At 43.3% G+C, this 576,716-nt stretch overlaps 7 protein-coding genes across 9 annotated transcripts; 3 read left to right on the top strand and 4 right to left on the bottom strand.

Moving 5' to 3' along the window:
* Window positions 1–32,391: 32,391 nt before the first annotated feature.
* On the bottom strand, window positions 32,392–67,698 carry CREB3L2 (cAMP responsive element binding protein 3 like 2). The gene is made up of 11 exons (XM_075717464.1): window positions 67,484–67,698; window positions 51,279–51,445; window positions 49,576–49,663; window positions 47,660–47,841; window positions 46,864–47,010; window positions 45,083–45,141; window positions 43,613–43,681; window positions 35,794–35,893; window positions 34,685–34,811; window positions 33,772–33,997; window positions 32,392–32,836 (listed from the first exon to the last, which is right to left on the bottom strand). The coding sequence occupies exons 1-11, from the start codon at window positions 67,611–67,613 to the stop codon at window positions 32,761–32,763; spliced, it is 1,371 nt and encodes a 456-aa protein (XP_075573579.1). The 5' UTR covers window positions 67,614–67,698; the 3' UTR covers window positions 32,392–32,760.
* Window positions 67,699–119,360: 51,662 nt separating this feature from the next.
* LOC104025132 (WEE2 oocyte meiosis inhibiting kinase) lies at window positions 119,361–139,954 on the bottom strand. 2 transcript variants are annotated; one of them, XM_075708889.1, is made up of 16 exons: window positions 139,622–139,954; window positions 136,270–136,469; window positions 135,386–135,434; window positions 132,693–132,865; window positions 131,926–132,047; window positions 130,495–130,641; window positions 129,619–129,720; window positions 129,202–129,287; window positions 128,116–128,286; window positions 127,889–128,031; window positions 125,115–125,151; window positions 123,025–123,085; window positions 121,902–122,042; window positions 121,167–121,254; window positions 120,858–120,946; window positions 119,361–119,528 (listed from the first exon to the last, which is right to left on the bottom strand). In XM_075708889.1, exons 1-16 carry the CDS (start codon window positions 139,952–139,954, stop codon window positions 119,482–119,484), a joined length of 1,989 nt encoding a protein of 662 aa, XP_075565004.1. In that variant the 3' UTR covers window positions 119,361–119,481. The 2 variants fall into 2 exon arrangements, with proteins under 2 accessions (XP_075565004.1, XP_075565012.1); XM_075708897.1 differs by lacking the exons at window positions 127,889–128,031; window positions 128,116–128,286; window positions 129,202–129,287; ... (5 more) ...; window positions 136,270–136,469; window positions 139,622–139,954 and adding exons at window positions 123,173–123,235; window positions 125,260–125,269.
* A 4,154-nt stretch (window positions 139,955–144,108) lies between these two features.
* DENND11 (DENN domain containing 11) lies at window positions 144,109–156,850 on the top strand. The gene is made up of 9 exons (XM_075709232.1): window positions 144,109–144,334; window positions 150,441–150,540; window positions 151,625–151,783; window positions 152,441–152,594; window positions 152,855–152,993; window positions 153,464–153,595; window positions 153,785–153,935; window positions 154,419–154,487; window positions 155,608–156,850. The coding sequence occupies exons 1-9, from the start codon at window positions 144,109–144,111 to the stop codon at window positions 155,801–155,803; spliced, it is 1,326 nt and encodes a 441-aa protein (XP_075565347.1). The 3' UTR covers window positions 155,804–156,850.
* Window positions 156,851–162,487: 5,637 nt separating this feature from the next.
* Window positions 162,488–200,005, bottom strand: AGK (acylglycerol kinase). Its single transcript, XM_075717860.1, has 15 exons — window positions 199,896–200,005; window positions 190,543–190,582; window positions 186,442–186,521; window positions 185,095–185,170; window positions 183,644–183,736; window positions 182,682–182,714; window positions 180,596–180,690; window positions 178,406–178,475; window positions 177,544–177,623; window positions 175,387–175,444; window positions 172,901–173,048; window positions 171,662–171,759; window positions 169,364–169,434; window positions 164,364–164,448; window positions 162,488–162,628 (listed from the first exon to the last, which is right to left on the bottom strand). Exons 1-15 carry the CDS (start codon window positions 200,003–200,005, stop codon window positions 162,491–162,493), a joined length of 1,275 nt encoding a protein of 424 aa, XP_075573975.1. The 3' UTR covers window positions 162,488–162,490.
* A 31,699-nt stretch (window positions 200,006–231,704) lies between these two features.
* TMEM178B (transmembrane protein 178B) lies at window positions 231,705–460,301 on the bottom strand. Its single transcript, XM_075722566.1, has 4 exons — window positions 459,920–460,301; window positions 398,048–398,161; window positions 251,101–251,238; window positions 231,705–231,955 (listed from the first exon to the last, which is right to left on the bottom strand). Exons 1-4 carry the CDS (start codon window positions 460,299–460,301, stop codon window positions 231,705–231,707), a joined length of 885 nt encoding a protein of 294 aa, XP_075578681.1.
* On the top strand, window positions 443,168–483,414 carry MRPS33 (mitochondrial ribosomal protein S33). The gene is made up of 3 exons (XM_075722574.1): window positions 443,168–443,192; window positions 481,086–481,341; window positions 483,082–483,414. The coding sequence occupies exons 2-3, from the start codon at window positions 481,127–481,129 to the stop codon at window positions 483,185–483,187; spliced, it is 321 nt and encodes a 106-aa protein (XP_075578689.1). The 5' UTR covers window positions 443,168–443,192; window positions 481,086–481,126; the 3' UTR covers window positions 483,188–483,414.
* Window positions 483,415–497,523: 14,109 nt separating this feature from the next.
* On the top strand, window positions 497,524–576,177 carry BRAF (B-Raf proto-oncogene, serine/threonine kinase). 2 transcript variants are annotated; one of them, XM_075705860.1, is made up of 20 exons: window positions 497,524–497,575; window positions 513,981–514,082; window positions 524,494–524,757; window positions 540,309–540,412; window positions 541,146–541,248; window positions 542,533–542,681; window positions 543,864–543,983; window positions 552,605–552,764; window positions 554,397–554,433; window positions 555,847–555,966; window positions 558,657–558,793; window positions 559,481–559,598; window positions 560,105–560,189; window positions 562,523–562,699; window positions 564,197–564,243; window positions 564,837–564,955; window positions 565,735–565,866; window positions 568,477–568,611; window positions 569,484–569,637; window positions 576,073–576,177. In XM_075705860.1, exons 2-20 carry the CDS (start codon window positions 513,999–514,001, stop codon window positions 576,093–576,095), a joined length of 2,268 nt encoding a protein of 755 aa, XP_075561975.1. In that variant the 5' UTR covers window positions 497,524–497,575; window positions 513,981–513,998; the 3' UTR covers window positions 576,096–576,177. The 2 variants fall into 2 exon arrangements, with proteins under 2 accessions (XP_075561975.1, XP_075561983.1); XM_075705868.1 differs by lacking the exon at window positions 555,847–555,966.
* The last annotated feature ends 539 nt before the right edge of the window (window positions 576,178–576,716 follow it).

Genomic DNA, 576,716 nt, shown 5'->3' with positions numbered 1-576,716 from the left:
ACAAGTGGTAATAGACTTCAGTCCCAACTGAAGTGAAACAAATATAAACTCACAATCTAGAATTTAAGAAGTTGCTTACTAGGTTTGGGTGAGGTTTTTTAATCATCTTCTGATTAAACAGGATGAAAAGGAGATAAGAGACTGGGGGAGAAGAGGGGAGAGATTTTGACATAGCAACTAGAAATTGATTTTAAGTGACAGAAGGCAAAAGTGGCTTGATTTATGGCCATGTTTTGGCAAGCAGGGTGCAGGGACCTCGAGACACCCATATAAACACGTATAATGAAGCATTCTTGCTCATGATTCTTACCTAGGTATCAGACAGAAAAATTCCCCATGCTTCACGTACTTCCTCTCTGCTCTGGCAGATGTTAGCACCCAGGCCTGCTGCACCCACACGTTTCTGAGTTCAGTCTGTGTTTAACGTCTCGTGAGATCATGAAGACCAGCACTTTCAGTGGACATTTTTGTGGGCCAAGCAGACAGGACTGGTCTCTAGAAAACCCTCTGCGTGGAGACAGAAAGCACTGCCAGTGCCCATCCCTGCAGCGTCCAAGCTCTGCACGGGCAAGGTGACTTTAAGAGAAGTTGTGCTAACCTGCAAACGTATTTCACACCCTGTTGGAAAGGAGCAACAGCCTTATCCTGTTCCTCACCCACAGCAGAGGCACGTCATGAGCTCTCCTGTCATGAGGGGCACCTTCATTGCCAGCCCCAGCAGCACAGCAAGTGCTCAGTGGAGAGCCGGGCTCAGCTTTTCTCCGGTATGAGGTAGCCAAAGGTCCAATTTATCATATGCCTCCAAAGTTTGTCAGCTGCGTGTGACCACTCATGAATAATGTTCTCCTACCCAGCTCAGAGGCACATACCCATGCCCTCTCACTGACCACGTGTCATATGCGGACAGGCACACGTCTCCAAGCCACAGAGATACTCTTGTCCAGTGCTTTACATGGACAGCAGTTACAATTAATGTATACAAAGCAATACCTATCAGACCAGTCAGCCCTCTCTATCTCAGGATACTAACACACTGCCTTCCTAACCCACATCATCAGGAAGTGTCTGTGTAAGACATCTGCCAGGTGACAAAGGAGCAAACCCAGGCAAGAGCCCTGCCACCAGGACAACGTACTGTCCCTCCCCTCCCGCTCTCACTGGGACACTTTTCCTTCCAGTTGCACACCTCGCCTTTTCTGTAACCAAAAAGGGAGGAATGTGGTGCAGCCTGCTGAAAATAAACAAAATCCCCCTGATTTCACAGGGGCAAGGTCTCTGAAACGCATAGGATTTAAGGGGAAAAACTGCATCCGAGAAGAAGCCAGGGCAGAGCTTGCTCCCATGTGCATGCCCTGAGCTCCCAGCAGGTCCCCATGAGCAGACATCACTGCAAAGACAGCACCAGGTCCCTGGCACAAACCTCAGGGAAGCCTGGCACTGAGCTGAGGTGTTCCAGGGCCATCCACAGCCACCCCTCCAGGTAGGGAAGATCTTGCAGGCCTCTGGACAAGCAGAGATTGGGCTGGGGGAAGGTGGTCCCTTGGGCATCGCAGTTTCCAATTAACTGAACTTGCACACTCAACTGTGGGCACAACTCCTCAATCTGGAGGAGCCGATTAAATTGTTAGTGCCCTTCTAGCTATTCCCTAAGGAATTACTATTGTGATCTGGTAAGACTCAACTAGACCATCTATTTCAGAAGAGAACCACCCACGTGTAAGCAGCAGAGGATTTTAGCTCCCTCCTGAAGCCCAGGTTGTGGCAGTCTGTGCTGGCACCAGCCATCTGCCCTGCTCTGGGCTTGTCATGCCACCCTGCCCTCCACTTACTGCTCTGGGACTTGGGAACACAGAGGTCCCCAATCTGCCTGCACAGCTCACAGCAGCAGTGTGCCTTAGCAGGTAGGACTAGCCAGAGCACTGCTCATGGCATTTATAAGCTGCTCTTCCCAAAGCACTGCGCAACAGCACGGTAGGATCCTTGGCAAGCAGATCATTTGCCTGGGGGCACAAGGGCAGACTAAGGTGAAATACTATATATCGGCCTGCTTCAGCCCAGAGGAATGAAGGTCAAGGGCTTTGGGAGAGAAAAGACAGCCGAAAAACTGTACTAGAAAGGCAGCAGTCAGTGAAAGAGCATCCAAACCTACCTGCGCTATGCCCACTGAAATCCTCTATAACACTGGAAAGATCCTCAGCCTGGCTAAAAAAAAAAAAAAAAAAAAATCACAGAGTCTTAGGTGCCCCAAGCTCATGTGTCCCCAAGCAGCTACCCAAAAGAGCTATTTATGCCTCCAGCAAACTTTTGGAAAATTCACAGTTTAGCCTTTATTCCTGAATTTCATCTCCTGCAGTAAGAGGAGAACAGCTTGCCCTCTGCCATCCCAGTGGTGCTGCAGGGATTAATTTATTTCTGTACAGGGTTTTGAAAACCGCTTTAGAAGTCCCCAGAATTTGTCATTCTTCCCAGAAAACGCTTCAGAGAGAGGCTTGCGCTCAGCACGCTGGGGCCAAGAGCAGGGCCAGGGCCACAAAGACACAGTCTCAGCCGCCACCAGTGCTCCGAGGCAGAGGTGACCCTGGCAGAGCATCACAGGGATACCTGGCGTACAGGTCACTGTCTGCAAGCCAGCATGCTCTCGTAACGATTCCCACGCATTGTGACAGTGGCTGCAAGAGTAGCTATGCTCAAACGCTCAGCAGCAATAACCAGACTGTGCTATTCTCACTCCTCTTCGAAAGTCACAGCAAGGACCAACACCATGGCCATGAGCAAGACAGTTGGATCCCTCGGAAAACATCAGGAGCCCTGTGTTTATGCTCCGATGCGGGCAGAAACACACATTCCTCTCCGGCTCATGAAAGAGGCACCAAGAGCAGCGAGCAGGGAGACAAAAAGAGTTAAGCAAATGTCACAAGAGCAAGAGACAAAACAAAAGCACTGACACCCACACACAAGCCCTCAGGCAGTTTCTTGCCAGTGAGTCCATCCCCAGCACTACCCACAGATATTCACACTACTTTCCGTTCCCTGTTATGCATTAATAATTCTTGTCGATGGCCCTTCTGCTAATACATTACCACCAGAGTGGTTGGGGTCAGAGCAGTGAACAGCAGCAAGAACAGTCAAGCGGAGCAGAGCCTGCCTGGCTCCAAGGGAACATGCAAGACCACCTGAGAGGGCAAAGCAGCCAGCACAGATATTAACGCTGCAGAAGCAATTCAGCGTTTTTCAAAACTTTGCTTTATAAACTGCATACAGCCAGCAGCATGGAAAAATTGTATGAACTGACCATTTAATACAGTAGTGCAGATCCCATCAGTTTGGGCACAAGAACCCTGTTTGCCTGCTTTAGTTTGCTTCATTAAGTAGCCCTCCTAGCCTTTCAGCACAGGCGAGAGTTAAAGCATCAGGTGACCTATCCTGAAATATTCTAGCCCTAGGAATCCTGATTTTCCTGACACAACCAATTCCAAACAGACAAGCCACTAAAATTTAAAGCACCCTCACAAAGGAATCAGTTAAGTTACTCCAAAATTCATTTATCTTTTACATACCACTACCATCATGTTTCCTATATTTATTTTTTAAACCAGCTACAGTGGAACATTAACCCCAACTGCATACTTTTCCATGCTTAAAAACACAACAAAAAGATTCATGTAAGGAAAAAAAAAAGTGTGGCTTCACACCTGGAAAAGTCCCTGTGAGACAGGAGATCTGTTGCTCATTCTAGCATCTCTCTACATAAGTGAGATTTCCTTTACACCACAGCATCCTGATAGACCCCAGAAGCTTAGAGCAATATCCTTTTGGATGCACAACTGTTCCTTCAGTACATATTTACTGGCTTTCTCCCAGCCCATCATTCTTTATTTGGAGCTATATTTTTATGCACAAAACAGTAGCTTTCAGAGGAGGCAGGAGTTATTAAAAAGTTCATCTGTTCCAGCTGCTTATTCCTCACTTAAACTCATCATTAATCCTCTTTTTATGACACCATAATTGTCCCTATGGCAACCTATTATGATGTCACAAACAAGATTAGAATTTTAGATAGGGGAACAGAATTAGCTGCTTCATTATTTGTTTAGGTCCCTAGCGGCTGTCATGCCTGATCAAATCAGTGGCCTATGAGTTCAAGAACTCTCTTTTCAATATCCCACCAATATGTGGTATTTTAAGGGAAGGCAGCCAGAAACACAAGCAGCAGCATGCACCCAGCACAGGAGGGAAAGTTGTATTGCACGGAGAGAATCCCTTTCCAGCCCCTGCAGGTCATTCTCTCTCTCTCCCTGAAGCAAGAAAGCATTGGCAACTCTGGTGACATTGTACTCTTCCGTACCTGGGTACATGAGTGCTACTCGGGGTACTCAGTCAGACTTGCTACAGATATGATTATTTGTCATGTAAAAGCCTAATCCTTCTTTGGATCCTACTAAATATTTCCCTCCGATGACTTGCTGCAGCAGTGAACTGTCTATTAAACACACACACAAAACAATCATGTATGGCAACTAAAGGAAAAGCCCTCGAGCTCACTAATTTCATAGTATTTTCTTTTACGCATAAACTAAATAACTGCAGTCTATCATCTCTCTTCCTGCAGAATAATCACAAATACACTTGAATGCCTGAAGTGATTTACATTACCGTTCTCCAGTCTTTTTTCATTTCATCTGTACTTTTTCAAGCTCCAAAATCGAAGGGGGAAAAAAAAAAAAGGAAGAAAAACAAAGAGGTCACATATCAGCCACCCAGGTACCATTCATCACATCATCAACAATTGGAGGTGTCGCATATTCAAGATAAAGATGAGTTGTCCACATTCCTCCCTGCCCCACAGGCTGGGTTTCTGCCATTCTGGCGAGGTGAATGAGTTAGGGTAGCAGCAAGGGTTAAGCTGAGAGCAAAGTTCACCAAAAAAGGGGGATGGCCCATGGAATAACACAAGGACCTGCACAGAGGCATCAGCGCCCCGCCCCCCCCCCCCCCCCCCAATACACACTCCTTTCACCAGCCAGGTCTGGCTGTGAACCACTAAGGAATGATCCTCAGAAAGCAAAGTAGTCACGGGCAACCCATGCATTTTACTTTCCAGGTAATTTATTGTAGTTCATGGAAAACACGACAATGTGTCCAGATTCCGTAGAAAAAGAGATGAAGAGGGCGAGGGATTTACTTTCATGTCCTGTATTGGGACTGAATCACAAAACAACTGCCTCTCAGCTGCCCTTGCAGCTGGCAAAGGAGATCCTTTCAAAGATGCAGTTCACAGCAGGCAAAATGGCAACATCTCTATTTGGCTGTGGAGCTACTGCAGCACTTTTAAAAACTGTCTTACTTGCCAGTATCCACTAAAAGAAGTCACCACCTCCACTTCAAACCAAATTTATCTCTTGGCAAAAAAAAAAAAAAAAAAAAAGAAAAAATCCCCAAAAGCCTCCCCCTGGGGAAAAAAAAAAAAAAACCAAACCATGCTTTTTACAGAAAAAGTTCCCCTGATTTGCTTTTTTTTAATTTGGAAACATTTGTCAAACACTAACAAGCACATACATCTATTCATCCTATTTGTAGGAGGGGTCCACATAAAAACTAATTTTAGCTTTGTAAGACTGCTCTCCACAGACTGTCTGCAGTCGATAGAGATGGGCTCTTCCAGAGGACAATTTGGAGCCAGAGCCTGAATTAGGCTGGCAAAATGGTCCTCTGGAGAAGACTCTCTCGCTTGCTAATGACTGTTGAGGACATCAAGGGAAGGTAGCCTCCCCAGCCCAAAATTATCTTTCAAGAATAATTCCTCCCTTTCTCATATTGACTTCTTCACACATATCAGTACGCACATTTTTTCCAGAGCCAGTAAGAAGTGACACCTACCATCAAGGCGTGCACGTGGGGACTGATTCATCACAGCAGAGCCATTAGAAGGAAATGCATTAGTCTTAATGGCAAGAACTGTGCACTCACATGGTCTCTTCCCAAGAAAGTTCTTAAATCCTGTGGGAGTCAGATGTCGGGAACAGCAAAACCAGTACAAGCAGACACTGTTCTTTGACAGACAAGTCAGCAATCCATTGCCCAGACATAGTTTATTACAATAAACAGTCTTGCTATTTTGCCTATCATTTATACTCCTTTTTGGGCTGTAGTTACCAACACCCTTCAAACTTGAAGAGAAGATGGTCATCAGCCCTCCACAGGTAGCCATTAAAAATATACTGACTCCCTCTTTCTCCACTGCCCAGATTAGTTGGATGGGAGCCCCTCAGTCCTGAGAGCCAAATTTCACAGAAATTTGACTTGTACAAAACTCTCGCCCTGTTGACCCAAGCACAGTGTGGTGCAAACCCAGTGACCAGAACATGGGTGGGAGAGACCACCATCCAGCCGAGATCCACCACCATGGTATGTCTCCCTGAGAGAACATAAATGCTGATCTGACTGCTCCACGGTTGGAGGGAGAGAGGAGCAGGAATAATGGCTAAAGAACAGGTCAACACTTCCTGAGGGCAGGAGCTTTTTCAGCCCTAACATCAGAGATCGCTTTCATTCTCTGTGTAAGACAAGAGTTAGTGTCCAATAAGTGACTACCTGGGGTTTTATTAACCATATGCATTCTGCCAGTAGCTGCAGAGGCAGACTCCCACGCACCAAATATTCTCAGAAAGAGAGGGAAAGGAAAATAAAAACAACAAACAACATTAACCATACACCTGACATACATTCAGCTTTCAGACATCCCTGGAGAATGACCTCCCTGTTTAGATATAAAAATGTGGATGGCCATCCACTACCCAGTTTTATCACCCTGATAATATACTTTAATCATGACAGCAAGCAGCTCCTGCTAGCAGTCAGAAGACAATTCTTCTTCCATGTTCATTCAGTCTCTGGTCCTGCAGAAGAGGCTAAGTATCATAGGGCTGATTAACACTAAATGTGGTTATTACAACACATTTCTATCATAGAAAAATTAATCATGACCAAGATAGTTTCACAGATGTTACCAAATAACAACTTTGGCTTGCCAGAACTCAACATTACCATTCTTTGGGAAATTCTGATATTTCCAATCAAATCAAAATAACTTTTATCTTCTGAATCAGAGTGAAAAAAATAACTCAGCATGAAGAAACTCCAAAGAATTATATCAACTTCTCTATATTTCAGATATTAAAATGAATATATCAATGTGTTGCTCATCATCTTTTTTTTAAAAAAAAAAAAATCAGCATCTTCCCCAGAAGATTTCACTTGGAAAATATTATGTGCCACTGGAAATTTTTCAGCCACCCTTCTCCATTATAGAGGAGTGGAATTACAAGTGAATGCATATGTTGTGGTACCTTCACATGTATTACCTCATGCCCTTAATTTAGAATGAGAGGTCACTTTATTTTAAGGACCAATCATGTGTTTTCCCATTGCTGCTCTGCTTGAGCAGATCCTTTGCCGAACATCTTTGAAATCGTCATGGTTTTGCACGCACCCACAGCTCAGCCTTGTCAGGCACGGGCCCTCCAGGCGTACCTGCTTGTTCCCACCACCGCCTTGTTTGTACACCTCTGTCACTCGAGTCAGACACTGACGCGCACTGTTGTGCCTGCGACCGCCTAACACAAAGACTTCTCACTGTTTTGCATTTATCCTCCTATTATTTGTGTTTTCACACGTAATAGAAGCCGCTTTGTCTGCCTGTGTAGTAAATTTGCTTCATTGTCTTACAACCTTGCTGCGAAAAGCTGTTAGGATTGATTCACAATAGGGCCAACATTTCCATCAAGCAAATATCACTCTCGGCACCTGACAAATTGTGACACCATTTGCAGAGCATGTGAATCAGAAACAAAAAAGCTCCTGCTGGATGCTCAGGTGGAGGCGGCTGGGGAAAGGGCTACCATGCAGGGAACAGGAGCAACTCTGCCCAGGCAGAGTTCAGCTGCAGCAAGACCCAGGAGAGCTCCACATTTTCTGGCTGCAATCCCCACATAGCCAGTGGGAGTGGGTGGGAGAGCTGACTTGCCAGGGAAGAGCCTTTTGAGACAGCAGGCTGCTTCTCCAACTGGAGGGGAACTAACATCTTTCCTTTTTTAGCCTGTAGATCGAATTGAGGGAAAGTTGGGCTACAATTTTCCATCCCAGCTTATTTCCTCCTCCTTTTCTTTCTCTCTCCATTTCACACCCCTAATGGCCTCTTTCAAGCTTGGAAAAATTACTGTTACAAAGCATTACCTAGTGCACCCTAAGCACGACTTCCCGCCCTCCCTTCCTGTCCTCATCTCATCTTATAATTACTTGTGACCCACATAAAATGCCTGGTCAGCTGAAGGGTCCAAAAGTCTGACTGGGGCTGAAATGATCAAAACTTCTTTTTATGACCTACAGCTCCATCAATCACAAGCAGATGGGAGAAGCAGGCACACAGCAGAGCTCCCAGACCCAACTGCAGGCCCACATCCACATCCTCCAGGAGACAGCTGCGGCTTTCATTTAGTAAGGTGCACAGCTGCAAAGGATAGCAAAACAAGGTCACTGGTGGCAGAAAGGCAAGGCCATCTGGTATCTCGGCACTTCACGTGTGAAAGACAATGATCTCTGATTTTCAGGAAGCAAAAGACATGAGTAAGCTCAGGATAAAGGCCCAAGACCGAAAAGAAAGTGAATTACTTTCTTTTTCTGCTAAGTCAGGAGAGAGGCATAATCAGCATGTGATGAAAGCCTTCCCTGCTGCTGCCTGTGCTGCAACTCTCCCTGAATAAACAACGGCCCTTAACCATTAGGAAGCAAGGAGGAATGAGCCCGGCACTTTCACAACCACAGGTCAGCTCCCCTCTTCCTTCTATCTCCCTCCCCAAACTAGTCAATCCTATCTTCTGTTCCTGCAGAGAGACAGCAGGAGTTGTGAAAGAGAGAGGAGCCCCACACCGGGGTTCAGCAGCTGTAGCTTACTCTTCTTCTGTATTCACTTTGTATGCTTGTTTTACTTGAATTCAGTACAAGACCAGGTACTAATATGAACACCAAACTCCAAGTCTTTCTTTGAAAAAAGGGAATTGGAAACGTAAGCAGCTATTGTATGGACAGGTTGAGGATATTTTCACAGTCCTCTCAGAGCTGATGGCAGAATTACATTTGGTTGCTTTCCTTTTGGCACTAAAGAGGCGGGGGTAAGGAGAGAAGAGCGTATTGTGCAATCCAGGGATTAGGGATAAAAAAACATATTGCCCAACCAAGGGATTAGAGGAGGCTTTTCTTTTAAATGCCCTGTTATCTGATCTCTCACATTTTCACCAGATGCGAGGTGAAAAATCTGGAAGAATGCATTACTTGATCTTAAATAGGTGACTACATATGAGGAAATAAAAATATTTGTATGTCATACTAAAGATCTCTTCCAGTTACCAGTTATAGCCATCAGAGATAGCTTAGCTTTGTGTCTTTTGTAACAAAAGAAGAAAAATGAGCAGAATTTACTCCATGAAAAAAAAAAATCATCACATATGAGGGTTTTCTGAAACACATTCATTAACTCACACACAAACTCTCTGGGTCCATCCTGCCCTGGAGAGCATTTCTCAGAGTGCTTCTGGCTTGAGACTGCTCACAGGCTTGAATGAACATACATAATGCTTGACTTATGTAGTTGATGGCCATCACACCCCCCCAAAAGGGGTCTGGACAGAAGCTTGCTGTGGGCTGGGAAAGCCCAGGCTATTCCCGGAGGGAAAGACATGCAGTACCCTCTCTGGAAAGCAGAAAAGCTATGCTCCAGCCAGCCCTCCCTTTGGAGGGCACCAAAGTCTTCCAGGCCAGACTGTCAACAGCCATCCCTGCTAAAGGTTATGTTTTTTCTCCCTCTCAAGCAGATTAAGGTTTGATGGGTAAGGCGATGTTTTGTGAAAGAACTGCCACCCCTAGGTCACTTGTCTGAAGGCCATCAGGTGAGCAGTTTCTAAACACCACATCTAAACTTTGTGAGGGGGCATCTTAACTGCTATATTGGTCTCGGTCCAGCTGGTAACTGCCCCAGCATCAGAGGCAACATTAGTCATCCCTCCCACCATCTGCTGAAAGAAGAGAAACTGGGAGCTGACAAGACGGAGATCAAGTAACCCAGCACTCAGTAGTTTTGCTGTTCACTCTGGATCATAGCACATTTATCAAACGATGATATGGCCCACATCAGACTCAAGGAAATGAAAAACATTGTTTTGCTCTTTGCTGTCCAGGCTGAATCAAGATTCACAAGGCCAAAAGAGGGTCCACACAGGCATCACAACGCTACCCTGTATCCAAGCCACTGTGAGTCTACTCCAGCACTGTTTGCTAGGCATCAGCAGGGTTTGTTGAGCACCTTTCAGCATTCCTTCAACACCTGAAAGAGCTGAAAAGCTGGAGAAGGCAACTAGTGCCTCCTCCTTTTTGCCATAGGTTTGCATTACATTTGACAGGGAGAAGTCCAAAAAACAGTCTCTATCTTTATATCCAATTGCACATAAAACACGTACATAACCACTTTGCAGCCACTGCAATGTAGTCTACCACCGTAGGGCTTGAAAACTTCCAGTATTGCAAATCTAAAGGGGAAAGGAAGCAGCTTATCGTGAGCATCTCAATAGTAAATAACCAGAGATGCAGCACTGGACTATAAAGCTCACACTAGCCTCGGAGGCGGAAAAAACTGTTGGAGAGAGTTCAATAATTTAAATCTAACCTTGTAGAATGTGAAGCCCAGTGTTTACGGAGTTGTGTGTTCTTCACTCATTGTACCATGCACCGTGTAGCCTCGGGTACATAAACCCACGCAGAGCAACGGTGTCTTGGCAGGAATCAGCAAAAAGACAGAAGTACACTGCAAGACTGAAGATAGGGCAATAAAGGCAAATTACAGAATGAAAAGGGAGAGGGAGCAACTGAAAAATAAAGAAATCCACAAATTTTATCACAGTAAAAACTGGCCAGGGACAAAACAAAGAAACTGTCTGCTCCAAAGCCAAATATACTGCCCTGCAAGATAAGTGACAGTTGCAACTGTTGGCTACCTGCAGAGACAAAAATGAAAAATAAAGAATAGCTTAAGCTCTTCTAACTAACAGAAGGCCACCCACAACCAAACATGCCAGCTGCATGGGTACTGCTGCTAATTCCTTCTTCAATGTCATTTTAAATCAAGCTAAAACCTGGAGGTGACTATAGTGCCAGCAGCAAAGGATCCTATGAGCACAAGCAGCTGGCAAGGCACTGGGACTGGATGTCCCTTAAGGCAACAGCATCAAAGGCAGTTTTCTTTTGTTTCCTATCTACACAGGTTTTTAACGTGTGAATTCTCTCAGTGTCTCAACTTACAACTAACCTCAAAACTCATAATGAAACTTTATTCACATCTTTGGCATTTCACTCAGTTTCACAGGAGAGTCCATTGCCCTCTAGGGCATCATCTCGAAACCATAAATGAGGCTAACATCAGCAATTAATAACCAAGGACCTGGCCTAGTGTGCACCTACACATGGCATTTCATTGCCTTCAGAGAACCTACAGGATGCAGTGCTTGAGTTGGAATGAAACTCGATGTGTTTTCACAACAAAAGGATATACTCCTGGGATCATTCACTAATTGGATAAAAGCATAAGAACTACCCCATTACCATCCCTAGAGGAAACTCATTAGCAACCTAATGAAATAAAGTGATGACAGGAAGGTATTTTCTCATCATCTTTTAATGCTAACAGGCTTCAAAGCCATTTTGCTTCCTCACCCTCTCCTGTGGTGCCCAGAAACCCCATGACACCTCTCAGAGCATCACAGGCAGTCCCTTCTCCTGCATATTACACAGCATCAGGGAGCAGTTTCAGAGCACAGAGGGATTCTAAGATGTTCAACTCATCATCTTTGATGAATCTGTGCAATTGAAGCTTAATGCGTGCCCCACGTGGAAAATGTTCCCCAGTGGGTCAAGCTTCCTGATGAGTCATACAATTTAGAAGGCATATAATGCAGCTATTAGGGGCTTTGCTGTTTGTTTTTATGAAAAGCCAAATTCGGGAACATTTGAAAGAAATTAGAAATATTGAAACAAATTTTACAATTTTGAAATATTTTGAAGTTAGTGAAATTACAAATATTGAAGTGAGTACTACATAAGCATAGTGCTTCTTATAATTATGTCTATATTAAATATGAAAACGTCTTTTTCTCCTCTTGTAAAAAGTGTCAGGTCATATCCCCAAACACTCGTGTATCACATAGCCCTAATCAGACATACTTTAGCTTACATATTAAACACACATTCCTTGGTAACAGCAAGGGAGGAATGGATAATTTTAAATCCATCTGAAGAGGATAATACAAAGCAAGACAAGGTGTTCACCCACCACATTCCCACTATCCACACCTACACCTCTCACCACTAAACGCCTTCCTCCACGTCTCTGGACATTCAAAAAAAGTCCCCATCTTTTCACTAAAAACTCTTACATACAGTCAGACAGCCAAAGACATGAGCATTATTTATCTCTGCAATACACCTATAGCCTAGCTGAGGCTATAGGGCAGCCAGCAGCACCATTCTGAAGGTCCTGAAGGGCAAAGGGGTCCAGGAAGGCTGGGCCCTCTTCAAGAAGGAAGTCTTAAGGGCACAGGAGCGGGCTGTCCCCGTGTGTCGTAAGACCAACCGGCGGGGAAATCGACCGGCCTGGCTGAATAGGGAGCTTTTGCGGGGACTCAGGGAAAAAAGGAGAGTCTACCGCCTTTGGAAGAAGGGGCGGGCAACTCAGGAGGAGTACAGGGATCTTGTTAGGTCCTGCAGGGAGGAAATTAGAAAAGCAAAGGCCCAGCTAGAACTCAATCTGGCCAGTGCTGTAAAAGACAATAAAAAATGCTTTTATAAGTAAATCAGCAATAAAAGGAGAGCCAAGGAGGATCTCCATTCTTTGCTGGATGTGGGGGGGAACATTGTCACTGAGGACAAGGAAAAGGCTGAAGTACTTAATGCCTTCTTTGCCTCTGTGTTCAACAGCCAGACCGGTCATCCCCAGGGTACTCAGGCCCCTGAGCTAGAGGATAGGGATGGGGACCAGAATGGAGCCCTCATAGTCCAGGAGGAAGCAGTTAATGACCTGCTACGCCACCTGGACGCTCACAAGTCTATGGGGCCAGATGGGATCCACCCGAGAGTACTGAGGGAGCTGGTGGAGGAGCTCGCCAAGCCACTCTCCATCATCTATCAGCAGTCCTGGTTAACAGGGGAGTCTTTTTACTTTGTGTGACCTAGAGACATTGATGGCCAGACTTGCAGCCACATCTCAAAGTCAGGAGAGAACTTTAAATGCCAAGCTGGTTTTCCCATGGTATTATTCTTCTTTCTGAACTATCCTAGCCTTTTTCTGCATTTTGCTCCAACACAGAACTTCCACCTCAAAGCTTTATAAATGAAGGCGCCCTCACGTACCAAAAACATCCAGTGATGTGCTTTGGGAGAAAATGATAAAATGGTGATGGATGTTTTGGGTGACAAAGTAAATTGAGTCACTGTTATGTGAGTGGGTGGTAACAACTCTGTACAGTACATAACCAAAACTCTTAACGAAGACAGTTGTAAGCGGATCTTATGAGATTAGGCTGGAGAGCGAGAATTGTTTTCTTGACATTTGGTAGAAGACAGAAATTCATCCATCATTTTCATGCAGAACAACCTCATTTATAGAAATAGGATATATTAAGATTCAAGGAAACTTAAGTAAAAGAAATCAACACAATCAAAAGATGAAAGGCTTGTGTTGGGTGTTTTCATTTTTACAAATGTCATTCAGCTTTAATTATTTATAATTCTTCACAGTACACTAGTAAATGCTGTCATACTTCATAAAATAATTAAGTCTTAGTAATAGGAGACACCTCTACCATCCTGTCTCTATTTAATATTTACTGAGAATTGATGTGGGTTTTATGTTCATTATGTCTGTAACTAAATGAAGCAAAAAATTAGGATGCTTCCTATCCTTAAATTTCTATTTTGGTCTAAGGCCCCATCTATAGTCCCAGATACTTAGATGCTCATCAACAGTGACGAGGCTTGTGCACTCAGGGATCTCCCAGGATTTCTCTGCCATAACTTTTCCCCCTTCAAATGCAGTAACAAAACCCACTCTAATTATACTCCAGGTAGTTCTTCCCACAACAGACAAGCAGTTGTTGCTGATGGGGCAGGAGGAAAGGCCTTGATTCTTGGCTTCTGCTTGCAGAGGAAGGGTCAGGAAAGCAGGGTCCTGAACAGATTCATTTGGCAAGTCAGAGAGAAACATCAGCCAAGGAAACTCAAACTGCTGATTTTGGACAGTGACATTTCTGAGTGGAACTGGATGGCCAATGGACACGGTGAGTTAAGAAAACCAGCGCCTCCAGCCACTTCCATTACTAAAAGTGAAACGCATGGTTTCCTGCTCAGGCAAGCCACCTTTGCCAAAGACAAAGCATGATAACCAAGCCGCCAACCCGCTGCCTGTTAGCAGCACGGGACTCTGAGATGAGTCGTTATGGCCCCGCTTTTGGAAATCCCCAAGCCATGTACAAGCCAGAATCCTAAAGCCTGCCACCCGCTGCATTGGGCAGGACATCTCTACATGGTCAAAATGAAATTACGTTTCTGTAGATAAACTATACCCTAGTGACAAGCGTTTGCCAGGCGCCACTTGAGGTCTCACAAGAGGGCCATTAAAACTTACAACTTTATTTCCAATGCCACTAACCAAGATTCCCTGGATTTCTAAATAATAAGAAGAAATTAAAACCCATTTGCATTACTGATGGTTTTGGTTGGTTTGCTTTTTGGCTTGTGTTGGCTGTTTTGGGGGGTTTGGGGTTTTTGTTTGTTTTTGTGGAGGGTGATGCGTTTGGGTTTTTTTACCTTTTACTATTTCTCTAAGCTTAAACAATTAAATGACAAGACCACATTTCAGATAAGTTTAGAGCTGCAAACACCTGCAGGAAACCTGCCAGGTAGAGCTTTATTTCCAAGGTTTTCTCTAGCCATAGCTTTTATTGTGGAAATATTCTTATTTGAGCATCTCTTTGGTATAATCTGAATTTCTCTTTATTTCAAGAATTACTTTGGGAAAACTATCTTAATCTCTACTTTAGCTAAAAGAGATCACAGGTTTCCTCACAGAACTCTGCAATAACAAAATAATTAAATTTAAAAGGGAAGAAAAATTTACCCACTAGCTTTGTGTCACAATGTCTTGTAAATATTCTGCCAGGTCCTGAAATGTAGGGGGTAAATACTACTCCAAGAACCAATCTGTAGAGAGCATTTCTCTCTGGCAGGGGACATACTTAATTCACTTCCCCCCCCCCCCCCCCCCACTTGCCAATGTCTTCACAGTGGGGTAGGAAACTGAACTTTTGGTTCTATCTGTTTATGAAAAAAAAAATTTTCATTTTGTGAGCTCATAGTTCAGGTTTTAAGCAGAAAAACTTAAAAACAATCTTTAAGATACTTAATTCCGTATCTGTAGGGTAAAAAAAATTAGCGCTAGAAATTACTGCTTAGCTGTTGGCATTCTGATGGTAGCATCCAACTATTAAGTCAGTTGGCCTCATTTAAGTGCACGAGGCTGAAAAGGGAGATCATTTCTCCAAGCTTTCATTCAGTCTGCACAGGGACCGGCTCTGCGAGACACCCCTCCTCAAGGGATCGACACTTCTGACTGCAGACCGCCCCTTCCCTCCCTCGCCAGCCCTGCCTGGACCCACCGGCTGAGCTCCGGCAGCAGCACCCCTGATCACACCAGGCAGGGCAGGCGCCTCATCTGCAAATTAAGATCCACTTAAGGGCTGTGTGTTTGCAGCACATATACACACACAGAAACAGACACACTTTAAACCCATTAGCTCACGCACAAGCACAGATAAGTGGCATATCCCCACTGTGTACGTATACATAATTACAGCATATTACTAGAAAGAAAACAGCAAGCAAACATCTACTCTCGACCGAATGATGAGCTTTTGGTGCAGACAACGAGCTTCGTGAATATCGGGTGCAAGGTGGGTATGGCTGGGAACACAGCAAGGTCAAGGCGAGTTTTCCAGCTCCCTATGGAGGCACACCTGTGTTATTTAAAGCAAGTTTTTCCTCCTGATGTTTCCATACAGGGGACAAACATGCCTACATTGGTCTTTACTGCACAAAATCATTATGTATTTAATACAGCAGTTTCTGTATTGTAAGCCACTGGCCACATCAGTACAAAACACTGTTTTCTGAACTATATTACTCATGGTTTTGGTAAAATTCTAGAGAAACTAACAAGTTATTTGTATGCAACAACTATGTCCTTAGCAAAATAAATCGGTGTTATAATGAAAGAAGTTGCTGTTTAGCAACCAAAAAAAAGGGGCGGAAGATAATACTTTAAGCCAGACTAAGGTAAATCATAGTTTCACATAATAGGGAGTGATTAACATAAAACTGGCACAGGAAATATTTTTCTTCTTCTTCCTTTTTTCCCCCTTGTGACAATACCTTAACCTCTATTTCAGCCACCCATTTCATTCCTTCAATTGCCACCAACAGAATTTTTTACATGCATTTTCATGAATCTTTATTATTTGAAACAAGTTCCAACTGTTGGGGTTTTTTCTGCATGACTAAATACAGATGTATGAGTGTATGTCAACGTAATGCACCTGCACAGAGAATCCTAAATGAGCTGTTTGAAAGTCTGTATGAAGCCTCAAATAATTTCTATTGTACCAGTGGATAAGGAAGTCCAAATGCCAACATAAATAGATTTTTCTGTATATAATACAGTAATTTACATTTACAAATGTATTTCAGCACCATAATTTACTGAGAGAAATGGTAGCAATTTAAGGAGCCTGGGGGGTGCAGGGTGCGAAGAGCTCAGTGGAGGTCCTTTGTGGAAGTTTTCTACTCTTCTATCTACTCAGATTGTTCTCTTTACCGATAAATGAGAGAGCGTGCATTATTTGTAGCAGTCAAGCTCTAAAAGAAGAAAAGGTGTGGAAATCCAAGGATACAAAGAAAATGTACTTTCTCACACACATCCTAAGTCAATGTCTGGGGTAGAGGGAGAGAGCAAGCGGCTGCGTGGTGCTTAGTTGCTGGCTGGGGCTAAACCACGACAGTCAAGTAGAATGAGTAATATGCATCAAGAGATACTGAGGAAAAGGCTTTTATATCTGAAGGTTCAGGACTTCTTGTACACTTGCTTAGATGGAGGAGAGGAGAGGCAGGCGGAAGAAGGAAAAAAGCCCTACACTTCCCCCTACAAGTGTTTATTATGAAACCCTTACAAATATCGACCATGCAGAAAACTTCAAGAATACTCATGTCGTTAACACACTTCTAGATAATCTAGAGAACAGGACATTATAAACAGATTTTAATATCTCCCCCCCCCCAAAAAAAAGGGGGGGAGGGAAGACGCCAAAATTAATGAAATTAAAACAAAAAAAAATTAGAGCTTGAATAGAACACCTCCAAGATTTATTGTAAGCCCCATGCCTTCTGTACCAAGAGCAAACATGTCAGCAAACCTGTCTCATTAGCAGCTACTTCAACAGCCCACCTACAGAATCTACCTTTACCTGCAACAGACAACTTGCCCCTAAATGGCACGCGCTAGGAAAACCGTCAGGGTAGAGATGCAAAAGTACTGAGAAACGACTGATGTAATGCTCTTTACGTGCCCACTAAGTTTTCCTCTTCATATTGCTCACCTCCTTGAGTCCAGTATGAATGACCCCAAACTTCACGCTCACCAGTGAGACCATCAGCCCTTATGGAGAAGTCTCTCTGCATACCTGAACTTTTAGATAATACTTCAGCTACAAAGAGTGTTTAATTACATTGTTTTTAGGCCCTACCACATGCAGGGACTCAAACCATTGCTAAGCATGTTAAAAATAGTTATCTCCATGTTCGGGGAGATTCCTCAGCCAGTTTACCTAGAGGCACTCGTTCCTTGCAGGGACAAAATAAGTAGCAGCTCTGTGTTTTCGATCCTCCCAGTTAAGAGGGCTCATCCCTAAGCTCCCCAGAGCACGAGTTACTGAGGGTGTGCTGCCTCCGCTGGGGCTTTGCAGCCGGAAAGCAGCCAGAATTAGGCAAGACCCGAGAACTTTTCATCATGAAGCTTTTCGGACAGCAATCACTTTCAGCAGCTGCCGACCATTAACAGATCCTAGGTGGCATCAGAAAAGCAGACCAACCCCACCAGGAGCCCCTTCACGCAGGTGTATTTACAGAAGGAAGGAACCCATTTATTTGGTATCAGAGACCCGGGATAAACGCACGGCCATAAAAAGACAAGACCGTGGTTATGAAAGTGAGATCCTGCTTTGGCTGTGGCAGGTCATGCGGCAGCCCGGTGGCTGCCCGCTCTCGGCCCGCAGCCACGCGTGGGGTGCTGGCCACGGCAGCCCTCCCGTTTTGTCCGCCGCTGGGGCTTACGCAACGGCTGCCGGCACGGGTGGGGAGGGGAGACCTGCGCTCCGTGAGACTTCCCACGGAGGAACACCTCTCGGGAACAGCGGTGCTACTGGAAAGGGGGTTTGGCTTTGGGGTTTTTTTTCTCCCATCGCTTTTGCGGGCGTTTGGAGGCGCCGGGAACACGGGCGGCCGTGTTTTTACTGAAAAGGGCAAAGCGCAGACACAGCCCTATTCCCCCGGCAGCCGGGCAAGATCCCCGACTCTCCCTGAGTAACTCTGAAGTTCACCCACGTCCACCGCCCCCCTCCCCATCTCCCCCAGCGCTGCCGCGCCGGAGGACACCGCAAACCCGACGGCAGCGGCGGGGCTGGGGGCAGGTCGGTGGCTTAGCGGAACGCCGATCTGGGGGAGGGAGGATGTGGGGGGGGTGCTCTTTTAGGCTTCGGGATGAAGAAAAAGCCCCCTCAGGCTCCAGGGTGCTGCCCCCACGCCGCTGCCCGCCCGCGCCGCCGCCGGACCCCGCCTGCCGCCTCTCCACCCGGGGGTCCCCGTGCCCGAGAGGGGCACGGAGGGTGGCCGGGGTCTGCCCCGCCCGGCCGGCACCCACCTGTAGGACACCTGCTTCCTGAAGGTGAGGCTCCGCAGCTTCTCCTCCAGCGACTCCTCCGCCGCAGACAGCCCCGGCTCCTCGGGGACCCCGGCGGCGCCCGCCGCCTCCCCACCACCCTCGGCCCCCCGGCAGCCGCCGCCACCCGCCGCCGCCGCCGCCCCCGTCTCCTCCCCGCCGGCTGCAGCGGGGGGGTTCATCGCGGCGGGGCAGAGGAGCCGAGAAGGAGGAGAGGGGGGCGGCAGCGGCGGCAGGCGGGGGGCGGCCGGCGGCTGCAGGCGCTGGGGGGGTGCGGCGGTGGCCGGGGGCCCGCTGCTGCCGGGGCCGCGGGGCGCGCTGCCAGCCGCGGCGGCTGCAAATGGCAGCGCGGCCGCGCAGCATCCATCGGCGGCCGCACTGCAGCGGGGCATTGTGGGAAACTCCCGGCCGCCCCCCGCCACGCCCCGCCGCCCGCCCGCCAATCGCCGCTCCGCTCCTGCCGCCACGCCCCCCCCCCCCGCCGCCACGCCCGGCCGCGCCACGCCCCCGCCCACGCATTGGGGGGACCCTCGGGACGGGGGGGGGGCCGGCGGCCGCAGGGCCCCGGGCTGCCGGGGCAGGGCCCGGCCTCAACCCTGCCCGGTCCCCCCCCCAGCGCCGCATTAAAAATACCTCTGAGAGCGCGAGCTCAGGTGCCCCCGAGCGTCCAGCGAGCCCCCCCCCCCACCTACAGCCCGTGCTTGTTTACCTATTAACCTCTTCTCAATTTTCTGCCAGGCAATCTCCCATTTCGTGCACTCCAAATCAAAGCCCCCGACTCGGAAGGGATGCCTTTTGATGCCAACATCACCACGCCTCTTAGTAAAATAAATTGCCTCCCCCCCCCCCAACCCTTGTCCCCCCCCTTCTCCCTTTTGTGCACTGGGGGAGACTAAGGAAAAACTTTCTGGGGAGGCATCACTGTGTGGCTATTTAAGCACCTGAGCTGCCAGCGACAATAAGATTAAAAAGTACAGAAAATGTCGAGGTCTGGGACTATGCAGAAATTATAGCGGGAATTATGCTCAGCCAGTGCTTTATTTTCTGCATCCAAAACTTCTCCAAGGCAGTGCAATCCAAAATAAAAAAGACATAAGAAAAAAGGAGGAGAAACACTAACAATGGCACTCTACAGAGAAGGCAAACCCTGCAGGAACAAATTTCAGAACCACCCCTTCTCCACAGATGTCTTCCCTGCGTGGCCTTGCCCCTTCTTTACGATCCTTGTGCCACAGCACAGCCAGTGGCATGATGGAAAGTCAAACAGGTAACAGCATTTACCTGCTGCCCACATGCACCAGAGTGCAAAAGTTGCAAAATCTTGGGCTTGAATGAGACTTACGACAGTCAACAGGTTCTCTACACCTGATTCTTGCTCCTTCTGCAACCCTGTTTAAAGATTCAGCTTCTCCATACTTAGCATGTATTGTGTATACATGTTTTTTACTTCAGCAATGGCAGGCTCTCCAAGCCAGCCAGTTAAGGTTTTCCTGACCCTTCTTGGCAGTAGAGAAGGGTGATGGAATGTGGAGCTTTTTAACTACAGTTCAAGCTTTTAGAAGTTTAACCAACTTTCAGAATTATATTATATCCATATGCATAAATGATGCACATGTTATCTATACTCACATATGCTTCCCCCAGTACGTATATAAACTTTCTCCCCAAAACCCCGGGGTATTTTTAGTTACTAATGGAGCACATAGAAGAAAGCATAATTAACCTATGTAATACGTGGCTTATTAGAAGCAAAACTAAAGCTTTTATGCAGAACTGTAAAAAGAAGGTCTGGATCCTGCTTAAGAGCCTCTTAAGACCTCTTAAGAGCTGCAAACCAGCACGGAGCTCCACTGAAACCATCGATGCCTTTTCCATGCAGAGCTGGGACCTCAGGAACTTCCAGGAAAATTAGCAGCCAATATTGCTAGTGAGAGTATCCAATTTAAGAGCATGCGACAACTCGTTTTGCAGAAAGAGACTTAAGGCATTTTGAGGTGCAACCGTCAGAGAGGAGTTCAGACCTCGCCCAACAGCCAGCTTCCAGGGTGAGGAGCAGCGCCATAAGCCCCTCTCTCATCAACGGTGTCCTCAAGGTTTCGTTGTTAGCAAAACCCATACGTTCGGTTGCTATGAAAAGATGCCAATGGCATGTGCAAAGCCCACTTTAATGGCAAATTAATTTTGCACTTGGAGAGCAGAACAGTACGCATCATCTCACAGTTTATTCTTATAGCCTTCGATCCACAGGAGGACAGCTCTGTGGCCTGCACCCCAGCAAACCACTCCACATCCCCAAGAGCATCTGGAGCAAAGCCTAACAGCAAATCAGAATTTCCTACCCACCCTCCCCAGCAAACATCCACCCCACTGAGCCACGTCCTCCTTCGCCAGCATAAACCCTACAGTAGCTCCCGCTTGTCAATAACCATTTTGCCCACATGACCACGTTTACACTGTGCTCCGGGATTACCTGTTTTTCCTCTGACTGCTGCAATTTGCATGACTCATTTGCAATGTGAAGTGCTATGCCGTTTTCTGAATATGAGCAATTCTGAGAGCATCTGAGGCTCGTGAAGGAAAGCCCTGCTTACACAATTACACCTGTGGCATAGCTGTCAATTCCTGTGGTTTGAGAAAGGCAGCAACAGCAGAAATTTCATCAGAGCATCACGTTTGCTCCAAGACATGGCTGCAGACATACTACTGGATCAGGAGGGAAAGGATGAGCACAAAAATAGATTTTTAGCAGGTTTTGCCAGTATCTGGGATCATCGTGCTGGCAAAAGCCTGAATTGCCACGGCCGGGGTCTCATTTCTTAAGCTGGCAACTCTGCCAAGGGCTCAGTGGTCGGGTTAAGAGGAGCAGCTCACATCGCTCTGCGGTGACCCCCGTGCTCATCTGGGAGAACTGACGAGCTTCAGCAGGTGGGAAGCTCTTTTTCCTGGGTGGAAAAGTCTGCATGCCTTGAATAGCAGGGTGGATGGTGGGAACGAAAGAGGAAATGCGGAGAAAGTAGGGAATTCAGCCTTTGGAGTAAAGCCAAGGGAAGGAGGTTTATTCCATTACTCAACATGCCTGTTAAATCCCATTCTGAACACTCCAGCGTGCACAGGCTGCGTGCGCTGCGGCAAGTTTTATTCAGAGTGGGAGGGACTGAGAATCCTATTCCTAATGGAAAAGAGGTGGATATATGAAAAAAGCAGAGTGGGGAAGAAAGGGGTGAGGCAACCCTACTTGTTTGGTGTGCCAGGCTAGCCAGTGAGATGTCAGTCTACTTTGAATGGTCCATATTCCTTAAGGTTATACAAAATTCACCCTCAGGATAACCCTCAAAATTCACCCTCCAGGACAGCATACAGAAATACATATATTTATACACACACACGCGCGTGTGTGTGTATGTACATATGCATGTATTTGCATCCCCCCAATTTTTTTTTTTTTTTATTTTTTAAACATGACTGAACCAGCAGCCAGCTTCCTTTCCCAGATCCAATGCCAATAGACATGCCCACAAAAACATTCCCTTTTGGTCAGCATTTGAAGTTCAAGTAGAGCACCGCTTATCCATCGGGTAACTGAGGGATGCTGTGACTTAACATGGAGCCACCTGCCCTCACCTCAGCAGATCACCCTGTTGGGCAGAGCCGCTTCACCCTGCAGCTCTGCCAGCGCTGGCTCCGATGAGCTCTCGGGCAAGTTACTGCTTTCTGCTCCTTTTTTGTTTTTTTTCTTTCCCCACCATTTTCCAGCTATTTTTCAGCACCGCTCCCCTTTCTGCACGTAGGCTGCCATAGCTAGAAATATGCCCTGATTCCTGTTGCCAAGGTGTTCAGTGGAGGTGACAATAAGAGCCTGATCCTGGCTTGGAAGTGCCTGGGTGCTGCCCCTTCACAAATGCCACAGATCAAACCCAGGTTTTTACCAAATAGGTTTATTAAAAAAAGGGCTAACCAGAACCTAAGCATTTCTTTAGACACTGGAAGTGAGACAACCCGACAGACGTGGATGTACTCTACAACACTTATTTTTCCTTGGTTGTATCACAGCAAAGATAAGGGCCAGAACTTGTAATTTCCTCCTTACTGGAGATCTACAAAAAAGTAATTTTATAGCAATGTATAGAACTTGTGTAAATACAACTTAAACTTAATTCAATTATAAAAAGTTAAACAAGTTCCTGGCTTCTGTGAGGACCATTTGAAGCCTACAGGAGAGAGCACCAAGAAAACGAGAAATCAAATCACTTTTTGAAGCACAAACTGGAGGGAGACACAAGCGTTATTCATTCAACACCAAGTGAAACATGCTTTTGTTTCCAATTAATACCTCCTCTGGATCTCCTTGTTTTGGTTAATCTCAGCATGCTTTACAGAGAGGAGGAAGCCACCGCTGGCTCCATTTCACAGACCAGGATTCTGAAGCATGGAGAAGGTCAGCCAAATTCACCAGCATACCATGAGCAGGACTAGACCTGGAACACTATCTAGTGTTCTCCCTCTACAGGACATGGCTCCTGCAGAATAATTTTATTTATGGCAAAGGTACAAGCTTTTGCTCACTGCTTCTAAACTCAAAGCTAATGAGGTCCAATTTTCTAAAAAAAAAAGCTCAAAGCAAATGAAGTGGGAAAGGAAGCACCAGTGATGAATCTGCCATGAAATACCTGCAGGGGTGGCAAAGTCTGTGCTGTCGTAAAATAGGTACAAGCGATAGCTAACAGCAAAGGTGAAGACTTACTACCCACACCACGCCATGAAAGGCACTGCAAACCTCACTGGGACACCCTTCCTTCTGCCCTGCAATGGGAATCAGCCTGAGAAAGAGTATCAAAATTCAACCTTGAATTCAAACAAGAACATGCTTTTCAAAGAACAGCGTGTACTGGAGGGTGTTAGGTAGCAAGGCTGACAGCTCATCACCCAGCATTTCTCCATTGTATGTGGGTTTCCTTTTTAATCACAGACCCCCTGCAGCATCGCCTGCTGCATGATGCTTTAAGGGTAATACCTGCTTTAAGGGTAATACCGAGACCCGAGGAGATTCTTAACCAATTGTTTATCACCAGTTGGTGTTTTGTATGCTTGGAGGAACCGAGCTCAGCTGAAACTAAACTGAGGGTAACTCTTCCAATCAGTCACGGTCTAATGATTTTCCTGCCAAAATGTTACATATGGCTTGATACTGCTAACAAGTGCCCGGGATCCATAGTTCTGGCAAGCGAAATGGCCTGTTCAGAAAGCAAGGGGCACCCAGCAGCAGCAGGAGAAAGACAGCGGCCACAATAACCTCTGGCATGATGAGAGCAAAGGAGCAGGATGCAGAACTTCAAGGACTAAGTAAGGCCCTTCTCCCCCCCACTTTCCAAGAGAAAGCACCACAGACCTTCTTCATTCAAGTACACAAACCAGAGTTTGTGAGAAACAGCTGCTTCATCATCCCGTGACCGAGGCGGGGGATGGTATGTTCTGGTGCTGGAACCGAGCTCCACCGGGGAGAGCTGTTCTGTTACAGCACTGCACGGAGGCTGCACATGCAATGGGACAGACAAAAAAAGATGGGATAGGGAAAAAAAATAAACTTCTCATTCCAATTTATTTTTCTTGTGATAGTGAATGGTGGTGGGCAGCAAACACAATCCTTGGGTTAAAAGCACCAGGGTAGAGCTTAGGAGAGAAGAGGTGTTTTTTTTTTTCCCTTTACTGCCAATTTCTTTTGCTACTTTAACCTCTTCAGCCCAAACCCAAGGCATTTCTTAAAAAATCCGCATCAGCCACAAATTTAGTGCAGACCAAGGTGTTCCAATTTTCATGGTACGCTGCCTTTCCCAACCTCTAAAGCGGCCTTCTCTAAGAGGCCTTGAAAAGGAGGCACCAAAGCCATCTGTCATGCTCCCATTTTCAGTTCAGTAAAACTGGAACTATTACTTCCATTACTAGTATTTCCTGCAGAGGATAAGCTCTTGGTTGCTATTATATGGATGCATGGTACTCATATACGAGGTCCCTTTCCTAGTAGAAAACTGGCATAATACAAACACCTATATGATTTGTGAAGCCAGCTCTGCACAGGGTAATTTTCACATCTGCACTAGGCTATCCATCGCCAAGTTCCCTGGATGGCCAGCAAAGTCAGAGAGTCCCCAAACTGGAAGAAATGAGGTATTTTCTTTCCCACATCTACGCAAAGTAGCAAGGGGTCAACTCTGTCCCCTGGCTGGATGCTGTTTCTGGGCTGCGGGGCAGAATCTCGACTGTTCACACAGGCAAAACGGCAGCTCCTGAATTCCCGGAGAAAGCTCCTGAGCTCGTTCAGGGGTGAGTCAGGGTAAGGGAAGGTGCTGAGGCCAGCAAAGGACCCGACCCCTAAAAGCCAAAGTGGAAAGAGCTCTTTTAAGAGTTCAGTTTAAGCAATTAGTTGCCCAGTATCAAGTCAGTGCAGGGAAAGGCCTTACCTTCCAGAGGGCTATTTGGCCCACACGAATCAAGCTCCAGCATGCTCTAGCAGACTGGTATTACCAGGCTGAAGTTAGTGCCCCTTTCAGCGTGAGCCTTCCTGGATCCCGCTTTTATTTAGAGAGAATTTAATATTAATGGAGCTGTATTGCATAGTTGCACTCAAGTACCACTACCATTATTAAATGCCATCAACCTTTGCCTAATTTCTACCCATTATTGACAGATATCATTCTCTGCTAAACTAAAAAAAAAAAAAAAAAAAAGGTAGCCAGCTTCAGTAAAAATCCACACCGTTGCTTTTAACCTCTTCTGTCTAGCAACATGCTAAATTACTGGGGTTCTGCTGTGTTGAAGGCAGATACATTGCATGCAGTGCCGCGCTTGAGGAAGCCAAGGGACCAGATCTTTTCCAACCATAAGGAAAGCAAACGAGTCGTACTTGCTTTTTCTACAGAAAATATTTATTTGCAAGAAATGAAAAGCTACATACATGTTTAGGCTACAAAAGCAGGTAGTCTGTTCTCTCATAGAATCAAGCAGACGATTTAAAAAGGAAAACCAGCAATTTGTTTCCACCCGATGGACATGTTTGCAGCATGAACAATCAGGTGGGACCGTATCCAGATGACAGCGCTTGTACAAAAATAGAGAGGCCGTTGAACACACATACGCAGAGTTAAACTGACTTATGGCAAAAGAACAGAGACATCCGCAGCCAGAAGAGGCTCCAATGAAGTTTACCGAGGAGTTTAGGGGGGTGTCCTTTTGCACTAGTATCACTGTCCTTGTCATCTTAGATAGTTTTAAGTGTTTGCACAAACCCATGCTGTATCCACATGAACAGAGGAAGGGGAAAGATCAGCTGAAACGCCTTAGGGGTGTCACACGCAGAGTGACTCAGAGTCACAAGGCATTGTTTTGCATGGCCCAAGGCAATGGCTTTGGCCCTGGATACATGTTTCTCTTCAAGAGGATAACACCAGGTAATTTACCCTTGGAAGGCCCAGGAACCTCAGGCAAACTGTGATGTATGTGACCCTCAGAGCAAACTGCTTCCCCTCACTGGCACCTTACTGCGCCCCTGGGGCAGTTAGGGCAGTAGGCTCCCAGGGAAGGGGGGATCTTTAGGTCCTCTCCCAGAAGACCAGCTCAACAAATTGTGTTCCATGAGCTGTCACCTCCCAGGGGCCCATTTTTAAGGCTAACTTACACCATGATTGAAAACAGGCATTCAAAGCTGTAATTCTGCAGAACAAAAATGACACCCAAAGATACAATAAAGCCTAAAGTAATTATTTTTTTTTTTGTACCAAGCCAGAGCTGTCCTACAGAAAGGCCAGACAATTTATGCATACACACAAAATGACACAGTGCAACAACTTTCAGTCAAAAATTACTAATAGGACAGACTTCAGACAGAAATTCAAACTACAGTTTTATGAGTGCTTGGTGATGTGGAATGTGAACAGGTTTCAGAGAGAAACACCTGGACTTTCTGTTGCACCAAGTGGAATGTGCCCTGTGTGTTCAGGTAGATGCCTTTATTTAGTCATGTTTACTACATTAAAAAACCAACTCTGCGTTTTTTTTTTCTTTTAATTGCTCACCATGCACACGTGCACAGATACACACACGCTCGCACTCGTTCTTGCTAACTGTACAAATGAAGAAAGCGAGACACTGTTACATCAGCACCATTGAATTAAAATCTGATATGGCAAAGTCAGATACAAGCAGAGTCCTCTTAAAAGAAATGGATTACTTGCCTCTGCTTCCCCCTCTCTCCCTTTCACTCCCTTAATTATGGGCTGCTAAAGTTCAAAAAGATTTTAACCTGCTGGTTGGAAAGAAAAATGGCATATACGATAAAGGTCAGATATGCATAAACACAACTGCATAGTATTAAAGAGCAAGGTGAAGAGTAAAGCTAAAACAAGGGGGAAGTAATGAAAGAGACTGTCGTTGCTGATTTATGGAATCAAGAACTAGGAAGTTTCCCTGTGATGTCAGGAGTCCCCTCATCAGCAATTTCTTTCATCTTTTCTGTACGACAGGTCTACAAATCCCGCTTTCCCATGTTTTGTTCTCACCTATTCAGTTCCAGCTCTTAGAGGGAGAGTACAGAGATGGGCTTTAGGGCAGAGAAGAGGCTACTGGTGATAAAGAATATCGAAACTCCATTTCAGCATCACAAATGAGAGCTTCCTGCAAGATGCACTCTTTTCTACGTAGGAGATCAATTCAGGTATATACCTTGGTAAAGCAGAACAAGGCCTGACATGAAAACCACAAAAACAAATGGCAATTTCCCTCTCAATCCTCGAGTCTCCAATGGATGCTGATCACCTAAGCAATGCAGTAGTAACGGAGATCACACCCTCAACATACCCCTGAATGCCCACTGTCGTTTTATGGGCCATGAGAAAGCTACAATATCCTGGCCCGTTGATTGAGTCCTTACATCTTATTTGTAAAGACCTCAAAACATAAGCTAGTTCATTCATCTTTGCAACCCCCAAAGTTGTTTATCCTTAACACTGTAGTGCAAAGCAGCAACACATCATAGCACTACACTACTTATATAGGCAAGTATGACTTTTGTAGTTACAAGGTACTGACCTACCATTTCACCTTCAGAATACAAAATGTTCCCTTTCTAATTAGTGACTTGAGAAAGAAATATTTTAGTCACCAAGAGTATAAAAATACTCCATATACTTCTGTTCTTAGCTGCGTGGGTTTTGTACAATGGCCTCTTGGCATTAGCTAGAATCTAGAGCCCAAATACTCAGTGGAAATCCCTCCCAACGTAGCAATTAGTATCTTCCATTTATTTGACCTACATTCTAAATGCGTCTAGACACAATTCATCGCTGAAAGTCTGGGGGGATGGGAGTGGAGAGGTGGCTTGGGTTTTTTAGCAGGAAAAAACCCCAAAGACGAAAAGTTTATATATTCATTTTCAGCTCTACAGTAGAAAAATCAAGAATACATTGAGACACATTGTTACACAGAGAGATATGGAAGAGGTCCCCTGCCAGTATAAATCAGACCTGCAGCCTCCAAAAGCGGTAAGTGAGAAGCGTGCTGCATTGTATCATCTGGGATCTGGCCTGAGAACCTCAGCCTAATCCATTATTAGTCTGTGCTGCTGAAAAATATTGAATAGTACAGATGAAATAAGAGAAATGCAGCAAATAACTATAAATAGCCGGGTAAAAAAACCCAACCCAACATTATCTACACACTGGTAACAAGGTTAGAACCGTCACATGTCCTGTGCTTGGTACTTTTTAAATATATATATTTATAAAAAAACATAATGCCCTACATTCCCTCTTAGCTTATCTCCCTAGAAGCAAAGACCCGACAGATCTAGACATGCTTTAAAGCTATGGGCCAAAAGGTAAGTTTACTAGCGTGTGTAAAATCGTGCTGACAAGCAGCACAATGTTACAGCTGAACACTCTACGGATCACTTAAGTCCTCTAGTGGAAATGGCAATTAAGGAGCACATAAGGCCTTTGCCTGCCCTGTCCATACACACACATTACTCTACAGCACCAAGTCACTGATCACTGGAAAAAGTATACTGGCAGAAGGCTAAGACCTCAAGTAATACAGCTGAGCTAATTAAAAGCACTTATATCGGCATCCTCCCTGAATAGGCCTTACTACTCCTTCCCTACGCCCTTAACACAGAGCACATACAGCTGCCTCTCCACATGGTCTGCGGTGCATCAACATTCACACCTGGGTCAGCTGGCGGTGCAATTGCACGTGTCCTGCCCCCTCCGTCCCCCTGGTAGGTACGTAACACGGGCAGGAGCTACCTCTGGCAACAGTGAGGTCCTTGTCGCATAACAGCCTGTGGGTAGGTGATGACAGGAGATTCTTTGGCCCCTAGTATCTAGCAGAGAAGCCTGTTCTATTAAGGCCCCTGAAGAAAAATGATCACAAACAGACCAAAGTAAAGCAAAGGTTTTCCTTATTAGAAACAAGTAATATTTAACATAATAAATCCCCAAGCAAGGTGTGTACTAGGTCAAGAGATTCCCCAAAAGAGTACCTAACAATAACTTAAAGGATTACACAAATCAGGATCATAGAAATAGACTATCAAACAGTTACAAGAAAATTGGTAGTGCCATACTGGCTTGGATGAATTAGTTCAGAGGCCTGACCCAGACTGTGGCCAGTTTAAAATGCTCCAGATGGAAACATGACTATCTCCCAGTCAGATTTGAAATGACATGCCCAAATTAAGCAAACAAAATGGCAAAGCTTTAATGGTAACTAGTGCAGTAGGTTTCAGAGAGGGGGGATGGTTTGGGTTTTGCAAAATTGTCCGTCCTTTAAGTATTGAGATATAATTCAATTTTGGTTTTAATACAGTGAAGTCAGTTGTATCTGCAATGGCAGGTGATCCATTGAACTGATAATGGACACGAGCTCAGGCAGAGCGGCCTCCTACTTACACACAGCGCAAAGAGAGTAGTAAGAGCAGTGTTGCACTCAACAGCTTGGGGCCTCTTTTGCAGACTTTCATTGAGTTGTCCTCAGAGGTGGCAAACCTCTGAGGGTGCTCTGAAAAAAAGACCATTGAAGGAATTTTCTAAGCTATGACCTTGCCCTTACACTGATCAGCTATATGGTAGTGGAAGGGTCAGTCCCAGCCTTCGCTTGTCACTTTGCTGACCTCATGTGGCTAATAAATGCAGCCATCCATTGCGGCACGCTCCGTGGCACCCACCAGTGTTCATTGTTTATGCGAAGCCTTAAATCATTGCTCAAAAAAAAAAAAAAAAAGCATACAAAAGTCATTGGTGGATACTAGAACAATGCAGGGGACCCAGCAGGATCACTGTAAAGGGAAAGAGGCTTTAGGGAGGAGACTGACCCATGCCAAGAAGAGAGGAACACTTACAAAATAGACTACAATTGGCATTTCTCCTCTCATTGCCACCAAAGGTAAAATAATAAAAAGGCACTTGCATAGAAGAATAGGGCATTACACAGAAAGCCCATCTGTACACCAAAACTCATTACAACTTCATGAAGTTGGTATGTGTTTCACTGTCACTTACGTGAAACACCTTCTTAAAATGGCACAGTGGGGACTGATCCACAGCCTTCTGTAACCCACCAGATTCTTTCCATTAATTTCACAGAGTTTTGAGTCAGGCCTGAGGTGGCAAAATAGGATACTGAAGGAAGCAAGTCTAAGGAGAATGAAGAACAAGAAAGGAGCTGGTGTGGCAGCTGCTGTAATAAAATACAAAACCAGTATTTTACAAAATAGAATACTTGCAGGAAATATCTACTGTACACGGTAAAAAATTACTTGTAAGTCTAAGTTAGTTTTTCCCTTATTTATCATTAGGGAAAAAAAGAAAAAAGCTTCAAAATGTTTTTTGGTTTTTTGGGGTTTTTTTTAATTGACTTCTTCTGGTAAACTGTAAAGTATATGCTAGCCTGCTGAATTAGGATTTTCACATTAAATCCATCCTCACTGGAGTCTCAGCGCCCTTCTGTAGTAACCAGACAAAACCCTGCTCAAATCCTGGGATAGGTTTGACTGTGCCACACCAAGGACAAACTGCAAGAAGCACAGCTCGGACAAAGGCATGACCAGGGTACCGAAAGAGGGAAAACCCTTAAAGGCAACAGCTACACGGGACAAGGAGGAAACAAAGCAGGGAGAAGAGCACTGGACCAGGATCAGACCTGAAGCTCTTGGCTTTTCCACTGAACTTGGGCCAGTTGCTTCACCTTCCTACACACCCATCTCATCCCTCTTTTCCTTTGTCTGCTGCCTACATACTTAATTCCTCAGGTCAGGGGCTGTCTTGCCTTACAGTTAATACTGTATCTACCACCTCCAGGCCTGAACTGTACCTAGCTGGGTCTACCTATACCCCTTATCTTTTCGGCTAAGCAGTTGGTCTAAGATCACATCTCTGGAAAAGGAGGTAAGAGGAAGATAAGACCCATGGCTTTATTTTAGGGCAATTCAAGTTTGGGGGAAAGGAATGGGTGTTCAGTATATTTGTATGTCCGATGTGAGAGTTTGCCCAGAACACTTGCAGGGTTAGGGAAGCTCAATTCTCTTCATTGCAACTGCTTGAACAAAATTTTATGAAGCTAATAAATACTATTTACAACAGTAACAGGAACATGGCAAGGAAAGGAAAACACAGGACAATGTGAGACCGGGTCTACATAAGAAATTCCATCAACGCACCTAGAAGCCAATAAATTAAATCCATACAGTCCTCTCAGGAGGCACTTCTGGTTTAAGCTTTACATTGATTTAGTTTCTTGGGAAGGAACTGATTTAAGCTAAACAGATTAGCCTTAAGCAGACTAAAGGACATCCATCCAAAACATTGCATGAATTTAACAAAACCTGCTTTCTAAACAGATTTAGTTAAACTAGTATAATTCTCCCACACAGATAAAGTGTGACAAGACAGGCACTGATCTTTACTTGAATTCCACAAGGGTGGAAGCAGTAGGGAAGCCTACTAGGCCTGCTTTCAACCCAGAGAGAAATCTACCCCACTAAACGATAAAGGGGCTGGAGAGGAGAAGAGAGAAAGAGCTAGGGGAGGGCAATTCAGCAGCATCATTGCCCACCCCTCTCCTGTCTGTGCTGTTAACTCAACAGTATCAGGGCCCATTCTTGTCCCTTCAGAAGCAGACTACACAACATGCTTCTCAATCCCCCCCAAAAGGCTCAAGTGCTGTAGACCAGCAGGCACGGAGCTGTGGCTAGATTCTGAGCAGCATTATGCTACATCTCCTCTTTCTCTCAATTCCCTCTCCCAAGAAACCTATCACCCACATGCTCCCATCAGTTTTGCATATTCCACTCTTCTACATAACGTCTTTGTGCTCAGATTAGGATGAATGCATGCACGCACACACACCCACCAGTCGCCGGCACATTGCTGGCATCATCTGCCATCATAATTCAATCCTGCCCTTGCAGTATCAGACAGGAAAGGAATAAAAGCAAAGACAGGAACTGTGTGTGAAGTAAGGAAGGGAGTTACAAAGACAAGAGATCCCATCTGCAGTCACAGCCTCGCGAGTCAATGCAGAAGTTGAACTCCCTCTCTTTTGTGCTTTGGTTCACTGAGGATGACAAGTCAGGGGGACTTTGGTTGAAAATATGTGGGAAAGAGGGAAGTCAAGAAAAAAGGCCTTTTTTATTTTTAAGAGGTGGCATTGACTCTTCTATCTATTTCAATTATCTTCAGTGTTTCATTTCCTTCTAGTTCGGAGTTGACTCTGCAGGGAACAAAAAAACCAAAACAAAGGTTAACGCTAATAGTTAGTCATTTTTAAAAGCACATAACCTGCTTGAATTGGCTAATGCTGAAAAGGCACTCAGTATTTACCAGGTACTTGTCAGTTGGAGTATGGTAACACACTGAATTAGTCATCTCTCTGGCTCTAGGTATAACTTTGACACAAGTGCTCAGAAGGCATGCTTGGGGTGATATGGCTCACCCTAGCCCTCAGAATAGCATGCTTCCAAACAAAATCCCTCTCTCTACTGTTTGGTGTGCTCGCTACTGCTTCTTTGCAGAAACCAAGACCTGGGCCAACAGGACAGTGGCAGGACAAGAAAAGATAGAGCGGAAAGAAAACTGCACATACATATTTAAACCAGTGAATCCCGCTCTTTGCAGAGGCCCCAAAAACTTACATTTATGCTAAAAAAATAAATTACAAAGGACCTCTGTATTAAGTAGTTCAGATAACTTTACAGGTCTGTCTCGTAAAACTGAGTCCGGCAAACTTTCCACAGTAATGCTTTAGTAAGATCACTGCTGCGAGAAGCTCCAGCTCTTCACACCCTAACCTCATAGAAAGCCCAGTGAGTCACAGCCTCACACTTCCACCCAACTGGCAAAAGCTTATTCTTTTAGGAGACACAGAAGTGCTTAAAGAAGTGGGCAGGCACAACTAACAGGTTTACAGGGGTTAGGTTTCTGGCAGAAGCACTGAGTTTGGTAGCTGTATTACTACAATATTGCTGCAACCGCTTCTCCAGAGTAACAATAACTTTGCCTATAAGCTCTCCAGATAGACACGAAACTCTTAACTTCATGTTTCACAGTGCCCAGCATAGCTAAGCCCCTAGCCTTACTGCTGGCCTCCAAGCACAAATGACACTGAAGCCGAACACCCCTATGACAAGCAGCCCACCCTGCACTCACCTGTGCTGCTGCAGGCCCAGCAGCACCGATTTCTCTAGCCTCGTCTCGTTGGCTATTGTGAACTGCATGATATCACCCTGCTGTGTCCCTGGCATGGCTTCCAGGGACAGCGCTGTGTACTTGGAGGTGTCTCCTTGCCCGTCATTGCGATCTGCAAAGGAGATTGGGCTTGACGACTCCTCCAGTTGGTGAGGCTCTTCATAAATTAGCAGACTCCTTGACCTCACTGCATACAAAGACAGAAGGCATAAAGAGATGAGAAAGAGACAGCTCAGAGAACAGCCCCGGTCATTTCAGGAAATGGAAACCAAACCATCAGAGCAGAACTAAAGCTGCTAAGGTCTTGTCTTTTCATAGTGATTAACTGGTAATTTCATAGCTGAGGAAAGATACCACAGCAATGGTCCAGGTAGGGATCAAAAAAGCTCTGATTTATTCACAAAACAAGAACAAAATGAAACAATCACTTTGATAATATACATTGGAAGCAACTGGTTCTTTATGGGTATATAATACTAACAGTTTCCCACTCAATCCTTGGACTCTTTGTTGACACTGGCAAAGGACACACCAGCTGATATCAGTTGCGTGTTGTAACAGTATGAACATTTGCTGCCAAGTAGAAATCCTGCTACAGACCACTAGCTTTAGTTCCACAAACAGAAACAAAACTGCTTTAAACAGAAATACGAAGCAGGCTAGTGGGGAAAGGCTTTGCCCTTGTCTATGAAGTCTTCCGCCATCAGAACAGCCTGACAAGCTATCCTTTGAAAGACACAGGTATATCAAGGAATGGCCCGCTAAGAAGCAGAAAAGCAAGAGGTGCCTGAGGTGAGGTTAGGGATGGGGGTGGAAAACAAGTGCCGAAGTGTACAACCAAGCAGGAAGCAAGACTGGGATAGTTGTCACTTACCAATGGAGTCTGTGTAGGACTCTGGCGAGGAATGCTGCCTGGGCAACACCATCTTTGTAGCAGAAGGATATGGCCCGTAGCTCTGAGAGAAGCTGCCAAAAACTACTGCAAAGCACAGCACCACCATCTGGCAAAGGGAGGATGCAGAAGAGGTAAGTGCACTAGCTCTTGGCCCACATACACACATTGAAACTAAGAATCAACACAAAGCGGATCTGATACTTTTTCAAAACAAATCATTTGAGGGTATTTTCATCACTACATGCAGTGTCTCTTAGCAAAGGCACATATATACAGTAACAATTCTGTGTTTTAAAGGGCAGATTTCAACACTGGAGTTTGTTTTCGTTGTCTGCCACCATTTTGGCTTGTAGCCTTATTTACTCCCAAAGTTGAAAAGCAGATACAACCACCCTGTGTGTTTTACAGACGCTGTTGGGAGTTTCCAAGGTTATTTGTGCTGCTGGCCCCAGTCTTGCTTCGATGTGACAGACAGGCTGGCAGACTAAGAGGACAACTTAGGCCTTGAAAATCATTTCCATCAGTTTATAGCACTAGTATATAGGGAACTCACTGGCTGAGTGTAAGGAGGGAAAAGGGAAAAGTTTAATTTTCATCCTTTTCGTATCCTGACTACTATTACTGAAATAGGCCACAGGCAGATTTACAGCCTTAGTCATATTTTTATTTGGATAAGGAAGTTATTTTTACTGGTATCAAAAGAACCCGTCTTCAAAGGTCACCCTTGTTTTCATTTTACAACTCTAGACATCACTTCTCACATACACTAATGTAGGAAATAATAAAACAGGTCACTCAGAGGAGCAGATCCAATTAAACGGATCCAAAGTGGATCCTCCCTCTCCAGAGGAGAGGATCCAATTAAAACCACAGGCCCAGTCTCCTCCAGAATTTAATGCCTTCCCACAACTATTAATCTTCATCAGCCAGGAGTCTCACCTACCTCAAAATTAATTGTCAAATTTTGGAGAGAATTTTCCCAAGCTGAGAATTTGCAAGTGAAGGGCTTCGCAGAACAAGGGATGTGCCTTTGAGCAGTGGAAAGAGATTCTCACTCCCCTACAATTCCCAGCTTTAGGGACACTCACCATAAGACAGGTCCCTGTCTGTGTGCTAGCTGCCTTACATGAACGGGACACTTTCCCAGCAACCATGGCTTGAAGTCTCTGCAACTGCTGCAGAAGTGTTCTGGAAAGCAAAGACAACAGCCAAGCATCAAATGCGCTGATTTACTTGCTGGTTAAACAGCTTTTTGCTTCAAATTCTACACCTGGCAATAATACAGCATTTATGGCAAGGCACAGACCATTAAAGTCCTCCCCTTGAAGTTAGTAGCAAGGAATGTTTTTCGTTTTACAAGATTTTGACATGAATTAGTACTGGACCTTTCAAAAAGATCTTTTGGCTTTCCCTCAACTGAAAAGTCCCTGAACAATTACTTCTTCAAGCACTTGCAAAAGGCTCTTATAAATAAAAACTTTATTTTCAGTGTTTCTACAAGAAACCATTCTAGTAAGCGTACAAACAACTGAAACTGCAAGTGACTAGATGCATATACAATCTGGTTCTGTGTCATGAATTCAGCAGGAGTTTCACCACTACGTGAAAAGGTGCAGAAGAGAGTTTATAACTGCTTTAATTGGTGGTAGAGGTATATGGCTACCTCTGTTTTTCTGAAAACCTGCTGTACAGTGGTTTGGACCACACGCTGGACCATTTTCAAAGAGAAGGTCTTAAAGCTAGACATGGGCACAGACTTCATTTCTCATAAATTCATTTATTAAAGCCCTTCATTGCTATTTGCTAAATCCTCCAGAAGCTGACAAAAATCACAGATGCTTGAAGTGGCTACTCTGACTATATCTTTCAGAGGTCCCAACCACGATGGCAATTCTGTTCTGGTTGAAGTCAACAGTCCCAGACCAGGAAGGTATTCTGTCTTTCTGGCTGTTTTTCTTTTGCTGTATCATCATCAATTACTACAGTTAGGATACTAGTAATTTACATGGGACATTATCTCAAAGAATGATTGATCTGGGGTTTTCACAGCAGTTTTCATTTTGTTTTCATTAAAGCTTTTTAACAGACAAGGAGTAACCCAAATACTTGCCCTCAACACAGTCAGATATAGTACAATTTTTGCATCAGGATGTTAACTTTGCTGTTTGTTTCCGATTTTACTTTTTGTTTCTCCTGTAAGTCTCACAACCTATTGCAGAGGGTAACCCCCACAAAACTCCAGGCAACAGCTTTGGAGGCTGTGACGTCAAATGCTAAAGCAAGAGGCAAGGTTAGGATGTCAGAGAAAATAGAAGGATTATTTTAAAATCAAGCTGGCTAAAAGCTAATTGTAGGACAGACCCAGAGGTGCCTTCACAGCTCTATATACACTTGTCTGCCTATTATTACAGATTTTTTTAATCATCAATGCTCATTGCTAATTAGGGTTTAATGAATTCAAGGACTTCAGGAATGCATTCTGAAATGAGCACAAGGCATGCTCACAGCACAGATTTATCTGGGCCAGCAGACCCTTCTCAACTTATTAAGGAAGGATGTCTTGCATGCTCCTGAGAGCACGGTTTATTCTGCAACTCAATATTTAAAAAAAGAAAGTCATTCATCTAATTCAGTCCTTTATTCACTATTAGAGAGACCACAGGCAATAAGAGATGAAAACACTGTCCACCATGTAAATGAGACCCTCCTAATTTCCTGCTCCCTTCTGCATCTTTCCCCAATTCCTCCTCCCATCCACTACATGGCATAGGGTTCACAAAGACTTGCATATATGGTATATATAATTTTCTGGCACAGAATGTGCTGCATACAGTATTCCCACCATATGCCACCAGCTACGCTATACAGCAATGCCTTTTTAACCCTGCAATTTCTGTGCTATTATAGAAGACTAAATTTTCCGCCCATTTCAGGCCTGAGTCACTGGGCTTGACACAGAACAGCTCTGCGGAGCGAGGAGGAAGGAGCTCTCCTCCTCCCCAGCTTGGGGGCTGGCAGCAGCAGCAGCCTTGAAATGCTGATCACTCTTGCCACTTTTTGTGGAGGCGTCAGTGAGAAAACAGCTAATGGCTGGTGAGGAAATCAGCAGAGAAGAGGCAATTCTACTCATTTTGCTCATCTCTGCCTTTTTGTGTCCAATTTAAAAAACCTGCTGGGCAGAGTGGGCCCAGAGAGCTGATTCCAAAATGCTCTCTTTTTGGAAAGTACAATTAGGCAGGTATTCTGAGGTCTCCTACACACAGAGGAAGATTCATCGCCCACCTTATTTACCAACTACCTCCACATAAAATATCTTTCTCCCCCAAGTCATTTATCTGTTTGAGCACAGCTACTGTCTTCTCAGCAGACAAGGACTCAGTGTTGGGAGCTGACAGGCTACAGGTGCATTTTCAAACTAAGAGCAAGAGCCAAGGCAAGAGCAAGAAACAAGTTTGTTTGTTCAGAGATGATACCAGTTTACTCTGCCAGTGCCAAAATGGTACACTCCTCAGTGCTTTTTGTCTCTGTTTGAATCTGGAATAGTGGAAAACTGGATTCCAAGGTCAAAAGATCTCCTTTCCCATGCAAAAGCTGCCTTCATTGTTACTGGACAGCTGCAGGGACAATCTGGACTAAGAGAGGGAAAAGGAGCAGCTCTCTGCTCTGTAGAACAGGAACCTAGGTTAAATGAAGATGCTCCCTCTAAATAGCAGCAGAAAGACCATGAATGCCTTTAGTGAAACACACTGTCTATGGCTAAGTCCTCACAGGCAAAAATGCAATCCCAAGGCAACGTGCATAAGGGGGTTTGCACCCACAGGGATTATTTTCACTGCGTCTGACACATTTCCCAGTGATATTCAATTAAAGGGTCACCTCCGTGGGAGGTGTGAACGTGCTTTCACGCTTTTCTCTGCCAATGGAAGCACCTCATAGGAAAGCTGTAAAGTGACTGAAGACTCCTGCGCTCCCTTCCATACACTGCCAGCAAATTCACTCTCCCTGTGATGTCTTGTTTTCATGTGCACATTCACGTCTTCATCTTCAGAAGAGCCCCTTTCAGTACCAAAGTAAGGAATAAGTCAAGGCTTCCCCTCTGCTTCCTGTGACACTTTGATTAAGGAGAGAAAATTTGTCACTCCAGGACCTAGCCAGCTGGGAGGTTTCCTCAATTCAGTGTTTATGTTTAAAATCCAACATCGATTTAAACAAAAAAGACAGCTTCTAGGGGATGCCAAACACAGTTTATTTTGACCAAGATTTTTCAGAGAATTTATCTACTTTGTGAGGAACAAAACCTAATTTTGATAAGGAGAGAAAAAAATTATTCTGTCTTCCAACTCTATACACAGATTCCTTCTCTACCTGTCCTGTTTGTAGGAAAGAGAGCAAATCCCAAAGTAAGGTTTTCAGTGAAAGACCAGAATACCTCAAAGCAGAAGAAAATCCCCAATTCTTCCTCATTTGGATTACAAAGAAAAAATCTAGCAATTTTTCAAAGATGTTTCAGCATAAAAAACACTGTCATGCTGCTTTGAAAACAAGGAGTTGCTCCAGGGCTGCCATGCTTTGTCAACTACTATAAGGGTGGTCTGAAATGAAGTGCAAGATACTTCATTGCAACTTAAGTCCAGATCCTTCACTCCTTGAAAATGACTTAGTAAAAATACTTTACCAGCCTCAAATAAAGGAACAGCCAAGAAAATCAGTGAAGTCTGGCAGCTTTGGTGCCGATAAACTCATGGTGGGTCAGACTGATAGGCAACTTGATCTTTAGATGACTGGGAGTTGTAACAACAGCTTGAGCAGGAGCATGAGAAATGGAAGAACATCCCAGTTGTATTTATAAAGCCATTGCCTTTAAGGTGCCTGTCAGAGTGGAGATCTATACAACTTCCTAGTCATTACTCCATGGGAGGAACTCTAACAGCTACTTGCATGCATTGTCCATGTGTGACACTCTCAACCATACACTAATTGGATCCTATGTCTATCATTTCTCCAGGAAAAGTGATCTTCAGTATTTTTATAAATACAGACTCAACAGAAGTGAAAAGCGAAAGTACTTCTCATATGTCATACACAGTACCAGATGTTTCAATACTGACTTTAAGCCCAAACAGCCATGGCTCCCAGCTAGACAACGCTGGTGTCAGAGATCATATTCAACCTCCTAGATCACTGGCAGTTTCTGCCTTCGGTCCCAGTGCCAAAACTTGAGTGGATCAAGCCTTCTTGGTGACTGGGGCAAATCAGTTCAACTCTTACTGCCATCTTCTTCTCACACGCTTTGCTTTCTAAGACAGCAGTGCCCCACACGTTCAGATGCCACTCAAACCAGTGAGAGCCTGGCTCACTTGTGGCTACAAGACATAACAGATAGGCATGTAATAATGTGCTTCCTTAGTTTTGAGAAAACTGCCTAGAAAGGAACTTGGATGGGTTTCTTTTAAGGGACTGAGTCACATAAATTGGGAGAGGAAACATATGCTCGTGTTCTAATACTAAAGATGCCACAAATGCTGCAGTCACCCACTCAGAGTAATGAGAATTAAAAAATCCCCTGCATCTTGATCCCCAGGCTCCTGCCTTGTTTTTTAAGATGCATGGATGTCAAGGGAGATGTTTCTGGTTGCAAATTTTTTGACCACACTTGCACCTTTTACATTACATCCTTTTAGATCCAGAATTTCAGGCTAAGGCAGGCTCTCAAGGAAGATTCTTCTAAATTTTTTCATGTTACTGAGAATAATGTAGGAACATTTTTACCAGAAGAAATTCTAGTGCTTCCATGGTTTGGAGCCAGATTTTGAAATGCAAGCAGGGTTTCCCTGAAGTCTTAGGTATGTATCTGTGCAAATGTGTTCTATATATAGAGTAACATGCTCTAAAAAACTGATTGCACGTACTGAAACTCTGCTGTTCAATAGTTATATGCTTTGGAAATTGCCCTTCAGTTCCTCTCAACTCCAGCCAGACTATAAAAACGTGATACTGACTGACAGCACATACATGTGCATGAAGTTTTAGGTAAGCAGCTATAGCCCAATTTTCCAACAAGGTAAAAAACCAACTTTGTCTTCATCTACACTTGAATGCATGAACAATTTTACATGTAATTACAGCTCTTATTTTCCTGTTATCTTTCTTTTATTCTTACAATTTTTCACAATGAAAGAACAGTTCTAATGTTTGTAGATCTACTTTTAGATAATACCTTCAACGACATCTTCATTTTTTACTGCATTGAACACTGTCCTGGTTTCGGCTGGGATAGAGTTAATTTTCTTCCTAGTAGCCGGCATAGTGCTGTGTTTTGGATTTAGTAGGAGAAGAATGTTGATAACACGCTGATGGTTTTAGTTCTTGCTAAGTACTGCTTATGCTAGTCAAAGACTTTTCGGCTTCCCATGCTCTGCCAGGTGCACAAGAAGCTGGGAGGGGGCACAGCCAGAATAGTTGATCCAAACTGACCAAAGGGCTATTCCATACCATATGACGTCATGCTCAGTATATAAACTGGGGGGGGGGGTGGGTTGGCCGGGGAGCAGCGATCGCTGCTCAGGAACTGTCTGGGTATCGGTCGGCAGGTGGTGAGCAATTGCATTGTGCATCACTTGCTTTGTATATTATTATTGTTATTATCATTATTATATTGTTATTATTATCATTACTATTTTACTTTATTTCAATTATTAAACTGTTCTTATCTCAACCCAGGAGTGTTTCTCACTCTTACTCCTCCGATTCTCTCCCCCATCCCACCGGGGCAGGGGCAGTGAGCGAGCGGCTGCGTGGTGCTTAGTTGCTGGCTGGGGCTAAACCACGACAAACACTCAAAGTTGCAACCAAAGTCAACCGGGGCTCTGCTTTGGGCATATTAAATAAGATACACATGTGTATGACTGTGTGCTAGGTACTTTGAGAAATAAAGTCCTAAACATATAAATTTGGGCATCTAAGAATAAACTGAAAACTGACACAGCATGATTTTGACCATCACCGCTTTGAACTTTGATTCCTGACTGTACATAGGAGATGGAAGTACCAGCTACAGGACGCTGTGAAGACAGGTTCTGAACTTTTGAACGGTTTCAGGATGCCACGTCAAGGCTCTGTGCAAATACCAATGACGAAACCAGACATTTTGAATTCACCATAGGAAGTGGATAATGTCCATTAAACAAGGGCCTGAAACCATTCTCTGAATAAGACAGTTGCACCATTATACACTAAACAAGAAAAGTGGCTCTTTAGGGTTAAGGTGAAAAAAACCATAATGTGGTTTGTTACATAATTCAGGCTTGATGAAAGCAGGCACTTTTACAAATTTCTCAGTACTTCATTTTGAAGCCTTAACAGATTTTAGATACCATTTGTATCTAAATAGCCAAAACAGCATCTCCACGAATTACAAGAATTTCTGTGCAGAGGGTCAGGAACATCTGCTTCTCTGCAGGAGACTACAAACCAATATCAATGCTATTGCAGAGGGAAGAAAACAATGCAACTTATCCCACATGCCCAAAGTATGAAGGATTTGGAGATAACATCACTTAGCTAAATATTTTTAGAGCATTTAGCATGAGAGAATTAAGATCATCAGTAATAGAGAAGGTGCCAAAGGTCCTGTCTAAAAGGATGGACAATATCAACAAAGCTGTTCTCATGACCGCATGCGCAACAACTCAGAGAAGAAAACAGCTGGCCAAATTTAGCTGAACCGGGGAGAACAACTCTAGGCTTGACAACATGTTGTCCCTGAGTGGTTCATCCACAGCTGCTGCTGCCTTCAGCACCTCCTGGGACAGATTCTGGGAGAGAAAACCCTACTCCACACGTACAGAACAATTCCTGGTTCTTTTATGTAAAACCCTGGAGGAAGAGACAAGAGGCACAGAAATGGCTTGGCCCTCTTCAAACAAGCAGCAGATGTCTTTATGCATGAGCAGTGTGTGGGAGACCCTCTCCAGCAAATTACAGTGCTACAGGGTCTGGCTCCATGAAACTAGAGATTGGATCCAGAGATTAGAAATAACACATGTGACTCAATTAGCAATACACTGGCTGCCAGACAAGCTCTAGGGCCATTTTCCATGATCGTGGGTCTTATCTTCAAAACCCAGCCTCCTCCCACACTTCAGTGCTACCATCATGTTCAATGGTAATATTCAACCATCACTACAAATGCTTCTAACTAGAAGTTGTTAACTGTTTGCTTATCTAGTACCTACTCATTGGAATTTGCCATCATTAGAGAACACACCGAGCATAAGCCATGACTGACACTCCACTCTCAGCTAACAACCAATTAAAAGCTCAGCTATTCATCATTTTCTGCCATGTGTCCTTTGAGAAAGCCACCATTGAGTCACCCATTTCTTCAGAAATTAAGAAGAAGTTGATTTGCACCCTCCAAATGAAGGAAATTCTGTGGTTAGAAGGGTGCACAATAATTGCAATGACATCTAGTAGTCCAGAAGGAACTAATAATGACTCTTGAGCTTCAGCACTGTGATTTCTGGAAGTGTCATGTTCCAGGTCAAGGTATCCTGTTGAAACAGTCCTTCACTAAGTAAAGACAATTTGGAGAGTTGGGCTGTAGTTGTTTGTTTGTTATGCATCACTAATTATGTTTCCCTGGGCAGTGGAAGAACTCAAAGAAGAGTGCTAGAAGGTTTCTCAAGCACACCACAGGCGAGGCAGACAGTTTCAGACCTGACGTCAAAGCCTCCATGCTTTACATCACATTGCAGTCATGATGACTGGCCTTCCTCGTCTTTCTTTGATATTAACCACATCAAACACAGCTATTGTTCACATTTCAATTGATCTCTTTACTTCCAGATTTTCACTTTTCACTATAATATCATGCTACAGTTTTGTTTTATTCATTTCACACCTTACCTGTTAGTATTCTCCAGGACTTCAACCTTCTTACGCAGCTCACTATTTTCATTTGAACAGGTCTCAACTCTGGAGACAGCACAAGGAAAGAAAGAGGAACTTAAAAAACCAGTCATTTATTAAAGAGATTGTAAAACAAACCAAATTTGCTTTTACAACGAGCTATGATCTTGCCTACATTTAATGAAAAGTTACACCAAATAATGAAGTCATAATCTTTAATCATACTTCATAGTGTAAAAGACATTGCAAAAGATACTACTAGCTGTGGAGGGAGCACCTGTTTACAGTGCTCGACTACATCCCAGTAGGTGCAGCTCATTCAGGAGGGGCTGTAACTACTTTTTGCCCCTTGAAATAGAAACAGCAAAGACCCTGCTCAGACTTTCTCTGAGTATCGGGCCATGCGACAGATACTTTAAAAGTCACAGAACATGCTACATTTGTTGTCAGCAAGTATTTTGTGCAAAGGTGTTCCTTTGCATTTCATTGCTAGGATGAGGCACCAAGCAATTTGGCAAATGCCATGCTTCTGAAATCAGATCCTCAAATTTCAAGTTTATGGAGGCTAATAAGCCAGGAGATTAATTCCCGAGAGAGTGCTCTTTTCCACACTGCCCCTGGAAACCGCCTAAGCTAAAGGAGATTATCATATAACATGCCACATAGGAGGTCCAAGTAAAAATATGGGACTCCTAAAAAGACAAACATGACCATCCAGAATAGCTTCAAGAACGAAAAAGGTAGAGGGAAATAGCTTTGATATCTGTATGCATAGGGTGGAATTTCAGAAGAGTAACTCTGAGAAAGCAAGACTCAGCTATAAAGAGCTAAGAAGAAAAAAAAGGAAATTATATCAAGGATATCACCAAAGATGGTACAAGGGGTTTAACAGATCCATCTGGTGAAGTGCATAAGAGAAATACTAGAATACTTGTCTCTTGGAAGAAAGATTAATTTGGGATATAAATCACTGACTGGGGGTTTGGCTCCTTCTCGCTAAAGGAAGTTGATGGGTCACATGCTGTTTTCCTGAGTCCTGCTTATTTTCCCAGGCAGTCTTGACTCACCCACTTCCTATTTCTGTCTCCATCTGCACTAGAAGACAGAATATATTCCCTCTGAATCCACCTTTCCCTGGACACTGCCCACCCACTAGGCCAACAGAGCTACATGAAGGGGAGGCCAATAGCAGATGGGTCTTGCCTTATTTAAGGTTTAAAGTCTTTGTCGGCATGTTAGCAACGTGTTGCAGGTAGACACAGCTATGAATGCAACATCCCAGCAGAATGCAACATCCCAGCACACGTACAGGCAGAAGCCAGAAGAAGGGCCTTTTCTCAGTCATAACCACGAGATGGCAGCTGGCACTCTGTGCACAAAACAGTCCCAGCATCAACAGCTGGATCCCTTCCCAGTCCAGCAACTAGTGCTATTGGCCCGCTTGAAACAGGAAGGAGGCTGGCTTACTTTTTTTCCAGACTGTCCATGTATTCTTTCTTTTTTCTTCTACTTTCCTGGGCAGAGATCTAAGGAAAAAGGAAGAAAAACACCAAATATTTGCATAGAAAAAAAAGCAGAGATGAATTAATAAACTGGTAAAAAGCCCTGACGTTATTAGATTCAAGCCTCCGTGCTGTTCTCATTTCTATTCCTGGCAAGCAAAGCACTGACTTGGTCTGTTTCCACATCCTGAAGCAAGACTGCTCCTCTCAGTAGCAGGAAAAAGATCATTCCCCACTCTTACAGAACTAACCTTAAAAAGTAAATCAGATTCATCTGGAGAGAATATGCTAGGACAAATACTGAAAGATGATCCCAGGACAATGCTTCGCATCTGGGAGAGGAAAAGCCCATGCATGCGTTAGAAAGCAGCTTTGCAGAAAAAGACTTGGGGGTCCTGATGAAGAAGTTGAACATTAAGTCAGCAATGTGCCCCTGTAGCAAAGGCAGACAAGCAGATCGGGTCTACATTAACAAGACTGTAGCTAGCAGGTCAAGAGAAGTGGTTCTTCCCCTCTATTCAGCACCTGCAAGACCACAGTTGAGGACAGCGTACAGTTCGCGGCTCTGAAATAAATACTCTGGATGTACAGAACCAAGTCCAGAGGAGGGCCACTGCTATAATAAGCATGCTGGATCACATGACATATCACAAAAGGCAGAGAAAGCCAGGACTGGGTTTGTTCAGGTTTAAGAAGAGAAGGCTAAGGAGGAAATCCTATTGCTGTCTTCAACTATCTCACATAGCGAAGATGATATCAGAGTCTTCTCAGAGGTGTACAGCAAAATGGCAAGAGGCATCAAATACAAGCTGCAGCAAGGGAAATTCCAATTAGATGTTAAGAATTCTATTTATTTGTTTTTACCACAAAAGTGGTCTAATATGGGAATAGATTGCTCAGAGATGCTGGGAACTCTTCACCCTTTGAGACAGTAAAACGTGACTGGACAAGTCCCTGAGCAACTTGATCTAAGCTGACCCTGCTTTCAAAGCAAGGAGTTGGACTGAAGGACCTCCAGAGATCCCTTCCAACATAAATGACTCCGATTGTATGAAAGTGGTACATAAAATGCACAAGGTCACTTTCAAAAATTTTGAAAAAATATATTGCAAGACCAAATTCCAATTCAGTGTAGGCAAATTTACACCTCTAGCTGCAAAACCAATAACAGAATGCATTAACCTTTAAAGATGTGCTAATATCCTCTAGAACAAGTGAGCTGGCCAGGTCTGAAAAAAAATGCTTTCCTCCCTATCGCTAGCTCTTCCCCATGTTGGAAGAAAGAAAAGACTTGTAGGGCATTTCACAGCCTTGGTATCAACCGTTCATTTAAAGGTCATGGAATTCAGTGATAAAAAGACTAGGGCACTGAAATACAGAGTCAGATTTTAAAACATGAAACAGTGGAGAAGAACACCTTCATCACCATGGAAAGAACACAGAGGTCTTTGCCTACCATAAGGGTAGGATTGTACTGTTTTTGAAATGGAGCCAAGCAACAGCAACTTGATACCCTGCTTGCTAAATACTCTATTGTTCATGTGTTCAGGTAAATACCTAGACAGAGGCACACTGTCACAGCGACAGACAATTTGATGGATGTGTTTAAGAATAAAGAAAAACACTTTGTTAAAAGACATCTTACAGCATTCAACAGTACCACAGACCATTACTGCAGAAGTGCTGCAGCATTTTTTTAAATGGAGGATGAGTAGGAATTACCCAGCAAAGCTAACTAACATTTACCTTGTTCTTGATTTTCCTGCGGATTTTCTTCAGCACTTTCTCCTCTGCTTTTGTCAGGGGCAGTTTGGTAGGGATTGGGTACCCCTCTGCTATCAGCGTCCTCTTCTCCTCCTCTGTCAGGATGAGTGGGCCGGTCCCCTGTAATTTCTGCAAGTGTCACAGAAATTAAATAATGTAACAGTAAACGCACACAGCCTTAGAGAAAAGGGTGTTAGGGAAGAGAGGCAGCAACTCTTCCACTTCAGAGAGGACTCTGCCTACAAATGCAGCAGCCTCTTGCAATTGGGAATGCATGGAAGGGGAAGACCTTTTAGATAGCTTCCGTTCAAGAGACTGAACCTTTGGGACAAGATTCCCTCAAAACCGTTGTTCTTGGCCCAGCTCTGCACACACTGAGGCCAACAGTAAAACCTCCCTTGGCACAAACAGGGAAAGAGACAAATGAGAAGCACTACTGAAAACCCCTCCCTAAAGATCACCACTTGCTTTTGACAAGACAAGAGGATGGATGCAGATCTACCAGGGAGAGGTTAACCCAGCAGGGCTGGGCCCTAATGCAAAACACAGTCCATGGTGGGAGAAACCTAGTAACACTGTTGAACCCTGTCTCAGCTTAGAGGAGAGGCACATGATGTTCTCTGTGGGAACAGAATAGACCAGTGAGCAAGAATTACTAGATCTGCGGTTTTGACCAGAGATGGGTTTGTCTAAAGAACAACAGAAAGTTAGCAAACCCATGGCAAAAACAGAGAGAGAGAGAGAGAGAGAGATGCTGGAAAAAGCCAGCCCAACTTACATGTGGTGCAGTCAGGAGAGGGGAATTGGAGAGCGCTGAAGCTGTGCGCGATGTCACTTTAGCCGCGGCTTGTAGTTGGATCGGGCTCGAAGGAGGGAGCGATCTAGCTGGGCTCTGCCCTCCTTCAGAGTCACTGCCATGGCTGCTTGGAGGGGTTGGAGGCAAATGCAGGGGATCTACTGCTAAATGGCAAGAGAGACATGTAACACAAGGTTTTGAGGTGCTAATTTATATTTCCACTAGAGCTGCCACCATCACCACCACCCAGTTTCCAAGACTAGGACTCTCTGCTAAAAAATGGATCAAGCAAAAGTGGCAACTTGGAAGACAGAGCAGGTCTCCAAAGGAGGAATGAAACGCAGCAGCTATCTTTAGGTTCAACAGACAAAACAGGCCTCTGTGCATACGCTCCCGTCATTTCTACTTACACTTCAGCTGCTTCTCCAAATGCTTTGAGGTTTAAGTGTGGTCCTCCAGTACAAGTCCCCTGTCCCTGGGAAACCACATTAACAGAGGGCCCTGAGCCAGCGTGCTTTCTCTCAAAAAACAATAGTCTTCCCTAACAGGGAGGAGAGAAATAGTCTGCCTCCTAAGGACCTGGTTTGGCAGAACTGGGAGGAAGTGACAACCTAGTGACAGCGAAGGCTTTAATGTACTGATGGAGCAGGAGCAGCATAGGCAACCCCCACAGGAACCTCTCTCACACTGTGCTATCCAGGGCCCTAAGCTAACTTCTACTGCACTTGTAGCCAAAAGAACCTGTGCTAGAATTGGCAAGCAAAGTGCTGCTTATGACCAAATAGGTCTGGACCAAGAGAAACAGGGCAATGTCTCACCTACTCATATTACATGGACAATTTAGCAGATGTCTGGAAGAGCCATAACTAAGTCATTTTTTCTCTGAGATAAATTTACAGCAATGAAAATTGGGAGTAGGAAGATACAGGGCTGAATTTGCCACCTTCCGCTTCTGTTATACTTTGCAAGTTTGAGTTGAAAAGATCAAATGGGTGGTGGGGGAGGAAGGAAGAAAAATAGTAACAACAAAAAAAAGATATTATATATGAGCCCTTTTTGTCTGGCATTGTAACTCTAGTAGTTGCCAGGAGAAGATACACGCTTGAAAAACAGCAAGACCCTTAATCCCACAAAATGAGCAATTGAATCTATGCCCTGCATTGAGACATAGCCTCCCTTTTTCTACCTGCTGCATCACTTGCTTCTCTCCCTAGAGCAGTTCTACTTACCTACACAAATGAACTCACTAACAAAATATCAAGTGTTCCTAACTGAGATGCAGTTATCTGCTCAAATTTCAGCCCCAATATTTGGCTCTTTCAAACTTCCCTTGGGTTGAGAGATTATGTGCCACAAAACCATGTTTAACTTTCAGGACAGGGACCATTCCTCATTTATAGATTAGTGGAAAGGGATCCTGGTGGTTCTTAAAAACTCTACTAAAACTAATATGCTACAAACAGATGCACCTAACTTTTAATTTCATGTGAACTCACATACTTGCTTTTGTATCAGAGGTTAAAATGGTAAAGTTTCCACTTATGCTCTTCATGTTTTCTATGCCTTAGTTAAGTCCCCTCAAATGGATTTCTCTTGTAGCCTAAATAATCTTGGACTTTAAGGATTCAAGCTCCCTCCAGCAACTGTGCAATTGTTAATACGCTACAAACAAAAAAGGGATCATTTTCTTTGTGATGAGCAAGCAGGAGGAGAAGAAAAAACACATAAGTGGGCCAGAGAGGCTCTTCAGCAGCCTGAGTTGGATCCCTAGAAGGCAACAGCTTCAGCCTAAAGATTAGCATGGCGAACGAGGAAGCCAAATATTTAATCAGGGTAAAGTACATTCATTGTGCATTCTGGTCATCTCCCCCTGCATTTTGGGTTGGTAATTAACAGACCTTCCTTAGAAGAGAGGTTCAGGAACTGATCCACTTCATGGGGCTCCAATTTAATCTCTGGAAGAGCTTTCTGGCTCAGTGGTTTCATCTAGAAAAGAGAAATTAACAGCATGAAAACCCAAAGCACACATCTTAAAAATCTTAATAGAAGGATACAAGGATGACTTCTCCATAAATGGAGAGGTCTCCCTCTCCTCCTGCTCTGCTACAGGCAAAGCTTTAACTGCTTCACACAGTTTGCTAAACCAGGCTACAGAGAATACTGCCCTGACTACTCCCACTGTGGCTTTTCTTACTACTATATTTAGCTAAATAAAAGATTATGCCTCAGAGATGACATTTCAGACTGAAAGCTAGCATGCAACCCACTCAAATTACTTCTCTTAGCAACAGAGCTGCTGCTAGGATTTGCTGGACTGCACAGTCTGTTTGAGCAGAGACAGAAACACTCCTAGCAGTTGGGGCACAGCTTGTTCAAGACCTGTTGTCTTCTGGGAGCAAGAGCAAGGTGCCAGTCACTGAGCACCAGATTATCAGACCCAGGTTCATTTCACAGTGTGGAAGAGCAGGAAAAGAGGCAGTCACGGCTGACCAAAGTTTGGAAGACATCAGGCTTGCCCTGTTGACAGGGCTGGGGCACCAGGCTGCCAAGCTGTTGCCCAGAGCCTGCCTGAATGCTACAGTCCCAGGCTTGAGGAAGTCAGTCTGGCACATCACCATGCTCACTGCAGCCAAAATCTCTCTCAATAACCTGTGTAACTAATCCATGCAATGGTAATGAGCCACCAGCTAGTCCCAATATACTTTTTGCAAATCATGGCATCGCAAGCTATAGCAGGACTACATACTGGGGACAGCACATTCAGACTAGAAGAGGATTATGGGAAACTTGTGTTTAATTTTTTCAGTTTCTCATAAAATAATTTCTGTTGCACACATTTCTGATCCACATCCAAATGGAAACATTTATTTCCAGCGTACACTAACTCCACCCGGCCTGGACTGACATCGCACCCTGGGGACTGAGAACAGTCATGCTTCTTCCTCCACTGACAGGGGACTCTGGTGAGTCATCAGCTGCTGCAGTTCATTCTCCTTAACTGAACCACGGCCAAACTAAGCCCTTGAGAATGCCCACTGGCTGCTCCAGCTGTGGTCTAAAAGGCATCAAATGCTCCTTACGAGGCAGGTTGGTGTGGAAGCAGCAGCAGCTCAAAATGTCAAAGCTTCATAGATCTGGAAAAAGTGACTTAGCAGGCAAACAGGGAAACTCTCCAGTCATTTCAAACAAGGAGCCTTGTTTTGATTAGGGGAAGGCACAGCAGCACTAAAGCAAGTTATTATGGAAGATACTTAGCTTGTCACAGGCTTGATAGGGCAAATAGGTTAGTTCAGGTGGGACTGGTTCATTAGAAACTATTTAAAGATTTTTAAAAACACGGGCCCCACGCTTTGGGGCTAGCATAGAAGATAAATTTGTGCATCCAGCCATTAAGACCTGAAGATGCAGGTTAAGTGTTTTGAAACACAAGCTCTTGCAGCAGCAGTGGGACACCAGCAAACCTTAGAAAATATTAAAGCAGACTGCAGTGTGCACCCTGAGTTGACAACCTTTGGCACCAAGGAGGCTACACTGGTATGCAGAGTCTTAGGAGAATCTATAGCTAATTGCGCAGAGAGGAGAACAGAAAGTCTGCCTGTACCAGGGCATCCGTCTGTAGCTCGGGCTGTTCCCCCTCCAGCGACGTGGCCGTGACAGTGAGACTGACTGAGGGGGCAAGGCCTGATGTCTCACACAACGCTGGCTCAGTCTTTATTGCTGCTGGAGTTAGCTCTGTACCCAGACACCATTCCTCATTTTCCAGGTCACCTGCCAGGGAAGGAAATCGGACACCACATGTTTAGGTCAGAGACAAAAAGACTACAAATGAAAATAATGTCATCCCTCCTCCAGAGGAGGGAAACAAACACAGAAGGCATTTCAGTCTATCAACAAAACTCTGCCCTTACTATTCAGCTCTCAGTTAATGCAGACAACCGTGCCATTTCAGGGCTGTAACCTAATCCTAGCCCCAGGATAGAGAGAGGAGCAGGAGGAAAGACACAGAGCACTAATCACTGTACATTGCCACAAGCTGCTAACACGTAGCAGAACAAGACTAAACAAGCCATTGGGTAGAGCAGCCAGGGAGCCATGTCCTACACACACTAATGCCTGCTGACTCAAGTCTTATTCCTCCTTGTAGAGATAGCGTTTAGCCAAACTTCTGCTCTTGCTACTGCTTGCAATCATCAAAGAGCCGGGGCAGTGATACTATACTTTTAAGAACAAAGGATTTTTCATACTCTCAACTTCAAAATTTTTCCCCCAAGGATTCATTTACTAAGTATAAAAGAGCATAAAGGCGTTGATGATTTCACAGGAGCACCAGTGCCGTGGTGATTGTGCTAATTTCCTCCCCAGAGCCTCTGGAGTCACAGCACCAGAGACATATTTTGACTGGCAGCAATGAAACGTGCATCATGTGTTGGCAGAACTGTTCCCTAGCCCCACTTATTGCAAGCTCACTCATCAGGAGAAAGCCATGCAAATTTTCCCTGGACAAAGCTGAAGGGTTTGCCTTGCTCTGTCAAGAACTGGAATAAGGTTGGTATGGTAAGGTGGTAGCTCCCCATGTCCATTCATGAGGCAGCCACTGTTTGGCTTTCTGAAAAGGGCCTTATTCTCCCAGGTCTAAAGTATGATAGAGGATCAAGAACTTAGAAGGAGTTTAAACCTTTAAAACAATTCCACAAGGCTATTAACAACCACACTTAAAAAAAAAAAAAAAAATCAAATGCATTGTTGGCAGTTGCAATTCTACCTTAAAAAAATTCCCATCCCTTTTGCTAGAGTTCAGTCATGTAAGTTCTTTTCTCTTGCAGGAGAGTACCTTACACCAGCTGTACTGCACCCCAACAGTGTACAGCACAGTCCTCTGCCACAACTCATCAGTAGTTGTGAGAAGCACGTCTATAAATCAAGCAGTTGGAATCTGAGGCCAAATATACATAAGAGAAAAGAGTGTTGATCTTGCTTTCAAAGCTTTCTCCTGACTTCATACAGAGTATTTACCGCATATACAGAATTAAAGCAGAGAGCAAGCACGTACACAGTACAGCTAGTAGACAGCAACAGAGTTTTGAAATAACTGCACGCTGCCTCAGCAGTCTGCAAGGCTGACACAAGACCCTTACACATCTAGATGTATCAATCTGGTGAGATGTCAATGGGGTTCAGCTGCCAACAGGTAACAAAAATAAGAGCAGGCTTACGGCCCCTGTGCTGCTGCCTGCCCTTGCTATTAAGACCACACATGCATACGGCATGCAGGCGCTGGGCACAAGCTGGGTGACTGGAAGAAAGGAGAAGTATGTACATCTCCAGCGCTAGTAATTACTTTGTGGTGGGACCTAACCTCCACCGCTGGCAAGGAAGGAGGTAATTTGAGTGAAGACACACCAAGGAATTAAAAATGAAAAATACGTATCCTGTAATCAGAAGCTCAAGAACAGTGAGCCCAGCTCTGCCAAGAGAAGTAACTGTACAGCAAGGGCTAAACACCGTATTTAAGTTTCTGGTGGGCTTACTCCCAAAGCTTTCTGGGAAATGCAGAAATATAAAAATAGAAGCATTTATGAAAAAAGAGGTAGCATTGTCTAAATATTAACTCAGGAGAGAGGACATTGCTCTCTTTCAAGCCCCCCAAGCCTCTCTACTCACAAACACGAGAGTGCAGCTCCCTCCCTGCTGACTGCAATGAAATACTCAGCGGATCCGTGGATTCCTTCGAGCTTGCTGTGTGTGGATCATTCAGAAAAGAGCTTTAAAATGGTATCTTTGCCTGGAAATCCAGAATCCCTTGGCAAATACAACTTTCAAATGCTTGTTTGGATAACTTCTGCCAAAATCTCCCCCACATCACGTTGTGCAGAGCCTTCTGCTTGCTGCCTCTTGCACCTCTGGGTCAAGCTACACAGTGGCAGTGCTACCCTCTATAATCTACTTTAGACTCCCTTTGGGAGGGAAGGCTACATACAAACAAGAGCTATCAGTGAGCCAAGTAATTAGCCCTGAACTTTCTGAGATTTGTATCGTCATGCAAGCAGAAGAGAAATCTAGCCGTGGGTACCCAGAGAAACAGTGCATGTCCTCTAAGGCTGCACTTTGTGATGTTTATCACCTCTAATCCCCAGACTCATCACAAAGATTCAGCTGCTGTAAGACAGCAAGATATGCTGGCATTCAGCCGGTCATTTTAATCCTCTGGAACCTGACTGCTGATTAACCTGACATCCCTGCCATCACCACTTAGATCCACACAGACTGCATGGAATTATTCTAGGCTTTAAAGCCAGTCTAACCAGTTCATAGAGTTATGGATGGTTTTCAGCAACAGCAACACGCTGCGTTTAACACTGAGGTGACTTTGAAGAGCCGCATCTAACACTTTTTTGACACTGCCTCTTATGATGCATGGTGACAGCTGTCATTCCAGATGAACAACCCTGTGAAAGGAAGGGACGGAGCAACACGCTGGTCGAATCCCACCTTGATACTCCCCTCTCCCCACTTTTCCCAAGCCCCTGTTATGCATTCATTACCACGATCAGTGTTGTGCAACGAGTTTCTTTTGACACATTCCAGCTTCTGAAGTTGCCAACGATCCCTCCTCTGCTCCAAGAGAGCTGCAAGGACATTTCCCGCTCTGAGCACAGGGGGTTGACATTATCTGAAAATCCTTCTTAGTTAATTCTTATAAAAGCCCCTAAGCACCTCAGTCTACTCTGCCAAGCACTGTACTAGCCGAACAAAGTGGCAGCCCTTGCCCCAATGAGAACGCTGCACAAAATTATACAAATTTAGGTAAATAGGGGGAAAACTGAGCAGGCTACAGAATACTGGTCATACTGAGAGGCATGGCACACCCTCCAGGACAATGGTACTTCTTTCGGAAGGATATGAAACATCATGAGAAATCTTACAGAATAATGAGAACAAGCAAGAAGGTGCACATGACATACAGAAATGAAAGGGCAGTGGAGGCTGGCTCAAGGAACCCACGGGAGCAGAAGGGAGGTGTCTTCTCCAAACCATGCAAGACATGCTGTGGAAAAAGTAGATGACTAATGCCAAGAAACTGAAGGTATTTGTATTTATGTTTATATTTGACATGATCCAGGAGGTACACGTGAACTATTGAGACAGCATCCAAAACAAAAGGCTGAGAAAATCATCTTGGTGACAATATTCTAGATGAACAGGCCAACATTGCATTGCTAAGGTGAGACAAAACATGCTGCAAACCAGTCAGATACAAAGAGAAGAGAGCCTGAACAAGAGATTTAGCTATTCAAATGGCTAGGAAAATCCACATCCTAAAAATGGTCACTTTGGCTGTTAGAAATCTCTTCTCGGGCTTCAAAATCCAGTCTGTTGAACAAATGATACCAGCTGTTTTACCTCAACTGAAGCTTCCTATGAACTTCAGAGCTCTGTTGCGCAATGACTGGATGAGAAGCACTCCTCTTCACCTACCCTTTCATGAGTCCATGAATGCTAGGCATTTTGACACATGAAATATGTCATTTAAGGAGTCTACATGGTACTTAGCAAAATCCCAGCTAACGCTTCTATGTATGATGCACTAGCACTGTTAAATTCTACATACAGACTATGTTAACGGAATATTAATGTTGCAAAGTACCTGGGTATTAAGCAATACCTATGAAGGTTTAATTCAGGGTACTTTTGCATGTTATACACACCTAAAAATAGGAATGTTTTAGTAATGTGATCAAACAATTTCTCTGCAAAACCTGTGCCTTACCCAACATGCAGAATGCATGGCACTCCCCTAACTGAGGAGCTATACCATGTTTTGTTATTCTCATTGTCTCACGCACAGCCTCAACTCTCCTTTACCAAATCAATTCAAATTCTGTTCCCACAGAGCTGTTTAATTCCTTCCTAGGGCACAATCAAAATGCTTCACCAACCTGAATTAATTTCCACAGCAGTCCTGGAAATTCAACTGAGCCATGGAGAGATTAAGACCAAGAAGTATCTAGTAATTTAAAATGGCCAACTAGAGACAACTGGAATTGGATTTTTCAGATGATTTAGCACTGTTATTATACTTTATCAAAAACACAGTATGCTTTGAGTTTTCAGGTGCGGCCACTTCTGCAAGTTAAGCATCAGAGTTTCAAATCAAGCATCCCAAAACCCCACTCATCAAGCAACCCAGCGCTTGTGACACATGCATCTAATATCTTCTCTTCTGTGTCCAAGACTAAAATTGCATTTCTTCGGAAAGTTTTTCTGTGCTGCTTTTGTCATCAAGCTTGTCCTACTTTTTCTGCAGACTCTTGTTTAGCATGCATCTTCCACCTTTTAAAAAAAAAAAAAAAAGCAGGAGCCTTACAAAGCGCCAAAGTAAGTTCAGTCAGTGTACTGAGCAAAGTTTTCACTGACAGGAAAAACTCTAAATATGTCCTCTTCTTTCCCAGCTGCACTCATCACAGCTCCAGCTTGGTCCCAGATACAACATGCAATGTGTTGCAAGATGCTGTGTATGCAATAATGCGGGAGAGAAAGCTCAAAACGGGACATTATTCCCTCAGTACTGTAAGTGTAAGCACTGCACATCATGCATATCTACAGCAAGGTGTCATAGAATCATAGAATCGTTTAGGTGGGAAAAGACCTTTAAGATCATCCAGTCCAACCATTAACCTACACTACCAAGTCCACACTAAACCATGTCACAAAGTGCCACATCTACCCGTTTTTTGAACGCTTCCAGGGATGGTGACTCCAGCACCTCTCTGGACAGCCTGTTCCAATGCTTGACTACCCTCTCCAGGAAGAAATTTTTCCTAATTTCCAACCTAAACCTCCCCTGGCGCAGCTTGAGCCCATTTCCTCTCGTCCTATCGCTAACTACTTGGGAGAAGAGACCAACACCCACCTCACTACAACCTCCTTTCAGGTAGTTGTAGAGAGCGATAAGGTCTCCCCTCAGCCTCCTCTTCTCCAGGCTAAACAACCCCAGTTCCCTCAGCCACTCCTCATAAGGCCTGTGCTCCAGACCCTTCACCAGCTTCGTTGCCCTTCTCTGAACATGCTCCAGCACCTCAATGTCTTTCTTGTATTGAGGGGCCCAAAACTGGACACAGTATTCCAGGTACGGCCTCACCAGCGCCGAGTACAGGGGGACAATCACCTCCCTGCTCCTGCTGGCCACACTATTCCTGATACAGGCCAGGATGCTGTTGGCCTTCTTGGCCACCTGGGCACACTGCTGGCTCATGTTCAGACGTCTGTCTACCAACACCCCCAGGTCCTTTTCGGCCAGGCAGCTTTCCAGCCACTCTTCCCCAGGCCTGTAGCGTTGCATGGGGTTGTTGTGACCCAACTGCAGGACCTGGCACTTGGCCTTGTTAAACCTCATACAGTTGGCCTCGGCCCATCAGTCCAGGCTGTCCAGGTCCCTCTGCAGGGCCATCCTACCCTTGTCCAAGAAGCAAACTCCATCCTGTGTCTTTATTTCAGAGGCCCTAATCCTGCCCCAGCTTCTATCATCTGCAGTTAACATGGACAATGCTAGTAGGATCTACCCAACATACCACAAATGGACTTCCCCTTTTCACTTTCCTTTCTCCAGATCACTACACCCAAAAGGGAAAAGGCTATGCAACATTTTGCACAATGAAAGCTTAATATCTTTAAAGTCCATTATGAAGACTGAGTTACGCACAAGTGCTTGGCTTTGGGTGCACAACACACCCAAGTCAGCTTCTCTCTGTGCTGCACACCATATACATTATGATGACAGTTTTCAACAGAAATGGATTTCAGTGCTCCTCTAAGCATCATAGCTGTAGCAATAATCAGTATGTGTGATTTAGGCATACATGAAAAACACACAACCAAGAAGGGCTGTGTTTGTACATGGCAGAATTAATATATACTAATGTGTTTGTTAAAAAACATTTTTTAATCTACCTGTATTTATATATAATATAAAAAAGATTAAACATAGTCTCTTAACACCACCATGTGCAGCTTTCTAGGATACTCATATTTCTCTGAAGAACTGCAACATTTTGCTTCTCTCCTTGTTCCATATATTATGGGAAGGCAGGGTAGGAAAAGTGGAAAAGGTGGTCAAAATGCTTACTTCAACTGTACCATGGTTTTAATATCAGAGTTTCCAGCAAGTTTTGCTTTCCTTTTTTTTAATTATTTCTACCCAACATTATTCTATCCAACTAATTCTTCAATCTTGTCCAACATACCATCTCCTTTCCTGAGAAAAAGTAAATCTTGTGCAATATTGACTAAATCTCACCCTCTGTGATAGATATACAGATAGAGTTTACGAAGTAACTAAAAAGATCTCCCTTGCTCCCCACATTCATTCCAGCACTATTCATTAAGGACTTTAACAGAGACACTTTTTGCATGGATAACCAAGTTGCATCAGTAAATTGCTGCGTATTTTTAAATAAATGAAATCAGAGATGCACTCTGTATCTCTCCCTCTTTCCCCCCATCCCCAGTAAAGAAAATGCAAGTATTCAGAGAAACAACATGATTTTCACCTTTTTTCCCCTGCAGTGAAAAGGAAGACAGCACCACTAAGTAAACAAACCCACATGAGGGGTGTACCACTGAACCTAAACATGAAGGGGAAAAAAAAAAAACCCATACCACCATTCCCACCACAACAGATCGTAATCACTCAGAAAACAGATGTGCCCTGCATGTCATTTGAAACAAGCTTGCAAGTAAGGCCTGTAGAAGCATCAAGGGATATCCTTATATGTATAAGCAGAATGAAGAGGCGGCCCTTGCCTCCTTGAAGTTCACTGTCCAAGCAATAGATAAAACAGCTAGAGAAAGACAAAACTGGAAACGTAAGACCACAACAGACTACCAAAGTGCTTTGCACAGCTATCAGAAGAGACTTTTCTGGACAGGGTAATGCAAGAAGATCCCTAATGAGTCAAACTGTTCTCCAGCCAAGCATATTTAAATAATCTTCAGCTGTGTCATGGATTTGAGCAAAAGGGCTTCAACTAACTCCTTTTGGTCCATGCCAGACCTTGTACTACCATCATGAACCACAGGGCCTGGATGCACAGCCCACATGGCTTCTGCATCGCCATGCCATGTACAACAGTATGCTGGCTCAGACTCTGCACCAAGGGTCCACATTTGCAAAGCTGTACTTTGGACAAGTGTTCGGTCTTTGCCTGGATCCTACCTCTGAGGTCACCACCGCTATACAGCTAGCAGCAGGATCCAAGGGTGCTCACTAGCTCTACACCACAGAAACACAGCTGCAAACTGGGAGCCAGCTAACTGCAAGGGGAAAACACCACCTGGAAGAGGCTCACAACTTGCTTGTGGGGGAAACAGCTGCTCGCTCTCTGTCATCAGAAACACCCCACCGTGAACCTGAAAGGACCTCTGCTAATGCACAGATTCCGGGCGTGCTGCTGGACATGCCACTTGCAGGGAAGTTCAGCGTCCCCAGCTCTGCAGCCTGAGCCCTATACACCCTCCCAAAGGTTAAGTTGGACCCTTCTGGAGAAATAATTGCTTCCTTGTCTTCCCCCTCGGCTCACGCTGTCCCCGGTGCCCAGCTCTGGGCTCACGTAACCCCCGCTGGCAGACACAAGCCCCTGTTTATCATGCCTGAAATGCTGAACTCCAACGCCACTGCCGCTACCCCCCCCTCCCGCTCCTCCGTGAGGTGAGAGCCCACATTCATCGACAAACAGTTTCTCTTACAGATTTTCCAGATGGCATTTCCCCCTCCCGGCATGCACACACACTCCCACCAGAAATAATGAAACCAAAGCCCTCAAAACGGCCTCGACAAAGGGGATACTGTTTGACTACCAAACATTGGGGTCCTTTTTAAAGTGCCAGGAAGGGAAAATTAAATAAATGGGCAAAGATGAGCATCAGTGATAAACAGCCAGTCATCGAGACACACAGCAGAAGTAGCTTTTCTTCTAACAAAGGATCACCAGTAATACCTTCATCCCCCCTTTGAGTGGTACACAGTACATCTAAAACCCACAGCTTATTTGTATCACTATCAAAGTTTTTAAGAAAGAAGCAAGGACACATTGTTCCTCCCATACCTAAGTGAACCTGGGTCAATACCCTCTTTCCTGCAGGGAATTTGGCAGTTTTCAATCAGAATCATCTTGTCACGTAAAACCAGCCAGGAGATGTCTCAGGGTTACAGGTTTTGCTTTAACCTCTCTTCAGCCTAAGGTTTTACACAAGCATAACTGTCAGGTGGGATACAGTCCATGATGTTTTTAATTATTTTCCTTAGGGGCAGAAAAATGTTATTTTTATAGCATCACCCTTTATATATATGGGAGTGAGGCAAAGACTGAGGTGGTAGCTTGGATTTACAGTCTTAACACTGGATACTATTAAATGCCCTATAAAACATTATCTGAGGTTTGTTTTAAGATATGTGAAAATTATCCACAGAAGCACTGTGTTCAACTAAAACAGTTCTCTCTCACCCTTCTGATTTTTTCCCTCCACATGGATATTGTGAAGGCACGTCCATATTACAGCAGCAATCAGGCTTTGACGCACATTGAAAGGACTCAATGCTTGCAGCAAATAACTGAGCATCAACCCCCAGTGCAACACTATAACTAGAAGAGAATGAGATCACTGGTTTCAGAAACAGCAGGACTGGAAGTGGGAGCAGTACTGCCCTAATATTCAGCATTAGGGAAACTATTCCTGGGAAATCAGCTCCTGTGGTCACTTTACACAGAATTTTGAAGAGGAACTGCAAATGTTCCTTTGTTTAGAAAGGAACTGCAAGAACAGCTCAATGTCCAGAAGACACCCCATATAGGGAAATGCCAAAGAAGTGCAGTTCATTTAAGCTGTATCTGAGCAGAAGTCAAGACAGAACTTAATCGCAGCCTACAAACAGCTGGGGAAAGAGGTTTCCATGAGCAGATGGTTCTTTACTCCAGCAGGGAAAAAGGCCATGAAGAGATCTCATATGTGGAACTGGAAGCTAAAGGAGATCTGACTGCAAATAAAGTTGTCAATTTTTAACAGTAAGCATAAGTAACCACCAAAATGCCCATCTCTAAACTAAAACTGACATTTTTCAGACACACTGCTGCCCAAGGAGAAGTTACAGGCTTGATTCAGAGCGACCTACAGAGATTTTGGACCTTGGACGTATAAAAGTTCCAAAGTCTTCTCATCCTTTAAAACTGCAGATGCTGACAAGGACCGACTGCTACCCTTCCACATAAAAATCACTCAAGTACAGGTTATCACCACCAAACGGCTTCCTCCACATTTCTTAAATAAACACACAAAAATAAAAAACCCACACAGGAAAAAAGCTGCATTGGAATGTACTTGCAAAAATTATCATTACGGCTTTGACAGCATCTTTTCAAAACACAAGTGAATTTCTTTGTCCAGTTCCATTCTCTTTAAAGTCAGGGCAGAGGAGCTTCTATTTTCATTGTTCACATTTCACTGATTCAGTATTTTGAGAAAAACAGACAGAATCAGGACAATGTATCTCTCTCTATATATAGCCTACATAAAAATATAAAAATAGGATATATAATATAACCTACTACAGATAATAAATATATTATGACTTTATATATACACCATATATACACATGTATATTATGTGTGTGTATGTATATGTATACATACAAAATGTATGAAGATCACCCTGAGCTTCAAGTCCACAGATGCCTCTACACAAAGAGACAGCACATGACACTGATTACTGCTTCTGGACTCCATACATAAGCAACCATTTTCCTGTACAAAGCGCTGCCTGAGATGAGGGCTGCATTTATCGTTGAAGGGCGATTTGCACTGGAGAAGTGAAAGCCATATACAATGATTTTGGGGGTTTTGTCTGTTTGTTTTGGGTTTCTTGTTTGTTTGTGGGTTTTGTTTCAAACCATGTAGAGAGATGAAGTTTAAAAGAAAATTTAAGTTTTAAAAGCACATTACAGGAAGACATAACTTCAGCAGTAAAAAACCCAGTAACAACACAGGTTATATTCTGGGACCAGCCCCAGGTTTGGCACAGCTAAGCGTAAAATAATACCATTTCTGCAATCACTCTCAAACTTTTAGCCAAGGCAAGCCACTTCAAATCCAAAAGTAACTTCAAAGCATTCTTGAGCAGGAAAGCACAAACAGGAGGGGCAGGTGGGGACCAAGACTAGTCTCAAAAGCAGAGCCCTCGGGTGACAGGGAAAGGAAGGCACTCAGCCACCTGGCCATAATTTGAGGAGAGAAACCATACAAATGACTAGTTGGCTGTCCACTGTCTCTGCCCTGCCAGGCTCGCAAAGTAAAAAGCACACAAAAAACCCAAACACACACCCACCGTGAAACACCCCCACCACGTGAGCCGATCCCAGAGGATGAAGAGCTCCACACAGATGCTGCAGCCTCTGCCTCCGCGTTCCTGCTGCACACCAGCCCCTCAGTATTACTTGTACTCCGTTCTTCCCTATGGATCTCACACATCCAAAATGAGGGCCAGAGCACTATGCTAAAGTTTCTGCCTACAGCTGACAAGATGAAATATGGGTGCGGATCATTGGTACGTGGGACGTAGCCTCCTTTTTCATGTCACAGCCTGGAGCCCTCCCCAGGCCAGACGCCTTATTCACCAGTTCAGGCAAACAAAAGTTCATGGTTAGCCAGCTGCATGCAAGCAAATCAGGCCTATGAATCTCTCTCTCTAGTATCTTTATAGTCTTAAAAGTTTATGCAAAATTGAATATAAGAATAGATCCTCGGGGGGTGAAAACCAAACAACTAAATGCCAGACATCTTGCACACATCTACTTTAAAATAGTTACTCTTGCCAATGCTTTCATAGCTGGAGATTTAGCAACTGATACCTTCAGAGACCCCACACTAGCAACAAGCTGCAAGTATTCAGAAAAGTTCTGCACAAGGCCGGGGAAACAGCCTCAATACAGTGAATTCAGAAGAGCGAATAACTGGGGAAAACCAGTGTTGGGACCTTGATCTTATGGATACTTAAACATGTTCTCACTTTGAGGTCAACAGGACTTCTCGGAAGAGTTAAACCCAAGCTTATGAATTTTTCAGGTTTTACACTGCTAGCACATTAAAAAAAAAACAGCTTTATATAAGATTTACAATTACATGAATAGTTCAGTTCAGCGACTGGAGTCAGAGCAATCATTGACTCTACCATAACAGCTGAAAGGAAATATTAAATAACATTTTGAGTAAGGTTGTCGGAGACTTGGTGGGGGAAAAAACAAAAGACAGAAATGGACACTGAATGGCTTAAACCTGTTTTGAAGATCGTGTGCCTTAACAAGATGGGCTTTTTCTCAGCCTCCCCATACTCTGGGGCTCTGGGACCCCGCACTTGTGAATACACAGATGGAAACCACTGCAGACGTTGGGTGCCACTGAACCAGATGGAGACAACTCCCAAAATGAAATTCTCTCCTCCAACAGGCTGGCACTGACGGAAGGAGGAGGGCAGAGCGGCAGGTAAAGGAGCAACAGGACGTGGGGCCGGCAACACAGCGTGGGGCCAGGCTGGTGACCGCACACTGGCCCCAGCACCGCGGGGCTGGGACCGACGGCTGGGGTCACCCTGGGCCCACACAGGCGGCAGGACACTGCCCCAGGACGGGCCACACACCCCCCGCTGTCATTCCTGCCTCCCCGCCATCTCCAACAGGCCTGCGCCACGGAAACAAACTTCAGTTTTTAAGGCTATTTTTAAATGTACGTTTCCCTTTAGGACACCAGACCCATGTGGTACAAGCCACCCCATCCCGAATCGTCACTGACAGCCTCCCTCTGGCTGTGCACGACCCACCGGCAGGCCCGGCCGGCATAGGGCTCGGCAGCCATCTGCCCGCTCCCGGCACAGAAATGGCACCCGCAGGCTGAGCAGCTGATTAGCATTACACAATTAACATGCATCAAGTTAGAACTGACACGGGGAGCCAGCTTGCATCTCAACGTACTCTAGCACACAGCACCTGAAAAGTTGCCTTTGCTGAATCTGCAGCGCCAGGTCACACTAACAGAGTAAGCAGGAGCAGGGAGGTGATTGTCCCCCTGTACTCAGCACTGGTGAGGCCGTACCTGGAATACTGTGTCCAGTTTTGGGCCCCTCAATACAAGAAAGACATGGAGGTGCTGGAGCATGTTCAGAGAAGGGCAACAAGGCTGGTGAAGGGTCTGGAGCACAGGCCTTGTGAGGAGCGGCTGAGGGAACTGGGGTTGTTTAGCCTGGAGAAGAGGAGGCTGAGGGGAGACCTTATTGCTCTCTACAACTACCTGAAAGGAGGCTGTAGTGAGGTGGGTGTTGGTCTCTTCTCCCAAGTAGTTAGCGATAGGACGAGAGGAAATGGGCTCAAGCTGCGCCAGGGGAGGTTTAGGTTGGAAATTAGGAAAAATTTCTTCCTGGAGGGGGTAGTCAAGCATTGGAACAGGCTGCCCAGAGAGGTGCTGGAGTCACCATCCCTGGAAGTGTTCAAAAAACGGGTAGATGTGGCACTTCGGGACATGGTTTAGTCTAGTCTACCTTTGACTGGTTTAGTGTGGACTTGGTAGTGTAGGTTAATGGTTGGACTGGATGATCTTAAAGGTCTTTTCCCACCTAAACGATTCTATGATTCTATGATTTTATGTTTCTAAGTGCTGGTGTGACAGCAACAATAAGGCGCCTAACAGGCGCCACTTCCAAGTATGCATTATCTAGCCATATGGGCTAAGGGGCCTGGCCCTAGAAAATCCTGGGTTTTCCCCCTCCTCACACATCCCCTGTCTTTGCCTGCCCATGAATGCCCACTGGCCTAGGAGGGGATGGCATTTCTGCACGCCCTGGGAAACAACCCGCCAGCGCTCATTGCCAGGACGACTGCTGAGAGAGTTACAAAGAAGAAACATTGCCTTATTGACTTCACTGCAAAATGAGAACAAAGCCTGTTTGCCACGTGCTTTGTGCACACCACCAGGCCCTTAGTTGTCTAGAGCTAAGGGCGAAGCTCTGAAATGGCATCCAGACCCAGCTTAACTGCTCTGTGCCATCCTCCTCTTCCTCGCGCTGCTGCTGACTGCAGGCATGCAAGTCCACAGCACATGTGTCCATAGCATGTGTGCACACACACGTGCAAGTGTCATACATGAGCCTCCTCACTAGCCTGTTTCTACTCCCAGTCCTGGAGGGCTGGGTCCTACAGAATCATGAAGCCTCAGCATGGAAAAACCGTGAAAACACAACAGCTGTAAGACCTCACCAATCTGCCCAGTGGGGTGGCTGTTTGGAGAATCTAAATTTTTTTTTGCACGTTCTTTATATAAGCCCCTCAGCCAACCTTGTTTCTCAGCCCCTGCCACTCCACAAAACCATTCCCAGTTCCCCGGCAGAAGGAGATCATGCTGGAGCTCATGGACCCCTCCACACCCTGTACCTCCTGCTCCCCAAAAGGACACTCGTGCTCCCATTATCTGTTCTCTTACTCCACCAAGGGGACTGGCATTTGCCAGAGTTGTCAGGAGCACTTGTGTACCTCCACCATCTAACAGCAGAGATACTTTCTATGTCCAGTGTCAAACCCTGCAGTATTGCCACCCACAAAGTCCCCCTCTCCTGCTTTCACAGACTCAAGGACTGAAAAATCATCAGGATGATGCCTTTGAATATCTATCAGACAGCCATGTTAACTGTAATTCTTCAATTTCCTCAAGTATTTCTCCGAGCTTCACTGTTTTGAAGTCAATAGGTATCGAAAGGTCATGAGCGTGATTCCAAGGTTAAGATTAAATAAAATCCCAAACACCAAGAACAACTCCTCCTCCTCCTCCTCTCTTATGAAACACTCTGCAGAGTGAACAGAAGATGAAATGCTTTCCATTCATCTTCTATTTTTAAACCCGCTTGTTAATGTTTCTTGGCTTTTTAAAACATCATTTGACTAGAGCTCTATTAATTACCCAGTGGTCTCAGCAGTATGAATTTCTTTAGGATTTTTCCCCAAAGGAAAATCCGCTTAACTTTTAGCCTAGTTTGAAGCTTCTCCCTATTAACTTTCAGAGAAGCTTGGTTTCCAAAGTTTCTTGTGTTTGTTTCTTCTGCCACAATTAATATCTCCTGTATGTATTAATTTAAAGATATCCACATAAAACAGTTAGGAAATATAAATGGGAAGGCTTTATGTAGCTGATGTTTCCAGATCATCTCCAAAGCCTCTGTCTCTCATTAAAAAACCTTCTCACAGGTTTTATTAGTTGTCCTCTTGTGAAATCTCTAACATCTTGTTTTAAGAGAGTGCTTTGGACTACAAAACTGTCAGCCTTTGAAAACTCATGTCCTGGTGGATCTTCATAAACAGCTTAGCTTGTCAATGCTTACATATAAGCACTAATCTCTCTCCCTTTTATTGTGATGCAGCTTAGTTCTCTACTGCTTTTCACTGTAAAGCTAATGTTGAAGACATAAACCAATTATTAGGAGTGAAAGTCTGCCATGGTGATTATTCCTAATAGTTACCAGATATTCATGGCCTTGCTCCTCCACCAACCACTAGCTTTTACCTTGAACTCCCCTTCCTGCCAGCAGCCATCTTCCTCCCACCATTCCCTTTTTTCCCCTCCAGATATTTGTAACTGCTGAATTAAAGATAACTAGTAAAAAATGCTGTTGGTTTTCATCATGTTCTATGCATCGCTATCTCCCCACAACTACAGAATCTATAAAATTGCAGTTACATCTTTACAAGGTCACCAATGACTTCTTGACAGGCATTATTTTTTTCTTTGTCTTTTTATTTTCTAAAAAGGGAAAAAAACCTAGGACTTCAGCTAGACAGGTTTTAAGACTGGGACAGCACCTGGAGTTACATTCCTACATGTGTATTTAAAAACATAAATAAGATGACCTGATTTTCATTTTGGTATACCAGGAAGCTCCAGATACTCACTACTGAAAAATAAGTGTAGTTTAAAAGGTTGGTTTGTTTATTTTTAATAAACCTGAAATTATGCAGCTTTGAAGGGACGTCTGGAGACCATCTTGCCCAACTCCTCATTGAGTATGGCCAATTTGGATCAGGTTGCTCAGGGCCTTGCCTAGCTCAGCTTTGAATATCTCCACGGGTGAAGACTTCACAGCCTCTCTGGACACCTGCTCAAATGTCTGACCCACTCTCATGGTGAAAATTATTTTCCTAACACCCAACTGAAATGTCCTTTCTTGCAACTTGCAACCATTACCTTGTGTGTTATCACTGTGTATTTCAGAGGAGTCCAGCTCTGTCTTCTCTGCACCCTTTCATCAGATAGCCACAGACAGCAATAAGATCTCCCCTTTGCCTTTTCTCCAGAAGACCAAACAAAACCCACCTCACCCTTTCCTTACATGTCGTGTTCTACAGTACCCACACTTCATGGTGGTCCTCATTTGATTCATCAGTCTCCATTTATCTTCAGCAACCACAGAGCCAGATACATGGAAACAAGTGTATTTCTGGCCCTTCTCCCATTTCTTTTTGACAGGCACTTTATTTCTAATTCAAAACGTTTACAGTGCAAAGTTAGTAACTTCTGCTGAGCACAATTTCCCTGTCCATGGACAAGTTTCTTTATTCACAATGCCTGTAGACTTAAAACAAACAAATCCCTTCTGTGATTTCATTTTAGGTATATCAATTAACAAAGACCATTCACACGCACCCTTAGTGCATCATCACCCCACCAGGAACATGTCATTACTGCATCATCACGACAAAAGAACAAGGGCTTAGGGCGTGGTACCTTCATTAAAGTTGTCATCGGTCGAGATGTGGGTCAAGGGAGACTGGGGTCGAGAGTCCCCACAGAGGGAGTAGCTGTGTTCTGCCTGGATGAGGGGTGCTGGAGATGCTGGAGACAGTTCCACCTCCATTATTTCATTCTTCTCAGACAAGAAGGGATCATTCAAGAGCTGGCCTAGGACATCAGGTGAAAACTCATCCACGAACTCTGTGAAGTGCTGCAGAGATAAAAAGGAGGGAAAAAGGTTATCTCCTTGCCTGGCTGTCACGCCAACAACAGGAGAGCATTGATCAGAACAATTCCAGTATCTGCAACCAGGCATCTGTGCCAGTCAGCAGCAGGATCTACCAGCCCTGCTTAATGACCTCCTCCTCCAATCAGTACTTCAAGCTGAAGAGCTACAGCTTGAACAAAAGTCCTCTCAGAGGCATACATTACAACAAAAGAGCCTGTGATTAACTTGCAGCGAAAACGGAAAACAGAAGCATGGCAGTCATGTCCTGAAGCAGCCTCCTCCCCCACCGCCAAAGGTACTCACTACAGCATGCCACCAGAAATGGGAAAGCACATTTCACCCAGGCAGCATGAAAGATCCTGCAGGATTTATCACCAGAACACTTTGTGTGTGGAATAGAATATATTGGGTTAATGTTCACTGAAGCAGAGAAGAAAAAGGAAACACACTCAGACAGACTCCGACACCACGTATGACTATTTTAGCTGCGCAGAACTTACAGCACGCTCTAGGAAAATGGGTCCATGCACGTCCCCAGCCAAGCAATTAACACATTTGCTATAAAACGGGTTTCCTGGCTGATTTAGGTATCTATTTTAGAAGTCTCATTACACCTAGGACTAGAGCCCATATCCAGCTTCTAGGCCCCAGAGCCAAAGCTCCTGACAGCCAGTACTAATTACCACTTTATCTATTACACCGAATTCATTACATTGACAATGCATGTTACGGCTGTATGTAGTTACTTTGTGTTTGTTTCTTATTCAAAATGAGCACAAACCAAATCTCGCAATCGACTTCCTTGAGACTCCAATGCAGCTCCCATCAATAGCCAAAAACTCTGCATCTCTTCTTGGTTTTGTTTCCGATGTCAGAAGACTATATCTTTGACAGACCAAGACACTGCACTGCAAGAAACCGTCCCCGCTCATCTCATTCACACAAAGAATTCTACTTTTGTACAAAAATATTTGTACAATGAATTGTAACGAGCTTTTCCGAACAATCAGGCATTATCTACCATCTTATATAGGAGTCTTTGTCGATTGGGGCATGATCCTACAAAAGTCTAAGTCTGTTTGATTTGCTCTGTTTTTGCAAGCAGTATTGATCTTGGCTCTTGTCTTGCTCTCTCCTGCAGAAACAAACACTGAAATTCAAGATTTGGCTTCCTGTAGGCTAAATTAAGAATTACACAAGTCAATAGCATATAAACCCATGGGGGAAGCGGTGTGCTCATCCCCCCATGCAAGCACGCGTCACAGCTCTGGCAGCACCTGTGGCCTTGAAGCCTGATGCTGGAAGACACTGAGCACAGCCGCCTCTCACAGAGTCCCCTGAAGTTTGAGTGCCTCTTCCAAGATGCTCACAAATGCTAACTGTGCCTTCTTTCAAAATTAATAAGGCTTCAGTCAATTCTGACTGACACTGACGAAAAGAAAATATTTACTAAACATAAGGCAATAAACAGAGGCCCACAGTTGCTATGCTGGAATAGCAAGCTAGTTAAAGTCTTTACAAATGGCAAAACAGATTTGTAGCCTCATATTTACTTACTGTAAATGATAACACTATTAAACAAACTCTCAGATGACTCAGCAAGAGGGTCATGACCACTTTAGAAAGCCCTGTTTATTTTAATTTTGATACCCAAGGACTCACTAGCACTTCACATAGAGGGCTGCCTCCCAACATCTGCAAGGATTAAAGTAGAAACTACAATTCCCCACTACACAAAGAAGAAAGAAAAAGGATGCTCAAGACTAGTTGAACACCCTGGTGCATCAATAAAGACACTGAGTAAAACAGGGCAGGCAGCCATTAAAGTGTAAACAAGGGACAGAAATACTTCCCAACCATGACCGAAGTCAAGGATGAACCTATAAAAAAGTAGCACCTTTCTTAGGGACAATTTTTTTCCCCACAGTCTACATACTTCTTTTCATTCAGGCTAATGGCGAGAGTCTAATTCTTGCATGCATTATTCTGACTGATGACTAGCAAAACCTGAAATAGGGATGCTACAGTGTTTGTACCCTGGTTTCTACACACAGCCACTTTATCACCAGCATCATCCAATCTGAGGATGTCATCCTTGAAAATACCATACCTACGTGTTAACTTAGTCTGACACTATTTAGATGTTCTAATTTAACAGACTCAACTGAAAGACAAAATGACCACAGGCTACTTGGCTATTTTTCGCAAATCCACAAATAAAGATTTCTACTAGCCTTCTGTCTATTACTGCTTTGTTATGGAAGAAATTAATATCAAATATTATTTTACTCCTTCCCATTTGATTAAAGTTAAGTATGCTAGATTTTTTTTTTCCTTTCTGAATGGGGAATTTTCCTAAAACTGCTTCAAGAAAAGCAAAGAAGGAAACAAACATTCAACTTCCCAAAACCAGAGAGAAAGAGGACGTTGGGGTGGGGAAGGATGTTCAACATGTTCATCAACATTTGTGCTTTCTCCTTTTCACATGCAGCTGCAAAGTAGCAAGCTACGAGGAGGAAAACAACGTGCATTTACAACAGAATTGTCTGAGAGCAAATAAATGATCAATCAGTTTGTTTCATTATAATTTTTAATCTTATTTTTAATGGTCTGTGATGTAACTTTGAATACCAGTCAACAGAGAAGCTTCAAACAACTGCCACAGGTCAGACTGCACAGCTACTGAACTCCGGGAACAGACAAAATCATTCAGAGATTACAAAAAACACCACCACTTAATTTACAGGAATCTTTCATATGTTACACATCTCTACTACAGTGAACACTTAAAGCTAGCTCGCTTTGATTTTTTTTTTTTCCCCTTAAGAAAACAATGGTCTCATTGAAAGCAGCTCCATTTGCCTAGAGAATTAAAAAAAGGCATCTGAGCAGCAGCTACAGCATAAACCATCCGTGAGCAGTTAGGCCTCCAGCTCCTCAAAACTTTCACCTACACCTAAGCTGCTCCCTCTGTCTCTTCAAAGCATGTTCTCCCATTGCCAGCCCTCCTCCTCTTCCTCCTCCTCCTCCTCCTCCTCTCCACGCTCCCCTCTCTGCTTCCACATGCACCTTAGTGGTCATCAGCCACTTCCAGAGCTGGAAAGCCACAGAATAACCCTCAATTCTGATACTGCAGCAACCACCCCTGCACTCAGGAACAGGAAAGGGCAATTTAGGGAGGAAACTGAGAATTTTACCCTTAGAACCTGTATATATATTTTCTTGCAAAAGAAAGAAATTCTTTGTCTGTGGCTTTCAGCTTGGCATCTTTCATCCAGAGAGCTCACCTTCAAAAAAAGAGAAAAGAGCACTTGCATTGAAAATGTGCCTTTTTTTCTTCTTTTCTTTTTTTGTTTTTAATACCTCTGTAGACAGCTCCATTGCCAGCTTCCTGCTATCCTCACACCCCACTGGCAGCCACAGCACGAACTGCAGACATGTGTTGGTACAAGGAGTCCGCTTGAATTATTAAGCTATTCTCTCTACATAGCAGAGAGATGTGTTCAGCTGGGATTTTAACCTCTGTAAAAAGTCATGGATTTAGGACAGATTAACCTTATCTTCCACTTCCCCTTCTCCCAGAACCTTGCAAAGACAAACAAAATAGCAGCACCCCTGTTCACAGAAAGTAAGCAAGCTGCAGCCCTGTGGAGTTTCACCACCAATCTGGTTGGACATTTGCTCCCGCCTATAACCTGGGGAACAGGTTTTGGGGAACACAAAACACCTACAGACATCACCCCGCAGTAAGCAAACAGAGGAGAGCTCTTACATCTGGGTGCACGGCAGATTTTGGATAGCTCTTAGAAAGTAGTATTTGGCTGCAGACCAGCTGGGCTGTGGGCTGCAGCTCTCCACAGCATCTGCCTGTTCCTGCCAGACAAAGGCCCTTTTCTCCAGCTCTGCCTAAGGGACGAGTTGGTTTGGTTTTTTTTTTTTTTTTTTTTCTTGTCTGATCAAATGAACATATCTGAAGTAAAACACAGACTCGGGTTTTGCTATCTGCATGGCAGTGCTGACTTCTCCACGAGATGACCTGAAGCCAGACAAGAGCAGCACTAGCCCCAGTTGTCTAAAGATGTGACATTATCATGACTAAAAATGAAACAGCCGTGTTCAGAAAATTGACTAAGAACTTGCTAAAAAAGGAATGAAGAGAAGTCAAGAGCCCCAAATTATGCTTTATAACGATATTTAAATTATTAAACAAGTGACAGGCTTTGCTGAGCCTGGAAAACGCACTGTGTCAGCTGCAAGTCCCACACACCGACTGCAGCAGCACAATCCACCCTTGCCAGCAGAGCCACCCCAGAAGGGGAGCTGCAGCAGCAGCACCCTGGCACACGGCGAAACAAGCCCTGCTCTCCAAGCAGCCCAGGGCAAGCCAGCCTACATGCAACATGCCAGCATGAGAACCACCCACGAATTCAAGATATTCCCCTTCTGGGAGTTAATGGCTCCCTCCTGGCTTGCCCTGAGGTCTCCCCATCCTGGAGGGATCAATCCCCCATCCACAAGAGGAACTGCCCAGGTGGGAGCATCCCTTCTAGTCAACAAGCACTCATGGGATAAAAATGAAGCCCACCATCTACCCACAGGTACAAAACTACCTGATATTTATCTCTTGTAAGGCTCAAGCAGCAATAACGGGGGGCGGGGGGCAAGGGCTGCACCCTTATTTCTGTATTAAAGCAATCAGAATGCATGTAATGTACAAGGCAGTACTCCTGGAGAAAATGAGGAAAGAGGGAAGAAAGGGGAGACCACAAACCATCCCCCATCTGTGAGGAAGTAAACGTGTACCACAGGCATGAATTTGCCTCCTCCCCTCCAAATTTCCTCTCACATTAAGATAACAGGGAGAAAAGGGAGTAATTTCTTCAGCAGCTCTTTTGCGGTTTGCGTAAACAAAAGGTGCGTAGGCGATAAAACACAAAATATCACAAAAGATAGCAGCATTTCTAGTTAATAGCATCAAACAGATCAAGAAGTGTGGCTACGTGGAGATACCATCTCCTCTTCAAGGAATCAAGCACACATTTCACAGACATCTGGCATCTCCTTACATGGTAGCTGAGGAGGTCTGAGTAGGAGTCACAGCTGCTTAACAAAAGGTTTCAAGCTCTGGGGCATCCAGGCAAGGCGCCAGTTGTTAAAGGTGGCACGTACGCACCGGTCAGCCTTCATGGGTTGAGCTCGAGACCTGACTGCACAGCAAGAGCTGTAAAAGGCATCACGCACCTCACTATCAGCTCTGCCTGGGTTTGCAAGTGCAGCATCTACCCGTAAGGGCGTGGAGCAGAGACCTGCCCTTTTTAGCTAATGGAGAATGGTGCCTAGAGATGCTGCTCCTGAAGGACTGCACACACAAGCCTACCAATGATGACAACGCAGCAAAGAAGTCTGTGACTTTCTGCATGCCCAAGCCCAAGGTTAAACCCCAAGGCACAGGTTACAAAGCTTCCTCAAGGCAGGTGTTTTCCTCCCAGACATGTAGCTGGTGGTGCTGCTGACTTTCCTGTTGCAAGTTCATTGACAGTGGACTGGAGGTGTCAGTGTGCACCAGCTTTCGACAACCAGACAACTGTTCTCGGTACTCACTGGCACCTGGGCATCAGTTAATTTGTACAGACTCAAACACAAATTCTGCAGATTTTCAGGTACATCACTTCTCTCAACTTCCTCCCTTTCTACAAATCCTTTATGTTTGCAGCAGGGAAGCTGGCCACCACTCGCTCTTCTCCAAATTCAGCCACAGCTTGTATTGCATGGTACCTACCCATCTTTGTCACCTTTGAGAAGAGCTACCGATGGAGCCCCTGTAGCCTCACCTCTGCAATTCACTCACATATGCCCTGCAGGGAACAGAAGAGCTCCTCTACTGCCATGGGGTGCGTTGACGCATCACTGCTATGAGGCACAGATCCAAGCTCCTGCTGCATTGCTCTTACAAGGATGAGAAACGAAGGACAGCCTGGCAGCAGTACAGTATTTTTCTGTAAGACTGATTGCAAAGATGAGGATTGAAAGAGAGACAAGACCAACCCCACAGAGTCATTCACCAACATCCCCACAGAGAGAAAGAGCAGAAGAGCAGAAGGCTGCACCCTATACAGTTTGATATACCAGGGTGCTTACCTTTGGTATGCATTAATTTGGGTGAGGAGGAGCCAACTATATTTGGCAGCGAATATTTGAAAAAAATTAATGCAACCACATCTGAAATAGCCAAAATCTGATTTGCCAAGAGACCCCTTGGACAGACCACAGTATTGAGCATGCGACTGCAGGCACATCTAACTGCTCACTCTTAAACTGGACACGAAGCTCCACCCTCTTAGCCTGACGAAGGACCAAAATAGCTAGAAGAGCTTTCTGACGGCAGGAAAAAAGTCTTAGATGCAGCCATAGCAGAGAACAGAGAGACTGAGGACTGTAAACAGTCCCCCAAGTCACACCTAAAACATGCTGACAACACAGGTGACAGATTTACACTGCCCTGGCTTATTTACCTGCCAAGGGCAAACAGAGGGAACCTCAGATTTCTACATGTTTGTTTTCTACAGTGTAAAAATCAAAACCAAGATACAGAGAAATACTTGCTCAATTATTTTACTGTACTATAAAATTCTCTACTGTCTAGTCATTAGCTACACTGAAAGGCCCTCATTTGCAGGAGGTTATGAAGAGTAACATGAAATTGGTATTTGAAAACAGCAAAGAGATCCACCATAACAGCAGATATGATCGTTTGGAGTCTCACACCAACAATTACTCATTTTAAGCATTTTTTTTTTAAAAAAAAAAAAGGACAGATTAAAAAAATCCACTCCGTGAATAACATTCAGGTTGTGTCATCAGCAAAACAAATGCCAGGAAATTCAGAACTAATAGATTTACATGGTAATTAAATCTGCACATCTCCACAACTTGCTCAGGTTACACAGTTGGAAATGCTGAAGTTCATGCTGAGCAAATCTTATAATCCACCCCATTATGCACACATGCATGCACACACTTCCATTGCAAACACTCAAGTATTTCCAACCCACAACCAGCAAAGACGACGTGTTTATTTTTAACTAATCGGGGGTATTTTTCAAGAACCATTTTTACTCCTTGCCTTTCCTTGTTTCAAAATATTCTTTCACTTTCCTTAACACCCCCCCGCCCCAAAAAAAAAAAAGTATTTTGGATTTAAAAAGAGAATTAAAACCAAAATTAAACTCCGTAGTAACTAGGACTAAATACATGTTGAAAGAAAAAAAAAAAAAAAAAGAAGCCCTTGTGCAGTTGAGGCAAGGGTGAGAAACAATGGTGAAGTTCAGTGTCTCTTAAGCCCACTGTCTGCAAGCAGAGAAAAGGATGCTATTGCTCATTCCTAGCCCAAGCCTCTTGGGAGTCATATAAAATAGGAAAATCCTTCTCACATTCCCCTGCCCTTCCCCCAGTGCATAGTTCTTGGATCTAGCCTAACTTTTCAATAGGCTGGGCGCATGTTCTGCTGTTTCCCACCCTCTCCCCAAAAGAGCCAAAGTCAGAGAGGAGTGAGTCACAGGGGCCAGAGCTCCAGCGCCGTGAGTCAGCGAGCTGGAAGCCCTTCAAGAAGGCTCCCCCCATCTGGGTCCCTGGCTGAGACCTCAAAATACATTATTAATTCTGTGTTGCAAGCAAGCATCTGGATTATACTCTCAGGTCAGATGCATTTGTTCTTTTGTCTTGCCTACTTTTCCCCCCCACCCCCTTATTTTTTTTTTGCCTCTTACACCAGGCTCACTGGTATGCACTTCATTTGTCTCCTAAGTCAGCTCTTGGGCTGCCAGCTTGAGCGGCAGAACCACAGAAAACAGAAACTCTCCATCGCTTCTCCCCATGCCCTTCTCTTCACCCAGTGAGCAGCAGGGTCACAATTCTTTACCACCAGTGATTGTAGAGGCTGCAAGACAAGCCTGACTGACAGGTCTGCCCTTCACGAGCCTCCAAACCACCAAGAGCAGGGGCAAGCCTCCCCCTGCCACCTCCAGCCACTGTGACTCACCCTAGACAGAGAAGGTAGCTCAGCTTCCAAAACTTAGTGATTGGTGTGTCTGATGATTTTTGGCACTCAGGCAAAATACTTAGAGACCAGTTACGTTTTTTAAAACAATCTAGTTTTAAAAGGAACAGACGCAGTTGGGTTTTTGTTTGGCGGGATTTTTTTTTTTCCCTGGCTATGCTCCAGGCATGCAATGCCAGTCATAAACATCTGTTGTGAGATAATACTAATCTGCTAGGTTACACCCCAGGTACATCTACAGGCTCTTTGGAAGGAACTTGGGTTTACTGCAAGTTTTACATCTAACTAGTGTCTTCTGGGTAACCACCCAGTGTTTAGCCAAAAAATAAGCAGTGAAAGAAGGTTTTCAGACAAATTGAAACTTTTGTGTACAAATTTTACAATTCACCAGGGGGCATTTATGGTCTTGTTTGCTGCCCAAGAGCTCAGCAGCAAGGATAACACATTTTGTTGTTGCACAGCTGGTTTAACTTATGGCCATTTTCAAAAGAAAACAGTTACTCCAGTTTCTTCTTCAATGCATGCAGATCAATCCTAACATTATAGCAGCGTTTTACAACGTTTGGGCGCGCTGGACTTGGGTTTCATTTACCGTCTTCCCTCATCATGGAAATGGGAGGGGAAGAAAGCAAGGAAAATTCATCTCAGTCCTCATGTAACAGCATCCCTTGTCGAAGGGCACAGGTAAGCCCTTTGTAAAGGGCACAGCCAGCACGATTCCTGTGTTTTAAACAGAATCCACTAGTCTTGCACCCATTTTAGAGATCATAGATGCAAAGTTTAAATGGCAGGGCTCCAGCTTGCAAGCATGATCATTCCTTCTTTTTCCTAATGCTGGCTGCAAACCTACACACCATCGATCAAAATTCAGCTCTTTAATTAAAGCTGTCTGGTTACTACAAAATAAGTAAGGCTTTACTATCAGTTTTGGCAGCTTAAGGAGAGATTGGGCATTTTATTTCACTAAAAAGTTAGTAGGTTTTGTTTTACAGATTTATTTTTAGTACTGGGGGGGTTCTGCTGGGTTTTTTATTTGTTTTTAAGAGTACTAGCATGGAAGGTGAGGCTTGAAAAGAAAGTACACAAATTTGAGCTCCTAAATATTTATTTAAGCACTCTTAATTTTTGAAGAGTCAGACTCTCTCTTCAAGTGCCTAAATGCAGACTCCCTGAGTTGATTATTAAAAATATGAATTAGCTTTTATAAATGCTGCCTAATATTCATAGACATAATGGTTAAAATTGCAGATGTGTATAAAGTTTTAAAAAGAAAAAACACACCACACATACAACCCTTTCTTGAACTCAAGAGGCAGGTGCTTGAGCACAAGAGAAGGAGGAAAAAAATAGAGCGGTTTCACCAAACAAGTGTGAAGAAATCCAGAAATCCATAGGTCATATCACCTTACCTGGGAAATGAACTTCCCTGCCTGATTCAGAGCTCAAGGATCAGCAGCCTTTGGCTAGCAATGAGCTCAGCTGCCATGGGTTTAGACCCTGCCCAGCAGAAACTGGTGCCCCTTCTATCAGACAAATATCTACTACCAGGGCAGAAAAAGAAACAACGCTGGCAGGACTTTGTATTCAGTGCTTCTGTCAATGAGCATTACACGTTACCACGCACTAAAAAAGTCAGCTTGATGTCAAATCCTGTTCCAGCATGTGATCTCACCAGATAGTGGAACAAACAACTACGTGAAAGAACCTCTTTCCAGTAAGTAAGTCCTACACCTTGCTTTCAGTAGAAACATCCTGGGTTTTGATCTGACATACCTCTCATCCTTCCCATAAATTTGCAGTAGGCCCAAACAGTGTGGATGCATACAGAGCTGATACTTTGCTGACAGCAGGTATAATCAAAGCCTTCCCATCCCAAATTGTCAAAACGTTTCCAGCTTGCCACTTCACGGCATGCTTCACGTCAAACCAGCTACTGCCCCAGGGCCCCAGGAAGCTAAGGAAAAGCGGAGCAATAGTATTTGTTGATGACAACTCGAGGGAAGAATGTCTCTACCTTGTACCTGAAGCCATGACACTAGACCTGCTTTGGATGAGCCAGCCCTGTCCAAACCTATCCCACAGCAAAAAGCTTTGCTTTTTGAAGCCACCTCCCATGGTCCTCCGTACCAAGAGATGGATACTTCAGGACCTCATGTTGCACTTGTACAGCCTTAATTCCGCAGAAAAACCCACAGAAATAGTTTTGGCACCTCATTTTGTATGGACCAGTACCTCCATCAGCACTGGTACTTTGGCAACCTCCCTCTGAGGAAAGGTGGATTTCATTTTACGTCATGACAAGAGCAGTGGGAGTCACTTGGTTTTTACTCATGTTAAAGGCAGACTAGTTTCATTTTGAAGCTCTACTGTAGAGAGAAAGGAAACGAGACAGGATGTGAACAAGATCAAGTAAATACATACTCAAAAGTATGCGTAGCATTCGTCTAGACAAATTATTTTAAGGCACCCCATACTTGAAAGCTGGTATTCCATTTTCCTATGACAAGCCTTTTGTCAGAGTGCCAGAAAACATTCCTTCAGCCAACTTTATTAAAAAAAAATTAAAAATAGGAGCGATACTGGATTAAGGTTCAGGACGCAAATACAGTAGAAGGAAACATCTGTATCCTAAGACAAGATCTTAAACAAAAACAAAAAACAGAGCTGTGTGTTTAGTTCTCCTCTATGCTGCTTTCAGAGACACAGGGATTAGTGTGTGTGTTACTAAATACAGCTTATTTAGTAATACACGTGCTGACTCTCTCCCCTCACGAGTCCTCATAAAATGGGGAGACTTTCAAACCTGCTTTGCCTTCATTTGGCTGTGAACAGGTATTTCAGCTTCTTTAGCTAGCTCTCCCCCATGCAGAGCATCCCCCCCCCCCCTCCATCTTTACCTCCCTCTGTACCTTCTGTTTCCAGACCTTTGGTCCCAGGCAGGTGAAAGAGAGGCCTAAGCTACTCAACACCTTGCAGGGCCTGAAGATCATCAGTGGAACTGGGAAGGAAGCCGCAAGCTGTAGGTGAAGACCCTGGAGGAGCAGAGCCGGAACAACAAGGGTGCAGAGGAAAAGCAATGGGACGGGGAGAGAAAGTCACAGAGCTTGGAAAGGGATAAAATAAACCTGCAAAAGATAAGCAGCATACTAAGGTTGTACAAGAACTTCCTCTCCACCCCCAGTTGTCTATTTTTGCCAAGTGTCACTGATTTTGTGCCTTGCTATTTAAAATTGCCCATCCTAAAGTAGTCATTCTCACGACTGCTATAGACTTATCCTCATTTATTCTTCCCCACCTGAAAAGCAGGTTCAAGAAGGAATGGAGACTCAGTAGGGGCCAGCACTAGATTCCTGCATCCCCGAGTCAGCGAGATGGAGGCACACTGCTGCAGAAGCAGTGCCAGTGTGACGCCGGGTAGCGCTGCCCTACCCTTCTCCTGCAACAAACATTTCCTCCAGCCCATGCTCTGCTGTCCTAAAGAGGTGGTCAAGCTCTTCAAGCTGCCCCCATAAAACAGAGGATCAAGAGAACCTGAGAGAAGGTCTTTAGCCAAGAAAGCATCAATGTTGATTGTAAATCATTTATGAACATTTCAGCACATGCCTCAAAACAAAAAAAAACAAAACCCCTGAGAAAGCCTCACTGGGCAAACAACCCTGCTTACCATGGAAACTTGTGTTACATAGTTGGGCTACTGGAAGAAAAGAAAAATTAATGAGAATTAACATAAATCAGAACCTAGAAAACAGGAAAGTGTTAATAGAAAATACAATTCAGAGGGAAGAAAGATTGCTTCTGAGTTTGTCAGGACCCAGAAGAATGTTAATTATAGATCAGGCCATTGCTTGGCTGGAGTTATTGGGGGGGAGGGAGAAAGATCAAAATGTTTCATTGAATATTCCTGGGAGGGGGCGGTTCTGAATTATTGCTCTTTATATGATAACAGATGACAGCCATCCCATAGGATGGTAATGAAATGATTTTCATCCCAACAATAATGGAAGAGGATATAAAAACAGCTACTCAAAGCTGGCCATTTTAATTAGCAGACCTAGAAAACCTCCATCTGAAAAGTCTAAACAGAGCTACTAAGGAGGTCTTGAAACTATTTTCAGTATGAGACAATAGTGACGGACTAGAAAAAAATAACATGAAAATATTTAAGTGTAAGCAAGGCAACCAAAGTAACAGCAAGTTAACCTACCTATTGTTCATTCCTCACTAAGAGAAGAGATGGATAACGGAAGAGAGTAGTTAGAGTCCAAGAATAAAAGAAAATCTAATTTATCCTTATAATTCCACAATAAATGATAATCTGGTTTCTCAAATTTTACCTCTTTTTGTAAGAATATTACAAGCTTAATACACCTTGTCTCTCATAAGGCAACTGGCTTGGTGCTATACAAAATGAAGCCAGGGTGATATGAAGTCAACAGGCCACATTCAGTGTGATAAAGGAATAAGAAATCTCCAGATGCAAAACAGAAATCAGCTGATTGCACCACATGTTTTCAGTGGGTTCCCACAGGGATCAGTTCTTTGCCCCAGACTCTAATATTTTATCAATGACCTGAGAGGAAAAGTCACCACCACTGAAGTTTGCAGATAACGCATCAGCAGGAGCAGCAAGTAATAAAAAGGTCAGGTCACAAAACCAAAACACAGAGTACTTGGTAAGCAGCCATAAACAAGTAACATGTTTTAAATAAAGCTGAGGGAGGAAAAAAGAAAAAAATCTCTTATTGCTGCAAACAAAAGGCCCCAAGTCATGTTCAGGTGACTGAGAATCAGAAGCAGAGATCTCAAAAAGGACTTGGGACCCTGGGACAGATGTGGCTGAAGGAGCACCTGTGGGACAGGTACCACAAGCGCTGGGTGCGTGAAGAGAAGGAACTACTGCAGATGCGTATTCACGCTCCGAGCGCAAGGGACTTCTCGCTGCACCCCAGCTCTAGCCCCTCAGCTGGAGCATGGGGGTCTCACACAGAGTCCCAGGAGCAGCCCAGCCCTGGGGACCCTCACAGGGCCATCCCGTGCTGTAGGGCCAGTGCCGGACTCACACAACCAAAGAAGAGCAGGGAGGTAATGGTGCTGCCAAAATCTTGCCTTTTCTCTTTATTTAGGGGTTTTTTTTTGGTTGTTTTTCTTTCTTAAATGAGGCTTCATATTTAAAACAAGTCGCCATCAATCCCCAGCTACAGTTTTGCACTACAGCCTCATGCCAGTTGCACAACCTGCTGCGCAAGTCTGTGTCCCCTGCACAACCCAGAGTACATGGGTTTGAAAACTTCAGAAGACAGAGGGCTGTAAAGCATTTTCTCCATGCTCATGGCGGACGCAGCAGCTACTGGCCACAGCCAGACTCCAATCTTATACTGCCAAATTCCAAAAAAAGGACGTTGAACAACTGGAGAAAGTTCAGAGAATCACAAAAATCACTGCGGAGCTGGAAATCCTGCCTCAAAATAAAAGCAAATAACAAAAGAAGAAACCAATGTATTCAGCTTGTCAAAGAGGAAACGAATGCAGAACATGAACTTTCTTCAGGTACTGAAACAGGGAATAAGACTTAAAGAACAGCTCTACCAGCTTGCAGCTAAGATTACAAACTGAAGCCAGATCCATTCATCGTGGTTATAAAGGGACACAATATTAAAAACAGGGAGAACAATCAATCATGGAGGAACAGCGTGAATTCTTCGACCCAAGCCATTCTTAATTGAATACTGGAGGTTTCCCTACAAAGATATGCAGGAACTCAAACAGGAAGCAATCTGGGGAAGTTCTATAGCCCATGATTTACATAAGACTAAACTAATTAATCCTAATTCTTTCCTTTGGCCTTCTTACAGCAAAACAAGGCTGTTTACTAGAGTGCCAGCATGTTCCGGAGAACCCAACAGAAACATGGAGTTGGGAAACCTGCTGATGCTGCTTTGCATTCCTATATTCCAGATAACTCGATATCCTTATCAGGAAGACAGCCGGGGAACACAGTTCAAGAACTAGGTTTAAGACCAAAGGTTATTCGCGTTAGACACAACTCACCCGTTCACGAGCAAGCTCCAAACACAGCACTCAATAAACTCCAAGCGGCTGTCACATCCTGCAGCGCTAGCCCATTGAAAGCCTTTTCCCTTCCTTTATTTTTAAGGCTGGGTTCTTCAGCCCTACTGCATGGATCAGTCAACTTTCCTCCCCGCGCCCAAACTGGGCTGGTGAGGGCAGCAGACACCCTAGCACCGGCTGGGAGAGGGGGCCCCTACTGCCTGCCATTACCCTGAGAGCTGCACCTCCATAGAGAGCTGGGAGAGGGTCACAGAGGAAAAATTTGGCAGGCTTGCATTGGACTTCAGGGTTTCTCCATCAAAGAGATTGAAAACACAAGACACCCGGCAACACCCATGCGTGCAAACGATTCCCTATCCTTTTGATACTGATCTGTTTCTCAGGAATTGAGGGGCAGCTGCAGTCATGCCAAAGCACAAGCAAGCATCTGCGACAGACTGTGAGGACTCACAAGCATCCAGTGTCATGATCATTTTCAGAGTCCATGTTTAATTTCCAAACAAACCACATCCGGTAGATGGCTGATTTCAGTGGTGATGGCAGATTCCCCATGAGCCCAAGTGAGGGGAACGCCGGGGTGCGCGGGGGAATGGAAAGGGAGCTTCTGCGTGCAGGGATTGACTTCAAAAGAAGTCATTTAGCAGTTGCTCATTTCCAAGCCTCTTTTACAACGTCCCCTAGTTAGCAAAGCTGCACGTGTCTGGGCATCTCCTCCATGGCCTATCGTCCTTTCCAAATGCCAAGTGTGCAGCAGCAGAAGGCTGCCCACAGCAGAGATCTCAGAGGTAAGTTACTTTATTCTTGCTTTAAACCTGAGAAAGAGCACAAACACAAGCATGTAATGTGCAACCCCATTCAAACACACAGAGAGAACAAGGTAACTTGGGCTCTTATGTTAGAAAAAAGCTTTTTTTTTTTTTTTTTTTAGTTTGAGAAAGAAAAACATTTAAAGCGAACAGTTGACAGAAAGGAAGGAGAGAGAGCATTTAAAGGAAAGGAGGAGTTTCATCCTGTTTTAAAGATTAATTACAAGATTACTCCCACCAGGCAACGCGAGTTTCTGGCACTACAAGCAGAAGGGAGCTCTCGCCAACGCCTCCAGCCAACACATACACACGCACCCCTGCGCAGCATCTTCCCAGTCCACATCCCTCAAATGCTAATGCGCAAACAAAGCCTCTTTCACTTGCAGCACTGCAATTTAATTAATTGGATATATTGAGCGAGTGCGCTGTGCGGTGCGGAAGACGACTCTCCGGAGACTGCCAAAAAAGCCTGCCAGCATCCCGGGGATAGAGACGGGCGGAGGGAAGTTTCAGACATTGCATAAGCACAGGCACACGTAATCACTCATTCGTGCTATCCCGGCCAACGCTAACTCAGACCCCAGCGAGCCGCAGCCAAGATCTACTCCAGCTGTTCAGCGGCGACTGGGTGCCCGGTGGGCAGGCGGAGAAGGGAGGGAGAGGCCCAGCCCGGGTGGGTGCGTGGGGAAGGACGCGGGGCCTGCTCGCGGATGCCTGTCCCAGCACCCAGCCGGCATGAGCCCCAAGCCTCCAGAGGCCCCTCGGCCCCCGTGCTTGTGTAACCATTACCTCAGAGCTTAAAAGAAGGGGGGGGGGAAAGTGTTTTTTCCAGGCTTCATCAGGCTTCATTGACATTGCTGTAAGGAAAGAAATACGGCCTTGTGGTTAGAGGGCCCGTCAGAAGCCGAACGCTGTCCCACAGCGCCTGAGCAGGGCCGGGCCTCTCGTCCCCTGGCGCGAAGGCGCCCTTCACCTCTCGATTCCACATGCCTAAGGGTAATAACGAAGCGATACTCTCCCATCACGAGGGATTTCAAGGGTAACAGCATGGAAGATTGCATCATGTTCAGTGCCGAGATTATCACAGGATCATAAAAATACCAATGACAGCGGGGAGGTAGAGGGAGCCCCTTGTCACAGGGCACGGCGCTGGACGCTGCACGGAGGCCTGGAGGGAAGGAGTCACCCACACAGCCCCTTCAGGCTTTTAGGGCTACCAGGAGGTAAAGAGCAAACTCAGGAGCTCAGAAAGCACAATTTGCATTCAAATTTCAGGTGTCATGATTTCTTCTACACAGCCTTTAAGCCATCTGTGGTGCGTGGCCACATGAAATCCTGGCTGCCGAGCACCAAGCCAGTACAGCCCCCCGCGTTACACGGCTCAAGCAGAGAGTACCCGAGGTAGGGAAAAGACTCCCAGAGCTAAATGAGTCTGTTCGGTTCTAGGGAAACACAGGTACGCAGCCAGAAAAATAATCGGGGGAACCTTGTACTGCTTATCAGCAATGCATAACTCCAAAGCTGGTTAAAGCTATATAAATACAGAGATATATATGTGTGTGTGTGTGCACGCGTGTCTGTGTGTATTAAATATAGCTCAGTTTTTAATACTGTGCCATTGGCTGCGGAACAGTTCGGATGAGCATCTGCTACAGACCATCTGGACTGGGAGGGAGGGAGAGTGAAACGCTATGGGACTCTTGAGGAATTTGAAACTTGCAGTGGATTTTACACTGAAAACTGTTGCGTAAGGTACACCAACAAATGCGTGGTATCAGGAAGGCTCTCTAACTAAAAGAAGAAAAAAAAAAAAAAAAAGAGATGTGACACTGAAACTGCTGCTTTCTGTGGGAGTTGGAGTTGGCTGCAGGTGACGGTACTGACCTCATGCCACTGAAATTCAGCATCATTAAAAGAAACAAATTCAACTTCTCAGGACATGCATCAGTACGGGAGAAGATCTAGCATTGGACTGGTGTTACCCCTAATGGACTGAAAGTGGTACCTAACGTTCAGTGGGTTACCATGGAGCATCTTAAGCTTCCATCAAAAAACAAAAGCTCATAAAAACCACAGTGAGTTTTTATTTATTAAATTAACATACAAGAACAAATGGTTTGTGTGTAATGCATTCTAACATCCTTTAAGATGGCTTCATATTCATAACATATATGCATACCTGGAGATATTATCAGTATTCTCCAAAGACTACAGCAAAATTCTATGAACTAGAAGATTTTATAAATCAAGGCTCACAATGACCATGTCTTATGCAGAACCGATACAAAGACTCAGACATGCCAAGACTAAAACCGTAATTTTTTCAGAATTGCTGAGCATCCTCCCCTCTTTTTGTCTGGTTGCAAGAGCTGCAAAAGGGTAACAAAGGAAACTAAAGAACATGAAGTAAAATCAAGTTTGCAGAGTCCGCAAACTCTCCCAGAAAATTGTTAGGTGTGCAAAAATGACAAGGGATTGAAAATTACTGCTGTGATTCTACCAACAAGTTGAGGTTCCAGATGGCTCAGGAAGATCTGGTCTTCAGCAAGAGTTAAAATGAGCATGGCTGGCACTAATGCCAAATGGTAACTCAGCATTTCTGGGATTTCCATAAGCTGAATTGTACCTGTGCTGTAATGGTAGTAAGTTGCTAGCATGCACACACTGGGAACTCAAGCATAGGACAATACAGAGAAATAACAACTCTTCTTTTGGAAAGAGCAGCTGTCCATCTTTTTCCCCACTACCAGTCATCTTTATTTTTCCAATATTGCAATAAAAAAATCTAATAACATTTCAAAAGGTCCAGTAGGGTAGTATTTTGTAAAAAGAGCCCACTAGACCATTTTACAGAAGGACCCAATAATGCTGTTCCACAAAAGGATCCAGTTACAGAAGCCTCCAATTTGAGCTTTATGGGGACAGCCAACCACACTCAGAAAAGCCTGCAAACAGACAAAGGTAACAGAAATTTAAATGGACCATACAGCTTTCAGTATAACCACTGTATGTTGTATTTTATCAGTTGCCAGGTGACTCAGAGGGGCGGGGGGAATACAAGAGATCATCAATCTCCTCACCCTGTCTACATTGCTCCAATCCAGTTAAAACTATTCCCCTTTTGACAAGATTTGTTAAGCCAGTCAGGAAAGGTCAGGACAGAATATGGAAACAGATTTAGACCAGATGCCCATGTTAATAGTAATTCAAATTGCATATTCCTCACCTAAAATGAAAATATGAAATAAAAGCAGTGAGAATCTGATATGCTTTTAAAGGTTTAGTGCTCAAGCCACTTTTACTTAAGCAGGTGATTTGTCTGATCCTGATGCAAACCCATTTTTAAATGTTCAAGGAGTGAACAGAGATACACATTGAGAAGCAGCCTTTTTTGATGTGTAGAAATTTGCATTCATGGCTCTTTTTATTGATAAGATAGAGGCCATACATACAGAGCTGTAACTGCAGGAATAAAAGCTTGATAGGACTTTTCATACCACATCATTGTAAATAAAGCTTCCTATTATTAGACAACACCACTACCATACACCTCCACGCGGGGCAACCAGAGCAACGATAAGCAAATTGGCTACAGACCCAGCAAACAGAGTGAAATCTCTCATTGCTAAGGGATGCCCATGCACATATTCAGATGCTCTCCTGGTACACTCTGAAGTTGGTGTCTTGTTTATGGAAGAAATCAAGCAGCTAAGGAGGACTACAGAGAGGATTCCTGCCAGGACTTATGAGAACCACAGCACTGACCTGCTAAAGCCTTCAGTGATGAGACAGGCAGAAAAGAGGCACAAAGGCACAACTGGGGAGAAGAGGAATGTACACAGCTTCTTATCTTGCTTTTCAACACAAATTCCCATGGCAATGACTCTTTTCTTATCCCAAAAACAAGAGGACACTTGTGTAACCGGTGCAGGAGCAGCCACAGGCAAGCCTCCTCTGCCGATAGACCCAAGCTTCGTCCTTTGCAAGATAACCTGTAGCAGCAAAAAGGTCATGCGGTCATTCACCTCCTTCAGCCTCTGCTGATGATGGCACAAGAGCACACTGCCTGTGATGGGAAGAGCCCTCGGGATGCTGGGGAAAGGGATGACATTTCACCAAGACCCACCCAGAGTACCCCAGGTGCTTTTTGCACAAGATACCCACACCCTTCAGTCACTGCCCAAAAACTCAGACAAACCAGTTCTGGAAAAAATCCAGAAGAACAGCCCTGGTTTAAGAGGACATTGCCCTCTGGCTCTCTGCAGGACTATCACTCTCTCACCACGGGAGGAACAGGCCTTCACCCCAGCCATTTCTGTTCACAGAAGGTGACAAGGTGCCCAACTCGCCTTCCTCAGCAGTGTAAGCTAAAACACCGATGTGTAAGACCCAGGCACCAATTCCCGTGGCAGCCTCCAGCAGAGACACAAGACAGACCCTGGAGGCAGCAGCAGAGGAAAGCAGTGCTGTGCCACAGCTCCCTTGTCACAGCTGTCACTGGGCACACTTTGAAACATGTATTTTAAATCAAAAAATTCTTAATGCCCAAATGATACAGCTGTTCACCTTTCCTCAGCCATTAGAGAAATACCAAGAGCTGTGCTACTAGGGCATTTATTTTAAGAAATTAAGTAAATACCGCTTCTCTCATACCCAACACCACCCTTGGAAGAACCTGCATTTTGGAAGCCAGCAAAGAAAGACCAAGTATGTTCCCAGAGCAGCTTCAGGGCTACTTTGGCTCAAAGCACAGACGTAGAATTGTTGTCCTTGGAAAAAGGCAAGAGCATCCCCACAGTTCACCCCACCAAAGCCCCAACCCTGCTCTCACACTTTATGTTTAACTGCTGGTAACCGACGTGTTAAACCCCCCCTGGATTTACGTCATCCCTTTGGTAGAACAAAACCATATGGATTCAACGGGTTTTGGTTAAAAGTTACGCACACATGCAAGGCTCAGTGGTCCCAGGGTCTCAAAAGCCTGACTGTCGGCGCTGACCCCTGCTCCTTCCCCACCAACCCAAAACGAAACACAGAGACATTTGTTGTAAAATTGCTCCACCGCAGGCACACAGAGCGGGGACTGTGCAGACAGGGCGTAAAGCAGAGGTGGGCTCCCCGCCGGAGGGGAGCTGCGCTTGGTTTCCCTTTCAGACGGATTTCTGAGGCTCTTTCTTCCTTCAGCGCAGCCTGTCCAGGGCACATAAACAGAGAAAGTGAGACATTTCTGAGCAGAGGCAGGACCTTGGAAAGCCCATTTCACTGCCCTGCAGAGAAAAAGCAATAACCCCAGCCTCCCAACCTCCACCAGCGGTTCCCCAGCAGAGCCCCTGCCCGGGGCGGGGGTCCAGCCCGCCCGGATACCGTGCCAGGAGCCTGCAGCTGCAGGAATGTCTGGGACCAGGCGCATGCAGCTTTTTTTAATTGCACGCTTCTGCTTCCACCATCTCACTCTGTCCTGGCTGGGTATTTTTGGGGGTTGGTTGCTTATTCTGTCGTCTTTTTTTTTTTTTTCTTTTTTCTTCTTTCCTGCATTCTGCTTTTAAGTGGATGGGGGAGAGGAGCAGCAAGGGGAGCAATTATAAGGCAGGCTATTGCGATGGCATGCTCCCCTGCCTATTCTTTAGCTTTGAAGGGACACCCTCCAGGCTAGATGACCACAGTCTTATCTTACCCTCATTTTTGTGTAACAGTTGGGTTTTTTTCAAACTCTGAGAAGCCAGTTTTCTCTGTCAATAGTGGTGGAGAAAGTAGGGCTCTCAGACAACACAAACCAGTGCGAACAAAACTGAAGGAACACATTTCAGAAAACCCTGACGTGCCTGAAAACCCAGCATGTGGGGAGGAGTGTTATAACAATATCAAGCTATGAAACATACTTTGGCAACCTGTCTTTTACAGCTCAAGAGGCTAAATACTGCCCATATGCAGTGGATGAGAGCACATCTTGAAAACTGAGCAAGTCCTGGCAAAGTCACATGCAAACTACTCAGATACGCCAGCTCCATCATTAAAACTCAGACTGAGCAAAACAAAGAGGCACATTCCAACTGCAATGCTGAGTTTGAAGCCATCACACCAGATTTCAAATGCAAAAGGAGTTCATAAACACACAATCTCTTACACCCTGAGCTTATATCCTATCTGTTTCACCAAAAGGTGTGGTTCAGCTGTCTCAGCCTCTTTTCAGCATCCCGCAGCATCTGTACCCCACACAAAGAGCATCACCAAGAAAATCCTGGTGTTGCTGTGTCACTAGGAATTTTGAGATAAAAATGTTTAACAGGCATAACCTGCAGAGACATGTGCCTCTCTGCCGGAAACTGTGTTGGATTATTATTCACGTTCAACAGAAGTCACCATCCTTCCCAGAGGTCACCATTCCCTCAGAGAGGACGGCTTAACTCCACATCTGCTGCTCCAACCCAGTTCCATCAAGATGGATTTGTGGTCTACCATTCAAGCGAACACAGACCACCTTGGCGGAGCAGTACAAGGGAGCTACTCCAGGTTCAGCTATGCTAGCAGATCTAAAGGGGCCAGCCAGGGGTCTAGCATTCCCAGCAGAGCACACCTAACCAGAGCCAAAGTCACTTCTTCATTTCTTGCTTTCTCTCCCAAGGGTGATTCCTGCCTTACTTCTGAACTGTCTGGCCGATCTGGACAAACCTCATTTGAAAGGTCAACTATAACAGTTGTTCATCAGCAGCCCAAGCATTGAGCCCTGCACAATTCAAGCTCCCCCAGGAAAGACAGGATTATTTTTCTACCCACCTCTCAAAACTGCATTGCTTACAGCAGCTGCCTGCCTCACAGATAATTTCTTCTGGGACCGTGCTGCATCCAAGGTCTGCCTTTTAGCTGCAGCATTCCCCAAAGTTTGATCTCTCCAGCAATCCTTCATTACAAAGTCACCAAATCCAGAAAACGCCAAAGAAGGTGTAGTTCTGCTCCATGGGAAGTGGTGCAAACACTGACAACAGGGTAAAATCTAGTCAAATCCTGTATGGCTTGTTCTTCTTGACAGCAGATGCTCAGCCACATCTGCTTACAAACCCACCACGTGCACGAGCACTGCCTCTGCGCCAGTGGTGCTACCAGATGAGACCAGCTTCCATGCACAGGGCTCTGTCTGCTCAGGCCTTGGCTCCCACCAAGGCAAAACAATTAGCATACCCTCTTAACAGGAGTATCATTTGATCAAAAGGAGTCCTTCCTCCAAGAGCAAAAGTCAGATGAGTGGATGGGAAGAACTTCACAGGAGATGCCCTTGTAGGTACTGTCCCCTACAAATAGCATTACCTTGCACAGAGCACTGCTCCCTTTACAGGTATCATGAATGACATAATTTGTGATTTAATTGCAACAATTAGCCCATTCTGGCTGAGGTCAGGTCCACAGAACTTCACTGAAGTGAAAAATGCACCTGCATTAAGAAAATAAAAAATGAGACCCATATTCTTGCAGCAGATCTTTTTCAACAATATGGACAACTCTTCATTTTCTGTAATTATTCCATAAAACACACCACTGCGGCATGTTAGTACTTATTTTCCAGATAAGGCAATACAAGAAGTGACCTCCGCAAACTAGAGCGGCGTTTGGCATTGGAAATGCAACAAGAACTTGAGTATTCCTATACTGGGGCATGTAAATCTACCTATCCATATGCATAAGGCTGGAACACAGATGCTCCATCTTCAGCCCCAGGAAGAACCAAAACTAGCATAGAGAGTAGCCGTCTTCAAAGGTTCCCTGCAATGAATAAATTCTTCTTACATTCACAGGATGACAGATTTGAGCTCTGTCAAAGACTTCACAAAATTTCTTTGTGTGAAGATACACTTTAAAAACCAATTTCACTGAATTGTCAAACCATGATCATACTAGGGAAAAAAAGCAGATTGACTTGGAGATCTTATCCGAGTTTGCACTGCATACTTGTAACATCTCCAGGGCGAACTGCTCTTCCTTAGTGGTCCTCTATCCTTATGAGCTCATGGATCAGCCTGAAATCTCTCAGGCTACAGTGCATCCTGATCAGGACGTACTGTCTCTTATAACATTGCAACAACAGAATTTAACTGCCTAGTAGGATTTTGCAGGCTACTTGCCACAACCCTGAAATCCCTGATGGGTGGAGCTATCAGAACTACCATAGATCAGCAGAGTAAATCATGCAGGCTGTATTTACAAGACTGCCACTGTGAGCCCTGGGAGGGCACTAGCAATGTTGCTTCCTCCAAAGCGTGTGCACATGTGTGTGTTGGGACACACGCACACACAACTATTTAAGCCTTCCTACTGAAGGGAACATCCGTTTCTGGCATATGATGTTCCTAAATGCCATCAAAAAAGACTACACCAGGTGGCAAAGTACTTTATGATTGTTTATGATCACAACGCGCAGCCTCAAGCTGAAGATCTGCTGATCTCCAGACTATTTGCCACCCATCAGACACAAAGTACCCGACTTGTTTCTTACAACAGAAACAATCCAGACACGCCAAAGCAATTGGAAAAGAAAATTCAGCTGAGGTTCTTTTGGTAAGCAGCCTGACCATTGCAGTGGCTTTTTTTTTTTTCAGGTCTTCCATATATAGTTGTGACAACTGCAGTAAAATATTCACTCGGCCACCCTCCCATAGCCAGCCGAGTCTGTAACCGCCCCACCACACCACAGATGTACTCAGAAGTTACAAATCCCTCCCTATTTACACAGCATGACAAGCTGGGACGTCACCGCTGCAGCAGCAGTAGTGCTCCAGCCCTCCAACAAGGTACCAAATCTGTGTCTCCTGAGCAAGGGAGTACCTATGCAATGCCTAACAAATAGGATGAGCATCTTGGATGGCATCTTAGGTTCAACGGCAGTGTACTTCCTGCATTCTTCAAGCTCACTGTAAGATCAGAGCTGGCTGGCAATAACCAAAAACTCGTAACAGGAATGATTTTATTTTAATAAATAGTTAAGTCACATTTTAAGCACTGTGTATACAGGGGTAGATTGCAAAACATTTCATGCTTCCATCTAGCCAAATCCCACAATATTAATGAGCAAGATCTTCACCTTCCCTTATTGCTACGCATCATCATACCTAAGCAAAACAAGCACTTTCCACTTACAGTTTCCAAAATTTCTTAAAGTTATCTGAACTACACTATTTAAACATTATCTTGCTAATGTGCAAGTGCCACATTCTGATATATTCTGCTTTGGACTGTACACTCCCACCCTTTCCCCAAATCACAGAAATTGTCTCCAAAATACCACACACCTCCAACAAAACCAACACACCAGCAGACAGATCGAGGTTTCTTGCCAAGGCTGAGTGTACTCCTTCCCCTGGTGAAGAGGGAATCAGATTTGGATCTTCTGAGGTTCTCATCACTTTCTGGTAAAGGCACATTTTATCTTCATCTTTTTTCTGCCTTTAATCCTCCTTACCCCTATAAACCCAGCCAGAATCTCAACCAAAGTAAGTGGCTGAGCCAGCTTGCATTACACTTTATCAGTCAACCTTTGACCAAAGCAAGCAACAAAGACCTCCTAGAAGTGCCTCTGACCAGCAGGCCCAGCTTTCCAAAGTGACATCAATACACACAACTGCATGATGTGTGCCAGAGAAAGATTAAAAAAAAGCACAATCTGTAGATAAAGATTCTGCTAAGTCACAGGTTCACGCATATACTAGAAACATGGAATAAGAGGAATCCAGCCTCATTTACCAATAACTCCTGTTTTAAGTGAGATTATAGCCAATTTCTACTTTCTTAAATCTCTTCCTGGTCAGTCCAACTAGTCTTTAGTAAAGTTTTAAGCTATGAGTCCTCCTTGCTATTTTTCCCCCAAAATTCAGTCAAACTGAGTGTTGTTCAGTCTTGCCCTGTCCCCTCAGTCTGAACGCCCTGAAGAGCCCTCCAAACCTTAATTTGTAAAGGCAGGAGGTTCATCCTATTTAAACTTACCCAGCAGCAGCTGGCAGGCCTGGGTCAGATACATGAAAATTTAACAACGTAAGCTCCACAAGACAACCAGCATCTATCAGCAAGGGAGGGAGCAGAAGTGACACCCCTCTGTGGTACAGTATTGAGCATCTTCCTGCACTGCAAGGTTTCTAGGGCAGGAGTTGGCTGAAACAGCACACACATCTCAGCTGCTCTTCTACTTCCCTCTGCCCTTCCCTGGACCCCCTCAGCAAAACCTATGGCTAAATCCTTGCCCAATAAAATACTAGAATCCCTTTTTACTCCCCAGAGTTGTTACACTTGTGCCCTTTCATATGAGCCTGTCCACCAGTTTGAGAGACACTGCACCAGACAACAGTGGAGAAGAGACCTAAATGGGGCAGAGCTGCTCCTCACAAAATTATGAAGAGTAACATTTTATAACCTTGTTTTCCCTCACTGTCAGAGAGGGATGGAAAAACTCCCTCCTCACCTTTTTTTTATTTGTTTTTTTTTTTAAATGAGCATAACCATCAGGACAGAAAGACTATTTGCTAAAAAGAAGACCCTGAGAAGTTAACACTGATCTTGAGCATTTAAGTATATTGTCTGTCAGTATGCTGCCCGTAAGGTCCTAGTATAGATGCCCCACCCTTCACTCCCTAAGCAGGGAACGTCCTTGTTTGGCTTGGCTCAGCCTCCTGAAGCACTGCATCACTAACTGGAAACAGGCGGGTATGCACAGAGCTTCCAAGAAGAGGCTCGGAAGAGCAATGCAATGCAGGCACCCCCCCCTCAAACCATGCCAGGGAAAAACAGGGGATGCTGAAGGAATCAGGTCTTTGCTGGGTCCATGGCTAAACTGACTTGCAGTGTGTTCTGAGAAAAGTGATACAGTTTTGTCTGCATGTTTACTGATGGCTGGGGCTTAGGTGTCTCTGTGGATCGCAAACAGAACTGCTGAGAGCCACGGTTAGGAGCCTGAAAGCACTGGTTACATTAATTGTGCCTTTGTACTTTACAGAAATCCTTGACAATCTGTTCAGAGACAAGAAAAAAACCATGACGGCTACCTCCTCCCTTCTGCTATGAGACACTGCACCAAGCTATATGTAACCTCAGGGCTATTTCAACACCGGGTCCCTTTCCCCTCCAAAGTCCCAAGGAAGAGATCAGCACCTGTATGGGTACAACCTGTCACGGGGAAAACCCACTCCAGTCTGAGATGTTTCAAACATCTCTGCTTAATGCAAGAGCTCTGAAGCAAAGCATTGCACACGCACATTTTAGGTAGCCACAGTGCTACCTTAAAGTTCACAGACATTGCAATATCTGCTAGTGACTAAGCTTTTGAAAGAGCCACTTCCCAGCACCAGTCCTGCACAGCCATTTCTCTTTGGTACACATTGCAGACCACTGAAGTCACAGCCTGGGCTGCACAGAACTCGTTACACTTCCTTGCCCCGTTTGCCTCCAGGTTTCTTCACTCCCCTACTTGGTCCAGAATTTCTCTGGCATCTGCTCACTGACTGCAGATCATCTCCCTGGCTGGGCCTTTGACTTACATTCCTTCCCTGCTGCTAGACTAAACTGACAGAGCGCAGCCTGCCTGGCTCAAACACCAGACCTCTTGTTGGAGATCTACGCAGAAGCACGAATTGAGATTTTTGGGACACCTGCCTGAAAGTGCCTTAAAAGGGCTCAATTAAGAGAGGACATGTAATTGAAGAAAGCCACCTCCAAGGCAATCTAGCAGTACTCTAAAAAGTCAGGGTCTTCAAAAAAAAAAAAAAAAAAACCAAAACCAAATCACTCCCTGTTCTTAGGACTGGAGGGGGGACGGGGAAGAAGAAAAAGAAAAAAAGAGCTCACTTCTGGTTTTATTTCCATATTTTCTATGATGTGTCTTGGCCATAACTCAAGTGTCCAACTCCCAGAGGCTGCTTCTGCTTCAGGGATGAGGGCAGCAGCCTGGAACAGCAGAACTGCCCCTCCATGCGGTTTCTGTATGGGCACACCTGGTCAATTCAGAGATCTGCTCCTAATCTGCCAACCACATGCTGCCGTGCCTACTGCTGCGAGGAGCTCAGCTCCATTACATATGCCAAGCAGAAATGAGATAAGGCAGCTTTGTGAAGATAAACATCCCATGCGTCAATCGCAGGAGCGGGCTAAGCACACGTGCAGGCTCCAGGCACCTAGAGCGGTTTAAGGCATTGCATGTCTTGCACTATTGCTCCGCAGCTGCAGGTTATCTTTCCGCAGCAGAATGGCAAATGCAGTCACGGGAGTCCTCCTCTGCTCCACAAATTAACCAGTGCTTAGGGACCAGGGGTGCTCATCTATTCTGTCCCCAGACAGGTGTGCGTGGTGACTCCCAGCAGCACACGTAGCCTCAGCCTCTCCTGCTAAACCCAGCAGAGTCTGACCAGCCTGACGGGATCATCAAGCTGAGGAGCTTCATTCCCAGCCAGACCTGTTGTCAGTGCTTCTCCAGGAGGCACCGGATGCTAAGCAGCAGGGCAGGAAGGGGCCGCTTCATGAGCACAGCAGCTCCCCCCCCCCAACACATCACAGGCACACTGAGAGTTTTATGCCAAAAGGCAAAGCAACACTGCTTCAAAGAAGCTGGGTGCTCTCCTGGCAATCGCTGCATTTCCAATACATCTTTTAGACATTTTCAAGCCACGTCTGCTGTCCATGCTATACTTGAATAACATATTTTTCCAGCCAGCACATTCCAAAGAAAAACCCAAAACAGCACTACCACTAGAGAAGGTTATGCCATACCATGGAAGCCATTTAAGGCAGCATCCTCTATCTCCCAGCTACCAAAATACAGAGCATGTCAAGGAAGAAAAGTTACTTGCCCTTCCCAAACATCCTGGGAGCTCTCCTACTGTCTCAACCCGCATGCCAAAGTTAAACACGAGTCCCCTATAAACTATGGGGAGACTGACCCTGCACCACAAACAACCTACCAGGCTCATTAAAATACTGCAAAAGTTCTGGATAGACATTAATAAGGTAAGGCCTGCCACACGCAATAGATTTTAAGCTTTGTCCAGCTGGTGGTGTAGAAAAGCACAGACTTATAGTATTGTGGCAAAAGAGGCAGAGCGACAACAACAATCTTCCACTGTTAAAAACTGGGGTAAAAGTTAATACCACTGGTACAACTTGGATCATATTAGCCGCCACCTTCCACTAGCTCCACCTTTAAAATGAAAGCTAGAAACTTTCCTTTTTCATCTGGGTATTCATCCCACCTCCTCATACATTCAGCCTATTGTTTTTAACTCATACCTCATCCTAACTGCTTTGCTTGCTTCCTTTCCTCTGCCTTCTTTCACCTGCCAGGGCTGAAGACCCTGGACAAACTGACACCAATCAGGTGTGTTTTAGCCAGTCTGCTCCAGACAGAGGTACAGGGAATAAAAGGCCATCTTTGGTACTTAACTCCAAGAGGGAACATAAATAAAGGTGGCCTTGTATTTTGGGACAAATGCCTTTTTCTACCAGAAATCTTACCCTTTCCCACATGACCTGTGTGCTGTCCCTTTTTGTATGTGCCAAGAGATGTTACGATAAACACAAGCAGTTCAAAATAGCTTGAAGAGATTAAAGCATTTATTTAAACGTCACCAAAATCAATGCCATTTACGAGAAGGACCAAATGCTGTGATGCATTTGGACAGATTAAAGGAGTCACACAGGGTGCTGCTGTACGTTCTGCTTTGCAGCATCCAGAGAGTCAAAAGGCCCAGCAATAAAGTTTTACAGCATTTAAAGCTAGAAAGGACTATGAAACCTTCCTAATCTGACCCCTCCACATGTCCCAATCCACTATGTTTCCCTGAGGCACCCTATTATAGGGTCTGATAATTTGTCCTTTGTTGAAATATAACTTCCAGGAAAGAACATGGGTGTGCTGCAAAGATTGAGAAATGTGCATTTTTCCCCAACTCCAGTATATTTTTAGCCCCTTTTTGTTTTTGTTGTTATGCTTTCCAGTTCTTCCGTATGCTTTTTTTACAAGTTGAACTTCAGGAATTGCACACTATGTAGTAGCCCTGCTTTCACCAACACTGTATACTGAGGTTAAATAGAGAAATTATTTTTTGAAAAACATGTAGGTTTTTGGGGTTTTTTTAAAAAAAGTGTTACTTCAGAATCACCCTAGCAGAGTACATGGAGTTGCTTGTCTACTCTGAACTCTAGACCATTTTTCCAAGTCCTGCTTTCCAATATGCATCCACCTGTCCCATAGGTACAGACACATTTTTTGTTCCTAGATACGTAACTTGCTTCTGGATCATGGATGAAAATCTTGAGAAGCCTCCTGTCTGGTACCTTTTTGCAAAGAAAAAAATAAATCAATCCTCTGACACCAACTGTCCATTAGCAACTACTCTGAGTCAACTGTTTAGTTTCACACATTTTGTGGTACAATTTTTTAATCAATGAAATAAATATACAATCACTTGCAAAAAGTCTCTCTCCAATTTTTTTTCATCTCAAAGAATGAAATCAGGTTTGTCTGACTGTACCTGCTTTTCATAAAATCCTACCTACCAGGGTTAAATCGTATCTGTATCCTTCCACTCTGTAACTATGGAATCCTGCAAGAGCTTTTCTGTATTTTTTAATATGCTTGGTACCAGTATCTCCAGTGCATAATTTTTACTTCCTCCCCTTTACTGTTTCTTCATCAATTTAACGCTTGCAGACACTTCATCATGATGCCATGACCCAACAAAAATCAGTGTCAACAAGCCAAACTTCTCTGGGACCTTTCAGCCTATCTGGATTTCCAGTTATCCAGGTTTGTTGGTTCCAGTAAGTTTTGTAACCTGATTACTGACAATGGTTAATTTTCATACACCATAAAAAAAGTCCCCTTTCTACCCTTACACTTGCCAACATTGTCTTTTCTTCTTGGATATTCTTAGCTGATCACCATCAACTCCTCTCTACTTCACGCTGATTCTTTTTCACTCTTCTCTAACCTCTAAGTATTACTTGGGACAAAAAGAGAAACGGTATTTTCAAAGGACATTAGCAGTTTAAAAAAAAGTAGTAACATAATGATAGCTTAAGATTCATAAATCCCTTCATGATAACGATACTTTTATTCCAAGCACAAAGCTCTGAAGGGATCCTGGTGTCAGTACAATGATATTCGTTATCTGTGTGTTACGAGAACCACAGCTGAAACCAAAGTTTTTACAGACTCTCTATTCTGGTACTGATACCGAAAATTATATTATATACATGATATGAAACTGAGAAAGAAGCCTCAATAATATTAGTGTGTTCTGATCATATCACTTCCACATCCTCTTCCAAACACCTGTCAAAGTAATATGCATTTAATGTTTTTAATCTTTCCTCGTAAACCAGCTACTTCAATCACTTACTTTTGCTGTTTGAATTCTCCCAAATTGGCCTCTCTTTCAGATATCCAGGTGTCAAGAATTAAAAAGCCCACAGCCAAACTGCAGCATCCTGACACTTACAAGCCCCAGGTTTCCATGCATCTCCCCAAATTGTACTTTTCAACTCCTTAATCACCGCTATGGCAGTGGCACAGTTAATTGGCCATCCAGTCATAACCCTGGCTCCTTTGATGTACGCACTTTACAGCTTTCTGCACTGAGTATCTGCTGCAGTTGTCTCTTCCCTTGGCCTTCAGCAATGCAAGTTTCTGCATTCTCAGTTCTTGTCTGTATTTCCCACCTCCTTTTTTACCCTCAAATACCTGCAAATTTGAAACAAAAATCAAATTTGGGTCCAGAGGTTCCCTGTAGCTCCATCCCAGCTACCATATCATATTATGCCCCTCAAACACTGAAGCCACATCTTAAAACCAAGTAATTTTTTTCATCCCCAACTAATCTTGCGAGAAAGCTGTTCTAAGCAAGGTACTGAGGAAAGGGTTGTCTGTATGCCTCTCTTCCAGCTCTTCTTCATTAAAGCTGAAAAGGATGTTCTGCACATGAAATGCCTTTAATTTTAATTTTTTAGAAAAGAAATCAAGACATTTTCTGCGCAGTTTTCAAGGTCAGTGCCACTTTTTTGTTGGTTTTGATCTTGCAGACATGTTTGTAGTTGAGAAAAAGCCAGCAACATAAATTAAGTCCATCTTCCCCCTGTGGTTTTGCAATATATTTCTAACAACCCAACAAACAAGCAACAGTAATAGGGAAACATTCCCAAGTCCCAGAGCAGACTCCCTGCTGCGCTTTTTCAGCGGAGAACGGTAATAGTCAATAGGAATTCAGCTGAAATTTTGCTCTGAATTGGTACAGCCAAATGAGAACCCACAAGTCACCCTGGGCAAGTACAAAAGTAAGACTTTTCTTTCTCTTAGTCCTTCTTGTAAGTGACAGCATCCACTGAAAGCCATGAGGAGCAAACCAGCTGAATAGAAACAGAACTGCAAAAGCACCGAGGCACGAGGAGGCAACAAGTTTTGCATCCAGAAAGCTCACGCCTTAAAAATAGTGCCAAAGCTCATTTCTACCAGGCCTGTTACTTTAGCAGCACCTTCCAGCTGCTGGCAGGGCAGGGTTGCGGCACAGCACCCTGGCACATCTGGAGCCCTCCTGCAGCCGCCAGCTCCCTCCCTCCCTCCCTCCCCAGCTCTCCGATTTGATAACCATGGGCAGGAGCCTCCCAGAGACTCTCTGCTTCGGCTCCTTCAGGGGTGCTGGGTGGGAAGGGGGCAGGCAGACATGCAGGCATCAGTCTGGAGAGGCGAGGGGGGAAATGCTTTCAGACAAGAGAAAGGGCAGATGCCGTGCAGCCAGCCAAAAAGGACATCCCTATCAGAGCCCTCAGCCCCACAGCACTTCACCAGGGAGTGCAGGAGGCACCAGACAGAGCCCTGTATAGGCAGGGTCAGTTTGGTTGGTTTTTTTTAAAAAAAAAAAAAACCCAACAAAAAGAACCCTTCATATTTTGTGCCTGTTCTCTGAAAAATACATCTTACCAGCCTGCCCCAAACACCACAACAGTCCCAACCCCGAATTACGCACACAGCTGTGCGGGGGGGAATGCCGGAGAGGAGGAGGGGGAAGGGAGCCGTGGTGCAGGAGCTCAAGCAAGACATACCATCAGTGCTGATGACTAGGCCAGTTACATGCACGATGAGAAAGACAGATGTTTTGCAGAAAGTCAGCTGCTGCCTCATATTACATGCTATGAAAGCGGACAGTTTAGATGTCATATTTTCCGCAGTCTTCATCCTTTGCTAGCCAGGACAGATGCAAGAAAGGCAGGTATCCGTTTGCTAGAAATAATGACCTTCTTAGTCTTGGTTCCTCCTGAAGATCTCGTCCTGTCCATACTATCACAAGCGTTCCCCAAAGGGAATAGTCACATCACTGTGTCTGCTGAGAGAAGAGCTAGAGGAGCAGATCAGCTCTTTACTGCTCCTAAGTTTTGGTTCTACACATACTCACACAAATTTCTGCTGTGGGTACCAGAAGCTCCAGAAATGAGAATACACATTTTCAGATAACCCACACAAAATCAAATCAAAGGCAAGCGGATTACTGAAGCTGACAGAAGAACCTAGAGGAGACTGGGGGAAAAAAAAGCAGTCTTGGGATAAGATCCCCTTGTGCACCAAATTCACCACAGGACTGCAAAGGTGAAGGAACAGAGACCTGCTTGGTATTCAGGGCTTGGTGGTTTTGGTTTTTTTTTTTTTTGTTGGCTGTTTTTCAGGTTTTGGGTCTACAACACCCCCTCCAAGCTAGTCATACAAGCTACTACTCAGGGTGGTCTTTCCTCACACCCACAGTTTCAGGGTTAGCCACAAAAAGGAAGTAACACAGGTAGTAGCCAATCCTTACAGATACGAGGTTGCACAAAGGCAAACAGCCTTGAAGCAAATGGTGTAGGCTCTTATACAGCCATATCATGACAGAAGAGCAAGTAGGTAAGACACCCAGAATCTTATCAGGAAAATCCTGAACAAAATTATGGGTGCATAAACAAACCACAAGTCCAACACACAACTCTGCATATCACGTGTGCTGCACAGAAGGAAAACGTACACACAGAACAAGCATTTGTTCAGGACGGCTGGAACTTAGTCCAGTTTTCCTTCTCCCATATCAGTAAATGCACACCAGAACTGCAGAAAAACCCAAAAGCTTTGCTTCTGTGAAACCATGGTCATCAGAAACAATAGTTTCCTAACAAAAAAAAAAAAAAAAACCAAACCCAAACACAGAACCAAAACCAATCAACAACAACAACAAAAAAATCAGCAAAACCAAGTGGCCTCAATCACTTAGTAGTTTAATGGGGACATGAAAAACTCATAGATCAGACTACTGCCTAGTAATGCAGTATCTAGACCTGAGCAAGGCAGTGCCTTGGGTCCAGGACTGCCATGGAACCACAGCACAGGTCCGGCTGGAAGGGGCTCAGATGGTCTCTACCCCCGCGCCTCCTGCCCAAACAGGGTCAGCACTAAGCTCAGACTAGGCTGCTCAGAGCTTTATCCAGTCAGGTCTTAAAGGCTTCCAAGGATGGGGATGGCGCAGCCTCTCCCGGCAGCCTGTTCCAGTGCTCAGCCATCCTCACAGCAAAGCTGTTTTTCCTAAGCAGTCTGAACCTCTCTCACTTCAGCTGACGTCCGTTTTCTGTCATCCTCCTGTCATACGGTAGCGCAAAGAGCCTGGCTCTTTTTCCACTCTTTTCTATAGACCTGTGCATCACAGCATCCAAACTTTGGAGAAGGAAAACGAAACGAGATACTCCAAATCTCACCAGTTTAAAGACACTCTCCTTGCTTCACGAGCCACCACATGCTTAAAAGCATTTTGTCACAACTGAAGACCCTGCTTTACATCCAAAAATCAGGGGCAGCAGTCAATAGCTTCGGTGCAGAACAGTTCACTCTCTCCACTTGAGATTAGCCCATCTCACACAAGGCAGCACACACCTTGCCTCTGCAGCCAACCTCCACTCCAGCGAGAGCTGGGAGATGAGCGCTCCAAGGCGTCACCAGACAGCTGGGGCTTGTCCTGCAAGAGAGGAGCTCACCCAGCATGTACAGGTCCAGGTGAGCCACTAAAGCCTATCAGCAATATTGCTCTTTGCCCCTCACTATGGCGTGGGGGGGGGAAGCCTCCACCAACACCAACTCACTTCCCTCCTGAATCTCTGCTCAGGACACATCAGACTTTGCAAGGAAGGCAGGAAGGCTGAAGCTCCCCATGCCATGTGCCTGCTCAAGGCTCCTCAAGAGGTTAGTTATCAGAGCAGCTTGGTCTCTATTTCTCATCCCATATGACTAACAGATTGCATGAAAGGACAAAGCCAGCCCCAGCACGGCTGCAGGGGAATGTTTTTCCTTGGCAGAGAGGAAAGAGATGAAGTGGGTGTCACATTTTTCCATTAGATTTTTTGCTTGTCACAACAGCAGAGCCAGATCACGTACAGAAGATTGAAAGCCAGTTAGCAGCAGATGGCAAAAAAAAAAAAAGTGAGTAGTTTCCAAGACAAGCGAAGGCACAGAAAGGTCACTGGCACTATTAAGCTACATATTTGGATGGATGGCAGCTACGGGGACAGCTCTAGTAATTCAGGTCTATCCCATTTAACCAACCTTTCCTTATTTTCTCACATTGCCTTCTCTGCTTCCCAACTTGCCCTTATGAGAGGGAGCACTCCTTATTTGACCAAGCATTTTTATCCTTCCTGCACGCATTTAGCACTGACACAGCTCAATTCAGTGACTCTTTTCTGCAGTCACAAGCTATGTTTGACAGCTCACAGACAGAGAGAATGACACTCCCTGCTACGAAGAGCTCAATATTTCAGACTGGAGATGGCGGACGCAATACCCACCTCTGCTACGCCTTATTAAACCTCACCATTTTTGACCTGTCTTCTTTACTGCCTATTACTCGCTTAAGTGGGGTGAAAGGGTAATGTATTTGCCAGTAAAAATGAGGCCCTAAGCCAAGCTTATGTTTTGCACACTGTTTCTGTCACTTTTATACAAGACAAACAATTTAGCATCCAAGACAGCCTCCACTTTCCACCAACGCTCAGCATCATGGAGGGGTGGCGGTACCATCGACCAGATCCAACATTAGTGCTTCTTTGAAGCTCAGGTCTGTCCATTTCTCTGCTACATATCCACACTTCTCTCAAACAACCCCTTTTCCTATTGATCCTTGAACAACTGCCTCCTCCAGGTAATCCCCCTTCCTTCCAGTGACATCCAAATATATCAAATGAATACACACACACACAAAAGGATTACATCTAAGCACAACCCATAAAGCTATTCCCACTGCACGTTCCTTTAGCCCAAAATGCAGTTCCACCACCCCTTCCCCGGCCAAATATTCCTACCTGCCCTCTCATGTCAGCACCAGTACCTGGGCTGCTACAGGGTAAGCTGCGTCAGGGAACTGATACCCTTTGAAAAGCAATTTCTTGCAAGAAAGTCATTTTACAACTGGATGAGCTCCCAGGCAGCTGCCACAACAGCCCGCAGTTACATCCAGGTGCAGAACCGCACAGTCAGGTCTTGTCACCCAGAAAAAACACAGCCAAAGGGCATCCAGAAAGCATGATTTCTCATCTCCATGATTCAGAGGGATATGAATAGGCAGCAACAGCAGAAATTAACGTGCCCCCCCTGAAAAACCAGATGCAGAGCTCTATCACAAGAGAGCCCCTTGGGGACCGACCCAGAACCCTCCTCCCTTGGAAAAAGGGAGAGCTGCACTAGGGAATCAGAGGAATTAAAGGGAGGACCTCATAAGCTCAGGGTAGGCAGCCAATGCAGCCTCTGAAAAATGCCACCCAGCTAGGTTAGTCACCCTATCTGACTGGCTATCAATAATTGCTAAAGTCTTACCCACAAAACGATCCTTCTCCAAAAGGGAGAGAAGCAGCCCAAGAGCGAGGAAACAGATGATGGATGTTTAAACCAAGTATTACAAAGTGACTGGAAAACAGCTTTTGGGAATGCAGGGAGGAAGGAGTACAGACAGCACTGAAGTAGGGCCCGATAACTGATATTTGGATACAGCACAAAAAAGCAGCATCTGTCTGCGAGTGCAAAGCCAGCAAGAGAACTCGCCCGGTCAGAGACAGAGGGCTACTTTCAAATGGCTGCCTACTCACTTTCAAAGCAACAGCCAAGTATCTCAGAGGTGCCTTGGGAGCAGAGGCACCAAGAGAAAAGGAGCCCACAGTCACAAAGACCGCAGAGCGCTTTGGAGGGACGAGTAGCTAGCAAGATGTAGCACGAGCTACGTGCCTCGGTCCTTACTCGGAGCCCCGGGTAGGTCTTCAGCGCCGGCACAAGCGGGGCCACGGGAGCTGCGTTGCTGATGAGGTGCTGGCTCACGAGGCGGACGTCCCCTTGCTCCTGCCGTAGCAAAGCCGAGCACACCCACTCTAGCTTAGCTCTGCAAAAAAGGGAAGCTTACAAGCCCCCCAGTCCAGAGGCATCCCCTTGTGTCACCACAGCACAGTACTGCTGTGCACAGTGGCTCCTAAGGCGCCGAAGCAATTTTATTCTGCAGTAGTTACTTCCCTCCCACACCTGTCAGACAGCCCGGACATAAAGTGCCTGTGCCAGGTGGTGGCATAGGTGACAGCCACACAGCAAGAAGCAGAGACAAGCTAAGAGACAGCCAGAGCTGGTGGTACGTTGGTCAAAGGCCTATTTGCTTTATTTTTATCTTTAGTTTATATTTGTATTTCTTTTATTTGTCACAGCCGGCACAAAGATGATCTGATCTCACAGCATACAAGTAAGAGTATGAAGGCATTCTTGTCGGGGAGGAGAAATATGGCAAGTATTAACTGCTGCAGCTGAATTCAGTGCACCAGAAAGCAAGAGGGACACAGAAAGATCAAATCAAGCTGCACAGCCCCAGCTGGGATATGCAACTAGTCAGATCAGCCTCCTCCACGGGCACAGATGATCGTAAAAAGTGAGGCTGCTTTAATAAAAAGCTGGTCAGCCCCCCTCCCCGCCCAGGATAGTGGAAACTTACTTAACCCCCAGCTATGAAAGCCTCCAAAGAAGGGACTCGTTACAGTGTGAACAAAGACCTGCAAAGACCGCAAGTTCCCCTGGTCCCTGTAGATAAGCTCAACAACTCCAGACACAGGAAAACCCTGTCTGGTAACACGGTGAATGAAATTCCTTTATTCCAGCTATCGCCCACAACCTGCTCCATGCTTAACAACAACTGGCCTTCCAAAGTAATAAGACATTTAGAGAGGACAGTGCAGATCAGTCAGGGAAAAAAAAAATAGTATTTTTGTACATTAAACACTGGTTCATTCTTATCTACCATGCTCCAAAGTCAGTCCCAGGACAGACTAACATTTCTTCCAGCTCCTGTCCTCACTGCAGTTCAAGCACTTCACTGTACAGTTACAGCCAGTCCAAATGAAACCAGCCAGCAGCTCAATACCCTTATTTTTCTCATTTTAACTGTTAGAGAACATAAGGGTAAAGTTTCAAAGTATCCCACTTGTGTTTATTGCAGCTTTTAGAAGCACTGTAGATCATTTAGACCCATTACGAGTACCTGACATACCCTTGGCAAACAGGAGCGGTTTTCTTATTTCAATTTGGGAAAAAAACAGGGGGGTGAAACGGTGCTCAGTGCAAGGCACTGAATACAACTAGTTCTGCTGTTCAGCATTGTGACATTGATTTTTTTTAATATGGAAAGGCAGTCTCAAAACTTAACACTACTACTTTGTATGAAGTCTGTATACAACTATTTTAAATCTCACTTTCATTTTTTTCCCTATTTACTGAAGGATTTTGGCAAAATCCTTGAAAGTACTGATTTTACAAATATTTCACCTAGAGTTAGCTGTCTGGTCCTCCATATGCAAGTGTATGGAGAAGAAAGAATGAGAGATTTCAGCTTTCTTGTTAGAAGGCAACAGGCCAATCCTTACTTTTAAGTAAAGTATCTTTGCCCAACCACAATAAAAAGAAAAAAAGATCAGACTATATTTACACAGGATTTTAGAGAGCGCTACATGCAGCCGCCACCAAGTAAGATACAGCCAGCTCTACATCCATACATGCTGCAGTAACTGCAACTTTTAATTAAATACACATGGACTGTAAAAATCAAGCACTGTCATCCATTTAAATTAACTATTGTCACTGCTGTACTCTGAAAACTAGAGGCAATCCCTGGCAGCTTGTTCAGAGGCAGCATTTCTGCAGGAGTCATCAGAACACGAAGTAACAGCAACCACCATTTTTGTGGCAGAGGAAATGAGTCACAGCAAACTCCTGGTGAGGCTCAGAAGCTTGTAATGGGCATTTTTTTAATCTGAGGAAAGAAGGCCAGCTCGAAGTTTCCCCGGCTCATCTTAGATGATGATCACAACCCTGAACACTAATATTCAGGGGCTGATCACTTTGATTTTGCTCTCGCAGGGGGACAGCAATTTGGTAGCCAAGGCCTGGGACACCTTCTGCGCTCATGCCGACCTACACCGCACCCATATTCAGGGTTGAGCTGCCCACAGCATCACCAGCGACACGGCAGCAGGCTTGCTGAGCTCAGACACCGCTCAGACAATGGCATCAGCAATGTGATATTTGAGGCATTTCAGTTTTTTTTCATACGAGCTCCAAGTTCAATAGTCAGGCTTTTTAAAGAATAAGCAATTTGGGCTCCTTAGCATTTGAACTATCTTCCAGTTAACCACTCATCACGACACTCAGGACATGTCATCTGGGAATTTAGTCCTAAATATTTCAGTCAGCCACTACCCCCACATACCTGCAGGGCAGGTGCAGTTCTTCATCTGCCATGCCAAGATCACAGTCATACTTACATTCAGCTGCATTTTGCTACCATCTGGAAGCATCAGCCAGCAGCTAATGTGTTAAAATAACCATGAAAATGGGGAGGAAAAAAAGACTGCCTCCTCAGTATTAAATAAGGATTTTTTTTAACGTCAAAGGTTCATAAGAACCATCTGCCTTTCAGCTGCCATCCAGGAATGGGACAGGTAGTTGGCATTTCACAGCGTGTTTGTCAAGAGACTTATCCATCTGCATCAGATCTGGCATTTGTCACCGAAGATGCCGTCCCAGCTGGGCCGCGTACAACCGTGGATCAACTCCAACGGAGACCCACGACGGCAAGCAGAGCTCTCCCACTTCGAGCCCACCTGCGTGTTATGGGAAGTAACAGTGGCAGCACGAAGGTGAAGAGTTTGCAACCTGGCCACACTTCTGCTCCCTTTAGGTAGTGGCAGGCTTTCCACTTCCTTTCTGCTTGACTGCCAGGAAAAAGAGCGAGCAGATAATAATAATAATATCCTGCACAATGCCAGGGTATGGTATTACTGACACACAATCATAACAAGCTACAGGGCATGTGAAGATTATGCATGCAGACACGTCACATATGCCATGAACACACCTCTGGGAAACCTTTCAGCCTTTTCTTAAATGGGAAACTAAGCCACTCCGGAAAAATAACCACTATAAAGCTATCTGGCATCCAGGTGATTACTATAAACCGTGAAGACTTTAATGAGCCACCTCAAGGACTGCTGCCTGCCAACGCCAGAGCTGAGCTCCTCGAGGTCCCAGTTTCTCCCAGCACAGCCGATGACATCGCCGACAGCACCAGCAGAGCGAGGGAACCGCTCCTCACGCTGCTTCAGGCACTGGTGAAATCATCAGCTGTTAAAGAGAAATGTAAATCCCCGGGAGGCTGGATTTCAGCCCTGGTAATTAAGGCAGGCTGGAACAGTTTAAAATAGAGGTCGAGTTTTTAAGTGTCTGCATGCTTTCACACTTGCCTGCTAGTTTCAAATCCACCAGACCCAGGAACAGCCTTTATGGTTGTAAAAAGGTTAAAATTTAACTTAAAATACACAAAAGGCATCTGGCAAAGAGTTCTCACCCGTGCCTGCCCATGCACACAGGTCCAACTGCTGAAGGACACGGATCCTTCTTCCTGCTTGTGAGCACTCCCCTCAGCTGCTGTCTTCTCCCTCCTCCCCCTCACCAGTCCAGCTCCAGCTCCCGCTCCCAGGGCTGCGTGACTATCCCAGGCACCTTTCCTAAGCCCACGCGGAAGTTTTCTTGAATGCAGACTCGCACATCCAGCTATGGGACACCTCAGGAGTGTGCAAAGACCAGAAGATGCCATAGGGCACGTGTTCCTCGGCCGTGAGGATGAGAGCACAGGCGGTGGGCGCTCACGCAGATAGAGTGGAGGAGGGTCTGCTCATCACCTTCAACTTTTCAGAAACACCCTGCAATAAGTTTACAAACACGGCAGAACCAGCTGGGTCAAACCAGTCCTCCCAGATGGAAAGCATAAGCCAGGAGAAGAACAGATGTTTCATCCAGAGGGGTTTTTTTGTTTGTTTGTTTTGTTTTTAAAAATTATTCTATGAAGCTTTGGCCAGAGGTAAATGGAAAACTTGTGTTTCATATCAAGCACGCTATTTTCCTCCACACAGCAGGATGCACTTTGCAAAAGAAAAAGTTCAACAGGCAGAAACATGTGGGTTTTTTTCCCCCACCAGAGAATAACGTCAGAAGACTTCCCTTTTTTCCCCTTTAAAGATCCTAATACCCCACCACACCTACTTTATCCATAGCATTTAGTTGCTTTTATTTTTTTACTGATAGCTTCTTTTGGAAAAATTCCAAAAACAACAAAAAAGATAAATTGATTTCAAACTCTTTATTTGATTTTAAGGTGGTCTAAAAGAAGTCTTAAACTCCTAAAAAAAACCCAAACAAACAAAAAACACCACAAACAAATCAATGGCAGAATGTTACTCCCAAAGGGGGGGGCGGGGGGGGGGGGGGGGGGGTGTCACAGCCCAAGGTTTTGCAGATCCACCTGTGCACTGCCTCTTGCAAAACACACATCATAGCATATGAAGCTTAAAATCCCCAATAAAACTTGGAAACAGCGGAGGGAAAAGCGCCGCCTTTCCGTCTACCAGACGGCCAGGATGCTTTGTTTGTCAAGCTACACTTAAAACCAAGTCCCAGGCTCCTTGAAATAGGGCAGAAAACACACATATCCATGTCACTGCAGCCACAAGTTCTAGCCCAAGCACAAGATCTCCGTCAGGGCACTAATGAAAAAAATACAAGAACACGAGATGAGAAAACAAAAGTTAAGAGTGGCAACTCTATTCTCATCACAAGGATCCAAACAAAGCAGGAGGAATTATCCCAGCACAACTGTAAAATCCAAGTGGGAGCACTCTCTGAAGAGCCTCTAATTTCATTCACAACCTTCCTCTTGCTAAAGACTGTGGCTTGTTAAAGAAAAAAAATACACATGAAAACAGCTGTTTGAAGGAAGAGCTTTCCATTGCTAAGCGTTCCTGATGGCTCTTTAAAAAAAGCCAACCCACCATAACACACATTGCTTTTCGCCGGATATACCAGAAGATAAACATTGCGCAATAAAGTCCAAGAATTTTCAAAGACAAAGAAGCCAAACAACGTTTAAAGACAGTCACGCGTGCAGCGGGCTCACTTCCTGCTGAAAACAAGGTTTGGAGCTTGTGACAGACACGATCCCGGATCAGCAAGGCCACCGCGTACCGCACACAACGAGTAGGATTTTCCTTGTTTGCCTTTCAAGACTAACACCACGATTTCCACAGAGCGCCAGCACGCTGCCTCGCCGCACATCGCGCTGCGGGCTCATCACTGCTCCCACGAGAAGGGAGACTGGGTTTGCACGTCCCTCGCTTCGGTGCGAGAAACGCAGAGCACGTGCCAGCGCCTGCCAAGCACCTTTCCTCAGACGCCCTGCCACATGCTAGGCGCCACCACCATGTTACGCTGGGTCTCCATTCGAGCACGTGCTCGACAACTGCACCAAGCTTGACTGCGCTGCGCTTTGCACAGACAGCAGACTAGGGGAGTCTCCCTCGCATGCCGTCCCGAAGCGGTCCAGCTCACTTCCACTTAGGATTTGCACCTACGCAGCTTTATGAAGTTGTACCTCTTTGCTTGCAAGAAGCCTCCGCGTCAATAGAGAAACAACAGAGCGGAGATGACAAGACGCGCTTCCTTGGGATCGTCTTAACTATGCAATTTGCACAAGCAAAAATATGGGGAAGCCAGCAAAAAAAAAAAAAAAATCATCAAAACTTCATGTGCTGGCCCTCAAAGCCACTCAAGCAAGGGCTTCATTAACATCTTTAAAAGACCCCGACAGCATGCCTATGGATTGATAACTTTCCCAGCACTGGCACGATGGCTAAGGACCAGGCTCCCGGCACCGGGGAAGGTGAGCCCCTCGGTTCACGACGCCCGTCCCCAGCTGCCGGGACACGCCGGGACCTTCAGCCACTTCTTCCTGCGCTGGGGGAGAGCGGGGAGGGGACGGTGCCGGAGCCTCCCCCCCTGCAGGAGGAGAAGCGGCCGCCGGCTCTTGCTGGGAGCCCCGGGAGAAGCAGGCAGCGCTGGGGGGAAGAGGGAGCCCCGGCCGGGAGCAGGGCTGCCCGCGCCGGGGGGGCGGCGAGGCCGGGCCTGGGCCCCCGGCCGGCGCAGGGGGACGGGGGGCGGCGGGCGGGGCGAGGGCTGCGAGGCCCCGGCTGCCGGGAGCCGCCAACGGCTGCGGCCGCCCGCGGGGGAAGTTGTGACACCCGGCGCAGCGGGGCGAGCCGCGGGCCCAGCGCCGGCCCGGGGGCAGCCCGCTCCCCCGGCGGGGCCAGGCCCGGAGCGGCGGGGAGCCCCGGGCAGAGGCGGCGGGCGAGCACCTCTCGGCCGAAGGCCCACGGCCGCGGCGCCTCCCCCCGCCCGGCGCCGACCCCGCCGGGACACCCAGCCCCAAGGGGAGGCGGAGGGCGCCCGGCACGACCCTTGCCACGGCCCCGCGGAACGCGGCCGCCCACGGTGGGCGCCTCAGCCGTCCCGCCCCCACCCTCCCGGCGGCTGCGACCGGGCAGCGCCCCCGGGAGCCGCCCCCACGGCTGCGGCCCCGCCGCCCGCCCGCCGCTCCTCACCGTGGGGCACAGCAGGGTGTCGGGGTCGGCGGGCTCGCACAGCTCGCTCAGCTTGCAGTCCCAGTGCAGCAGCGGCGGCTGCTCCCCGCCGCTCTCGCACACCTCCATGGCGGCCGCGAGCAACGGGGCACCCCGGCCGGCCGATCCGCCGCCGCCGCCCCCCCTGCCTGCCCCCTCGGCCCACCCGCGGCGGCCGGCTCACGCCGCGCCGCCCGCTCCCATGGGCCGCGGAGCCGCTCGCCCTCCGCTGCCGGGCCCGGCACCGCGCTGAGGCCGCGTCCCCGCCGCCGCCGCCGCCGGGAGTGTGCGGGCGCCGGGGCGGGCGGGCCACCCCCGCCAGCTGCGCGCCGCGCCCCCGCCGCCCCGCCCCCGCCGGGCCCCGCCCCCGCAGCCGAGGCCGCCAATCGGGGGCGAGGAGCGGGGCCTCCCGGCGGGCCGCGCCCCAATGGGCGCTCGCCGCTCGGCCCCCGCACGGCTCCAGCTGTGGAATGTGGGCGGGCGCTTCGCCAAGCGCGTCACGGCTTGGGGCGGGAGCGGGGAGACCCCCCCCCCCCCCCGTGCCCCGCGCGGCCAATGGAGCGGCGGGGGCGGCGGGAGCGACGGGCGCCCCAGCCAACGCGGCAGCGACAAGACTGCAGCCGCCGCGCGCCGCCCCGCCCCCGCCGCGGCGGGAGTCGGGGGGCGGCGGGGCTCGGCCGGGCGCGCAGCGGCGCCTGCCGGCCCGGGGAGCGGCCGCCGCGGGGCCCCGGGGGCGGTGCGACCCCCGCCGGACCCTGCCCCGGGGCCCGCGGCCCCGCTTCCAGCATCCCCCCGCCGTGCCCGGCCCCCGCAGCGGGCTGAGCAGGCCAAGGGGTTCCCGGCCCGCCGCGGCGCCGGTGGCAGGCGGGCGAGGCCGGCCACGCTTCGGTCACAAGGGGAGCGTTCAGGGGGAGGGGGCCGGGGCAGCCCCCGCTGGGTTCACGGCTTGAAGTTCCCGGGCACTCGGCCTCTCCATTTACTGAAAAAGGAAGCAGGAAATTCGGAAAACGCTCACGATTCGGTATGCCCGGGCACCGCTTACCTGTTTGTTAGAGAAAAGGCGCGTCGGAATGTACCTTGTAAAAACCAGCAGCTTTAGGATAAACTGCGCTTCAAAACCGCGCAGCCACGGCAGCCGCAGCAGGGGCTGCTCTGTCGGCTGGCTCACAGGGCTCCCCGAGTGCTGTCAACCAGCAGCAAAAATAATCCCAGTCCATGGGAAATTCAGGTATTTTAAGACTTGCTTTCATGCCAAGCCGGGACGACGCTGACATTGCATCGTTCTTTAAAAATGAAAGATGCCAAATCTTTATGAGTTTATGAGAAACTGGGCGTTCTTCAGTGCTTCATCTCGGCTCCTGGCACTCCACCAAGGCATTTCGCTGTGGGTCAGTTCAACGCTAATTGGCATTTCCACGCTGTGTTGTGCATGAATCGTAACTGGATTTCCTGATAAGTTCTCTCTCCTCTACAGGTCGGACCTCCCATTTAGACTTCATCTCTTGTGACACACCACTTTCACTCACTCACTCACAGAGCAAAACCTTGCACGTTGTAAGCGATGCAGTCCTCGCTGAGGAGAGCCTGGATAGACTAGCCCTCTGAGGACAACAAAGTCATAAGGACTTCCGATCACCCATCAGGCACAACGGCAATGAGAAGAGGAAAAATAACGGTGACTTTTTTGGGGTTGACCCTTTAAGATTTATTAATCTTTTTGACTTGATTAAAAAAAAAAAAAATTTAAAAAAGCATAACAATAGCTGCATTGTTTGGTGAAGAATATGAAGGCAAAATCCCTAACTGCCCCAACCAAAGATCTCCTGCAAAGATGAGTTACTTTAGGTTACTGTGAAACAGGTCAGTCCAGTGTATGCCCTCAGCAGCACAGAAAACATCTAAAGCCAAATTACTAGCGCCTGGATTGCTACCTACCACTTTGGCAAGCCCAAACGGAGGTACAAACTTCTTGTGTCCTGGCACTGCCAGGCACTGCTGTCAAAGCAATTACATTGTGCCAGTCTGGAAATGCAGATTGTGAAACTCGTAAAGGTCAGTTCCTTATCCAGAAACCTCCGTGTTTTCATTGGATGTGTTCTCACTTTCAAAGCTTTTGTAGCCTTGTGATAATCCATTTAACAAAAGGCTCTCCATCACCCTGTTGGCTGACATTAGATCCTTCTAAAATTACTGCTGTGACCAGGGAATTTCTTTGGGCTGGGGCACTAAATTAATGTTTTGCCCATGGGAGAAGCCTAAAGGGAGAGCCATGTTTGCCTTGTAAGCCAACAAAATAAAAGCCACCTTAAAAGAAGAAAGAAGGTGCTGACTGGGTGACTGCAACCCATTTGCTGAACATGCTGAAGATCAGGGTCTCATAAAGATTGGTATTTGACCAAGAGCACTGGGCTGGACTTTCTCATCCTAACACATTTCTCAGGAAGAAATACTTATTTAGGAAATAAGTTGCACAGTATGTATGTCTGTTGTTCCTCCTTGGGTAAAGCGCCAAAGGGAAATTAGACACCCTGGTAAACACCGTGCTGCTTTTCCCAATGGTTTCCACTCTTCCTACATCACATAAAATTGTGTCCCTCTCCCCTCTGCACTTCCCCAGGGCTCTCTTGTAACGTTGGAACTGAGGCACAGCTGCCGCTGTGGTACACAGTGCTACTGAGTATTCATAAGCATCTCAGAAGATTTCTTTGGCCACTGCAATACTTTGATGCACACAGACTATCCATTTTTGGGGCTATTCACCAATATAAAACATGATATTGGTAACTAGTGACTAGACATTGGTAAATGGGTATCCTGTCCAGTTCCTGCCATATTATTAATATTAGCATTCAAGGCTACATCTCATTTTTGAGCTTCAGTGTTCCTAAAACAATTCCCTGAGGCTCTGTACGGAAATATGACCAATCTGCCCTGCATGGTGGCAACTAACAGCATACAGAACTGAAGTTTTTGTGCTGCAACACCAGTTCTTCTTGGGAAAAGAAATCTGTATTAGCAAGTTTCTGCTAAAAATTGGCATCACATACAGGGTACCAAGAAGGAAGAGACAAACTGGAGGAAATTAATCCTTTCCAGAGAATATTAATTATTCAGTGTCCTGATACAACACATGGGATAGCAGTCTAATGTGTCATGTGTTGCTGCTCACAAACTGACACTACACCAGAAATCAGGCACTGTGGAAAGCACCGCAAAACCAGCAAGAACATTATACAGACACAACCATCCCCCTAACTTTTTCCCATATTGCTTGGAGGATTTTAAATTGTAGATTTCAATAGTTACTAGCATGCTGAAAATCAAGGCTGTTTTTCCATGTTTCATAACTTTCCTCTTAGATCAGCTTTCGTAGTACTTTTAAGTTCCAACTGATCTGAGAGCATTTCGATTTCTCCTTTTGTGTAAGACCATTTCCTCACCACAGACTTCTGAACTGGGTTTGAACTCACTCTCCAGCACAGGGGGACAGCACAAAAATTGACAGACAATCTACAAGAAGATAAAAAGATGAGGGTTTATTGTCTGCAGAGAGAGGGCTGAGGGGAGAGGTGAGCTCAGCTTTCTTTTACTGAGCATTCTGTCACCTTTCTGCAAGGAGCGAACAGCCCACGCAGAAAAAAACATACAAAACCCACACAGAAAACCAAACTGGCTAAGAAAGAGAAGGCTGTTAAGGCAGAGCTCCAAACAAACACCACTTATTTAAAATTTTAAAGAAAAAAGCTAGCAATAATACAAGCCTAGTAAGTCACAGAAAGTCTGGCAAAGGAAAGGTGCTCTCTTTTCCTTGCAGATCCGTGTTACAGAAGCCACAACTCCTGCAACTGCATCATTACTCAGTTCTTGATCAGGTCAGTTGCACAAAGGCTCATTAAATATTTACAGGTGACATTTTTCTGACTTGTGACAACCAGGATCAAGATAACCATCCGTTTTCTACAGCCATTCTGTTCAAATAAGTTTGAAAAGTCAACCAGCAAGAAAAGAACAAGTAGCAACAGAGCCTACAGGATAACAATTGCTAGGTTTTTAACCAGCTACAAATGAAAAATCTTACCCACTGAAAGTCACAGAAAATGGCCATAGCTAGAGAAGGTTTCTTCAACAAACTTAGCACCTCTTTATTAAAGAGTACAGGGCACAAACTTCAGGACTAAGAACACAAAGAATGACCAAGCAATCAATTTCTAATCACCGTAGTTGCTGGAGATTGTTCTGAAATAGCAAAGTATGGTAATGAGCCAATTCTTCATCCGCGACATAAAGTAACAAGCAGAAGAAAGAAACCTCACACACACTAACACACATTTCCCACAAGAGGATGTCTCTGTACAAACCCCGTGAAAGTTGATTTCTGTGTGTGTCGTATGCAAACACATTACTTCCACTACCCAGTACCTGGTAATGCACTAATAAAGCAAATTTCTTGTGTAAATCACAGAATCATAGAATCATTTAGGTTGGAAAAGACCTTTAAGATCATCCAGTCCAACATTAACCTAACATTACCAAGTCCACCACTAAACCAATTAAGGGTAGAGTAGCAACCCCATGCCTCCTGGCTTGGTGGCTGGATCATTTATAATGAAAGTAAAAACTAGGAATCATTAAGATTTGAAAGGATCTCTAAGTTCATCAGTCCGACCATCAACCCAAAACCCCCATACCCACTAAACCATGTCCCCAAGTGCCACGTGTACCTGTTTTTTGAAGACTTCCAGGGATGGTGACTCCACCACCTCTCTGGGCAGCCTGTTCCAATGCTTGGCCACCCTTTCCGTGAAGAAATTTTTCCTAATATCCAATCTAAACCTCTCCTGGCACAGCTTGAGCCCATTTCCTCTCGTCCTATCGCTAACTACTTGGGAGAAGAGACCAACACCCACCTCACTACAGCCTCCTTTCAGGTAGTTGTAGAGAGCGATAAGGTCTCCCCTCAGCCTCCTCTTCTCCAGACTAAACAACCCCAGTTCCCTCAGCCGCTCCTCATAAGGCCTGTGCTCCAGACCCTTCACCAGCCTTGTTGCCCTTCTCTGAACACGCTCCAGCACCTCAATGTCTTTCTTGTATTGAGGGGCCCAAAACTGGACACAGTATTCCAGGTGCAGCCTCACCAGTGCCAAGTACAGGGGGACAATCACCTCCCTGCTCCTGCTGGCCACACTATTCCTGATACAAGCCAGGATGCTGTTGGCCTTCTTGGCCACCTGGGCACACTGCTGGCTCACGTTCAGCCGGCTGTCTACCAAAACCCCCAGGTCCTTTTCGGCCAGGCAGCTTTCCAGCCACTCTTCCCCAAGCCTGTAGCATTGCATGGGGTTGTTGTGACCCAACTGCAGGACCCGGCACTTGGCCTTGTGATGAGATCTAAATGAGATCTAAATGACACTGCTGTGTGGAGCAGCTCACCATCGGCAAGACAGAACAGCCACCAAGTCTTAGTTTGTACGTACAGGCATGCTCAACTACTTGGCAAAAAGGCTTCCACCACAGAAATTTCAGAGTTAAAAATAGAAGGTGTGCTTGAGAATAGTGAAGTTTTCTTCCCACAATCCTCGCATTATATTCCTTTTCTGACATGAATACTCGTGAAAGAAGTGGGATCGCCAGTACTGGAGACAGCCTACTACTAAAACCACATAACTGGCACACTAACAGAAACGCAAGTTCCTTTTACCAGAATATTCCTACCTCTTGTACCCAGGGACTTCTCAAAGCACTAATTCAGCTTTCTTGCCTTTGCAGTTCATGGCCTCTCTGTCTGGGCTTTTACCAGGCTCCCACAGGCACTGCTGGTCTTCACAGCAGAGCTGGGACAGGGCTCAAACACCTACCCCCTTCATGCAGGGCACCGCGCAGTCACCAGGACGCAAGTCTTTTGGCTAGGTTAGAACGCAAGCCAGTACCTGCTGGTAAAAAGCGCTAGTAATTCTGTATCAGTCCAAGCCCTCAGTTATTCTTAATTCATCCTGTTATTCTGTCTGAAGAAATTATGAGTCGTGAAGAGAAGCAAGAGAAGATGCTTCAGCCAAAGAAATCAAGTCCCACTTCACTGAAATAGCCCTCTCATTACCCTCTGCGTTATGTGGGGTTGGGGGAATTGTGTCTGTGTTCCCAAATACAGGTCACACTTCAAATTAAAGTTGAAAATATTCTTCGCTGTATGACACAGGCATAATGCCTACGGTGTCTTCCTCAAACCAGCGTGCTATAGCCACAGAAACAAGCACAGGAGAAGAGAGTTTCCTACACCTTACACCAGACTGACAGAGTGGCCTTGAGCTGCGTTGCAGACCAGAATAGCTCTGTCTCAGGGCTGTTAAGAAAATCTCCAAACACTTGGTTAAAATGCTCTGTCATTTTAAAAAGAAATCATCTCTATTTTTTATCTCTTCCAATCTATCTCCATAAACACATAAAATAAATTCCTTGTTAAGGTCAAACACTTCTAAATGTCCCAGTTGATGCAAGCAATCAGGGTTTGTCTAATCCAGTTTACATAAGAGGTTAACACGGACAAGCAAAAGATGAATGCCATTTACCAAGGAGCAGCGTGGAAAAATACTCATTGCCAAGTTATAAACAAGGTATCACTGTGTTTAACTCAGTAGATACCACTTCCATTTTTTCAAATTTCCTCACAGAGCAATACCTAGCCATAAAATAAACCCAACCGAGATGCTATAGGAATGCTGATTTCACACCTGATTTTCTCATAAACAAAATTACCTACTGATAGATTAACTTTGCCCCACAGCAGCAAAGCAGACATAAGAGGTGAACGCACAACATACCTTTGCCAGTGGTTATTTTTGCTGTAACTATGTCTGTTGCTAATGCAGAATCATTTGTGAAAATCTACCCTAGTGCAAAATTGCGATGAACCCTCAAGATACTGCACTGCTTTTCAGCGTGTTCTCAAACCAGGTACGTGTTGTCTTTGTAGCAGGTCAACCTTTAAAAGTGTACTAGCAACTGTAAATAGAATAACCGGAAAAGCAAGAGAAGTTGAAGTTCTTGAGCAAATATTTTTCTTTGTTGGCACCTAATCCTATACCTTGTGCTAGCCAGCTCTGTCCCCATCCTGAGCCAGGGGCAGAGATCAGCATGAGCCACTCAGCAGGCACTGAGAGTAGTTCTGGAAGTTCTGGCCACTCCATGTGCAGCAGTGAAGGGAATCATCGCTACCACTTCTACTCAGAGTTCGGAGTAGAAAGCCAGTTCCCAAACTCCAAAGCAGACACTATCATAAGCTGTGTTGAGCTCCACCACCACAGCAGAGTGCAAAAAAGGAGGTAACCGCTGAGCAAACAGTGGCTTAGCAGAGTCACTCAAGGCCTCCTAGATACGAAGAAAGCTTAAGACAAACCCCAGCTTTCAGCTAACCAGAAAAATTTGTGCGGACCAAACACAAACTGTATTTGGATCACTACTACAGAAGTGCACCGTCACAACTTCTCCCAGCAGTACAACAGGCTCAGATTGAACAAGAAGTAGTTAAGGGAATTAAAGTCAGAACTTCCTATTTAAAAAGATACCACAATGTCCTGTGGATAACAACTCATTGTAGCTAAGCATTTCCAGTACATCTAACACCTCAGTATGCCAGTGGCAGGGGCTAGCATACTAGTTAAAGCATTCACTTCAACCAGAAATAAACACTGAACTGGAAGAATTAAAGTGTTTGGTAGTACTGACAATGCTCATAGAGAGAAGCATAAACAAGATCATCATTCTGTGGGGGGAAGAGCTGCAAAAACTATAAATAAGCGTGCTCTGTACTGGGCTCAGAGAGAGATGAGATACAAAATCCCACCAGCTTTGAAGGCAGGAAATTGTCACCTCTAACGTTTTTCTTTCCCTGTTCACATCACGCTGTATTACAGTGGGAATTTCACTACTTCTCCACGTAACAGAATGAAACACCTTTTAGTTGTGCAATTTTTTACTAACCATACTAATAATTCTCAGTCTTTCTGACAATAAAAGAAAGTTAAAGCAAAATAAACGCCACTCCCACACTGAGAATCCTGGACCAGGAATGTTTTTCACACGCTGTTGCAGGCCTCTCAAAAGTAACAGCCAAGGCAGTCATTCCTCCAGCTCCTCCTGATGGCAAACGATAGGCATAGCACCCTCACAAGGTACTGGGACGGGAATGTTGATGCCATCATAGAGTCGTCGTATGTCAAATGCTGCAGTCATGAAGGCCTAAGCACACGACCAAAACAGGTTTTGGTGAAAGACAACACCTGATTTGATCAATTGCTATGATCAGTAGAGGGGCAGATGCAAATGCAACAGAAGGCCTTCTCCGGGTCTGTGACAAAGAAACTTCAAGCTGAGCACCAGTTGAGGCCAATGGCTCTGGTTTAAACTTACTGCCTAATTGACTTAGCTAAGGAAAAACTGAGAATGACACCTATAGAACAGAGGAGGGATGTTAACAGTGAGAGGCTGTCAGGCCCTGCAAGACAGAAGAGAGATCGTTAAGGCAGCCAAGGATATAACGTTTGAAAATGGCTGAAGATGCAAAGGGCGACTTCCATTTTTATATTCATCAGCTCAAGATTTAATATAGCTGCCTGGGTTATCTTTTCCCTTATGAAAGAACAAAAAGAAAGAAATCCGAACAATGATGAACACAGAAAAAGCACACATGAAAACAAAACAAAACACACACAGATACCCTACAGATATCAAACACTTTATTTATTTTTTAAAGAAACTACAGCAACATACATGATTACAGAATTATGAAGCATTGTAAAACAAAAGGAATGAAATGGCCTGGGTCCAAGCACTAATGACCTCACACCTTGTCTTTCATACCACCATCACTCAGAAAAATTACATTATCTGAAAAGAAATAAAGAAAATTTAATCTTCAGGATTGTTTTGCCCTTTTGCAAGCCCGCACACCCACAAAGACAACCTATTTTTGTTAAAATAACCTGCAAAGACATGTATTTCAGAACAGAACAGTTCATAAAATAAAACAGCGTCTGATGCGGGGCTCTTGCTCTATCTCCCCAGAAGGCTGACAATTCAAGGCGACCATATATACTATGAAACAAGTGTGCTGAACCTGATGATCACAGTCAAAGATACCAGAAACATTTTAAAATAATGGTTTCATTCTTTGACTACGATCTCTATCAGTTACAGCTTATTTCCTTTTTATTTTGTCATGTTCAGAATGCACTACCATTTCATCAGTCTATGGGACTATAGGAAGCTTGTATTTCATCAAGCCTCAGTAGTTTCTGAAGCATCTTGAGACTAGGGATATTGACCACAAAGAAGAAACCATTAGGTTAAATACTAATTAAAAAAAGAGACTTGCTTCTCCCTTCCAGCTATTTATAAACAGCCACCTACAACACTGCTAGCTGAACTATTCATGTGAAAGTTTGATTACAGTTGTTTTTAAAGAGGCTGCACAGCAGAAATATCCAGAATTGTGGTTGGTATTTTTCCTTCTCCTCTGGCCCAGTTTTTTTTAGATATACTTGTATAACAGAAATGTTTGCTCTACTACCCAATTATTTTAGCCCTCCCTCAAAAGCCACGAGATAGCGGCTCTACCCACAGTAAAGATGTAGGATGCTCACATTATTTATTTAAAGGCTCAAGGAAAAAGTTGAGTTTTCCAGTTCTCTTCTTCATTGTGTCTACCCAAGGGACAAGCCTACTCCCTATCCATTCTGTGCTCTTCTTACCATTACTGGCTACCAGACTCAGGTCTTTCTAAATTCTCCATCAAGTTATCCCCAGGTAAAACACCTTTCACAGAGGTCCTTAAAGTTGGTGAAGCCTCCAGTGTTAAACAGGAAGAAAAAATTCCCTGTCAAACCAAGACAAAGCTACTAAACAAACTCTGCTTAGAAGAAGAATCTGCCTGACCGGCAGTACTACATACCAGTGTTCTTAAAACGCATAGTATCTACCTGCTGCACCAACTGGTTTGTGTGAACAAACTATGCAACGCTTTGCAACTATATGCTCTCATTTTCTGTGTCTTCACAAGCAGTGCCAGAGGACATCAAGTAGTACAGCCTATTCATTCTCTCAGAATCCCCAAGAGTGGATTCTGAGGATGAAGACAAACCAAGCTCTATTTCAAAGGTCCTCCACCTCCTCTCCATTTTAAAAGGGCAAAGTAGGCATCGCTATGTTGCTCCTTACCTGCTATAATTGTTGTGGCCTGCCGCCTCACATTGTTTTTATCTGTGTATTCACCATAGTCTATCTTCCCTTCAACATAGAGTCGAGAGCTGAAAGAATTAAGAATTTGGTTCTTGTCAGAGAACTGTACAGCTGTTTTCTCCTCTATATCTGATTCTGAATACACAGGCTTTTGCCTCACTTGTAGTATGTCTACTAACTTATTTTATGGCACTTCTTTCTATCTCAGTATAGCTCCTGGTCACCGTAATTATTACATCGATCGATTATTAAGGCATTAAATCCTCACCATATTTGTTATTCACTTACCCCTTCTTCACATACTGATATGTAACATCCCTGAGGCCTGGTCTGAAGACAGAGATCCTGTGCCATGTCGTCTTCTGACTGATATCACCTAAGTTACATGAAAATAACAAAGTTGGATGCCAGAACCTCTTTTTGATGCAAGCCTCAGAAATTAGTTTCAACGTATTGGTGTTCTCAAATTATGAAAAGTGATGTGAAAATGGAAGTATACTAGCACTCGATCTCCCACTCCATACTAGAACTCAGCGTTCCACTCATCTGTGTCCAAATGAAAGTATCATGCAGAAGCACAGTTCAAACCAAGGGATCAGTTTTCCTGGAAGTCAGTGCTCATCCTAGAAGAATTTTTTTTCCCCTCACACACTCTGCATTGAACAAAAGTTAGAGAGAAAGAGACATCTATAGCTGCAGACTGATAGAAGAATCAAAGAGAGAATGCCTTTTTTTTTTTCCCCCTCCTGGAATACAAATTAGAGTATGGAACCTACTACACCTCTGGCAACCCCAACACTGAAAAACTGCCAACTCAGTGCTCTTTCATGCAGATCTTTATTCAATACACGCTGCTGGGCATCAGTAAGAGACAAAAATGCACTAGCATTTCTACTGACCTCAAAGGAACCTCCCTGCACCTGAGAGATTTACATGGCAGCCTGAAGACAAAGCGTGATGCTACTGAATATGCAAACACCACCTCAGAACACAGCAGAAGGACGTTGCTCATTGCAGACTCACCTCCCTGGGTTACCTCACTTTCCCCTGTTCGCCACATCTCGTTGGTTGCAAGAGAAAATATGGTAACGGGATTCTTTCCTTCCACTTGCCTCATGATAGGGTCCTGTCCAACCCGACCAAGTAACTGAACACGATTCATGGCTGAAAACGCGAGAGAGTAAATGCATATACAGGTGAATGACGATTCTTCTAATCATGGCAAGTTGTAAGTCGGCAGCATTTGTCAAGGGCCAGAACAATGACTTTCTGTGCCTCCTAACCATTTTTCAAGCTCTTGTGACTTTTGGCTTATTTAGGCCCTGCAGATGGCTGACTGTGCCTGTACTATCATTACCACTGCTGAATAAGCTCATTTAGAAAGCTAAAGGTTCTTTATTCTTTCTGTTCCTTTGTCATCTTTTTCACAGATACATCCATATGTCACTTGAAACTATTTTACATTTATTTATCTTGACTTTTTTTCATTATGATAAAACCATATCATTGCATAGTTTTGTCCTTAAAACAATACTTTTAAAACAACAAAGATGCATTATCACAGCCTATCCTCTGAATAAGAGGGTCACTAGTTTTTACACAGGTACCAGGACTGGATGGACACAATTTATTCGTTCTCCTTGGTGAAGGACAACTGGAGGGGATCAGGGGCGGGGCGGGGGGGGGGAAGAGCATCACTCTTGCACAACGAGCACGTGAACTGAATGGTAAAGTCTGAAGCATACACCTGGAGCAAATCATGCTGGGGCAGCAGCAGCAGCACCCAAACAAGTCCCCCAGGCACATGGGAGCCTGAGAAACAAGCAGGAGACACCTAAATGTAGGGATTAGAAAACATTACAATAGCATACTTTGCTGCCACTGATAAAGCAGGACTACCTGCCTTTTACAGGTTGTACTTGGTGTCAGGACTTTTTTCTTTTCCCCCTTAAGGGCTGCTTGACTTGACAAAGACCAGATAGGAAGCTACTTAAGAGCCTGTTTGTTTGAAACAACACATTCTTGGTTACTGCATTCAGGAGCTACCATTCCTAACTGTTCCTCTCCTGGCATATTTCAGCCATTCTAAAACCAAGATAAAAACCACAAAGAGTAACAGCTAAGTTTCATCTCAGAAGCTACTTACATCTTTCGAGTACCAATGAGCCAACTGTATCAGACTCATGTCTTACAAACTGGCGAAGCACCTGAAGGAACAGACAGATGTTAGCTTCCAAGACACAAAGTATGAACAGTATTCACGTGCTTTTACACTTTGTCTTCTGAACACTTACAGAGGTTTTGCAAGTACGTTCTTTTCTGGTGAATTGGGGGACTGAGGGAAGAAATCCGTTCAGCTAAATGAAGCCAACAGGATTATTCAAAGAATATTTGGTTAAACTGGGGTTAAAAAGCTGCCTAGGAAAAAGAATGGCCCAAAAGTACATCTCCAGCAATTATTTTTGGGACGTGCAGTAACTACTGTTCTTCTGTAATACGTAATGGAGGGGGGTGGTTGAAATGGAGGGGTTGTTCAAGTTGGTTGAGCTTTGGTTTTTGGAAACAAACACAGTCTTGATAGTTTCATCAGCTTTCTGCTTCACTTCAGAGTGAATCTTGTTAAAAAAACAGATGTACCCAAAATGTATATCTATCCACCGCTGTAAGCAGTGTGATGCACTGACAACCCTTCATTCCCAAGCAAACGGCAAATCAAGGCCACAAAAACCTGATTGCTGCAGCTAAACACAAGTGAGAAAAGAACAGACTTGATGCTAGCAAATATCATGTCCTAGAAGAAAGGAAAAGCCCAGGAACACCTCTGCAAGAGGCCCATGCACAGGAACTGGAAGAAAAGCTCATCTCCTACAAGAAGTGGTTGCAAAACCTAAAAGGAAGGTGAGACTGACAGTCCTGTGTTGAACAGAGGAGAAAACCCAGAGGAAACACAACTTGCAAAACAGCAGTTCCTTGGTATGTCTGGGTGGTTCACTGATGTATATGTAAATCATCTAGGACTCATTCCATACATAAGCCGGACCTTTTAATACACCATTTTTTCAGCACTGCGGTAAAGACACCAGCAGCAGCAGCTGGTTGGTGTAGAAAACACCGCTGGCAGGCAGCACAGCTCAGCAGAGGCTCTGCGAGCACCCCATCGGGCAGCGGAGCACTCCTCTGGCCCTTGCAGCCCAGGCCGCACAGGCAAGCGGCAGCTTCCAGACCCTCGGCTGTCCCTGCACCTCATAACACTGTAACCGGGGGTGGCAGTGAAAACTCACTTAGAACAACAACATTGAGGTGCTGGAGCGTGTCCAGAGAAGGGCAACGAAGCCGGTGAAGGGTCTGGAGCACAGGCCTTATGAGGAGCAGCTGAGGGAACTGGGGTTGTTTAGTCTGGAGAAGAGGAGGCTGAGGGGAGACCTTATTGCTCTCTACAACTACCTGAAAGGAGGTTGTAGTGAGGTGGGTGTTGGTCTCTTCTCCCAAGTAGTTAGCAATAGGACGAAAGGAAATGGGCTCAAGCTGCGCCAGAGGAGGTTTAGGTTGGATATTAGGAAAAATTTCTTCATGGAAAGAGTAGTCAAGCATTGGAACAGGCTGCCCAGAGAGGTGGTGGAATCATCATCCCTGGAAGTCTTCAAAAAACAGGTACACGTGGCACTTTGTGACACGGTTTAGTGGACATGGTGGTGTTGGGTTGATGGTTGGGCTGGTGATCTTAGAGATCCTTTCCAACCTTAATGATTCCTAGTTTTTACTTTCATTAAAATTAATCCAGCCACCAAGCCAGGAAACATGAAATTGCTACTCTACCCTTAATTGGTTTAGTGATGGACTTGGTAGTGTTAGGTTAATGGTTGGACTGGATGATCTCAAAGGTCTTTTCCAACCTAAACGCTTCTATGATTCTATTCTGTGATGAGAACCTTACGGCAAGAGCCGCGGCGGGCTTGAGAAGGGGCGGGACGGGCGGGACGGGCGGGACCGGCGGGACCTCCGCCTCCTCGCCGCCACCTCCCCCCCCTCCCCCCCCGCGGCGGGAGGGCTGTTGGCACACCACCACCCCCACCCTCCCCAGCGTCGGCCACCGCGCTGCGGCCCTGCGGGCACCCCGGGGATGTAAAGTCGGGGCCCAACTCCCGCTGGGGCCGCAGCCCGGCCCCAGGGCCCGGCGGGCGCCGCTCCCTCAGGGAACCCTTAAACCGTCATCCCCGGCCCCCCGCAGGGCCCTACCTGCCACGCCGGTCGCCGCAACATGCCGCCGCCGCCCCTGCGGAGGGAAAAGCACGGCTGAAGCAGCGCCGGGGGAAGCCCCGGCCTGCCGCCAAGGGCCCCGGACCCCCCGCCCGCTCCCGCCTGACCCCCCCGCCCTCTGCACCTCTCCCGCCGCGGCCGCGCAGCGCCCGCAGACGACCGGAAGGGGAAGGGAAGCGATGGGTCCTGCGCAAAGAGGGTCCGGGCGGAAACGCGACCCCGCTCCGCCCCCTGCCGGCGGTTCTGTGGAGGCCAGCGGGGGAGAGAGCGGCCCGGCGGGGCGGGAGCGGGCAGCGCGGCGGGGCCGGGCCGGCTCCTGGCCCCGGCGGGAAGCGGTCGGGAGCGGCGGGGCAGGAGGAGGCCGCTCCCCCGCCAGCGACGGCCAGCGCCTGCCCCCGGCCGCCCACGGGTGATTGATCTCCCGGCTGGGAGGCCCAAAGGAAAACAATAACCAAGAAAAAAAAAGAAAAAAAAGAAAAAAGAAAGTCACTCCGTCATAGGTAAAAGGATTAAAATCTTTATTTGCGCATTCCGCTTCTTAAAGGATAGGCTCTAACAGTTTAAAAACCAGCGTTTGTGCAAAACTTGAAAACAAAACTTAAGTAAAACCTGAAAATCAAGTTCCAACTCTACACTCTCCCTCATAACAGTACACAGTTCGTGTCCAACTACCACAGCTAGACATACAGCCGGCAAGGATTGAGAAAGTACAGTAAGCAGGGGGGTGAGATTTAAACAAACATACATTTTACACAGGCAACTCCAAAAAAAAAAAACCTGACAGGGCCTAAAACACCCCTTCCGATTTGCCTCATCTTTGCTGAAAGGCTGCAGTTTGCAGGCAGGTGGTTGCACCGCGGGTAAGATACTGGATGGGAAGTAGGTACGCACCCCCCCACCTGCCAGCACACAACAGTCAATTCCCCCACTTTAAGCAAGGAGTCCTTGCCGATCTGCATAAAATAAGTCGGGCATCAGGGACTAGTCCGCAAAAGCTTCACCGCATCAGCTAGATGATATCATGCTCGTTGCTGAAAGTTAAGGGAGTGTTTTCCTTCAACTTCCACAAGTAAGGCCCCCTTAACTCAGAAGTGTTTCCTTTTACTCTTTGTCCCCCCCTCAGTGAAATGCCACTGGAATTGCATCCCGAGTCCATCAGGACTGCCGTGTAACCAGCCTGTCTCCTGATATGTAGTTAAAACTCTCTACCATAGCCTCCACTTCCTCACTTCTCGGACGACCCAGCTGTAGATGCTGTCTCTATGTACAGCCACCATCTCCCCTCTAAAGATACACAGGTGGCCAGAGTGTTAAGACCACAAAAATATCAATAATAGGGCCCAACTAAACAAAGAGGGAAGCAAGCAGAGGAAATGCCATCCTTTCCCTTGTATGGCAAAGCTATTCTTAGCCTAGAACAAGTCCAGTTACACAAGAAATTAAACAGATAAAAGGCTGAGGACAATAATCTTAGATGCCATGATCTGACACTTGTAAGCTAGTAATTCTTCCCTCGGTCAACATTTCATCATAGCTAATGCGGGAACCAAAAACCACGACAGGGAGAGCTAATGTAGGGCATTGGTCTGTGCAGACCCTCTGCTTTCACAGGGCCATTCAGCAGCCAGAGCTTTTTGGACAACACAGAAGTTCAGTAACCCAAAGTAAAGCTAAATGAGCGACAGCTCTTCCCTCCCACCAGGCGCTTGCTGTTCTGCTTAGAAGAGGTTTCATACTCTTGCAACTTGGCACTTCCTAAGGGCTGGTCCTTCATGAGGGTCTGGGCAAGGCGGGCTGCTTTAAGTTCCCTGCAGGCGGAAGACGGAAGGAAGAGGAGAGGAAGAAAACCATGTCATGCATGAATCCCCATCAGCTACAGAAGAAAGCTGTAACAGTCTTGCACAAGAGGGTTTCTGCAGTACTCCAGCATTGCTGAAGAGTGGTGAGTTTTGACCCCAGAAGGTGACATAAAGATTACTGTAGGTTTCCCTAGAGTTTCTACTTCAGAACAGATCAGCTTTGAAGGTTCACCAAAAGAAAACTATGCATCAGGTCAGCAACACACCTGGACTGGCTCCAGTATGAAGAGTCCCTAGCTCAGTTTTTCTCCCACTGTTTCAGATATTTGTCAACTGTGGAACTTAGATCAGTGCCATCTCATGCAGCACAAATACCTAATAAATGCACATGCTTCTTTTCCATTGCCTTTTTTCCCCTGATGCTTTCTGCTCTCCCAGAGCATATGCTCTCCCATCTACATGGAAAACCTATTTCCAGCTGACTGTTGCACTAAGAGGGGTGATGGGGCAGTTCCTAGATCCCAGCACCTCAAAACATTACTGCCAATGGCAGTGAGAGGAAGCAAGGGGAAAGAGGATGTCTGCCACCACCTGATATTTCTCTTCCTTCTGTGCTAGACCACTATCTCAGTGTAGTATCATTTCTCATCTGCCCCCTGGCTGCATATTGTATCAGTATTTTCCATCACCAGTGGTTGCAGGAAGCGTGCAAGTTCACTGCTCTAGTTTAGCCAACTCCTCAAAGCCAGAAGTGAACCACCACTGCTTACCACAGCCTACTTGGGCACTACAAGTTCCTGCCACAGCCCCATCACCCTCCCAGCTCTAGGCACAGGAGCTGACTGGGTATTTCTGCACGTTGGGTCTCCCAACACTACCACCCTACATTCAAGCCTGGTGACCAGCAGTTGTTGTGCCCATATCTTCTACCCTTCATGCCCAAACCAGCCCTACCTTTCCAGCATGGCAGTCTTGCACTTCTCCACATTTAGCTGCTTCTGGAGCTGCACAGCTTTTCCACGTGAAGGACGGAGAACTGGATGTTTAGTAAGAGCTGTGGCAGAAGGTCTTTCCACTGGGTCAGGATGGATCATGAGCTAGAAGGCAAAGGAGTTCAGGGTTTAACACTCCATCAGATGCCAACTGGGAAAACCTCCATCCGGTCAAGCCTACTTCCTCACCTTGAGGAGTTCAAGAAAGCGATGAGGAAGCTTCTGGGGGATCGGTGGGACATTGCCTTTGCGGATGTGGTGCCACATGGCCCCATTGTGAGGCAGCGGTGCCGTGCCAGCTGCTAGAGCTACTGTGAGTGCCAGGGCAAAGATGTCTGCCTTCGGCAAATAGCAGTATTGCTGCAGAGAGAAGATAAACAGTTATAGAAAGGGAATGTCTTGCTATACTGAACAAAGGTGGGCTGGGATACCAGCTCAAAAAGAAACAGCCAAACAAGTATATGTATGACACTGCCTTCACCATCCCAGTTAGCTGTTTTCTCCTCTTTAGGATAAAAAGATTGATAGCAAGTAGTATTGGTAACTAATAGCACATTAGCTTTCACCCAGTCGTGAGGGGCTTGCAGCCCACATTAGGATCACCACAGCAAATCCAGAGGATGGCCTAACAAGTGTGTGCATCCAACCTTCAGCACAAGGCAATAAGCTAGCCATGCCCAACTAAAACTAAAGACTGCATGTGATATATTGACCTAACAGTTCCTAAATCCAGTTGTAGCACGAAAAGATGCTGTCACTTAAATACCTGAGTTGATGAACACATCCTAGCTGGTTGTTACATACTGATTCTCTTTTTGCCAGAGTGGCAAAACTGCAGCCAGTTTGAGAGGCATGTTGTGCCTCCTACCTCTCCACACCACCTGATCAGTGTTTCTTGTACAAAGCATTTGTCTGGGTGCATATATTCCTCAGTAGTCACATCCAGCAGTTTAATCTCAGCTGGGTGTGTAATATGAAATGTCTCCAAACTGATAAAGGTTTTGTCCCATACATCCCTTGCAGGTAGAATAGTTGCAATAATAATACAACCTAATGATAAAGTTACTTATGAGGTACATTCAATATTTGCATGACAAGACCCACACCTATACTATTCTTAGTAAAGTGTGATTTTGCTGATTTCACAGCCAGACCAGACACAAGAAAGAGGAGATAAGGCAAGGAATATGCGAGACTAGTGATTTCACGACAGTGGATCTCTCCCCACTTGCTCACACCACCCTGTTCTCCCCACCACCCCACTAGCAGCTGTACCTCTTGCAAAATCTCATTAGCCAAAAAACGTCTGTCTCCTTCCTCCACCTGGGGGTTTGTTATTGATGTCACATGGCCAAGGTCACCTGAGACAAAGAACAAGAAACTAATGGAGCAAACTGATGTAGATCTCCATCAATAAAAGCCTGCATTTTATAGGCACCAACAGAGCAATCCGGAAATACTGAGTAAGAGGGCAAGCCTGCTCCGACTCAGGAATCTGGGCTTGGAAACAAGCACATGAGTTTTCTAGGATTTGTCTCCTTAGAGGAATTAATTCTGGTAAGTAGCAGAGGCATTCAAAACTATGCTAGCAGTTTTGTATGCAAGTCTCTTCAGCCAAGCAGGACAGAGCAATATCAAGCAGTAATGAGCAGCCCTAATCTTAAGCCAGTTGTAAAGTGGGCTAAAACCTACCAATCTTATACACCACACCAGAAGAGAATTCATCTTCACTGTCACTCTCTTCCTGCCCAGCAGAGCCCACAGCTGCCAGCATGTGACAGATGAAGATATTGCCTGCAAGACAGTGAAGTTTAGCAATTGTGTGATATCAGTAGCCAGACTGCAGCAACCTGACAACTTTGTAAAAATCTCACCTGTCAAGCTAGTTAAGCTTTGCTGCCAGAGAAACTATGCACATGCTTCCCACCTGTTTGTCTGCTTTCTGCCCAGCTCACATATTCAGCAATGCAGCTGACAGAAGACAGTTGTTTCTTGTGCATAAAATATTCTAGTGTAATCAACTTTTCTGCCCCCCAAGCTAGAAGCATGATTTCAGCAGGAAAAAAGGAGCTCTACTACAAGGACATAATATGTGACTGGGCAGGGAGCATTGCCCTGGAGGTGCCCATCCTCGGCTGCAGACAGGAAAGCTTGTAACTCTTTTTGCAGGAACTTAATCCCTCAGGATTATTTATTACAATAAATATTCACTTCTCACTCCAGCTCTCACATACAAAGGTCAAGTGTTGTGCAACAAGACAGCAGCAAATAAGGAAGTCCCTGTCTTCATTAGCAGCCCTACTTGCTCCACCAGTATGAAAGTGATTGCCATGAGGCAGGATTATGAACATCATGAGACAGAAGTGCCGCCAACTATCAGAGAAGGCTCAGTTTTAGAGCAGTAGTAGCGGCAAGATTAAAAAACCCACAAGACATTCACCTTTTAGGGCAAGATCCTCTTTCCTTTGAAGCACTGTAATAGGTCCTGTCAGAAAGACCTATTACAGGTCCTACCCCTGGAGGGTCACTTGGGGGACCCTCCACAAAGGAGGAGAGCACTATACTTACTAGGTTTGATATCCAGGTGCACAAGACCAGAGTTGTGGATGTATTTTAGCCCCATGGAGACCTGTAACAATATTTCTTTCAGCTCTGCTTCTGGGAAATACTGGCCAAGCTTTGCGTTTTCCAGCAGCACGTCTTGGAGACTCCCACCTAGGTGAAAACAGTCAGTCTGAGACCTGGCAAAGATTTTTTGGAGCAGCATGTTTGAAATAGCTTAGTAGGAACTATTGCCCAGAGCACTTACAGGCTTGCTAGTGACAAACCCCCAGCCAGACCAGCTATATAAGCTCTAGTGATCAAACCTGGATATCACCATTTGGCTTCAGCCTTTCCATTGCCACAGAGTGCCCTGCCTCCTGCTTGACAAGGACTGAGCAACTGCAGCCCTACCTACAGCACCAGAAGGGCTGACCTGGTAGTGATGCTGCTGCTGCAAGTGAACAGTGGAAAAGTTAATTACTTTTGCCATGCTTACAGACAGAAGGCAGGTATATGAATGGTGGAGCAAAGAAATTAAGCTCCCCACTGGCAGATTTTTGATTGAAGAATGTAACATTTGACACAGAAACAGAGTTTTGTGGGTCTCCGTTAAGGCACTCTAGCTATTTCAGGACTAGCAAATACCATGGCCTCTCTCCCCATCAGCCTGCTTTTTCACCACTTCTCCTTTCATCTCAGATGTTCACCCACTATAATGCAAGAAATGCATCAATGCTGCAGCAACGATCACCATGCTTCATGGTAACCTCCAACAGATTTGAAATCATCACTCCAAACAGCTATCACCACTCATCATTGAGCCCCAAGACTGCAGGAGCAGTTGAAAGATGAGAGTTACATATTTGCCTTCAGCTCCTCTGGTAGCCAGGGGTGTCTTTTCCAATGTCTCCCAAACAGTGGTATGGCCAAGGGCAAACCCAAGTAAGAGTGCCTGCAGCACCCCACTTACAGTTTAGCTCATTATTTAGCTCTGTTCCTCTGCAGCTGTTGAGCCCTTTCTTCTAGCAAAGATGCAAGGTGCCTTCATCTCAGCCAGGTAGCCACTCTTCAAATCATTACTCCCCTTCATTAAGAAGGGTTTGTTTCCAAGATACACAGCACTTAAGTTAGCTGCTCTTGAGTCACTCATATCAGGTTTTACCTGGGCAGTCCCAGACACAGCTCTAAGCATTGGCATGGGGAATACTGTTCCAGGCCAGCCAACACAGAGGAACAGTTTTAAAATCCCACAAGTTAGAGGGATTGGACTACTTGGAAGACATTGGCACCATTCAGACCTTTGTCTAAATATTACGAGCCCTTACTGGGTTCTCTATGGAACTGTAGGTCCTGTGCAGTTTGCTTTGTTGTAAGCCAGAATGTCCCATATTTAAGTACAAAAGGTAACTGCACCCATCCTGAGATCTCAGCCTTTAACAATGTCACAGCTCTTACCATTGCAGTGTTCATTTTGGATAATCATGTGATCATCCTCTGCCCATGCTGAGTAGTAGCGCACGACATGGGGGTGGTGTCCAAGGACAGCATGAGCATAAACCTCACGCAGTGCCAGCTGCCTAGAGAAACACACAGAAAAAGCAGAGGTGACAGGGTGCCAGAGCCCTGCTTGGGACCACAAGAGGACCCCTGGTTTGCAGCCTGGCTTGAGAAAGGGAAAGCAGAGGTGTTTAGGACTTTCTCTTGGGTTTTGGCAGGCTGACTCTCACAGCTGCTGAAGCAAAACCTGCCCTTGCTCAAATGTGCTGAGCAGCTGTCAAAAAAACCCAAAGCACTCAGCAAGTCTTTTGTTAAAGAGGCAAAGGCAGCTTCAAAGACTTTGCTTTAGCATGCAGGACAACACTAGCTGGTCAATACAGATGTAAACAGTGCTGGCCATACAGCAGGAAAGGGACATACCACAGATGAACTATTTGACAGTTATTTTAAAGAGAACAGCTGCATGGACCTGAAGAGTTCACGTAAGCCGTCATCTCACTTTGCAATGCGTGTGGCTTTTTCCTTTTCTCAGAAATTTATACCCAATAGTCCTAAAGTGGTAACTTCCCCCACTCTCCCAACTGTTACTTGGGAGTGCAACAGCAGCCAGTTTTTGCTCATGCCACCCCTCAGATACCTTTAGAACCACACTCCCTCCTTCCTCATCACACCTCCCAAGAACATGCCCATCATTTCAACTGGCAGTTTCTAGCTAGCACACTCACTCATCCGAGGATCCTGCCAGAGGCCTTTTGGAGCGTTTGATGGCATAAACACATCCATCAAGGCGTTTGATGCACTTGTAGACAGAGCCAAATTCCCCCACACCAATTTTTTCTAGTTCCAAGAACTCCTTCTTGTAGCGGGAAACCATATTGCTCTCTTTCAGAGGATATCTCTACAAGGTCACAAAAACAGCGGAGACAAGTATGAGTAGAAAGACTTGGATAATATCATCCGTCATGTTTAGAGCTGTGTAGCACTTACTCTCACAGAGCACCCATGTTGCTCCCTCTTCCATTCTGGATGGTGATCCAGGAACGCATGCAGGTGCACTGCCAGTTCTTCTTAAAATGCTACCTTTCACTTAGGCACATTGTGTTTTTTTTCTGACCACCTAACAAAGGCCATCTTGGCCTGGTTTGGCCAAGTTTTTGTTTGTTTTGGGTGGGTTTTTTTTGTTTGTGGGTTTTTTTTTTTTTAAATCACTACTTGCTAGCCATAGAGGTAGAAATTGCAGCTAAGGAGAACTGTAGTCTAGTTGTCTGTATGTGCCTCCTTGGGTTACTATCATCACATCTCTTGGCAGCCCTAGCCAGTTCCTAGACCCATGGGTGATGGAGTCAGTCAGGGTTGAGCAGCAGGCAACAAAATACTTGTCTTTTGCCCAGCTACTGCAGACTCAAGAAGACCTGTTACCAGCCTTGATAGGTGGAAGTCCAGTGTCTCTGAATTAGCCAGACTCATGTACTGAACTTCTGTTTTAATAAGAGGTATTGCCTATTTTGATCTCAGGAAAGAAGCTTGATGCATTGGCTTAATGTGGTCCCAGCTATGCAAGAGCTGTTTTACTCTGGCAGCTAAGTTTGCCTGCAGCAAGGACATTCTGCATCAGCTGAGGCTCTCATCAGGTTTGAAGCACCAGCTATTGACTAACAGCAGATTAGCAGGTCTCAGTGTATCTGTTTGTATTCCCAGTGATTTCTCACCAGGAGCCACTTTCCTACAAAGGGCTGAGAGCCTGCAGAACAGCTGGAACATCATTATTGCACAGTAATGGTCACTAGGGAAATAGGAGCAGCTGGTACTGCTTATAGAGTGATGTCTACTGGCAGGGGAGATAAGTAGAGAAGAGTTAAGCATTAGAGCATGAAGTGAACAAGAGTGGACTAAGTGATTTTTCTTCATCCTCCTGCATCCCTTACAGGGACAGTGGCTCATGTTGCATGGTGGTTTCCACAGAAGCCACTGCTGTAGTATGAAGTATATGACCTTTATGGGTGAGGGTAAAGAGTTGGTCCTCACAGCCAGTAAGATGTGGCCCATATGAAACAGCAGCCCTTCACAACAGGTTGTATTTCTTAAGGCAGCTATATTTTACAGTATCTTAAAACTCTCAGAGAATAAAGATACTGCCTAGTACACAATTTTATGTCTATATTACATTCTTGATCTAATCAGCACTCGAGCAGAATAATATTTCTGTAAGCTACAAGTTATTTGAGGCTTTCTTCTAAGGAGAACAATAATTGTGGTAAGCCCGGATGTTAACCTGGTAGCAGATTTACTCTGCAGCTGTAGTTTTTCCATGAGACCAGTTTTTCTGCAATACCAGTCTCCTCGGCTAGAGGGTACCATTATTCTTCCAGTAAGCCTAATTATTTCACAGTCACAACGAAAAATTCCACCTACTTGCACAAGACAAGATACTTCCTTCAAGGAGCTGATCAGGAAAACTGAGATTTTTGCCTCATCTGAACACAGATATTATGCTTTCCACAAGCCAGCTGGATGAGTAGCTTCCTCCCCAGATAAAACTGGGAAGAAGGCTGCAAGACACAGGTTCCCACACCAGCTGCCCAGTTCTGCCAGCGCAGCTGGGGTACATGAGACCTCGCACCATGCCCCATGCAGCAGCCAGGCCAACACACCCTGCTGCTGAGGTCTGCCAACAAAGCACAGACATCAGCAACAGCAAGAGAACTTGGTTTTGAGTTGTAAGACAGTGTTTGCTGTCCTGTAGCTACGTAAGCTGTGGTGGGGTCTTCCCTTGGACCCCAAGGCACACAGGCACACCCCAGCTGGACATTTTCCTACTGAAGGAGAGTACAGAATTTGCTGCCTTGCTTTGGAAGTTTGCCATTGTCACTACTGCCACTGAAACTCTGCCCTCAGTATTTAGTCACATCAGAGCCATTCAGCTCAGCCTTTGTGGTTTTTGCGGTGTGGGTCCATATAGTATTTGCAATATAGAAGCCATGTTCCATTCACATCTAAAGACACTCAGTACACCGATTCATAGGAACAGCAATACACCTGCTTTTCTGAAGCACAAAGGTACAGTCACTATTTATGCTAGCTCAATACTATAGTAATACAGTTCCCCCTGAGGAACCCAAATTGTATTCTATTTCTTAGCAAGACCTCCTGACCAAAATCAATGAGTTTTAGGATTACTTGTCAAAGTTTCAGTTCCACTTTTGTACAAGCTTCCTTTAGAGATAGGAATCATTTCTGAGTTTGTCATCTCAAACAAATGTTAACGTAAAACATTCAGCTTGGAATTATTCTGTCATAGGTATTCATCCTCTGCATTGATGCCATGATTTATACTCCAATAGCAGAATAAATTTCATCAAGTGCCAAATCTTTACAGGCATCTTATCTACTCTGTGAGGGGAAATACACAGACACTCACCTTTGTAGGTAGCTCCTGTTTTATCTGGCTGCTTGCATCAGGATCCCTCCTATAACAGAAGTTTACGAAAGTCTGAATGTATCATTTCAGTGCAGCAATCTGACTGAGATTTGAAATGAAAACATTTTTCAAAAGAATCTCCAAACCTTGCTTCACAGTTTAAAGACGTATTTTGTAGAGTGTTAATACACAACAAATTTCTAGATGAGGCCTTAAAGACTGTAGTCCCAGGCTAGGAAGTCTTTACTTCCATTTAGAAAGCTTCCACGTACCAGCTTCAGTACTGCCCACAGGACAGAGTAGCATTGTTCAGGGGCATCATTCTCCTGGCCACCTTATTGCTGGTGAAGCTACATGGGAGATGACCTTGCACAACAAGCTCCTAGTGAAGGAGAGAACTACCCCACTGTGCTTTCAAGGGGGATACCCACCTAAGTATCTGTTACAGTTGAAGCTATGAAAGAAGCTGAACATCATTGTAGTGCACAGGTATTTGACTAAGTTTATGTCTTGGTTAACCCAGACCAGATCCAGAACTTTTGCAGGCCAGCAGTAGCCTGCACCCATCTTAAAAGCTGTATTACATGCAAACATGCACATCATTTCTTCAGGGTTGTGGGTATGCGCATAACTGAATCAAGCTCCACTACCCATGGTTGAAAAAGGAAGAGGTACAAAGTTCTCCTACAGCCATAGCATTGAGGTTAGCTGTTACATTTCTATTACCTTCATATGTCTGCTAATGTTTGCTCTGCACCAATGAATACTACGGAAGTGAATGATTCATTGTTAACAAATAAGTCCAGGTACTAAACATCTCCATCATTGCTTATCTCCTTCAAACAGTCTCCTTCCAGCCTGTTATTTAAGAGTAGTTCACTTACAGCTCTCCTCTGGTCTTCCGCTTGCCATTAGGAAGAAAGAGCATTTGTCGATACGACTCTGGTGTAAAGGGATTAATGTTGACAAGAGAAGCTTGGGTAGAGTCATCTGAGTCAGCACCAGGAGTAAATCTCAGATGTCGGAAGCCTTTGGGTGGGACCCTTGTCCCAGATGAAGGAAAAGCTGTCTTCGATAACAGACTCTGTATTGAGAGGAAAAAAAGAAGTAGCAGGTAAGCCAGCAAAATGTTTTTGTTGCTGCTATGTCAGAATAAAGTCTCTGCTCTCCTGCAAATCAAGGAGAACTCAGCCCCCTTCCTCAGGATATCTGAATCATTAAAACCCTGCATCCCTAATTTAGTCCTGACAGTCATCTTCTTCCACAAAGCATTACATTGTTTGCTAAGACCTTTCAGACTCTATTGCCTGCTCACTTGGGTGAGGCTCGCAGAGCCATTTTGGCAAGCACAGTCCTCAAGAGGAGCCAGCTGCTCATCTTTCCCACCTACAGAGACACAGAAATTGCATCATATGTTGCATCAACATGGAAGACCCAGTCCTGTCAAGCATGGACTGTTGCATCAGTTTGGTCAGGACAGGTTTGTCAGGAGATGAGATAAAACATCACCCAAGTTTCTTTTCAGTTCCCCAGCAATAAGCAGCATTAGTATAGGGGAATCTGGTAGAAATATTTTTATATGGCTACTGGAAAAGTGACAAGAAAACAGTTCTCCTTGAGAAGAAAAAACAGAGTTTCAGAAATTTAAGTTCAGAAGGAACCTCTGGATCTTCTTAGGTCAGCTTCCCACAGAAGACAGGCCATTGGGTTTCACCTACTAGTCCAAAACCTTGGGCTGAGTAAAGCCTAACTTCAGAGAAGCACCCAGTCTTGATCTGAAGACAGAAAAATCTACTTACTTTCCAGGATTTGACCCCTCAGTTACCATCAGCTTTTTGAAATATAAGGGGTTTTTTTGACTTGTTTCAGCTTCAAGAGAGTGGTATAAGGTCTAAAGGGGCTTTTAACATATCTCTTTCTGCTAGTGAAAAGCCCTTCAAGAACCCAGAATTCTCCCTGTCATGAAAATCAATACTTCTGCACTTTTTTTTTGATCTAACAGTGGTCTCACTCTTGTGAGTGGAGATGTAGCTCCAGGATCATATCTAGAGTTCCTTCCTTCTCTCATTCAAAGTTTTTGAGGATAAAAAAAACCCTAGAGCTGCATGCAGTATCCTGCATCCACCTAACTGATGCTGCACTCATGGATATAACTACTTCTGGGACATCCCTCTATTTCTACACCATACTTGAAAGTTCAACTACTGGTTTACTATGACCCTGTAAGTGCTTCTTGATCACTGTCTCAAGGTCTGGTCTGCACCTCCTTGCTCTTGGATGAAAGAGTTCTGCATACGGATGTATTAAAAGCAGTATATGTCCAATGCAAATTTACCCAGCAGCCCAGAAGCTCTGTAGAATTGTGGCTACATTCTAGTCTAGCCACAAGTCAAGAAAGGGATCTAAAATACCAGCCTGCTGTTGTGTGCATGCAATTCCCATCTGCTCTACTAGGGCTCTATTTCGTAATCAAGCAGACTTGTCTCCTGTAACATCATCTGAGAGTAGCTGCTGCCATACAGTGTAAGGCAGCCACCATAACTAGCTGTAGCAATCTGTTTTAGGATTGTGTAAGCCTACAAAATACAGTCATCTGCCTCCTCTGCCATGCATCCTAGCTGGGGCTCCAATGCTCATGTCTCTGCAGTTAGATGTAGCTCTGCTCTCTTACCCTTTCTCTCGCCTTCAAATGTTCCAAGATCAATACTCCCAGCCTTGTTTATAAGCAGATTAAGGCCCTTTAGAGCCTACCTTTTGCAACATGCTTGGAAACCAAGACCTTTCTCCCAGAAGACAGCAAAGGAACTTAAATTGTTGATTTAGTGCAATTGCTGCTCCTGGGCTACACGGTGACAAACCAAAGGCAGAATGTCTTGAATCATCCAGCCAACATGTTATCTACACAAGAACACACAATGAAAGCACCCTACACTACCAGTAGCCCATCTGGACTGGAACAGATTCTAGACCTCTCACCTATTTTCAGATGAGATTCAGGGAGATTTATTACAAGGGTCATTGCAGGAAATTCTTAGAGTGATGCCATTGAGAGCCGCTTTCTCCTAGAGAGCAGCAGGCCATTCCTCAGTAAATATGGCCACACAGTTGGTCACATGTGGCCATAGGATCATCCTACTCTTCACATAATCAGGTTTCTGAAAGGGGACAGATGTCGAATCCTAGCTCAGAAATACTACAAGGACTGATCTTCTGTGTACCACTTAAGCAAAGGAGCAACCAGTCTTATCAGTAGAGCAGGAATATTGAGAGAGGACGGAAAGAGCTACATTTCATTGCAAGTCTTGAATGGTAGAAGCCAGTGTACACAACAGAAGTTATCTAGGAACAGAGAAGCTAGTGCCAAGTCTCCAGTTGTGCTTACAGAAGACAAAAAGCAGTAGTATTATATTCTACACAAAAAGTTTCACAGAAAATAGGGGCTGGGATCATTCTCCCAAGAAATTAGCTCAGTAGGTAAGTTAGATTTTTAGGACAGTGACATAGAGGAAGACAAGCTAACCTTCCTCCACAAGCACACGTTGATTTGTTACCCCTTCCACAGGGGATTTGTTACCCTGAGAACAAAGACCTCCTTTCCCCAAGTTCACTGAGCAGCTCAGTTTCACACAAAAAGAGAATCAGCATCAGTGGACAACAAGCTGGTTGGAGGTGATCCAGACTTGCCACACAAAGTATACTCCAGCCACAATGCCATTTTCGACTTTCTCTTTCAAGAGAAAACCCACTTGCATCTAAAAATGCACTGAACAGAGCAATCAGGGCAGCTGCCTGTCTCCAAGCTCCCACTGGAATGATGAGCTCCTTGAAGAAAGATGCATTTATCCCTCTGGGAGCACAGTGTAGACTTCCTACAGAGGTGCTACAGATGTCCACTCCCCTAAGCAGAGCGTGAGGCGCACACAGGCAGCCAAGGTTGCTTGTTTTCTTAAGTCAGACTGGCCCAACACCAACTAATTGTTTTTAACAACGGCTTGGAAAGAGTCAAGGCACTTGCTCCCACACACAGTTTTCTGTTCACACTCACAGAATAACCTTCCTATAACTACGGAGCGCATGGTCCAGGCTTCTAAGGGAAGAGTAGATGCTAACAACAGTAACATTAAAAAAATGCTTTCCACAGAGCTAACAACAGATCCCCTCACTGCCCATGCAGTGATGCCCCAGTGACACCACAGACCTTGCCTGCTCAGATGCAGAGTTGAGACATGCCATTACCTTGGGTGTGTGCGGGGTGTCACACAGCTGCAGCTTTTTCCAGGTAATGTGTAGCGGTGTCTCAGCATTACCCTGGCTCTTGCTCGTGGCCGGGAAAGGGCTCAGGGTGGGACTCACCCAGGCTTTCGTCCTGCTCAGGCAAACCTCACTAAGCTTTCTCTGAGGGGTTGCTGGCAGAGGACTGCTCTCTTGCCACTTCTGGAACTCACAGCTCCTGGGGGGGCTTGAGCTCAGGGCATCCTCCTCATGTATGCTTCTGTCTTCACTGTCTTCGCCGCAACTGGAAAAATCCAGTCGCTGGATGAATTCATTGTTGTTGTCCCAGTCATCCATGTCACCATATGAAACAGAACAAGTAGATCTGATACTGGCCTGCTTTGTTAGAGGGAGAGGAAGAGAGCGTTATTTACACAGGCAGACCAACCACCCTCTTCCTTGCCTTAGTAAAGGCAGTAGTTCTACTCACCACATGCACTCCCCCACCCCAATCCTACATACACAGAAGCCTTGATCACTCATAGATGTCATTGGTTAAGGAAGAGTACCCCAGAATTAGCAAATACAAATTCACTCCGTGACTGTTCATGTAACCGCAACAGATTCTGCTTTTCACCTTGTTGGTGCAAAGTCAGATACAACTCAGAAGTCACTGCCTTTCCCAGTAAGCCTCCAAGGCAACTTCCCCACCCACCAGTACTTCATCCACTACTTTCATCACACATAGAAACAGAGCTATCAAATTCTAAAGAACAACACAGACCAGCCGTCCTCTCATCCTTTTCTACCTTAAAATTCTTAACTAGAGAAAAAGAACCCATGCTACATACAGCTGTAAAAGCAGAGGGTACCCCAAGCAGTTACCAGATGCCCTACAGACCAGCCTTTTCCGGCCCTGGCGCATTTATAACCACCCCACACACCTGGGCCATTGCTAATGGGAAACATCTGGAGCTCAGCACCACCTGTGCACAGTTGGTATGCCTAGGAACGTTGGTGGCTGAGGAGTTTTGCTGTGCCTACAGCCAGCTCTGCAGGGAGATGGGGCTCCCTCTGAGTCACCTCCTTGCTTCTGCACGCTTTTCCCTCCTCCAGCTTCCCGGGGCCTACGGGGAGGTGATGTTTGCCGGCAGCCAGTCTGCTCCATGTTAATCCCATCAGAGATGCAGTCTTTCCGGGCTTTACTTGTATAAGTGATTAGTCTTGTGGTGATGGGGCCTTGTGCTTGCTTCTTTTAAGTCTGAATTTTGCTTCCTGCATTTAGATGTGTTACCAGTTTGGACAAGCATTGCAGCCTGCATGGAGAGGTTAGTAGCCTAATTTATAACGTGCTAGACTTCAGGAGAGAGTTAGGGACCATACACAAGCCTTTGTGTGGGTTCCCATCCTGAGGTTTCAAGCGTGTGCCCCAGGAGAGGAGGGAGAAGCTGGCTGCATTGGTGAAGGCAGCCCGGCAGGTAGGGTGGCTCTGCCGCTCACCAGGAGCCGGTCAATGTCTCCCCTCACTGCGCCTCTCTGTAAAAAATGGGGATCTTTCTGTGCCTTTGTGAGCCTGCGTTTCAAAGAGGGACCAGACTGAGCTTTAACTAATTGGGAACAAGGTTACAGCAGCCTTTTTTCTAGCATCAAGGAGAGCTGCTAGAAGGACGTGCAGAAATTGGAAGTGGCCGCAGCCCAGAGGAGAGGGGGGGTTTGTCAGAACTGACATGTGCTTTCCCGTGCACACATCGAGGGGAATTCTGGCCAGAAAATAAAGGGACATGTCAATCTGAGGTCACTCAGCCCTCCTAACCTGCGCTTGGAATGAAAAGTATGGCCATACGGGTCTCTGAAGTTGCCTGTTAAGACTGTGACTAGCAATTCATTTGATACAGGCCACCAAAGCGTATTAGGAGGACATGTCAGGAACTCAGTATTGGTTTTACTGTTCCATCTGGCCCAGAGGTTGTAGTGTTTCTTCCAGGCACAGAGCCTGTTGCTGCGGTGCAAAATCCCTTCTCCTGTGACGCAGCTGCTGCTTCTCCCTCCGCCTTTACCTTGAGCGAGGTCCAAAAGCCTGCGAGTGCCGGTGCTGGCTGCTTTTTGCAATGGAAAGCTGTCTCTGCAGCATCTGGCCCGCTGAGATCCTATGACAGGACCACTTAGTGCTGCTGTGATCTGACTGTATTAATCAGATGTTGGGTATTTGGAGCCTTGGATAGTAATATTTTATTTTAAACCTGAAGAAATAATGCTTTTAGTCTCCATTACTACATTTCAATTAATAAGCGAGCAATGATAGTCCTTCAGACCTCAGTTTTTAATCCCTCTGAAATGTTTTTTTTAATTTTTTTTTGGTGGTGGTGGTGGTAGCAGGGTCTGTAAGCAGTAGCCGTTTTTCTACAGACGAATGGGTTATGTAAAGGAGACAAGTTGGACTTGCTGGGTAAAGAAGGCCCAACTTGTTCATCTTGCATCTTCTAACTAAAAGCCACCATATTTTCACTTCATATTTTTTCTGGAGGACTACTCAAAGATCTGATAATAATTTTCTTAGCCCTGAATTGGAGGGAAATTGTGTTTCTTTTCTTTTGAAGGAGACCTTTTTCAGCTAAAAGGATCATATTCTCTCCTGGCCTAGGTCTTTTTGATTTTGATGAACTAAGAAAGTAAAAAATGTGGCCTTTGGTTTTTGCACATATTCAACAAATGGTGTGCCGTCAGCAGGCCCAGATTGCTGGCCATAGCGGTTTAAATAGCTCTGGTGCCACCAGGTCTCTTGTCCCACAAGGGCTTTTTCACCAAAAGCCGAGAGCTCAGAGGTTGATGACATTTCAGGTATCTCAGAGCCAGCGCTGGCAGGCTCTGCTCCCCATCACTGGCTGCTCTCCCCGCTGCGTCCCCTCCCTCATGCTGGGGTGATGCTGGTGCCACCGCGCAGCAGAGGGGACCAGGAATGGCTCTGAACTGCAAGTAGCCACATGGGTCATGGAGGAATTTTTATTTGGGATTTGTTTCCCCTGCCTGGATCGCTGGGGGACAGACTGACATTCATGCCAGCACCGCTGTGGGGATGAAGGAGAGGAGAGAAACGAGCTGTCACTTTAGTATCACTGACATGCAAAAAAAAAAAATTCATCAAAATGAAGCTTGGCACTCTATAAGGTTAAAGCAAAGCATGTGGCCAAGTATTTGCAGAATCTGGCTTTTCTTTATACAGTAACAAAATATTGTGCAGGGTTGTTTGGTTTTTTTTTTTTCTTTACCAGTCACCTTCCGTGAAAAACTCCATCTGCTAAACACCACCTACTGCAGTTTATAGCTCTGCAAAGTAAACTTGTGTATGGGCTTTGTGAAACAAAATGCCCGCTTGGCGTTGGAGGTGCCTGAAATGAAGCTCACAGGAAATGGATGCTAATGTTACAAAAAAAAAGAGGAAAAAAAACCCCAAAACCCACTGTTGAAGAAATTGGGTGATGAGTTTCTTAATGGTGTATCGAACACTCAGAGCTGCTCAATAGGAAAAAAAGTTAGACAATTAAGGTTTTTATGACAATATCTTCCCTTTGATTGTGGCCTGCTTAATTGGGTAATCCAATTAATCAGAAAGTCCTAGGGAACCGAGTTAAACCTAATGACACTTAATGACATTGGTGGTAGCATAATGAGGATGGTAATCATACAAAGTTGGCTGCCTGTGGATGCCTTGGTCACGCTTGTGCCTCCATCGTTCAATCTCAAGCTGATTCTGCCTGTTCCTCTGAAAACTGTTTCAGATCCTTCTATGGCACATGTATATATGTGTGTGTGTGTGTGTGTGTGTGTACACACCAGTATATACTGGATCAGTATCACTGACTCTTTCGGAGCTGTGGCTTGCAGCTTCCACCGCAGCAACGTGGGGGTGCGGGAGACTTCCCCGTTCCTGGCCCTGAGGCTGCTCTGCTCAACTCCCTTGGCTCACCCAGTAGGACGGGCTCGGCAGGGCTCCCCCTTAGCGTTCCTGCTGAAAAAGGCAGCTGGTGTACACGGGGTTCGCAGGCTGGGGGGGACACAGAAGGCAGGCAGCCGGCTCTGCCCTCCGGGAGGAGGAGAAGCGCGGGGAGGCTGCCCTGCCGCGGGGAGCCCCCAGCCCTCTTGTGCTCCTCCGGGAGATGGCACCGGAGAGCACAGAAATGGGGGGACCGCCCCCCGCTACCCCTCGGCAGCTCCAGCTGCTTTCCAGGCGCTTGCCGCTGCCCCCCAGCCCGGCGTGGGCACCGCCAGCACCGCCCCCGCGAAAACGCGCCCCGCGCCGCCACACGCCCCGCCCCTCGGCGGCAGGCCACGCCCCTCGGCGGCAAGCCCCGCCCTCCACGCTCCGCCCCCTCCGTGGCGGGGGCGTGGCCCTCCGCGTCCCCGCCCCGGAGCCGCCCCCCGCCGGCGGCCGGTGCGGCGCGGCGCGGCGCGGCGCGGCTCGGCGGCGCTCGGCGCGGCGGGGCTCGGCGCCGTGCGGGCGGGGGGCCGCGGCCATGGTGGAGCGCGCAGACGAGGCGCCGCTGCTCTTCTGGGCCGAGGGCCCCGCCGTGTCGGCGCCGCCGCCCGCGCCCGAGGCGGGCAGCGGCGGCGGGCGGCGGCTCGGCGGCGGCTGGAGCGCGGCTCCGTGGGGCGGCGCGGAGGCGGCGGGGCCGCCGCGGGCGGAGGCGGAGGAGGACCAGATCGTGGCCGTCTTCGTGGTCACCTTCGACCCCCGCACGGGTGAGGGTGCGCCGGGGGCGGGCGGGACGGGGCGCGGGGGGCCGGGCCGGGGCCTGCGGTGGCCGGGCCCGGGGCTCCCGGTGCAGCTGGCGTAAGATGGACGCGGGCCGGGGCCGGGCTGCCGGTCCCGCGGGGCGCCCGCGGCTCGCATCCCTCCTCCCGCGGGGGCCGCTCGCCCCGCCGCGTTTGAGGGCAGCGTCGCCGGAACCCCGCGGAGAGCGGCCTGCGGCAGCCGGGCTGCCCTCTGCCCCCACGGGAGGCCGCTGCTTCCCGGCACGGTGCCGGTCCCCCGTGCCCCGGCCGGCCTCCCGAGGAGCGCCCTGCGCCAGGGGACCGGGGGCGGCGGGGCTTTGCCGAAACCGGAGTGTAAAGGGGATTGCGTTCGATCTCCGTCCCGCCGAGAAGAACTTCTGACGGGAGGAAGGTGCCGCTGCGAGGAGAGCCAGTGTCCCGGGCAGGGACAGGCGTAGCTCTGCTCCGCAGCGGGACACCGGACGGGGATTCTGGGGACGGCGCTGGGGCACCCCCGCGCACCCCTTGCGCCCCGCACAGCGTCCAGGCCTCGGGCCGAGCCTCTGCCCAGCACTGCCTGGGGGGCACCAACCTGTTAGCAGCATCTCGAGAGCATCCTTACGTCTCCGTGGCGTAGACCCGCCTGCGGCTGTCGGCGATGGAGGGCCGTTATGGCAGGCGTAAATCCGGCAGGCACGCGGGGTGTGATCCCCAGCAGCAGCAGCAGCAGCTGGGCTGTGCGTTTCTTGGTGACCTGCGTGTTTAGAGGCTGGCCTCTGGTGGGACCTCTGGGACTCTTGGTGCTTTGGAGTGCTGCCATCCAGGAGGGCAGAGGAGAGGGGGAAGGGAACGTATTTTCCACCTTTTGCTGCCATATCCATCTCCCTCGGCACTGTTGGACTTTGGTGTTGTGTCACTTCTTTTACTGACAGGGGTTGTTAAGTTCAAGCCTGCGAATCAGCATTTCAGGAGACATCTTGACTTTGTTTTCTTAGTCTCGCTGCTCTAGCAGTACCCACAAAACAGGATATTATGACACAGGTAGAAAGTCAGCACCCGCCTTGCATCTCTTAACGCAAGTTCTGTGTTTAGGGGTCTGATGTCCCAAGACAGATCGTTGGGTCTTTCGTCTGCCTGGCACCAACCTGGGGTGAAAAGGCAAGAGCCGGGCATAGCTGAAAGTGTTGGTACAATCAGAAAGTTTAGGAAGTAGCTTGGGAGATGCAGGAGCCCATTTGCATCCAGATCTGGGAGCGAGCTCCTCTTTCCTCTGTAGACAGACGCTTTCTTAGCAAATCCATAGCAAAAGTGCTGGAGACAGGAAAGAGCTCTGTAAAGCATGGTGGGGTTCTTCAGTGGAAAGGGGAGGTAATTGACATCGTGCTCACAAGAGGGCCCTGATAGTGAAGACTGAATCCCGGTCTTGAACTGAAAATCCCAAGGAAGTAGTGAAGAGAATGGAGCCTCGAGTGTGCTGTGCTGTCAGAAATACACACTGCCAAACAGCATGGCTGCTACATCCTGAAACACCAAAGGGCTTTTGAGAAGTTACCCATTTCACACTGCACCAGAGGTTTCTTCAGTCTAGAGGGCAGAGGCTCTTGCCTCATCAAAATGCAAGAGATTGGATGTAATCTCTCCAACAGGAGATGGAAAGGGGAGGTGTTTCTCATAAGTATCCAAAACATGGAAAAGTCCGGATAACTGCAGCAACAGCAGGCTGTCTTTCAATCTGAGAGCATATGCCTTCTACAAAATGGTGAGATTTTCTTGGTTGGCAGAAAGCTGAGCTTTCTCAGGAGTTTGTCTGAACCAGCTGTTGCTTTGAATGAAGTCCAGGGAAAGTTGGGAAACAGCTCTTCTCACATCTGATGTGCAGTTAATGCTGGGTGTCATCAGCCGTGGAGTAGTCTGTCAAGTCCAGGAGGACTGAGCCTTCCACTGCTACTCAGCACTGATGCTGAATGCAAGGAGCACGGTAGGACTGTGAGGAACACATCAACAGATGTCATCTTCCCAGGTGGAAGGCAAAGTGCCCTATGGAGGATGTGGACTCAGAAAAAAGATCTTGAAGCTGCAGTGGTGTGAACTTGCTCAGGTCAGAAAGAGGATATGGGAATTCCCGAGCCAACCGCGTCAGATGGCGTGAAAGGACTTCTGTAATGTTCATAAGGGTATCTGGTCCTTGTGTGTGACTTAAAGGAGATCACCCACTTTGCAGTGTCTGAGCTGGAAACCTGCTTGATCCTGCCCAGGAAGAGCACAGCAGACCTCCTTTGGTAGCTTCTTCAGGCATGTGAAAGGCAGAATTTCTGGTGGTGGCTGGGAGAGTAGTTATGCCAAGTAATGTCTACACAAATACATGCAAGCAGCTGGGTGAGAGAAGTTTTACTGTAGAAGGATGAAGTGGTTACTATGCTAATAAAGAACATAACAGCTTTCCTCCTAAATTGAGAAGGGGTTGAAGCAGACAAGCTCGGTCTGTCTAGCAGTTGTGTGTGATGAGTTCTCAAAGGTGGTAGGTTTATCGGGTTGCCAGGCCACTGTTACGGTTCCAGTGTCCCTGGGAGTCTGTCGATGGTCGTGTGAGTGTCTGAACATAAGAGCCAGAGGCAGCTTCTAAATCAATGGTGGTCTCCCCACCTCCTGCATGGTGAACCTCTGGCACTTGAGAAGGAGCTCTTCTCACCGCTATTACAAAGATGGCTCTTGCACTAATACAGAAAGTGAACTGTAGGTTACGTGCAGAATGGTGGCAGCCTGGGAGCCAACCATGCCATTTTATCATTGCTCCCTGCCCTTTGGCAGTCCCCTCCTTCGGGGAGTGACCAGTTGGGAATGTTTTGACACCTCAAAAAGTGTGAGGATGAGGTCTGTGCAAACACTGCCCCTTGAACAGCACAGTCACAAAGGGCTTTAACAAGGCTGCTGAATTTCCTAGTGCAGATGTTCTCTTGGGCAGGTAGTGACAGAAGACCCAAGAGTGTCTTGGGAAGCAATGGGGATAGATCTGGTAGCTGTGACCTACTTTGCATTAAGCTTGAGCACATGTGCTTTCCAAGACTCATACTTGTTTGGGTAAAGCAAGTGGAAAAAAAAAATAGAACAATAAATTTTGCTTTGGGAGGGAGATAAAAAAAGATGAAGCAAAGTCCATGGCCACGTCAACTCTGTCAGATCAGAATAGTCAAAAAGAGGCTAAACCTTCTTAGCCCTTTTTCTGTGATGATGACAGTCAACCTTGTGGACATCCCACACAGTCTGTTGGCTTAAAGGGTGATGTGAGTAATGCAGGGAGATGAGGAGGGAAGAGAGGGAAGTAATCCGTTTTGCACCAGCGAACATGCAAATACTCTCTTTTTCTGTCCTGCATTTCTCCAATGCAGGAAACACAGCCAGTCTGATGGCTAGGTCACACTTCGTGCTTCTTGTGTCCTGGCACAACATGGTAGCATTGCACAGCTGGGGACCCTAAAGATTTTGGTAAACAGCTAGTGGTGAGGAGGGCCAGGTGATGACCACCAAATTCTAGTGCCATCATAATTGCTGTAAGGATGTGAAAATCCAGGGGACAGAAAATACAAGAGAAGGAGGAATAACATCCTTAACTTTGCACACCAGAAACAGAGTGCTGGTTCTGACCTGGCCTGGAGCTGGGAGATAGCTCTCAAGAGATCTCCAGATCTGCAGATTTGACTCTCAGCAAAACCACTTGCCCGCTCTCGAACGCTGGGTGGCTCTCACCTGGAAAGTTTCCCGTGCGCACAAGAGCTGCTTTCGGTGTGGGGAAGGGCAATGCTTCCTGTTTTTCTACAACATTGCTCCCTCCTCCCTCCTCTGGTTTCTCGGGCAGAGTGGCAGTCGCTATCACGTCTGGGTGAAGTCTCTCCTTTGTTTGCTCTAGTGTTTCACCAGACTGACTTTCTTTTTTTTTTTTTTTTTCTCTGTGTTTGTTCTGTGACTGCCACGTCGCCCGTACATTCATAGGGCAAGGTGGTGTGAGGAGCTGCCAGGAGCACAGGTGTGGGTTGCTTGTGACAGTTGCCAGAAAAAAAAAAATAGCTGTGTGATATGCAAGTTGCTTTTGTGGTTACATGTAGGGTTAGGATCTGTTTCAAGGCATCTTTTCTCTACTTACTGCTGCAGAACAGACATTGTTTGGGCCATGTCCGCTTCAACACCTCTGTAGTGGATATTATATCTGACAGTAGTGTTTGTGAGTAAACTGTACGAAGTCAAACAGTTTCCTTTGCTCCACGGTGCTCTTGCTTATTGATCTGTTAATCTATAGGTAATGACCAATAAGTGATTCTCTGTGATGCAAGACTTAAAAGCGGATCTGGCCTTAGCCACAGTTTTGTGGTTAAAAGGGAACGGTCTTAAGCGTTGACTTCCTCGCTCTTTCAAGGAAGGGTCTTGTGTCTTTAAAAAGAAAATGAAACACACACACACACACAAAACCCCAAGCAACAAAAGCCAACATCTATATATAATATGCAAAACCTACAGGGGACCGCGCAGGCTGACATGATGTCACTGGCTTTCTCTGCCAGCCTTTCACACGCCTCAGAGGCGAAGACATTTTACAGCAGAGCTCTGTGGTTTCACGTGTGATTGCGCAGAGCTGTGCTCGGGGTCACGAGGCTGCTGCTGCTCCCCAGTCAGCCCAGCTCTGCGGGAGAGGTCTACTTGGGGACCAAAAGTGGTTAGTTGGATGCAAAACCTCTCCTGTTGCCACACTTAACGCTGTTGTTTTTTTGAAGTCCTTGCCAGGCAGGGTTGGGGGAGGTCTGCTGAATACAGTGTCTATGTGAGAAGAAAAATAGCCTACTTAAATGTCAGTAGCTAAACCCAATTCCTGTGCGAGAGTGCATGCATATGCTTGTGCAGTATGAGTAATGACACAACAGACAGGCTTCAGAAATGAGGCCTCATATTTAAATATCTCTAAAAGTCTCAGCTGAGTGTAAGGCCCTTCCAAATGTACACTGTCCGTGCAAGCACAGCTGGGATGTTTACCCCAAAGGGCGGTGGAAGGACTGTTCCAATAGAAAGCATCCTCACGGTGCATCTGCCATTGCATTATTCTGAAGAACGTTTGTTTGCTTTGTTGTTAAAACGAAGTTGCATTACTTCAAATGCTGTTGCTGTGACAGAGAACAGGGACTCAATGGGTAAACCCAGAGCACATCTCGGTACAGTGGGAATGTCCAGATGATTGGGTTAGGTTCTGAAGTGCAGGCATGGGAAAGCCTGAGAAGTCCCCTTTTTTTGTCCCTGGTAAACTTGCCAGTGGCAGGGCAGGACTTCAGCAGTTTTAGGGGACTTTTTGTGACTTCTCTGATATGATCTGTTCCAGGATCAGGCTCCTCAGGTGGCCTTTTCCACAACTGCATCCTTTCTGGCTGGGTTGGCAGGTGACAGATGTTTGCTAATCTTGATCTAGCTTGTAATTTATGTGCTTTTTTGTTTGGTTATTCTAGCATGCCCAAACGTATTGCAGTACTTGGATCACCTCAGCCTCCATATAAAGCTTCAGCTAACTCCTCCTATCCTAAACTAAATATGAGAGATTCCAGGGAGAACTAGTGATGATTGGGATGCTGGCTTAGGGGTTCCTGTTTGACCAGCCCTATCCAAAGGAGGATATTGATGGTGGTATGAACTATCACAGAAGCTCATCCTAAAGAGCAGCAGTCTATACTTTGAGTTCTTTCTATATCAGATACTCGTGTAGACAGCCTGAATGGAACAGCATTAATACCGTAACTCATACACTGTCAGGTAAAACTGTAGCTGCTCTGTGATTAAGCATATAAAGAATAAACCCACAAAATAGCACTAGCTTCAGAAACGGCTCCAAAAGTTCTGCAATATCTGGGTGTTGTGCTGCAACAAGTAACATTTGCAAGAGGTGTGTGGAGTATAGTATGTCAGCTACTGTCTGTGACAATTTAGGAGTTCGGGAGTTGCGTTAATGCACTGTTACTGGCATCTCAGTGATGAAAAAGCAACAACTTGCTGTTGCTGGTGTTTGCCCTTTAGAAATGAGTACTGTGTCCAAGTTTACCCAAATAAATTTGCTTCTCTGCAGGCAACATGGTGGAGTGGTGTTTACCTCAAGATATTGACTTGGAAGGTGTGGAATTCAAATCCATGGCAAGCGGGTCCCACAAAATCCAGTCAGATTTCATGTGAGTATGTCTGAGCTATATTACTACTTCTTTCTCTTAGCTGTACATCTGTACCACCATCCCTTAATTCAGAACATGCAAGAAAAATACCATCTATGAAGTTAAGTTCCTGCATAAACATGCTGCTAAACTGCATCTAGCTGAGCCAAAGATACTCTCCAGATACTCTCAATATCGCATCAAGTACCAGCTAGTTGTGTGGGATCTGCTGTATGACAGCTTTGGCTGTGGAGGTCAGCTGGTGAATCGGGCAGGCCAGCTTTTCAGTGGTGTGCAAATTTTAATGCGTACTGGGCAAATCATACTGCACTGCCACTACTGGGACTGTCAGCAGAGGCCTAAAGTGAAGGGGAAATAATGGTAGAACTGAAATGGGAAGGATTTTGCAGGAACTGGACTTAGAAAAATGTTCTTAATTCTGCCAGTGCTTTTGTATCTTTTAAATGTTGTGATAAACAGTCCTTGCTTACCTTCTTCTTTGCTAGCTCCTTCCTTCAGTGGAGAGACATAAGCTAGGAATTTTCCGTGTTCCCATCCTTTTACTAACCCAGTGTTGCAATGCAGCAATGTTTTGCAATGAATTGCAGTGTCACAGTTCCTTCTGGTCAGGAATAACAGTTGCTTTCTCAAAGGCATGTGAACTGAACCCTTGCACTCAGCTAGAGTATACTTCAACATGCTGGCACCCAAAATATGACTAGGTAGCTAGACTATATGCACATCTTCATGCACTGCAGGCTTTTCTTCCTTGGAAGGGCATTGTGTTGACTGGCTCCTGCATCTTCTGTGGTCTTCCTTCCAGGTTCTTTCCTTACTTGTGTTCCTTACCAGCCTGTGACGTGGCTGATAGGGGCTTCAGTGGGAACTCCTGGGAACTCCCGCCTAAAATGTTCCATCTTGTTCCTGAGAAGGCTAGGACGTCTGAGGCCTGCCCTCAGCCCTTCAGCTTGCAGGGTGGGATTTCAGGGGGTTCCTTAAAGAAGGAACTGCATTCCCAAATCAGTATTTTTAGTGGTCAGTTACATTTCTTTCTTCCCCTTCCCTCTTTTTAACACTAATCCTTCTGCCAAACGTTTGTCCACAGTTATTTCCGGAAGGGGCTCTGTTTTGGCCTGGCCTGCTTTGCCAACATGCCTGTGGAGAGTGAGTTAGAGCGTGGTGCCCGCATGAAGTCCGTGGGGATTCTCTCCCCTTCCTACACCCTGCTGTATAGGTACATGCACTTCCTGGAGAACCAGGTCAGGTAAGTTGCCTTGGGAATGGGACTGGCCACTCCCTGTCTGGGAGAGGTAACGTTGCCTTGATGGAGAGCAGTTTTAGGTGTGAATGAGAATTTGGCTACAATGCTGAGCTATGATTTCCTTGAATGACTACTTCTCCAGAAAGAGTTACAGGTTCACAACGGGAAGGAAACAACTGATAAGCAGCGGTCTGTTCATTGCTAACAGGCTGGTCAGATGCTATCCAAACCCTACTTATTTTGTGGGGACGTAAGTGTCAAGGGGAGAGTTGTGAGGACAAGAAGTTCCCCTTTTCTCCTTCTGAAAACTGTTCTACTAAGGGCTCACAAAAGGCTTCTGAACCTATGATGGGGATCCTGGCTAGGTGTGTGCTTCAGCTGTGTTGAGTGGACCTGGCAGGGAAAATGGTGATGGCAGAAGGGAAAGCTGTTCCTACCTGAGCATATCTAGAACAGGATCAGTACCATGCATACATCAGCTCGCTGGCTGCACTGAAAGCTGGTGTTAGTCCTGATGCTTCGGCTGCCCTCCTGGATAAGTGTGCAATTGAGGCACCCAGGGCTCCTCTGCTAGCTGGGAAGGCAGATGTTGGCTGGGTGCAAGGCACTGAATAAATCTGGAGACACTGCAGATCTCCCCTTTTTTCCTTTCTTTTCCAGACACCAGCTGGAGATGCCAGGACACTACTCCCATCTAGAGGCGTTCTATGATGACAAGAAAGGAGTTCTCCCTGATAGCAAGGGCACCCCGACCTCTCAGCAACCTGTCCACTGGCTGCCATCCATCCACAGATACATGTACCCAGAGATGAAGGTGAGGCAGGTGCTCCGAGGCTTGCAGGAACGTGCAGTGTGCTGATGGTCCTTGCTGGTGTCTCATGCTTCTTTATATAAGCAGTCACTCCAGTGCTTTGTAGGCTGCTTTAGATAAGGTTTTGTTACTTGGGCTGTTACAAGCTGCAGTTCTCTGTCACTGCTATGTGCTGGTCTTGCGCCCACATTTAGACTTAGCACCTGCGCATGTGTCCCTGTTTCACCTCTGAGCTGTTTTCTTCTCTTTCCCTCCACCTGCAGATCACACACCCTGCTGGCTGTATGTCTCAGTTCATCAAATTCTTTGGTGAGCAGATCCTTGTCCTCTGGAAGTTTGCCCTGCTGCGCAAGCGCATTTTGATATTTTCACCGCCCCCAGTTGGAGTTGTCTGCTATAGAGGTATGTTTCCAGGGACACCGCAGAGCTCCTGATCTCGTAGGCTGAAGCACTGCAGAAATGCCTGTGGGTACTGAGGGGACAGGTGTCATGCAGGTCTTTAAAATGCATCACAACCATTCCTTGTGAAGATACCGTTCAGCCTGCATTTACCCATTTCCTACAGAATGCTTTTCTTCAGGCTTTTTGGGTAAGGACGTACCTGGCACTGTCAAATACAGTTCCGGTCAACACAGGAAAATAGTGCTGAACAAATCTCTGGATTCTAGAACATGGGATTCCTATAGGAGAACTGATTATTTCCTATCCAAAACAGGATGTCCATACTTGAGAAATTCTGGTGTTTTGGGGGCATTTCAAAGCTCTTACCATTGTTTTCATAAAAGCGTGTGGGAGAACTGGGTATGTGGGGTTCAGAATGCCCTTGGAGGGAATACTGAAAGCATCTCGGGATGTACTTCTCTTGCCCGCAGTGTATTGCTGCTGTTGCCTTGCCAATGTTTCTCTACCTGGTCTTGGAGGAACCGTCCCAGAGTCCAAACCATTCTTCTATGTGAATGTGGCAGACATAGAAATGCTGGAGACAGAAGTATCATATGTGGCCTGTAAGTATCATGGATTAGGCGTGACATTTTTAACTTCAGGCTGCAAAATGTCTTGAGACACCAGACTGTGGGATAAAACTGATGAGAAATAGGATGTGCATGGAATGACTAACGACAAAAGCAGCAGAGAACAGTTGGTCTGCTGGGAAAGCAACATGCTGCTCTGAAAATCTTCTCTGATTTTGGCAGGTACAACAGAAAAGATCTTTGAGGAGAAACGGGATCTCTATGATGTCTACGTGGACAACCAGAATGTGAAGACGCATCATGAGCATCTGCAACCACTCCTGAAAATTAACAATGCTGACAAGGAGAAGTACAGACGGCTCAATGACCAGAGGTAATAATGAACATCTGGGTGGTCCTGGTCCTGACAGGAGAGCAGTGTGGGATAAAGAGGACACCGCTCCTTTGTACTTTCCTTCTTGTCTTAGTATTTTCAACATTTCCCACTGTTTCAGCTCATCTCTTTGAGATTCTGGTTCCACTGTAGCTGACTGGTTTGAGAGCTACTGGGCACTCTGCACACATACAATCACTCTGCCAGTGAGCTGATGGAGCAGGTAGAAGGCAGGAAGAGAAGCAGAGGTTGTGACTCACCATTGGTTCACCACTGATCAGTAGCAGAACTGAAAACAGCCTGCTTTCTAGCCCAGTGCCTTATAAAGACTGTCCTGTTGCCTCAGATATCGGGGCAACGGTGTTAATCATCTGATTTGTCTCCAAGAAATGGATGTGAAGTTTTTAGTGGTAATCCTCGTCTTCTCATATGCTTTGAGGTTCACTGTAGGTACGTGTGTTTAATCTGTCTCCCTTCTCTCAGGCAGATGTTAATGTATTCTCAAGAAGTGGGTGAGGATTGTAGCTCCTGTGAAGAGGACCTTTTCATCTTGTGAGTGGCTACCTCTAATACTTGGTCACTGTTAGGTTTAGGGAGCCTTTTTCACTGATATCATGTTGCACTGGTTTGGCATGTTATGAAACATCATGGTTAATGTAATTCCATAGTCAGCTCTCTTCCTCTAGGGATCCAAGAACCAAACTGGCTCTTCCTCTTCAGATCATCTTCCTTTCAATTTGAGAAGCCAAATGCAGCCATGTTAGTCTCCACTGGGGTCTCTTAAGTGCTGGGAGAGAGAAGGGAATTTTAAAAACAGAGTTAGAAATGCAAGAATCCCCTCCCATTTTTGAAAACATAAGCACTATAGGGCTTTTCATGCCAGAACACTTGGCTCAGGAAAGGACAATGTCCGTGGGAAGCAGGCACTGTACTGTGCTGGGGAGGTACAGTGTGGAGATAAGACCTGCATGTGAAGGATTAGCCCATTGATGTGGCTGGCTTTGTACTTGGCAAACAGAGGAACCGGAACTGGGTGTAGAGTATGAGGTATGGAATTAGATGAAAACCACACCTCTGCCACCTCTGAAGCCCTTCACTGCTTGTCGCTATTGTTCACAATCTGTAGCAGGTGAGAAGTAATGGGATGAAGCTGTGAAGGGCTGTTGGGGCAGAGCTCTGATTATTGGGCTGCACAGATGTAGTCAGAGCTCTTTCTGAAGAGCCTTGCATGTTCCTAGGAAAGCAGCAGGTAAGTGGCAGCTCGCACTGCCGTGTTCTGCGCCAGTAATGGAGAATTTATTTACCATGGCTTACTAGATGGATGACAACGCTGTCTCCTCCTTTGCATTGTGGGAGCTATAGGTCTGATGTACCCACTTGATTACCACAAAGTACTCATTAGCTGATAACATGGCTTGCTTCTGAAGAGTGAAATGCCTACCATAAATCAGCCAGACAGAAGCACCGCTGTAAATTAAGTGTTACTGCTTTACCTTTGGTTATTCTGGGTCATCCATAGGGTAGATGGAAAACTACTAGAGCATCACCTAAGAAGGTGGGATCTATGATTGAAGGGGGCTAAATGCAGTTCTGGGGTGCTGCTGCCTGTTTGGTAAATATGCTGTGGTTTTGGGGGTGCAATGCCATCATCTTAGCAGACTTTATCCTATAGGTTTTTCATGGAGCAGAACAACCGCATATTTCAGACGCTGATGGAGGTGTCGGCCAGCCAGGACAAGACACTGACAGCTGACCATGCCCGAGGCATGGGTCTGGATCCCCAAGGGGATCGAAGTTTCCTTATGGACCTGCTGGAAGTGTATGGCATTGATGTTATGCTAGTCATTGACAACCCCTGCTGCACTTAAACCAAGGGCAAAAGAGATGGGGAGCAAAGATCACTTTTTAAAGACTACCAGACATTGCTTAGGAGGATCACTGGAACTCACCACAGCCACTGGACAGATCTCATTTTATTTAATAACTTTATATGGAGAGTATTTATAATTTTAAAAAAAAAATGTGATTTTATTTTCTCCCCCTCAACTTCCAAATGAGTACCTGCTCCAGGTTTTTTTTTTTTCCTTTGTTTGTTTTGGTCTTTTGTTTTGTTTAGATAGGACCAGTGGCACCTTTGCACCAATCCTCACTGTTGCCAGTGATAGCTGGGTTTTGGCCTAGCCTGGATACCTGAGGGCTGAAGACTTCAGGAAAGCACTTTGTCTGATGGGGACCAATGTGAAATGCTGTAGCTCTCAAGACTTGACTGGAAAACCTTCCCATCATCCCCTCTTCCACTTGGGGACTGAAGAGAGCTTCAACACAGGCTGTTAGTGGCCCAGTCTCATAAAACATCTTCTGTCCTACCACTTTTATTGGTGGGGACAGTTAAACCAATGATAAAAACCAGGACTCCTTTAAACACCCCTCACCCAACTTTTAGCAGCCGAGCTGGGATAAAGCCACCCTTCCTTGTCCATGGCAGAAGCAAGTTTGGGATAAGGGGGTGCTACAGGATCTTATGACTTTGCTTACCGGAGTGGCACGGTTTCATTTCCAGCATATGAGGTGGTATAAACTGGCAAAGACTATACCTACCCATCCCATAGCTGGAGAAGAGCACCATCTCTACTTAATCCTTTGTACCACTTCCTCTGGTTTTCAGTTGCATCACACCTGCTGCTTCGGTTTAAAAGCTTCAAACCAGCAAGACGGTCTCCCATTTAACAGGGACCAACATCACTGAGCCACCTTGCAGTCACTATGTTCTCCAGCCTCAGCTCAGATGGTGCTGAGCCAGATTGGGTTGAATAAGTATGCTTTAACTAATGTCACTAGCCTTTCCTTTGTAGCAGATAGTACTTGTCACTCCTTTGCTTTAACATGGTCCGCTAATCCTCCTTTTGTCGAGCAGCCTTCAGCACTGCCTGCTGCTGTCCTTGGCTTTCAGTGTGAGACAGAGAGCAGTATGTGACCTTTTAGCTGGAACGGTTTTGCAGTTTTCAGGAAGTTTCCTTGGAGTTTGGTGTTCTTAACTGGTGCAGCTGCTAGAAGCAATGTCTAACAGCAAGCTTTTTTTTTCCGGTCAGAGAAGCTGTAGAACTAGATGAAGTGTTTCTTATTCTTATGCTGTGGAAAGAATAGGATTCAGTTCATGCAGGACCAGTGGTTACCTCCAGGAAGGCTATCCCGGTAAAGAGTAATCCCTTTGCCATGCAAAATCCAAGAATGGTACTGTGGGTTCTATGCTTGCTTTGCCCAAAATCCTTCAGCCAGTAGTAGCATCAGCTTTAGCTGTTATTCCTTAACTGTGGCTATAGCTAATTAGCTGCTGCTTCTACCATAATAGACTTCAGCACCCTTGGAGCCTTTCTGCAGTTTGTAGAAATGCATTTTATAGGATGAGACAGAGCCTGAACCACCAAAGTCTCACCTGCTAATTCTTTTTAAAACAGGTGAAACAAGTGTTCTCCAAGTACATTCTCTGTGAATTATCTCCCTCTGGAAGGAAGGAGGCTAGCATGGCCTGTTTTTCCTTGAAGGCTGTCTGCAGCAAAGGGGTAGTTTTGCTTGCTGTGGATTCAGAGGTTTTAGTGAGGTATGGGCTCACAAGGCTTACTGCACAGTTCATTGGTATGAGCTTCAGCATATTATGTTCCTGTGATGTGCCTGTCTCTGAGCAGTGGCTCCCCTGCCTGCCTTTTCAGGGCTTTGGATATTTTTGTACAGGAGAAAACATGCTGCTGCTTGTATTGCCAGTTGCTTACAACTGTAAAGTAATCATCCTTAGAAGGTTGGGGAAAAAAAATGGAGTAAGAGGGGAAAAAAAAACCCCAGAGCTGAGTATCATTTAATGGAAAGACCAGTCTCTTTTCCTTAAGAAAAGGTTTTTGGTTTTAAATTGACACCTCTAGTATAAAAGTGGCCCACAGTCTCCATGCTTTTTTCCAACTTCCACTTTAGCTTTAACATGCTGTCTGCAGTGAAGGTCCCTGAGGAAGTATAGCTGACACTGTATTGCTGTCACTTACTTAACTTCCTTCAGATATAAAAAAAAGGAACTGAAACTAGTCTCTAGCAATTCTTCCTTTCACTTTCTTGAAGGTTTGCTACATAGTTTAGCTGTGGTCAGCTGTTAGTGACTTTCTGTTCTCTTTGATGTCAGTAGTTCTTTTGCTGAACTAAATAGAAACAAACCTTTAATTTGTCTTTGAAATTTTACAGCCTCTGCAGTCAGCGGCTTTTAACACCCTGCATTAGAGCACTATGTTCACAAGCTGTCAGCACATCAGGTCTACTAGAGAGCACTGCTAGAGCCCACCGAGCAGAACCTCCCGAAATTAGTATTTGACATTTATTAAACCTCTGCTTTCCAGAAACTAGGTCTTCAGTTGCTAGCAGTAGTGTAGGTGGAGAAGCATCAAAGTAAGCAGATTACCGTAAAAGTAGCATCCATGCTACATCCCAGCTGGATGGCTATTGCCTATTTTGCTCTTCCTTGTAATTTTGCTTCTCTAAAGCCTCTCTTAGCAGGTCACTGCTACAAAAGTCAGAAAACAACAAAAAGACTTCTCTATCTTAACCCTTCCTTGTTTGATTTGCTGCAAAAGAACTTTCCACCTGCACTCCCCTTTTCTAATTCACATTGTTTTTATTGTTGTCACATGTGGAAAATCCTTGATAAATGGGTACATAATACAAACAAATTACTACAGATTGGGCCATGAGAGCTTGGGTGTTTTTGTTTGGAACCAAATTCAATGAATCTTATCTTTCTGGGAGATAACGTAATTCAAGGTAAAACAGTTAAGTGCATACATTTAAAATCCTCTCCTTGGCACTTAGTTGCTTTTTTAAATACTAGCAGCTGGGAGACAGTTACTTGGTGTATTTTGAATAAAGAGGAAGGGAAGTGTGGCATAAGGTAGGATATTCCTGATTACTGCAAAAATCCTCTTTTCCATTTGAAGTACTTTGCCTTTACAGTGGTGCCTTTAATTTCTTTGGTGTAATGTCTCTGGTCAGTTGCTTGTGATCAGAGCCCGGGCTGAATGGTGGCTACAATAACCATATATATCCTGTGCCCTGGTAGACAGTGTCTGGTATGTTCCTCTCTAACACCCAATTCATAGCACAGCTGTTGCAGGTTCAAAGTTGGTACCTGCTTGAGTTTAAACAGGAGAGCAAGAGCTTCATAGTTACATCCTAACTCAAGTTGCAGTAGAAATGTATAATCAAGTAATGAATTATTACTACTTGTACTATCTTGATTGGAGGGTAAAGCTTGGGAGAGAAATAAAAGCTAGGTTTTTCAATCTGAACAAGGGACATCGTGTCAGACATTTAAATCATGCAAAAGTCTTCTCACTGCAAGGTTAGGCCGAGCTGCATAGAGCCAAGTACAACTAAGAACTATAATGGATACTAGGAGGAAGGCATTTTATTGAATTAAGAGTTCAGATTTGTCCTAAAGACATGCTAATACCTTCTTTTCTAGCATCTGTGAAGTAGTTACTCCAATGTATGTTACAGCTAATGGTCATGTCTGTCACAGGAGATGAGCTCACCTATCCAGCATCCTTAAGGACAAGAGGAAGGTCCATCACCTTTTCAAGTGAAAGTAGCTTACTGTACAGCTTAATCTGTAAAGCAGTGCTATTGTAATACTTCTTCCATTTTAAGAACTGCCAAAGTTAATGGGCAAAAAGCTAGGAGTAGCTGTGACTATGCAAGGGATAGGCATGCTTTGCTCTGGGAGGGGGAAGGGCAATGGCACTATCCTAATGCAAAAGGCTAGGTACAAAGCATGCATACTAACGCAAATTCTCTCATCATAGCTATTACTTCTAAGTTAGTTGCTGTCTCCTTTCCAACCCCCACCAAGCTACTGGTGTAGTGATTATGGGAGAAGACAACACACACGTCTTTTGCAAGGGACTGGAATGTACTGACTTAACAGAATGATACGCCTGTCTAAAACAGAGGGTACTAAATGCCTACGAACCAGGATTTCAGGTCCTGGATAATGCAACGTGCCATTTGAATAGGACTGTTTAAATCATGGTTAAAATAAACAGGTGCCTTGGGCTGGTCCATCATTAGGTTGTTATCCCTTCTTTTTATTTATGTTACAGTATTTTAAGCCCTTCTAGAATGGACTGTAAGTTGAAGCCAGGCTAAGTGTTTTCATGAGTGCAACCTAGGATTCTACTCCTGCTTCCTGTCTTGAAGTTCATACAAAGAAAGTTGTTTGTCTTGCTGTCAGATAGAAACATGAGAACTGAGTCCTCTCCTCAACACTGCAGATAGCGGGTTCAGCCCCTGCTTATTTTATGTGATGTTCTCCTCACACCTCCCCTGTGAATGCTGCAATTCAGAGGTCTAGAACCACTCAAAACTGGAAGATCTCTGAATTGTAGAGGAAGGGGAAAAATGACTTGATGGTATTTATACAAGCTACTCAACTTATGCTGATATGAATATTTAAATATCAGCCTGTGTCTCAGATGATCCTTGGTACTTTAACATCAGAGCAGCATTAACAATACCAATTCTGAAGGGAGCTCTTGGTTACCCTCAAGCAAGGAATCATACTGCAATGGGAGCTGTGTGTCTGATACTATGGAAGAGAATTAAGTCATTTTCCCTGTAAAATGGTACAGATGAACCAGAAGCTAGTTCTTATCATCTTGCCCCTTGCAGCAGGCTGGCTGTAGTTCTAACAGCTCTGATGTCATTTGCATCTTGCAGATGTGTGGTTGCTCCCATAGGCCTGTGGCTGTGTAGAGAAACTGCTACTAAAACATGGGTATTTTTTAAATACAATTAAAGCTTACCTTTTCGAAATGGCTGCTGCCTTGTCTTTCCTGCCACTTGAGCAAAAGCATTTCTAATTTTATTACAGAAGCATCAGCTTGATGAAAAACTCAATTGCTGAGAGCTGCACCTGACTCTGACTGAGCCAGTGGCTGCAGAGCAACGTTCCGGGTGTCTCTGTGGCAAGCTAAAAGAGCAGAGCACAGCCAACATGTTCCTTGGAGAGTATCCCGGGGTCCACTGGGCACTATTAATTACTGCAGATCAGAAGAAAGACAGCACAACACAGGCCCTAGCACCAGCACAACTGTTAAAAAGAACTAGCAGGCTTCTACTCCCCTAGATCTTAGTCACGAAAGCGATGAGTGCTTCCCCGATAGCTTAGGTAATTAGTTTCTCCACACGATAGTCAAGGGAAGGACAGCATTCAGTTTGGTTCCGGCATCACCCAGAAAAACAACGCTACTTCCCCTTTCACAGCCTTTTTCCTTTAGCAAGTCTCCAGCAGAGGATGCTGTTGCAGCAGCATGCAGCCAGGATGCAGTCTTTTAACAAAGCTGCTGGAAGTCAATTCACTAATGTCCTTATTTTGATTACAGCAAAGAATCAACAGATGAACTTAGACTAGATCACAGCATAATATGGAGACTATGTACAAACAAAAATCACATCAGAAAAATAAGGATCAAATTTTTTTCTTCCAGTAAGCAAGGCAGGATCATGTGAACTTGCAAGTTCTAATAAGAAGGGCAACAGATAACCTTGCCTAAGTCAATAATACTTCCTTTCAGCAATTAAAGTGAAGCTATAAACAAAAGCTCAGAAAAGCAACAAAACTAATTACAGCACTGGGTCTCCAGAGAACGTAGGTTGCATAAGGACTGATGAGCACTGTTTACATTAAAGAGCAACCAGACACAATGAATAAAAGTTACTTGGATGCCCTTATTTGTGTTATACTACTACAGGAATAAAAGGAATACTTACAAAGACTCATTTGGCTTGTTAAAGAGTCTTTCCGCATGTACTTCATACAGCTTTGGGTCAATGATGACATTTTCCAATTTGCTTCTGTATAACATACCTAAACTTGATCAATGGAATATATTTCTACTATATTATTAACTGGAACTCTGTGCTGTTGAATCAGGCAAGATGAAAAAAAATAACATAAATATCCAGATACGTATGGGCAATTTTTAAACTTCCTCTGAAGCTTTGTATCGCCGATCTCCAAGTTATTTTGTGACAGAGTACATAACCAACCACCTGTTTTAATGTGGCAATTCCAACATTTCATAGACCTCCGTTGCATTACTCCCCCAAAACAAATTTTTCCAAGATCCCAGGTTTTTCGAGATTTATACATAGGTAAAGTAGACCTAAACTCTTGAAATACAAGGACAAATGTGCTTTCATTTTACTTTAATGTACAATTGCATTAAAGCAGTAGCATCTGGCACACAGCACTCAGCCTGCAGTGCTGTAAATGGAACACTGATGACTTCTTTAGGGGAAAAAAAGATGCCATCGAGTTAACATGCATTTCTTAGAATTTTCATTTGCATTTTTAACCCCTTTGAGACTAGCCAAATCAGCTACTTCCAATGGAATTAACTTGTGCATAAAAATAGCTAAATGGCTTATTAGTCTGGTGGGGCTAATCAAGTCAGTGAGGTCTCGTGTCTTGAAGAGCCCCTGGTAAGACTGGTAAACACTGGCCCCTTTGACATGAATTCTCACTGTACTGCTGCATGGAGCATCTGCTCTCTCATTCTGGGATCACAGAAGAACCGGAGTTTCCGGGGTAATAGCTTCACCTCCACAGGCATAGCTTCATATTCCTCATTATCAATGCCAAAGGATCCCTCAGTGCCCTGTGTACAGATAACAGTGCTGATCAGCGTTAAACATCAAACAAATTATTTTAGCAATGCTGTAATACTGATTTTACTAATAGACTACAGTTGAATACTTAGCTGAGTCTTATCCAAGATGACGCCCTCCCTATTGCCTTCCAGCCCATTTGGTCTCAACAACACAGCGAGAGCTATCCTTCACGTAATATATTAAGAGACTGTTGCATAAGATGTTACCTCACTTAGTTGCTAATTGGTGATAATGAAATGCTAGGGAGCTTTAACGACCCACATTGTTTATACTGAAGGATTCTTTGCTATTGGAACTACAATTATATGCACTTAGATGTTGGTCTGCCAGTGGTGACACAAGCTAATCTGCAGAAGTGCCTGCTAAATAACTCCTATTAAATCCATGTTACAAACACCTTTTGGTATTTTTTTTACGATATTGATCTGAAACGTGAGATGCAAAGTAATTCACAGGTCAGGAATTACTCAGCAGTAGAATTTTCTTGAGCATTTTCTTTAACGCTGATAAAGTCACCAATGATTAAAACCATTCATCAAAATGGCAGGTTGAAGTTTACCTGAACAAATCTGGTGACTGCTTTGCATGCACTTGACTCAAGGTAAGGGCTACGTTAAATGGATACTCAAACTAGCTCCAAGTGAACTGGTACACCACAACAGCACAGATTAGAGAAAGTAGCACAGGTCCTGGAAGTCAGAGGTATAGCAGTCCACCTGGATCAACATATCCTAGTTCTCTGCAAAGCTCTTGAGACCCATCCAAGCAGCCTCCAGTTCCTTCATGAGAGCCAGGTTAAGGAATTGAACAGTACTGCTTTGTGCCACGCACACATACTCTGAACATCTTTGCAGCAGCTGCAGTACGAAGTGCTCATTTTATACCACAACCCTTACTTGCGGCTCAGCTGTACTTAGCCCAGCACTCCAGAGTATTCTTTCAGAATCACAAAACTGCCATGATATGAGCTTGATGCAAGTATTAGGATGCTGGCTAATCATGACATCGTAATTCATTATTTCCACTTTGTAGCCACAGATTTTTTCACCTTTTGGCATGTTCTATTCTCTCTTAATATGAAATTCTTTTCGCTGAATGATAGATCATTTGAAGATAGAAATTATCTATGAGATTGACTTCACATCCTTGCAAAAACAAGAAACAGTCCTCCCCATGGCTGCAATAACAGCCTCTTATTTCTAAGAGGCAACAAAAGACTAATCTAAACTGAGGCGGACACAGTTTTGGCTTCTTTTTCAGCCTCATCTATTCAAAGTTTCAAGACACTTCCCTATAGTGATCTAAGCCCCACTGGCTTGTGTCACCCTCCTTGGTCTCCATAAAGCTTCTAATATTTATCTTCTATATAGCACAATCCCTTCTAGGGTAAAATGTAGATGAGGAATTCAGTCTTCAATACTAAGGAGAAGAAGGTGTGCATATGCAATGCACCTGATTAAGAGACCCTTTACAACCACCACCGCTGTCTATATAAAAGGTATGTCACTATTTACTGGCAGAATGATGTCTCCCCTCTACTTTACAGACCACTTTCCAGTATGTGTCTCCTAGTCAGGGACTGAGTTGCCACACTGAGAAACTGAGTGTCTCACTAGCAGCGTAATCAACCTCCCAGATTTGGGGTAGGGATTCTTAATATGCAGCATCAACTAGCATGAGGAAATGAAGTGACAGAGTTTTCCAACTCCCTCAACTTCTCACCTCTGGAAGTTGCAAGATGCATCTGCTGGCTTGGATGCACTGACTCCCTTCAGGGCACATATGTGGATCACGCATCTTTTGACTTCTGTTCAAACCAAAAGAGAGGTAAGGTAAGTAGATGATTCTCCAGGAAATAGCTGTCTTTAGGGATAATGTGATTGTGGGTTGGTAAGTCACTATGCATTTGGTAAACTTAGAGGTTATGTATATACACAAATATTTGTGGGTTTAACTGTGAGAAAGTAAAATAGACATTTCCTCTCCTGCTGCAGTCAATACATATAACAGTATGCACCAACAACCTCCAACCAGCTTCAGCTCTGAGGCTCACTGAATATGTTTGAACATACAGCATAGTTTTGCACTCCTCACTTACATGCGGAACTGTACAATTCGTGCAGTCAATGACTATCATCTCCTCATGTCCCATGCACCCACGTAACTTACCAGCGACCTAAACAACCCTAAGCCAAAAGACCTGATAGAATTACAGTTATACTGAACCACTAAACTACCATCTAAAAACAAACAAATCCCTCTTCTCACATCAACACCAGTCAGCATGAAGTTTCTTGCTAGCTGCTTTTATATCATTCTTGTGAAGAAACCCCCAGAACACGATCATTTTACCCACTCCAAATAATATACCTGTTTTTGTCAGTTACTCTCTCTCTTCTGGTGCCTGTGAGGTTCTGTCTTACATACTGTAGTTAGACAAGTGCTACTTTCCTACTTCTGTGGATGTCAAATGGCAGCACACAGAAGGCAGATGCCTGTCTTAGAAAGCTGGTTGTGCAAGTGCCATGTGGTCTTTTTCAAGACTTAGGTTGCTGTCCTGTCACTGGATCGACTGTTAAAAAATAGCGCATTGTGATTCCTCTTCCCAATGCGTGCTGCTGCAGAGTAAGCACAAGCTCTTGGGTACACTGACCTACCTCTGGCCTCCTGACTGAAAACACACATAACCTTTTGTCAAAGGTCAGCCAAAGGGTACACCCCACCCTAGGCAGTAACCCCTCAGTTTGGGCCCCTCTCCAGACAGACAGCAACAAAGAAATAGCAAAGGGGACAGCAGAGAGTTACAGTGTTAATACATCACAGCTCTCAAGCACAGCAGAATTACCACAAATACTCCTCCAACAGGCAATGCCAGCTGTCCCCAACTTTCCTGTCTATTCTGTAGACTGATATGAAAGAAGAGTGTATTTAAATATTGCCCAGGAAAAGAAGTCACAAAAACATGCCAGAAACTCCCTACACACCAAGCCCTCTATGCCCTGAGGAACAGGAGCGCCTCTTAAAATCACAGAAAATCCCAGAGAAAGAACATGAGAAGAGAGGGTTGAAACAGGAGATTATAATCACAAGACAAAGGAAGAAAAACGAAGACACCAAAGGAAAGGGCAGGGAAGGACAGAAGCAAGATTAACTGTGGAAAGTTTGTTTTTAATCAAATATGTATATACTAAAAGATTAATGAGTGAATGTGAGGGAATTAAACATTCTCCCAGCAATATAAATTATAAATCATTGATGGCATGCAATACTGTAGGTTTACACAGTGCTGTACAAACAAGCACCAAGATTCCCTGCTTAAGGTTTAACCTGCTTGAAGTTTGACATACAAGGTCCTAGATACTGCACTCAGGCGAGCAAGTAGAGTTTTTGGTCCACGAGGGTAAATGAGGCCCTACATAGATGCAATTATGGGGTCAAGGGAAGCTCAAAAGAGACATGACATGGAATGAAAGATCAGTCAAAGGAGAACACTGGTAGAAGCAAATAGACACAGCTCCACTTGCAGTGGTTGCCTCTCTAGTGACCCAGTATAAAAGGATCAGAAATCATTTCCATCTGATACTGCTCCTTACTCAAGACAAGACAGCAAGGTGAAACAGGAGCAAGACCAAAGCCTAACAGCAACAGTTCCAATCGATTGTTTTACCCCACCCCATGCGCTGAATTACAAAAATACAGGCAGAGAGAGAACCACAACACCTACTGCAGGTGACACACACAATTTTAACCTAGTTCCCATCTCCAGAAGCAGCCAATGTGAAATGATTCAGAGTAAGACTCTCTAACCAAAAAACCCAGTCTCCTGCACTGTAGCTGGTAACGGTATTGATGGCCTGGAGTGACAGCTCTCCGTACTTTCATACACAGAATCTAAACTGGCTATCAGGATGTGGATTACTGATGCTACACTTTCCATCTCTACTCTCCTTCCCTCCAGCACTTCTTAGTAAGCACTACAGTGTAACCACCTGTTCTTACCCCACCTTATCTAAACATCAGCTCTACTCGTGCTGCAGATGCTCTTGTTCTCACAAATCTGATCCACAGCCGGAGGGCGCTTTTGTACACCTGAGATAACCCACTTCTTTCTTTGAAATCCAACAGCAGTTGCCCTCCAGCACTCTGATGCACCCCCCCACACACATCCCCCACACACACTGCCTGAGCCTGCACGGTAGTTTCCTGCTGGATGATCCATCAGTTCTGATCAGCTCATGTCAGTGCCCTCTTCAATATAAAAAACCACCTTGGTATCTGATGATAGTGATAAGGTGTTTTCCCTAAAAACCTTTTCAACCCCCCAAATTCTGATGGAGTTTAAAACTATTCATTAAAAAAAGAATTAAAAAGAAAGAGCTTCTTCACACATTTCCAAAGACAAACCCTGTTGGTGCTAGGCAAAGGGGAGCCTCTAATAATGGGCTCGATTCAAACCTAGCTGCCAAAGGGCACTGTGTGGTGAAGAGCTTCTCTGAACACCCTGATTTTGCCTTGCAAAACCAGGGCACATTTTTTCCTCTTCTGACTCCTCTCCGTAGGACTAACCAGTCCCTCCCGCGGCTCCCCCACCCTACACCCCCCCCTTTCTCTTTCTTTGTTACCTACAGACTTTTGGGCACTGTTTAATCAAAAGAGCTTGTTTCTTTGAACTTTCCTTGAACAGCAGCTCAAAGCTTTTGGTACTGCCTCTAATTAGCTCTAGCCAGCAGGGCATGTCAACTCTCATCAGAGGCTTTTTCTGCATGACAGTGTAACTGCAGTCAGAAAATGCGACATACTACTGTGTGAAGCATGTCCATTCCACATGGGAGACATTCCTTATGGTGGGTGTACACTTGAATACCCCTCCCTTAAATCACACAAATTCATATACATTTTTTCTGCTAGCAAAGTATCCAGGAACCCAGCATAGCATCTCCTTTGTCTGACTCCTTTAAGATGCCAGATTCCTCTTGCTGCTAATGGGTAAATCTCCTCCTCCTTTTCTTCCGTAGTCTTCAAAGCAAAGATTTCAGTCCCAAGCAACCTATGGTCCACATGGCTAATGCAATTTAAAAGCAGTTGCAGATGGTAACCTGACTTACTGTGTATGCATAGGTCAGAAGATACTATACCCACTGAGGCTCACGGGATGTTCAAATAAGGGGCCTGCTGCTGCTATTAGTATCATGAACAAGACATACATGCTGGAGTTATTAGGGTGATGACAAGCAGGCATAAATGCATTGAAATCTTTCCATTGGTTTCACTAGAGGGAGCTCTAAGACTATAAAACAGTATTAGCAAATAAAAAGGTAACATGCAGAAGAGCACTCTTGGATTTAGTATGAAAATCTGTTGCTGGTAAAAACTGCACTGAAGATGCAATGTATTTGCTAGTGGGACTGTATGGTGGATGTCGTGGTTTAGCCCCAGCCAACAACTAAGCACCACGCAGCTGCTCGCTCACTCCCCCTGCCCCGATGGGATGGGGGAGAGAATCGGAGGAGTAAGAGTGAGAGAAACACTCCTGGGTTGAGATAAGAACAGTTTAATAATTGAAATAAAATAAAATAGTAATGGTAATAATAACAATATAATAATGATGATGATAATAATAATAATAATAATATACAAAGCAAGTGATGCACAATGCAATTGCTCACCACCTGCCAACCGATACCCAGACAGGTCCCGAGCAGCTATTGCTGCTCCCCGGCCAACCTCCCCGAGTTTATATACTGAGTATGACGTCATATGGTATGGAATAGCCCTTTGGTCAGTTTGGATCAACTATTCTGGCTGTGCCCCCTCCCAGTTTTTTGTGCACCTGGCAGAGCATGGGAAGCTGAAAAGTCCTTGACTATCATAAGCAGTACTTAGCAACAACTAAACCATCAGTGTGTTATCAACATTCTTCTCCTACTAAATCCAAAACACAGCACTGTGCCTGCTGCTAGGAAGAAAATTAACTCTATTCCAGCCAAAACCAGGACAGAGGAGCTGGAAAAAGCAGCTCAGATTTGTGTCTGGTGAGATCAGGAGGAACAAACACACTACAAGACAACATTCCAAGCACAAAGGAAGCAATACATGTTCACTCTTTCTCTACGCGCTGCTGCTTCATACCTGCAGCCTTCTTACTCCATGAGCAAGCATCACCAATAAATTTGCTTCAAGTCCCTGTTTAAATTCTCTTCCAAAAGTTCTTCCAGCTCAGTCCTAATTTCTCAGAAGAGTTACTGAGTCAAGGGAGCCCTTCACTTAGAAGCAGGGCCTGTCTAATCAAGAGTTCAAAAATTCCAGGTACCACTAGTACAAACATATCAGCTCTGTGACCCACCTCTCAATCCACTGAGCAGCTAGGGCTAAAAGATTCTGGGGCCAAGTCTGTATGGCTGTCTATAAAACTCAGTTATGACATTATTATTCAAGTAGCACCAATCAATAGCAATGGGGAAAAAGATTAAAGGTATAGCAAACTCAGAAGCTAGGAAGAACTCCAGGTAGAGTGCTCTGCCTTGTTTCCAGAAAGAGAAAATTAGTACGAATTTTAGAGAACAAAATCAGTAATCCTCATGAAGCATTTCATGGTGTCCTTTGCAGTCCTCTGCTGCTGAATTTTGCAGCACAAGATCAGAGAAAAACAGCACACTTCTGAGAATTAGTGTTCCGACCCATACAGAGATTCTGTCATCTTTCTGCAGCCTTCCCATACTCACCCTCGGTTTACAAACTGTCCTTTGCTGACAGCATCTGCTTCAATGCAAATATCCATGAAGTCTTCGGTGCGCTATGCAAAAAAGATTCAAGAAATGAAGCAGTTAATACTTCAAAATGCCACACCCATGATACTGCAATATGTTCACAAAATGCCCAGTCCTTTGTCCCACAAAAGGAGGCAGAAGATGCATTTCTGCATTTCATGCTTTTTTTCCACTCTCAACTTGATATTTGGATTATAAATTATAGATAGTAAATTCTCACTGATGACTATTCAATAATAAATACCACAACAAGTGAAATAATGATTCACACATTTGGCTTCTTGTTACGTTTCACATAATAAAGACAGTAATAGCAGATCACTTGGGGTTACTTCTGTTCACAAAGATTTCTAATCAATGGGTCTTTCATGACTTTAAGCAATAGTACAATGATGCAACATTTGGCCACCAAAACACTACAGTAAGAGAATTTTAAGCAATACAAATTGGAAGTCAAAGTGTTCTTGATATCATTCCTTTAAACTCCTTACTTAGCTTCTTTTCTATTTACAGCCTGCCCTTAAATCAAGTATACAGTAAAGCTTTTGCCGGGAAAGCAACTTTGATTAAGATGCAATTCATTTTTTATTTATTTATTTTCTTTATTTATTTTAACATTTCTGTCCTGGCAAAGGTCCTAGTGCAGATGCAATGAAAATGACAAAAGTAAAAATAAATGCGTCTATTAGTATAACTTGTTTTGTTCTTTTGCTGTATATGCAGAGGTAGGCTTGGCACTGTCTGAGCTGCACCTGTATGGCTTTATCAGCTTCTCTTCAACAAGGCAGCCTAGGCCTGAATCTGAGATGAGACAGAAAGACAGGGGTGTCTGACAATACCCTGCAGATATGCCCTGGTATCGATTTGAGAGAGCTGTTGTTCAGCTTTCATGGCTACAGGGACAATGGCTTCAAGAGCGGAAGTTAAAAGCAGTTGTAAGGGGTCCATATCTGTAGAAAAAAAGACGCAGTATCAAGCTACTTCCAGCTCTAGAAACAGAAAAGTGCAACTGCCCTAATATAAACTTGTCCTTTTCTCTAGGCTATGCAAGAGGCCCAAGAACCCTACATCACTTCTTTGTTCAATACTAGCATTAAAGTGCATCTTGAAGGCATAAAGTCTGTGGCAATGAGATAGTTTTTCAGTTCTTGGTAGGTCTGGTTTTACTTTAAATCACTGACTCTAATGCACTTCAAGAACCAAAACTGTTTTCTTCAAGGGCTATCTAGAAACCACTAAAAAACCAAATACCCTGGTAGTCTGCATCCAGTTTCTACCATTACTAGGACACTGGTGGTCCAAATCATAAGCCATTGATGAAGAAGAAACAAAAATTTATGTGGTACATTCTAAGGAGAAAACAGGAGGAAATTTTAAGACTAGATTTGCCTGGGGATTTTTTTTGACTGATAAAGATAACATATCAATATAACACAAATTTTCAGGTTCTTAAAGACCCTGAATTCTGAGCAAGAAACATGTTGCAGTAAGTTCAACACCTGCTGTTAATCTGGGTGTAGCAGTTTCCTGCAGCCATGAGGAAGACATGAAGGGCAACTCACAAGTACAGGATCACTGTGTTAGCATTTTCCAGTAAAATTAAAGACTGACTTCTATCCAAATAGCTTTCACAGCAATAAAATTGCACCAAAACACAGACATAAGCCAAAGACAGGTTTTAAAACAGTGAATGAGTAGTATGAGCACGTTGAGAAGGTTATGACAGGAACAGTCCCCTTGCTCCCTTGGTTCTACTCTTCCACAACCACCTGCATTTGCTGTCCTTTAACTCAGCGCAGCCCCTGTCCTTTCTCTCATCCCAGTTCTTTTTAACTCTTTGCTCTACAAGCCAAAAGACAGACAAAAAGCCACAATTCCAGGCAGACATTCAGGCTCACAGCTTCCTTCCAGCACCAGCTGATAAAATAGAATCGCTCTCCCATGGGTCAAGAAGGAAAGGAGTGCCTACTTTGATGCCTTGTTTTCTCCTGAGCAATTCTAAAGCTTCTGTTTGGCTAGTGAAACCTTCTCGTTACACAAATTCTTCCTGATCCCACTGCATCCCAGTTTTACATGGGTCTCCAGTGCTTTTACACCGGCTCTGAAACTTGCCCGTTCCTGGATTCAGTCATGGGCCCCTCCTTGCATGGGGTAGTAAGTTTTATTTATGTAGACACAAAAATGGGAGTTTAGCAAGAAAGGAAAACTGTGTGGGTAGGCAGCATTTGGAATCCAGTTATACTATGGTCTTACTGTCAGATCAAGCTGCCTGTTCCGAGTTGCAATGGAAAGCTCAATGGTGGATAGCTTCAGTTCTTCCCAGTCCTCTGGGGTTACCTCATGGGGGACTTCTGTGAATCCAGAAGAGAAGGTATCATTAAGTGGAATTTAATTACACAGATCATCATTTCATTGCTATGAAGCATGAAACATCAATCTGCAAGAATCACTGACCCACTATGACCACTAGCTTTGTTTCTTTCAAACATCAAAATCTTAAAAAAGGAAAAGGGAGCTTGGGAATACTTAAAGAAACTAAAAAAATACCACCAGTATTCACATAGTAGCAGGAAAGACTATCAAGCACATTACATGGCAGCCCTGTGAGTCCTTATACCCAGGGATTAACAGATGCTCCTGGACCAGTATTACAGGAACATTTAGAAAACACATGAAGCACTGCTACCAAAAAACCAGGAATCCAATATTCAGAATGCAGTGGTAACATGTATTTTCTACAGGAGGAAACCCCAGGATTGAGTTCTCATATACAGGTCACTTAGTCCACACTTCTGTCTAAATCACCTCTGCTAGCCAAGAAGGAATAAGAAGCACTTTGCCTCACTCCAGATTGCACAAAATACATGCTCCCCTTCCTCCTGCAGTCTGCCACATGCACCGCCTAGCTAACAACCCAACCCAAGAGAGGCTCACAGAGCACACAGAAGAAAATTTATGGTACAGAAGGAAATTTAATGTACTAACAGCAACTTAAGGCTTCTGCATGGCCCAAGTTTTATTGTTCTATTTTAAGTAACATTTGTTGCTCTGTGTCAGCAACTCCCCCCACCCAGAAAAACAAGGGCTGCTTCTCTCTCACCAGCCCACTAAGAAGCCATTCATTAGGAGGAAGATTTCAAGAAGCTTGCCCATAAGAGCCAACTATCACCTATGGAGGCTTCCATTGCAATGGCAAGCAACTGTGAGCCCAGGGAACGCCCTGGGTTCTTTACAAATGCATCTCTGTTTATGAGATCACAAGTACTGACAGGGCTACTCTGTTCCATTTCTGGCAGATATCATGTAGCTATCTTGACAAAGTCACAGTTTTAATAAATCATAATAATATAAAAATGAGAGAGCAGAAAAGTAAAGCAGACACCGCCACCGCCACTGCCCCCCCCCTCCCCGCCCGCCCCACCCCCTGCCTCTCTGATCTATTAGAGGAGTAAAGCCTGCCTGTGAGTTTATGCCAAAATACACACACCTCACCTTTTGGAGGAGATGACCAGTATAACCGAAGTCGTCTGTAAAGCCTCACATACAGAGGAGGCCTGGATGGCTTCTCCTCTGGCTCTTCTGGAGGTGTCTCAGTTGGACCCAGATACATGAGATCAGCTTGATGCTTCTGAGGCCATTCCTTGGATTTACATGGAAAGGAAAGACAGAAGATAAAGGGCTTTTTGTTGAGCACCTACCTGTTTATTCTGTTTAGTCCTTCAGCCTACTTATTCTGTGCTCCCAAGCACTCCTTCAGAGCCACCCAGATCCCACCACTGCCTCAGCTACCTTATTCTCTCCAGCCTCCAGAGACGTTATGTGAGATGACATTTTTGCAGCTTGGAAAAGACTACCCACAGTTCCCAAGCCTACTAATCTAATCTTTCCCCACATAGAAGTGCGATATTTTCCCCTCTATAAGCAGAGGGTAAAGGGATGTTTTCTTTGCTGCTGATGTGTGGCAGGGTGACACAGCTGCTTCTGGCTGGCGGGAACAACCAAAACCAGCAAGGTCAACATTAATGTTTGAAAGCACAATTGGTCTCTGCATGGCACAAAGGCAACCTCAAAGAGCAACCGCACAGTGGGGTCTAGTGCAAACAGGCAAAGACTACAGTGCTGTGTGCAGCCAAGGGGCACTAAAACCTGGCAGGCCTTTGTTCTCCAACAACTCAAACAATCAAGATCTGACCTTATAGTCAGGTGCTTATAGACAGCAAAACAACAGGTCTTAAGGCAAGTCAAGTGAGCTTTATAAAGCATCTGAGGGGAAAAAAAAAAAAAAAGAACAAGTAACACATCATTCTTGGTGATATTTCAGATTCCAGTATCAGAAACTGATGGGCTACAGAAGAACCTTAGCTCTTGAAATAATTCCACATGCTGACAAAGTTTATTTCCTCTCATTTTGTTTTACAAATAATTTCTGCAATGCTCAAAACGCAGGACTTATGGAGGGAATAATATGATTGTTTTTTAAATGTATACACTATAAAACAACCCAGCCAAGAGCCCACATGTACTCGATACAATTATTTTTCTATGCACAGAACTTTAGAAGTAGTTTTGGATCATATAGCACAGACTGTTAAGCTAATTTACCTCACACCTCTGAGAGCAAGGAAAGACTCCACTATCATACTTACATAATAAACAGGACAGAGTTTGTATCCGTAGGGCAATACAAGAACAGTAAGTATTAATGATTAAAGGGAAAAGCAGCAATGCTGTGATAATTTAAGCCTATATATTTTAGAAGAGATAACACTCTTAACAATGCCCCTACCAATATCAGAGGTGAGCTCTTTCCTTTTACACTGTTTTCAGCTACAGGTCATCCTGTTTCAAAGGACAGCTACAACAAAACCAGAAAAGATGTATTGCACAGCAGCAAAAACAAGCTAGGAAGAGATTTAGCTCAACAGGCTGGAGCCATTTCTTATGGAAATTAACAAAATGATAACATAAGAGGCATATAATGCAATGAACACCACAATTAGGGGAGATCAGGTAGAAACTTTTCTATCTTAACAGCAGAAAAAGTGGGCACTTCTCTTTAACCTTCAGCAGGTCAAACAGATCTTGTTAATGTACAATGAATAGCTCACCAGTGAAATCCACTATCACTGCCACTAACTGAGGCTAAGGACTCCACAAAAGTGAGAAAGGGGCTGGAGGAAAGTGAAGAATAGGTTTCTACCTAGAATGCCAGCACAGAATCATCGTCTCGAATTTCCTGGGGATGGGGGTGGGGAATCCTTCATGGACGCGTTACAATTTAACTCCCCTTTACAGGAGCTTCCTATAAAGGAAGCATTGGTGCTATCACAGACAGCATGGCTGGACTGCACAATCTGATCTACTGTACCAGCTCCTGGGTATTTCCACAGCCTTTCATGACACTCCTTATATGTTCAGAGAACAGGAAAAGCATGTGAATGAAAATGCCTCACCTTTCATGCAGGTCAAATTTTAATCTTTCCAGGATCAATTTTAAGCAACAGAGAAGTTTAAGGTGAGATATAAGCTATTAATCTTCATGTTCATTTTACTACGCATGGAAGCCTGATTATCAATGTGCATAAGCAGTCTAATTATAGCCACTTCTGCCGGATGAATAAATCAGAATGAAATGTTATCATAAGAACGACTGTTGAGAAAAGGTGACAGAGCACTTTTAATGGCTATCTTCAGCACCACTACTGCTCTCCAGTTTCAAAGGTGGTTACTGGCTCCCCCTGGTGATCTTGCAGCAACAGATCCTCAGTAAAGATTTTTTTTTTAAGTCTTCCTCCTCCCCTTCATCTCTTCAGAAGTTAAGTCTACCAACTGGTAGGTTTATTAACAAGTTGAGTTTCACTCCCATTTTCTATTGTTACCAGAACCCTTCACAAAAACTTGCAGATAAATTATACAAAGCATAGTCAGCCTTTTCATTTCCCAACTACAAAAACACTTTCCTTGGAATTACTCTTTACCTTAAATGTACTGAAAAAGTGAGCTGCTTTGGTTTTCAGAGGTCCAAGGTACCAGTACCTGAAAAAAACCCACAAATTGAACTTTTAAGATATCCAGGGGTCAACATGCGGAAAGGGAGAAATCTTGCATGAAGTCAGAGCACACAGACTTGTTTGCCACTGAAGTTAGTGCTCCCCTACACCCTTTAGCTTTGTGATACTAAGATAGTTTCTACACATCACCACCAGCTTAGCAGTGACATCCCTTTCCTGAGTTACAGATCACCAAAATGCAGTATACAATCTTCACTACAGCCAGTGTGACATCTCAGTAGCAGAATTTTACCTAGTTATGTGATGCAACTGGGAATGATTTAAAGGCCTGTGGTCTAACAGCTGTTGGGATGCATCTCCACAATATGCAATAAAGAATGAGGCTGGAGGAAACAAACAAAAATCAGCAGCTTCAGTGACAAAAGAACAGAGCCAGCAAACATCAATTTGCCCCAAAGGATTCTCAGATCAAGATCAATGTTTTGCAAACTAAAAATCCTGCCAGCTATGAAGTATTGTATAGAATCTAAAGATGTGACTATATTTAGGCAGGCTTGGCACACGTTTTGATCACTGTCTTCCACCAAAGAAGGTCAACAAAGCACATTAAACACCATCAGCTCAAGAGTACTGCAGATTTAAGTGTACCATTAACTACTAAGGCATGCAACTGTCACACCACTCCCACCAAGTCATGAAATTGTCTGTAAAATAATAAAACCTCAAAATATAAAACAGCACCATGTCACCACCAGGACAGTGCTTAGCAGAGGGACAGCCAGACAAATTTCTGGAACTGGGGCTTATGGCTTGAATCCCTTCATAGTAGGTGCCTTCTTTTACATATAAGATCAGTTGTACTGGAATACACCAAACGTTCATTTAGCTCACTAACCCATCTCCAATAGGGACCAAAAGTGGATGCTTATGGAGAAGTATAAAAACAGGACAAGCACGCATAGTCTTTGTCCCAAGCACATTCTGAGCACTCATTCATTTGTGGCTGAAGTCCTTTCCAAGCTGGGCACATTTTCTGCGCATTCAAAAACATTCATGGAAGAGAATGAGGTTTGAAAATGTTCATGCTGCCCCAAATACAGAAGATGCTATCACGCCTCCAGCACTGAGTCCAAAAGACTCTTACGAAAGGGAACTACTGCAGGAAAAGATGTGAAGGCTGACACTAGGCAAAAAGCAGGGCATGCACAGGAACCCTAGTGAGAGTGCAGAGGGGAGAAGCATGCACTTCCTTAATCTTGGGGCTGCAATCAGCAGCAGAGCCTGCAGCATAGCCAAGTCAGCACCTACACAAGCTACCAAGCATGTCCCTTGCTTCCCAGGGACAGACACCTTGGCCATTTACTGCATCCCCCCCATTCCATATCACCTCTCAATCCTACTCAAATATCTGCCAGTCAGACTCCAGAGGTCTGCTACCTCTTGTTTCCTGACAAAGACAGCCCATTCCCAAAACACATGGTATTTCCTTGTAGCTGTGCAGAGGCATGTGCTGCAATTCCTCCATAATAGTCTGAGAAGTGAACTGCTGTGGCCCTGCTGCTCCTTCACCAGATAATGCTAGTCATTTGATGCACAGACAGTGGCGTATTAAATGTCCATTTGGAGAAAGCCCAACAATTATTAGTTTAGCATTCAAAGAACAGTCATCAGACAGCATGGTCCATGCCATTTCTGGCAGGAACTGAAGGGCATTTCTACTGCATCTGATGTCCCTTGTTGGAATTGAGTTACAGAGTCTGCATGCATCTCTTCATTGGCAACTGATGAAAAACAATGACCAATTACTTTACTTAGACTTTACTCAAGGGAGAGATTTTCCCACTGATACAATCTGAATAAAGTTCCAGAAGTGGGCACCACAAGGCAAGCAGAAAGTAAATACTTAAAAGAACAGGTCACCACCAAATAAGTGTTTATTTCAAATGACAAAAATGCTGAAATGTCTTACACTTCCCTGTGTGTAATGCAAGACCTAACAAGAGTGGGTGCCTCTGCCTGTCAAATGCCTACACTCAAAAAAGACTTCTTTACAAGAGGGGGGTATGTCTTTTTAGGCAACAGATGCTAAAAAAGGTACAGTTTCAAAAACCAGTATTTTCTTACTTGCTAACTTTAACTCCCGCATCTCTGTAAGACCCCCATCTTAAACCAGTCACTGCAAACACAGGCTGCTCTTTTTCTCCCTGTAAAGAAAAATAAACATTGTGAAATTGCTTTCTCTTATCTTGTTTCCAACTTTTGTTTTTTGCAGCTCGAAAAGTATCATTTCTATATAAAAACTGATTTCTGATTAATCCCAAAAAGAAATTTCACAGAAGAGGTATAATAAATAGCTAACAGCAATAAAGCTAAGCAGAACTTAAGTGTTATACATTCCATCTGCTCCCAGAGAGGAGTAAGAGGTGAAGTTTTGAAGAGGTTGACTGAGTTTGACTGCATACCCAGCAATAGCCATTTCATTTTGTGGATATTGTCAGCCAAAAGCAAGGAGCTCTGCACAGTGACACTAAGCTCTTGTTGCAGAAATGTCCATTCTACAACATAACAGAAAAATAATACTCAAAAACCACACGGGGCATAGTCAAAGGTTTTCCCATTTCACGTTTTTCAGTTTGTAAAAGAAAGCTATTAAGTCCACCATACATATGAATGTATTAAATCAGCTCAGAGAGCTATTGTTATCTTTCATCATTTCTACAGAAATATCGGTGTTACTAAGTTTTGTATTCATCAGTACTCTCTGAGCCTCAAAAAAAGATATTCAGGCATTCTAGTGTTTTCTCCAGTTTAGACTATCTGATGTCATAGCATACAGTGGAGAAATGACTGCCACCAGAACTGCTGGTATCATAAACGAAAATTCCTGACAGCATTACACAGAGGAAAAGCAGTCTACATAAACAGACCACCACAAGAACAGGAGAGTTTTAGGAACATCGGGTGCCAAATAAGCAGATGCTTTTACCTTGATCTGCAAGACATCAAGTGGAACTGTCTCTCCTTTCAAAATGGCCAATGTAGCATTAGTAATATGTCTGCAAAACAAACAGGAAAGAAGCAAAGGAAAACAAACAGGAAGGAATGAAAAGAGTAAGCTTTAAAATTACACTTTTTTTCAGCAAACCCCACTACAGGTCCAGGTGGGGCTGTTTTGCAGCAAACACAACCACCCCAGGGAAAGAACTCTGACAAAGTGCTGCACTTTCTTGAAAAGAAAGCAAACTGGGTGGCTGCAACACATGACAAAGCCTGCATTCTAACAAACAAACAGCAAAAGACCTGAAAAGTGAAAGGAAGTTCTCAGCCTAAGCTTTTCAGAGATTCCTCCTTCTTCAGCTAATCTGGCAGATCACACACCAACTCTGTTACTTGCTGTTTCGGATACTCAATAACTAAGGACCCAAATCATGGTTTTATTTTATTGGTGGCAAGTATAACAATCTGGGAGAGAAGGCGATGGTCACAAGACTGGTCTCAATTCATGTATCTAGGATTGAATTGCCTTAGTATGTTAATTTGTTTTGAAGTTTATAATCAACATAAATCTACTTATCAGCAGTGCTCATGTGGTTTTGGTCTCCCTTAAGTTGTTGACAGTAGCTAAGACACTTTCTCATTTCAAGTCGTAAAGCATGGTACTAAAGATTTTGTAACCAAAATGTTCAAATTCATAAAGAAGTCTCCATGTTCAGACCTTGAAGCATGTATTTCATTGAAACCCCTTCCTTGTTTTCAAAGTCAGGTAAAATTTAAATTCCACATTGCACACATTTCCAGTGTCTCAGCTGGACAGGAAAAAGCAAAATACCACACCAAATGCAGTTTTCAGATCCAGCCCAATATTCATGTGAATCAGCAGGAGAAACTGCCCTTGGTGTCATCAGGCTTAGAATACTGAGACAGAGAAGGAATCTGTTCTTCCCTCAGTCTTTCTTTTCTCCCAATTCTTACCTTTCTGTAAGACATCTACAGTTCCTACACTCCAAAGGTAAGATCTAATAGTGCTGAAAGAACCAAAGCCCAAATATTTCTTTTTAAAATATCACTTCTGCACTTCTTAAGTCAGGTTGTGTTACTGGTGTGGGTTGTTAAGCAGCCTATTGACCAAATTCCTTTCAACTTCACCAATATGCTGCAGTCTCACCTGCACAGTTCATTACCTTGGGACAAGAAGATCATTCATTTCAAACAGCCTCTTTAGAACCCAAACATAAATTATTATTTTAATCTTAGCTGCTGATTACAGCCTTGTCCATCTTGCTGAGCTTCAAAGCACTCTGGTAGTTTTAATGAAAGATGTTACGCCAGTTGGCTCGTGGGTTTTACGTATGATGGATACCAGCAAGGGTTCCGCAAAGAAGAATGTTAATGAGTTACTGGGAGAACCAGAGTGAACCGATTTCAGGAGCAAGGAGAAATATATTCATTAGTATGGGATGAGAGGAAGGATAAAATTGAAAAGAAATGAAGTGCAGGGAAAAGAAAGCTTAATTGACTAGCCTTTTTACTTTAGAAGTGGACAAAACAAACTTACAACAAACTGAAATGCAGGCAACAGATACTGCCAGAGTGGATCATATCCAGGATGCTGACAGGTAAGATTCAGGTTGCTGGAGAGTTGCCAGCATCAGTCCCATCACAGGGATGGGCAAGAAACCCTGCAGAAGTCAGTAATGGCATCCAACCTTTCCCATAAAGATATTCTTGTATGCCTTACTTTGCAGGTGCTAACCAAGTTCTACGTGAACTAGTTTCCAGAATTCTTAAACTGGAGAAGGGATGGCAAGAAGACTTTTTTTTGTTTTATTTTGTCCTATCCTTGCCATATCCTTTCTGACTATTCCTAAGAGGCTTGATCCTTTTCATCCTTTTCTTTTTCAAAAAAAAAAAAAAATCTGAGCATCACACGATCACAGAGAAATTAGCTACAGCAAATTATCTCATGTTCTAATAATACATACATTTCCTTCTTTTAATTTTAGTCAGTTTTTGGAAGTCATTAACTCAGGCAAGTTGAGACAATCATCAGGCTCTGCCCAGAGACTACCAACTTCTATATAACAGAAGGAAAAAGAAAAGTATGAAGCTACCGAAAAGCCCTGCTCCTTGAAAACAAACAAAAAAAAGCCCCCTTTCAGAAACATGTAACACTTACTGGACTTGGTTCGTGCTCTCAGGGTAGAGCGTGTGGCTCAGAGTGCAGGTCTTCCCAAGAGGTATGAATCCTATAGGAATCTTACTGAAGACAGCCTGGACACATCAGGAGAGTAAATTAACATTTGCATCAGCTGAACGAAGCTTCCTGTGTGGAGATCACAGCTGTGTCTGATATCACCTCTTTGGCACTAAGCAGCCAGGCACTTCTTTAAATGAGGCAGTAATACATGACTCAGAACATGGCATCTGAATCTGTGAACCCACCACTGCCAACTGGGTACAAAGGAGCTCTCTGTCATCATTAAGATCATTGTTACATGCAGGTTGGCAGCCATGTCCTAACTAATGCATGGATTCTGTCAGCAATCTGCCATCTTTCTTAATACTGACAGTGGCATCACAAGCTCGGAATCTCATTTACCATTGCAGAAATCCCCCTCTGATAGAGTAACCTTGCATGGCAAAGAGATTTTCTCAGTTAAGGAAAGGAAATTAATTGATTCCTCTGGCATCCAAATCATCAAGCAGCAGAAGGTCTAATTTTTGGAAGTCATTGACCATATTATTTTTCTGTACCACAGTTCAGCAAAAGAGCTTGTTGAAGGAGCAAGTTATTACACTATACCTCATAATAAACTGTGCTTCTTGAAGCGTGTCAGCAAATCAATGTAAACTACCATATATCACAATGTACCATCTCCCTTCTGGGCACTGCTACTAGCAGCGCCATGATATTGCAAATCTGCACCAACTAAATAATAATACCCCTCTCACTTCATGCCCACCCACTCTCCCTTGCTATCTCTGTGTCATCTGCAAGCCTTAACACATCTCAAACACCCTTCTCTCATCTTCTTCAGAATTGTTTTACAGTGTGCAGACAACAGGCTATTTGCAGCTCATGCAGTCCTGCTCTGCTCCCCTGGCTGCTAGGAACAGTGTTTCTGGAATACCTTGCACAGGCTCTTCTTATCCAGGCAACAGCAGTATGACATACCCACGTAAAAAGGGAAGCAGAGCACAGAGTGAGGGGGCTGAACTGCAGATCTCTACGCCTAGGACAGAGGGATATGAAGGACACGAAGAATTCCCTGGCCAAAGACATCAAGTGACACAGTGGCAATACTACAATGCAGTATTCCACCCGAAATAGTGCCAGATACAGAATTTTCTACGCTACTGCTAATCAACCCAAGCTACATCAAGACAAGAAGTCAAAAAATAGAGAGGAAAAACTAGCCAGTAAAGCCTCTAAAACTTTTCTTCCAGTATCTTTAGATTACAGAGGTCTCAGGGGTCAACTATAATAATATTAAATTTTAAAAAATTGATGTCTCAGAATTGATACAGCCAGCACCCCTTCAAAAATACTGGCTTGGTTGCAGAGTTTCTCTTGTCACATTCAGACAAACCAACTGCCTAAACAGATACAATTCTAGCTGCCAAGGATATCATCATAATCTTGTCTGGATCATTTAATTGAGTTTTTGCCAGCGTCTGCCAGAAGGTTTTGGGAACAATGATTCCCTCCTTTCCTCAATAACACTGTCCTCCCTCTTTAAAAAGAAAAATCTCTCTCATTTCCATTTGGAGCGATCCACCTTGAGAGGTTAAAATTTGCTTTCTGCAGCCATCTGCATAGGTAGGTATTCACTGCTTGAAAAAATGGCAAAGCAATCATAAAGCAATAGGAGCATGGCCATAACTGAATTCGGTTTCAAGCCTGTACAAATACAGGAAAAACATGTACTTTCGCCTGATGCTTCTGCCAAACAAAGCGGCACACACAGCTGGTCCATGGGTCTTTGAAAGTTGTTCATTTGGCTTCTCCACAATCCCTGCTCTGACGCTGGAAGCTTCCCAAAGCTGTGGCTTGGGAGCCATGGCACTCCCTGAGAAAGGGAATGAAGAGCAACGAGCAGAATTGCAGGACACTAGCATGGTTGACTTATTATGCAGCAAGCTGGCTCCAGATTAGTAAGGGACTTATCTGTAGAAGACAGCTGAGGCCAAGACATCACAGTGGATGCACAGGACACCTCCTCTATGAACTAAACAAAATTTAAAAAGCGACACTTCCTTACCTCATCTGCTCTGCGGAGAAGTCCAGTTACGACCTGAAAAACAGGGGAAATGCTCAGCTCTGAGAATTTTGTTTTTCAGTTACAGTAGAAAGCTATGAAATTTATAACCACATTGACTCTTTGGAAAAGATTTAAGGAGCAGCTACAGTTTATGGAAGGTGCTACAGTGGCTTACATGAGAAAGGAGGCACGTCCAGTGTGCAAACATGGCAGAAATAGCAGGGTTATGAGTGCACATGAACATATGCTGGCACCACAAACAATGCCAGTGTAAATGTTTTAACACTGAATAATGCTCTCCATAATGCAAAAATAGCACTGGTCAGTGTGCAACTAACAATATCAATTCTAAGGCCAGAAGAAATTCGCAGATGTATTCTGACCACTTTCTCTTAAGGTCATTGCATTTCATTGCCTTATGAAGCCAGTAGTTAGCATTCCAGGAAATGCTTTAATAAAATACAGCCTTCCTTGAAAAATAAGAGTATCCCCTAGTTCTGCTGATAGTTTGCTCCTGTCATTAATCATCTTGACAATAGGCATTTATTAAACATATACCATGCTTTGTTATTACTCCCACATAATTTTTAAATTATTTGATTCCCACTTAGCAAAACATGCATTCCTCTTGGGGAGTACAGACAGGAATGAACTTTGAAAATTAAAAAAAAGTTAGAATCATGTGTCCCCAATAATTTTCTCATTCTAGAATAAAATTGTGGAAGATAGTTATGTTACACACTCTTTCTGCCCCCACTCCCATCATCACTTTTAGACTAATAACAACTAGCAGAGTTTTCTTAACCCCGGAAGATTATAACATTGACTGAAAACACAGATACTAAAATGGACAAATCTCTAGTAACAGCTGTTCTGATGTTGCTACATTACACAGACTCAATCTTCTCACCCTCAGCCTGACTATGATTCTCAACAAACCAGGACAAAGCTCCTGGCAGTACCTCTTGTACTGTGCCATCTCCTCCTGCAATAATGATCAGATCTGTGTTTTCCATCAATTCCAGCAGCTTTTTTGCTTGTCCCTCATAATCAGTCTGAAGAAAAAGAAATCCAAACATGAGAACTCAAGTGACTAATTCTAGGATTTTTCTTCTATGGAAAGAAAAGTATCATGTATCCATTTGCTTAACAGTTATTCTCATATAGGCACACAGTACTCTATATTACTTAACATTCACTGAAATTTCTTCAACTTATAAAACAAGTCTGCTGCCTAATACAATATGTGGAAACACACACACAAAGGCTAAATGAAATATCAGAGTAAATCTTCATTCCACAGATCTAGAATATTGCAGCAATAATCGTATTTCCAGGTAGCTTTACACTGAAACAAAACCACAAGCAAACCATGTTCTTGCAGAGAAAGTCCCAACTTCTTCAGCAGCCAAAGTGCTTATGCGTGTCTCCTGAAACACAGAATGAGCTACATAAAAGGCTACTGCCCAACAGCAAGCTGTTGACAATGGGTTTACTGTTAGCAGTAAAGAGTACACTGACTTTCTAAGCCATCAAAACCATTTTCTGCAAAATGAATGTCTTTCACAAGGACATCTCAGCCTCAGTTACCGACCCAGCCCTGTTTTGCTAACTTTTCAGGTCTGAAGCTACAAAGCATCAGTTTTAAGTCTTGCAAAATAATTTTCTCTCTTGGGGTGGGACTATGTATTGTCAATGATCAGAGAGAGGCATTAATAAAAACAGCATTTTAACACTAAACCTTGTGAAAAAGATTCCAAGACAGAAAGATACATAATAGAGTACTTCACTGCCAGGACACAGTGACTATTAAACAATCCACATATCACAGCCTCAGAAACCTGCAAAAAGATCAGAATCCTTTCATGTTTACTACTTCTCTTTCCAAAGAAAACCTCTCTGCTAATCACACCATTTAGAGCTCAGTGTTCTGCTTTCGTGATGGGAATGTTGAATTATTTGGGGATACACTGAGCTATTTTCAGTGTAAAAATAAAAGGTTATTTTTAATTAATCTGAACAGTTCCGCTGCACGTCAAAGCTGCTCACTTCTGAATTCTGCAAGTTCAGGCAGAGTTGACAATTTCAACAGTGATGGGCACGCACCACTAGCCAGCACTCAAATATTTAAAGAGTTTTCTCTCAAACATGAATTACAGAAGGGCTGCTTCAGACAGACAAGCACATGTACTGCTTTAGCTGAAGATTAAAAACTCAGTATACAGTTTGTAAATTAACTGTGAGTTAAAAAGAACGAGATTAAGTAGCAGCTTAATATCTCAGTATTTATTTCTTCTCACGAGACGTCTACAGGACAACTGAGAATTTCAAATACATCCAGAATTGAATTTCAGTTCTTCAAGAGGACAAAGCAGAGCAGACAATGTATCTATATTAACAGAACAGTTCTTACCTTAACCACAGTTACATCCAAGCCAGATAAGTGCAAAATTGGAGCAGCATTCTTTTCAAAAAGGTTCCTGGCTTTGCTAGAAAAAACAGAGTAAAAACTATTTCATTAGTCTGGTGGCTCAAAAAATTAAAAAGCAAAGAAACAAATGAATAACAAGAAGAAATCTACTTAAAAACAGAGCACACAATCTACACAATCAGTCACTCAATGTGCCAGTCAGGAAAGATCAGATTTCATTTGGTTCAAACGTATTACATTTCTAAACTCATATCTCAGATGTCAGCTTTTTGTTGCAGTTTTAATAAATGCAGAAGAGGTTATCTAGCTTTCTCCAAAAATAACTTAAAAAACCAATCAAACAAAAACAAGACCTCCAGAAAGAAATTTATTAGCAAATTAAAGACTTGCAGAGCACCAGGCTTTAAGACCACAAAGAAGGACCATTTAGGTTTTCAGAAATATTTTTTTTTAAATATTTACTGTTACATATTATTAAATAAGTTTAGAAGCAAAATTCTATTTACTTTCTTTTGTTATAGGACTTGGGCATTTTCTGTAACTGCATAATAAAATAATTATGCCATTAACTATAAATTGCTTACAACAAGTAGAAATACGAGACTAGAAGTCAGAGATGTAATTTATTAACACTTTGCATTTTCCAGTCACGGGTGTTTTGAACAAAAGCACGTAAGTCCAAGCTCTTCCAGGTCAGATATATAATTCCTTTCACATTGTTACTGACGACTCCCCACCCCTCCCAAAGATGCAACTGATAGGAAGCTTAGCTGAGCAGCAGAAACAGTCACACTTCATATCCAAGATAACTGTTTTTCTGTTAATGAGTATGCAAAAATAGCAGCCAACCTCTTCAGGAGTCTTGCTCTGAGCCCATATTTAGCCTCTCAGTTTGTGGGCACATCCCTTTCAAGGACAGGTTCCCACAGAAGTAAGATCACTGTTGGCTAACTTCAAGTCTTGAAGCAATCAAGGTCATCTTTTATTTCTATAGTTTTTGAGGATGGAAATGCATCACATACAAAAGCGTGGAAGGAATATGAAGGAATTCCACATACAAAGGAATGACAAAGGCCGAAACACAGGATAAAAGAAAAATTAAAAATACACATATGTTTAGAAATCATTCTTTCAACTCAAGCATCTAGTTCTATTTTTCATCCCAATATTTTTGGTGAAATAAAGTTTGGCATAGTTACATAGCACCAGCTTGGCATCAGAGGGAAGCAAAAATGAGCTCAAAAATCTGGCTGGCTTTTATAGTGGATGGCAGAGCAAAAATACAGAGAGAGTGCCGCACACATGAGTGTAGGGAAGAAGCAATTTTACCCTTTGCAAGCTGCTGGGTTGAGGAACACTGTTGCTTTCTTCAGTGGCATACTGGAAGGGATCAGCTGGTTGCCAAAAGCCTAAGTGAGATAAAAAGAGCAGAGTTCAGTTTATCTTTTAAGCACATTGGTAAACCAGTTCAAAATAATGCATCTCTACAAATGTCAATGGGCTTTCAAGCCTCATGACATTCAAATGACTTCCATCTTCAGCCATTGTACTGGTCTCCTATTCAAGACCTGCACTTTTAGCAACAGCTCACACCACTGTCACAAGTACTTGTTAGTTCATTTTTACAATTCCACTACCATTTCATTTTTGTCAAACTCTGGTTTTCTGCCATGGGCAGAGATCCAGGGAACTATCCTTGACTCCAAGGTTACTTGATTTTCCTTCCTTATGTAATTCTCACACATCTGCCTGCCACCTTCTTTCTGCATCTTTTTTCACTTCTGTCCTTCATTTCTTCTATCTCTTCTGCTGATTTTTGTATTTTCTATGCCTAAGTTTTTGCAGATATGAAAGATAATCACCAGAGAATTTGCCCTGACCTGTAAGCAAGCTCACTGTTTCTCAGACCTTTTTTCTTCCTAATATCTCCCTATAAAAATCACTAAATGCCTCTTCAACTTTTGATCCAATTCTGAATAGGTGCCTCGATTTTAAATTCTTTGAGAGGTACTCCATACAGCCTTTTGTACCTTTTAGCCATTTGTACCTATTTCCATAGCTTTTCAGCACATGAGAGGCAGGAAAAGGCAAAGCTTCTACACATTACTTCCCACTCTGTAAACCTCTTTTAGCTCACCTAAAGGCATCCTCACTACCACTCCAAATCAAACTGGTTTTGAGTACAAGAATGACAACATATTCAACAGTACCATCCAGAAGCCCCAGAAATAAAGTAGGAGCAAAGACTACTGCACTGAACACAAGACACAGTCAACTGTCCCTGTTTCCCCCCCCCCCCCCCCCCCCCCCCCCGCCTTTACCTTGAAAGTTAATCCCCCTAGCAGTAATTTTTATATTGAAGAAGGTGGACATTGTACACAAAGCACAGTAGATTTCCGTGAATGTTAGCTGTTTAAATTTATAATTAATTCCACTTGCCAACTTTGCTCAGGAAACCTCAATTAAAAGAAGTATGCAGGTGGCTATGTTGCTTAAAACATTTAAATTTCTTCTTCAAGAAAGAAAAAGGATGAGAGAAGTTGCTGAGAGTAAAGGAATCTTCAAAGAAAGGGAAACAAATCAACAACTCTTAAGCTTTACTCAAAAATCAGCTGGAAAACAGACCAATTTATTTTATTGCAATTGTTGGGTGGGAATTGGGAAATATAGGGGACCTCTAGCATGTTACAGCTGTTAGAAACAATGAATTATTTGCTTGGGGGGCACAATGTGATTTATTTGCTTGTGCTAAACAACCTAACAAGGCTCATAAAGAATTTATGAGTAATGACATAATCACTTCTTTATGTAACATACTTAGACATTTATGTTACATACAGGGGCACTTCTAAAGCGAATGCTGATTTTTAAGACAGGAAATAAAAAAATAATAATGCAACATTCTAGAAGCTTTTTTTTTCAGAGCACAGCATAAGGAAAGACAACTTAAAGCCAGACATTAAAAATGGTTATTAAATATATATATGAAGGTGTAATTTAGGAAAGTCAATGCTTTTTTTCACTTCCTTGTCAAATGCACACTTCCAGGTATTGCATTTCTGGACTTCTAAGATGACAATCACTATTTTGCAACTGCGAAAACCCCTTTATAGAAAGGCTTTATAATGCTTTATGAACACCAACAGAGAAACTACATTCCTTTACAGAAAACTATCCCTGCTTCACAGAGCAAACTGTTTGCCAGCTAAACAGGACCTCTTCAACACATGCCCAGAGTTCAGTAACAAGGTCAATCAGCAAGACCACATTTGCAAAGGAAGTCCACAGTCAGCTGACACTGACTTATTCCAGAGGAGGAGGTGTAAAATATGAGAAAAGGGTTCTTTATTATAGAATCTTTCTATGATCATTTGGCACCCCAAGGCTGTCATCATAAACTGGTATTTAAATTCAGACACGCATGGTGGAGTCTTTGCATGAAATACTGCTGTAGCGGATAGTTTGGCAGGAAGGTGGGCGCCTCATCAATTTGGTAATGTAACAGGCTTAAAAACTTAAAAATCTGATGTAAAAGTAATAGGGAAACACCCCACTTCACTCAGACTAACCTTGTTCTTGGATGAGTCTGCCTCTATTTTTTCCCAATACTTACACAGCACTATAAACGCAAATAGCATTTTTCAAACAATTACAGATTGTTGTTATTCTGAAGAACATATCAGATATTTAATGCCTTACTGCTGTATTGCTGTGTGTTTTCAAGCAGTGTTTGGCACTGACACATCAGTGAGAATGGAAATTACAGCAAGAATTGATTACTAGGCTTTCTGGTTCACTCCTTTCTAATGCACGAGTCTTCTGCAGGATATTTTCCCAGGCTTTAACCACTGAAATTGTAGCAAGCTCTATTGACAGTGCTTTTGCACTTTCATTTACAAGAATAAGCCATAACGGAATAGATCCCATCACTTAATGACTGGAATTAAGAAACAGGAAAGTCAGAATTTGCACAACATAACTATCTTCTTGTACCAGTCACTTGCCTTAGCAGTTACACCCTTTTGACAGCATGCATACTTAGGTCTTTTACCTTTTCCTTATGTATTATTTCATCAGTGCCTTTTTAATTTTTTTTTTTTAATTTGGTCAGCACACTTCAAATACCAAGGTATTAACTGCTATTTCTGGTGATATAAAAAGCTTCCATCACGCTGATATTATGCAGTAAAAATGAATATTGAAAACATAAAAATCAAGAGCAACTGATACTATGAGTTGGAAATGCATTTGACTCTGAAGCAATAGGTATGATTTATGAAAGCAGTATTTTCAGGGAAAGATTTTTCTTATTCTTTCATGAGACTTGAGCTCCCTTACATCTCTTCTGGCATGAAGTTCCATTGCCCAAGTCAAGGTGTTGTGAATATCTTTCCCTCAACAGCAGGCAGGCTAAAATTGGGATTATTCAGGTGCACCACAGAAGCAGGGTAATCCCAAGGAAAGTTCTTTAATGACAAAAATAATTTTCACCATTCGTCTCAGGCCCCAGTAGATAGCAATGATGGGAACAGTGTTACACCCTGCAAAATCTCTAAGATCTGGCATGGAGGAGCAGGTTGAGAATAAACTTTATTTGTGGGAGGTAGAAAGACTTAAAATCCTACACCACACCACCAAGGTAATCAGAGACAGTAAGCAGTACCTGTGCAGTGATGTAATCCATGGGCAAAAGCATTGGAAAGCGCCCATGAAAGACTGCTTATTAAGGACAAGATTTCTTTATGGGAATAGTACAGTATGGGAATTTGTTCATGGCTGGTTGCCCATGCAGACCACAAACTACAAAATGAAATAGTCAATATACTCAGACAGTAACTACCCCTTTCTCTCTGAATACCAGCTTTCTTGTCAGTGGTCAGCAAGCGGGTTGTCTCTATTAAGTTCCCAGTTCATGGGTCTCAAAAACGCTAGGTCAGTCATCACACCTAGTATCCCCCATAAAGGTGTGTTAGGGGCTCAGGCTCAAACAGACAAGGGCAAGGTCTCTCCAGCCAAGCACTAACATGAAGCAGTTTGCGCTGCTTCTGCCCAGACTACACCTATCGTGGTGGATCCGAGAGTTCAGTCTCCTGCCTTATCAACAAACCATCTTGCCACCAGAACTTGACAGACACGGAGTAATTACACCTGCAGAAATGGAGGTCTGGGTAGCTACAGCGGTAACTAAGATTACCCCAGCGATAACACTGCACCATCCATCACAACAACAGTCAGCGCGTGAAAGGTACGGTACCCCAGCTGCGGGCTGGAGGCCTCATCCACCCTTTGGCACTTTAGCAAAAGAACACAGATGGCATCATTACAAGGCTTGTCACGTAGAGAGGGCCCGCTGGGAAAATCTCAGGAGCCCTGCACAACCAAGATAAGAGGGAGATTTTAATCTAATTTTATCACTTTAAACAGTATTACCTGGGCTTCTTGGCATGCAGCTCTTCGTAGCAGGTTATCGCTATTAGGTAAGATAGAAAAGAGAGTGGACATTAGGTTGTGTAAGTTGAAAACAATTTGCTCATTTTTAAAATGTAGGTACATACCCTTTCTACACATACTTTGACAGCACTAAAATAAAAAAAATACAGGTTCTTTAAGACCTATTTAACACATTTTAAGGATGAAACACAGCCATTTAAGCACACATGCATAATGTTTTTCCTCATGTGCACACAAACACCCTTTCTATAGTAAAGAAAAGCAGAAAACAAAGACCAGGATGCCAAGTGTGCTGAGATTACATAAGCTATGAGACACCGTATAACTGCAAGTTATTTTTAAGTTGCTACATAACTGTACTCCAGACCTAAGGTGTGGTTTTTTTCAATGTTAGTACTGCCTGTTATTTACACTGAAGGTACTTACCATTCTGGCAATATAGAGGGGATTTAGAGTAGACTTAAGTGTAACTTCCATGGACTTAAATCTTTGTGCATTATAATTGTGAAATCCCCTCTCCATCAGTTTGTAAGTCGAACACATGTTAATGCAGCACCTACCACCCACCTAGTCTGAGCATGGCCTGAAGCACTAACGCAGAGGTGAAAAATCACTGAACTCACCTAAGTGAAGTTTAAAAACAAAGAAGAAAATATCAGTATTAGATATGTCACTGACGGTCATTTCAGAAATAAATTCCAGACTAATCCTTGTGCTTGTCATTGGTGACAGACAGCATTAGCCAGGTGGCAAGCAGGGTAAAGCTGGCAAAAACTAGAGACAGAGCTACTGAGTGAGGAACAAAATTCTGCTCTTCCCCAGACCAAAAGGTATCCTATTGGCCCTTGCAGACAAAACAGGGAGCCCTGTTCTGCAGTGTCCAAAGTCTCACCTGTCCTCTAGGTATCAGACACCTCCGCTCCTTGCTAAAACAAAAAAACCTCCTTCAGCTTGCCCTTGCCAATATCTGGCAAGACAGTATGTTATTGTGTCAAAAATATCAAATACAAAAAACCCAATTACAGTCAGCATACCAAAATGAACACACTACACCAATTAAAAGGATTCAAGGCCAACCATGAAAAACAAGTGCCACAAAGCCTGGCTCATCAGGCCAAAGCCTGCAGTGGAAATGGCAGAAGAGAAGGCAAGGCCTTGGTCAGACCTCTGGACACAAACACGAGCGCAATCTATTAAATTCTGTGAGTTTATGGTATTTATCTGTCACTGGAGCTATATAAGCTGCTCTTTTTGGCATCATTAAAAGATGCTGCGATGTCATAAAAGGAGAAGTAGGGTGACTTCAGGCGAGACACGAAGTTGGGTTCTGAGAAAATACAGCAAAAAAGCCATAGATTTATTCCTGGTAATAATAGAAAGACAAAGGAATAATTCAAGCATGGAAAAAGAAAATACGTGAATAATACCTCACCAGGATAACAAGTAACTGGAATGTCTAAAAACAATGTCCTCAGAGGCAGGCTTTTAACTGTCATGTTTGCTCCTTAAAACCAAAGGAGTAAGTCATTTGTATTAAGGACCTGAAACATTACTTAGAGGAGTGACAGACTAGTTTTTGATTGCAGTAATATAATGAAAGCGCACTAGTTAAAGTAACTATCTCTGAAAAGGTTTGCGTTCCAAGCTAAACAACATTGTCACAGCTAATTCCAGTTCAATTAAGACAGCATGACAGGCTAAGTCCACAGTGTGCTTAGGGACTTTTTTTTCCCCTCTGTGACTATGTGTGGCCAGAGCAATTGCAATTTCAATATGTAAAGTTGAAATATTATGGGATATCAAGAAAACCCCACTATCAAATGATGGCTGCAGAGTTGATGTATTTAAGAATTGCCATCCTAACCCTATTAACAAATTCTAGTCAAATCCATGTTATCTGTTTACTTCACATTGATGCCATTTTTTTCAGAAGTCAAGCTGTGTCGCATTGCCAGCCAGTATGTTTTCCTGGTGCCCACAACCTTACGCTGCAGCGTTAATCGCTTTTAAAGTGGAGTCCAGCACAACTTTTCAAATGCAAGCAAAAGATACTTTGCTCTCTGTCCCAATGTGCAAAGACCCTCCAAACAACTGTCAAGGATGCAAGCTTGATTCAGCTCAATGGAGTCTTAACCATAAAAATTAGGGCTGACAGTTTAGATGTCAACTTTTTCTCTTGCATTGAAGCACTTACAGAACCAGAAAAACACACTCTGGCACATATCATTTTGGTGTCAAAGGAAAGGTTTAGATTCTGAGACCAGGAGAACCATTTATTGTCCAGTAATTTAAGATGATTTGTCTCACCTCTCCAGTAACACAGCACCCAGAACTCCATACCATTCCAGCCATACTCATAGGATTTCCACTGATTCAACTAGGGCATGTATTTTAAAGTCATCCAAGTTTGGCTTAAAGACGTCCCAAGCTTGGCTTAAAGATGCCAGATAACAAGAACATTTTGCTTTCCTTAAAATGTTACATCAACACTTAACTATCTTCATACTTAAGAAAAAAAAAGCAGAAGTGCACTCACAGGGGTGTGTCTGTGAGAACAGCAGTCCTCCTCCTGTATCACAGCTCTTGCCTTTACTCATCTCATATGGCTCACCTAAAGTACTGCAAGTGGGTCTGGAAGTCCTGTGTGGGTCATACCAATTAATAAATACAGCTAGGAAAATGTTAAAAATAGCAAAAAGGTTAACTTCTTAAAGTTTTCTGTCTCAGTAAGTATGAAATTATCAAAATATGGCCACATACCAGCTCCCAGAGAAGAAGAGACTTTTTAATAATAAACATAAGATTTTGTTGATTTTTTGTACTTTGTTGACTGATAGCACCTAGTAACAAAGCCTTTTCAATGACACTTGAACATGAGGAGGTCGAGGCTGAGGGAAATTGCTGCACTGCCTTAAAGAACACACAGAGATTTCTTCTGACTCGCACCATATCCACAGCAAACTAAAAATCAATTTTTACTTTACATTTCCCCTAAGGGCTTACAGACACAACTCCAGCCTTAAAGCAAAAGAGACATGCAGTACTGCATCGGCTGGTGAACCCAGGGCTGCCTTCCCACTGTGAGAATTAAGCATCACACAGCTTACAACTGCGCCAACTTGCTTAAGCAGTAAAAAATTGGGAGACAGAGAGGAACGAGCAGTGGCAGTAGCATATGGAAGAAAGAAGATGTCCTAAGCTGAACCCACAGACAGAACTTTGACTGGTTTGACCAAGATATCAGTCAATCCTGCAAGGCCAGCAGCCACTGCAGCGCAGGCTCTTTGGCGAACAGAGCAGGCTTACGCCAAAGCAAGGAACCAACGCCGGAAGAAAGGAAGAGCGACTGTCCAGAGCTCACCACGCACCAGCCATGTCAGACTGCCAGAACACACCGGGCTGTGAGGGCACAACATCTCTATGACCCGCTTGAACAGGGGCTGTTCCAATTTGTCTGCAACATCCCCAGTGCAGGACTGGTGGCCACTGCTCCTGTTCTAAGCATTTTCAGCTAGAATAGGGAATTTACACTCTTACGTATAAGCATGCACATCCATGCAATTTAGTATGTATGTTCCTCCAGCTGCGACCGCATCCTCTGCCCAAGTGCCAGCAGAGGCGAGGCCTGAAAGCACGGCTCCCACAATGAAAGGTCAGTTCCCACGACGAGAGGTTGGCCAGGGCAGCAGTGAACTCAACAACGAGAAGATAGCAAACTCAAACCAAAGAAGCTGTTTGAGGCCCACAGCTGCAGCAAAGGATAAGCCTTCGTCTTAGAGCCAACCAAAGCAACTCCCTTAAGAGTGATGATACTACAAATGTATAAAGAAGCTCAGGTGTGAGATCCCCTTTCCAAAAGGGTTAAATCTAAGACTATAAAGTACATTCAAGCAAGAAGCAGCCTAACAACTCTCCAGTTCAGCATCTGCATCAAAACAGAGTTTTGCGAGGAGGAGCTTGACCAAAGCTGTGCACATAGGATCAGTCCTCAAGAGCTATAACAGAACTCCTAAAAGAGACTTTATCTTAGCAGAGAGCTTTCTGGCTGCTTCCAGTACAGCAAGAGCACAGCATCCTCTTTGCTGGATATTAGCACTTACTTCCATCTTGGCTTTGGAAGAGCATGGAAGACAAATCCTAGTTTGCACCAGCTTTACCCAAGACTCAGAATTTATACTTGGTTTTTTTGACAAAGTTTTGATGAAATAAAGTCAGCCACTCAGGAAGTATATGCAGAAAGGTGACAAAGTGAGTTATCAGTTGGCAAACACACAGAGACTAACATTCAAATTATAGATAACAATAACACTCAACTTACTGGCAAGCAGTCAAAGGCCCAGATGCCTTGCCAGCATTTTCTACGGAGAAAGTCAATACTTCAACATACACAGAGTAAAACTGAGTATCTGAGGAGCCCACTGCCTCAGTACAACATAGAGGGTCCCCAACCTGACAAAGTGCTGATTACTTACCCACTGACACCACTTAACAGTCTGGCCGAATCTGACAATCAGTTAAGCCAATGTCCATTATGCCAGAGATTAAATTTCTACTGATTTGACATAGCTGGTGACTCACCGCACCACCTGGACATACAAAGAACAGCAGCAGCAGCTCAATTCAGGAGAGGTGACCCAAGAAATAAAGATGAGAGGGGCTTCCAAACTTGGCAGAAATTTTAAAACAATCATATGGTATCTTTACTTTATCTGTAATCAACCTCACGTGTGAATGTTAAACAGAAGTACGCTACTGTGTATGAGCATGTCTCTGACAATCTGCATACCCTCTAAGCTTTGATCTAGTACATCAAATTCAGTGTCCCTCATACCTGTAGTATGATATGCTACAGATTAAAATTATCCTAATACATAAATTCATGCAATCCAGAGAAATTAAAGGGAGACAACTTCACATGTGACAACACTGAGTGTTCTTCTTACTTCTCCAATACTACAAGGGTATTTGCTATCCCAAATGCAAGACTACGGATTTTGAAAATGTATTCTTTTATGAGAAACAAAGGGATTTTAAGGCTCACTAAAGTTTTGTAAGAATAGCAATAGGGTTTTACTTAACAGTAGTTCAACCAGACACAATGCCTATCATTTTACATATGAAAAATCTTTGCCACCTCCTGATCTATGTCTCTTTTGAAGAGGCACCTTCTGTTATACTACATACTAAGAAGGGCTGAATCACAAATGGGGGATGGGGAATCAGCACAGGTTTCCCCTTTACTCTTCCCGTTCATCCAAAAACCCCTTACTGTTAAATCAGTCAGTATTTGAACAGATGCCTCCAAAGACAAAAGGCTAATACACTGATCCAGAAACGAGACGCTGCATGAAGAAAAGTATCATACAAGACTGGGCTAAGCAGCTCCTTGACCTTTACAGTTATCGTCATCCACAACCTTTAGACTAACTCGGCAATGAACTGTTACACTCCAGTGCCCCTCTTTCCTCTACATCTGTGGGGCACAAGGGTGTCCACATCAGACCCCACAGCACAGTCTGCAGGGTGCAGGAGGGGGACACCTGGGTCCATTTCCAGGCAGGGAAGAGGCACAGGGGACAACTCTGGAAAAAGTAACATTCTTCTTGTCCATATTTGCCCACGTAGCATCCTCCAAAGTCTTAAGGAAGTACTCCAGAGCTCTTCTGTCCCTATGGGCACACAGAGACTGACTACAGAAGAGTTGCCACTTATTAGCAGGACAGATTTTTATTTACAATGGCTTCACGTAATGCCAGAATCATAGCCACTGCATCCAAAAGAAGAACGAACCTTGAGAAGTCAAAAAAGCAAATTATCTTCTCCTTGCAAGAGAAATATCTTAGAAAATCCACGAGGATGCAAAAGCCAAGAAGAGGGATGCAGGATGGAAAAAAAAAAAAAAAAAACAACTTTCTTCAGCTGCAAATAAATGAGCAACATCTCAGACAACTAACTCCAATAAGTCAGAGCCTAATCTGAACTGATGCTGTGCTAAAGCAAGTCCTTTCGTCAAAAACTCCAGCAATGCCAGAAACTGAAGCACAAGACTTCACTAAACCTTTAATCTTTTCTAAAAGGTCAAATATAAGTCTAGTCAAGTATGCCTCATGCATAGTAATTTAGCCTCTGATGTCGATAGCAGCAAGTCTCACAGCCAACATAGCCCTCATTAACCTCTTCAAGTGCTGCCTGCAGCAGTTTGTGCATGGGGCGAAAGGCACCTCTCATGCTCCCCAGCGTATATAAACAAAGAAACTGGGGAGAGAGAATGTATGAAAAAACCCCACCAAAAGCTATTACCACATTTGGAGGCAAAACAGAAGCTGCAGAGAAGGATCCTGGCCTATTCCCTGCCATCCAGCAGCCACAAGGTAAGGCCTTCATTGTGCACAGAGTACCATGACAGGGCTGCTGAGACCACCTTTGAATTTTTACACTCTTGTCATCAGGTTCTTCTGTCACTCCTCGTATTTCTATTCCCTAGCTAAAACAATCCTCCACAGAGATCAAGAAATGGGTAAACGGTTGTCACTTTTTCCAAACAGTATTTAAATCTCTAAAAGCAATACTTTACAGCTGTGCTTCAGCCTACATCAAAGTCGCACAGAGCTGTTTGTCATCACAGGATTTCCCACCTTGCATTTCCAATGTCTGGTAAGGAAATGCTGTATTTTCCCTCACTGAAAAAAGGGGAGATTGAAGAATGGGATGGGTAAACATTTTTTTCCCCCACTACATCATCTGGGTTAAAGTACCGTGCCTACACTCAGCGCAAAATAACCACTGGGCACTGAAATTTAGACACCAAAAGTTCCCTTTTTGTCTGTTTGCCTTTCATATTTTCCTCCTTATTCACTACCATATCACTTATGGTACACTTCACATTCTCCGTGATCATAATGTGTTTTCCCATGTACTGCACAGGAAATGAATACAGCTGAAACCAACAGTACATAGGCACATGAATTCCCAGAAACCACAGATGTAAAGGGGACACTGGTTACGCCTGACGCTGCTCCTAGGCCTCAAGTGCCCACTCTCCATATGCACAAGGAGCAGATTCAGTCTTTTTCTTAATGCTCTATTTCAGTAGCTCTCTATAGTACCCAGGCCTGACATGCACGTTGCTGTCATCAGTATCTGTGGCAACAGACCAGTAAAGAGGCCACTTGCGTAAGCAGGGTACCTGGGAAAGTCAGATGCTGCTCCGCCCCGCCAGCCAGCCCCTCATATGAATGCCACTGAGCAATTTCTTCCTCCTCGTTTTGTACATTAAGTTTATTCTTTCGGCTAAGAGGTATCTGGAATGACAGAACCTCAAATAATTACTCATTTGCATTTTGCTATTTTATCTGAATTCAAAGTTCAAGTCGTCAGAGGGATAAGTGGAATGTAAGCTCAAGGATCCACTGACACCACATGAAGGCATCAAAAAGCCCCCAACCTATTTAGCACAAATATTTCTGCTTACAACACAGCAGTACAGAATCATAAAATAGTTTGGGTTGGAAGGGACCTTTAAAGGTCATCTAGTCCACCCCCCCCCCCCGCAATGAGCAGCAATGACATCTTCAACTAGAGCAGGTTGCTCAGAGCCCCGTCCAACCTGACCTTGAATGTTTCCAGGGATGGGGCATCTACCAACTCTCTGGGCAATCTGTGCCACTGTTTCACCACCCGCATTGTAAAAAATTTCTTCCATATATCTAGTCTGAATCTCCCCTCTTCTAGTTTAAAACCATTACCCCTTGTCCTATTGGTACAGGCCCTACTAAAAAGTTTGTCCCCATCTTTCTAACAAGCCCCCTTTAAGTACTGAAAGGCCACAATAAGGTCTCCCCAGAGCCTTCTCTTCCCCAGGCTGAACAACCCCAGCTCTCTCAGCCTTTCTTCTACATACTACACACTTCTCTGCTGTCTGTTGGTCCATGTAGGCATACACATGAAACCATGACCTTGTTACCACCACTTTCACACAGTTATTCTCCATCTTACCATAGCCTGCCCTACAGTTAGCAATTAGAAGGAGAAAAGTGCAGAGGGAGGGTTTTTTTGCTGCTTGCCCTGCAGTCAACCGAACCTTAGTGCTTCAGGTAAGAAGTAAGCAACTAAAGCAGATGTACCATTCAAAACAAAGACTGATTTAATGCAAAAGTCCCTAGGCAAAAGGAAGTAAAGAAGGAAAGTGTAACAAACAACATAAACAGATTTATCTTCCTAAGTTTTCCACTGAGGCTTTGGCAGCATTTTAACGCAAGCAGAAAAAGAACACTGCTAAAATCATGACTTAACAATTAAAAAGACGTTAAGACAGTGACAGAACAAACAGCAGCACCAAAAGTAACAGTTTTTAAAAATAATTTGGCTATACTTGCATTTTAGTCAAGTGTATTAACCATAATCTTAAAGGACAGGGATTAAAATATAAGCCTAGCTATTTAAAAATTGGGAAGGAGGATTCTGCTTACTAGAAGGAACACTTGCTCCACAGATAAACAGTGGAAATGACACCCTGCTAGGTATGACTTATGTGAGCAGTACTGCTGCTGCAGCAGTTGACGGGCTCCTTCCAGCGAGGTGGGCGACAGCAGCAAAGCGCAGGCACCGGGCAGGCACAGTGCGTGGCCGCCACCGGCGCTGCACCTCAAGACAAACACAAGCGCTCACGCAAAAGAAATGTGGCATCTTCCACGAGGTGTATGGCAACGCTAAAAGAAAAAAAGGAGGTGGGAAAACCCACCGGCACACGACCACCATGCTGTGACGGCCGGTTTCCGCGCACGAAGGTGGCTTCCCATCAGCCCAGCACCAGCGGCACCATTTGCAGACGTAGGCCCTCTGCTTTCATTCATCCTTACAGTACTGGTTAAAAGCAAGCAAATTGATGACACGTGCTTGGCTGATGGCATTTTTTTTTTTAAGTTGGAAATGAGAAATCTTTCTTCTCTCTAACCGGCCCCAGAATGATTCCAGCCACCCCGACAACACCTCTGGTTAAAACTACCACCTGAACGAGCCCCACACTTACACCAAGGCCAAGGCGGGAAGTCACAAAAGGGCACCGCGCCTTCCTAAGCGCACGGCTGGGGGAGGGAGAGCCACCCCCCCCAAGGCGCCGGAGCCCCTCCGAGGGGAGACCCCCATTTTAACAGCCCCGAGGGGAGGCTGCCTTAGGCAGATGGCCGGCGGCCCGGGCACCCGAGGCGAAGACGGCAGCGATGCCCTCACCGTGTGGGGCCGGTCGCTTGTGAAGGCAGACGGGCACACGGCCGGGGCGGCGGCCCCGCTCTCCCGCCCCCCGGCCCGGCCCGGCCCGGCCCGCCGGCATTTACCAGTGCTTCCCATAGAGCCAGTTCCCGCCCCAGCTCAGCAGGCAGACCCCGAACGTGGTTTTCTTCCAGTGATTCCTCAGGGTCGCCAGCACCCTCACCGCTCTGGCCATGCCGCCCGGGGCACACCCGCCGCCCCGCAGGATGGGCCGGCGGGAACCGACGCGGCGCCGCTCCCCCGCCCAGCCCGGCTCGGCTGGAAACCGTTCCCCCGGCACCGGCGTTCCGCGCAGCGACGCCTTCCCGGCCCCGCGGCGGGGCCGGGCCGTGCCCGGGGGGCTCCGGCCCCCTTTCGGGGGGGGCCTCTCCCGGCCCTCACCGTGCTGGTTTCGGCCAGCCTTCCCCCCGCCCATCGAGCCCGGGGCTGAGGAGGTCTCATCCCCCATCCATGTTACTGTGCCCCCGCCTTGGGCCTTGTGTGCCCCCAGATGAGGCCCAGGCACCCCACCTCAGTTTAAAAAATAAGAATAAAAATCCCGAGGAGAAGTGTTTTCACACCCACCCGTGCCCCTGCCCTCGCAGCCTCGCTGCTTGGTCGTCCTCCAGCCCGCGAGGTGACCCGCAGCCATGGGCTCTTTGCAGCCAGGCCCAGCCACCACCCGGAGCAAGGGGAGAAGACGAATTTCTGCGGAGCAAAGGACCGAAGTGAATAGCTGGTTTTTCACACTGATAGAAATATCCAAGGCGCACCCCCCAAAAAAAAAAAAAAAACAACCAGAAAATATCTCTGAAGCTTCATCTGGAAGAAAAGTTGGCAAGGAAGTACCCGGGGTTTGCTGTTTAAGCCCCACCAACGGGATGGCCACGTGCACCAAGAGAAATGTCTCCAGCCATGCATGGAACGCAGACCGCCCTCGCAAGGATGCCGTACAGCTGTGAACAGCACCAGCGTCCTGCCAGGGAAAGGCAGAGACACGACCAGGTGGCAAGACCTGACCTCCTGATGGGAAAAGCTTTGGGACAATCTAGTGGTGGGGGCCCCTTCTAGCATTAACTCAGGTCATGGCTTCCCATGACGCCTAGAAGATGGTGAACAGTCTCAGAGATGTCACAGAAGTGCTGTGTGGGGGCATGCGTGGCTAATATTCAGAGAGACCCTGTCCTATGAGAAAGGAAGGCAGACAGCGGGCTGTTCAAAATGAACCGTTGCCTAAGTGAGTGGTGTGAGGAAGCAGCGCTGCTTTTGTAGACCACTGCCCTCCTCTTGATGGGGACCTGGGCTTGGGGACCCGGGACGACAAGGACACAGTCTGGCAGGTATCAGCAGGTCAGGGTAATGAACATAAGGCCGGACAGAAATTTTTTCTCAGAATGTTTTTTCCCTCTTGCAAAATGCCATATTTAGCAAAATCTGAACATATACAAAAATGTCAAAGTCAATAAAATGGCTGTTCTGTAAAAAGCTACCCCAAATCGTTCTGCTTAATGATGTCCGGATGGGATGTGAGTAGTAACATAAGGGGGCTGCTCGAGGCCAAATTTGGGACTCTGGGTATGCAAAAGACTGTTTTGCAAAACTAAAGTTGATGCAGAAGATGGTCCAGAAGACACTCTGCTGTTAGTGATAAGGAAAGCAGATTAAACCCTATGGATTAGTTTCCCTACTATGTTTTGGGTTTTCTTTTCCCTTAATTTTGTAGAGTAGAAGATTAGGGATTTGTTTTTCTAAGAAAAACATTAAATGATCAGGCACACCCTCATCCAGTAGCCATCACTTCCCACTTAAATATTCTAGGTTCATCTGTCCAGTGCATCTCAGTGTGCTGAGTACATGCACTTGATGTGCTGCTGAATGTTCCAGGTGGTGTGGAGTGATTAAATGTCCTACTTTTTTTTTTTTTTGGTGTTGTCCTACTTTTTGTGAGGATTCAGGTGGTGTGGCCAACTGCTAACAGCAACAGATACTGGTACTCTCATCCTGCTTTCCTTAGCTTATGAAAGGATTGTGTGCTGATAAATACTTTTCAAATTCATAATTCTCATGAGGTGCCACAAATAATTTACAAGCATCTGTAACTTCCTATTTTGCAACCAAGTCTACTGAGTACAGTTGTGTTTATTAACGACGCTTCTGAAACAAGCTTGAATTTTTAAAATAAAGCCTCTTTAGTATGCCAATACATGTTCGGAGCAGTCAGAAAAATGCTTAAATGTATGAAAGACCTGAATATCTCTAAGCTGGCTTAATGGAAATTTTCCTGAGTTTGTATGTGTGAAAACACATCAGAGCTAGTATAAATGAGAAATCTTAGCTCAAATACTGGTTGTCTTTCAACATCCCTAGCAGAGGGACTTGACCTTGCTCTAAGTAGGGTGGCTGGACTGGATGAGCTCCAGAGGTCCCATCCCACCTCCACCATGCTGGGATTGTGTGACGTTATCTGAGAATTTGGGCTGGTGATTTTGAGATGGGGCTTTTCAAAGAGAACTGCCCTTAGAAGAAAGAAACACTGCAGACAGCAATGACAGATTGTGCACTTGTCTCATCACCTGGCTTTACTTAGGATGCAGCGTCCATTCCAAAATCCCTCCTGGCAAGCACATACATCCTAGTTTTTGGCTGTGGCCGTCTGATCACCCTCAAGGTAGATCACACCTGCTGTGCTGCTGCATGTACCAGGTACTTCTCTTTTAGCTCTCCTAGTTTTCTGCATGTCAGATCAATAGAAGTAGGTATTAGGGTGTGTGCAACGGAAAATGAGAGGATAAAGTGTTGATATCAAACATCCTCTAGATTATATACGGTAGACATTTTTCAGGCCAAGTAATATGACTGCTACCTTTTTCAGAAAACTGCTCAGAGGAGGCTGGAATATGTGTTTGTTTTCTTATGATTGCTAGATGGTTTGTGTAAAAAAGTCATTCAAAAAGCTGCTCTGCAACTCTAATACTTGACTGGGGATGTCACCTAAAATTATCACACAAGTTGTGTGTGAAGACAGGGGAGTGCCTCATCCTGGTTACTCATGTCTGACCCATTTTTGAAGAGCAATTTTTTTATCATCCTGCCTCTACCATCAGTGCCAAGCCTGTTAGCAGAAGAAGCCTCAGATACGTGACTGTGCTTCAGGGACGTATTTGTTTGTAACTTTAGGAAAGTCACATGCTCGACCATCTCAGTTCTCTTCTTAGCCAGAGAACATGGATGAAACAGTAGAGAGATTTTTCTTTGCTACTTGGCAATGCCCTACAACTGACAAGGACAGAGAATGATTAGTCTCCTTTTCTGTCCAGCACAATCTGTCCTCAAGTCCTCACCTCAGCTAACTCATCTGGGTTGCTGTTTTTCTCTCATTGTCATTTCTCTGGAAATGGGATTGAACACATGTAATCATTTTACTGAAGTCACTGGTTTCATCACTTGGTATATAGTTTTGAGTGGGACCTTCAAAATCAAAACCAGAAGTCCTGTTCACAGCCACCACTTAGTACCAGTGGCTTTCATGGGCTGAAAGCTAATTCTAGCCATGTGGTCTATAGGTAATCCTCATATGGCTGAACTGGATGACCCCATCCTAGATCTCCAGTAAGTTCTGTATCAGCGCTGTACAAGGGCAGAGGAGAGTTTTTGCATGATGGTAACATGAGGGATATGTGCCCGTGTGTGCATAAAAGAAAGGGACATCCCCAGTCGAATGTAGTCATTCTGTTGTCCTTACAGAAATGGAGAACTGAAACCCCTCTGCCTGCTGGTTATTCTGGCATTCGTGATTCAGCTAAGGATGGGCTGAGGGTGTCAAGCAGCAGTGCTGTCAACCACATCTCCTGCCATCATGGTGGTGATATGTCTTCAGATGCTTCCTTACAAGTAAAATGCAAATAGCCACTTGTGTTGCACCGGGACCAAATTTATTGCTCTGTAGGAGCTCTGTGTTTGTCACGCCAATGTAAATGCGTGTTCCTGCCAGACTGAGGCAGCGTTGTTTCTGGTTATAGTCTGCCCGCCCCTCCCTTTTTACACATGATTAATATCACTCTGTAGCCAGAGTGACAGGGGAGAGCATCTTCCTTTGACACACAACCTTCAAGCTTTTGTGCAACTGATGAGAACCCCCCCCCCAGACTCTAAATCTCTCCATGCCTCTGGCCCAGTGAGGGAGGTTATAATTTGCTTTGCTTTAATTCCATGCCACCTGAACACCAACCATGATTTAAGGTGGTGAAGAGCCCTTTTCCTTGGTGGGTGCGAGTAGCACTGACTAAGTGTCTCTCCAGATCAGGCTGTGAGATGGGAGCTCCAGACTTGCGGGCGCATCCACCTCCAGCTTTTCTTTCCCCACAAGCTGTGGGCGCAGGGTGGGCCGCAGAAAGAGCGAGCTCTTTCTCTCCCTGTCCAAGGGGGTTCACATACTAGCTGAAATCTCTGGTGGGCTTCCTAGTCGGTGTTTCTCTGCCTCTGTTCTCCAGGTTTTGTGTCCAGAGCCTGAAGCTGTTCTTCCACCCCATGTCCCAGGTCCCTCTCCGTTCCACCCCTGGCCACTGTCCTGCATAAGAGAGGGGAGTGCTGTGGCCACTGAAGCTAATCAGAGAAAGTTCCTGCCTGTGAGGGCATGGAAAGTTCATGATGGATTCTCTTGCCCTCATTTCCAGCTCTGCCTGGAGGTGCGAGTCCCCGGGGTAGTCATGTCTGCAGTCAGTGCCTGCTCCACTGGCTTGGAGAAAGATCTGAATCACACTGGCAGGGTTTTGGGTTGGGTAACTCAGAGAAACTCTGCATGAGAATAATGTCTCCTCTTCCTTCCCCTCCACTCTCTTCCTTGGTTATTCTGTAAGCAGAACACGACGTGAGCTTCACCCTCCCTAGAAGGAAATTCAGGAGCGTGCCTAGCATACTGCTACAGCAAAACCCACCACCTTTATACCCTGCCCCCTCTTCCCACGACCGAGCTATTACACAGAAATATTCCCTGATTCTCAGAGTTTATCAACCTTTTTTCCAAGGGAATGAATAGAAATATTCACAGCTTTTGAACAGTGGCAGAAACCCATTAAATTGCTCTGTGGCAATCTTGTCGGGAACTTGTTCCTTTAGCAGAGACACATTTCAGAAGGCTCTGCACTCATTCCCAACCTATTTGGATTCAGTAAATGCAGGTGCCACTGAGGCATTGCGGGGGGGTCAGCCATGGACCTTAAGCTTTAAATGTAGCAGGGCAACAGACAAAAATTTCTCTAAGCTTGTGGTCTCAGAGCTGGCCAGAGATATTAAGTCATTCCCAGCACCAGTTAGATCTCCTCTGGGTCTGCTCCAAAGGAAGGAACAAGGATAGTCCCCCAGGACAGCTATTTATCCATTCATCCAGCAGCACAAACCGCCACGCAGAAAAATCTGTAGCAGCTCCTGTGCTAATACTAGCCGCTCCACATGCTGATTTTCAGTGAAGGTCTCAGTGACAGCTACACTGAGGACATCAGTTTCATTACTGGTACAGGTTCCTACCCTTAAGAAAGTCCTGCTGACCCAGGCCAAGGTCACTCATCTCTGAGCTGATGCTGTTACTATCGTGCTACTACATATTAAGGGACTCCACATAGAAAATAGTACGAAACAGGGAGGGAGACAGAAGGAGAGAGACCAAATGCATAGTGCAGACATGCTCACGGGATGTGCACGCCTCTCTAAGCAACATCTATTTGGAAGGGAGGTGGCTGTCATCGAGCATGCTGGTAACACCTAACGTCTCCTGGGCTTACATCTGCAAACAGGTATTTTCACTTCTGCAGACGGAACCTGAGTGGATGATTTAAACAGTGAGAATCTCCACTCAGGCATTTTGCTTCTGGCAGAGATTAATGCTCATTGTTTAATAAAAAAATAAAGTCAATTCATATTCTGTCCATTTATCCCTGTTGTACAGCTGAATGAGAGAGAGGGTAGGAAATTAAGGCTTTTATACTGTTTCATGATTTCACTGTGTCCAGAAATGTGATGTTACATACTACTTACCTATGTTTACATTAAGATATCACCTACCTGAAAATCCAGCTGCTGCCATATATGATCCTGGTTGCATCCTATAGCCAGATGATCTCATATTCAGAAGGGCTCCTGAAAACTACTAATACATCTGTAGCAATGATTCATTTTTCACTGAGGCAGTGACATCCTAATCTATGGACCAGATGGAGTGGGGCCTTGGGCAATTGTAATCAAAGAGCAACAGCCACAGTTTGGAGAAAAGAGAGATTCCCAGTTGGTTTCCTATTAAATGCTTCTATTTTCATTTTGTTTTGACTCAATTGTGTGCATCACCATGGCCCACTGAACACATCTGGCTGACATCTTAGATCGCATACCCAGCACATTACTGTGTTTGCTCAAAGTTTCACTTCTTCCAAAGTCAGTGGCAGTGCTGTGTGACGACAAGTTGTTTTATCCTTATCCTTAGGTGGAGTTGGGGGAACAACAGAATCAGTCACAGGCAAAGGTGGGCTGAGAAAATCCATCACTGTAATGATGAACCACTCCCATTCCTCTTCACGAGCAAAATATCTTTGCCTCTGTGGAAGCTAGAAGATTAATTGACTTGGATTCTGGAGCACAAAATATGGCCACTTAGGAAAAGTATAATCCTGCCGAGTTACTATAAATTGGTCTGGTTCAGTCCCTGCCAAAAGATAAATCCCACATCTAATGCTGACAATGTTCTTTGCTTATTAATTGATACTGGCCATTTCATCAGTCTGTGAAAGAAAGGTCTTAATGTTTTCAGGTGTTGATGAATGCATAACCGTACTTTGATAATTTTTTTTAAAATTAGTTAAATTAGAATAAATTTGATATTCTGCTTTTTCATTGTCTCCCAGCTTTCAACTATTTCAAAGGTCACCTTTTTACTTTTCCCATGAGAAAAACTTGCTGGAATTACAGATCCTGTCATATGTACTGTTTCTTAGGTTTTTGAAAGGCACTTGAGAGTTCCTCCAAACATATTTTCTGTATAAACTTTGTTGCATTTTCAGCAAATGTATTTCAACAAGCTCTGTGACTAGTTTGGTTTTTGTACAGTTTTACATTGCGTTTATCTTCCAGAAAGTTACTAAGTGGTACAGTTTAAAAAAAAATCATTGTTTTTATTCTCATGTTATTAATTGATGTGCTAATTATGACACAGGCATTGCTTTTGAATTCCATGTAGTTTCTTTTGCTGCATACAGTGTAGTTTCTTTGAATTCATATCACATTGTGATGTGGTGTCAGTTCAAGGCTGGCTTTGCTTTTTGTGCTGCTTAGACATTCTTTTCACTTAATATGCTGCTTTAAGGATCTATGATGAGGTGATGTTGAGGACAGTGTAAGACTCTGGGACTTGACTAGGCTTGATTAGAACAGCCTTGTATTTTACATTACGTGAAAGCGGTTTGAGCCACAGTTACTAGTCACTACTCATTAGCTGTGCTCTCCAAATGCACCAGCGTTACTGACACTCTTTATATGACATGTTTTCTTGCTTTGTTTTCTTGCTTTCCCTTTCTAAGAACAGATGGGAAAGGTAATTTAAGTACTGAATGCCATAAGGTACCTGGAGTAAAGTAAATTAAGCAAATACCATGAGTGAAAGAATGAAGCAGTTAAACCGCTAACGGGAGATTTACAATTAAGAATTAGCAGAGAAGATAAGCTTTGCCAAGAGATGGAAATCACTTGGTTCAGAGTGAATCTTGCAGAGCATGGACAGGGCTCTGATGTTACAGATATATGGAGAATCCGAAGTCATAGAAAAGAGGAGACTCGAGATGTCAAACAGTTTATGGATTAATACACACTGTAGCAGGTAACATAAGTCGCAATAATGTCCACTATATGATGAAAGATGCAAGGAGTACTAGGGATTACATTGCTTTACAAAAACGTGTGAATACCAACAGACGTAATATACAGGATGGGTAAAGAAAACAAGGATAGCGCCACTTGCTTAGATGAAAATTATATAGCAAAAATGCACAACACAGCAGCCAAAGATGAAATGGTCTGACTGGAAGTAAATAGGACATTTATTTTTTAACTGTTATACAGAAGCAAATGTGTTGCCAGAAATACTTCTGGAAGATGCTTGTAGCAGAGTCACACATAGCAGAAAGTAAATATGGAAAACAGAATGGACAGTGATAAGCTTATTAAGCACAAAGCAGTATGTGTACAAAACTGGAAAATAAATGGGAAATATACTGGAAAAGGCATAATTTGTAATAGTGACCCAGGAAAGATCTCAACTGAATACAGAGTGGATCTAGAAGAGTCTCCCTCCCTTAGCCTCATGCTACCACCTCCTCCCTGCAATTCTTGTCTTTAGGAAAGTTACCCTTAAATCAGAGGAAAAAAAAATCTTAACAGGGTCATTGGCTGAAGGACGTTAGAACAGGTACCATCACATTCCTTTTTGTAGGGACAAAGCATAGTGTCTTCTAGTGCCAGAACTGCCAGGACAAAGCTAAGCAAACAAAACGGAAAAGTCTAGATAATGCAAATAATGTATGAATAAATGACATTAACATAAAAAGTTCAATGAGAAGGTCATGGGTGAGATGACAGAAGAAGGTTTGTCCACATAGACAAGGAAAATGTTTAAAGATACATGGGGAATGTCGGTAACATAGAGACATTCGCTCCTAATCTGCTGCTTGCAGCAACCACCTGGAACACTTCTGCGTGGTGGTGTTTAATGCATATGCAATGTCGATATTAATACAGAGTCTGAGGAACTGAAGGGTTTTGATTAGAGGACTCTGTTCCAATGGTTCACAGCACAAGAGTTAAGTTACGCACTTATTTCTCCAAGGACACTATTAGTGGTGCTGCAAAGCTATGCTCAAAGCTGCGAAACAATGACTTCTGTGCCACAGATGCCAATGAGACATGATGTTGGTATGTTCTAGTAAATAAAGAGATTTTGGCTTTAATTCACAGAAAACAGTGTTTGCCAAAACTGACCATGTCACACTCACTGAGATAGACAAGCCAGTTCCTCCTGGAAATTACTGTTTGCAGTTAAATGCACAGCTGGCAGGCATTTTGGGGGCCCAGACCCACTCCCAGGTACCTGCGTGTAAATGCAGTAGGTGCAGCTTAGTACTAGATTTTGTGTTTAATGATCTGACTTAGAAAAACAACTGACCAAATATCTCTGCCTACTTTGGACAAAAGATGAACTGTGATTGCCAGAGATATAGCTGAGCGTGAGACCATGGAGAAAATAAATAACGATACTAGCAGAATTATTATTAAAAATTATGTAGAAATTCTCATTAGTTAGGATCAAAATGGATGTGTGAAGGTCCTTCAGGGACTGAAGAATCTAAACAAAGAGCCAGGAAAATATTCCACAGACCATTAGAGGCACCGAGGAAGCTGGTAAAACTCACTGTATATACTGAATATGCAAGCAATTTAGATGGTTCATTTGGATGACGGAAGGCAAGCTGGAGAGCTCTGTATCTGCTTGTTGTGTCTGCATGCCAGTTGCCATCGCTTTAAGAACATGGTGGGACACCTCCAGCTGTGTATCCACTGGAGGTTGTCACCTCCAGCACATGGTTAGTTACGTGATCATCTCTGAACCCAAGAAAGGAAGGAGGAAGAGGGCAATGGGTCTGTTTTGTCCAGGAGAGGTGGGCAGCTGCAGGATCTGCAAGTTCATGGCTAGACTACCGCTTTGTCCCAAGCCAGTGTCACAGATCCAAGCAGCAGTAGCAGATTCCTTGCACTAATGCTGGTCCTGAAACATTGCTAAGCATCGATTTAGAAAGGAATATATGGTCTTAAGACCACAGCTTTGGTAGCCGAGCATCCCTGTCACTGCTGTGCTGTCAGGCTTTTGTTGCTGTTACACACAGGGCATGGGAGCTGGACAAGACATCAGGCTGAGCTCTTGAAAGCCAGGCACGGTTTGATCACTTGGACTTGTCAAAACCTCACAGTTCATGACCCAGTGTATTTACAGGAGTCCCCCTACCAGTACTACTGGCACTCCTGCAAATACATGGGGTTGTCTCAGGTGTGGGTGCTGAGTCCCACCTCCACCACCACATCCTGGGCTGTGGGGAACCACAGCTGCTTGCCCGCTCACACCCTGGGCAAGGCTTTGTCCCACGGCCTCACCAGTGGATGGGAGAGCCTGGACCAAGCATCAGTCACCAGGTATTTCACTGTAATGAAATGTGTATCCTGGTAATTTGGGAATAATTGTATCTTAGGTTAATAGCCATTGATATCTCCCCTCACCAAGTTTATTTACTCTATGACATAGTTACTGTGTCTTAAACAGAAATCACCCTCAAGGTATCATCTAATTATCTTCTCATCATTCTGCAAATCTGTTACATATTACCGATAATCTTATTACTACAACTGCAACGTTCATTAAGCAAACAGAGGACAATAAAATACATACAATAATAGCAATTAAATTAAATTTGAATCTCACAGTGAGTGATGGATAATTCTGGAGCAGATTGTTCTCATAGATTTTTGCCCATTATTTTCTGAGAAAGGTTTAAATATCTCAAGAAAATCCTATTTCAATTACAGGGTTCTTTTCTAGAGTCTGGCCATTTTACATGACCCGGTTACCACCAAATGGCAGATTCAGGACCAGAAATGGTCCCTTGTGAGCGGGGAGACCTCTCAGCAGAGACAACATTGCTGGATTCCCATGGCAAACACCAGTCCCTGCTCAGGCCAGCCCGGGGGGCTGCTGGAGACACAGTGAAGCTGAACTCTGTGACAGTGATCCGACATCTCTTAGGTACGTTAGATACTTCCAGGTGACATACTGAATGGTCTTGCACGGGACTACGAAGCCATTCACTTTCTTCTTGACATGTAGCAGCTCCTGATGTTGCACTGAGCGAAGCAAAACCACAGAGGCGTTCTGAACCGTCCATATTTAAAAGATTTGGGGCCTGATCCTCAGCTCGTGGAAGTAAATGGAAATGCATTCATGAAGAGCAGATGGCTAGATTTTCAAGCTGTTGTTGCCTATCAGCCATGCCAGGTTATATTTAGCTCTGTTACACCTGCACAGAGCCACTTGAACATGTATCAAAACAATTCCCATCCCTAGCTTTGATCCGTACTGTCTAGTCCAACAACAGATCATCATTTGTCTCACTGGTAAAATAACTGCTGACAAATGTAAGGGTTTTTTTTTCAGCTGCGAATGCATGAAAATAGATTCGGAACATTTTATGGGTACATTGCACACCTGATGGAAACATTTATGACTGCTTCCTCTCTGGGTACATCAAAAATATCCTCATCCAACTTCACTATTTTTATCAACTCTACTCTTATACTTAATGTTCATTCTGGCCTGGAATATTTTTTTCTGAGTATCACAGATGAGTTTGTGACCTCTTTGGTATGCCCAGCCAAATGGCTAAAAAAGAAATCCAGCCCCTGAAGTAAAGTAAGTCCCATTAAATCAATGAGAGGATGGTATGTTATATGCATGTGTATATGTGCAAATTACTGTGTGAGAGAGGGCCAAGGCAGAGAGAGGTTACCTGGATTTAGTTTGGACTCGGGAGAGGTTACTGGTCATTGCCTTTTTGTGCTGGCCCAGCCCCTTTCTACTTTGCATTCCTCCAAATAATTGAAAGCCCTTTTTGTTTTAATATGCAAGTTTGCAGTTACCTCAATAATTCAGTATTACTACTGCAAATATGATAGACATACAGAGGTACCCAGTTACATTTTTCAGAAAAGTGGGCAGAGATAACAAATATGGGTTTTTAAAAATATAGAACTCTCCTGGATCCATAAAGAAAGAATAAAATGGGAAGTCAGAGGATAATATCCCACCCTTGCTTGTAAATCTCTTGTCCTTTCTCCATTCACGTTGTGTGACCCTCCTGTCTGGGCTACACTTGCCTGTGACTATGTTCCTGTGGAGAACTACATCACAGACGATGTACGCAGCCAGTTTTAGGAGAAACGAGGGGGGTCCTAGGCCACAGGGGCTCCCACTATGCTGTTAGAAGCGACCCAAGCCTGCTGGTGTGTGAGGAGGAACAAGAGGTCAAAGCTTCCCCTCCGCCCAGCTCCCCCATAACTCACGTCCTGCATTGCACGCTGCCAGCATTTGTTCTGTTGTGATGCTGTCTGAGCTCATTCAGGAGATGCAAAAATGCAATCAACTTTAAAAAAACCCACAAAAAACAAACCCAAACGAGTGCCCCTGGTTTAGTGTTTGCTACATGGTTAGGAGTGATCTTTCAGCCCAGCGCTCTGCCTGCCTGCAGGTCCCACTCAGGACCTTGTTTCATCCTCCTCCTGCCTGGTGATGGGGTACCCTTACTCTGTCTGGAGCTGCTGAGGAGAAAAGGGGTTTCTTTTTCTGAGAAAGGAGTTTCTGATCTCCAACACCTTCACACTGCTTAATAAGGGCTCCCCAGGAAGCATAATTTGTAGGAGATCCCCTTCTAGCCAGCCCTCATCGGGGCTGCAGGAGGAAGCAGGGGTAGAGCAATACCTCACCAGCTCTCGTGTGGTTCGCAAGTTTGGAAATGAACCGTGAGAAACTGGAGATCAGTAACGTGGTTCCCCCTGGCCATTCTCTTGGTGGGATGGAAGCTAAACAAGCTAAACCTCGGGAACAAGGTTTGCCCTCAGCCTCCTCTGATCTCTGCAAGCAAAAGGCGAGTGTTTTCCGAGCTGGCAGGAGCGAATGTGACAGCAAAGGAGAAATGAGAGAGGAAGGAGAGCGAAGGGCTCTGCACAGAGGTGACACCCTTGAGGGTAGAGCTGGCTAGCTGAGACCTTGGCCTGCTTGCAACAGCGTGTGCTATTTGTGACTGGATGCAGGCAGCAGTGAGGCAGTAAAAGGCTTTTTATTTAAGGTGCTGACACTTCAGGAGAAAATGAGAAAAAGAGAGGTGCTAAAAGAAAAATACATTGCTTTTCGTTCTTCTGTCCTCTCTCTTCTTCCTTAAATTTTATGGGATGAACTTGCTCACTTTAAGTACTTGTCAGCAAAGGTCTGACAGGACAAAAAAGAGCCATCCACAGTGCCAGCTGGGAAAACCGCCCGGAGGCCAAGGGCTGGCAGCCACCTCAGCACTGCCTGGGGTTACAGAACTGCTTCCCTCCACCTCCTCCCCTCTCCCCATGCATGCCAGGCAGCGACCCCGGTGCGCGACCTTCTGCACCCTCGTTATCAAGTCCTGCAAGCCCCCGGGCCACAGAAGCAGACTCTGTGTTCAAGAATAGATGAGCACGTTACTAATGAATGTGCGACTCAGATCTAGCTCTGTAGAGAAGTCACAAGGCTGGTGAAAATTAAATTCTTTTTAATGGCAAAAGGTGGCTCTGGGGCTGTTTTATACAGACTGGGACTATGCCACCTGGCAGCATTTGTAGCAGCACTACCTTAGTAGCCTTCACGATAAGCTCTTGCAGATGTTAGCCTCCATCCCTGCTTACTGGTGGGCGAAGCGAGGCAGGCAGGTGTGTCGCGAGGTTTCCTGCAAGGCCGTTCAGGTGCTGTTACAGCTAGAGGTGGAAGGCAAGCGTGGCTGAATCCCCACCCTGAGACACAGCTTCCCTCAGGGCATCTTCCCGTCTCCGCAGATACGTTTTAAGTTGCCAGATTTAGCTTGGGAGCATTCAGCTCCTACCTCAGACAACGTGGATCTCTGCTCTGACAGTGAATGTTTCCATGTCATCCTCGTGGTGGGCTCCTCTTCAGGGCTCAGGCCCAGAGCAAAGGCCTCAGCAACCGCAGAGCCTCCCAGCTGAAAGGAAGAGCCAACGTGACGCGCCTTTGGCAGGACGACAGTGACCGCTGCGATGGGCAAAGGTGTCGCCCAGGACACGGAGCTGCTGCTGCCACCTGCGTCCGCTGACTTGGCTGGGCCTCCCGGGAAACTGTGCATCTTCATGGAAAAAGCTGAACGTAATATTTTTAGCCTGGTTTCCTAAGGAAATTAAGATTCTGTCACTTCATGTCGGCCCATCTGTCCCCATCAACTATTGAATCCATTGGCTACTCGCCAACAAGCTTGATGGAGCATTAGAAGTCTCAAAAATATTTAGATTTCTAATTGTGAAAATCAGTAGCTGGGAAGAGACAAGAAGTGCAAGGTAATGCATGAATCTCCATCTGACAGAAGGAAGGGAGGACTCGGCAGTCACCCGTTCTGTTTGAAAGCTCCTTATAAACCTCAGCACATGGTATTTCTTGCTGCAAACATGGTGGGTAGAGAATTCCCAAAGGGAATGAGCTAAGTTAAATGAAGCAGAAACTGCAGCCTGTCAGAGACACCCCAAATGTGAAACTGAAAAGTCAAGGCTTTGTTCAATTCACAGAGCAACTTGTTTCACTCTCAGCCTCCTTTTTTCTGACAGGTTTGCAGGAAGCTTGTAAGAAAAAACAACAGAAAATCTGCCTTGCTGCGAAGAAGGATATTCAGTTTTATTTCGTGTTTTACCTACCAGTGGAGGGTGCGTGTGTGTATGCATGTGTACATGCATGTGTGCACTCACTTTAATTTAAATACGTTTATTTAGCCATCTGAAGGCATTGAAGTACTAAGTGGCTTTTTGTGCGCCGTGGTTTCAGACATATGGCCAACTCCAAGTGCTGACTGTCGCTATGAAGGCTTCGCCTGTGCGTTTTATTCCCTTCTCTCACCCTTTGGCTGCCTCTGCTTTTCCAAATCTCATGCTCCTTATGGGTGGGTTTATTTCTCCCTTTATGTTCCTGGCATGCATTTTGAGCATTGCTGTGAATGGTTAGCAAAAGCCAAAGCAAGATCCCTAGTGCCTCCAGTTCTCCTGTTTCATACCTCCCCTAAAACCCACCACCACCTTTGCCTAAAAGGGTTGTCTCCAGGGAGATGAGTGGGGGGAGATGATGGCCCAAAGCTTAGACACTGTGATGTCTCTCCAGCTGTATCTGCTGGCAGGGCAGCTCTCATGCCGCTGGGCATGCTCTTGGGCCACCAGCTCATTTCTTGGTAAAGAGCTGAGCTCTGTCAGAGGGCTTTGCTATCACAGCCAACACAGGCTTCACTCTGAGCAGCCAGCTCCGGGTGAGGTCCTCGCCATCGGTGATGGCCGCTTTGAATTTCAGAACTGAGAAGACCAAGGGTTTATCTGAGGATGGGAAGAAATAGCAGGGAATTAAGCAGTTGAGGGGAAAGTGCAGTTTCTTACCTAGAAGTGGTCAGTGGCCAACCTTTGCAAGTCAACAGCAGCTGCAGGGTGGCCGAGGCGTGCTGGGGACCCTGGGCCAGCATGGGCCCTGTGTGGTGAGCTGTGGGGTGGCAGCAGTCTCTGCTGCTCCTGGCTGGGGATGGGCTGACGGCTATGTTTGGGGTGGGTTAGCAGGCTGATAGATTCATAACTGAGCTGGCGTAGTTCTTCCATTTCTGTCTGATGGAAATGAACAAGACCACAGTCCCCCTGAGCAAGGAGGGAGTGAAAATTTTAGTAAATGTAGCTTGTTAGGTGGTCTGGTTTTGGTCTCTGCAGGAAAAGAGCTCAGCCGTGACTCTTTAGAGGGCCCCTGGGGAAGAGCCCAATAATGTAATGGAATAATGAGTGTCGAGCTATGAAAGCATTTCATTACCAGCATCCTCACCCCATGCAGCCCCAGTCTGCTGCAGTTATCATGTGCTTCTGACAAGAAAGGTCACTGTGAGATTATCCTGCCTCTGAAACAGAGCAGTTGCATTTCAGTGAGAGGGTCCTCGCTCCTGTGTGGGCACAAAACATTAGCAGATACCCCAAAGCAAAGGCAAAGCTGCACTTTGGGGTGCTCTCAGGGGCAGAGCAAGGGATTTCACTGATCTGAAGAACAGGAGTTGTTGCCCCCATCCCTCCGTTTGACCTGCTGAGTCTCCACTACGTTGTAGAGGAAGCCGATAGGGAGATTTCTCTCTCCTAAATCTAATTCTCAAAATATGCAATACTTTCCTTCCTAAGTCAATAGGTGGAGTCCTGAACAGACGGAGGTATCTCTGAAGGCAATGGCGCTAATTTGAAGCAGGAGTTGGCCCATGAGAGATGAGCACTCCTGCTACATTTCCCAAACTGCCAGCTGCTGAGTGCGGGCACCCAGCGCGGTTGGGAGGCAGAGCCCGTGTGAGGCAGCCTCAGCCCCTGCCTTCCCGACTGAGACAGCCTAACAAGGGCACAGCAAGCCCCTGCTCCGCCACGGGATCTTGTGTGATATTGAGTTATTCAAACCCCTCTGTTCCCCATTTCCTCTGTGGTGAACTACATTTAATCAGTTTTCCCTTCCCTTGCTCGCTGTCTGCTTTATCTAGGTGGATAGCAGGCTCCTGCGCAGTGCTACGGCACTGCCCGGCGTCTCCCCTCGTGCCAGAGAGCAGGACCCCAAGAAGCAAGCAGCAGCCTGCAAAGCACCGTCGAGCCTGCAGCAGCAGGACTGGGCAGCCTGGGCACTGCAGGGAGCAACAGTGCACTGCAGGGTTAAAATTCAGCCCTCACGTGACTAATGCAAACCTGGTGCTTTATGCACAAATCTTTCCCAAAGTCAGGCTGCTTGCTTTCTGCAGCGCAGGCCCTTCCACGGTGGCATCTCTGGCTCAACCTTCAAGGAGCAGCCGGCTCCTTCTGTTCACGTTCTTCTTCCCCCTTCCTCAAACAAGCGCTGAGCGGCTGAGCCCTCTGCCCCCACAGCCACGCTCCCGGGGCTTTCCCTGCCAATGCTGCCACAAGAGAGGGCACCTGCTTTCTCCCCTGCCACAAAGCGAGCTCTGCAGGCTTCCATTTTTAGCACTGATGAATCACGTTGCCTCTGCTGATGGCAGAGAGCAAAGACCCGAGCAGCCCCTAGCCACCAGCATTTGCTGCTAACCAGCGAGGTGTCCCTAAGCAGATGCGGATGGCTGGGTGGGCGGCTGTGCCTGGTGGCATGGGCAGGAGTGGGCAAGAAGAGGAGACTTTTAATCAAAAGGGTTTCAATCCTGCACAGTGCCAAACGCGCCACTGCACGGCCTTCGCTCCTTTTGCCTTCTGGGGGTTGCCAGCTTCTGCACCCCCTGCCAGCTCTTTCCCCCTCCTGCTCTCTGCTTCGCCCCGTGCTTTATTCACAGGAGCAGGCAGGTCATAAGCACTGGTAATGCAAGTGATTTCACTCGAAATGTGGCAAAAATAGGCACATCCTCCCAGTTCTGAGTTTAGTATACCATCAAGATTTCTCACTTCCTCAGCCTTTAGTGACAGGGAAGAGGTCAAGAAATTTATGCTAGCACCGATGAGGTTTTTGACAGACAATTCCCTTTTATGCTCCTCCATTCAGACTCTTCATTTGGTTCCTTATTGCAGTTGATATTTTAGATAGCACCTCCTTGGGGGCAGGAAGGACTCCATCCTGAAACCTGCAGGAGATTGTTTGTTTGTTGTTGCTACAACCCAAAGTCTGCTGATAAAAACCAGTCAGCTTGGGAAGAACCATCAGCTAGAAAAATGTGCCACCTGGCAGGATGTTTTAGGTGCCTCCTTGTATTTGACTGTCATGTCTTGACAGGTACAACTGCTAAATCAGGTAAAAACAGCTGACACAGAATTTCAATATTTAACACCGTACCCAACAAAATAATCACGTTTTAAAAATACCTTGCTTGCATTTTTTGTAATGATTTCATTCTAGGTTAATTACTTTAAAATTCATTGATTAAAAAATTAAAACATTGTGGTTTACTCTTTGATCTACTCTTTTGTCCATTCCTCTTAATTTCTTTTTATACATTTGGGGTAGCCTTTACATTTGTTATAAATACCCTGATCTTTGGGTGTTCAACCTGGGACATCTGCAGCCCCACTCTAGTTGCACACTCAAAGCTGTATGGGAAATGTTTGTCTGAGTCATTATTGTTGGCCTGAGGACACAAGTGCAATGAGGAAGCACTAATATCAGTGCAGCGTTGTGCCTGCCAAGTTTCCTGAACCCTTTACAGCCGAGCACTGAAAACCCAAAAGACTATTTCATATTTGGTTTTGTTTGTTTATTTACTGGGGGAAGGTGGGGGCTAAACTACTGCAATGTTTTTATATATTTCAGTGAAATCACAGACTTCTACATGTTAAGTGGCTCCAAAAAGGGATTAATGGTGTTAGAGTACATGCAGTTCCCAAGGCTCCAGAAGGACTCGATCCCTTCTGTGACGGGCAGAAACACCTCCTCATAAATAGTCAGGTTGGTATACTGCTTGTGTTCGTAAAGTTTTGTATAGTGTTTCTGATCAGAAGCCATCTAATCATTATTATTAGTGGTTTTAAAAGAGCATTTCCAGTACCCCATAGCTCAGAGGCCACCCACCTTCCAGTTCTGATCTTTGTCCTTCATCCTTCAGCTGGGGATGGGGGTGGTGAGAGGTGTCCCAGTCCTGCTCCTGACACAAGCAGACACAGCCACTTAAAACACACAACATGATTTTTTTTATTTGTTTAATCAGTTTACATTCCACAATTGACAGTTTACTCATTTATTTTTTAATTTTCCATGAACAAGTTGTTTAGTTAGTTACCAGACAAGATTTTAATTGATGGAAATACAGTATTCTGTGCCAATCTGGATAAAACCAAACCCAAACAAAATCAAAACAAAAGATAAATTGTAAGATGTAGTCAGTTTTTCGGCAAAGTCCTGTGATGCTTTCTGCGACTTTTGTCTTTCAAAGTTACAGGGGTTTGTTTGTTCCCCCTGTTAGTTCCCTGATCTCAACCCTGCCACTAAAATGATCCTTCAGGGCCATGGTCCTGCAAACACCGATGCACATACACAAACACCTGTGTGTCTGCAGATTAGCACCTTGGAGTAATGGAACAAGAAGTTTGGGTTTGTTTCATGTTTAAAAAACTTCTGTTCACCTCTTCTGCAACAGATTACAGGAAGAAATGGAAAAGTACAATACACTTGATAAGATGTCACATTACTTGTGAAGTTAGCCACCACGTTCACATCTTACCAGGACGACCTAATGCAATAGTCAGTTGTTGATGTATTATTAGCACCGATGGCCACAGGAGCCACTATGCCTCTTGCAGCAGCACAGAAGTCCAAACCTTGCAGTACGCGCCAAACTCGATTACTTCTGACAACTGGATGTTATTACCCAAAACTCATTAAACTCTGGGTGGATTGGCTAAAAAGTGCTCCACTTGGTTGAGCGGCTGCCTACACAGTTCAAATATCCTTGACGATGCCCGAAATGTAATCAGAAATGGACACATTTTTGGATTTTCAAAATATGCTAAACTTTAAAATATTTTCATGTAATTCCCAATCTAGCAAAGCAATTAGGCATGTGCCTAGCTTTAAGCATGGCCATAGCATCATTAATGGGACATTCATGCTTGAAATTAGGCAAGTGCTTACATGCTTTGTGGGATCAAAGCTTTGTAGCAGTGCTCTGATCAAGTCAGGATCCTGAGTGTCCTAATCCCGGCTTTGACATTTACAACCACTGCAGATTTGGATAAACCAGTCTGGGTTTTCAAAAGTGCTGAAAACAGAAGGCTCCACCTGCAGGTAGTGGAAGTTGTGAGGGGGCATCAAACCACTAAACATCAGATCTTTTCCCAGGCTTTTGGCTTCCCGTCTCTAAAATGGCTATAATACCCACCTGCCTCAGACAGGCCTGGTGTGACTCATACTTGTAAAATTTTCTGAAGAGAAAATAAGCCAGATAAATGCAATGTATCAATGCATTTCTCTGAATAAGCCTGAGAATTGTGGCATTCTAGGTCTTTTCTAATCCAGCTTTGATATGGGTATGCTGCGCTTAGAGGAAACTTAAACATCTGGCCAAGATGCATCCACATGACAAATGTCTTGTACCAGTCATATAATTTTACTTGGGAATGTCCTAGAAAAATGCTGACATACTTCAATTCACAGGCATTTAAGTGAGTTATTGTCCTAAGCCTCCCAAACTGTCAGTTAGAGACAGTGGTGATTGCAACTTTTGTCATCACCAAAGGATGGTTATGGGAGTTGTTTCATTTCTTCTGAGCAAGATGCTTTTCCTTAAGGAAAAAAGGACCAATGAGGGAGTCAAGGAAGGGAAACCCTCCAAAAACTTTTGGGCAGTGTGGTAGCTCATGGCTAGGGCAAATATTACTTGTGGCAGAAGAAATCCTAAAGAGCAAATATCTGCATGAGATGCATCTGCTGTGGATAGAGGAGAGTCCAGTGAGTCTGATTTCTCACTGACCCGTGTGCAAAACACTAGCGCTTTCACACAGGCGTGTTTCGCCATGCCTGCACGTATTTGCTATAGGAGTGTGTGATGGCGCACGTGTGAGACAGCGAGGAGTCAGACCCACAGCTCTGAACGGGCCGAGTCGTTCATGAGCAGCGCGGTGGGACCTTGCAAGGCAAGGTGACGCTTTAGCTCTCTGATGTGAGATGGCCACGTGAGCTGTACCTGTCCTTCTGCCTACCCCCTAGGATTGCCCCGGTGCCAGGCGTTGCTGCCGTCCCATGGGAGGCTGTGCATTTGCTCCCTGCTGCAGGGTCACAGGAGTGGTTATGGCTTTCATTAGGAGGTGGGACAGTTTTTTTAAGAGAAGGTGGAAATTATCCAAGAAGATAATCCAAGTGCAGTGCGGGGAATGGGGGCCAGGCAGGCCCCTCTTGGCAACCTACACCCTTTGCGAAGTCAGCCCAGCAGGGAGGAAAGTGTGCATGGCTGGACACACAGGGCTGTTGTAAAGAACAGGAAAGAAAGATAAACCCTTTAGAGCCTCCTCCCATGTGCTGTTGCACACTGACTTTATCACCTTTTAAAAGGAGGTTTCCTTTGACAGAAAAACTCAGAAAAGTCTGCAAAACCCTTGTGGGACACAATGCGTCGACAGCTAAAAGAGCAACCTTTGAGAATCCCACATCCCAGGACTGTCCCTATCCCTCTCACAGAGAGTGAGGGAGGGAGGGATTTAGGAACATTCTGAAAAGTCTTGCAGAAAATAGTGCTGCATCCTTCAATTTCCTTTATTCTCAAGCTCCTCCTCATTCCAGAGTTCACTCTTAAAGCCTTTATTTCTTTTTCACAGACATCTCAAATAACAAAGCAGTCACATATGCAAGAGTTGGTATGGAATGGGATTTAGAGAAGAATATCTTTACAGGAAGCGTCTTTATATTCTCACACAGAAGCGGAGGGGGAGAGAGAGATACATATCTGGCTCCTTAAAAAAGGGAAAGGGAGAACAGGAGAGGAATGTCAGGATGGTACAGTACAGCTTGGTCAAGGAGGTACCATGCTGAAAAATAACTTTTGATCCCTGGAACTCAGCTTTATCTTCCACTTTCTAGCTGAAGTCTTTGCCTAAGTACTGGTACATGGTATTGAATCTTTACAGGTCCCTGCAGGCCAGCTGAAGTCCCTCTTGCCATAACCTTAACAATATTTTTAAAAATAATATTGCTCTGAGAGGTGTGTGAAGAATGTCAAGTCACTGACTTAAATTTAGCTGTAGAAATAAATAGCAGTGACCATACGTTGGCACAACATCCAAAGTTCACTTAGCTCTGGAGTTTTCAGAAATCAGTTTAATTCTCCCACTCCTCTGACTGTGTTTGTTTTATTCAGGTAAAATATGGGAATATATAAGAGCTCCAAAGTTCTTATACTGGATTAAATTGCTGGTCCTTCCAGACAGACTTGCTATCAACATGCGATTCCAAATTTTGGCTCTGAGACACTCTCACCATGAGATGGAGACTTATGTTCAGCCTTGTCAGAGCAGTTTTCTGAATAATACAGTCACAGTTCATTCTTTTGTTGAGTCCTCAGTTTAGTTTTTCTGAGGACAACTATAATCCCAACAATAAGGGATGAAATTGCAATCTCTTTAATCTCCATGTAAGCTGTTTGTAAAGCAGTTATTAACATTGGAAAAAAACAAATGAAACTACCCAAACTGTATCTTGGAAGAGAATTTTTTGATTATCACTACCAGCTAGATGACTTTTTTCAGGCCAGTTTGGGGATGGAGCAAGAAAGTAACCTTTGAACAGCTTAGCTATTCAAACTTTTAGGATGTAAATTCACTCTTTGAACTGCTTCAGCAATGCCCAGGACTAGCAGAGAAAGGTGAAGAGTTCAGACCAAAGATCTCTGACCTTCAGCACTGAGACCACCCAGTAGTCTGTGGCTGGAAACCACCGCGAGGAACCCACCTCAAATGCAATTTCCAGGGACTGGGGAAAGCCCTATCCTTTGCAGTCATGGTGCAGTTTGGGAGGGGAAGGCTGCTGTGAGCATCTCCTTTTGCTCCAAGAGTCATCCACAATTAACATCTGAATTTTGCATGGTGAGCCAGGCCATGCACCTGAAGCACTGGGCCATGGTTGATCTCCATATGGATGCACTAGGTCCCTGATTCATCTGACCAGGTTTTAAGATCCTTTAAGATCTTGGGACCACCCAAGATATGTGAGTCATCACTCTATGGAGCGAGAGGGAGTTCCTAAAGCTGACTTAGATGTCAGCTTTACTGGTTCGCCATCTAGAAGCGAATGTCTGTCTTCATTACCTAGACAAGAAACCAATGGAGATGGGCGCATTAACGTAAAGAGCTCGGTTAAGTGCCTAAGGTTAATGGGGATGAACACAGGTCAGAAAATCCAGGCCTTTGTATAGCTTGATTTCATCCACAAAGGTGTTCCTCACAAACGTACACCTCGTGCAGAAGAACAGCATCCGTACAAAGGGCCTCTTAATAAAGGATAAAGGAGTCTATTGAGAGAGCTAATGTGGAACAGAAATTCTGCCGTATTTTTCAGTCCATTTCTTTTCTTTAAAAAAGCCCTTGAGACCCAGTCCTATGACTGGATATATGTGTGTGGATATACCTGCTGCTGACTTTAGTGTGGTACCCCTCCTTGACTGGCGCAATGGCAGAATGAAGATTTTCCTGGGAAGTAGTACTTTTTAATTTGTTTTGATTTAAATCTGAGATACATGAGGATTGTGAAAAAGAAACTTTGCCTGAAATTCTGTACATCAACCTCAGGTTATTTCAGGCAATCATGAAGCTATGGACATTTTTCATAAATTTACAAATATATATATATACATATATACATGTGTATGTGTGTCAGTCTATGGGCTAGATTTACCACTGCATTATTCCAGCCACCCACAAGTATAATGGTTGTTTTTTACAAAAAGAGATCAGTATAAAGTTGGAGTGACTTAGCGGTGACTGTTCCTGTGTCCATGCAAAAGATCCTTAAGTGAGCTGACATGTAAGTACAGCCCCCTTACCTAAGTCCCCTTGTGACATATACACATAAATAGGACCCAGTCTTACAGTTGTTAATGAAGCAAATTTCCCATTGATTCCAATGACCTGTAATCAAAGGGAATTTTACTTGAGAAAGAACTGAAAGTTCAAGCCCATTTTAGGTACAGTTTACAGCTTTGAAAATTGTAATGTCTGTCATACTAGGCCTCAAAATGATTTAAAATAATTTAAGTTACTACAGAAAAATATCTTCAAAAGTCCCCAAATAGGCTTTTCTGTGTAAGTAGGGGAAATTTTGTCCTGCAAAAGATCAAACAACAAATACATGAATGTAAACACTCTAATGATGGAAATTGCCAAGTAAAAATAGTAACAGTTTAAATTAGATGTCTGTGATTGTTGTTGGTGCCCAGGAGTTATAAATAATTCAGTACCCTCTAACTGAATAGTCTAAGGCTGCACTTTTATTTTATTGTTCTGATTACTCAAACCTTTTTCTTATGTTCTATATTGTTAATGAATAACCCTTCATAAAAAAATACAGCCTTATGCTCCACAGTCAGATGAGAACTATTCTTGAGATAAAATGTCACAAGAGCTTAAGCAAATTAGGAGCGTATATGTTTTTTTAAAAAATATGTAGGCACCAAAGGCATTTAGTGTTTTACTCCTGTTCACCGTTTAAGGAGGAATTGGATGCTGAGGCTCTTTTCTGTAGCTGGCCCCAAGAGACTGAGCTGTATCTGATTCATGCTCCTTGGTGTCTACATCACTTTGAAACTGGGGCAAAACCCGCAGGTCATGGAGTTTTTTGGAGACTTGACTCTTTATCTCATCTACTGCAGAATCGCTGTTACTGATTGGGCATTTCTGACCAGCTGGCAAAATAACAAGGCCACTTGAAGGAATTGCCTTTACAGAGGTATTCCTGTGCCCTGCTGCGACAGGTAGGGCTCAGAGCCACGGGATGTGAAGCTCTCTGCTGTGCCAAGCAGCATTAACCATGGTCTTCGTGCTGCTGACAGCCCGCAGAAGCCCTCTGCAGAGGACAGAAATAAGACTCAGGTGGTATGCTGCCACGGTGCTGCTGCTCAACACAGCGGGATTTTTACACTAGGGGATCATAAACTTTTCCAATTTGGAGGTGATACGGTGCAATTTTTTCTCTTGTGACTTCTCTGTGTTAGAGGAGCACCTTGCAACAGTGGTTTGGCAAGAACTAATCTTGTGAATACCAAGGCTGTCCTTCTGATGGGACTTCAGGTTTTTTCCCTTAGCCTTACCCACTCAGAAAGTGACACCCATATGTATCGCTCACGAGTGGTTAATACCAGGGCCTGTGGCACTAGAAGGTAGTAAGGACTTGTGGACACAACTGTGTTTTCAGAGGCGGGATGGCTAGTGCAGGACTGACTGGATCAGTAGTAGTTCTGTAGAAACCCTGTATTGAACAGCACTGATAGTCAGCTCTGGAGAGTCTTGCTGTGGCATTTCAGAATGTTACTGCCCTAAGCTGTTCACTGCCTTCATTTTTGCTGTGTGTATCTACCCAAAGGCAAAATAGGCAGAAAGAAACACGTATTGGTGTCTCAGCTGCTTCCTTTCCCTGCATCTCCGGGATCAGAACAACATTGGCAACTCTTTCTTAAATATCCAAATACATTTTGGTGGTGAATACCCAATTTGTCCCGGTTGTATTGTGCTTCCCCACATCTCTTCAGCATAGTTTCCATGCAATCTGCACGCACAACCTAACACGGACACAGATGGCATCTGAATTGCACTGCAACTCCTGAGTTAAGTATAAAAGAATAGAAAACAAAGTATTATGCTGCATTTTGCCATGTATTCTCTCTAGATATAGTATACATATTTACAGGTTACTAGCACCCACATCATGTGGGGTATGCATGTGTGCGTGTCTAAGGAAGGAGGGGAGTGAGGGTGTCCACGTGTATACACTCTACCCAAGAAAATTTTTCAAGTCTCTTTCTGCCACCCTGCAGGAGTATTAATCAGTGAAGGAAAAAATGTAAAAATGCAGTCCTAGAAGGGACTGACGATTCCTGCTGCTGATGCTGCAGGCGACATTGGATCGTCCTCACGTCACTCTACCAATGCCTGTCAATTCTGACCTATAGCAACTGCTGTTTGGTTTCCTTTTTGTCATTCCCCCACCTTCCCCTAGAGATAACCTATCTGAACCTCAGTTATTTTCATTGCAAGTCTTCCCTGAGCAAGGAAAGACAATTGATCTGTGATTCTGGAGTGCTTTACTAGAGGTTACCAGCATTTCATTTCCCTCTTGTGGCCTATATTGAGGCAGTCATCTAGGCTCTTTCTCCAGGTTAAATCCTAAACACGTGCAGGGCATACTGCAGTTAAATTGAGAGCATTGTATCAGGCTCCAGTTCTTCCACTGATGTCAAGAGGGAGCTTGTCAGAACCCCCTTGCACCAGCAGTAGGTCATTTATTTTTAAAAGTGTTGCAGTCTCTGTCTATGGCTCTGAAGAAGGCTGTAAGGTTGGGGTATTAGTGATTATTGGGGGCAATGGGGCAGACAGGATGGAAACCCTAAATCAGGGAGGGGAAAAAAAAAAAAGGTAATATCTGATGACTGATTCTTTCTAAAGCCAAAGATTAGATGCTGTGAGTGTGTGAGCATGCATTTCATTTTCAGTGTTAGCCAGAATAGCACTACAATATTTTCTGAGGCACCTGATCCAAAACTCACTGGAGCCAAGGGAAACCTTTCTATGGACTTCAACAGACTACGGAACAGATGCGTTACATTCCTGGCTCTTACTGGAAACAGTGGGGCTATAAATTTTGAGCTAAGCCCTGTTTTTATGAGCTTTCCAGCTTAGTCTGGCAGAATCAAGATCTTATGGATCTGGCCTGGAGTTTGAAGTCAAACTTTAGGCTTGTTTGAAACTCAGTTCCTGACCTTGGAAATTAATCCATCACTAATCTTTACATGCTGTTTGTGCTTCATGCACACTTTTCACTTTTTGTCTCTCAGTGATGCCTAGCAATCGTTCAGAGCTGTCTCAGTTTTTCACCTTGAGTCTTCCCTTGCTGGCTGGATGAGCACAGCAGTATAGGCCCTGAAAGAGTGCAAAACCTTGGGGCAAGGAAATGCAGTGTTGGTTGGTGTGAATGTGCCTGAGCACTTCGATAGCCCTTCTAGGCCTATGGAAAGACACGCAGAAGAAAGAGCCCAAATAATGTATGTCTTTATTTAAGCTATACTTGGTAACATATTATTTCCTCTCCATTTCACTGCTGGCAGTTAGCTTGGCACTCAAGAATTAAGGACAGATTACAGTGATTTTCTTCTGAGCTCTCCTTATCAGTGGGGCTCCAGGGATGAGCCTGATTCAGAGGCGCTGCATGGTGGGTAAATGGACAGCTGTGGAGACACAGTCTTCCAGGAATGCTTGGGAATCTGAGATACCCTGTGCATATCAATCCTCTCCCTCACCAACATTGTTTTATTCATCATAGAATCATAGAATGGTTTGGGTTGGAAAGGACCTTAAAGGTTATCTAGTTCCAACCCCACTGCCATGGGCAGGGACACCTTCCACTAGATCAGGTTGCTCAAAGCCCCATCTAACCTGCCCTTGAACAATTCCAGGGATGGGGCATCCACCACCTCTCTGGCAACCTGTTGCAGTGCCTCACCACCTGTGTCATCATCCGAAGAACCGCACAGCCAACATGCCGTAGCTAAAAGTGGTCCCAAACGACTCGTATCTACAGGAAAGCAGAATACCTGCACTCTCACAATTCTCTCCTGAGAGGATGAGGATCCTCTATTTAGAGGACTCTGAGGGGTTTTTTTTTCCTTTCATTTGTTACTGCAGCTGGAATAACATTTTAAAAAGTAATGGCAATTTTTCAAAAGCAATATTTCAAAGAAATTGCTCTGGTCACCGGTGGTTTGTGATCCACTTGTGACTGTCCCTGGGCTAGAATAAAAGAATAAAAAAGCCCAACTAGAAATATAACTGGAGGGACTACTATTTAGATCAGGAAAGATCAGTTGTGTGTTTGCAGAGAGGGAGAAGGGAGAGATGATATATACAGGCGGCCAATATGAGTCAGGAATTTTAACACACAAACAGCTTTAGCTTGAAGAATAAGGTGTCCTATACAGTACATAAGATACAGAGCACATGGACTCCTGCCATGTAGCCCCCTCACATATACAGTGCTCCTGGCAGGGGTGGACAGCAGAACCTCCTGTAGCTAACTTGCTACGGTCACAGGACAACTTCACTGTACAATAACTGAGAGTCACTATGCACAAAACCTCAGCCTGCAGATCACAGTGGGTTGAGCCAATTCATCCTGTGTCCCTAGGACTGGCATTTCATGGCATCTGCGTTCACTGCAGTCAAGTTCCTCTGTGGTCTTTGGAGCACAGAGACATGTTGTCTCAGCAGTGCAACATGAAAGACCACGTGCGAGAGAGAGCCTGCCAGCTATGGACCCCACGTTACCAGCCTCAGGAAAGGGAGACTGAACACCCGCTGGTACATCAGGCTAAGACAAGAGTGTCACATTATCTACAAGGGTGGGATAGGAAAAGAAGAGCGGGGGCTGGACTCTGCAGGAAGCTGAACATCATCCAAGAAAGCATATTCTTAACTTCAAGCATATGAATAGTCTACCAAAGTTAAGGGGATTAGTCACATGCTCCAAGTAAAGCACATGCTTAGGCGCTTCGCCAGAGCAGATCTGAGGGACAGGGTCAAGCCCCTTAATGCTGGGATCACAGCTAACAGATTTCTAATTAACTACTCCTCAAACTAGAAAACCAGACACTAGTCAAAAGGCTTGAATCTCTGTTCAAAAAGATATTTCGAAGCCTCCCAGAAATGCAGAAACTCAGCCTAGATGGGAGTGTGCTTTGGCTCAGGATAGATGGAGACACTAACCATCACAAATTTGGATTTGGATGTATTTTGAGTCAGCCCTGCTCTAAAGATGAGCTGAGCCAACAGAAAGCATGGTGGGGCTGTAAGCCCCCTTCAAGGGTATCGAATCACACAGGGCTCCTCCTGGTTCTGTGAGTAGCATGGAGGGAAACTCACAATATCCCAAGGGGGTTTTGCCCTTATTTGAGGCAAAGATGAGAGAACTGGTGTTTGGACAAATGGTCCCTTTGGGGATTCCGTTTGAGATTAAGGTTATATGATCATCTGCTGCTTCAGACACTTACTGCTATAGCTTTTAAGATGCTTCATAGCCACACAGACCTTAGAGATACTATGCTATAGTGAGTGGAAGATCACAGAACTGGCCTAAAGATCCAGGGTTAACCCTTTTCTGTTGTAAATAAAACTAATCATAACCCTCTGCCACCATCGCCACATGCAAACACACAGGCTCATCATATACAGCTTGTAAACCAACACCATCAGAGAATACTTCATCAAGGCAGAACTATTTTCATGCCAGCTGCAGAAAGAAAGGAAAGCTTTGAGAATCCATGAAAGAGCAAAATTATTTCCATTTCTTTAAATCTTACTGCTATACCTCTTTCAAAACTGTATCTGTAAAAGAATACACCCTGTGACCAGTCACGGACCACACAAGACTGTACATCATCACAGGAGCTGTCATACTGCTTTCCATGCAACAGGGCCTGATGGTGGACTCCAGCTAGATACCTCTGTGCCCTTTAGTTTACCTGGGTCACTCCAGGTATCCATATTCACCTTCCCTATTGCACTCAGCACTGCAGAGGAGGAAGAAAGTTTGCAGTCAAAGCTGTTTTAATGAAACAACTACCACTTTTCTAAAGCGTTAATCTCTTAATGAGAAGCTATTTTCTTTCTCAAAATTGTTCATATTTTGAAAAATTTCACAAATTTTTGTATAGGTCTCTTGGTTTTCAGTTACTGATTTTCTGCTTCCAGTTTTCATTTAGCTTTCCAAGAGCTGTTTTTATTTTTAATTTCCTTCTTCACTCCAATAATAATTCATCAGCCTCCTTACCTAGTAGGCACTTGCACAGTCAAACGGTTTCAAAGCTTTTCAAAGCCACTCTATTTGAAAACCTTGCCAGAAAAAAGAAATAAACCAATCTACTTAAAAAGGAAGTTTCTTCAAAAGGCATTTTCAACATGAATGAATAAATACTTTCTCCAGTCAGTTCTAATGGAGAATGAAATGACAAAACTTCAGTTGCCAGGGATGGCACTTCAGTGGCAACACACTGGCTTGGCAGCTGGCATTGGCATGTTTGGGGAATTTGTAGACCGGAGAAAGCAAAAGCTAGGTAGTTGAGCAAGAATGAAAGAAACCCAAATCTACCCCACTTCAAAATGCCCTCCAGAAACTTAATTTCTTTGGACACTGTTAACAAAGCAACATCATCACACAAGGTGTAATGAGGAGGGGAAGCAGGGCTGGAAAGGGAATGGCTGGCTATGCAATTGTATTGCATAAGAATTATTTGTTGGTTGGATTTTTTTTTAACTGAGCAAAATAATGTGTCTTGCCAGCTCTGTAAATGGCATGACTTGGAAATTAATGTCTTCATTTCTGTGCAGTAGGCACAGTTTCAACAGGTTGCCTCCTTCTCCTGGTGAATTTTTGCAGATGCAGAGGATGATTTTTGTTGACTAATGAGGACTGATGGCATGCAGCTATCATGTAAGAAAGGATTGCTGGTATTATCCCTGAATTAAGAGCATGTGGGGTTGGGTTGGCTTTGGGGAGGCCTTTTTTATTTGCCCTGTCTCCCTTTGCCTGTACGTTTGTCAGTGGTACCCTCACTCCTGCATATGGCAGATCAGTCATTGCCTCCTCAGACTCCATTTGGTTACAGCCTTGGCCCTTCCTCCCCACCTCCCCCTCAGCCACTGTTACCCTGCAAGGACCCACTGCCCTTGCAGCCAAAATGCTTTGCTTCCCGTAATGGCATTCACCTGCCTCTCCAGACTTTGCTGTTCATTTAGCTCTTCTGGGACCTATGACCTGAACAATGGGAAGAGCAGAGTGAAGGAAAAAGGAGACAACGAGGAGTAGCAGGAAAAAGCAAAAGACCAAAAAAGAGAGAGAGAGAGAGTCCCATTTGCAGATTCACAATTATCTCATACAACGCTTGAGCTTATGGGAAATGAATCTCTGTTCTCTGCATCTGACCCTTTCGCTTCCATCTGTACACAGTTCTCCCAGATGGACAGTGGAGATGTTCAGTGAACCGGGGCAGTTTCCAAAGACGAGATGTGGGAAGATCTTATTTGGCATACATGAACACAACAAGAGGCATCTCTTACTTCTCCCTTACAAAAATTAGCTCCCCTTTCCTCCTCGGCAATGGCTTTTGCCCAGTTGTCTTAAACATCCAAAATGGAAACTCGATGAAATCCCACTCCAGCAAATACCTGGGAAGAACAACTGCCAGGGCTCCCCCCACCTCCCTTCTCCCTGGTCAGTCTTGCATTGGATCCACCATCCTGAACTCTCAGACGCTCCATGAAAACAAAAAAACATCCCAAAATCCACCAGAGGAGACATGCTGTCTCAGAGCTGATGGCTTTCCTCACACTTCTGCAGTTGCAGTGCCTCAGTCTTGGGCCACAAACACAGCATGGATGGTTTAGTGGACAATCACATTGCAATGTTTTAAATTTTTCTTTTTCTTAAAAAAAAAAAAGAAGAAAAGAAGAGGGAAGAAAAAGTTATACACACATGTATCACAGCATTTTCAAAAGGCCTTCTGCTGCATTTATGTTAGCAGTTCAGCCTCAGTTGTAAGCCTGGATGTAAGGCAGCTGGAAGATTAAAACCGCATTGTTGGAAAGTCCGCTGAGATGTCCTCATGGAGTGTTTTTTGTTGTTTTCTGGTTTTATTTTGTTAGATCTGTTTATTATTATTATTATTTTCACTTCTTTGCTTCTCTCTAAAGTTTGGCAGGCAAAGAGAAAATGCTTTTCTGGTTTTCCCCACACGTTCTGTCCATTTTGTTTTCTGTGTTTTAAGCAAAAAACCCAAAAAACCCCAAAACCAATGACAGGGCAGGCTTCTGTCATTTTGTTTTAAGAAAGAAAAAGAAAGTGGGTGGGTTTCTGGTAATGGCCTTGAGGAGGTACATTGTAGAGGTGGCTCAAATGCTTGATTTGCTCCTTTGCTTGCTGTTTGCATTTTCCCTTCTGGCTCCAATGGACAGGCTTTTTGTTCCCCCCCACCCCCACCCTCCATGTCCTGTACAGATTCTGGTTCCAGATTCCCCACAGGGACCCCTTGTTCCCCTTCCCAAATGGCAGTAGGTAGGTGCAACTGTATGTTCATTCGACCTCTAAGGTATGATGCTGAAGTTAAGAGTTGGAAGGAAGAGCCATGTGAGAGAAAAGCTTTCCCATCGCTGTGAGAAAGAACGAAGCAACACAGAGTCCGGTGGAGATGTGAGTGCCGTGTTGGACTCAGCTCTACCTTGGCACTGGCATTAATTTGAGATTATATATATATATATAATTATATATACATATATATGCATGTATAGGTATACATAGACATATATATATATATATGTGCATGTGTGTGTGTATTTGTTTGCTATGTGTTTTAGCACACTGTCCCATTCTCAGGTCTAGATTTGGGGCAGTTGGTCCTGGGGACAGGTTGGACAGAAGGGGCCAGAGTGCAGAAGAAGCCAGAGATAAGAGTGAGGCCCAGGCCCCCCCACGCACAGAACATGGACCAGCCATAGCCATGGCTGATGTCGTCGGGAAGTCCGTACAGGTAGCGGGGGTAGCGGGAGAGCTCAAAGTTGATTCCAGCCACGCACGTGCACAGTGAAATGATGCAGAAGGTTCCTGGAGGAGAGCGGGAAGGGAAGAAGGAGGGAGGAAAAAAACAAAGAGAAGTTAGAAGAGTGATAGACATACCACTTTCCAAGTCGCCTGAGAAGAGCTGGTGCAAGCAGCAAGGAAATACCTAAGGGACGACATTCGTATAGAAAGTGGCTTAGTCTAGCGGCTCCACGTGGAAAGAACTGAGTGCCACCAGAGCCCCAAATGTTGATCTGATGCTGAACAGAGCTGTATGGAGAAACTTCAACAGGAACAGATTTTTCAATATGAGCACTCCCTTGGGAACCAGAATGCTTCATGAAACCATTGATTTTTCCAGAATTTTGCTTTAGACAAATACAGAGTGAATCATCATGTTTCAGTATTTTTCTGGGGGAAAAAAAAGCTTGAATTTTTTGTTTAATTTCAATTTTCCAGTGATGGGTTTTATAGAATAAAATATTACAAAATACTTGACATATTCTGGCTCTGTTGAAAGGTACATTTGAAATTACTTGGAAGACTTTTTTCAGACTTTTCTTATATCGAAATCTAAAATCTTTCATTATACACCCCTTCTTTTAAATACCACTGTCAAAATCTTAAAATCCCTCACAAAATCCAGATTCTACCCTCTGCATGACTCCAGTCCCAATCCAAATCTTCAAAACATCCTGTTCTTTTTTTCCATCCCTGCAGCAATGTTTCATTTCTTCCTGAGAACACTACGAGGACAGGCTTCATAACTCTGTCAGGTGGTAGGTGTTATGGAAAGACACACGTATCAGATGAGGCTCAACCTTAGCCCACCCAGATGAGTCTAATTTTGATCTTTGGCCTCCAGCTTCATCAAAGCTAAACTCTGAGCTCCTGAAATGTCACAGTTGCCACCCACACATGAAATAATGGATAGCTACAGACGCTACATGCCTGTCTCAAGAGATAACAACTAAAGTCAACATAAAGTTGGTAGTTTATTTTTCCTCTCTAATTCCTTCCTATGTGGGCCTCTCTGAATTGCCTGGAGAGCCCTGGGCACAGAAGGCAACCTACGGGACGTGTGCTATAGTAACACACGTGGTCAGTCCCGCGTGTCATCCCGCTGTTCATGCACAGATCAGTAACATGTGACATGTACTACCCGTGCAGCATGTCCTGCATCTGCTCACTAGCAGCTGCTGGTGAGGAATCTCCTACTCTTCCTGGCCCCATCACTAAGATAGCACGATCCTCCAAAGCAGTCACAGACAGCCTGGTTTTAGTGTCAAGCTCCTTTCCTCTGGTGCCCTTGCCTCCTTCTATTCCTTCCTGCCCTTGCTCCTGCTTCTCTTCTGCAACACTTTTCCTGTTGTTTCCCTGCTGCTTCACTTTTTTTAGTTGCAGTTGCATTGAAGAAATGGATTTTACACTCCCCACTCTGAAGACACAGGTAAGATATAAGGTGAATTCACCTGGAATTAGGCTCAGAAACAGGGGGCATTTGTAGGAACATATATACACCCCCAAAAATGTGTGGACTTTCTACCATACCCACCTCCTTTACTTAGCAGGAATATCACACAGGTCTAGAATCTGCAGGCAAATCTCTATCATGGACCTGCTGTGAGGCCACCATCATGGCCCTGTCTCTGATCCCTCTTCTGATCACTGCTTTGTCTCTATTTGGACTGCCTTTTCTCCAATGTGTTTTGGAGTGCCACTTGTAGATACTCTCTGCTGTAAAGGTCAGGGAATATGGGAACTCTGGGTGCCTCCCCTAATGCTATATATAGCTGCCAGATGGCCCAGGTTATTCATAAGTACTCATATTATGATACTGCCACAGGGTAAAAGTCAGGACCAGCAAGCTGCTGCAGTAGGTACTATGCCTATTTAAATAAAAATGGCCTTCTTGCCTCTCACCAGCACCCAATTAGTCTACAGTCAGTGTTTGGACTTTTGCAAAAGTCTTGTGAGACCACAGGCTCTGGAGCTGTCTTCAGAGATGTCCTACACTACGTCAAAGCACAGAGCAGGATAAATGGGGAGGTCTCCCTCCCAGAATCCCTTACTCAAAAATCAGATTGTTTGATTAGAAGCCACACACCCTTTCTGTGTTTTACCATGTCACTTAGGTTATCCAGTAACATGAAGGTGTCTGGCAAGAATGTGCTCATTCCCTGTGTGACACGTCAACATGACTAGTACGTCATGGGATGGGGGGAAAAAGATCCATCAGAGCCACTGTGCTCTGAACCGAGCTCTGTGGCTCATTTCAAAAGGCTGTGGTTAGAAAATGACATGAAAAACCTCTCTTCGCTAGCAAGAACATGATAATTTCAGCTGTCTTGAAATATAAGATTGTTAAGAGAGGTGGGTGGGAAAATATGTGCGGCCAGACTGAAGCTGCATTTGCTAAGTACAAAAGGGAAGGAAATAACTTTGGATTTCAAATACTCCCCATGCTTTCACAATTTGTCTTGCCTATTTTGATTACAAGTTCTTCAATGTAAGGAGCATTGCTTCCTCTTTGTATTCGAACAGTGCCCAATATATTGGCACTCTGCCTTGCTGTGGGTATTCTGCCCCACAACAAACGAACAATAAAGAAGAATGAGTAACAACAATAGAGAATAAAGAAAATCACGAGCATGAGACTTCTTTAAAAAACAGGCTGCCCCTGTCCTGCCCCTTCACTGGAGAATGTGCTAATCCCATGATGATAAATAATGACTGCCGTACACAACGTCAGAGGATGCATAGCACGGTCCTCATCCAGTCACCCCCCAGTGCTTCTGCAGGATGTCTTGTATGGCACAGGTTTATCAGCCTCCCTAGTGCTATTCACACGACACAGAAAATGCCATTTTATACCACCTAGAGGAATCTTTATGGCCATTATATGAGTCCTATGTGTTGTTTGTATTCAGCCGAGCAAGGAAGTGCCCACTTGTAGTTAATCTGGCCTCTCACCAGGAGGGTTACTGATGAAAACTGAATACAGTTACTACCTTAGGACTGTTTGGTAGCTTTTCCTCATGAATTGGCAATCATAACACAAAGGATCATCCTTGCAAATTGCACAACTGTTGGCCATCACAGTGAAAGAGTCGTGGTTAGAAGGGATGCAGAGACTGAGCCTACCCTTAGAAATGGAGCCTCTGGTAGTCCAGGTAAGACATGGAGCTGGGGATGGCAGGAGGAGGGGGGCTGTCGCTCCTGCCCATGACACTGCCTGCACTATGGACACGGCGCTTCAAGGGCAGCAGGACTGCAGCAAGTCATGAGTATCCCCAACCCTGAGATTCTTCTCTCCCCAGAAAAAAAAAACAGAACCCTTATTCACTTTCCTGGTAGGTTCTTGCCGTCAGTAAGGTGCCCTCCTACATGTGCACCAATGCCCCAGATCCCCAGGCAGCCGTAGCAATACAGACTTATCTTTCTTTGTGAAAAACACTTCCCATAACTCTGGTCCAAGCAGATGACCAGACCGGAAGGCTGGTGGTCCAAGGCTTGGACTTGTGCCATGGCACTGGCACATAGAATGTGAATGACAGGCAGTAATAAGAGCTCACCGGGGATGTGCTGGGATGCGAGCTGGGCAGGAGAGATAAACACCATCTCGTTCAGCAGCTGGGGAGAGCAGAATGCGCTAAATTCTTTGTGCTGGGATTTACACATTATCATCCTAAGTGAAACATTAATGAATGAGACAAGGCAACAGCGGCATTTCTGACAAAGGAAATCTGTGTGTCACTGCAAAATGCCTCAGTCAGGTGAGAGATGAAATTTCATGGAAATCCGTGTCTGTGCCACAGAAACTGCTGCTTGACATGTAGTCAAACCTCCACCCTGACTCCTCATCAGACAGCCGCCCTTCCTCTCGGGCTGGTTTTGACAGTGCCTGTCCTGCTAACAGACTGATGATCAACAGTGGTTTGAGCACCCGAGCTATTAAATACCTCATAGCTACCTTGTGCTTTTCCTTCTTATATATTATGGAAGAAGAATATTAAACGTTGTGCTGAATGTCTCCTCCATTTAGACTGGAGTTTGTTTAGGACAGAGATGAACTTATTTGCTATCTATGGTTATAAGATCCAGGTCCTGCTGTCCTTGCTGCAGGGGCAGACATGGTCAGGAGAGGGATGGCTGGGAAAGGTAATATCATTGTTGGTCAAAGCCTAATTCTGTGTGGATTATGAGTCAGAGCCCTTTGCTATAGCTGTTTTTTAAGCATGATTATATCAAGCAGACCCATGGGCTTCTGCTGCTAGGAATTTTTATTTTCAGTAAATGTCCCTTTTCTTTCCAATCAGCCTGGCTGTGCAAGTGCCTGCAATGCCTCTGTTTGCAGTTTTCAAATCTCACCTCCAGGGGAGAGCAGAACTGCTTGTGAGTGAACCTATTTAAACACAAGCAAGCTCAAACCATCCATACCAAATATGTTTGAATTTTGCCTCATGCTAGTGCCCACCTGAACCATGTTAGAAGCCACATCCTTTGCCCACAGAGCCTGCAGGTTTGGCTTCCAGAGTGATAGAGCTTGAGGGATTTCACAGTGTCCGTGGTGTTTTGCAAGACAAGAACTGCTGCCTTTCTTAGATATACTGCAAACGAAGGTGAGCCTTCGTGGTGCTGGTGCGCAAACAGACCCTGCTATCGAGAGCTTCATCTAAACATCCCTGTTCCCAGTATTAGGGATGAGGAGTCTGTAGCCATGTCCACCCCTTCAGCTGGCCGGTGCCATCCCCCTGCCCTGCAACACAGAAGCTGACCATATGGGCACTCCTTTCCTTTAAACCACCATTGGAGGCAATTTCAGGTAATGACTTCTTTTGGCTTGGAAGGGTACTGGGTCATTTGTGTGGTCCTTCACTCTGCCATGTCTGGAGGGGAAAAACTTCTTATCTCACCAGAATACAGTTTATAGGAGTCTACCTCACTATGCCTTCAGGAAAAGAAGGAAAGAAAAGAAAAAATATACTCTTTGGTGGGTGTCCTTACCTGAAGAAGATATCACCAACTTGAATCCAAATCCAAAAAGCCAGTAATTAAAATGATCTGGGCACCAAGCCCACCTCTGAGACCCCCCTATCTACAAATCATTTTTGTTATTATTTGGAAAACATTTCTTCCACGTCTGACAGAACGATGCTCGTCCTCTCCCTTCCCCCAACAACAGCCAGAAATGACTCACAAACTAACTGTGCTGTCAGATGTACAAAGTAAACAAACAAAAAAACCCTAATTCTTTTCCCCTTCTGTTTTTTGCAGAGATAAAAACATCAAGTTTTACTTATAAACACCAGTAGATAAAAAGAGAAACACAAAGGTATGGGTTTTAAGATGTCATCTGAAACCAAGCAGTTCTCAAATAAATGTGAATCTCTGCCTTTTAAAGTATTTTTAGTAGCTGCCACTGATGGCAATTTGTGGCCACTAATGTCTTTGGAAGGAGTGCTGTTTATTTAATTATCATCACTTTTTTATTATAGGGTTATAGCAGAAAAAAATCTCACAAGTGAAACAACATTATCTTTACTTTCCTTCTGCCCTACTAGCTTTTGCTATTTTCAAGGTACATCAAACAAACAAATAAAATGAGCTCTGATCCTAAAGTGGAGTGTGTACCATTAGCTATTTAAATTATATCACAATCAAATGAAATTATTAAAGAATAAACCGAGTTCCCTCCCAACACAGTGATGACAAAAGCTTTTTGGAGGGAGCAGCTTTGCAGTAAACTCCTTCTGTGCACGGATTAAACGCCTCAGCAGCACGCAGCTCTTGAGAACACTTTATTGCTCTGTGCGTACATGCATAGAATATAAATTATTGCTTAATTATGTACTGTTCCAGCAGAAGCAGCTTGCAGCATCACCAATAGGTTGCAGAATAGCAAGGGGTTTACTGGAAAATTGCCCTTATGAAGAGTGCCGAGATGGAAGGAGAAGTCTGGCTGGGTGATGGAGATTCAGTGCAGTGTCCTTGTGAGACCATAAACCCACCTGGGTTGGAACTTAATACATTTTTATTTTATACTAAGAACCAGAGTAAGCTGCAGGGTCTATAGCAGTGCTATGATATTGCATTATAGCCACTGTTAGAATGCGGTTTGCATTTGGCCTTTGACCTCCTACCTCAAAATGTACCAGCGGCATCCATACCCCACCAGAGCTGTACGCCTGCTGCGTCTCACTTCAGCAGCGGTGCCTGTCTATTGAATTGCCGCTGCACAAGCCGTAATATGTTATGGCATCAGAGGACTAAGTATCCTCTCTCACAACTGCAAATACTTCATGGGTACCACCCTTAGGCTCATGTAAATCATTATAGTATATGGAACAATATTACAGCAGTTGAGGGTTGATCTCCAGTTTGCTATGCTGGTACAACTGACACTCAGTCTATATTGCACATTATAGCACCCTGCACATTTGCACATGGTGACATTGCTGCTACTATATCCCACTGTGCATGGGACTACACCAGGAGTGGATACGCATGCTGTGTACTAGCACAGCCGTTGAGCACCAGCTATGAGCAAGCACCCTCCAAAGTTACGAGTTGGCACGTCAGACAAAAGCAACGCCACTTAGTAAAAGTACATTGCTTTGATAAAATGGGATAGGGAGAAACAGGGGAGTTGATCAAAGCCTGAGCTGAATAACCCTCTGATTTCTTTAGCAATGGTGATTCCTATGACCCACCCAAAATAACCTAGCAATAATAAAGTAACTTGACCACAGCCATTAAGCAAACATTAAGCTCATGGACTTGCAGCCACAACAGAGGAGGCAGCAAAAATTGTGCCAGTTGTAGTAGTGGGATGTGATTCGGTATTTTACTGGGAGCAGAAGGGAGAGGAATGAAGAGGCTCTCTTAATGTCAAAATGAAGAAACATCCTAATCAAAGGTTGGTGAAATTATCCCGTCCCTGTGCTGTGCTTGGCAACAGGCAGAGGCTGCTGGCACATTTGTTTCATCCCCTGCAGTATGGACCTCCCAGGATAGCCCAGGCAGAGGCTAAAAGATTAAATGGAAAGGGACACTGGAGGTCTGAGCAAACTCGAGTGACTCCATCACATCTCAGATTTGCCAGATGACAAGACACATAAGGGTAGTATCAAACTGTATCTCAGGCAGGTGCTTCCCAGCCTAGCATTTGCCAGAGCTGAAGAGAAACTTGTGGGGTCAGGTTGGGTTTGCCTTGTCACGTGACATCTCCCATAGCATGGGGAATCCATGCACCACATTGCATTTGTTCTTTCAGCAACCAGGTCATTCTGCCTCTCTCCACGTAAGGTCAACCTTCTTCCAGTCAAAAAATTGAACCTCTCTCAGAAGGAACCTGAGAAGGAGCCTCAGAGAGTTTGTGGAATCCTTCTTTTGTAGGAAATCTTAAATTGCTGAAATGTCTTCAAACAGATGTTCTTCAAGACAAGTGAGACTGGAGAACAGACACAGCACAAACAACTTCAGTGCAGCCTTCTTCCACGTTGCCTAGTGTGTGCCACTAAAAATACTCTCAGAGGGAATGCTTTCAGGGCTGAAAGGGTAGAGTTACTTGCATGCCTTTTTAATCCTTTTCTTTGCCTTCAGCAAAGAAAAGTGCCTTCAGCACTACTAAAGAAGCCATTGGGAGCTTCGGGTGATGGTGGTCGCTACCTGATTCGGATATTTTCTCCTTCAGGTGCTGGAGAGAAGCCTATCCATTCAAAGTGACCAAAGGACTCTCTGGTTGTACAACTTTCAGTTGTTTGTACTGAATGTGAACATTAATTATCTTTGCTGCAAAAGACTCTGGCCTCTGTTACTGTTTCTCTGAGCTGACCTGCCAGGAACAGAAAAATCTTTTCTGTATGTGCTAAGTGATACATTTATTGAGATATAATAGCCAGAAATCAAACTACGATATAATTGTCTTGTCAGCAAGGACCACTGGACGCAGGCCATCCCTATGAAGTTTATATCATTCATATGAATGCTTGCAAGCAACAAACTACCCTGACCCCTTTGGTACTGCCTTAAAGGGTCACAGGGTGAAATCTTCTTTCCTGTTGCAGAGGAAATACCTCTGAAGCCTCTGCAGCCCACACAAGTACGTAGGCATGACTCGTCTCTGTAAGCCTTGGAAGAGCCAGGTTGGGCAGAAATGAGGAAGGCCCCACTCATCTAGTTTCTGCCAGGTCCAGCTGCTTTTTCTGTGGAATTTCCAGTGGCCGGTTGGACTCTGTCCAGGCAGATTAGACCAAGCAAGCATAGCAGTGATTTGTCCAAGGGGAATGTTGTTTTTCTAAGTTGACAACCTGAGGAGCCGAGAAGGTGAATCTAAGCCTTGCTTCAGCCTCTGCATTTAACAAGACCCACCACGCATAGAAATTTGCTCTGCTTTCTCTCTGTAATGAATTCTGCCTGTCTAGCAATTCATGACAGTATTTCTCTTCCTTCTGTTGCATGTGCAGTCTTTCCTCTTTGATGCCACCCATGCAAACAACTCGGTAAACTTTTTTTTTATAAAAAACAAGCCAATAATAAATACCAGTTCTGTTTTCATTGTCTTCCTTTGACCTTGATGCCTCTTGCCCTTGAAATTCAGAAGCCAGCAACAGATCAAAGACCCGGTGACATTATTAAGGGACAAGGAACAACCACAGAATTTCAAAATACACATAACATTTTCCAGGACTGTGGGTGGGAAAGTCTTTTGTGTTCCTATTGGATCTGTCTCCCCTACTTTGCTTCTACTTTAATTCACCTCTGTCAGCCCCCCAAAGACCTACTGACATCCTTGAGAAGCAAACTAGATTGCATGCCCTTCATAGACTACGCTAGGTTTTCTGTTCTCTTAACTCTAGAAGGTACTGATACTTCTGTCATTACCTCCCGTCCTGGTGAGGGAGAAATTACAAGTCAGTATAGCTGACTTAAAATGAACATACACAGGAATATGCATAGTTCTTTTCGCTGAAAAGCCAGAGTGAGCTGTCTCCTTTAATTTACTATATGCCAAGTTCAGGGAGACCAATTTGAGTTAAAACTGAAAAACAATGAGTTTATAGGTGCACATGCACTACTTGCCCTGTCTTTTTCTCCAGACTATGAGATCTCTGCACCTCATTAAGAAGCCTTTCCTCTCCTTCTCCTAAATGCCAGTGCTGTTCTGTGATGAGGTACAAGGTTGCTGGAATTGCTTGTGTTGGTATTTCTCCCCCAGTGTGCAAGTGCATGTCTAGGAGCATCAGAAATAAGCCACAGGAAAAGAAACACAACACATCTGAAGGTTGACTTTCAAGTCAGCTGATAATGTTTCCATGGAGATCAAATGCTATAGAGTTGACAATGAAATCTCTTGTTGTGCTGTTCCTTCCAGGAAAAAAGAAACTCCTCTAAATGACTACACCCTGAAGTACAGCTGTGTTATTGATTTGGAAAAAAAAAATAAAAAATTCTATATTCCACCCCACCTCCATTCTCTTATGGAGGTGTTAACTCATAGGTCCCTGCTTTTCAGGGCTAGATCTGTCAGTATTGACCTAAAGAATCAGCTAAATTCCTGATGCAAAAAATGGCATCTAATGAAAATAGTATTGAAAATAGTAATGAAAATAGAAGAAGGATGTAACTCTGCTTTCGAACTTATGCTGTAGGGGATGCAAAGATCAGTGTTATGATTCCCCTTGAGGAGTATTACAACATAAAATTATAAAAGAGCATTTCAGTGGCAGGTATGTACTGACTCAGAAGCCTGTACAGTGAAAGTAGGTGATCTTTCATATTTCCAGAGAGTTTCCTATTTTGTTTTCAAAATGAGTGGCAGCATTAATAAATAAATGCAAAACGTGTTCTTAGTGCACCAGTAAGCATAGAGAAGTACTAGAAGTAAAGATGTAACACACTACCCCAGCTCTGCCTTTTAAGCAGAGCGTATGGTGAGCCTTGTTGTGCTGTCAGCTGAGCAACTGTTTCCTAGCTTGGAAATGCTAAATGGACCATCCTGGCATCATATTAAAACCCCAAAAGATGGCGAAGGGGATGTGTGTCTATGTGGATGATTTCCTATATGTTTATTTTTGGAGTGAAAATAGGAAATTAGGTAACATTCAAAAACAAAGTGATACTAATTTCTAAAGGGTTATTACTAATGGTTAGTTGGTCAGAACAAAGAAACGCCTTCAGCCCTATCCATGTATGTGGACTGGACATGTATCTGTCCAGTGGACCTATACCCATACAAATATATATATATATGGACATGTATCCATCAGTGTCCAGGTTTTGAAATACATAAGAAAAGAAAGGCCACTCTTTAGGCCCCAGAAGCATAGCCTAAAAATGGGACCAGAGATCATGACTTGCAATCCCGCCTATGAGGGATACCACAAAATGTGTAGAAGAGAGATGGTTGAAAAGAGGGACTGACAAGTCCTGAAACTGAGGAAAAAGGGCATTTTGAAAAACAAGCTAACTCTTATTACCTTAACATGCAGCGCTCAGCCTTGTTACATTACTGTCTGATGGGCACTGAGGCACAAAGCCTGCACAGCTGCTTTGAGCTCGTCTCATCACAGGTCCATAAAGGCCTTCATCAGCTCCTTTTCTGCCTTCCCTAATACCCTTGTAATGTGTTTGACAGTTTTAAACAATCAAGAGCCTTAGAGAGGTTTGAACATTTAAAACCTATTAACGCTGTACATTAACTCAAGTTCATTCCAATTCAAGATCTTAAATCACTTTAGAGCATAATGCAAAATTTAACCAAAACCACAAGTAGGAAGAAGAGCGTACGTGTGTAGTGCGGGAGGCATGGCAGAGGGGGGGACTGACCTTGTCCCTCTGAGGCTTGTTTCAAGGACTTTCATAACAAATTTATGACATTTCTTGATACAAACTCATCTTTGTCTCCATCTGGAGGTCAATCCACATAAATAAGTTCTTACAGTGGTCTGCAAGGAATTTTGCTGAATTCTAAAGTTCCTCTGCAGTTATCCAGCAGGTCAAGGGAGGTGATTCTGCCCCTCTACTCTGCTCTGTTGAGACCCCACCTGGAGTACTGTGTCCAGCTCTGGAGTCCTCAGCACAGGAAAGACATGGGCCTGTTGGAGCGGGTCCAGAGGAGGGCCATAAAACTGATCAGAGGGATGGAACATCTCTCCTATGAAGAAAGGCTGAGAGTTGGGATTGTTCAACCTGGAAAAGCAAAGGCTCTGGGGAGACCTTATTGTGGCCTTTCAGGACTTAAAGGGGGCTTACAAGAAAGATGGGGACAGACTTTTTAGTAGGGCTTGTTGGGATAGGGCAAGAGGTAATGGATTTAAACTAAAAGAGGATAGCTTCAGACTAGATACACAGAAGAAGTTTTTTACAATGAAGGCGGTGAAACACTGGAGCATGTTGCCCAGAGAGGTGGTAGATGCCCCATCCCTGAAAACATTCAAGGTCAGGTTGGACAGGGCTCTGAGCTCTTTGTCTAGTTGAAGATGTCATTGCTGCTCCTTGCAGGGGGGTTGGACTAGATGACCTTTAAAGGTCCCTTCCAACCCAAACTATTTTATGATTCTATGATTCTATGATTCTATGATTCTATGATCATTCATTTAGTATCTCTGCAGGATTAAAACATGATTGGCATCTCATTTTTTCCAGTGAACCAACTTTTTTTTAATTATAAATACTTTGCAAACTGGCAAAGGATATTACGCTTTTGCGAAAACTGTATTTATGCCAAGCTTCACTGCTCAGATTGCAGCCACGTATTGTATACCTCTGCTTTAGTAATGATCACATGATGTTGCTTAAGCTCTGTGTGCATACAACTGTGCACACACCTGTGCGTTTGCACTTGCATTTCCATATGGAAAAAAAGATTTTGTGTAAACTTTCTAAAGCTATTCCTTTTGGGAAAGAAGCACGTGAAACTTGATTTTCAAAGAATAATGTTGTGGAAAAGAAAAAAATAAATATGGTCACAGAAGATATCTTCAGTGTCATGATTGATCATGTCACCACAGGTGAACATCTCGAAGAATGAGTAGAGACCTTGATCATTAGCGAAAAATAGAAATCCTAGGTGCCCTGTGAGATGTACTGTATTTCTAGATGAACTCCAAAGAATGTCTTTTACTCTCTCTTTTTTTTTATCTTTCTCTTTGCTTCCTCTTGGCAGCTGCTATGAAGGTACTTAGGAGATGCCTAGGAGATGTCAATCACAGAGCTTTGCCTTACATTTGCTGTATTAAATTGCTCCATTTTTGTTTCTTAAAATATTCAGCAGCAGAATGATTATTTTGAGATGGCAGGACCACAGTTCTGTAGGATAAACACTCTTCTTTTCTACTGCTATGTGCTATTTTCAAAGTACAGTGAGTTAAATTTGGGACACAAATGACTCAACAGCTGGTAACGATCCATGGCTGCAAATACACAGATGCCTCAGTTGTCATCTACTAACATATGCACAGCGCAGGCGAAGGAAGCACAGCACACAGGCTTGGGGATTTTGAATACGAGACTCTCTGTGGAGGATACAGAAGTGTGCAGCGCATCCATACCAACAACCATGCTGCACGGGCTCCCAAGCCCTGTTTTGAAGTCCCCCTTTCTGATGGGGTTGGTGTCCCTCAGTATCAGCCTGCTCATCAGCTTCTGGACACAGCAAGTAGCACTCTGGCAGCTGCTGGGCCCTAACACACACGTTGGCACAAACCCCTGAATGCATCCTTGTCCCCTCGGCACCTTGCGACAGACCCATGTGAAGCGTGGTGTGGCTGGGGCAAGAAAAGGTGACCCAGTGTCAATGGTCAGTCCATCCTCTGGCTGCCGGGCTAATAAAGCAGTTTGTTGACTTACCCCTGGACTGGGGGAAGGAATATTTTTGAAATATTTCTGAGAAGGGAGGAGGATGGAAATGATTTATACAAGGTTGTTTCTCCCTGGATTAGAATACAAAAGCAGAATGTACTCATACATTTGTAAGTGGGTTGTTCTTTATTTCTTTAATAAACATCCTTTCTTGCATATCTGAAGTAAAGCGTTAAATTGTGCCAGCACACCTGCATAACTTTATTTTTTCTTCCCTCTCACACATCTTTCTTGCCTGCTTATCTCTGCTGCAGCAGCCAGCACTGGAAAGAATAGGTGTTCACCTCTGCTATGGGAAAAGGTTTGAAGATTTTGTAACCCTGACCTAAGCTCTGTGAGTATGGATGGGCTGCAAAGAGCAATGTCTCTGCAGCACTCGTAGGTGGGTCAGAAGAAATCCAAATCAGCAGCAGAAGTGGAGCTGGCAAATGGTGCTCAAATCCCCCAGATTGGCAGATCATCACTGGAGAGGAGGGAGGAGGAGACGATGAAAGAAATTCCCGATGTTTCTGAAATCAAATGCTAAGACAGAAAATCAGAGAGGAAAAACTCCGTAGCACTGCTGTATGTGTCCAGCAAGACTTTCAGGCCCTTCAGTGCCACTAAGAAAGGGAATTTCAGACTCCCAAGCAAAGCCCTAAGCCCAGTATTTCATGCAAAAAATGTCACTAGGCAAAGACAAGAAATGAGCTGCTATGTGAGACTACAGCTCATTTTATTACAGATCTGCATGGTGAAACTAAATCACATGAATAAGGGCATTTAGCATCTGGAATAATTTCCAAATAGACTAATTAGAGACTGAATTATTAATGGTAAAATTTATAATTGGCTCAAAGCAAGGTTACAGCAAGAAACACACTTGACTTTGCAAAGAATAATGAATATTTGCAAGGCTAGTAAAATTATATGCTTCTCTGTTAGCAAATGGGGAAAAAACCCTAAAGTGATCCTAAAGTGCATGTCACAAGACAAAACTGGCAGAGAGCAGATAAGAGTGAAGAGAACAGGTAAAACAGTAAACAAGTGCAAAGATGATTTATTGCATTTATTCTCACTAAATTTGGAACAAAATAAGACAAAACAGAAGTCTCTCCCTGAAGGGCTGCCTTGTTAGGCATGCAGTAAAACCCCTAACTATTTCACTGAAATGTGTTCTCGATACAAATTAGAGACTTACAAAAGGAAAATACATGAATGTGCACCTGAAGGACAGAGCTCTGATAAGGGTGATAAAACGTCATTCTTTGTGGGTCTTTTAATACATTTACAAAGGCAAGCAATGTAGCTTTGGCCAGGAATAATTTTGTGCTGAAGCAAGTACCAGAACAAGATATCAGAAGCACCATTTTATATTTCGCGCTGGGACAAGGGACAGCAGTTCAGCAGGGAGGTGCACCAGGTAGGGAAGGGGAGGATGCAACCACTGCCAAACAGTGGAGCATGCCACCATGGGGCGGCCCTGCCACCCCACATTCCCCATGGCAGGCACTGATGAGGAGGAAAAGGATTTCGGAGCATTTAGGTGTAAAGTCAGCCCTGCCCTCAAAACTAGAAATAAAGCAAGCCACGTGATGTTTCAAAACAGCTGACTGAAATGAAATCAGAGCTGAACTGGGAAAACAACAGGCTACCAGAGATTGTCTTTAAAAGCTGATTTTATAAAGCAAGTCCAATAACAGAAGGTGTGGTAAGGTTGGGTTTGCATGGCTGTGGAAGGACAATCAATCTAGCAGAATCTGAGGTGTTGAAACAAGAAAATCCTATGAATGAAGGTGCTGGAGAGCAGGTGGCAAAAACAATAGTTTGATGGATATATAGCTTGTCTGCTTATCATGATACAGGAAATATTCTTAAACAACTTAAAGAAGAACTGAAAGGAGGGTTTCCTGAAGATACAGGAATTTGCCTTTGTAGAGCTGCCAGTGTGCCAATTCATAGCATCCTGACTCTTTGGAGCTGGAAGTAAAACTGAAATTTGACCTTGATCTGGCAATAATATTGGCTATTGTTGAGGGAGTAAAGACACCAACCAAATGAAATGTCAGGTTTGACATAATATAACCAAATGACATAATATAACCAATATGACATAATATAACCAAACAAGTCAAGGATTTGAATAGATTCAAAAGAACTTCTCAAAGCCAGAAAATACGAGCACTATTTCCTGGGAACTGATGAGTTGGTCACGTCTAGACTTCAAAAAGTGAAGGCATGGTTTTGGTGCAAGTAAATGTAGTTTGGTCAAAACACAACATGTAAAATGCCCCACATGCATTTCCTCAGATACATGTTTAGTTGAATTACTTTTAGACTACTATTAAGTACTTGATGAGCATGAAAGCATCAAGTTTGCCACAGGACTCTGACATTTGGAAGTGATGTTACAGATGCTTCTAAAGTTCCAGAAATTATTATAAAATTATGAAATTACTGGACAACATGCCCAGTATGGAGCTTTTACTGGTGCACAGATTTTCAATAATTTGCATGTAGAGAAAATGCAAGAAGCTGCAAGAGGATGTGCTTGGAGTCATGTATAATTTGAGTATGACCCACTTCTGTAATAGAATTAAACAGTCTCAAATAAGATGCATAAAATGAACTAGTCTTAGTGAAACTTAAGAGCACAATTCCAAATGGAGAAACTCTTGAAAAGAGAAACTCTCCCACCTTGCAGGATAAAATCATACTGACAATACTGAAATGGAACTAGAATAGATAGTGGGTACAGGAGGCTATGCAACAGTACCATAATGAAAAATGAGGTCAAAAATACTAAACATAATTTGTAGTATCCATCTGGTTCTGTACAAGATGAGGGACTGAAAAAAAATCCTTCTGTGGTCAGGCAGATGCTGTTGTTCAAGATAAGGAATCCAAGTACAAATTCTACAATAAATAAATACATAAATAAATACAGAAAATTATGCAAAAGAACTTCAGAAGCCTTAAGAGACCTGTGATTGCTGTTGATACAGATACAGTTGAACTAAAGCGAAAAGATGAATTATTATTAATTTTTAGCTTGTTACAAAACATGCTGAATAACAGTGTAAAACACACTCTAAATCACAGTTTACATGTCCTGGATGCCAGATGAGCTAATACCAGATAATGGCCTGTATTTCACAAATGACTTATTTCAGCAATTTGCTTGAGAAATTAGATCAAGCACACTAAAGCAAGTCCTTATTAGGCACTGCCACATGAGCTAGCAAAGACGACTGTTCAGTAAATATAATAAAGAACGAGAGGTCCAAAGAAACCACGTCTGGTCTTGTTAGATTATCACAGCACTCTTCTCAGTGCTCCATTGAGATTTCCTGTTCAAAGAATTATGGGCAATAAGGGACAAAACCCATAGATATGGTAAGCCAGGAATGTTTAAGCATTACAGAAGAACTATTTGTCTAGAAATTAAAACAGAGCAAATGCTACAAACGTAGCCAAGACAAGCAGCATTGCAAATGGAAAGGAAAGTTAGATTTCAGGCTGATTATATAGCTACCAATTTAACACAGTCTCCTCTCATCTGCAATAAGGTCAGATGTCATAAGCCTCCCAAAGCATTTTTCTCATTATTGGACCAGAGAAAAAGTTAAGCAAAACTAAGAGGCACTCTGGCTCTGTGCATTTTGAGGACCAATAGGATGATATGTTGACAGCACTTACGACGTGACAGAAGTGACAGCTTTGCATTCAAACAACCTTCCAGCAATAAAAAGCTTCAACTTGAAAGATTCTTTGGCTGTAGAAGGAATGACTATGTAACATATGACACAGTCAGAAAACATTGATAGCTACTGACTTTTAGATTAGAAGGCTCTAGTTGTGTATTTTATTAACTGACTGTTTCAGTTTGTAGATGTTACTTTATGCACATTTGCTGTTAAAAGAAATCAGGAAAGGTATAGCAGTTGCCACTGATTTGTGCAAAACAAGAAAGAGGGTTACCTCTTGTAACCCTGATCCACATGTCTATGCTGGAGCAGAAAGTAAGTTTGATCTCCTCCCAACACATCTTTATTAAAATATCACACATCTTTACAGAATTTGGCAGATAAAATAATCTGGTGCCTCTCATTTCAATTAGTTTCAGATTCCAACTGCTGGATCTTGTTATTATTTTGTCTATGCAGTCAAAGATCATGCTACTATCAGATGGCTTCTCCTTGCATAGGTACTTCCACACTGTGTTCAAGTCAATTATAAACCTTCTGTTAAACAGTTTCAAGCAATTGGCTTTTTGTGGCATGCTGTGTTTTTCTTGTTTTTCAGACTTTGAGTCATTCTTTTAGCTCTTCTGCAAACCTCTCCCAATCTTTCCACGTCCTTTTTTAGTGTGGACACCAGATTAGGATGTCCAGAAATAGTTTTGCTTTGCCCAGAGATAACCCCACCTTATGTTCTTATTGCATATTCCCATAAAACTGGCACAGTTAGCAGCTGCATTGCACTGAGAGCTCCTGTGCAGTTGGATGACCTCAGCAACCATGATCCAGAGACTTTTTCAGAGCCACTGCTTTCTGAGAGGCAGCCTCTCATTCTGCGAGGATGACTGACACTTTTTGTTCCCAGTTGCATGACCTTGGATCTGTCTCCACTGCAATACGTATTGTTTGAGCATACCAAAAGATGGCTTTGTAAGCTATGAGTGACCCATTCTATTATGCATGGTTACACTGAGTCTTGGTTCACCTGAAAACTTTTATCAGCCATCTTTCAAATCACTGGCAAATAAATAACGTTAAGCCAATGAGTAATCTCTGCAGCTGCACTAGAAACTCTCCCATATATAGTGATAATTTCTAATTAGTAAACAAGACTTAGATAGTTTCTAATAAATTTAAGGTTTTTGTATTTATTTAGTAGAGTCCTAATGTTTTAATCTGAACGTTGTGCTGTAGTAAGTTAAATACCACACAGATACCTGAGCATATTAGAGAAAAATAGCCCCCCCGTGCAAACTAAGCTTTTAATTACTTAAGAAATACCAAGCTAATTTGGTAGACCCATTGCCTGTAACGTATTGACACCCACAACAAACCATTTACAGACAGACACATAGACCAGTGTGGGCTTGCACGAGGTACTAGCAGACTTCAAATGTGTTTGTAGGCACCAAGAGCGCTAATGTCTATGTCACCAGCACCAACAGCACTGCAACATAAATACTTGTTACTCGAGCACTTAACTCCTCTTCTGGGACTACAGAAGCTTTCCTATATTTCACACAGTTAGCTGTGTCACACCACAGTACAGATGAACAGGCAACCAAATGCATTGAAGCGATGATCTGCCGGGGGGGGCAAAAACCAAGCCAAACAAAACCACCAGCAGAAAAAGAAGAGAGAACAGAAGTAGTGCTATTCACTTTGAGATATTCACCCAGCACTGTGTTTGGGACTTGACTCTCACACCCTTCATTTCAAGTAACTCTGTGCCACAAAACCTGCTGATGACAGAAAGTCAGATTGCATCTGTAGTAAGAAAGGCTGGAACATTACATGGGAAATGTTGGATGACCTTGAGGGCTGGTGTAGTAGAAATGGGAAGAAGCTCAAAAGCACAGAGTGCCAGGGTGTGTACCTGGGGAGTAATAAACAGAACCTCTGCTATAAATTGGAGACCATTGGTAGGAAATTACAAAGGAGGAGAAAGGCCCAGATGTATTATCCCACTGAAGGGTGACTGTGGATCTCCAGTGTGATGCAGCATGAAAAAGGCAAATATAACCACAAAATACTCCAGGCAAGGGATTTCCAGCAGAGAAAGGGAACTGTCACGTCACTTAAACAAGGCATTGATCAGACCTTGTTTAGGAATTGTCCTTCTTATCCATATTTGAGAAAGACAAGTACAAAAAATAAACTGCAGGTTACATTTGACTTGAGAACAACTGACGAGGAACAAATACAAGTTAAAACTTTGGGCACAGTTTCTAGTTATGAAAGTGTCCCACTATGAAATAGTGAGAATAACATCTACATAATCTGCAGATTTTTATTACTAAAATTAAGCTTACTAAGTTTAAGGGTGACAGTGTTACTAGCAACAATAGAGCACTGGACTAAACTCAGAAGGCCATTTTCAGTCCTGTGACACCGTCCAGACACTGTTTTCTGATAGAAGTAACATGTAACTACAGTTGGGTTATCCTTGAAGTACACCAGAAGGAGCTTGGAATGAAACCAAGTCCAGATCACCTAAAATGACTCTGAAAACATGTTTTCAGTGACTTAGAAAAGGAGGGACATGTGGAAAGAGGGAACATGAAAACAACGAGGAAAACATATTCGTTTGAACACCAACATCCTTACCTCCCATGAGGAAGAGAAGCCCCGCCACATACTGCATAAGGCCTCGATCCCAGCAGCACCCCAGCACCCCGATAATCCATCCAAAGAGGATGATGGCCACAGCCATGCCCATGAAGCCAGCTGTCATCCTGCGCAGGTCTGCAGTGGGGAAGACAGAAAAACATGAGTGTTAGCAATGATAAATTAGCATCATCAGAGGTTCATAACAGTCTTAGTACAAAATGCTACTGATCTGCAAGGTCTTCAGTGTGTTTTGGCACGGGATGATTTGAGTAAGGATGGTTCAGAGGGAGGACAATCCATAAGATACTGGCTTGGGCTGGGGAGAGAGAGCAGGTGACCATTTCACCACACAATGCAGCTCAGTGCAGATGCACCCAAGTGACTTGTGACAATTTGCTCAGGAATTGGAAGTTCTAAAATGGCCTCATTGCAATGCTGTGCCTAATAGCTCTAGTCTCTGGGTAACAGCACAACCTCTGTTTAAATCCTGCCTTCTCATCTCCATCCATTACTCCACTGCATCCAATGAATATATACCTGCTCAAACTGATATGCAAAATGGTCTTTATGCTTTGCTCTAGTGCAGACATGGCGGGGGATTCCCCTCGGTTCTGACCCCCCGCGTGATCTTGGGTGAGCCACTGAGCCCCTCTGGGCTGCAGCTTCCCACATATAAGTTGGGCCATAGCGCCTTGCTGTCCAGCAGTGGTGTGTGTGAAACTCAGTACGTCCAGGATGGTGAGGCACACAGATATTCTGGTGTCAGAGATAATAAATGCACTGCAGATACACCGCTGGGGCATAGGATGCTTTATTGCTCTCTCTTGTATCTAGATGGTGACCTTGTCAGGTGATTTCTGGTGTGCATGTTTTTGAGTGCTCCAGGGACCCCTGAGAGTAGGAGGAGGGCAGGGGGCTGGAGTGAAGCATTTTGTGCTCTGCAAGTGGGGACTGAGTTCTACATCTGATATGGGTACGTGGGGTTGACCTGTATTTATTTTGTAAGTAAAAGAAAAAGATCCCCAAGACCTAATGTAAGGAACCCATAAATTAAGACCTGGCTATATCACATATTTGCCTTTGCAAAAAGGATGGGACTACTGGGATCCCTCCTCCTGCATGTGCTGGGAAAAAAAAATCTTGACAGCTGGTTCTGATGTGAAATCTGGGCAGGGAGACCACCTGGCAACCGAAATAGCAAGGACTATGAGAACTAAAGAGCATCTTTATATACCCTCAAATAATGGAGCAGATGGGGGCATCTTCACTAACATTTTGATTGTTCCCTGTCCCCCCTCATGCACGCATAGAAAGTTTAAGCACTGATATGTCAAGAGTATATGTACAGGGAACATTCCCGCCAAGTCAGCTCTCCAAACATTTGTTTCTTTCTTGAAATTTATTTTTTTTTTTTTTTTTTCTTTTTTATAGCAATGATTTCACTTTCTTTCAAGAAACAGAATGCTTATGACAGGGGGAGGAAGATTTGAAAACTGTGAATCATCCACCAGTCTCTGTGGCAGCTTTTCTCCTTGGCTGGCCTTTGACTGTTTCTCAACTTCTGTTATTCTTTACCCTTTTCCCACAGTGGATCAAAAGAACCACCAATACCAGCAGTGAAGATTCAGTGAAATTTGTGAACAGTGATAAATTAGCATCATCGTGGATTTGTAAAGCTCCTTATCCAAAATGCTAAGTGTCCACAGGGTCTATAGGTGTGTTGGGACAGAATGATTTGATTCAGTGGAAGGCAGTTTAGTCAGGGCTGTGTTCATTATAGCAATTCTTATGCAAGATCGAGCTGCAGAACACAACCCCTCCCTTGAAACTATAACCAGTTCCTGTAGATTGTCGATGGTTTTTGCAAGGAGTCCCTCTGACAACATAAAGATTAGAAGACCTTCAGCCCACCAGTGACTGGGGCCCTTTTAAAAGATACACATCTTAAAATTTGTATTTTTGTCTTAGGTTTTGTGACTGTCCCACCAAAAAAACAACCAAAAACTCCCCACAAAGCATTTGAATATGTTCAAGGAGGTCTGGTGCAGAATAAAAATGCATTTCTTGCAGAAACTCGTACTTCCCACAGGCAACGTTAGTCTTTGTTCCTTGGGAATTTCTCGGAATGCTTTCTAAAACAAGCAGTAAATGCTAGTAAGAACCTTTGATGGCAGAGTGTTTTCCTACGTTTCAGTCCGTGAAGGCCTGGGCTCAATTTGAAAGATAGATAAAAACATAAAATGTTTACTGTTTCCTATGTCATCTTCAATAACAGCACAACACGTCTCTCAGAAGTGCTGCACAGCTGTCTGTGTCAGCTCTACAAAACCCTCCCATTTTAACTTGCGACTGCTGACTCTGGGTAACGGCACTTGCTTGTCCTAATGGAAATATACCCTAACAACCTGCTTTTAATGAGCTGAATTTAAATAGCTTTATTCAGCTGCAAGATGTAACTCCTCAGATCTACCCCAATGACTAGCTGATGGAGCCAGTTTTCATAGGTCCCAGAGGGGATCACAAGCATCCCCACATCCTATATACCGAACTAAGGAATGGTTTTTATCCCACTAAAATCAGTGTGAGTTTTGCCATTGAACAGAAGAGTTAAAGTGGCAGGACCAAGATTTTTAGGCCCAGTTTTGAGGTTTGTTTCACTTGATGTCTCTTCCTGATGGAACCTGAAATTCCCTTTCTAACAATGCAGCAAGATCCATCAGCATCTTAACTCTGGGCTTACATTATCTCTTGAAAAAAACCAGAAAGCTAACCTCTGATGGACACTTAATACAAAATATTAAAAAAAAAAAAAAAAAGAAATTATGAAATCTTAGTTCTCACAAGTTCAGTGGGCTGAGTTTAAGATTGCTACTGGTTAGGCCAGTTGCAAATCTGCTCCTCACAAGCTGATCCATTAGGGCTTATCTGAAATAAATAAACTTTCTTTTCTATTTAAAACCGTCTTGGCTTTTGTCCTGCCATAACCTTCCTTGAGGGCAGCCCTTGCAAATGGCAGTGCACAGAAAGGGGGTTGCAAAGCTGGTTTCATAGACAGCCTGTGCTTGTCCAAGAGCATCTTCCCGGTGCTCCTCACCTGTCAGAGCCCACATGAAGCTGAGGTCAGTGTGGGGAACAAGTCTATTCAAAGTGATTCTTTTGTGGGAAGGTACTTAATGTATGTAACCAAATCATTAGCCTCAGGCTTAGTGAGGAGAAGGCCAGGGAACAGGAGCGTATATTCTCTGGACACAAACCCCTATTAATGGTACTTTTTATGATTACTCTTCTGTTGGTGGTGGTGCTTGACATGGAAAGGACAGCAGAAAAGCAAAGGTTTGCATTGTGTACTCGAGGCAGTATATAAATTCCTTCTGCTAATTTAGGAGCAAGGGATGCCATATAAATAAACAATAGCTCATCAGTACAAATTGATGGGGTTTTGTCTGAGTTTGATTGGCACTGATAAGACCTTTCCTGAATACATCCTGCAAAGGTAAAAAGGGTTGTGCTTTGTCATGTAACACTACTTTATGACATTGGAGCACATCCTGGGTTTGTTTTTTTCATTTTTCTGAAATTGCTTTTATTTATTTTTAGACTATGAAATGAATGGTTCTGTATACTCTTTCTTTCTTCAGAAACCTCCCTGAGTAACTACAGCATCTCAGGATCATGGCATGACAATCCCAGTCAACTGAAGGAGTGACTATACCAGCAAAATTCATTGTTGAATCTTATGCAGCCAAATGGGAGCTGCAACAGCAAACATACCTTATCTTATCTCGCTCATGTGCACTGCTTAGCTGGTTCTACAGCTGACCCTCTCCCGGATACCCATCTCAAGTCCTCACACTGTAGCAGAGTGCACAGATTGCAGGAGTACTATGAATCCCCCTTCTCCACCATCTAGTAACCAAAACCTTTAGACATGTAGCTACAGGGTGCAAGTAAGGAAGGTATTACATTGCTTGTTCTGTAAGACCTATAATACAGAAGTTGATTTTCAATGCCTTACCTGTATGACCAGTAGTTTCAATGATTTACTAAACAGACTTAGATACCACCATCACTTGTGGGTGAAAGTGCAGTATTATCTTTCCACTCATGTTTTAGAGACTCTGTCTTCATCCCGTTTTCTTTTTTATATTAACAGACTAAAAGCTATGTGTGAATATCTTCCCCTTGGGAGTACTTTCCATGCCTAGCACTGCTACAGGTGCTGCTGCATGTAACAGGCAGGGAACTCAATCCTGATTCAAAACCAATGTGGATCATCAGGCAAGGAATACAGGCATCATGTTCATGTAGGCTGGAAACAACAAATTTCTTGATTGATAACATTGGAGAAGGGACAGGGAATGAAGTAATACAATTCCCATGACTGAAACTGAAATGGTAAATTTGAAAGCCACAAGCTTTGTGAATCATGATGAAGAGAAACATTAGCATTTTAGACAACCTCCTTAAAATAGAGACAGATTCTCATAAAACAACATGCATTTCCTAAAAGCATTTTAGTATTCCACTGGAGAATATTAACTCTAAAGGTTTTCTGAAGATAAAGGCAGGCAGAAGAGCTGATTAAGACCCATTTATTTCCAAGCAGCATGTGGTGGAAGGTTCTCTCTGTCAGTTTGCAAATGCCCCTGCCCTTCATTTCACCCTGATATCTGTCCATCTGTATTTGTTATGAGCAATAAAGTAATTCATGCTGGTTGTCACATCATGGAAGAAGTTTCACACTTCAGCAGCTGCAAACATAACACGTTCTGAATCAGCATTGCTTCTTGAAAATTTCAATATGCCTTTTTAACTTCCAATGTTCTGTCCTCTTCCTTGAAATTGCAAGTCATCTTTCTAAAGCAAGGTCTCGGTCTTATAGAATCATAGAATTGTTTAGGTTGGAAAAGACCTTTAGGATCATCCAGTCTAACCATTAACCTAACATTACCAAGTCCACCACTAAACCAGTTAAGGGTAGAGTAGCAACCCCATGCCTCCTGGCCTGGTGGCTGGATCATTTATAATGAAAGTAAAAACTAGGAATCATTAAGATTTGAAAGGATCTCTAAGATCATCAGTCCAATCATCAACCCAACATCACCATGCTCACTAAACCATGTCCCCAAGTGCCACGTCTACCCATTTTTTGAACACTTCCAGGGATGGTGACTCCACCACCTCTCTGGGCAGCCTGTTCCAATGCTTGACTACTCTTTCTGTGAAGAAATTTTTCCTAATATCCAATATAAACCTCCCCTGGCGCAGCTTGAGCCTATCTTCTTGTTGATATCCCTCTATCTTCCTTTCCACAGAGGGTTTAATAATACTTCCAAAATATTAGAGATGTCTTTCCTCACAACACATACAGGAAGGAAAACACAAGCCTCTTGTGAAAGATGGGGAAACTGAGACAAGTTGAGAATAGTCAACCTGCCCATGGCGACATGAAAAGTTTATGGAGGAACATATAACTGAATCTGTATTATTGGGCTTTCTGGCCAGTCCTTTAACCACACAGCACTGCTTTTGCTTTCAGAACTGCTTGTTCTCAAGCATTTGTTACCAGATCAAACTACAGTGCTTGTTATCAGACCATCAGAAAGTGCAATACTGCTGCAAATAGTGTTTCAGATAGTCCCTCCTACATCTCCTCCTTTCTTCTCCCAATAGAGAAAGGTTCACAGGGACTAAGGACCCTGAAGTCTGTATCCAGAATATCTAGAACAGCTTAGAAGACATTCTGGGTATAGCACCATTCTTTCCTGAGATGTCCCAGCAAAAGGGGAGACTGAAAAGGAAATCACAAATGTATTTCTGTGCCCCTCTAGTACCAAATGTCAGAATATAGTATCACCACAAGCAGAAATAGACTGGGATAGCATAATTCTTTAGCATAATCCTTCATTGCAGGTCACTCTGATTTATACCCTCTTGCACTAGATTCATTCTCATTTGTCTTTATCAGTGTGGGATTAAAAACATTTGTACTTGAAAAGAGTCTAAATCACTCCTCTTTCGTCTTTTTCTGAACAAATATATGTATTGGAAATTGTACAAGAACTGCACACAGCCCAAGAGCACAATTTACCAGATTTCACTAAGCTTTGTTTAAATGACTTCTCTTACAAAGAATCAGCAGCACAGAGGTACCTTTCTCTGACATCATCCCTTCTCTTACCTCACCCCAAAACTACAGGGGGAACAAGGTGTAAAATTGGACAGATGTGTCTTTTACTGAATGCCAGCCCTAGCAGCTCCCAGCTACAATGAACAAGTGAGTATTAATGTAGGCGATTTTGAGTGGCATCTTCTGGCTTTCACGATTCTCTCCGCACAGCTTAAGACTGTATTTTGGATGAGGTTGGCAAGTAGAGGGTGAGGTTTTAATCTTTTCTTTCTGCTTCAGGTATGGAGAGATAAGAAAAGAAATATGTATTAGTCTACCTGAGACTCAGTTAAAATCTCTGAGTGCCTTGTACTGAATCGTGTGGCAACCCAGTCTTCAGTTTAAAGATTACTCTAATGAATTCACAATGAATACAACCCACTTCAACAAAAGTAACAGTGGATTATATTTTTATATTTATATGTAAGTACTCTACACCAGAGAGTGACTCGGAAATACGCATGTCACAAACATATACACTAAAACACAACCCTCTCAAAGCTGAGAGAAAGAGCAGCAGAAGGCCCTTCCAAAAAGGGAAACTGGTACTCTGAAGGATTTAGGTGAGCCTTCATATCACAAGAGGTGCAATGGTGTTTATCAGATACATGCATAACTCCTCCTAAACCAGAAAATCCCATCACCTTCTCTTGTCTACAGTTTGTTAGTTGTGTGATGAAGTGTTAAGTGTTTGGTTGCCAGCATGTATGAACTCGCCTATATCGAAATGCTGATAGGAAGCTTCAGAAACTGGCTGTGGTATGTGCAGGTCAACATGTCCCTCAGGACGGGGTGTAGAATAGACATCCTGACACATGATTTATTCTTGTCAGGACAGACCATCTATCTAGATTGCCTCTGTCAGAGTTCTTAAGTATTCTTACAGTTATTGAAAACAGAAACAATCACAAAAGGAAGGTGCCAGCTGTGCACTGCTGGCATTTCAGCCTGCCTTCCTTCATAAGACATCCCACAACTTCAGAGTCAGGCAAGCAGTTCATCAGAGGAGTAGTGAATTCCTGTCTTCTACAAGGGCTGACACCTTCAGAAGTTCATACTGACAAACAGCAAACTCCACATGACACTGCAATTTCTTGTCTCTGGTGAACCTTCTCATAAAGCACCAGAGAGGGAGCAGGCATCCCAGACCAGGTCATGCACTGGTGTGTTTCTGTCTGAAAGCAATTCCTCCAGTATTTGGGAAAATTACAGGGGCCTAAGAAATTCTGCAGTGGCTGAAAGCACCATCTGGAGCTTGAATATCAAGTCCTGATTTTACTCTTGCCTTTTACTTGTGTAGAGCAGAGAGGAGACAAAAGAGAATGCCTAGACAATAAGGGAGATTTAAGGAGAGAGTAGAGAAGGAAGGAAACAAAGCTTGTTTAAGTGCAAGGCGAAAAAGGCAAGAAAAAATGTGTCATGAGGCTGAAAGGACGGATTTGTCTTCAAGAGAGTTTATGATATGGATATTAGAGGGGTCAATGCATAAAGGAGGCATTTGCACAGCAGAAATTTAACACATCAGATGCAGTTCTACTGTAGAAGGCAGAAAACTTATGTTACGTCTTGGGAGAAAGACATCTATAGAATACTATCCCATAGAAGGGTTCAGGTTTTGCTCCAATCCTACTTGCCCTTCTGTCGAAAAAGAAACTTTGACCAGAGAAGAAAAAGGACTTTTTTATTATCTGCTGTGTTGCTACGCAGCTCTGAGTGACAGGAGGCTAGGAACAAAACAAAAGCTTTGCCCTTACAACCCCGATATAGGGGGGCAGAGTAGCTGAGCCTATGCCAAAGCATTATTTCACTCTACTCTACCGTACCCTACTCCAAGTCATTCCCTCCCCTTCTCTGCTTCTGGAGAGGACATATTTTTTCTCAGAAAGTACCTAAAGTTGATTGTTTCTACTTATTCAGTGATGTTCAAGAAGTGATCCTGAAGAGTCTTTCTCTCTTCAGATTTACTAATTGGGCTTTTAGCACTGCAATATATGATCATCCAGGAACATTTCCAAGCTTTGGTCCCAGCAGAGTACGCTTGTAATTTGCTCAGTCGACCCTTTCATCCCTCCTCTCCCTCTCTCATTCCCTAGAAACAGGGAAGAAATTCTGAGGCACCTGCATTTTTGGCCATCCTTCTTCATATTCATAACTTTAATCCTTCCTGCTCCTGCTAGGTGAGGCCACGCAAAGCAAACATTTTACAGTTGTAGCCATGCCAAGAGGCTTTTCGTTACACAGCTTTCACAGATTATGCAGGTGTTGAAGAATTTGAGCACATGGAATAAAATGGCTTCTGCTCAATTTCAGTGTGAACTTTGGGACTTTACCAGAGCTGTGGTTTTTAATTTTTCTCCCTTCCTGTTCCCTTGAAGAACTCAGGGAATACACACTTCTTTGTGCTGGTCACCTCTTACTTTAAGTGAGCTCTCCTTTGAGCCTCCACACCACAAGTATGATCTTGCTGGGGAGGAAGAACAACACAGTTCCTCAGCACCACCTTAGCTTGGCCAGAGGGATCGATCATTCCTGGAGGATGTGAGGCACCATCTCCCTGCATTCAGCACCTCCAGCCCCCGTGGCAGTGGAAGAGGCCAGGTGGAAAGCCCAGCTTTCTAAATGGAAGTTTTCCTGCATTCTCCAGTGGTCTGGAAGAAAGCTGCGATGGGCTCTGGGTTTCAGGGTAAATGCAACACCCTTCATTGTAAAGTGCTTTCAGTGCTGGTGAGAAGCACTGCTCTGACACCACTGAAGACTGAACTACTCTATTTATTCCCCTCACTAGGTACAGTGCACAGGAGGAAATGCAGAGCAGGCCATTGGGGCAAGCTTCACCACACAGCCCTGCCAGGGTGTCACAGGCACCTAGAGATGCCCTGGGGGCAAGCAGTCTCTCCAGCACCCCTACCTGCAGGGGACTGAGCATTTGGAGTGAAGAGCCCAGTGAGCTCTGCTTTCTCTGAAATCAGTGGGAGGGTTGGGTGCTCCACAGCCTTCCTCTGAAAATCAGACTTTCTCCTGTCTCCCAGGGGTGCCACGGAAGCCAGTTCACCACTTTTTTTTAGAGGCATTCAGATAATAATGATGTACAGAGTACAGTTACAGTGGTGTGAAAATAATCTAGATACAGAAAGCTCTATATCCTATTATATATAGCAATGGCTTTGTTGTCTAGTTTACAAAAGTCTCCTTCCACAGTGAGCAGACTGCCCTGTTACACTCTGCTTTTTATATGCCAGCCACTGTTGCAGTATCTACATGTCCCCTAAATACTTGGAAGTTTATTAAAATTTAATCTTCAGTTAGTATCTCTTGAACCACTTCTTGCGAAGGTGGCTAGGGCTCATCAGGGACAAAAGGAAGCAGAAGAAAAAAACAGAAACACTTTTTTCCCTCCCTTTTTCTTTCAGTGAGAAGAGAGGACAAAAACAGATGGAGAATGGAAGAGAGTGATGAGGAAAATTAAAGAAAATTTTGTATTAAAGATGACAAATGGAGTGTGACAGGAAGCAAGAAACATAATTGTATGTAAAACCCCAGCATCAGGGAGTGTTAAGAGTCTTTTGTAAAATGCAGATTTACCCTAAGCTCCTCCTGAAGATAAATGAAGTTGGAGGTATGCAGGAATGGACCACAGGAGGAGCAGGAGGGGTAATAAAGAAAGAGACAGACTCGGTAATGCCTCCTCTGTTTTACCTTCTTCCCTCTGCATTTGACTTCCCTCCTCTGCTTCCCAGCCCAGCACAGCCCAGCACCAAAGCCTTGCTCATATTCGGGAGCAATTAAAACGTTATCCTAAAGGTTTTTCTTCCCTTTCAGCCCCTGCCCCACCCACTGGTGCAATATTATGCAGCACAAGCCTGAGAATAAACCCATCATAAAGCATTCAGAGCAGCAGGTTTGATAAATGGCTGGCATGAAAAAGGCTGGAGGTGGAGGGATGGTACCTCTGCTTTATCAGTGCCCCAGCACTCTGCTCAAACATACTCATTCCACAAACTCCAGCATTAGACATTTTAATTCAGCAACTCTAAAAGGTGTATTCTTGTTTTTAAAAAAGACAATTTAATGCAAGTGAGACTGGGCTGGGGGCTGGGAAGAGAGGAAGGAGGATGGGGGAGAAGGAGGGAGGAAGTATAGAAAGACATTTAAAGCTGTGAGAAAACACCCTCCCTTATGGAGAAATTTTGATTTTGAAGTTTACTCTTCTATTAACATTTAAATTGAAAGGCGTTTCTTCCAAGCTCCACATAGGAAACCAGAAAATCTGCATTTAAATAGATACCATTTAAAAGTGGGGAAAAACATATATCAGCATTGAATGCTTCTCCATTTGTCTGAAAGAACTTCACTTATAGATGATTATTAATTTTTTTTCTTTTTTCTTTGTGTGTGCTAAAAAGAGAAATTGGAAGTACATTAAAATTCTGCTTGGCACAAGTAGGAGGCGGGGGGATGGCTGCTTAATTGCCCAAAACCTGGGTTTTGAGCTCAGATATTCTGCAGGAGGGCCTCTGGAGCCTGCAGGCAGCACTCCAGCCTGCTGCCATGGATGGGGCAAAGCGGGTCCTCTCCTGCCTGGTCCTGGTGCCAAGGTGCCCATATCCGAGGGGCTGCACACTCCCACCACAATACCCACCTCACTGGGGACATCACCAGGGCCCCCAGCCCCAGCTGGAGAATCAGACGTTCTGCAGTTTGTTAGACACCTCTGTGCCTTCAGGGCATCATCCAGAAAACAGGGACACACACGTCCCTGAAAACCACCTAAGCACAACTCTTATGTGTGGTGTTGAGCAGGGTGTCATAGGGGGAGAGCTCCCAACCGAGGAGTCAGTGGGGTTTTGGGAGGCTGCGCTCAGAGGGTTTGGAAAGAAGTCGTGGGGCAACAGGAGATGTCCACAAGCTGATCCACGTTCCATGTCATGCTCTCGTTGTGTGCATTGGTGCCTGGGGGCTCTGCACAGTCCCTCACGATCCCAGAAATCTTGTATGAGATTTGGATCCAGTGTTTTACACAGCGCTACCTCCTCTCTTGCAGCAAAAGCAGCAAGAATGAGAAAGAGCAAGAACAGCCTCCTGAGCTGGGGAGAGCTGAAATCCCCAATGCACACACAGAGAGGTGGAAAGCTGGGAATGAATAAAGGCAATATCCCCACATGACATGCATGTCCTCCCTACCTCCTTCCCTCACCTGCCCTCCTCTCTGCCTGAAGTGACCAACCTGCGGCTCAGCCTTGCTACGTGCCAGGGCCTCACATCCCGTGTGTTGGCCATGGGCTTGCTTACAGAGGGACAGGCAGGAGCATGGCAGGGAAAAGGGAAGTTCCTGGCTTGTGAGAGAGGGGTCTCTCACTGGCTGTGTCCACTGCAGAATCCCCATTTCTTGGTTTTTGTTGCGAGTGGTGAAATTAAATTTCACCTACCAGCAGCATTCAGGGAGCAACAAAGAGCCACCTGCGCGCGGTGCTCGCTCAAATTCCAAGGCACAATGGGCCTCATCACCACTGAAGAATCCCCAGGACAATCCAATTATTAATATTCATTCCTTTTTAATCCGCTTCATTTTCAAGCTCATTCCTACAGAAAAGGTCAGACATATGCTACTCCCAGCAGTACATTATCGGCTACCTCGAGGGCCTTTTCTGCCATGTCAAAAGGGAATAATCAGGAGCAAAGGAGGGTGGGTGGCCCAGAGGCTCAGTTGTGGACTCTGGTGGCTTTCACCTTTAGATCACTGGTCTGAATCTAGGTCAAGCTGGCACTGGCTGTGAGCTACAGTCCAAAAGCCGGGCAGCAGTTCCTGTGAAATAGCAGCTCCATACAAACCCAAAGAACAAGCACCTACACTGTGCTTTGGTTCTTTTTAGTGAGTAAGAGCACAATACAGATTTAAATTTTTGGTAGGGTCTGGGCACCTCTCCTCCTCTTGCTCCTCCTCCTCCTGCCTCTGTAATGGATGGCTCCAGTGCTTCCAGCTGGACATTCGGTTGACTTAAAAAAAAACAAGGTGGAAAAGCCAAAGGAAAAAATGAGGCATGAGAAGGATGGTTCAGTGATCCAGGTACTAGCGGAGAGTCTGTAAAGATGCAGATACTACTCTCTGCTGTCTCACAGACTTGCATGGTAAGAAAGTCAGGCTTTCTGTGCCTCAGTTCATGATAGACTGGGATAATCTCATCTCAGTGGGTTGTTTTGAGGATTTATACATGAAAGATTGAGCTAGGTTGTCTGCAATGAGAAGCCCTAAAAATGCCTTGGACAGATAAAAACTTTGCAGTAGGATATGAGAATTTTTTTCAGTAGTGATTTTGAATACAGTCTGATTAAATCTGAAAAAGCACAGAGATGCAAATAAGCAAAATGGTAGCTCTCATCTGTATATAGGCACCTGTAAACTTGGGAAGAGCAACCGAACATCATGACTATTTCTTGGGCCAAGCTGAAATCATGGAACCAAGACCCACAATCTCCCAGTTTGACACTGGGTTCCCATCAGACCCAATTTTTGCAGCATGATCCTGTCTCTAGTCACTGCATTGATGAAGATTAACATCTCCTGTCACTCAATAACTGAACAAATTTGGCCAATTTGCTCTCATTGCCTCTCCATCTCCCCCTCCCAGCTTGCTGGCATCTCACAAGGAACAGCCTCATTCTTCCTGAGGTCTCTAGCTATTTTTTTTTCCTATGCGGATGGCAACCACTTTCTGAAAATATATACATGACAAGAAGAAATGCTTAGTAGAAGAGGCAGGTGCCTGGAAAATGGATTCCCATTTGTCCTTCCCTCCCCCTTTCCAAAACCCAATCATTTCCCTGTTAATAAGCTCGCTGACTATAATGTGACACTAACCTTTCACAATTGATGCCAGTGACATTTTGACAGTTCCACATATGGGCCTGCCGAAAGCAGAAGGAATATAAATTTGCAATTTGGTAAAAAGCTGGGTGAGCAGCCAAAGCAGCTTGGGGGAAAAGGAGGAGAAAACCACCAAGCAGCCAAACAAAAGCCCACTGTACAGATGTTATGCACAGCAAAAAGGAAAAGCACAACCACAGCTGGATGTACCCCAGCAAATATGTGCTTGGAAAAAAAGCCTTAGGCACCCATTAAGCCCAGTATAGCCTGAAATGCCTCCCAACAGATTCTCCTCACATGGCAAATTTAGGGAAACATCCTTCCTAGCAGAAGGGAAATGGGACACTGCATTCAGTCTGTGCAAACTATCTGGTTAACATCAGATGTCACAGGACTCGGCAGTTGCTCTAACAAGGAATCTTCAATATTTCCGCCAATGTGATCAGCTGTAGGGAAACGACTATTTTCTAACACTGTTTTGTGGAGTGTCTTTGAATTTACTTTTCAAGGTATCTCTGCACAAAATGTCAGTGACAGTTCACATATTGGCTCAGCTACTCAGCGCGTGTATCACACACCATACATCCTCCCCAAATTACATCTGTATTGAACCCCATAATATTTGGCTAAAAGAGGTCCAATGGTGTGTCAAGATGAAGATAAGAAAAACGTTGTACTGAGCGTTTTGTTCAGGTGGTTAATTAACCCCCACTGTTAGATGGACAATCCTGTTCTTTCATTTGGATATGTCTGGTTTCTGCGTCCAGGCATGGTTATTGCTAAGTGGTGAGGTAAGTGGTGCTGTGATCAGTCTCTTTCTGATCCCCATTTCAGCAACACTGAAATAACTTTTTTGCTGAAATCAGAGAACTGTGGCTTTTACTGTAGTTTACTGATGCCTTGGTAGAAAATGTGGAGGTGTGGTCGCTGTATACGCATATGTAAATAGTCATGTGTAGTAATGGTATAGCTGTTGTACATGGCTAACAAGTGATGCAAAATTACTATTTAAATATAATTGTTTCTTTGAATTGTCTTTATGACAATGTGGGTCCTCTAGGCAGAACAGGTAGGGAGGCAGCACGAAGGTCCAGACAAGCATACCCCTTGCAGCTGAGAGGCAATGGGGCATGCTCTTCCTGTCTCCAGAAACATAGAGCCAAATGTGGAGCCCAGAAGAGCTCTAACAAACTCCAAAATAGTCCCTTAAGCAAGAGTAGTGGGAGCCACTGGTCAGCAGCTGCTGATGGAGGTGGGCTGACACTGAAAGCACAGCTTCAGAAAGCAGGGTCTTTGCACAGGCTGGGAACAGTAAGCCTGATGAAAAAGTCAGATTTACTATTTTTGAGACATTTTCTCTGAAGTGTTTTTGTGCTGAAGAAATAATAGTAGGGTAGCTGCTGGATCACTGTATTAACTATGCTCATGGGGAGTGTGAAGCCTAAGACCTTTCTGAAGTAATGTCACTTGATAGGCAGGGGACTGTGGCCAAGGCTGGACCATGCGTAGGTGTTTCATGCGATTGCAGGATACAGATGACTGCTTCCAGCATGACATTTGTAAGGGGTTATGCTTGATGGGATTGGGAGGATGATGGGGGTCAGAAGTGCAGGGTGTCCAGCAGTTGTGACAGAGAGCATGCCGGGTTTCACCATGGCATGCTTGATCTGAAGTCATTCACCTGTCAGACCTCAGGAAACAGCATGAAGTTGCTCCCAAAGCCAGTATACCATACTTAGCTCTGACCACTTCTGGCAATACATTCCTTCATCTAAAATAACTGGTAGGATCCAACTTGGCATGTGCGACTACCTGGTCTCATCAAATAAAAAAGTGGGCATCAGTCATTATTTGGCCACAGCTCTGCAAGCAGGTAGGGTTTCCACACATGGCATGGGACAGAGCGAGCTCCTGCCTTGTTCTAGCAATGCTGGTGACACAGAATAGCCCACAGACGTTCATCCAAAGCTTTCTCCTCAAGTCAGAGGAGGTCCTCTGGGGATCCTTCTCCTCCCTGCCCAACACCCAGTTCCCACTCCGCAGAGGGCCTCATTTGCTTCTCTGAATTCCTGAGCTGCTAACGAGCTGTGCTTCTATTCACACTTTTTCAGGAAATACCTATCCTTGCACAGGCTCCTCTGATGGCAGCCACAGTGGAAGCACCAGTTAGCAGCAGATTTTTCTACTGCATGTGTTAGCACTCCTGCTGCTGATACCGTTACAAAAGCCTATGCCAAACTGGTGCAACTGTGGGAGATTTTCTGAGAAATGACCGCATGATAGTGGAAGTTGGCCAATTTAAACAGCCTCCGCATGCTGACTGATAGGGTAGGAGGATGAAAAATCTTGCAGCTGTATGTGGTCTCGTAGGATCTGTTACCTTTTCACGGAGCACCGCTCGATCTTTGCTAAGGAGACCAGTGAGTGCTGCTAATGCAGCAGAGTCCTGCAGGCAGCACTCTGCCTATAGCTCCAGGGTCTGACAGAGTGGTGTGAAGCCATGAGATGTGGCTTTAGATCTCTGAAGGGACTGATGTTTGCATGGTAAACAGGATAGAAGGGCCCTGATTCTCGAGGATACCACTATATGTTCTGCAATATTATCCAAGATCACCTAAACCCAACAAACCACTCCCTCAACACCACCAACAGACCCTGGTGGCATTCCTTCATACCATGTATTTCTCAACTGCCATCCCAAACGGTGGATTATTGTCCCTGCCATATACCCACCAACCCAGAAACTGAAGTCCCCATTCACAGAGTCTCTGAAGTCTGCAGGCTGCACAGCAATATGAGGAGGAAGGGTGCTATCTGACTTTACCCTGCCTACCTCATCAATCAGCCAGGAGGAGGGCTGATTGTGCATTTGGAGACATGCAAAAAGAGAGACAGGGAAAGAGGTGACAGTTATAAATGTTTTGCAACCTGAATGTGACATTAATATATGTATGCAGTGTGTTCACAACATTAGGTATTTGTGCACAACCCTAATGAATACCATGTTTGACAGCAGTTTCACAAAACCACTCAATGATCTAGAAGAACTTGCCGTGAAACAGACTCTCTAGTTTTACTGAGAAAAAAGAAATATCCCTGTACTTAGTCAGATCCTTGACTTAGTGGAAAACTAGAACAACTCCAATGAGCGCCACATAAAGTTTAATTACTCACAAGCATATTAGCTACCAGGTAGCTAAGTGATCAAAACCTGCTCCATAAAACACGTACTTGATTTCTGTGCCCCAGAAGAGAGTTTTAGTAAGCTTCCAAGTCTAGAAATACTGATACAGGATGCATGGCATTGTAACATCTCTACCCAAGGGACTCTTCTTTGTGAAAGGCGTATCTCTCCTGTTTCTTTCACTGGGTGATGGTCCAGTGGCTGCGCTCAGAAGTCAGAAAGTTCACCATACTACATGGCTTGCTTTATGTGTTCACCTTAAAGGGTGAGTCCGTGATACTGATGTAGATCAGAGAGGTTTTTAACACAGGTTGGAAGCTGGCTGCCAAACTACCTTGACATTTTCCTCACATCGCCCAGGTACTGTGGTTCTGCATGTGGAGACATGCACATACATGCTGTAGGTGGTTTATTCCCCCTTGCATGGTACCAGAGCACGGTACCTTGAGGCTGCTCTCATTGATGTAGGGCTCAGCCATGGCCCCAGGATGGCAGCATGCAAGTCAGGGCTGGCTGAGGCCAAATTCTCCATTTGGCCAGATGTACCATCTCCTGCCCCACATGACTGGTTTAGTGTGGGCTTGGTAGTGTAGGTTAATGGTTGGACTGGATGATCTTAAAGGCCTTTTCCAACCTAAATGATTCTATGATTCTATGTTTCTATGACAAAAACTCCTTTAAGAACTAGAGGAAGACAAGGTCCTATGTTAAATCTGCATGATCAGCTCAGAAACAGTCCGGTTGGTGGTGGTGGGGAGCAGAGAGATGCCCACCAGGGTTGACCCCCTGCCCTTAGGAGTTGCTTTCAGCCAGGGTGACAGCCCCAGCCCCGCGAGTGCTATGGCCTCCCCACATCACAGCCCGGCCTAGGCTTGGCCAGGGACACCCCAAATGTCAATCCAGACCCTGCCTGTGAACCGAATTCCCGGTTGGCCCTCAGACCTGCCTGGCCACTGCAGGCCTGCCTGAATGCTGTCCTCCCCAAGGGGCAGCTGGCCCCTGCGGCTCCCCGGCAGCAGAGCACCCCAAAAGCAGTGCAGAAAAGTGTCTATGTAGTTGTTCCATTCTGGCTTTCTACTGGTTTTGAGATGGTACAAAAGAGGGAAATTTAAGCATCACTTTAAAAAATGTTGATATGCTCCATATAAAAAACCAAAATGTCTCATATGGGCATTTTCTTACAATAAAACTTCTGACTTTTTGTTTCAAACAGCATTTTTTAAAGTTGCACTTACATTAAAAAGAAAAAGGAGAAAGGATTCTAAAGGGTTACGTAAGACAATCAAAGTTTCTTAATTCAGCCAAAATTCTCTTGGCTGCTCCAAAATAAATTGTTGTTCATTTTGCTGAAAAACTTCTAAAAGCCACCTGCAGCCCTTTCCACCATGCTGTTTTATTCACTTTGCATTTCCAGCCAGAAAGCCCTTTATTTCAACAACTCTGTCCATCAGTGCAGCACCTGAGCAGTGGCAGAGGGCTAATAATATCACTGGCAAGAATGAGAAGGCTAAACTTGGAAGCCAAGCTTTGACAGGCGAATAAAAACAGAATTAATTCTCAAATATTTTGTTTCTGAGATGACATATGGTTTCATTTTTGTGCCTACCCACGAGTGATTCAATTGATTTGGGATCTGAAATCCTTGTAGCACATTTTCTCACTTTCAAGAAGCTTTTCAGTTTGCCTGTGTTGGCTGGTTTGCTCACTTCCTAATGGGTCTCTCCAGATCTGATACAGCGTTTGAAGCTGTGATGGGTACATATGCGAAGGAGGGGGAACAAATGGAGGGAAAGGCCCACTGTGCATTGCTAAGTCGCACGTTTCTGAAAAGCTGCGGTTAGGAGATTCCTAATTCAGTTAACCTCTTTGATCTCATCATGCAATATGAAATACCGAAAGATAATGAAAAGATTGTAGGCAGGTCTGCTGTTTGCATATCAAAACACATGCCTCAGCCCAGCACAGAGCAGGAGACAGATACAGTAAATACACTTGTGATGGAAAAAGTATCTTTTGGTTGGGAAAGAACAGTTTTCTTCCCCATTGTGTAGTGCTCATGTATGTGTAATAAGAAAAAAAAACCCAGAAAACTCTCACTGTATCTGGAAGGGATGCACACTGGGGCCAGGATTCACTTCTGCTGCATTCCACTAGGCTACAGGCATGATTTATCTCCCTTTTCCCCTTAGTTATTAGCAGTAGAGCAGAAACCAAACAGCTATGCCTCAGATGACAGTGATATGCCCCTTAAAAGAGCCCATCCTGCCAAACGCTCAGTCGGCAAAAGATGGGACACATTATATCAGGGTCCAGGATCCCCTTCTGCTTTTCTTTAACTGAGGCCTGTCCACCTAGAGAGCTGAGACATGTGTCTAATGCATGCAAATATCTGTATTGTAAGAAAATATACCGCCCTTCCCCTTATAGCTGCCGACCTGCCCCCGCCAGCTACCTCCCCGCCTTCCTCCTATCTGTCCCTCTATCCCCATCTCTGGTGCATATCCCCTCCTTTTCTCTACCTGCTCTTCTATGCCTCGTAGCGCTCCAGTTTTTCATCATTTTTCGCTCCTCCTTTCTTAACGCACCCTCCTTCCTTTCTAACGTTCCCCTATAATTTTCTCCCATCTCCTTTCTCTCTCTGTCTTGGTTGACACATCGTAACACCCTCCCAGTGACTTTTAAGACATCTGAAAAGCTGTAGTCAGGTATCAGATTCCTTATCAGGTCAAAAGAAAATATTAGGGAAGTCAGTGGCCAGATGCAATGATTATGGTTCAGTGTGGACAAGAGTGACATCAGTCTTTATGGTCCCAGATGAGATTTAAATTGTTAGTAAAATGCAACATCATTGATTTTCCACTTTCTCCCTTTGTGGTATCTCTCCAGGTCTGAGCTTCGGTGCCTTATCCCTGCATTTCTTACCTTAATGTAATTTCTTTCTCTTATGCATAAACTCAGCTATGAATATCCTGGATTTCTGCTGTTTGATACTGTCCTCTACTGTTTTTACACATTAGTTACTGATACCCGTAACTGTAACACCGCTTGATATTTTGCTTAGGAATTTTCTTACAGTTTGTTTTAATTTTTTTTTTTTTTTTAATCACACATAATGAGCTGTATAGGAAAGCCAAAGAGAATCCTACCTTCTGATATTTCTGATGGCTTGATGACCTGAAGTACCAGCTTTACATCACTCCTCCTAATTTAACCTCTTTTAGGACATGTTCACTGTGTTGCTGTGTTGTCAGACACCCAAAGCACGCTAGTGACTTTGGCTTTTCACCTTTGATCAATGTTTTCATCTAGGGGCTCTATAAATGAGCCTACCATTACAGCAGGGGTGCAAGGGATGATCAGCCAAGTCTCAGTGTCTCCATGCTCCAGGCTCCATTCCCCCAGCAGCCGTACCCCAGCCATGGGGCTGCCGTCCCCAAGCCATGGTGGGTTTCTGGGTCCCTGCATACCCCTGCCAACCAAGACCTCTTCCTTCAGGGGAGGGACATCCCCGGCACCAGCAAGTCCCTGCAGCCCGCCATCCTGCTGTGTTCAATAAGCCACAGAGGAAACACGGTGACTGCTTGGGCTCCTTTTTCTGCACCTCCAAATGACCGGAGCCTGGCACAGACCCCGATAGCCACAGCATCTAGACACAGCAGTCATTAACAGCTTAGCTTAATTACACCCTAATTTCCTTATATAGAGCCTATGAGCAAGATTTCAATTAACTTTAACTATATATGTTTGATGCATCTCTATCATTCCATTAAGATGATTTGTGACAAGACAAAGATAAACATAGATGTTAACATTCCATAAAGTATGAGATTTTTAATTAATTTTAACAAAAAATTAATTATCAAGTTATTTATAAAGGCTCATAAAATTCATTTTCTAGTCATAGAATGCACTTTCTGTACATTTGGGATAGGTTTGTTCTGTCTCTCAAACAAAACAGAGATCCTGAAACCCTTTTGATCTAATCTGGTCTTACCATGGAGTCATAATCAGCAGTTCTTATTAAAAAGAGCTTTGGAATCCTCAAATCAAAGACCCATCTAAGTGCAAAGTCCTATTAAGGTTTTCAGTGAACATTTTTATTAGCATGTGAAGAGTTTAAGGTTTAGCTCCGGCTGCAGCTTGACTGAACCAAAACTCTTCTTGCTGGGAGTAGCAGCTGGAAATACGCCAGACCGTTAAAATGAAGCCCCTTTAAAGTCAAGCTCTGCTATGGCCCATTACAAAGTCACCACATCCCTGAGACAGGGTTTGAAGCTCTGCTGGCACATAATTAAGAAGGCATTTTCAAGCGAAGAATTCCATATGATAAATCTGAAGATGAATCCGTCTGTAGAAGAGGATGTGTCCTGAGTTGAAACTTTGGATTCACTTATTAAGTGGGCAGCTTGGCTTCAGGAGGTGCCAGGTCAGGGTTTGCTAGCCATTAAAGCTGCCCTGTTTGCTGGCTTTTTCTTAATTTTAAGCATGACTGCATAAGCAGCCAACAGCCTTCGATGTGCTGTAGCACTATCTACCGCTGTTCAGCCGGCAGCCAGGTTTCCTGGCCGCAGAGCTGTCACTTGGAGGGATGCTCAGAGCCTGGGGGTGGCATCTCGTGGGCCCCACACAGGGACAGCCATTGCCCACATGTAGGGCAGAGTCTGACTGCACCCACCTGCAATTACATTTACGGGGACGTTTCTTAAACTGTGGGCATGTTTGTTAGTCCCTGCCATCTTCCCACAGATGGTTTTGAAAATGCCTAAAGGATTTACCCCAGAGGATGCTCCAGAGGAGCCAGACTTCTCTCTCTGTGGCATGGCAAACACAGTCGTACCACTGGGGCTGAGGCGCTGAATCAGCCCCATCCCTGAATTTCCTTTACCCCCCGAGACAGGCATCGTGATAGAGGGGAACGGCTGGGCTCTTGGGTCAGAGGCTGGGTGCTGCCTTGCGGCAGCCATGCTAATTCCTATCCCTGTAATTAGTGCCATTAGCGGGTTGCTATGGAAGTTTCCTCTCCCTGGAGAAGGTGTCGGGGCACCGCTCAGAGGAGATGAGGAAATTAAGGAGGAGGAAGGGAAAAATGCAGATGACTGAAGGAAAAACAACACTGCCCGTCAAAACTCCCCCCAGAGTATTATCTCCTTGGCCGGAGCAGACCACACACTTTAAAGTCAGGACTCATTGACTGTGTATTTTGTCTCCAGAGAAATGTTCACCTTGGCATGACTAATACAGCAAGCAAACCCAGCACAGCAGAAATGTCACCAAAGTCCCTCCCACACAGGACCTGTGATTACCATAAGCGAGCACTCTTAACCTGCTTCATCTTTAATTGATAGCTAAAGAAAGCTGGGAAGGAGGGGAAAACTATGCTGAATTTTGGCGTCTTCTTGACTCTCAGTAAAAACATGGCTTCTGAAAAGAAAAAAACACCAGGCAAGTTCAATTCCCTTTGTACTACTGATTCCCAGCCTCCAAGCGCTGGAGAGAAACAGAGCAAATCCCTCGCACGACCATACTTCCCAATTCGGAGGAGAGTGCAAACAAAACTGAGGGAGAGATTTAGTTCCCAGCCCACACCAACTGCTGCACTGGTGGGGAGAAGCAGCTGGGGGGAGAAGCTGGGAATGAAAAGTCTTTAAATGGTTTTTGTTCCCCCAGAGTCACAGGGGGTGAGAATCCACAGTCTAGGTAAATCTAGATGTAAAACAAGCAGGGACCCAGCTGGAATCAGTTTAGTGATATAAAGATACATAGTCTTAATTAAGGGAATTGTGATTTGCCAATGAAATCCCAGCAGGGTGTCTGTCTGCCTGATCAAAGACTCGACTTTGTGATGGAATCTTAAGCGCATGAGCCATGAAATTACTTTTTGAAAAGGGAACATGCGGCACAAAGAGGCAGAGCGAGAGGGGAGGCGGTGGAGGGGAGGAAGGAGGGAGAGAGGGACGGGGAGCAGAGTGGAGCTCCAAGTGATGCTGCTGGGAGCCTCCATTCCCTCCCTCCAAATGAAGCTGGAGCAGGGCAGGCTGGAGAAAAAAATGACAGACTGCCAGCAGAGTCAGCATCTAAAATCATTACCCAGCCCCCTGAATAAGGACACATTCCTAATTTGCTCTTCAAAATTATTTTTTAAAGTGCTTAGCAGAATTTGGGGGAACATGATTACTTTTCTAAGCAAGTTCCCTTTTCCCCATGCCCCTCCTTATTTGCCACAGACTAGACAAAGGCACCTGCTGTTTCTGCTCTGAGCCTGATTTTCTAACAACCCCAGAGATCAAAAAAGCAAGGCTTTCTCCAAACTTTCCTTTTTTTTTTTTTTACAGCAACACAACAGATTTCCCTCCATTTTGTTGCAAAGGAATGAATTGACAAGAAATGCTTCAAAGCATCTGCTCCAAAAGGTATCAAGCTTTTCAGCGTACATGGGAAGAGTTTTGGATCAAATCCCAAAGTAGGCAAATTCTGCACGATCTGGAATTATAATGCTGTGGGGCCCTAAAACACTAAAAGCTCTGTAAATCAAGACACAAAGTTGACAGAAGAGACACAATCTACCAGCTTCATTTATCATGTCTGTACAGCATGAGCATTCCCACAGCACTCAATAAACCTTCCAAATCCCATCTCCTCACGTAGCAGACTCAGCACAAAGCTACACGGGATTAACGCAGGACAGCCTCAGCTCTGTTTCTGAAGGTCTGTTGAGGCATCCAGAGGACATCACGTTTCCAAACATCTTACACAGGTCTTCTCTGTCATTTAAATGTGTATTTTTTAAAAAGCTCTCTAACTGCCAGACTAAACACCAATGTAGTGATTGGGGTTGTTCAGCCTGGAGAAGAGAAGGCTGCGAGGAGAATTTATTGCGGCCTTCCAGTACTTAAAGGGGGCCTGCAGGAAGGATGGGGAGAATCTTTTTAGCAAGGCCTGTTGTGACAGAACAAGGAATAATGGATTTAAACTCAAGAAGGATAGATTTAGACTAGACGTAAGAAAGAAATTTTTTACAATGAGGGTGGTGAAGCACTGGAAGAGGTTGCCCAGAGAGGTAGTGGAGGCCCCATCCCTGGAAACATTGAAAGTGAGGTTGGACGGGGCTCTGAGCAACCTGATCTGGTTAAACCTGTCCCTGCTCATGCCAGGGCAGTTGGGCTAGATGACCTCTAAAGGTCCCTTCCAACCCAAAGCATTCTATGATTCTATGATTACGGAAACTATTATATCGGAAAAAGCCAATTGTCACCTTGCCATGCCATCTTCCTCAAAAGTGACTAGAGCAAGTGCTTCAAAGGAAGAAATAAAACACCCATATACATCTGCTGTGCAGGACAGGACTCCATTTAATGGAGGAATAGTCCCAGGCAAACACAACGGGCTGTGTTACTAGTCAGGCAACAGCATGGACCCAATAAATCACAATTGGTGTACTGACACTGTGCCAGGATCTAAAGTAAAAGAGAAAATAAGCAATCAAGGCCTATGAATTTCTAGCTGTGTTCAAAATATCTGTAGGAGAGCAATGGATGTGGTAAAATAAAAATAATAAAATAAAGATTAAACCAGTGTAGAAAAACACTCCATTTTCAAGCATCTCCAACAGTTTGTGTAGCAAAAAGCCTAAGGGTTTCTGACAAGTGGCTGCACAGCACAGAGTGCAGCTCTGTTCCTAGCCAGTGGTGCCTCCGCCGCTCCCCAGTTTGCTTGGTTCTTACTAATGTTGTGAGATCTAAAAGGAAAACAAATCTCAGCATCATTCACTGACTCAGCTTTAAAGTTCTGCTTTGGGACTGTGTAGCTCTTGAGAAAAGCCACAGGTTGAACAGATAAGTGGGTCAGAGAACTCAAACATTTACCTTAATTACCCTATTTTGACATGTGGGTGTCTCCATGGCCCACTCAGTAAGTGTCAGTCACCTGATTTATTTTGTAAGGTATGGTTAGCTATGCAGCGGCTGCATACTGCCCAGTTCTTGAGCCTCGTGGAGGCTTCCCCAAATCAGAAGTGGGCCTCCTGGGTACGGGTGCTTTGCTTGCAATGGTGGAAGAACTTTTGAAACTTGCGTTGGTGAAAGAAATACTTTTTTCACTGCTTTTTCCCCCACAACATCTGCTATCACCGGGCCCCTCTCTGCACAGCTTCACTGCCGTGGGATGAAAGAGCCTCCTTCACCGCAGCTGCGGCCACCAGCTCCCTCTCACTCAACCACCTTCTCACTTCTCGATCTTTTCAGGTCTCAGGGAAATGGATTTTCTCTCTTGCCTCTTTTCTCTCTCCCCTGCCACTCTTACTGTATGCTGGCTGTTCCTGTACTCTAAAATTTTGAAGACCAAGTTTGTATGAAAAATACAGCTCAAAGTATAAAGGAAGGTGTTTTCCAGGAGACTGTAACAAAAAATGTGGGGGTTTTAAGGAGGATTAACAGCCATTTCACATATGTGGCTTCTTCAAAACACTTTCCTTCTCACTATCAGAACAGGTTTCACAGCAAAGCAGCAATTCACAAGCTTGGGTTTTCCAAGCAGATTCTGTGCTGTGCTTGACGGGCTAACTAGAAACACCAAAATACACTGTTAATTTACTGGCTCTGCTGTTCACCCCCAAGCACCCTTGGGATCTAGAGGAAAGTATCCCAATGTAACAACTCCACCAAGTTCTCATCTCAGTTGCTCACACTTTATTTTCCAAGCCAAAGAGCAGCGGATGGCTTCTCAGTGTCAGGAGTAAATCTGAGTTTCAGGCTGCCTTGACAGACAGAATTCCCTGTGCCTGGGACTTCATGTTTTCTAAAGGTTTCTGACTCGAGAGGGCCCAGCACCAGCTGTTGAGCCATCACACAAGCCAGGATGCTGCACATGGCTGGTTACTAACACCATGAGTGGTTAGATCCTGAGTAAGGGCAGATCAGCACAGCTCCACTGACTCAGTGGAGCTAGAGTGCTTTACAGCAGTCAAACATCAGACTCATGACATGTGGCTGGATCTGTGTGCATGCGTATGTGTATATGGCAACTGTGCACATATAGCTATTCATGCTGAAATATGAGACTGCAGACTATGCAGTCTTTCAGAAGTTTCTTTGAAAGGTATCCTTTGGGATACTCTTCTGTATTTCTCTGAAAAACCTAAGTGTCCAGAGTCTTGTAATGCCATGCCAAGTGCCCTCCATCACTATAGGACCAGATCAGCAGGAGGATGGTTTTCTAGTTAAGGCAAGGAATGCATACTTGGGAGGGTATGCCCTGCTCCTGTGCTTCAGCCTTCCACCCAGGAAAGTGCACTTCCCCTCTTCTCTCCATCCAGCTCTTCTTCTCTCCTTTCCCTCCATCCCGTAGTATGAGGCTTGTCTCCTTTTCAGATGCTACAGTTCACCAGACCAAAAAAAAAAAAAACCCAGGAATGAGGTGCTCCTGCCCTTCACAGACCACGTTTTTCTGCTCTTCCTGGCTATGTATTTCTGAGTGCTTCTGCTTTCTCAGTAGAACTCTATCAGTTCAGATGGCAATTTCTCCTCTAAAGAAAAGGGGCTGCTTGTAGAGAAGATGTGATCAGCCATCACTCTCTGCTTGCAGCTTCTAGCTCTGCTGGAGTTCATACCTGTTTTGCTCATCCATGAGGACCTCCTTTACAGCAGATTCCCACTCCCCTTCCCTATATAATGAAAAAGTCCCAATCCATCCCTCCCCGCAAACATTCTGCTTAAAATCAGTGCTCATTGTAGTTAGTCCGCAGTTCTCAAAGGGCATTAATTGCTTTGGGCTTCACCTCAGAGCTGTTGAATACTGATAATAACTGGTTTGCCTGGGCTTACTGCCTAAATAGCTGATAATTACAGCCCAAGAACAGCAAGGAGCATGCTGTCTTTCTGCCACAGCCGTCTGTCTATCTGGTTTGCTAGGCATCTGTCCACCTGTCTCTAGGCAATTGTTCCTATTCCTACTTGACTTTTCTTCTCCTTCTCCCTCTCCTTCTCCCTGCCTCCCTCCCCGCCACCCTCATATCTTGCTTTTCAATCTCTCTTTTTTGTCTTTTCCAGAGCTCTGACATCTTTGATCTCTTGTTGACAGGGAACACAGTGTACTGGCTACACAATCAGAGATCCAAACATTTTATCACCCCCCAGAAGCAGCACAAGATGTGACAGGTGAAACATCAGAAACATTTACAGAAAGAAAGATGCTTTCCAGCCCCATGGGGGAACCATCCAGTCTGCATTCTGCGCTTCACCTCCCAACCCTACGGGAATCAGAAAGCCGAGCTGCCACAGCACCCATCCAGAGAGACAAGTGGAAAGAGATACAAACATGCAGGCAAGATGTTGAAGGTTTGGGAGGCTGAAGGAGGGCTGTCCTGCAAGGGAAACCAGTTGGATCCTCATCTAGCTTCCTCTTTACCTGTGACAAGATGCAGTCATCTCTGCGCATCCAAGACAAATGTGCCCCCGTCAGAGGTAGTTTTCATATAACCTCATTGTGCTACTGTGACCATCTGCTCCCCAACCCTTGCCAGGCTCCTGTGGACCATGAGGATCACCGTACACTGACCAGGGAGCCAGGCACTGAAATAGAAGCACAATGTTACAAGCCAGAAGGGCAATGCGGGAATTCAGTCTCTGCTGTAGCCCACTGCGCTGGAAACCCAGAAGGATAATAAGAGCTCAGAAGCCTATTGGGAAAGTGGGCCAAAACCAAGTGTTGACATTTTGGTTTATAGACCATGGTATGAGGCCCACAAAGGAGTATGTGTAGTGGCACATATCAACAGTGCCTGAAGCCCCTATAGCTCACAAGAATGCAGGTGAAGAAACCCATGAGAATAAAGGCACACACAGGAATCAGTGGAGCCTCTGATGTCTCCAGTCTGCTGGGTACATTTGAGAGAAGAAAGGGTTGCCTGTCACAGCTCTGTCATAGCATCTGAAGAGTCACAGGCCACCTGGAACTGCTGGGATGCATTGTTCATACAACCCAGAGCTCCCCTACTAGGACTGCCACATGCTGAGGGCTTTTATAACAAAGGAGCTTACGGACCTTTCCATCCCCTCCTGGTTGCCCAAACAGTACAAATGAGAAGCAGAAGGAGCCCTGGACACTGCTGCTGCCAGAGAAGAACTGCAATGTATTTGTGTACTGTGACACACTTAGGTATTTTGGATGAGGAGCTGGATGGATTTTGAGGAGCTCTGGGTGGACATCTCTCTCCCTTCCATTATTAACTCCGTCTTTGCAGGCCAAGAGGCCAGAGCCTGCCCCTGAGAGACCTTGCTGTTCTTCACTGCCTCCTACCCTGCAAGAAAATCACTGCCTCCTCCACACAGAGACCTCAGGCACACGACAGTACTGCTTTTTGCTGAGGGAGTAGAAGGAAGACCCACCACCAACCCTTCCTAATGGCTGGTGTCGAGCAGCTGCCTCAGCTCTGGGAGGATGGCCAGAGACCCATCCAGGCCACTCTGCACCAAGTAGGACTGAGCTATGCCCCAAAGGGTGGCACAGAGCAGGGTGCAAGATTAGCAATGACCGTACAACAGAGGCATAGTTGTACTGGTGTTTTGTAACGGGGTACTGTGGGATACCGTGTACCTTGGAAGTGTGGTGCTGCTGCAATGTCACCCTGTCAGTCTTCACTAGTGCAAAAAGAAAGGCTCCAGGCTGGGAACCCACAGGCATGTCAGGGGAAGTGATATACCCACAGGGAGTCAGCCACCCGCACATGTTGCATATAAATTAGCCACCAAAGACGAGGAAACACAAGTGTTCATTAAATGGGCAAATAGTGAAAGGAAAAACTAGCCCAAATCTTCCCTACACTCTAAAAAAGTTGTCATTTAAATTCTCTGTGAAAGTTCAGCTCCTAACTCCCCTCCTGCTTTCACCTCTCCCTCTCATGCACGGCTTCTAGGAAGACAGCCACTGGGTCCTGGAAGGAGCAGCTCACCTCTGCCCTAAGAAATGATCTCACCCAGCTCCTGTTCCTGCCAATTGTACAAAATGGTTTGCCTGCACCCTCTTCTTCCCTCTCTTTTCCTCCATAAACTGATCTGACAAATAATCTTTTTGCTTCCTGACAAATAGCACCATTTGCCTCTCGTGTGCGTGCACCCTGCCAGATGGCAGGGCGAAACAACTATCTGTACAAGGAAGCGTTCTGGCTCTCTATGCATGGGAAACAAGCCAAAAGGAAAAGGAAAAACACTTTCAGATGATGTGCCTCCTGACACAGACTGATGAAAAACGAGGAGACCAATAGTTCATCCTCTTTGCACTTGTCCCTCCTTTAATTTTGTCCTGTGCTTTGATCTGTGGCAGTAGAGGACTGCAGAAGAAGCAAAGGTAAAGGTCCAAGCTCTTCTGGATGCTGAACTAGTGCTAGAGCTCCATGTCTTTGCTGCTGTTTTCCAGCCCATGGCTGTTTTAAAAAAATGGATGGGGGAGAAGAGAGCCCTTCCCACTCCGGTTTGACAGGCCTTCTCTGTAAGTCATGCACCAATGTCCAGAGGTGGGATGGAGGCTGTGTTTGCCTGAATATTTGTTGTGATGTCATGGGCAGCAATTCCTTGTTCCCTAACATCACTCAGGATATCTGGGACATGAGACATATTTAATCGTGTTCTCGTCACAACACTGTGGTCCTTTGCTGCAGCTGACCATGGTGACATGGATTGTGTCTTCTAGGTCTTCTGGTAAAAACAGCCCCAGCAGAGCCTGTATCTTCATCCAACCTGACCTTAAAGATTTTACCCCAGATTGAGACCTGGATCCACAGCTTGTGGGAACAGGGATTTAAGCTGATGCTACTCAGTGTGTATACAACATCATCGGTGTGGCCTAAGGGTAGGCATCTCAATGATACCCTCCAATGTCCTGCTTTAACCAGCTCTCAAGTCAGCCTGCAGAAAATATTCTATATTTGAGAACCATCTTTAAAAATAAAGTTACGATCTGCATGTGTGTTCAGATATGACTTTTCCCTGTTGTTACTGAAAGAAATTCAGCTTGGAAGTCTCCTTCAGTTCACGCTGTGCCTAGGAGGACAAGGGTAGGTTGTTTGGAGAGTGCAGATCTCTGTATTCCTAGGCCGTCTGGAGAAGAAAACAGCCTGGCATCTTAAAATTTTGAATGATTCAACCTTTAACAGCAGTGAATGCAAAACAAAATGAGCCTGACGCCATTTTCTCCAGTGATGTGCCATGGCTGATTAGGAAGGGGTTATAAGCTGCTTTCCAGTGAACTTGTTCTCAGAGAGATAAGCTGACTAGTGGGAAATCAATCACTATGAATTTTGATAGCAGCGCCTGCTGAAGTAATTACTTCAAACATCAATAATTCTGCTCACCTGCCTGTGCGGTTTTCAGTCATGCTGAAGGTTAGATTAACACCACGGAGCTCCTGGGGACTTTTGTTTTGTTTTGGTTTTGTTTTCCCAATCCTTTTCCATCTAATTCCTTAAATATTTTTTTTTAAATGCTGATGTAATTGAAATGTCACATTGTCCATTCCTCTCCTTCTCTGTCTTCTCACCCGAGTCATCAACATGAGTTTGCTCATATCAGTGAAATTGTCTCCACAATTCTATGCGCACAGGAGCTGCCGCTGATCCTTCCTGTCAGACTTACCAAGCATTGAATGCTCACGTCACATCCCTCCCCAGTTGTTTATGCCCGTGTTTAAGTTAATACGTATTTAGAGAGAAGGTCAAAACAACTTCGGTGCCAAATGCTCTTGAATTGAAGACCCTCACAGTGGCCTCTGTACGGTGTGTTTTTAGTTCCCACACAGATATGCATGTCAGTTCAGGTTTTGCCATACAGTACACAGAGAGGGTGCACAGACAATTCATAATTTAAAGCACATCTTACAAAAATTTTAAGGTGATACAACATCACCTAAAACATCCCTGACTCAAAATTAATTCCCCTTGAAAGCAAAAAGAGACCGGCTGGTACAACGTGTGTACATGCTTGCGTGTTCAGCAGATGGTAAATTAAAGAGGGTATTACTCCACAGAGAGGCCAAATATTTCATCCAGTTACTAAACACCAAGATAAAATTATAACATTGTCCAAAACATGTATCATTTTCATTTTAAACATAAATGTATGATCTGAGTTTTGGACTACTGTGCTTCACAGACTGCAACCTCCTCCATTTGCCACATCTCCTAAGCTCCTGGATATCTCCTGCTGCCTTATGCCAAATATTCTCCAGGTCTCCCACTGCTGCCCCTTTTATACCTAAATTTCATGCAACCCCAGTAGTTCTGCTCTCTCTGCTGGAGCACCGACATATTTATTACTATATTATTATTGTATTTCAGCTCCCAGCTATAGTAAATTCCATCTTGCTGTAACCCCTACCTCCATCTACCATTAGACAGCCTGGAATTCCCACAGACTTGGCAAATTTGATAGATTTGTTTATCAGCTCATCAGAACTGATGCATGCATGGACTTACTGCCTGACTGCAATTGAAAGCTGGCAGAGATGCACCAGGGGGTACTTTTCTCACTTTCTTTTCCTTATCTTTCTCCATCCTGTGTGGGGAGCAAACCACGGTGATACTCCACAGACTATTTATTTGCATGCAGGCTTCATTCCCACAAACACCCCACTCCTCTCAAATTAAACATTTTAAAAGTTTCTTCTAATGTCAGTTATACTGAGCTGTGAGGCCTAGCTCATATAGATATGCTTTGTTTATAACAGTGATTGATTGAATACACGTCACGGCTTTCAGCAGAGAAAGCCCTCCACAGGCCCAATTTCAGACCCAAAAAGTGTCCTGCTGACAATTGCCCACATAAATCCAAGCAAGGAAAGAATGAAGACTAAAAGCAAGTGCTTTCCTGTCTGAATGACAATTCACACTCCCGGCAAAGGATGACATCCATCACTCTAGCACCACTTAGCCGATCACTGTAGCCATAGTGGGAAGGGGAGGGCAGGAAAGGGAAGAGCACTCGACACCATGGATAATCAGGACTTTTTCACACAGGCTCCTTACTCGTCACTTAGCTGAAGACAGACACATATGAAAATAAAAACTGCACCTTTAGCTAAATTCTACTCCCGTTATCTTAATACGTCTTTCCTGAAGTCAGGTAACTGAGAGCTGAATTTGGTCCATATTGCCTATAATGACAAATCAATATTTGATGACCTCCTGTGAGAATGTCTATTCAGTTTATTAACAGGAAAGTGCTCTTGGTTGATCTGACACTGTTTATCTCATTGTTATCAAACCTCCTCTGATATTAACTGCTAGGAGCGAGGAGGACATCTCTCCAAAGAGAAAATGAAGTGGAGAGAGCCTTTTAGTGGCTGAGGAGAAGGGGATTTCAACACTACCCAGCCAGTGAACAACAGGTCAGCAGAATGGTTCCTAACTCTGGATTTTAAAACAGAGTTTACACTGTCCCAAGATACATTTTGGAATCTCAGAAATTTTCTTTTTGTCTTTGAAGTAGCAGGAACATTGCATGGCAAAAGAGCTGAGATTTGTGATATTTGTTTAGTACTTTACATCAACCTGTTTAGTAGGGTTCTACAAAAAGGAGTGAAGAGGGAGGCAATTAAACCTCCAAACAACACCATTTATTCAGTTTCATCAAGAGTGAAGAAGATGATAAAGACTTTCAGTTGAATGTAGCAAAGATATGTGAGTGAACACAGATGAGAAATGAAACTCGGTGCTGACAAATGCAAGGTACCAGAAGGAATCATCTGAACTCATCGCACACATTACTGGCTTATAAATTATCTATGAACTCCATGGACAGTTCAGTGTGCAACAAAAGCAATCTTCAGGACAAATTAAATATCAAGATGTATGAAGAAAAGAACAAAGAAGAACACCTGAATTATTACAATTTCATTATAGTAATCCATGAAAACCATGTACGGGGAAGAATTTAGTAAAAAAAAAATTTTGAAGGCTATGACCGGAAGAAAACAATCAGGAGGGTCAGTTCCAGAAAGAGCAATTGCTAAAAGACTGGAAACACTGAGAGGAAAAAAAGAGATTTTAAAGACTGAGTCTGTGTTCAGAAGAACAAACCCCATCCCAGAGGGGAGAATAGCATGAAAACAAGAAATGGTGAAGAAAAGTTAAATTAAGAGATCATATTTCTCTGTCTTCTTCCTATGAGAAGAAGATAGATTAATCACTGGATTGAAAAATGACAGTTGCCTGGAAACCCACTATCATGACCAGATTACATCCAATAAGGGCAACAAAAGGTCAGCACCTACTAGTAATACATACCCACACACATACAGAGTACACAAAAACCTACAAATATTCTCAAGGCTTCAAGAGAAGGTATTTGGATAAAAATTGAGTGAAACTGATAGGGACCAAAAATTAGACAGGTAACATGACTGAAAAGTGGAAGTACTTTATAAAGAAGAGTTAATTAACTAGTCAAAATGCTAGTCTCACAGTCAAGAAAGCTTACAAACTTGGATAAGAAAACAATGCTTGGTTTGATGGCAAATAAAGCAGTAATTAGAAATAAAAGCAACATATGTTAAAATGTAAGGCAGCAGTTACAGGTAGCAGTCAACATAAATGAAAGTTATGGGGCATGAGTAAGTAATAAGGGAAGCTAAAGACATTAGGGGAAAATGCCTGGCTGACAGAATTAAAAATGAAAAAATGTAGGTGTCTGAAAATACTCTGGGAAGAAATCTGAAGAAAAATGAAAGTGTGATACTAGTTAAAAGTGGTAAAATTGTTAATGCCGAAGTAGCAAAATGTCTTATAACAATTACTGTAGCTATGTAATATACCTGTTCTGAGTTGTCAATAATTAATTCTGTTAGTAAATAATGAACATATTGGGGACCAGGGACAAGTTGTGCAGGACAGACAGCCTATACCCACAATTCTTAAAAAGCTGGCTCACAGACATCCCTGGCTTCCTGATGGTAATTTTTAATACATTGTAGAATATTGAGGAACTCGTAAGACAGGGAGACTCCTAATGTTGAGTCAATAGTCAAAAAGGGCAGGGGAAGAAGGAAGGGTTCTCAGCCTGACAATACTTCCAGGAAAGATCACAGAGATGCTGAGTCAGTATTAAACACTTAAAGGATTAATGGGTATCAATAAAATTCATGCCAGGCAACATAGGATTATGGGGACAAAGTATTTTTAAAGCAATATGTTTTCATACTCTAATTAAATTACAAACTTGATTGACAAAGGTAAATGAATACCTACAAAAATTTTGGCTTTTGTAGAGCTTGTGACTTATTACCTTGCATCATTGTGATTTAAATTGCATTATACCTTAACAATAAAGTACCTACTCAATGGATCGAGGACTGTCTGAGGAATCTCGAAAAGGAACAATGAACGGGGAATCATCATTCAGTAGGAGGATTTGGTGTAAGGTTCTGCATAGATCATGAGTAAACAGAACATGATGTTACATCTCATCACTGATGTGGAAATAAATGCAAAATACTTGAGGTGAAGTTTGCAGAGATTGGTAGTGGAGCAGACTTATAAAGTGGATCACTTCTAAATTATACCTTTTTAAACTGAATATATTTTAATTCAACCAAATATAGACTAATACATCGAGGGCCAAGGAATGCAGACTGCATCTACAAAGCAAGAGACTGCAACTGGGAAAGCAGGGACCTTGAAGAAGATTAAGGTTCACTGTGGATAAGCACAACTATGGAAAAATGGGTGAATGCAAGCCCAGCAAGTGAAGCAAGACGCCTTCAAACTAGAAATGAGGCACCAATTACACTGCAAGTGTTTAACTACTGGAACAAACTACAAAGAGAAGCAGTAACTTCTCCATCTCTCAGTCTCCTTGCATCAAGAGTTGATGCCTTTTTGGAAGATATGCTTTCACTAAACACAAATTATCAGCCTCCATACAAGTGGAATTCGTTGAAATGAAATAGCCTGTGTTCTACAGAAGATCCGTCCATACAATGCCTTGACTCTTCTGGCCTTGAGCTCTTTGAATTTGCATAAGGAGGTTTTTCAATGAACCAAAGGGGTAGCAGACTAAAACACGCAAATAGGAGAGATTTTCAAACTCAGAGTGTGTAAACCTTTTTCCACACACTGTTGGCTGACTATGCTATAAGCTGCTGGGTTCTTGGTCTCAGCACAGACACTGCCTGCAAAGTCAGTGCTCCCCACAGTTCTGGTCTCTTTGTGGGCTTCCAGATAAACTGCTGGCTCTGTGCAAATGCTGACCCTCTGTAACCTGCCATGACTTGGGTCTTAGGGCTGAGGTAAGCCAAGCCTTCTTGCCGTATCATAACAGAACTTGCATTTGGTTGGTTTTTGTTTTGGGCAAGAAAGAAGTACAGTGGGAAGGCACAGGAGAAGCACTGCTACTCTCATGACTGAGTTTGTACCCTCACAGCAGTGTGGCCTTTGGAAAGGCACTGAGAGCATGGGCCACCTGAGGCAGATGAGTGGGAAACAGGAGCCGTGGGACAGGTGGGAGAGCACATCTGCCCCACAGCAGAGAGCTCAGCAGGATGTTAGCGCGTAGTCCCATAACCAGAGGAACTAACGGACCCTGGCCAGCAGCAGATATACATCTCAGGGCAACTTTCCCAAACTAATTTTCTGATGTTCAAGAAGGTGTGACCCCTGCAGCACCCTTCTCCACAGGGGGTTGCTCCACAATTTGGCCAAAGAGGTTCAAACTTAATTAAGAGGAAGAGGCACTAACACTCTCTCTGTCTCTCAGTGTTAGCATGCAAACCCTGTTTCCTTAGAAAACCAGAGTAGGAAAGATTCAGTAATCAGTCTTGCTTCACACCTATACTAAGCCCCCAACAAAGTAAAGTGGCCAAGGAATGAGAGTTATTTATTCTTACCATAAATGCCTAGAAAGAACCTGTGTCTACATACAGTAAATACAATCACCTCAAATACAAATTAAGCTATCTACATGCAGTTTTGACAAGTATAATTCAAGGTATAAAGCATCATGACACACAGGCCTTCAGCACATATGCTGAAAGTATGTCTTCTTTGCAGTACAGAGGAGAATTATCTTGTTGTTGGGTGTGAGGGCAAAGAATAGGTTAGTATGAAGATGGGTGGGCAATAGGGAGGAGTGGGACTGCAGTGAGTGTCTGAAGCTGGTATGGTTCATCATGACAACTTGCACTGCCCTATCCTATTCTGCTAGATCCACTTGACAACCTTTATGCTGGTATTGCACTCATCAGCATGGGGCAGCTGGGTTTCAGGAGTCCTATGTCATAATGTTCATGCTGAAGTAAACCAAGCCATTCCCGTGACTCCATCCTGCCAAGTCACGGGCAGTTTCTGGGCATGAAAGGAGGATTGTGAGAGGGCACTGGAGAAATTCAGTCATGGCTTTGAGACTGAATCCTCACATTAACGCAGGCAGCTTGTCAGCTACAGTAACAACAGCACCCAGGTTTCATCTTACACCCAAGGACAGATTAATTAGCTCTGGTTCAGAATAATTTTTATATATATATATATAAATACTATTATGATATAAATATTTATATACATTATATCTATCTGTGTGTACTTATAAATAAGTATATGTATATGTATAACTGTGTGACCCTGGCAATGGGGAACACCAAAGCAAGAACCTCTATAGCTGGACAATGAACACACGTCCAGGAAAAGAGCACAAGTGGGTAAGAAAGTGTGAGAGAAAGAGAAAAAGCGAGTAAGGGAGAAAGGGAGACCCTGGTTATGTGCACAGAGCCTGTGAAAAGGCAGGAAGGATATGTAAGACGAAAGGGTTTGGAAAAGGGCTTTTGGCTGTAGCAGAACATGGGGAAACAGAGGCAAAAGGGAAGTACAGAAGAAGCCGAACATAAAGAAATGTCAGGGAAGCCAGAGACGTAAAACAACAAACATCAGAAGGGAATGCACTGATGAAAAGATAGGAAGGGAAGAGGACATCTTTCCCTCCCTGCTCATTGGTATAACTTCTCCATTATGTCTCATATCTTTTATTCTCTTTCATACACTTCTTTCTATTCTTACCAGTGCCTTATAGATGTTTCTCTTTAGAAGCATTAATCTGCACAGATTCCCTCACTATGCCCCTGCCCCTTCGCTTTCCTCCCACCCCAGCACACAGGCATGATAAGAGGAAAGACCTCTCACCTCTACCTCTCCCCAGCATGAGCTTTTGTCAGCTTATGAATCACTGCCAAGTACACAACACAAAGACAGAACAATTTACCTTCAAAGAGAAAGCCTCATTCTGACAAACCTAAAGTTTGTTTCCACCAGAAGATGTCCCCCAGGGGATGGAATTTAGCAAATCATATGCAGTGTAATATTAATTTTCGTGTGTTATTTCAAGCTGACATGCTGTCTGTTACATGACTGTTTTTTTTCCTAACAGGACTATTCTACTGGGAAGAAAATTAACTCTTAATAAGCATTTCTCCTGTACTCTGTCAGGTTCCCATTTTCTCTCTTCAGTTTCCCTCATATACTCCCTCCATCTGCCTTCCTCATCCTCTTCCTTGATCTATGTATCCCAGTTCCATCTTTCTTATTCCTACCTTCATTATTCTTCTTCACTTCTCTTTTTTTCTTCCTCCATCCTTCCCCTTTCCCCTTGTTTTCCTATTCTTACTTTCCTTCTTTTACTTTTTCCTTACTCTTCTATTTTGCCATTTTTGCCTGCTACCTCTTCCATCCCACTCAATCCATTCCCCTCAACCTGCACCCAGAGAAGTACATGAGAATAACATTCAAGGTATTTCTATAGCCTCAGAGCCATAAGGGGAGCCAGCCAGTCTATTTAGAAACCCAGCCAGCCAGCCCTATAGAGCCTCCAGTGTGCAGGCCAGTAAATTCAGCTCCCACAGCCATAAGGGAACTGGAATAAAAACCAGCATGCTCTGGCACCAGGTGTTCAGCATCTTTGGGGGGACAATGCAAGAATCTGGTTGGGGCTACACAGCACTCCAGGCTTTGGAATGGATGTGCAGAGAAGAGACTGGGCAGGATTCATTGCATCTAACTTCAGGTGACTTTAGGGTTGCTGTCTTGTCTAACCCTGCTGTAGGTTTGTGGTATAGTCAATGGGAAGAGATGGGGCCACTTCCAAAGAATGAATTATTCCATAATAAATAGTTGTCTCAGATGGGGTGGCTGTCAAGATAGCCTCAAAAATAGCTTAAATTATTAGTCTAACTTTCAGACAGTAAAAGCTAGGTAGCATGAAACACTTGTGATAGAGGAGAAAATAGAAGGGGAAGTCTGCATGAGGGCAGAAAAATGGCAGAAACTGGAGGAAAAGCAAAAAAGATGGGAAAGCTACCTCATTTACTAGTGGACAGACCAAAAAAAATCTTTCCTAAATCAGCAGTACATCAAGGGCCAGAGCTGCAGACAAGCTGAAGCCCCACAGCTCCCATCGATTTCTCCCGTGTTTTGGACTGCTCAGCATTTCTAGAAGCCAGAACCCTAACACCTCTCCTGAGCTGGGGACTAATCTGAGAGGCTTGCCTTTCATGGCTAATGCTCTGGACATGTCACCCCCAAAATGCTGACTTCATTACATTTTGCACCTAACTGCTACTGAGGAAAACACTGGAGTGAAAGAACAGAGAATTAACACTAACAGGTCTTGCAGAAAACCAGTCAATATCTGAGAAATCTGTCTCAGGCTATTTCCCTCACACCATTTTCCACTAGTATAATTTAATCTCCCAACAGCACGGACTGTCAAGTCCCGGAAGGGAGTACATGTGCGTACATACATGCTTGTGTGTCTGGCTGCTGAACCGTCAGCGATTTAGCTCTACAGACCTGTATATAGCATATTGCCTCTTGCCAAAACTGGGAAGCGCTGTGTCCTTTTCTTGGGGGGAGGATCAGTGCTGCCTTCTGCAGCTGGCGGGATTTGGCGTCTCCATGTGTTTATCCACTGCGTATGAAGATACAGGATTTAAATCATCAAACATGGAGCGAAACTGAGTGCAGTGCTACTTAGCCAGTGGTACAGTCTGCTCAGGTTCATATTCAAGATTTCTCTACCAGGCAGGGTACACAAGAAGCACGTAGGAGACAAGGTGACAGGCAGGAGATGGAAATGTCAATGAAATTAAGGAAGGAGGAGGCAAACATAAACTTGCAGTATATGCTACCAACAGTTCTGTGAATAATCGAGGCTTTCTATGTACAGTACATTCCAAACCATTGCAAAATTGATGGGTTTTATAAATGGCTTAGACCAAAACTAGTGCATAAGAATGATTTTCCATTGTTTTTTGGAAGTGAGGGACCAAAGGCAGTAAGAGTAACATGGTGTTAAAAATGTTGACTCTGACATAGAAACAGCATGCCTACATGCTGACTGTATCAAGCCTCTTGGATATGCATCAAATGTTTGGGGCCTACAGCCTCTGAAACTCCAGATCCTGGCTTGAGGGTGGCTGGGAGGAGAGCTCAACAGAGATACCCTCTTCAGCTCTTTTGGTCTACAGAGTATTTGCTGCACAGTACCTGGGGTGTTAAGAATCAAACCTCTTGTGAAGTACAAAGTGTATCTACAGAAAGGAAAGACAAGGAATTTCCAGACGGAATGTTTTCATGAAGAAAAGGGGATGTAAAATGCAGAAGAAAATCAGTATACTGTGTTGGTTTGGGTTTTTTTTTTTTTTTTTTTTTACTTCACTTGTGTATAGCAGCTTCAAAATAGTCTGTGGGCTAGTAAATCAATACAGCCCTTTGCTCAGGAGTGTTTTTGGTTTGGTTCCTGTGCCTAGCCTCTAAACTATGCCACCTTTTCACTGGTTTCTAACAAGGGAGAACATCAGGACTTTTGACTGATTTCTTTAGGACATAATTGGGGATGCTGGGAGAGGGCATCCCAACAGTAGACCCTCAACCCTGGAGCTCATCTTCTTCCTTGGCCCTGCCCAACCTGAATTTGATCAGCATTCATTTACATGATTTATAAGGAATTCTGGAAATCTGATTTTAGCATAATGAGAAGGTTGTTTCCATTTTCTAATACTAGCTGGTGCATATAACTGTGTGCTATTCCCACCATAGCCTTATTGATCAAAACCAAGTGACTTTTCTGTAATTGTGTATTAATCCCTGCTTGTGACTTAATTATGTTCTCATGTTTTTTCTGCCATAAAAGAGATTGCATTGGAGACGATACTTAAGAAAACAAAACAATAAAATGAAACTATTTGAGAGTCACAGATGCCTCTAACTACTCTGTGGTCACATGTAAGCCATTAAGTTAACATGTAACTAATTTGGAACATTAATATGACATTTATTTCTTTTAATTCAGTGTTAATAAGTTTGTACAGGAAATGTTAGTCTTGGTTAAGAAGAACCAGGGTTTGAAGGAAATGCAGTGGATAGAAAATATCTCAAAGGAAGGAACAAGGGTGGGACAGTAAACATTTGCCTCACAAGCAGTGGGCATGCACAGAAGCACCCAGGTGCACAAGCCCAGAGACACATAGAATCATAGAATTGTGTAGGTTAGAAAAGACCTTTAAGATCATTCAGTCCAACCGTTAACCTAACACTGCCAAGTCCACCACTAAACCATGTCCCTAAGCACCACATCTACACATCTTTTAAATACCTCCCGGGATGGTGACTCAACCACTTCCCTGGGTAGCCTGTTCCAGTGCTTGATAACCCTGTCACTGAAGAAATTTTTCCTAATATCCAATCCAAACCTCTCCTGGTGCAACTTGAGGCTATTTCCTCTTGTCCTATCACTTGTTATGTGGCAGAAAAGACTGATACCCACCTCGCTACAACCTCCTTTCAGGTAGTTGTAGAGAGCGATAAGGTCTCCCCTCAACCTCCTCTTCTCCAGGCTAAACAACCCCAGTTCCCTCAGCCGCTCCTCATAAGACTTGCAAGACATCTATTCCAAGTTTAATTTGTATTTCAGAAGAAGTGGTGAATACAAACAATAGCAGTGATTTCTCTATTAAATGCACCTTTCTGAAAAAAAAATTGGCACCAATGATGAGCAAGTGTAAGAGGGAAGAGGAAAACAAAGACAGCGTTCGGGCTGGATCACCTTGCTGAGTGAAAGGAGCCAAAGCAACGTATATGTATAGATAATTTAGTGTTTCATGGCATTTTTTTCCCCATTTTACCTTTTCTCTCTCCATTTTAAGGCGAGGGGTGATGCACACTCTAGCAGCTATGATGACCGCAAAAGGTGTTGTCAGCAGCCAGAGAGACAGGCAAGCACCCACGCAGTCAGCGACTGCCTTCGCTCTGTGTCATCACGCTTGTGCTCACCAGCCAGTTCCAGTAGACAGGGACAGCTTACTTCTACCGTGTCAAGGGACACGTTAGTTAATTAATAATGCATAATCTGTACTGATCTGCTGATTAAAACACACCTCCACCGCAACCTTTAAGAGCAACATGACTCAACTCAGAACTTCCCAAGTCTTGTCCTCCAACTCATCCCAGTCACCTCCAATGAAGAGGCAATAGAGATCTACCATTCCAAGTGATGTGATCTTTTTCCAGATGTATGCCTTCAGAGAGGTGTTTCAGCAGCAGCAGAGACCATTGAAACAATACTTCTTTCTTTCTCACCAGTGTTGTATATGCATGTCCTACTATAAATATGGGTAATTGTGTAAGATTCTGTCCCCTCAAATTTCCCTGCATTGTACCTGATTGTATTTTTCCTGGAGCAAATGGAAAATGAAATTGTTACAGAACAAAGAACCCAGAAGGGCAGGTACTTTTTGAAGCCTGACAGAAAGTTAAAAGGTGGTGGTGGTGGGGAAAGTAGGGGTGGAGTAGGAGCAGGTAGGAGAGAAGGAAGCTGAGCAGGTGACCCCAAGAGGGGAAGGAAGCAATGGTAGAGACGGGATAAAAAGAGTGAAAAGCATGGGGAAAAGCACTATTAATGGAGACAAAACTGATGGAAAAAGGAGCGTCAATAGAGAGAAAACACAGAAAGCAATGCTTGCAGGTGGCATTCAGGGAGAGCACAGTAGAAGGCAGGCATGGATTTACCCAAAAACGCTGAGGGGACTGAAACCCCTTTGGCTCTACTTCCCTCTGTGCCTTTCCTTCCAATTAAAACTCCTGGTTGTCGGCCAAGCTCTCAAGTCTCTTGTCAAGGATGTACTGACATGGCTGAACAAGACCTCTCCCCATCCCTTGTTCAGATCAGGGGGAGGAATGCAAGGAGACAGAAAAGGAAGAGGTGACACAAAATGGAGCAGAGATGGGAAAAAGGCAAAGATGGAAAACAGGATCATAGAGTGACAAAGCTATTATACTCAGGTATAAACCACTTCACTCTCAGGAAAGTAGGTGATTTGGGGCTGTTCAATAGAATGATTAAGGAAAGATACCGACTATTACATAATCTAATTTATTTAATAGGGGAAACTGAAAAAGCTAAATAGGATGGCTAAATAAGGGAAATCAAAAAGGTATGTGCATAAGGTATCCTTTGTACAGCAGGATCTCAGAGGATGCTAGTCAGGTACCTGGAGCCCACTGCAATATTGTGAGACGCAGACCTCAAAAATGCTCTGCACAAAAGGTGACCACCTAAAAAGCACACAGGGAGTGCAAAAGGCAAGCTATGGGTGGTGGAGGAGAAGAGAAATTCCCCAGATGGATACAAGTGGGTGCACATCTGTCTGCATGATTTTCTTCTACCATGTGCACTTAAGCAAATATTTAGGAACAATGAATGAATGGATGAAAGGAAGGATGAAAATGGGTATAATAAAAACCAGAGGGATTTCCATGGAAGCTGTTCTGACTCTGAAGCCTACCTCTGACTGAGGCAGAAGCTCCCTTGTTTCCATATGGACATTTAAACTAGAGTGAAGACTGTATTTGAGGAAACAATTGTGAAACATGTATTACCTAGGGAAAGGACATGCGGTGATCACCAGCCCTTAGAGAGGAACCTCCTAGCTCTTGCTCGTTCAGCTCTGATTGGCACCGTCTCCCTCTCCTCCTCCTTTCACACACAGGCTCATGAATGATGTTGAGGCTATTAATCAGCATCAAGTCCCCAGAGCTCCTCCTGCTCTGGAATGCCACTGATGAGCAGATGGGATTTTTGGCAAGAAGTGACCTGGCATGAAAATGAACAGAGGAGGAGAGTACTAGAGGGGAGGGGGAACTGCCTGAAGCTCTCAATTTAAAAGAATGGAGGAAAACAGATTTTTCTTCTCTTCTGATACCATATTCCAATCTACAGTTATATAAGGAATTATAAGAAGCCACCTGTGCACATCAACATGAGCCTATTTCCTTCCTTAAGAGCATTGTATATCTACATTTGTGTAGACGTATCAACTTAACTTGGGTAATGCTAGTACCTACCTACAGTAGCTCAATATGGGTTAACTAAAAAATGTTTACTCAACCTCTCGGGTAGGTTTTGCAGCTCACACTGATGTCCAGGCAGATGCCATGTCAGGAAGACCCTGTCTGGCTATTTTAAGCTAGTGTGGCCACATCTGTATGAACTGCAGCAGTGGCAGCCTAGAAAAAATGCCTGACCCAAAGTCTTTTGAAGCCTATTGCTCATTGCCCTTCCACATATCCTTTTCCTCAGAAGATAACAGACAAGCTTCACCCTGACACTCCCAAAATTCACATACAGGAGGTGTGGGCTCACAAATCCGTCAGTCATGAAATGGGCAAAATACCTCAAGAAGGTTTTCCACATTAAGAATTACAGGAATTAGTGTCACTGTGAGTGCAAAGAATATTCCGTTCTTACAGGTCAATGGGCACTCAGTTTTAACTCTGTAGATCTCACTGGTGGTAGTGGAAGCTAGGGAGACACATCCCAGGTTACAATCTGCACCTTTAGAGTGCTATAATACTGAAAATCGCTGTTACACATCTTTGATTCAAATGTGAATATAAGACTTGAAAATGCAACAAAGACTACTTATCTTATTCATATTTCTCCTTTTTTTGAAAAGTCTTACATCTTGTTGCAGTTATTAAATTAAAAACACAATGGGAGAACACAGAGTTAGTCTGGCAAGAAAGCAGTCTGTGTGCAGGCAGCCTAGGAGATGAGCATCTGGCTCCAGGGATCATTAGTGAACAGAGATGGAAATACCTCACTGCCCCATGCTCTCACTTCACATGCACTTTGAGGAGACGTGGTGCATCATTTGGTGATGCACATGGCACAACAATGCTTCTTTCTATCTAGCTTATGCCATACAAGGCTTGCAAAACAGTTTACAAATACTAACAAATGAAGCCCTGTCTCTACAACATAGGTGTTATCATATCTCTTGATTTTATCATAAGTCTTGCCACTTTGCTTGTTCTAGTCTGTTTCATGTGAAGCCCTAATTCTCGGAAGCCAACTGATATGCAAGATCTGTAGCTATATAATTGGGCAGGGGTTTGTGAAAATCAAGTCTTATGATTCAAAACTCTGAAGGTAATTGAAAAACAGTTTCCACTTAAGATTAAAAAAAAAAAGTCTTGTTTTTTAAGCCAGTTCTCTTATTGCATGACTGGCTTCTGATTTCTAATTCTTGGGCTGGTAAACTGGAACATTTCTCCATTAATGGGCAAGTACTCTTATCCCTAGCTGGTAGATGAGAAAATTACAAGGCAGCACTAAACCTGGCCACAGTATAAGTGAGTTTAACACAGCTAAATTCCTGTTACATACTGCAGGGTTGAACAGTGCCTATAAAAAGGGCAAATGATGCATTTAAGAACAAAGCGTGGGCAAAGCCTGAAGTAAAATCCAACCATCCTACTCTCAGTCCAGCGTCTCAACCAACAAACATGCTCTTGTCTAAATAAGGAATTCAGCAAAAATCCTCCTATATTTAAACAACAATCTGGAAGCCCACCTGCAGAGCTATTTGAGGAAAGAAAAACCTAGTAAAAACATTGGAACTTCTCATATCTAATTAAGGAGCTGAAGAAGAAAAGGAGTACATTTTTAGAGCACTTTGAAGATATTGCCTCCTATCTAGATTGCAATAAACTAGGAACAATTTCCTAGCCTGAGCAAGAACAGCAACAGTTAGAGACCTTTATGCTGCGAGCCAGTTCAAAAGACAGGAGCAGACAACAGCAGGAGCAGGGAGCTGCCCAGGAGCTAAGGAGTTAAGCAGATTTCATTCCCATTCATTGCACATCCTTAAAAAGTCATTATAGATACACCTCTGGCATAGCTGGGACCCGGAGGCCTTTTGTTTAGCTTGCAGGGTACGACACGAGATGGAGCCCACACTGTGTTGTTTAGTGCCCGCTGAACAGGATGATATGAGCTGTTTCATGAAGTGGGAAGGTTGCACATCATTCGCGGTGAGTAGATGGCTACTGACTTTTCACAGATGATACCTTGCTGTACAAACAAAGCAAGAATCATACCCTCTCCCCTGCCTCATTCTGCTGTCCACCTCTGTTTCACTTCCCTCTGCATAGGACTGAAAGCTGGGAATCTGGAAGAACAGAGCAATTGGTTTATGCCATCTGAATGTGAAGGAAAAGAAACAGCAAAACAAAAATTAAGGAAATGCAAAGAATAAACAAGGTCTCCCTAAAAAAGCTTCAAAAATAAAGAAGCCTTTGCAGGCAATTTAGTTTCAACACCTATCTTAAGGGAATAAGAGGACTGGATGGCATTAAGGTCCATAAAGCAGATTATAAACAGTTATACAAGAGCAACATCGTATATTGTAACATGCAATCTTATAGAGGCCTTCAAATGAAAAGAAAACACTGGGTAGTTGGGGCTCTCTTACATGCCTGCAAAAAGTCAGGAAAGAAGAGATCGTATCAGGAATTTATAAACTGCAGAAGAGAAAGAAGGCACAAGAGAGAAAGAGCTAGTAAACATTTTATTTTAAAATATAATTTTGTTTCAAAAATAATTTGGTGGGTTACTTCAATTTATTTCCCGGTTAAACAAATGAGTAAGGCTTCTGTGAGCTCTCTTTGAGTTGTAGCTGTTAAGTAACAGAAAACACCCCCTTGAGTAATATGTAATCCAGACAGGAAATAGGGAGGGATTTTAAAAACAAAATACCCTACACAAATTAGTTACTAGCCATCATCAGATGTCTTCTTTTCTCTTTTTAATCCCAGAGGAAGAGAAGGGGTGAAAGAGATAAAGAAAATAGCAACAAAATTAGAGAGAACAATGTTTTGCCTTTCCTTGCATCTGTCAGGACAAGAGTGGAAGTTTTTCTTGGAAAGTGAAGGTCAGGGAAGACAGCTACGACCTACGGATATGCAAGTCCAGGAAACCAGAGGTCCTCAAGTGGAGGAGCTTGACCTCAAGTACCCTGCACTGATCTGCTGGCTTTTCCACATGTAAAAAATGATCAGATTGAAACTAGGCAAGCTCACCCAGGGGATTCTGCCCCTAAGCCACTTCTGTTTGCTCCCAGATTGGCGGACAAGGTAAGCAAACTTGTCAGAGCAACAACACAGACACTGTGGCCAGGCTCGCTGCACATGACTCTTCCACTTGCTGCTGTAGTGCCTTTTGAACTGGGATGTTCACAGATCCCACCTCCTCACAAACCAGAGCACTGAGTTTACGCCAGGTAAGGAGGACCTTTACAGACTCTAAAAGACTCTGTGTGAGCAGAGACTACCCCTCCCAAACAACCTGTAGCTTCCTGGGATGTCACCGTTATCACCAATACTACACATACCGGCCACACAAAACTGCACAAAGTCACTGAGGACAGAGCCCAGGCCCTTCTGATCCAGAAGTGTAGCCCCTCACAAACTGAGCCAAAGAAGCTTTCCCTGAGTGAGACCTACAAAACCACAGATAAGCAGTTCAGCCTCTCTACAGTAGTTAGTGGCACCTCCTGGCACTTCATTACAAACACATTACTGGCTGTAAAATGGTGAGAGGCTGAGACAAGCACACGGCTTTATTACCCTAGGCTGCATGACCTCCTCATCACCAGAAGCATCGGAGGGAATTGCAATGGGAGAGCCAAAGGCTGCTGAGGACATGACAGGATGGAGAAGGCTCAAGCAACAAACAGCATTGTCCCTCATTCCTTCTTGGACTCCTCCTCCTCCTCCAGTTAGATCAGCAGTGCCCACAGCGATGGGACACCAGGAGGGGCCCCATCCCCACAGCGCTCCGGGATGTGCACTGTTTCACCTGGTGCCTTTGACTCCTCCATGCAATCCCCAACATGCCACTGCCACGGGGCTCAGGCTGCACACCCCTCAGAGCAGGGGCCTTTTCTCATACCTCTGTGAAGAGCCATGTATGGCTATAGTACAGTACTGGCATGGCAGTGGTAATGACACTGGACAACTGAGGAAAGACCAGAACCATCCAAGTACTTTAACCTGACTCCTGTTTCTCATGGTGCTTTCTCTCTGATGCAGTTTCACTACCTGCAAATCCCAGTACTGCTGAGCTCTCTGCTGGCATGGGAGCACTCTGCAAAACTTGTCTTTCAGAACCTTTTGAGAGACAAGGAGCTGATGTAGGAAAAGGGCATTATTTTCTAGAGGAAATGTTAACCCTCAGCTGCCTCTGAATGTAGTGAAGGAACCAAAATGCGGGGCACTGACTATGGCCATCTGGAACATGTGGACCTGGTTAATGAGAGGACAGAAACCATCCATGCATGTAAGGAATAAAATCTGTCCTGCAATTGAACAGTTTCACAAACTGAATCCCTTTTGAAGAAAGTAAGTTTATCATTCCCCCTTTCTACAGTGGGAAACAATAGTCTGTCTTCTTTTCTCTCTTCCTTTCAGCTTCTCTTTTTCTCTCCATTGGTGGCTATTTTGTGCCTGTGTGGACCACATTCCCATCTAGTGTAAAATGCTCTGACTGCAAAACAGAAGGTTGCAGCAGAAATACAACTGGCACCGAGTGCAGATTCCCTCATTTCCTCCTCTGCTTCTTTCTCTCCATGAGTCAAGATCTTGCTCCCTGTTTCCACACATGCACACAGCATGGCACAGCACACTTTTGTATAAAAGCAACATTTTGTTAAAACAGTCCAAATTCTAAGTGAATTCCTACTCCTGCTCCTACCCTAATGCTACTCTCTTGTCCTAAAACGTGTAGCTTTCATGTAGCTTTTCTCTAGGTAGTTCCAAAATAACAACAATTCCTAACTGTACCATATGGCTGACAAGGGACAGCCAGCCATAGGTCACACTCAGACAAATTCCAGCAAAGGCTTAGTCTCTGCAAAGAAACATTTGAGAACCTTTTATTAACACTGCTGTTTGCATTAAGCTATGGGGTCACAACCTCAAATAACAGGAAACATTTGCCAAGGAGGCAAGAGACAAGACCAGCAGCCTAGCTGAGGTCTAGATCCACACTGGTTTACTCTGTGTTATTGTTTCAAAGCCTTCATGCCCCTTTTTTAACTAACTAGCTTTATACATCTAGTAGACCTACTACTAACATTAATTTCCTTTCTTTAATTCTAACCACCGAGCTCAGTATTCCCAAATGCACTTACATAGGAAGAGGTAACTATGCAGTGACAAATCTGTCCTTTTGTTGTTCATGTCATTTCATCTTTCACAGATGCCAGTCCTCAATATCATATGGAAGATAAATCATCGTCTCCCAGGAGTCCATAAGAACAGAGCCAAGAAGCTTATTCACTTGAGACCTTGTTTATCTCCGGTTCTGATGATTAACACAGTGAGCAATGCATAGCAAGGAGGCACTGATGCAATCTGGGTTAAAACCAATATTCATTAGGTGACAGTAATGACCCTCACTCCTTCAACAGAAGCATACAGATGCTGTGGGTCAGAGTGTTGCTTTACTCGTGTCTTTTATTTCAAATGAGATAATGCTGGTGAAAAGCGCTATGCTGACAGCCTTAGAGATAGAAGTCCACCATCTGCATATCACAGGTAACACAGGAAAGCAACAGCAGTGATGAAATGTCTGGAAAACATGACCAAGGGGGTCAGAGTTTGAAGGGATTTCAGGGTGTTTAGTCTCCAGGAAGCTGAAAGGAGATACAGCAGTCTTCAGACACGTGAAAGGTGACTACAGAAAGGCAGGAAATAAGCAGTTCTCATTGTTCACAGGGAACAGGACAAGAGACAAGTTTGAATTGATTGTGGTGAGCAAGATGCAGGTTAGACCTTAGGAAACCATCTCCAGTGAGGGCTCACCATGTCTAGGCTGATGGCAGGGCTTCCAGGGCAGAACCAGTCATGCAAACATCTGGCAGAATGGGTGTGAGTGTGGCTGGTCCTGCCTCTGTGCAGGGCAATGGCCTGCCTGGCCAGCAGAAATCTGATCCAGGCCTTTTTCCTGTGACTCTCAGATGCCATCATTATAACCTTTGCCTTGCCAATGTGCTTGTACCCTCAACTGGAGACACCAACATCAAAGTTTATGGGCTATCTCCCTGTCCATACCATTCAGTCCGTGGTCATAACTGCTCAAAGTGCCAGCAGAAATGCTAGCCAGTGCGATTTGCACTTTAGTGCTGCTGACATCTGTCTATTTGCAAAAGAACTGAGATCAACTAATGCACAATATGGCAACTAATCATTACAAAAAGCCTGAAACATACCAGAATGGAAAGGAATCACTTCCAAAAAAATGGCTCATGATGCAACCAGGGAGTGTTAAAGGGCACCTGGACTCCAGGGGCATTCAATCCACAGTTTGGCCCAACAAAATTGCTGTGCACAGCTGAGAGAGATACTTGCCAAGAACTTCTCTGAATCTGCCTATAGCCTTATCATAATCCTGGCAACTCCAGATAGCTCTGAACTGCAGTTGGTGGCTATGGACCATAGTCCTTCACTTTTGGTTATGTCCCTTGTGCCCAAAATATGAGATGTAAGTGCCTCCAAGCCAGCAACCGAACTTTATCCCAGTTGCTTGGTTACAAAGACTTGCTGGCCCCTTTCCTCTGCAGAAGTACTTGGAGAGACTTTAGTGAGGAGGAAAAGTGGTTGGTAGTGGAAAAACTGGGCACACCTACCCATGCATTGTGGAGTGTGTAATGGAAAAAACCTGATGAGAACACAAAAAAAATCAATTTGTTAGAGCTCCCATTTGATTCCAGAAATGTTACCATCAGCCTCAACAAAGTAAAAAATGGCTTTATTTTCACCAGTGCTACCATCATCCCTGCTGCGATTGCCACTGGGACTCAGTGCTCCTGGAAGCAGTGGTAGGAATACTCGCTGTGATCTCTGGCCCAAATTCCTCTGGCTCCCAGATACCATGTTCTGCTTTCTGACCACAATGTGTTGGGAGAAGCAGGAGGAAAACAGAAAGATGTTGGTGTCAGTGGCAATGGTCTCTTTGCCGAGAATGATGAAAAATAAAGAAGATGGCATTGACACATCATGACTATGGTGATGATTATATTGCCTGGAGTTAAACAGAGGAGGGAATAAATCAGTCTTCTGTCACTGACAGGCATGACAAGAGGAGTCTGTAAAGCACATGTAAGTAGCACTCAATCTTCCTTTTTGACTCTTTCTCCTCTTCCAAGCCATAGAATCATAGAATCATTTAGGTTGGAAAAGACCTTTAAGATCATCCAGTCCAACCATTAACCTAACATTACCAAGTCCACCACTAAACCAACGAAGGGTATAGTAGCAATTTCATGTTTCCTGGCTTGGTGGCTGGATTATTTATAATGAAAGTAAAAACTAGGAATCATTAAGATTGGAAAGGATCTCTAAGATCATCAGTCCAATCATCAACCCAACACCACCATGCCCACTAAACCATGTCCCACAGTGCCATGTCTACATGTTTTTTGAACACTCCCAGGGATGGTGACTCCACCACCTCTCTGGGCCGCCTGTTCCAATGCTTGACTACTCTTTCTGTGAAGAAATTTTTCCTAATTTCCAACCTAAACCTCCCCTGGCGCAGCTTGAGCCCATTTCCTCTCATCCTATCACAAGCTACTTGGGAGAAGAGACTGCCACCCACCTTGCTACAACCTCCTTTCAGGTAGTTGTAGAGAGCGATAAGGTCTCCCCTCAGCCTCCTCTTCTCCAGACTAAACAACACCAGTTCCCTCAGCCGCTCCTCATAAGGCCTGTGCTCCAGACCCTTCACCAGCTTTGTTGCCCTTCTCTGAACATGCTCCAGCACCTCAATGTCTTTCTTGTACTGAGGGGCCCAAAACTGAACACAGTATTCCAGATGCAGCCTCACCAGTGCCGAGTACAGGGGGATGATCGCTTCCCTAGTCCTGCTGGCCACACTATTCCTCATACAAAGTCCCCCACCTCTGAAGTTGTCTGTGGGTGCAAAGAGAAGTGGTGCTGACAAAGTTAATTTACTTTACTTGCTCCCAAATTCCTGATTCAACCACTGCATCTCAAAAGGCAGTTACTAAGCCACTGGTCTAACTACCACATTATTGTTATTAAAGGAGAGTCTTTGGCATTGTGGGGCAAATTAGCCTAACGGCATCACACCCTGTGGGGGCATGAAAACAACTGCTTTTATTGTTCCAGTTTAGGTCTTCAGAGATGGAAGCCTCTGATTGTGAAACTGCTCTCAAAAGTCTCATTGAAGTTATCCTACTGTGTTCTATTAGGATGAACCAAATTCCAAAGACCAAATTTGTGATTTCCTTTAGATAATACTGAAAAGATCCAGGATGTCCTAGTGCTCTTAAAACATTAACTCATTTACAACCTTGGCTTTCCAGTTCTGTAAATACATTCTATCACAAAATGATAATCTGGTTAGTTATGGTGACTTGCAGCAGGCAAAAAGCCAGTATATAAGTGGTTGGTCCTGCACTTTGTAAACTGCCTAGAATGCAAACTGAAATTATTCTTGTACACAACTGCAAGAGAGTAAGTCCCAAATCACCATTTTTTCATTTGCTAAATAGCAATATATTATGCACACACATGCCATTATTAATTTTTTTGCAAATAGGAACTCCTTCCTCTGAGTGCATGAACGTGAGGATCCCTGCTACACAGTGAGACTGAGAGTTCCTTATTTACAGGAGGGACCAACCCTATGGAAATGCCCTAACTAGACTATACAACTGGGGAAGAAGTTCCAGCTCCAGTTCTTTCTAGTGACAAAGGCCATTAGAAAGGCATGGCCCACTTTAATTACCTGCAAGTAGACTACTTGGTTTGTGAACATACTGGACACCAGCGCAGAGACACGAGTTGTCTCTGTCTAGCTCTACATAGAGCCAACCAGCTTACTAGCAGGGGTAACCATCACGCAAACACACTGTTCCGCTTCCAGACCAAGGCTGAATCTGTGTGCCTGCTCAGCACCCAAGTTAGGAGCCATGTGTTACATACATAGCTCAAAAGTTTTCTCTGCACTGTCAGATGTGTAGAGGATCCTTCCTTTCTGTGCAGAACATGTCTCTGCTGGCAGAGCAGTCAAGAAACCTTCAAGCACAGAAGTTCACCCTGCAGGATGAGGCCAGCCCTAACTGCCTTCCCAAGACTCTCTATGCTCTTTTTAGGCAGCTTTTCCAGCCTGGCTGCTCTGGGAAGTCCTGTCCAGGGGTGGGATATCCACCAACAGGTGTCCTGTTTTGCTAGGTCTGTGCCTCTCTAAGAACTTTTTTTGGGCCCCTCAATACAAGAAAGACATTGAGGTGCTGGAGCATGTTCAGAGAAGGGCAACAAAGCTGGTGAAGGGTCTGGAGCACAGGCCTTATGAGGAGTGGCTGAGGGAACTGGGGTTGTTTAGCCTGGAGAAGAGGAGGCTGAGGGGAGACCTTATCGCTCCCTACAACTACCTGAAAGGAGGTTGTAGTGAGGTGGGTGTTGGTCTCCTCTCGAAGTAGTTAGCGATAGGATGAGAGGAAATGGGCTCAAGCTGCGCCAGGGGAGGTTTAGGTTGGATATTAGAAAAAATTTCTTCAAGGAAAGGGTTGTCAAGCATTAGAACAGGCTGCCCAGAGAGGTGGTGGAGTCACCATCCCTGGGAGTGTTCAAAAAACGTGTAGACATGGCACTTCGGGACATGGTTTAGTCTAGTCTACCCTTGATTGGTTTCGTGTGGACTTGGTAGTGTAGGTTAATGGTTGGACTGGATGATCTTAAAGGTCTTTTCCAACCTAAATGATTCTATGATTCTAACTGGCTCGTCCCCGGGTAGCAAGTACTGAGCAGGACAGACCAACAAGCTTGGTCAAAGACACCCAAGCTGGGTCTGGAGCTGGTTTGCTTTTGAGAGTGGAAACTGTAATATGGTCTGTGGTTTTTCATACCTGGAATTCATGTTAAACAAGATATTGGGGAGTTTTCAGTATACAGGTAGCATTGATACATTGGTGCAATTAGTGGAGTAAGCTTTCAGTACTGTTCCCCTGACTATTTTAGCTGTATCCACTTCAAAACAGTTAGTTCTTTTTCAGGCCAGAACAATTCAAAAGACAGTCAGGCCCTTCGATGTAGGGATTTCTCTTGAAGCCTGGCCCTTGCATCTTGCTGAGTTTAAGTGGTTAAGAATAGCAGCCACAGCATTTCTAACTCTGGCCTGGGGACTCCCTTTCCACTGCAGTGCTCCACTTCTCAGTGCTAGAGTGAATATTGCTTCTATTCCTGGCTTTTGAGTGAGTCTCCCAAAAGCACTGAATTCCAGCTGTGACACTACTGTACTGGGTGACAAACTCCAGCTCATAGGTTCCCCAGACATGTGCCACAAACCATGTATGTCCTGCTGAGCATCAGCTCTTTGCAAAGAGCTGCCTGTTCACAGAGCGCACATACCCCACACCTAAAAGTATATTGCATGCCCTCTCAAACCTTTTTCCCTGGAAGGCAGTTGCTGCTGCTGTCACAAGGATGTAATGTGCTCTTCAGCAGTTGGGGGAGCTTGTGCAGGATGGCAAACTGGAAGGAGGAGTCCACAAGCCACTCCCTTTACATTAAAATATGGTTTACAGTTGTGAAGGAGACTGAGAAGACCTGTAGTGCAGTAGCCTAGAAGTGGTCGATGTTATGAATTACACCTAGTCCAAGATGAATAGCAAGTCCTGCTGTACTCCACCTCAAGTGGACCACAACAGAATATGTATCACATGAGGCTAAATGCCATTTCCACTCTAATTTGAGTATTTGGATGAGAACATCATACTATGTGCTTTCTAAGCTGGTAGGTAGGTTATACAAAGTCACTTTTATGCTGCTTTCCCCTGCTCTTCTCCTGCCTTGCATTTACATAGCTGAAATATACTGTTTTCCTTTTATGAATTTGCCAAAACAACCATAAGCAGCTCCAGTTTGCGTTGCATCTTGCAGCCCTAACAATTAGCCCCAATAAGAGCCGAGGAGGCAAAGAGGCAGTATGTCCTGCCCCTTTCTTCAGCTGTCCTGAAGACAGCCTGAGCACAGCTGAGAAGTTTCCTTAAGAAACCATATCTCACAGACTAGCAGCAGACCAACCACTCAATACTGCTAACATACCTCTGTAACCTAAAATCCATGATCAAAACAACAAATACTGGCCTGTGGTGTCAGCTCTCCAGCTACTGCAATGACAGCTCAGAATGAGCTGGCACCACACACAGCCTTGATATGAAGGTAGAATAAAATATGAGGCGGGAAGTGAGAATATCAAAAGGAAACATGAGAGGATGCTATGCAAGGCAAGGCTCTTTGAAAATATGCTGAAGGACTGCGTGTGAAATAAGAAAGGTTTTCAGCTTCCCACTGTGAAACCTCTCTCTCTTGCCCTGCGATGGGGGCTCGGTAGGGACTGACCCAAGCTGGGTAATTTCCATCCTATTGCCTGCACAACTCTCTCCTAGAATCTGACAGGTGATCTTTATGATAGCCTTGCAAATATAATGACAAATGAAAAACAACTGCAACCCAGATGAAGCAGCAAAATGTTAAATTCCTGCGAAGTGTGGTAGGCAGCACTAGTGGGGAAAGGGGCTTCACAAAAGGAAGGTGAACAGAGAAGACCACGAACAGAGAGCTGAATGGGGCAGGTGAGTTGGGTGGAAAGAGTGAAGGAAGGCAAGTAGCATCTGAAAATGAAGAAAAAAGAGCTGGATAGGAGGCAGGAAAACAAGGGCAGGGCTGTTGCAGCTACACAGCCTGGTTCACTTAAGTGGTAGCTACAGTGGCATAAACCTGAGCAGTAATGGAGTGGTGAGTCAGTCCCTTGTAATTAGCCCTAATTGGCAACATAGCTAAAGAAGGAGTGGGGGTAGAAATAGCAGAGCAAATTCTGTCCTATTTGCACTGATTCAAATCCATAATGCATAGTTTTAAAGAAATTCATCTTATCAGTGTTTTGTTCAGAAAGACAAAATCCTATTGTATAGGCAAAGGGCTTTTCAAACCACATGGAGAATCCTACAAGCTCACCGTTTTCCTTTTACAGTACAGCCATTTTCAGATCTTCAGGATTAATATCATGGGGGTTTCCATATTTCTAGTAGTATTGCAGGAGGCTTCACAACTAGAAAGGAAGGTATTTCTCATGGCACAACACAACCACTAAAAAAACAGCATCAAACTATTTTCCATTCAATATAACCTATTTACTTGACAAGTTAAATGTTTCAATACATGTTAAGAGCTATCTATCTTCGAAGACAGACAGATTTTAGTGGGGAATTTTTGTCAACAGCTATTTTACAGAAAAGAGATGTCCCTGTGAGTCAGGACACTGGCCTCTGGGAACCTGAATTCACACTTCAACTGAGTTTGATAATTTCATTCTCAGCCCAAAAGAACAACAATACATCTCACAAACACATATCCTTATCCAACGTGAATGGCAACTTCTCCTCAAGACCTATGACTGGAGCACAGAAGCAGTTACTGCAAGTGAAATTGCCTGGCAGGTCTATTATATTTGCAATGGGGTCTTTCATCTGTCTACCACATGGTAGCATATCAGTGATAACACCTCTGTTCCCTAGCTAATTTAATGAGAACTAAATACAGTCATGATGTACTTGCCAAAGAAAAGACACCTTTCATCCCTAATTGGTGATGAGGCCATTCAACATCTATGATCCCTCATGGAAAGTGAACTACGGTCAATGTTCTGCTATCAGGAGTAATGGGGGAGAGGTTGGGTTATCCCAGATAACACAAAATTAGTCTTGCTACATCAGTGATGAACATGATACAGAAACATCCCAGGGTCTCTGTATGGAGCCAGCTTAAGTCCAAATAGGCTTATTAACTCCAGACAAACGTTATCCCTCAGGTGGGGTGTACCTCCATCATGGTTTGTAGTGTTCCTGGTGCCTGGAATCCTTGTACCAGGCAGAGGACAGAGCCTCTCCATGCCTTCAGCATCAGCTGTGTGTGGAGCCTGGCTGGGTCTGGAGTGTCTGGAGCTTCTAAAACCAGCTGGATCCACAACTGCTCCATGCAGAGTCACTCTCCTGCCACTGCTCCCTTCCCCACTACCCCCAAGTCCAAGAACACCCCAGAGACACCCAAGTGATTGCACCCTTGGTGGAGGTGACATGGCCCTGGATGTAATGCAGCTTCATGCACACAGCGCTGTGCCTCACTTAATAACCTTTCTGGGTTCAGGCTGCCTCTACATCCAAACCATGGATAACCAGCAAAGCCCAGAAACTCCTTCCTACATGTTCACCCCACATCTTGCAGCAACACAGGCAAGGCTGGGCTCTCCCAGCCACTGAACTCACATGGGGGAATGGAAGCCTTCCCAAACCTCTCCATCCATGCTTACAGACCCCAGACAACACCCGCCAACATGCAAAGCTGAGCCCAAACTTCTCTCAAAAGTGGAATAGAGAAGCAGAAATGACGCTGAGGAAAAGGTGGAATTTATCTCTTGGCAAGTGGAAAAATCAGCACAGTGCGTTCCTTGCTGTCAAGCTCATCAGCGCTGGGAAGGTATCTGTTCCAGACATGCTACCCAAAGGCATTTATCTCACAGTTATGAGTACAAGCCAGTAGCCTATCTTCAGCTGAAGTTTTTTTACAAAAAATATGCCCCATCCTAGCAGAAAGTCAGAGCAGAGATGTGCAGGGAAGGAAAGGAAAGGGAGCAACAGAGCAAGGGAGGCAAGTGAAGGGGCAAGGGCAGGGAGCAGAGACTCATTGTTTCACTCTCACACTTCCCATTTGGAAGAACAAAAAAGTGGGGAGGACCTTTTTCTTTTTGAAGTCTTCTATCAATTATTCTTCCTGACTTAAAGCCTTCAAAAATCAAAAATCAAATGGGCTCAATGGTGCAGGCCAATGTCACGCCAAACTGACCTCCAAATGTACAGGTTATTTACAAACTAATGGAGGCAGCAAGCAATTCCACTGCTGCAAGGGCTCTTTCCAGCAAGAGGCAGATTAGAAGACATCACAGGCTGATTTAATAGATCACTGAAGGCCAGCGATTGAATTATCACGTCAGACATCAATCTCACTCCTTGGTCAGTCTTTATTACAAAGAAACAGTTATAGAAGGACCTCTGAGAAGAAGCCAGAAAAAGACCTGCATTTCAAAGCAGTGGGTGAGTCAAGGTGGAGAAATTATACTTGTGATTCACCAGAAAAGAAAAATGCTCGTTTCACTTGGGAGGAATTACTGACCAGCCTAGGTAGAAGGGGAGACAGGAGAGCGCAGTGGCAAGGGGAGCAGTGCTTAACTGCTCTTTGGATTTTTATCGGTGTGTAAATGATTTCCTTCACCTTTACTAAAGACTCAGCAGCGTCTTTGGAAGGACTTGTAATGGGGTCTCCCGTTGGAGAAAAGGGAACCTTAATTCCATCTGAAACCCATCCTCCTTCTTTCTAATTCTCATTAAAACAAGAACAGATGTCAATTAAAAAATGCATCTCTGTCTCTTAAAAATACTTATTTCCTGCTTGGGCCCTGAGCCTGGGAGATAACAAATGTTCTCAACTACTACCAGACAGTGAAGCTCAGAGGAAGGCCTTCGGGAGGATTAGACACCAAATGTCACCAGTCCTGATTATCTCCCCACCACTGACTGCTGCAGAGAGACCGCAGAGAGAAGCTGCGATTGGGATTCCTAGGGGTGGAGAGGAAAATGCAGACTAGGCAATGCAAAACCAAAGATCTTAAACAGGTTAAGGAAATTTTTCTTCAACCCAAATATTGTATTTTGATAGGTCTGGAGCTAGTCCTGTCAAAAATGGTGAAAGAAGAAAATTAGACCCATACAGGGGCCTGGGAAAACACGGGAAATCTTTGAAGACTGCTGTTTCTGACCTTCTATATTTCACCTTCCTGTAAGACAATTTTCTTGTTGTCTTGGTCTTTTAAATCCAGAGCCTACAGGATGATTAAAATGATGTGTATTAATGCATACTCTGTATGCTACCAATCAGCTTCCTGAAATACCTACTCAGAGATGTGTAGGTGGGGGGACCAAAACAGGAGAAGCAGGGTTTGGAGGAGTGCATTTGGCTGAAGTTGTGGGTGGGAAGTCTAGGCCTGAGTCTCGGCACAGTGCAGCTTCAGGGAGGCTGAAAGCTAAGACTAAAAATCCTTTTCTACAGGATGTTGCATGGTAATGAAATGCTGGCAAATCCTGGTATTCAGTGGGGGAGCCTGGTCACAAGTCAGTAACTGAGTCTCACCACCCAGCCCTGGCATTCAAGCACCAAGGACCAACCTGGAATATTCTGTGGCAAAAGAGTAAATATAGAAAGGTCTAACACTATAGAAGCCTAAACAGAAAAAGAAACGATCATTTTTACAGAACACCAAAAGGTCACTTTGCCCTTTCTCCTGCTGTTTTTGCAACTCCTAGTTCCTCCTAACCCTGACAGCACAAGACAGAAAAGGCATACATATAAAATACATGTGGGTTAAAAAAAAAACAAAAACAAAAACAAAACAAAACAAAAATTTGGGTAAAAAACTGGCTGCATGGACAGGCCCCAAGAGTTATAGTGAACAGAGTTAACTCCAGTTGGCAGCTGGTCACAAGTGGTGTTCCCCAGGGCTCAGTTTTGGGGCCAGTTCTGTTTAGTATCTTTATGAATGATCTGGACGAGGGGATCAAGTGCACCCTCAGTAAGTTTGCAGACAACACCAAATTGGGCAGCAATGTTGATCTGCTTGAGGGTAGGAAGGCTCTACAGAGGGACCCGGACAGGCTGGATTGATGGGCTGAGGCCAACTGTATGAAGTTCAACAAGGCCAAGTGCCGGGTCCTGCACTTCGGTCACAACAACCCCATGCAACGCTACAGGCTTAGAGAAGAGTGGCTGGGAAGCTGCCTGGCCGAAAAGGACCTGGGGGTGTTGGTAGACAGCCGGCTGAATATGAGCCAGCAGTGTGCCCAGGTGGCCAAGAAGGCCAACAGTATCCTGGCTTGGATCAGGAATAGTGTGGCCAGCAGGAGCAGGAAGGTGATTGTCCCCCTGTACTCGGCACTGGTGAGGCTGCACCTGGAATACTGTGTCCAGTTTTGGGCCCCTCACTGTAAGAGAAACATTGAGGTGCTGGAGCGTGTCCAAAGAAGAGCAGCGAAGCTGGTGAAGGTTCTTGAACACAAGTCTTATGAAGAGCGGCTGAGGGAACTGGGATTGTTTAGTCTGGAGAAGAGGAGGCTGAGGGGAGACCTTATCGCTCTCTACAACTACCTGAAAGGAGGTTGTAGCGAGGTGGGTGTCAGTCTTTTCTGCCACATAACAAGTGATAGGACAAGAGGAAATGGCCTCAAGTTGCACCAGGAGAGGTTTGGATTGGATATTAGGAAAAATTTCTTCACCAAAAAGGTTGTCAAGCATTGGAACAGGCTGCCCAGGGAAGTGGTTGAGTCACCATCCCGGGAGGTATTTAAAAGACATGTAGACGTGGCACTTAGGGACATGGTTCAGTGGTGGACTTGTCAGTGTTAGATATACAGTTGGACTTGATGATCTTAAAGGTCTTTTCCAACCTAAACAATTCTATAATTCTATGATCAAGAACTTCTCTAGAATAATCAGAAATCTTGGATAAAGTTGAAGAACAGGTAAAGGGTAAACACACCCTGTTCCGCCTCCCTCCCTCCTCTTCCTCCCAAACACACCCGACAGGAAGAGGCAGGTAACAGACTTTGTCAGCTCCTGCTCCACACACTCATTTTTGATGGCAGAGAGAGAAATTAGAAATTCAGCTCTCACCCACCTCCACACACCCACTGGAGCTGAAAGCGATACTTCAAATTAAAACAATGATACTTCCTTTTAGTCTCCAGGGTGGTGGAGAGTTTTGGGGGTGGGAAGAGAAATTTCACAGTCTTTTTTTCTGTTTTTTTTTCTTTTTTCTTTTTTTTTTTTTTTTGGACCAAGTGTGAGACAAAAAAAGCTGTATTTGTTTTGTTGGGTTGTGAAAGGTGTGGAAATAACCATTCCATTGGATAAGTAAAGACCTGCCTCCCCATTTCCATCAAAGCTACTACACCTACAGCCCATGAAGAACAGAAACCAGCAGGAATTGGGTTATGGGAGTGCGAAGGGCAGGAATAGCCTGTTTTTAATTCAGAAGTCGTAGTCTCTGGCAGTCCTTTGCCTCTCTTGTCTCTGCTGGTCTCCATGGCAACAGCAGCCCGGCAGAAGCATCCTTCTCTCGCCAGCTCCAACACAGACGAATTCAACCAGGGGTCACAAGCAGCCCCTGCTTTCAGGAAAGCAAGAAAACGTGCCGTCTTCCTTCCTCTTCTTTTCCAGTGCCATCCTCTTTTCTGATTGTTTTTTTCTTCTTGGTGTATTTGGGCAGGGGCTAACCTATCACACTTGCTATTCTTCAGAAAACAGCAGAGAGAAATCTGTTTTATTTTCAGGCATCTCTCCAGACAGCCTGATCAGCCATATTGCATGCAAGTCAGGATGTTTGTGAGAAAGGCACGCCAAGAGAAACCCAGGCCAGGACAGCGGACTCCAGCCTGGCTGCCAGGACACGCGTGCCTTTTGACATGCTGTCAATCCATGCTGGATTTGTGAATAAAAGCAGGGGGTGCACCACTGAGCCATTAATAAATGCTGCACTGTTATTTGTTGCCTTGTTATTTAAATAACTTGTTTGAAAACCTCAGAAACTCAGTTGATGTCCAAACTGACAACAGAAATTGGTTATTCTCTGTTCTCCCCTTGCATTTCTTCTACTGGAAATGTTTCAGGCATCTGGTCAAAGAGCAAAAGCACTACTGGAAAACCTATTCCAGGGACAAGTCAGTCGTGCAGCAGGTAGCAACAACCTTCATTGAGCAAAAAGTCCCACACTACTTGGAGAATACTCAGAAAGAATGCATTAGCCATAATCAGAATCAGTTTGCAAACAGAAATGAACCATATTCACTGAATATTTTATCTGGAGCTGAAAATTCTCCCAGTGCTTTTTCTGATTTCTTTGGGTTTGACAACAAGCTTTGCTTAAGACTGCAGAGACATAAAGATAAATGGTCAAATGGCTCAGTGTTTTCTGAACACCTCTGTCACCACAGGGTACTCATGAATATATATATAAATATAAGGGAACAACATTAGTCCTACATCCAAAACACATCGCCCTATGCTGTTCAACATCTTGCTTTATCTGAAAGGGTCCTAGGAGAGATGAGGGTGGCTAAATTGCACCCTTGCTTCTCTGCTCCTTCCCTCTCATTTCCGCTTTGCCTTTTATAAACTCACCAGCCCTCTTAATCCCTATCAAAACCTCTTGCCAATTTTGAGCTGGTGCTACGGAGAAGGCTGGAGTCAGAAGACATGTCTAGGTCTGCCCTGGCTCCAAGGCCAAGCTGTTTTCTGTCCCACCCTCAATCCTTGCTTCCCTTGCAGGGGTGGGCAGGAGGAGCTGGTGCTGCTGCTGGGAGTCGGGAGAGCCTCAGGCCAACTAACTGTCACCCATCTGCATGACAGGGAACCACCCCCGGGCAGCGGGAGACTAAAAACTGTGAAACAAACATTTTTAACGCTGTCACCACACATGACGCTGCGAGACTGTGCTGCCAAAAAGCGTGGTACCTGATGGCATCCCAGTACCTGGTTCCTTGCCGGAAGGCAAAGTATTTAAATGGTTCTGAAGTGCCTCCTTCCCTCACCCCTTTCCAGGCTGGGAGTTGGTCAGCTGCCTCTGCCCATCCTCTCATCACCTCCAGATGTGCTCCAGAGAGGGCACTGCTCCCCCACATCAAAAAGAGAGGAAAGCTGTCAGAAGTATGAACGTGGTCTTTAAGCAGCTGTGGGCCCTACCCACTCTTGCTCCGTTCTCACTCGTTCCACCCGCTCCAAAACTTGTTTTCACATGTCAAAACCACTCCTACTCCACTTCCACAGGTCCCACGTAGTCTTCCTTAGCTTCCACCTGCCTCCCCCTTGCTTCCTCTGTCTCCACTTGCCCGACCCACTCCTGTTCCACTTCCATGCGTCATCCCACTTCTCGTGTGGGGAAGGGTTGACAACCTTAATGCTGAGCTATTGCAGACTCTCCTCACTCCCCTCCCTTCTCCCTTTCCAACCTTGCACATATCTATTTATATTGATGATATACTTTAATCTCCCCTTAAGTACTGTCTTGATGGCCTGTTTCTCTAACAAGCATGCATAACTACTGATTTTGATTACCCCTCTGGTCTCTGCTTCACAAGCAACCACCACAGCAGAGACTGCGAGAACATTTTGGAAAAGCTTTAAAAAAGCCAGTATTTCCTTAGCCCAGAGGTCACTGCCCTAGGGGTACTTTTACAGCATTAAAGACAAGACGATCCCAGAGCTAGCATGGGTTTTCAGGTTTTGGGTAAGGTCAGTGATGCTGCTAGAGAAAGTAAAACATAGCTTTGTTTCCCTGAGATAACCAGTATCAAACAAAACCAAGATGGGATGAAAGGGGACATGAAGGATAAGAAGGATTGTGACACGCTGGCAGGATCTTATTCCCTCACTATACAGCTACGTGTGTGCATGCTGCTCTGAGGTATGCCTTTTCATGTGTGTGGGTTTTGACTGACATCTAGCATACCAGTTAATAACTTCAAGAATAGGAAAGCCTTGGATGTTTGGTCAGTAAAGCTTTCATTTATAGGCATCCTCAAGCTGCAATGGAAACAGATGTCAATTTATCTCAGAAGGTTTTATTGTAAGAGACACTTGAAATGTCCTGAGAGGGTGTACTGAAAGACAGAAACGCACACAAACACACACAGTGTCACCTTTCACTTTTAAATAATCACAGTGGTATGGTGGAGGTTTTAAATCGTCCTGCTGTTGAAGGGAGAGGTGAGCTGACTGGAATGAGGTTGACCCAGGAGATGAATTTAGAATTAGAAGCCAAGATTAATATGTCTGTTCTTCTGATTTCCAAAGTAGAAAACAAGGTGGAGAATGAAGAAAGAGGGAGGCTGGAAGAGAAGTGGAGTATATAATTGCCTAATTAACAGGATTTTCTCCACTGATTATAATCACTGCCAAATTAAAGAGGGTTTAACTGCATCATAACCAAAATTTTTCTTACACTTTTTTGTGTTAGAGAAGTGCCAGCAGTGTCAATAAGACCGCTGCAAGGTTGGAGCTCCAGTGACAGAGCTCTCATTAGTGACCTGGGGCCAAATTTTCACAGCTGGCCTGACCTGGCATGACTCCAGCAAAGTCAGCAGATTAAATATGACCTTGAGACTCACTCGCCTACTGTGCTGTGGAAGAGGGAGAGTGGAAATGCAAATCTTATCCGGGTTGTTTGGCAGTGTCTAAGAATGTTCAATCAAACTGCAGAAAGTATTTCAACAATTATTTTGGAAAAAGATACTCAGTAAACCATACATTATTATGCTATAAGGTGAGAGAAAGGAATATGCTTTTCAAGGCAACAGCTCCAGTTTCATGAGATGAAAATTTCATGTTATGCTCCAAACTGCAGCATTTTCATACCTGTTCCTTTGCAGCTGCAAACTGGTATGTGGGGATCCAAACTTTGGATTAATTGCATATTCAGCCACCATTTATTCATGTAAGTGAAAACATGCTCCAAATCTGCATGTATTAGCTTTCAAGCCTAGTCCAATGTTGCTTATTTTTTCAATTGCAAGCAGGTAATACTGACAAATCTTTTCAAATGTGTGTCTTTGTGAAACTTCACCTTAGTTTTTGGAAAATTAAAAAATATTCCAAAAACAGTTGGACACTTCTTTGCACCAAATCTCTGAACGTTTCAAAGTGGAGAAGTGCCCCCTTTGATACACATGATATCCATGAAAGGGGCAGCATAGAAGGCTGTCTGCTTGCTCTGGTTCATTTTTTTCTTATGATAGCCACAGAAAGATCCAATGATAGCTGTTTTCCAGCTGATGAGACGCACTGGGCACTTTAAATTAAAATCTTTATGGGTGAAATGGACTTTCATCATTTAGACGTGAAATGACCTTACGCTGCAAAATGAAGAGTGATCTTTAAATAACAAACTGATGGCTCCCTGCAGAGAACATAATGCCATACACTGTACTACACTGGATCTTTCTCTTCCTTTGAGAAACTAGCCAACATTATTAACTTCCTAGCAGAAAAGAAAATGAAAACCACCTTGGGAAAATATACTCATATGTCTCTATATTTTACAATAAAAATCCACCTGTATGCATAACGATATTTTTTACAACTCCACAATATACGGCAGCTTGCCCCATCTAAGCACTTATCGTTGAAAAATACAAGAACACATGAAAACACACATGTATGCAACGCATAGTGTAAATATGTATATCTTACATGCGATTTTTTTACTATAACTCAGACACCTACAAGCACAGACTTGGACATATCTACACATGCACGACTAACATACATTCCCATTTCTGAAACACACACCTTACCCTAACAACCAGTAAATATGATGGTAAATGTTCCACATGCTTAGACAATAATATATCTGCAGTCCTGCCTAACCCCGCACACAAATCTGTAGTACACTGTGTTGTGATTGCACAGCTGTAAGGTGAGCTACCATCATTATGCTGTATGTGCCACAGCCACATGTGTTAAATTCCTACAATGCCATGTAAGGATTCTGTGCCCTTTACTAAAACATGCACGTGCAAACAATCCCCAGGGAGTAAAAGAAAGGTGTTACAATTAAGAAATCTCTTCAGGTTACCTAACCCATTCTCTGCTAGTGTAGCATGACTTCTTCTAGATTACTTGCTACTTATATTGCAGATGACCAACAGGCTCATCTGACCATACACAGAGACGTGAAGCACCTCTGAGGAGCACTGGGAATCCCCAAACATCAAAAAGCCAAGCACACCTATCAGCCCTGACAGAAAGCAATATACAGAAGTAGACTACCTATGTATCACATATAGCATTTCCACCCAGAATAAAGAGATATGATGAACATCTGACCCTGGTCTCCCTGAGGGGGCTGAAATGACATCTCTAGCTGCCCATTTATCACCTCCAGCCCTTGACAGCATTGGCAAGGCCATCCATATCGCTGACATTTTTCTCTGCCCTCCCCTCACTACCACCCTTGCTTTCTATGGCCGGGTAGTCCTGCTAATGTTGCCATTTACAAGAACAGCTGAGACAGTAGTGCTGATCAAGCATTTCTACAACGCCATTATCGATTCAACAGGCATACAAAGAGCCGAGGGGTGCTCACTATTTTTCTGTGCACTTGCAAAAAGGAGGGAGAGTCGCAGAGCACAGAGCAGCCTCCCCCTGCACCAATACGCCCGGCTTGCTGCATCTCCTGAGCAAACACCATACCCAGGCTCACCCTGGATGCTGAACACGTCTGCCAACCCCATCAGCATCTTGGCCCTTTGCCATAAATCAGTAAGTTCTCTTTAGAATTCCACCTTCCAAAAATATTTACTGTACATAATTTAATATAATACTCTCCTGGATAAAGAGCTGACATGTTTAATTACCTGGCTCAAGTGCTTTCCTTCTACAGAATACTGTACACCCAGCCAGGAACGCGGGCAAACACACAGCAGATTTTTAATCTGTTGGGACCTTGCAGTGGGAGAAATTTCAGTCTAGAGACTCTCCTCTGACAGTGTTCTCCCACTCCCAGGGTGAGTCTGGGTTTGATCGTAGGAGGGAGCAGCCTCCTGCCCACACAGCTTGAACAGGCTGTCTTTGCCTTACCAACACCTGAAGGGTTTTTGGGAAAGGAAGAGGTGCTGAAAAGAAAGCCCGTATCTTAATCAGCTCAGCAGATCACTGTTGCCATTGATTTGATGGTAGGACCACTTATCCCAAAGGGACTTTTTGACCAAACAGCACTGGCAGAGCTCTGTCACCCACTGCTGCTTTGTAGATATGAGTGTCCAGGACTTCTGTTCGTAGGGCAGCCTAATTACACAGAAGCAATCCACCATTTTTTCCTCACAACTTTTAGACTGTAGTTGTGTTTGAAAACAATTTTTTTGTATCTAAACCCTCATTTGCCCTTTGTTTTTATCTTCCATTGCAGCATGTACATACTGCCATTTGTCAAATGTATCATCCTTGCCAAATCAATGCAACCCCTCCTTGCTTAGGATGCCATCCTAGAGACCACCACCCCTAACTGGGGCTTTGGTTTAGCCTTTCTGCAGTCTCCTCATGAATACACAGCCCAGCCAGGGAGTTTTCATTTCAGGGTCAAGTTCTTTGATCACTTATTCCATGCTGCCTGCTTCAAGCTGTATAATCTCAGTGAAAGGTGTGCTAGGAACCAGGTATGGACTGCTGAATACAGGTACGTGAAGGGAAGGTGGCATGTGAATGTGAGGACACTCCTAGGAGTCTCAGCAAGTACAGGTCAAGCAGCTTTGTGCAGACTTTGACTTTTGACTATCCAAAAGCTCTAACACTTAGGAAAACTCACCACTGCACACAGATACAAATTAACTCACATTCAGATTTCTGGGAATGAAAATATCCCACTTTGCCTATGCTACGAAGTTCTGGGCAATGTCTTCAAACGGTTTCCCTTTGATAACCAGATGAAATGGCAGCTCTGCACCAAAAGCCAGAACCAAAGTCAACTCAAGCTTAGTCTAGGTATGTTGGAAGAAGTTGTCCTTTCTTCCCTGTATGATACATGTCAGCAAAGTTTTCTTGAGAAATATGTATATCCCAGTTCTACTAGGTTTGTCTCACATTTTCATGAGAAGGTCCCAGTGATCAAGGAACATCACTGCCCTGGTTTTCATTTACATCAGCTAAATTATTTGTGGCTTTTTTAATGACAAAATATTTCTCCAAGGCTTATTGTTATACTGAGCAAAATTTTCTCTACAGTTGCCAGGAACAAGCAATCCAGGGGTACAAGCGTTTGAAGTGAAAAGTTGAGTGTAGATATTATCAAAGCTGTTCTTTGTATGTTAATGATGCTTGTTCAGCAATTCAGAATGGCAAAATCCTGGATTGTTTTGGGTTTCTTTAAAAATACAATCAACTTATTCCTTCAGCTAACCTGATGTACATCCCCTATTTGAAACAGAACACAAATTTAATCTAGTTCTTATAAGAACCCTTTTACCTAACCCTCAGTGGCTTCTGATCTCACTCAGTTAAAGCTTGATGATCACTTCCAAATGCAAATCAAAACCTACTTCTAAAGAGGCGGATGTGTACTTTGAGCAGAAAGGTATAAATTTAGACCCCAAATGTTTTCACAGTAGGGGTTTTGTCAGGTTTTCAGACCTGACAAATTTACTCCCTCTCTCAGTAATTCAGGTAGATTCTCAGCAACATTTGATTTTTTTGGTTTGGTTAGGGTTTTTTGCAGCAAGGCAGGTCTTAGTTGATCAGATCGGTCCCTAGTTTGAATACAGTCTAAATAAAAATGTTAGTAAAAGTCTCCCTACTTCCTTTGTCTCTGAGGAAAGCAGAGTGTCTCGCACAGTACTGTGGTGGATTTGACACCTCATGTGCAGCACTGCTGTGATGCTGCATTGGGTGCAATGTTGTCACGTGTGACATCCCATGGTGATGGCAACACACATGCCCACAGTTCACAAAGCTGTGAACAGGAGTCACTACATAGCTCTTGAAATGCAAGAAATGTGGAATAATTTGGAACCCCTTCTGCTAAAAGCAGAAGTCTGAAACCTTCTGAATGGCAATCTCTGAAATGGATGCAGAAGCTTATGTTTCATGCTCCATCCAGTCATGCACCATGCAATTTTTCTACACGTACTAATAGATCACTGTCAATGTACACCTCAGTCTTCATCTGCAGCATTTTCTGCTATTCTTGTCCCCAGATTGTCTTACGCAGGGGCTGCCTATCACGCCAAATTTTCTGCTAGTGACAAACATCTCGCATGTAAAAATAGCCCTGAACCAAATATCCTTTTTCTGGCCAGTTCCACAGGGCTGAAGGAATACAGATTGAGAACAAACATTTGTTTGATTTTGCAGCTGAAGTTAAAATATCCTCCTGTCTGAGCACTGTAAAAATCTAGTACCCTTGTAATATAGATTCAGGTGTGCTGTCTCCAGATCATCTCTGATGACCAGGTCTACAGAGAAACCACAGATGTGTTTTGCTTGTGACCTAACAACAGTTAGTGAAAGCAAAGAATGGTTTTCTGCTGTCTTCAGAGGTCTGAATCAAGCACTATATCAGATTATAAAACTGATTATCAGATCTAAGATGTAGCCAGTGTATTCACCACTCTGTATTCACATATCCTTGTGTCCGGTCCCTCTGTAAAAGCAGAGAGCTCTGCTCCTCTGTGACACGCTGCATTACCAGCTCCCTGCTTTTCATACAGGCTAACTCCTACTCTCCCCAGGAATAGCTTATCAGAGTCTCTGGCATTGTCTAACTGGCTATAAACCAGCAAGCAACTTCTGTCTCCATGGTGAATGATTCTTTGTCATCTTTTTCTCAAAGCTTTCTAATTAGACATCCTGTAATTTGCAGCTTTTCTGTAACATATTTGCGGTGGTGTATGTGTGTGTGCGCGCGCGCGTGGAGAATAAAAATTAAAATGTGGCAGTAAATCAGCAGTCTGTAAATAATTGCAATAAATAAACAAACAATTTTTTTTTTTTTTTAATGAAACATGGACTGGATCTTCCTTTCAGGCAAGCAGTTGGTCATTTTCTTGCTTCATCCTTAAATCCCCAAAGCCAATCTTCTGTAACAAAGAATTACATCAGTTTCCACCTATTCTCAACATCATGGGATGACATGTCTGATTTTGGTGATCCATCCCACAGTCTGTGGGTGAAACAAAGAATGGATGCAGAGAAGGTGAGAGCACAATAAAAAAACATGCCATTTAAGAAAACATTCACCTCCAGTTTAGCATTTCTTCTCTAGTCGAGAGCTAATCAAAGTATGTTCGCATTTACTAGACATCTAGCATCCTTTGTGGAATGAGCTGCTGATTTCATCTGGTTCTTGCTGGACAGCTATTTACCTCACAAAAGCAATCTTTACAGCAGGTATTACTTATCAGGCCATGGAGACATGACAAAATAAAAAAGGAGCTAAAAAAACCACTGAAGGAGGGGTGGTATTGGGACAAAGGAGAAAAGGGAAAAAACAGAATTCAATAGTGATTCAAACGACAGCTTTTCCCACTAAAGATCCAAATAGCTAAACTGCTTATGGCTGTGTCCCTATCCTCCTCTCAACTACTTGGCTACCCAAAAGATGGAGACCTGAACACTGGTGCAGTCTCCTCTGATAGAGCTCCTGGGCCGTACCAAGGGAATGAAGGGTGCACTGCCTGGCGTAGCTCCTTGGGAGTCTCCAAGCATGAAGCTACTTCAAACCCTAGACCTTCCCCATGGCATGCTCACTCCTGACAGAGGAGTACTTTCTACTACCCAAATGAATGATTGAGGGGTATTCATTCCTTATTCAAAGCAATGAATAAGCTCTCTACTACTGCCTTCTGACCTCCTCAATAAAATACTCACATAAAAGTAATGCTTTTTATGTATTACATAGGCTCATACATACATCATATATACTCTCTCAAACTTATTTGGCATCACTAAGAATACTGCAAAGAAAAACTGAAATTTCATCAGTGTCTTGCTCGTTCCCTGGCTGAAGTTGTAAACCCCTGCTTCCAATAATGCAATCAACTCCACAGAAATATACTGCATTGTCACAAAGAGGGGCTTACGATTTCAATTTGGGAATAATTAGATGGAACAGATGTGAATGTCAAGAGTATCTGTGTCTGCAAATTCCTCCAATAATGCATCTGATGACCACAAAATGTTTTATGAGGTTCAAGCCTCATCCACAGCTAATGGCTCCCAGTTAATAGAACCAGTCAAAGGGCAAAGAAAGGAGAGGGGGGTGTTCATGAATATTTATGAAGCAAAACAAGCAGCAGAGATATTCCCTCTTAACAGGCTTCATTACTTCTTCTTGCACTCTCCTGATGAAGTAACTGCATTAAAATCCAGGCATTTGAGTGTTTCTCAGCTGCCACTCAGACTCATAAAATCATTTAAACATATATATATATCTCCACAAATGGAAACAGGAAGACTCAGACACACTCTATTCTTTTTAAACAATTTTGTTGCTTGAGGACAGGACCAGATTGACAGACAGACCTCTTCTGTGCCTAATTCTGCAAGCTGCTGAGTGCCTCCTGAAAACACTTGAGCCTTCTCAGAGCCAAGAATGGAATATGAGAGCGCCGAGCCTCTCTGAAGAGATGTTCAGCAGTTTGCAAGATTGCTCCCTTCATCCTCAGAATAGAGGTAGTCTGGGAAGGCTTTACCAGCATGGCTTGAGTCCATGCCCCTGGTCAGCATAGCTAACTTCTATTAGAATGGTAATTCCTCACCAGCCTTGGTTGTTCCTTAATGATTCTGGTGATGGGGATGGACCTAAATGTCTATAGGCATGTAAAATCTTAGTAAGATCAAGGCCTACCAACCCTTATTACATCCACCTATCAACAGCAATGACTTACAGCTCTCAGCAGATTGGAGTTGCCTGGAACCATATCAATCTGTGTGGTTTAAGAAGTAGGCTAACACCAGCAAGCAAGTCTATTTTGGATTTTCTAAACTTGGTATGGTCCCTGCATGTCACAGATTACGGGAGGACTCCCTTTACCTAGGTAGTGTGCCAGGCAGCCATCAGCATGCTGGAAGGCAGAAAGTGATGGTACAGGAGTGGACAGGCCCATTGTGTGATGAGGTTTCTGCACAGCATTGTCATAATTCACCACAGACTGCTGGCAGAAACTGGAAACGCATCGAATCCAGCATGAAGCTCTGAGTTCCTTCCCAGGTCTGCAAGACTCACACTGCATCTCTTGTAGGCATGCCACAGAGTGCCAGACAAGTGTACATGCAGAAAACATACTCCATGCACCCCTACATGACACAGAAATGTACCTAAATTCCAACTGTAGCACACAGAGGTTTGTCATGATTGTAACTGCAATGTGCACCCTGTCCTCCCTGCTGGTCTCGACTGCATGCTCAACAGAGGAATGGCTCAGCAAAAACAAAGTTTTGCAAAAACACAAGGGATAATATCCATAGCCAGTAATCAAAACAATCTAACTGATACAGAGAACATTCCCTTGGATGAGGTTCAACCCCAAGACCTTGGGAAATGAAGCCTGGTCTTCCAACCAGCCCTTCTCTACCTCCCAAGCAGTCCTTTCACAGTCTTGATCCTGAAAACCTGTGGGAGGAAGAGGGTAACATGAGCTCTGTATATCCAGCCACATCCTTGCAGATCCAAAGGACCAAACACAGGACATTCAACTGTCAGTACCAACAGCCTCTGTATCTTGAGCTTTGAAAATAAGTCTGCTAGTTGGGTCTGATTCCAGACTTTTAACCTTGTGGATGAGCTGAGACAGAAGGACCTCACGCTAAGTCCCTTGATAGAGAGATGGTTGTAGCTACCATATAAAATCCCCACATCCTGACCTGGCGTTGTTAGTTAGTCCTACCAACTCTGTTCTATGAAGAAAAGTAAGAAGGAATACAGAAAAGGAGACAAAGACCATAGCATCTTGTCTCTTAGTTATTTCAGTGTCTTGGTTACCATGCTGAAATTCAGGTGGGAATCAACATATTTATGCTCATTTCCCAGAAACCACTGCCTAGACTAGAATGTCAGCAATGCAGAAGGTTTGAAATGGCATCCTGAGAAGATGCTGACTTTTTCATAGCTCAGCAGCATATGCATACACAGTCTACTGACACAACCTGGCAGTTCTCCCATACACGAAGCCTTCAAAAGCTCCCAAAACCGTGGTGTCCCACAGATACATTGCTCAAATCAAGGCAAGGCTCCTCACTGAGTTCTCTAGTCTCCAAACTCTACAACACTGCAGGAGGCTAAAACACGGTTTGCTTGTTTTTTTTCCTATGGACACTTTTAATTAAATATATATATATATATGTTCTTCTCGTCAGAAACTTCTACTAGCAATGCAAACTTTCATGAGAAAATACAACTTTAAAAATTTTCCGTTTTGGATTAAATGCTTGTCTACATGTTCTTGGCTTTGGCTAATGATTTGGAAACACAGATACATTCTTGTAAGGAAGTATATATTTTCTGGAAACAAAACCAAAACCATAGTTTAGGCCAAAATCAAATTTGACATCAAAGCAAGCCCATGATAGAGGGTTTTTTACCCAGCCCTACCCAAAACTTTGTGCAACAGATAAGCATTTTTTGCATCTCTTCCACATGGGGTAAATTGGTACATCTTTCTAGCACTTTTCCAGGGCAGTTTCTCAAGCAGATTTCATCATCCACAGCCATGTACCTGACTGTCCACACCTTCTGTTTGTAAATCTTTCAGTCTTGATTGCTCCCCAATTATCAATGCCTATTCTTTTTCACAAATGTACCCAGCCCTTTTAACAGCTTCTTGAACACTAGTCTTTACCTACACATGTAAAACACATTAATTCTGGAGATTCCTAGCAAAGAGTAGACAGTTAATGGATATTTTAAAATTGAGCATGGACCAGCAAGTCTATGTCATTTTAGCCCCCTGCTGTTAAATCTGCAATGCCTCAGTGGGATGTATACCCTCAAAAATCCCACAGGAACATTTATGGTAGACCAAAATTGTCCTTCTTGCAGTAGGAAAAAACTCTCTTTAGTATGTCATATTTGCTAAATGTAAATTTTTTTGTTCAAAACAATTAATTTTATCTTTGTCTTGCATTAATATAATAAGTGTGAGACTCCCGTGATTTCCATGCAGCTATTTTTAATTTATTCCAATAGAAGAGAAAAGGCAACTAGGTTTTCATCCTGCACTTATTTCCATACACAAGAGATATTTTTTCCACGTATTCATCACTCCTGAAAGCCAGGTCAATCCTGATCATCAGATTATATCACTTATTTGTCTAACATGCAACTTTTTGCCAAGATGAGAGGAATAAGCAACAACCTGTGCTTCAGTATAAATTGGGATAGATTTGGCGTTAGCAGTACACATCCGTTACACTACACTCAATACTGCAATATTGCAAAATGTATATAAGTCACTAGTGAATTCTGAAATATATACACGTGGCCTAAAGTAGAGTTCATCCATAAAGTTTTGTTCCCAATGGTTAGAAATATTTGGGGTCAAGTAAAGGTGAAGGTTATTAGTCACTTCTAAACTCTCAAAATTCCAGTCTGCTCCCAGTGATGCCTAGCTACAAGCAGCGGTGGCTTCTCAAGTATTTGTGCAATTGTCTGTATTGATCTCAAAACTGCCCAGAACATTTTTAATGCATTTAATAAAAGTAAAATGTTTTGTTAAGTAAATTCAAATGGATGCTTTGTAAATTTTCAGTGTACAAAGAAAACTTAACATTTCATTTTGACTTGTGGTGGCACAGCTGTTGGGTTTTATCTACTGATGGTACTGGAGCTTATTAGGAACCAAACGATTTCCCAAATTAATAGAATACTGGAAGTTACACTTCTACAGTTTCATTTCTGAAGGACTTTTACAATGCTCAAGCCCAACAGAATTGTTTCCATTGGGTTATATGTTAATTAAAAAAAGAAACATAACAGTGGAGGCATTTTAAATATAAGCTAACAATCTGCTCTGACGATTGCATCTCTGCGATGCTGCATAAAATCTAAAATTGAAACTGAGCAGAAAATGACTATATAGGCAAAAATGAAAATCACTAACACCTCATTAACAGAGAAAACTGCATCATGGTCAAACAATATGAATACTGACAAATGAAAACTATCATTTTAATCTTCAGTTTTAATCTTCTAAGGTTATTTTAAGTAACAAAGTAAGTACATTTGTTTTATTATCACTTTTAAATACAGAGACAAATTATTTGCTGGAAGAGCTCTGTAGTGTACTAGCAGCCCATGATTTTTACCCTGACCAGACCATTTTAACTTCCCTGTTTGTAGGGAAATTCTGCCCTCCTTTTGACAGCACCCAGCCCCTCTTTAGCCTGAAATTGTATGGGGTTTTGTGGGATTAAGTCTAGGACATAGTTCAAGAAATAAACTATTTGGAGATCCAGAAACTGACTGTGAGAAATCTAAGGTCAAAAGTTTCTATCAGAGGTTACTAGATGATGTTTCAAAGGCACTCCCCAGATAGGTGCCTGATTTTGCTGTAAGAACTTCTTTACTTTATCAGAGACTGTTCCTACCATCTCCTTTAGAAGTCTGTGACATCTAGACAAAAGTGCAGGAGAAGCGTTTCCCTACTTAACTTTTTATTCATAAATCCTTTTATAAACTTGGGCTGACACCTTTCAGCTCCAGAAGCTGGAAAGTGCCATTGCAAGTAGTTGTCATACTTCACGAAGAGGATCAGAGCACCCAGAAGAGCTTCATGGCCTAGTCCAGAGCAGAGTGGCTAACCACGGTCACCATCTGTGACTTTTCCTCCTAGCTGGATGGGAATGGAGAATGTATTAGAGGTCTCTCCCAACAGGGATGATGGATACCTGGTTTAGCAACCAAAGAATCTCATATTAACCATTAGGCAACTGGGTACTACAGAAACCATACTCCACACTAGCAACCTCTCAAGCCACCGCCTCCTTTTTCAAAGTAAGTCAGTTGAGAACCTGGCACAAGCCCAAACTCATGTCAAGGTGCTGGACGCTGTTTGGTCACCTTTGGACCAATGCACAGTCCGAGGACAGGACCTGCTGCACTGGGGGATGAAGGGCAGGCAAAGTGCACCTCTGTTCTTCTGGGTTATGTTGTCCTGTGAGAGGTTGCAGGAGTGTAACAGGGCCATCCTTGAAGCAAGGTTTATAGAGAGAGATAATATCTTTTATTAGACCAACTGATATAGCTGGAAGAGACAAGCTTTCAGCTTGAAAAACCTGTTTGTTTTTTTCCAGCTATACCAGCTGATCTAATAAAAGATATTCTCTCCCTATAAAACTTGCTTTACTTATGTATTTTAGACAATCATGACTACAGATATCCTACCACTGCTTATTTTAACCACTCTGAAATGGCCCAGGGTCCTTCCTCTCAGATGAAAGACAGATGGTCACTATGGTTAATTTTTTCTTCCACCTCCACAGCCCCTTTGGGTCCATTCGTCCTACCCAGGCCGCTGGTATTAGTGATAAAACCATACAGCATGAAATGCAGATGACTCCAAGGTGTATTATCTTCCTTATAACTGAAATAAATAGCATTTTTCCCAGGTTTTTTCAACATAGGCTTGCAGAAGGAAGAAACCACATCAAAGACCTTTCTTCCTCTAACACTGCAAGTCTTCTACCAACATATTAAACCCACATGATCTCACAGTCCACCTCCACAACAGGCAGCCTTGCCTTCCTGTCCCCAGCCATTCATCCCCTTCACTGCCCTCTCCCTGCTGGCAGAGGACAAGATTGAGAACCAATCTGGATTCAAAAATATGCATTTTGTATATCTTAGGGTCACTGAATATGGAAATAATGAAGTCAGGAATAATGTAACTTATATCCTTTTGCTGCTATAAGGATTACATCCCATCTCATCAGGCATATCTGGCTATTACAGTTCAGGTATCCATGATGTCAATATTCAACTGTGACAACTAATTGTGCTTAGTTATCCAGCCACATAACTAGAAGAAGCTTCAGTGCATGTAAAGTGAACCTGCTTACTTATTATTTAGCTATATCAGGTCATTGTACACATCAAAGACTTCTCATTAAGTTTGAGGCCATTTCAGTTTTTCTGTCCTCTGCTCAAGTTGTTTTGTTTTTTTTTTTTTTGTGGTACTGACAGTAGCTACTCAAGGGACCTCACTGTAACGTCCAAGAAAACTGCACTGCACCTAAGCAATTACACCACCAACTAGCAGTGGGAGGCTCATGGGATACAACTTTTACACACTATAGCATTGCTCACGTATTCATTAAAAGTTCAGGTCTACCCGCATTCAGCACTGAACACAAAACACATCTCTGTAACTGCCTTTCTCTCTACAGAATTGGAAGTCATGCCTTTACCTGCTGCAATATAGTCAGACACGTATGCATGTACATGCACAGTCTGTGGAATGGGAAAAAAGATTATTAATGTTATTTCACTTTTAATACCTTAGCAGAAGTTCATACACTTTATTTATAAGGTCATATAAGCATTCATGTGATAGCTTGATCAATCAACAGATCAATAGCTCAACTGATCATCTGTCACCTTTAGTTCTTTCAGGATTATATCTCTTAAGACAAAAGACACATCTTTCAAATACCTTACAAAAAAAACAGATGTGTCAGCTGCTTCTCTGAACTAAATGAGTATTAACAATCACATGATCTTTATAAGCCTCTACTTGATTCTGCATCTTCATTGTTTATAGTAGCACATTCAGTTACTGTATGGAAATAGATGCATTCACATTGTTCACTACAAACACCAAGGATTTGAATGAAGCCACACTTAAGGTCTGTGAAAGATGCTCAGCTCATGTCTCATTGCTTTTTATTGTAGTTCATGTGGTAAACTGTGTTCTTTAGATGCATTACTTCACCAGAAAGTAACCATCAAACATTGATGCTTCCTAAACTACCTCACGTCTCTCCAACCATAGGTCAGTCTGGCAATTACAGGAACAGAGTCTGGATTCTCAGGTCCTCCTCTTTTTCTGCAACTGATGGTCATACATCTTTGGAAAAAAACCACCCAGCCTTACCCTGTCCCAGTTATTCAGCCTGCAGAATGGACACATTAAAGCACAGTATGCACAGCAGACATTGCTAACCAGTGTCAATGAAATGCAGGATGCAGCAACTTGCATGTGAAAACCTCATGTCTGGCTTACAGCAGGAACTGAATGAGGGTCTTGCAAGCACTGAAGGCATTAATCCTTCTGATGTCAGGGAGACAAGAGGATTCCTATACTGCTCTCTTACCCAAAGTAGGCACAGAGAGAAGGTGTACCCCATATATGGTGCCTATGGATCACCCTGGCACAGAAAAGCCAAAGCTCCTACAGACTTCTGTCACTATAAAGGGTACTGGCCTGGGAGACCAGCAACATAGCGATGCAAAAGCAGAGGCACAATTTGAAGACAGCTTTACAAATGCAAGTCATGCTCTAGGGAAGCTCACAGAGTCAGGAAACAGGGGGATCTGCAAAGGGCAGGGGTGCAGAGCAGCACATATCACAACCCGTGATATGAGATCCTTAATTCACAGTGAAAGAAGAACACTTGGGGCAGAGGCTGGCACTTCTCCAATGCCAGAAGAAAACTGAAACATGGAGAAGTGATGGCAGGTCCATCCATCATCTCTGGATATCTAACCACCACATTCAGAGTGGAGGGCCCATGGTGAAAGAGGCTTACCATGTTTCAAGTGGAAATATTCAATGACAACATTCCTTACACCAGAAACTGCTGCTTCTTTCAGTTGGGATCACACGTGACATGAAGATCAGTGAGGTGAGGCGCCACAGGAAAGAGTTAAAGTAGTGTGGTTCATTTCTAGGAAAGTTGTGTAATGAACAGAAAGAGCAGTAAGGATAGCAAGGGAATCCTCTCCAATAAAACTTTCCCACTCCTGCCAAAACAGCTATAGGTTGTGTTTTTCAGGAATTCATTTAGTCTGAATAGATTTAATGCAGAATTAGTCAGATACTCGGGTCAGTGTAAATCAGTGCAGGTCCCCTGACTTCTGGGTAGCCAAGGCTTAGCACAGGGTACACCCAAAGTGCCAGACATTCATCATTACTAACAACACATCACTGCTCACCAAAGTAAAGATTTTAGTGCTGCTTCAAGACCCACCCAACTACAGTACATTTATCTTTCCTACTATTCAGTTGTTCTCTGCCTCCTTGAAATTCATGTGCAGATTTGTTAAACTATTGTTGTAGTAATGTGTCTTACTTTTACTTACTTCTGGAAAAAGTTACACTTTTTTCATTTATCTCACAACACACAGAGACACTCAGAGTGTGCACAATGAGTTTGCAAAATGTCGTGTGACCTAGCTGGCTGAAAGGTGCTCTACGAGTGTCATAAATCATTCTTTATCTGTCTTGGCTCTTCTTATAAATAGCACATCTTGGCTTTCTACATCTTAAATGCTTTGGACCATTTCTTTTGTTTAGGGGGAAAAAACAGCGATAAGGATTTGTTTATTAACAGGGAGAGAGAGACGGGTATTAACATTTTTATGCTGTTGCTGAAAGCACAGTCCCAACAGGGGCTGAATTTCCAATCTTTTGTAAAAAAAACATCGACAACGTTTTTCACTAGGCTACCCAGGATGTTGTTTAAAGCTCAACGCACACAAGAAATTTCATGTAAATTATCCACCTGAGGGTACCAACACGGACCCATGATTGTAATAGAAACATATTGACATTGGCACAAAAAAGGGTAATTAACTGCTTCCTTTCTGCCAATTGCACTCTAGATGCACGCCGCTGCTCAGCATCTCCTGGGCTGCTGCAGATATGCCGACAAATATTCTCGTTCCATGGAACTCAGCACAACGGCTGCTTAAAAGGTCTGCAGAGAAGCGTAGGGGAACAGCAATATGAGGGGATGAGTGCTCCGCAAGCAAAGGGATAGAGAGTTCAAAGTATAGTCTTTTTCTTCATATGGAGCGAAGCTCTCTTCATGCGTGCACCATTTCTGGAAAATCAGACTTGACTTCATCGCTTTTCTTCCTCAGTACAAAGAGCCATTGAAATGCTGTAGTCCTATGCAGCATGTTTTGGGCTGATAAGAATAACAGCATGCGGGGAATTTAGTCCTTCATTTCACACAGAGGAAAACAGACTTTGTGGCATATTCTGACTGAAAGACAACCCCAAAGAAGGATGCGAACTCACAGCTTCTAGAGGTTAAAGTCAGACAATTCATCCAGGGAGTTGCACACTCTGATTAAAGGATCTTAAGGTGTTAAGTAAAAACCTGTACACTTCCATGAATGCAACTGAAATAAACTGTGAATTACTGAAGTAATTCTCAAGCAGTACAGGGCTTGATTGCCTTGTATAGTGATTTGCACCCACACATTGTGAGTATCAAGCAGGTGTAAAATGGCTGTAGTGGAGGAATAGGGAATGCTGATTTAAGAGCATTTTATATACACATTTCCCTGAACTTAACAGGTATGGAAGTGTCCTAAAAGGTAAAGTGGAAAGAATTCAGTCCCCAGAACTCAAAATACGTGTCCTTTGTGACTATTAAGCCCTTTGTATTTGCAGATGTCCTGATATTAATGCTTATTCTTACAATGCACTAGAGAGAAGTCCATACCAAAACTCTGTTCTAGGTGCCACAAGGATCTGGAATACCTGAAACCCATTCCCAGGCTTTTCTGTTCGCCCTCATTTTTTCAGCTTATAATCTTTTCATTCTTTTGACTTGCTATTTTTCTCTGTGACACGCAGCAGAATATGAGCTCACCCTCAGTGTTTTCCCTGTAAGCATTCTGCATCCACAGCATCACCTCACACAAAGAAAGCCTTTGTCTAGCCATGAAGCTGATGTAAGAACAAGTGACTGCACAGGTCAGGTGAGTGGTAATGGGACAGTAAGCCTTTCATCTGAGGTCACCAGAAAGAATCCAAATTGTCTCAACACAAAATGAAAGCAAAATAAAAGTTGTTCCACTTTAAAGACTTTTTGGTCAACTGTGAGAAAGGAGTTGGCAGTTTCACAACAGACTGTGCTCCATGTCACAGAAAATAAATAAGTAAAATGCATAAATAGAAACAGTGCAGTCATCTGGTGCCAATGCTACCACCCAATAATGAAATCAGGTCTGAAAACCAAACTAGATTCTCACCTTTTATCTTCTAGTTAAGGATGGAGGTGCTCTGGTGGGAGGCAGAAATGTGCATTTCTGATGCCTGTGCTGTCGTCATTCTGAAGAAAAGCACAGGACTCAGTGTCTGGGGTTGTAAAGCCCACACTAAAGGCACCACAAAACAGGGGAAGAGATGAAGGGAATGTAGGGTACAAGAAAGAGATTCTCTGTTCACTCCTCACACAGTTGCAGCCCAAGGAGGAGCAGAGGATGCTTCCCTGCAGCATTAGCTCCTGCCTACTTAGTATTTTCTCACTAATAGGTGGAGGTGCACACTTCTAGGGTAAAGCTCTTTATGTGTCAGAGAGCACCAGAAGCAAAAAGAGTAATTTATAAGCAGCCAGCACACCTACAAAACTAGCTCATTTCACATTTTTACTTTCTCCAAACTCATCTTACAGATAACACTTTCCCCTCTGGCTAGAAATTAAACCATCTTTTTTTCTCTCCCTTTTATTTCACCAGCTTCAATAAAAAGTGTTGGGAGGAAGATGGATGCTGTGGCAAATGCACACTGAAAACGTTAAGAGTTAACAAAAGCACTGGCTAGGAATAGAATATAAGGTTAAGGGCACTGACCTTCTTTTTGCTCCTGAAAATGTAGAACAAAGGTTAGCTGTTCTACTAACCCTGCTCATTGTTATTTTTTGACTCCTCATGGCCCAAAGAAGGCCTTGAAGCAAAAATATTGCCTCAAATCTCATGGCCTGTTTGAGGTGTGCGTTCTTTGAGAATCTCTTCCTTTCATCAGATACAAAGCAGTTGATGAATGAAGCCAGCTCTCCCTCAGAAACAAGAGATGCACATGCACACACGCTGGGCTTGGGGTGCTCGGACCACTCTGGCAGCCATCAGCAACAATTAGGCAGTTTATTTCTCCTGTTACATCCTTTCATGTTAACCACCGTGTGTGCAGTTGGACTGCTCCAAAGAAAAGGGCCAGTGCTTAATTCCATTAGCCATCACCGACTAAAATTCTGATAAAACAGGACAGAAGAATAATGCCGGAAGTCATACTGATATGTCACTATCCTAAAAAAATCCTTGTGTTTGACTGTAAAATAGAAAAGGAAGAAAATCTCTCGCACACCACCTCCCCTAGGCCTCCAGACTAATTCAGACTGGTATAGCCTCTCTGAATTGTTTTTTTATTTTATTAACAGGAGCAGTGACGATCTGCGTCCTCTGTCTCAGAGCTCTGCTCTATATTGGAGACTCGCTTTCAAACTGCAAACAGCTTTTGTGCGAGAGGCTTGCTTGCCTCTTTTCTTCTTAGATCTCTGTCTTTAAATGAAATTGTAAGGCTGGCAGGATTGGACTGAAAAAGAACCATTAAACCTTGATAATTTTCTGCTAGAAGAAACACTTTAAGCCAAAACGACAGTCAGATCAGGAAAAAACATCCACTTTGATAAGCTGGTAATTAAACAGCAAGCAAGCTGGTAAGGCAATGTGATCAGTCAACCATGCTGGCCAAGATGTTACTGTCAAGTGGGACAGCAAGTTTTAAAGGCAAATTTTGCTCATCACCTACTTAAAAAAAAGAAAGAAGATGCCACAGATACTCCACTGTAGAGGAGAGGTCATGTACAGAAAAGAGGGAGAATCCTGGTCTTATAAGAGAACCCAAAACACAAGAAACATGCCAAAGGACCAAAGGAGTGAGAAAATTGAAGCAGAGGAATGTTTTTAGTATTTTATTGATTTTGTCACATGTCCTGTAATGTGTGAGCTGAAGGGTAACTGACTTGGAATTCCTTAGACAGCATATTGTGTATTTCAAATGTCCCAGGGCAATAAGCCATCAGCTGAAGCAATCATAAAGCTGAAGATTTGGGAAAATCATGGTATATTTTGTGAGGACCAGAACTGGCCCTGGAGGCCTAGGAGACTTGCAAGTGATATGTGCCAGAGGAGTCAAAGAAAGGGACAGTACAGAAATCTATGCAGAGGAAAGGGTTTAAAATCACATCAGCTCAGCCTGTGGAAACTGAGCAAAGGCAGGTGGGAGAGTCCATAAGACTCAGGCCTGTAAAAACAACCAATCCGCATTAATTTAGCTGTTAAGCTTTGCAGAGCTCTCCCACCCTACTACACTTGCTAATGCTGCTGAAGCTGTTGCTACCCATCCCTTTGTCTCCTTCCTTGGCGCTAGTCCCTGACATGAACAACAAGGGACATCTGGGGACCCTTTAGTTCAGGCCTGAAACCCCTGCTTGGGAAGTGGTGGTCTGCTGGCCACCACACAGCCCCACGTCTGCCAGGGAGGAGCACAGGGTTGAGAAATGCTACGCGTTGGTTTTGTTTTGGCACACCACGTGTTCAACCATGAAAGAGGCCACTGAAAAGCCCAAGTGGTACAACTGAGGAAGAACAGTAAAATCCCAACTTTCACCATTGTTTCCTCTTTCTGTGCATGCCCAGCCCTTCCCTGCCTAACAGAGACTTAGCATGTGAGTCACCCATCAGTGTGCACACCAAAGGTTCCCCATTCCTCTCAGGTCTGAGCGAAAACCAGATGTGTGGCAATTGCAACCCACATGACATTACAATTTCGGTATGTGGCTACCCAGATATCTCAGTTATCACCTATCAGACAGATGGAGAGATCAGCAACTTTAGCAAAAAAAGACAATTTTTTGTGGCACAAGCTAAAAATTCTATTCTTTATAACAGTACTAGGGCTTAAAAAGTCTACGTATATAACAAAGACCACTACTGGTCTATCACCTATTTAATACAAGACACAGAGTCCAGAATAGGTTCTTCAGAAATCCCAAATGATAGAAAAATACCAAAAAACCACTGAAATCACTAACATTAAGCTAGTGTTAACATTAAGCAATGACTCTGACATCACTGGGAATTTGTATTACCTCCAGTGGATATGGGATTAGACTTTTGTAGAGTTATGTGAATTACTGAAATTTATTTAGAGGTTGATACACTGGAGTCTTTTTGTTTTGTTGTGAACAGACAAACTCCTAAAAATATGTTTCCTAGTCAATACTGATGAGTGAAGGTTTAGTACCAACAAATCTGACCTATGAAGTGCTTATTAAATGCCTTTCCTGGACAATTGTTATGTTTATGTGATTGATCACTTTATTCCCATGAAGCCACTTCAGTTCTCTGAAAGAGATGAATGTAATTGTTAAGAAGAAACAAGAGATGTTTTAAAGACAGTGATTGGAGAGAGTGGGAAGTCTGTCATTCCAGAAGTCTACGGTCAGATTGCATTGTCTTTCAACATAAAAAAAAGAATTGTCAACACGTAGCAAAATCATACTTACAAGGAAAAAAACCTGTGTAACGCATGGAAGAGGAATAAATATACACCAAAATAAAAATTGTCAAATAGTTTCTGAATACTTTTTGCTACCACTCAACTACTTCTGTTCATAAATTAGTAGCAGTACAATCCCAGACCAATATTTTGAAGAGTATCCTTAAAAGGTACCATAATCATATGCAGTGTGTATTTAGGGAAAGAACATTTTAGAGTCTTTGAATATTAACATGGCCTGTTTTGATTCCTGTCATTTTAGGTTATAATAAATCTCCGTAATAGTCAGCCAGACCAGCCACTGGAATAGCAGGGCATTAGACAGCACCCTCCCAGGTATAGTGGTCTTTCAACCAGGGTTCAAGACTGTAGACAAAATGACAGACCAAAGATAGCATCTGAAAAGAAAATTACTGACAGAAGTAGGGACAATCAGGAAAATTAAGACCCGTGATAAATAAAACCAAGTTGTCACTGTTCTCAGTTATTAGCACAGGAATGAATGACATTCAGTTCCTCCTCCTTTATGATTTCCCATCTCTGGTCAGGTCACTGGCTCTTCGAGTCTTGAACCTCACTGCTAACTGACACTTCAAAAGAAGGTAATAGCGTACTTGGCCAACCAAATAATAAGCTGTGGCATGGAATGGGGGTAACAGGACATCCGTACTGGCTTCTGCACGTGATCAAAGTTCACATGTTGAACAAAGTTGTCTCAGAGCCTTCTAACATGCTTAGGTCAAATTCACATATTGAAAAAGATCTCAATGGAGAATGAGGATGGACCTATACGCCTGTTCCCACTGGCAGTATCAGTGCTCCTTTACCTTTAATTCACATACACATCCCATCACTAGTATATTTTGCTACAATATCTCATCAGGACTGTAATAATAGCAATTCTGACTAAGCATTGGAGCTAGCCAATACCAGTCTCTATTGCTTCCGTAACTTCTGTTTTCCCACTGTAGCTACACAGTGAGGAAACAGGCTTATAAGCTCTGTCTTAACGTACTGTTAAAAAGTCAAGTGCTTCTCCAGAGCTCTTCCCAAACCTATCGTAGCGCAGGATGTTATTCTGACTCACATGAAATATAGTGCAAAGCATGTGGCAGAGCGGGCTGGAGAACCATCGGGAAAAAAAAGGAACTACTGATGGATCACAGGGAGGCAGGGGGGAAGGGAAAAAAAAAACAGGAAAAAAACTTTGCAAATGTGTAAGGAAGCTTCAAAGCTACAAGGTTCAGTCCAAGTTTCAGACCCTTCCAAATGCACAGGGATTTAAATCTATAAAATGTAGCTTCAAATTAATAATCTAAACTTCTCCTCCAAAACCTTGAAGGACTTCGAAATTTTAGGTTTGTTTTGAGGCATATGGACTTAAAAACTGGTAGAAGTTTCCTTGTTGCTCTGGATAGTCTGAAACATTAACAACCAATAACAATTTCATTATCACTACTATAGTTTTTCCCAGAGCAGGGAGTAGTTTCTCACTCCCTGCTCTTAGATAAGCCTCAAAGCTTCTTGAGTGTTGGCTGCTAAACACTTTATTATTATCCTGTGGGCTTCTCCCCACCTTTTCTTTTATGTATGCTCACTGTGTATCTGCATAGAAGATAGGATGTATATTTTGCAGTGTGGCGTTTTAGCACATGGCTCAGCATGCAGAACACACGCTCTCTAGTCTGACTGTCAGTGTTCCCAGCATCAGGACATAGCTAAATAGCTCTCAGGATAGGGCTCATTAGGCTCCACCAAATGGCCAAGAGGAGCAATAGATTTCATAAATGAAAACATTCACCAGGTGGAAAATACTCATCACTAGATTTGAGCAAGGACACATATTGCTCTTCAAATACTTCCTACTAGCTATAAAAAAAAAGGTAGAAAACCACATCTGAGTTAGTTCTCCATGGCTTCATCTTCACTGCAGAGAACTGCAGCACACTCCAAAGTCCTGGAATCCATCTAAGTGGGAAAACCACTGCAGCCCCATCATTCCCATCTGCCTGGGTTTACTCCCCAAGGAAACAGGAATGAGTTGGGAAATGACATCTGCTCAGGCCCTACCCATGACAGACAGTTTTAACACTACCAAAGCACCCTCTGCAAACAGTTCTGAAGGGTTCCCGATCCCACTTTTTAGATATGTGGGACCAAATCTTATTGCTTTTATAATGAGCTTTCCATCTGCACTCCAGAGGCCTGAAAGTGGCCATTCCAAACCACCAACTGCACATCTTGACTGGTAAGATGCACAACTAAATACTTGAAACCACTGAGTACATTGGAAAGCATAGGTGGAAAACAAAGGTGATGACCATGTGTTAGGATACACTGTGGCTGTATAACTCAGAGCTGCTTCCTGATGTAAAGCGATTGCCATGTCTTGATTCATAAGGAGGAGTTTTCTGATACTTTCACTAAATTTGAGAATCTTTCATGCCCCACTGTGTAAAGTTGCATGGTACAGAACTAACTTATTAAAGGCAGAGTAGTCCTACAGAATATGTTTTTGTTTGGTTACCATTAAACCTTTTCAGGACTGCTTTAGTACAGAAACACATCCCTTTTTAGAACATGAGGCTGTTGAATGGAATTTCCATTTATTGCCACTGTGAGCACTCAAGACAAACACCAACAGACAGCAGGAGGAAAGCTGTAGGGATCTTCTCAGGGCATCTAGTGGATCTAGATTGAGGGGTATCTTCTGCAAAAAAACAGTTCCCAAGACAGCCCATCTTTTCAGGTTGAGTGAGAAGCTAGGAAGTTCATGCTGGAAGTGCCTGCACCAGCAGGACCTGCAGCTGCAGCAACAGGGACACAGGGGCTCCAGGAATTTGCCTTCAGAAAGAGCTCTACCCAAACAGAGCCAGAGCAGAGAGCTGGCTCCTGACAGCGAGGGATGAATAACAGCTTGGAGACAGTCTGAAGGAAACACTGAGTGTCAGGTCAAGAAATTAAATCTGTGAGGAGACTAACTGTGAAGTGACGAAAACCGCCGTGCCAGAGGCCATGTCATCGGCACCTTCTACAGCATCCCTGCAGAGGAGGCACCGACGGTGCCCCAGCAGACAACACCCTACGTCCACAGGGAGAGGGACCGAGGGAGAGGGATCCGTCGCTGCCTGGCCCTCCTCACTGCCATAGTCAAGGGGGTGGCATCAGCCCTCTGACACCAGAGTTCAGTACAGCACTGCATTCCCAGAGGAGCCTTTGCCCTGCTGCTGCTAGTGCAGAGACAAGCCTGCGATGCGTTTACTGAGACAAGGAACACCATTTGTTATACTGACGCTGTCTCTACTTTGGGCTTTTTTTTTTTTTTTTTATTGCTGATGTCTGCCCTCACTGAGACTAGAAGTCCCATGTTCACATGACAGTGGTTGCATTTCAGGATTTATTAAGCATGTTTAAATATTAAACAGTCAATAAATGCCAAATCAAGACAAATATTCATTTAAAATGTAAAAAAGAGATTTCAAGTCAGCAAAAGCCAATGATACATGAGCTCCCACTCAGGGGAGCACACTGGCCTGATAGCACCAGAACAGATGTCCCATCCCAGAGGCATTGTTTCAGCTTCTCTTGGCACTTTAGGATTTCTTTATGGTTTTTGTTCTCATTGAAGCCCCAATTTTATCCTTCTTTTAGAAAACAAAATAGTAACAACAGAATTGCACACTTACAAAATGCATTTCACCCCCCCAGGTCCTGAAGGGATTTAGAAATAGCATATAAGTCATCCCAAGCCAAAATCTTCCAATCACTAGTATTTTGTGGATGCACAGGATGCAGGAGGGCAGCACTGAAAAGGCCAGGTTTTGCCCTATCACCACCAACTCCAGACATGACTGTAGGATAGCAGGAGAGTTCAGGCTCCACAGCTTGCCTGCAGGCTGTGCTCAGTCTCTGCCACCTCATAACGGATGCGGTCAATACCAGGCATCACTGAAAATCCCACAGCTGATGTGAAAAGGTTGCTGAACACGACATTCACTGCTGAAAGAAAAATCAACACTTTCCAAATTGCTCTGCCTGTAGTGTTTGAGGTACCATGGTGCCTACTCTTCACTGTTGCTCTCTTATTGATACAGCAAAGCTACAAGACCCTTCAAATTGCAACCATGATTATTCATGCCATACCTAGCACCTGGCTGCAGTTAGGTTTCCTTGAGAATGTATGGAAGGCCTAAAAAGGAAGGATGCCATATAGAAAAGTGTCATGCCAGAAAAAAGCCCTTCTATAAAGACAGTCTTCTTGGCAGAGGAGTATGGTTCGCAAGTAGGCTGAACAAATCACTGGAGATCCATAATGAGACTCCAGTCACAGCTGCAGTTAGAACCCAACGCCGGGGTGAGGAGAGGGAAAAACACATGCAGGGTTTGATTGAAACCCCAGAGGACTGACTTCAGAGGACTTTGGCTCAGGCTCTTGCTTTACAAATCCTCCCAGGCTTGATTTCCACACCAGCCAGGTCTGCTTGATTTAACATAGTTATGCAGCATAGTGTATGAGTCAGAACATGTACAGAAGCTTCCTGGAGGTTTTCTCTTAGGTGTCTGTAAAGCACCACATATTTAAACTGCATTTCCTAAATCATAAACAAATAAATACGTAAGACTTCCTGATTTACCTTCAAGGTTTTTTTTAATGTGAAGGTCACCTTGAAAGCTGCAGTGTAAAAAGCTAACTCATTTTATCTCTAGCATCACAGACCTGCCTCTGCCTACAGTAGTGAAAGATCCTCACTGCATGAAAAACTCATTTTTAACTCTTGTGCAAAATTGACCTGTCACAGATTTTGAATATGCAGCCATGATCAAAGAGCACCCACCCGGCCACCTCAAAGAGCTGGCTGGGTAGAAAAGTGCAAGATCCCTTGGCACTTCATATACTTCAGAAACAACTTCGGAGAGGCAATATGGTTTTGGAGATATGACGGTGGCCCTGGCGTCCAGGAGAAACGGATTCTATTTCTGGCTCTGCCACTGACCTGCCGAATGACTCAAGACAAATGACTTCAACACATCTGCCAAGTTTCACATAGCAAGTGTGAGACTCGCGCTCTCCCATTCACCCCCAAGCTGTCCCTTCACAGCATCTCCATCCCACACATTTGCAGCATAGTCATGGCCCCTCATCTGCTTCTTGGTCTCTTATACAAGCTGTAGTTTACCAGCCACCTCCTGACATGCCAGCCTCCTGTGTCTTGGGTACAGGGTCCCAAAGCAGAAGGGAGGGTTCAGTGCTACAAGACACATTTGCCAGAAACACCTACCTCAGTTCTCTCTCCATGTCTCAAGGCCTGATGTGTCCAGCAAGGTTTCCTTCATGGGACTTAGTTCATGGACTACATCAGCTGTGCCCACTCAGTGTTCACCTGCATGTATCTCACAGCGATGTGGAAAGTCCGCTTCCACAAGAAGCCTCTGTTTTTCCTTCTACTGCTTCTACTGGCATGAAAAATTGCTTGGCACAAGGTTAACATTTCCCACGGCCTGAACGCACAAAAAGGCTCCAGCTCTCTGGAGGACCCCAAGTACTTCTGTGCCTTCATGACCACAGATATATTTTCCCCACCCAGTAGACCCTTCCTCCACAAAACCATCTCTGTAACCACTGAAGAACATCACTAGCAATCCCATTTCCCAGGGATGGCACTAATTATTTGCCGGACAACTTTTGAAAAGTATTTTACTGTCTTGGGCTTACGTATCTTCAAAATGCAAATACATCAGTAAGAAGGGAGCACTGTAATCTTTGTCTGAAAAAAAACTACATGTGAACCAGCTATTATTACCATTATTGTTAAATATTATGATTATTTCATTAGTTACTCTGTCAGAGAAAAATACGTACTATGAATAGGAGTCACTTGGGGATTTTCTGCCCAGCCTGATATCAGCCTCTTCTCTGTAAACACAGACTGCCTGCAGCATGTTGATTTTTGTTTACCTTTCACAATGGAGAGGTACAACTCTAATTCATGAGTTTCTTGATTTTTCCACAAAAAGGTGTTACAAGGAAACATAATTACCTGCACCATTTAAATTAGGCTTCTGTGCATAAATTCATTAACATTGCTCTGCACTCAGTATCACTTGAAATCAGCAGAATTCTTGGTGGGAAAGGGGATGGAGATTCTATCTCATTTTGAGGGGAGAAAGAGCCCACAATAAGCAGCAGGATGACCAGCCCTTTCTGAAAGCAATTTTAACCACTGCTTGAATGATATAGTACCAAGAGTGATATGTCTGCTTCTTAAAAATGGACTTCAGTTTAAGTTGCTTAATGCTAAGTGTCTCCCCACAGCCCCTAGATAGCAACAAAAGAGAGGAAGAGGTGTTGCACCAGGTCATCCGCATTATAAATGGCAAATATGCAGAGGAAGAGAACATGCCTTAGGGGGAGAAAATCTCAAAGGCAACCTCAACCATCAGTGGAGAAACCCTTGCAGACTTCTCCCAGAGGCGTTTTTGTTCTATATGTAATAAGTGAAATGCCAGCAAAGGAATGGGCACTGTACTTACACAAAGACAGCGAGAAGAGTGAGCCTGAAAAGTTTGAAAACAAGGTGATGAAGAGACAGAAAAGGGAAAAGGAAGGAAGGAAGGGGGCCATCTGACAGAAGAAAAATTGTGGCCAAGAGATAACAAGTTCAAGATCACAGGGGAATCCTGTTTCAGAGGTAGGAGTTTGAGACCCAGGACAGTGTCCTGACCTCATAGGAAACACAGGTTGTCACCAAGTGTCCCTCAGCAGGGAGGAAGGGGAGCTGGGACAAGCTGAGGAAAAAAGTTCACATGCCTCTATCCAAGAATGTCTGCATCCATGAAACAAAGAAAGTGTGAATTTCCTCTACTTTTAATGAAGGTCATAATTTCAAGCAAAAGCTCGAAGGCAAATACCTTGACAGAAGAGAGCCAAAGCCCTAAAATTGAGAGGTGGGATCAACCACTCACACAGGCTTCTCTTAAATCCTTGTTGTGTTATTCTTATCTCTGAGAGTAGCTTTTACCATAGTTTTTACCAACCTAAATAATCTTTGTCATTTGAAAACTGTGAAACGTAGTTCCTCTACCCTGACTTTAAAATAGGTTCCACAAGAGTATTGAATAGAGACCATTCCTCCCACTGATCTTCATCCACAGGGAAGCCAACAGCAAGAAAACACTCACTCTGGCCCAAGCCGCCTTCCTCAAGCTTGCATGCACCCATCACTCTTTGGGAGGACTGCTCAGTCCATGCTCATGCTGGCCCAAGGAGCCAGGATTGCCTCAAGCCTGGAGATTGAGGTCTCCCTCAAGCTTACTCTGCGCAGGAAGAGTTTGTGCCTCTGTCTGCAAAGTGTGTGTCAGCAAGGATCCAGCCTTCTCAGCAAGGTCCCACCACTTACCAACAGAGCAGATCAACAGGAAAATCCCATTCCCTGTTTCACCCCAGGCCAACAACTCGCAGCTGAGTGCCAGCGCAGTGGTGCTCTCCCCAGCATTTGTTTAGGCATACATACTAGGTGTTTAACTACTTCCTATTTTATGATCTTCTATTTCTGTAATGCTGCCAATCCACACTTGCTGCAGACTGTCCTCAGTGGGCTCGGAGATTTATCTGGGGAAGCTTCTGGTTGCTCAGTGCACAAATCTTAAACTCAGACCTTGGGAAGGCAAAGTAGTGTGCTGGTAGCTCTGTCAATATTTCAGGTCACTAACATAACAGAGGTTGCAGCCTTCCTCTGGGGAACACAGCCGCAGAGCGATGAGCAAAGGCTCCCATGGCTCAGTTATTTAGGAGGGTCAGGATACAGTTATCTAACTGTTTACAAATAAAGACCTGTAACTGGGTGAGCCATGCATGCCAATGAGAAGAGGGAAGGGCAGGCTCCAAGGTCCCTCGAGAAGCGAGAGCACTGTGGGTCTTCCCTGGGCAAGACAGCATCCCCCTCCAACAGGCTCAAGGCTTCAGACTCCTTACTCAAAGGTGAACGAGTAAAACGCAAGCACTGAAGAGATGGGCATGACAGAAAGGAGAATGGAGGATTACCTGGCTCTAGCAAAGCCACAGGGAACCCATCCGCTTGAAATGTGAAATGAACAATTCACCAAAAAAAATGTGCTGTGGATATAGGGTCTTGTTGTCAGCCCCTTCACTGTTAGCTATTGATTTTACAGTATTTGTAAGATTTATTCCCTTTTATTTTCACCAGGGGAAATTAGGCTGTCAGGATCTATTAACCCGCAACAAGCCATTATCCCTCTCATGATTATCGCCTTCCAGGGCTGGCTGCAAAGTGCCCCCAGGCTCCGTCTGCCAGGGAAGGAGGCTGCCAGCTTTTACGTGCCGTGCCTCTCGCAGCCGCCCTGCCTGTCCCACTCAGGGTGCAGGTGGATCCAGCTGACTAACCTGCAGAGGACGAAGCCAGCAACACGTGCCTGAAGCGATGTGCGCGTCCCCCTTCCCCACTGCTCACCCAAGGCCCAGTGATGGCGTGCCAAACAACTCATGCAATCCCATTGGAAAGCATCTCCCTCTCACATCCTCATAACGAACCGTGACACCCCCTGGGCGGTGCGTGCCCACTGCCAAGCAGCAGCACTCGGACAGGAGGTACAAGCGTGTGCATGACTCAAGATGACTTACGCATCCAAACTCAAATGCAGTACGTGCTTTTCCATTTACTTTCTTACAGTGTTTTTTATCTGCTTGCTTTATGAGAAAGAAGCAGAATATCAAAAGAGATAATCTTAAATCCACAGGGACATAAAGGTCCCAAAAATACAGAAACTAATTTGCTAAACAACACCAGAATGGTGCTCTCTCTCACCAAATTTTGTTTGAAAAGTGTGTGCAGGCTCGTTAGTGGCACTTCTGAGGAGATCAGGGACTTCAGTCTGCGCCTGACCTCAGTCAAGGCACTTTCATGGAGCACAGCCATCCTCAGGGGCTGTGTTAATGTGCCTACTAAAACCTCTGCTCCACACATTCAGCATGGGATTTTCAAAACCCCTTAAACTGGTCAAATAAAAATTGGTCGCCGTTGGATCAGAGCCATATGCTGTTCCCCAGTGGCGACGATTTCCATAACGAACTGCAGCTCTCAAATTCCAGCTGGCTCGGCACCAGCCAGATGAACTAAACAGGAGTTGTGAAGCACAGAAAATTATGAAGCACAAACCTGGAAATAGGATTCATGCCCTCTCGACGTCTAGAGCTGAGTGCATTTCCCCAGGCAACAGAAGTGTTTTGACTGGTGGAGCGGCAGTCACTACGGGACACACTTTTCTTACCTTAAGTTTTTCAAGCCACATGAAAAGCAGCCCATGCTTTTAAAGCCCTTTTGAGGCCTACGCAGTTGACTGCAGAGAAGTTATTCACTCATGAACAGTGCCTCATTCCTGAGATGCACACTTAAGCACAGCAAAAACACTCTACAGTGCAGGCTCAGTATGTGATTTCCAGTGCTAATAGTGTGGTCAAATCAAACCCAATTTCCTCTGGAAAAAGGCCACACATCACTCTTCAGTGAGGAGCATTTCCACCCTAAATACAACTTTTGAACATCTGTCATTACTGCTGAAAAATAGCTTAAGAAAAATGCCACCACCGAAAAGATATCCCCCCCCCCCCCGCCTTTTTATTTTTCTCAGGAATAACTAACTTAACTTTGCTGTTATTTGAAAATATGGGACATAAAAGAAAAAAAAAAGAAAAAAGAAAAAAGCTTTATTTCAGACCAGAAACCAAGTATGACAAATCTTTGCCAAATGCAGAATGCCTCCCAGGTTCAGTCTGAAAGCAGGACTTTAAATTTTAAAGCACCTTGATAATCTTAAGCACAATTCTAGCTGCACCAGCCCCTGCTAAAAATGTTTGTTCTCTAGCATTTCTATCACTTAAAACTCCTGGTGGTTATGGGAAGAGAGAATGTGGCGAGTACATCAAGGCATACGCATGTCAGTCACCACTCTGCTAAGCGAACAAGAACAGCCAGCCTTCTCCTAACAGCTGGTTACCAGACCTGGCGCTGCAGGCAGGAGCAGATCCAACTGGGGACTCAATCACTGCAGCCAGGCTATAACTCCTAGGGAAAGGCTGAGCTGCACCATCTGGGGTCAGCTCACATCTTGCCATGGGGCCATCTGCATTCCTCTGATGTTCAGCCTTGCTCTGCAGAGACACACGCAAGAATTAAAATAGAGACTGCACGTCCTCTGTAGATGTGGTTTGGGTTTTCCCTCCTGACAGCAAATGGGAATCAGCCCTGTAAGTTCTGTCCAGGGGCAGGTATATTGCCAAGCAAGCCACGAAGATGGTGTGTTTCCATGCATGTGATAGCAAGCAGCGGAGGGACTGGATTAACAAGAAAACTCATAGAGCAAGCCCTCATCATGCATTTGAGGCTCTAGGAGCTGTAAGCATTATAGCCATGGTCATGATCAGAATTTGACTGCTTCTACAAAGAAAAGGGTGTCCTGGAATCACTTGTAATGAGGCACTCCCAGTGCAGCCCTGATGGCATGCAGAGTGTGTAAAAGCCCAGCTGGGAACCTCAAGGGTAGCCACCACCCCAAAGCCGCTTTGTATTGAGGATGTTTGAGCTAGGCCTAATGTGTTGTGGAGCTTGTACCACTGAAGTGCTCTGGGGAGATTGGAAAGGAACAGTCTCTGACACACCATTCCTCATTTAATTCCCTCTGGAGCAGGATGGTGCCAGAGCTGGCCAGAGTAATTAAGCACACCATCTGGGCCTCAGTGTCTCATGAACACACAGACTAAGCCCGCATCTTGTTAACCCTTCTACATCCATAGTCATTCACTGAGAACAAAAATTTGGAGTAGGCGTAAGGGGTGCAACTGCAGAGCCTTACACAGGTGCACTCAGCACTGCTGGGCTGAATTAGACACTCTCCAGTTCAACCACGGGAACAAGTAAATAATCCAAGGGTGGACCAGGTGCAATCTGAAAATGATCGGCCACAATGCTAAAAACAATGGTTGTGATCTTTCAGACTTGTCAGCAGAGGCAGTCAAGCCTTTTCATAGAGTGAAATTAAACCAAAAAAACAACAGAAGGGACTGCACCAGCAAGAGCAGGAGACTGGCCAGATCACAGCTGTCTCTACTGAAGGGTTTCCCAGGTTCAAATGTTGCAAATCAGGAGATGAGCCAGCATCCAGATGGTGTAACTGAAGACAGAAAGCAGCAGAAGTCCTCACAAGAAAAACCTGAGTGGAGGCAGTGGATGGGCCTCCTTGGGCACACAGCTCATCAGGAGGAAAAACTTTGGGCACTTCTGATAAAGCAGCTTTGGAAACTCCCACTGTAATTTATTTCACTCTAGTCAGAGAAACAGAATTTGGTTTAATTATCTTAGATAGCAATTAGGTTATTCCAAGTCTCCTCTTAATTTATTCTACTGATTTCCCATCCTAGTAGGAATAGAGTCCTAAAGGGCCAAACTTCAGCTAGCATCAGAAGTACCAGGATACCATCACCCAGGTAATGCAGGTGGTCTTCAGGAAAACCTCAGCTAGAGGGAAAGATTTGTTTATTAAAACACAAGCACTTAATCACACAGAAATGTTTGTTAGATTTTCAGAATGACTGGCTGGATTCAAGAAAGTGGAGAAGGAAATCAGAGAGATGTGCTTATCAGATTATGCAGAGAGATTCAGGATTGAGGATATGACATATGTCATGTTAAGAGACTATGGAAAGACTAAACAGTAGATAGGTAACATCTAGGATTGAGAAGAGGAAGATTAAGTTCTGGCAGAAAACTCTCAGGAGTCCTATTTGTGATGTGAACTGTCCTTAAATGTGCAAATACCACAGTTCATTCCAGCAGTAACAGGCCAACACATGACAGTCTCATGTAAGAAAAATACCTGTTAAGCCCTCCCTGAGTCAGAACAGTGCTAAGGCTTAAGGAACAGCCCTTTGATTCCTCACCTTCCCCCCTCAAAAATGCTTCACTGAAAAGTACATAGAAGCATCTTGGCACTGCCCGGAAGAACAAGTACCCCTGGGGAAAACGAGACAGCACATGATAAGCACACAGAGCTGTTAACCACCTGAGAAGCCCCACTGTCCTTTCTGCCTACCTTCAGACATGCAGCAAGGGACAGGCAGAGAAAAGGCAATGGACCAGTTTATGAGTACACCCACGACATCTCCAGGCCACATCATACAACTTTCTGCCTAATCAAATATTCCTTAGTTATTCTGGAAGAGGAATTATAATAAAATACTGGGTTTATGTCCTGTTACCACACACTGCATCTGAGCAGCTTAGGAAGTCAGGCAGCAGCTTCCTCCAAGGGTCTCCAGGAACACAGCCTACACATGCAAAGGAAGGGGAGGACTATCTTGTTTTCTTCTTCTACTGGCAGGACATGCATTAAATGCATTCCTTTATTTTAGTAAGATAAGAAGCTGCATCTTATTCCCTTACAGTCTTGTTCCTTTAATATGTGCTCTGCAGCCTTTGACATGCTTGGGTGCCTTGACGAAAGGGAAGAGCAAGGGAGGGAAACATGGAGCTTTGAGCAAGGGAACCAATAAATGATGTGCAATGGCAAACACTGCTGAGGTTGCAAGGAAAAAGTACAGGCTAGTGGATAAAGCAAGCAAGGTCAGAAGTGTGCATCCTTCCCAGCTTTGCTACTGGCTTACAATGTGCTTATGGAGTATCCCACCTTCTTCACCTATTGAAGGAGAACAATAATGCTAACTTACCACAGGGCAGCATAAAGACGAGCGATTAGTCTTTGGAGAGTCCTTTAAGGTCTTGAAGTGGAAGTTATTATGAAACACAACGTCATTGTTTTCCACAGAGCATCATACAGATTAATTTTAATAGGAGCAGGTATGTATATTGCCTTTGTGTAGCACATCTACAGCATGCCAGGATCTGTTTAGATCTATATTTTATTCCAGTAAGATGAAAAGGGAGATTTAACAGCACAATAGGAACAAATTAAATCCCAGGACCTTTCTTCATTGCCAGATCTTCCTCTGAAATTCCCATTTATTGCATTTTCCCCGCAGCAACAAAACCACAGCAACAGTAGCTATTACTGTTCCCATATACAAATGATATTAGACAGCATTTACAATATTAGCTGTCAAATAATATCCTTCCCCCTACCACCCACTCCTTAATATACACCCACTGATGTGCGAAAAAGAAGATTTGGGTATTGGGAAGGGAGGCATCTCTCCAGGCAGGTGTGGCTGCAGACTACAGTATCATAGAGATACTTCTGCAGGGCACATGGGGAAGAAACTCAGAATTGAAAAGGAAAGATAAAAGGGCAAAACCTGAAGTATTTCCTGTGGAGATGACTGTGCTTGAATTTTCTAAAGTATTTTTCTGTCATGCTGCTACCAACTGCCTCTTTCAAATGATGTGAAAAGCTGTGATCTTTATTTGTATTCCTGCAAGAACCTGATTGCTCAAACAATGCACAATTAAAAATATTTTTTTGTTGTTTTGCAATGAAACATAATAATATATTCTATCTTTACATAATAGCTTTCAGGCTGAGATCTCAAAATCATTTGCAAATAGTAAGAAGAATTTAGCCTCTTAGTATCAGCACGATACAGGAAAAAGCTGTGGCCCCTTTTTATGAACAGGACAACTGAGGCACAAAGATGATGTGCTACCGGGTTACGGTTGCAGGTTATGGATGGTGGCAGGATTAGGAGTGGAATCCAAGTCCCCTGACTCCCAGAGCTGTGAGCAAAGCAGGACCACATCCCTCATCTTCCATGTATTTAGTCCTGATCAATTGTACCCCCCAGCCCTGTCTGCTGCCACAAATATGTCAACTCCATTGCAAGCACAGCTCACCTTGGACACTCACACACCCCAAACACTCCTGCCATTCCCATATGTCCTCACGTATCATGGAAGCACACATCTGCCTTCCCTTGTGCACAACCACTTGCTGAGAACTTCCCTATAAGTGAATGCATGAAGCAGCTACATGATCATCTACAGCAACGAGAGGGCAAAAGGACCACCTCTGGCCTCTCAGACCACACAACAAAAGTCCTGTACCACTACAAGGACCGTGAGACAAAACGGACACCAAGATGAACCCATGGCCCCAGCCCTCAGTGGCTCTTACTGATGGTTGAAGTGGGGGGGTGGGGGGGGAAGACTGATCTGGGTTACTCAGCTCTGTAGGCTGCAGAGCAATGCTTACCACTGGAGCCATGTCCGAACTCTATTTTTCATATCTGATTTCTCATGGAGCTCTTTCTTGTATAACAAAACGCTAAAGCAGTTTGTTTAAAAAGAAAACCAGACTGTCTCCCGGCACCATGCAGAGCCGTTTGCATGGGCACGCAGTAACTGCAACATGCCACCACATCAAAATGGTGGCACTTTGAAGTCCCTTTTTCAGTGATGCAGATGACCACACATGGCACAAGGCAGCAAGGGATCAGAGTCTATCCCCCAGCCATTTTCCCTGAAGAAGATAAATCTGCTGTCAGTCACTGAGAAACCTCTCACATCTAGAACTACCAAAAAAGGGAGTCTGGCTAGCAACTTGCAGGCACTCCTGCAGTCCTGTACGTGCCCATCCTTTCACATACACCAGACCACATGGACGTGCATGGTCAGGAAAAAGCTGATACCCTCAAAAGACAAAGTTTCTGCGTGTGAACACAGACACTGAAAGACACCTCTAGTTGTGCTGAGAGCTTTTATGCTCTCCCAAATTGCTTCTGCAAATGCAATTGTTCATCTTCTGTCAAAACACAAGGAAATAAGTTTGCTCGTTGGTGGCAGTTTCTTAATGAGGAAGAGGGATTAGCATCAGCTTTTAACACAAAATGAGGGTCCACTTCATCATCATAGTCAATTCCACCCAGGACCATGGGACCTAAGCAGCTGTCGTGTTTTAACCCCAGCTGGCAACTAAGCACCACACAGCCCCTCACTCACTCCCCCCTCAGTGGGATGGGGGAGAGAATCAGAAGAGTAAAAGTGAGAAAACTTGTGGGCTGAGATAAAGACAGTTTAACAGGTAAAGCAAAAGCCACGCACGCAAGCAAAGCAAAATAAGGAATTCATTCACTACCTCCCATCAGTAGGTAGGTGTTCAGCCATCTCCAGGAAAGCAGGGCTCCATCACGCATAATGGTTACTTGGGAAGACAAACGTCATCGCTCCAGAAGTCCCCCCCTTCCTTCTTCTTCCCCCAGCTTTATATGCTGAGCATGATGTCATATGGTGTGGGATACCCCTTTGGTCAGTTGGGCTCAGCTGTCCCAGCTGTGTCCCCTCCCAACTTCTCTGTGCACCCCCAGCCTACTCACTGGTGGGGTGGTGTGAGGAGCAGAAAAGGCCTTGACTCTGTGTAAGCACTGCTCAGCAATAACTAAAGCATCCCTGTGTTACCAACACTGTTTTCAGCACAAATCCAAAACATATCCCCATACTAGCTACTATGAAGAAAACTAACTCTGTCCCAACCAAAACCAGCACAGCAGCTTCTTGCCCTCAGTCCATTGATCCACTTCGTACATCTTAATGTGAAAAACTAGACCGAGGAGGAGGAGGGGGCAGAAGGAGGGAAAGCAGAGGCATAAGGTCAGAAACTATGTCAAGTAGACATTATTTCAGGGGACCCTTCCACTGTACTGGGATTATTTTTTCCTTAACTGTTTCACTGCTGGTATTTCTACAACATGCTGGGCTGCTGTTCTACCTAGGAATGAAGTAGGGTGAACTAATAAGGACAATCTAATATTTAGGATCTTAACCACCCATCTAGATAACATCAGTGTCATCATTATCAGCAATATTAAACTGGAAGGAACTTCAAGCACCAGATTCAGCTCCATGAAAGGTAAACAAGTGACATCCCCTGTGTTACAAAGTTGCAAATGTACCCAGAAATCAGTATTCTTGTTAAAACTATATGAAGTTAACATTTTAATTTTACTGATAACTCTAACATCATAATTTGAAATAATTCAAAAAAATAGATGTAAAGAAAAAGTTTTAAAATGAACTTTTCATTTAGAAATGAAGTTTTCTTCAAAATTTCTTGGGAAAAAAAACCCCTTTCAATTTATAAACCAATGTTTGCAAGAATTTCCATCCCTATATGAAGTTATTAAACTTGTTGATTGTGCTCACCTGGCCATCTTTTGATAGATTCCCCCCCCCCCAAAAAAAAAAAAAAGCTAACAGTCAAATGCCCAGAGAAGTCTGCAGGATGCTATGGCTGTGGCATGGGCAGAAGCAGTGGTTTTGGTGACTAGAAAGCTGGAGCCTTCCCATAAAGCCTTTGCATGGGCCAGGCAGCAGAGGGGAGTACCTTGCTTTGGGTTCAAAAACCAAAGCTGTGCCTTGGGCTGCTGACCCTGTGCTCCAGTCCTGACGTGGGCTGCAGACCTTCCACTTGCTGGTGGTGCAACCACTGCCTTATCAAAAACTGTGCTTGAACTCGCTTGTTAAAAAAAAAAAAAAGTGTCTTCAATTTCCTGTAGCTAAACATCACTGACCAGAACAAGTAAAAAAAATGCTTCATGAAACTCTCTTTAAAAATGGCAGGAGTTTTTATTACACCTAGGTTAAAGCACAACTCTGCACCATGTCCCAGCACTAGGACTTCAACTCAGTGAAGGGGCAACCCAGGGAGATGACGACCAGTGTAACCACTGCCCGCCTATTCCCCAGTAAATCCTCTCCTGATTGTGTGATTACAGGAGGAGACACACTTCTGCCTGTAAGAAACAGAAAATACTAAAGCCTCCAAACTTGCGAAGAAACCACTGAAACCGTACCCCGAGTTGAGGTGAGTGATAGCCACCCGTGTCTGCAGACAGCCCGATGGGCACCAGCTGGGAGGTGTGTGGCTACCACCGCTCTCAGCTCTGGGGGTCCCACAGACAGCACCCAGCCACTGTACAGGTGGAGGAACATGGCACAGCCTGGGCCAACTAGGCGGTTACTCCCCCTTCCCCCCCAAGCAATAAAATAAATCTTTTTTTCTCCGTGTTACAGATGATACCGGTACTTCCTTTACTTGAAGGAGGAGTGCCGCAGTAGGGAAGAGGGTTCAGCGTTGCTGTGCTCAACTCTGCAAAAAGGGTGGGGATACCCACCAGGGACATCTGAAGTGGGGGCAGAGGGAATTAAGGCATGAGGGTACAGCTACAAGTCACAGCATGCATATTGCCCCAGCTCTGGTGTGTTTACAGTCCTAGGTTGCTCATTTAAATAGCTATATTTTACGTCTTCCTCCAAATAATTTTTTGGATTACCTGCATCCATTTCCCATCCCAGTTATACAGTGCTTTACATTATAACGTGCCCAGCATAACAAGTCACACCAACTCCTCCAAGACAGCTTCCTTGCTGTTTTTAATCCATGTACAGTCCCTGAATATCACAGTGATAAGCACTTTATAAAGGGCAATAAATAGAATCTATGGATTCTGACACTTGCTAGTGTAACAGGCACTTTTCAAGGATGAGAAACAGCAAAACGTTCAGCAAATTGCCAGTATCTGAAAACCTAACATAATTCTCTAAAACAGAACCTGATGTAAGAAAGACAAGGCATATATTTTTGAGAGCCATTATCACCAGCACATCCTTTCTTTTGACCAAGAAAAAGATACTGGACTAATAGATCTTTTATAAAACACGCTTTTGATAACATTTTTTTCTTGTGACAATTTCAAAGCCATTACAGGTGCATCAAAGTCACTTCCAGAAATTACTAGTTTAGACTGAAAGATTCGATTCTTAAACTGAATTACTATTTAATAATTTTTTTAAAGCACCACTGTCTCTTTATTTACCTACCAACAAAAAAGAAATTAAATGCTTTATAAAATATTTAAAATCTTGGAAAATCATACAACAAAGGCATTTTGACTTAAGCAACAGTTAACATTGCTAAGTGACAATGAAGTATTTATTCATCCATAAAATATGGATATCAAGGGCTGAACTTGGGACAAACAAGCAGCAATATTTTCTAAAGCATCACTCACAAAGTACAATACTAAGCTGACTTAGAACTGAGTACTAATGTACTTGAGACAACAAAGCAAAACATCAGTCACAAATCCTGCAGCTGTTAAAACTGCTTTCATGCATGTTCTGCCAGGCATCTCTTGGGAGAGTTCAGAAACAGGACCAAAATTAAGGAATATTTAAAACTGGCCTGTGTGTAGGAAAATTCCTCCCTGGGGTGCCAGGTGATCCTGATAATAATAGTTGAAATAAACAACTTCCACTCCTCATTGCAGGGGGGGGGGGGGGGGGGGGGAACCGCAAAAAAAAAAACCCAAAAACAATAACCAAAAAAAGCATCTGTTTGCAATATGATGAGAGGAAATGGGCTTAAGCTGCACCAAAGGGAGTTTAGATTGGATATTAGGAAAATTTTCTTCATGGAATGGGTAATCAAGCACTGGAACAGGCTTCCCAGAGAGGTGGTGGAGTCACCATCCCTGGAAGTGTTCAAAAAACAGGTACACGTGGCACTTGGGGACATGGTTTAGTGAACACGGTGGTGTTGGGTTGAAGGTTGGACTGATGATCTTAGAGATCCTTTCCAATCTTAATGATTCCTAGTTTTTACTTGCATTAAAAGTAATCCAGCCACCAAGCCAGGAAACATGAAATTGCTACTCTACCCTTAACTGGTTTAGTGGTGGACTTGGTAGTGTTAGGTTAATGGTTGGACTGGATGATCTTAAAGGTCTTTTCCAACCTAAACGATTCTATGATTCTCTGTTCATCCCTTTACCGCACCACATGCTGATCAGCAGTGCAGCAATTCGTGATGTTACCACTGAAATTATAGTGCCCAGGCACCAGACTTGCATGCTACCAAGGCAGCTCCTGACATGTCCACAAGCTATGGTTTCAGGCTGCCTGCAGACTCAGGTGGACACTGCTGACTCATTTTCATAGTTTTCTTCACAGCTAGGAAGATCAGTGACTTCCTCTAAAAAAACAAGGGTGTGAAACTGGAGAACAAATATGACCCAACTCAATTCAAGCCCCAGGAAATAAATAGCTAAGGAGATCATAAATTGCATTCTGCCCATGCAATAATACATTATTCTTATCAAGTAGGAAGAACTACCTTTTCATCACAGCTCAGAAACCCTGAAGGTGACCTGTGAAGGGACAACCAGCTTGGTTTTGAGCTCTTTTTTTTATTGCTCTATGAACTGTGAGAAGATTTTTTTTTTTTCCTAATGCATTTACATTTTACAAGGTATTTTTCTGCTGGTATCTTATATGTGAAGTCTGGATATTTTCTGGAAGATGTTATAATGACTTGAGAAACCGTGAAATGTTATTTATCACAAGTCTAAAGCCAGGGAAATTGGAATAGTGTTAGTGGAAGGGATTTTAATCGGGCTGTTCAAAAGTTTGGGGATTTTGGCATTTGCGGTTGTGATATTTGGGTTCAGATGTGCAAAGGATGTTGCTTGTTTATTAACATACTTTCTAATATCAGAGTTATATAGCATTTGAAGGAAAAGAAGCCATTTTTAAAGATTCTGCATCCTTCTCCATTCAGTTATGTAAAGGAGCTAATATGTGGCTGGCCCAATGGATCATGGACTTGGTCCTGACACAGGCTGAACTCTGCACATGCACCAGTGTCCTTAGAGAAGATCAGAACTTATATTTCTCATGTTTTCACAACTGTTCTGGACTATCACAGGTAAGCTTGAACACTCTTCTAATTTATGTGAATTGCCAGTGGTCCCAAAAGGTTAGTATGACAGTCAAAAAGCAGCACTGCACAGGAAAGAGATGGTAACATCCATTGAACCTTTAACTCAACATTGCTGGCATCAGGAGAGATCAGACGGGGAGAAGCCAAAAGACTAGTATCACCCAAGACAACAGATATTACATTTTTTGCTGCACAACTTGACCAGGTGGCAACAAGAAGCATCTATGCTAAAGCATGGGATTTAGGCTACTTTTACTACTTTATTACTACTTTTCATATTCTTAATATTTGTTTCCTTCTGAATGCTTGTATTTTGTCTGCAATGCAGGAAACATACTTTCTCAGACCTTAACCAATTGAAGGTAGCTTTTGTGGTTTTGATCTGTTTTGCATATCCAGCATTACAAACCTTAGGCACTTGCAAAGCAGAGGTTTAAATGAACTTTATCTTTCCCAAACAACAGTTTGCTAATCACCTTGCTTTCCCTACCAGAGACCTTACACATGGCTCAGAAGTTAGAAGAGGGAGCAAGTCCATGAGTACAGCTTTCTAAAAACTGCAGCTCTGTGATATGAACCATGGACACAACACAGAATAGAAAGAATGGCATTTAGATATACATCAGGCCAGAGCTTGTTAAAAGGCTCTTGGCTTTGTAGGTAAAATTTAAATTTTGAGCAGCAACAGAGCAGGTTCTGGGTTGGGGAGTGAGAAGCAGTGGATGTCGAAGGGGTGAAGAGGGCTGGGAGTGAGCTGAAGGTTCTCAGGAGATGGCGGATCTAGGCAGGGCCCAAGAGACAAGAAAGGAGCTTTAGGGAACCTTTTCATTCGTACACAGTCTGCTCTTCCTCCTTGGCCCTCTCCTCCTATGCCCATCCTCTTGGATACAGCACTTCCCCTGGTCTAACCTGAGACCCCTAAGCTGTCGCTTCCAACCCACTTCTGCAATAAAGTCTCCTCCTCCAACCTTTTTCCCCACACAAATCTCTTTTTACTCTCCCCTACTCCCTGAGCTGCTAGAAAGGGCTTACAAGGAGGAAAGGGCAGGGCTGGCCATCAGCTCCACTCTTGCATGACACAGGGCAGAGAAAGGGCAGGATTAGGAGGGGCAGGGTCCCCACAGAGCAGGGACGACTTCTTCCCTTGTGCCAGGAGTGGGGCAGAAGCAGAGGTGGGGGCTGTGATTTTTGCAATTAGGAGATGTGACACCTCACAGCAGTTGTCATCCCCTCCCAGCTCCCACTGTCCCTTCCCTGGCAGACCGAACAGCCTGGACCCTGCTCAGGGGGCAGCTTCCCAGAGCAAAGGGGCTGCTCTGCTTTGGGGCTGGTGGAGCAGACTGCCAGGAGCGGGACCATCCTGGTGACAGAGTTGTCCCTGGAATGAAGTATGGCAAGGCAGGGGCTAGAAGTGCAGGGGCAGGAGGAGCTCCTAAAAGGTATTGCAAAGCAGAGGCAGGGGCAGGATGGAAGACCTCCTCGCCACTTCTGCAGGAAACCAGACTGGCTGCCATCTCAGCCAGCTGCCTACTTGACCTCTGCCCTGGGTCAGCTCTGGACAGGCTGACTCTGGACAGCCTGGTTCAACATGGATTTCATAATACTATGGCTTTGAGGGAAGTGCTGCTTCTGCAGAGTACCCCACGGTGCCGGGTGGGACTGATGCCAAGCACAGATCATCACGAACACTCCAACCACTGGGCTCGAGAAGTAACAAATCGTGAAAGAGTGCCAAAGAGGAGGCATCTCCACAATGGGGACTACACAGTACAGGAGATAAATGGGCAACATATTAAAACAGAATAAATCCAACAAACTGCAGCTGGACTACAAGGAACCTATTAGAAAACAGATATTAGCTGCTCTGATTGAGCCTGGCCAAATAGTGCTGGTGAAGCAATCCCTCCTTGAGAAACAGATATGCAGGCAGACAGAGCTTGCTGTGAGAAATGAAAAAACAAGGAAGGGTGGAAGGAAGATAGCCAACTTTTCCAGAAGCTCCTCCAAGTTTTTTGTGTGGTGAGAGAGAAAATATCAAGCGCCATATTCCAGAGCTGGGAGATAGGTGTAAACTATCATCTTGTCATGATCACAGAGCTGGCATCAGCCCCGCAGTCACATTAGCTTTTAACTGCTTCTTCTTCTAGCTCTACAATTGATCTGTTTTATGAGATTGTGCAAAACGTCTGAACTATAAGTGACTCAGTTTCCCTAGCTCCTAAATACAGTTTTTGCTTCTCTTCTTCGTTCTTCTTCATCTTTCTAATTAACATTTGCAAACTGCCTTGGCAACATAAGTGCTAACTATCAGTACTCTCTGCAAATGCACCCAAGAGAAAAACATTCCCACTGATGGTGAAATTACATCTAAGGAATCAGGCAAAGAGAACCATGTAGTATATTCATCACAAATTTTTCTTCACTGTTTGGCAGGCCATTCTCTCCCTAGCTAAAGCCACTAATCTTAGGGAGGTTGCACTTTTGTTTTTTCCAGCACAATGAGCTGTTAAAAGAGCTTCTTTGCCGCACATTATTTTGCTGAGGGATGCAGAGGCCAACTTGAGGGTGCAAAGGCACAGTGGTTTTAAAATCCAAGAGGAAGGCTACAAGGTCAGTTGCACTTTTACTCTGCAAAATCCACAGTCCCTGGATGTTTGTAAAAAAATGCCTGGAAAACAAGCAAAAAAATACCCAGTTTCATTCTAGGAGTTCATATAAACTGGGAGAGGTTCTGTACCTGCCCATTCACTGCAGCCTGTTCCCCCTGGCTTTCCTCTAGTGCATACATGTGGCAGCTTGAGCGCTGTCTGCTACCCCCCCACTGAAGGCTTGGACTTTGGTCCATGCTGTGACTCCTAAAATAGGAAAAGGGAGCAGAAAAATGAGAGAAAGCAGCTGCTTGCAAAGTGAGCCAGTCTGGGAGATGCTCCCACTGCTCATGGCCCAGGGATGACCATCTCCAGGAAGGGATAAAAAGAGGAGAAGGAAACCAAAGAAGGAGAGGGAAGAAGAGTTAAGACACATGTGGAAAGACAGAAGAACCATAAAAAGATGCATAGATGGAATATAAAAGAGGAAGAAGGGAAAAAAGAGACAACAGAGAAGGGGAGTTATTACTGAATTGAGAGTATGAGTGTGGCAGTCCTACTCCCTGTGTCAGTGCATTTACCAGTGAACACCTGTGGAGTGTGTGCAGGTCATTTTTTAACATGGGTGGTATGCCCCTTAAAGGGATACACCTTTCAAAGGACTAAACACAAGACCAAAAAGGATTCATAGTTTCAGTACGAGTCCTCTGGATGCCCCTGAGCAAATCATCTAACTTTTGTACCTCAACCTTTGCATCCTTTGCAGGAAATTGATAAAATCCTGTTAAGCTCACAAGGGTGTATACTGAGCCCAAATTCAACTTTTTGCTCCCTAGGAACCTGGAGGTCAGTTCTTAGCTTTAAGCTTGTTTCAGAACAGCAAAAATGAGTTGACCTGTACTAAAAATCAAGGGACCTACATTTTCCAGAACTAATACAGTCATACCATTAGATGGCCTGAAATCTTAACAGATTAGCCCTAGGTAATGCTGACAGATGGCATGGCAGGGCACACACATGGCAGAGCAGGCAGGCACCACTTGGTCATCTGGTACACTTGTGGTTCTCCAAAGTTGTATTCAGCAATGGGCATTGGCCCCAGTTTGCTCCACTGGTGAAGTCATGCTTTGCCTGGGAATAGGACAAAGCCTGAAGCCCTGTGCTGCCAAGCAAAGGAACACGGCTCAAAAGCCACTCTGGGACTCCTTGTTATGATTCCTGCTCAAAGGACTGTAAAGTGAAATCAATTAGTACCAGAAGCAGCAAAGAAACTAGAAGAGACAGGAAGCAATTAAAGATGCCAGTCAGAAAGGGGCAGGGAAGGAGGCAACAACCCAAGTCATAGTTAAAGGGTTACAAGCACATAAAGAAAAGAGCACAAAGCCCCTTCAAAAGGGGACTGCACATAATTTTCCAAGACAAAACATCCATTGAGAGGACACTACTTATATGTTGCTGGGGCAGCCTTGGAAGAAACAGGGTGCCACGGGAAGGCAGCACCCTCCCTCTAGCCAGCACGACGTGGTAGCCTCACAGTACAATGAACAAATATTTGAAGCAACCTTTGCCACCTCTCAATTTCCCTCTGCCAACCCTCCCCTCCTCTCCACCTGTACACCAGCGGAACAACCTAGCACAACAAGCCCTGTTGGGGGCAGATTCATTACCAGCTTGTAGGGGAAGCAAGAAGATGATCTTCCACCTGGCTCTGAAGCAGTAATACTGTGGGTATGGGGTGGAAAGGTCTATCAACCCCGCTACCTTGTGAGTGAAATGCACTGATTTTTCCCTTCAGAAGAGGTTGTCTTTTGTCGTTGCCTGCAGCAGAGCTAGTGCAGTGCCATCTCGTGGTGCTTTTGAATGACTCATGCTAGGTAAAAAGCCAGTCTAAAGCTTAATAAACAGATGTCAAAATGGAGCTCATCACACTGCATCTGTGCTGGGGCCTAAGCAGTAGCACCAAGGACCATGAGCAAAATGCTCACGTGGGTGAGCAGTAAGACAACCCCTGTCATTGCCATAAGCAGTAGTACCAGGCTGTAGAGATGGCTGGTTTCAGAAAGATCTTTTCCCCCCCATCCAGACAGCCCACCAGGCAGGCACCCAAGCAAATGCAGCCTTCCATTTCACACAGAGATCCCACATAAACCAGGACCAATGACATGAATTTGGGCAGCAACATGAGATGGAAATATGTGACAGCATAGGGCAGGCTCTATTTATCCCAGATAGTAAGCAATGCGATGCTCGCTGCCCACCTACCATAAAACTGACTTTGTACTGCAGTGTGGCACTGCATTAAAGCTGTCTCTAATCATCTCTGATTACAGCCCAGCAGTGCATGCAAATTCCAAAGCCCTAGAACTGCACCCATACTGTGGAGAAACTTTTTGTTTTTTTTTAAAAAGACAAGCACCTTCCTTATCTGAGATTCTGATTATCCCAAGAGTTAATGTAAACCAGCAGCAAACAGGGAACAAAGACCTTGCATATAAATATCTCATCAATACATAGAAAGATAGCTATGCAAAAGCATAATGAAGCAGCCTTGTACATCTTATTAAATTTGATTCGGCAAAAAGTATTTTTAGGATACAGTGGTGATCACAAAGATTTTCTAGAACTACTTTTCGTCCTCAAGATCAATGCTGGATGAATGGGTGCACAGGAACTAGGCTTACACATATGCTTTGGCTATGCTCTGTTGTTTTAAGCTACTGGAATAGCACTAAATCCCAAATTAACATGGCTCTAAGAGACTTCATTTCACCTTCATACAGAAACCTGAATTCTGGGTCTCACAACTAGAAAATGGAGCTCATTGCTGCACCTAAGGTGAGAACCTCACAGACCTTTACTGCCTGCACGATGTCCAGTTCTGCTTTTGTGAAAATACACTTGCCCGCTCAGCACCAACCCTTCTAGCTTCATCCCTTTTGTGGGTCAGCAGACCTCCCTATGAAGGAGTGAAGGTAACATTAACTGAAGTTTTGTGATCAGTGAAGGTAGATGGCAAAGCCTGAAAAGCAGAAAAAGTTTTCTTCAGTTATCTGGAACTAGGCTATTAATTCTCCAGAAAACGACAAAGAACATGAACTATGTCCCCACATTTCCTCTTCTTCTCACATATGCCTACATAATCTTTCCAAGGTAGATGCTACTTTTTTTCTTGGTCCCTGCTCAGCACAAACATGGCTCCAAGGAAACTTTAGGGATGGGAAGAGTGAGCCCACTTCACTCTACAAAAGGCTGTATAGATGCACTGCTTGTCTCTTCACCCCCTCACACATGTTCCTCACTCCTAACTCTCTTGTTAATATATTCATATACCTATTGTTTTAATGTGTCATAAAAATCCACATGCTAGTAAAACAGTGATCAGCCAAGATCTATGTAACTCAAATTTGAAAAACTTGAAAAGACATTAAACATGAAATATGAAATAACAGTGGCACTGGCATATGGTTGAAATGGAAAATCCTATGCTAACGTTTTAAAGGACATTCTAAAGAAAATTTCAAACTGTTCATGAGCCATAATTTTTTTCCCCTTTTTATAAAAGGGACAGAGACAAGAGAGAGAGGGAGCAAGAACCTCAAAATTGGTTGAGGAATAGGACTGACAGAATGACCACAATGCATACAGGAACACACCTGCACCCCCATACACACTGTGTGAGGGATCTCCACATGATCTTGAGCTTACCAGATAGAAAACCCTACACCAGATCTCAGATGCAATAGGCTTCAAGGGTAAGGATTCCCTGGATTTTGTGCTGGGAAGAGATGCAAAGCCTCACATACCTCGAGTGTGCAAGCAATCAGCAACAGGTTAGAAAAGAAATCCATACAGCCTCCGAAACTCATCAGGTTTGCAGCCAGAGGAGGGAGAAGAGAAAGCTGTAATGACTTTCATTACAGTTATTCTCTTCCTTATTGAAAGATATAAAAAAAATCATGAAAGGGAGGATGAGGATAGTAGCAAAGATTGCCAAAATTCACAGCAGTCTTAAAAGGTGCCTAAATCAGGCTCAGGGCTCTTTCAGCTCTCAGAAAAAGCCTAAAAATCTATAGAGTGCAACAGTAAATAAAACCCTCTTCTGGATGTACAGCACAATTCGATCCTTTATTACACATTGTCCCTCCATTTATATTAGCATACATGTATGCTATATTAACAAATACATATATGTATACAAATGCCTGTATACACACATATATGTACTTATGAAATTATTTCGAAGCTTTACGGTGAGAAACACTGTAAACTGTGAGAACACTATGAAGTTAAGTCAGGTGAAGCTTATTTCAGTGTCTCTCACCAGAGAAAAACAGTTCAGGTGACTCCCTACAAAAACCAGGCAGTTTGGAATATCTACAGGTTTTATCAGAAGTTTGTCCTAAGCATGGCTCAGACTTACAGACCAAGCCTCCTGGTGACCCACAAGACACAGATTAGCCACCAACAACCTGGACATGCGCGAGACCTACAGGATAGTGTTCCCCTTCTGCAGCCTTAACCAGCCTTTTGCTCATGTCACAGAGGAAGGATGTGATGCTGGAGTGAGGGCAGTGCCTCGCCCTAGCAGGCTTTGTGGCTTTGCCCCTTGTGGAGGTTGGAGGACATGGACTGGAAGACACCTCAAGTAAATATGTCCCTTCGTATTTAATAGACACAAAGGAAAGTGTGGAACAGACATAGCCTCAAGGAGAAGACTAAATGAATTTATTGTCTGCCTGGCAGAGGGTACACAGAAGGCTAAACTGATGGGTTTTGTGTCCTACTGGCTGGTAGGGATGAAAGTAAATGTGTTGGTTTACCAGGAATAAGTGGCTGTAATCCTTTACTGAAAGTGGTTCCATTATGTGGGCTGAAAATTTCATTTAGTTTAAAACTGCCACATTCTGGTATGAGTCTTTATGTCTTCTCCCATGTTCATCTGATTATATATCCTAGTGAAAAACAATGCACAGATATGGCAGAACAATACCGATTCAGAGGCCAGCGTGCATGAGGAGCCCTGCCCTGATGCTGCAAAGCCACTTCTCCCTGCTCTCACACCACTGCCGCATTGCACATCGCATGGGCTGTGGGCCTCTGTAATAATCTGGGCTGGGAAACTGATTCAGAAGAAAAATAAGCATTTTCCCCTTCTCTGGGTCCTTATGATCTCTGATCTAGTTCACTGTACAGACACCCGAGGTTTTGCACTGGCACCACTGAGGAGATGGTATAGAAGTGGACAGGAAACAGTGCACTACGGATAGAAATATGCACATCACAGGACTTTTTAAGTGACAAAACCATGAACTGCATAGTGTCTCTATTCTGTACCAAGTAGACTTCATAGCCTACTTCCAAAACTTTATGCTACTCTTTATGCTTCATGTTAAAAAAGGTCTTTTTGAAACAATACAAAGAGCTTTTTAAAGTGCTGCTAGGACTGTGTTACTCAGTTTTTCAGCTTAAGCACCAGGTCCCTTAGTTACAACAACCCCAACCAGAGGACTCAGAGGGAGCCATTAAAACAAAAAAAAAAACACCAAACCCCACACACTTAAAAATAGCCTTCCTATATCTAAAAATATCTTAACTCTTATCTCAGACCTTCTGAAAGCTGTAGGAGAGAGTCTGTCCCACTGGGAAAAGAGGGTGGCTTCCCAGTGGCACAAAACTCTTGTCTCAAGCTTTGCACATCTGCAAGTTACCTGACTTGCACCATGTCATATCATTATGTCCAAAGGATCAAAGACAAAACGATAACCATTTTAGGCCATGTTACTAACCCTGAAGGAAAAAAATACAAGCTCATGGTAGGAGAGGAAACACTACTCTGCCAGGCTGATTATTTTTTATTTAGTGTCAGATTTTTTTTTTTTTAAAGATGCTGGAATACACTCAGAAAAATATATTACTGAACACAAGCCAGTTGACATACGTGTTTAATTGGTATCACATGACTCTCAGTTTAATCTCTACATCTGTGAGGGGATGTCCATGTGTATCTAATCCACAACTGCTGCCAAGAAACATTGAAAGAGTAATTTTCTCTGTTTATGTAGGTCCTACCTTGTGTTATCTTTTCCAGCTTCAAAACAAGCAGAGGGAGCATCTGTTAACTAAAAAAAACAATTCCCAGGGCAGAGAAGACATTATCCAACATTGCACAGGTGTTTCAATAATACAGTAAAGCCAGGTTAATTTTACACCTTTTGGAAACAAAGGGCTATGGAAAAGATTTTAAATGACACTAGTATAATGTTCCTCTATCCACATATACCTCATGGCATAATGGCAAAGGATGGAAATATTATTTATATCCCTTGAGAAAGTTCACAAATATGAGAAAATATAAAAAACCCAAAATAAAAAGCAAAGTGAAATCTTAATTTCCATGCCAAAAATCTGACTCCACTTCATATTAGCTCTTTCACAGTTAGTTATACAGGTGTTTCAAAGCTCCCTTTACATTCAAGAGCCAGAATTTCACCAGTGCCCATAAAGCCACTATTTAGAGCTTTTGTCTCTGGCTGTCCAGCCACAATCCAAAATTCAGTCTGAAGCACTGCATTTTTACCATCACTGTGTATTATATTAATGTAGGTAAGAAATCAGACTGAAGAATATGCTAGCAGTTTACCACTGGGATTAAACTGACTCTTTTATTTTTGTTCTTTCAAGATTGCATTGCTTGCAGGGGAAAAAAGCAGTGCTCCTGCCTCTATTGGTTTTTTTCCCCCTTTGAACAGTTGGCAAACACAGCTCTATTTCCCTGTTCTTCCAAAGCCTTAGATGCCAACGTAATTCCAGTTTGGTTTCTGCTATGTCCATACATAAGTGTTACTGATCTAACTAGCTGTTCCTAGGACTTCATGAAATGCCTGTGACAGTAAAAAAGTAATCAAAATATTAATGGAAAAGGTAGTTCTTTTTTTTTTAGACCAACTGATAGAAATGGAAAAATTAAGCAGCAGTCAGGCACGCAACCCCTTCTTCAAAGGGGAGACATTACCTCTTCCTACAAGACCTGATGCAATTAGATCCCGAAACCATCATACATAAAACAACATTATCCAGAGTATTTGGGTGCTGTTCATAGATTATACTCAGATCACATTCACATAGGACTGCCTATGGTTAAGCACTTGCTTCTGCCTTTATACTCACAGCTAGATTTTTCCAGCTTCCCTTTAGAGAAGTTTTCAACGCAATGGCAAGTCCTGCAGTGAAACATGAAAGCACCAAAACTTGGATCTCTTCTTGGTGCACCACTGGAAGCTTTCACAGAGGATGCTCCCCACTGTCACTCTTCATGTACTGCATCTACATGATAGACTATGTTTATCTCTCGCAGGTCTATAACCGGGCTTGGTCTGCTGCAATACATTGAACAACTGCAGCCAAGTCCTGGCAGGCTTTGAGATCATACAGCTCCCCCTTCAACACAGGACAAGGCTCATCACACCACCCATCCACTCCATTAGCAGAGCCATCGCTTCAACTTGAAGTTGGTGCTGTCCTGGAAACTGTGGTGTATTTAAGTTCTTCATTCTTCTTGAGTTCACTCAGCAGAAACGAGTGCATTATCACTGAATACTGTTTCTATTCGACAAAAAAAGGAACAGACTTTTTAAGTGTTATTTTTAAAAGTCTGCCACTATGAAAAATACACTAGTAGCAAATTTAGCTCTGCAGCTCCAGTTCTCACCAATATCTCAGAGAGCTGTGCTTATGTACCTGACAGCAGAATTTAGCCCCTACAATTTAGAAGCAGGCCTAGATTAAAATATAAGTTTGGAACCTAAGGCATACTCTTAGGTACATATTTCTTAAATAATAACTCAAATGTCAGAAAATTAAACTGAACCAACTAGATAAATATTTTAAATTATTTAGTGTTAGAGATTTATGTCTAACTGACTAGCTCTACTCAGAAAATAAGTACAGTTTATGGACTCCCCATATATATTCACTCAGCAGACTAGGGGAAGATGAGTAGAATGAAAAGAAGTTCAACCTGAAGCAGAATTCCAGTTATGCTCATCTACACTTCTGCATTATTTACAGGACCTTCATTTACACAGTTTTTAAGTACCTTATAATTTATAACATCAATCAGGGAAGCAATATTTATCCCAGTTTTACAGAAAACAGCTGAGGTGCTGCAGTTACATGGCTCACACGCAGCCACATTGGCAAGCATCAGTGATGAAATCCAGAACTCAAGACTAAAATCAAGCCTGCACACTGCCTCTCCTTCCAGCTCATTTCTATGAAGGTCATTCTTTTTTAGGCTCCTGGTTCCCTAGTTTCCATCCTGATTGTCAGCAAAGCATGTTATCAGCACAGTTTAAAATGCAGTGGATCTGATAGCAACGATATCTGTCCAGATTATCAAGTGTAGTGATTGACACCCGTTACCTCTGTGCTAGATATAAGCTGAAGACTTAGAGATGAAAGTTCTTCATCCTTGAAAATTAAATAAAAACACGGAATCGGCAGGTGACCCTGTATTTCTACTACACCACTATCTCCATTCATCAAAGGTCAAAACCTATCCCACTGAAAAATGAGGAACAGAAACCCTTTCCAGAATGCCCAGATTGCTGCACTGGTTTGCTGGAGCCATGGAAGAAAAATGAAGGAGCTGGAGGCTGACTCCGTAGTACCAGACCTATGGGACGGCAGAGGAACCAACCCTTTCTAGCCCCATCGTAAGGAACGTGCCAGGGACACAAGGAGCTGCAATGGAAGTGGCTTCCGGGGTGAAAGAGATTCAATAGCCCCAGAGCAGCTTCCAGTGCTACCCTAAGTCCTGTCAGGCTACAAAGTCATCTTCTCTGCTTTTTTCCTGGTTGAAGCTTGTGTGCTGCACCCTTCCAATTCACAAGTGGCTTTGGTAGGAGTGGAGCTGGTCCTTGGCACTGCATTGCCTACTTACAGCAGCAGCAAACACAAGAACCACAGATGACTGCAATACCTACAGCAGGGACATGGAAGTGCATGTTACCTCTTGCAGAGAGTGTTAATGAGCATGACAGGGAGTGGGACTGCAGCAGAGCATCAGAGTAAAATGAGATTTTGTCCAGAGAAATCCCCCAAGCCTCCACAGGTGTGAGTGTTGAAGGAAGTAGCTTAGAGGCATGAGCCCAACCCCTTATGCCTCCCAGATGCTGTGTAAACAGAGATGTGATGTGCAGCATGTAGGTTTGGGGGGTTTGTTAACAAATAAAAACAATTAATCAAGCAACCCACTCCCAGGTGCTTCATAGGAGTGTTTCCAGTGCTTGCTATGATGCCCCTTTCGGCATCAATGAGACCCCCTCTAAGCATTGCATAATACTAGCATCTAGATGATGGGCATGCTAGCAGCTCAGCTTGGAGGGTGGAGAACCAGCAGAGAAGCAGGAACTGCTCCAGCACACAAGTGATGGCAGAGCAGAGAGCTCTAACTGAGCACCACACTCTAACCAACTGAGCTATCTCTCTTTGATCAGAAATCAGATTTGTTTCCTTACCACTTTTTAAGCAGAGGCTTGCATGGAGCAGGGTAATTGCTGGCTCTCCATCAGGCAAGTTTTACACCACTTTCAATACTGTCAGATAAGAGATAATAAACTAATTTTCTTCCTCTCCTCTTTATTCCCTGACTCACTCTCCCTTGCCTTCTCCTGCACTTTGACATTCCATCCTTTGCAACCAATTTCCACTTCCTTCATTGATTATTTTTAGCTTGTGCTACTCGATTTGTCTTTCATTCTCTCTTTTTTGCGCTCTCCTTTCCCCTCGCTCTCATTCCACATACTCATTGGCTTCTTCTCTGTCCTTTGCTGTTGTTCCCTCCTCTCATCTCTGCTCACCCCTATACTGACACAGAGAGACAAGTCTTTTCCTCTCTCATGCTTCCACTGGCTCTTCTAGGAGAGACTGTTAAAAGTGAAGTATATAAGTAATTATCTGAGCAAAATCTTGACATGCTAAATTAAGAAAACAACCTGGGAAGCTTTTGGCAGGTGCATCTCATGGGCAAGAGTCATCTTCTCTCATTCACTAATGTGCTGAACAGTGCAGAATGACCCAGGCATGGGAAACACTTCAAGGCCTGCCACTCTGCCACTATTTCATGTACTTCTGTAATGCCATAAGACATCAGCTAATCCACCTGACTGGAAAGCAGACTTTTTACAGTGTTCTGGTAAATCTCACCTTTGAAGCAAAAAGCAAGACTTTTGTTTCTGTTTCAGAACATTTCTTGCTTTGCATTATTAATAACATTTGGCACGCTATAGCCCTTAGGTAACTAATCTTTACAACCACTTCTCGCCTCCAGCCCGTCAGCTAGTGCAGTGTTATCATTTCAATTTTAACGTTACAGACACTCAGTCAGAGATAGCAACTGAGCTGGTGAGAGCCACTGGAAGAGCAGTGTCAGCACCAGGGGAGAAGCCAGGAGTCCCTGCTTCCCAAAACCATTATTCCATCCAACTTCCTGGGGAAGAAGGTGGCACTAATAGCATCTTATTAGCATATGTGTAGGAAAGCTCAGTGGGAGGTATGGCTTGCTAATACTCCTCTGGGGAAAGGCAAGGAGGTGACCTAGAAGATGGATCAAAGGGCTCTGACAGGCCTGATACATGGCAATCTAGAAGCAGCCTAACTGGAGGAGAAGACTTAAGGGTCAATCCATCCCAGGGATGGAGAGACCCAAGCTGAATCTCCACATTAAACCCAGAAATAGAAACGCTGCGGAGCATCACAGAGAGATAGTGAAGGCAGCAGGACACAGGCTAGCTCAGGTCTGGGTGTTAGCGGGCTCTCTAGCACAGGCACAGTGCCATGGGGAGGCAGTTCTGCTGCCTCCAGGTGCAAGACGATGCATCCACTGGGTTTTTCACTGTGCTATACCATATGAAATAAATAGCATTGGTATTGCTTGGGGCATCCTGCACCATACCCCATCACACAATGTGCATGTGATCTTGGATTCAAGCTGGTGCTTTATTTTCTTGACAACCTTAAAACCAAATCTTAGGAAAAGGTAAAAAAAAATCAGTCCTAAACAAAATCCGTGCAGCCTCTGTTAGCTCTGTAGAGCATCTGGTTGTTTATACATGCCATTACAGCTTGCTGGAAAGTACTGTCAAAAAAAATTATTATGTTTTAAAATGGAAGCCTTTTAACTCAACATTACTCATCAGAGATTGTCAAAAAATTTCTGTTGAAACATCTTTTTAAATAGATAATTAGATTTTTGACAAAAAGCGATGTGGAAAGCATTCACTTTCCTTGAAAAAAAACAGTTTTTGTTGGAGAAATAAATGCTAAAGACTTTTCAGCATTTGTCTGCTGTTTGGGAGGTTTTAGCAGTTTGTAGTTATAAAAGATCAAGACCCAAAAAGTTTCTGCCTGAACACTATAAAAGAATTGCTGGGAAACGCAAACATTTTCCTCTCAAAACAAGCATTAATTTTTTTTGTCAGGACTTTTAATGAAAAAAACATTCTCCAGTCACTCTTATTAATCATACTTGGAGCAGTTATAATTTGATTCATTTAAACAAGTGGCTCCAGTTCATGTTTTCTCTTGTACATGATGTTACACTACCCACTTGTTTTATTCATGCAAACACATTTTGTTCTACTACACTAACACAAAAATGAATAAACTGAACTGCGTTCTGCCTTGCACATGAAAGTAACTATTAGCTAACCTCTTTCTGGAAACTCTCCTTCATGTCTTTCTGCAAAAAGCAAAAAACACTCACCTTGTATTTCAGAACAAAGGTTTGTTTTAAAGATTTTTGCACTTGGATTTTATCTTAAGCAAATTAAATAGGAAAACCAGAGCAGGTAGGGAACACTGATGCTCTTTCCACAGATACTTTTCTATCTACAGATTCCCCCTTTACAGCTCTTTCATGCCCTATATCTCATTGCCAACCACCTGTGTGGAACTGAGGAACAAAAACCTGGTATCAGATTTTTACGAATAATAAGGGTTTTTTTAAAAAAGGTAATCTTAGAGGTGCATTTCGCACAAAATCAGCTTAAATATGGAATTTTGAAAGCTATGGCAGAATTCTTCTATTCAAGTGTATTTATTAATAATTCTATTCTCCTTGTTAATGTAGTGCTACTGAAAGTTGCCAGATTGAAAACTCTAGAGGCATAAGGCCTATTTATTCACAAAATAGGTCAAAATAGTAATTAAAGCAAACACTTTCCCACACACACATCTCAGCCAAGAAGGCACTGTAGTTTGCACAGATTCAGTCATGCCAGTTTTCTGTGCTTAGCTGCTAGCAAAGGTATTTGCTCCGTTTAACTGTGTTAGGGACATCTCACTCCTGTGAACTACATTCTCATGTCAAATCTTTAAAGAAGCATCACATTGTAAAAGTTTTTCATTAATTTATGACCTGATGATGTACCATGAGACTCAAACCCCAATGGAAAGATGGGAGATGTACCAGTCTTCCACCCCTTGCATTTAATTCCAAACCTGTCTGCAGTTTCTGAGTTGTTGGGGTTTTTTATACAAAACAAGAAGACATCCTGCTGTTCTTTCTGGTGTACACACCTTAAAAAAGCAAAAGAAATAGTATGGTCATCTAGGACCCAGGTTGCTCCATAAGAGTTCCCAAGCATCCTCAGTCTGCAGTTGACAACAGTGACAACCTTCATTAGAAGACATTCACTTCCATCAGTCCTCAAAACACGCCTGGTTCAACACAAAAATTCCACCCTGCTCATCTAGCATTTCCACATTCATCCACTCTCTCTCTCTGTGTATCTTTTATAAGTATGTTCTGACATTCAACAACTGTAAATTAGGTTTGGCTGTGAAATCACAGCAGGAAGCATTAAAGTCACAGTAGGAGAGAATTCAGCTCTGTTTAAAAAAGCCTATCTGACAAAAAAAAAAAAAGAAAAAAGAAAATCTAATGGCAATAAAGAAATTAAAAGGGAAGTGATAGCATACCAGAAACCGGTATCCTCCAGCAAAGACTATGTGTGTCAGAAATGGAGATATGTTTTCTACAAGGATCATGTCAGTAACAAACATGCAAACATCCTCATCTGTACAACAACAAAAATGCAAGGCAACTTTCTGCCTCTCGTGAGACAACCTGGGCCTCAGCAAGCATGCAGGGAGTGAGGTAGGGATTTTGGAGGAGCACGAGACTGCACTGTGCTGCTCTCCTCCTCCTTGTGTTTGATGAGCTATATCAGTTTTCAGAGACTGGTGAAAAGCCAGAAGGATCTCTCATGTTACTGTAAAGACCCAGAAACAGTTTACAATGAATAGGCTTATAGGGTTTATTTAATATAATTCCTTGTGCATGTCTTTTTTAATAGCATTAACCAGAACATCTGCCAAAAACTTTCAGACTAATGAGATGCTTTCTAATTGCAGACAAGTGAAAAGATAGACAAGGCCTTCATGCCATGAGACTTTTACCTCTTAAGTAGCTTGTTCAATACTGCTGACTCCTCACAATTTAAAAGCCTTAAAACCTGCAGCCGTTTCAGGATCCTACGTACCAGTACTCATGGGCCAAATTCAATATGCATGGCATACACATCCACAGTGGGTGGCCTGTTTTCACCAGTCAAACCATATTTTAAGAGGATTAAAAAAAAAAAAAACTATGTGGAAAAAAATCTGATTTTCACAAGACATCTTTCATATACCGATATATGAGGGGTGCTTCATATATGCCACTCAGGTGGCACAGTTTTATCAGCAGTTCTATTTCCCAACTTGTTCAAAAACACTGCGTGAAGAAAAGTCACTCTTCCCTCCTGCAATCTGCTGAGGGGGAGGGGGTGAAACCTCAAAATTAAACCCAAGTTCAGCTCAAGCCTGCTCTCTGCATTTCAGGAGAAGGCTCGGGAACTGTCTTCAGAACCCAGTTTCTGGGGTTCATCTCAAAGTTATCCCAAGTCCAGTCCCTCTCTCTCCTTATATTAGAAGTGTCTTCCTTCCACGAGCCAGCAGAGTGAAGATAACCTCTCCTAGCAGCATAAATACCTGCAAAAATTACAGGATGATGCCGAAGAACATTGTCGAGTAACTGCTGTTTGTGAAGTTTAGCGTGGGTGAAAATTTGCCATACTGAAGTCCCCAGTTTATTTACACAGCAGAAACAGCTCACAGAGTGGCAGCTTGCAAGCACAGTTAAAAAGAACAAGAACTCGTTGCAGCTGTGACCAGGAGGGAGCTTACCTGCCAGACTGAGACCAGTACAGTCTCTTGATTGATTCAGCTCTTGGCCTCTTCTGAGACTGCTACAAGGTGCCAACTGCATAGGTAGTGTGTGTGAAATGGTTGGGGAGCTCATGGAAAGAAAAGAGAGAGTGCCTGTGTCTCCGCACTGAGGCCCTTGCTCTTTCTTGTCTGAGCACAGGGTAACTCAGGGATGTGGTATTCTCACTGACAGCATTTGTATATCAATGTTAATACACTCATTTAAGGGCACTAAACCTTGAGAAGGCATAGAGAAAATGTGCAAGATGTCAACACACACGTGACAAAAGTTACAGATACCGTCAAGCTCTCAGACTATCCAGTTGCACTGACTTCCACATTTTTTCAGTACAGACAACAGTTAGCATTACAGACAACATAGTTAGCATTAGCAACTGCGTAACAACCAAATGTTTATTTATATTCACTTATGCACGCATGGGACACCTAGGCAACATGAGTTTGCCCTCAGTCCCACATATATGCATGCATGTGCTACAGATATAAGGGAGACAGTAAGCAAGGATAACTAGAAAGATACACATTCTATCAGGAATGCAAACTAAAGATTGCAGTCCTCAGGGAGGGGGGCATTACATTAGCTACACTTCAACTCAGTTGATCACATCTCACGGAAGGAAAAGCTAGTGCATTTTGAGTTCTTGCTTGAAACAACAAAATACCAGCAACACAGTCCTGTAATGAGCAGAGCACTGGGGTCTAAACACCAAGAATCCTCTTGGTATGACTGTCATCCCTCAAACTAGAGGATATTTAGGACTCAAGAGGAGGTGATACAGCAGAAATGCAGGAGGAAAGGCAGCCTCATTCTGCATGGACTAGTTTAGGTAAGTTCTGTCGGAAAGACAAACTCCTCTGGAGATGAAATGGGATGTGAACTGTGAGGAGAAAAACGCAAATGAAAATCCTTAGATGTCAGTATGGTTCTGCTTTCACTGTCCTGTGAGAAATCATATTCAAATACTTGCAGGATAAAAAGGGAGTACTGAAGAACAAAAAAAAGAGAGGGAAGTTCTCCTGCCGAATATTTATGTCATAGGGAAAGCTAGGCAATTACAACATAAAGAGATCACTGGAAACTGAAGAAGAGTTTTTTCAGACACTATAAGGCTCCCATCACTGGGAGAGGGGCAACATCAGTCTGTGCCCAGAATTGCTGAGACTGTAGATAAAGATTTCTGCCTGAATAGACTAGAAATGCCTCAGCCAGACTGTTTTTAAGAACACTCAACCCCCACACACACTTCTGAACTGATGTCTGTGGATAAGGAGCTATACTTCTAAATTTATCTCTAGCCACTTAACTAATTCCAAATAAAACACCTTTGATATTTTGTGCAAGCAGCCTGTTTAAATCAAGTGTCCTGAAGAAACCCCTGACTACAGATTAATCCCTCAGGCACTCCCTGGCTGAGTTGTTGTTTCATATGCTTATGCATTCTTCATGGATTTTTAATGTAAAACAAGATCTGTCTTCATTTACCAAAGGGTTAACAAAAGTTCCAATAATTAAATAAACAGCAATCAGCTAAGGAGCTCCCCAGTGCAAAGTCTAGTAAATATAAATTCCTTTTCTCCTCCAGGATAATGGACCAGCCAAGAAAACTTCCAACTGTCCCCTGCAGGGCTGTAGCTAACAGGCACAAATGTGTACATGTACTGCCCCATCTCTCCCCTTCCAGCCACAGCGTGACTCCAGCTCCCTGTGGCAGATGTGACATTAGATAAAATGGGCCAACTTGCTTCTGTTATTCCTGCTTTCTCCAAGGCTGAATCTGGTCTAATATGACACAGCCACAGCAAGTGATTAGAAAGTGAGACCTAACACCTTTTAAAAGTTTTAAAAGATCTGAAATACATGTTGGTCCCAGAAAATTAGAACTTACAGATGAACTCAGCAGAGCACTGAGAACGGCCCTCAAAACCTTCCTGACTCCCTGACATGGGCTTTCCTTTCACCATCCCCTATGAGTGAAAACTCTGGGACAGACAGTCTTTCTCAAAGGGTCAATGTTCTCTCTAGCTGAGCAGAGAGCATCCCCCTTCCCCCCCTAGATGTAAAACAGCCAGGTAGGATGGTGGAGTAGGAAATAACCACCACAAAGTTAGATCAACCACAGAAACTTCTCTTACACCCTTTGGATGAGGCATATCTTGCTCTGATTCCCCTCGAAGGAGGGCCATAAGTTGGGAAACAGAGCTATCAAGAAAGTCACATCCGTGCGGGGGAGGCATCCATGCCAAGAGCCCAGTACAGCATTTATTGAACAATGCCACCAAGATGTTGTCGGTCAACTATTAAGGGACTTATGCAGCATCCTGAGCAACCGCACCACCAGCCAAACGTCTCAAGACTATTTAGGACAGAGCAGGATGCAGTCCCAGAGGAGGAAGGCAGCTGCTTCTTTCCCCAGAGAGGGAAACACGTGGATTTTTTTCCAACCAGAGATCCATCAGCTCACTGCTGCCGAAGGCTTCCTAAAGACATACTGCATCAGCATGTTCACCCATCAGTTTGGTTCTGCTACTGCCCAAAATAGTCTTGTTTATTTGTGAGCAGCCACAGCTGGAACCAGGGGGGTTTGTGTGGCTTGTGCTATTATGTCTTAATCCTGGCAGCGAATAAAATCCACAGCGATTATGAAAATAATTTGCTCTTGTGATTTAAATTTATAAAGCACAGTGCATGCCATTTGTTTTGCACTAGGGAGTATATGTTTGTTACTGAAAATATGAAGGTGAAAAATTATTTGTTGATTTCAGCATTTACAAGCTGATTTAACTTTTATATCAAATGTTTACTATAGCGATTTTGAAATTTGCAAGAATCAACAGCAATAATCAATACTAGCTGAGAACATCCACCTTGCCACATACTTAAAGGATATTAAGAAAGTGAAGCCTTAAATTTCTCCCTAAGGGAGTGTGAGGTGACACACAACACACAGGAACAGCAAACTAACTCGATCTTTATCATCAATATTTTTAACATAAACTGAAAAATACAAGCTTTTTTCAATATTAACTACATCAAAACAGAAATGCAAGCACATAAAGAATGAATTATCTGTGCATTGCTGTTAATAAATAAATTCTGTGCACTGTTAATAAATATGCTAATAACATTCAGCTCATAATGCTGATATTCCTCAGATACTAGAACTGTGCGACAGCTGTGTCTGAATTTTATTGTGTAAGTGATTCGACTAGAATAATAACTAACTAGTTATTTTCTTCTCTTTTGTAAGTAGAATGTAACAAAGGTATCCCTGTGATAAAACTAGCACAAGGTTAAGGAAATGACATCAAAAGATTACAAAAAGTAATTCCATCATTGTCATGGTTTAACCCCAGCTGGCAACTAAGCACCACACAGCTACTCATTCACTCCCCCCCCGGTGGGATGGGGGAGAGAATCGGAGGAATAAAAGTGAGAAAACTCGTGGTTCAGATAAAGTCAGTTTAACAGGTAAACCGAAAGCCACACACAAGCAAAGCAAAACAAGGAATTCATTCACTACTTCCTATCAGCAGGCAGGTGTTCAGCCACCTCCAGCAAAGCCGGGCTCCATCACACTCAACAGTTACTTGGGAAGACAAACACCAACACTCCGAACATCCTCCGCTTTCTTCTTCTTCCCCCCGCTTTATATGCTGAGCATGATGTCATATGGTATGGGATACCCCTTTGGTCAGTTGGGCTCAGCTGTCCCGGCTGTGTCCCCCCCAGTTTCTTGTGCACCCCCAGCCTACTCACTGGTGGGGTGGTGTGAGGAGCAGAAAAGGCCTTGACTCTGTGTAAGCACTGCGCAGCAATAACAAAAACATCTCTACTATCAACACTGTTTTCAGCACAAATCCAAAACATATCCCCATACTAGCTACTATGAAGAAAATTAACTCTACCCCAGCCAAAACCAGCACAATCACGCAGATAACCTCTTCGTTGTTATACTTTGCAGCAAGCATGTGTCAAAAGCTCTCTCTACAGCTAAACACACCTCTAAAACAGGTTCACGAACTCAGGCAAGTATTCCTTCCCAAGAAATAATTTGCAAAGCATTCAAATTCAAATCATGGCTTGCTCTACCACCCCCTCCATAGGATGTTGTGACACTGCGGTACTGGATTTTCTGCAGCTCTAAAGATAGAGCCGTGCAGTCGGTCCGAGAGCTGCCAAAGCAGCACGTGCAGGACCTGAGCAGCCCCAGGCAGGAGCAGGTGCAGAGTAACTGCTGTCCGCAGGATCCTGAGGCTTGGGGATGGGGGCAGGATGCTGACGTTATACTGTGCGCAACATTGGATCTTGCTCAAAAACTTATCTTGCAATCAAACTTGAAGAACAAACCTATCATAGGTGTGCGCTGGAGCTTGGCTGGTAAGAAAGCAGAAGCCCAAGTCACCTCTCGACTCGGGTGCAGGTAAGCCCCTGCCTGCCCAGCCATGGCCACCACCACATAGCTTCTGCTGCCTCCCCGAGACATCACAGGGCTCATGCTGGGCAAACGCATTGACGGCATCTCCTGGAAAATGCCCCAGCCTATGTGCTACAAGTCTTATTAGCAAGGTGCTAGTCTGCCCTTCTACAGAGGGTACGGACATGGAGAGAGGACATAGGGAAATGGAGCAAAGATGAGGTGTACAGACATGTTTCATCCAGGTAATATGAGAAGTTCACAAGAACCGCTCCATTACTTTCTAGTAGCAAATTGCTGACTGTCTCCCTTAGGGAAACTTGTTCAGTAAAAAAATACCCATATCTGACAGATAAATATCTGATAACCTGTACATCAGAGAGATGATGAAGCCAATGAAAGCACAGGAACAGGGCTGATGGAAAGCAGTATCAGAATTTAATAACCATATTGACTATTATAGAAAGGATTCACAATGACTTTTTAAAGGAAGGATTTTAGAGTCTGGCTGTTGTAACTTTTGCACGGTAACTTCTAAATCCTATTAGGGAGTTATAGAGGAATTTGTTTGTTTCTTTAATTGCTATGGATTAGAAGCCAATAACAGAAATAAAAAAAAACTCTGAGTACTAGTTCATGCTACAGTTTGGAGAAAGGACAACAGATAAGTATGGTTTCTTTTTAAACATATAAATTTGAAAATTCAACTCATTGCAAATATACGCTATTTTGTGTAATTACAGCCCTCAATTTTCTCCTGAAAGACAAGTTGTTTTTCCTATGTTTGGTCTACAGGGAGTTCTGAAAATAAGCAGTCATCTTTTTCTAAAAATTCTGGATTATCGCAGATTTCTCTAATGTGCTCTCATGAAAATGAAACTCAGGAACTACGTTTTTATACAATAATGGTGTGACTTGATGATGACACTGTCAAGCATCTTTCTAGGGCACACAAAACATCCATGTCGACTCAACATGACAGTAAAGTCCATGTTGCCTGAATAAACAAGACTTTGCCTGCAGTATAATCATGTTCTGTGCAGAGCTAAATGAGAGTTTTGCATTACTAACCCATTCCAAAATTCAAAATAGGCCTGTGCCGGTAATCATGGTGGTCTGAAAGAGGCTGTTTCAGGACTGAAAACAGGCAAAGGGGATAAGAGTATACTGCACAGCCCAACAGGAAATATTAAACTCTATTAGTCCTTCTATACTCACTAAGAGCTGATACCAGGCAGGCTGCTACCTGGAGCAGCAGCCACACACCCCAGTGGCAACTGCTGCCACCAAATGTTGCTCCCAAGCCCTGATAGTTTAAATGGTTCATATCAAGAATTGTCTAGAGCTCTTCCCCATTCATCCTGCTGAGAAGTCAGCTTGCCACTACTCACCTCTCCCAGATCGAAAGAAACTCACTCTCTTCTCTATCCTTTGACTGTCACCACAGGCACAGGCAGGGAAATGAACCCACGTATCTGAGATACCATTGTTCAAATAACTAAAAATTCTCTGATCAAGAGGTACCTGGCACTAGCCTCTTTGCTACAAAAAACACATCAGGCAAAGAGAGAAATCAGCTGGGAGGTCATCCCACAGTTACATACAGAAACAACAGGGATATGCATATGGATACTAGATAATTTAAAGTGAAAAAGAACATAAATTTGATGCATTTGGGAAGGAAGGAAAAAAGCAGGAAAGGTGAAGAAAAATAATTCAAAATGTTTATTGGAAGGTGGGAGGGAAAGGGAATTCTACCTAATGAATGACCCACTGCCCCTGATTGATACTCAAGCTCATGCTGCAAGATCATTATTTCAAATAGCATTTCTGAAGGAATCCCAAGTTTTGCAATGCAAGCTACAAGTGTAGCTGTAATTATGACTACTCATCCCAGGATAGAAACTTAGTATTCAGGAGGTCCTTTAACTTCAGCTGCCATTTGCTACATGTCTGCCAAAGCCAATTCACACCTGGATCACCGAGACAGTTTGCATCCATCAGTTTTTGTGCTGGTTCATCTACTCTGGGAACAAAGCAGGGGATTTTCAAGATTTGCCTGTGACTTTCAGGGTCATTTGGGATCCCAAATAGTCCAAGTGCTTTTAGAAGTCAACACAGTGTGATAATTTATCCCAGAATTATAGTTCTCCTGCTTTTGGACCACCAACATCCACTGTATGCGTGGAGGAAACTTTTCACACATAGCAAAAAAATATCCAGTACTATGGTGCAATTTTGCACATGGCCTTTTCTCCGTGAGTTGATTCCTAGCCAAAGTTCTCTCCTCCAGTGAGGAAGCAACATCTTCATTGGAGATCCCAACTCTAACACAGAAATAACAAATACAGCCAAATCTGCCAAAGGGACACCTTTGCTGGCCAGCTGCCTATACTAGGAGGTATTGCTGCGTATAACCATAGCCAGATGCTGACAGTCTTACCCAGGCTGCTGAGGAATGCTGAGCGCTTTCCCACTGACCATCAGGCCCTTTCAAGTATACTTCATGTCAGACATCTCAAAATCAGGGACCCCAATTACTTTCTTTCTGAAAAAGACATGCTTTTATAAATAAATATCTCACTGATGTCAAAACCATGCTCCAGATACAGCACTGCTTTCTATCAAAGCTAACAGGGCAGATTTCTCCGTGTCTGCCTAAAGGTCATATTTCTCTCTACAGCTACTAATTTTGCATGTGCAACAGAGGGTGTAAGGTATGCTTATCAGGTTTTTGTCTCTCCTTTGAAAATATAGCCTGGAATTCTAGTATATGCACCTGTTCTTGGCACCGAAGAGTTCAAGGCCATCGAAAAAAACACCATCCTGCCTTCCCATTTCAAGACCCAGGGCTCACCAAAATGTCACGACTTAGGGATGGAAAGCAATGCCAACACCATAGACAAAAGGATTTAGAAAAGAATTAATAAACGACTATCACTTCTCTTGCCTCAGGACTTTTCTGGGTAAATTATTACTCTTTAAAGCAGTGCACTGGGAGTAAGCTGCCTGACTCCCATTAACATTAGTAGCAGTAGCATAGCATAAGCTTTATGTGCCAGTTCTGAGGATTAATCATAGAATTGTATCTGTAGGGCACTCACTTTGAACTCAGCAAATCTGCAACAGAACAACTCTTCTTTGTCAGACCCTTCTTTGAAGAAAAATCACAAGGAAGTGGGTGGGCTGCCAGCTAAGCCTCTTCTTAACCCACCAGCACTTCCCCCATAACTCTAACAGAACAGTAAAGCAACAAGTGAAAACATTAAACAGCTCTCTCTTGCTGCATCTCCAGTAATATTAGCCAAGGTAGGGGAGCAAGAAGGGATAATTTTTTTTTGAGCAGGAAGAAGAAAGGATAAAAGAAATCACACAGAAATAATGGAACAAATGTGCTATCGAGATTTTTTTTTTTTATACAAGATGAAAGCTGGAACACTTGAGAATAATTTCCATGTATGGATTTGGAAATCTAAAAATAACACCTCATTTAATACAAAAAAATGACAAAAACTGACCCTAGAATAGATGGTGATGAATACATTCAACACAATTTTCTCTATTCTCTCTTCCCTTCTGTGCTTGCTGGCACCTTTCCCCCAGCCCACCCCTTGTCATTTCCCTAAAGAGGGAGGAGAGGTAATTGTTTCTGAGAAGCCTTAAAGTAGCTCCGGCAGAGGAGGACAGACACGACAGCTAAGGCTTCACAGGAGGGCAGCTCCATCAACGCGGGGCTTGTTATTGTTTGCCTGAGGTACTGGGATTTTGTCTCACTTGATGCTACAGTGAAAAATTTCCACCTCCTGTGGTTTCCACGTGATGTTGCTCCATAAGCTTTTAGATCACCCTTTTCGCAGTTCTTTTGTTCTCCTCCACTCAGCAGCGTTAGGTCTCCCTGGTACAGGCTTTCAGTTTGGTAAAACCCCCAGAAGGACCCACACAAGGGCACCACCAGGGAAGAGGGGAAGACAGGGATGCAGCTGTCTCTTGAGCCTCAGCCTTCCCCTCCCAGGGGCTGGAGGCAGGCCCATGGCCCCTCTGCACCACTCCAGCTGCACCGCAGCAGTGCCTTCAGCCCACTCCTTGGGCAGCTTGCACACCTTCGGCTTACAGAAAGCCAAAAATCATTAACTCTGTGCTAACTCTGTTTCTCCCAATTCACAACTGAATAAGAGCTTACCCATCCCTCCAGAGGGCTTTTGCTCTCCAATGGTATCTAGTGGTGCAACAAGTTCTCAGCGCCATGCCTGGTCAGGCCCAGTTACAACACACTTGCATCAGGGGCCAAACTGCTCCTAGATAGCTGTATGATGAGAAGCATATAAAAGCATCACACAGACACTCTTTGCCCCAAAATTAGGGGCTGGATAAAGCCAAGGACCTAAAGATTGGGGTCATGAGTTGAACTCATACTCTACAAACGGACGCTAGTCTACAGGATCTGACCTCCTCCAAGAGAGCGTGACACTGAAGCAAGATGTGTTCTGACATGAGTGGCAGCCCTGGGAGCAGAGCTGCATGGCTGCAGCAGTGCTACACTTTGGGAAAAGCAGGGCAATACTGCAGGGAAAGGCTTGAGACACAGCCGCAAAGCTGCCTGAAGACAAGAGAGTGCACCGCACCAACAAGGGATCAGCTCTTGCTAGAACAACAGTTTGTACACTGTGATTAAGCACACTGGCATGGCTGTAACTGGGAAAAGTGCCTAGTACTTGCCTGCAGTATGCCTGGTTTTAGCCGGTGCTGTCAAGTCTCTTGCTTTCACAAGCAATACATTATTTCAGCCTTCCCACACACACATACTCCCAAATAAAGAGAAAACGCATCTTATTGCAGGAGCCAATGTTCTGTTCCTACTGTCTGTTCATTCACACCGGAGGCACACCAGAACGGTCACATCCAACTGCGTCTCATTTACTTTTATTGATGATGCCAGCATTGTAGCAAGAGAAACAAAACAACACATTGAATTCAGGACAACTGAAAAATCAGTTTTCTACTCCTTCATAAAAGGAAGAGTGAAGCATCAGCTACTGATATTTTCTAGCAGCAATATTCTACTTACACTGCTTACTCTTCTGTGCCACCTGTTGTATATCCATCCCAGACATTCACATATGGGTGGGTATAAGACAGTTATATACAGCAGCTCCATGGACTAGTGCCTACAAAATAGTGTTTTTATAACTTGGTGCTCTAAGTAGCCAGTGGTTCTACCAGGACAACTATTTTCTTGACAATACTGTGTACTGACACACCTTTTAAAACTATTTCGCCAAGACCTATGTTTTGATACTTGAATGGAACAGTGAGCAAGCATCTCACATACTGTCTAGTCATGTTGCCTGAGCTATACCTGTAAGGTTTGTTGGGGTTCAGTGCACTGGCGTGGCTGTCCCTCACATCGTTGACTGAATGATCTAATAACATCTAAATGAACTAATCATCGCCGTCCTAGACTTTTATGTAAGTCAGTGCACAAGATGTGCTGTGTTACTGGACAGCTGCATGTGATCTGGTACCAAACAACATTATAGAAGTTGACTAATACCAAAGTATAGTCCCATTCTCATGTCACTTGCAGCTCTGCTCTGGGTGCTGTGGTCTAGGACATACATATGCCCAAAACTCTATGGCACTGCAGCCAGTGTCACAGACCACTGGTAAATAACAAAAAACCAAACCTAGCCTTAGTCAAATAGTTTAGCCACGATCCTTCACGCACTTGCTTCAAGGTACTTATACCTGTTGTGTGATCCTCAAGTCTGTGCTAACATCATCCCTCTGACGGGGTCAGTATAAATAATGTGGAGACAAGAGCTCTCCTATGTGTCCCTTGGTACTTTGGTTTTGGGAGCTGCCCACTAGCTATTGGCATCAAACATACTTTTAATTGCTGTTTTTGTTTTGTCATTCAGTTGAAATGAAGAGATTGATCTCTATCGATCTGTGGAAAGGCTCATTTTGTTTGCTCAACCTTTCTGTTACTTATCAGGGTTGTGCCAAGAGCTTGACACACACAGACTGAGAATTACATTTTAAAAAGTAATGAGCGAGTGATGGCAAACTCACACCAGTCTCATTCACTACCAGACTTTGCTGCAAAAGGAAAGTGACAGAGGCAACAGCTTCTGGTTATTGTCTCAGTGGTCCCAGTGATGTCAGAAATTTGTTTGATTTTCACATGAATCTAACACATTCATATTGATGCATAACAAACAGAGGAGAGACGTTCTCTCTATATGCAGAAGAGCATCTAGGCATCACATTTTTATTTCCCCCAGCAGCTTTTCCATTATTCTCTGTTCTCTCTTTTGGCTTCTCCCCAGGTGTTTACAGACTTCACCTTGGCTTCCTTATTCATGTTCTTAAAGACACCATTAAAAGCTCATCCAATTGCATCCTCAGAAGAGCCCCACCCCGCAAAAAAAAACCCCAGTGTTCCAGTCATACAAAGAGTTGTTCTTTTTGCTCACCACTCTCCAAGGCTGTAAAAGTCCTGCTCCTTATACATGGGAGTGTTTTCTCTGCTCAGGCCTACAGTACAGGAATAAAAGACTTGGAAAGCAGCAATGTTCCTCCAGCTGCCAACCATGCCACTGAACAGTCACCAACCAGATGTCTTTCCCTTTCTATCAACATCAAAATGAAGGCAGCTGTCAAAGCAGGTGGCTTTCTGCCCTCCAACACCACAAAGATGAGACTGCTGTGTGGGTCAGAGCCCTCTGCAGATAACTTGGGGCCACATCAGCATCCTACCTACATCCTCTTTGACTGAAGCTCCTTCTGCCAACTTCATAGCCAAATTTGCAATTCTTATAGGCCATCGCTTCGTGGGGATTAGCTCTCCCTGCTCCCCCACTCAGGTGGAACCCTTTCAGCTGATGCATCTCTTCTGGGGACTACACCACCAGGTTTAGGAGCCTCCCAAACCTTACTACAGGGTCTTAGCCCCTACAACAGTATCTACTATGCCTTCCCTAAGCATTGCTTTTGATCAGCAACAGATCAACTCTTCTGCTCTGTGAGAAAAGGACAGCAAAACACTAGTCATTAATCCAATAAACTGATGACAAATGGCCTCTCTTTTCTGGCTAGTAAAATATTGAGTCTCCCCCCATAATGACAAAAAAATAATAACCTTAAATTGCACTTGGTGTCATCTGACTGCCATAAAATGGGGATTCATTTACCTCTGGAACTCCGCTCTTACTTGCATAGGGGATGCCTTCCCATGGAAAGCCAAGGCCAGAACCGTTAATCAGAGAATCCTACGAACCAGCAGCCAGAGAGATACATCAAGTGATCTAACCCATCTATGCATCACAGATTTTCAAAGTGCTACTGCCTGTGCTACCCTTGGTCCATCAGAAAGCTTCACCTAGCAGAGCTGTCAATTCAGCTCTTCAGAGAACCACTGATTTCTCCTAGAAAACTTTGGGAAGACTACTCTGAAAAGCTAATCCTGTTGCCATATCCAGTAGTTTTTGCATTTCTCTGCCCTGTTCCTTGTTAAAAAAGGTTTTTGCATGAATTGTCATAGTCTTAAAAAAAATTCTCAACTCCTTCCACATGAAAAATCTGGTCCTCCCTGGAAGTAATGTCACCACAGGCTTTTCCACTTTGTCAGCTGAAGTCAGTACAGAGGGCTAGTGCTCCAGTGAAGGGTTAAGTGTCAGAGCCAAGGCTTATTTACTGAATAAAAATTCTGCTTTCATGCAAAGACCTAAACATCAATAAAATACATCAGAAATAGTCAACACATAGGTCCTGATATGCCAAGCTCTGCGAGGGAAGAAGATACTCCTGAAACGAGCCAAAGACCTGTTCAACCCAGGTTTATGCTGGAATAAATCACAGGTAGCTCTAATATACCCTGGCAGTGCATAGTTCACAGCTAGTAATCATGGTGCAGGACTATACCTGCCAATTAATCAGTTCCTCACCCATGCCATTTTGGGATGAGGTGCAGAGCTGGCTGTGGCTACTCTGCTGGCCAAGGAGGATTTATCATACAGGACAGGTTCTCCCCAGGCCATATCAAAGGCCATTTTGAAATTATTTGCCTACAGTTTTCCATTGTGTGCATTTCTTCCAGATTATTTTATGGCTCTATAATAGTACTGATAATTATTATTTCTCAAGATGTACTAATTTGATTTCTTTTCAAATAAAGTGACAATTAAATTACCTGCAGGTAAAACTGAGTACCAGCATGTTATTCTTGCTGTGCATATCAGTTGTCATGACAATCAGTGAGGACACTGGTTTAGAGTCCAATTCATATGTGGCAGATAATCCACAGCACCTACACATATTCTAATGGAGATAATTTTTGAAATTATTATTGGTTCTAGTTGCTCACCCTCAGATATCTCCGAGGACCCGGTTTTCAGCAGGTGCTGAGGAATCTCCACTTTGTATACTTCAGTTCGTTACCAGCCTTTGAAGGTTCTTTTGCCATTTTTTCTAAGAGAAAATCACCACTAATGTATGTAATGGATTCTGGCTTTGGCCAGTAAGCTTTCACTTGAAAATTATTATATTTTTTTTAACATCTTTAGAAAAACCTTTATCCTTGATATAGGGTTTTGCAATGGTCTTTTCTAGGAGATATGCTGCATAATCGCTGGCACTACAGGAGGCAGCATTGTCTAGCACTTACAGCAGTGGGAGTCCAAAGACCTGAGTTCTGTTTCTGGCTCTCCCACTCACTCTCTGCATGACATTTAGCAGGTCAATTAACTTCTCTGTAACTCTTTTTCTGCATGTGAAATGGGTGTACTTGGGTTGTATTCCTCCTTCAGCACCCTGTTTAAGTCAGAAGGATACTGAGTGAAAACCATTGCCCAAGTGTTTCAAGATGCTAGCATGGAAGGTGCACTACACTGTTAGCAGCAGCATCAACAGAAAAGAGTAATTGTGGAATCTGTTCATTTTCACTGAAATATCAAAAAGTCTAAAATCTCAAGGAGCACTTTTCTTTTTCCAAAAGCTATTGAGTATTTTGCACCCAGATGCTGATTTCACATTATTTTTATCTCATAATATCTATTCTTGTTTCAGTAGAATTATTATTCTGGTATAAATATAAGCAGAACCAAACTCTTAGTCCCCAGCCTATTGCTCCCTTCTGATTAGGATCTTTGTGTATATGGATTCATGCCACTACTGACTTCCTCCTGATACCGGAGTCGGGGGGGAAATTAATCCTTGATTTGGCAGTTTAACACTTTTCTTCCCGCAGCAACACAATCAGGCATGAGAGTGAATTATAGGAATGGCATTACATCATGCTCAAATATGAGATTATAACATGCTGCAGAATGGATTCCACAAGTAAGACTGATTTAGTATATGCCTATGATGACGAGCAAAGAACAGCTGGCACTGAGCTAATGCATTGCTAAAGATTGTATCAGATAAAACCAGTAATTCAGCCACCTCCATGTCCCCTCCCATAAAATTTTAATAAACCCAATCTTATGGGAAGAAAGAGAAGACAGGGATCCTACTGAATTATTTACAGCCTTAGTTGCGTATGGCAAAGAAGCCCCTCTTAGGTCAGTAAGTGATATTCTTCCATTGATTTCCTTCTCTCAGAATATCTAGGTGAGAATCAAGTTGGGGGTGGGGGGGGGGGGTGCGCGGTGGAAATCAAACCCAAGAGAAACAGGGATGCAAAGGGCAAGCCAGAAAAGACAAAGCTGATGGGGGCAGAGATGAGAGTTTGTATTTATGAAAGAGATATTGATCAATTGCACACACCAGCAGCAGATAGACTCAAATTAGCTGTCATAATTCCAGTGATGCAGAGGGACACGCAGGCTCAAGCTCCATTAAATATAACCTACATCCAGAGCAACCAGATGAGATTTGCTAGACTGCACTCTGAAGTCCCACAGGAGATACCTGCAGTTGATTTATATTCCTGATTTCCTATTCCCTCACCAACTGTGCAATCAGTTCCTGGAGGTGGGCAGGGAATAATTGAACAGCTAAACTGTGATTCACCCAGCCAATTAAGGAGTCTTGGGATGGGCCCTTCAGCTTCATCCAGTCTTCCTGGGCCAGAACTACATTCAGCTCTGACAACATGGCCAAAACCATCATGGCCCAGTTAACAATATAAGAATGTGAGGATGTAAAGCTGTATTATAGTTTTCACACATTAATGCTCACACATTTTAGACATTTTCAAAGTAACAAGTAGGAGGATGTCCTGGTTGTACATGAGAATCAGGTTTATTCTGTAACTCAATGTACAAAGAGCATCACTGCAAAACAGTAATTAAAATGGCAACCACTGCCTAGTAGCTATCAACATATAAAAATCACCTACATGTTTCAGCCTGCAGCTTCTGTCAGGGTCAAAGCCAAGTTGTTTGATTCAAAGTTTGTTGGCATCTATCTCACACCGGCTGCTGTGATGTTCCCTTGTAGACGGTGCATGGCTTTGTGAACAAATCACAATAATCTCATTTCCAAAATGTTCCAGTTAAGTCTTTCTTCTTGCACTGAAGCAAGGAAGCACTTACTTCTCATTACTAACCCAGTGTGTGGCATGTGGCATGTAATCACCTTGAAATATTTAACCGGCTGGCTTTCATCTCACTAACAGTGTGGGGTGGGGCATTAGAGTGGGGTAAAAATAAGCTGGGATATAAATCATCATAAACCAGGCATTAAATTGGTATATAAATCAAAAATTATAGAAGTCAGATGGAAGAGACCCATTAGATCACCCTGTTTGTTCTTTCCTGTGTTCTCACCCTAAGAATGCACAAGGCATCATTCTTGATTAGCCAAGAGACATAGAAAAACGCCCATCTCTCCCCCTCTGTCTCTCTCAAGACGGAGAGAAGGGAAACAGAGCTCTGTATGCATATTAATAAAGCTATATTTTGACTGGCTGAATGACTGGAAATGATTAGCAATGGTATGTTTTACCTGTCATCATCTCCACACTGCAACAGGCAAAATGTCTCTAATACTCCTTTGCAAAAAAAAAATCACCAGTAAGGCTGGAGGGGGTTTGCTCTCAATTTTCCTGCACTCAGAACAGCTCTGTAAATACCCTAAGACTTTTTCAATGATGAAGATAAAAACATGACTTTTTTCCAATAAAACAGTGGGAGACAACGTAAAACATCACCTAAGCCAACATGAATCCAAGTGCCTGCACTTACAAATATAATAAAAACCAAAAGCAAACAAAAAATATCAAAACATTATGAAAGCTGCCAAGTCAAGCACACCAAAGTTAGGAAATACAAGAATGTGACCCTTTGAAAGGGTCGGTGTGAAAGGTGAGAACACATGCAACCCTCTAGCTAATAGCAGTAGGAGCTCATATCAGTCAGCTGACATACAGCTCTTCCTCCCTCTCACACAAGCACTTTCCTCTACACTTACCCCAAAAGTCCTTGGTGATAAGTCAATTAGTCTAAGAAATCTCTTTAGAGGTGTCCCTAGCCATGTTTTCCTCATTTACTCTGACCCAGTGTGAGTTGGTGACCATTTGAAGTCTGATTTACAGGGTGTGGAGCACTTACAGTTGCTCCTAAAGTCAATGAGAGCTGTGATCTGAACATACAAAAGGCTATTTAATGCTAAGTACTGTAAAACCCAAGACTTCATCATCTCCAAATGGCCATCCCAAAAAACCCAAAACAGTTAACTTTGATTGCCAGGCCTAAAATGGAAATTATAGCTCACCTCAAAAGGTTATTAGATAATAATATATTTATCTTTACATGCCACACTTCAGTACAAAAATTAGAAATGTAACAAAGCTCATGAAGTGGTTAACTCTGTCTTTGGATCAGGAGTTGTGTATTCTGCAATGAAAAGGCCAGCAACCATACATTAAGTAATGAAAAGGAAACCAAACATTGGTGACATCATTGAATGGAAACAGAATATCCCAAATGTATGGAATAAGGCAGGGGTCCTGTGGAAAACACAGTATGTGATTACAGTAATTAAAGACTTCATAATGAGTGTGTGCTCAGAGGAAGTAACTTAAGGCCCAGTATGCAGCCTGAACTGTGTTATCTCTTAACTTTACGTGCTTGTGTTTGCAACCTTAAAAATGCTCATCTGATTTTATTTTAAGTCCTGAACATTGAAACAGACAAAACTGCAAAAGCAGAAATTCTAGGGTGTGGGGTTTCTTACTGATTCAGAAGAGTGGCAAGTGCTTCATCAGCAGAATAAGACTCTTCTCATTCACCTCTGAGCTCCCTGTTACATAAGCTGGTGGAAGAACCTGCTAGCTGAGGGAGAAGGATGATACCTGCCCTCTACAGGTGTGTTAGTGGTAGAGGTACAGTAAGACCCCTGACTTGTGCACTTTGAACAGGGCTTTGGAGGGGATCGTTCCCTGTTTATTCCCTACTCTCCTCCAACACACACAGAGAGCTTGGCCATTTTTGCACTTTCCTTTCCAAGTTGTTCCAGGCCACTCCACCCCTTATCCCAGTTTTGATGTTCAGAAATCCCTTGTCTCACCTCTCCCAACTCACCAGCACAAAGTTTCACCCCTCTCCCTGCCCTCATTTCCTCCCTTCCCACATCTTGGCCAGTTTCCTACTCAGACACCCCTGTCAGCTCAGGACTGGGAGGTCTACTGACCTCTTCCATTACTCCTGCCCCACTCTTCTGTCTCTAAGAAGCAAAGGTAGTATGGGAAATAAAAAGTAGTATGCAGTTGGGAAAGCTATTCACTAGTGTAGGTATTAAGGTCACAGACATATTAGCAGACCCTAAGATGAAACCTAGCAGAAGGCAATAAAATCCCTTACAGATTTCAAAATAGGTCTTAGATTTTGATGCCAAAAAACTGTTTTTATATCTTAGCTTGAAACAGCAGGATATGAAGAAAACCCTACAGCGGAGTGGGGGGGAATGAGAAGGTCTGTCACTACCACCTGGTCATTAGCTACGGGAATGATGAATATGATGGAGATCCAACAACACTAGACCTCCAGGCATGTGAGCACCTGCTGCCTGACTAACCTCCAGGATGGCTGCCCTGTCTGCTTTAATAACCAATGCATTAAGGAATTACATCATATTGTCAGCCAAATGGCACTGACCAGCAGGACAGTGTCATACTTTTCAGGGTGTACCTCCATCTGGGGGTCAAAGTAGCTAATTAAAAATGAAACAGCATTTCCTTGTAGAGGAAGATAGGAATGGAAGGAGACCTGAGGGAGTGAGGGAGAGAGAGATGAAGAAAGGAGCAAGAAAAGTGGGATGCTGCCTATTTATTTCAAACACTGCTTTCAGTAGTACCCAGGAAAAAAAAAGGCAAAAATTCTCTCAGGTCAGCACTTAATACAGATACAACAATGAAATATTTATTGTTGCTTATAAAAGCAGACAGGGTCAAGCCCATGAGCCTGCTGGTGTTACTAATGCATTGTCAAGCTATCAACTGAACTTCTGTGCAAATCTCAACATCTTGTTCCATGGAGTGAGAAGGCTTGGGAAGCCTGTAGAAATTAGAAGTATAGACATTACAGTCTTTTCCAGAGTGCTAATTGTTGCCACTGCCATGAGTGCCATAACTGACCTCTACAAAAGGAGATTTTTTTCCAGCCCCTCCCCCCCCAAGTAGTTTTACTTGAGGTATTTGAGTGCTTTGTAGGCCTAAATGAAGCAGCCTTAATCTCCTGCAAAGTTCAGACCATTAGGGCTGATAAAATCCATTCAGCTTTCAGCATAGATGCTATATGAATTAAAATATTACCACTCTCTACATCCTGTAGAAATCCTTCATTTCCTCCAATACTTGCTCCTCTCAGAATGTGCCAGGCTATTACTTTTGACTTTACAGTTCATTTTTTATGCAAATGGCTTTCAGACCACCACAAACACAGGATTATTGCAGTTTTCAACAGTGCAGGCAAATGTTATCATTCCAATTAACACAAGGCATTATGGTTCCTCTTCTCTTAACAATGCAATTCCCCATGCCAATGCTCTAAATTCAGAGCCCATATCCCACAGTCGAAGGGGGGGTGTGGGGTGTAGGAGACAGGCAAAGGAGATCACACAGTGCCAGACAAGAAGCATTTTCAAAAAACAGGAAATTCTGAACATTTCTCAGGAAGCATCAGCTACCTGTGTGTGAACTGGTTCTCTCTAAAGCACTCTGGTGACACAATTTCTAAGCTGTGCAGGAAGAGATCAGTTTCCATAGCAATTCCAGCCACTTTCTGCCCAGATGCAGCACTCTCCATCTTCCTGGACACAAAACACAGCTGCTGTGGAAGACAGGCCTAGGTGGCAATGGCAAGCTGGAGAAGAGCAGACAAACAGAAATTCCCTCTTTTGTAGCCACGCTTAATCCAAAGTACAAATTCAAGTTTCTGATATATAGGAAGGAAGGAAAAACAACGGACTTAAAGACCCAGGTGTCTACCTCACATGATAGGCTCTGTGTCAGCAAAATAAAAGCTTTTGGGCAGAAGGAAGAATTTTTCATCTTTCTTCTGATGCAGAGACTTTCATGCAATATAGCACAAGACACTGGGAGCTCTGCCATACAAAGGCTCTGAGCGCCATGCAGCATTTGTCCCATTTCAGCTACCACGGCAGAAGAAAGGGAAGAGGCAGTGGTTTGACTTGTTCTCTGAGAGAAAAATAAATCTCACTCTTCACGAACATACATCAACAACTTGCTTGTTTGCAGCACTGTCGTGATTTAACCCTGGTTGGCAACTAAGCACCACACAGCTGCTCGCTCACACTCTGCCCCCCCACCCATGGGATGGGGGAGAGAATCAGAAGAAAAAGTTGAGATAAAGGCAGTTTAATAGGATATTAGAGGAAGTAAAAGTAATAATAATAATGATAAAAGAATATACAAGTGATGCACAAAGCTATTGCTCACCACCTGCTGACTGATGCCCAGCCAGTCCTCGAGCAGCGATCGCTGCACCCCAGCCAACTCCCTGTACCTTATATACTGAGCATGACATCATATGGTATGGAATAGCCCTTTGGTCAGTTTGGGTCAGCCATCCTGGCTGTGCCCCCTCCCAGTTTCTTGTGCACCTGGCAGAGCACGGGAAGCTGAAAAGTCCTTGACTAGCATAAGCAGTACTCAGCAACAACTAAACCATCAGTGTGTTATCAACATTATTCTCATCCTAAATCCAAAACAGCACTATACCAGCTACTAGAAAATTAACTCTATCCCAGCTGAAACCAGGACAAGCACTTTAAAGCCACAATACTTTCTTCACCTGCTTTGGAGAGAAGGTGGCCCTGGAAAAGCCCCCTTTTACCCTTCCCTTGCCAAGACCACAGTGAGAAAGACTGTGGTGACCCACAAGCATCAGCCCTGTGAGGCTCCAGGCAGGTCAGAGCCCACAGCAGTTTAACCCCCAATCCTGTAGCACCTACACAGTTGTTGTTGCTGAACTTGTCAAGGAATGGATGCACAAAGAAGTCCCACGGCAAATACAAGTATGTTCAAAGGTAAAAATGAGCGAGGAAGCATAAGGTCTAAACATAAAGAAGCTAGAGGCAAAAATAAAACATCATCATGCTAGACTGGCTCCAAGAAAGTATGAAGACAACCCCTCTCCTCTTATCTGTATCGCCCTCCCTTTTCTGTACTATTTGGCTTCCTCAAAATAAGTTTCTAATCCTAACTCTCCCAGCAAGACAATGAAATGTAGATAGCTGGCTTAAGCACACTTAGAAATTCCTCTCTGCGTATCTTCTGTGCTATGGTTACCCTTTTTCACAAAACAGTTGTATCTTAAAGACTGCAGCAGAAGATCAGTTTAGAGCCTGAGTTATCTATAGCCTATGTGAAAAAAAAAAGTGAATGACCTTTCTACAGTCCTTCTGATGGTATACAACAGCATCAACCCAACAAGTTTGTTTTCCTCCAAGGAGTAAGCCAGTAGACTAAATACTCCCTGGGCTTTGAGTGCCTTACTCCTCACAGTGGCTTTAGAGAACAGCACTGTTGGTTCCTGGAAGATGTCAAACTGAATATAGTACATCCCCTCATTGCCTTGGTGGCACTACCATTTTCAAAGCAAAACACAGCCTTTTACCTTCTTTGCTGTAATATACCAGATAATGGTTTCCTGAAGTTTTGGGGACAAGAGAAAAAAAAAAATTAGCATCAACATAGCCTCCTTTTTATGGTCAACTTTCTTAAAGTACAAGCATCCAGCTAAAGTGCTTATTCCATCACCTGAAAATGCTTCACCTCTCCCAATGCCTGTACTATATTCCACAGCTCACACCCCTGCCATTACCACTTTCCCCATGTTTGGTGAACATAAATTTGTAACACACTGAAAGTCAACCTACAAGAATAGCATAAAACATAAAACACACAGAACTGAATATGCAAACAAATATAGAACTGTTCAGATTTTTTTCTATTTTTGTTCTAATAATATATGCCTCCATTTCTAAAAGCACCAGTGATGCTGCTGGAGTTTTTCAGAAGCCAGAACTATGGACCAAGTTTCTGTGCACAAGACTGGGGCCAAAATGTGACAGGGTAAATGCCTAATAGTGACTCAATCATATCATTACACAGGCATCTTCCATAAAGAGATAGTTACTCATGCTCAGAATTGTTGGACACAGCTTTCCTTCCCTTCTCCCTTCCCCTCCCAGCTCATATAGACACTCATTTTGTCTAATTAGATGAACATTTATCTCCTGACAGATGAAAGCTGGCCATACTACAATCATCCTTCCCTCCATCCCTGTTTAACCAGAGATAGTTGAGAGGAAGTGATTGCAGGGAAGTGAAGTCCTATTTCCCCAGCTTGTGCTGCCACAGGCAATCAGTTTGGAGCAAAGGTTCCATCTTGAAAATGTCAAACAGAATGAAAAAAGATAAAATCAAAAATTATAAAGTCAGCTCCAACCATTCCTCCAGGTCCAGCTGCTCCCCTGGGTTCTTCTAGCATAGCTGACAGCACAGCTAGAGGAATACCTGCTTTCTGCGCAGACTGGTGCCATGGGGTCCTCAGTCTCAAATTAATTGCCCCTCACCCACTCCTGCAATTCAAGAGAAACTGCTGGAATATCAGTCCTGCCTGCCAATCTGAAAAAAAGCAGTCTGCTGGGCACAGCTGGCACCCTCCAATACACAGGCAAAGCAACATTTCCTTCCCAGGCCCACGGTTTGCTGCCCATGCACAAGGGAAGGAAAATAACCACTACTGAAATACAGATATGTCAAAGGACAGCAGTGGCTTCAGCCTGGAAAAGGCATTTTCTTTAGTTGGGTGACCAAACACTCTCATTTAACCTTTCCAGTTCCTCTGAAATTCTCCAGGATGCCATTTTGCCCCAGTGTTTCATCACAAAATAGTTTTGTTTTGGTTTGGTTTTTTTTTTTCCCCCTTTCTTTCTTCCATCTTATGCTACAGATCTGAGAAATTACCCATGGCAAGAGCATAAGGAACAACAGGCCTGGGCCCTGCTCCTTCATTGTTTATCACAACACTCAGTGAAAGGGAAATTCTGAATAGAGAATTGTTCAGAGGAAAATAATGCCCAGGTTGAATTGGAAATGCTCTTCTGCCTCAGGATGAGCAGCGGTGAGCTGAAGTAGCTGTGCCCTGGATGAAGCTAGTCCAGAGGTACAGAACCAGGTCAGCTGCTAAGGCAGGGACTAAGATTACAGGGACATTCTGAACAGACTTAAAATCTTACCCCACTTTAAATCTACTCCATTGCAAATGTTTTCTAAAGGGAGAACATCCCCCTCAACCAAAATATGATTTTAAAATACTGCTATTGCCCTTGTCTGTTAAGAGAGATGTTTTACAGAAAAACAAGGTTGCTGTTCCTACACAGGAAATAGGTTCAGTTCATTCTTAAATGCAGTGACCTCCAGGCCCTCCAGTGGCTAACATACATGAGTGTTTGCACTCACCATTGCACTTAACTGCTCTGGAGAGTAGAGAGCTTCAGCACAGTATTTCTTTCTTTTCCTGTCTTTAGATAGGGAGATTCAAACTTCAGTTCTATCTACATCTACCTACACTTATCTGACTCATGAACTAGCAAGAAAATCTGGGTCAGAAATATGCATGCACACCCACACATTTGGTGTTTCCTCCCTGAGGAGGGTACAGACAGCCTCACCCTGAAAGTGCCTCAGACCAAATCAGAATGTAAACACGTGAGCACAGTGTGTCTAGACTGCCACTTTGGAGACCAACGAATACCCTACTGAAGGCTCCCGTCAGCTGGCAACACACCAGGCTCAGGAACTTGCTGATCCCACCAAAGGATGCACACACTGAGGGACTAACATGGCCAGTCATATTAGTAATTATATAGAATCATAGAATCGTTTAGGTTGGAAAAGACCTTTAAGATCATCCAGTCCAACCATTAACCTAACATTACCAAGTCCACCACTAAACCAATTAAGGGGAGAGTAGCAATTTCATGTTTCATGGCTTGGTGGCTAGATTATTTATAATGAAAGTAAAAACTAGGAATCATTAAGATTTGAAAGGACCTCCAAGATCATCAGTCCATCCATCAACCCAACACCACCATGCCCACTAAACCATGTCCCCAAGTGCCACGTCTACCTGTTTTTTGAACACTTCCAGGGATGGTGACTCCACCACCTCTCTGGGCAGCCTGTTCCAATGCTTGACCACCCTTTCCGTGAAGAAATTTTTCCTAATATCCAATCTAAACCTCCCCTGGCACAGCTTAAGCCCATTTCCTCTTGTCTTATCGCTAACTACTTGGGAGAAGAGACTGCCACCCACCTCACTACAACCTCCTTTCAGGTAGTTGTAGAGAGTGATAAGGTCTCCCCTCAGCCTCCTCTTCTCCAGACTAAACAACCCCAGTTCCCTCAGCTGCTCCTCATAAGGCCTGTACTCCAGACCCTTCACCAGCTTCATTGCCCTTCTCTAAACATGCTCCAGTACCTCAACGTCCTTCTTGTTTTGAGTGGCCCAAAACTGGACACAGTATTCCAGGTGTGGCCTCACCAGTGCTGAGTACAGGGGAACAATCACCTCCCTGCTCCTGCTGGCCACACTATTCCTGATACAGGCCAGGATGCTGTTGGCCTTCTTGGCCACCTGGGCACACTGCTGGCTCATGTTCAGCCAGCTGTCTACCAGCACCCCAAGGTCCTTTTCAGCTAGGCAGCTTTCCAGGCACTCTTCCCCAGGCCTGTAGCATTGCATGCGGTTGTTGTGACCCAAGGGCAGGACCCGGCACTTGGTCTCGTTGAACGTGATACAGCTGGCCTCGGCCCATCAGTCCAGCCTGTCCAGGTCCCTCTGCAGCGCCATCCCACCCTCGAGCAGATCGACACTCCCACCCAATTTGGTGTCATCTGCAAACTTACTGAGGGTGCACTCAATCCCCTCATCCAGATCATCGATAAAGATATTAAACAAGGTTGGCCCCAAAACAGAGCCCTGGGGAACACCGCTTGTGACTGGTCGCCAACTGGACTTAACTCCATTCACCACAACTCTCTGGGCTTGGCCACCCAGCCAGTTTTTTACCCAGCGAAGACCACACCCATCCAAGCCATGAGCCGCCAGCTTCCTAAGGAGAATGCTATGGGAGACTGTGTCAAAGGCTTTGCTGAAGTCCAGGTAGATGACATCCACAGCCTTTCCCTCATCCACCAGGCAGGTCACCAGGTCATAGAAGGATATCAGGTTGGCCAAGCAGGACCTGCCTTTCATGAACCCATGCTGGCTGGGCCTGATCCCCTGGTTGGCCTGCACATGCCTGTTGAGCACACTCAATATGAACCTCTCCATAATCTTCCCCAGCACCAAGGTCAGGCTGACAGGCCTGTAGTTCCCTGGGTCCTCCTTCCAGCCCTTCTTGTAGATGGGTGTCACATTGGCAAACCTCCAGTCATCAGGGACCTCCCCTGTTAACCAGGACTGCTGATAGATGATGGAAAGTGGCTTGGTGAGCTCCTCCACCAGCTCCCTCAATACTCTCGGGTGGATCCCATCCGGCCCCATAGACTTGTGAGCCTCCAGGTGGCGTAGCAGGTCATTAACTGCTTCCTCCTGGACTATGGGAGCTCCATTCTGCTCCCCGTCCCTGCCTTCCAGCTCAGGGGGCTGAAAACCCTGGGGATAACTGGTCTGGCTATTAAAGACAGAGGCAAAGGTGGCATTAAGTACCTCAGCCTTTTCCTTGTCCTCGGTGACAATGTTCCCCCCCACATCCAGCAAAGGATGGAGATTCTCCTTGGCTCTCTTTTTGTTGTTGATATACTTGTAAAACCATTTTTTATTATCTCTTACAATAGTGGCTAGATTGAGTTCTAGCTGGGCTTTTGCCTTTCTGATTTCCTCCCTCCATGACCTAACAAGATCCCTGTACTCCTCCTGAGTTGCCTGCCCCTTCTTCCAAAGGTGGTAGACTCTTCTTTTTTCCCCCTGAGTCCCAGCAAAAGCTGCCTGTTCAGCCAGGCCGGTCGTCTTCCCCGCTGGTTCATCTTACAGCACATGGGGACAGCCCACTCCTGCACCCTTAAGACTTCCTTCTTGAAGAAGCCCCAGACTTCCTCGACCCCTTTGCCCTTCAGGACTGCCTCCCAAGGGACTTTCCCAACCAGTGTCCTGAAGAGGCCAAAGTCTGCCCTCCGGAAGTCCATGGTAACAGTTTTGCTGCCCCTCCTCTTTACTTTGCCAAGAATCAAAAACTCTATCACATCATGGTTGCTAAGCCCAAGATGGCCTCCAACCACAACATCTCCCACGAGTCCTTCTTTATTTGTAAACAGTAAGTCAAGTGAGGCACCTCCCCTGGTAGGCTCACTTACCAGCTGCATCAGGAAGTTATCTTCCACACACTCTAGGAACTTCCTAGACTATTGCCTCTCTGCTGTGTTGTATTTCCAGCAGATGTCTGGCAAGTTGAAGTCCCCCACAAGAACAAGGGCTAGCAACTGTGAGACTTCTGCCAGCCGCTTATAGAATGCTTCATCTGTCTCCACATCCTGGTTGGGTGGTCTATAGCAGACTCCCAGCAGGACACCTGCCTTGTTGGCCTTCCCCCTCGTCCTTACCCATAAGCACTCAACCTTATCATCACCACTGTCAAGCTCTACAAAGTCAAAACACTCCCTAACATACAGAGCCACCCCACCGCCTCTCCTTCCTTGCCTATCCCTTCTGAAAAGCTTATAGCCATCCAGTGCAGCATTCCAGTCATGAGAGTCATCCCACCATGTTTCTGTGATGGCAACTATGTCATAGCTATCCTGCTGCACAAGGGCTTCCACCTCCTCATGTTTGTTGCCCATGCTACATGCATTGGTGTAGATGCACTTGAGGCGGGCTATCGATTTCACCCCCAACATTGCCATGCCACCCCTGGGCTCCTCTCTAGCGAGCCTGGTTATATCCCCTTCCCCCTTCAAAGCTAGTTTAAAGCCCTCTCAGTGAGTCCCGCCAACTCATGAGCGAGGATCCTTTTCCCCTTTGGAGACAGCTGATCTCCATCTGCTGCCAGCAGGCCTGGTGCCATGTAAACCTCCCCATGATCAAAAAAACCAAAATTCCACTGACAACACCAGCCTCTGAGCCACTTGTTAATCAGGTGAGTTTTCCAGTTCCATTTAGCATAAATACAAATACAGCTTCAGAATAGCCCTTTACCTGAGCCATTGCTGAAATAAAGATGAACTTTAAGACAATAACTCCTACATAAATTAGTGAGGTTCCTAGTGGATGGATGCCAAAAAGTCATTGCTGCTCACAGCAGTGGCAAAAGCACACATAAGCAACCAAATGCATAAACTGAAGACCCTTCCTACTGCCCTATGAACCCTAGCCAATGATGTCCTGGGTGGGGACTGCATTTCTTTTTGCCACAGATGAGCAGTGTTAACATAAAACTGACACCAGCAGAGAAGACAGGTGGCAGCAGAAAACCTGACAGGAACCAAACCACCTGATCTTCTGATTTCAGGGACCAATGAGCACAGCGCAGTATTTCACAAGATCAGCATCTTAACAACCTTCTGAGAGGCATGAGTTCAATATTCCTTTTCTTCGTCATGTCACAATATGTATTTACCACACACAGACACATTTCAAAAAAAAAAATTAGTAGTTTAGCAAGACCCTCTAGAACTTCCTTCATGCTTTACCAGATTTGACCAGGTGGGCCTACAAGCACCAACAAGTCTCACACTAGGCTTGTCCTTACCAATGCAGGAAATCAACTATATCATTACACTTTTTCCTTCCCAGAGCTTAAAAAGGACTCTCCCAAAGCAACAGCCACATAAGGCAGGAGTGAAACAGGGACTGAAAGCCCTGGGAACACCAGAGGTCTTATGCATTTCTCAAGCTGACAGAGTCTGGACAGTAGCTGTTCGCTACCACCTTTCAAGGTTTTCAATCAGAATCAGCATCCCTCAACCCTTGCCATCTTCAAGGAGCTGTTAACTACTTCCACTAAGACAGAAGAGCTCAGGACATTCATCAGCCCCCATAACTATGTAGTAACAAGAACAAATTGCAGTGGCATCCTTCCTTGTGAAATCCTACCTCTTACATTTTATCAGTGAAAACCCTTTTCCATCTCCAAGATGAGGAGAAAAGCTTTAAGGCCAGCCAATACACCTCAAGGCAATTCCACCCCTGTCAGATCTTGTTGCTTCAGCAAATATTACAAGTTGGTGACCACTGGCTACAATTATCACCAAGGACTAAGCTCCTTCCCTGTGCCTTAAAGGGTACAGCATTTCTCTTTCTAGATCTTCAAAGGAGAGCAATGCTACACTCACCCAGGAGCTGCAGCAGCAGGACATATTCTATAATAGAAGCCAGCAATGAATTCTGCTGGAAGCGGGAAACTCAGCAGCAGTATGAACTGCATGAGAATATGCTCACGTACAGAGCATTCTACTGAATTAAAAAACAGGGCATTGATTTTGTTATTCATTTTTGTATTTAACTCAATATTAGTCTCTGCATATGAATGCCTCTTTCCCACCATCACTTTTTCATGCCTCAGCAGAATTTCTAGCCAGCAGCAGAAACAGAGATGTAGGTCCTAAGAACAAATTGATCAGTCTGCTACAAAGACAAACTGTATGTGAGGAGAAGGCTCTCAGTCTCAGGTTGTCAGTCAAAGCCTCTGGTCTCATTTATCAGTGAGTACCTCCCTTAGTCTGCACATGATGTGAATGGAGAAGCCAGCAACACTTACGCAAGGCATGCCACTCATCCTGGCGGATTGTCTTGGTGATGTTGTAGGTGAGGTTCTTGGGAATGGTCGCTGAGGAGTAGTGGTACTTGATGTATGTGCACCGCTCAATTGCTCCTGGGAAGGACAAAACACAGAAAAGAAAGTGCTGTTAAATGAATGCAACATGTCCTACCAGCTGTAGACCAAAACGGTTTGTTGGGCTTGACAACAAAAAGCAAAGGCTAGGAGCAAAGCAATCCCTACAATCAGTCCACTGTGACAACCAGTGCTATCTTTGGCCCATGACAGACAAGCTACTTGTAGGGTATGGTCACGTCCAAACTTATGATACACCAAAGGCCCTGCAGTAGCTGCCAGAGTGTCTGCTTTCACCATCAGATATATATGTGGCAAATCACCCCTTCCTTCATTTCTTTTCTCTGAACCATGAGCTAGCAGCAGGCATACCAGCGTTTACTGTGCAGAAACTGTAAATTCACATCTTAGCTTATCGTGCAGTAACGTGTCTCAATGACAATACTCCAGGAGATACACAAAGCAAACATCTTTGATCTTTCCTTCAGTAATAAAAAACACCACAGGAAAAATAATATATAGAGATAGTGAACAATTTTCCTGACCCCCTTCCACCCCACAGCCAAGAAGCAAGAGAAGCAGAAGGATATGTGACAGGCTATGGCATGTCTCTTGAAGGTCCACAGACACTTGCATAGCGGGCTCAGAAACAGAATTTATTGCCACCCCTGAATAACAACCCTCAGAAGGCAACACAAATGGCTGAAATGGACAGTTTTCCCCCCTGTAATCAGGATTTCATCTACGCTCCATGGAAAAAAACACCACGTGCTGCTTCTGTTTGTCTTCTGGTTACATTATTACATTCCCCTTTTACAGCCACTTTCCTTCCTCTACCATAATCACACCTCCAGGCCCTGATCTCCCGGCACCTCTCTGCGTAGTTAGCGTCCTCAGAGGAATGGGTCTGGCATAGCCTGCTGCTTTCCATGAACTATAGCCTAGCCAAGTTTTGCATCTGATCAGAAACCTGTGATAACACAACCATTCTTGCATTGATGAAACCTAGTAAGGTTACCTACATCTGTTTTGCCAGCATCCTCAACTAACACTGGTTTTATTAGACCTTCTCACTAAGCAGTCAGATTCAAAGCTCAAGAAAGTAATTTTTCCATTAATATTATGGTATTTTGGATCAGGCCCTTAATAACTAAATAGGCATCCTTAATGTGGTTGGTCACAGTGTTTGCTACTAGCTACCACTGGTCAGAGAGGCAGCTATGTTGGAAATGCTTTTCTGTATTAAAAATACATTAAGACAGGCACTCAATAGAATAAATTAAATGAAGCAATGAATTATATAAATAAGAGTGCTAGACACCAAGAGGCAGGTAAAGAACACTTACTGTCAGCCTGAACTGAAAAGGCAGAGCCATTAGCCTTATACCAACAGCTCCAAGGGGTTAAATATGCTTTTATACCACTAGAAATACAGGTTTCTACCTCAGGTAATAAAATATTATTTGGGATGAACTTAGATCACACACCATAAATTCACAGCATGAATAATAAAACCCATGAAACAAAATTATTAGTTACATCACAGTCTACTAGCATCTTCCAAAGTTAGTGCAATACAAACATTTGAGGTCCTCATTGTTTGCTCCTCTTAAGCATTCTTCACATTCTGCCTTTGACAGCAATTAGATTAGACAAAGCCAAATATTATAGGGGAAAAAGGCAAAATATTTACATATGTATCCGCCTGCCCTGACAGCGTGATGGGCTTCTGTGTGAGTCTGCACCATCTGGGCACCAAATGTACGCCCAGAATTAAAGTTTCAAACCAAGAACAGTATTTAAAAAAAGACAGCTAGTGTGCAAAGAGCTTTAAAAAAGCCCCAAATCACAACCTTGCCTTCTTATAGGTTTTCCTATCCCTTTTTGTTCAGCTGCTTTCATGGATCAGAGGCATTGGCAAGAAAATGGAAAATGCTTATTTGCCAGAAAATAATCTTTAAGTTATCAGATACCTGCCCAGAGAAGAGATTTATATAGAATAGCAGATGAGGACACTGAGCCAAGATTCAAAATAAAAGCACACAGAAGGAAGGAAGAAAAAAAATAGTGTTCCATTTGCTATAATTTCCTAAAGTAATTTAAAGCACTGCCTCTTACACCAAAGCGGCTAATTTCTAGCAAGGTCCATCAAACTTTTTATTCTTACTGCAAATACTGTTAGTAGTAATGCAGCAAGCTGTTCACTATCTTCTATCTATCACCAAAGCCTAAAGCAGAACAAGAGATTATGGTCTGAATTCAGGTCATCACTTCACCATATATATAATTTTGGGCTTATGCTTACACATCCCCGTGGCTTTAATGAGACTTACATACATGTTTAAAGACTGCCTAGAACTAAGAGTACAACTGCAGTGGCAATGGTTCAATGGTAGCTGAAGTACAAGCAGAATGGTAAATTCCATGATGATCTCCTTTCCAGCCACACAACATATTTCAACATTGTTCCCACCTCTAAATAACATGCTATTAGCCAATAAACATAATGACTCCAAACAAGAGTCTGTAGGGACCAGAAGGTAAAGTGCTCTTCAGTGTACACAGTGAGACAAGTTCTCCTTTTTTCCCTACCTGTCTCTGAAATATCAGGGCAGGCCACTGCGTGCACTCAACAGGGCTGAGCAGAGTACAAAGAATTCACTTGTACCTGGGAATTGTCCCCGTTACTTGCCTTACATGGGGAAACAGACCCCCAGGTCAGGCAGGCAAGGATGCTGCTCCTGGATTTTTACCCTTCTCTGAAGCATTAAGCATAGGTTCACTGCTAGAATGGGTAAGCCTAATTAATTTTGTTACAGGGCTCAAAATACTTCAGTCTAATCCAAGTTACTAGGCTCAATAAGGGGATAAATGGGTGAAATGCAATGGTCTATGATATACCAGAGGTGAGCCTGCAAGAGCTAATGGGCCCTTTTGGCTTTAGACTGTTAAACTCTCCTGTGAACGCTGAGTATAATATGCTCAGGAGAGTGTAGTTCAGAGTGTTTCAGAGCTGTCTTCTCCTAGCTCCCAGGACTTCAATTACTTCAGACTCTAGAACAGCAGCAACTGCTGGAGAGATCATGCAGCCATCTCCATCCACATGGCTACTGCTGATAGGAGAAGCAGGTGGGATCTTACTGGGAACCTCGAGCTTTTCATGGCCTGAACTGATAAGGTTTGTGATTGCTTGGCATGTAAACAGGAGCCATTTATCTAAGCCTGCTCTCACAGGTGTAGAAGAGTGACCCTGACAAGTTAATGCAACTGCATCAGCATATATCTAGCTAGAGGTGAGAATTACCTTTTGAAACTTAGAAAAAGGCTTTCATTTGCCTGGACCTGCCAATAAAAATTAGGAAAAGGATGAGTCTATAGTAGTGAGAATTTTACACTTCAGGATGTTTCCCTACTTGTCCCACACAGAAAAGAACTAGATTTGAGACCCTCAAACATCCAGTTCCTGGAGGTCCCTGGGACAGCAAAGGCAGTGACTGCAGCAAGGATCAGAACTATGGCTCTCCTGGAAAGTCCTCTCAAAAAAATCCTAAGAAATCCTTACCTTCAGATGAATGAATAGCTATGCTCACTCTAGTCTTTGGGATGGGAAGAGAAGCAAGAGTAAGGGGGGGAAAAACACCCACAAACTCACTTTCCTTTCCATATCCTCAGTAGGATAACTGCAATTTATGGAGCATCTCCAGCCTTCAGCACTACTTAGAAAGACCAAATGCAACTGCAGCTGAGCTCTGCACTTTGCTCAAATAACTGGCAACAGTATTTATAAAGCAAACCGGTGAGTGGGTTTTTTCTTCTATGCAGCTGCCATAGCAAGTGTTACAGCTGTCCACAAGACACATGACGCAACCACAAAGCTGCTCCACTGACAGATGCAGGATATTCTATGTTCTTCTGATCAAAGGGAAACATTTGCTGAAAATCCTAAAGAAAAGCGGCTGACATCTTCAAATAGAGTGGTAGGAAAGCAATCAGCAGGATGATGCAACTAGAACCGTGCAGAGCAAAACTGCCATACCATCCTCACATAAGCACAGATGTTCAGAGGGGATTCAGCAGCTGTAACTCTGTAGTTGGCAACCCTCTGTTTCAGCAAAGTTCAGATGCCAAGTAAAACTGAGATAAGGAAACTAGAGATAGCTTCATCCAGAGCAGTTAAGTATTCACAGCATCAAACATGCCACTCTTCTTACTGATCCACTTACTTGCTCAGTTCCCTTCCCATATCCATTGAGCATTGCTCCACACTACCACCTTATTATTGTAAAATATTTCCTCTTCTCTCCATTACAAGGAAAATCCTTAAACTGTGCTATAGCAGGAATATCACCTGAAAACATTGTGTGATTCTTTTCTATTCCATTTTCAAAACTATCCCAATATCCTGATGTTAGTTCAGCTGCTAGTGACACACAGCTCCCACTGCATTACTAGGGCTGTAAACACTACCCTGGTAGAGGCCCCAAACTGTCTGGTAATGCAGGGGGTGACTGAACCATTCTCCCACTCTAAGCTGAACAGGGTTGAGATCAATTAAAAGGAAGGACATACTGCTAGTACCCATACTGTATTTGTCTGGTGGGTAAACAGACAACTTTTTTCAGAACTTTTGGACCAGTGTTTTCACCACCAAGCCCCTCCTCCCCCTTTAAATATAATAACATTTCAACACTTTCAAACTGTTCCAAGAAACAGTCTTTACCCATGGTTAATTTAAGAAATAGAATGAAAATTCAAAATGCCACCAGGGTATTGGTCACATCAGTCCTAAAATTTGGATCTCAGAAGTGCCCAGAGGCATTTGCCCTGTGAGGTCAGCTTGACTTTTGCAAAAGTGGTTGTCAAGTTTCAGGAATTTACACTGTCACTGTGATCATATAGCTTAGTAGTCTGACTAAGCCACCTCATCTGATGGGTGGCAACAGATAGTCCTTCAGATGGTCTTTCATGAAACTGGCAATCTGTGAGAATAATTAGGTAAGTGTCAGTAATGTCACTTCTTATCTGGCCCAAGATGGCACACAGAAGAGTTACTTACACAGGTTACCTGACTATACTCCCCTCCTGCCAATGAGGGCTACAAGATTTCACATTTCCCCCCACCCCCCAGCTTCCAGAGCTGCAGATTGTGGAACCATCCATAAGGTTCAGGTACAGATTAGCCCAATGCCTGTGAACAAGTTACCTTTGGTAGCTGGAGGGCTCACAGCCACACATAAGAATTTCTCCCACTTTAAGACTCTTTGGAGCAATCCTTGGGTAAAAGCAATCAGGAATCTCAGACAGATGCAGGGAGCCAGCAGCTTACTCGCTCTGGATGAACTATGGTGCAGCCATTTCAGACTTCACAACAAGCCAGCACTGACACAACAGTCACCTTGCTTTCTGTAACATGCAGAGATGTGAAACCAGGTAGTACCCATTCTTCTCTTGTACATATGTTGATTGCTAAGAAGGATCCAGCTGTACAGCTACTATTTGTTTTATTACTTTTTCTGTCAAGGTTTTTGATATGATGAGCTTCCCTGAAAAGACTGACATGGATGTTCTGAGCCTTTGCTGCCTCCAGGCAGTTTTTCCTTCTTCTGTGTTGTAGATACCTCTGGATGAACTGTTCAGAGCAAGCAATTTATTCAAAAAAATTCACCCTTTGTGCTAGCTCTAATTTTTACAAATCTGTTTGAGAATTACTACACAAACATTTCCTAGTAAAAGGAATCTTAGCCTCTGGCTTACAAACTGCACTCACTACATATATTTGCGATTCATTATGAGAAACTGCCTTCTGTATGAGAGATTGCCTTAATCCCATGGTTTAGTTGCTGTTCCCTCATTGGGTGACTATATCCATACCGAGCAGACAGAAGATGTAGATTGGTCATTTAGACTCTAATTGTTTCGCATTATCTTCAGAAAATCTGTAGAGCAGAGAAAGTTTATAGTTTTTTCTTCGCATAACATTTCAGTAAGTTTTCCAGGGGCTATAATCATACTTAGGACTAGGACCAGGTTACACAAAGCAATTGCATGTGGCATTGTATCTGTTAATGTTCAGTCTTAAAAGTCTTGTCTCTCTTTGAAAAGTTGATTGTTAAATTGTGCTAGCATTTTATGCAGCCTCCAAGCCAGCCCTGGCCATTCAGGCTGGTACAACTTAAGGATTACTGCCCTCAGCTGTATGTGCTGCCCTCAGTCTCTTAAAATCATTTAATATTAATCATCAGAACTCATCTGGAGGTACCTTAATATAGGCAAGGTTGTTGTTGCAGTTTCAGCATGCATTAACTGGTCAAACTAAACCCTGGAGGAAGGTAGGAGGAGAAATTAGGCTCTGCCTTGACCAGCTGCTATGACAGAATTGCAAACAGATCTGCTGACTAGTTAATGAGCTCATGATGAGTAACTATCTTCTTAATGAAGGCAGAGACTTCATTAGAAAGTATTGCAACACACTTAACAGGATTATTTCATTATCTCTGGAGTAATACTAACCATGAAAGTACTGGTTACATATTTGTGCCCATCTATAAATATATTAATGCCAAAAATGTAGGAACATTATTCTTCTGCATTAATTGTAAAATCATTTATGTTAGAAGGGTCCTCTAGATGTCAACTGGCCCAATCCCCTGCTCAGAGGAGGAACAACTTCAAAGATAAAATCAAATTCAAAGATAGTTCACATTGCTCAGGGCCTTGTCCAGTCAAGTTTTAAATACCTCCAAGAATGGAGGTGCACAACATCTTTGAGCACCTGTTCCAACATCTGACCAACTTCATTACAAATTTTCTTCACCCTAATACCTAATCAGAATTTCCCTTGGTGCCACATGAATATTTTGAATACTAGAATACCTCAGGGTAAAGGTCTGAAAATCTAGGAAGAATATGCAAATAGCATCATCATAATCAACATGTCTGATGAATATTCATCAACTTATATGCATAAATAGAAGCCAATGTTCTAATTAATGGAGCTCAAGATAGATTTTCAGCTGCAGCATGGGTCAAATTTTTAGAACAGGAGATCATACTTGTTCCTGGCTGGCTCTGGCATCATCCTGAACTGAGGTTCAGCTTGGTCTGCCAGTAGGACTTGTTGCTACTTGTCTTACATAAAGTGGAACAACTTCTGGTACTGGTTGTTTCTTGCTGTGGGCTGCAAGAAAATTGAACTGATGCCTCCCTTCAGTTGACAGGTTTGGGTTTGTGTCTTTTTAGTTTAAAACTAAGTTGCTAGCTCCTAGCTGCTACCTCTACAAGTGAGTAGAGGTGCACTATCGGCTTCTACTCACCATTTACAGGTTCATATAAAAGTCAGAGAGAAGGATGTGATACAGTCCCCTTCCCCATTCACAGACAGACCCAATGGTCACATATTGGGAGAGACAATGAATGTGTCTATGGTAACACTTAGCATGTATCAGGAGTGCACTTTTGAAAATGACCTCCTAATTATCTCTAGTTACCATGGTTTGCTTCATAACACAATGTGCTGTAAGACCATGCCAGCTAGATTCTCCACAAATAAAGCTAAACTGGAAGATGAGCTAATGGGAATTCAACTAATGGTACAAGAACAGAGCCAGTCTGAAGTTACATCTCCTCCCTGAAAACACACACAAAGTGAACATTATGTCCTAAGCACCAACTGTTTGTTACACACCCACCTCTGTTGTACCACACTATTTACAAATGTAGATCTAACCTAGTGTGCATCTCTGCAGTTAGAATCATCCTAGTAAGGACTGCCAAAGGAAGTTCCGCCCTGTGCGACCATCACTCTAGAAAACCCACCTTATTTACCCAGATGGCTGATCTCCAAGACTGGAGAAGCATATGGAACAGCCACCACATTATGAACAGTACCACAGCAAGAAGAATAGGTCTGCAGTCAAGTTCTGTAGAGTTGCAATTCCTTCCCTCCTAATGCAGTGGAAGAAGTGCTGCAGTCATCACTGATACGCTCACACCAGCCATATTCAAACAGAGGCAGGCAAATAGTCTTTGTTTTGGGTTCAAAGGCCAACTTGAAAAACTGGGGGGGACAACACTGACACAACCAGGAAAAAAAAATAAACAAACCAGAATTTCCGATCAACTGAAAGGTTTTGTACATCCACAAAACTGAACTCATCTGTAACTTATTTTGACACCTTTAAAGAATATTTTTAAAAATTTATTTCAATGGAAAGTCTTAAGTGTATTTTGAGAATTCTAAAACATTGACATTTTTCTTAATTTTGTCATAGTGTTTTTTCCAGCTGAAGCCATCAGCCATATTATATCAAGTTTCACAAGTGGTTCTGCTCTCTTGCAAGCTCTTTGCTTCAGAGCCAGTTTTCTGCGTGAAAATAAGTAACAATTTGCTAACTATACTTAGTATAAATGTACTTACAAGCACACTAGGCACCTATATCTTCCCCATTGGGTAAAATGCAGAAAGCCTGCCAGGCTGCTAGCAGCAAAAGCATATTTCAATAGCCAGAACTCTACAATATCACCTAAATTTGCTTTTTACATGTAGATGTCTTTACTGACCACCAGAAAAGGTAATGAACACAGAACTTCAGCGAAACATACTCAGAAGATAACGTCCTTTGTTTTACCTGAAGGAAAAGCTTGCTTGTATTCACCAAGTTGGCAGCCACTGAACGGAGGAGACGTTCATAAGATAAATAATACTTCGTCCCTGAAATGGCACATACCCAGCAAATACATTAACAGAATGTATGGCTTAAAGATTTTCATTAGGAAATTGAGCAAAGTCTTTTTCAGAGTGACAAGCAGAATATTCCTGCTCTTTTTTCCCCTCCCATTTTTCTTTTACAATTCATCTCACTTAATTTTCAAGTAAAGGTTCCCTCAAAGTCTCTATCTTAGTAAAACTTGTTAGACAATGCTCAGCTGGTAAAGAATTCTTGTAAAAACCCAGTGAAAACATAGCAGGGTGGATGGTTAAAAGGATCCAACATACTGCACTATACTGTACTATCCATACAGAAATGGGGTAATAGATGACAGTATGCCATTCCCATTCTTCCCAGGTCACCTGGGATGAAAACCTGCCAGCTCACTTTCAGTACTGATCCATTAGATCTCTAGAGATACGGAGAAAGAATCAGATACAAAGTGCACCTGAAATGGAAGCACTCCATGAAGCTTTCGGATCTCCAGACGCACACAACAGCTTTGCCATGCGTGGGCGGTATGGTGACCAGATTCCACACAGGCACTTCCAAATATTTCAGACTGAAACACCTACATTTCAATTTCAGCTTCTGTTTCCACACCAAAATATCTAAATTTCCTTTTCAACCACTGTGTGAATGAAGATAAAGGTGCAGACGTGTGTGCATCCACTGAGCAGACAGCAACATTTTCAGAGTACAGGAAAAAGAAAGTGCCTGAACAGCTTTTGCCAGGCCTGTTCCCCACAAGCTCTATCGATATCCCAGCAAATAGCAGCTTGCTTAAAGCAGCCAGCTGGCAGAAGATAAATATTCCACCCATGATAAGAAAAGAATCCAAGTATGAGACCAAAAGCTGAATTTGCATTGGAAAGTGATGAGCTCACACTTTCTCTCCAGGGACCAAGGAAAGGGGGCTGGCAAGGAAGCTGGAGCAAGAGCATGGTTATGAAACACTTTTTGACTTCAGCTATTAATAACAGTCTCCAAGCCACAGGGCACTTGAGAGGAGGAAAGTATCTCCTTGCTTCTATTAATCTTTTTGTCCACCTATTTGCATTGGGCTGGCCACAGGGGAGAAGGAAGCAGAGCACGAATGAAAAGTTAAGGAGGTTAAAAGGGCTGAAAAATATTTGCTCCTACTTGTTTGGAGGCAGAAATTAAATGATCAATAAAAAGTCACTGAGACAGCAATTATCAGTAAAAACTCACTGATGACCCAATAGCTCACAGAACAAAGCATTATCTCAGCACTGCTGTCAAGCCAAAGAAAAAGCACAGCAAAGGCTATGCCATGGACAGGTTTCTTTTATATGAATGTACATCTTCTGATTCTCATAGTAAGATACTCCCATGAAGCTTGGTATTTATTGAACCAGCTTTGAAAACTATTTCAAAGAGATGTCTGGGAAGCAGGGTCCCAGATTGCCAAGAAGAAAATAAGGATGTGTCCACTGATATGACTAAATGACTAATTCTGCTGAGGATCTGTGACCACATACAGTGAAGCCTAAGGATGCCTATCTCTGTACCTTGGAAAGCTATTTTGTATGCTGCTTTACAACACAAATGTGCCTTTTTATACACATTTACTCCTCTTTACTTCTTAAAGTGAGAGGAACATAAGCCCTTCTATGCCTCCATACTGCTAGTTTACAGTTAGCTCCACAAATTGCTGAGCTGGAGAAAGCACTCAGCTTTCTTGTAGCACTTCAACCTTGTCTTTAAACAGCAGAAGTCACAACATGACAGAGAATCATTCAGATGCTTTGCATCCCACGTTAGGGAACTTAAGCTAAGACCTAATGCAGACTAATCACCCAGAAGGTCCCACTTACAGGCTCAGCCTCATCCGGCACCTACAGCAGTCTCTTAAGAACTTCACTTAAATGAAAGTACTTATGTGGGCTATGCAACATTATATATATGACACTATCTTCATGTAGTTTTTGCCCCCCAACTGAGCTTGAGGAGGGGGGAAATTTCACAACTTTCGCCTGAACATAAATTGTGGTGAGGAAGAGAGAAGGATAATGTTCTTGGAACGGGTTGTATATTAGGGATTCACAGGAATCAAAATAAGGAGGCCTATTTTTAGAAGAATAACTATATTTTTCCTTTATCTTAAGGACTGGCACACAGCCAAAAAGCATTTTGCTTATATGCTGAAGTTAAGATGTGGTTTCCCAACTCACAGGGTTACATGTAAGAGGTGAATTGGCTTGCCTTAAATTTTGGGAAGGACAACACTATTAGCATGGATCCCGTTTTGCACATTTTAAACAAAAGGTAACTATGAGAAACCACAGGATTCAAAAGGATTGCAGATCCAAAAAAACTACCAGCAGGCAACTAGCCTATCAAAGAAATAAGTGAGGAAGGAACCCAGCATCAGCTTTTCAGCAAGGCTGGGTTTTTTCCCCCATGAGAAGACTATGGCATGGATAGACCAGAAAGGGTACACCCTGCTATGCCCATAAACTGTTCTCAATCTACTGTGCACTGAGCTTGTAACCTTTGCTGATAAGACAGACTGTCTCCATCCATCAAGGACTCTATTGAGACTTTAAAACTATGCAAGCAGAAGACTTTGGACATATTCTCTCTCTGGTGGAGAGATTCCTTTCTTAATAAGTATATCCTTATCTTCTGAGTTCCCTTAGATTCACTAGCCTTTTTTTATGCTGTCCCCATTCTAGTTATTTCAAATAACTGTTAGGGTAGTGTGGATGGAAGAAAGGCATTTTCAAGACATCGCTTCACACATAAAAAAGGATTTCCCAGACAAAGGTACCCTGCAATTATTAAATGTATGTGCCCTGTAAAGCTAACAGACAAGATCATCCCTAAGCAAGCAGAGTCTCCCCTGCAAGTTCATAATGTCTTTTGCCCCATAAACTCTACCAACTGAATATCTACTCAGATCACGCAGCCTGATGGACAAAAACTACTAAAACTACCTTGAAATAAACCTTGGGACTGTTTACTGCCAAGCAGAGACCACTAAATTATAAAGATAGTATGTATAATGGCTCTCCAAAGTAAGGAGTAGTTTCATGTTTGATCATGCTCTTTCCCTGTAAAGTCATTCCCTGGATTGTCCTTGTTCAAATTATTCGTTAACTGGTGAGTTGCCATCACTAAATTACAAGGATGCTCCATCTTCCTTTGTAAAGTAATATGCATTCAGAGGGACAAAAGATTTCACAGCTGACTGCTCTTTCCTTGCAAGGCCATTTGCTGCACAGTTGTACATGAGGGCTTGAATCAAATAAAGGCCTTAAGAAATTAAATGTTGTGTAGATATTTAAAAAGTAGTCCTTGAATAGCCAAACAAACTGAAAGACACAACTAGAAGGAAAGGGAGAATAAGATAAAGATGGTTGTAAGAAGATCAGACAACTCTACTGTGAAATCAGAGATGAACTAAAGCACAATTTGGTCATTCTAAAACCTACGAATCACAGATATTGTTAATCTCTCTGCAGCTGTCTGAAAGCATAAGCGGTTTCTCTCTTACAGAAGGAAATGATTCTTGAAGTATTCGAAATAGGAAAGGTTGGTGGATGTGATCAAAAAATATTTTTCCAATTGACTGGATTGTGCCCTTACTTATCCAGTGATGAGTTTTGCAATACCATCATATGCCCTTGTGTCCAGAAGGCTTAGACATTGAGTGCCTCTTCACAAATGCTACAACAATTCATTTTTGGTGCTAGCATCAAGTTCTGGCTGCACTCAAACGTACTTAAGTCAACAACTTAGGCCTAGAATCTCAACAACACTACAGTGACTCTGCACCAAATGAGCAACACATGTTTTGGAGTGGTTGAAAATACTGAAAGGATAAATGCCCTTGTATGGGGTTAGAGGGGCCAGAAACTGAGAAAGGACCAACTTATCTCCAGCCCCAACCTACCTTTTGTTTATTCCCGATATAGAACTGGGACAACCAGGGTATGCCAATAGCTGCCAGCTACAGGAAAGTTAGTAGTGAGAAGACCTACTCCCAGCATGGTCTTCAGCTGGGAATTAAGTTGCTGTAGCCAAATCCCAAAGGCATCTATTCTCCAAGCACATTAGCTAAGATTCATGGCATTTCTTTTCTTTTAAGAAAATGTGTAAGATGTGCCCTTTAATGCAGAAATAAAAAAATGGCAGAAGCCAGCCCAGCTTATGTAAAAGGGCAGTAAAACACAGAGTAGAGAAAAACCAAGTAGCTCTAATAGCATCTATTACTTTTTTACATGCCAAAGAAAGTTACAGGTGGTTGTAAAAACATGTGACCCTAGCTTAGACCCAGAGCTGGTATATATTTAAATGTAGAAAGACTATTGTGGGATGAGAATTTCTCATCCAGTAGACAACATGTCTACTGCTGGGTCAGTGCAGATTGCGGAGCAAACTGGGCTTGTGCTGCTGCTGGTGGGTTTGGGGTTTTTTCATAGGGAGAGGTAGATGTTGCTTTCGTTTGGGAAGGTGTTGCAGCATGACATTCCCTTGCCTGTAACATCCTCTAGTCATTTGATAAAAGTTATCTATCACTTCCTGCATCTTCCTGTCTGAAATGTCAAATCAAAAGGGTCACGGTATGAAAATGTCCTACTCACTGCAATCTAAGATGTTCTGGCCAGGGCAAGCAGGACTAAATATTTCTGCTGCCTGTCAAGAAGGATTCATAGCCTGAAAGAGATGCTTCAAAATGCACATAAAGCCATTACTTAATATAAATCTATTGACAGCAGCAACAAGCATTATCTAAAAGGTAAACGTCACACCTCTGAAGACCCTATCCACCTTGTCCCACCACCCCTATGCCTGAAAGGCCAGCAGAATCCATCTCGGGCTTATAGCCCTAAGTGTTATTCATCCCTTTACAATTCAAGAACCTGCTTTATGATCCTCATTCTGGCAGGGGAGGAGTCAACCATATCCCAGAAGACCCATCACCATACATGGGACCAGAGAAGAAAGCACTTCCTAGCACCACGTGCAAGGTTCAGAATAGCCCTTTAACTCCATATTGGAATTTCACCAGTTTTGACCATTGCTTCCCATTTGGAGGGAAGGGGCTATGGAAACAGGCATTTACTCAGACACTGTCAGCTCAGGATTTATTTTCCTTTAATCTTTACTCCTAGTCTAAGATGTAATAAATGCCTGTGTCTCAGTAGCATCTGATAACACCCAATGGGACAGAGGTGCTCTTGAGGCAGAATGCTGTACAAATACAGTGAACAGAATCTGTGCCCTGGAAGACTTTTGCTGTTCCTCTTTTCTGTACCTTCCCTCCACATCTAGTTGCTGATTTTATTTAACATGTAAAGATAAGTCTTTAACTGTAATGTTTGATTTTTAGAAGTTAATAAGTCTATGATTCAGCCTCCTATGTGCTTCTAGACTCCTATTTTCATCCATACAATTAATTCTAAATCCAAGTGTTATTGTAGACCATTGCATTCTATTAATGCTATACTTTCTATTCTAATTACTACTCTTACAATACCTGGCACAGTATTTTTCTTAATAGTATCTCAAAGCATTTAATAAATACAGTATTGCTGCCCAGCATTAATTTACATGCTATCCCCCCCAAAAAAAGTCAGGCCTTCTATTTCCTACCTTTGTATGCTAAATTGTGACAGTACAATCAATCCCCTTTCCAATAGGTCTATATGCAGACCTTAATCCATCATTCTATTAACTATAAATTATTTAAGAGACAGCAGATATCTATTCCCCTCCTTCAAAAATCCAAATTAAAAATTAAGGCATGGATAGCAAGTAGTCACTGTTGCAAGTTAGGGACTGAGAGACTGACATCTTATTACAATATGATTCTTCCCACACTAAATTACAACATGGCTTAGGAGAAGGACTGGGCAGATGCTAACCTACCCCCTAATTTTCTTTCCTCTTATTTTGTCAGGGTCTGTGTTCAGCCTCTCAGACTCCAAAAGCATGAGGCTTCAGTTCACTGACTGCAGGATCAGGTGAAGAAGATCCATGATGATTCTTAACATGCCCTCACTGGGCCATCAGCCACTCTGGTGAAGGGTACAAAGAGAACATGTCAACTTAATGGAAAACACATTCTTTGGAAAAGATCCAGACCTTTAAGAAAATATGCCATTAGCTTTATTCTTATCCCCTAGGGTTCTGCAATATCAGGTTTAATTACAACAACTGTGACAAAAATCATAGTAAAGAGATATAGCTGCAAGCTGATCTTGCCCAGCGATTCCACCCACCAGGGTAAGAGCCAAATGCAGCACTAGGAAGAGACTGCAGTAGAAGCTCAGTGAGCAAACTACATTCAAATCACTTTCAGTAAAAATATTTCCAAGTACAGCCTAAGTCAAAGGGAACAAGAGATTAAGGTGGCAGGTACATGGCTGAGATTCAGGGAAGCACTCCCAGGACAAGGAGACTTAGGAAAGAGAAGCAAAAAGCTAGTCCCATACTGCAGTAGAAATGCAGTGAGGGTAAAAAAGTGCCAGACTCACTGGCAGAACCATCATGCCCCAAATTGTCATATGATAGACTTGTTTTTCATTGCTAGAATCAGCTAAAGAAACAAACACTAACATGCCCTCCTCCAGGAACTGATTAGTAAGATCATGCCTAGAGAAAAGAGCACCCAAGCTCACATGGTTAACAGGATGGGTTACAGCACTTACGCTTGTAGCTACACAACTGTGCAACAGGAGAGAAAAAGGGGCTGGCAGCACAGACCTCTGAAAGAAAAGGGGAGAGGTATAAAAGACAAGATATATCCATTTCTGAAATTGATAACATCATCCTACATCTTTGTATAACTCATTTGCAAATGTGGTGGATTTTACACCTTAAGGATTAAACAGCTTTTCTAAAGATATCCACAGCAGCTGCAGGATACAGGGATAACCATTCTCAGTATAGGGACACAGTTTTGGCAAAATGCTCCAATCCTGGGATACGAGAAAGCGAACGGTTTGAACTCACACGAATGTGACTTCATCCACACAAAAGAGAAGCCTGTGCCAGAAGCACGCACAGGGATGAGACTGGATGTCAGCACTTCATAATGGATTATATTTAAAAAAAAGGCCTCAGCAATATAGAATCCCAGAGATTTAATAATTATCTTTCCAAAATGAGTGAGCAAGTGGTCCAGAAGTGAAGAATCCCTCAGCAGGCAGAAACCAGAAATTTCTAGGTAGTATTTCCCACCCTCCAGCAAACACCTTTCCTACAGGAAAATAACCAAGTTACCTTACGGGGGTGAGAAATAACAGTTTTCATACATTCCCCAGCAGCCTCTCAGCTATGGAAGAAAGATTCAGCTATGAAATTGCATGACAATAAGTTACTTTAAAGAAAAATATGCAGCACTTCATGTCATATAGACTATAATATTTAAGAACACTTAGCTTGTCATCAAAAGGAATGAGCAAAAGAAAATACCTTTGTTCTCTATTTAGATTTCCTACAGACTTGGTGACATTTACTGGATTTCAACAGTGCTGTGGCAATGCCTAGGAGCCTCAGTCTTGGACCAGGTCCCCATGAGGCAATCATGAAATTAAAACTGTCCCAGATCCAATTCCTTTACCATTTTGTAAAAATTTAAAGTACTTCTGAATGTTTCCAATACCACACCTAATAAGCTGATTTCATATGAGGGTGGGGAGATGTACTTAAAAAAAAAATCAGTGAAATAAAATAGTGGTATCTGTTAGTAATATTCAAGGTCCAGGAAAAGACATAACCAGGTGGAATGGTCTCATTATACTCAACCATACATCTCACCTATCCACACGGCCTCATTATGCTCCGCTATACACCTCACCTACCCACAAGAGTTCTTGCTTGAGGACAAGCCTGTAATCATAGAATGCTTTGGGTTGGAAGGGACCTTTAGAGACCATCTAGCCCAACCCCCCTGCAGTGAGCAGGGACAGCTTTAACCAGATCAGGTTTCTCAGAGCCCCATCCAACCTGACCTTGAATGTTTCCAGGGATGGGGCCTCCACTACCTCTCTGGGCAACCTCTTCCAGTGCTTCACCACCCTCATTGTAAAATATTTCTTATGTCTAGTCTAAATCTATTCTTCTTTAATTTAAATCCATTATTCCTTGTCCTGTCACAACAGGCCTTGCTAAAAAGATTCTCCCCATCTTTCCTGTAGGCCCCCTTTAAGTACTGGAAGGTCGCAATAAGGTCTCCTCGCAGCCTTCTCTTCTCCAGGCTGAACAACCCCAACTCTCTCAGCCTGGAAATTTTATTATTTATATTACACCAGAGCAGAAAACAGTTTGAAATAGTCCTGGCTGTTTAGAAGACTCAGCATTCTGTACCCCAAGAGGAAGTAAGAATATGTAGACTCTTGAGGTCCGATAAGGAAGAAGTATATATGTTCATGTAAGCTGCAGATTGCCTCTGCAGCCTTCTTTGAGCCCCAACATGCTCCTCTGACTTAATCTTAAATCTGACATCAGATGCCTCTGTCTGATTAGGATAAATGAAGTCTGAGGTTTTGATCATTCCAGAGCCCTGATTCCATGCCACGAAGTACAAAATCAGTAAGGGGGTTTACTGCAAATGATTGCACATGACCCATGACAGTAGCATAACACTTGAAGCATTTCAGCACTAGACAGCTCTGCAACTTCTCACCACTGACACTGTAGAACCAGACACCCAAATGTGCTGCCCTGGGCATCAAGCTGAGCATGGTTTCCTCTCAACTATTACTCTTAATCCCATAAAGTGACTCTGAGTAATGCCATATGGCCTTTCTGCATGATAGCTGAAGGATGCCAGTCTCACTTCTAACAGAAGAGCAGAGACCTATCACCAGAGATACTCTTAATAGGAGATTTTTAGGAGATTTTTTTTTTTTGTGGAAGCTATGCTAGTATAGTCTGTTACTTGTCTCTGTCTGGAGAATGTTGGTTCCTGCTGGATCCTCAGCCTACTGTTAGAAAGGACAGGGATAATCACAAAAGTACCTTGTCAAAAATGGGTACCCTCATACTTGCAGGAATGGTGAGATTCCTGCAAGACAGCTATGCTGTATAAGGGATGCAGTCAGATAGTCCTAGACAGGGAGATGAAATATTCACACGAGCTGTACTGCACTGCCACATCACGTAAAAGACAGCATATGATAGAAGGTTTTGAGAGTATCTTTCATTAGGGTTAGGGCTATGCTTCAGTCAGAAGGAAAGCAACAGGAAAAGTCTGATTACTGCCCTGCCAGAGACTCCATAGTGTGCCTTGGCAGACAGACCTAGTTTCCTGTGTCATAAATTACCTGATCAGAGAAAGTACAGCTTGTTGCAAGATTAAAACAAATATCTCCTTCATTGGTTTAACCTTTGGTTCCTTAGCCCTGCAGTTCACCTCTCTGAACTACAAACAACAATCACAAGCCATGAGTATTTAGGACAGGGCAATAGTTTCTCCCTATTCCAGAAAAGGAAGTTTAGTGTGAACTGCACTATTTAACATGAACCCACACCAGATGATTACGGAATGAATTAGCAATAAAAATTTATTTCATGTATAAAAGCGTTTTAAAGGAGAAATAAGCCAGGCTCCAAATTACCATTAAAATTAACTTTCATCAGTGCTCTGCCAGTGCTGCTGAACTAGTGTTCTTTGCAGAAGCCAAGTGGATTGTTTGATGATTGAGTGATATCAACCAACACGAACTACTGTGCTAGTTGCTTCATCTGAAGATCAAAGGGGTTTGTTTTAAGGAGAGCAGAAAAATGCAGCACCACTAAGGGTTCCCCCCTCTGCATCTCTCCCCATTTCAATACATAGTCTCTGGCATGACTAGCATTCTTTTCGAACCAGAACTCTCTGTATTTAAGTAACCACCAACCATAAAGGCAAAACAAAAAAATCCCATCCTCCGAGATTTAAAGCTCTGAATAGAACAGCTCACAGACCACAGGTAACTGAAGTATTATATTACAAAGGTATTGCACAACTAACTATGGCTGAGCGATGTTCAGGTGAGTGGATGCAGCTTGTCCTGGTTTCTTTCCCTATGGCTCCCTGGCAAAAAGTCAAAACTCTTTTCAAGGCCTGTTTCTTTCATACATTTGTAAACAGTGCTATGGGTCTTTTTCAGCCCTCTTCCTTGTCAGACACCAATTTGAGATAGCATGATGCTTATATTTTGCTCAGCTTCTAAGCCACCCAATTTTTTGATCCTTGCCAGTGAGCGCAGCTGGAGGCAGTTAAGCAGCAAGCTAGTTGCAGCAATGGTCAAGGAGCATCAAAAAGGGGAAAATTACATATGAGAGCATTCTGATTACCCCAGAAACTCACAGAAGTTCTCTCAGGTCACACAAAACACTCCCATCAGCACTCTAAACTGAAACAAATGTCTGGGTAAACAGTTCAGGAACTAGTCTAGCATTTGTGATTTGTGCCCAGACATCATCTGAGTATTTTGCCTTTGATTCGCACAGGTTAGGACAGGTACACAGCTCCATCTCAAGTTTTGGCACCACCAGAGTTTCTCTGCACTGACTGTAAGTCCCACTGTAGTAACCAAATGCAAATAAGTGGTCTACCTTGATTTCATAGTTAAAGTCACTACAAAGCAATCCAAATGTGGGATGTAAGCAATCTACTACACATCTACTACAGCCACAGGAAACAGGTTCATGAGATTTGTTAATACTAGCATCTTAATTAGCGCAAGAGTTATGCCTGAAAGGACTGGACTGCTTAATACCTAAAGTGCATCCATTGCTTCTCTTTGCTCTTGAAGGGCAAAGAAGGGTCTACTCCAGCAGCTGTAGCAAAACACGACTTCACTTGGCTATAGCATGCTCTCCATGCTAAATCCCAAAATACCCTGTAGAGGCAAATAAGTAACAGCAGGTACAGAAAAGAGTTAAGGGACAGACAAAGGGTACATTCTCTGCTGTGTTTTGAGATGAGATGGAAAGTCAATGAGGCAGAAAAAGCTCATTCTCATGGCAAGTGCTGTAAAGGGGAAGACTCACATCAATGGGGCAAGACTATCAACTATGAAAAGACAGAAGGTTAAAGAATGAGGCCAAACCTAAGAAAAACATAGGTGAGCCCTACATTTTGGTGGGAGCCAAGAAGAAAGGGCAAAAATTCTACTTTTTCACATGTAGCTTAAGACATCTACGGCTGGGATTATACAGAGCAGTTATTTGCAATAGCAGAGGACTACACTGATTCAGCAAAAATTCAGAAGGCAGTAGGAATGATCTGGATTTCTTGGAAGTGAAGAGGGAAAACACACATGAGTACCTAAACATTTTAATTCTCCTCTGTATATTCTGCCACTATGACAACACTACATTATTTTAAGAACTCTCTACTCAGCTAACGTTTTTAAGAAGGATCAACCACCTCTAGGCCTTCATTCCACTATACCCGCCCTTCCCCATCGGTAAGACTAGCTCAGTACAGTCATTCAAAGCCTTCTGTACAGCACCAGAGCTATGCTGCCTTGCACAAAAGAGCAGCAGGGAATACTTTAATTAGTATTTTCTCCTGAAGTGTAAAAAATTATTCTGAAATTACTTTGCCTGGTAATGAACTGCATCTTCTTTCACCCTATTGTAGATCTGGAACAGTGATTCCTGCTTCACATATTTGCCTTAGTTTAATTTTTTGTTGTTGTTTTGTTTTACAAATTTGTTTCTATTATGATGAAAGCTAGACAAAAATACTACAACAGCAGGGAAGAAGGGAATGCAAATATTAAGGGAAATTGAGTTTTCTCTTACCTTGCTAAAATAAGTTAGTCAAGATGGGTGGGAACAATCTCAGTGAAAACAAAAAACGTGCAAACTATTTTATTTTGGGGGGAACTGAACTCATGGGTATCATTAGAAAGTACTAGGGTAAAAAAATCGATGTATTTCACTAGTTGAATGTTCTCTGCCCCCTTATATTTAACACAGGTACTGCTAGTAAGGTAACACTGGAGTGAGGACTGACTTTTGGAGTGGAAACGGTTGTGTTTAAAATTACTTTCTTATGTTTGATAGGTGGATAGTGCAGGTGAAATTTGGGCAACACTGAGGACCTGACTCAGACTATGTCCTCTCCATGCCCAAATCACCCCAGGTAACAGTCGAGATTCAAGTTCTGTGCTCATCTGCTTATTTCCCTGACAAGCAAAAGGTATTTAGCAGGATGGGAGCTGCTCAGGTTTATCCTCTTAGTTTCTGAATGACTCCATAACATTTAGGGGGCAGGATTCATATACCTTGATCATTAGAGCAAACCTCTTGTGTTTCTTGTTTTTCTGATACTCATTTCTCCCATGTAGACCTTTCTCAATATTTCCATTGCATCATTCACCAGATGACTTGGTTCATTGGCTCTGAACTCAGAGTGAAGCAGAGGCCACTTCCACCTTTCAAAGCAGGTGTGGCTCATACACACATGCCAACACTAGAAGTTTTTACATGGGTCAGGTTCTGAAGACCTTCCCCTGTCAGGCTGGGTAGCCATTCACCAGCCATCTCAGTTAAAAACCACAAGGAGCAGTTATAACCTTTAGATGCTCTGTGTGTGGTGCACATGCAACTCACATTTCTGAAAAGACGCCCAGCAGTTACAGAAACAATTAAATACATCTTTTCCTGCTATGCAGTGAAGTGCATTTCAATGATACTCCTGGGTACTTATTAAGTGTTTTCCCCAGAAGATCTCCAGAATGATAAACATTCATTAATCACCATGAGGTACCTGTAAGGTACCAAACTACTTGAACACTATATCAAACAGGTGATCAGAGACGAGCTAGAGGCCATTTTACATTATGACAACTTCATGCTGCTGTGCTGACACACAGCCAACTTGCTGTGAGCCATTCCAAAACCCAGAAGAGACTTTACTTTTCTTCTAAGAAAACATACTTTGGCCAACAGCACCTCTGCATTTGTCAGTCATCCCAAAAGCTTCAGCCAAGGGAAGATAGGGGAGATCCAAGCATCCATGCACTGATAATCCTCAACTAACCCAGCAGCTGAGCCAGACCACAGGCTGTCAGCAGAAGTGACCTTCAGCCACCTCTAATGAGTTCTCATGGGCTGGGATGGAGAAAAGCAGGGTGGAGGGGACAGAAGCACACAGCCAGACCCCACATTTTCTCGCAGGATCACAGAATTACAGTTTAGCTAGCTGAGTCACCTGCATCTCAGCAAAAGAGGACAGAGACCCTTGCCATTGTAGCTGGTGGCTCCCACTACCCACACCTGGCACACAAGCTTCTCAATGAACAGCCCATAGCATAAGACTTAGAAAATCCCCTAGAACATAGATTCAAGGGGTAGTCAGTATTTAAATACGGTTTTCACATTATTGTTGCAATAAAGGCAAGATTTCTCCTGAAAAAAAAAATCACACTAGTGGAAACTCCAGTACACTGTGTTAGAGGCAAACCGCCCAATACTAACATAGCTTTTTTTGGTTTGTTTGGGTTTTTTTTTTTTCCCCCCCAGAACTGGAAGAAGCTGTTCTATTGGAAAAGTTGGAGGTTAACTAAGAAAATCCAGACACCAACGTTTTTTTGTTTCTTTCTCAGCACATTTGCTAACACATCACCAGGCTGTTTGAAACTCTGTACCAATGTAGAAAAAAAAAGACTTTAAACAAAGTTTACAGAGAATTAGCACTGCAGAGTACTACTGTTTCTGATGCTCCATCAGAACGTAGAAGTTTTCATATTTTCATTTGTATACATGAGTATGTGTGCATATACATGTTTTAATTAAGCCTTATTAATGTACTTACTCTATTTTCTTGCTATAATTATACAGTTATACAGAAAAACATTCAGAAGTCTAGATGACTCAGTTCTACAAGATATGAACTGCCAGATTTAGTCAACAGTACAAACCCAGCTACCCAGCTTAAGTCAGTAATCCAAAGCAGACTGAATAATTTAAATACAACTTTGACAAGTTTTGTCCTTTTTTCTTTGTTAATTGTCTACTAACAGGCAGTAAAAAAAAAAATCTGAAGTTTATTCCTATTCAAAATGATTCATAAATGTCTTCACTAACTCTTGGCCTACAAATATCTTAAGCTATGGCTGTCACAACTAAGTAAACAATTTGCAGTTCATGGTGTTAACTTACGTAATGTATTTCTTCACCTTATGTAACTAGCTTGAACAGTCTAAACAGCTGACAAACGCAGCATACATTTTTAATTGCACACTCGCAGTTAACAGTTGGGTGGTTACAGGAATCACCCTCCCAGGAAACAAACAATGCCATGTGATTTAGGTTGCAAATACCAAATCTTTCATGTGAGGATGTGCTGTGAAACTCACTTTCTTTGCCCACACCCAATGAAGTATGCAAGCCTTCAAGCTATAAATGAGTTTTCCACATATCCTTATGCTGTAGTAGTAATATTAAAAAACTTCCAGTTAAGCATGATTTTCTCAAATTCAGAAAATGACACTTTTCTTTATTCCATCTTCCCTATAGTACTCCAAGATCTGAAAAAATGCACATTTATCAAGAAGCTGTTGCCTTTTTCCTAGCACCACAAAGCATGCACAACAAACTCTGCATCGAGCATTTGGGTTACACTAATATGCTCTCTTCCTGATGCTGCACTGCACTTCAGGATTTTAAGACAAATACATGAAACTACATTACAGAAGATAGCTTTAAGCAGTTTCTCAAACAAATTAAGAGCTTCAGGCAACCAAGGTTTACCATTTATCTCAGAATCCAATTCCACAGTTTATCACCACAGTCAATTTGGTCTTGTATTGAACTAAAATTTTACATTTCAGTTAATTATTAATTACTTCTTCTGTGTGTTTCTCTAAACTTTCCTCTTACTAGAGCCATGGAGAGCTTGATGATCTTCTGTCTTTCCCTCCATTTTTTGTGTCAAGGTACAAGCCAGATTTTGATACCATTAATCTAGCTCTCAAAAGTAACCTTTTTAATTGTGTGTAAAGTCAGGAGAAGGAAGGTGACTTTAATGGGGCTTCTACTGAACATGAATAGCTCTGATATCTGGCCCTACTGATTTAGCTTTGAAAAAAATTTAACTCCTAAGCCAATCATCCCAGTGGCCCAGTTTTTACTGTTCTTTGATTTGCCCCCAGTATTATTCTGATAGCAGAATGAAATATTCCTGTCCAGACAATAGCTATCAACAGTTCTGGGGTACTCTGATACTTTGCCCTCTTCTACACTTATAATACCTTTTAAAATCCTGTCAGTACAATATCTGTTCTCACACAGGTTACAACTGTTTATGTTTTTCACTAAAAGGAACTATTCCCATCAGGACTCTGCCCACCTGCAATGACAGCTTTACAGAGCCCAGGCTTGAAACAGCAAGGGTCACCGTGAGGGCTCTGGCATTACATCTGTGAAGCACCTCTTGCCAACAAGTGTAGGGCAGTAGTGAATCAGATCCCAGTATCATTGCCTTCAAGAAAAAAACCCTCCTTTCTTCACTAAATTATGTAAATCTCCAATGTTTTTTTTTATTTCTGCTACTTTCCATTACTATATACTTTTATGGAAACATTATTGAAAATTTCAATTTAACAATTAGAAAACTAGGATTTCGTTATAACAACTTTAAAGATTATATGAAGATGTCACTGAAATTTAATAGAGGAAAGACAAAAGAAAATGAGCCTATCTTGAACTACCTAAAAAATCCCTACCTAAAAAGACTAGGACTATCTTTCCACAACTGTATTCTCATTTTTCAGACAGCTCTCACCTCTGGGACTCCATCTGTCCTCAAGACTTTCCTTTGCCAGTGGTAACACATTCCTGATGATTTACCCCGAATGTATAAGCAGCCATGTGTACTCCCCCCCCCGCCCAACACACACATTCATCTTCTGTTCCTTCCTGCCCATGTTCCACTGTGCTATTTTAGTCTCTCTCTTCTTCTGTCTAGACAAATTTTACAGCTATTCGCATTATTGTGTTTTCCTAATAAAAATACCCCTGTGCAATCTGCCATGGCAGGGCCTATATGCCTTTTAAGATAAATTTAAACACCCAAAATAAAGCTGAAAAGGCGCACAGGCCTCATATCTTTTGGATGTGCAAGATTCACACAGATATGAAATCCAAAAGCAGGTTATTCCAATTCTTCAGTGTAGGCTTTATTAGGTTCTTTCTGAAGAAAGCTCCCACAGTATAGATGATGGTCCCATCAACCCCAACTTTAACAGTATATTCCAGGCAAAATGATCTTTTTTGATAAGACTATAGTACTTACAAAGAGTAGCATCAAATTCTGTATTATGCTCCAACTGCAAAGCAGTAGCCAACCTTTTATATTTTACCACTACTTCCCACAATATTTTGACTTTTAAAGGCTCAGCTCCAGGAATCTAGCAATTATACTCATGGAGGACAGCTGAAAACATACCCTGAATATCTGGTTACTGATCAATAACCAGAAGAAAATAAAAGTTAAGCCAATATTTGTCAGCCACGTATTGTTTTAAAAAAATTTTTTTAGAGCTATAGTGACTTTTTTTCCACATTTGAAGTGGATGTTGTCAAGTAATGCACAGAATAAAATTCAGATATGAACAAAAGTATCAAAACCCAGAACGCAGACAAAAATCCTGCATGAAAGAGATGGCCTTTCTAATATTTTCCCCATTTATAATATTCCTCTTAGCAACATTCAGCACAAAGTAGCAGTTATCCCCCAAAATCTCACACAATGTGATACATATTATAATAGTGTTCATTTAATATTTTCACTTATAATACATAAAATGTCAATTCAATTAGGCTGCTACCATTATAGCTTCCTGGTGGCAGTTTGCTCTGCAGATGTGTGACCTAGTGCTCTCGCTATTTGTTACTCTGGGAAAAAAGTGTTGCTATTGCATTATGTAAGGGATCACCAGAAGGCAAGAAAGCTGTTAGAGCTGTGGGTTTCAACCTATTTAAACTCATGGACCTACAGAGCATCTCAAATAGAGGTATGGATCCCTGGGTAACGAATTTAAGCCTAATGACAATAGCCTCCCTTTTCTCATTACCTTTCACAAACCCCTAGAAATAGTCCCCGGACCATTGGTCAAAGACCATTACTTTAGGGCAGCAAAGAATTACATGCTGACACATACAGTACTGCTGACCGAATCATAAGCTGAATAATTACACATATTGCAGCAAAGCAGAAACTCCCATGACCGGCCAGTCCTAGGCTCTGTGCCGGCATACAGGTACCTGTGTGAGCAGCTGCCCCAGCAAGCACTGCCAGTGCAATAAAGGAAATTACACAAAGGTGTTAAATTGCACGCAGAAGTATTTGCTGGGTAAAGACCTGAACAAGGATGCAGCATGAGAACTTTTTTAAGCCCCACCCCTCCTTGGCAAGTCACTAACCCCACATCCAAAACCCCCAAACTGGAAAAACCACACATACCTAAAGAACATGATCAGTCCCATTAATTCAATTGAACCCATTTTTCCTGACCCATTTGGCCCCTGAACTAAGACCTTTCTTGGGAAAGTGTTGATAAATTCCTTGCTTGTTTAAATCTATTTCCACTTACTCGTAAGTAAATGTACACCAGACATACATGAAGCACGTTCCCCTCACTGCTCATTCGGCATCTCCACTGACCCAGTCACGCTGGGCCCTGGGTCCCCTTCAGGCCCACAAGCTCGGAGCCATCATGGCCTGCCAGCGCTGGGACAGCTTCAGTGGAAGCTCTGGAGCAGATAGAGACCCCATGCTACAGCCTCCCCAGACTGAGAATAAAAGAGTTTAAGAGCCAGCCTGCATGAGGACAACCCTCTGCCGTCCCTGCCCAGCCTCAGGCACCCACCAGGCAGGGGGTCGGTGCGGTGCCTCCCTCACAGGCAGCCGCTTTCGTTACCAGGATCGCACATGGCTGCTCTGCAAGCCAAGCCTGCGCTAGCGCATCACCCAGCCCGAGCACCGGCACCGCTCACGTGGGCATCACCACGTTCGGTGGCTCACCTGAGAAGCCCCCACAGCTCCTCCTAACAGGTGATAATGCCACAAACCAAAGTCTCCTCAGGCCAAGGGAAGAGCCAGGAAAGAAAAAGACGCCTAAAGGGTGTTTCGTTTTCTCCGAGAGCTGCACAAGCCGTGCGGACATGGGGCAGGTCCCTGCAGCACTAGCAGGTCCCATGCCACCTCCCAGACCGGGGGAGCTCCCCACCCGAGGGAGGTGCCACGTCTGAACCCACAAAGCCACGCTCCATGGCGCAGGAGCGGCACGGCCTCTCGTGCTCCTGCCTCGCTCGCCCCTCGCCGCTGCGGGGTCTCAGCCAGCTGCTGCTTGCCCCCACACAGCCTGCCTGAAAGGAGAGCAGCTCCCAGTCCAGGACACCACTGACACCCGCACTGCTGGTTTGGCCCACGGGGGCCACAGCACCCTGGTCCTCAACCCACAGGGACGCCCAGGCACCAGCTCCCACCAGCCTCAGGGGACTCCAGGTGCCCCAAACCAGGTCCTACGTGCACTACAGGACCCAGCCAAGCACATACCTTCTTCAAATGGCGGGCAAAGCCTCACGAGGGGCACAGCCGCACAAGACTGAACACGGGGGACTGGTAATGGGGTCCATCAGCACAGCAAGGACTGAGCCAGGACCATAAGCACACCCCAGAGATGGGGCTGGAGACCACTGTCCCACAGCAGAGCTCAGGAAAGGGATAACAGCCCCAGGGCTGAACTAAAATGGCTCCCCAGCGTGGGTGTGGGGAGGGCCAATTAGGGCCATTCCCAGCACAGGTGTGGGGAGGGCCAATTAGGGCCATTAAGGCCTGCTAGTGCCCTGGGCCAGCACCGCCTCTGCTGAAGGGAAGCTGTACCTGCCACCAGCCCCATGCGGTGTGTGGGGCTTGTTCTCCCCTCGGAGATGCGGAGGAGCCGTACCCGGAGCGGTGCTCCCCACGGCTGCCTCAGTGGCTGCCCACAGTGGGGGTGGCTGGGCTGAGGGACTGCAGCTACTGCAAATGGTACTACCAGTGTCATGTCTGGTCAGGATCTGGCCCTGCGACAGCAGGGCTTGAGTGAAATGTGGTGTTTCCTTTTCCCTCAAGAAAACTTCAAACTGATAAAAGGCAAACAAATCCCCCCATAAATTTTCTTGGGATTATTTACAATGTTCACTTGGCAGAGGCAATTAACATCTAGGGGCCTTATGTATCTCCCCCTCCAGTAGTAAACAGCCACTGAAATAAATGAATTGTCAACCAAAGAGCAAAAGTAAAGCCCCCAAAGTTTCCACGCCTGCAGCAGCGCTCGGAGGATGCGCACGTCTGTCTCTGGCTCGCCTCGCTCCTCCGGAAACAGCCGGCACCTGCAGCCGGCTGAGGCATCCTCCTGGCATCCTCCTGCTCATCTCCTTGGCTTCTTGTCCTCACCCCCACCTACAGCCCTGCAGCAGCACCCAGGCATGTTTCACGCCTGCTGAAAACACCCTCCGGACATATTTAGCAAGCAAGGACCAAAGGTCTGATCCAGAGCCACTGTCTTCGGATGTAAACAGTCTGCCGTGATGCAGATGAAGAAAATGAAAGCAATCTGAAGTTTACTTGGGAAAGAAAACAAAATTAAAAGGAATGCAGATCTCGCCCCTGAGCATGTGGGGGCTCCTGCTAGAGGCTATGCTGCAGGTAGGGAGGAGCTGGGCCTCAGGCAATAAAGAGATTTGTGAAGTGGCACAATGGAAGAGTTTCACCTTTAAGGAAGAAGACGACCTTTGTTCTTTTTGTGCGGCAAGGCACATGATGGGTTAACTCACCGGATTTTAATGTGTTTAGACTAGATATTTAGATAAAACATTTGCAAGATTGGGCTATGTTAACAAGATTCCTGAAATGTGTACACTCACTGGGAACATAATATGGAATTCATAACCATGTAGCAATAAATTAATATGCAAATTAGATGTGTTGGGTTAGAAGAGGACAGGTTGAATGAACGGTGCATTCGGAAAGATATTTTTAATATTACTTGATCGTCTTGCTCTGTCAGGCCACAAGTTCACAAGTGTGAAAGGGATAACAAGCCCCTACAATGTTTGTGGCATTAGAAGGCTTCTTTGGTGGTACTAATGAAGCAGATGGCTGTTACCTCTGTGACTTTCCATAATATTCATTCTCATAAAAGTAACTAGTATTGATCAGTCTTTATAATCTCATATCTGACAGTCAACACCTTGGCCTATTTTTGTTTGGCAGAATATACGGAAAAGAAACTGATAGTGCAGAAGAAACAAAATGTGTGGTAGATGGAAGTTGTCTCAGACAGGTGAACAGGTAATCTCCAGTTCACCTGTCTTCTGGTGCAGGCTGACTCCATGCAGTACAGCCTCTGAAGTTTTGCCTCCAGGACCTGTTACCTACCTCTGTAGATACTTTACCGACAACAAAAACTGAAGAGAAAGTTAGTACTGCGTATTTTGACAGCAGAAAGTTCTTTGTAGTTTTCAGACTAATTTGTCACTTCCTTGTATGTCATTTCTCATTATATATCCCTTTGAATCACACAAAGTAATTCTCCTCTTAGCATTAACACCCGCCAAATATTTGTAGTCTCTTAGCGCATCCCCGCCTTCATCATCTCTTACGTGCATTTAGCACTTCTAATCTTTCCACCTAAATCAATCCTGAAGCTGTCCTGATAATTTTTGTTGCTCTGCTTTGAACTCCTTTCAGTTTGTTGAGACACTGCTAGTAAAGTTTTGTGCAAGGCTGAATGTGATGGTTTTAGGTGTGAATGCATCAGAACTGTAAAGAGTAAATCTATTACCACCTTGAGCTGTGACACGGTGCTTCCATATATGCAGCTCAAAACCATATTGTCACTTTTCTGCAAACATGCTGCTTTACAAATTAACATGTAATGTCCTATCCTGGGTCTCAGAGTTGATCTCCAGGCTTTTGCTTCTTTCTGAGTGGCATGAGTTCCAGATTATTTTCATATCTTGCTTTTTCCATTAGTAGACAGATACAGAGCTCATGGGCTCAGAAACTCTCAATAGGAGGAGCATGAGAATACACTATAATAATCAGAAAAGAAGGCTTCAACATATTTTCAAAAGTCTCCATGGCATTTTTCCCCCGAAGAAAAAATTGGTTTGGCTAAATCCTTGTTTAGTTTCTGTGTGCACAGAGATTACTCCTAGGACAGCAAAGGACCACCAAATCCCACAATCACAGAGTCCTGAGACCACTGTGGAGCAGCATCCATCGCTATATACAACCTACACAGCCTCGGGTTATGTATAGCTGCATTCCCACAGTGGAGGAAGCTGCTGAGTGTCCAGTCACAGGATCACAGGGAGACACATGGTACAAAGTCTTCTACGGGATGGACAGGAGATTCAGAAGGCAGCGAGGAAACATTACTGGAGCAGGGCACTCAAAGTCACGCAACTCACACACGGGACAAATCAAAGAGTACACAGAGGACGATCCCCCCAGCCCTCTTTAAAAGCCTCCCAACCTTGTCTTCTTGGTAGGTGCAAGTCTCCTCTCTTATCCTGGACTGACTGCTGCCCACTCACTGTCCCGAGGCTCCCTGAGAAACCAGCTACCTCTGTGTTCCTGCTGTGGGAGGCCAGGACTGCCACGTGCTGGCCATCTCTGGCTCTTCAAAGATAGGGAACCTTATGAGTTACTCTGCACAATTTGCATGGGAAGGCACAGGGTCAATGCAAAATGGGCAGGGGATGAAGGCTGGGTTAAATAACAGGCTAACTTAAAAGGACAGGCGTAATAGTAACAAAATGGGACTTGGGAAAGGGACAGAAAGGAAGGGAGCAGAGCAGAGCAGGATCAAAGGAGCAGGAAGAATAGCAGTATGGAGGCAGAGAAGAAAGGCTGCTCAGCCCCAGACTGTCACACCGCAGGGCGGCAGGCTGTGGCAGGCCGGTAGGAGCACAATCTCATGCCACTCACAAATGCAATCCAAAGGAAGCGCTGGCAGCTTCCAAAGGGACACCCTCTGTATTTCAAACACCATTGACACAACATGGAGGAGCCCCAGACTGAGCCGCTGGTAGGTGAGTAGGTGTTTGAAGGCAATAGCCAACATCCATTGCTACTGAGATAAAACCCAGCCACACATCTGTTTGAGAAGCCAACAAAATCTCACCTTTCTCCAGACAGAAACTGAGTAACTCTAATAGCGTTGTGACAGTAATACTCTTTCCTTTAATACCGCACTCTTTACTAACAGATTTCAAAGTGCCCTGCAAAGGAGGTATCTCCATCACCAATAACAGGTGAGTAGGCTGAGGCTCAGGGGGGTGAAGTCGCTTCCTAAGGCAGTCTAGCAGTAGATCAGGGAATAGCGACCGGCCACTGCTCTCCTGCCCTAGCGCACGAGTTGCAAAGCAATGCTTCCTATAAGCATGATCTGCTCCCCTCACTATTTGATGGGGATCACTTCTCCTTCAAACTGAGGAATACGCTTTCTCCAGTTTCTTACCATCACCCTGGTGACAGGATAAAAGCCAGGTGACATCCACTCTTCCCTTTAACATTCATCATCAGAAGTGAGGAAGGTAGGTGTGGTTAAGGGGAAGGACCAGAGCCCTCCCAAGCAGAGAGATATCCCGCTTACCCTGCGTCAGCCTGGCTCCCTCCTCCTCGCCTGACTGCTCAGCATGCTAAGTATGTGACAAGTGGATTAAAATAACATTTAAGACAAGACTTAACACTCATTAAAAAGAGGTGAGATCTCAAAGCAAGCTCAGACTGTGTCCTTACCTCACCCTGAAGAGATGGAAGATGGCAGCTTGCTTCACAGATCGCTGGCGGTTTCTGTCACAGCCTGTGTCAGGCTGCCACACACGTACATTAAATACACAAATACACATGCCAAGGAGCTCAGGAGGGTGTTCAATGTCGTGTGCCAAACCCCATGCGGTACCGTGCTCAACAAGGAGAGCTCCGGGGCTGGAAACGCAATATCTGACTGCATCTTCCATTGGCCAGCTGAACACTTTGCAGAGCAGAGCCCCACATATTCCTCTCTTGCCCCCCCACTTTTGATCCCACAAACCCATTGCGCTTTGGAAGCTAGCGGATGGGCACAAAGGTAGGGGGAAGGAAGGCAAAAGGGATTTCTCCCAGGCTTAGTATCACAGGGGGTGATCACAGGGGGTGATCACCAGTGGGTTTGTCTGGGAAATATTTTGCTAAAACGAAACACATTTGTGGTGGGGGAAAGCGCTACATAAAACCAACTCCATCTTAGGAGATCTGCTCTTCAGATCATCCTGTTCTGGCTGGCTTTACAGATAGCACACATTTAACTAATTAGTGATGAAGAGTCAGCCTAGCTATGGACGAATGGCTCGGATTAATCTTTTTTGTCTTGTGTATGATAAACACCAACTTGTCAGCTAAATCCTGTCTGTAGAAACTTTATTAAGGATGATTATGCATGAGTCAGAAAGGACACAGCTTGACTTTCAGATCCCAATTTGAATTTAAGGGCTGGCTGGTTAGAAACATCACCTTGAAAACCAAGTAAATTTGATCTGGATGCCACTGAAGAGAATAAATACGGAGCCTGGTGATGTCATTTTTCTCCAAAGTCACTTTTCTGTCTGCAGCAGGATTTTACCTTTATTTGAATGAAGACCTTCCTTTTGACTTTTCTTGTCTTTGCACTTTATAAACTATGTAAGAAGAAAAAGAAAGCAAAAGAAAAAAAAAGGAAAAAATAATTGTCAGTTTTGTGCAATGACATTCTTAGCTGTGACACTACGTATAGCTGCAGAGGACATAAACCAATAAAAGCTATTTATAGGGTTTTTAAGTTGAGTACATAGAGGTCAAGATGTTTACCTGACCCATTGCTACAGTCAATGGGCTGGAGGATGTTTCAGAGGAACCAGAGTAGGATGAAATATTTACAGACCCATAATAAAGTTACACATTATCAAAGTTTAATGGATTTAATTTTCAAATTATTTTTGCCTTTTTTCACATTCAAAAATATAAGCTAGAAAATGTCAACCAAAAATACATTTAATGTCAAATTAAGTGTGCAAGATCAACCTAGCAAAAGTGAAGATACTGTTTTAGTAAAGAATGATCCATCAGATACAGTTGGCTAAATGGAAAAGTCAGGAAAAATTAAATTTGAATCAATCTGAATAAATTTTTTAAAGCTTTTCAGTGAAATGTTAAGACAAAAAATTTCATTTTAGGTCAACCCAGAATGTTTTGGTCAAACCATAATGAAATGTTCTGATTTTTAGTATTTTTAACTGGATCAATGTTTCCTTGAGAAATATTCTCTAAAAAATTAACGTCTATTTTAAGAATACTAAAAATTGCCATCATTTGCACAATATTTTTCATGCTGAAAAAAAAATACTTTTTCACCCCTTTGTTTCCCTCAACTCTTCCTTACCTTCTAACACTATAGTGACTATTTTGTCACTATACTTGACATAAATTCACAAGAGCCTTTGATTCTCCCCCAAATTCATAATCTTACCTTTTATGAAAAAAGTATTTGACCAGCTCTGCAATGCCAGTAATTCAACCATGTCATAGAGACGTCATCCTTCTTTTTCCCATACGCCTGATTACATTGACCTGAGGCTTTATTCAGATTTATATATTGGAGACAACAGTCTACATTTCTCTTCGTTCCCTGGGTAAAGCATTACTTGAGCTATTTAGGAAGGATGCTTTTATAGCTAAGGCATAAGACTAGGAGTCAAGATATTTGGACACATTTCCACCTCTGGCTCAGATTTTTGTGCAATTGCGGACAAGGCATCCTGAGTTTCTTGGCAAAATAGAGAAAACAGAATAGCTCAATAATTCTTTTGCTGTTTAGATTTTATGCTTTGAGGCAGTCTTTTTCCTTACCATGTTAGTCAACCCAAAATTAGATACCCAGTCCTTAACTGGGGACTAGGTCTTCTGCTGGGCCCCTCAGTAGAAATCCCATGCTGAAGCTCAATTTTGATGCTTCTGAGGTAGATTTGTTTTATTTTCAGTTCTGCTTTTTGGAAGGTGCAAGCTGCATATTTTTTCCCATCAGCAGAGCTTACCACAAGCTGGCAGCACCGTCCCCAGCAACCTGTACTCCTCCAGTTTGGTGATGCCCTTCTCATTTACCGAAAGCAGTGTTTGCTTCAGCTCTCCCAAGCCCCGGCTGCCCAGGTGAGCTGCACCTCGAGGGTTCCCACCTGGCACCACGCGCCAGCGCCACGCGGGCCACGTGCTGCATCAGCAGATGCTGACAGAGGGCTGCGGCTCCTGCAGGCTCCCCTGGTATATCTATGTCATGCTGCAGCTCCACTGAGGTCTGTCAAGATCCTCCTGCCCACGTTTTCTGCTCCTTTTGGAGAATCCCTTTCAGTAAGCTTCACTGCCACCATACCACCTCTCTTCCTGCGCCACCATGACGCTGATGGTTGGGGGACACAAACACCTTTGTGCAACCCGTGTTTAGCTACAACAAAGATGGCCTTGCTCTGAAAACCCAGTTAGCAAGAACAGCAGAATCCCGTTGGCCTCTGCTCGGCATTCCCACACAAGGAGCCACGCAAGGCATTTTCACCCCAAAATCACCCCAAAGAAGAGCATGCAGGGCGCTGGGCAGGGGCGTTTCTACAGGGATGACCAGAGAGCAGGATCCAATTTGTACCCACAACTTAGGGACTACACACAGCTGCAGAAGTAGCCAGGGTGCAGGCATGGAGCAAAGCTTTCCCCCACTGTAAGGAGAGCTCTAAAGACATGATTAAGAAATTTCAAAGGGTCAGCCTCCAAGAAGGCACTTTCCACTGCTGTTTTCCCATAGCTGTGCACAGAGACATTTCAAGCATGGTACAACTGTCAGGGCTTGGGGAGAGAAGAGTGGTGGAAGAGGGGAGGCTCTGGGGTTTTAGCAGCAGGCAGTAGACAACACGTGCTTACCAAGATAAATGAATAAATAAAGCAAAATCAAAATGAAATATCTCAGTTAATAAAGCAGGGGCTTGCAGCTGATTCAAACCAAATGTCTGCTTCTAGTGGGTTTGTTCTGAGAAAAAATGTGCTATTCTGAGTTTCCAGATCAGTTCTTGCAACCCTTCCCCAGCTTGGAAATCTGCTGCCTGTAGCTTCAAGCAAAACGGCCCAACTGCTCTCCCTCCTCCTGGGCCGTGGCTCTGGCTCCGCATCTCACCCCATCTGTACCCCAACGAAGCCAAGTACCTCTGGGTAGTCGTATCATGTCTGATGGTGCTCTACGGCTTGGAAAGGCCTGGCAGACAGCATCCCTATTTGTCCACAGTGTGACACCCTGCAAAGACCAAGGCTGAGCATGTCACATCGGCACACTTGGTAAAAAACCAATGCGTTGAGCACAGCCTGGGCTGCCGGCCGCTGCCCTGCCTCAGCAGACAGGGCCAGAGGCTGCCAGAAAGGCTTTATGTCACCTTTGTATCTCCTGAAGATGGAGCCTGTCTGGGGAGCAGGACCATCCCGTGCGTAAGTCAGAGCAGCCCCAGAGACTGCTCCAATTTATGCAGGCCTGAAATAGCTTTTACAGCTATTTTACAGCTTGTGTTATTTTCATTCTCTTGAAAGTGAATAAGCACAAAACTTAAAGCCTGTTCTCCTTGCACTTTTGCTGAGGTTTCAGTCCAGCCATACTGACCCTGGCTCTGCTTAAGACTTCCCAAAAAAGCACCATTTGTGATGGTGGTTTGGTAATGCAGACAACTGTCTGCTAATAATTGACTGAGACCAATACATTTCACGTAAGCCACTTATGGTAATAACTTTTGGTCACTAGTGATGCGAGCAAGGTCAAATTAAAACCCATGGGTGAGAGACTGCATAGTCCGTTCTGAGTCCCTTAGGACATCCGTTCTCTAGTGGTGATGACTGAAGTAGCAGGGTGGCTTGCCGAGAAAACTTAATTTGCAAGCAAGAAAATATCTTGGAGCTTGTGCAGGGCTGTCAGCAGTGTGACTCTGCTGGGCTGGAAATACTCTGAGTGAATATGATAAGGCGAAATTGGCCAGCACCAAGGCCTCAGTGCCATGTCACTTCCAGAGCTCTATTTTAAGGGTTTAAGGGAGATTTCAGTGGTGTAGAAAAGTGAATTTCTCCCCAGAGACAGAAACCGCCTATCCCAAAAGCAAAACACCAAGTAGTTTTAACTTTTTTCCCTTTCACCTGCCTCCCCTCCTTTTAACTGTTTACATATCTTGCTCACTCTTCCAAAATGAAACGAGGTCTGAACCACATGTCCCATAATGTCAGTATACTAAGAAAAAAAAACCTGACCATCCATGACCTGAATTATAATTGAATGACCCTGATCATAAAGCAAGGAGTTCAGCTCATCTGTGTTTTAAAATGAAGGGATTCTTCCCTCCCTTTCACTTTTTGCAATGCACAACCACGACGCTACCTTCTCCAGAGGCCACCAGCTCCTCCTGCAATAGCCCAGAACCTGCTTCTGCAAAGGGGGTGCCAAGGGCAGGAGATGTAGGAGCTCAGGAACTAAATATGGAGCCCAAAAGGGCTTGTTCTGAAAATGCAGTTATATGGGTTACTTGAGAGGGGCTGGGCAGTGAACACTTCTGAAGTTTGGCTAGTAAGTGCTGATTCCCTGAAAACTGCATCCTGTGACTATCTGCAGGCTAGGGAAAAAACATAAATTAAGTTCTTGCTTTTTAATTGAAATATGGCATCGATCTCTGTTTTTTTCAATAGTCTGCTTTCCCATATGGTATAACATCTACGTAGGAATTTTAAAGTGACATGATGCAGCATGTCTGTGTTTAAAATAATAATAATAATAACAATCTTATCTCAAGCCCGCAGGATGCTGAGTGGTTCAGTGTTGGGTGAAATGTCACCCTTGCAGAGGATAGGCTGAGGAATTTGTTTGCAGTGGGAGCTTGTGATCTGAGCACAGGGGTTTAGAAGAGGGCTGCATTTCATGACCTACAAAAGACTAAAAAATGAGATTTACATTCCAAATGTGCTGAGCAGCCCTTTCCCTTTAGTTATTAGAGGCACTCGGCATATAATTCATAATCACCTAATGGGAGGGTGGTGGGGGGAGGTGCACCATGGCCGTTCAACATCAAAATCCCTCCAGGAACAGCAGTAACGGGGTTCTGCTCTTATTTATATCGTGACACTAAATGGCTGGCAGGAAGATACCAGCAAATATCAGAATAAATAATTCAGTAAGTGTAACGGAAGGTCACAAACACTAACAAACATGTTTCTGTTTCCTCTCCTTTTCTCTCTCCCCACCCTTTATTTACATGCCCTTTTTCTTCTAGTCTCCCCCTCCAAATCTCCCTTTTTTGTGCAATACTTCTCCCCCTTTTTTCTTATGTACACAAAAATATGGCCTGAAATGCAGCTTTCCCATTTTTTCTGCTTTCTAGCCTCCATCATGCTCCTGACAGTTTTTCTCCATCTGTCTTTCCTTGCTGTCTTTCCCATATATTCTTTCCCTCTTTTATTGCCCACTCCTGTCATCACCCACCACATCCCTTCTTGTGGGACAACTGACAGTGCTGACTTGCCAGGGTAAACTCAGCTCTGAGGTACGCTACCGTAAAATGCTGCTGAAGTTGATGAAATCCTCTTGGCTTGATCTCGGAGCAGCAGCAGAATACAGCCCTGTGTTAAGAGCACTCCTAGGTTATTGCGTTGCTATGCCACCAGATCCACCCAATGACCCAACCAGTGGCAAGGATGTGTGCTTTGAAGTTGATGCATTTATGCCGTTGCATACTGGCACATGTAAAATACTGCAAGTTTTGATCTACATTCAGGAAAGCCAGAAAACCCCTTGGCTGACACATAAAATCTGAACTCTTGGTGTCAGGCACTCGTTTTCCAGTGCCGCAACTTCTGTGTAATGTTAAATCACAAATTATGAGCCCAGAAGGCAGCTCTGTGATTATTCACTCAGATACCCAGCAGAGGCCAGGCCACGGGACTGTCCTGAATTCATTTCTGTTCGGAAGATACAATCTAAGTTTTTGAAGTGTTTTCAATGCAGAATTTGCCACCTCTGAGAGCTGTTCCTGGGGTTAATGCCTTCCTTGCTAAAATGGTTGGCCTTGTATCTCATTTGAATTCAGCTGGTTCAACCCCAGCCTTCCACCTGTGATGAACCCAGTATCTGCCTGCTAGATACAGAGTCTTCTCTGAGCAGGTTGCCTTTCCCTACACAGGTTTTATAGCCTATGATAAAGCCACCCCTCAATCTTCTCATTGTTAAGCTTGGCTGGCTGAGCTCCTTAAGCCTCGTGTTACAGAGCGTGCCCTCCTCGATGGCACCATCGCTTCTGCCCTGAACCCTCTCTGCTCTCTCAACCCTTCCTGAGTGCATGAGTGCCAAAAATGGAAATGCCACAAAACTTACATCCTTGCAAAACAAATATTAGTGGCCTTATGAAGCATTTATAGCCCAGTGGAGTGCTATGCAGGGATGATGTCTGGGCCAACTGTACTCTGAGACGTGTCATCTGAGGCACAGCTAAGGTACATAATTACTTGCTTCCAGTGCAGACACTAGGATACATCAACTATATCTATACGCCACCTCACTGTCCCAAACACATGTACCTAAAGTACACATTTGTTTCTGTCCACTTTACAAAGAGATCCAAACCATTTCCACAGGGTTAGCTGGTTTTCATTACTATTTATCACTCCCCAAACTATTATTAGTACACTTTATGGACCACTTTGTCGTGTTTTTTTCTAGTTCTTTAATAAAAATGGTAACTAGGGTAATGCAAAAACCTGTTACCTGTAACACCCTGTGAAATCTGTTTTATGTCTATAGAAAATTTCATTTTAAACTCCATAATTTAGCCAGCTTTTTAATCCATTTAATGTTCATCATGTTGGTTTCTGTAGCATATTAATCAAAATGTCATCTGGTACCGAGTCAAGTGCCTAAAAGAGAAGGAATATTCAATCAACACTAGCACCTTTATCAACAAAAATTAGTTTAATGAGATCTATTGTTATAAATCCATGTTGATTAGCATTAGTTAGCATATCTGCATTTAATTCTTTATTAATTTATTAATTACATTAGCTGCTACATTACTTTTCCTAGTATTGCTATATTTACACTTTTCAAGAGTTTGAATAATACCAGCTTTCTCCTACATCTTTGATATCTCACCAATATCCTGACAAATTCTGAAAATCACCATTTATATGAATTAAGTCTGGAAATTTCCTTAGCCAGCTCTTTTAAAATGCTTGGTATCAAATTATTCAGATCTATTAAATTAAAATGACTGACTTTATTAACTGCGCTCCGCCAGTCTAAATTACTGCTGGAGAAGAAAGTATTCTGTTGTCATCATACGGCAAGAATAACTCATCTAGCTTTTTTCCAAAAGAAGAATAAAAATAATTATTAAACATATCCTTGATTTCCACTTACTTTTTTAATCATTTCCATTTGGCAAAAGACAAATACTATTGTTAGCATTTTTATCATTAATATGCTTTGCTATTGCAGAGTATATAATAATAATTTACTTGAAGTGTCTGCTTTTTAATAGCTTCTGGCGCTTTGTTTCCTGTATTAACTCAGCTAGACATAGCTTTCCCTTCTTGTACTTCTTTTCCTATCTAGCTTTTACTGTTCCTAGTTTCTAATTTCCAGATATTTCAGTATGTTGCCCTTTCTTCTTTCTGCATGTGATAACAGGCACATTCACAATTTTTATTTCCTGCTACTTTTACTTCCTCTCATAGCAAAGTTATTGTAGTTTTTAACAATATGATCTTCTTTCTCATATATAGCACCATGGCTTTTTGCAGATGTAGTAAAGTGCTGTCAGTAAGTTCCCAATTACCTGTTAGGATTGTTTAGATTTTATCTCCAAATTAATTTGGTCCTTCATCATTTTCAGCTTTGTGAAATGTTACACAGTTCTTTCTCCTTTTGCCTTCAACCTTCAGGGCTTTATTTTCTTCAGTACGCTTGCATAGTTTGGTGGGATCTGCTTCTCAATGGGCAAATATCTGGAGCTGTTTGATGTTTGCCTGTCTCTGTATATGCAGTTGCAGACGTGAAGGGCTGGGAGATGCTCATGCAGAAGGGACAGGAACAGTCCGGATCTGCTCTTCCAATGCCAGACCAGCAAGAAAACACTTCACAGGCCTGAACGTGCCATCGTCGCATGGTCTGACATCCCCCCCCCGTGCCGTTAGCACTGCGCTGACCCCAACAGTCGGCAGCCTGGCTTTAACTTAAATCCCCCGTAAACAACTATAGAGTCATCAAAGTGTACTGAGAGCTATGAATCTGTGCTGAAAGGAACAATTTAAGTGAGTTAAGCAGAATGATTTAAGTCACCCCTAGCTATGCAGTGCTCTGCCACCCATGGGTAAAGCAGGCAAGTTTTGCAAGCAAATCCTTCCCCAGCGCACGGGCTTAGTCATCAGTGAAAGCTGCTGGCTCGCTCCCATCCCAACTGTGGTTCAGCTGCTGCTCGGAGGTCAGCTCTGCAGGCACTTGATAAAGCTTCAATTAAGTGCTCTTCTTGCAGCACTCACTGATTTACACATCTTCTGCCCGCATCGGCCATTTTGCTGAATAAGCCCGCATAACAGCGAGGACCGCACGCACGGAAGTGCCGAACTTTCCCTGCCTACAGCAGGAATTAAGCTCCTCAAGCCTGGGCGTCACCAGGCAGCTTAAAACAAATAAGGATATTCAAATGAAGTTTGTAAAAGGGTGGGGGGAATAGAGCTGCAGAGGGCATAGTACAAATATTACTGTAGATTCTTCAGCTGGGTAATTAATAATACATGACATATCTATTCCAGGCAGTCTCTGAGCTGTATTTCCTTGTGGAGATGTGCCTGTCTGCGTTTAGACACTACTGTGAGGGGATGGTATAAAAATTTCAGTGACACGAACATCATGGTATGCTTCTCCAGCCTGTGTAACAGCCTGGCAGATCAGCCCCCCCCAAAGAGATTACGATCGAAAGGCCTGACCTTACCTGCTCATTAACGGGGGTCGCACTTAGCTGCAGTGAGCAGTTCTCATACAGAAGCTTTGCACTCGTGTTCAATTGCTTAGGCTACAAGTCAAAATGGAAAGTGACTCGTAATGATTGCAAATCCCTCTGGGGAAAATGAAAAAGTAACAAGCATAAGACGATGGAAATTATTTGGTTGACACAGCGTGCATCAAGGAAGAGCCATGTTATTTATTTGTGAGTGACACTGTTTAAGAGGGTACGTTTACATTTGCAGTTTTCACAGAAGAAATGAGTTCTACAGAGATAGCGATGTTAGAGGCATATTGGAAACTATTCAAGGAAAGACCCAACATTTTCATTTGTAAAGGTAGTTATATGAATTGATATAAAGTCTCAGATTATTTTTCCTTGGACTTTTTTGGGCAGTGGTTCAGAATAACAACTTTAAAAAATTCACTTGAAAATTTATTGGCACAGGCACAAAATCTTCCTTGCCAGGAGTGTAGTAGAGAAACAAATGAACATCATTTTACTCCCTCCTCAGGAAAAAATACATATCCAAGCCAAGCAGGCAAGTGGAATTTGGCAAGACTGAATTGTTGACATGCTTTTATTATACCAACAAATAAAACGTTAACTGCAAGTGTTACATGGCACTTGCCATGTATGTAGGTCATTTTCTCTAGGCAAACCTCCTGCTCAACTCAAGGAAATATTTCAAGGGACTCACATGGCAGTGAACCTGTGCAAGAAGGAGTGATTAGTAAGCCCCTGAGAGGTTTGGTCTAGAAGGCCTTTCTCCTTTTCCTCAAGTCTTTTCACAAGCAAAAATTAATGCTGGGCAAAATCTGTGTCCCACTGAAGTCAAAGGCATGCTTGCTTCCAACTTCAGCAAGACTGACTTTGCTCCCCTGGACTTAAAAGCAGTTTTGCTTGAGCAAGAACAGAGTAAAAGCTATGTGTGATCTTCAGCACATTGCCCTGGGCTAACTCCAGGGAACATGATCCTCTCAAAGCCCAGCTGCAGACATGAGAGCTTATTTAAGACTACTTTAAAATGCAAATTACACTGGCATGCTCATCATATGCCTATGGATCCACTAACATGGAAATATGCACAGTCCACAAATATCTGTGATCTGAGGAGGCTCACCAGAGCCAGGATGCTAAGAGTTAAGAGAGAAAATCCTGGATAAGGGCCCATCCTGAACTTACGCAATGAAGAACAGACTATCAGCATGGATTTAGTCTGATTTTTCATGCTTTTCTCGGTTTAAGTCAGAACCCCTAACCTTTTTTAATATGGGTTTCCTACAGGCTCACCAACAGAACAACTGACAGGCAGCTGTGAATTGCAAGGATATAAATACATCCGAGGGCTGTGGTGGTCAGAGCTGATACGCTATACGATTACTTTAACAGATTTTGTCTCAGTGCTGCATTTTGTAGAAACAATCTGATTGTTGACTATTCCAGGTAGCAAGGAAAAAAAAAAGGCACCGTGATTACTCTGACTTCATGATTTTGGCAACCTGAGCCTGTCCTGTCAATGCCACCCGCAGTGCCAGACCCGTGGTGACTTCCCAGGGCTTACACGCAGGGCAGAGCTACACAGCTCCTACGGAAACAGCCATCAGCACAGCAGGAGCAGTTCTCTCATGGGCAGCAAGAGCCCGCGCAGGCGGAGCACTGCAGGGGGTCACGGTGCGTGCAAGGAGCGGGTGTGCGGCTGCTTCCCCACCACGTGCCACGGAGCACAGGAGGCACTGGGCAGCACAAAGGGGAGCCATCAAGCCAGTCTTCTTCCATACATCGTCCCACAGCGATGGCTGTGGAAGACCTGTATTGCCAGATGTGAGGCCTCCAAGGGCGGGGGCGACAAGGTGACTTTGGCAGGCGTTGGTGCTGCCTGGAGTCTATGACCTGTCCGCATTGCTGAGAGTGCGGATAACCCTGGCCCTGCCTCCTCGCCCCCTTCCCTTGCTTCTTAGTATAAGGCAAAGCCATGGGGACCACAGTCTCCTGGAGGTCTTGCTCCCAGCCTGAGCTCATTTGAAAGGGTTAATTCCAACAGACTCTTGTATTCTCTCACTTACCTCTCTGTACACACACCCTGTGCTAGTTACAACCTCCTAGCAAAGCTGTACCTTTGATACAGGCTATACTCTGCCCATGATGGCAGAAGGGACATGTTCAGTCATCTGTCCTCACCCCTGAAGGAAACAGGCTGATCCCTGCTGTATTTTCATGAGAGCTGTGTCCCATCTAATTTTATATGTCACTTGTAATAGCTGTTTTTCCTTCCCCAAATAACTTTTGCAGCCCTGCAGTTGAAGTCATCTGAAACCACAAGACTGGAGTTTGAATGGCCCGCGATATTATCAGTGAGCTGAGCCGTTGCTCTGTGCCTCAGCCAGTTTTCCCTTTCCATCATTGACTGAGATGTACACGCAAATCCAAAGGAACCAGTCAGTCAAATGTGGTGAAGCCATCAATATACATACTACTCCTCTTCCTCAGCAGAAGAAGCCTCACTAAAGCTGGGGGGATATCTACGTAGGTGCAGCCAGTAGAGGGATTTAGGGCCTCCACAATGCGTGGCAAAACTGTCACTAAAGTAATACAGCAGTACTGGGATCCTGAAAAATGCAAAGATAGTAGCATAACCAATAAGGAGGTCTTGTTTTATTATAAATTATTCTCAGCATACCACAGTACGCTCTTGAGCCTCCTGAATTCACTGTCATCTGCAACACTCGTATCCCCTTGGAGGAATTGCTGTGTTATCCAAAAGCTCAATTACGCAAACTTATTCAGGGTCCCTTATGATGTCTGGGCTACGAGGCTCGTGCTGTATATTGACTTGTCTTCTCCTCCTCCCTGCCTGCCTTGGGGCCTCCTCTCCCATTTCAGGTACACTGGCTTCCTGGATTGCAGAGGGAATTGTCTCAAGGTCATACCAAGATGCTTCAGTATGGCTCAGCTATGAAAAATGTATGTAGCCCAAAATATTGTTTAAAAGCAATAAACTGAGAATAATATCTGTGGCCTGAAGAAGCCCTGATTTATTTAAGATACAGGGGTATATATGCACACTTTTAAAAACTGCCTGTACTTCACCAGTTAAAACAATGAGAACAAATGAGGCTGTGATCTCTCAAGTGATCCTTCATCACTCCCAGCACAGGCCCATAATCCTTCAGTTGTGATTATGCAAAGGAATATTACATTGATCCTGTAAAATATCTCTGATTGGATCAACGTTATTTTCTCTCGCATTGACAAGGTCTTACCAGAGAATGACTATAATTCCACTGCTAACACTGTCTTAGTGAAATCCCCCAATAAATCCTCCAAGCAGCACCGTTAGTAATACCTTTATTAGACTAACTAAACAAGATATTTATATGCAGGGCTTTCCAAAGGACTCTGGCTCCTGCTTCAGTTTCTGGAGGAAAACTTGATCAAAAGTGCTCTGCTGGAAGACTTGCCCTCAAGGAGGCTCCGCATGGACGTAAGTGGCAGGTGAAATTACCCTTTCAAGATTCACAAGGTTGGTCACAGATTTGCCCTTGTGCTGCCCATACTACAGTGAGGTCCCAAATGCATCTTTGGCACAGAAATCTCACAGCAAGTCTGGTTCACAGGCAGGACTGGAGTTCAGGGTCTCCCCACACCTTCCACAAACACGGTGTCAGTACAACAGTTTGCTAACAAAGGGGAAACATGTTCGTTATGTACCTGCTATCATTTCAATATTTGTTCAAGGCCAAATCCTGGCCTTTATACTCAACGAAAGACCCGCTCCCTTTCTAGCCACTGCTGTCTCTGCTCACCAGTGCTTCCATTCTCCTCCTCTCTTCCCCTTCACTCTTTGTGTAAGTCTCCTCTAATTTTGTCTCCTTTTTCTTTTCTCCACAGCTCCAAGCTTTCAGTCCCAGTGGTTTCATTCCCACACTGACCTCCCCTTCATCACTGAAGTTCAGTTGTCACCTTTGGGCTTGAAATGCAATGCTCCAGTGAGATGAATGGCAAACTCCAGTGATCACCTTGCTGAGTCATTTTTTTCAGGCTGCCTGAGTGCTCAGGTATGCACTGCACCTCTGCTTTCCCTTGGAAAAGTTACCTCTAAAGCTGTGACAGCTACAAACGTACCTCTGTCTTACCTTCCTAAACCTTTAAATAGGACCATAACAATCATTAGGGCAACGAAGCTGGTGAAGGGTCTGGAGCACAGGCCTTATGAGGAGCAGCTGAGGGAACTGGGATTGTTTAGTCTGGAGAAGAGGAGGCTGAGGGGAGACCTTATCGCTCTCTACAACTACCTGAAAGGAGGTTGTAGTGAGGTGGGTGTTGGTCTCTTCTCCCAAGTAGTTAGTGATAGGACGAGAGAAATGGCCTCAAGCTGCGCCAAAGGAGGTTTAGATTGGGTATTAGGAAAAATTTCTTCACGGAAAGGGTGGTCAAGCATTGGAACAGGCTGCCCAGAGAGGTGGTGGAGTCACCATCCCTGGAAGTGTTCAAAAAACAGGTAGACGTGGCACTTGGGGACATGGTTTAGTGGGCATGGTAGTGTTGGGTTGATGGTTGGACTGATGATCTTAGAGGTCCTTTCCAATCTTAATGATTCCTAGTTTTTACTTTCATTATAAATAATCCAGCGACTAAGCCAGTAAACATGAAATTTCTACTTTACCCTTAATTGGTTTAGTGGTGGACTTGGTAATGTTAGGTTAATGGTTGAACTGGATGATCTTAAAAGTCTTTTCCAACCTAAACGATTCTATGATTCTATGATTCTATGAATAAATATAAAATATAAACCATAAAACTCGAGCACAGCTGAAAGACCAGTGTATACAGCCATACACCAATTAGCAGATGAAAAAGCTATGAAGACAATATATCAATAGAATAATATCAAACAAACAGCATAGCAGACAATATGCCTTCTTAAATCCTTTGAAACCAGATTGGCATCTGTGATGAGTAATCTCTGGCTCTTACATGTTTCATGTGAAAACTTTCTCCATATTCTTTACAGCAATATACTGAAATGTCAGAGGAATCACTTCTCAGCTCCCAGGCCCTTAGAAACAAAGGAAAAATAATTGATATTAGCCTTTGAAAAGGAACAGCTTGACAGAAAAAGAAACTGTTAATGACTATAGAGAGGACTCCTGACCTATTTCCGCCATCCACATCCATTTTTTCACATGTGCCCTCTACCTTCCGGTTCAAATATCTGTGCACCAGATGCCTAAACTGTGGTGTCAACTTTGAAGGTCATTGTCATAGCCGTGAAGGATAGCAAAACTTTCTCAAATGAAAGCTGAAACTCAGGAGCACTGACCTGCCTTAAGGGGTAGATTCTGTGATAAATGCTATGGCTGTGAACTTCCACCACACAGGCAGCCCAGTCTGCAGACCCTGATGGCTTTGGTTAATACACTATCACACTGATGGGGTCCAAGATGCATGAGACAAGCTCAAGGACTCCCACCCATTCATCATCTAGGCTCCACCAAATCTACCAGAAGGTTTCTGTGGCCTCTTCCAATGCCATGCAGAATGATATGCTCCTGCTCTGGAGGAGGGGTGCAGGTCAAACTGGCATTTTAGCACAGACCGAAACCCTGGAAAGAAAGTGTTGAAATGGATGGAGAAGTGCTCATATCTGATCCTTAAACGTTAGGACAAAATCCTACCCTGGTGTAAATTGCTACCAGAATGGATAGAAATGGGGCAATTTCTGCCCTCTGAGAGCTGGAGAGTTGGATCTCATTTCGAAACATGGACACTAAACACAAGCACTGAAACATTATCACAAGCAGCCTGAAAAGTCTTAGTCCCCAGAGGAGGCAGTTGGGTGCCTAACTCATGTGCCCAAGATGAACATTCAAACAACTTAATTTTCTAAGTGACAGATACAATTGTACCATCCCACCACAGCGATCGAGTCACCTCAAAATGCAGGACCAAGAACTCCCAAAATGCCATGAACTACATTCAAAGGAAGGAGAATCTTTAAAGAAGGTATGTCCTTCCAGTCATCCTAATGCCACCAGCCAAAAACTACACCCTGGCTGAAGTACAGCAACACTACCAAACAGACACCACAACCCCTTGGTTTGAAGCAAGGCTGGCAGCAGGCGAAGCAGAGCTTGGGCCTGAAGACCTGCCCATGCCTCAGCACTGCAGGCAACTTTCTGCTAAGAGAAATCCTGCTTCTTTTGCCTTTCTTTCTCTTTGTACTTGTATTCTTAGAGACAAGCATAGGAAAAGAAGACTGGTGCTGAAAAGTTCATCTGCTTCTGCTGCTTCTTCATCATTTGAAGGCATTGACAATGCAATTAGTTGCTGTGTCACAGGCAGGATGCTAACAGTAACTGATGAACAAGAGGGGGAAAGATGTGAACAAGAGGTGGAAAGATGTGCCACCAGTTCTGGTGTGGCACAGAGTGTGGGGGACACCGGTAAGAACAGGGTTACTAACTGCAGGGATAAGAGGAAAAGCTGGGAGGAAGGCAGAAGCCATCCCTGTAGTGCCATCACTGTCAGTGTGAGGCCAGACCTTACGCTGACATACACCTCTCCTCCCTCCAGCCATTCGAGTAGTCTCTCCCTCCTTCCCTCGAAGGCACTTAAACAAGTTGCCCCACTCTTCCCATGAAACCTCCTGTTTAAAAACCTCTTTCCAAGATTTGAAACAAGTCCCCGTGCTTTCCCCAAACAGAAGCTTCCAAGTCCTGAGGCCAAGATGCTGCGCAAGCCCATTCTGCAGCCACTTCATCACTGGGAAACAGGGGACTATATGGGGTGGTCAGTGTGAGACAATGTTGTCATGCTCCTGTCCCCACAAAGCTGATGCCACCGCTGGGAGTCTGGCTACCTCTCCCAGTTTCCCACTAGGATCAATGAATCACAAAGAATAGCATTTGAAAACTGAAGACTCCTCAGGAACCAGGTAGAAAGGATTCCTCTTTCCTCTTCGATATGAAAGATTATTTCATTGAAAAAGGACAGATGGCTCAAGTCCACATAAATGAGCACAGAAAACCATGTATCTCTGCCCTTGTTCCAAACCCTCAGCAGCATAGAGTGGCTTAGCATAGTGTCCCTCTGCCACAGATAAACAGCTCCTAAAAAGCAGCCGTCTCGTATTCACACAGCTCAGCGCACATGCAGAGGACCTCTATCCAGCTGCTCCCACGTATGTGACATGTCCGTAGAGGCAACAACAACAACCTCCAGTCTCCCTCCCTCAGTCTCTGCCACCACCCTTTCCAGTTCACTGGAGCAGAACAGGGGGCTGCTCTTCATAAGGCTGTGGTCATTCCTCAACAAAAGTAGAAAATAAAAATTCCTTCTCTGATCCACCTTAGATACAACCCTCCTTCTCCAGGTACTCGGGTGCAGAGCTGGGTAACAGTTTCCTCCAGTAACGCAGAAGGCAGCTTTGCTACTCGCAGTCTCAAGTAATGTTCCCCGAACATCAGACAGGCAGAGCATCCCAGCTTGTCTTGCTCCATACTGATTGACAGAGCCCTACTTCTACCTTTTCTGGGAACTGAACCATATCCCAAAATGCTATCCCAGACAATGCTTTCCTACCTTTAGTGCTGTGGAGCCTTTCTGTTCCCTGTAAGACCTTTCCCCAAAACTTTTGTGAGAGTTGTGGTCTGTTGCTGCACACACAAGTGAACAAAGCCCAGCAGTGGGTGCCTTTAGCCCTCATAAGCTGGTGGATCCTGTGGCAAAATCCTTCCCACTATAAGGAAACTCACCCAGCATCACCAGCCAAATAGCTGAACGTTTTGTGAACTGAAATACACATCTCATGGTAATTTAAATATGTGCAAATAAGAGTTTAATTCCACTGCTGCCAGCCATCCCGAATGTTTAAATATAGTACGGAAATTCTCTTTTATTTTATATAAACTATTTTAATGAAGAAGTTGAAGGCTCTGCTTTCTCCTGACTTATGAATACAAATGACTGAGAATCTAACAGGCCTTTGCTGTCATTGAGCTAAGGCAATATGAAATGAAAGCAGACGAGGGAGCCAGGAAACAAAGACCCTATTAACTGCGTAATCTAAAGGAAAGCTATCTAAAATGTGCATTAAGTGCACACAGTCCTCATCCCTAGTCCTTCCTGGATGGGGTGTCACAGGAAGGAAACAAAGTGCAGCTCAGATCTAGGTGAAAGAGACAAAGCAGCTGGGATGGTGCAGCTGGATTTGTCTTAGGTCCCTTCCCTCTTACCAGACGCCCAGGGCTGGTATTAGGAGCCCAGTGACAAACACTCCTTCCATCAGGTCCTGCTTGATACAGAGCTGAATATGCTCTTCCTTGGGGGGAAAAAAGAGGAATTAATAGTAATAATAAATTAATCCTTCCCAGTCCTATGGCATGTTTCACAAGGACACAGCACTAGAAAGGACCGTGTTCATTTTTCTTGCATAGCAGGCAAGTATATCATATAATCCCTCTTCCTAAATATATCCATCTTCATCCTTAAGATCTGTTAGAAGTGCTGTGGCCTCATCACTCCTTCCAGAGCCCCACTTCAGCACAGCTTCCAGCCTACATATATTCATGGCCCTCACACACACTGTTTTCCCTGCTAATGTTGTCCTTAGCTTAAACACATCTTCCCCCTCTTCTGTGTTTAACCATTTCTTCTGGATAACAATTATATTTGTAAAACAGTTTTGCCATTCCTCTCCTCACACTAGTAACCCCACTCTGGACCTGCTTTGAATTCATCTTTCTCAGAGGTGGTTGACAAGAATAGCAAAGATTGTAACAGAGAAGGCTTGATTAACACCTTGCCCATGACTTTAACACTTCTCCACTTGAAATATCTGGCCAGCTCTGTTCTTCAGTCACATCCGCCTTTCTCCTGGTTGTGGCCCTGCTACTCTCTGTCTGTACTTGAGGATAGGTGCACCTTAATGAACCCCCTGTCCCCACTGAGGTGTGCTCTGTGGTCACATCCCAACTGCATGTTGGGTGAGATTCAGGTATGCACCTTTCCCACCCTGAAAGGAAACCCGCTGCAGTACCTGGGCAGGGAGGAAACCATCTGAGACCCAATCTCCTCATAGCCTGGATGTCTGGGGAACCAGAATTCCAGTGTGCAACACAGAGGGTATTTGCCCAACAATGTAAACACGTCTTCCAGGACCAAAAGTTCACGTTGAAAGAAATTTCACATCTTTCCTATCACCCGGTCCTCAACATTACCCAGTTCTTTGTATATAACATTCCAGGCCTTCTTTCTCTTGGCAATGTCTCATTCTTGTGGCAGCAGCAAATGTCTTAAGTTCACTCCTTTGTGCCCAGCTCAATGAGAGTTATCACCTCCTCTTACAGACACTGCTCCAATATCATTACTGACATTATTAAATGAGGTTGGTTCCCTACTTCAGGAACTCTGCTATTGACCTTCATCTTGATACTCCCTCTCTCAGCATTTGTTGCTTTCCTTTGGTCAGTTCCTTAAACACACTGTAAATTGTGTACTAATTACCTTAACATTGTAATGAACCATTTCCTTAGGGGCAGAATATAAAATCCTTTACCAAAACCCCTATAACTTAGGTCTAAGGCATTTCCTTGTCTCGAAACCCAGTTATCTTCCTAGCAAAATATATCAGGGTAGTTTGGCACACTTCAAATAGGAAAACATATGTTGCATATTTATTTCATTTCTCTGCATGCATTTAATTAATCTTTCCTTTAGAACCTACTTCAAACTCTGCTTGGTATTATTATGATCAAATAAAAAAGGTCTGCTGTGGCCCAGACAACTTTTTCTCCTTTCTTTAAATATAGATTTGCTACTTTTCATTCCTATTGTACCATCCTAATTAGACAGATTTATTGAAAATCCTTTTTACTGGACTTGCAATGTCACATACCACATCTTTCAGAAGTCTGAGATGGAAATTATCCAACTTCCCAATTTGAGCCCATTAAGCTATTTGAGTTTTTCCATTTCCCCTGTTCCTGTTAGCTGGCTCCTTTGTCTCTCTGATCAGTGTAACGTTCCTCTCTATCTCTTTAACCATTATGGAATATCATATGAGCAGAACTGGGTAATCTTCAGGACTGGTGAATAGGAAAGGGATGAAATTTAACACAAAACACCGGCTCATGCAGTTTGGGACTAACAATGAGAAATTTCTTTCCAATGTGAACTTTTGTCCTGCAGGATGTTTGCATTGTTGGGCAACTGTCCTCTGTGTAAAACAGGGATAATTCCACTCTTTGGAAGTCCTTTAGGGTTAAAGATCAAGGAATACAGAACTGTCTCAATGGGAACCACCTAAGCACCTAAGAAAAAGCAATGCAATTTGATCATCAGCTACCATAAACCAGCATCACCCCTTCAAAGTCAGGCTAGTGACCTTAATTTACACCTTTAACATCTGACTGGAAGCTGGTTTTGTTTCCTTTTTTGTTGTTTCTGTTATAATATTTGTGTCATTAAATGACAGCTGGTCAGAAAGCAAAAGTATCTACATTATAAAGGCTGGTTTGCATATTCAATGATACGTACTGATTAATGGAGACACAGAGACAAGCATCGTATATTCATATTTAGGCAGAAAGATTTTTTCAAATAGCTTCTGTTACCCAATAAAATTAGCGTAACTGTTTCATCCTATTAGAAAGCCTAGAAATACATTTAGAAAGGTTTTTTTTTGAATGTCTGCTGTTAAAACTCAAAACCAACAAAAGGTCTCAATTAAATAAGGGCTGTGACAAGAGATTCTCAGTCACTTTCACTCGATCTGGTGGGATATCTTAATGGACCCACTTTGCTGGGTACATGGGACATCCTGGAACCTCTGTTCCTTTACGGTGTTTCAGCTTGCATCCTTATGGTAAGAAACAAAAGAATCACAGGGCACTTTTGAACAGGTAGGTCAGACACTTACTTACACTGAACAGAGGTGGATGAAGGGGTTTCAGAGCCTAAGCACATTCCCCATCATCTGACAAGAGATGCTGATAAGCACCCAGCTCAGGGCATACAGTTTCCTTCTCAACTGTGTGAATGCAGAGTCCCTCCAAGGATGACTGAGGCAGAGCTGCTGGAAAAAGTAAGTGGGGATACTGGGAAGATCCTCTCAGCTCTGCTTTAAGGGGGTGTAAATGCTGGTTTTCCGGCTTCTCTGGCACCCCCAAAGCACATTAGGCTACTGCAGCTTGTTCCAAGGTTACATCTTCACTGGAGTCAGAAACAGAGGTGGGCACAGACAATAGCAGGCCACTCAGTAAGGAGAAATCTGACTGTGAGCCCAGCAGAGCAGTACCTGGCATGTGCCAGATTGCCACGGGGTCCGAGCAGTTACTCCTGACTCAAGACTCCCTAGCTAGCCTGACATTTATTTGAGAGACTGGAGCACTTTAAGTGCAGAAGCACTGGGATGCGGGTACAACAGGCTGAAAAGACCTTTTCCATTAAAAGCCCCTCAGCTCTGTAAATACCTTTCTCCATCCCCCCACTTTGTGGAAAATATCCTGAATTTGTAGACAGTATTTGTTTATCTGCACTGGAGGTTCAATCTGAGACTGGAGCGCAGTTGTTCCAAGCATTGGACAAACTCGCTGACTTCTGCTGGGGAGAACCATGCTGACACCTCTGTAAGGTTACACAGAATGAACTCGCAGCATGAAGGCAGGGCAAATTATAGAAGACAGTCAGTGGTAGTGACCTCTCTGCCCCTTAAGGTTTATGTTGTAGTGTCTCCTCTGTTCAGTCTACAACCCTGTTTGATCCTGTCAGTCACCAAAAAGACAGGGCTTCATACTGGGCCCTGCGCTCTCCCCCCATCCTCCTGCTCCACTGCTTGGACCATCCCCTGGACTCTTTCTGCAACAACCATCAGCCACCACCTTCACGCTGAGCTTGTTTGGCCTTTCTGTCACCTCAGATCATCAGTATTAAGGACTTCTTGCCTGCTCTCAGTCTTTTATCACCCTCTTTATCATTTCTTTCCTTGGTCCACATGCTGATGTTGTCCATGCTGCACTCTTTCATTCACAGACCTTTTGCCTTGCATTCCCCTGTCTACTCCTGCCCTGCTGTCCCAAATCCCAACTGACCCATACCAACTGGTCTCTGATGTCTCACACAGCAGAGCATCTCTAATGGGAACCCCGCTGCCTGGCTAACTTTCTGGACTATAAATGCATTGTTCTCCCATTCAGTTCTGCTCGTTTCCTAGACTTACTACTCCAGCTCAGCTCAGTTAAATCTCACTCACAGTCATAGTCACCTCTTTGCCACATTTGGCTCATTCCTCAGACCCTCCACCTCCTCCAGCCCCCACTTCAGCTGTTACACAGGATTTCACCCAGTTCTTCCATGAGAAAAATGACAAACTATGATCTTTCTCTTCCAGTAGCTTTGCCTTCTGTTTCCTTTCCCCCTCCTACAACTCCTTCCTCATTCTTCTCTCCCACAGATGAAAAACCTCCTATGCAGCTCTCTTCCTTCATTTCTTTTGTTTGCCACTGAGCCAGTCTTAATCCTATCTCCTGACTTTTCTTACGGCCATTCTTGTCCTCTCATTCTCTCTTCTCCTTGACCTGTCACGCCCCTCTGTCTCTTTACTCTCGTAACACAAGTACCATTCACTCTTTCCTCTTAAAATATTCTCATCTTAAAACATTCTTTCATCTTAAAACATTTATTTTCCTCTCTAAATACCATGTCTTTTTCTCTCCTCCCTTTTATCACCAACCTCTCTGAATACACCAGGTACAAATGCTGCCTGGAGTCCTCCCCACCAATTCAGTGCAGCTTCCTCTCCCTTGCAACCGCTGCTGCCAAAGTCTCTATTTAATGTACCGGGCAAATTTCAGCATAGTCTGAATACTCTGTTCTCACCTGCTGCAGCATGTTGGCTATCTTCAGTAGTCTCCTCTGCTGTTTTAAACTGAAATGGTGTCTTCCTTCAGCTACCATGACATTACGCATTTCTTTTGCACCACCTTTGAATCTGTTCCTTCTGCTTGTCCTCCAGGAGACACTTTTCTTCTCTCAGCTCTGCTGGAAGTTCATGGGGCTTTTCTCTTTCTGTATTTTACTCCTTGGTAATTTCTATCATGAACATAGATTTCACTACCATCTTCATGCAGCAATTTGCAGAATCACTCCTCGAACACAAACTTGTCTCCCTAGGTCCATACCCACAGTCTCTCTAATACTCCCTCATAGACATACGGATATCAAACTGAGCTTATTGTAGCTAAAACAGAGTTCCTATTGTTCTTCTCCCTTCTTTACTATATGCTCTCTTCAGTAATTCCCCTCTTGATCATCACAGCCAACACTATTACCTTCCTTGTTGTTCTGGTCAACAAGTGGAGCAACATCTTCATCTCATGTCTCTCACTACATCCATAGATCCAGGAGATATCTAAGGTTTGCGTATTCTTTCTCCATACAGGCTCTCATTATCTCATGCCTTTATTACTACAATAATTCTTTTTCTGACCTTTACAACTGTGATCTTGCTCTCCGTGTATCCATTCAGGATGCTGCTAGAAATATAATTTTCCTAACACATCACTCTGACCATGTCATTTCTCTTAGCAGCTGTAGACTGCTGTCCCAATATCTATCTCATTAGTGTAATCTACTTGTCTTCATTAAGGAAATGTCAACTTCTTCCTACAGTCAACCAAAGAGGTCAATCCCCACCACCTACTTATTAATTTTTCAAGCAGATATGACCCATGATTTTTCCAGTGCCATCCCTCAATCTTTGGAAGACCATCTTGTAAACATCTGCACCTCTTATTCATTATCCTTCTTTACAACTCTTCTAGGAATCCCGCATTTTGTGGTGCTTACAGAAATGTGGTTAGCCCGCTGGTGTTTTAAAACCACTACCAGTCACGCTGAACATAATTACCTTGTCATCAACTTGTACTCTCTCACTAGGCTGCATTACTCGCCAATATTTAAAGTGCAGCAACATGTCAAAAGAACGGCGACATTTTTCTGATCCATGATTTCTGATCCATGATTAAGGCTCATAAATCCTATGGTAGAATTCTAACTGGTATTAGTAATGATGAATGAAATCCCTAATATACAGCTACTGAGCTGAGATACGAGAGATTAAGTCACTTGCCTCAGGTCATGAAGAAAGACTATGGCAGAGCTTGGACTGAATTCTGGCTTTGTAAGGCCTGCCCTAACTGCAGTGCTACCTTTCTTCCATCTATTTTGGTAGTTATCTACAAAGGATTATGATTTCAGCAGGCTCAGCTGGGCAGTTCTGAATATTTATTTGTGGAAGAATTAGGCTTTATGAGAAAGAAAATGGGGAATTTTCCATTTTATAGTCTCATTTCTCTCCTGCAGAGAAAATATGTTAGTTTATATGCTTTTCTTTTAAGTGGATTCTATTCTGAATGGTCTGTTAAGGGCACTTGGATTCTGGAATCTGCATTATTTATTTATTTATTCCTTAAAAACTAAGATGAAACAGCATCTCGTTTCTTTCTTTTGCTCTTAAAGAGGTGAATATGTACTCAAGGGTTCCAGCAACACTTTGTTAGCAATGAGCTATTAAGTAACTTACATTATAAATGATTGTCATTATTTTTGCAGAACTTACAAAACGTAAAGTCTTCTTCCTCATTTACTGGCTCTGCAATAGTTAATGAACTCATTCCACTCTTGAAGTTATTCTGAGTGCACAGACGCTTTTTCAGTGAGAAAAAGCAATATTAATATGGATTTTTATTGCTGGAGATGAAAAAATAGTTCAGATCGTTTCATCTCTATTTAAGTAAAATAATCTTTTGTATTTTTTTTCAGTAAACAGAACACATCTGCACTCATATTAAATCTTTCCTCGACACTTTTTAAAAAGTTTTTAGCAATAGGCAGAAAGGATAAAAATGCTCAGATTTCTCAAAAGGATTTGGATGCTCAATTAAATGAATGGGAATCAAGCATGCAGTCCTGCAGGCAGTTCTGCAAATATCAGTTTCTCTTGAGAAGGGCATGATCCCATCATTTTTACTCAGGCAAAATTTCCATTTGTCTTCACCAGCAATTTTGCTTGAAAGCCAACAGCTTGATTGAAATTTGCCCTTTAAAATAGCATGATTAAAAACAGTTGCAGCTCTGTTAAATTACATATATGTTCTTAGTATTTTTAGCAAATATATATTATCAAACTAATTATCTCAGATGTGTCAGAGGAACATGTCAGGTTCTCATTACTTGTGGTAAAGATACTTTTTTAATGAATTGCTATTTAAGTTTGATGCAATTAAAATATTAAAATTGCTTATTTAAAATATGATGAGCAAAATCCTCCTGGAACTCACATGCATGAAACATCGGTGATTTCATCCATTAAATGATTTTAGAAAATCTCTGAACAAGAGAATGTCTTTGCTGTATCTTAGAAACATGCAGCTGTTTGACTTCCAATCTACATCGACAGATTAAGAATAATTACAGCATCGGAAACAGTGAAGGCTAAATACCTGGGTAGCCTAAGATACAACTCAAAGGCTGTCTACTGCTTAAATTTCACTAGATCCCTCCAGCAGAACTCTGCTGTGACAGAAGGGAGCACAGACCTTGTGTTGGCCTTTCCATCCAGGGACAATTTTAACCTCAAAGGAAACACTAAAGGCCTGAACTTGCTGCATCACCACGTTCAATAAAACATTTACTATTGACTTCACTAGGATCAGAATCAAGACTTCAATAAAGACCCTTTTATAATGAGTCCATTTGGAAAAGGGTTGAGATTTCAAGCACACATGTTAAACAAAGCATTTGGATACAAAGCATGATACTTCAGTGTATGAAGGATACATGAAAAAATGGCTGTCCTAATTTACCTGGCAAAACCATTGCATTTTAGAAATCAAATCTACAGCATTGCAAGGTATTGCAAGTAGTTTTACAAAAACAAATCTTTTTACTCCTAGAGATAGCTGCAAGTAGCCTCTCTTCAGGCTTTTCCAATTGTGTATTAATAATCCCTAGTGATGGCTGGAGTAGTCCTGTTAAGCCTTTCTTCTTCAGTTGTGCCGTGCATCTGACAAACCAAAACAGAAAATGCTTTCATCCCAGAAATCTTGCATACTAATTGGGGCGGAGATAGGCTGCACAGGAATTACTTGCTTTTTTTTTTCAGTGGTGCCATGGGCTAAGTATACTCGCAATAAAATGTTTTTAAAATAGGATTTACTATGACTTCCACGGATCTTGGGGAAAGAAGGAAGGTAAAAGGGGGATTGAAATAATAAGGTCATTGCAATTTTTTTTTTTTTAAATAAAATTGGATTCCAATGTCAGGCACCAGAGCCCCATCCAGACAGGTTTAACTGGCAGCCTTCCAAAAGCGAGATGAAAGGTCCTCTGAGTAGTAATTGTCTAAGTGGAACAGACTCCGGTTATTGTGCAACTTCTTCATCTACTTTATTGTACCTTTATAATTAAATGATGTAATTCCTTTTTTTCCTTTCTTGTTTTCCTCTCCACTAGTGCAGGAAAGCATCTGAGCAAAGTTGCTATAGGATGCAGACAGACTCCGTGGCTTCCCAGTTTTTTTCAGGGTCACTACAAGTCATATACAAGGAGGTGTGAGCTGCTGGTTGCCAAAGCAGGACATAAACTCTGCCTTCTCCCAGCCACGAATGGACACTTACCTTCATTTCAACTCTCTGCTTGCTTAGTGGTGGAGGTGGTTGGTTCACTGGGATTTTTTGGTAGGGTGAGGGAATGCCACTTTTGCTAGAAACTCAGTGGTAAACAGGCAAACAGTGGATCTAATAGGATAGAGAGAACACTATATTCAAAGAGGCAATAAGCAGCAGGGTTATTTAATTCATGGAGGAGAGCGGACAGACACCTGAGAATCGGAAGAAGATTAGTGTTATGCTGAACAAACCCAGAGCCAGCGTTTCCTGACTTTGCAAGGCTTTAGGGATCAGGAGTGAAACTCTGGTCCCGAGAAGCTAAAAGACTTGATCAGATGCAAAAGCAGAATCAGACGACCAGCTTTGTAAGCTCTTTCTTTTTGACTGGTCCTTCTGTACAAGAGTGCTTCCCCTCAGCCCAAGTAGCCCATTCACAGGAATGAAGATTATTCAGGTGAATAAAAGTTAGCAAAACTGGGCCCTGGGTTTGCATGTTCAACTCCAATAATTTCTTTATTGACTGTAATTTCTGTTGTTTCTGGTTTGATTGGTTTTTTTAATTCATGATAACAAAGAGAACAAATTAACTGCCTGATTTTGACGCAGCTTTAGAATATTCTTCAGGCCTTTGGTCTCATGCCTGTCTGCCTCTCCCTGAGTACGCTTACTCGTGACAATCTGTTTTAATTCATTGCCTATTTATCTAATTGTATTATTTTGAAATATGCACCTGGGTTCTATGGAAATATAAAAAAACGGATAGGAGAAATATAAATAGGACCAATTATTTATATATGCATTAGTGTCTATTATATCTATCCATAAGAAATGTGAAGTACCAGATCTCCACTTTTTCTAGCAAAATCCAACATAAAGTTTTTGACTTATTTGCCAGAAAGTAAAACTAATAAATACAGAATAGAATTGCAGAGGTGACCCAGCCTGTTCAGAAAGAGAACTGTTTTTTAAAACCACTGGCATCAGAATACCGCCAAGTACCATAGGGCCTGATCCTGCCACAAGCCATTGCCTACAGCTTGTATTAATTTCAGCAGAGTTCATAAGCAGAATAACTGCAGGGTATTTGCAAAGCTAGTGAGGCTCTTAATGACCATTTTTTGTTACCCTTTGATAGACAAACCTACCATTCCCAATACTGGAAGTTTTGCCTAGGGAAAAATGTAGGATCTATCTAAAAATAAATGGACCACTTAGATCCTGTCCAGCTTAAAAAGAAAAAAAAAAAAAAACAAACCCCCAAAAACACAGTAATCCTTAATAGCATTTACATTCAATTACATATAGCATTACACACAATATTTGGGGCCAGAACCTGCATTAGTTTATCCAGTTCCGGAAGAGGTGTGCTAGATTAAATTAACAGCTGGCAGAGGAAGGAGAGTAAAAGGCCTATGTACCAATAACATCCTCTTTTATATGGTATTTGCCCTGGAGCTCATACAGAGAGAGATTTCATCTGTGCAGGAGTATGTACCCCAGTCAGGGTATTTGATTACTACAGGTAGAGAACATCTGCAGCCCTTCGCACCTGCACAGGGCATGCTCTGCCCAGGCACCCACCTCTGCAACCTCTAACTCCAGATGAATGTCTGCCATGGAAGAAAACCTAGAAAAGCAGGTGGTGTTGTTGGAATGAACTCATAGCTGTTCTCAACATCAGACAGCGACAGCAAATGTACTTATTCCACTTGCATCATACAGCTGAGGATCGTAAAGAAACAGGCTAGTAGCTGGCCTTCGGTGGGAACAGGGACACTAGTTGACTACCCATGTAAAGCTGGCTCCTTCTAATTCTGTGGTTCCAGCATACAAGGATTTTTAACACTTTTTAATATTTTACACTACTTTTTGGTAAGGGGAGAGTAAAATCCATTAGTTCTTTTTGATCTCACAAAATGTAAAGTTGACAAGCAATCCTACAATATCTCCAGTTTTATTTCTGAGCAAGTCAAACATTTTGTTTTGTCAAATTGCCATTATACTTGCTTTTCTGTGTTTTACTCTGTAGGTGCCAAAGCAACACACCTCTATAGCATTAGCGCTAACATGCGTGACTCTTCATCATGGCTGAGAGTTACAGTATAGGCAGATCCTCACTCCAAAAATGTACTCTAATGTTGGTATTCAGTGTTACGAGTCTCCTGCCTTTACCATTTCTCTCACCGTACAATGAAGTTTGTTAAATGTGTATCAAAAACCTTTAAAGAAGGCAAGGACTCACACACCCCGATACTTGCACATACCTCCTTTATGTGCACAATTTACACTTCTGACATTGGAGCAGCAACTCTGCGAAGTGGCTATCTGGCCATCTGCACACACATATGTCCAGGAATATGTGTGCAGGAACGCACGCTGTACGTGAGCCCGGGAATCCCTTGCTACCAGCTGAACGCTGTATATTTAGAGTTAGTTCACTACACACACACACACACACACACACACTCATTCACACAGTCATACACACACATGAATACACACAAATTACAGCAGGGTCTTTCAAAGACTATCTTCTCTGGCATTTAACCACCTCAGCTTGAGTTGCCACATTTGCTTTATGGCTAACACTTAGCAGAGCTGCCCTTACACATAAGCCAGTGCCAGGCAATTTCAGCAGTTTCTGGCAGGAGAAACGGACGTTCCTGAGGACAAGACAGGCGGTGAAAGAGGAACGAGTCTCACTTATTTCGAGATATAAAACCTCTCTAATAACTGAAACTCCATTTGCCAAAGGCGAGCTCTTATGACATGTTCACCCACTGTCAAGGTTGAATTTCTTTCTTTATGCCCCTAGCACAGTGAGCACACATGGCAGAGCGATCCAGCCTTCCGCAGCCAGCCCAAGCTGTCTGCGCCCTCACCTAGACGGAGAAGAGGAATCCCTCCCTCAGCACTGAAACCAGCAGCAGGGTGCCAGGGTGCTGACAGGCTTTGGATGTGTCCACTCGTCCTAAGTGACTGAAACCACCAATTCATTTCATAGGGGTCGTTAAATAGCAACTAGACATTAAGGATCACTAGCAACACAGACAGCATCCTGACTAGTGATCTAGGTTCCTTGCTACACCACCTGTTTGTACTGTTTCAATGCAAGTCTATACCATGCTACGCAACTCTACTGCTCACTTTTAAAACATACAGAACAAAATGTATACATTGGCAAACACATGTGAGAGTATATCCCTCGTGAATAATGAGCTTTAAGCAATAATTCGGCTTGCAGCATCTGAAGAGGGAATTAACGCAGGCTATCAAGGGAGCTTGGGACAGAGAACGCGCTTAGAAAACAAGTATTTTTAACGATTGCACAGTGTAAGAAGCAATGATTTCACTGCGATGGAAATAAACCCCTGGGGAATCATCTGAATGCAACAGAAGAACCATGGGAGGGAAATGTTATTTTGTTGCATGGAGTAACCATGAGGTGGGCAGCAAAGATGCTGTCATCCTTTACTGAAACCCTCATCATCCTGCAAAAACATACATCTTTTGTAGACAGGATGTTTAGGCTGGGTTTTATGCGTATCTTCCCTTCCTATACTTAGGATCAAGAAACATTTGAGGCAAACTGACCATCACCTTGAACTGGTACCTTGGGGGAAAAAAGAAGAAGGAGGACAAAAAGACAAGAAAAAACATAGCACAAAAATGCTACCGGCAAACAGATGCATCTCCACCCCAAGAGAAAATGATTCCTTTCTAACACTCCTAATAAATCCATGTAATGTTTTGTAGACATTGAAAATATTCCAAAACATAGCTCAGTGTAAATAGCAAGCTGGGTTTCCTCCTGCTCTTTAGCATTTCTCTTTGTTTACTCTCCATTTGAGGATAGAAAAAGCCTACATGTGAGCACTGCAAATGGTGTATTTCGGGACTGATGGGGCATTTGGTAAGGGAATGATGAAATACAGACGTATGTAGTCTCCAATAATATACGTACTTTGCCTGAGTCACCAGGGTCAAACAAAATTTGAAAAAAAAAATCCAATGTCTGCTTTATTAATACTTTTTATTTGTATGTGGAAAATAATCTGATACCATGGTGACGGGCAGACTGTATTAAGCTTAGAGAGACAGAGACATGAGAGAGACATTCTGGGGTGTGTCTGCTCTCACCCCACCTGCCTTCTTGCTCCCAAACCCCATGCCTCAGCAGCAGAGAGACCCCGTGGGAAACTGCCCTGGCAGTGCTTCGGGAAGCGATGCCCAGCCAGGCCAGTTCACCCATCGCAAGGACAGGTACTCAGCTAGAGATGCCAGCTCCCACCTGTGAGCCCAAATGGCTCTGCTCAGCCTCTGCTCAGCTCAGGAGGGCCTGGCACGCTCGTTTGTTAAAAAACAGCCCTTACCTTTGGCAATCAGCTCCTCCAGCTCTTGGTCGAATCCTTGTCGGTGGCATTTCCTCCAGAGCCCCATGTTGGTCGAGTTGTACTGTCTGTTGCACTCGTCGACTGCGCTCATAGCAAAGATCTGCCTCCTGTTTCTTGCCAAGAGGAGTTTCCCTTCCCAGCGGTCCAACCTAGACCTGCTGGCCCTGAGAGGCAGGTTGTTGTTGGAGTTATAAATGAAGCCAGGATCATTTCTCTTAGTGGTGATGCTCTTGCACCTCTCTCTGTGCTTCCTGGCATCAGTTTCGTACCAATGGTCAGAGCAGATTGCCACAGCCAGCATGCCCAGGGCACACAGAGCTAAAGAGAGGCCAGCATACAGCAGTAACCTTCCAGCAGCCATACCTCAGCTTCACAGAAACACCATGGACATCTTCACAACAGGCAAAGCCCTTGAGCGTGAGACCACACAAAAACCTCCGGAGCAGCTGTTAGGTGTCACTTGGCAGAGACTGCCTCAGACATCCCCAACTCCTGTGGCTCACATCCACGCTGCGGAGGGATGCCGAGAGCGCTACAAAGTTCTGCCCTGGAGGCAGTCCTGGAGTCTCATCTGCCTCTTCTCCTCTGCGGAGGAGACCTAGCGAGGAGAAACACAGCCTTCCACCTCGAACGGGAACAAGCCAGCGAAACACCTGTACAAAGATGTCCTGCTCCCCTCACCACAAGCACCCGAGCGACGGGGGCTGAAGGGATATAACCCCCCCGAAGAGACCTGGAAGCTATGGCTGTTTGATCAGTCCATTAATCTCTTTCAATCTGGCCAGCTCGGAGATCCAGAAGAGATGGCTCTCAGATCAGCAGGCTCGCCACAGCATCATTGCAGGACAGAAAAGTTCAGCAGCTCGCGATCTCCCGCTCGCAAGCAGCCGGGTAGCCCGCTTTCAGGAATGGGTGACTTGCCTTTTCTTTGTCACTGGCTCAGCGAGAGCATCATCGTCTGGACGGTCGGTCGCTTGCTTGGGTTTAAAGCGGGGTCGAAGGGGAGGGAGCGAGAGGGGGGGAGCAATCTGTGGTTGCCGCTGCCGCTGCCGCTGCTCTAAATCGTGGCTAAACCACAACCTCCCCGGCTGGAACTGGAAAGGCGGGCACGCACAGGTCTCTCCCTTGGCAGACTTCGCCGACAGTCACCGACACCGCGGCTCCAGGAACACCTCGGCTTCTCTCTGCCAGCCTTGCCATTCACTCGCCCGCTTTTCTCGTCTGCGCTGTCATCCAGGCAGCCTAACGCCACGATCCCTTCCTTCCCCGGAGCGCCCCGGCAGCGCCTCGGCAGCCTCCCCGCTCCCGGGCCGGGCAGAGGCGGCGGGGGCGGCCGCAGCCCCGGCAGCAGCCGCCGCCGGCCGCGCAGCTCCCAGCTCCCGCTAGGCAGCACCGGGAGCGGCCCTCGGCCCCAGCATCGCTTCTCCGCCACCCCCCGCCCCACCTTCCGCTGGTATCTGAAAAAGCTTCCTTCGTCCCCGGCGCCGGGATGTGTTGTGCACAGTTTTCCTAACACGGCGGCACGTTAGCCATCTGCAAGATGAAGGCAGGCAGGCAGGGCTACGGCTGGCTGGAAGGATGCTAAGGAACGGGGAGGGGAGGGAGGTCGGGGGAAATCACACCAAAACAAACCGGGGGGGGCGGGAGGGGGGGGAGGAAGCTACACACCTTACACGGGGAGAGGAAAGCAGCCCCTAACTGTTGTCAACAGCTTTCGGTCTGCACCATTTCTCTGCCATATGGCCCGATCTCCACGTCGGAGCTGAGATTTCTAGCTCAGCAGCTTCATACGAATTGTATCCCCAGCATGAGCAGTTATATATTCAGACATATTTTTTTTTTCTCCTTAAATTTCCACTCCCTTTCTCTCTAATGGGAATAACTCACCCATCTTGTAGAGATCGAGTGCAACAGAAGGCGAGCTGGAGTCCCCAAGCTTTAGAAATCTCATTTCACCGTTTTTAACCCAAATAAGAGCGAATCCAATCTTCTGTACACCTGGGAATCTTTCCTTGTTCAAACACCGAGCCCTGCAGCCTTGGCTAAAGCCTACAGACAGAGAATACAGAGCGCTGAGCCAAAAGCCAGTGATGTCACCCATGCAACGTGAGACTCATTTCTTATTTCTCTAGCCTCCTTAAAGATAAACTGCACCACTTCCCAGGCAGGAAATGTCGAAGCCTTACTTTCTTAAGAGGGGAAAACGTAAAACCTGGATTTAACTGGATCCTGCTCATTCGTGGTCACAAGCCCTTACATTGTGTCAACCAAATCCAAGACAAGCGGAGCTGTTTCTTACTGCACCAAAAAATCCCAGCCTACTACGTAACACAGAGCGTGAGCTTGAAAAAACCCTGGATTCAAGACCTTCTGTGTGATCCAGAAAACTGAGGCCTCCAGACTCTGAACTGTACTGTTTAAAAAGGAAGTAAGCACGGCCATTTCCCTTGTATCAAAAAGCTCTGGATCCTGGCACATCCTGATCTATGAGTACCACAGCATCCCGGAGCTGGCAGAGGGACCTAGTTAGCCCCATCCAATATTTGGCTTCCACACTCCAGTGACTCCACAGCATGAATAGCAAGCAACATGGTCACTCGTACTGCACCAAAAAGTCCACAGCCCGATGCCTCTCCATGGACGAGTGCAGCAAAAATCCACATCCACGCTGGATCCTACCAGCTTTTGGCCCCTGAAGCCCAAGCTGTGTCATCTGAATAGAAAATCAGCATAGGTTTTATTGGAGCCCCTGAGTTGGTGATAGCCCTTGGCCCCAAGAGGGGAGTACTGGGATTTTGATAGCTTTTAACCCTAGCCACACAAATTGTACTTGCTCCAGTGGGGAGAGCAGATGGGGGGACATAGTAGCTCTTCGTGTATCAGAAATAACGTACCTGGATTTTCTTGTGGAACACGGCTGCATCAGAAAAAAACACACAGCCGGATCCTACCAGTTTTTGCCCCCAAACCAAATTATATCATCAAAAAAGGCAAGATGTCTCCTTCCACTCTACCTAGCAAAACCAGGTCCCAAGTCAGCTGGGACTTTCAGTTATGGAAAGGCATCTCTCCTATTAAACCATTTTTGGTTTGAAATGTACTGTATTATCTAACGCCCTCACATGATTACAAAACTCGCAAAGGAAAGTCGATCACCCAAACCATAGACATTGTGATCATCCGCATCCTCTGAAACAGCTCTACTGCAAAATTTCAATGTTATGTTATGAATATTAACTTATTAACTAAGCTTTAGATAAACTTACTTGTTCTATTGAAATTATGAATATTAACTTATTAACTAAGCTTTAGATAAACTTACTTGTTTTATTGAAACAAAGCACTGGTTTAAAATTATTTTAGCAGTAATTTCCCTTTGTTGTTCATAATACAGGCAAATATTTAAGGATCTAAGGATTTTTAAAAACAGATAAGCACAGGTGAATCCACTTCAATACTGGATTTTTCAAGCAACTACATGTCAGTACATAAAAAGAATTAAATTTTATAGTGGGCTTGGAGCAGCCATGCTTGTCGTCTGTTGAGAGATAAAATTTAGAGGTTTGTCATCAAAAAGCTGCTGGCTCCTATAAGAAGATGGTGAACAGGTTTCTTGTATTGCACCCACACAGAGGTGAGAGTGCACCTGGATTTCTTTGTCAATTTTTAGCATCAGGTCTCAAGCTGAAGGATGAGAACAGGGAACAAGCTTAATTTTACCAAATGTGTTTATTGGCTGACAGGATTGTTGGATTTTCGATTTAAGCATGACAGTCGGCTAGATTTATTTTCTATTTAGACTGAACTGGAAGACAGAACTGTTTTCTGCCTAAACTTCCAGTTTAGACAGAACTGGAAGACTGAGGCTAAGAGCAAAATGGAGGACCCAGCTACCAGAGCTGGTTTTTCTCATCATATTGGCCAAAGATACATATGGGGGCAGGAAAATCACACAATGTAATCATACCTACATTTCTTTTTTAGTTAAACATTAGGATTACAGTCCAAAGAGCCAAGATTTGGTTGGACCCAGGTAGGTCCAGGTGCCAGGTTTTTCCATCACACTCCAAGGCAGTAAGAGTTTGGGGCAGGGGGACTTTTGTACCTGGAGAAGCCAGACTTGTTCCCTCTTCTCATTCTTAAACATGGGTTTGAAAGCCAAAAATTGGCATGCAGTTCCAGGTTTTATCTTTCTCTCTGAAAAGGCATTTCAGTGGCAGTTTCTATGCATTTTTATTTTTTTGCTTGCATTTGTAGCTTTATCAGATGGCAATCTATATCCTCCTGCAAGTCACCTTAAATATATAAATGTAGGAGAAAGCGTTGGATTTCAGATGAGCTCCACTTTAACTCTTAGTATTAAACATTTCTCTCCCTCATCATCATTATCCCCTTCTTGTCCGGAGGGGCAGAATATTGGTTGCTGCAGGCATTAGGAACCTTTCCTCTGTCTCTTCCCAGGATTATTATAGACAGCCCCTTCTCAGCGCAAACAGATCATTATTAAATTCTCTTCCTCCCACCCCACCCCCGCCTCACCACAGGGGGGAAAAAAACAATCCTTGTCGATCTTCAGATGAATGTAAGCTGGGAGAAAGGCATTTTTAAAAAAAAATTCTACGCACACTTGGGCACGCTACGTGGAAACTGCTCCCTACAGTGAATTAAGGGCATCTTGGCAAAGACAGGTAATTCATTGGTCTTAAATGAATCAGGGAGTGAAAATGCAGTTTTAGTAAAGGATTGAAAGCTGAGGCTTTCCTTTCCGCAGGTTATGATTTCAGTGATCCAGAGGGAAAGCTAAAGCACATGGGTGCACAGGAAAAATGTCTGAAGGAATTGGACAGAGAAGCGGAGCCCGGCAAGTCTGTTCAGAGCAAATTCCTTGTGACAAACCCTGTGCGCTGCCTGCTAGACCTCACCACGGACGTTCTCTTACAGACAGGGCCAGTCTCCTCTGCATTCCCTCCTAGGATTGTTTCTGCTTTCCTTAGCATCCTCTAGCTACCGTCACCTACCGCTTTCCAAGAAAGCTTCAGACACAAAAGCAAAGAGAGCGCCTGTACCAAGGTACACACAGGCGGGGTGTTGGGTTAGAAGCGGGGAAGGGCAGAGTCGATGGACAACCAATTGCAATTTGCTTTTCTTCGGGTTTTTTTTACATCAAAATGACCTCCACCATATTTTTCTTCTTCCTCCTCTTTTTTTTTTTTTTCTTTTAAATAAAAAGAGTTCAGTGCCATCTAGTGGGGGAGGGGATTGAGCAAGTCAATGTGCTTCCCGTTTCTAGGGACCTGTGCCGCTACCTCAGTTATTCAACAGGGAGAGATCATCCTCGGTATTTCCCTTCTCTCTTTGTGATCTTCATTTCCCAAGAGGTGATGTTTAATTTACATGGGCTCCAGCCTTCGTTCTTTGTAATGAACCACCCACTGAAGCCAAAGGAACTCGTACTAGTGTTGTATTGCTCGGAGCAGCACTGGCTCTAGAGGCAGTTCGCTGCTCTAATTACAGGATTTCAAATACAAGACAGTAATCAAACCAAACACAGATATAACAAATTATATCTACTAATATTTTTTATCATTCCAATGCACCTTGGATACCGGTGTGGGTGAATCCTGAGCGTGCCAGCCCTTCTACTAATACAAATGTAAAAGATGCTGCCTATCCCACAGAAGCATCTTATGTTAATCCCACAAACACTTGACCCATCAAGTCAAACAGATTTTGGGGTGTTCAGGTGACTCAGAACCAAGCAGAGGCTCTATAAAGGAAGATCTGGACCACAAAACACGATATAAAAGTCTGTCATCTAAAACCCAGGCATCTAAACCAGTTGTTAATGCTCCTTCTATTATTTTTTTTTATGGAGAAAGGCATTTTCGGAGGGAAACATCAGCCAGCTGCATAAACACGAGCTAGCCGTACACACACACAGAGACACACAGAGATTAGGCAGACAGCTACGTACACACTAGTGTCTAGCTGTGCACACACTAATATCTAGCTGCACACACCAGCACCTAGCTGGACGTCTTCTGCCCTCCTCCCTGCCAGCTCCCAAAAGGGATTTGTTTAGCTCTCTCTAAAAAAAAAATTTGGATTGCAAAGTTAAGCAAGTTAGTGAATGCCAGATTTAAGATCACCCATGCGACATTAATTCACCCCTTATGCAAACACATTATGATACAATCTTTAATTACATGGGGTTTGTTTCCACGGGTCTCCTTCTTTTTTCAGCGCAAAGGATGGATGTTGCTCACTTAATGAACGCTATTCAGATTTTCTCCTATCCTTATCATCCAATGTGTGGTGCATGTACTATTTACTGCAGAGCATCCAGATCTTGCGCTGAATACAGAATGATTAATTTCCTCATAGGCTTTTCTATAGTGGTGTTCTCATTGTAGTGTTTGAGGGTTGGGTTTTTTTACAAACATCAATTAATTTATCTTCAGAGCTCCCTGCTGAGGAACAGAGATAAAAGCCAATATTTTCAAACATGTCAGTATATTTTGGGTGCTCAATTAAAGAAGCTTAGAACCAAAACTTTCAGAGCGCTTAGCGCTTTCCTTCCTCAGAGAACAGCTCCCAGTCACCTTGGCTCTAGACACAGTGGGCAGTATTTCTGCAAATTAGTGCATGGGTGACTGAAACTGGATACACAGCAAATGGGGACCACATGGACAGTAGTTGGGAAGAATGTCATTTATTTGAGTCACCTAGCTTCATAATAGCAACTCTCACAAAGGGTGAAATAAAATCCAATTTTCAGTTTCAATTCAATTGCCTTAACCGTGTGACCATAATTTATCCTACCTGTATTCGTCTGCTAGGCTCACTACACAGCCTCCAAACTCTTCACCAAACAGCTGTCATCTCAGGAGTGCAGAGTACTAGTTCATCCATCATCTACCATGAATGGAAACAGAATTTGTATAGAAACTAGGATCTGATAATGTATCTTACTTCATGAACACAAGACACAAGTGAATGGCAATTCATGGGCAATTTTTATTCTGGTGTTTTCTTAGAGTCTTGATTTAGTGACCTGAAGTTGTGACGAAGCATGCATGAGCTGAGACAGAATTAATCAGGGGGTCAGGAGCTGAATGGGATGTAGCATCAAAAGAACAGATTTGTTTTGGAAGCAAAATGAATTGCTGGGCAGAAAGTGGGAAGACATGTAGGTGAGCAGTCCTATATCATCTTTTTCAATAAAGCTGAGGGAATGGCCAACACTAAATGACCTCACACAGAGACAGGTAAAAGACAGTACCCAACTAAAAAGAACCACAGTATAATGTTGTTTTTCCAAAGAGAAACCCAACAAAAATGACTGGGGGCTTTCCACAAAAATTGCTTCCTCCTGTGAAAACTTACTCTATTATTTAGCTGTGAACTGTCAAACCCACATCACTGTTAACAACCTAAGGCTACACTGTGGACACAGCTAACTATGTATGATAACCACTGCTTCTCATCAGAACATCTCCAAGAATATTTTTAAGCTCAGGCAAAACAAGGATGAATTTTTTTAAAGCAAATTACAATTAAACTTTCCCCCAAACTGCCCAATGCCAACATCATGCTTGGAAAATGTCAGCCCAAGCAGTTTAGCAAAGCTATAGCAAGTTTAGCAAAGCTATAAGCTGCTGAAAATAAGGCCTGGTAGGCAAACTTAATCAGCTGAAGACATTATCCCTGCACCACCTCCACACAGACTGAGTGTTCATGGACACCGTGCTAAACTGCAGAATAACTTGGAACCTATCACTCCACCTTTAAAGGTGGTGCCACGAGTTTTATCTTTTTCAACCAGGTGGTAGGATCTAAGTGTGTACCACACTCACATCTGAGCACTGAAGAGACTCAGGAAAGCCAGCCTTGTCCCTGTCTCTGTTGAGTCCTGAATAAACACTCAAGCTCTTGCAGTGTCAGAGGAGCATCAAGAAAATATTTAAGAAAAAGAAAAGGCCTAAGTTCCACATGTATAAGTCTCTGTTCATAGGGGGAGTTCTGCTGGGCTAGGACACAACTCGGCCAAAGCACACGTGCAACATTTAGCCCTCAGGGCTATTTCAAATTCATCTCCCTGCAACAGAAAACACATCTCAGACCTTGCTCGCAAACAGAGATTCAGCTTCACTCTGGCACACTCTGTGATCACAGCAGCCACTCTATTATGCCTCCTGCTTATTTTCTTGCCATCTTGGTAGTCAACATCTTCATATTCTACAGTTTCTTCTCCTCTGAGTTGGACTAGGTTTCACATGAAATCTCTCTTGCAGACCTGTTTCCCAAATGCCTTGCTAAGAGGACTACTGTTTCATACAAGCCCCCCTGTGCTTCCTACACTTTACCTTATAGATATGTCAAGCCCAGCCTCCTACCCTAAATCCTGCTGCAGGAAAAACCCATTGCCTGCTGCAGTGATGAAGGTGACATTGCTCTGAATGCAGGAGTTATATAGCAAGGTTACTTGCTGCCTAAAGCCAGCTACAAAAGGGAAGATGGCTCTCTGACACCACCATCATTGGGCTCGGCTGAAAACAGGAGATATTACTTCTCATTAAAATTCATAGATCTTGTGACTTTTATAGAAATAGCAAGAAGAATCCAGGATAGCAGAGATGCGATATTAGGGCCGAAGAGTACTGACTCAGAGCAAAAACTCAGACTTCTGGCTGCCAATAATAAGCATATTTTGTAAGAAGTTACTTTTATTCTTAAAGCTACATCTAACACATTGATCTTCAATATATTAAAGCCTGAATAATTCTGATTTTGCTGTAGTGCATCAATATGTAGTTCAGATAGGCAGTCTTATATGAAGGTACATCTGTAGTACTGTTAGTTTGCTTGACATGGCAAGTCACACTGCACAACCTTCCCTAAGCATCTGACAGATTTCAGAACCTGTTGTTCATTCCCAGAGAGATTTCTGGACATGGGTTCTATCAATCAGCAGTGGTTTGTGAACTAATCCACTGAAAGACAGAGCCACATGTAGACCAGTAACATGGTCTTTGGTAATGAATGTATCACATCTGTGATTGGCTCCCAGCTGCCAATTCAATTTGTTGCTTCTTTTAGTCACAAAAGAAGAACAAGGATTAGTTAAAAATCAGAATTCATAGATAATAAGAAATCATCACAGAAGGGACTGAGAAGAAAACCAGTAAGCAAAACCAAAAATAGCACCTGCTCAGAAAACGTATATTCTCTAAAAACACTCAATTTTGGAACATGACTCAGAAGTAAGACCTCAATCTTCATGTATTTCATTTGGCTGTGAAGTCCTAGCAGAGTAGATTCATTTAAAATCAAAAAAGAAAAAAAATTATATACACATACATTGTGTGTCTCTGTAAAAGCAGCTGACATCTAGGATGACAAACTCTCTATTTAGATAAAAGTATGCTGCTATCTTCAACAGTTTTGCATTTACCTCTTCTCATTTATTATCACCAACAATATTTGCATGAAAATTAAGTATTGGGTTCTTCAGTCTTCATTCATTTGCGCAGTTAATTTCCCCACATGAAACTTTAGCACTGTGGTATCGCAACTGGTTGTTGAGGAATTGATTGGATCACAAAGAGAGGATTAGAGCTCCAGGTGGGAAACATGCAGCAGAAAGAGATGAATGCCTAAGCAAGAAGACCTAGTTTCCATGCAATTGCTATTGGTTTGTTAGACTTAACAAAGAATAAAGGAAAGAGGAGGAAAGAAAATCTATACATTTCAGCAGAATTGCTACCAGTGCTCATTTTCTAAGAGATGGCAGCAGCTCCTTAAGGACTACTCTTCCTCTGTCGACACTGAGTTGAAATCACAACAGCAGTTAGTTTCACATGCCATTGTTATTTTTCATTGGAAATTGCAATCCAATATATTATACCACAAAATCCGATACACCAAATGAGGCATTTACAGAAACTTGCAGCTTGATGCTTCTCTTCTAGAGCACGTTTCAGAAGCTGGGCATCTCAAAATGCTTTACAGCAACAATGTAGGTTATTACAGTGCAGTGAATGGATGCAAACTCTGTAGTAGGTACAATGTGTTTGAGGGAAATGCCTGTTTGGAGTGTCCAGCCAGGACAGCAAGTCGCTTTCCTCCCCACATCTCTGACTTAGGGCCAGAGTGATCTCTGCAGTCCTGTATTCAAGAGGATTTACGGTTGGAGACCCCACGCAGCAGCTGACCATTTGCCAGTATCTTGCATGCCGGCTGCAGCAGCTATGATTGTGAAGACCTCGTGGAAAGCTCAGTTCTGCAGGCACAGCCCCTCGTTGCCATTTTCAGAAATCCTGTTCAGAGCAGAACTGACCCATTACGAGGGCAGACTGGGGCCATTGCAACCAGGCTGGACACAGTTGGATTTTGCAGCTCAGTAGTAGTTAGCTGCTTGTCTGCTTAATTGATGGAAGAAGAGCACTCCAAGGCACCTCCAGCACTTCCAGGAAGCTCAGTGTAACAACCGCTCAGCAGGAGGACATCTCTAAGACCACGGCAACAAACTTAGCCCTGCTTTTAATACTGTGTTAGCACTGAATAGAACAGGGCCATTCGCAGAGCAGGATTGATTCTCAACCACTTAGGGCAAGCAACTGACAACAAAAGGTCTTAACGCCTCCAGAGAGTAGTTTGTGCAGACTACCCACCACAGCAGGGCAAAATGAGGAGTTTGATATGCTTTTGACAATTATTTGGGGTATTCAGTCATCTGCAACGTAGTCATGTCTGAAGTTGTTCCAGTGAGAACTGCTGTGCCATGAAAAACATGCATTTATTCACCTTTACTGTAAAGGCCTCAAGCAAGTACCCACCAAACAAGAAACAATGGAGGGTACTAAGCCTTAATGACTGTACTCTGATTGCCCAACAAGTATGTTAAAGACACTGCCCTGCAAGAAAATAATTCTCTTGATTGTTTCCAGAGAAATGGACTAAGGAACAAAATTTCCCAAGGACAAAAATGCAAAAAAAAGGAAATTTGGGACTCACAGCCATAAAACCTGAAGAAGGAATTTTTCACAGGAAAAAGGGAACAGATGCCCAGAGAGCATGTGTTGGAGCAGGGCTTGTTCAGTGTGGGTAGTGGCAAGGTCAGACAGAATGAGCTGAATCAAAAAAAAAAAAAAAAAAAAAAAGGCAAAAACCCCAAAAAAGTTTGCAGCTGAAAAGACAAGCACAAGCTGTAAGAAGAAAGATCCAGAATACTCCCCAAAACCTGCCCGCCAGACAGAAGAATGCTCCTGCAGGCTGAAGAAACGGAGGCTGGGAGGTGCATGCAAGATTATGTTTCTCTAGACAGGCAAATTCTGAAGCAAAGAGCAATGCTGGTTACTAGTGCTGTGCAAGGTTGCTGTATGTATCCTGGGGTTACCCTGACATAATAAACAGTGGCTTCATGTCACCCACCAGGACTGGAGCGAAGAACTCCAAACTAAAACCAAAGAATTAGCTGTTTCCATGGCTCTGCCTCCAAAAGACTACAGAAGGGGGAAAGACTGATCAATGATGTTTAGGTCTACGAAGAGTGCTACTGAGATGACTGGGTACCTGGGAGTTCAGCCAGATCTTGGAAAACCTGCTGGCTGAGGCAGTTAGAGAGGGGGTATCTAGAGTACTCCCAGAGACCTAATGATGTATCCTGTGGTCAGCATTGGTCGGGATACCCGAAGACAAGAAGGGATCTAAACCAGGAAAACATGGACAGAAATCTCCATTGGAATGCACCATAGAGGTCAATAGGGATATACAATATCGTAGTCTTCCAAAACTCAGGGGAGCCAACAGCCCAAAAGCCCAAGATGTCTAGATCCAACACAGCATCTTGGCAAGAGTTCAGCATGCAGAAACAGAAATGTGAACTCAAACAGACCCAACCAATCTCCTTGGATTTTCTGTTTAAGAGATTGATGACTTCCTGAAAATTTTATTGTTGGAACATTTTTATTCACTCTTTGTTTTTACACTTGGTCAAATAGAGTTAGAGATGGACAGCTGTTTTGACCCCATTTGAAACCCTTCGTGGATGTCCTTTCAGATGAGTTCTGCAAGGAATGATGGAAGAGAAACTACAAGAGCTTTCATCAGCAGTGAGCCAGATGTCTCCGTTATTTCTTCTCTTTTCAGCTGATTCTGTCATTTTAATATTTTTCCTTTTTTTCCTCTTCCCTGCAATACTTTGTTCCAGCCAAGAAAGATGCATCTTTGTTACTGTTGCCTTTAAAAGTTTTATGTGCGTGTTGTTGGTAAAGGAACAATAGTACTTTACTTCCATAGTGCTGTCGTTTAGCCCCTGTCGGCAACCAAGCAGCACACAGCCGCTCGCTCACCCTCCCCCACCCAGTGGGATGGGGCAGAGAATCGGAAGAGCAAAAGTCAGAAAACTTGTAGGTTGAGATAAGAACAGTTTAATAATTGAAATAAAATAATAATAATAGTAGTAGTAGTAATAAAAACTGTAATGAAAAGGCAAACAACGAGACAGAAACAAAACCTGGGGGGGGGAAAAACCCCCACAAGTGACGCAACCACTCACCACCCACTGACTGAGGCCCAGACAGTTCCCAAGCAGCAATCTCTGCCCCCGGCCAACTCCACCCACTTCATATACTGAGCATGACATCATATGGTATAGAATAGCCCTTTGGTCAGTTTGGATCAACTGTCTTGGCTGTGGCCCCTCCCAGTTTCTTGTGCACCTGGCAGAGCACGGGAAGCTGCAAAGTCCTTGACTAGCATAAGCAGTACTTAGCAACAACTAAAACATCAGTGTGTTATCAGCATTATTCTCATCCTAAATCCAAAACACAGCACTATGCCAGCTACTAGGAAGTAAATTAACTCTATCCCAGTCAAAACCAGGACATATAGTATGTTTTTCACTGGGGGAAGCTGAAGCATTTTCTAAGACTCAATTATTCTTCATAACCCATTTCTGAAGCAGACATTATTATCCCCAGCTTACAGAGGGATGAAAGGGCAGGTAAGTTAGTTAACTTGCTTAAGGTCATCCAGTGAGTTAGTAATAGAGCTATGAAAAAACAAGATTCAATAATTCTCATTCCCAGTCCCTTGATCTAACCACTAAGAAATACTTCTTCTCTTCAGTCTTACGTACTTCATTTAAATCTATGACTGATCATTTATTCTGACATACTGTTGAACTACAAATTAGTCAGTCTAAATGACAAACATGTAAATGTGTGGAGATCTATAGCATCCTCTCCTCACTTGCCTGTTCAGCTTCATGCACCCCCTGCTATGCTGAACCACTCATCTTCCATTAAAAATGGACATGCTACAGTTCTTCTGGAGAACTGTCAATACCATTTCAGGCATCAGCCCGAGGGCGTCGCAAGAGAGAGGAAGAGCACTTGCTCTCCTTCCCCAGGAGGCGAGAAGGCTGCCTCAACAGCCCCGCTGTCTGGGAAAGCAATAAGGTCAAGATGCCAACTGGCTTTGAAAAATAATTTCTATCTTCCTTTTACACTGCATCTCCCTCCCAAGTGTTTCCAGTGGTAGATAGCTGGAGTGGCAGTATTTAATAGCTGCAACTTTGTAGATTTCACTCTGTGGCACTAGTTTGATGAGTTATTTTAAAGTCAAAATATCCTTCAAATGCCCACCCAAAGTCTGTCAGTCTCTTAATACAACACATTCTCTCCAGAGGGATTTGCGCTGCTAGACGTCTCCATGTCTCAACGTGAATCGCTGCACAACAAAATACAATTGAAGTTCACCAATTAATCATGATCACATAAAAAATGAATAACAAATGTATTCTAAACACATATGTAGCCAATGCAGTTTTACCAAATGCTCAGATGAAGATGATTTTGTTCTCTCATGTCAATATTTATAACAAGAAAATGTTAGAGATCATCTTACAGCATGAGATGATAGTTCTAAGCATAAGGCTTTGGAGTGAAGTTGATTACTGTGTCATACAGGAACTACTCAAATGCCTCATTTCCAAGATTAAATGAAACAAGTTCAGACTCTTCTTTCCTCGTAAGTGTCAATAAACAAGCTCCAGTGAGCAAACTGGCATCCCGATCTTTTTTTCTTTCTGGGTATACCTTTGCCTTCTTGGGACAAACTCACAGTGGCTCAAGTGTTGCATTTTGTCAAAAACCTACCTGAAGGCTATTCAACATTCAGTTATAACTAAAATACCTACACAAGAGGAATTAACCAGATAGGTAATTGCAAATCACTATTGCTCAAATAAAATAATTCCAGACCAAATTACTGCCACCTCTTTGTAAAAAGGTCTTCCCTGTACTTTATCATGAGGTCTCCTCCTCCTTTCTTGCTGCTCTGCATGTGCTCCATGCATGTTTCTTCACTCCCTTGATTTCTTTCCTTCACAACAGTCCCCATGCAGAGAATGCCCATAGGCTCCCGGCCCCTTGTCAACTCACTGTCCTTTAACTCCTTTCTAGTGTTTCACTTTTTTCATTCACCCGTCTGCTACTGATTTTCTTCCAAATAATTGCTGACAAGTCCAAACACTTTGCTCTATTTACAACAAAAAGCTCATGAGGATCTAACAACATGTCCATAGAATTCATCTCATCACAAGCCCGTTCCCGTTGTCAGCCTCAGCTGCTTCCTTCCGTTCCCTGTTATTATCATCCCTTAGAGTGTCGAGTCTAATTTGGACTGTGAAAACCTCAGAGTGGGGATGTTCATTTTATGTGTCCAAAAGACTCCACACACACTTACAGTGCTACTTAAATAGCATTACATTGGTCTGATTTGACAGGTGGCTTTGCATAGCAGTCTAGATACCACCAGCTTCAGGAACTGGACTAGCTCTTGTGCACTCCCTCTCCGTAACTACCCCATCGTTTGGCACTAGCATGAAGGTGGATGAGCTTCACAGGGACGAAGGAGTGGGACATAAATGTCTTCCATTCCTGTCGCCTCCCCACAGTGATAACTGAAAAATTAAGCAAAGAAACTGTGACTAGAGGCACGATAAAAAGGAGCTTGGACAGCAGTTCAGCCTTCAACCTGAATGTTAAGCACTAGCATCTAAACCAGGGGTGCAGCCACCAGTATACCGCTGATGGTAATTACCCCCAGGGATGCATGTTACAGCACTGCTAGACAGGCGGAAAGGGGGCTGGCCTGCCTAACCTGTTCTCACGATGGGCACCATCTCAGGGAGAGTGACTTGGACAGTGTCCTCCACGGTGAAGCACATCACCCAGTGAGCTTAAACTCCCCCGCAGAATCTAGGCAGACACAGACCCTCAGATGAGGTGCACAAGACCATGTATGGCTACGCGGATTGCAAAACAGACCATGCTCCGCCTCTGCAAATTCGCAGAGGTGTTGAGTTGTCACTTTGTTGACTGTTGTGACCTTGATATTCCTTCCTGAGTGTCTGTACGCTAGTCTCCCAGTAGCCTTACTGGCTAACATGCTAACCCCAGCTGGGTGCTTTGCAAGCAATTCTCCTCACAACCACAGTAATAACAGTGATATAATAACAAAAACATGCTCTTGTGCATGCACATTTTTACTTTATTGCTGACCTCAGATTTAATAACATTTGCATGGCTGACAGGAGAAACAACTGATTTTAGAGGAAAAAAGGCAGAAGAAATTAACTAATGCAGACCTGTTCATATACGTGTGGAGCCTGCAAAGTGTAGGCAACAACACTGGGTCCCTGAAGAGAAAAGCTTTGTATTGTGACTCCTTCCTAGTGATCCAGACCACTGATGTGTGACTGCGAATGCAGAAGTCGGTTTGCCTACTGCCCTGATCAGGAAAAGCCGTAATTCTCACATCGGCCTAATGCACTAAATGTCTCTGGCCTGAAACTCAGCAGAGTTAACTTCAGACAGTCAGCCCCCAGGGTGATAATGCTGCAGAGAAACAGAAATGGAACCAGAACCATGCTACTGGGTCCATTTTTAGGTAAATCAATACTTTGAGCGAAAGAGGAAGATGTTTTTCAGTGGTCTATATGCCATATTTCTTAGTGTGGGTAACACACAAGAATAATTGGATATTTTCATTGATGAGGAGAAATGAGATCAAACTGACCTAATTACTGAAACAGGCGGGATGATTTACCCAATTGGAATATTAAAATATTCTGCCACAATCCTTTTAAACAAATGAAGAAATTTGAAGATGTGAGAAGGTAACAGTACATATTAAACCACCATCATTATTTTAGAGATGCAGAGACAGTAACTTGTCCCAACTAACCCTATTGAGGAGGGGTGGAATGGAGTGGAGATGGCTACAGAGAATCACGTTGCTTATTCCTCCAGTGTACAAAAAGTGTGCTCAATTTGGAGCTGTATGAGGAAAAAGTCCCAAATAGCCAGCAGCCGTGTCTCATTAGATTTTCCGAAATTTATTTTCTCTGACAGAAGTTATTCCAGTCTATATGGAATAAGTATTTTGGAACTCATAATGTTTAAACAATTTAATCGTGGGACGAGAAAGTGGTGCTTGCCTAGGAGCCAGCAATCACAATTTGATTATAGTAAGCGAAAAAGGACAGTTCCAGCCAGGGAAATACTTTCCTACACACACACAGGTGCTTCAGAAAGACTATCTCCATCAAGATGAGAGAAACAATGAGAAAAATACAATTTAAAAACAGAGATAGAAATGTAAATGAGAATTCTTATGATCTTACTCTATAGTTTAAAACTCATGATTGCATAATTAACAAAATGGCCAGTTTTGGCTGAAGAACAATTTTGGCTCAGTGGCAGGGTGAAGGAAATGCTCAGAAGTTACAAGCATAGCATAGAACAACATGGAAAGGCAAAAATATAGGAAAAAATGTCCTGGAGTATACGAAAAATGAAGGTTACAGAAAATGCATGGGTGACGTGACTACAGGCAGTAAAATGGAGAGTGCAACAATGCCAAAGTGTATGACTAGATAGAGATGGTAAAATAGCACAGAAGTGGCAGAAATGGTAAAAACTTCTATTCCCTCCTTAGGAAGCCTAAGGAAGAGGCACTTCATTACCTAGTAAAAAAAAAAAACAGCGCTTTTCAGTCCATTAGTGAGTAATGAAGATGGTAAACAACATCTACTAGAACAAACATTTTAAAATGCAGGTATCTAGGGAACTTTTGCTTAGCAATCCTTGCAGAACTGGCAAAAGGAATCTCAAGAATGTTAATTTTAATAACTCTTGGATTATGGAGGAAATTACAGATGATCACGCCAATGTTCAAAAAAAGGGCAAGAGAGATGACCGGGGTGCCTAGGCCACGAGGCTGATCAGCCCCTGGGAAGCATGGAAAAGGTGACAGAAAATTAATCGAGGAAGGGCTAAGGAGTAACAATGCACTTAATGCCAGCCAGTATATGCTTTTCTAGAAAACAGATCCAGCCAGATGAACCCAGTTTCATTCTTTGATGGCATTATATGTTTGGCTTATAAATTAAATCACATCACTGTCGTTTACTCAGATGTTTGCACAGAGCCCCACTAGAAATTCGCATAAATCGAGCAGCGGGCACGCTCAGGTGAAGTGGGCTTGGGACGGGCTGACGGCCTGCAAAACACGGCGGTGGCGGGGAGGCGCTTTTTCTTCCTGGCCGTACCCCTCAGGGGTTTCCCGTCGCTCCCCCGGCCCCGCGCCCCGCTCCAGGTTTGGGGGCATGAGGGTGAGTGAGGAGGAGGCGCGGGCAAGGGCCCCCCGTCGCCTCCCGCCCCAAAACGCCGCTCCGTGCGGGGACAGGGGAGACAGGGCCGCTGGGCCGGGGGGGGTGGCGGGACCGGCGGGTAACGGCTGTCCAACGGCCGCGCCGCGCCGCGCCTCACAGGGCCCTACGTCACCCGCCGCGACGCCTGGGCGGGCAACCCACCGCGCATGCGCCGCCCTGCGCCGCCCCGCCGCCCTCCGGCCCTGCCGCGCCGCGCCGCTCCCCTCCGCCGGTCAGCCTGGGGCGCTGCCGGGGGCCGGGGTCGGGCCGGGCGGAGGGGTGAGCGGCTGCCGGCGGGCACGGCTGCCCGCTCTCGCTGCCTGGGGATGTGCGCAGAAAGGGGGGGAGACGGGCTCCGGGCGCTCGCCCTGGGCGGGGGGGGCGAGGCGGGACGAGGCGGGGCGGGGGGTTCGGCCGAGCCCGCGCCGTCTCCCGGGCCCTGGGGTGGAATCCCGGGCCCCGGCGGGGCGGGCAGGGCGGGCCTCTGGCACCCCGAGGTGCGGTTGTGGCCCGCGGGTGGGTGTCCACGCTTGCCCTCCTGGAGGGGAGCAAGGCCGCGGAGGTGGAGGGGGCAGGGCTTGCGGGAGGGCAGCGCTGGGCCGTGCCTGGCTCCGGTGCTCCTGTGGCGGGGTGGTGGCCCGGGGCAGCCTTCTCTTCGCCGTGCGGTCATGGAAAAATCAAAAGTAATTCTGGAAACAGATTGTTCCCCTGTACTCGGCGCTGGTGAGGCCGTGCCTGGAATACTGTGTCCAGTTTTGGGCCCCTCAATACAAGAAAGACATTGAGGTGCTGGAGCATGTTCAGAGAAGGGCAACAAGGCTGGTGAAGGGTCTGGAGCACAGGCCTTATGAGGAGTGGCTGAGGGAACTGGGGTTGTTTAGCCTGGAGAAGAGGAGGCTGAGGGGAGACCTTATCGCTCTCTACAACTACCTGAAAGGAGGTTGTAGGGAGGTGGGTGTTGGGCTCTTCTCCCAAGTAGTTAGCAATAGGACGAGAGGAAATGGGCTCAAGCTGTGCCAGGGGAGGTTTAGGTTGGAAATTAGGAAAAATTTCTTTACGGAAAGGGTGGTCAAGCATTGGAACAGGCTGCCCAGAGAGGTGGTGGAGTCACCATCCCTGGAGGTGTTCAAAAAACGGGTAGATGTGGCACTTCGGGACATGGTTTAGTCTAGTCTACCCTTGATTGGCTTAGAGTAGACTTGGTAGTGTAGGTTAATGGTTGGACTGGATGATCTTAAAGGTCTTTTCCAACCTAAATGATTCTATGATTCTATGCTAAGTGAGAAGGAAGCGGTCTGAGACAAGCCAGCGGATCGGGAGGAAAAACCCAGCCTAGGACAGGAAAGCAAGGCTTTGAGTAGCAATGAGGAGTGGGGAGCAGGTGAAGCAGCAGCACTGTGTGGTGGTTTTGCTTTTGGTTTAGGTGTGTTAGTGACCAGTAGGTGATTCTGAAAATACCGTTGCTGTAAGTGGCAAGAACAAAACAGTTCTGGCAGCATCTCACCCAATCAGAGGGCGCTCTAAAACAGGCTTTGGATGGCTCTGGCACTTGGGAGTTTGTAGCCTTCGCTTTTCTCATCTCTCAGTGTTCTTAGACTGGCAAGTATTAATGGAGATCTCCAGCTTTGGCTTGGGTTATTTAGATTCCTTTAGCAATTCTGAAGTGAAAAGCAGGTCCCTCAGACCGCTGGTTTGTATCGTTTAGGAGCGAAAGGTATTTTCATTTTAAGGCTGCAGTTGGAAGAGATAAAGCAAGCTTGTGTTTGAATTGAGTCTGGTGATATTTTCAGAGTGATGATGTGATGAAGAGTTTTGGGGAAAATTTGTTGCTTTTTCTCTGAATGTAGGAATTAGGACTGGCTGTTCCAAAATAGTTGATTTAGCAAGACTTAGTGATCGTTCCCCCCATGTAATAGATGCTCAAGTTGAAGTGCCACCCTGCAATCATTTAAGAGCTTCTATCTTCTCACGCTAGGCCTGCTGCCTTAACTTGAGGTTTCTGACACTTTGCCTTCCCTTTTGTTCATCTTTCTATTATTCTCTTTGACTCTGATTACTTGTATTATTTTCATGCTTGTTTTTTTTTCCTGCTTCCTTTCTAGTGCTTTGCTAACAGTAAATCAAAGTAGGTGGTTGTACATCAGGTCCTCCAGTGAGCAGACGTAAGTGAGGTTATGAATGCTTCAGCTTTGTGTTATTAAACAACAGGCTCCCTGTTATCACACTAAAATGGACTTAGCCCTGTCCTGCTGATTACTTTTGTCCTTGCTCCATGCTCTTTAATTTTTTATGCTCATCTTCTGGAATCAGCTGTGCAATACTTCTTAAAACAAGATTTTTAAACTTTAACATAAGTGTGGCGCACTTGAATGAACCCTGCTTAATTTCTCTGGAGACTTATGTCACCACTTATTCAAAAAGGCACAGTACAGGCAACATTACAGTTTCAAATACTGGATTATGGGACTCTTACTCTTGTCTATTACATCACATTCTGCAAAGAAAGAGTAAAGTAAAGATGCAAAGAAGAGAAAAAATGGGGAGGGGTAGGCAAGCTGAGAGAAAACCCTTCTCCATGCTCCATTAAGAGACTGTGGATGTTGTCTCTGGTGGCCTAATAATGGTTTTGTGCTCAGAGCATTTTTGTTGTAGAAGTGTCTTTAGGTGGGAGACAGCTGAAAGAGAATGGGAAGCTGCTGATATCGGATTTTCTTGGAAAAAAGAATCTAGCATGGGAAAATGATTTCTTTCCTGTCTCAAAAATAATAGCTATGAGGAGAGACTGAAAAGAGAATGGAGAAAAAGCTGATGGAAATGATCAAGGGAAGGGAGTTGAGATGGGAAAGATCTGCATGATTCGTATAGAGAAACACAATTTATTTTATTTATTTTTACAGTTAATAGGCCTTTTTTGCTAGATGGACTGTAACAATGTTCATACAATGTTTTAAACAGGGTGAGAAATTTTCATCGAGAAGCTGCCAGGTTGCTTCCTCAATATGTTCAAGTTGTGTCTTGCTTTGTGCTTGTGTAGATGTCAGAGGCATCACAGTGGGCACCGTTTTTGGCAGAGTTCACGCTGTAATTGTGCCTGTGACTGGAGTTTAAAGGTAGCCTTAAGCAAGCTGAGTGGGATCTGCTAATGAACTATCCATGGTAAATTGTGGTTCAGTGTAGGTACTTTTATAGTCCGTATTGCTGTCTGTAGTGTCCTAGTTAGACTGCGAATTGCACCTGAATTAGTGTAGACATTCTTTGTATGCAGGATTATGTACTAAGAATTAGACTGATTTCATGCAAGGAATGCGTGACTTCAAATGTGTAATCAGTGTACAATGAGTTGTTTTATTTGCCTTAATTCTGGGATAGCTTGCAATACTCAGTCATCTTAGAGTTGTGGCTTTTTTGCGTTTCCTTTTGCAGAAAGGTCTGTCTGTCTATGTGTGCCCGCTCTTCCTTGGGAGATGTCCAATGTTTCCAGTTATGCCCTTCGAATGGCCCGGCTGAGTGCTCAGATATTTGGAGAAGTTGTCAGGCCAACTGACTCAAAATCTATGAAAGTAGTGAAGTTATTCAGTGAGCAGCCTTTGGCCAAGCAGAAGGAGGTTTACAACTGGTATCCTCCTCACAACACCTACTACGCCCTCATGAAGAAACTCCGTTACTTTGGTCTCTACAGGTAATCTCTGTGCTTAGAGGGTGGGAGCAGGACGAGATGGGAAAGAGGCGGGTGTGAGTTTTATTAAAGGTTGGTTTGGTTTTTTTTTTCCCCTCAAGGAAAAGAGGAATGTAGAAAAAGGTTTAGTTCAGAATATGGTGCATATGAAAATCTGCACTTGATTGTTTCACTGAGGGCAAGGAGAGTAAAATGACTACTCTCTAAGTAACTTTTACCATAATTAGCACCTTTTGTGAGAAAGGCTTTATGTGTAGTTACGGGCAGCCAATTACATAAGAAATAGTTCTTGCTTTGGCTTTGTGGGGAAGGGAAGAGAGCTTTCTCATAGAGAAGAGAAGGGTCTGAATATGGCAAATGAATGTGCTACAAAAAAGTGATGTTACCTTAACACAAAAATTGCACTAAGACAGTCTTACCACATATTCCTTAATCATTCAAGAGCTAATAAGTGAAATTTAGAAGAGAAGGAAAGTCTGTGTTAAGCTGGAGGGGCTTTTTATCTTTTAAAATAAGTTAAATTAAATTCAAATGTGGTTTAAATAGGCTTGTTAATTCCAGCTTCATCCAAACCACTTGTCTAACTTCTAAATGAATTTCTACAGTCTTGAGTAGGAAAAACGGCACTGCTAAAGAGCATCAGCAGGAGTCAAATGCAATCCTTTGACTTGAGTCACGTAGCACAAAAGAAATCCCTTAAAAGTGAGGCTGCTAACCCTGTAAAGTCAAAACGGATTAATTTTTATTGCTACTGTCACAATACTAGCCATCAAGGATTGCATCCAGGATGCTCTTGGTTTAGGTGGACATGCAAACACTTCCTAGAATAGCTGTTTGTTGACAAAGAAAGCCTCGTGTTAGTGAACATGATACTCTTCTCCTTCCCCTCCTAACCTCAAATTCCTTCTCTAGCTGCCTTGCAGAGAGCTTGTACAGGATCAGGTTTGCTGGTCAGAAATATGTAATGAAGAGTTGTAGAGTAAAAGGGCCTGATAATAACTCACAAGCTTTTTGTTTCTTTTTTAGAAAAGTTGTATTTAAAAATAGCAGTGCAGCAATCTTAGGCCACTTACAATGCAGTTGTGACTTTTGAAAAATGCCTTTGCACTGAAAAATACAGGGACAGAGATTAAATAGAATTTATTAGAACATTATTGAGGATTCATTATCTCTGCCAACCCCTTTATCCTCCTTCCCGTTTTATTCTTCTATTAAGATTCTACTCGTAGCTGATGCTTTCTTCATAACTCATTCTTGAAGTCACCTGAGAGCAGTGTCATGTACTTTAATTACTGCTCAGCATGCCCCTGTTTTCTTAGAAGCTAATGACCTGAACTTCGTATCTAGCACAGAAACACAATGTGCTGTTGCTAGACTGCTGAGCTAGATGAGAAGGGGGAAATTCTCATTCTTGTCTCTTGCTGATTTTTCTATTTCACTGCTCATTTAAACACAGGGGATCAATAAATGCAATGGAAATAATATACATATGCACACACCATTTGTTGCTGAAAAGGGCAACCTTGTTAGTTCTGAAAGTACCAGAGGAAATGTTTCATGTTAATTTCATCCAAAATTACTGCTAGCAGTAACACTCAGTACATTGCAGTGAGTTTCAGTATGGACTTCACTGTTAAAAAAGTTTTGAGGGATTTTTTTCATTATCATACAGTTCAAAGAACCTTTCACATCTAGGTATTCCAAGAAATAGAGTAAACTTTTTTTCTTTCCTCCCTGATCTAGGGATGAGCATCAGGACTTTAAGGAGGAGATGAGGCGATTGAAAAAGCTCCGTGGGAAGGAAAAACCAAAGAAGGGAGAAGGAAAGAGAGCTCTCAAGAAGAAATAGTGCCATTTGGACAATATAATGAACTACTCTGGAAATGCTGGAGAACAGCTGTAACGCAGGCTTTCTGTTCCCAGCTGGAGAGGGCTTGGCATGTGAGCTGCGTGTGGGGCACAAGAAACACACTGTGAAATAGTGGAGTCCGCCTTGGTTGTGCACTTGGGTCTTTGTGGTTTTATTGGTTTTGAATTTCTGTACTTTAAATGTACTGTATATTGGAGCACATTAGTTTGTCAGAGCCCTCTCTTATCTAAGTAGTAAAAACAATACTAAAAAACAAGTGCTCAGTGTTTTTCTTGCAAACACCTGTAGCTGTTTCAGTTTTTCTGGATCTGGAAAACTGTTTGGTTTTCATTGTTTGTTTTACTTTTTTGGACTAACACCACTGCTTTGCATGTAGCCACAAAAAAAATAAGGTTTCCTGCTTCTACTGCTGCTTGTCATCTTGCCTGTTATAATGAGTTTCACTTCAGGTAGCTTTAGTGTTTTGTGGGTTTTTTTAAGTTGCTGTTAGAATCTATTGTTCTGCATTTTGCACTGGACAATACTTCATGATCCACTGCCTGCCCACAGCACTCTCATTGTACCCTGAATATTTAGGTACTGCAACAGAAGAGGCTGAAATATGAAGGATCAAACTGTTTTCCAGTTTGAGACCCCCTACTAATTAAAATACAGTATTTACATTTACTGCTATAAAAGGATTTTGAATTTATTTTGATTGCCTGGAGGACATGTATGAAGTACTTCATAAGGTGATGAACAGTTTTACTGGTATTCAGTATGTGGTTTTATTGGTAGGCTCCTTCAGTGTTGCTAATGTTAATGATTGCATGTATCTGACATTCTTACCTGTCAGTCCCTGTCAGGGAACAGAAAGTAGAGAATGCAGCTGTGCTGCTCTGCCTGGCATGTGCATCTTGCCTGTGTGTGCCCTGAAACGGCATCTTTTAATTTCCAGACCATGTAAACTTGGAGGAACATCCTTGAGGTAGTAAAGGAGAGCTATTAAAAATGTAGAGTGACTAGAGCAGAAAGTATTTGCACAGTTAGCTTGGGGTATGCTTGATTTTATGTACAGAGGCATTCTGAAGTAGGGAGCAGTACTAACCTACTGACATTTCTAAACCAAGCTTGTTCAAATGTAAGTGTATTTGAAGGGATCTGTCTGATCACTGAAATCAATGGATCTACATAAACTTGTGACAGCTCAACAACTGTACTTTACCAGGTTATTAATTGAAGAGGTGCTGATTGTGCTGATTAAAGGTGTTTCTGATGAGCTGTGTAGTTCTTGTTTAGTATCCTTATTAAGTGTTACCTGGTTTTCTAAGCTCTGAGAGAAGCTGAATTTAGAACTGCAGTGTTGCGGGAGAAGCACCTGAGGTCTTACCACAGTCAACAAAATGCTGTAGAAGTTAGCAAAATGTATATGTGCTCTGTACCGCAGTGGTAAGTTTCTCTCTCTCTTATTTAAAATCCTTTCAGTAACTTCCAACTTTTGCTCAACTCTAACATGCCTGTGGCATTTCAGTGTTCTATGTATTGTCTATGGGTTGTGACTTGTCCGGTTCTGAAGTATACAGAGCCTGTGATGGGCCCACTGGGAAGTACTTGGTTCCTGGGACACATGCATGCCGCTGAGGGGAAGCAGCCTGGTTCCCTTGAATTCCTTGAATTCCTCTTCAGGAAGAAGAGCAGCACGGAGCCACGTACCTAGGTAGGAGAGGGAATTGCCCGAGCAGGAAGGTTGCTGCTGCCTGACACTGTGTTTCTGGCTGTGAGGGTGAAGTTGCTCAGTTGCTTGCTTTGGTGGAGAGAAAGACCGGTTCTGAACCCCTTCAGCAGAATTACTGTGGCAGCTTTGGGACAGCTGGTGATTGTACTTACAACAGCTTTGTCAGCAAGAACTTGATGTCTTCTAAAATTAAACCAAAGATCAATAAGAATGTTTCCCCTGCAATTTAAGATGAAAAATCAACAGCATCTTTTCTGTTCCTGTGAAACACTTAAAGCTTTGACAGTATAAACACGCAAGAGAGGGAAAGTGTGCATGTATCAAAAAGGCAATTACGGTTCTGCTCCAGTAAAGTAAGTATGCGTGGCCTTAAACTTTGTATGTGTGCGCAGACCTGGTTATGAGTATACATATAATGGTATATAAAATACTTACACAGCGTGATTGGCCATGGTTATGCTTCTGAATCCACATTTAGCCTACTTAAGTACTGAGGATCTACAGAGCCTCCTGAGGGCAGTGAATGCTACAGGTATTCTGTATCTTAGCATGCCACCTTGCTAGACACAGATATGGACTCAGCAGTGTAATATTAGATAATTAGGCTTGGGGATCAGATTTGTTCTTCCTTGTCTACTCCAAGCCACCTACCTATTTATGGATTTTGAGAAGTTCCTGTCATGAACAGGAAAGCGAAGGGCTTGTTTGGCTCTTCATCTGTAATGATCCCCTTTGTCTGCAACCTGCCAGGGCAACCCTGCTCTAGAATCAAAGCGTCACCCTGGGAACATACTTTGGGAAGATACTTACAGCAGCATATCCAGAAAGGGAGAGAAACTGATGGAAATCCCTATGAAGTAAGCAGATGTGAGACAAATGGACCAAATTGTTCATACTCATCTTTTCTCTGCGTTGTTTACAAAAGCAAAGTGGATGGAGTGGAAAAACCATAGCTCTTAAAAAGAGCGGTGTAAGTACAAGAAAGGTTTCCCTGCCTAATTTTTCATGCTCTTGCTTCTGTAGTACTCATTCACTAGAACTAGGTGTTCTCACAAATGGCTGCTTCCCCTCCCCTGAGACTTCACCATAAAGTAACGCTGATTCAGCCATTATTGGAGTATATACCAGTATTAGGACAATCCATTGCTTGCTGGGAGTGTTAGCGTAACTATTTTGTTCCAGAAAATCCAGCCGCCTTCTCCTCTCCATACCTGGGATAGAAATAGGCACTTTCCTACCTCCCTTCTAACCCATGCTCTGTCATTTAGGAATAGATACTGCCTGAAGAAGAACACATTGTGAGAATCACAGGGTCTAGACAAATTGGAAGTCAATCCTGAAACATCATGCCAGCTATTAATGCAGTATGTGTATTTAGGAGGGGAAGGAGAGTTTCAGCCATATTCTGAGGGGTAGGGATGGGAACACTTGCGCTTTATACAGCTGTTGGTATAGTGGCATATCCATTTTATGTACAAATAATCAAGTTCAATTAGATTTTTATTTTTGGCTTTCTCCTTACAACAATTCTTTTCACCACTCAAACTCTGCTGTGTTTTGTTACAAAACTCACTCTTTTCCTGAGGGTGCGAGCTGACTGTCCTCAGCAGATGTTTAGATGGATGTTTTAATTCTTGATCAGAATACAACTGGTTAGCTGATCTCCAAGGGACTGACTGAGAGTCAAAACCCTAACCTCTTCCCAATCCCGAACAGCTTTATTAAGTGCCACCGCTTCCTCATTTTACAGTACTTTAACTATGTCTGTCTTTAATTGTACTCTGGCATAGTATAGTCATAGCTGTTGAGTACTCCCTTGATAATCACAGGTTATTTTGTAAACAGGCTGACCCAGTTGCTGTACATATCCTATAGGGAGTGCAGCTATTGCTAGAACCTCTTACTATTGAAAGTCCTGCAGACAGGCAGAAGTTCACTTGCATATGATCATACTTTGTAATGGTGGAAGGAAAAAAAAAAGCCGTCTTGCTTTCTGGCAAAGGTGCCAGTGTGCTAAAATACATGTGCTCTGCTCAGGAAAATATTAACTTGAAAAAAGTTTCTCATAATGTGGAAAGAGTTTATTCTACTTCTTAAAGCAATGCACTGAGTTTACCCAGGTCAGTGAAATGCACCTGAGTTACTCTACGGTTTTAGACAAATGCTTTGTCTTGCTTACGTTTCCTCAAGAGTAAAATTAGAATAATGATCACTTAGTGAATAGTGTCATGAAGGTAAGCTGCTTCTAGAATGGGAATTTACCCCAGGAGAACCTTGTGTAAAGAGCAGCTTAGTCTGGCTATGGTAGAACTTATACCTCTGTGTATTTCAGAGTTTTATTTCAGAGAGATGATTGTATGCAACAGTTGATCACATTTTTAACACATAAAATAAGCTGTGCTAAGTTACTGTTCGCTGTTCTGCTTTAGATGTTAGAGACTTCAAATGCTGGAAAAAATCTTGATTTGGTCAGAAAGTAAAAATTAAAAAAAAATCACAGCTATTTCTTAAACTGTAAGTATTTTTTAAATTTTAAAGTATCTGTGTACATATTCCTCTACCACTTTGAGTTTGAAGACCGTTTTAGGATCATTTTAAAAAAACAGCAATCAACAAAGTCTGTATGTTTTGGAAAAGCTTCATGAATCTGAAAGGCTGCTTTGATGAGGGAATGACTGTTTTGTATATTTTTTTTCTTTCTTTTAAAGCACAAAGGATAATATGCAAAGAAAACAAGTGCTATGGGGAGCTCAGATTGTTTCCTTTAAACTCAGTTCTCCTCTGTAACTGTTTGATTGTGACACTTCTTGTACAATCCCTTGGGAGTAGATCCTAGAAAAAAAATCTTTCAAGAGGACTCTCTCTCTTCATTATCTTGAACAACACCCTTATCATAAATCCTGGTAAGAATTAAATTGTGTGTGTGGGCCAGATATTTAAATGGATCTTCCTGTGCCTGCACAGCTGGGGTAGCATGAAGAAAGGCATTTTAGTCTCTTCATTTCTTTCTCCTCTTCACTTTTCCTTGTCCTTTTCCTCGTCCTTTTCCTCAAGTGTAATAATAATGTCTTGAGTACAGAGAGGAAGGAACAAACAGGAAAACATCTGAAAGAATTTGCTTGTGAAGGCTCATTCACAGCAGAGCACAGCTATTATGTGCCCAAATGGTGAGGAGCATGACTGTAGACAGATGTTAGAGGGACATCACCACCACACTGGCTGAGAAATTATTTAGGGTTGTCTGAGGGGATAAATACGAAATCAACAGGATAACAATCATGACATCTTAGTATCTTTATACATACTGTGTTGAATTATTCTGGGTGGAATACTGGGGAAAATTCCACAAAGTGAAATATTTAGAAAAATTGAGAAGATTCCCAAGAAGTGGGTTTGGCTTCTGTTGTCTGAGTCAGACAGAGCTAGGCTGAGCCAAGTGTTATAAAACAAAGCACAGGGACCACTTCTTTCCTGGAAGAGGAGGAGGCAGACTGGATGACCTCATACATTTTCTCATATCATAGCTAGGTCTCTGAAAACAAATCTCACCAAGAGCTAAAAAAGGATTTTTATATTCATTAGGTTTTCTGTCTGTGCTTGAAAGTACTTTACTTCATCCCAGGGCTCCTAAAGCTGTTTGTAAATATTTCACAGAGTTCAGAGGGTCTCTCCCACTTCAGTTGTTGTTTCTGTGGGTCTGATGTTTGCATTATGGGCTGTTTCAGTCAACAGGCTTTTAATGGTATTAGGAGCAAAAACCACCTGAGGTCCAGAAAGTCTAAAAACTATTCTACTGCCACACGCAATGGTGTGTCGCTGCAAATACATAATTGCACATGCATCACATTCCTCAGTTTCCACTACAGTCTTGCCTGCATAAAAATGAATGGGGTCACTTGGCTCCCAACTTTCAAAAGTGGATGTCTAAAATGTGATTCCAGACTCAAGCACCTACAGAAGTGGTCTAACTTTAGAAGCTGTGTGAATATTTGAGTACCTCCGACTGGTATCGATGGGACTTATTTCTGAATAACGGCTAGATAAATCCTATGCTAGTGTACAGGGTTGTAGTTCCCTTCAGCCTTGGACTGATGGTGGTCTCTTCAGGACAGGACTGATGAAACAACATCTCTCTAGAGACTCTGTCATGCCTACACATGCAATACCTGCTTCCCCAGTGATATTCAGTGTTGATCAGAATAATATTAGGCTGTCTGGGTACTGCGCATTGGTTTCTGTGGGGAAGAGAGCTGCAGGTGGCTTAAGGAAAGCCTCATCCACTCAAAGACTGGAGCGGTACAGCTGAAGTGTGCTGACTGACACCTGGGTGATTCTGTCTTATTTACAACCAGCAACTATTATGGACAAGGTGCAACATTTCTGATTTCTATACTTGCACGCAAAGGAGCCTGGGTGTGATGGGCAGCATCAAGCTGCTGCTCAGAATATTTCTGGGGGAGCAGCAGGCAATGACAGAGATGATCTGAAAGGTGTGAGGGTATTGCACTCGGTATTGAGCTGGCTAGTTAACAGAGAAGTTTTTTATATATATTTTTATTTTTTAAAATTATTTCTAAGATGTCAGAGTTTATGCTGGCTTTTTATTTAAGAGAGATATGACTGATGTTTCAGCTGTTGTTATTTAGTATTATGTTTAGTTTGTAAGCATTGGAGCATTTACACGAAGGCTCCAACCTAAAGCAGTATTTATTCAGCTGGCTTGTCCAAACTGGCATATTTATATCGGAGAGGAGCCCGTGAATGAGGCAGTGCAGATGCCACCTAGAGAGACGACATTTCTTGTGTGAGTGGATGGGAGGCGATTGATATGCTGGCTGCGTGTGAGGCAGCATGTGTTACTTCTTGGCTGTCTGTCCTGGGTCTGTTTGGTGCAACTGATGTGCAAGTAAGCATTGTTCACAAGCTCTAAACTTCACAAATGATTTTTGAATGAACAGCATAAACTGAAAAGTATTAATTAGGCTAAAGAGTATCAGAGTTGTCACTGACAACTAGAAAGTAACACTGCACCCTCTTTATTTTTCTGCTTTTGCACTTAGTCATTCTGCTTACATGCTGTGGTGCTTGCCAAAATACTGCTTCCTCGCCTGACACCAATACAGCCAACAGTGTGATGTGTCTCTGTATTTTCAAACTCAAGTTGTCTGATAGCATCATCAAGTTTATTAATAAACATTAATGCCCTCTGAGGACAGATAGGAGGGTATTGACTAGGCATGCAAACAGCTTAAGATAAAATGAAGATCTAAGCTGGAGCCTTGCAGAATTCCCCCAGAGGGGGGTAACAGAAATTGTGTTCATTTACCAAAACAAATGTGTCTTCTGGAGAGAGAAGTCATATTATATTAAAAAGGCATAACCACATCCAAGGGCCTATAGTATAACCGCAAGCTTCAAGCAATCAAAAACATTGAGAAGCCATTGACCACTGCACCAGAAATTTTGCCTTCGGCCAAGCGCATACTCGCAGGAACGATGAGAATATATCAGTGTGGTTCGGAGACTGCCCTAAGTCCCACATGCTTGGCAGGCAGCTTGCCTTTATAGGAGAGACTAAATGTCTGTGAGGCTTCTGTTGTCTTGGTGGTAGTGAGGATTAGAAGACAAGGATGGATTATGAACTGTGATGCTGACTCCGTCAGCAAAAGACACTTATGTTTAAATACGTGAGATGTGTGTATGTATATTACAATATAAGCATTCATTTAAAAAGGTTATCCATCCTATTTGACTTATCACTGAAGAACAATAACTCTTAAAACTCCAGCAACGTGGAGTATTGCCCTGAAAAACCATGATCAGTCATCATGTTCTGTCTGTCCCACATCAAAGCTGCCGTTTCTGTATTTGATTCATGTTATTGATTTAGCCTTTTGGACTCTTAAAGTTTCCTTATTCCAGGCCAATACCAGCCCTAATGGACTTTTTCTGCTCAGTGAAGAGGCTAGAAACCAAAAAGTGCAGGTACTATCTAAGCTGTTATTAGATCACAAACGTAGACAGTTACCAACCCATCTGTAAAGTGCTGCAGAATCAAATTACAGCAGGTATTTAGGCCAGGGGAAGCTCAGCTAGCCTGGATATTATGAAGGAAAATCCTAAGACTGGAACATAATTGAACAGTTATTTTCTGAACAGCAAAATAACTTGTTTGAGGTAGTATCCTTTCCTGCCATTCTTGAAACTCACTCAATTGCGTTAGCAGATTTTTGTACCTAAATGGGATGGTTTTGAGTTATGAAATGTGATTGTTCATACTGGAATAACAATGTGAGGAATCTAAAACTATTTAGTCTTTAAAGCTGATCAACTTATCACTATCCAACACAAAGGACTCAGAAATCAGATATCCCAACAAGCTGAATGCATTAAAGCAATGACAAGGGATGCAAAGGTAACAGGAGGGTCTTGACTAACCTTCTCAAACATGAGATTTGGTCCCAGGTTCAGTAAAGTACATCAGGCAGGAAAATCAGTGCTCCTTACTCCTTTGTTTCCCTCTTTTCACCTGCTTCTTGTTTCCTAGCAGAGCCGCATCTTCTCCTCCAGTGTCCACTTCTACTATGTTCTTTCTCCATCTAATCTTTTGCTCCATCCCTCCCCCTCCTTTTCCACTGGCTGCTACTTCTATTCTCTTAATAGTGGTTTCAGGGCTCACACTCTCTCCTGATGATCCCTTTTATGCCACACCTGTCAGTATTTACACTACTGTTCAATAAAACATGTAGTTTTCTCAGCTTCTCATGTTAGTATGCAAGTGAAGGCAGGAAGGCAGCAGAGAGGCAGAGCACTGCGATGCAGCACAAGCATTGCTGGACCATGAGGTCACTACGAAGACAAGGAAGGAAACAGGTTAGCATTTTGTTCTTGCGATGCTAAACAACGTGCAGAGTACGGAAGGGACCTATATGCAAAGTCACTCCCATGTCCCAGTCCCATCACCTTTCCTGCTCCCCGCCTCTCACGCATTGCCTCCAAAGGAAAATGTTTTGCTTTTTACTTTCTGAAGGTTTGGGCTGTGGTTTAGGGAGAGAAGAGCAACAGTTTTATAAATAATGACTCTAAAATAAATCATGCTTGAATCAAATGAAAACTATGTAAATATTTCCAATATCATTACATGAAAACCCAGAATATGTTATTATTTATATATAAAAGAAAGCTTGTTAGATCAACATTGCTTTTAACAGTAGAATGAAAACTGAGTTAAGAACCTGGTGGATTCACATTTTCTTTTTTCCCTACCTCCTTTTTTCTCCTAGTCTCCACCCATCCTCATCACTTCTGCTCATGTATTTAACTCACAGGCAAAGAGCTATGAAGTGTCCATGAACTGAAAAAAAATATAGATGAGATTGTTCAGCTGCCAAGTTCAAATCACCACCTAAATATTACCTAATTTCTCACTGAAGGTGTGAATGTTTGAGGTTCAGCAGTGTCACAGAATGCTAAATCTCCTGAACTAGAAGTTCTCAAGAAGCTACCAAAGGAAACAATATATATGATCTGTACAGGAATAGTTTAAAGGAAAAAAAAAAAAGCAGCCTTGCTTTCTCTATTGCCTCACATTGGAGCAATCGGACAGCAATCCCTAGAAATAGGAAAAGATGTACAGTATATCTTAAAGTGAGTGGAATAATACAACTATATAGGTGCTAAAGAGAAGTGGGAAAAAAAAAATTGGGGTTCTTTCCTCAAAAAATATCTTCAACGTTCTTTTCCTGGAGAGCAAAGTAATTTTCCTATGTATGTATTATTCTGACTAGTAATCAGAAAATGACTGAACTCTGGACAACAGCCTGATTTTCGTTCTGCTTCACATTTTCTGGCCAAGATTTCAGAGAACACGACTGTTGTCATTAGTATCTCTGTTCCATCAACATCTGTATTTCCGCTGTTAAGACTGAGGATTAAACTGATATATAAACAGTACCATTGCCTTAGATACATGCAGTTGTGCAGTTTCACTTCATACTTCAGCATTTAAAAGTGATGTAATTATTTTCTCATGGCGCAGAATTTAATCCAGCATTTTCCAATGTACATGGGCCAAGCGCAAATGCTACAATGTATGGGATAAATACTGTCTTTCCAGTGTGTGAAAAGGCTAAGCAGTTTTTGGAAATTTGGACAAATTTTAAGGGCACTTTAGACATCCAGAGTTTAAGATGTGTCGAATTTTCACACCACTTTAAAAAATCAGTTTCTATTATCATACCAATATGCAAATTATGGTTTTTTTTTTGATTAAGAAACTGGAAGGCTGGGGTTTTCTTGAGATACTGTCTTCTGTTGAAAGAATATCCTAAATTAGACCAATATTAGGTTTCATCTAGTATCTCTTTTGGACATTCTGGTTTTGGAGCATCTCATTCTTTCTTTGGGGCAAAGGATAAAGAGATGTTCAAATGCTCGCAATGAGACAGTTGGTGTCAGGTAGCCATACAATTTTTTTTTACTGACTCATTAAAATGTTGTTCTCTGGAAGTTCAGGCGTTGATTAGATGAGACAAATGTTCTGGTGGTAGGCAATCTAGCTGAAGAGTCTTTGTCTTTTAACAGCTGGACTTCTTTTCTGGTCTGAATTAAAATCAAAAAAATCTGAGGAGGATCAAACCCCAGTACATAACGAAGAGTTTGATGGGAGGTGGCAGGTTTTGTATTTACAAGTATGCATTACCTGCGGCAATACCAGATAAACTGGCTGTACTGCATTGTAGGACTCAACCAGCCAGTGCCCTGAGTGGCCTAGGGATTTGATAACAGAAACCAGCCTTTCACATCTAGGTTATAAGTTTGATTTTGACCTATGTTGATAATGAAAGCTAGTGTCTGTAAAAGATGTTGATGATATCAATTATCGGTAGATAGGATTTCATATCACCATGAAATTGTTAGTTATTAATGATTTATCTTCTATCATGAGGGATTAAGCAGAGACCAGAGATTCCCCCCATGTGAAGGAGTAGGAAATTCCATTTATCACTAGGTGTGTTTTCCTCCAAACGAAAGGGAAGTATAGCATAAATAGTAGATTTCTGTCTCCTTCCTACACAACCATCTTTTAAAATAGTACTCTGTTCCTTATTTTAGGTGGAACACTGTTTTTTAATCTCATGTATTTTGGGTGGTAACTCTGCTGTATTCCCAGTTTTGGTCATCAGTGGTCAATATTAGGGTTTAGAATTGGATATCTTTGGGTGGTACATCAAATGCAATAACAAAGTCTAGCAAATATATTTTATATGAATGCAAATCTTCTGAAAAAATCGGAAGCTCAGGAACAAAGTCACGGAACATTCCTAAAATCATTGGGAAAGGTATTACAATTTACAGATTGATAGTAGCCTACTAATCCCACTGCTAGAGTTATGCTCTGGACATAAATTGCTTCAGGAATAAAAACAAGGGCTATGACTATGTTCTGTACATTGAGACTGAATGATCCCTTGGTATAAATTTCATTGAAATGAATGGACTTACTCTGTTAGTTAACCCATATTGCTCTGTTGGCTTTTCTATTAACATCAATAGGCTGTGTGCGGGGGGAGCCATCTCGTATCACCTCTGCCACCTTTTCCTTCAAAGATCAGGGATATTTGCCCCAGCGTTTGGTCCTCAGCATGTGTATTATTTTCCAGAGTCTGTGTGCAGTTTTCATTACCATTACACATTCCCATCACATAGCAGGAATTGCTGATAATTATCCTCTTCATTAATGTGGCTATTAGAGAGAAATCTCTAAACTTGGCGAGCTGCTTAGTTTGTACATTTGATTCTTACATATTTGTGCAGCCTTTTTTGTTGACTGCACATCAGGCCACCAGTCATAGGAAAACCTAGGCTCCTATCTCAGGAAAGCATAGCCTGTCAGATAATCAATTAAAACCCATTTAAATATTAACTAGGTTATTTTGCTTATTTCTCATTTGTGGTCAGGAGGTGTTTAATACTGCGTAGCTCTCTACAGGAAAGACCCTCAGCTGAATTCATGCCCAAAGTTCCTTCCCTGCATACCACAGGGTCTGTTATTCCTGACTCCATCATGTTTTTGCCGTGCCCATGCATTAAATTGATGGTGCATTTATTTACCAGTTACAGCACTGCTAGTATTGAACTGAATCTGAAATGCTTTTACACACCAGTGGCCCCAGTGTGAAAAGTGAAATATAAACCTCAAATCTGTCATCAGGATTATTCCATTAAGAGGTTGTATGGTTACATATTCACAACTGAAGCGAAACAAAGATAAGGATGTTTGCACTTGCATGTTTCAACTTAGTATTTTAATTGAGTACTATAAAATATATCAGGTTGTGATAGAGCAGCCTTTACCTTCTCTGAAATCCTGCTGCTGTTCTGATACATTAGCTTTTCTTTGCAATGCACTAAAAGACTCTTACCATTTTGGTATTTATCATAAAGACCTTTTCAGCAAGAAAGCAATTTAAATTACCTGATTCAGTGAAGGCTTTATGTGGGTGTGGCATACAGGGATATGACACAGGTCAATTTTTTACTTTAAACGGGAGCACTCTGCCACTTTGGGGAAGATGGCTGCAGGCACTGGGGATGCGGGGGGAGCAGGCTTTGGGGGGCAGTGGTGGCTGCCCGCTCCAGCTCCTTGCTTCTGAGCTGGAGGGAGCCGTGTTTCCCAGGGCGCTGCACCCACCACCCTGGTTCCTCTGTCATTCGCACCACAGGACCGAAGCCCATGTGTCCTGGTTTCAGCTGGGATAGAGTTAATTTTCTTCCTAGTAGCAGGCATAGTGCTGTGTTTTGGATTTAGTAGGAGAAGAATGTTGATAACACACTGATGGTTTAGTTGTTGCTTAATAGGGATTATATTAGTCAAGGACTTTTCAGCTTCCCATGCTCTGCCAGGCGCACAAGAAGCTGGGAGGGGGCACAGCCAGAATAGTTGATCCAAACTGCCCAAAGGGCTATTCCATAGCATGTGACATCATGCTCAGTATATAAGCTGGGGGGGGTTGGCCGGGGAGCAGCGATCGCTGCTCGGGAACTGTCAGGGTATCGGATAGCGGGTGGTGAGCAATTGCATTGTGCATCACCTGCTTTGTATATTGTTATTGTTATTATCATTATTATATTGTTATTATTATCATTACTATTTTACTTTATTTCAATTATTAAACTGTTCTTATCTCAACGCAGGAGTGTTTCTCACTCTCACTCCTCCGATTCTCTCCCCCATCCCATCAGGATAGGGGGAGTGAGCGAGCGGCTGCGTGGTGCCGAGTTGCTGGCTGGGGCTGAACCACGACAGCGTGGCAGGCCCTGCTGTGTAAGCCCACCTTTTTTGCTTGGTAAGCCAGGCCGTCGGGAAGGCGGCACACATCCCGCCACGCAGACAAGGTACGGGCAGGATGGACCTGCATATTCGGAAACTGGGATCTGCTCCCAAACCTGCAGACTGGATAAAGCTGGCCAGAGGATAAGAGACAGGTGTTAATGAGGTGAAGGAAGGGGTCCCGATTTCTCCAGAGCTCACGATCGCACCCTTCACTTGCTTGAAACACCGTATATACGTAAAGCACCGGCTTGTGGCAGGTCAAGGCCTAAATGCTGTCAGCGGAAAAAATAAGGATGTTTTATCAATCCCAGCAACCAATTATTTTAGTTGTAACTCGAGTGGGCACGATGAACATGCGATTTTTGGCAGTACCTCCGCCACTGTCGCACGGTACGCGTTTGTAAAGATTTACCTCACAGCCACACCACGACTGCTTGTCAAATGACGTCAGAGCGCTCCTGGGGTCTGGCAGGCCCTTTCCGCCCTGGCCTATTCACCGTGTCCACCGCACCCCTGGTCCCACCTCACGATGAGCTCACACGGTACGCACGACCCCCTCCGTTTCCCATTTCAATCCTGCCGCCACCGCAGTCCCGGTTCTACTCCACCCGCGGCTGGCGGGGCGCCCCGCGCCGTCGCTGCGGCGGCTGCTGGGGAGGACCCGCGGGCCGGGCAGGGCCGGGACCCCGCCGCAGACCCGCCGGCACTCGGCCTTCGCCCCCCCCCCGCCCCCGCCGGGGCTGCCCGGGCCCCTCCGGCCTCCCCGCCCGGCTCCCGGAAGGAGCGCGCAGGGCGGGGGGGGGGAGCGCGCCGCGCCGCGCCGCGCGCGCCGCTTGCGCTTCCGCGCCGCCAGGGGGCGCTGCGGCGGGGGGGCGGGGCCGCGGCCGGGGAGGGCGGAGCCCGAGCCCACGTTCGAGTTCCCAGGGCGACGGGTGGTCGCGCCGTGACGTCAGGGTGTTTCCCGGTGACGTCCGGCGGCCCATGCGCAGTGGCCGCGGCGGCGATTCTGGGTGACGTCACGGGCCGGGCGTGACGTCCCGGTGGCGCGGGCCGCTGGGAGCTGGCCGGGATCTGCGCTCGCCCCCCTCCCCCCTCCCACTACGGGTCGCGGCTGGGGGCGTCCCGGCGGCGGGGACGCGGCTCCCCCTCCCTCGCCCCAGCGCTCCGATCCAAGATGGCGGCGCTGAGCAGCGGCAGCAGCGCGGAGGGGGCCTCGCTCTTCAACGGGGACATGGAGCCCGAGCCGCCGCCGCCCGTGCTCGGCGCCTGCTACCCGGCGGGCGGCGCCGGCAGCGGCGACCCGGCCATCCCGGAGGAGGTGAGGCCACACGGCGGCCGCGGCGGCCGCCCCCCGCCGCCCGCCGCGCCCCCGCCCCCTCCGGCCGGCCCGCACCCGGGGGCCGGCGGCCGGGGCGGCGGCGCGGGGCTCGCCGGGGCCCCGCGGGGCAGGGTGAGGCGCGGGGCCGGCGGCGGCGGCGGGGATCTCCGCTCCGGGGAGGCCCCGGCCTCCTCCCCCCTCCGGCGGCGGGGGCGCCGCTCGCCCCGGCCGCCGCCGGTGATGCAGCGCCGGGGCGGGGAGGCTCCGCGCCCCGCCGCGGCCTCGCTCCCTCCCGCCGCGCACCCCCCGGCAGCGCCCGGGGCCCGGGCCCGCTCTCTCCCGGGGGCGGCCCGTGCCGCCGTGAGGAGGCGGCGCCCCCGGGCCCGCGGGGGCCGGGGCTTCCCCCGCCCCGCCGCGCTCCGGCTGGGGAGCGGTGCTGGGCACGGCCGGGCCGCGGGCAAGCCCCGCTCCCGGCCCGGCTGTCACGCCCGCTGTTACTTGGCGGCTGCGGCCGGCGCAGCCTTTGTGCGGGGCTTTTGTCACCGGCTTCCCCCGGCGGTTTTGAAACGCTCGAAATATGTTTTAGAAACGGAATTGGGTACGGTTCCTTTTGTGGATGTTGGCCTGGCTCGCCCCTTCTGCACGAGGAGTCTGAGGAAATGTTAACGGGCAGGGCGCTCTGCAGGCACGGAGGATGTCAGGCCTCTGGTTTGTGTCTCTCTTACATACTTCCTGTGTTTTGGGGTATATTACTTAACTTCCCAATCCCACGGAGAGCGAGCGGTACTACCTGTTTTGCTAGGGTTAAAGTGTAAGTTGCGAACGCTTCCGAAATGTTTTCAGAAGGTGGAATAAAATGGGCTGTAACGACGCAAGGTATTTTGCAGATTCGAATACTCTAGGCGTCAAAGTCGGAACGAGTTGCCAAGTGCCATGCATCGAGTCTGTTCTGGAGGTAAATACAGATGCCAGAAGCTCTGCCGCCTTCTCGTTCCGAGCGTTAGTTGCCGAAGGTTATTTCAGCTCAGCTCTCCCGAGCGTGTCTGCGTAATCGGTACAGGACCTCTCATCTGTGAGCAGAGTCTTGTGGCCCCCCCCGCGAAGTGCCGAGCCCGCCAGGTAACGGCTCCACGCTGCACTGGGGGGAGAGCCTCCAGCAGGTAAAATGAGCTGGCTTTGATCATCAGCTCGCAGAGGGGTCCAGTTTGTCTCCCAGCTCACCAGAAAAAGACTATCTTTTCATCCGTTTTAGTTATTAATAGCATAGTGGATTATAGTGGAATTAATGAGTTGAGAAGTTTGACAAGAGCTCATGCTGGGTAGATGGCCGGGAAGGAGAAATAGGGAAGGAGTCTGCCCCTATCGATGCTCGTGAGAGGTGAGATTGATTCCCTCATCTTAAGGAGCTACTGGCTTACTTGCTGAAGGAAGGCAAAACTCAGCAGCATACACATATTTTACACCTAACCAGCGGGGTGATTAAATGCTTTGAGTAATGCAGGTCCGGTCTTAACTTCTCTGAGCAAGGAGAAACTCTCAACTGGTTGAGAAACCTAAATACCTAAAGAGTGGGGTTTAAAAAATGTTTTCTTACAGCAGCAAAATGAGGTTAAAAAGCTTCTTGCTGACTTTTATCGCCCAGATCATGCTGGTGCAACTGTGCATGGAACTGAGTTTCTCAGTTATTTCTGCCACAAAAACCCACATCTCTGTGGAATCATTTCAATAGCTGGTTTATATTCTGGCCCTAGAAACAGTACTGTCAATACAGCTGAGTTGGGTAAATAAACTGGAGTGCGAGGGAGAGGAGAGGGGAAACACAGTGGCAGGAGGCAAGATTTTTTTTTTTTTTTTTTTTAAAATCAGTTTTCGTACCAAGGGGGGCTGTTTCTGTAACTGCCATAAGTCACTTCAAAAATGTTTTAGCCTGTGTCAGTCATTAGGTTTGAGTCCAAATGCTAAATTACATAGTGTAGCTTCCCGCCCTACCCCCCCCCCCCCCGAATATCTTGCATCTCTATATGAGAGCAGGGGACAGAGAGCAGCAGTCTGGTGTCTGGAACACCTGCCAAACAGAGAGGTTGATATGTCACAAGTACGGGTGTATATATTCAAGGTTAGGAAGTGTGTGGGGGTGTTCCTGTATTATTTAAAAGCAAATTTATTATACATTGGAAATACTGAAACATACAGGTCTAAGGCAGAGCTGGTGCTAGAATTTTTATTTTCTGATGTGGTTTTGTTCTTTAGTTAGCTAGTTCTTCCTCAAGTCCTAAGTAATTAAATTTTGTTTACTGTATAAGTACACCTATTACTTCATCTAAACCTGTACTTTTAATAAAGGTCAAGACCAAAAAATTGCTGATACAGTTAAAATGGAAACTATCCTTAATAAAAAAACAAGCCACCCTAAAGTGTAATGCAAATTCAAAGTGACATAAGTCAGAAAAATACTGAAGTGCCTCTAACTGACTCATGGCTCTAATGTAAGTACATGTTCTAGTGTTTTGTTTCATTCCTTCAAGACAATGTAAATCTAAGCTTTAAAAGTAATCTTGCTGTGGAAGCCAGTCAAGGAGCATAACCTCACTTATTTTGAGGAGATGCCTATAAAGGTTTTAGTTCCCTATCATCTTTCGGGATCTGCCATCCCGATTTCCAGAAGGAAAACCTTCAGTTCTATACTCAGTTTCTGGTTTTAAAAGAGGGGTGGACAACAAGAATCTCTGACAGACCTTGAAGTAGTCTTACGCAAACTTGTAAGTTGGAGCCCTCTGGTAAAGGAGGTATTCTGTATCAAGATTGTAATCGGGTGCTTCTGTGTTGGTTCAGACTACATCAGTGTCACGAATGCAAGGGTTGGGGTTTTGAAAAACAAGTTTAAGCCATGTTGTTCAACTCATGGCCCGTTTTTAATCATGAATTTAGTTCTTCAGAAGTTGCCTCAGTAGCCTAACTGCTGATGCTAAGAATCTTCTAATAATGAAGTCATTACACAAGAGTATAATAATTGCTAAAACATTTTTTTTCTGTATTACAGTTCAAGATTAATAAGACTAGCTGCACATATGCTCATATAGTACATTTAGTAAATAGGTACTTCTTGGAGGCATAAGGATTTGAAAAGGTTAGGGGCAAGTGAATTGAGCAGAAATTTTCCTCTCCCGCTCACCGTTCAGTTGGTGGTATTGGGAGGCCTAGGATGATGGCTGGAGTCCGGAGGCACGTAGGTTGGCTTCTTCCCCAGGACGAATTCTTGGGACAAGAGATTGTTTGGATGGAAGGTTTTCAGAGTATTACACGGTTGTTGATATAGTAAGGAGTGTGTGACAGCTGGGAGGAAAGGCTCTGTTCTTGTTGCTAGAGATTATTTACACCAATATTAAATAATTCAAATGGGATTTTCTGTACTCAGAGCTTTGTGCCCTGAACTGCTCTTTGGAAGATGAAAATGACTTTGAAGGTTTTGAAGTGAGGGCCTGAGCTGTTGGATGAACATCGTTTTCTAGGCTGTAATGCTGGAATTTATCCTGCATGAATATTAGTTCTATATTTAGAACCATAATCTTATAAAACAGATTTAAGAAGAAGAATAAAATGCATAGAATGAAAAGGCGCCTCTAACCTTATAATATGAAGTAAGTGGTGGGTGTTCATAAAGTAACATAGGTACACCAAGAAAAACTGGGGTTGTTTTTGTTGCAATAACACGTAGGGAACCTGTCATGCTGGGAATTAGAATAACTTTCCTTTTAAGTTTCTATTTCTCTGAAGAGCTTACAATTAAACGTGCTACTTATTTGGAAAGTTGAAACGACATAAGCATTTTTTTACTTCATTGCTTTTGTAGTTTTGGGAATACGATTTGTGTTGAGTCTCAATTATGTTTCATTACGTTTGCGTTCAGTGATTGAGCTAACTTTATAGTCTGCGAATGACATCCTACTTAATTGTAAGGACAAGTTAAACTTTAGCTACAAGACGCTTCATATCCAGCTAATATTCTGCAGGACTATGTCTCAAAATATAAGTGAAATAATTCTTCTGTCTTGCATAGCACAGGAAAGGCCTTAGCTGAATACTATGTCTGACTTCGGGCCACAGCTTCAAAAAATACATGGTCTAGCTGAGGAGAGTCTAGAGAAGAATAATAACAGCGATCTGAAGTCTGGAAGGTCAGAGCTTTGAGAAAAGCAAAAAACCCTGAGGTTGTTTAAAAAAGAAATGGAAATTGTCAAATCTGATGCAAAGAGTGCAAGTAACTTGTTCTCCAGGCTTGTGGTGATTACTGCCAGAAGTAGTGAGTTTAAATGGTAGCAGAGGAGATGGTTTCATGTTACTATTAGACCTTTTTCTTTATGGCTAGGCATAGTGAAGTATGAAAATAGACTTTCTTAACTTATTTATAAAATGTTGATTAATAGATTCTGTCACCTCCACAGGCAAACGTATGTCAGGATTGATGGGGGAAAGTTGATCCAGGTGTAGAAAAGACAATGACTTTGATAACCTCTCATCTTTTTTTCCTTAGGCTTTTTATGATTTATTTGTAGCCAGGTAAATTGAACATTAGAACACAACCTTGAAATACTTGAGTTTAGTGGGGATATTAAAGAAATTCCTGTTCATGATGGTTTTTCCCAAAAGGCAGTAGAATTAACAGCTCTGTCCTGTGGTAGCTTGTTTGACACAAAACTTGCTTAATAGAGTCATAGCTGCTTCTGAAAAGTTTTGATGTCTCAGGAGGCTTGTTCCTTGTCTCCACGGATATCCACAAACTGGTTGGATACAAAGTGTTTGGTACTGAGTTTTTTGTTAATGTATGTTGTTACTTAAGCCACTAATGCTATTCCCACTTGTATTTTGTTGTAGTTGTTAAAGCTGTTCTAATAATATCCTTCTTGACATTTGTTTAGCCAGGAAAGGCAGTTGTTTTGTTGCATGTAGTTAAAAATACTGTAGACCAAAGGAGATTTGTCTTTTTTTATGGCAATATCTTTTGATGGTAGCTATTTTTTAAAACAAACTAGAAAAAAAAAAAACCCTAATTTCCTTAAAGCTCGAATATTCCACTTAGATTTGTTACAAAATAACAAAACAATAGTTCAATTTCATTAATTATTGTATCTATAGAAAATTTAACTGCATGAAAAATTTTGGAGGTAATTTCAATTAGAAGGAAATATAATTTTATTTGTACTTCCAAGGGGAACAAAAGAAGGCTTCAAATGAGCATGAAATCACTAATTCTCTTCCAATCCAGCCTTACATAGGAGCGACTTCAGACTTAAGAGTTTTTTTGGCGACGCTTTTTGGCCAAGCATGAGTTTTATGTAAGTTTTATTTTCAGTTTGAACAACTCGCTTTTGAAGGGCAATGTAATGTACAATATAGTAGGAATGGTCTGTCATAACTGCGGTCCCTACCGGTTGATGCTGTTTCCTATCACTGCACTTACACTGAAGTCAATGAAGCGGGGCTCTGCCACCCAAAGAGGGAGGTTTTGCTGTTTCCTGTACCTGCGCCTGGCTGCTTGGCCAGATCTACTCCCTTGTGCCAACTTAATACCATGTAGGTCCTTTCCTAACTTGATTCAACTCACTAATGCTGAAGAAAATTGGCATGGCTTTTGCTGGATTTGTTTTCTGCAGGCTTAGTGAACTGAATCTCCTCAATGTGGTGCCCAGTGAGCTCCAAAACTCTTGCGAGGTAGGAGATGGAAGGAATGTGGTTAGGGAGAGTAGGGATACTATGGCGGATTATCAAATTTTTTTCCCTCCTTTTTGTTTTTTTTAAAGATCATCTTTGTCTCATAGAACTGCACTGGCCTTAATGTTTTATATTTGAATGAGAAGTCTTGTTCATCTGAGGCTTCCTTAGCTGGACTTGCCAGGTTTAGATCCCGACACTAGATCTTTGTGGTCTTGAGCTTACACATGCTAGGCTGTAGCAATCCTGGTCTCTCTGGATTACTTTGGAGCATACCTTTCACAGAAATATGGTTACATGCCATAGTTTTGCCAGTGTGCCAAGGACATGAAGGTCCTCTATGAGTTTCTTGTACAGTAAGTATACTTTTCCAACAGCTTTGACCACGTGAGAGTTCTAGGTACAATATTTAGTTTTTTGAGGTGTGAGGTGGTTTTTGTAATTTTCAACTGTTCACACATCTCTGTGTGTGAACACAGCTACTTTCTCACAGCTAATGCAGGATACAGAAGTCAGTATGCAATATGTGTGTTTCTTTGCTTCAGCTTTTTTATTCCAGTTGCTCTTGAGCTTTTTGGGTGTACAATGGAGTCCTCTTAATCTTCCCTCCTGTGCACAGCTTCTTTCCAAAATGATGAAATACGTATTTATGCAACTGTTTTCCTCTTCTGTGACCAGTACTGAAGTTAAACAAGGCTGCTTGATGCAGAATTACATGTCTTTTCTTCTTTTTTTCCTGTTTAAACACCTTGCTGCAAATGTTTGTCTTGTTACTCCACCTTTTTAGCATTTGTGTGTTTTGAAGGAGCTGCAACAGTGCCTTTCTTTATTCTGTTTCTGATGACTTTTTATGAATGTGGACCCTAGCAAAAAAAGAGCGAAACAGGCAAAGGTCTCATTTTTAACCATTCCCATTGTCCAAAGGTGCCATCAGTTCAGGCAGGAGTTTTCAGGGAACAGTGCTGCCAGCCGTCGTCCCGCCATGACACTCCCGACCAACATGAATGTTAAAGATCGGAAAACAGAACCTGCGCTCTTTTCAAAATGGAGCTTGTTGTGCTGTGGTGCAGTGCAGGTATAGTGCTCAGTATCAAATGAATTCTCCGCAATATCAGTATTGAATTAAGGAGATCATGGGAGTGTGTTTGGGCACTGAAGGAAGCTTTTATTTTTCTGAGGTTCTGATCAAGTGAAGTATTTTTGTGGGTTCTCCCAGTATACCTGCACAAAATTTAGTATGAAAAGGCAATTAAATTTCTACATGAAGGGTACCAACTTTCTTTAAAATCTGAGGCAAGCAAATAAGGTTGTTAACGAACAAAATGTACTTACTGTTTAAAAACATGTTGTGTAACTAAGTGGCTAGGAATTTTCTTTTTTTAAATTTTGCTAAAAGGGGGATACCAGCTCTAATATCTTCACCTGTTATGTAGTGAGGCCCCATAAACAGCATAGTCATTAGTAAAGCTGTTGTTAAATGCACTTATAAGTAGTAAATACTTTTCAAATGCAGTTACATTGTGTTCAGTCAACATTTTCTGACATTTGGAGCACAGACTTTTAAATTTTTTTTTTTTTTACTTTATCTCAGATAAAGGGATTATTTTGAGGGTTGGCATTTCTGAAGTCTGAGTAGTGTGCCTAGTTTTTTTTATCTCTCTAGTACTAGTTATTCAGTAATGGTGTTTGAAAAGCACTATAAAATCAACATGAAATAAAATACATCATTCTGACTAAGAAGTTGGTAGTATCTAGGTGTTTGGAACTGGATGTTTGTATATTGGTGCCTCAATCTTTGAACTGGTTTTGTAAATTTATTCATTAAATCTCAATAGGTCAAACATTCTCTCTAATTAATTGTAAGTAATGTAGACTTAAATGTGAGTCTTTAGCATCATCTGAGGTAGCTTTCAGAAAGGATGTCTATAAGCATTCTCATAATTTTGCTAGAATACAGTTTGTAAGTGCTAATAAAGTCTCTTGTGACATTTTTAAGCTTATGTAAGCTTATGGTTGAAAACTGATGTAACTTTTTCCAGTCTCTAGAATGAGTAGTTACAGGTTGTAAGTCTTGCAGCAGGTTTTATGTACTAAATAGTTCTCCAATTTGATCAGCTGAAGTTTGACTGAGTCAAATGAAAATATCTTTTTCAGTGGGGTTTGGTTTTGGGTTGGGTTTTTTTTTCCCCAGTTTTCTAAACTAGATGATTGTTTTCAACATCCTGCCATGGTAGCTGATGTATCTTGGTTTTGATTTTTTTTTTTTCTTTAAACTCTCCTAAGTCCACAATAAGTGGCAAGGAGCCAGTTCTGCCTTTTATATTATTTCATTTTTCATGTTGGTACTAGGGTTACTAAGACAGCATGGTCTGCTGAGTAGAACATAGAATTCTATTTAGGAGAATGTGGTTTCTGTGGCAGTTTCTATTTGTGACTGTTTTCTGTGATTGGGAGCAAATTACTTGTGTGTTACAAATAAAAAAAACAAGTGCATTTGCTCTGTTTCAGGTTTTGAGACCTGTTTGTGATAAAAGTGGGATACCTTAGTAACTTTATTGGATCGTAGATATTTCTGACTAAACAGAATATATTTGTACTTGACTAACAATTCCATCTGTCTCTTGCATTTTCTAACTGGTTGGTAGAAAACGCATGCACAGTGTAGTAATAGTTTAGTGGTGGAATATTGCAAAGTGTATAACAAATTATTTTATAGATTGATAACACGAACTTTTAAAGAGGTGCTGATTATCTTTTCTGCATAGTCTAATTAATTGCGTGCTCTGGCAAGGAGAGAGCAGAATAAGTTCTGTAGTTTAGGCGAGACTGAGTTTATTTGTTTTGTCACTTTAATTAATGTGACCCAAGCTGTGTAAGAGCTCTGCTTGACTAGCGTTTGCTTCTTATAAGCAATTATTGTAATTAGCTGGTTGGCTGCTTGCTTTCCATCACAAATATGACTTGTCTTCAGCTTAAGGTGTGCAGAGTAATAGTCTGGTGTATGCATGATAGTCTTTTTTTCAATTTCACCACTGTATGGATTTAACACTTGTTGAGAATCTGTGGTAGTTACCTCTCTAAAGCAAAATTGCATTCTTAAATAAGTTAGGAAGTCTGGATAGGTTTTTTTCTTCTTTTTTTTTTTTTTTTTTTTAAACCTGCGACAGTCTAGGGAGAAGTTGTTAAATTCATAAATGTAAATACAGTGAATTGTACCAGAACTTGATCTGTGCGTGATCCTCATGACTACTGCATTAGTACCAAAGTGGATAAAAGCGACTAGTAGTAATGCAACACAAAAGCCTCGAGGAATGTGGAATTAAAGATTTAGTTAGATCAAAGAAAGCCGTGCAACTGGTGGTTAATGATTTAAATGAAGGATACAGACACTTCTTATTTTTCACACTCTGGTGTCCTACTGTGGTAGAAAACATTTGTTAACTTTCCTTTTTATAGTGCTTGGAGGCAAATTCTACTTAGCAGCAAGCAGCAAAGATGGCAGGTGATGGAAAAAGTGGGGGAATGAAAGAGAATTGAAACTTAAACAGGAAGGCTGCTGCTTTATGGTAGCCTGAATCCATCTCACTGTGGGCTGTAGAGAGGAAAGGTGACTTTTTGCACCAGCTCAGGTGGTCACTGGGTCCTTTGCCAAGCTGTTTCAGCACCCTAGACTGGCGGAAAACTAACTTTGCCAAAGAGAACAATTTTCTGCTTGTTCAGCATACTGAAATGGTTCAGCCAAAGGTTTAAGTTTTTGCGAAAGAGTAAGAAAGGGACCAGGGCTAAAAAGCCAAGGACAATATGGTAATTGCACCCACCTTCTCGGTTGGCATAAGCTGCAAAGCAGCCACTGCCTAAGGCTCATGGTGACTTTGTTCTTATAGAGAAACTGCTTGCTTATGTTACAAGGGTAGACTTTATTGAGCTTTATCCCTTACAATTTATCATTGTCTTTAAAAAATATTTTTAAACACTTATAAGAAGTAAGGAATATTTGAAGTCTGAATTCCTTTTGTTAAAGAGGAGGCAACTTAAGAGGCAAAGGCCTGACAGACTGAAAGGCTATTCTGCTTTAAGAGTAGAGCTGAATGATGAGCATTTCAATTTGCATTTAGAATTAAACAAAGGAAAAGACATAAATTGCTCTCAGTTGCAACTGATGGTTTGCAAATAAATGAGAGATGCAAGAGTATTAAGTAAAAACTAAGTGTTAGTAATACTGGGATTTTGTGTGGTGGAAATCCTCTGGTAAAGAAAGCAAGTCTTTACTGAATGTGTTTGTCTTAGAATTGCAGCGTTAGTCTTGCACTTATTTTTCTAGTAGTTTCTGCTGCTAACTCCGGAAAGACCATACTCTGATACTTGAGTGTTAACTTGATCAGATGTTTCCTAGTTTTTTGGAGTAGGGAGGGAGTTGTTGGGTGTTTGGTTTTCATGGGGTTTTTTTTGCTTAGTGGGAACAGTGTCACAACAGATACAGTTGAAAACCTGCATTACTGCTTATCAGGGGTTAAGAATTGGCCTTTCCTTCCTAAAAAAGTTACCCGTTAAATGGAAAATAGTTTTAATCTTGAAGCCTTTTTAATATTTTACTAACTGCTATGCTTACAGCAGATGCCTGCTGATCACATTACTGTATTAGCTGACCTAGTTATGATCCTAGTCATCAGACAGGATGGTGCAAAAATGTTGTACCACTTCTTGAACATACTATTATACATCTTCACCAAGGCCATTCTTCATCAGTCTAGAAGGATATGTTCATAGACTTTTGTAGGAAAAGAGATACCAGATCCTTTTTCTCTTGGCTGCAGTAATTTCTGTAGATATTGTTGTCCATAACTTATTTACTGTTCTGTGATTGTAAATTTTACCAGACTCGTTCTGAACTGTCTAGCTAGCCAACAATGAAAATACACTGTCAAAGTTCGTATCTCAGATGTTGTAAAGGAGCTGCGGTAAAAATGATTGACCAACATTAATAAAAAGTTGGGGAAGATAAACTAGGGAAGGCAGCTTCAATGTTGACGTTCATATCGCTTGTGTAAACTCATACGTGAAACCCATTGTGAACTGGTTTTCAATTCAGTACAGTTTTTCAGCAGTTAGTATTTCTCATACTTTTTTTAATAAAAAGTTTAACTACACCATTGAAAATGTGGTAAGCATGAAGAGCCAGCAGAGAGTAGGAAAAATGTAAAAATTAACACCGTGGATGTGCAAGTTGAGAGAAGCTTCCACTGAGAGATGGAGAAGAGCTAGAGCCTGAAGTATAGGAAGAAGGAAAGGACTATCCTTTCCATTGTATGTGCATGTTCCAGCAGATAATTGCAGAAAATGAAAAGCAAGCTTTGTAAGAGGCAAGAAGAGGACTAACACCATACAAGGTTGATAAGGGGCAAAAAGTATCTCAGGAAAATATATCAAAATGTGAGGAAGAGATAACAGTGATTTTCAGCAAAGAAACTGGGAAAATGCAAACTCTGCATCTTGACATGTGAATGCTGAGGTGGGGTGCTGAGTTATTAACCCCATGCATATGTCCTCTTGCCTCTCTTTCACTCTAATGCTTCACTTTCAAGTTAGTTAAGACATTAGTCCAGCTAAGAATGATCTCATACACGACAGCTTTCTAAAGCATTTTCTGACAAAGTGGATCCTAGCTCAGTGGACCAAACAATTCAATTGGTTCTGTAAGAAGCCTTAAGGGACTGATTAGAATAGTATTGGATAGTATTGATGATTTTGCCCTCCTTATAAAACAGTTTCCAAATCAAACGCTCAATTATTTATTTTTTTTAAATTACCTAGTTGGTTCAGTCAAAGTATTCTCCATCATCACCAAGTGTGATAATCCAAACGCAGGACACACTGTGTCTGGACAAATAATGGCTGTGGTTTTTTTTCTTTACGGAATAGGTTTGAACTCTCAGGTGTCTTCTGCCAAATGTGAATCGTAGAGCATAAAGTTGGGATGTGCTGCAAGTACTGTTGCCAGGTGCAAAAAGTGTAAAAGATAGTTTGCTTTGTGCTGTCTCAGGCACTGTATTTTGACAAACAGCAAAGGATGCAAAAATAACTGTGTGGCTTATAGCCTTGCATTTGTGGAGCCATAGTCTTCCCTGAATAGAATAGATTTAGGCTTCTACTGTATCTGACTTGCCTCTGGCTTGAAATAGGTCATCATCTTTATTACATTGCAAGGGAGTGCTTATTTGCAAAATTAATGCACAATTATCTACAATAGGCAGATACAAGTTGATACATTCCAGTATATCTGGAATATTTCCAGTCTTCTGGCTGCCTGTGTCCACGTTAGCCGGCGTCAGCTTCCTTGTGTCAGCAGCACTAAAAGGAGAATCAAATCTAATCTCTTGTGATAGAGAATAACCTTAACCTAATGCCACCAGGTAGGACAGGAAAATTTATGTGAGGCTTTTTTTGGAAAAATGATAAGGTTATCCAAGCTGTAAAGGATTCATTACTTTTTTGTGGAACTACAATAAAACAGTGTGTCTCAAGTAACCATGCTGCTTCCTGCGGGAAGGGACTGGACTTGAATGTGAGCAGTACTAGATGCATTGCAGATTTACTTCAGAATACATTAAGATTTCTAGCAATTGTCTCTTAGGCTGGCATCCATTTTTGTATTTCTGCAGGATAGTTGGCAGTTGTGGCTTTATGGTTTCCTACAGGCATGGAGTTTCATAAGTGGAGTGGAGTGCTTGTAAGAGTAAAAAAAAAAAAAAAAAAGGTCTGTTCTTTCTTAATGACCAGCAGGCTTCTGCAGTTTTCTTTTATTTCCAGAAAAAGTGTGAATAAAGTGTGGATAAAGGGATTGCTGTGAGATCTTGAGGAAGGAATGGTATTAGTGTGTATCCATTTAGCTTGAAAGACTTGTTTTTATTCTGTTGTCTAGGAACAAGCTCTTCGGTCCAGAACTGATTGCTAAAAGGATTCTCTATTTCATGTTTTTGCTGTCTCTGTCATTAGGTGGTTCTTTGCTGCTGTCCTGGAATGTCTGTGCTTATGGGGAATGAGACACTTAATAAAATCCTAGGCAATTTCTGTATCCTTAAGTTGTATTTGGACAGTTGAAAGAAACTCGTATGTCTGCGAGTGCTTCTGAATGCAAGAGATGTAATTCTTAAGAACCTAGTGTTTCAGGTTTTTTCTACAGAGATGATGGGGATGTGTCTTGGCTTGGCTCAAAGTCTGTAAGGCTGGGCTGGTGCACATGGTGCAAACTTAGCTGAGATGAGTTATCTGAACAAGCAAGTCTTGTGAGGAGAAAAGACAGGCTGAAGTTGCTGGCCCTGCTGGCTGTGTAAGTGCAACAGGTATGGTGTATTTTTTGTGAGGCAGAAGCTGTGGGTACTGTGGTGTGCAGAAGCAGACGTTTTTGAGTCACATGAGGCCACTTGCACAGAGCACCAGTTCTGAATTCCAGTTAGGAAAAGGCTCAAGTTCCTTCAATTGAATTGAAGTAGTCATAGATCCTGCATAGTAGGATGCAATATAGTTGCACAGGGGTTGATTGTCAAGGAGCTAACTAGTTAAGGGATACTCTACACCACAAAAAAAGGTGTATAAGCATATTCACTGATACGGGAAGCCAGAAGGTAAGTTTTCTGTAAGTAAAGATAAGTAGAAGTTGCCACTTAAAGGGAAATTTTGAAGCTTGGAAATTTGCCATGGCGTACGTGTTCTTGTGTGTACTTGATTAGGCATAGAATATGCTAGTCAGTACTAGACTTGTGAAAATTTTTTCAGCTTGTCAGAAGACTTTTGATGAATATGGCACACGAAATAGGTTTTTCATTTCTGTGAGCAACAAGTAATGATTTGTTGCTATGGTTGACTTTGATAAATTTCCTTCTGCCTTCAGCATACTTTTAACTGTGTGAATAGCCTTTCTAAGATGATAGAAATCCATATTAAGTTTGCCTGTAAGATTCACTTGTGGAAAGGCTCTTGGTTTAGTGCAGATGTATAGTAGGTAATTCAGGCCACTGTTTTCAGCTCCTCTGAGCAATGTTGTCTTCCACTAGACTTTAACTTGAGCTTCTTCAGGTGAAGACATTTTCGCCATAGCCTGGCAGCTGGCAGTAAGTTTCAAAATTTTTTATTTTCTTCATTAGTCAGTTTTTGTTCTTGTCATGATATTAACTTAGCAGGAAGATTTCTGCCCTCATTAGGGGCTGGGTGATTCTCTTGCCAACATCTACTAAATAACACTTCCGTCATGCATATTGCTGTTGCTCAGTTATATTTGTTATTCTATATCTTTACTGTAAGAGAAGAGAGAAGCAAGGTTGTGGTTATGGCACAAGATTGAAAATAACATAAGCAAGGAAGTTATTCATTCTCAATCTTCAAAAAAAGTATTTAGAAACTCATCTGACAGGGGTTCATTCTACTCGGCACTGGTAAGGCCACACCTGGAGTGCAGTGTCCAGTTCTGGGCTCCCCAGTACAAGAAAGATATGGCCATACCTGAGAGACTCCAGTGAGGGGCCAAAAAAATGATTAAAGATTGGTGAAAGGAAGATGGAGCCAGGCTTTTTTCAGTGGTGCCCAGTGCCAGGACCAGAGGCAGTGGGCACAAACTGAAACACAGGAGGTTCCCTGCCAACATCAGGAAGCACTTTTTTTACGGTGAGGGTGACTGAGCACTGGCACAGGTTGCCCAGGGAGGCTCTGGAGTCTCCATCCTTGGAGATATTCAGAAGCAGTCTGGACATGGTCCTGGGCAACCTGCTTGAGCAGGCGGTTGGACTAGATGAACTCCAGAGGTCCCTTCCAACCTCAACCCTTCTGTGATTCTGTGTTACTTTGTCAGTGAAGCATCTTCCCTCCCCACCTCCCCCATCGCCAGGCATTTAAGTATAGTAAATTGCTGATATTGGTTGTGGTACAGTACATATTGAGGAAAGCGTTTTGGTGGGTAAAATTGCCAGAACCACCAAATAGTAGAAGTTGCATTAAGTACTAGTGAAACCTGTTTCTGAAGATAATCCTGAGATGATTCCTTAGTTTGCCAAGAATTTTCTGTATACACACCCAGGTTAACAGCATCTTACCAGTTACACACTAATAAAACATCCTAAACTCTTACATTGAACAGGTTAATTGAGATAGTGTTGATTCAAGCTTGTTGTTTTCACCAACCGTACAACTAGTTCTTGCCATCCTGGGAAAAACTAGCAAAATACAGAAATCTTTCTCTTTGCTGCTGGTTGGCAGTCCTAGCTTCAACGTGATAAATTGATTACAAGTTGAGAGGCAAGCTGACTTCCAAAGTTGCCTCAAGGGAATTTACATACCGAATACTTGAACAGCACACTCTGTTTGGTGTCCCCTCACTCTTTGTAGTTTGGATTGGTTGTTTCTGAGCAAACTGTTTTTGCTTGACTGTAGCTTCTTGATGAAATCTTTGTTCTAGTATCTGTTCTAAAACTTGGGCTAGAAGTGAATAGATTATTAGTTTACTTTAGGGAATTACTGGCAAATAACTGATGTCTAGAATTAGAAGGGGTAAATAAGGTGGTGTTCAAAATGCGAGTTCTGTATCTTTGTGAACATCTCAAGTTAGGTAGTAAAACTTGTTTTGATCCAGCTTGGATTGCATCCTATTATTGGTGCCTACTTTAGAATATGAAGTTATTTGCATCCTCTTTTTAAAGAGGTAGGTTGTCACAGTTTGTAAATCCAGACCTGGTCTTGAGGCTGTATATATTATAATCTGTGAAATAGGTAAGAGTTAAACTGAAAAAGATAATGGGAATCTTTAAAATCCACTTGGAAGAAGCACTGTGTATATTATCTTAATTTCTTCTGTCCTGGGTCCAATAACTCTGATGTAATAATTTTTTGCTTATAAATAGTCTGAGTAACAGTACTGATGAAGAAGAGATTCTCCTTTTCCTCCTTCTTCCCCCACTATACATTTCTGACTTTGGACTAAAGTAGCTTCTTAAATCGGTGTAGCATTATTACTTTAAATGTTTGGGCTTGTCCTTCACTGCCTTTTAGGTATAAATTAGGATTTGTAACACCGTTCATCTACAATAGTCTCAAAGTCCTAAAGTTGACTATTTCAAGGTGTTGTGAAGAATGGGTAACAATCTGAGTTGTTTCATAGTACAGTGCCATAAGTTTTCTCTGTGCACTAGAGGTAGATGTCTTTTCCATATCATGTCCAAGGTCTGTAAGAAAACTTGGAGGGTAGACAGAGTATAGAAGGTGCTCTTTCAGATCAAGACACCCTATTCCCATGCAAACAGAACACTAGGTCTAGGTTTTGTGAATGTTGTTTACACAGATTACTTAAAGTTTGATAGAACTCCTTCACTAAACTTTGTAGTACAGTATTTTCCTTGCAAGACTTTGCAACGCAATTTCTGCTTAATATGGTTTTGATAAACACGAAAAATAAACTGTTCTTAAAAGTTGTTTATTCAGTGGTTTCTGAATTTTAACCCCAAACTTAGTTTTTCTCTGTTTATCTCAGAAGCAAGCTGTGTTTAACTGACAGTGGATGAACAGGATAGCTTTGTTCACTCTTTCACTGATAATTAAAATACTGTTATTACGGACTTCGGTTATTAAATATCAAGAAAATTGAACTTGTTTGTTTTAGGACAGATTCTCTAGGCTCCTTTTGATTATAAATTTTTTTAATTTTCTGTTTTAGGTGTGGAATATCAAACAGATGATCAAATTAACACAAGAACATATAGAGGCACTGCTAGACAAATTTGGAGGAGAGCATAACCCGCCATCAATATATTTAGAGGTAAGTTTACATTCAAATGAATGTGGTTAGATTAACAGTGTGTTATCTTAATCTTATATGAAGTGTCTTATGTTAAAGCTGAGAATACCTGTAGTAAAAGAGAATATTCTCCTTGTGTATTAGAAACTTAACTCTTTCCCTGGAGATAGAAAGGAACTCTGTGGGATTCCTGATACGCATCAGTAGGGGAAGATTGGTGGCATGGTGTAATAGTTATGTTGGTGCAACTGAAATATAAAGCATTCTTTTTAGGTGCGGTGCGGGGGGATGATTGTGTGTGTATAGTAGAAAAAGGTATGTTCTGTTGTTAAAAGCAAATAGATACACATGAAAACATCTTATAAGACTAACATTGCCTTCAAAGCAGTTGACTTCACTTTTTTTCCTTTTTGAAAAATAATAATGTAGAATCCAAGAAATGGTATTAGTAGAAGGGAACTTCTTAAAGAAATACTTAAAATTGTAGGATGGAGTAATATTTTTTTTTAATCTGTGTTTAATTTGTAAACTAACTACAAAATTAAATTTCTGTACTCTTTCATCACTCCAGATTCATAAAGTTGCTTTGCTGTAGGGCCATTAAGGGCATAAAAAAGGACTGCATGCATAAGTTACATCTATTAGGATTGAATGGGTATCACTTGCTCCAAACCCTGCCCTTTTCTTGGTTCTCTGAGGTATTGAAATAACTGGAGGTCAACCAGACTTCTTTTGTAGTCTTTTTAATTGTAATTGCTACCTAAAGGCACTGGGTAATTACAAGTAAAGATCTCATTATTTGAGGTACTTCTAGCTTTTATCTTAATATGTCAGAGCAGGGCACTAGCTTGATTATACAAATGTTGACATAACATCCTTAACAGTTAAGGTCAAATGAGGCCTTCTATAGTTGCTTTACTTGTTGCTAATGTGAAACGGGAGTATTGAATAAGTGCTAATCACTATTTTAACCACTCAATGGTATATAAACACACCTATGTTTTCACATGAACCGGTTCATTCCATATGTCTGGATCTAATATTGCCACATGTATGTTGGTTTCAGTAGATTGTGTATCAAATTGCAATAATAATGAGCTTAATCTGTACTAAGTCTGGATTTCAGGTAGTGAAATTGTTAGTTCATTACAGCCATTTTTCACTTGCTTGTATCTAAATTAAAACTGAAATCCCTACACTGGAAGCTTTTTGATTATTCTGTGGTTCATTGCTAGGGAAGAGGGCATTTGCCGTTGCAAATATGTAGTAGGAAATTATTACGATAGTGTAAAGAGTATGGTAAGTCTGAAATAGTTGGTGACTACAAACCATGAAGCTTAAAGTAGATTTGCAAGTTCAATGGTTCCATGTGCTGCTGAGATGAAACTGCAACTCTGGCTCATCAGCATGGTAGGGAACCCCTGCAAGACTGAGCAGGGTGTTCCTCTGCTGCAGGGAGTTCTACTGGATCATGAAGCTGGTCTTGTGACAAGTAGTACTGGTACTCACTAGGGAATAGTAAGCCATTGGGAGGAAGGTGGAAGTGACTGGGATTCTGCTTTTTCATTTGAATTATCCCATGAGACAGCAAGTCCTGTGAAAAGAGCCCACCGTCCTTGAAACGAAACGCCTTGCTTTTCCTAGGTCTTTGCTATGTGGTTCCTCCGCTTCCTTTGTGCAGGTACTTGCTGTACCAGTAGTGGCTAAGCCACTTCCAATCACTAACCCGGAAGGAGAATATTCTGGTTTTGTTGGATTAGTTTGACATCCAGTTAGTAGACTGAACTTAGTCATGATGAAGTCCGGTGAGCCCCAAAGCTGTGGTTAAGGTTAAGGAAGGGGAAGAGCTTGCAGCTGTGAGCCAAGAACCTAGAAAATGATGTGAGAGAGAAGAGGAATTTCTCTTTGGATGGTCATTAGCTTAGATTAGATCACCCACAGATGGACTGATTGAAGTAAATATGATTAAACACTGCAAACCTGTCATTTGTTTAGTGTGTAGATTTTCTGTGGTAGAAATAAAGTGTTGAGGGAAAGAAGAAGAAGAAATACATTACAGAGTACCCGATACAGTCAGAAGCAAGATGACTGTCAACCCTTGACTGTTCATTTCAACCCAGCAGCAGTTGTCTGGTGCATCCTTTCTGAGCATTTCCCACCTTTTTGGCTGCTTTTGCCTTGGTCAAGAACAGGGGTTGCTTTCTATTGTCAAGAGTCTACTTCGCAGCAGTTTATCTAAATATAATCTGTCACTGCTAGAGCTAATGTTTTGACTTTCTGTATTCTTCCACCTGTCAGAAAGAGCCAGAACAACCCTGGTTGCAGCATGAAAGGACAAAGCTCTATGTAGAAAGCTCTGAATATAGTATGATAATGTATGGAAGAATACACTTGCTTCTAGGAAATGCGGAACTAACAAAATACAGTACTTCTGATATGAATAAAAAGAACAGGAGAGTATGTAGAATACACATGGGTAGCTTAAGTGGTTCAATAGATAACTCATCTGTCTGACTTCCATTAGAAATAGCAAACTCCCTATGTACAGAGCCGTTGTGTGATATTGGGCCTGTTGCTCAGTTTGTACCTGGGCATCATCACTGACTTCTGCGCATGACCTCTCTTTCCCCGCCAGGCTTTCACGTTTAGGCTATGTCTAGGTCTTGATGTAGGTTTGTGTACTATCTTCAAAGTGCTTGAACAGGAAGGTAATGTAACTTACACTCTGTCCATCCTGTTCCGACTATTATATTTTGATTGTTTTGCTGAAGTCTGATTTCTGGCTGTAAAGTGCAATATTACCCTGCTTTTACCCATAATCTGTATGGGTAGTTTTGCTACTCTGTAACTTGGATGGCATCACCATTCCCATAAAATGTGGGCCACTCCTGAGGAATTGTATAGATTATGCCTGTTGATCATCTCTTGAGTGCTATCAGCAAGTATGTTGTCTGCTTCTCTTAGTAAAAGTTGGAATTAGCCAAAGCTAATTGCTAGATAAGTACCTGCAAATGAGCACTTTTGCTTTCATCCATATTGCCTTTCACTGTTGTAAACATCTGGTTTGTTACTGTAATGCTTTCTGCAAAACCATGGCTTTTTGTATACCTGTGAAAAGCTTGACAGCTATCCATCCATCTTCTGGTGTATAGAGTTTCAGTACAATATGATTTATTTGGTTCTTTTGTACTCCTGTCTGGCTTTATACCCTTCATTTCTTATGGAGCTTACTAACTGCTCACGTTCCCAGAACTTGGAGCACCCAGTATGCTGGCTCCTGGCCTGTGTTGGAGCTGCCTCTGCAGACCTGTCAAGTAAAGCTGTGGTTGAACCTGGTGACAAAACTGCATTTCAATTAAATGTGGAGAGGAAGGGGCTGTGGGAGCAGAAATGCGCATAGGAAAGCTGAAGAATTGAACAAGAACATTAATTCTGAAAATTGAGCATTCAGAGGATGTAGTAAAATTATTTGTGCATTGAATATAAAACATACACCTCATTTAAAAATAAAAAGGAATTTATGCCTTAGTTACAGTTACAAGGAAAAAGAAGCTAAGAAGCTTTTTTCTGTGCTCATCTGAGAGTAAGAAGACAAAACGGTTTGGTGGTTTGGTTTTTTTTTTTTTGTGGCAGACTTTTTTTTTTTTATTCTGGTTGGGGTCAATGTGTTTTACATCAAAAGAACTCTAAAACTGACAGCTATTGTTGACCCATCATTTCAGGATTCATCAACTGTGAAAGAGGAATGGGTTTCTTGAAATATCAAAAGTGATTGGCCTGTGCTATTGAATTTGGCACACATTTAATTATTCCTGCAAGAGGCGGTACTCAGATTCAGGGGTATCTCCCTGCCTTGATCCATCACTCCTCAGTGACGGTCTTAAAGAAGTAGCTGTAGAGCATGGAGAGTAGGACCTGCAAGCCTGGGCGGGCTACCTTGTGTGCGGCTGCCCAGGAGTGCAAAAGGTAGCATCAAGCTGGAGGACAGTGGGTGGCTTGTCTCCCTCCTCTCGGCATGAAAGTAGGGGCTGAGGAAAGAGACCAGAGCTGCAGAGAGACTTCCAAGTGTGTGCATGAGGTACAGGGGTAGGAAACAAAATGAGCAGAAGAAAGAAAAGAACATTTGTCATTAACTGCACAATTTTCTTCTGATTGTTATAATTAGTAATAGCTTTGGGAATTTTATCAATGTTCTCTAATAAGATTACAAGAAAAACTTTTCTGTTTGTTCCAGCTGGAAGAAATAATAAATGTAGTAAACAATGGCTGTATTAAAATCTAAAAATGGCTTGTAGCTAAAATTCTTTCTTAGGTAATCCTAGCTCTTAACTTCTTCCATCCCCTGTCTGTGAGCATGCATCTCAGATCTAACAAACCCCTAGAAATCACTGTCAAATATTTGAAATAACTGCTTGACTCGGAAGATTTAGAAATATCACTAATAGCATTTTTCTTTTCTTCTGGAAAAGAGGCTGCAGGAGCTCCTCAGTAGGTTTTACCACACTTTGTGGAAGCACTCTGTATCACAGCAGCTGAAAACATCAATGATTTTTGTCTTCCCACATAATTTCTTAGTGCGTTATATCTGTCCTTGAAGTGCTGTTTCCCAAAATACACAGTTTGTGATTCACTGTGGAAAAACCCTTTTCTTAAGGGTTTGTCTAAGCATTGTAAATATTGGAAATCTTTACTGCAAAGAAGGCTAATATTATGATACTGGGAAAAGCTGGGATTCAGTTAGCAAAAATGGTTAAAATATGCAGTTGTGTATTGTTCTACAATGGCCATCAATATTTTTTTTTTTTATTGTCTCTACCAACAAAATACTGATGAAAAGGACAACCTAAGTTAGGGAAAGGAGAATAAAGATCTGTGCATTTCAACTTGGCATTGGCAACAAATGCTGTTTACAAACTGAAATGGGTTGTACAGGTCCAGACTGGCCAAAAGCAGTCAGCTCAAACTTAGAGAGATGTGCTTAAACGACTTAATCAGATTTGTTAGCCTTTGTAGACTCTTAATGACTCTTCAGGGAGGCCTTACCTATTTAAACTTCCAAAATGCATTGTGTGTCCTTCTTGCCTTGTAGTTATGTGTACAATATTATCTACAACAACTTCATCTGTGAGAACTTAATTGAACAGTATTAGCGCATTCGCATGTAAATAGTTCTTCGTGTGGTGTGGAGTTGCATCCTGGACCTGTAGGTTACTTCAGTTAATAGTACAAGAGTAAGCAGCCTGCATTTTTTTTATTCAGACTCCACACAAAATAAAACAGTATACAAATGCACAGATGGAATGATAGTGGTATCAAAACAAAGTTTTAAAACTCAGTCAGCTTTCTAGTATTGTGTTGAAGGAATCATCCTCTTTCCTACTCCTACTCTGGAAGCAATTTAACATGAGAATCATGGGGGTAGAGGTATGTTTGTCCCCAGCTACCGTGATGGGTTTTTTTCCTAGCTTTCTCTCTTCCTGGGCTATTAAAGGTATTTTATTCAGAGGCCTTGCTGTTGCCATTTTTGAGAGTTTGGTTGTGGAATCTCAGGAGAGTATTTCATTCCTTATTCCTGTATATCTGAAGAATCCACTCAGGAGGTCAAATTAATTAATTAATTAAAGAAGATTACCTCTTTGCTGATCTAAAGTGTGCTTATTGCAACAGCAGGCAGATATAGTCTGAAATGGATCTTAGTGCTGAATCTCAGGTTGTTTCAGAGTGTTTGTGGGATTCCAGGAAAATGCTAACTCTGGGTACAGGCACTGGGAAACGTGGTGGTTCTCTGGGAAATTCAAATTAATTTTTACCAGGCTCCTAACAGATGCTGATCAAATATGTTGGACCAAAACTGGAGTGTCTAAAGTTAGACTAAGTACAGATTTAGGAGTCTTACTAAATGAAGAAATCCTGACGTACGTTACTGTCTATCTTCAGCTCCCATTTAACTTAGTGGGATTTGCATTTGATCAACAGCCTAAAAGGTCAGACATCTTTTAAATAGAAACACAATCTCAGTTTCAAAGACCAGGAAACTGTAGTTTAGGCTTTTAAGAGTCTTGCAATGTGTGGATATTGTCTAAAATTGATTGAGGGAGGGAGAGACCATGGTAAAACCAGTTGGTCTGCTTGAGTTTAGACTGGGCTTCTAACCAGATGTGGTAGGGGGCAGGGAGACAGAGAAACTGTATTTTGCTACTTGGTTTTGTGCCAGATTAATTTTTTTAAAAATATTTAACTTACTGCTTTTTGTTTCCTTAGATGTTATTACTAGAATGTATAGCCTGGTTATGGCCCAAGAAAGCAAATTTCAAATATAATGTAAATACATAATACAAAAATATGCATATTTTTTGAGAAATTACTATGTCGTCATCTTGTCAACAGAACTCTGTTGGCACGTCTGTGTAACATCATGCAAATTCTGTTGACTTCTGAGGTCAGTTTTTATTTTGTTGATAGGTTGCAACATTTTAAGAAGTAACTTTAACTCTGCTGCTCCAGAGTGAGCGGGCCTTTATACATTTTACTTAGCTTAAGCCTCAGGAGTATTCTCACATGTATGAGACACTATTATATGATATGCATATATGCTGATATGCAATGTAATTAGAATTTAACTTTTTGTTCTATTTTAGATAGCCATAGAATTGTGTGTAGATTGATAAGGTGTGCCAATTCAAATCTAACAGTCAGCTTTTCAAATATATATTTTCCTTTAACTTTGTGAAATACTGTAAATTCACATTAAACTGGGAGCCTTGGAGTGATACAGCAAATAAATTTGTTGAGGAGAACATATATTATTAAAGATGGTCTATTTTTGGCAACTAATAAACAAGCTGGAGGAGTTGAACAACAGAAGCCTCATGACAAGAAGCAGCACAACAACACAGACGAATGCAGCATCTTGCACGTGGGGCAAGGTAGCTGCCCACCAGTGCAGGCAGCTGGCTGGGTAGCGGCTCTGCTGGAAAAGGACTGGGGAGTGCTGGTAAGCAACACGCTGAGCTGTCAGTAACCCACCCTCACGGTAAGAGCAGCAAACTGCAGACTGGGCTGCCTTGGCCAGCGCGTAGCCAGCATGAAGAGGGACCCATCTACTCACTGCTTGTGTGACTGCATTGGGGTGATGGTTAGCATGGAGACGAGAAAGCTAAGGAGGAATCTGGAGGCTCTTACAACCTAAAGAGAGGGCCAGACTCTTTTCAGACGCGCACAGCAAAAGGGGAAGAGACAACGTCACAGATAGCATCGAGTGAATTTCATAAGAGAAAATTCTTCATCATGAGAGTGGTTTTTGAGCCCTGGAACTGGTTGCCCAGAGGTTGCGGAGTCTCCATCGTTCAAGATTTTCAAAACTTGCTTTGGCAAGGCCCTGAGCAACCTGATTGAACGTAAAAATTAGCTCTGTGTTAAACAAGTGTTTGGACTAGATGACTTCCAGGGATACCTTTCAACCTTTTTTTTTTTTTTTGTCCTTCTTTTCCTCCTGTGATTCTATAGCAAGCTGAACACAAGATTTGTATTTTCTTGTAGAACATTACTCACTTCTTAATGGGAATATGTAAACTGAATGGATTTTATTCTAAATTTCATAAACTTTTCCTTCTGAAATGCCTTTAAAATCCTTAATTTAATGAATTGCTTGAATGTTCAGCTTAATCTTCATGCTGTAGATGCTTACAAACTTAATTTTAAATTTTTTGTTTGTTTTTTGGAAAACAATGTTAGAAATCAACCTTATAGTTGACCCAGAGGGCCTTGACTGACTTGAAGGTTTGTGTAGCTGTTGATGCCTGTCTGCTAATATGACGTGCTGCTACAGGTCTTTGTTGTAGATAGGCCAACTTTGCAGCATAATCTTTCGTTTAGGTAGAAATACTTGCCGTAGGTCAGCTTTGCTGTTGTAATAGTCTTGCAATTTAACTTCATGGGATAATTCTATGTTTTGACTTGGGCTGTTGGCTGTGTAAGGTCTATGGGTGCTAGTCATCAGCTGAAACCAATGTCTTGCCAAAGTACTTTTATTTTATTAGAGCTATTCTGTTGCCGCTGCATGTACTGTTGCTCCTTCTGTACAATAAGTATTTTTTTTAAAAGAGAAAAATGTATTTAAAGTCTACTGATGCATTTCTAGTTCCATTATGTCTTATTACGGGATCTTCTGCTATGACACTGAGTAACAGTATAGTACTTGAGAGCTTTTGTCTCCATAAGAGAGTTTTTGATGCAGAATTTAATGGTATAGAACCCAAAGCCAGCAGCAGCTCCAAGCTTTCCATGCTCATTGTTTATTCTCTTAAGATAAATAATTTGACTTTGAGTTTGCATTAGTGACAGATTAAGCTGCCAGTATAAACATTGTAGGATTGAGTATTTTGAGAGATGTGTATAATCTTGTAAAGGAACTAAGCCCACAAGTATCCAGAAGCAATGCAATGTTGCATGTGTTCAAATAATATTTTGCAATCTTAATGAGAAAAGGAAGTAAGTAAGTAGAAAAGTATTGGTGAAATGGTAACAGTTTATGATTCTTAATTTTTGTTTACTGAAAATAATTCTTGACACATGGAGCTTTCATTGGAATTTACATGTAAATTTGATCCTGGAAGTAGGAGACGGACACTTGTGTTACTGTACAGCCAAAAAATGCCATTATTTATAGTTGGGTAACCTTTCATTTTACTTTTGACAGTAGAGTTGGGCTAGAGTGAAAATGATTTGGTTTTAAGTCTCTGAGTTTGGGGTGTATTTGTGACATCTTCAGTTTTTAAAAGAAATAGTAAGTAGTTCTCAGTTTCCTGCAACTTAAGTCTATTTATTAAAAATGGAACCCATAAAATTTAGAATTTGAAATTGTGATGTTCACCACCATTCTTTAAAATGCTTTTTCTTTCTTAGTCCTCACTGTCAAATTATCCTTCTCTTTGTTAACGCTGTGGGGTGATGACACAAATTTTGAACATAGGTCCATCCTGGGGGATGCTAAACCTTCATAAAAAGGGAGGGACCAACCATTGTTTACTCGACAAAACAAGCCTGGAGTAGGTGAACCTGCACATACAGCCCAGATACTTAAATTAATAGTAAAATGTAGTATTTGTGGCAGCACTACTGAATGCTGGTTATTTTTTCCCTTAACTTCAGTTTTTTTTTTTCCACATTTAGACCCCGCAGACTTTTTGGTCAGTTCAATTCTCCTGTAGCTTTTAACTAGCAGCACATTATGCACAGAAAACTTGAGGAAAGCAAATGAAAAAAAAAAAAAAAAGAAAAAAAAAGTCTCTTTCCCTAATAAATATCCTTTGTGGCATTGAAAATTTATGCAGCTTGGCATAGATCTTGGTCTTGCTGGAGAACTAAGTAGAAAATTCTGTTCCCTATTGCTTAGAAGTTAGGTTTGTAAGATCTTTGTTTATTCTTGTCTGTAAAGGTCTAACATGTCCTTGATTAACACTGACATGCTTATGTAGCATGAAACATGCATTCCTTAACTGATTCAGATTTTTTAAGATACTCTGTATTAATTTATATGCTGAAGAAATAATTGTTATTTGGATACAAATCAAAATTTTCTTGTTATCAAGACAAAGAAAGTTGATGGAAACAAACTTTAAACAAAAATATATACCGATTACATATTTGTATTATAGAGCTTGGCAATAATGTTGAACTTGGCTATGTTTAATAAAAACTTACTGGGCAAATTTAATGTTACTGAATTTTTTGTTTGTTTAAGAAACTTGGTCAGTGTGTAATCAGGTTTTACATAAACTTGGTGGAAAATTAAATTGATCTCATACAGATGCTAAAAAATTCTTTCAAAGGATCACTTTTACATGTTTATGGATGACTTTGTAACAGGGCAAACTTAGTTGTGTTCTAACTGAAATAAAGTTTTTTGTACTATCTGGTATGAAAGGATAGTGCCAGAGGTGAAGGATGGTGAACAATGAGCTGGGTGAGTTGTCAGATACAGATGGTAATAAGCAGATTTCAGCTTTCTCTTAATTATTGCATTAGATGTATTTAGCTGTCACTCCAACAGAATGATAAATTTAGCTGTAGCACAGTAATTCGGCAATGCAGCTGACAATATTTGTTAAAGATTGCTGTCTTCTTTAAAGTAGAGTTTTGAATTAGACTATTTAGTGCAGGTGCTTTGAAACTGTGACTTATGGTTTCTTTTATCCACTTATACATTTAATCTATTAAAAATTAGTTGTTGGTTCAGAAGTTTTAACATAATGAATTGAAAACCGTTTCTTCTTTGTGTTCTACTGAAAAATTTGACCAGACCATTTTGTTCATATTCATGGGAAATTTGAGTTAGTTTAGAATGGGTTTTGGTTTGTGTTCATTCTGAATTTAGATTTCTGTTTTTGTCTGAGGCTACTACATCATTAAAACAGCTGCTCTTCCGTCACAGGCCTATGAAGAGTACACCAGCAAACTAGATGCTCTACAGCAGAGAGAACAGCAGTTATTGGAATCCATGGGGAACGGAACGGATTTCTCTGTCTCCAGTTCGGCTTCAACAGACACAGTTGCATCATCTTCCTCCTCTAGCCTCTCTGTAGCACCTTCATCCCTTTCAGTTTATCAAAACCCTGCTGATATGTCACGGAATAACCCTAAGTCTCCACAGAAGCCTATTGTTAGAGTCTTCCTGCCCAACAAGCAAAGGACTGTGGTGAGTCAGTTTCTATTCACATACTTGTAACCTCAGTATTTCCTGTATCTCTCTCCCTCTGTATGCAAAAGTTATTAATTTAGGAGCTGAAAAAATACCTGTCTGGATGTCAGAGACGTGGCACAATCACTGTTTGTGCTCTGCCACACTCAGTTGTTTTGATATGTTGAATGTTTTCTACAGGATTAACACAAAGACTTCCATTATAGCAACAATACAGAATACAAAACTTTCAGGAGTTTTAAAACAATGAAAATACCTCAAGAAATACTTTTCTCAAATCAGCTTTCTTGGATAAATAGTAATCTACCATTTTACAATGGTTAGGAGGGGGCAGGAAGCTCTGTTTCTTGTATTATGTAAAATTATTGATTAGTGTAACAGGGCAAGATTGGGGAAAGTAAGTGTTTTCCATGTTGTCAAAGTTACTAGCAGCAGTGAATGCTTTAGAGCAAGTACCAGCCTCCTGCAGCTAAGGAGGGCTGCGCAGAATCACTTGGGTTTGAGGTTTTGGTTTTTTTCTTTTCCTCCCCAGCCACTGTGGTGAGTGTTCCGTGTTGGGCCCCTGATGCTATCAGGCCTCGTGTAGAGAACTGGCTAGGGGAGGGACATAGTTGCTGTCAGGAGGGGCAAGAAGTGTTGCCTGCAAACTGCTCAAAAACTAGTGTTTATCAGTTTTGACAATGTTGCAGTGATTTCTGGAGTCATGGAAGAAGAGTTGACTTTTTGCTGGCTACTTAATAATTGTCCGTTATGGGCGGGATTTTTTTACTGGTTAAGAGCTGCCAACTGAAAAGCCTTGATCCATGCTTTAGAATAACACACGGCAAACTGTGATACGTGAAGTTACTGACAAGCCATAGTCTAGGCTCTGTTTTGCAAGGCGGTGCGTACTCCTCACTTAAGAGGGGAGCTGTGGTTCCAGACCAAGTGGGAAATTGAATGGATAGCACAGCCAGTGTCCTTGTGAAACCAGTGCTTTTCATAGCAGTTGGTCAGGTTTGGCTGTTGCTGGACTGTGACTGCCTGTGGAAATTGAATTGCTGGCAAAGAGGAAAAAATATAAACTGAGTAGTGCTGGGCATTGGGAACATGTCCTCTCCCTTCCCCTGCTGCTTTCCTTCCATCCCTTCCTCCCCCTGCCCCACCGAACAAGAGAGATCATAAGGCTTATAGTGGGAACAACAGATTAAAGGGCAGTTGTTTTCACCTGATTTTTTATATATTGCTTAATTGTTATATATATCGCTAAAGATTGAAAGTAGTATTTGGCTTTTGACCTAGAGAATGGGGGTGTAATGTAAACTATGACCACTGCGCGGATGTACAGTGTTAAGCGAGGTGATTTTGTTGTCTGCCTGTGAGGTATGGCTAGGCATGTAGTACTACCCACATTGTGGAATTTGGAGAGATTCTGGTTTCTTCTTCATGCCTTCTGTCCCACCCTGTGTGCCTGTTGTAGCCTCAGCCCCTGTAATGGGGCTGTCCCACCAGTTGGTTTTGTTTCTTTCCTCCAATGGGTCATAGTGTATGGCTTCCTGTATTGTTCTGTGCATTTCCGTCTCTCCTATGTGTTATCTTGTCCTCTAAGCCATACAGTGTATTTCTACTCTTACTCTTTTCTCCTCCTTTCCCTCTCCTCTTTTTCACCTCCTCTTCAGCCCTTTTATCAGAGGTATAGTAAGGCTTTTCTCAAGTCTTGAGTTCTGTTTTGCTTTTGAAGGAATCACTTTATATAAAGAATAGGTTATAATTATGAAATATACTACGTCAAACTTGTAGGCAAGAATGAATTTTTTTGATGTTCAGATGTGTGTACTGAATATGCAAATCTGATTATAAGTTGGGAAACAGAGGCAACTGAATTTCAGTGTGAACCAGGTGATACAATCTTGGGCCAATACAGAACTGTCTTGCCTCATCTGAGATGTGGTTTTGTGCATGTTGTTGGTCCATTCTAATCAAAGTAAAACAGGTTGTCTTCAACCAATGCATCTTTAAGCTCTTAAGTAACAGTACCAGATCAGCTTGGTATGCTCAAAAACATGTGTGCGACTGTGCTTTCCAGGGCTAGTGTTTCTTCTCACTTTTATCCCTAAGCTTTGTGGGTTTTGGTGAATGTTGTGATTCTGTGGTATCAGTCATGTTCATTAGGAGCTTGCAGATTGAACCAGACAGATTAAGTTCAAGAGTGCCAGCTTGTCTGTTGCCATGTCTTGACTAAGAGTTAACTTTCTAGCTTGAGGATGTGCTGTCATGTGATGAGGGAATTGTAGCACTTAGCAGTAGTACTCAGTGACTGGCAGCAGGGCCATAGGAGTTTCTTCCAGTACTGAATCTAGATGCTCTTTCATTACTATGGGAGGCAAATGTGGTTTAAGTTGGGTGTAGTCAGGGAGAGGCTCTTGCTCCTGTTTCCAGCTTTCTGCTGGAGTCTAAATGCCATTTGCCATACAAGTCTAGCCCTGCAGCTTGTTTCCAGCTTGCTAAATGTGGGACGCTAAGAGCAGAGCTTCAGGAAAACCCATAGTCTTGTGCTGTGGTAATTAAAAAAAAAAAAAAAAAAAAAAAAAGTACCGACAAAAGGGTAGGAGACAAGCTAGTGGTGGGGAGGAGGTACAAGTCCCTTTAGTCTCAAATCTGGTATAAGTGTGTCTGTAGATGCACTTACATAAAGGAACAGGCAGATGCCTGCAGACGCAGGGAGGCATGAGCTACACATGGGATTGCTGGCTGGAAGCTCAGGTTGACAGGATTCAGCTTCATATGCTGTGTAGCAAGGTGGAAGTTGGCCTCAGTTCTGCCAGGAGAGACCCATTTTTGGTTGAAATTGTTATTCTAAATAAGCAATTGGAAATATATACTCAGGTCTGGTCGGCACATACTGCAAATTAATGGTTCAGCTTTGGCTCACTCTCTTTTGGGAGGGAGCTGACTTCTTTTTACTTCAGTTTTACGTATTGCTTGGATATGGTTACATTGCTGAGTTGAACTTTATTTTTAATAGACCTAGTACATTATCTCTGTTTTGGATCTGGAAAATGCTGCTTATAGGAACTCCAAATGTTGGGGTTAATGGCCTTGGAGCTGAAGTTCATGTCTCTGAAACTTGAAACAGTGCTCATGTTATTGAGGAAGTCGGGAATTTCTTGTGTGGCGACTCTTAATGTAGTTACTCTGTTTTCAATATTTATTGATCCTCCACATCGTCTGTTGAAAACCAAGGAAATTCCAAAAGCAAACCCAGTTCAGAAAGAACCGCAGCTTACATTGCAGTTTTAACTGTGAGTAGTCGGATGATAGGCTACCAACCAGCAGTTTTAAGTGAATACTGAGATTACTTGCTGTACTACACTTCCTTCGTTCTCTCAATGGATAGAGAAGTGTTGCACATGTCTTAGTCTTTCTTCATAACCTCTGGCTTTAAAAACAGACCTGTCGTGTCTCACTTGTGCCCATTAACTGAGCCATTTGCTCATGTAGCCATAATGGTCATTTAGGGTTTTCAAGTATACAGGATAGCTTCAGATGTGGTGGGTTGAAGTAAGAAGGAGATTCCTTGTGAAAATATATGGTACCTGCCATTAAGGCCTTGCCCCTGCCCAAGTCCCCATTCTGTATGGCTGTTAAAGTAAGGGTAAAATGTGTCCTACAACCAAGTGTGTAGCTGGGAGAGGAGAGACGCTCTTAAAGTTGCAGTGTTGCAACAAGCTTCCCCCCACCCCAACCGTAACTGCTTTGTTATCTACTTCTGAAAGAAATCTTTTTTAATATCACAATAATATTTTCAGTCTCTACCTCCAAACACAGACCCACTTCAGGAGGTGAGAAATCCTGTCAGATACTAGGGAGCCTTTGTTTATTTTTATTTGGGAGTGCAATGACAGTTCTTAAACTGACTTAATTTAAAGCCTGGCATTAAATTGGTAATGGAGAACCAACCTCCTCATTTATCTTTGATCATGCTGTGAAGTGGTCCAAAGTACTACGACAGCCTTCTGGTACTTGTTTAGAGCTATTAAAAATGCAGGAAATGGTGGCAGGGGGGAGATGCTTACATTTTTGACTAGCAACTGCATTGTTACTTGAGAGTTGTCTACATTTTTTGTTTATTAGTAGTATTGTTTGTGTGTAGGATTGGGCAAATACATATGTTTGAGTTGGCTCCAATTAGAAATACAATGTGAGGAAATGGATGGAGTACAAAGAAATGAGACCATGTTGATCAGTGTAAGTGATTCTGGTGCATAGGTAGTGTAGCTAATGTCAAATTTCTTTGTACATGTCATGATAAAGCAGACTGTTGGATAGAAAGTTTTTCCTAATGTAGGAAAAGGTGTGAAGGTGCTTCCTTGAAAGCCTAGCTAGTAAGCGATGGAGCCTACTGCTGATGAGCAGTTAGCAGTTGAAGTCAGCATCTTGATTCAGCTGGTGACACAGCAGGGTTGGAATGTAACTTTTTTTGAAAGCAAAACCAAGTTTATCCCCAGAATGCAGAGAGATAAATGTCTGCAGTATGTGTATACTTCCTCTTTCCTTAGTGGCATGGTTCAACTTGCAAGTTAAATGTCCTTTGGAGAAGCATTCTGCATAGATGTGACCAGGATAAGTCTGTGTGGGGTTTTTTTTTTTTATTTTGTTCTAGGCCAGAGAAGGATGCTGAAATAATAGAAGTGCAAGATGGTAATAAGTCTACCTGAGATTGTCAGTTATTTTGCAGAACAAATCGACAAGCCTTTTCCAAACTGTGGGTGGGGAGAATGTAGGGAAAAATTAGTTTAAAGCTTGTTTGGGTTAGGGATCTAAATGGCTGTGGGGAGGATAGTAACAAAATGGCTAATCAAGGGAGAGCTTTTGGATGGAAAAGGGAGGTTAGAACTCTGACCTTGAGCTGGCTGCTAGTCTGAGAGATTGTTAGATGCTCGGACTTCGTTTTGGTGGAAGGGAGATAGTCTTGAGTGGGAAGTGGATGAGAGTGTGTCAGCATAACAGCATAGGTTACATTTACCGGTGAGATTTCTGTGAGAATGCATGGAGGCAGAAGAGAACACAAGCTTGTGGGATCCTTAGATAATTGTGTTGTGGATTAGGATTTTTGGTTTTTTCTAAATTATATGATAATATGACTGAAGGTGCAAGCAGAGAGAGAAAAGAAACAGAAGACACTCATACAAATGAAATGGAAGGAGACACACAGCTGGTTGTTGAGGAGGGGTAGTGATTCAAGGGGAATGAGGATTAACAACTGATCCAGAGATATGGGAAGAAGTCATTAAAGATTTCAACAGGATAATTTCAGTTTAATGTAAGAGGCAGAAGACAGTGAAAAAGTTTCAAATGAACCGAAAAGGAGGAGTTCCAGACAATGAGCTTAAACAGACTTCTAGGAATGTAAAGGTTACAGGAATATGGTATTTGCATATAGGACAGGATTTAAGCATTTTGGGGGATTGCTTCTAGTTGTGTGCTATTCCCCTCCCTCCCTGTTCTCCTTAGAGGGCTGGGGAGCTGTTTTTTGTGAGCACACGGGTAAAGTATCTTTTGCATGTCTTTGGGACTGCCAATTTTAAAATGGTAGGCTTGGGATAAGGAAAAAAAAAAGTTCCCCATTCACAATTGCAAGGAAATAAAGACTTCTGAGAAAAGCCATTTAATGCAAGACCTGGTACAACAACAAAAGGCTAACATTAGTCATAACTTAGGAACAATATTAGGAGGTTTCTGATGTTGTAGTGAAGTCTAGTAGGAAAAAAGAGAATGGAGTGGAGGGGCTTCTGACTCAAGTACTTTATGAACAAGATCATGTAACTTGCTTATATTAGCAGCCTTGAATGATTTTGATTACCCAAGAAATCTCTTCCAGCCAAGTACTTACAGTGTGGGAAGAAACAGTATGAAAGCAAATGAGCAGTCCTGAATGCTGGTATGCTGGAGCATGGAAAGTTAGGAAAAAATTGGTGTTTAGGTGTAAGAAATGATGGGTAGTTGAAAGGCATCAGGTGGTGATCGTTCTTGCTCTTAATCTGTATGTAACCTGTTGCTGTCTGCTGCACACTGCTAGCTTCCAGAGGAAATGTTTGCTTCCCATCTTCTGACCATCTTGGTGGAGTTGTCATAAGGGTGGTAAAGGAGTTGCTGCTCTGCTTAGTGAGTTTATGGGGGGTCCTTTCTCACAGCTTCAGCACCTGCTGTCTTTCTGAGGGCATGAAGAAGGAGCGGATTTGGTAGTTTTGAATTTCATTTCTGTCCATAGGGGTCTGAGTAGTGACAGTGAAACTGGGGGTGGGGAGGGAAGAGTAGCAGATGCTGTTCCTGCTTTGGGAAGGCTCAGTGGCCTCCAAGTATGTAAGCTCTCTGCAGATTCTGGATAGGATCAAATCATTATGCGTTTTCACCCACCATGAGGTCTAAAAACTTCCTATGGCAGCTTCTAATCCAAAAGTAATACTTTGGTTAAAAAGTTTCCCTTTCTTCTATGTTCAACTACAGAAGATTGTGTGTTTTTTGGTTGTTGGTTGTTTTGCTTTTTTTAAATTTAAGAATAATTAGAGGTGATTTGTGTAAAAGCTCAGCATAAATTTGGGCCAGTAAAGTTGTTTTCCACTTTGATATGTTGGTATGCTTCATATAAGTATCATAGGTATGTATGTATTAGAAACTTCATTAAAGTTCTCAAAATGCAAATGTGAGACCAAGTTTTTAAACGGGAGAATTTGTATTTTTAAGACTTACAGGAACTAAACAGGATTGTAAATGCTGTGCATGGGGGTGACTCTTATTTCAGGTTTCTTGCTCTTGTCACACCTTGGTTAATTAGTACATCTGCCTTTTAATTAGACAAGCAATCATGTGGTCTTCTCTGCAGTCATGAAGACTGGAAGAATCGGATATTTTTACCCTACCTAAATTCTTAGCATAAATTAATTCATCATGCATGCACAACTGGGCTCCTTCAAATGTTCTGGTTTTAAATCTGGTACCTGTTGCATTTCTTTTGACTTAAGATTTGCATCTTACTTTCTGGAGTTTATGCTGTGAGTTTGTGCCTCAAGCTTACCGAGTAGTAAGCACTGGATTTCTATAGGCATTCAAGCTGTCCTACCAGTTTCACCTTTCAAGTATAAGGAAAATTCAGAGAAGGAGTGCTCAGGCAGTTGAATAAATGAGTTTCTTGCTTTTAATTACACACCTGATTTAACATGATTAGGTTTTTCTAATCAAAAACAATTAAAAACTCTCATGTCATACCAAACATGCAGCAGAAATGGAGTTTGTTTGTAGCCTATGCCAATGGATGCTTGCTGAAATGTGTCTGAATGCTTTGGAATTTTATGCATCATGTGAACAGACTGGTAGAATGAAGTAAATGGTAGCTTACTTTCAAGTAAACTTTACTTGATACTTTTTTTTTTTTTTGTAATACTTGGATTGTCAGGGAGAACTGTTGGCCTACCTATCCTGTTGCTGAAAGGCAAAATCAAATTGGAGACTAAATTACCAGTTTTCATTGGGAAGAAGCTTAACCATGGAAGACCTCTTTTGGGTTGTCAATAAGCAAACAGAATGCTATTACATCACAGGAGTTGTACAATGAAATAGACTTTACAGCTACCATTAGTAAGTCTTTCATGTCTAGGAAAGCCTGAAGAATGTGCCTTGGGAGGTGTTTAGTGAAGCAAGGTGAGCAGCAGTGCTACAGCAGACTGTACCAGGGGCTGGCTTGAGTGGAGTTAATTTTCTTCGCAGCACTCTATACTGCTGTGTTTTAGACTGGTGACCAAAATAAGTGCTGGTAACACAGCAAGTGTGTTAGCTATTGCTGAGCAGTGCTTGCACAGGGTCAAGGCCTCCTCTGTTTCCGACTGCTTCTCCCTGCGACTAGGAGTGGGCACAGCAGGGACAGCTGACCCCAGCTGGCCAAAGGGATATTCCATGCCATATAACATCATCCTCTGCAATAAAACGGAGGGGATTTTTTCCAAAGTTGCTATTGCTCAGGGACTGGCTGAGCATCAGTCTGCTGGTGGTGAGTGATTGCTTCCGCATCACTAGGAAATTTTTTTCCCTTTGTTTTTTTCCTTCACTTGTTAAATTATCTTTATCTCAATCTAGGACTTTCCTTGCTTTTATCCCTCCAATTCTATTCCCGCATCGCACTGAGGTGGGAGTGAGCAAGCAGCTGAGTGGTGCTCAGCTACCTGCTGGGGTTAACCCACCGTGCAAGCTAAACTCAATGTTGGATAAATTCAAACTAGTATGTGATGAAAGGAGAATAATTTAATCTACTTCAATTTTATTGACACACAGTCTTAGATTGCAAAGTCAAACAATATTGAAAACTTGCCATTATAAAATCAATGGTTTGTTATCTGGAATGCCTCGTGCAGCATTGATCGCTGCTTTTTAAGAGTATTCCTCAAGTAAGGAGAGCTTAGTGATTTCTTACCTTGAGAGAGGGGAAAGTCTGTCTGTAGAAAGTAATGAATGATGGAGGAAGATGTTGTTTGGAGTGTGTTTCCTTTACCTCATGGTGTGCTAGGCAGACACTCAATGAAATGGAATGCAAGTCACAAATCTGAAAATAGTAGGAAGAAATATTTTAATTCCATGTCTAGTAAGTCATACTTAAATTCATGGCTGCTTGTGTTGTTGAAGTAAACTAACCAACCAAAGCTTTCATATTTGTAGAGAATATGTATACTACCTGGAGATGAAAGTATCTGTTTTTAGGATCAGTTGCAACAGTTGAGAGGCATGTGAATTCTAGCCCTTCTGTGGTAGTTTCTTGCCCCCTTATTTTAAAGCATTTGGAATGTGATCATCTGAGATGGGATACTACGCAAGTGGACTCTGGGTCTGACCTATTAGATTTATTTGAGCTATTTTGTAACTTCAATTTCTAATGTGTTTGGGTTTTGATTTGGAGAGCAGTCAGATGACTTTTTCATCACTTGAACAGAAATGTCAAGATCTTGGGTTTTGATTCCCACGTAGTGGTTACAGATATTTTTCTAGATGAGCATTTCTCTCAAGTCTGAAGTCTAAAGCTGTATTTTCCAAACTTTTTTTTATTAGTGGGTCACTGACAGCCTTCACAACTTCTGGCACTGGTATTCACCCTAACTAAAATTTTAAGATGGTGATCCCACTGTCCACTGTAACCTTACAAATGATCACTACTCTTCCAAACACAGTTTGGGAGCTGTCCCTCAAAAGCTTGAAAAATGATAGTGTGGAGGCTGCTGTTGACTAGGCACAGTAGGTTTGATCCAGTGTGGTTTAGTGATGGTATACTCTTGAGCAAATGTTTCTGTATTGACATAAATCAGTCCATTGTGTTCTACAAATGAGTACTCCTTAATTGCTTTGGAGGTACAAATGGGTGCTGGTAACCAGCGTCTTTGCATGTTAAATGGGATGCATTTGATGGAGTGGTAACTGCTTTGTAAAATGAGTAAATTCTGTTCAACTTCCCTTAGAAACAAGATTTAGTGCAATGGAATTGTCTCCCATTTGTCTTACTAACGTGCTCCATTAAGAATGTATATTCTTAAATGCTGCTTTCTCCTGGAAGTTGGTCGGAGCATCATGCCCTGAAATCCAGAACAGCTGTGTGTGAAAGTCATGTTCTTCATGTTATAGAGGATGTGATGTTCAGTATCTTCTTATGTCCTCTTTGCCACAGATGAGGTTAATTTTATCTATTAGTGCTGTAAAAAGTGGCTGACTGATTTGGTTAAACATTTGTCCTTCATACGTAAGATGAGAAACTAAATGTGGATCTTGTGTTTGGATTTTTACCGGAAAACCTAACACATGGGAAGGCAAAACTAGTTATTTGGCAAAAAGATAGGTTAGCTTATTTCTCTCCCAACACATTGAATTCTGTAAGAATGTTGCTGGCATTTTTTAGTCATACAGGTACTGGGGTGGGGAAGTGTGATCTTACAAGGTGTATGTGTTGACATAAGTAAATCAGTACTTTGAAGTGGTATTTCACAATCCATACTATTGGAATATTCTTGTTATTGTACCCCGTACTCTGTTTAACTGTTTAGAATTTTTCTGAAGCTCTAAATTATGTTGTATGTACCTTACGTACATACATACGTAACACTTGGCTAAAGTGAGCTGAACTACAGTGCTGGGCTGAGGTAAAACCTGAACCAGCTAACTAGTTTTGAGAAGTATAATGAGAGATATTCAGAGCTGTCCAGCCTCTCCACTTCCAGAGAATACCTATACATTGATTTTTTTGAAGTGCTTGTCAGTCTCTTCAGTCTCTTTATTGCCATAAAATATTGGAGACAGCACTGGTGTAAGGAAGGATTTTTAACTTACTGAGACTATGCCAGTTTCTGCTCTGATGTTAGAAAAATGATGTAAGAGTTATTTAGGGATGTAGCCCTGAATTTCTTACTGAATCGGGATGACCCCATTTACAGAAATAAATTATTTATTATGCATTGCTTAAATGCTTGTGGCTGCAGTACTAAATATATATCAGCAATGTTGTTATGAATACTTACTGTCTGTAGAAATAGTTTATATGAGTAAAAGAAATGAGGAAATTAAGTGCTATAGTTCTGTTTAATCTGTTTAGGTAGTAGGACTCTGCCTTGAGAATTTTTGGAGGTGCTGGAATAATTTGCATTTGTTTCCTTGAGACTTCACATTTGCTAAGTTGAGCACGTGTTTTGGTGTCTTCCTGAATTGCTACTTGCTCGATTCAAGATGCACAAGTAAATTACTTTCTCTGGTATATTAGTAAGCTACACACTAAACTTACCTTGCAGTCTGTACTGGCAGCTTCCGTACTATTCCTTAGTTATTGTATAGCCCATGCTCTTCACTTTTGAAAATTGTTTGTTGAATCAACTATTCAAATTGTTATAAAAACCTAAATCTTCTCTGATCTACAAATCTTAGGTATGTAAGTAACTTAAAAAGAAAATCCTTAGCAATTAGAATTTGGAAACGGATCCCCTAATTGAGTAGCGTGGATTTGTAGGTGGTAACTGTTGTGAAACATTTAGATTCTTTTATTTACAAAATAGAGGGATCAAAAGATAATGGATGGACGTGGACAAAATGGGTTTGAAATAATATTAAGCGTTCTTTGTTTCACTAAAATGCAAACTTTCTTCAGTTTACTGGATTACAGTGGTAAGGGTGCGTATATCGGAGTAGATGAGAAGTTTTCTCATGGGGAACCAATTTTGTCAGAAAATGCTGATATGATTCGGTTAAATTGCTCTGTGGGAATCCTGTCAAAACTCTTGATGGAATTGATAAACCCACTTTGGTTCCTGCATGCCTGCCGGGCTGGAGCCGCCCGCTCCTGCCAGGCGGCCTGGGGGCTCAGCGGGTCCGGGGGCTGCTCCGCACCGGTGCTCCTGCTCCCTCCACACCCAGGCTGGGGGGATGCCCACCCTCCCTCTGGCTGGGGGTGAGTAGGAAGCTGTTCTGAAAGTCCTACTTCGGGGAGCCTGTCTGTTAGCTGGGAAAAAAGAATTTGGTTTTCTTTTTTCTTAAGATTGAGTTGCTCTCCAAATCACTGTCTTGGAGCTGGATTTTTCTTTAACTTTGCTGTGATTTGCGTGTGAGAAGAGGATGGGGGGAGAAAAGTTTTAGAGGGGAATGCTTTGCAGGATGAGACTTCTGCTTTATAGCAGGCGCTGGTAGGGACTGAAGGAGGGGGCTGAAGGGCTACATGCACAGATGGTGATAGACCGTACTGTACCAGTCTGGGAAAATGATTAATCAATACTACAGGGATTTATTCTAGTGTTTAGTTCTTTTAATTTAGCCTTCTGTGTCTCTGCTCAGGAGTTCTGTACGAGAATGTTCTAAATGTGATGCTGATTCAGGATCCTGGCAATTTTGAGAAATCAAAACAGTTCCCTAACTTTTTTAGCTGGATCTTGTTGCAAATGGCAGTGAAGAGAACAAATGTTCTGTCCATGTTTCTAATTGCAAGTTGCATAAATACGGCTCAGATTTTAATGAAGGGAACTTGGGGAAGTAACACTGTGGAACAGTGAATGATAAATGACCAAGACGCTTAATGCACATTTTTCATAGTCCTGTTGCCCTTGTGTAGCTGTAGGCAGCCTTCATTCTGATACTTCCCAAATTTTGAGAGCTTGCCTTTCTGACCTTAATGGTCTTTTAAAAGGAAGCCTGTAGCTTCATAAATCTCTTTTTCAGCGGAATTAAAAAGAAAGAAAAAAAATTAAAATCACCTGAAGTGGCATTATTTACACCACTGTAATTCATTAATAGAGTTGGAACTTTTTGGTTCCTGATGCAGACCCTTGATTCATGAGGTTCGGGAGAACGTTGTTGCCTTTTATGGAGAATCGGTGCTGAAGGAAGAGAATGTCTTCCAGTGAGCACAAGGCTCCTCCCCTCTTTCTCTTCATCTCTTCTTTAATGTTAGTCACCCTTCCACTCCTTGGCTTTTCCTCCTTGTTGTGCTGTTCCCTTGCCCAGGATTTAGCTCTTCAGTCTGTCTTCCCTCTGTCCTGCTTGGTTGTTTCCCACCAACCTGCTGATGGCAATCCCCTCTCCCAGTATGCACATGCTTTCCCTGGTCAGTTCTTAAGTTTATCCTGCTTCTCCCATTTCCCCTTCATGCCCAACCACTTTCCTGGCTCTCTTCATTCCCTTCTTTTTCCCCGCGGTCTGTCTGTCACTCTCTCAGTATTTGAATTTCTTCTTCCACTATGGATATCAGTGGTGAAGTAACTGAGGTTGCTGGAAAGGTAGACCGGGTTCTACCTCAGTCCATCGGGAGCTGTACTTACAGGACAAATAGCCTTGAGCTGAAGAACACTCGCTTGCTCCGTCGGAGTGGCTCATGATTGGACCTGACGTGTGTGGGAGGTTAGAGCACACCTCTGAAATCCTCAGAGATTTTAGTCTAATTCTTAAAAATACTTGCTCTCTATTTGTAAATAGAGATGTTGGAGGCAGGGAGAACTTGTCATCTGACACTGAGGGGACAGACAGGTTCCTTTAGGGATCTTTGGCAGCATGATGACGGCACTAAATCATAGTTAGAATTAAAGCTTCATTTTCTTAACATGGTATTATGATTAGTATAGCGCAGAATTTGTGATTAGAATGTTACAGGATCTCTACAAGCAGAAGCAGTATAGTACAATTCATGAGTAGCATAATACAAAATTTATAATACAAATTAACTTATTTCTAATCACCTGGAGCCTCTGCAGATCAGGTCAAATCTTAATATGTGGTTTGCCGTATCAATGTAACAATCATAGTCTAGACTCCAAATTCATATAAAAGAATACAAGTCACTTCCTCAATCCTGGGAGGAAGCAGAGGACGGTGGAGGCGGCCCTGGCCATGGCAGGCACTGGGTCTCACTGTGCAGCAGCAGCTCCGGTCCAAGTTCCCCCCTTAGAACTTATAACTGCTTGATCTTATTGACAGTGCTCTGGGTGCCATTATGCTTCCCTGTTGTGTGACGGGGCTGTCACCACAACCTGGTGGCCCCGGGTGCCGGGGGCCTTCAAGGCCGGCAAGGAAGGGAGTAATCGGCGTGGTACCCAGGAACCTTGAGGCCAGCAGGGAGGGGAAGAAGAAATCTGTTTGGTTTGTCTACTTTGGTTCTCAGGAACTTCAGGGCCTGATAATGCGGGGAGAGAGAACGAATACGTGACCCACTCGGTCACAGAGAATGGCTGCTTGCCTCATAAAGTGGTGCTAATTACGCTAAGCACATTGCCAGGGGTGAGGAGCAGGGGGTACTGGTCACAGAACAACCCTGTGAACAGTTGCTTTCAGTGTGAACAATTAGTTTGGTAGACACACAAGCAACAGAGGGCTGAGTTCTACAATGGAAAGTTGTTGACGATATTGACAATAATAGGTACTCCCAGGCTCCCTCTTAATAACACTGCGAGGTGTTAGTAACAATTAAGGATGTTTTATGCCGGAGGAATGACCATAAATGACAAATGATTGAAAGCCACAGTGTTAACTTCTAGGATGGGAAGAAGTTACTTAGATTAATAAAAAGGCGCATTAAGGAGTAATGGAATGCATAAAACAAAGTCACTTAAGGCTGAATATCAAGATTGTAAAGCAGTATGCTATAGGATATTTTTTCCAAGGAATTAGTAGAAATTCTTTTTTAAATGTTTATGTGTTGACCAGATGAAATGCACAAATATCTTTTAAGAAGCACTTTCATATTAATGGGAGGACAATTGTGAAGCAAAATATTCCTTTAATTTGTCTCTTCTGAGAGAGCATATGTTTGAGTTCTAGGAATGCAATATATAGCGTAACCTCAAGTGGTGTTCACAAAGCTACCTGAAATAGACTGCTACTTTTCACTGTCATCCTTAAGTAGGACATAGGGCCTCTAAATACCCATGGAAATTTAAGTGCAAGGAGCAAAAACTCGGCTCTCATCCAAAGCCAGTTGAAGCTGATTAAAAGACTGCTTTTGGCTACTGAGGGCTCTGGCTTAGGCCACTAGCAAGCTAGAATTGAGTCTCAGGTGTTCAGGCAGACGTTTTTGGATAGTTAAGTATGTTTTTTTTCTTTTAGTCCATGTTTGGAGTACTGTCCATGATTATAGGAGATGTCCCAGTATGTATACCACCTAAAGTGTTACATATTTTCACTACTGAGTTCTAGAAATAGTAAGTGGGTAATACTCAACACCTTAACTACACTTAATCACCAGATTATGTATTGTTCTGTTTTTATGGCTTGACATGGTATACTGTTAAATCACAGGTATACCTAGAGATGATATACTTATTCCTATAAGATAGGCTTACAGCTAGAATGGAGTAGAGGCAAGGAAAATGTCTTTACTTTGCATAGTTTGAAGTTCCTTGGCTAGTTTTAGTGTGCGTCTCCATTCTTCCTATCCTGTTAGGTACTTAAACTTTTCAAATAGTGAAACAAAAGAGAGGAATATGTTTTTCAAATATGAAGTGTCTGTAGAGTTGCAAATATAGGTTAAAGTGAGAGGTGATGGTCTGCCTGACTCAGATGATTGTTTTATTTTACTTGTTTGCATGCTTATCTTCTATTTTAGAAATAAAAAATAAAATGTTTACATTTTATCATGGTTTTTTGAGTGTAGTCCGTATTAGTTCTTTCATTTTAATTCTACTTGGCATGTTGCCCCACTTAATTTTACAGGTTGGCCTGAACTTCTCATAGATGTACATAGTTATTACCTATCTGTGTGCTGTGTCTCCACTTTCTTCAGGTTGAGAAGAGTTGGAAAGTCATTTCTGGAGTTGGGTCAGGATTTCATTCCAAATGCTAATAGAAATGTAGAGCTTGTTCTCTCTTCTAGCTGAGCTAGATTGCTTATATACTATTCACCAACAAAGTTTTCCACAGTACGAAAAAGGTTTTGAAAACCTCTTACGTAGCATTCTGTAAAGCATCATGAAAAGTGGGTTTTGGTACTTGAGGGTCAAAATGTTTACATCAGTTTGGGGAGATAAATTGGAACTTGTTTTAATTAATTTTGTTTTATATTTGACCTCTAGGTTCCAGCAAGATGTGGAGTGACAGTCCGAGACAGCCTAAAGAAAGCTCTGATGATGAGAGGTCTTATTCCAGAATGCTGTGCTGTTTACAGAATACAAGATGGGTATGGTTTGTGTGTGGCTTTTGCTCTTAGAATCTCCTCTTGGAGTTACCTGGTATAGCCGATGCTATCCAACATCATGGAAGTTGTTTTCAAAGTTCAGAACGATACGATACTTTGTACTAAAACAATTTGCGCCTTCAAGACGTCCAAAGAGAGTGGCAAACTCTTAGAAATTTAATCACTTCAAGAACAGCATAATAGAGTAATATGAGCTTATAGACTGCTGGCAAAATGCTTATTAATCAAACTCATGCTAACCAAACAAGTATTAAATAGGTTTTGTTAACTTTTTGGTTTTATTTGACTTGGTTATAATGTATTCTTAACTGAAGGTAGAGTTCCTGTGGGGGAAAAAAAATTGAGTTTCCAGCCCTAAAAAGTTTGTAGATTATCTTACTGCACAAAATTAGCCATCTCTTTGGAACTCTTATGGAACCAGGTACTTTCACAAGCACTTTATTTGATTAAAAAGGTATCTGTCACCTTGGAACCAAGGAATCAGCCACTGCTGGAGCTGATTGAAAAAGTGCATTTCTTTCATGCAGTTTGTCCAGGGAAGGTGTTCTTTCCTTGGTATGTGCTGAGCTTAATGTCTTGCCTTTAAAGTTTCCTGCAGTTAGAGACTGGGTAGCAAACCCTGACAGCTCAACTTTCTACTTGATCTCGCATCTTCAGCAGGAGACCTGCAAGGGCTTGTGCACTGGTGCTAATGCAAGGCTTATTTACACTTCAGAGAGAAGAAGCCAATTGGCTGGGACACTGACATTTCCTGGCTCACGGGAGAGGAGTTGCATGTGGAAGTCTTGGAGAATGTGCCACTCACGACACACAATTTTGTATGTACTGTTTTTTATGAAATGTTGAGTAGGGTTAAAACAACTTTGTACTTTCAGATACAAATTAACAACTTTGAATAGTATTTCGTATCTGTGGGATGTGGTGGGGGTTGGGAAAGAAGTTTTTAATTAAGCGAATTAGATAGAATTGTAATTGAAGTAAGTGATGTTAGATCACCCTTAAAACTTTCACATTTGGATGGAATACACCCTCTAAAATCTGTAAATGTGGGGGGTTTAAATCAGCACTGCATTGCAGAGCTGTAATAATAATCTACTATTTTTGTATTGCTGTATCTATAAAATGTATTCTGGGCCTCCCTGCTGGCTCTGCAGCAGCAATTAACTAATGAACTAACTATTCCCAGAGTGGTGCTGACATCATCAGTGATGCTAGTGCACAAATATGTTTTGACCTGATAAGGCACCAAGTAAATGGAAGCTGCTAAACAGAATCCATCTAAACGGTTCCAGCTACATACGAATCCTGGAAATAATGTTTCTCACATTGAGAAGACAGACATTTTATTTAAATGAAACACCAAAATTCTATTTGCAAGCTGTTTAGACTATTTTACTCTAACAAGCTAGTTTGGCTATGGCTAGTTAGATGAAAGTCTAGTAGGCTTAACATTTTTTTTTGTATCCTTCTGAAATTCTGATTATTACATGTAGTAACACAACTAGAATGTATTTTTATGCCAAGTATTGCTAAATTTGAAAATGAAACTAAATCATTTTTTTCCCACCTATAATATGGGGATAATATATGTTCACCCTTTTGCGATTTTAAATGCTTCTGAGTTTCAGTAGTCAAAATTATAGCTATATATGTAACCATACATAGAAGCCATTTATATAAGCTGGATGTGTATTTCCAGTCCTCTGAGTGTTGGGTAGAAATGTCATTTGGCTCCTGGAAAAATTAGAAGATGAGATAATCTTTCAGCAGCTTTTGTTTTCATAGGTTGTATCCAATTAAATTCTGAGGTTTGTCTCTAGCATGATAATAGTGCGTTGCTTTGCTTCAGATTTGTTGCTGTTTTTCTTACTGCTAATGAAGTGAAGCATTAATTCCCATAAATAGTTGAAAGAAAATTTTAATGCATGAAGACTATTTCAAAACTGAGACAATCCTCTATGTAAATCTGTTTGATATATAAAACTGTAGCTCTGGCATCAAAAAAGAGGCTTGTAAGTGTATTTGAGGGAGGTAAAAGCAAATAGCCTATCTAAGACTTACAGAAGGACTCTATTTAATTATGATTATTTTTGACAATGTAGGTACGAAAAACATTCTTCACATTAGCATTCTGCGACTTTTGTCGAAAGCTGCTTTTCCAGGGATTCCGGTGCCAGACATGTGGCTACAAATTTCACCAGCGCTGTAGTACAGAAGTGCCACTGATGTGCGTTAATTATGACCAACTTGAGTAAGTAATCACAATTGGTTTTCAAGTTGAGCCTTTTATTAAGCTTACAGCTGTCAGTGATTTCTTACGTTAAATCTGCAATTCAGGAAGTCAGAGGAGGTGTCTGGAAAAAAATATAAGAGTTCAACTGTTCTTGTGAGACTGCATAGTTCATGTTCTCTCTGTGCTAGCTCAGACAAACAGTTCATATATTTTTTTTTTTTTTGCTGGACTATGAAATGCTTTCTTTGAAGCATGAATGGGGTGGCTGAGCACTTGACTGTATCAGACAGACTTCTCATTGTTTACAGTTGTTAATCAAAACTGGTTCTTTATTATGTGATGGCTAGGGCTCTTAAATGTTTAGATGTGGGTTTAGATGCGGGTTTATTCTCTTCAACCTGAAAAAAAATGTTAAGAGACACTAGTTTAATACGGTGAAATTGCAGTTGGTTTTACAGTGATTGGAAATAAATCCATTAGTGAGTTTGATGTCTAGGTAAGAAGCATAAAAGAGAATGTCCCAAACAGTCATGTGTTCTTGAATTTAATTATTTATCTATTTGTGTAAGTCTTTGATGTAGGTTAAGGATCTGGTGTAAAGTGGCTCTGTGTTCTATTTGATTGGTTTCAGTGGAGGCGATTAAGTCTTTTAAAATAGACTTTCATATAAGGAATCATTTAAAATGCTAGTTTTTCCCCCAAGAATAAATTTTAATTTCTGCTTATGTTGGTATTTGTAACTGTGTCCTTGAGCACTTCTGGAGTTTATGCTCAGGGCTTATGGATAACATAGTTCTATCCATTTGTTTTTTGGCATAGCATCAGTGCAAACATTCAAATAAGTTCATGTACTCAACATATAGGTATAAGTTGTGCATTCTTGAGGAACCAGATGTTTGCAATTTCAACTAAAAGATTAAAAAATTACTTTCCTCAAAGGTATGTTTAAGGCATGATCTTTTGATCCTTTGTCAAGTAATTAATATTTTTAACAAATCTTGCAGATTAATGTGTTAGTCTTCATTTTAAAATTTAGAATTTGATCGGTGAGGGTCTGTTTGGTTTGGTCCCTGTCATCCTCCCCTCCTCCTCCTTCCCCCCCCCCCCCCCCCTGCCCCCCGCCAGTCTTTGGGTGTTATATTGTGAAGCTTCTGGGTTTTGCACAAGTTAGGTTGTTTTTGTTTTGTTCTTGCCTCACAGTTTGCTGTTTGTCTCCAAGTTCTTTGAACATCACCCCATGCCGCAGGAGGAGGCCTCCTTAGGAGAGACCACCCCAGCATCTGGATCGTACCCCTCAGTGCCCCCCTCAGATTCTGTTGGGTATGACCTTATTCCTGCTGTTTAATAACATAACATTTCAGTACTGTATACTTAGAAACACTCAAAATACTGCTTTGCAACTCTCTCTACATTTTTGTAATCTGGCTTGTCATGCAAATATATCCACTTATGCTTAACTTCAAAGAAGTGAATGTTTTCATTCACGTGAATGATATAAATTCGTAATGAACATAAGTTAAATGTGTGCATAAGAATCTGTAGAACTGGGGCCTTACCTGTTAAACTGGTTTCTTCTGCATGGTAGATTAGACCTGGTCTAAACTGGAAAGATTTTATACTTAAACCTAAAACAAACCAAAACTGTATCCTCCCAAATTCTTTTAGTTTGTGTTATCAAACTACAGTTTATTTACCTTGAAGTGTCATACCTCTGTTTCAGAATAAGCCACACCACTATAAGATTGGCGTGAACAGATGCCAATTCCAGGTTCATAACACTGCTTTAGTAGCTTTTCCACATACAAATTGCTTTAGTGTCCTCAAGACCAGCTGTCTTCCTCCTGTTTAGATGTTGGGATATATCAATAGCATCTGTTTGCTGCAGATCCAGGTTTTGTAAAATTAGTCTTCTAAAACTGACCACAGCCTCCATCCCCTGTATTTCCAACAAAGATTCTGGACTCTCTCTCTGTGAAGAGATAAGGATCATATTTAGATTATGTTCCCAGTAGCTAAGTGATTACTGACACCACCGAGCACTAGAGTGTTGAACAAATCTCCAGGAAAGAGTTAACTCAAGGATGTGTATCCAAGTCAAGAAGCCTGATGCAGATTTATTAAGAATAGTAAATACAAAAGCCTTCAGAAAAACATTCCTAGGACACGTGTGCTGCGTGGAGATGAACTGAATTTGGCAGAGAGGCTCTCGGAGTAGTGAGTGTTGTGCTCAAACTAAAGCAGAAACACAGCTGGAAGCTACGCAGGCACCTATGGACTCTAACTAGAAGAGAAATACCCTGGACGGCCAAGACTATTTCATGAAAGATCAAGTATGATGCCTCCCAGGAAAATAGAATGACAGTCCTGCAGAGGGAACCTCATTTGGTAAGTACAAAGAGAGATGATGTTCTGATTTGTACTATTTTGTGCAGTTTCAAGTAAATTTGGAAGTGCCTCTTCCAGGTAGTGGATGTTGCCTTTATATCCTGTGCATGTTAGTGCAGCAGGTTGTGGACAAGGCTGCTGCTGTGGTTCTCTAAGCTAAGCAGGCTCTGCCTTTCTCATGGTACAGCTGAAATTATAACCAGGCTAGAACTATTAATCTGTGAAGAAGCTTGTTCATACCAACTGTGTTAAACGCCTGCGGATGCCAAAGGCACTATATAGCCCCAATCCCAATACTGGTATATGCTAAATTTTCCTACTTTTCAATTGCCTCTGCCTCACATTTGTGCTTTCTTACCAGTTTATGAGGATACAACAGGACAGGTTACCTTAATTGATACATGCACTACTTCAGGCAGTCTTAGTTTTGTGAAGTAAAAACTGAAAGGAAAAACTGAGACCAAAGCTGGTTAATGCCTTAAGGTTTTTAACTTCAGATATATAAAAATGTTAACATTTAAATATACTTGCCGGTTGAGGTTAAGGAGGTTTTCCTAAGTGTTGCATCTGTAAATGTTTGTAGTTGCAGAACCTGTGAAAGGTTTCTAGGTTTCTGCTTTTTGCTTTTTTGCCTTGCTGTACACTTCATTGTTAAACAAAAAAAAAAGGCATATGTTTTGCCTTCAAAATTCTGTTTATTTTGAAAATGGTTTATGATTATCAGCTGGCATTCATAAGTAGTATGCATGTTACAAAGTCATGCAATTTTTCCCAAGCATCTGTGTGTGTAGTATTTCCTTTCCAGAAGCAGCTTGGACGCTATTGTATGAGGATATAGCACTGGCTATACCTTTCTCCAGTTATCCTTTTTCCTTTCTTTAATAACACTTCTCTGCTTTTTTAAATACATAATTGTGGAAATATTAATTTCTCTGAATTTTTTTAGAGTGAAAAAAAATTGCTGGCCTTTTCTAAAAAAAAATATACTTACCCATGGTTTTGTTAAAGTGTACTGCTACAGTATGGGACAACAGTTCAGCTGGAATAAAAAGTGTGACCTTTGAAGCTATCTTGTGTGGGAAGAGAGTAAAGGGTTGAAATTTGGGAGTTGAGCAATGAGATTGAAAATATGAGGAACTAGCACTTTATTAACACTTACTAGTTTAATGATTGTTCCTTTGATTTCTCTGTTCTCCTAGCATCTTGCATGGCACAGCCCACAGAGGAAGGGATGTTACTAATCGTTTGGTAAACCTGAGGAAAGAGAAGGCAAACATCCTTCTTCATCTTCAGCCTTCAGTGAAGGGATTCCAGCATCAGGCAAAGTGCCCAAAGAAAGGAAGAGTTTGTGTTGCAAGACAAGCTCCAGAGCAAAGGCGTGTGTGACATGCTGAGAAATTGTCAAGGGGTCAAATGGAGAAGTTGGAAAGAGAAAGGGACATAAAGGAAAAGACCATTGGACATGATGCAAAAGCTGCTAAACATGCTGGAGAACTTTGTTTCACTTTGCTCATGTGTAACACCCTAAAGCAATCCAGTCCTGTAAACTTTCATTCTTCCAACTGTAAGCCATAGGCAGTCCCTCCAGACATTCCACCCCAAGATAAGGGAGCACGTATGGTCCCACTTGCACATTTCTGAACCCCTTACAAAAATGTGTCCAGCCTCCACCTTGGGTCTTTTGTCCCATTTTAGTTCTTTCAGTTTGCACTATCCTGTTGTGCCAAAGCAGTCATTTTAGTTGTAATCTGCACTTAACTGGAAAGAATTATTAAAAGTGTAGGTCTCCCTAATAATAGCCATTTGTAATAAAATTAAAGTACGCAAACTGTATATAATACATTGTATTCATTTCATTCATTGCACTATTATAAAGTTTCTTTTGTATCTTTGCTCGTAAAATATGAGCACAGAATTTCTGTGAACCCAGTTCCCTGGCTATTACAGATACATGAAAAGGGGAGAGATTAGCTATTCAAAATATTCCAAAGTTGTCTTTTTCAACTTTCATCTATTCTCTCAGATGTTGCGATGTTGGGCAAAACTCAGCAAACTCATGAGGCAGATATTATGGCAGGGTGCGTAGCCTGTGGAGTTGGGTGATAAGGGGGTGCATGGTCAGACTTGAATAGCACAGAGGCAGGTTGGACTCGATAGAAACTGAGTGTCTGCTTTGCTTGAGGCAGAACACTGCTAGTAAGCAGGCTGGCAACATCTTGGCTCTTTGAAAAACAACATTTCCCAACATGCTTAATCTTCTAAATTTGAAGAAGAAAGAGGGACTGTCCAGTGCACCATTCTTGGAAGCTTGCCAGTCCCTGCCTTAGAGCAGGCTCCAGCCTGTGATTAAATACCTCTGCTTTCCTTTCTGTCTTCCAAATGTTCACTGATCATTCTGCCTCAGCTGAAGATATTTAAATGTCTACAAAAGCTTCTGAAAAGCCAAGGAAACAAAGCCACAGTCTTACAATATTGTATTTAGTACTACAAAACCATTTAGATCGCCATGTGTTTAAGTGAGCAAAAGCTTTGTGTTTTATTGTATAAAACAGCGATGAACTTTTCCCCTAAAAATTCTGGCATCAGACCTTTTCCAGACAACTCCACGTAAATATTAGCAGACTTCCTACAATATCCAACTTGATATGCATTCTTGCTGAGCAGAAAAGGCCTGGTATCAGAATCATTAGAAGAACAATCTTTAGTCTATATGATAGGTGAGGGAAACCTCTTGCTCCCCAAAACTTTATTTGCAAAAACATGCTAGTGAACTGAAACCTGGTTGGAAGGACTAAGGACAGCTGTGTGGGTTCTCTTGATAGCCCCTGGTATATGAAGCTATCAGAAACTTTAGGAAGGCATTGCTAAGCTTGGATCTGGGCCCAAAGGCCAGTATAAATACACACCATTGTGATAATCCTGGCAGTTGTTTTTCACCTACAAGCCAACACGGTTGAAAACAGGTTACAATGGTATGGAAAAATGTGCTAATCCGTATGAAGTTGACTGTTACAGATCCATCCCATGATGCTTTTAGACTGACTTCACAGGATGCTGTAAGAGTGATCTTCTCTACCTTGTAGTTAAAAATTTGTACTGCTATCCTTTTCTCCAAATCAACATTTGATTTAGGGTTATTGACTATTTCCAGGCTGCAGAGGTGGGGAAAGAAAAAAAATTACTTTGTTTTCTGGGAATATCTATGGAATACCATAATAATTAAATTAGAACGTTTGGCCTCCAAAATTTACAGTTTACCTGCTTGCTAGTGTAGCTGAAATACCATTGTATCCCAGATTCTCAGCAGTCCTTAGAAACTGCTTGAAAATGGAAGAGCACTGTGTTCTTCATTAACAACAGTAACAAAAAACAAAGCCAATCATACTCTGGTGTAAATAACAAAAAAAAAAAAAGCCTTGGTACGCATTTTAGCTTGCGGTAGGTTTGGCTTGGGTATGAGCATGCAGTCTACCAGGTGAATAGTGTGTACTACACTGAGCGCTGTGGCTAAGCTGAGATGCACTTGTTCAGGCTTGGAAGGGGAGAAGAAAAATCTCAGTTCAGCAGAGATGCTGTCATTTTAAAAGGGAAGTGGCACACACCCTATAACTGAAGCTAGGTGAATGTGAATTTTCAGTTTAAGTATTTGCCTAACTACAGCAAAATGAAAATCCAAGTAAAAATTTTGAAGCCCGAACAAACCTCTTTTAAGAAAAAATCTTTCCTGAGTAGACCAGCTCTTAAATATATGAAATACCACATTGGTGAGTTAAAGGAAATTGAGGAAAATCTGTATTAAAATTTTATTTCTTATTTGTAAAGAGAACTAACTTGTATCATTGCAAGTTCTAAGATCCGGTGGAGGTACTGTATATGATTTTATAAAATTATTTGTTTATATATAACATAGCACATGTGGGCACTTTTTTGAGTTACCTTCCTTTTTCCTGTGGACCCAGTTTTGTGGAGTAGTAAATCTGTGGACAAATTGGCACGTGCTGTGATTGACAAAGAGTAAAAATCTACATCTGTCTGCAATTACTCTTGTCTTCTGACAAAACCTCTTTCTGTTTTGTCTTGACAAAAAGGGAGGGAACAATGTGCTTATCCCACATACATGGTCCAAGGAAGAAGCATGTTCTGTCATACTACCAGGAAAGGTTATAACATATTAAATCGAGATTTGACAACTTTATCAGCTTGTTGCCTGGGAAGCTGAGAATTGTTTGTTAAAGGAATGTCCACATCTAAGAGGCTGGAAGAAAGTGTGCAAGACGAGGATGTATAACCTCTAATGTGTCAAAATGTTGACCTTCTTATTTGTAGAAGGTCTCCTCTAGCTAGCAGCTTGGCTGCTAACTGCTCACAAAGGCCACAGGAGCAACAGAAGCTTGGATCTTGGTATTTAAACTGCTGCTCCTTTAAGCCCCAGCCTGCTATACATGTCTGCCACAGTAAACAGTTCTTTGCAGCAGTTGTGTTCTGGTCCTCTTGGTGGTGGATTTATTTTTTTGTTGTTAGCTTGTTTGTTTGTTTTGGCAATATGTTTGCTGGCAGTGTTTGCTGGCACTATGTTTGCATAGCCTACAGAACTAGTTTTGTAACTTGCCTGGAACAGGAGTCACCATTTTCCAAATGATGGTGGCTGGTCCTTTTTGCTCCAGTGCCCCTTCTACCATCCTGGAGCAATTAAAATTTAGGAATGCTACAAGAATGGGCTTTTGGTAGCTAAGAGGATTGCTGCATTCTTTGTGGTGCCATGTTTTCTGTAGATCAAGATCTTGATGCAGATCAAGATATAGCTTTTGCCACACAGGGGCTGGTGGTAATCTCTTCTGAGCTTGTGATCCCAGTAGGCCATCTTGGTTAGCAAACCACTTGTGGCTTTCTCTTCACTAATTACCTTTCTCAAGCAAAATTCCCATTTAGCAAAAATAACCTACCTTTTTGTAAGTGTCCCAAGGACACCCATTAACGAAATCCTGATTGTATAGATGGAGCACATGGCTAATTGCTTATGAGATTCCTGTCTCTGGATTCTTTGGTGTTGAAAGCCCAGAGATCCTCCCAATAATAGTTTAGAGACTCCAAAAAAGAGAGTTCTTTATCAACCTATAATTGTTTTCTAAAGATCTGAACTTCCCCCAGTTAGAATTTAATGAGTAGAAAAAGCTATTCAAATTGTTTTCAAACATGGTATGATGTAGCATGGTATCTGTGCTAGCAACGTGATGGGCATGATGACCTGTGACCAGAAATACAGAAGTATTTGCAGATTCCCTTAGCAGATGACCATTTATGACTCAAAGGAGGATGTAATTGAAACAATATTTCTGCAATTTGGTTTTCTCTCCCTTGGCTTACCAATGATCACAGAAAATCTGATTGCTTCTGTTCTTGTGTGGCAGAGCTCAAATGCTGTTTCACAGTCACTCCTAGTGCAATGATCTGATGTTTGTTGTTACACATTTCCCTTAATTTCAGTATTACTGAGAACTTTCAGGAAGTTTAAGCAGAAATTAGCCGTCCCAACAATGACCATACTGGTCTGGCTGAGACACTTTTTAGGCTTTTCTCCTGAAATCTTTCTGTGCAGCATCTGACATGCTTACCTTAACATGAAAATACAGTGCCTTAGAATGTCAACCAAGTCCTGCATTTGTATCTGTGCAGCGTTCCATCTCCTGATGTGGGTTCTAGTTGCATGGTTTCCTTACAAAAACGTTCAGGAGTTCAAAACTTCCTCATCTACAATAGAAAAGATTCTACCCAGAGGCACTTGTTAGCAATGAATGAAAACTTTAGCTTATGTACATGTACATCAACTGCATTTAAAAAATGTTTCTGAAATTCTGAGCATCTTCTGAAATGCTGGGCTGTTCAAGGCCCTTTCTCAGAGACTTGTCTATTAGCAGTTCCAGTTCGTTGCTTCCCATATCTTCCCCATATTTTTATTCTGTCACATGACAATAGGTAACTGTTTTTTAAAAAGGTTAAGCAGGGTTAAAACCCCTACCTATTCTTCCCCTGCCCCAGTTCCCAAACATAATCTTAAGTTATTTTATTACAAGACTTACTAGACTGTTGTTTGAATTAATTCGCAAGTGCTCTATTTTGCCATTCTCAATTGTAAGACTGTTGCCCAGGAAGGAAAAGGTGACAGGTACTTAGGATACAGATAGCACTGAGTTCTGGGATCAGTGCCAAACTGTCTAAACTCTTCAATGAAAGGTAGGGTAATAGTCTTTAGAGGAGATCCGTTTGTGAAAAAAAGTCAAGAGATTCTGTTGAAAATGTTAGTTGCCCCTAAAGATCTTTGGAGAGGCCAAGGAACATTTGCTTACAGGAGGCAGCAACGGGACCTGTTGCTGCTATGTGCTGCTATATGGTTTATTTCTGAAGCTTCTCCCTGTGGGCATTGCCTTTGCAGGCATGGTAACTAACCCATGAGTAACTGAATGGCTGGAGGACTTGACTCCTCTCTTAGGAGTTGTGTTTTCTTTAAGGTCTAAAAACCTTGCTATCAGATATCATGTATATTTTAGCATAAAGTTTTCTTTGACAAAGATGGCAAATGTTCCTCCTTGACCTTTTGCCTTATATCCATTAAACTGAATCATTAGACTTAACAGTGACTGACCTTGACTTGAGTAAGAGATAAATGCCAATTTATTGTACTTTAACAAAATAAATGGATAACCAAAGAAGTGACATTCTGCCTTCTTACAAGCAAAAAAGCAAGTGTTTAGATGTTTTGTCTTTCAAATGTCTTTTTTTTATGATTCATGATACCATAAATTAAAGACTTTATCTACATTTATGACTGGCAGCATTTGTATTTCTTCAGAAAACTTGTCTGTATAGTCTGAACACTTATCTTTCAAGTCAAATCTATTGCATTGCCTAACTGTAGCACTGTAAATAACGTTTGAAACGTTGCACTATTCAAAGTTATTTCTTAAAGGTTGAGGTTAAGAGGTGATAAGTTTATTTTTAGTATCAATAATTCATATTACGTTGGCCATAATATTAATCGATTATATTAAGTGACCAGTATGTAATTTTCAGTCTTCACTGAACAATAATCTCATCCATGCAATTTGTTTTGTGACATCTTCTGACTGTAATGTTGATGTGAGATGTTAAGCGTTTTTAGTTCTCAATGGGTTGCCATTAAAAAGAGTGTGTTGCATTAATTCTGAAGTGAGGAAGCCGCAGAGTATCTTGCTATCTGCCGTGCATGTTGGGCTACATGAATTTTTCAGATCAGGATTTATTATTACTAGTTCGGTATGGTATGTTAGGGGGTTTTGTTTTGTTTTAACTCAGAACACTTCACAGCCATGTAATTAGGTAGTTTGTGCAGCAGAGAGTTGTTGCAATTGATCATAGGGGAGTAGAGATTGTTCATTATAAATTGTTTTTATGCAGGCCTTTAGATCAGTTTTTTTAATGTATGTATTATTATAGTTGAAAAGGACTTACCACACCCACTATGCAGTATTTGAAGCCATTTGTAGACCTAAATCCTCTTTTTCCTTGACTTTGTTTCTCAGACCATCAGTTCTCCCTAGTCCTTCTCCTTCAAAATCCATTCCAATCCCACAGCCCCTCCGACCAGCAGATGAAGACCATCGGAATCAATTTGGGCAACGTGACCGATCCTCTTCAGCTCCCAATGTTCACATCAATACAATCGAGCCAGTCAATATTGATGTAAGTATTAATAACATTTGGATCAGGAATAGTAGATTTGATGTTTCCCTTATGAATATCAGTGCATTAAATTTATCATGTGTATGCACGAGTGTTGTGTTTCTAAGCTAATCCTTGGTGGTCTGTCAGAATCTTCATAGATCCCATGTAAGCCATTTTTGCTGTTGAGAGCTGTAAAAACGCAAATAACCCATTCTCCAAAAGTAGAAACTGCCTTTTGACAGTCCTGTCCTTTCATTTTCAAAGAGACATTCTACCACAAACTGCTGCTCTTTTTTTTTTTTTTTTTTCATTAGTTGCAAGGCTCATGCTGCTAGCTGTACCACAGTGTTAAGAATATGGAAGCCAGTAACCACTCTTGCAAACCATTATATGTTAAGCATATTTCTTTATATGCAAGATAGGGATTTTTAGTATCTGTAATTCAAGTAATATTTCTGGCATTGAAGAAAATTAAATTATTGCAGTAAGCTGAGTTCAGATTTACTGCATGTTCCTTAGGATTTGAAGAGCCCAGTACATACTGTTCTGAGCATTCTTTTGGAGTGTTCAGAAACTGCTGCGCTTAACTTGTTTTCCACATTTTTGAAATTTTCAGATTCTGAATTGTAAATAATAATAATAATGGCTGATATTACGTACAAGGCCAGCTAGGACCTTTCAAAATGTTGGTCACAACAACCTCTTTCTAATTTTGCTAACGTATACGGCTTATATTTTACCCTTAAGTCTACTCTCTAGAAATTAATCATTTGTCAGGTGAGCAGTCTTGAAGTCTGCCTGGACACTGAGGCACAAAATCTGTTTTGCATGTGAGCCAAGTGAGAGGTGAAATGTTAGCTGAGTATTAAGAGTGTGCTGCATTGACATTTGCATATGGTATACGGCAGTGGTGCAGCTGAGAGGCAGGACCAGGGCTTTTGGCAGCAGTGCAGGCATATAAAGGAATAAAATAACCGTGTAACAAAAAAAAAAAAAAACAAACCAAAACAAATCACCACAACTTGATGATGAAAATGGACATAGAGAGGGAAATTGCTGGAATTATCTAATTTTCTTATGTTTAGAAAACGCTTAGTGTAGTTTGCTTTTAGTCTGGATGTGTTGTAAAAGAGACTCTCAGTTCACAGTGGATCGCAGTTAGTCATTTCTGAGAAGTACAGAGTGCGCCTGGCTATGCAAATGAGGTGCTTTGTTACAAGAAAAAATGAAGCAGAACTCATTTGACTGATGTACCTCAGTACGGGAAACTGGTATACCAGCTTCTGATATGACAGTTCAAATAATTTGTGCCACAAACATCGTAACTAGAATGTTTGGTTCGATATGTCTCCATGCATTTTGGCCAACTGTATGTTTAAATCAATATTTTCATGTCAGCATCTATTTTCGGAGGTGTGTATTTCACTTTACTACTGAGAGATGCTGTTTTAAAGTGACTAATTTTGAAAAGTTTAGTAGTTGTTATAAACAGTTCTTTGGAGCTGCTGCTCTTAGTAAGCCAGGGTAGGAAACTGTTTATTTCATGGACAATATATGAGGCTTAGGATTCTCAATTTGATCAATCTCAATTGATTCTGGAATGTAAATGACAATACCTAAATTAAACACAATTTTTTTTTTTATTTATAGGACTTGATTAGAGACCAGGGTTTAAGAGGAGAGGGAGGTAAGTAGTGTTTAACTAGCTACTGTGCTATATTTAATTGCACAACTGCTCTGTCCCTTCCCTTTGTTCTACTTCCTTCTACAAAACACAGGCACAAAGAAAAATATGACTAGAACAAAAAATTAATTTGCATTTGCTTGTCCATGAACTTAATATTTGTCTGACAAAGGTTTGAGTCATTTGCTGGTCATTCTGGGAGTGGGGGAGACAGAAGGAGAAAAAGTTTTGAAGTGGTACCTAGGTTTTTAGTTTTAAAATTATCTTGCACCATCACTTTTTTGCTCTCACACACTCATTCACTCACGTGGCTGCACACAGATATGCTACAACTTCCCAAATATCTCTCAAAGATTTTTATGCCTGTTGTTACCTTTCCGCCCATGGAAACAATGGGGGTTTTCATTGAAAACCATCAACATGGTCGATGGACCTTCCATACGAACTGCTACATCCTAAAGCAGCATGAAATACTCCGGTTCTTCTCCCCCTCTACCCCTGCTGAAGATGCTGCTTTGCTGTACTGCATGCCTGTGCTACTCTTGGAACCAGGTTATTAGGACCTTACACTAAAGCCAGGTCTTTTTATGTTTCCTTCAGTAACACACAGCCCTAATTCATGGTTAAGTCAGAACTAGTGCCAGGAGATTTATTTTTCTTCACATGTTGTGCATGGGCCTGTTAAGTCACTTCTCCCACTGGCTGTCAAGGTCCTGAGAGGGTTTCTTATGTGCTGTATTTATTCCTATGAATATAATAATAATAATACAGAAATAACAGAAACAAATAGTAAGTAGGGCAGGCATATGACAGTTTTTCCAACTCCAAATCATTAACACAGTCGTCTCCTACTAATTATAACTTGCTTCAGCCATAACTAAAGTCTGAATTACCTTAGTGCACTCTATCCTGATCTCTGAGGTTTTGTACTGTGGGCTGTCACTGACTTTGTTTCTCCCAGCCAAATCTGGTAGTTGGTAGGATGGTACCTACCTACTGCGTGTGTTTGATGGAGCTGTTTTTTCTTACGCATTCAAAAGAATGCTTTTTAAAAAGAAACTTCCTTTAATCCTGCAAGCCTACTGATTTAAAGTTGCTAGTTTTAGCTATTTTTGTATGTGTTGATAGGTGTGGCTCTCCACAGTTTTGCCCATTTTGTCCAGCATTTAAATGTTGTGCTATCATGTTGGTTTTAACTTTTGATCATAAACTGTCTGCTTGGCATCTGAAAACAATTGGCTATTCCCAGTCCTGAAACAGTGTTATTAGTAATTGACTTTTTTTTTTTTCCTTCAAAGTACAGAAGCAATCTATGAATAGGAGTCAAAGCATCCTAGCTATTTCCCATGACTTCTTTCATTTCTTCTATGTGTCTGTCTTTCTGTCTCTGCCTGCCCGTCTCTTTCTCTCTAACAGCCCCTTTGAACCAGCTGATGCGCTGTCTTCGGAAATACCAATCCCGGACTCCCAGTCCCCTCCTTCATTCTGTCCCCAGTGAAATAGTGTTTGATTTTGAGCCTGGCCCAGTGTTCAGAGGTAGTTGGGCTCTTCTTTCTTGTTTTCACCCAAACAAAATAAGTAAAACCACAGATGCTGTTTGTGCCTCACCCTCACACCGTGTGTATGTAAGTGTGTGAGTTTATCAAAACACCTCTGTTTTTTGCTTGGCCTGGCTGGAATGCTTTGAATGTGCTTTTCACACATACTCACTTTCACCTTTACACGCTTGAAAATGACTATGAATAAAGTCTGACTTAAATCTTCAAAAGCAAGGAATTTCATAGTTGAGGCTTTTATGTGGACCTTAAAATTTTTCTAAACAAAGGTCCTTGGATTGCACTGCAGTGATTTTAAAGACAAAGTGATATCCTTAACTTAGAATTTCCTTGACTGTTCAGTTTAAGTCAGTTCAGTGCTTCAACAGTTTTCTGTATTTAATATTCTTTGTTTTGAAAAGTAATCTAGGAAATCAAATGCGAATTACAAACATTTCCATTGATATCTTGCTAGGTCTCAGGCTTTTCAAGTAATGTGTCATGTCAACTTTCAACAAATACTTCATTTTGAATATGTGCTATTGATACCACATTGGGTCCCTAGATGGTTTACCATGTAGTTTTCATATAGTTAGTAAATTCCCGGTGAAACAGTGTTTGTTTGTGCCCTGTACCATGTAAAATAAGACTCTTCCGTTTTCATGTCATTGATTCTGGGGGTGATTCAGGCCTAAAGCTGTCAATGGATCTGTTGTATTGCACAAAATCCCAAAAAACTCTGTGGGATTTCATATGCTGGAGAAACCAACTGTTGAGTAATAGCATGAAATGTGAATATTTGTGTCTATAGTATACATGTAGAAATGGGTAGTTAGTGCATGTAGTGTGGTTTTCAAATGCTACCTTCTTGGCTGTTTCAAAGACTTTTGTTTCAGAATATATCAAGAGCAGTTCACCTTATGTACTTGTAAAGTTCTTCCAGAAGTCTTTGTAAGAAGACAGGTGTTCCCAACAAGCAAACTGGCTACAGAATGGAATACGTTACGTACAGCTTCAGAGTCCAAGCTAATGACTTAAGTCGAACATTATCTGAAGTATTCTGCTCTAATAACTTGGAAAACAGGCCATCTGGTATTATTATGAACAGATTAACTATAATGTTCTACCATGTGCTGTAAGCGTTTTTGGTGAAGGGTGAATATTGTGCTAGTGCTTCTATACCATGGTATTAAAATTTAACTAGGAGACTTTAGTTATCTCTAAAGAAAACGCATTGTAGTAGAGCTTTGCTATTACAGAGAAAGTCTGTAACCCAGTAAACTTCTGGAAAATTGCTCGTGTTCTGGGAATATCATACAATTAATTCTGTATATGTGTGACTTCAGACAAATAATATAATAAATATATGACAGTATAGTGACCATAACATGAATATGAACAAAAGTCCATCCTTCAGGTCACTGGCTTCCAGTTGCTTGTACATGTAGTTAGGATGCCCAATATGCATCATTATTGTTGCCTTAGCCTGCGGGACAAAGTTTATGGATGCTGCGTCCCATTTTTGATGCATTGGTATGTCATTATTTTTTGCTTCCACTTCTAAATGTATGGATTTTAGCTCAGTGAAGACAGGCAGTGATGGATATATATATAGTCTGATAAATTAGCACGCGCTGAGTGACTGAACTCGAGCAACAGTTTTAAAAGTCACCAAGTCAATTTTTTAACTCAAGTTGTCATTAGGAGACACTTTTTTGGTAAGAAGGGGGCTTCTGAAGGAATATGAGGAGGAGTATTGTCTTCTACCACTTCCCAGAAGACTGATGTGAGAGAAAGCATTGGAATGTTGGAGGTCTTGTACAATGACATACATTGTTTAGCAGAGCAGCATGAATTTAATTAACAGTTGACCCTATTTTATGTCCTTTGCATTGGGAGGGTCAGCATAACCTTGTTACGGATAATTATGGTGTATTTTAAAAAGCAGTGTCTAGTTGAAGTGCTCTATTTGTAAAGACCCATTGGGGATCTGAAACACGGCTCAGTTAGTGACATTTTCCTGCATAGATTTGTTTAGATAACATACAGGCTACGGATGTACTGTTCGGTTTGTATTTAATAGAATATGCTTCAAATAGCTAACTAAAGTACTTGTTCTTTCTTAATCCCTTCTGCAGTCTAATATTTACTTTTAAATAAGAGCTCTCTGCTAACAGATAGCTTTAAAACAGCCAAATGGTTTTCAGGTGGCACTTGGAGACTCAACTAGAAAACATCTCAATTTTTTGCATTTAGTTTGATTCCAAAGTACAGTATTTCAGCTATTTATTGGGTCCCTAAAAGGTTAGCTACAAGAAATCTGAGAGGTAGCTGCTGCTAACTAAAATGCTACTACTTTTCTTCTCAAAGAAACTGGTGGAATTAAAAAAAAAATTTTTTTTTTTTCTTTCTATTTAAAGAGACATTGTCCTTCTGATAATTCATGAACAAGAGACTGGGGACTATCTGGTATACAGGGATGTTTGCTATAGACTTGTCTCTTCCTGAAATCTAAGACTTGAGCACTAATCTAATATTAGGACAACATTCCTAGTATATGTTTGTTCCCCCTTAACATTTACATTGATGTTTGGAGATACTGCATCTTAAACACAATTCTTGCACCTAGTATCAATACGTTCTTGTAAGCTGGCTTCTTACAGATAAAATTATCCTGTTTCTGAAATTTAGGTTCAACTGCAGGTTTGTCTGCAACACCTCCCGCCTCTTTGCCTGGGTCACTCACCAATGTGAAAGCATTACAGAAATCACCAGGACCCCAGCGGGAAAGGAAATCATCCTCATCCTCAGAAGACAGAAATAGAATGGTAAGGGAAAGATCAGCTATTTCATTCATAGTATGGTATATTCATAGGATAGAAATACTACACAACCGTGTTCCTCTTCCTTTTCTTTCATCAAAGCCTTCTGAATTATTTTGAAGATGAATATGGTAATGATCAAGGACTTTAAATGAATAAATAATGAAATATTGAAATTGTGGGACTGATACATAAATCATTTCAATAATTGACTATACTCGCTTTTACTCCATTGCACCCAAATGTCTTGGTGTGCTTCATATTGTAATGCCAGTTTCCCTTCAAATAACAGCTTAGCTTTTCCCACTTCTCTAGTGATTCTCAAATGTAACAATACATAAAAATGTCTGCATTTTTTTTTAATTCATAATTTAGTATTATGATTGAATAAGAACTGAAAAATAAATGAGACTTTCTTTTTGGTAAGAGTTTCTTAATATTTACTGGGTTTAACGCTGCCAGAAACCTGTGGCAAATATTTCATGCCAGGAAATAATTTAGTATACCTGTGTGCTGAGGTTTTGTGTATGGTTGGCTTGAAAAGTCAAATGCAGTATCTGAAAAAGAAAGTTCTTTTAGGACTTTAATGATAGGAAATGCTGATACCAAATCTTTAACAAAGGAGCCGTTTTCACAGACATTAATGCACTTGCTTTCTTCCTTTTTATTGTTTATGCATATATCTATATAAAGAAAACCCTTGGTCGACGGGATTCAAGTGATGATTGGGAGATACCAGATGGACAGATCACAGTTGGACAAAGGATAGGATCTGGATCATTTGGAACAGTCTATAAAGGGAAGTGGCATGGTATGTGGCTGTTGTGGCAAACAGTTATTTTTAAGCAAGTAATGTTTCCTGCTGGGGGTCTCAGTACAAGAGAGGCATGGACATACCAGGGAGAGAGCACTGAAGGGCCATAAAGATTATTTTTACATTAGTAAGTAGTGTGGTAAATGGGTGATGTTAGAACTTCAAACTGTTCAGAAACTCAACTCTTGCATGTTCTTCAGAATGAAGTAATTATTAGGGTAAAGATGAAACATAGTTACTATAGAAAGGCTGAAGTGCCCACCTTGATGAATAAGGATTTCAAATGTGTATTTGAAAAGCTTTGACTTGGCTAGGATTTCTCAGAGTAAAATAAGGATAATGTTTATACATTTTACAGAATATTTACTTATTTTAATATTGTGGTGGTTTATTTCACAAAAGCTAGAAAATAGGGTATCTCAATATTTCTGATGCTCTATATAGCATTTTCTCAGTAGAGGAATGCGTATCAATGGCACTTACTAAAAATTGCTATTTTAAAGGTGATGTGGCAGTGAAAATGTTGAATGTTACGGCACCCACACCTCAACAGTTACAGGCTTTCAAAAATGAAGTAGGAGTGCTCAGGTAAGAATATTTTTAATGGCATAAAATAATGAGTGTAGATTTATGCTTCATTAATCATTGAATTTTAGATTTCCATTAGAGCACATTGGTCTTATTCCTCCACAATGATACTTTGGGCAGAAAATACAGCTTGCCACTCTAAAGTATTTCTTTGTATCCACTGCTAGTTCCCTCTTCCCCTGTATGTGTTTGTCTACACACCTATGTTGTGAATATATGTATGTCCAAACACTCAAGACAGGACTGGTTTTTGCTATTGTACTACCCCCAGGGCACAGTCAAGCCTAAGTACGAACTGTAAGCCTTTCTTGCCTCTCATCCACGTTTTGAGATTGAAGGAGAGCACGACTAATTGTTGGTTTTGAGCTACAGAACTGCCCGTATTATCTGTTGTTTGATAGTTTCTGTTCAGTAGCATTGACTTCTCTTTGAGGTTTTTTTAAATGTATTTCTTATAAAGTCACTTCTTGATTTCCTTTTCTGATATCTACTGCTTGTACTTTCTCAGAGGAAGTATTTGTCTTGGGTTCAGTTCTTAAAAGCGGATCCATCAACATGATACAATAGAATATTTATTGGGGAAGACCATTAGCATCCAAGTACAATCTTGAGCAGTCTTGAGCATATTCTGTTTTAAGAAACTAAACAGAAGGTTTTTGCCTCTGGAAAACGTATGTGTTGAATTGGGTGCCTGTGCTGGAGGAGCATCCCCAATAAGCTAGATGGTGAAAAGGGGTTGGTCAGCCTTTTTCCCCAGAAAATGTTAGTACGGAAAACTCTTAAGCCCATAGTTGTGGAAGCAGAGGCTTTCTGGAGTATGCTGCATTGGATATCTATGCGTATTTTTGCCATACCTGCTCAGGAGAACTTAATGAAATCAAAAAACTTGTATTTCATACCTAGTCCAGATTTCTCCTGGGAGTCCAATAGGTGGAGTCCAGCCTTCCTCTGTTGTTGATCATTTCGGCACGTACAGCAAATAGTCAGTTGTCCTATCCTTTGACCCAGACAAGTCAGATTTATCTGTAGTTCTGCCTTTTCCATTATGCTTCATTGTTACTTTCTTAGCTTTGAGGTAGGATTTGCACGAAACCACTTATTTTTTGTTCACTCAGCAGTTACTTTCAGCAGCACTTGACAAATCCTTAAACCTGAAAAAGGCACAGTCACATAGTGTAGAACTGTCCTAGTCTGCATTGCTGAGAGGACAAAGGGGTTCACACTCCAGGCTCCCATGTTAGTTTTTTAATACAAGAAAACATAAAGAGCTCTGCCATCTTCAGCAGCAGCATAGATTTAAGAAGCTACCAGAGGTTTTAAGCTTGGTCTGTCAGGTTTCATCAACAGTGAGCTGACTGCCTTTGGTACTGAGCTGTGTTGGAAGAAGATTGCCTTTGTTTTTCCTCAGCCCCTAGGAAAGCTAGGAAACTCTCCAGAATTCTTAGGTGCCTCATCTTTGTAATGTCATTGGTATGTTTGGAGGTATCTAGTTCTTCATGTCCATCTGATGACAATAAGAATGTGATTGACTTTTCCTGGAGGGTGAGGAGAATCTTTCAGACTTCACATTGCTCAGTAGATTCTTTCAGGCCTTGAATCTACTCGGTTATCTACTGAGATAATCCTCTCTGCATTGTTCATTGTGGAGTTTTCCTGTCTGGAGTTGCTCCGTCTTTGAAATAGCTTTGATTTAATCTGGCCAAATTTCTGTGGTGAACTCCAGTCTCTCCCAGTGCTGTTTGGAAACAAGTTCATGTCATAGCCTCACTGAAGTACAGTTTTTATACCTGTTTCCATCCATTCTTGTATGCTGGGTCTATAGAGAGTACAAAATTCTTGTCAAATAAAGTGCTGAGAAAAACTGAAGCCTTGGCAAGGAAGTGTCTTGATGGTTTCTGAATGAAAGCGTCCTTCCTGGAAGCCTGAGACTGGAATTTCATTTTGGATGTCCTCCTTATGGGCAGCAACATCTTACAGTTGGACTGGGGTTACACAAAAGCAGACCTGCCTGCAAACTGTCGCTGTCCCATGGGGACCTAGTGGTAACAGCATCTTCTGAGCAGTCCTGTGCTGCGTTGCTTGCAAAAGCAAGAGGAAGCGGTGCTTACCCCAGAATAGCTATTCCATGCCATTATGATAAGAAAGGCTAACTGCTGGAATAATTCATTAAACTGAATCTAGCAACAGGTTATCATGTTATCTTAGTAAAAGTTGAGATTGACCCAGCAACTTCTGTTTGGAAATATATATTCAGACTGTGATAGATCTGTCTGGGTTTTTCCTGATTTCCTGATCCGCTTGATTTCTTCCTGATTTATTTTTTTTTCCAACAGGAAAACACGACATGTGAATATCCTGCTTTTCATGGGTTATTCAACAAAACCCCAGTTGGCTATTGTTACACAATGGTGTGAGGGGTCCAGCTTATATCACCATCTACACATCATTGAGACCAAATTTGAAATGATCAAACTAATTGATATTGCACGACAGACTGCACAAGGCATGGAGTAAGTATCGTATTACTTGTTTGCAAATGAACGTTGGGGCAATGTTTACTTATTCCCTTCACACACTCTGACTGACATTGGCAAATAAGGCCAGCTATCTGCTCGCTTTGCCAAGCCCAGGATTCTGCCTTGATGATCATAGCATTTGGTGAAGCGTTTATTGTTTTCATTAGTAAAATACACTTTGTGTTCTTTTTTTGGAACATAGGGAAATACAAATCATCCAGGAAATATAGTCTTAGATAATAGAATAAAGATAATTACAGTGTAGTTAAACTTTCGATCTTGTGAGCAAAGATTTCTGTTCCAGGCTTTACAATCTTCACAGTCTTAGAGTATGAGGTAAAACATAGTTTAAAAAGAAATACCCTGTGAATGAAAGGACAGAATCCTGTGAGATAACGCAGAAAGCAGACAGCCCTGTTAGCAAAAAGAATGGATTTTTTTTCTCCTTTTCTTATAAGTATTGTAGCTCTCTAAATAACAGATTTCAGCATTTGAAGAAAACATACATATTTTGTTCTAAGGACTGTAAGTAATCCTTATTCCCATAGAGGGCAATTGAGAGAGTTGGAATTTACAAAACTAGCCCAGTATTGTGTGTCAAACTCAGAACACTGATGTAAGATCAGAGAAATCATCCTCCAGCTGGAAAACCACTATGATTGCAGTTAATTGTGCCATTTTTCTACTAAGTATTCTATTACATTTTCAGTCAAGACGGGGGGAGGTGTTTGCAGCAAGGAGCTTCAGCCTTCCGTTAGCCTGCTCATCTCCCCAGGCTCCCTCTGTAGGTAGTGGAGATGCAGAAGCTGTTTCATGAGCATGATTCATGAGCAGAGACATAAATTGGGGCTTTTCCAGCAGGTTTGTGACAATCTCATTGACTAAACAAAGACCCATGGGAGACTAGTTGCCTAATTTAGGCTATATCTATGCTGTGGGGCAAGTACTCTCCTCTGTGTTCCCTGCAATCTGTTTATCTAGTCCGCAATCAGGGGATCTTTTTTCCAGTCCCACACTAAAAAGCAGTCAGCATACTTGAGTACACTGAGACTGAGAAGCACATTTAGCTCCCGCAATTTAGAAACACGTTACCTAAAGCCGTGACTAGCCTGCAGAGCGTCTTGACAGTCACCATTAAGGCTGGCAGGCAGAACCTTCAGCACTGAATAGCATGTCAAAAATTACCGAAGTTCTTTTATTTTTATTCTGAATACTGAGTTAGAACTGAAAAGCAGAAGTTGGTCCATAATGGTTACTTCATTCTTCAGTAGCATCAGGTTTGAGCTGGAAATCTAAGCTTTGTTTTCTTTTTGTTTTTTTCCCTGTGACTGTTGCAGAACTGTCATGGGTAACTGAAGTTTTACCACCTTGATAAAAATGTGCAGTTTGAATATCTGCAGAATTTATGTTTCAGCAATACAGTGAATTTCATGTTGTTGTTGATTATTGAAATATTATTTAACCCACCTAATCTATGATGTTCCTTTTCAGTTACTTGCATGCCAAGTCAATCATCCACAGAGACCTCAAGAGTAATAGTATCCTTTCCCAGAGGTGTAATTGTGGAGCATGACAGCATTCCTGTTTGTGTTGGGTTGGTTTTTTTTTTTTTCTGCCAGAAATTAACTTACTGATGTGAAAAGCTGTTCATGTGTGAACATTTGCTGAGTTGAAATTTCATTGAGAAGGGGTAATATTACTAATAGCCAAGTAAGGAATACTTACGATGTCTATTGATGTGATTGCAATAACGTAGCAAGTTTTGTTGTGGTTATCACAAAGATTTTTGCATCATTTGGTTTCTACGTGTAGCAAAAGATTATGCCAGTTCACTCATGGAATATTTTCAGCTTTTCTCATAGTTGGCATTTCAAAAAAGTACTTGGCATTTCAAGAAAGCCACCTGGGCCATGGTCTGTTCAGCACTGGCCCGGTCATTAGTTAGGTAACCCTTAAGTACCATAATCCACCATGCTGGCTGCTTAGAACCTGTATTATATGAAAACCTTCTTCAGTGGTGGTGGATGTTTAAAACTGTTATGTCTAATGTTGCAAATTTGTAGATGTTGATTGTTCTTGTAGGACAGGACCGGTACCTCTTGTTTGTTTTCCCTTAACATTTCCCCCTTAGATATTTTTCTTCATGAAGACCTCACAGTAAAAATAGGTGATTTTGGTCTAGCGACAGTGAAATCACGATGGAGCGGATCCCATCAGCTTGAACAGTTGTCTGGATCTATTCTATGGATGGTAAGCAAGGGGGAAGTGGTGTGTTTGTTTCAACAAATTTAATTGCCTTTGGCCAAAGTTTCTAAGACTATCCTTCTAGCACACTGACATATACAAGCTGTCTTAAGCTGGAAAAGACAAGCAGTAATATGAAGTACTAAATGAATGCTTTTCAGTTCTTCTTTAAGCATATGTTTTCCAGTAGTCAGCAAAAAAACTTTAGTGTCTTCATCCCTTATTCTGACGTTTAAACTGAAGAGAAAATGGTAGCTAAGGAAAAAGGGTATGATTAATCCAGGGCTGAGGAGAAGGTGAGAAAAGCCATGGAAAACATCCTGCAAAGGAGCAGAGGAACTAGGTCAGCCAAAAGAAAGATGCTCTTAAGTTTTAAGGATTCAAGCATGGTTACTCTCAAGAGGTCATACAACTTGCTTAAGTCTTAGTAAGAAGTATAGTTACAACCTCCTGTGCAACTCCACTTTCTCCTTTTCTCCCTGAAAAAACTGAAGGCTCTGTTAGTTGGCATTATTTTCAGTGTTGTTGTAATTCTAGTTGCAAAATAGCTTCTCAGCCCGGACAAGGTCATTTTGTTCTGTTGTAAAGGAATAAAGCTAAAAATGAACCAATGGATTTTGAGATTCATGTCAACATCCACTTTATATTAGGACCTGGTAACATCTGAAGGCAGGAGTGGGCCTTGCACCTGTTACACTCTGGACAAGCCCATGTTTTGTTCCTGATATGTGAGGTGCAGCCTGACGTGGTGAAATAAAAATTAATTCTTTCCTTTTATGGTACAGGCACCAGAAGTAATTAGGATGCAAGATAAAAACCCATATAGCTTTCAGTCGGATGTGTATGCGTTTGGGATTGTTCTTTATGAATTGATGACTGGACAGTTACCATACTCAAAGATCAACAACAGGGACCAGGTAAGGGAAGGGACTGACTTCAGTCAACTGTGGCCTGAAACAGAGATCGATTCAGCCTTGTAAAGTGCACATTCTGATGTTTTGTGTGTTTGATTTGTGTTTCTGATGTTATGAGATTACATTTCTACATTTTCTAGATCTGCCTCAGCCACGTAGCGCCAATTTACTTATTCCTCTTGAGGTTTTTTTTTGTTCTTTTTTACTTTAAGTATAGATTTTCAGCTTCTGAGCTGGTTGCCAGGATACTTATTAGGGAGAGCGCAGGTTACTTAATAGTAATCTAGTTTAGAATAGTTCTGCAAAGGCGAAATGCTCCTCCATATGTTCAGTTATTCCTCTCCCCCTGCCCCCCCCCTTGCATTGAATAATAGTTCAGCAACTGGATTGACAAAATGGAACAGCAATCATCTCACTGAGTGTTTTATGTTAATTTCAATCCTGAGAAATGCATGCACCATCTAATTGAATTTCAGGGTATCAGCATTTCTCAAGTCCTGCTTGATGGAGTATATGACTTTCCAGAGTGTGTGAATCCTGTAAGAAGATTACTTAATTGTGAACAAATATTCCTAAGTCTAATGATACCACACAGCTGTAATATATCTCCACAGGATAGGCACATTTGCGAAGGCATATCTGATCCATTATTTCTCTGTCTAATCTGAAAATAGTATCTGTGCATCAAGATCTTTGGTGTAAACTATTCCATGTCTGGGCGGTGATGTATTTATGTTGTATCTGTGTCCGCATCTCTTGTTTTTTCACTGTCAGTACTTGAGAATTGCAACCATAGCAACATTCATCTGTGAATGCCATTTTATAAGGCTGCTTCCATATTTGTCAGAATACTTCATCCCAATTCATCAAATTTGGAGTGACTCCTTTTTTTTTAATTTTTTTCCCCCTTTTGAAAGAAGGGAAATGTCCAGATTCCTGACCAGATGGATATAGCTTTGTAAAAGCAGTATTTGGGCATTGTTGTTTTTACCTTTTGAGATTTGAAAGATGAACCTAGTGCTGTGGGTGCTCACAGTTGTGTGCTGAAACAAAATTTTAAATTGCAAGTGAAGCCAACGTATAAAATGTGATCTAATGTCTTGTGTTTTGTCACTCCCAGTCTATTGTGTGAAAAGACGTAAATATTGCTCGCTCTGGTGCATCTACATCAGCTACTATGACATCACTAATAATCTTAGTGAGCAAAGCATCATTCTTGTTACACCTCAAAGTGTTTCTCTCACCTTAACAGATTTTTCTAGACAGACTAGGACTGTTCTTGTAGTGATAGTATCTTTTCTCTAGTTAAAACAAAAGTTTAATCCCTATATTGTTTGTAAAGACAGTATTGGAAACAACAAATTCTGAATAATTTCAACTGAAGTAGTGTAATTATTTAGAAAAGAGTAACTTCTAGATAATGGTAAGTCTCATTGCAGCAGAGGTAAGGGACGGGGTAGACAAGTCTTTACTATGAAATGCTGCTCTGGCACATGGGGATTTCTAAAGAAACCATATGGGAGTTTTATACTCCTTGATGCCAGCACAGATGTGACTGAATCAGAAAGTTGAAAAAGGACCAGGATTGTGTTAGTATAAATAACACGTATAGCTTGCTTGAGATGTGGGGTTTTTCTGGGTTTTTTTTGCCAGTGTCAAGATATGGAATAGTTACATTTCATTGAATATAAGGTGTGATACACCTGCTGGGTCTGTCTGAGTATTCAGAAAAGGTAGCGATTATCTGCTGCAGTATGAATGGATCTTTGATTAGCTAGTTTGAAAGGGCTTTTTAGTGTCAGTGCAACTGCAGTACTCAAACCACATTGCATTTGACCTTGGCTTGACATGATGATGTTTGATGTTTTTTTAAATATCCAAGACAACATTAAACATATTTACGCTTTGCTTTCCTGCTTTCTGTTAGTTTACTTTGTTTTATGCTTAAGTTTTATCCTTAGGTGAAATATAAGCCTTCCATGGTAAAGAAATTACTGTAAAAATACAAAGCCTGTCTGTCTCCTCTTCTACAGAGGAGAGGCAGTTTTTCTTTTGTGGTTTTTTTTGGGGGGTGGGGAAGGTGGTCAGATGTCAAGAATAAGCTTTTGTGGTGGTGAAATATATGAAAGAATTTATTCTCAAAAGGTAAGGGTTTTTAATATCTGAAGTCTGTGTGTTTCTTAAAATATCTTTCAGTGTGAACTTGCTGTTTACTTATAATACAAAACAGTGTATTTATTTTTACGGAATATTTAGTTCTAGGCATTCTGTTCCTGCCACAGAGTTGCTTATTCCTGGTTTTGTAACAGTTTTTGACACCAGAGAACCGTTCCTTAGATGGTTATTGCTATAAATGGTAACCATTTACTAGTGTTCAAGTTTTACAGAAATCCCTCTTAGGAGGAGGAGGAAAAATCTAATTTTTTCGCTGTACTGAATAGGTGAGCAAGCATTACTCTAAGGAACTTGGCAATTTCAATACCAGATAATGTTTCCTGGGAGCAAAAAACTTGCTGCTGGAACTAAAATGGTCTAGCAAGATGTTCATCTTTCATTAGTTTGTTTTATGGACTCATCTTCTTCCCCCTTCATCTTTTGTTGCCTTAAATAAAGATAATTTTTATGGTGGGACGAGGATACCTATCTCCAGACCTCAGCAAAGTACGGAGCAACTGTCCAAAAGCTATGAAGAGACTAATGGCAGAATGCTTAAAAAAGAAAAGAGATGAGAGACCCCTTTTTCCACAGGTGAGAAATGTCCCTCTTTAGTTCTCAGTAGACTTTACAATTCAAACACTAAAAATAAAGATCAGTTATGAATTCACTGGCCAGTTCAAAATTTTTTTGATTAGTGCTATAGCATGACTTCGTAAGAGTACTGGTTCAGTAGCTGGTTAGTGCTGTTTAAATAGAAATGTTTATTTTCAATTCAAAAAGCCAGTGTTAAAATGACTTGTGTGGTTGGAGAAGCATTTATGTGTTGGAGAACGTTTCAACTGGGAGACAGCGAAATTAATAATTGCGATTAGACACACAAATTAGAACTTGCTGTATATTTTCTCAGAAATCTTTATACCCCCCTCCTTGCTCTCTTCCAAGCTTTATGAAGGGAAACTGATAGTTGTGTCATAAAACTTGATTTATCATGCCTGGTGAGGAAGGTTTGGATTCTAGAAGCTTGGGGGGGGCCTTATATTTTTTTTGTTTCGAATGTAACCAAAGCGTTTTCAAAAAATAAGGAGCTCCCCCTGCTGGCTTCATCGTAAATGGTATTAAGCAAACTGCTGCCAGAGCTGTTTATTTGCAGCAATGGTAGGTATAGGTACTACTGTGTAAACAAGGATGCAAATAAAAGGCAACTATATTCGTTATGCTTACAGAGGTAAATCAGTATGCCCTTTTAAAGGGGAGAATGAGACAGGTTCTTCCCAAAATGTCCTTTTCAGCTTTTTGAGGTTATAAACATCAGAGTGCAATGCAGTAATCTATTTTTAAAAGTTTCTGTTTAAATTTGTGTATAAATATTTTTCTGTAGTTAACTGATGTTCTGCCTTTGGTTTTAAGAGACTGTTACAACTTTGCAACAACAGATTTGATCACTTATTTTCTACTTGTTTTAGATTCTTGCCTCCATTGAGCTTCTGGCCCGGTCATTGCCAAAAATTCACCGCAGTGCATCTGAGCCCTCATTAAACCGGGCTGGCTTCCAGACAGAGGATTTTAGTCTATATGCTTGTGCTTCTCCAAAAACACCCATCCAAGCAGGGGGATACGGTGGGTTTCCAGTACACTGAAAAGAAATGTGAAAGCATGTGCCTGTGTGTCCGTGTGCTGGTGTGTTCCTGTGCATTCAACACACGTGTACGTTCTTCGTTCCTGCCAGCTATGTTTTTAAGGTTTACTGAGGGAATGAAGACCCACTTCCTAACACTGGGCATTGAATGTCCTGAGCACAAAGTCTGTGTTGGTAAGGAATGCCCTGGAAACAGCTGGCACAAGAAGAATGATAAGGTCACATAAGAGAAATGCAAAAAGTCACTTCAAAACAAGCAAAAATCCTCTTAAGGTCATTTGGTGTCATTTTTGCTTGCCTGTGTCATTTTTGCCTAGTTTATTGATTTGAATTAGTTACTCAGGAGTGTATTTGATTTTAATCTACTCAAGCTATGGTGTGTTTTGTTTTTGTTTTTGTTTTTTTTTTCTTCATTTGAGGTCATTATATTTGAGCAATAGGCTTTAGATTCCTCAGTAATGCTACTCATATGTGGGAAACAATTGGAAAAATAAACTTAGCGTCAAGGCTGAGCACAGTCAAAACTTCTTGTGGTCAGCAGAAGTGAGCAGATACAACACAGAATCCAAAGAAAGACCTTAGTGACGTGTGACTCTTATTTTGAAAGTTGAAGTTTAAAATAGTGCTGTTTAGAGAACATCTCTTCCTGCAGAAGAGTGGTGGCATGGGGTTTTTTCCTTTTTATTTTTTCCTAAAACATAGAAGAAGTTCTGAATCTGCTTTTGCTGAACTGCAAGAATATTACTGGTAATGGTGCCTGTATCCTTCAGTTAGCACAGATTTCAAAATAAAAAAAAACATTTTAAATTCCAAGCATAACTAAATACTTTAAGAGAAAAAGGCTGCTAACACCCATAACAGGAAAAGAGGATTTGAAAAAGCAGTTGTTTTCATGGAAATCAGTATTATACCATGAATTCTGTTAAGGTGAAATGCTTTAATTACTTTAATATTGTTAAGAATACCACTGAACATGCTTCTGTTCAGTGACAAATTGTTTTTTTCACTTCCACATCAAAGCTGCTAGCTAGACTAGAAGTGAATCAGTTAGACTAGATATCTAACTGAGAAAGCTAGACACCAAGATCCTGTCAGCTCACTTTAAAGATCATATTTTTCTCGGTAGCATTCCTCTGGAACAGGTGAATCAGAGTAGTGGTTCAGGTTATATCAGTCTTTGATGTCAGATATGAAAACAATAATGTTATTGCCTGTATTCTTGCATATTTTGAAATTAGTGTTGTGGTTTTGTTTGTTTTAAACTGCTAAGCTGTTAATTTTCACAGATTCTTCTGCATTGGAAACAAGCTATTGCTGCTCTTGTTGGGACTTCAAGGGCCAGGAGTGTTCTTAATGGCTTCTGATTTGCATACTTATAGGGAAGTTTGCATGTGGCTAGCAATAGGTTTTTGAAATAGATCAGGAATTAAAAAAAAGGTTTTCTTTTCTGCTGTCTGGCAACTGAGCCTTTTAAAACAGGAGGCAGAGTTAGAGAGCTTGAAGAGATGTAGGCAATTTCTACATTTTCTGGCCAGATTCTAATGGCCTTTTTGGCTTCTGCTGTTGGAACAGTTTGGGAACTAACTTTTCTCGTTTTGTTAATCAAGAAAATTCAGCTGTTGAGATCTATCTTTATGGAAATAGTTATGGAGGACAAGATTTGTTATTGTTTTAGAAAATCGGTTTCCCATCCTTCTGGTAGCTTCACCTCATTTTGTCAGGCTTATCTTAAAATGAAAACAGGATTTAAGTGGTTTTTTCCCCTCTTATTTCATGACTTTCTTCTTTTATCCTAGACAGTGAGGAGGAATGCTTCTTAAGCTTTGGGGTATGGTATTCAGTACAGGCTGCAATGCCCATCTCAGTAAGAGCAAGAGGATGCTGCTGGGTCTCCTGCAGAATCTAGAAATGCACCATCGCAGGCAGAAAAGGCTTAACCACACGGGGAGTTACGGAGAGTGCAGAACCATCATCACTGCCCTGCCCAGGCTTATTCTTTTTCAGGTCTGCCAGATCAGTTCAAACAAGTTATTCCTTGGAGCAGTGTTAGCCTCCTTGTTGTTAAGATTGTTCTTCTGTGCTATAGGAACTACGGTTATGGGGGGGGGCGGGGGGAAATGCTGCCATCCTTAGACACATTTGGCCCCGTTTCCTGCCGTATGGTCAGTGCATTAGAATTCTTCCTGTATCAGCTGTTCTTACATGTCGAGCATGGTTTGGGATCCATGGCCATAATGTGATCTTAGCTTCTCACTAAACAGTTTATGAAGCCAAAAAGGAGGCTGTGTTTTGTGGATCATTAACTTTATCTGACATAAAGGAATTTAGGGGTTTAACTTCTGTAGTTTATAATTGCTGCTTCAATAAGATTTGGAAGCATATGTAGGATGAAGATGCCAAAATACACCTGTGGATTTGGGTCAGTGTTCTCAAAGATGCAACTCAGCTATATTGTTTAGAAACAGATACCTATCAATCCTGAAAACAGGTCTGTAGGATCCCAGGCTTTTCTGGAGGAGTAGTTTATACTATATGAGATTCCTTTTTTATTTTACTTCACTTCATCTCAGTACTTAAAAAAAGAAAACAAAACACCTCTGTCTTGGTACCTTGTAGAAGTACCAGATCCTCATAAATGTTGCTGTGTATTCTTCTGAGGATACTAATTATCCACAACAGGGTATGTTCCAAATTTTTATTTAGCCAGTGGATGGTATCCATACTAGCAGATCAGTGCAAGATCCAACAGAAAACTGCCTCTTTGTCATACTTTTTTCTGTGTGTGTGAGTGTAATCCAGGCAAGGTATTGGAATTTGGTGTTTCCCTTTGATAAGCCAGTTACTCTCTACTTCAGTAGACAAGGCAGGCATGGGCCTGAAACGGAACCATTCTTCTCTTTACAGTTCTTCTGAGAAACATGGCATCTACCCCAGGATAAGGAGTACAGTTAAGATGTCTTGTATATACCGTAGTGACCTCAGGAATCCAGATTACATATAAATTTGTGAGAGTAGAAATTGGTTACTGCATCTTAAATCCTTCCAGGAAAAAGGGGCAGTAGGTTTGCTCAGAACATGCCCTTATTACATACTGTTTGGACACAACATGAAAGAACTTCATCATCTTTTTAGTACAGATTTTTGAAAGCGTGCATTAAAATAGTTTCCATGTGATGAGCGTGAAAAGACTGTGGCAACTAGCTTGAAAGGGCTCTGTAAGAAGTGTAGATTTTCAAATGCTATCCATCCTTTGGAAATGAATTTGTTACCAGTCAAAGCAAGTATCTGAAGTTCTGCTTGATAAAAAGCACATCAGACGTCTGGCTCACAATGAATAAAAATGTCTGTTGGTTTTTTCACATCCCAAATGGCTAAGTATGTGGTTTCATAGTTTTGCGGTAAGCTGATCTCATTTGGAGCAGCTGTGGCCCAGCTCCTTACCCTTGCGCTGGCAGGCACTCTGTGATTTCATGAGTCCGTTCCACGCAGTTGAGCGGGTTCCCACCACCACCAACAGAGCCGCTCTTCAAAAACTGGTTAGAAAACTCTCCTTCCCCGCCAGCCCAAGCTAGCATTTGCTAGGTGAGCTCCTTGAGCTATCTTGCCTCAGGGCCAGTGTGGCCCAATGGGCAGGTCATTGCTCTACAGGTCAGGTCAGGAGGGAGAGCGGGACTGCAGTAGTCCCAGTTTCGGTTAGCATTGGCTGTTACAGAATGGTGTCCAGAGACTTAGCAGGGCAGAATCAGGATGATCCTGTTCCTGCAGGACAGGCTGTATCAGGGCAAATTCCTAAAGCTGTCTTCATTTCATCCATTTATTGCTCTCAGGCAAGACCTTCCTGTCCTGCTAGAAAATGGTGAATTGACAGTTCAGGTTTCTTCATTTATCTGTATGCATCTAAGCCTCCGGAAGAGGTTGCCTGTGTTCTCTCTCCCACACCTACAGACGGGGTTTATTTCAGAAGATAAAAGAACCAGCTACAGGCATTTTACATCTTCAGAATAGAAAGTGTGACGTAAAGCATTTTAGCTACTCCTCGGAAAGTCCTGTCGACACCTACCAGTATGAAGGATTCCTGTACATGGATACGTATAGCCATCTACATTCCTCATCTAGGGAAAGTTGTTACTGGTAACTGCATTTTATACATGTTCAGTCGACTTAATCCCATTATTAGATGAACGTGTTACCTATTTTGGTCTCCTATTGATTTGAGATCGGATTAGCACCTGAATTTTGCAAGGGGAGATCTAGCATTAGCTTGTCAAAAAAAGTCTTTGCTAAGGTTTTATTTAAATGGAAGAAAAGTCTGAAAAATCACCTTTTTATAGCTACCGTTCTATCTGAAATGCTTCTTGACTTCTGATCCTGTTTTTCCGTTGCCCTTTCCCAATTAATCGTTCATCTTTTATCTTCTGAAATCCCTGTATGACTATTAAAAGCTGAATTATTACCAGAAATGGGCAGAAGGACAAGATGAGTAATGAGGGAGCAATCTCTTGTTTATAAATTGATCTTTAATCAGCAGTTTAGGAAAGCAGACTGAAAAATAAATTAAGTAGAGCATGTTTTGAAAGTGTAGCTAAGCATGAATGTCATTCTTAAAAATTAGCCTTGCTGGCAATACTTGATGACTTTTTTGTCCTTCTTCTCTTGAAAGAAAAAAAAGGACAAAATTTGAGCTGTTTCTAGAAGATACTGTGAAGAGAGTTGGGAGATTGGTGAAATGTGCCCGAGAGAAGAAAGAAAAATTATCAAATATATAGAGTATTTTAGAGCAAGGGTTTTATCTGTTGGTAGAACTAGTAAAATAGGCAATTGGATCCATCATAAAGTTTTTATTCTTTTCTTGTTATAACTTGAACCTGTCACCACTGTCTATAAAGACACATAGAGCTTGCGGTCCGTCACAGCCCTCTGTGCCAGCCACCCTTGCTTTAGACCTTGGGTGTACTCCCTTCTCATTTCCTACAACGCACAGAGCCCCTCTCCCTGCTTTCTTCGTGTTCCCTTAGATCAGCTGTTCCTACCAGGCCCTGTAGATGCCTTTTCTTCCCCCTCCCTGTGCAGATTGCTGATCACTCTTCTTGGTTATCTTCTTTATAGAGCAAGCCATTCCATGGAATTAATGCTGTCAGCCTAAAATTCTGTTTGCAGGGATATTTCTGGTTTGTTTCCAATATTCAGAATAAGAATCTTAAGAAAAAACAAAGCCAACAAAACACTTGCTCTTGAAAGGATGGAAGGACACCAAGATAAGGAACAGTTGTTTGGATGTAATGGCATTCAACACACTCCTGTTGAATAGAACAAAGGGTCTCTTATGTCTGCTTTTCACTCCTTCGTTATTAGGATAGTTCTGAGGAGTGCTGTCAAGAAAGGGGCATAAACTAATCCAAAATTCATGTGAAACCCAACATGGGGAAGTTACGTGTATGATTCTTTTTCTCTCGCTCCCGAGTCCTTTTGGTTAAGCATAGTTGGACACCCCTCCCTAAAAATCCTATAGAATACAATTTCTTTGTGGGTGGCAGGGAAGTTTTTTGGCTAAAGTATAAGATGAAGAGGATGAGTATCTTAGTTTTGGCTTCTGTTCAGGGCTCTGGCAAACTTCTTAAGACTTTGGGCAGCGATTTTGCTCTGTGCCATAGTTTTATCATCTCTGAAATAGGACTACCAGTCCATCTCACGGCGTGCTGACGCTAAATAAACTATGTAGAGTTTCAGGAGATCATTGCATGTGAAAGCACTGCATAGAACTATTGTTTATTCAGCAATTCTGAAGAAAGCATGGGGTTGCTTTATTTGTTGTGCTCCCTGTTAGCAAGGCCTGATTTCCGGTCTGGGAGTGAGTAGACAATCGCACCATTCTTAATTTTTCTCACCATAGGTTGCTGTGTTGGTCTCTAAATCAGATTCTAGCATTCTTTAATACTGGTTTAATATTCAGGCACTTTACTGTATATAGTCTTTAAAGGTTAACTGGTGTGTCAAGTAGTTTTTTTGTTATTAAACCAGTTTTACAGCAGAATAGAAATTAGTTTGCAGTCTGACACATTTATTGCAGTTGTTGCTTTTCAGGAGGATATATGTGCAATAGGGAGTTTAAAGTGAAATTAAACTGATGCATTTTATTTTCAAATGCATGATGAATTAGACTTTGCTTGAACTTTTAGACCTCTGTCCTGGAAAGAATGGGTACAGCTTGCTTTCAAGAAATTCCTTTTTGGTAAAATATGCTGGGTCTGTATTCAATGTTCTCTAACTATATATTCTTTTGTGCTTTAATTTTAACAGTTTGCATTTTTTAACACCTTTTATATTCAGCCTAATGTTCAGCTAGTCTGGAGAAAATCTCTGACCGCCTAGTAACTGAAATCACCTTTTTAAACAAAGCTCTTGTCCTCCCTCTACAGGAGAATTTGCAGCGTTCAAGTAGCCACAGCACCATGGCAGCACCCACTCTGTTATTTAAGTCTTGTGTTCCAACACTTTCTTAACATCAAAACTCTATTCTGCTCCGCAAAACCTAAAGTAATTTAGAAAAGATATCCATAAGCTTAAAAGTGGAGCAGAATGGAACTGCCAGTCCAACACAATGGGAAAAAGTACCTTTTTGGGAACCAGAATCCTCTGCTGCCAGTGTTTCTCCTTCAACACAAACCACCACGTGCATTCGGAGACCCGCGGTGGCTGCCTGTGCCGTTGGCATCATTCCCAGGAGAGAGGAGAGGGCGCTCGTGGTTTGACTGTGGTGCTCGGGCATGAGGGGATGGAACTGCTGCTGCAACTTAGGAGACTTGCTTTGGATGGTCTGCCGGTCGGCTTTCTCCCTCTAACAACGTACCATCAGAGGCTGAAAATCTGATGAGTGCTAATTTAAAAGAATCATCCTCTGTTCTGATCTTTTTTTGCCTGGTGTACTCACTACTCACTGATTTATGGACAATGCAGTATCCCCTTTTCACTGTATTACAATGTCAGACACCTAAATCTGTCTATAGTATTGGGGTTTCTTCCAGTAAAATTAAAAGTGTGGGGTGATGGGAGCTGGAGAAGA

Source organism: Pelecanus crispus, chromosome 1, assembly GCF_030463565.1.
Source record: "Pelecanus crispus isolate bPelCri1 chromosome 1, bPelCri1.pri, whole genome shotgun sequence".
Taxonomy (NCBI): domain Eukaryota; kingdom Metazoa; phylum Chordata; class Aves; order Pelecaniformes; family Pelecanidae; genus Pelecanus; species Pelecanus crispus.
Note: the sequence above shows the minus strand (reverse complement) of the source record. Positions and strands in the feature narration are given on the sequence as shown.

Excerpts from the sequence above, each read along its gene's own strand:
- MRPS33 (XM_075722574.1), top strand. The coding sequence starts at position 481,127 with ATGTCCAATGTTTCCAGTTATGCCCTTCGAATGGCCCGGCTGAGTGCT. Across the intron at positions 481,342-483,081 it reads CGTTACTTTGGTCTCTACAG|GGATGAGCATCAGGACTTTA; the intron begins GTAATCTCTGTG and ends TCCCTGATCTAG.
- LOC104025132 (XM_075708889.1), bottom strand. The coding sequence starts at position 139,954 with ATGGATGACTGGGACAACAACAATGAATTCATCCAGCGACTGGATTTT. Across the intron at positions 120,947-121,166 it reads TATCAGTATGTGAAGAAGGG|CTCTCGACTCTATGTTGAAG; the intron begins GTAAGTGAATAA and ends TAATTCTTTCAG. Across the intron at positions 119,529-120,857 it reads GGCCACAACAATTATAGCAG|ATAATGTAATTTTTCTGAGT; the intron begins GTAAGGAGCAAC and ends ATTTCTTTTCAG.
- DENND11 (XM_075709232.1), top strand. The coding sequence starts at position 144,109 with ATGGTGGAGCGCGCAGACGAGGCGCCGCTGCTCTTCTGGGCCGAGGGC. Across the intron at positions 153,936-154,418 it reads AGACGGCTCAATGACCAGAG|GCAGATGTTAATGTATTCTC; the intron begins GTAATAATGAAC and ends CCCTTCTCTCAG. Across the intron at positions 154,488-155,607 it reads GAAGAGGACCTTTTCATCTT|GTTTTTCATGGAGCAGAACA; the intron begins GTGAGTGGCTAC and ends TTTATCCTATAG.
- CREB3L2 (XM_075717464.1), bottom strand. The coding sequence starts at position 67,613 with ATGGAGGTGGAACTGTCTCCAGCATCTCCAGCACCCCTCATCCAGGCA. Across the intron at positions 51,446-67,483 it reads CGATGACAACTTTAATGAAG|GTGACCTGGAAAATGAGGAA; the intron begins GTACCACGCCCT and ends CTTCCCTGGCAG. Across the intron at positions 47,842-49,575 it reads GAACCTCTCTTCTAAGGAAG|CAGTAGATCCCCTGCATTTG; the intron begins GTCTGTTAATTA and ends CTTGCCATTTAG.
- BRAF (XM_075705860.1), top strand. The coding sequence starts at position 513,999 with ATGATCAAATTAACACAAGAACATATAGAGGCACTGCTAGACAAATTT. Across the intron at positions 564,244-564,836 it reads CAGAGACCTCAAGAGTAATA|ATATTTTTCTTCATGAAGAC; the intron begins GTATCCTTTCCC and ends TTTCCCCCTTAG. Across the intron at positions 565,867-568,476 it reads AGATCAACAACAGGGACCAG|ATAATTTTTATGGTGGGACG; the intron begins GTAAGGGAAGGG and ends CCTTAAATAAAG.
- AGK (XM_075717860.1), bottom strand. The coding sequence starts at position 200,005 with ATGGCCAGAGCGGTGAGGGTGCTGGCGACCCTGAGGAATCACTGGAAG. Across the intron at positions 182,715-183,643 it reads GAGATGGCACAGTACAAGAG|GTCGTAACTGGACTTCTCCG; the intron begins GTACTGCCAGGA and ends CCTGTTTTTCAG. Across the intron at positions 178,476-180,595 it reads GAGAGCACGAACCAAGTCCA|ACATATTACTAATGCTACAT; the intron begins GTAAGTGTTACA and ends TTTGTTTTGCAG.
- TMEM178B (XM_075722566.1), bottom strand. The coding sequence starts at position 460,301 with ATGGCTGCTGGAAGGTTACTGCTGTATGCTGGCCTCTCTTTAGCTCTG. Across the intron at positions 251,239-398,047 it reads GGATGAGTGGCATGCCTTGC|ACCTGCGCAGGATGACAGCT; the intron begins GTAAGTGTTGCT and ends TCCCCACTGCAG. Across the intron at positions 231,956-251,100 it reads GCTTCTCTTCCTCATGGGAG|GAACCTTCTGCATCATTTCA; the intron begins GTAAGGATGTTG and ends GCTCTCCTCCAG.